The sequence below is a fragment of the Lonchura striata genome, chromosome 5 (assembly GCF_046129695.1).
Source record: "Lonchura striata isolate bLonStr1 chromosome 5, bLonStr1.mat, whole genome shotgun sequence".
Classification (NCBI taxonomy): Eukaryota; Metazoa; Chordata; class Aves; order Passeriformes; family Estrildidae; genus Lonchura; species Lonchura striata.
The window spans coordinates 30,391,886-30,968,601 of NC_134607.1; the positions used below are offsets into that span (position 1 = coordinate 30,391,886).

General features: G+C 36.1%; 2 protein-coding genes and 1 long non-coding RNA gene across 7 annotated transcripts; 2 read left to right on the forward strand and 1 right to left on the reverse strand.

Annotated features, from left to right (window-relative positions):
* Positions 1-75,127: 75,127 nt before the first annotated feature.
* ZNF800 (zinc finger protein 800) lies at positions 75,128-88,521 on the forward strand. Its single transcript, XM_021555224.3, has 5 exons — positions 75,128-75,230; positions 75,551-75,658; positions 77,894-77,989; positions 81,240-81,383; positions 83,688-88,521. Exons 2-5 carry the CDS (start codon positions 75,598-75,600, stop codon positions 85,457-85,459), a joined length of 2,073 nt encoding a protein of 690 aa, XP_021410899.2. The 5' UTR covers positions 75,128-75,230; positions 75,551-75,597; the 3' UTR covers positions 85,460-88,521.
* A 30,650-nt stretch (positions 88,522-119,171) lies between these two features.
* GRM8 (glutamate metabotropic receptor 8) lies at positions 119,172-435,207 on the forward strand. Of its 5 annotated transcripts, none has more exons than XM_021555217.3 (12): positions 119,172-119,454; positions 119,726-119,984; positions 126,696-127,547; positions 183,011-183,227; positions 260,482-260,617; positions 261,086-261,240; positions 262,092-262,229; positions 311,062-311,262; positions 366,062-366,198; positions 388,691-389,626; positions 424,227-424,473; positions 429,391-435,207. In XM_021555217.3, exons 3-12 carry the CDS (start codon positions 127,038-127,040, stop codon positions 429,438-429,440), a joined length of 2,727 nt encoding a protein of 908 aa, XP_021410892.1. In that variant the 5' UTR covers positions 119,172-119,454; positions 119,726-119,984; positions 126,696-127,037; the 3' UTR covers positions 429,441-435,207. The 5 variants fall into 5 exon arrangements, with proteins under 5 accessions (XP_021410892.1, XP_021410893.1, XP_021410897.1 ...); XM_021555218.3 differs by lacking the exon at positions 119,172-119,454 and adding an exon at positions 119,502-119,604; XM_021555222.3 differs by lacking the exon at positions 119,172-119,454 and having other exon boundaries at positions 119,545-119,984; positions 424,227-424,522.
* A 38,059-nt stretch (positions 435,208-473,266) lies between these two features.
* On the reverse strand, positions 473,267-546,694 carry LOC110484510 (uncharacterized). The gene is made up of 3 exons (XR_004149496.2): positions 546,645-546,694; positions 511,859-511,922; positions 473,267-473,659 (listed from the first exon to the last, which is right to left on the reverse strand). It is a non-coding gene; the product is annotated as an uncharacterized LOC110484510 (long non-coding RNA).
* Between the last annotated feature and the right edge of the window lie 30,022 nt (positions 546,695-576,716).

The window sequence follows — 576,716 nt, forward strand, 5'->3', positions numbered from 1 at the left end:
ACATGAGAACAATCCTTAAGTATATGTAAATATGCAGTGTAACTAAGTGCAGTTTAGCCAAGTTTGGCAGTAACACCTCCTTTTCCCACTCACTTCATAATTTCTATATATTTTTCCTCACAACAGAATGACAGGTATGAGACAACAGTTGTGGTTGGTGAATTGTTTTTAACTATTTCCAAGCAAATTATATTCAGGAAATATCCTAACCTTCATATAGAACTTGATACAAGAATGCTGCAGTATATCGCCAGGATTTATTTTCCGTTTTCTTTATATATCTAGTGTATGAATTACTTGTTCCCCATATAGTTTAAATATGTTCATAATTAATTTATTTCAGTAAGACTTTCTGTATCTGTAATATTAAGCATTCTTCTTCTCTGGACTCTGTCTCCCTGGTGTAGGCTGTTTTAAATCAGTAGAGCCATGGCCTGTGATGGTCCAAACGGGGAACTCCCACTGGGAGTTGTATCAGAAAAGTGCCAGTTTCCCCTTCCCTGAATTATTCTGGTGAATGTACAGCCATGTTCAGACAATCTGTGGAAGATATTTATAAGTCTATAAAAAAACACTGACTCACCTTACTTCTACTGCAATGACTCTTAGGCTATAACCTAACTTACCATCAACTTAATGCTAAACCATTTCTCAGAGAGGAGCACAAGAAATGCTACATGTTTTCTCAGAGCCCATTGAATGGCTCAAGAACCTTGGACTGAATTTAAAATTCTGCTTAGAATTTGCAACATCCAAGTAGTGGTGCATATAATTTTAATTAGCCTTTGCTGTTTGCTGTTCCATTTTGAAATCTGTAATGCTGTGGAAGTCTTTGTAACCTGCTGGCATATTCACTGATACCCCATTGCCTATTCATTATTTAGTTTTTGGTTTGCTCAGTGTTTCTGCCTTGTCTTTGTGTTTCTGATAGAGCATTCAGGCATTATTTTTTTCTGCTACTGATAGTGTGCTCTCTCATCAAACCTCTCCCAGAAGTATTTTCCTATATTTTATCATGCAGCAGCTGCCATCCTCTCTTTCCCTTTTTGTGTATTTGTAATATAGACAGCAATACCAAAACAATGCTTACTATTCATGATGCAGTAGTGTGTGGCACTGAGCAAGAGCTGCTTCATGTTTTGTAGGTATATGGTCACAGCTTGATAACTCTGGACAAACATTTAGATTCCTTGTGTAGCTCTGACAGGTGAAGATGGGGATTTTTTACTTCTCCTTTGTAAAAGAAAACTCTCTTTTACAGTATATTCAGATTCTTTCCTTTATTAAGGTTATATATTTTTTTTTCCTTCCTCTTTTCTTTTTATGTTTATATATTTAAAAAAACTGAAGCAGAAAATGAAGGCTAGATTTCTCCATTTAAATTAACATTTTGGTTTGCAGTGGTACAACAGTTCTGAAGTGAAATGTCTGATCACCATTACTCACTGCACTGGTTTAGTTTGCAAAGCCATGTTGGTGTGTGTCAACTAGAGCACTTTCAGAGAAAACTAAGAAAGTCTACTTGAGACCTGTATCTAATGGACTCAGCACTGTAATGGGAACATAAGATCAAAACTCTTGAATAGGTCTTAGGACAGCCTTAACTCACAGGGGTGTTTGGAACATTTGTTTATGAATGTAGTCATCTCTATCCAAAACCTTGTAACATGTAGATGTGATTGTCACTGTACTAACTCCTTTGATTTACTAATATTCTATTGTGATAAATTATTTGGTAATGCAGATAAGTCTTGGTCTGTTTAGAAAGATAATAAAATAAATATGATCAACATGGCCTCAAATTCATTTGTACTATGTTAGTATTGGTACTTAGTAGCAAACAACTTTAAAAAATCCATTAGAAACAATCTCCTCCAGCTGTGGTCTGAGAATATTGATTTTGAAACTAGAAAGTTTTAAATCAGATGGTTGCATGTGGACTTCCCACAACAATGTTCTAACTTTTAGGACTGATGTAATCAATTTCATTCGAAATGCTCTTGGTTATTACAGCTAGCAGCACATATCCTAGCAAAGCTAATCAATAAGCACTAACATGCAGATTGATACCATCCTCTGTCAGGCAGTTAGGAATTTAATGTATTTGCAGAACAGGACTCTGGGAGTGAAAAATAAAAGAAAAAGTACTAGTTTATTGATTGTTCTCCTGTGACCCATTTCCTATAGTTTTTTACTCCATTTGTCACAATGCAGCTGGGATAACCATACATATGCCTGCGCACCATTCCATAGCAAACTAATATCTCTGAACTTAATAAATTTGATTTAATAAAACATTAACACCAGAAGTTAAGATTGTAACCTAATCAGATACATTTCCAATATTTAGAGAGATACTCAAGGATACTTTGTCAACAAGGGCTAGCCACAAACCAGATTGGAATGTTCTGCCTTCAGCGGTTGCAATGGCAAATTGTTCCATTACAGAATTTTTGGAATGGAAAAAGAATTTGTTTTCTTCACTCGTGGTTCAAGGAGATAAAACAATTTTTACTGAAAATGACAACAAATGGACCTTTGACAGGCTACTTTTATTACCACTAAAAGTTCTCTGGAAAAATGAAAGAGTTTCACCTTAGCTTCTGCCTTCATCCACATGAAATGAATTCCGATGGCATGGGAAAAATACAAATAGAAAGTAGTCTTTTTTCCTGACCGTATAAGCCTTTAATGCACCTTATGTCCTTGATGGCTCTTACTTAACTCAAGCAAAGGAGATTGATTCTGACCCTTTACAGAAATACAGACAATACTATCCTCCACATGAAACTGAAACACAAGAAAAGTATTTTCAAAGCAATGGTACAAGAATTAAATGAAATTAGAGAAGAATGTGAATACTGACATCTTAAGTGGATCTCAGAGAAATGAACAGAATTCCTGAGGAATTTAATAATGCCTGTCATCTACAGCAAACACATAAACTAGGTCAATCAAATGAACTCTCTTGACAGCACAGAGAAAAATGACCTCTCAGGAGCAACTGATTTGTTTGTGTTGTCCAAGGAAGAGCTCTGCTCATTCTAAATCACATAAACTTCTTCTCAACTGCTATTTTAATTGTGCAAGTGTAGCTGTGCATTAGAATATATGATAACTGCATAAGGAGTTATGTTTATTAATGTTCTCTCTCCCAGACATAGTAGATTGGACATATTAATGACTGTTAATAGGTATGGCATTTGGATTTCAACCTGTAATCCCTAATCTCTATTATTTTCAGTACAACTGGCTAATGCGGTGCAGATTCATAACCCATGAGCTACAGTTTGCCTACTGCAGGTATTGTGTTTAATATAAAGGTTTAGAATTCTTGCAGCTTTTGAAGATGATGTAAGAAGTGTTTGGGATTCACAGAAGAAAGAGCAGACAACAAAAGGAAGAAATGTATTGTCTCCTGTCACTAAGATCAGCTGTTACAATACCAGGAATATGTTGCATGCATTTCTCTGATAGAAGTCCATGGCTGCAGGCCTCATGTGAGGTTTTTGTGAGGCCATAAAGGACTACCTCTGAAATTAGGTCAATACCTTTTCCACCTTCCATAACGGGAGAAAAGGTGTTTAACATTGCTTGTTAGCACCAGAAAGCTTCTTAACCAGCCACAACTGGAACAAATAAAGCTGATTGTGCCCCAGAATGTAACAGGTCAAATAGACCAGACACAGTCAGGTCAGACATTCATGACTTGCAGGACACCTGGGACAGAGTCAGCTGGCAAAAATTAGGCATATGGTGCTGTGTGTGTATCCTCCCCTACCTCCCATGAAGGTCTCCTTTTAGACCCATCATGCTGTCAGTATGACAGAGTAGAATAGAATAGAACAGAATAGAATATAATCATTTTGGTTGGGAGGGCCTACAATGATCATCTGGTTCACTGACACAACTTGGTTGCTTTAGGAAATCTCAGCTGGCATGATGTGAGTGAGTCTCCTTAAGCAACAGATTCCCAAGCCTAGTAGCCAAACAGCACAAGGCAATCCTAAATTAAGTAATTAGTTTTAGTATGTTATAACAGTAAGGTGCCTACAGTTCCAAACCCAAAATGGTACTTTGGTTTGTTCAGTGTAAATTATGTCTGGGAGGAAAGATGTGGGATTTGGAACTTTCATATGCAACAGCTTGACTTTGAAGAGAGAAGGATGTATTGAAGAACCTGATGTTCTGTTACATGCTTATAACTAATCTCTGAAAAAAACCTATATTTTCTCAGACAGTTTGGCCTACTTGCAATTTTTATCCTAACTAAATCAAAAAGAAAGGGCAGCGTTTCATAAAATAATGGGATGGAGAAGAACCAAAAAAGGATGAGTGAAAATCCTCAGGAAAATTGAAGTGCAAAGAATGATCATGATTGGCCTTTGTTCAGAAGAACTTAATTAGTTGGTAATAGAAAACTGGAAACTCATTTTTAAGGCTTTACTTGGGCTAATATTTTCCTATCTTGAAGCATTAGTAGTTGTGTGCAGACATGGTGATTCCTCAGATCCAAGAAAGTATTAACAGAAAGCACAAATATGGAGGGTCCTGTGAATGAGGAAATATGTGATGAATACTGGAATCATGAAATTAGACTTTAAAGCGATGTCACCATTACTCCATTAAACCCTAGACTATATGAGTTCTTAGAAGAGACTCTTACTTTTCATTTTGACATATTTGTCTGCAAAACTATTCCTGGCATTATAGAATTATAGAATCATTTAGGTTGGAAAGAACTTTTAAGTTCACTGACTTGACCTGTAGAACTAATACTGCCAAGTCCACCATGAGTCTGTCTCCCTAAATGCCACATCTTTTAATTATATCCGAGGATGATGACTCAACCACTTCACTAGGCAGCCCGTTCCTATGTTCAATAATTATTTGGTGCAGAAGTTCCTTGTAATATTCAATCTAAACTTATCCTGATGCAATTTGAGGCCATTTCTTTATTTCTATTGCTTGTTACTTGGGAAAAGAGATTGACCCCAGCCTGGCTTCAACCTCTTTTCAGGTAGATGTGCAGAGTGAAAAAGGTCTTCCCTGAACCTCATTTCACCAGGCTAAATAACCCCAGCTCCCTCAGCTCCTTATAAGATTTCTGCTCCATACTGTTCTTCAGCTTTGCTGCTCTTTTTTGGATGCATTATAATCTAAATAGCAATGTATCTGAGTTATATCAAGGTTACTGTGTGATGTTCTCTAGTGGAAACAAGATATGGATAGATTTCATCTGGTGTCTATACTCCTGCTCCTCTCAAGATGAATTAATTTTACCCAGTTTGGTTTCTTTGCCAGTAGATGTATTTATCTAGCCACTTATCTGATATTAAAAACTGTGATGTCCATCACTGTGTAAACATGACTCATAGTATAGATTTTTAATTTTGACTTGATGTTGTTATTTAAATTTTTTCTTATGCATGCTTCTATCTTTTGAAGTCTGACTTCCACCATAAAGAGCTTCACATGACGGAAGTGCTGAATCAACAGACATTCCTCCCCCATCCCAAACCTGCCAGAAACTGGCAGTTTCTAGTAATAATTTGTTAGAAGTATAGTAATACTTTCCATTTCCCATTTAAATCATCACTTTTCTAGATAAAAGATTTCCCATCACACTACATAGAATTTTTACAGCTTGCTGGTTTTTTATTCAATTTACATGATTTCTTTTCTGTTTGCTATTTTTATACTAGAACAAGCAAATGTGTTCTACTTACTTTAAAAGAAAGTAGGAAGTGCAAAATGAGAGCCACATCAGCAAGTACAAAATAAGATATGCTGGCATGGCTGGCTTGTGTTTTTGACTTGTCTGCAGGTAAATCTGCTGAGGACACAGGGAAAACAACACCCTTAAAATCTATCTGCATAAAACACAGGTGACTAATTTTCCAAGTAAGAAGCAGTTACTGGATCTGTTGAAATCAGTGGGAGGCTGGGTCCTGAAATATCCTCATGCATCTGGTACTTAAGGATATATTTAGACAGCATAAGTTCTACCTATTTCCAAATGTCTTGTCAGCAGAGGAATGTTTGAAATTCTCTCACATAATATTACGAGAGCTAGACAAGGTACCAATAGATATGGGACTTTAGACACAAGAACTTAGAATTTAGGCTCATGAACTGTGGAGAACCCTGCTATTTCCAAGGCAGAGATTAATTCATAGGGGATTCATTCTCAGGGACTCGATTACCTATCTTCTCATAAAGCAGCAGTCTTTGGACACAGATTATCAGCTGAAGGAGATCTATATTGCAATTCTGTTAGAGGGAAGTGTGTTTAAGGGTAGAGCTGAGAGAAATCTGCAATCCCAGAAAAAAGACTCCAGTAATTAAAAACCTGCAGAGAGATTTCAGATGCTAGTGCTGGGAGATCTGGTAAGGGAAGCTATGAGATACTTGAAACTCAAATAACACAAAATGACTCAATGCAAGTTGAGTCAATTAAGGCTTGAGAAAAAAACTGAAATCAGTGGCTCTAAGACTGCTACAGATACCCCCTGAGGGCCCGCATCCTCAAAAGGTAAAACATACTTGTGGAACCTCTACAGCTTGAGCACAGAAACTAATGCTAAGTATTTTCCAGGTTTTAGCCAACTACCCAAACCCTCATAATGTATTTGTCCTTCTTGCTCACAGTGTATTCTGAGGCAAGGTTCATAATGACATGGGCTCAAAAACAGGACTACAGTACATGGGGATTCTCCCTAAATCAGATATTTAAGTAGCTGGTTTATAGGCAGAAAAAAGGTATTTATAGGCAAAATTGTATAGATGTGTAAAAAATGGAGAATCTTCCCATTTTCTCTGTGAGAAATGAACATTCTGTTTTCAGCTTTGTATCCACAGTCTGTGGGAAATAAATGATGTGTCAGTACTCCAATGTGCCAAGAGAATGCTGATATATTATGTACTTCACTCTTAATTATCCATGGACTCTTTATCCATGTTGCCAATTAACCATGTCATGGATGTAAGAAAATGGAGCTGTCTCTCTGCCCAGCTGGTTGGTTTTGGCTTGGATTACTGAGGTGCAGTTGAAGCATTTAATCAGTTTTCATGTGGTATAGACCCGACACCAGTAACTCACATAAACCTACTCTGCTGCATGCAGACTTGGTGTGGGTGTCTCTCTTTTTCCTATTATTTATGAAGTGTCAACACTCATCTGGATGGCTTTGGTCAAATTTGAATTCTTAGCTCCTGTTCAGAGCTGATACTGCTGGACCTAAGGGTGATATTGCAAAATCTTACAGCCTCAGATTTTGAGTGGGCTTGTCAGGGTAAACTAAGAAGCATGACAATGCTAGGGCAAATCTGATGTTGTGCTGTGTCTGTGTTGAGAAGCCTCCCCAAATCAGTAGCATTGGAGAGTGGAGTTCACACATACAAGGTGAATAATCTGAGTAGGTCTGGTCCTAGGTAGAGCCACCAGAACACCTCTGCTTAATTCTTCCCAGGTTGCACGATCTGAGGTGACCCCAGATCCTGCTTCTATGACAGAAAGTTTTTACAAGCTTAATTGGTAACAGCTACCATACAAAGTCCTTATTGAATGGAAAACATTAGAGCCACAGTATAAATTAACATGAGTAATTTCAGCTTGTCTTGAGATAGTCTGCTTGGCTCCTCTCATTTTTCATTGCTCTCTGTTTGTTGTTTGTATAAGACAAATAAGTTCAATTTTGCTATATCAGCAAAACTGTCAATTCTGTCCATGTTTAGTAACCCAGTCAGCTAAAATAAGCTTCTTACTTATCATCCTCCTGTCCTCTCTTCAGTGGGGAATATGGGACAGGTTTATTTCTGCAGTCATAGACTGCCCATTGACACTGTATGTGAGGCATACACTTAGCAGCATAGTTGCTACTATATCATGTGTGATAAGTATATTCTCTCTCTCCCTAGCAGGTGGCTGCTTCAGGCTGTCCATTCTCATGCCTACACAGTAGTGCTTTCTCCCTCATTTGAAATCAAAGACTCAGTGACAGCAGGGCTGAGTCTTGAAGTTTTTGTGCATTAGAATGGACCCTTTCAGTCCTTCCTCTGTGCTGTAACAGGCTGGTGCCACAGTGTGCTATGAGCAGAGTTGATGAGGTGAATGCATGGAATATATTATTTGGAGGGAAGAATGAGGCAACTGCAAGTTTCTGTAGAGCTGGAGCAATTGCATAGATCCTTTTTTTTGGTTTTCATTCAGCTTAATTTGAAGAAAATTCCATTGAAAAAGGTACTAAATGCAAGCTAAGGAATTGATCCCATACCTTTTCTATTTTGTAGAGAGAATGGAAGCTCCAGTCCTCCATTTTATAAAACAAGGTAAAGTTCCCGTGAATATTTCTTTCAGAGACTGACTAGAGTCCTACGAGCTGTTGGATAACTACCAAGAGGGTAGCTTGGAGGCTAGCTCTTCCTCACTGATTCCTTCCTCTGTCCTCTCCCTTAGCAAGGGAAAGCATGCTACAGGAAAATTGATCAGGTCTAGTCTGCCTGGATCTGGACTCTTCAGGGAATTTTTATGGCCGCAATCAACTTCTTCTCTGCGATCAGTCAAATGTCTTCTGTCCAGAGCTGGAAGACATTACTTTTGATTGCAGAGTCATTTAGCCAATTTATGTGACTGAAATTATTGATGGCTGACAAAGGGAAAAAAGGATGAGTATGACCACATAGGAAATTTCACAACCATAATGATTCTACAGAGAATGTGGGCCAAGGCATCACACATTTGTACTTAAACTATTCGGCTCAAATCTCCAAAAACTTCTCTCTTGACACTGATTTCCTGCATAGAAGGAGAACTGACTAATGCATAGAAGTTTAGGACTCAGGCTTCCAACAAAATACTGTAGCTTACTGTGCTGAAGTGAGGTGTGCTAACTGTGGGAATGAAGCTGAAGCTGTATGATTTCATGTAACACTTTGGCAACCTAGGCTGACAGTCTCTATGCCAGCTGAGCAGAAGTTGTCAGACCATAGAAACTTGATCAGGAGTAACCTGGTGCAATTATTACTAAGTTTTCAGTTGACATTATTCAGTTGACATTTTCAGATTCCTTCTATTTTTTTGAAGTGAAAATGTGAAATTGTCCTGGTACACAACATCTGACATAAAGAAGAGAAGGCAGAAAGGACAGATTGTCTTCTCTGAACTGAGCTGGTCTAAAGTTCAAGCCTGAGGAACAATTTGTGTGGCACAGATGCTTTCAGGACTGACTGTTTTTCATCAAAAACTGTTGGAGATTTGGAGAGTTATAAATAGCACCTACTTCATTAGCCAAGACCTCAAAGACTTCAAGCACAGGTGCAGGGATTTCTACAGGAATGAGAGAGGAAAGATGACTCTCAGTGGAACTGCTGTGTCCTTGAGAGTGAAAAATCACAGGTCTTTCCTTTTTTTGCTGCTGAATAGAATATAACACATAAACTGACATAGGCCACAGCAAAAGTATTAAAATAGATCAAATGTTGATTCTAGTATTACATCCTTGGATTACACTTAATTTTGAAATTATTTGAGTAGAAACTACTGTTAAATTGATAACATCTTGTGAAAAATATGTGATCACTGGCTCCCATTAACAGTGAGAAAAATGGATTAATGGAAAGCATGGTAATTGATCAGAATGTTAATAATCTCCATGCCTTGTACATTAGACCACAAGACAGTTAAAAAAATTATCTCTTTCATGAACATCTGTTACCAGTCAAGCAAATGCTAACAGCAGTAAGCAGCCTTTCTTTCATCCTGTGCCCAGGTTCATCATTACACATCTCCAAGTTCAAAATGAAGGTCAGACTGGAAAGGTGAGAAACACAAGAGTTCTATAGCACATACTCCAAAAAAAACCCAAGGTTATAGCTCTGAGCTCTCCTCCTGAGTATCATTCTGATCCACAGCTTGTAGAGATCTCATCTTTGTAGTACAAGCAGGAAGAGACAGCATAGAAACAAAAACACATCAGTGTCAGAGAAATGGTTTTAATGAAGAAGAGGGCAATAAGAAGACTATAGCTATTGGCAACAGAAGAGGAAAATAGTACACTCAAAGAGATTCTTAGCTTTGAGAATTTGAACTTTCTTTTTTTCTGTCTGAACTGAAACTTCTAAACAACTATTGAAGCCTATCACTATGTCATTAGTTACTAAAAATAATTCAGTCATCAATCCTATAATAAAGGAAATGTTTTTATTAAGGATATCGCATGTGGAAATGAAGACTGGGACCTACACAAAAATAGGTCAAGATTCTTATAGTACTAAATAGGCTGAGATTTTTACAACACTAAGATGTAATTAATTATTTTAATTATTTCACATTTGCACAGCTGTACCCAGATGCCTTAAAATTTGTGACACAAGGGCTGTGCTATTTTTATGTTTATACAGTTTTTTCCTCTATTTGTGGTCAGAAAGCTAAGCAAAAGGAATATCTTTCACATAGATCTGAAATTAAGATTGAGTTATTTCTTAGAATTCTTCACATCAAGACTCTCAGCCTTAGATCTATTATCAATAAAACCTAGTTTATGGTGATAGTGCAATAAATTTAGTTTAAAATATTTTGTTTATTTTTGTTTTTTACCTGCATTGCTGTTTTATACTCCTTTGGGATTTCCATCATTAGGGTCAGAATACTTCAACGCTTTGAAAATTCAGTAACTTATAAGAATTGGAAAGCTGCAGGGTCAGCTCTGTAAATTCCATTAGAATCCACTTAAAACCAAGATATATTTTTGTCAGAAAAAAAAGGAGGGAAGGGGAAAGGAATTTGAGAGGTTACATTAAATCAGGCACTTTTGGATAGCTGCATAATGTAATTAAATTCACATGCTATGTAAAACCAAGTATGATTAATTTTGTCCCTTGCTAATCTTCTGAAAGTTAGGTCATCAACACACATTGCACATATATATATACTGCCCAGTGCAAGTCCCTTTTGTAGCTCTATTTATAGCTCTGTTTCTAAGATATGCAGTAACTTGGTAGAATTTCTCTCACACTATGAGCTTGTCATTCTGCAGTTGATCAGTATTGTACACAGTACTCAAAGTTACAAAATTCATTTGGTGACCTTAACATTTTTCTGTTTATTCTTCTGGAAGTACTTCCTGTTATGTCTTAGGTTCTTAGCCCTCTCTCTGCTAACAAATCAGAGGTCTCAGCTGATTAGCTGAGCATCTCGGTTCATTTCCTCCCAGTCACAAAGTTCTTCCCATTTATAGCAAAAAAATTTGCTATTGCTCTGTATATGCAGCTTTTTGAAACATCAACTGCTATTCAATTACTATTTTAAAAAAGTCTTCAAGGTTGTCTGATATTGCATGAAAACAAGATACTTCTCTGTATGGAAGAGGCTTCTGAATTTTACATCACTAATCAAGTTCTTAGAAAAAAGCTCTTACGTTTTTCTTTCCTTGAACTTCTATAAGAAATTATACCTTTAATTATGCATTTTGAATTACTGTCATTAATGAAAACTGATGATACTTCATGTAGTTTTCATTGTTTTATAAGAAACTGAGATGGTCATGGCTAACTGGTTTATTTTTTTCTTGTAGTTTGCCAAGACATATTCTGCCTTATTCTCACTTTACACTAAATGTCCTGTTTGATGATATCATTTTACTCTAATACTCTTCTCTCTGTAACCACAGTTCTGCATTCCTTGTAGACTCTTCTTCCTTCAGATCTTTTCCATAGCACTTGCTGTCTTATGTTACCCTTCTGCTTCCTGATCTTGCCATGCTTTTGCTTTTTTTCATATGGACTTGAAAACTTCTTTAACTACCATGAAATTTTAAATTACTGAATGTATTCTCCAACCAAAAGACCCACCTAATGGGACACTTGTGTCACTTGCTCCAGCATGAAAGATATTAATTCATTCTTCTGGCTTTACCAGAAGTCTCTAAAACCTTACAGTTTAATCTAACTTACAGTCTTACCAAATGCAACCTGACAAGCAGCACATTTTCTGCTGGATCTGCTCAAATGACAAATATACAATTCCTTAGCCAGGACTCCTGACTAATGAAAACCTGCATCTCCACCATGATTTTAAGAGGGTTCAGTTCTTTATTCTCTCTCTTCTGTCTAAGAGTCTTGTTTCCTTCTCCTCCTTATCATCTTGAAAATCATTTATGTTTCCCTTGGCCTCTCAGTTCCGGCCTTATTTTCATTTTAGTGAAAACAGTTTTTCTTTTTTCATTGCCATCTTGCCTTTTCTATTCATTTTCTCATGGAGCAAGCCTGTGTCTAAAACTCTCTTGCTCTTGCCTCATCTCTCCCTGTCCCCATGGTCTTATGTTGCCTCCTTCACTTATTTCTGTACTTCAGATTTTGCCAAATACAGGTTTGAAAATCTGAAGTTGTTTGTGCTTCTGACTCTTCCTACAGTCAGACTCACATATGTGTTGATCACTGCCTACACTGTAGCACCGAGGTCCTCTCTCATGAGTCCTGCCTGTCCACACTTCATGAGTTAACAGATCCTGAGAAGGTTCCACTAATGAACAATGTAGATGCTAAAACCTTCACATCCAGTAATCCTGATGGTGTCAGAAAATGTAAGAGTTTTGTGGCTAAATGCTTAGCCACCATCACTGTCTTTTCCTACAAGTTCACAGCTTTAAAGAAATAAAGAAACTTCTTCTGGCTTAGCCTTCATGCTTCCATCTTCATGCCTCTGTAAGCTTTTGTCTGGGTCAATGCTGCCAGCTCACTGAAGCTCAGCAGTTAGTTATTTTTCAGCTGTGATCAGTCAAAAGCTGGAAGATCTCTTAACACTATTAGCTGTAAAGTCTAATTCTTACTCGTGAAAGAAAGCTTTGATTTGAGAAGCTGGGTATATTTAAAAAAAGAAGAAAACCAATAGAAAAGAGAGCTTTAAGCATATTACCTGAGGGGGACAAAAGCTGGCAAGTCAAAAAAAAGCAAAATAGTCTAAAATATTCCACTAACTCAATCATAACATTCCTAAAACTGTCTAACAGTGAATAATCTTTCATAAATCAATGAGAACATTGGAGTGTGTTTCTTTGGCACAAGGTTTTTTGTATATATTTTTCTTTTTTTTTAAGCTAGTAAATTTAAAGTTCCAGTTCCCATACAATTTTTTTTTGTGGTAGATCAGTGAGTTTTTAGGTGGAAGCTAAAACTTTGGTTCAATTATAATGACTGCTGCTTGCCTTGAGTAAGCAAATATGCAAATACATTTCTGTAAAGGCAAAAGTACTTTACATACCAATATAACTAACCTTCCACTGAATTCCAGAGATTTTATTACTGTATCATTTTTCAGCTATCATATATATCAAAAGAGTCTGGGTGTCCTCCTACAGAGAAACTACATGGATTATTTTCATAGTTGTAGTTCCTTTTATGCCCCAACTTCCTAATCCCCTTTATTGTAGTGTCTCTACAACCTGCATCTCCTTTGGCAAGACAGGAAACAAAGGAATCTCCATATACTTACTTCAGAATTTATTTTTTTTCAGAGCAGAACTTTTCTTTGCTTTCTAAGGACTCTCCTATCTGTCTGTCTCCTATTTTCCTCTTATATGGAAGATCACTAATTATCTTCAGGAACCTTAAATATCGTGTGTGGATGTGCTTTTTAAAATGCAGGAGAATTTTTTGATTTTAACCCAAACTGAAAAGCAAGAGGACAGACAAATTCCCTCTTCTGTAGAGAGCCCTCCTGAAATGTTCTGTCATGTTTTCAACTTTTTGTCTTTACCTAGACACAAAATTACCTTAAACAATATTGCTAGTTTTCTATCAACTTGTTGACCTTTTGCTTATAGGAATAGAAGTATTGCCTCCTCCTTCCTCCCAAGAGTTTTGCTTTTTACAGCTCAAGACAAATACAAGTTTAGGATTATGAAATCCCTCAGAGGAGTAAGAGGACTGCAACAAATGTTACAAAGAAAGATGACTAACAAAACCAAATAAATGGATTCAACCATTTCAAAAGGCACTTTCAGCTTGATCTCAGGAAGGGATGGTAACATATTATTTTGTCAGTAGTCATAGTAGGCCTAGGGATAAATCATTAACTGGGTGCAATTTGGGGGTTCATTACTTAAATGAAATTAAACCAGTGTATGTAACTGGAGGAATCTGTCCATTAGAGTCTCTTTCAAATAGTAGCTTAATAGAGCTGGAAAGAGGACAGGAGAAATCAAAGCCATGACTTCTGATTTATTTCATTAATTGCTCCTTTTGGTTTGTTTTGCTTTGAGGTTTTGATTGTTTGCTTGTTTTAATTTTGTTTTGTTTTGCTTTGTTTTATTTTGTTTGGGTATTTTTGCATGGGGTAGAATCTCAGCAAAACCAGTTAGAGGATTAGAGGATTCATATTATATTGCTGTTTTCAGAGCCCTGTAAATTGTGCAGCCAGCAAGATATAAGAAGAATTGAAGGGCAGAATGACCAATATTTGAAACCAAGACATGCTACAAAAGGTGCTGCAGATTTTTATTTTCTTTACACGTGAAGAGGTGACCTGTTGTCCAATCATGGCAGCTGCAAAGGCACACAATCATTCATTCCTCTCTAAACTCAAATGTTCATGCTGGGCTTACTGCATTCCTGTTAAATGCCCTCAGGCACATGGTGTAATTGTTGGGGTTGTCCTGCGCAGGATGGGGAGTTTGATAATCCTTGTGAATTCCTTCCATCTAAGGATATTCTATGATTCTATGCTGAAACTGGGCATATGCCTGGAAATGGATTTTAGAGGTATAAAAATCCTTTGGACATTCCATTGCTCCAAAGAAACCCAAGGAATAGGTACTGTTGCAAAGCAAAAAATACAGGAGAGTTGAAAAGTGCTTCTTTCTTCAGCAGAACATCCACAAAGCCATGCTCAGCATGTACAACTGCCTTTAACTGAATTTTAAGTCCTTGTAATGGGTAAGTGCTGGAAAAATCAAGTCTTACATCATTGATACCAGAAGGTACAATTCAGCTAGACTGATTATAGCTCAGAAAGCAAAGGCTCAGTCTGCAACAAGTCAGGGGGGTTACTGTCATCAAAATGAATAGATTTTCAAATAAAGCACTGGATAAAAAGCTGGTCATATGCTCTGTATGATGGAGCTTCCATGGCAGAGTATGCATATTTCTTTCAGGTACTTTAACACACACACTGTTGATGCTCAGTTTTTTTCTACATAACTACTTGGAAATGTCCCATGCTGTTTGGTAAAACCCAGATGGTAACCAGATGGCTACATGTGACTCTGTGGAAATGCTGCTACAGACGGGGACTAAGAAACTGAAGTAAGTCTTACAAATACTTCCTTCTTTTTTCCATGACTTCCATTAATAGGGAGAGAAGATTACAATACTATATCTCCTCTGGTAAATAATGTCAGTTGTCGTGGGCATTTGCAGATCATTTTTCCATTTTAGGAAAGGAAGAAAAAAATGCTGACCCAGATTCAAGGCATTTTCCAATGATGACTAGTTTACTTACTTGATCTACCCTACACTGGCAAACTTGGGACAGCTTTAAAGTTCAAATTACTATGAAAATCCATAAATATTACAGTATCATCAAGAATACAGCAAAATCTACTCTAGTACTTCCTTTTTAAGAGTTCTCCCTTAGGTCAATTTAGCAGCCACTCCTGTTTCCTAAAGGGAGATGTACAGTGTCACATCTGTAAGAGATGACACACAGCCTGTACTCTTCTGTAAATCACCATACTGTTTTCTAAACATAACAGAAAACTCTCTTATTATACAGATTTAGCACAACCTGTAACACCATAGATCTTTCTCTGTCTCTCACATATTGTTCTAGTTTGCTGTCAATGAAAATATGCTGATGTGAAGATTTAAAAATAAAAATGGGGCCTGGAGCATTTAAGCATTGTTAGTCTAATATTGCTACAATGTCTTGGAGAGTTAACATAACCCAGTTCCTACCTTCATGGAAGCACTACACTTTTGCATGAGTTTCTTTTGGAAAATTCTTATATAGATTTATTTGGCTCCAGGTGGATTGTGTCTGCTCACTCTATTAATATTTCCTAATGTTGGTCAGTGATTTACTGTCAAGTTTCTGGTTTAGCCTAATTTTACCCCTTCTCTTCTACCCTAGTGAAATCTTCTGTGTGATAAAATACAATTCATAATGATACCTGACAAGAACTTTTCAATGTATCACAGCTCACGGTACCAAAGCTTCTTGGCACCAAACTCTACATAATCTATGAGTAATAAATTAAGTATTTTTCATCTCTAAAGGCAAATGTGCTATGTTGGTTTGTAGCTAAGCACATTAAATATTTATTGGGAAAAAAACAATTAGAAAATGCATGTGCATTGATAGGAAAATATACATGCATAACTCAGAGAAGCAAAAGGATAGAAGGGATACATCTGTGGTGAGGAATACATTTAAATGCAGGAAAATATTAACACAATAACAACAAAGATGTTATTTTAAAATATCATATTTGTCATTTTGATGGGAAAAGCCAATAATCACAATTACATTCATTGCAGCTTAAAGATTTGGTAGGAATTCACCAGGATCTAGTTGATGCTTATTTTTCTGATTTGGTATTTTAACTGTTAATGAACTACCATCAGAAGGTTCATTATTTCACCATTACTCTATTTCTAATAAACAAATTTTAATAATATTTTTCCCTCTTCTTGAATATTTACTCCCTGGGTGTTTTGCATTGCCCACCGTTCTGTGCTTCAAACTGCTCAGTCTTATTGAACAGAATGCAATAAAATGAATAGGGAAGATCCGCTGGCGCTCTGGAAAGTTGCCACTGAAGCATTTGTTTTATGTTTTCGTGCTGCCATCTTGAGCACAAGTATTAAAACTACATTTATTATGCGCCCAAGCAACCAGGCCTTTAACACCATCTTGCATGCTGGAATGTGTGCTTCAAATGCAGCAAAATTAGATCAATTGTGCACTTTATATACAGGGATGTAAGTGAGAAAAGGTAACCAGATCATCTGTGATGATGATGTTCAACATCATGTTGAACAAATAGAAACTGGCACCAGACATTAAGATGGTTATTTGCCATGTTTCTTTTCACCAAAACCCGGGAACATTTAAGCATTATTTTTTCTCTTTTTCAACATGAAGATATTTTTGTAGGTCTCTGAACTCCAGGAATGTGATGAGAGAATACTGGTTGGTAAGTACTGAACATTCATTCCCCCTTATTTTCATATTCTCACATTTTACATAACCCTCTATTCTAGTCTTTTTCTGTCGCTTTCTTCAAGAATTAAGAATAAATACCTATCTTTCATTGTCCAAACTTGTTCATGATTTTAAGACTAACATAACCTGATTCTCAAGAAGTTTTTAGCCACTTGCTCTGCCTTCATGGTACGAACATGCCAGAACAGCCAGGACAGCCAGGCTGCTGGCTGAGGAGACTGAGATAGTGGCTTACTTAATTACTGCTTATCATTTGAATCTTCCTGCTCATAAGGGCCCATTGAAATGGCTGATCCTGTGTTTAAAAGGATTCTTTCAGTGTAGTATGATAATGGCTGTTCACTGATAGATGTATACAAGCATAAAGGCTTACAGTTCTTATTTCTCAAAGCCCTGGCTGATGGTGTATCACCTGACACACATGAATCAAGATGTTCAGAGATTTCCAAATATAAAATGGGAATAAGGCCTATATTCTCCATGGTTATGGTAATTTGATAAAGCTTTTTGCCCTTCAAGAAGCAGTATTCATAAACAGATAGTCCCTTTCAGGAAAAAAACCAAAACCCAAACAACTTAGCTTCATTAAAGGAAAGGCTTGTGTACAAGGAAAAGCCATATTTTAGGAATGAAAAGATCAAAAGATCTCACCTGGCAAGTTCCCCGTTTTTCTCCCAGTCATATATAATGACAGCTTTTAGGGAATGATTGTGATTTTTGCGGTCATTCTGACTTTGTAATAAAGAATAGATGAACAGATATATTTTCTTAATCAGTCCTTCTCTGCTTAAGTGACACAGAGATTACGAGTTATATTCCTGTATGCCTATTTTACTTGTGATTGTGCTTAAGGCAGGCACAAAATTATGATTAGACTTTACACATACAATAGACAATACTTGACTGAGTGAGCAGAAGAGACAGATAGATTATATCATTATATCTTTATCCTTGTATATCTTTATCACCAAAAAGGAAAGAAGAATGAAAAAATAATTTGATTACAGGTACATTTGGGACCATTGAAAAAGCTTCCCCAAAGAATATAACAGGCATTGTCCTAATAACATATAGTGACAGGTTCACAGCAATGGGTCAGATTTAGGCACATTTCACTGTATCTCAGGATCTGTGGCACGCCTTCAAAAGCTTTCATCATTAATCCTTTCTTTTCACCTATCTTTTTTTCATTTGCCTTCTTTTTTTTTTTTTTTCTGTTAAAAGTAAACCAATTTTCTCAATTGCCTTTATTTGAGAGTCCAAAGAAGAATAAGATAAAGATGCTTAGAAATAGAATGTGAAGAAAGTGGTATAGTTAAATCTAAGGAAGAAAAATCAAATGGATCAAAGGAAGATTTTCAAAACAGTCTTCCATTGTGTAAAACAACTTTTGTAGAGAAGATGATTATAAAAATAAGTAAATAATTTTTATTCTACTGACACAACTGTCTAACTAGGATAATAAAGCACAGAAGCCCAAGAATGCTATGAAATCTCCAGCATCTGGATAAAAGAATCCCTCCTAACCCCTTCTCTTATCTACCTTGTGCTGTTGCAGGGGCGGAGATAGACAACTCGGGAATAAAATGAAACCTGGGAAGAAGTGAGGGGTGGAGAGAAAGTGCTTTGGTTTTATTTCTTATTATCCTACTCTGATTTGATTGGTAAGTGATTCATTTTCTCCAAGTCTGTTTTGCTCACGATGGTAATTGATGAGTGATCTCTTCCTGTTCTAACCTCAACCCATAAATCTTTTGCTATATTTTCTCTCCCCATCTAGCTGAGGAGGTAAATTGAGCAGCTTTGATGGGCACCTGGCAACCAGCAAGGGTCAACTCTTAGCAATAAAGAACCTTAGAATGAAGGGAGGAGGTGCGATTCCAGAACAAACTTAGAAATGTACATTTAAATTATGTATAGATCTGTTTTCAGCATGTGCTTCAGATTCAAACCAGAACATTAAGGTCAAGTTAGTGAAACATCAGGAGGAGTGTGGAAACTACACTGGAAGTGGTGGCAATTTCCCCTCTGCTGAGATTTGGTGAGAGACAGAGTCCAGCTAACCCCCAAGAAAAGTGCCAGGCTATATAGGATCAGGCCAAGTCCTGGACGTCTACTCACATATATTGACTCTAAAATGACACAATAAAGCTGCTACATAGATTTTTTTTTTTTTTCCCCATAGTAGCTTTTCCCTCTGGAAAGACAGAGGCTAGGAAGTTTTGGGAAGGGGAGTCACATTAACACATGATGTCTGAAAAGTTCTGATTACTTTGTTCATTACCATTCATTTCCAAGAGTAAAAAAGCAGCATCACAGGTTACCAAGCAAAAAGGAAAATGGAGCTAAGAAAACCCAAGCACCAAGCAGTATCCAATTCCTCTTCAAATAGAGGGAACAAAGGAATAATTCTCCACAGGGTACAAGTGGATAGAATTCTATAGAAAAAAATGTAGACAAATATTCAAGCCATAATTCTCTGCAGGAAATAATGGAAAGGTCAATAGTGAAAATGTAGGCTGTCATGATTTGAGACTGCATTACCTGCTCTTTATTTATATGCTCTTAACTTTCATTTTTAGTGTGAAAAATGAATATAGATAATGGGGAAAGTGAGAAAGAACAATAATTTTTAAAATCACCTGTCTAATTAGGCTATGTGCAACCCAAATATTAAGTTTTATATGAAACTAGTTTAATTACAAATTATTACCTTTCTTTACAAATATGAGAAATAAGGTCGCTGGTGTTTTTGATCAAAGTACAACATTTGTGGATGCTGTCATAGGAGAGGAGCTATTAAACACGAACACTTTCTTGAGGTAAAGTCTCACCTGACGTTTAAGAGACACTTGATTCCTGGAAAGCTATTCCTTTTCGGTGCAGGGCAGCCGTCCCGCGGTGCTGTGGCGCAGGGACACTTGATGGTGCTGTTGTGCTGCAAGAAAAACCAACCCCGGGAAGCTGCTGCCGCTGATGCTTCGCGGCCAGAGCATCAGCGCCGCTGCAGCAAGCCCCGGGACTCCTGCTGCACCTCCTGCCTGGCGCTGCCCACTCATCAAGCCATTGGCCGTACAGACCGCGCCGCAACAAGGAATAGCTTAGGCTTAGTTTGAAGTAATTTAAACAAATCCACTCCCACGAGTGCAATCCTTGGCAGCTGGACATGGCTTTAAATTAGGGCAACCCAGGTATCATAGTGGACTGGTAAGTGATGCTCAAAAATGTGCTGCTCCTGGGAGCTGCGTGTCCTGTAAAATCTCACTGGAAATTGTTTCGTCTCTGTCTACTCTGCCAGATGACAAGATCCATAATTTTTCTAAGTCATTGCCACCCTTTTATGTTTTTTTTCACACTGGATGGTAAAAAAGGTGATCAAAGCTAAAGCAGAACACACAAGTATCCAACCAGCCAGCTCTGATATTTTGGATAATCTCTATTAGATGTTCTTGCATTGCAATTCTAAATTGTACATGCACAAAGGTCAGACACAGGTGTCTGAACGTTTCTGTATACTCTGTCTTCCACTGAATTGATCTCCATTTCCCCACAAGTCATCATTAACATGTAAATGACAGTGAGGAAAAAGGTACCTGGCTTACTTCACCAGTTGTTCAGTTGCTAGCACGTTCCTCATAACCAGAGCTCTAGACCTGAGCTGGTCTGAATACCTCCTTCTGCATTTAATAACTAATTGATGGTAAGTCCTGGACTATAGTTGCCAGACTAAAGCTTAATCAAGATAAAAGTCAAGATGACGTAAGATTGTGACAAGATAATGGAAAATGTGGAAAGAATTTCTATGACTTGCTGATATATCAGTGCATTATTTGAAGTCTATGTAGCTGCTTGGTCATTCTTAGATGGTTTTAGATGACAAAAGTTCCTCTAGTTCTTTTTAACTTTGTGGCTACTCTTGGAACAAATTATGTTATGTAATATGTTATGATTAAAGCAAACACAAGAAATTTTGTGGGCTGTTTAGTCAGAAAGTCTGATTTACTAAACTGGATCCTTTGTTTGAGGGCATATTTAAATTACTTTAAATATCAATTGTGAGGTAGAGCTAGTACCAGATTTGTTTGCAGGTCAGACTTTTAACCTCTTTCTGCCCTAGCCAAACACAGAGTTTATTCGCCCCATCAGTTTTAATCTGTAATTCCTACAGTGGCGTGTGTTGTATAGTAGGTCTGTATTGTAAAACACAATTCTTATGAATGGTATGGTTTGCACTTTTGGTCTTAAACTGCAGCCAGTTAAATTTTCACACATTGTCAAAAGAAGCCACCACAATGGAAAAATTCCCAGCAGTAGCATCCTATATAGACATGATTGCCTTTGCTACTTTAAGCACAAATAGGCTTCCATAGTAGGTAGACACTTTGATTTACTCCAGTCTAATAGCTAATTCTAGCAGCAGGCACTAGGAGATATTTCAATGCATCAAGAATCCCTTAGTCTGTGTGAATTACTGCAGGGAAGGAAAGTAAACTTGCAGTCCAAATTCTTTTAGAGACTCTCCCTCAGAGAATGCTTTATTGTCCAGAGGGCAGTCAGGGAATCGAACAATCAAACTAAAACCACAGAGCACCCAAGGGAAGCAGAAAGGGAACACACCCTTTCTAAGCCTGCTTCCCCTTTCTTTAATAATCCAGCCCCCAACTTTTAGGACAGACCATTGGGTCCTAGTAACCCTCTACTAACTGAATGCTCTTATCCACTATGTTGCCCAGAGACATTTCTTTTCAATTGTAAAGATTTTTTGCAGTCATAAACTCAGCTTTTATATAATTCTATTATCTGATTTTGATAAAAATATTATCTTCATTTAAGTCTAATGAGCATAAAATGCTAATTTTCCCCAGTTTTCATTCTTTCTGTTCACATCACTAAACCTTTTTTCAGGCTTGACTTGATCCCACCTGACCCTCTTCCTACCTTGCCTTTAAATCCTTTCCTGAGCAGGGCTTTGTAATGAAGACAGAAAAAATAAGAAATGGATAATAAAACCCCTCTGATCAGTTACATAAATGCTGAGTTTTACAGCTTATAAGGAAAGGGTTCCATTTACTACAAAGTTTATGTGGAAATATTTGCATCATTGATGATGTTGGTGACTTTGCAGATTGCTGGGGAAAAAACCAGCTACAGCAAATTTTTTCTTTAATTTGACATAGCTGTGTGTAGAGCCTTTACTTATTGTATACTTGTAAAGAAAAGTTTTTTTATTAAAAAATAGAGAAAAAATGCAAAAAATATAAAGCATCCTCAATTTATTGGCTTAGAGTTTCTTGTCATTACTAGCTAAGTAAATACACCTAAATGTAAGTATATATGTACACATGCAAAACTTCTGTCCTTATGTTAAAAAGATTCTCAGTTCTATTGCTATAAAATGGACTGAAATTCTTCTGAAGATAAACTACAAATGTACGAATACTACTTAATAATTACAATAAGTGTAGTTTAATATCATAACGATGAAATGCATAAACCACAGCTATCAAGATTACATAATAAGTGAAACATTCTATTGCCATATTTTCTCATGCCATTAACTTAACTAGCCTTAACTAGCAGATTTCTCTAGCTCTCCTTTGCTTTCTGTTATATGGATTTTTCCCTTGCCTCCATCTGTGGATGAAAAGCAGTCTCAGAAAAATGGCTGCTTGGCCCCAGGTTAGAGCTGCAGCTCTCATCTGCAGAAACAGAAATCCCTCAAAAGACAGTGCCAGGAAATTGGAGCCACTATCAGTGCTGATGTTTCACTTCCCCAGATTTACAACTTGCTGGTGGCTGCTTCCTCCAGCTTCTGACTGGAGGCTGACCCTGCTGGGCACCTACCAGGGCTCAGGAGGAGTATATAACTCAGAATCATAACACAGAATTCTGTGATTTAAAATCCATCTGACTTTGCTGATGAGTTTAAATTCGGTCAAGAAACAGCTAGGTATACTACCTGAAATGTTTTAATGATTAATTAAATTTAATGCTTTAAATGTGCTGCCAGCTGTGGTGAGCTATCAACCAGATGACATTGTGATACCTTTGCAACCAACCATTTCCCCAATAAGTTGGCTGCCTGCTTTTGGGTAGTGGGCTTCTTAGGAGTGTCAACTGCAGTTTCCCTAGTCTCCAGTCTAACTTTTAAACTACCTTGTGTCAAACATTTCCTTGGTTTTCTCACTTTTCTTGTGTTTACTGGGGTGGACACAGTTTCTTACAGCCTCTGAGCAGGGACAGTGAAGCTGCATCTCCCAAGGCCCCTACAGCTCTCTGGTGCCAAACAGAGGCAGCAGCAGCTGACTTTGCTCACCTCACAGTCTCCTGGACCAATGTCAACTCTCCCAGAGGTGCAGGAAGACGGCTGCCCTTTTGTGTAAAGGAGTTTGTGGAATGGAGGGCAGGACCAGGTCATAAGGGCTGTCCACATGCTCTGGTGGTGCCAGCCTCAGTGCAAGCTGTAGGCTCTTGCTACCCCATAAATGCTTTACCAGGCAGTTGAATTAACAAGAAGTAAACAGCAGTAGTGACAAGGAAAGGCAAGTATTCCTTCCCTGTAGACACCTAGTTAGAATATTTTAATTTTTTAAATGACAACCTTCTCGCAGCAGCTTTACCTCTACCTAGCTTTCAATCCCTTGCTTTATTGGGATGTAGGGCTGCACCTCCCTTTCCAAAGTCTGAGTTTATGCTCTAGAGCGGCTTTTGAAAAACAATTAGATTTCAAAAAGTGTTTAGGTCTTCTTTAAGTATCAAAAACACCCCAAACAAAAAAAAAAAAAACCCACCAAAAACAAACCCCAAAACCTCAAGCAAAAGAAACAACCTTCTCACAAGGAAGGTTTATCACAAATTTCAAGAGAAAGCAGAGGCAAGTCAAGTGCAAGTGCTTTTGAAAATCATGTATGAATATTTTGGTACTTGCTTGTGTGTGTCTGTCCTGCACCACTCAGGGATGTTCACACAGAGCTGCTGTCTCTGTAAGAAAAGTGAGAAATAATGGGAGGACCTGAAACTATATTGGTGCAGTGACAAAGCATGGGGTATCGTTTCCAAGTGCCTGAGATCTGTCAGCCAGAACTGCGGCTGGGGAAAGATCTGTTACCCAATCTTATACAATGAAATCCAATTTCACTTTGGGAATTGCTCCATTTTAGGAAGCTTGGAGAAAGGATATTTATTATATACCTGCAACAGCTGTGTGTTTTCCCCCAAATTACCCTGGCATACAGAAAATGGCACTGAATGTGCGTGAAGGGTAAGTCACATGTGTCCAGTATAGCAGTGTAGACACACCAGACCTTTTGAGCCTGCCTTTGATGTGTGCCTATTTAGATTAGATCAGCACCATGAACACAGACTCTGACTGGAATGGCTCATTGCTGACTCACGGGTCAGGAAAGAATTCTGCATATACTTTTCAATACATGTGGTTGAGACTTCTTTAAACTTAGGGAAGCCCAATGGGCTCTCCAAATCTCCTCAGTAGGCACAAACCAGTGTCTACAAAGTGTTACAGATACTATTTGGTGCTATGTGTTTCAGTTTGCCTAAATAAATAGCTTCCTCTGTGAAGCTGTTATAGGCTGGAGGTTGATGGATGACAAATATCTGGAAACCAAAATACTATTTAGATTAGGTTGTTGCTAGTTGAAGGTAGGAGGAATTAATTAATTAATGTGGGAGCACATATAATCTTAAATTATGGTGGATATTTCTGGAGCCCTAGGTAAAGGCTGGGGGAAAAAAAAGCAAGACTGCATTTACAAGGGCCCTGTCTCATAATGCTTAGTCTTGTATAACTGAACATGTGCTTTCCCAGGTTTATTACAGAATCACAGAATAATGAGGTTGGAAGAGACCTCTAGGATCATCAAGTCCAACCTATGCCCTAACACCACAACTAGACTATAGCACCAAGTGCCAAGTCCAGTCTTTTTTTAAACATATCCAGAGATGGTGATTCCACACCTCCCTAGGAAGACAATTCCAGTATTTTATTATTCTTTCAGTGAAAGATTTTTTTCTAAGAGCCAACCTAAACCTTCCCTGAGAAATCCCCTTGAAGTGTTATTACTACTGCTGGCTAAAGCTGAGCTTCACCTGTTGCCTTCAACACAGTGAGAGGGCAGCTGAACACTTCTTTGACTTCACCTTGACTCTTTGGTAGCATCCTGTGGTCCCCACAAGAACTTCCTGATTAGGAAATTATGTAAGAGAAGTAATTCAGGAAATACCTGGACATTTGACTTTCTTTAATTTTAAGTAGAAAACTACGTGCCAAGAAGCTCACTCCAGTGATGATGGTTGCAGTACAACAAATAAGATACTGAAACCAGAAAATATAAAAAAAGGTTTTCTCTTGTTTTAGTTGTAGTAGTCATAAAGGAGCTTGTGCTGCCTCACTGGAGGCTCTGGAAAACTGGCTGAGAGCAGCTTCAAATATCACTATACATTGCTCTAGGGTTGTTGAAATACAGAGTTAATATTGCAGCATATATCACAGTTGAGACAGCCACAGTACACAGAGTATCACCACACAATAGTAGAAGGTTTTAAACAGCCCCATGCAAAGTAATGCCGTACCTCATCAGAAAGCTGCAAGCATCAGCCCTTCTTGTTCTTTAGCCCAACTTTTTACACCCCTCATGTTGATGCATTACACCTGTGTGCCCACTGTTCCCTTTGGTGGTTGGTCAGTGACCCTGGGCACTCCCTGGCTCATTGCTGTCAGTGCTGCTCACCTGCTTCTCACAGCTGTGCCCACTGGGGATGAGGCTGGGCCACAGCCCCGCTCCCAATTACCACAAACTGCGGTATCACAGCACAAACTGTGTCTCTACAAGGTAGTGCAAACCAGCACATATAATGAAATTCATACCAATATTTGAATTCTGCAAACTTTCCTATGTAAAGAGGTCCCAAATTTATTACATATACTATTTAAAGTATAGGGCATAACAATTATAAGCACTGAAAACTGTTTGACTGATTCCCACATCTAGTTAAATCATTAGTAGATAAAACTGCCCTGTCTGTAATCTCAGCTACAGAAAAACAAAACCAAACCAGAAAAAAAGCCCCTCCAAAAAAGAAAATCAAGAATTCTTTCTTTTAAAATACTTTCTTACTATCTGTTCAATCAATGAGAAGGACATCCAAACTTATCACAAATCCTGTAAAATGGAAAGGTGAAATTGGGGTAGACACTGCCCCAAATTGAGGAACCAAAATCAAATGCTGTTGTGTGACCAAAGCGCTGACAAGTCTCCCTTTTGTTTCTTCATCCTAGAAATAGGAAGAAGTTTTTTCTGAGAAGTGACTACTTAAATTCTCTCAGATGCTTAGTTCAGTGCCAGTTGTAGTAATTATCACTACTATTGTTTTCATGGGTGATATGAAGAATAGAAGTGTGTTACTTCTTTCTAATGGAAATTTCTCATTTAAGTTTTCTATCCACATAAAACTGATGCTTAAAATTTTTGTTCTGACTTATAAGAACCTGGGCAAGAACCAGCTGTTAAATGCATGTAGATGTGCCTGAAGTTAGATACTCTGTGGGAACTTTGCAAATATGATCACTTCTTTTGGCCAGAGGAGCCAAAAGCCATCTCTACCTTTGTTAGAAAAAGGTTGAGTCAAGAAATAAGGCTATAACTTGTAACACATTTATGATAAGTTTCCAGAAAAAGACTATTGAAAAAAACAAGTCCAAAGCTGCAGAAATTATCCTCACAATTCTCAGCAATTATACTTGAAATATTCAAGTGATCAGCACTGCAAAGGAAATACAATTATCCCAGCTGAGGGATGGAGGCAGAAAGACTCAAACTGACTTTATTGGTACCACCTGTGAAATAAGAACTGTTCACAGATTAGCTACTGCACTGCCAGGCCTCATTGTGCTGGGCTGTTTGTACTATCAGGGTGTGGACTTTTTGCAATTTTGCTTCCAAGTTTGACATCTTCATGGGAGGATTAAGTAATGGGTGGATAGTGGGGTGGAGAATAATAGGATTTAGATAGGGAAAAGACAATCCTCTTCTCCACTTTGTTATGCAAGAGTGCAGCTTTAATCTCTCACCTTATTTAGCTTTGCTGTATTTCCTTATATTCTTTTTTCTACTTAACTGGTGCAGTAATTTTTTGATTCAGCCAAAGCACTGTCCATTCTCTGCTCATCCTCCTTTTACTTTATCAACATGCCTTGGGTAGGATATATTTCCAGGAGAACCCATATGACATCTTCCAACTCTCAGGCTGACTGAACACATTTGTCTCAGGCCATTTTAACACAGCAGTCAAGAGAGACAAGGAAGTACCAGGGAGTCCATCAGAGATGGACTATGGGGCTATGAAGACGATCAGGTGTCCTGGCTCCTTCCCAGGTCAGTGTAAGGGGGTGTGACCAAGACACTGTGAATGTAATTCACACAATGTTTGTCATTACTGTCTTACATAATTGCCAGAGGTGGGGAAAAGGGACTCCCACTCCCACTTCCAGGAAGAAGGGCATCCCTCTCTGGTGGAGCAAAGTGTGGTGGGGTGGAGAACCCAGCAGCCATAGTTCAATGCCTCAGGGTCATGCTGTGTGAGGTGGGCTTGGTCAGCATTTTGCACGTAAATCACCCTCTATCTGTACACTTTTTGTGCTAATACTGATGGTCTTACTGTTTGTTTTCTTATCTCATTACTGTTTCCAGTAAACTGTTCTTATCTCAATCTGTGATCTCTGGTTTTTGTGTTTCTCATTGGAGGGGGAAGGTTTTCTTTTTAGTTGGAGCACTAAACTGGGGAATACCATTCCTAAATCACACATTAGGGGGCTAGAGCAACTCTCTTATGATGAAAGACTGAGGGACTTTGGCCTGTTTAGCCTGGAGAAGAGACAGCTGAGAGGGAACTTATCAGTGTATACAAATATCTTCAGGGCAGGTATGAAGAGGATGGAGCCAGGCTCTTTTCAGTGGTGCTCAGTGACAGTATGAGGGACAAGAGGCACAAACTGAAACACAGGAAATTCCATTGCAATATGAGGAAAAGATTACTTACTTTGAGAGCAAGTGTGCTGGAAGAGGCTGCTCAGAGAGATGAAGTGTCTTTCTCTGGAGTTACTCAAAACCCACCTGGATGTGATCCTGTACAAACTGCTCTCAGCGAACCTCCTTCAGCAGGGGGCTTGGACTACGTGATCTCCACAGGTCCTTCCCAAGCCCAAGCATTCTGTGGTTCTGTTGTCTTCTTTGGATAGTCCTTCCTACAGCTCTGAGTTGGAAGCTTCTCTCTGAAATCTCCTGAATAACCTGGTAAACATACAAATGGCGAAATCAAAATGAAGTCTGGAAGTGGATGTGGGTGTTCAGTGATAAAAATGTTGTGTCTATTAATAAGATTACCAACAATTACTGATTTCTTACACATGAAAAGGTTTGTTTGTGAAACTGAAGGATGCTGCCAACCCTTATTTTTCTGAAATTTCTTATTTATCTGAAAAAAAAAAAAAGCCTTCTTATGGCTTAATTTGTGCTAGAAGAATGATTAATTTCTGTTTGTTAATACTGAAGGAAAACTGTATAATAATGCAGTTTAAATCTTGCACTGACAGGGATTTCACTAATAAGTGACTTATGAAAACCCGGGCTAAGGAAATAACAGCACTTAGAAACCTTGAAATCTAATGTTCTCACACCAGCAATAGCAAAGGAAAGAAAAAATAAAGTGCATGTATAGGACAGATATTGAGTGTCTCAAGCTCAGACTGAGATGATGATGCTTAGAAGTTTTGATCTTGGAAAAATGTGAAACAACTGTGAAAACTGTTTGGTCTGAACCATTTTTTTACCTGTATGACATTTTAATTCCACAGATTTTGATGAAGTTATTCCAGATTTGCATACCTGTGGTGTTAAAACATGACCTATCACTATCCTTTCTTCAGTATTCTGTTATTCAGTTTGAAAATATAGCAGTTTAAACTGGATTGAACTGATTAGAAGTGTCTGTAACTCATAAGAATGAGAGTGAGTTAGGTCAAAACTTGAAACTGCTGATATCAGTAAAGTCCTGGTTGACTTCAATCTCTTCTAAGCACACACAATAGAAACAATCTCAATCTGCAAGAAAAAGGCACCTCTGTGGAAGATGCATTGGTTTGCTAGTAAAGGCTCGCCAAGACTGGATTTCAGCATGGCCACTCTTGATGCTGCAATGTGGGGTTTTTAGAGGCTGTCTGAGGTAATGATCTCTACAGATGATCTAACTGGGGGCTGTGCTTTACTTCCAGGTAATGAAGCCTCTTCTGGGAATACTTACAGACTGATTCAGTTAACAGGACTTTATTGTTGGGAATTAAGGAGTGATTAGGCATTTTCAGGGCTAGGCAAAAATTCCTAAGTATGTGCTTAAAGATCTTTATGTTTAAAATAGGTATTTTCATAGAAAATTGGACACCTAAAAGTGTGTTTGGATCTAGTAATGAGTTCTACATGAATGATTCTACAAACCTAGTGTAATAATCTTAAAGTAAAGCTATATCTGGGATAAATATTAATTGAAGTTATTTTTTTAGGACAAAGCAGCTTACTTAAAGTACTTTTCTGTATACTACTCTGTAAAATGTCCTAAATCCCTATTTTTGACTGATATTAACTTCTGGCATTTATTTGTATTGAACAGGTGGAATGACATGCAAATGTTTACATCTGACAGATTTGTAAGAGCTGTCTGTAATTGCATATGTACTATTTTGCAGTCCAGCTGCGTTTTATTTTCAAAATGTGCACTCTTGAAATCATAACTAATTTTACATTAACTTTTTCTCTTTTTTCCCCCCAGTATTACAAATAATGGCTCTCATAATTATGGATTAAAACAAGGTTTGTATGCTAGCAAATTAATAATATTTATAAAGCTACATTTATTGTCTAGGCCTTTTGTTTCAGTGGGAGCTATTTCTGTCTCCACAGGAATACTTTCTTGCTACACAGTATTTTTAACTGACACTACACAAACATTCCATAAAATATAAGAAAACAAATACAACAGCTATATTAAAAGGGTACTGTTCAAAAAATCTAAACCCCATTGGAAGTGGCAAACAAAAGCATCCAGTCAGCTCCATCCTACAGCAGATGAGTGTAATATTAGTTGCAGGTGCTCAGCTTTTCAGCGTGTCCCTCTCAGCCTGATGTGTCCTTTAAGAGGCAATGGCACATATTGCTGCACATGTTCAATTGCTCTACCTTTGTGCTGCAGCTCTTTACTCTGTAAAATGTTCTTCTCGGTGCACAAAAGCAGCTGCTGAAGAAACTGCTTCAGACCGAGGGTGAGAGAACTGATGGCAGGATCACTAAGCAAACTCCAGTAGAGACTGAGAGAACGAGACAGTGCAGAGACACCAAAGGATCTTCTGTGAAAAACAAAAATATCACCATTATTGCCTGTCATCGAACCCCAGGTGAGATTGAAAAGCCACTAGAGCCTTTTTGGCTGTAAAGCTATGGACCTGAATTATGCTTGACTCAAAATGGTTCACCTTAGAAAAAGAATATTTTGCAGAAATGATACCAAAAGCTTTTATTATCTTCTTTGCTTAATCAGTGATGATTTTTTACTCTAGGGAAAAATAGTAATGGGGGAACTTATTGTATATTTTGAAAGTTTCACTTCTCAATGTTTAATTAATTAATTGAAAATTCCAATTGACAGAGACTTCAGGAATGTCTATGGCTGGCTACATTATCCAAGCACTACATCAGTGCCTCTTGAAAGTGGAGGCAGAAAGCCAAATGGACAAAAATGGATGCTTGGCTATTTAATTTACTTATGTTAAATATATTTTATTGTAATAATTTGTAGTGAGAGATTTACTCTGGAAGAGCCCCAACAGCTTCATGTGAAACATACACAGCTATTTCTGTTAGTGCTTTTTTTCAGGCAAGGGTTTTTTTGCATTGCTCTAGCCATGCAGTGATCTGTAAAGGGAACCTACTCTGATACAGTTTGAAAAGTGCATTTTGTACTTGGCTCTCCCTTTGATCGAATTAATCTGGTCTTTTTTGTAGTTCTAAATGAGGCCTATGGGCTGACAATGTAGCTGTTTAAAGGGGATTTTAGGGGATAATAGGCAATGCAAATAGTGCCATGAGAATGGCAACTTGCTTTTGCACTTTCAATCACATAATAACAGCAAAGAAAGCTTTTAAAATGAATTGAAATTTTGTGGCTTGCCATCTGGGATTATTTGGGGAAACAGTTCTGAATACTATGGTTGTGTAAAAGAATGGTACTATGGGACACTTTTAAGCTGACATGTTTCAGATGGCACCCTTATGCTAACTGCTGCAAAGTTGGCTAGCATTTTTTTTTTATTATATTCTTTCTTCTGGATTATCTGCAAAAAATTCTCTTTGCTGGTATTTAGGGCTGAAAAACTTTTCTATTGTTAAAGAATTCAATTCAAACCCCTTGCAGCTGCTGATCCCTTTATTGTTCCAAACGTTATGTGTACGCGTCTCAGATGAATGTAGCCAAGCCTTTTAGTGCCTTAATAGGTGTCTGTATAAAGGTCATTTATTCTGCAGTACTTGTTTTAACAAAAGTTTATACACAAACAACAACTATAGCTAAAACATTCACATTAATCAATGCTCTTTGCAGTGTAAAATGCAAAGACAAAAAGCCTAAGTGGAAAAAGTATGTCCAAACATGAGAACTCTTTCTGTGTTTAACTCTGAAGCAGAATATATTTTAGACTCCATCATCAAAAACCAAAAGGAAAATTGTTTCAAAGCTATTCTGAGCAAGCACTGGTAATTCCAGACTTTTCAGGGCAAGTGTAGTTTCGATGAGGTCACTGAAAGTTATAATACACAGGAATCAGTGGATATGTAGTAAATACACACACACACACACATATTTATATGAATTCTCCTTTCCAATTAGGAGAACTGAGCTTTAGGCTAGCCAGCACCTTGACATTTCAGTTGGCATACTTGCCTTCTTTTCTCTTCCTATTCCTTTTGTCTTAGCTCCAACTGGCTGCCCTTATAAATGGTCCTTGAGGAATTAGGGCTCATATCAGATGTTTCAGATGAGAAGAACTGAGTACACTTCTTTGGCACACAGGATTTTTCTTTTTATAGAAATATTAAAATACCATCTGTAAATTTTAGAAATGTAGGTCATGTCCATGGAGAGTTTCAATTTTAGGTTATGACAGATGTTGGATGGTAAATTAAATATTTGTCTCCAAGTCTGTAAATCAACTTGGTTCCATTGACTTCCCTGGAGTTAGTTCTGCTGACACACAGGTAATGAGATCAGATTTTGACTATCTAACTACTCAGTTGAGCTCAGCAGAATATAAATCCATCAGTGATACGAGGGATGAGGCTTGTCAGGATAATAATGTGCAAGCTATGGTGGGGACACATAAAGAGCAGGACCAGAGAAGCCCAACTGCTTGATCTCTGACAGAAGAAAATAGAGAAAAGCAAAAATAGACAAAACTGTATTTCCTTGTTTGCTGTTTAGAATGTTTGCATCATTCTTGGGAATAATAGATTATGCTCTGTTCTCTAGATATGTGATTTTTTTTTTTTTTTTTTTGGTGTGTGCTGCTGCTAGGGGCATTAGTGTATACCACTCCACAAGTCAGTGTCAAGATTTATACATGGATTGCAGTTAGTCTCTACTTAAAACCTAAAAATCAATTGTTAAAACAGAGGTTTATGAAAAATTGATATGAATTCCACTGTGTTGATCATTTGATCTACTGCTGTAAGCTCTGCCAGATAGGTGAGGACTGTTCTGCCAAGGGTTGCAGTGAGACTGCCCTGTGTCTCCAGTCTCAGATTCCAAGCCAGCACAGCTCAGTTGCTCTAAAATGCTGCCTCTGCCACAGACACAGGCTGCCTGCAGCTACCTTGCACTTTGCAGCCATATGAAACTTGGTGCAAAGTTCAGTGTTGGGAAAGTTGTTGTACTGTGTATCTCAGAGCCAACACTATTAATCTCATGGATAACTCCATACTGCTCTGGCTGAAGCTGCCAGTGGTCTTCAAACCGGCCACATGTAGAATGTATCATAATAATCTCATTTGGCAGCAGCACAGGCACAGCTCACTGTGGCAAGGTCCTCGTCCAAGCAAAATGACTGCAATTTTGCCTGAGAAGACAAGGTGCCAATGCATTGACTAGTATGATGACTGGTCAAAATCCCATATCAGGAAATTAAAATACTTCTTGCTTTGGCAGGTAAATCCTATTGCTACAAATATTTGAAATATTTCATGATAACAGCACAGTGATTCTGTGGGAGAGATACAGAGTAGCCATGGTGTGGTACTGCAGAATCCACTACAAGAATAGCAGGAGGGATAGGGAATGCCATTATCAGAAGTGGAGGGGAAAATTTCCTCCTCATAGTAAATATAGCCTTAATTAGACTAGTAAAACACAAGGAGCTAATGAACAAACCCAAGCAGAATGTGCTGTCAGTCACAGAGGCATGCTTCCTATATGAGGAATAGAATTTTCTGCTAAATTCATTCTACCCTGAGAGGTGAGGAGCAGGCAGTGTCCATCGCAGAAGCAGGGGACCACTAATCAGCTGCTTGGCTGATCAGTGCTCTGATCTGGCCAGCAAAGCTGCTGCTGTGTGCAGAAACTCTGGGAAAGCAGTACTTGGCACCAGCTTCTTGAGGACATTCTGAATGAGCTTGTTTTTTCTGAGAACAGGAGGAAATCCAACACTATAGGTTGATGTGATCATGCCTTTTTTAAAGTCAGACAATGGCTCCATCAACACTGTTAACTATATTCATTGTTCTGGATAGCTTAATATAAGAGCATTCACAAAATAATTTGATTTTTCAGAAAAAGGTGAAATGTTTGTAGGATACTATTATGCCCATATCAGGTCCAGTTTAATAAAATGAGCAATCAGTCAAATATCTAAATGGCTTTTGCAATGCATCTGTAGCCAAGCCTTTAGCTGGTTAATATCCTTTTATCTTGCACTTCAAATTGCAGACCTGATCTAATGAATCTCAGATAATCACTATTCAATGTCTTTTTTATTTCCTGCTTTTTAACAAATTCCATTACTTCAATTTCTACCATATTCATGACTGCAAAGCATGTGCAAAATAAGTCTTTGCATCAAATTAGTGTTTAATATTGCATGATGCAGCAGGTGTAAGGGCAAAATGCATCTGTTATCTCTGAGCAACACCTGCAGTCCTTCAGCTTGTTTCATCACTAAAAAAGCTATAGGAGTTTATATAGTTTATAGCAACAACAAACCAATATTGACATTTAATATTATATTCTGAAATAATGATTCTGACTTAAAAGCTGGAGTGACCACTAACAAAAAAAAAAAAAAGTCATGGATCATGAAGAAAGCTAGTAATTTCATCAAAGGTTTAAAATAAGTAAGGTTAATAACATCACCATGTGCTCAGGAATATGAGTTTACTGATTTGTGACAGGCAACTTTTTAATTTGCTGGATGATCTACAACAAGAAAGTTACATTCTTGTGTATCAACTCACACAACATTCTTAATCTTTGAGAGCACTCTATTCTTTCTGATGCAGCAAAGCTAGTAATTATAATATAAAAATAGCTAAATACCCAAGATATATATAATTATTTTGTCACTCACATCTCAATTATTTTAGTTCAATATGAACTGTGCATTTTGCCTGTAATACAGTACTTGCATAATTCCTTTCCTAAAAACCCATAACCTCAAACTAAAACCCTTGTGGCAGTAAATGTGGTGAAAGCCTTTACACAAAAATCTTACACCAGTTTGTTTGTGTATTAGAGGAGTTGGCAGGCTGTGCAAGAATTGCAGAAGTGCTGGGACTTAATATTTTTGCTGGTTTAATCTCCAGATTCTCTGATCAGATTTGTAGATAAATTATGATTGTAGCTGTTTCACAAACACGTAGGAATACATGCCCTCTGCACTGATGAATGCAAAACTCTGCTAATTGTTGTCAGTGTGAGAATGTTTTTCCAGCACATAGCCCACTAATGCTTTTCATGAGAGATGTTGCCAGTTGGGTGGAGTTTTTTCTGTCTTTCCCCAGCTTCATGAAACTCTCCAGTGAATAAAGTTTTTTTTTGTTTTAATGAACAAGGTGAGAGTAACAGGTTTAAATTTACCAACTCCTGTGATTTGGTGCAGGAATGCCATGTTCCCTTTTGATTCAGAGCATCATACTGGATCCATATTAACCAGAATATACTTCCAGAATATACAGTAAATAAATAAAAAATAAAAGTGGTTATGCCATTTCTCTCTCACCCTTCTGCCTAAAAATACTTGGTATTTTCTTTGTCTAGTACCATTCACTGATACTATACTCCAGAGCTCTGAAACATACTGAACCACAACAAACAGAATCTTGCCTGAAGTTTTAATCACCTTGAATTAATGTGAATCTTAGCCATTTTGTATTTCCTGTCTTAGATACAAATGTGTGACACAGACAATAACCTCAGAATAGATGATGACACAGCAGGAGTGGAAGAGTCCTGTGAGATCATCAAGTTTAGATCTTACAGTGGACACAGTTCACTTTGGCTAATCGTGGTCTGCCACTCTAACTTGCTCTATGCAGGTTGGAATATCTAGGCTGATCCCATCCCCTGTTTTCTTTCCTGTAAATACTGGCATCACAGTAGTGCATAAAGCACATTTAGGAGTTAGTAATGTGTTGAGGAGATGTAGTAATGATCAAGACACTATTCCTCTGAGCAAAGAAGGGCACACAGGTCTCAGGGATAGTGCTGAAGCCCATACATGACACAAACTGGGAAATGGGATGCTTATTGAACTCTCATTTACATTGGAAGAGGAATTATTTTTTAATGTGCTGAAGGCTGAATTAATTTATTTAACTGTTGAAGAGGAGCCTACCACTCACCAGACAAGAAAAGACGAGACTATTGTGACCTTGAATGACTACAGGATTTGCTGCCAATTCAATTTAGCGTTCAGTTTGTTGCTGATGTTGCTTCTTTCCAAAAATGCTGGAGCCATACAGTAGAAAACACAGGGCACATACTGAAACATTGCTTCTTAGGTCAGCAAGAGTTTATTTTGATGGTTGTTACTAATGTGTCAATTTGCTTTGCTAAATACACTCTGGAACAGGGTCATGAAAGTTGGCTTTGTTCATTAGGTGCTGAACTTGGAAAGCCTCAGTTCTCAAATCACACATCTTTGTTCTGGAGTGTAATTATAGTAACTGATTGTAGTAGCAAGTCTTTATTATCTGTGAGGGCACCCAGTAGAGAAGCTCGTTGTTATGCTAAAAGCAAGCAGATCCTCTTGCCTCTTTGTTTGTTTTTCTGTAAAGCTTACCTCCTCTTCTAGCAATTCCTCATGTAAAAGCTCTGCCCACTGCTAGGATAGGAGGAATGCAGCAGTACAACTTGACTCTTCACTCATCTCACTTTTTTGCAGGAAGGGAGCAATGGAAAAGATACCACATTGGTAGCTTATTCTTAGCTTTCATTTAAGCTGCTGCTGTCCTGAAGACTGGTATTTCATTTCCAGGTTCTATCTTATCCTCAGAGCCATCCAGATGGAAAAGCTTTTGTGTTTAAGTTACACTACGTCTCTTAGTGCCTTGCAAGATGCATTGCTTGCTCGGGTTGACATGCAGATCTCAGGAAACAGCCTCTAGACATGCAATATGTACTGGTGTGTATTTATTTGTTGGAGCTGTTAGACATCAGCTGTGTATGGATGTCAGCAGATATGGATATCTACTTCCAAAAACACTGGACATCAAATCTTCACTTTTTGTCTCGCATTTGGTTCTTCATATCCAGGTGCTTTACATGTGGAGATGTAGGTGTATTAATTTAGATTGAACTCTTGGACCTCCTGAAAATGTGGGATTGTAAAGCTGCTGTCACAGTTTGGCACACTCGTTACCAACAGGTGTCAGTATTGTAGTGTGTTTTTATTGCCCAGGGTCTGCTCCTGCTCTGCTTTGCCAGAGAAGCTTTGCTTCAGATGCTTCAGTAACACACCACACACACAGATGCACATATGGCTTTGGCACATCCTGTCTCAAGAACTGCTACAAAAAGAAGTATTTTTCCTGGTCATGCATGGTAATGAAGGCTATTTGGAGAATGTTTCATACTGAAGATTGCTAAATTAAACAAAGCTCATCTAGTGATACAGTAATATATAATGACAGTGTTTGGGAAGTGAAAGGAAGGATACAATGCACTGAAAATCTAGCTGATGGCAAAGAAACTTGCAGTACTGGCAGCTTAAATAAGTGTTAAAGTTGTCTATAGTCTCTTGGTTTGATTCATCAAAGGAATATGGTTAAGTATGTTGCTTTAAGATGTTTATGAAAAAAACATTTCTTTATTTTTTGTACAGCAACAAGTAAATATATATATATATATTTCTTTTTTTGATAGTGACAACAATAATATAGTCATAGAGAATTTTAAGTTAAATTAAGGCTACATGTGACAGGACTAAGATTTGCTGGATCATTTTCAAATGTCAAAGCCAAAATATTTTAACAGTGCTGCCTAAACTAAAGATCTGCATTCATAGTTAAGATTATAAATAGCAAATGTATAAAGAGTCTTCCTCTCTTCCTCTGAAATATTTGCCTTAGTGAGTTTTCATACAACTCATAGAGCCTATGATTTGTAGCAGAAATCTGGTGTGGTACCTACATTTCTAATAGACAAGAGCAGGTAAATTCCCATATTAGCTAAGCAGAACAGCTCAGCATCTATTTCTGTCCAGAGGTCTTCAGAACTCACACACTGGGTGTCTGTATGCCACCCTGCCTGGCAGGGATGTGCTGAACATATCTAGCCCACAGTGGCATCACTGAAAGAAAAAGATAAGGAGATCTTTTCACATATTTTGTATATGCAAGAGATTCCTGTTTTATCTTTTTTCATTTTGAGGGACAAAAGAATTTTCTCCTTACTTCAGCATCATATTAAGACACCTTTCCTCATTCTTAATTCCATCTGCTGTGACCTGTCAAGCATTTAACAATCTTCTCTCTGGATGAGTAAGGGTACTATTAATTTTAAAAATTTTATTACTTGCTGAGGATACAGTTCTGAAAAAACCATGGGGACAGGTATTAAAGATTTACTTTGGAAAATCCTAGGTGGTGGTAAAAAATGAGAAGTTTCACTGGGTTTTGTGCTTAAAGGCAATATTTTTTGGTGTTATAATTTTGGGAAGTGTGAAAGCTGTATCTAAGAATGTGTCTGACTCATAAAAAGAAAAAAGGTTTATATGTGATAGATTATAACCTGAGAAATTATTCATTTGTCACTAAGTCTTCCTTATTTATGCAGCTGTGTGATGCAGGACTGTCAGTCTCAGTTGTTCAAATACTAGAAGCTGAGCTCCCAAAGCCTTGTCTTAAAATCGTGATTTAAAAGATAATGGGTTTGTTGTGGTTTTAAGCCCAGCTGGAGATGAAACACCATGCAGCTGCTCACTCACTCCCCCTTTTCCTCCCACCCTGATGGAATGAGGAGGAGAATCAAGGTAAAACTTGTGTGCTGTGATAAGAACAATTTAATAATTGAAAATAAAGTAAAATACAGCAATAAATGTAAATAACAATGATACTGAAAAAAATCCAAGTGATGCACAGTGCACTTGCTCACAACCCACTGATTGATCCCAGACCCTCTTCCTGAACCCAGACTGGCTGCCCTTGAGGGCAACAGGATAACTCCCCCAGTTTATACTCTGGGCATGATGATTTAGGGTGTTGAATATTGCTTTGGTCAGTTAGGGTCACATGCCCTGCAGTCCCAGCTATGCTTCCTCCCAGATTGGTTTTTTTATTTGCATATCTCATCACTGGCAGAGCATGAAAACATAGTGCTTGACTTAGAATAAGCATGACTTAGCAAAACCCCAAAACATCAGGGTGTTATCAGCACCATTCCCACTATAAATCCTAAATACAGCACTGTAACAGCTTGTGAAAAGAAATTGACTCCACCCTAGCTGAAGCCAGGACAGCTGAAGACAGCAATATTTACTAGCATATTAAAGACTTTCTTTGTTCCTTTGAAAAACATGATTAAAACAGCACAGTGCAAAGCAGAAAAGATACAAGAGTAGGATGGTGGATATCTAGTTACAATTTCCTTTTCCAGGAAAACTGTTGAATTTGGGAAATAAATAATCACTACTGCCCAAGAGTTACCTGCTGCAATGTGCTGACTAGGTGCTGTATACAATAGTTATAAGGAAGTAAAAAGCACCTGATACTTAAACATAGCAAAACATGTAAATGCCACATGTGCACAGTGCCCTATTGCATTGGCTCCTTGGAAAGGAAAGGTAGACAGCCTGTTTCATATTTGTGTAAAGTAAATGAATAAATATCTCTGTTTCAGTGCTATAGAATATGTGAAAATACTGAACTTGATAACAGAAGTTGACAGCAAAGGATTTTTATTACATTGTGTAGTGTAGATGTTTGTGAAGAAATAAGTGAAATAAGCAGGTTTATAATGCTACTGCTGATGCAGAGCATATTTGCATTGTATACACTAAAGAAATTTTTCAACAGAAGTTAACTCATGAGAGTCTAACACTGTTGCTAAGTTTAGTAAGAAACCAGTCACAGAAATCTTGGCTTTGTGACACACCTGCAAGTGTCTTACTGAGAGTATATAATGGCAGCTGTTGCTGGTTTATGTTGTTGATGGAAACAAAGCCAGAGTTGAACTGAAGCCCAGTATCAGGGTTGCTTTGACGTAGATGAAAATCATAAAGCTTATGTTAGGGTTGACCCTAGCCAGCAGCTGAGAGCTCACTCTCCTGCTTGCTTACTCCCCTTTCCCCCTAGTATGAGGAGAAATTAGACAGTAAAAATAGTTGTGTATTGAAATCAAAACAATATAATTGTTGAAGCAAAGGCTGAATATGCAGGGAAAGAAAAAAAAAAGGCATTTATACATTACTTTTCAATGCTTGGAAAGCAGCATCTCAGCATGTATAATGCCATAAATACAAACATCACCCCTTAGTCTTTCTTTCCTTGAGATATTCTTCCTGAAAACAATTTCATGTGGTATGGACTATCCCTTTGGCCAGCTCAGGTTGGCTGTCCTGGCTTAGGCCCTTCTTGGTTTCTCACCTACCAGTAGCCTACTCACTGTGCAGGAGATGTACAGCCAAAAGTGGGACACTGCTGTGTCATCAACACTGGTTTAGTCAGAGATCCAAAATGCACCAGCTTATAGGCTGCTAAGAAGACAGATGACTCTATCACAGCCAGACCAAATATAGATCATCAAGACAGAAAATATGGGGCATGACGGACTAATTAGAAATTTGTGCCTTCATTTCTCCCCCTGCCTGCCCCTCCCTCCCCTTACTGTCTGCTGCTTAAAGAAGTAGTGGCCTGGAGAAAAAATGGCATGGTCCTCATCAATACCTGTCACACTTCTCTGACAGAAAGCAACAGAGGGTTGTATACTGGTTTGTTGTGGCAAGACATCCTGTTTGCAGTCATCTAAATTCTTTCTGCAATATCATATGTCATAGCTCTTCTGAAGAAGAACAGTAATTCCATAGGACATGCTGAAGCAAATTAAATGGGAATGTAGGTTCAACTTTAGTAAAAAAGATGGCAACAGTGCTTGCATGTGTCACACTTTATATGGTGTATGAAAGAAAATCAAATACCATCTATAACCTGTCTTACTCATGTCACTAGAAGTTACAGACACAAAACTGCAAATGCTCAGCAAAAGTAAAATGCATCAGTTACTTTATTATATTAGTATAAAAGATGATTGGCATGGTATTATTGTTACAGATGATTCACATTAATATAAAAGATGATAAAGCGTAAGTTTTATGATTTAGCAGTGGGTTTTATTTATTTTAAGGTTCCAAATATTATCTAAATATTTGCACAGTCTATTGGGGCATAATGCACCTCATGTCTGTAGTGACACAGCTGAGTGTAAACACAGGAAAATAATTTATATCACAAGCATTTAACATAGGACTGTTTTTTAGATGACTGCTGGGTAATGGAATATGATGTTATTGCCAATGTAACCTCAGGGACTGAATTTTCTTTCTTAGAGTTGGCTGTGCCACCTAGGGCTTGCCTGATGGCACAGTACTCAACATAGCCTTGCACTGTTCCTAGAGGCTCCTGCTGGGCCTTCCAGGTATACATTCCTCTGAGTTTTCGAAATGTATCCTCCAAACAGAGCTGATCCCCTGAAATTCACATTCTAGAAAACATTTTCCTTTTTTTTAACCACAAATTAGCAATTAGCTAGCTAAAATTCATATGAAGACACAAGATCACAAGGCAAATTGCTAGTTAATGATCCCTTGTCTGTTCCTGGCCCCTGACATCACTGAAGTTTCAAACTTACAGTGAGGTGTGTGAAGTGTTGCTTCTGAAAGCAGGGATCACCTCACTCACAATAACCCTCAAGTGTGTAAACAGTGTCTCCTGAAACCAGAACTCTCTGGACATGAGTAAGCAGAAGCTTTGTGCTTTCACAGACACCTCCTTCAAGGTGCAAACCCAGGAGAATTAGACTGGTTCTGTGGGTATTGCCTTTGGGATCAGTGCAATGCATTCCACATGCTGGCCTTGAATCACGTCAAGCAGATACCCTGCTCTGTCTCATTCATCTAGTTCTGTTTGAAAAGTGACAGCATTGTTTCTGGTCAGCAATCTGTTAATGTGGACTAGTGTGATTATTCCTCCTTGGTTTAGCTATCTTCAAAAAGTTGTAATCAGCTACTTTGACCAGGTAAAAATTAAATGAAACACTGAGATGAAGATTGAAGGCAAAATGAGCTGGCTGAAGAGAAATACAAGGGAGAAGGCAAGAAATTAACTTCAAATTTCAAGAGAAATCCCCTGAAACAAGGATTTGAAAGTCTTTTAGGATAACAATTTAAATAACCAAGAATCATTGCTAATGAGGGACAGAAAGCAATTGCATAGATAATCTCTCTAACTCCAGCACTGGGCATAGAAACCATGGCTTAACCCCAGATCATTTGCAGAGTCTACCTCCCTTCCAGTCCCAAAGCCTTCAGCAACAAACATTCTTTTTTCTTCTCTTACCTGCCGGCATTGAATCTAAATGTTATTAATGGGAAGGCTGCTAAACCTGCAGTCAGTAGTGGTCTTCCAAAGGCAATACTACACATGCAGCTCCCAGAACAAGCACAGCTCACCCACTAACTGGGAAAATGCAAAAGGTCATTGGATGTGTGTTATTTGAACAAGAGTGATGTGAAACTTGAAGTCAAGATGCTAGGAAATGAGCTATATTCTGAACAGTCTATACTGAAATTTGTACAGGCATAAATTCAAGCAAGTAGAGTTAATGCAACTGAAGAATTAACTGTTCATTCTCCAGCAAGTTACTTCTCTTTACAATTCACTGACCATGAGCTCTTAGTCTATTACAGTGGCAAGAAAAATGGTTTATTTGAACTTAAATGCAACCTTTATAGATTAAACTGTCACCTGAATAGGTCACAGCGTTAAGAGACTTTCATCAGAAGAGATATATTTTAAAGATTAATTTTCTTGCTGAAAGAAGGTAACAGTAGTACTGTTTTTAAAACCTAGTTATAACTGAGATGCTTTCTTTCCTATGTATCTTGGTTAATATAATTTTCTTAATAAGTTTTTTCATCTTGACTATTTTTAGACTGTATAATCCTCTATAAGTCATGCAATAACTTATTTTCATGGCTAAAGAATGTGACATGATACTTGATACTGTGCTCTATTGATGTCCATAATCTGATGAAACATATGATTTAAAGCAGAGAGCTGCTAATTAAAAATAGAGAATACAAAAACCAAATTAACCTGAGAACCAAAAAACCCCTTCTTCATTGTTTAAGAAATAAAATAATTTTTTTCTACAATGATAAAATATTTTTTGAAAGGAGGAAAGCCAGGAGGCAGACATAACAATTTCCCAAATAGAAAGTGCTCAAGCTCACCAGATGTCACAATAGCTTTTCTTGAGACTTTCATTTCTTTTCCTGATGGAATTTGAACACAAGATTCTCTCTTTAATTTTGTTGGGCATGTATTTTAGCTTAAGAACAGAATCTGAAGGGAAATCAATCTTGTAGTACATAAAAGATAAATTGTAAAATAGGTGAAGAGGAAAGGAAGAAAGCATTCTCCATATTCACTGGAGACAAAAAATAGCCATAAATGCTAGCAAGGGAAATTTGGATTTGACATGGAGAAATTTTTAACACTCAGAACGAATAAACCGTCAGAAAGGTGGTCAAAGGCACTTGTGGTGTTTGGAATTTTTATGTATAGGCTAGATAAGAAGTTTAAAGAAATTAGACAAGATTCTAAAGATGAGGTTAAACAATTATAAGAAGTTATTTGGATGCAATTGATTCTGCTGAAAGACCTAGGTTGGGTAGGCGTTCAACTTGAGTCTAAAATTATTTGTTGAAAACACTTCCAGACAGGCCTGTTGCTGGACAAGACTTCATCAGAAGCACCTTCTCTCCAGGCTTAGGACTGGCTCTGGAAATCCCTGTCTCCCTAAATTAAAGCAAAATGCAAATATTTTTGCACTATGTCTTTGACCCAAGAGAGCTCAGCAAAATATACACCAGAATACTGGACAGAGTTAAAAATAAATATGTTTAACTTATAATGTATTATAGGTTAAACTTACCAGAGTTAAATATGTATAACCTATACGTTATTTCTTTGACTCTGAGAATTTGAAATGTAGGAAAGAAAATAATCTTTGTCTCTCACCTTTCATTCTGCATAACAAACATTCATGTTTAGTTATTAAGAAATAGAGTCACCCATAATGTGGAAATTTTCAGCATCAAAATTTTGCTTTATTTTTTTGTTGCTGTGATTTTTAGAGAAATTGGCGATCATGGGGCCTGGTAGTTTGAGAGCTGAATATCTCAGTTTTTTTCCTGAACTTTTGTGTACACATGGTGAGGAACAGAAAGTTCAGTGAACTAAAAATCCTGTCTTCTTCCTCTGAGGATATTTTTTGAGCAAATGAAGATAAAATTTACAGCAGTTTGAACATTCCTTGACTGAAATTACTTCCTTCTCTCCAGGCTGAGATTTGCAGCTTGTGCATTTACTCTTCCTTGGCAGGTGGAATGATTGCACGGAGTAGAAGAAATTATACCACAGGTGTGTTAACCCCAGTTTCATCTTTTCTGTGATGCTGCCAACAGTTTCATTTTAGCAATGATCTTGATAGTGGTGGATGACTAAGTTGGAACACATTTCCAGATTTTTCCAGAGAATACAGAAGTGATGTAGATTCTACATTTTTGTACTATTTTTTCTTGGTCTTCTAAGACTAGCTGTTCATTCGTTGGTAGCTTGATGCTGAATTTATCTTTCTTTGACTAATGGCATTCTAGGTATTACCCCTACTCTTACCACACATGGATAATTCTGGAAAAGGAAATGAGAAAAAGGAAAAGGACAAATAAAAAAAAAAAAATGTCCTCACAGATAAGGGATTTTTTCTTATCATGTAATAATAATATTGTCTTGTTCCTTTCTTGGGCTTCATCTACGTTTCTGATTTTCTTTGATTAAGACCTAAGATCTGGCTTGCTTCAAGGAGAAAGGGTTTACATTATAATTTCAAACATTAAACTTTAAAAATAATACAACCTTAGAAAATACACATTTTCCTGCTTTCAGAAATTTTACAAATTTTCCATTCCTAAATGTAGGAACACCATGTACTCTTGAAGAAAATGGCACCTGAAAGCTTAAAAAAAGCTTTGTGTAGGAGGGAAGACGATATAATTTTAATTGTCAAAACACTGCATTTGAGTGCTTCAGGATTTAACTGTCTCTACAGTGTACAGAAAGTGAGTGCAGAGAAAACAGATCATTGCTCAGATATTTTTACATTATTTATATGCCTTTTTCACTTAAAATTTAGCATTTGATGTCAACAAATATCTCACATCTAATCCATAAATATATAGTGAAACTAAAAGGTGGAAATAATTAAGACATTTTTGTTGCTGGTGCCTTGGGATATTCTCTGTTGTCTTTTGTAAAGGCAGGAATGTTTACAGAAATGTTGTTGGAGAATATCTGATCAATCTATGTTTTGAATTTTAAGTAAATCTTCACATCACATTCTGGATTCCAAGAGCAATACTCATACTGGCATGAGTCAGACCCAATCACACAAGACCTACATGAGCAATGAAATCTAATTGAAACTTTTAAAATTGTAGATGTTGGTATGAGCTGCTTGCGTGAACCTTCAGAGCAAATCTTGTTCATCTAATTATCCACTGTGAGCAACAAATATATAATTAAAGAAACTGTAAACTACTCTTCAACAGCTCTTGAACAGAAGCAAGATTGATCCATCCAGTTATTCACGATGTATTTGTTCAGCTGTAATAGAAGTGTTATCTGCAGAGATTCCCTGCAGCAAATTATATCACCACTACTATGATGGCTCCTTGCCTACTAACTCTATTCCTATAAAACTTCTACTAATATTTAAGATATCCAGAGAGGGGCAACAAAGCCAGTGAAGGGTCTAGAAGGTGTCATACAAGGAGTGGCTGAGGGAGATGTGGGAGTTTAGCCTGGAGAAAAGGAGGCTGAAGGGTGACATTATTGCTCTCTACAACTGTCCTAAAAGAGATTGTAGGAACGGGGTGTTGGTCTGTTCTCCCAGGCCAAGTGACAGGACAAGAGGAAATGACCTCAAGCTGTGGCAGAGGAGGTTCATATCAGATATCAGGAGGACTTTCTTCACTGAAAGGATGGTCTGGCATTGGAATATGTTGGCCAGGGATGTGGTGGAGTCACCATCCATGGTAGCAATGAGTGGATGTGTCATTTAATGCTATGGTTTAGTTGACATGGTGGTGTTTGGTCAAAGGCTGAACTAAATGATCTTGAATTTTTTTCCAACCTAAATGATTCTATGATCTCCTAATGTCTACAAAATGTTGAAGCCAAGGCTGGGGCTTCACATGTTGTGGCTGTGATGGAGATGTACAGAAAAGTTTGCAATGTCTATTGCTGCACAGCTTTTTGTGCCCATGAACATGAATACAATTTTTGTTCAGTTACAGATTATCAGGCTTTTCTACAGTGTGCATTTCACTGTTACAAAGATTACGAAGGATCTCCTTGCAATGTGTCCATATTTCCTTTTTTGATTCTTTAATTATGTTATATATTTAGCACAGGCATATTGGAAGTTCTTGTGCTTTTCACAGGTGATGTATGAGTGATGAGTCCAGTCTTTGAGATCCTCAGGCCCAGATGTCATGCTCAGCACACTCGGGCCATGTGGACCCATTTTGTACCTGATCTCTAGGGATCTGTGTGTAGGATGTTTCATTCTTGGCTCCTGACTGTTCTTCTAGGTCTGTCAGCAGGAGTAAATCTGCTCTAACTCCAAATGCTGGAGTTTGGTGTGGGCCCTATAAACTTTCTGTTGTTTCCTATCACATCAGAGATGCACTTCATGCTTTCATATTTCACTCTAAAGGTACTCATTCTGGTTGATAAATGTTTAGATTATGCAACATGTTTCTTATTATTTCAAGATAACACACATCAACTTGTTTTCTCATTAGTCGTCTTGGTTATTTTGCCTGGCATCATGATCTGAAGCCTGGTATTTATGTTCATTATTCCTGCCCTTTAATTCCCAATTGTTTTCATTGTGCCACCATTTGAATGAAAGTTGTATTACCCTGAGAAGACAAGAAGCTACTCGTGTTGGCAGCAGAAGACATTGCTAATTCTGGGAACTCTAAGTTGTCCTAGGTGCAGGTGCCCGGGCCCTGGCCATACAGCTGTGGGGCAGTGTCTGTGGCTGTGGAGAGCCTGTGGCTGTGCTGTGATGGACATGAACAATTCCAGGTGCCTCCAACTGATTCACACATGGCACAGCTGGGCCTCTCAGCCATGCTGGCAGTACCTCTGGGAAAATGTATTTTAAAAAGGGGAAAACACTTTATGGCAATGAGGAGTGAGAGGGAAAGTGTGATGAACAGCCCTGTGACATCATGGTCAAAGAAGGAGGAGGGAAAGAAATGCTTTGGGTGCTGGAACAGAGACTTTGTAGCCTGTGGAGCAGATGGATATTTCCTGAAGGACTGCATTTTCTGGAGAGTCCACATGGGAGCAGATATTTCTGAAAAGAGTACAGCCCATTGGGAGAATCCACATTGAAACAGGGGAGAAGTGTGAGGAATATGACCACAGCCCCCAGTTCTCCTCCTCTCTGTGCAGCTTGAAGTTTAGGCTGGGTAGAAGAATTGGGAATAAAGGAATGAAGCTGGACCTAGGAAAAGGGTATGGGTGGGGGGAGGGTACTGTTTTAATTTTTTTTTCTATTCAAATCTAATTGAATTAGGAATAATCTAAATTTTCCCGAAGTCAAATGTATTGTCAAATGTGTTGGTCCTGTAATGGTAGATACTAAGTGATGTCACTGTCCTTATATAGACTCATCAGATTTCTTTCTTCCACTTTTTTTCTTCTCTTGTCCTGCTGAGAAGCAGGAGGGTGAGAGCACCTGGATGGGTGTGTGATAGGCAGCCAAAGTTTACTCACCATACATGTAACCTCATGAAGCCAAAGTGATTTCAATTATTTATATATAATATATCCATTTTTCTATAAGTAACACTGAAAGTAAAATTATGACTGCTATTTTGAAATATAAAAGGATCTGCATACCACTAGGATCTCCTCTGGATTGGATGGATCTTCCATGTTTTCCCTTTCCACTATATTCTCCCTCTGGAGTTGTCAGACTTCTTCAAACTTATAACGCTACTTATGAAAGAATTGCAAATTGTTACTGTGTGAATCCTTCCTTCCTTGGTCCTGTCAATGATTATTTGAAGACCTGCTTTCAAATAAAAAAACAGTTGGCAGACAAGGGCATGCCTTTCCACTATAAAATCTACACGACATTTCTTTATTGAATATTGCAACTTGGGGTTTGCTGCATTCTACTGACAAGAAAATTTCCATGTTAAAAATCTCTGTATGATGTCAAATGAAAGCAAGAACTGTGAAGAAAGATTTGCTCTTCTGGTGCAGGAAAGAAGAAGAAAGCAGGAACAAGAGACCAGGTTCGTTAATTCTGAATACTGAGTCAAGGTATTTTAAGAACAACAGCTGTAGGCCTAATTCATGAGGTAGGTGGTCCATTCTTTAATCTGTATGGGATTTTCTTTTTAATGTTTGTAATTCTTGATTTCTATTTCTGTTTCTCTCTTTAGATGCCTTTTGTAATAAAGAAGAAAGGAATGTGAAAGCAAGGAGATGCACAACTGCCCTGTGAAAAACACATTTGGGAAGAGAGGAAGAGAAATCCTGAGCCTGCTGGAGACTTGAACATATATAATATGAATATGTAATTTCGCATGATTTATGCTAACTAAGCAACAATTAGTAAGATATTATCTTTATATAGTGAAAGCCTTGATGAACTGGCCAAACCCACCTCTCTGAAGCATCATAGACTTTTAAATATTCTATAGAGCTACCACAGAAATATGTAACTTCTGTAATATATAACATATTTAATATGCAGTCCTCACAAAGATTGATTTTAACAGCAATTTTATAAATCTATTAGTCCACAGGTATAAGTAGAATAATTGCAGGTATAAGTAATGCACGGATTGGCCTTGAAACTTTTATTTCAAAGCCTTATTGTTCTTTTGGACATGGAATCTTTCATTAAAAAATTTAATCCTACCTGACTGACTTCCTTTTCTTTTGCGCCAAGGCCATTTTTGGATAGAATTACAAATGGTGCTGGTTTTCTGTGTGGTTTATTAATTAAAGGTCTGGAGGATATTTGACAATAGACTTGCTTTATAAAAAAACTTATTGTTTGTATTCAGAAATATAAACTATGACATAGTATAAGCTTATTGCTAGAAATGCAGAGTACCACCGAATCTTTCCCTCTGGAGTTTGAAAAATACTATCGTTTGATAAAAATGCTATGGTTTGATAAAAAGCTCATCCATTGAGAAGGTAGGATACAGGATTTTATGAATAATGTAATTCTGCTTTTTCACTCAGCCTGGGAACTCCTTAATGTGTCACCAGTACTGGCTTTATTCATATTAAACTAAAGCCATTTATACATCAAGGAAGAATTCTTACATCTGGTGAACTGCTGCAGACATCTCATCCTACTGGAGCTAGTGAAACTAATCAGAATTGCACACATGGTGTAACTAGCTCCTAGTCTAACTTCCATGACAAAACATTTCATTTGGTTTTACTCCTGTGAGTGGCGTTTAAGCTTCTGAACAGTAAAGCTGATGGATAATATTAAAAAAAAAACAAACCTTTAAAAGCTTATACTTTGGAAGAAAGGTTTTACTCATTGTTCAAGGGGTATCATCAATGAACTCCCACCCCACCTTTCTTTGGTAACATCAAATCATCCTTGTCACTTAGGTTTGGGAAACAGGATGGATGGACTCTTGAGAGGAATCACAGTCCTTAGATTTGTAATGATTATCATCAATAGCACTGAGGTAAAATTGTTGACAACTTGTGTCAAAACAGTTGAGTGATGCTGTAGCTATACCTTTGTGCTGCTGTATAAACAGGAAAGATATTAAGACATGTGCTTATTGCTTTTTGTACTATAGATGGTGTCTATGCACATTTGAAAAGTATTTATAACAAAAATTGGCATTTAATAGTCCCTGATACTTCCCTGTATGGCCCTTTTTCTGTTTAAATTCAGGAATGTAGTATACAGCTCTATATTGCTAAAGTAAACAGGATTCAGAGTATCTTAGCTGTGATATGTCTATTTAAAGAGGTGCTCTCTAAAGCTATTGGCCCCCCCTGTATTTTTTCATTAAAGAAATTCCATAGTGCAAGAGCAAATGGAACTTAATGGTGGAAATTTCTCATATGTTTAAAAAAATTTAAATAATTTTTCTTCATATTCAGGCTAAGGAATAGCAATGTGGACACTGTGCAGAATTAATTTCTGTAAATCTAGTGCAATAGTGGTTTTTCAAAGGATGTTGACATTTTTCAAAAATTAAAGCTAATACAATCCAAGGAGACCTAAGGCTTTATGAAACCTTTCTTTCCTGGGTGTTGAGTGGGACTAAACTAGACTAGGAATTCAACTGTGAAATCTATATTGTCCACAGTGCACAACAAACATCTTTAGGAGCTGCATGTTTTTCAGAAACACAGCACCAAATCAGAAAATAATCTTAAAAATTTTGTGTGATCCTGTCAAAAAAAATTATCATTTTATACATATGACTGGCTCAAATTCAGCTGGGAAGTTAAATATGGAAAGAAAACATAAACTCTGCCAGGATTCAGTATAGGAATGCATTACATAATTTTGAAGAGATACAACATCCTGTGTCTTTCAAAATGTTACTTTTCCAATTGCACAGAATAAAGGCACAGAGCTTTATAAGCTTCATGTATGCTTATTTTATGCAAACAGCTTTTTGAAAATAACATTTCTGTGTTAGACTGGTTTTAAAAATTAGACAGGACTATCTACAGGTAAACCTGAGATGCAGGTTCTAGTAACTCAAAAGACTGTACTGTTGAGGACAGTAATTTTGGGTTTTTCTTAGGTAAAATCAGTAAAGAGCTTTTCAGTAAAGAGCAACTAAGAAAAGCCCTTAAAGCTACTAAAGGTATTTTCCTTAATCAGAGCAGCAGGCATGTGTGCTGTTTTTTTCTGGGATAGAGTTAATTTTCTTGTAGTAGGTAGTATGAGGCTGTGGTTTGGATTTATGCTGGAAAAGAGTGTTGATAACACAGGGATGTTTTTATGTTTTTACTATTGCTGAGCAGAGCTTACAGAGAGTTGAGGCCTCTTCTGCTGCTCACCCAACCCTACCAGCAAGGAGGCTGGGGATGCAGAAGGAGCTGGGAGGGGGCACAGCCAGGCACGGTGACCCCAATTGACCCAAGATATTTTCCAGACCATATGGTGTCATGCTCAGTATGAGCTGGGGGGAGAAGAAAGGAAAGGATGTTTGATTTTGTCTTCCAAAGTAACCACTAGGTGTTATAGAGCTCTGCTTTCCTGGGAATGGCCCAACACCTGCCTGCCCATGGGAAGCAGTGAATGAATTCTTTGTTTTGCTTTGTGTGCAGCTTTTGCTTCACCTATTAAACTGTTTTTATCTCAATACACAAGATTCATCACTTTCATCTTCTGATTCAGTCCCCCATCCCACTGAGGGGGTGAGCAATGGGCTGTGTGGGGCTGGGCTGCCAGCTGGGGTTAAACCACACCACCATAGAACACATCAAGACCTGGTTCCTGGAAATGCCAAGTGTAAGAGTTTATGCCCCATAAATTTAAAATTATGTTTAACTTCTCAGTCCTGATTCATGGGTTGTTATGGGCGGTGTCCTTTAGGTTTCCACCACAGAATGAGTTTGGCTCCTGCAGTGGATATACACAAAAATGTGACCTGATAGCCTGGAGTTGTGTTGTGTCTCATATTGTCTGAGTCCTGCAGTATTGCACATTGTGGTAGGGGAAAAGAGGCTGCTTGTAGACAGAAACAATCAGTGGATTGTCCTTGAGCTTCAGGCCCTTTCTTGCAGAATGGAAAACATTTTTTGATTCTCACTGCAATTAGAAAGCACCGAAGGAACTAAACACCTCACACAGTGTGTTATGAGAAATAGCAAGAGATTTTTTATAAATGAAAAGAGTAAACCAGAAGTTAACATAGAAACATATTGCCAATGAACTTGCAGAATATTTCTTGGGTACCTCCTACAGCTAATCTGGTCTCTTTCTGCCTGTCTCTAGGTTTGCCTGGATTCCAGGTTCTTCCCTCTACTGGACATTGGCAGGAGCCATCCAGGCCAATATATCTTTTCCCCTGCACATCTTGCCAACACTTTATTTTCTCCACTGTCCTTGTATAATTCAGGATACCAGATATGTCTGTGGTAATATCCCTCCTCTGACTAAGGAAATTCTAGAGTCTAAACAAATCCTTCCAACTGTAGCTGTGTATTAATATACCAGGTTGCAGCACAAGATAACAATTTTTATTAGATCAATAAATAAAAATTAGTACAAACTGTTTCGAAGTGCCCAGGCATTTTTTCAAAATCAAAGAAGGATGACACTTCATCCTACACTTTAGATACTCATTTTTATCTTTTGGTTGTGACAACTACTGTTTCTGCTTCTTGCTGTGTATGCTTACTACTATAATGTCTTACATTTGAAATAGTCCTAACATGATCTAGATTAAAAAAAATTACATAGCATTCAGATGACACATATATGTTTTGCTAATTCTTGATATTAGGTAAATTTAATGAGATATTAATTCAATTTGTTTGAAAACCTCAAGAGACTCTAAAAACAGCCACAAAGGGGCAGCAGACATTTGCATTCAAATGTTATTATGTTTGTATACTTTTCTCACCTGTCCTGTTTCCTGTTTAAAAAAAACCTCCAACAATCCAGGAAGATTCTGAGGGTAGGCTTTTCTTTTGGGGAAACACAATCTCCTCCTCACTTTCTTCCTGAAAATATCATGAAAAGATGCACTCTTGCAGGCAAAAACTTTTATATTTATTTTTAGTGCTTTTTTCAGCCATTTTTTTCCAAGGAGGTATGGTGCCTAATATTCAAGTCTAGGTCTATTATATTACTCCCTTATCTTTTGATTTTCAGAGATAAGGCTAAAAGAACACATAAGAAATTACTGATCCTCCTAGAAGAGAAATTGCTAGCTTTTGTTGTTTCTGCACTAAAGGCATCAAACAAGAGCTCTGAAAACTCCTGGAACAAGCAATTTCCTCTATAGCAGATAATTTTTATTATCAATAAGATTGAATGTCAGTACTAATATAAGCCTTCTACAATGCAAGAGAAACAAAATTTTAAAAAAAATCACATTTCTGAACAACACTGCCTATTTGTTGATTTTCAGGACAGAAACTTGCAGATATTTTGGTAAACATCTTGCACACACATACACATAAAATTTAATCTTTATTATGTGTTTTCTGTCATTTTCATTATGATTACTTTGTTTTAGTGTAGAACCTACCATTTTCATTAGTGGACATGTAATTAAGGTTATTTAAATTAATTCCAGAGAATTGCAATTCTATTTAAAAACACTAGCCTATGTACACTTGTATATGGAAGTACCCATAGCCTAATTTGATAGGATCTTATAATAAATTCCAAGTAGTATAGCAGCTTGCATATCTTTTTATGAAACTGAGCCACTTGAAATAGCAGACATGCAAGATTTCTTTTGCATGTGATTTATTGCAAAGTTCGTGTTGCAGTAACAGACCCCTGAATAAAAGCACCCTGAAATTTTAGTCTTCCATTTTCAGCTATTTAATTTTTCCATAATGTGACTATATAAGCTAAAATTCTCACATATATTCCCTCATATATGCATATTTCTCTAAAGTTAAAAGGAAATATATTCAGTTTATTTTTAATAATCTGAATATTGTGAATACCCTGTGGTTTTCATATTTACAGAAAATGGTTCAGGTTTTTTTCCTCCTGGATAACTCAGTAATATGTTAAATGTAATTCTTCAAACTTTTCATGAAGAAAATTACTGAGCTGAAATATGTAGTAAATATTCCTATGAATAGGAATATTTACTAAATTTAAACTGGTGTGGCAAACCCCTTCAAACTCTGTGTTTCCAATATCTGTAGCTAACACATTCCACACACTCAGTATGTAGTTTTCTACTAATATCTTCAGATTTTGATTCTGCAGGCACTGATACCCACATATTGATGCATGACAGAGTCATAACTGTGCACAGAGAGGCAAATAGTAAGCTCATTACTGTGCCTGAGCAGCTTGGCTGGTAGAATTCTTGTAGGAGCTAATGCTCTTCTATTACCAACAAAATTACACCATAGGTGTTTCCCCAGTCCAAGAGCTTGAATTGTCCTCATTTTTGTGCTCCCCACATAGACTCTGTCCAAACTGGAAAAAAGGAAAGACTTGTTAAGAAGGACTTTCACTCTGTTTAAATTCTGAGTATGCTGACAAAGATACTGATAAAAGGAAGCAAGGATTCCTTTTCCAATATAGAAAAGAGTCAGCTATCCTGAAGGTACAACTTGTTTCTGACTTTTTCCTCTCTGTTTTTTAATACAAAAATCACACTACTCTCTAAATATGATATTGTACCACAAATTAAAAGACAGGTGAAAAATCAAGTGATACATTTCCCTTGACCTGCTTCAAAAGGTTTAAGGTTTATCTTTGCTGAAGGAGTCAGTTCAGATAAATTTAAGTTAAATTTCTTCTTCCAGGCAGTTTACCTACTCTGAGTAAGGAGCAGTGACCTACACCAGCTTTGCTAAAGTAAGAGTCACCACATTTTGTGATGATGCAACTAAAAATGTCATTTGATTAGCAGCTCAACATCTTAGCAGATGGGTTTGACTAGCCCTTGTTGGTACAACCCCAGTGCATGCAATCATATGGACTTATTGTGCACCTATTCCTCTGCAGTATATCCATGAAATGATTTCCCATCCTCTGTTGCTTTCTCACTTGTGCTATGACTTGGAATTTTTTGGTTCTCATGGTAAACCAGACTAGTGCTGTGAATAGCTGTTCCTCCTGCCAAATTGTATTTCAGTTACATCAGTGAACCAGTCCAGTTTTCCACACAGCCCTACAAAACATTGGGCCAGCACAACGAAGATGGTAAATAAATGTCTAAGGCTGGTGAAGATGATTCTGCAAGGCTGCATTGCTGCAAGAAAAAGGTGCATGGGGTCACACTCTAAATGAGCATCAAAAAGCTGCCAGTCAAATCTCATCAAGATTAGGGCACTGACAGACACATACATGATGGCTTGATGTATAAAAATGGAGCAAATCACATTTGTGGCAGCTGCTTACAATAAAGCTGTGCATCTGAAAGCATGAGAAATAAACTGGCTGTGTATTTAGTGGCATACAATTAAAATGGGACAAAATTACTTCTGATTTATCCAAAGGCAGATTTGCCACTCCTAGAGCAGGGCCATATTGCTTCTAGAGATTGAACCTTGTTTGTGGCTTTTAAAAATTTGGACAGCTAAAAATACTAGTTAACCCATTCAGATGCTCATGGCTACTGGATCTGTGGATGCTGCATTCACTGTAGGAATACTGAATTATTATTAAGGTGGCCTAGCCCAGCTACTTTTAATTATTGGGGCATTCAACCAGTGATTCTGTGAAAGGTATCCAATTATATGTATATCTAGCAATTGCAACTATTGTTGTTAACTTATGAATAAACATCAAACAAAAGGAAAAATTGCTTACAGCTAAAAGTAAATGGGGGAGAAGAGGCCCTTAGAAATAGAAGATAAAGGAAATATTACAGAAAACTGTGCAGGATGTACACGTGACTCCATATATAATAACTTTTGAAGGAACATTAATACTCAAAAGATTTCCAATTAGGAAATTTACTCCAAAGCCCTCAGTTTTTTATGCATCAATATTCAGAATGACTATAACCAGAGGAGAGATTTGCAGAGACAGTAAAAGTGGTAATAGGGAATCTCACATGCCTTTAAAGATATTTGGTAAGAAAAGGAGAATGTTTTCCACAAATACATATTGGTCATGACTAGGGCATGCAAGTGGATTCACTAGTTTGAGGCTCTCTGCTGAATCAGAAATGGTAAAATCAGTGCTACTGTAGAAGACGTGCATTTGTTCCTGAATCATTTGCCAACTTTTCAAATAATATATAGATGTTGTTTACCAAATGGCTTGAATGAAAATATTTTATTGTATCATGTTAATAACCTATTCAAACATTTGTTGTTAATTGCTTCATGTTTATGAAAAACAAGTTTCTTCATTACTGTGCCACAAGATTATTGTAACTGTTTATTTTTATGCTAGAGTATCAATTACTGAAGAAGCTTATAACAAGTTCTTACCAGGAACAGCAATTTCTCAAACACTGCCATGAGCAAAACTCCCTTTCCATACATGCTAAGAAACAGTTAAAACCAAGGGGCACTAAAAGCATCACAAAATCCAAATGTTTGGAATTTAGATGAAGACTCATGAATATCGCCTCACTAAATGCCATGCCACATTTATGACTTCAGGGCAAAATATACGAGCAACCAGACAATGCGAACATATTAATTAATGCTAATTACATCTCTGCAGTACAGATGGGTTCTATTCTCTTGACATGAGTATATAATATGTTTGGCATAAATGTCAGTTAACATATTTATGCAGAAAAAACCCTGTAGTTTGCAAATACACAATCAGCTGTCTTTTAATTGTGAAGACATGACGTACTACAGCCCATACACATTGACCTGCAATGTGAATGGTGCAGATCTTCACCACCATATGAGCTCAGTTACAATGGCTCCTGTGAATCCTTAGGATTTTTGCTGTTCCTGCTATAGGACTACTGGTACAGCATGGATGCTCATGCAATATAGACAAGGGTTGCATAGCCTCCTCTGTGTCACATAGCAGAGGATGGAGGGGAGGAAAGATTTTCTCCTTCAAAATGCACTCTGAAATCCACCCCTGGTGCACACACTAAGAGTAACTCAGCAATACTTCTATTGATCCCAGTGTATATTCTTATACTATAGGAACAGCTCTTTGCACCAGCTGGTCATACTGACTGGTGTAGGTAGGAGGTAGGGTTTCTCCTTCCATTCCTCTCCATCCCTCTGGAGTTCTGAGTATCACCATTACTATCCTCTAATAAGTATTCTGTTCATTCAGAACAACCACTCAACCACTGTTGGCATTCAGTTTAAGGAATCCAAAGGTTTGGTTATTCTTGCAGTGAATGGTAGAGAATAAGCAATCATCAGTGGGAAACAGTGCAGGAAAGAGAAAGAAGAAAAAACTGGATTGGTCTGATGGGACAATCTTGGGAAGTTACTTTTATTTTCTGTCTCTGTCACATAGTTAAATATTATCCAAGGCTTCTCTTATCTTACGTGATCATCAATTTTGCATTTGTTTTCTGGATATTGGACTTGAAGCACTGCAATTTCATTTGAGAGAGTGCCCATAGCAACCTCTGAAGTTAACAAATACACTTAAAAATTAATGAAGTCAGCATTCTGCTGCTTACATGAAAAAAATCACATCAGGAGAGTCTCAAAACGACTAATGAAAATTAGTAAGTACCTTTGACCTTAATGTCTCTGTGTGTTTACTAGTTGGTAAAAGAGAGTAGTAATCTCCAATCTCATTTGTGAAAATGTTTGGGAAGTATTCAACTCCTATACTCATGTTATTATGGAAGAAAGCAAATTATAAATTCAGAGTAGGAGTTGAATTGTGTATAATAAATAGGGCATAAACTACATGGCACAAGGAAGAGAAAATAGTTTAGTGGAGAATTGGTTGTTAAAAGAGCTCAGTGCATTACAGGCACTGGGTGCACATGAGCTTTGCAACTTCACTGTTCTGCTAATGCACTTTTTATGTTTAATATCTTCAGCAGCAGTCTGCAGTACTTCTAGCAGAATTAAGCACAGGCTTTTAGAAAACGATATTTAGAATAGAATTTTTATAGAGTAGAATAATTTTAGTTTATAGAAATGGTGGAAGATAATTTTATGACATGTTTTACTGTATGGAAAATGCTATTTTATACTGTAAAACCAATTCTGAAATCCTTCTTATTATCTATACATATTTTAGAGTTTTGTGATCTGTGCGTAAAACCAAAGGTATTCCTTTCTTTTAAAAAGAATTTTCTGAACATTTTCTTAGTTTCAACTACAGAGACTTGTTAAGTGGAATTATAATAATAAGTGAGAAGAAGTTAAGCAGTCACAAAGCAAAGGATCATCTTTGTTTCAATTTGTTTCTCTTACTCTTTTAATCTTGTTATTTACTACTTTCCATTTACATAGCTCCAATAACAAATGCAGATCTCAGGGGAATGTTTGATGCCTTTTTACATCCTTTCTATTCTACAGCAGAATCAGGCAACACCAGGACTGATATTTATATTACTAGCCTGTCAAAATTACATAAAATTAAACAATAACAAAGGTGGTTAAAACCATTTCAGGACTAACAGGGTAAAAACACAATAAAAATATTTATTACCTTTGAGAGTCAACATGAAGCAGTGGCTTGGAGTAGATGTATACAGTTACACTTTTCCTGGGCATATATGAAAAGAATCAGAGGCCTGCTTGGGACAGCTTTTTAAGAATATTGAATTTCAGGATTGGCTAGTGCAGCCAAGGAAAGAAAGGGTACCATAAAACTGTATGGGACATCTACAAGAATTCTAAATGAAAGTCATTTAAAAAAAAAAGGGGTGAAAATATTGGGTTAAATAAACCCAACTTCAGAGAATAAGACAAAACAGTCAAAGACTTTGATCATAGCTGCCTGCAACAAGGAAACAAATTACAAAAACTTTTAAACCTCTTCTGGCACAACAATATCACTGCCAATCACCAAGGCAGAAACAGCATATATAATCAAGGAACATTAAGCATGTCAAAGGATTATGTACATTGAGAGGGACAACTATAAAAGAAGTCCTTATGATTCTCTAGTGCAGTGATAGTATTCTTCAAGGTAGAACGATACAAGGTTTCAAGATTGATGGCTCATTTCTGATACTGATGCAGTTAGCCCGGATTACTCTCGGTCTATTCCATCCCTCACAGCAACTTTGCTCTCATTTGCTGCATTTGGGCTTATTCTAAGGGGGAGGATGAAGTGACACAGATCTGTGAACAATCCTGTTGTAGTTTAACGGGTAGTAGAGTACGTGTGTCCCTACCTTTGTTTCTAGGAGTTGAGTTTATCCCAAGCCATTTGAAGGCTCTGTCCAATTATGAAGGAAACAATATGTGCCTTTAGAAACATATATTTATGTTTCTTTTGGAATATAACAGATACAGAGCTGTTACCCACCCCATAGTTCTGCACAAAAATATTACCATGTTGGTTTAAATGACAGTTTGTAAAAATGGCATGGCTCACTCAGGTCTTTACTCTGCAGACAGATCTGAGTGAATGGATACTTGTTCTTTTGAATAACAGTCAATAACTGTAATATATATGGATAATTTTTTTTGTCTCTCAGAGCTAGATTTTTAGAAAGCGGGGATAAATACTTTTGGAAAACTCATTTCCTTTAAAGGCCTTGCATTCAAAGCAAATAGCTGATACTGAAGATTCTAAAAAAGGTTATCTCAGGTTTTCTTCTGTGAAAGAAGGCAGGAGGTGCATTTCCTCCTCAGGTGAAATATAGGGTTTGCTTCTGCTGCTGGACTTTTGTACTCTTATATCTGCTGATATAAGTAATGGGAAGTAGACTCTCCTGGTGCATCCTGTGTGCTCTGCTCTAGTGATCTATAATCCACAAAAAATTCTGCCTGTTCCAGTGTGCAGATGTGGGCATACAGACCATAATGAATATTAGCTTGCTGTGTTCTCAAGACCCATTAGGTGTTTTTTTTGCAAGCAGGCATTTAGTTAAGTGTGGACACAGGTTTTAAAGCTTTCTGGAAGAAGAAATCTGGTGCCTATTCGGGACCTCCTTGACTGCTCAGGCTCTGCCTGGACAGGCTGGCTCAGCCCCAGGCAGAGAAGAATGTGCCCCTGTGGAAGCACCATGCCAAGAGAGTGCAGGGCTTGCTGTGGTACAACCACAGGTGGCAGCTGCTAGTGTCAGGGATGAAGAAACACATATAAATCTTTGTCATCTTGGCTCCTTGTTCCTTGCCTCATCCTTAACTCTAACCTTAGAGTACAAATGTTGCCACATAGTACTAAATTTAAAGCAAAAAGTATTTCTCCCCCAAGCATGATTAAGCAAAATATTTGGGCAACTTGACCTGAGTTTTTATCCAAGGAATAAATATTTTCTGAGAGAATACATTGAATCAGGGGATGGCATTGATCTTAGTACAACGTGCTCAATTGTTACATATCATGCTTTTAAAAATAAATAAGTAAAAATAAATTTGAAATTGTCCTTTTAAAAATGAGAACAAATTACCACTAGCTGTTTGAAAAATGAGCTAGGAGAATGACAAAACACAGGGAATAACACTAAACAGTGAGTGTCAAGCCAGCGGAGAGGAATTTGACTGTGAGAAACAATCGCCGAGCATGTAAATGAAATTATAGATGATTAGAGATGGAGTGAGAAAGAAAATAAATATACACAAAGACAGCATGAATAGCTGCATGCCAGCATGCAGTCAAAATAATATGAATTGATCATACACATTTCAGACAAGCTATTCCTCAAATGTTAGAAAAAAATAGAACTATAATGAATGTAGAACACATATAGCCCACTTACTGCACTCAAACTGTAAAGATATGGGTCTAAGATATGTCTTAAAATCCAAGGATGATAGAGATTCTACACTTTCTTAGGCAATCTACATAAGTATTTGAGGATCTTCCTGTAAAAAAATCCTCTCTGTGGTCTACCTCAAATCTTCTTTGAAATAGCTTTCTGCATTTTAGTCTTTATCCTTATGACTTTAGTACTAAACAGTTTTTTCTTCTTTGATTCTACCTAATACATATTGAAAGTCTTCAGTATACATTAAAGATATACAAATGTTTACCATGTTTCTTATAGGTCATATTCCTTGGACTATTTTTATGCTTAGAGATTTTTTTTTCTGGATAATTTTGCTTGAAACACAATGCCAAAATCTGGCCAGTTTTCCAGCTAGTGATTTACCAGAGCTGAACTGAAGAGAAATATTCCTTCAAGTTCATGTCTTCACCATTTGACACTTTCCATTTTCTCTCTGACATTTCTGACACTTTCTCTGCTTGGCATATACTATATCCCCAAGAACCTTTTCTGCAGATCTTCTGTGTAGAATATCACAAGCATTTCATAAGAATCTGTGGTCTTTTGTGCTTGTCTTAAAGGCAGTGAAACCCAGAACCACATTCAAAGCTGAATTCAGAATGCAAAACTGCCAAGAAAAGTGTAACCCTGGTCCTACCTGTTATGTCTTTTCAGTCAAAGATCTCCCTGGACAGAAGGAAATAATATTTTAAAGCTACAAATGGACTTTGCTGCATCTATTTATCCATCAATCCATCACTTTTGGAACTCATTTGTCCTTTTAGTTTCCAAAGTATTCTGTGACAATGAGACCCACAACTTACTAATGTAATATATTAAGATTTTGTAATATTGACATTGCTCCCTGATAATTTCCTTACGGGTTTGATAGTTTTTATGAGTTTAGAAATAATTAATAAACACTTCTTATTCATCTTATTCAAACCATTTACTATTTCATAGTTCTGTATCATATCCCTCTCTATCTTCCACAAGTATGGAAATTCTTGGCACTTTTTCTTGTCCCTTGTACAGAAACTGCTGCCTTGCTCAGTGACTGTCTCTCTTTTGTAGTATTTTGAAAAAATTCTCCAACACCTCTTTTCAAAACACCTTAAAATGTATGAAATGTTCAAGAGGAGGACCAGGATGAGTTGACAGTGATAAATGGGATTGTCTGTTTTGGTCTCCCTATACCTAGTAATTTCTAACATTCTCTTTATTGTTTTTTCCCCATCTCCAGTGGTCTCAGATCTCTATCTGAAAGATAATAGATGCCACACTTTGAGACAGCTGTTATATACTTATTTTTACCTCATATACATGTCATTATAGTTGTCACAATTTTATTTGGTTGTTTTTACTGAACAGACCTTCAGTATTTTGAGATCTCTGTGAATTTCTTTGCAGTCAGTTTTATGTTTGTCTAGCATGCATAATACATCATCATCTGAAAATTTTGTTCTTTCATAATTGCCTCTTTTCCATATGGTTATGACTATTTTACACACCAAATATTCTAACTCATATTCTTAGGGGGATCTCCTCTCATAGTTTCTTCTCATTGTAAAATCTGATTATTTAACCCTATTGTTATTTTTATGTCTTATGTATAACATTGTAAGTTATTTAGGTGCCTTGGATTAGAATATCTATGAAAAAAATATTAAACAGATGACAGGTATTTCCTTTAGCAATCTCTAACAGATGGTAAAGCATGACTCCTAAACAGAGTTCTTCTGCTGGTTGTCTGTCAGTACATTGCATTTATCTATGTATCTAGTTGTATAATATTTAATTAAATAGAAAACTGATTGAAAAGATAAATCAGATTTATGAGGTATCAGTATCCAGAATTTCTCTTGGTGTTGGTTTTAATTGTCCAGACCACTGGCACTGAGAAATTGATTTAAACCACAGGTTATATATATATATCCATACCACTCCTCCTCGAATGTTTGAATTTCTTTACAACTCTGGGTTGATAATCATCTCATCCTTGTTACTTAGGGTGGTTATAAGTAGTTAGTTCTACAGTTCCTCCAATTAATCACTCATAAAGAGGGGTGCTAAGAATTGATGTGACCTTCTCTTCAGTGAAAACTGATGCAAATAATTAGTTTCTGATATTGTTTATGTTTGTTGAGTACTGCTTGCTGTTGCACTAATGGTCTAGTCAGCTGCTTCTTTTCAATGTGGTTAAGATGGCTGTGAACATTTATCTAGGTTTTCAAAATAGTAGTTTTGGAGTTTTCTGTGATTACACCTCATAGGGATTCTTCATCTTATTTTTTCCTCTCTTTTGGACATTACTCCATTTTTTAAAAAGTTATTTCTGTATTTTAGTATTTTTTTGTAGGTGAATCACAGCAATGTTATTTTGGTTTTAAATGCTTTTAATTCTTTCGGTGTCTTCCAATTAGAAGATATTTATTGATATTTGGCATATAGCATGATGTTTTTATAGTCTCCAATCCAAAGTAATTTTTTTTAAACTTCTTTCAAATTTTTATTTTCTTCTAAAAATTAGAATGTTACTGCTGGAGAAGTCTTGTCCCATTTTTTCCATAGCCTTTACAATCTCAAGATGGGCTATTCACTCCCGATTGCTGGAAATCTTAACAGCATGACAGCAGATAAATGAAGACTGTAATTATTATAATTTTTGATCTCACTAATTTCTTCATGAGTTTGTGGTAATTGTTACCAGTCTGGTAACATGATGGACTGCAGCACTAATATCATACTTCTTTTTGTGAATATAATTCACAGAGGTTCATGTACACGTATACTCTGTAGCATCCTTACTGAATTCTTCAACATTATTTCTAATTAGTAATGCCTGCATGCCACCCACACTGTATTGATTGACCCATTCTGTGATTCTGTGGTTCTTTTTGTGGACCGGTCTTTGAATTAATCAAAATAATTTTCAATTCTCATGCTGGCCTTTCGTAGATCCTTCAACTTGAAATCATCTATGAATTGAACAAACACACCTAGTTATGAATAAACATACTTAATGGTAATCAACCAGAGTCTTAAAACGCTTAAAACACCAAAAGCCTTCCTGAAACCCTGCTAGATTCCACTTCTCTTTTTCTTGAGGCCTATTACTCATTAAGAAGGAAATTAGGTGACCTGTTAATATTAGTAATCAGCAGGTATAGTTGACTTTTACATCTTTTGTACATCTTTATCTTCTAAATACTTAAAAATTGTGTCTTTCAATACTTCCTTCATTATCTGGGGGGACCAAAGGTAAACTGTCAAGCTTGTTAAATTTTTCTCTTGTCCTTTTCTTTTTAAAAATATATATAGTGAGTTTACCCTCTTCCAATGCTTATATCTTATAGTACAGAATGAGTTAACATCAATAATTAATTAACAACTATTCTTTTGCTGTGCAATAGCCCAGGGCTACCACAATCCTCTATGGGCTGTAGCTTATTCCTATCCACATAACACACTGAACTCACTAGTTGTCTATGATGAAATCTATGCTACATAGTCTATGGAACAGTAAAAACTGTTAAGACAAAAATGTTTTCCAGACTAGTTATAAGACCAAATTCATATGGTTTTCAGAACCATTCTCTAATATCTACACTGCTTAATAGTATATGGTTACTAACTCTCCAGTAGTTAGAGGAGATGTGTTACAAGCAAAGTAAATGACAGAATTAATTCATCTGAGAGGCAGCTGGCATGGTGCTTGGACAATATCTTTTGAGTGGCCAATTAAATATCACATACTAAGTTAGCTTGCACGAAAACACAGAAAAGCTTGCCAAGCTGATGAATGAAAAATTATGATCTGCTCACCAAATTTTTCTTTGACACATTAAAAAATACAATTAGTAGAAGCTGTGGGATAAGAAGTTTTAACGAGAGTCATGACTGACAAAATATCCTGTGCCAGCCTCAGTTCAGTTCAGTTTCATTAGCAAAAATTCCATTCACTCAAGTACTGTCAAAATGTGGAAGAGAAACTCAGTAGGTCAGTGTCACAGCAGATCAGTCCTGCTCATTACAGGGATTGATTCTCTGTTAGAGGTTTGATTCCTTGGGACTATTTGTCATTGCCATCCATATTCAACTTGTATGGAGATTGCTGAAATATATTTACACTGCTCTCTTTTATTGCTGAATAGTATTAACTGGAATATACTGAATAATATGCTGAATACTATTTATGGAATCACTTATTATTCTTCTGATTCCTGATTTTTTAGTGCATATTTTTCTTATGCATTCATGAATTTTGAGCACTGAAATAGGTGCAGCCTTGTGTCACAAGCCTGTCTGTCACATTTACTGTGCATTTTCTCTTACCCAGAATTGTGTTGTGCTTTGTATCTCCCAATTTATACCTTTAGTTAATTGTGTTGTGCATTTGACTTCCCATTTGTACCTTTAGGTTGCTGTCATTAACTTTATTTTGATGAATGTGTCCTTTATTTTGAACTTACAGTCCAAATTAGGCATGTCATGTTCTGCCATCCAAGAAGCAAATCTAATTTGCAGTGCAAATGTAAACTGCATTTAGCTTTAATGTACTGGCAATCAACAGGCTACCTATCTCTTTTTGCTATTCTACAGGTTTTGCCTCCCTTCCTAAGGAAGCAAAATTTACTCTATTGCACATTCTATCAGTCTAAATCTTGCAATAAGCTTTGGAACCTTCTTGAAAATTTCAACTGATTTTGACAGTGCTCAAGGTCTCAGTGTTACAACATTCCCACAAACTGAGTAGAGCCAGGCAGAGTGTAGAAACTGAATCAGTCTCCCATTGAGGGCAGAGCAGCACCACAATTCATTTCCACAGATTTTCTCTGCTTTAGACAATGTAGACTAGCTCATTAGCTGCCTATCACCAGTTTTCTTTAGGCCGTGAAACTTTCATTTTTCTTTCAGCTCATTTAATGATTTATCATCTGAAGTCCTTCTTTATATGAAACAGTAATCTTATGCTGCTTGGGTTAATTGTACATTGCATTTCTACAAATACTTGTTCTTGGTACTTTTGATAATATTATTTCTGGAATTCAGCTTGCTTTTTTTTTGGGTTGTTTGTTTGTGTGTTTGTTATTTGTTTTATTTGGTTTTCACGGCTTGTCCTCGGACATCTTGAAATATTTGCATATGTTCCTTGATTTTGAGTAACATCTTGCAAGTTTCCTTTTGGAATCATAATATCTCAAAATTTGAACGGTTCCTATTACCCTGCAATATAGGACTTGATTTAGGTACAGACACATATATAAAAGAACTTCCAAAAATAGTTGCTTCCTTTTGAATAGAAATGTTCTTATTTCTGGATTTTCTAAGCACTTTTGCTCTGATTAGATCCAGGACCTGGATGTTTATTTTTATACTTCCTTGTTTTTAATACAAAACCTAAGAAAATGGTCAGCAAGTGATAGTCTCATTGCAAGTCATAGAACCCCATAAAGCAGAATTCTACTGCTTGTTCTTTCTTTCTTGACTTCCTACTTACTCCTCCTCTTTTCTGCTCTGCTTCTTGCTCTCAGTTTTGCCTGCATTACTTTTAAGCTACTGTGCCTTACTGCATCCTTTGATTCTGAATCTTTCCTGTGCCTTCTTTCTCCCCTCTTCTCATGAATCTCATTTTCCCTTTCCTTGTCTAAGCCTCCTTCCAGATATATTTCTCACCTCTCTCACTCTACTGCTTCCTATCCCTCCCCATGCTATATCCACACAACTGTGTGTGGACATACACCATATGTACATACAGAGAAACAGAAGACTTTGTCCATTTTTCTGTAGGACTTTCCCCAGCACATTTTGAGATAAGTTTAGGAACATGCTCCTTTATATTTTCCTCTGAAAGACTTAGAAATTCTTACACCTTCTCTTTACACCCCTCTTTTCTGTCTTCAACAGTCTAGATCATTTGCCACCTCCTACATAAGAAATAGACAGCTGGAAACACTTTATTTTAAACTTCACTAAATGCATAATTAGGGATTATTTAGTAGAGAACATGATCACCTTGTGAATCAGCATGCTAGACCAGGTCTGCATTTGGCCTAAATTTGCTTATCCAAATGCATTATCCTCATTTCCTAGCACATATTACAAAGCCTTAGAATATATATGCCTCAATTCAATGATTTCTGAAAGCATGAAGCTCATTTTGTTGCATATCTGTATGTGTTTTGTATTAATCAGATTAATCAGGGATAAGAATATGAATTAAATTAACTTTATGTTCACTCTACAGGAAGAGTGTACAGGAAAAAAATCACTGGACTGGAAGAAAACTGAATGCGGTAAGAAGATGCAAATTCATTATATAACACTGTAAACAAGTCATTCATTTTTCCTAATATATTTTACTAGATTAATTAATTTGTTAAGTAAACTACCTGTCCTATGGGAAGCATATCTTCTTTTTTTTTACCTAGCCAGGCAGGTAAACAAAAAGGTGAGAATATTTACACCGAATAATGCCTCTCTTAAGTAAAGGTAAGCAATGATTTTGAAGAGGCAAGTCATTCAGTACTTGTTAGTGATCTGTGAGGAGGAAAGATTAATACTTGAACTTCTTGGCTAGTTGAAGTTGAGTTCCCAACAGCACAAGTGTCCAAATCCTACATAAAACACCCAAACTATAGAATCAATTCAGTTAGACCTTTTCTTCCCTGTCTCTTGTAGGACTTGGTTTCTGACTGCACTGGTCTGATGATGTCAGATGAATGTTTTCCTGGGGCATTACAATGGTCACTCCTTGCCATCTCAGTTGTTTCCAGCTGCACAGATTTTTTTCTCAAACAGAGGATTAGCTCTGCATGCTCTGTAACTCCTGCCAGAACCCACTGTCAGAAGGTGCAGCACTTGTCAGAAGGTGCAGCACTGAAATGGGTGGGCTGGATTCCAGCCCCCAAGCAGCCTTGCTGATGGCTGAACCACCAGCTCATTCTTTCTACAGAGCTGCTGTAATCACAAGCTAAATACTTTTAGGCCAGAAATTTTTTCCTTCCTCTGTGTGAAGCTGTGTCACTGTGCAACCAGGAATCAAAGCTGAAGGGTGTAAAGGGAAAACAACAGAATTGGTTGAATCCATGATCAAATAATGACAAGGACCTCCAGGGGAGAGATGAAATGCAAATTGTTCCCCTTGCTATACTTTATAGCCATGCACCAGAAAGCACAGAAGGGAATTAGACCTCATGAGAAGTCTAATTAATTATGAGTTTTAATAACTCTGTAAATAAATGAATTATGGCTAAGACAATACACATAGCAGGTTGGTGTTTTTTTTTTTTTTTTTTTTTTTTTTTTTTTTTTTTTTTTATCCCAAAAGGGTAATGAAGCTTTATGTTAATTGGGGAACAGAGCATGAAGATGCAGCTCCTTGTTAGATTGGAATACACATTGACTAAGATTCAGAATTATTCTAGCCCAGGGATTTTCTGTAAGATACTGTCAAGGCTAAGCATAAGAATAGTGTAAACATTGCAATTATGCAAATGTGGGCTTGATGCAAAAATAACTGAATTTAGTTTTAAGATTTCACCAAAAATTGAGGCACATAAGAATGCACAGTTTAAATACTGTAAGCAAGTTGCATGATATTATAGAATCATATAATGATAACCAGCTCATATAATTTCATTTGTAGTACAAAGAAAACTTATAATGTACTTTTTTGAGGTGACTGATACAGGAAAAAGCTACACAGAATAGTCTGAGTGCTCTCACCTTTATCTGAAAGTTAACATATTTGTGCTCTAAAGACTAGTTTATTTATTTCCCATTAATACATCTTTGGATAGAAAGAAATGAACAACATTGGGAATTGCAACCAGAATGCAAGATTGTTTTTGCCCTTCCTCAAGTTAAGTTCACTCTCAGTAGAATCAGGCTGACCTTGTTAATTGTCTTTACAGTTCCCCAGATCTTGAATTCCTGATTTAACTGTGCCTTGTGCTTAAAAGGGGGTCTCTAACTTGTAGTCTAGGGTTTTGAAATCAAGGTATTCTACTTCCTTGGCAGATGTTCTACCCATCTGGCCATCATGGTCAGAGACTCTAACAAAGGGTGAAAATGTGTTCATTTTCAAATGTGCTCAAATCATAGAATATATTGAATTGGAAGGGACCCTTCAGGTCGATTAAGTCTAAATCCTGTCCCTGCATAGCACACCCTAAGAATCACACCATCTGCATGACAGTGTTGGCCAAACACTTCCTGAACTCTGTCAGTCTTGGTGTTGTGACTACTTCCTGAGAGAGCCTGTTCCAGTGACTGACCCTCCTCTTGGTGAAAAACTTTCCTGATATCCAACCAAAATCTCCTCCAACTCAGCTTCATACCCTTCTCTCAAGTCCTGTTCACTACTTACGAGAGTAAAGAGATCAGTGTCTGTCCCTCCACTTCCCCTTGTGAGGTTGCTGAAGACCACCATGAGGACTACCCTCAATCTTCTCCAGGGTGAACAGACCAAGAGATCTCAGCAGCTCCTCATCTGGCTTCCTTCTCAGAACCTTCAACATCATTCTGGCCCCTCTTTGGATGATCTTTGATAACTCAGAATATTTTTTTAAATGTGGTGCCCCAATCTGCCCCCAGCACTGGAGGTGAGGCTGTCCCAGCTCAGAGCAGAACAGGATAATCCCCTCCCTTGCCTGGCTGTGATGCTGTGCCTGATGCACCCCAGGACAGGGTTGGTCGTCCTGGCTGCCAGGGCACTGCTGGCTCATCCAACCTGCATTGACCAGGATCCCAAGTCCCTTTCTGTGGTGCTGCTCTCCAGCCTCCTGTTCCCCAGCCCATACACACAGACAGAATAGCCCTGTCTCAGATGCAGATTCTGTCACTTGTGTTTGTTAAACTTCATACAGATGGTGATTATCCATCTTTCTGATTCATTGAGGTTTCTCTGCAGGGTGGCTCTGTCCTTGAAGGAGTCTGAATTTCTCTCAGGCTTCTATGTTTAATTTGTTACAATTTTTAATAATTAATTTGTTTAATATGGAGTTTCTGAATATACAGTTTTCATGAGATGCTTTCAGCAAGGACATTACATAAAGCCACATCAAATGAGTAAATAGATGAAGAGTGATATATTAAGGAGTGCTAGAATATCTGTATTTGCAGTGAAACACTTTATGACTATGATTTGTGATATTTCTTGATTAGCACATACTACATGTGAGATCCTTCAGGGTTAATGCAACTTTGCCTTCACCTCTGCAAAAATGAACTCTGTTCAGACAGCATCACAGCATTAATTCACTCCAATTTACAATTATTTTCTTCTAGGAAAAATTACTGTGAAGCCAGGTGCTTCATCCAAAATGCATCCCAAATACAGAAAAAATGTTAGTGGTCATACCATATGAGGAAAAGTTTAGTAATCAAATCTTACAGTTCTTAGCTGTATAAACAGATGGCAAGGCATCTCAGCAGGTGTTACTGCCAGCCTTTTGGCAAGACAAAACCTCTCAGTGGATACTAAACCTACTATCACAACTGTTTGAGACAACACTAAAATATCCTCTACCAAAAGTATACCTCCCTTGCTAGAATAGGTCATATATTTTGAAAGTACAATCCTGTAACTAAGAGAAATTGTTCTGAATTTTGAATTTTTTCAAAGCCATATTCACAATCCAGAAATAATAAAAAATAACACAAGACTTAGTTCAAAACTTCTCACCAGCTCCCCATCATCTAGAAGATAATGAATAAATAAAGATTCTGCTTCAAAACCTGATGGTTATGTTGAGAACACTGGCCAGAGAATGAAAGCTAAACTCAAACCCCCCTCCCCTAATAATATATTTTATGCCTAGAATTTACATGAAGTGCATCAAAAATATTTTAATCTTTACATTTGTTATATGCAAATGCATTCTGTATCTGGTTTCACTGTGAATTGCCATGTTCCCTGGACACAAGCTAATTATGGATTGTATGAAGAATTATATATTGTTCAAAAAATCTTTTTCATTTTCATTGAATCTTATCAATACAAGACAAAAAGAAAGTTATTATAAATATTAATTACTGTTCATATTTTACAGAGGAATATTTTATTTTTCAAAGTCAGGCAACATCATATGCTTGTTCTTTTTACACACAATGAAACTCAAATTGGATTTAAGTTTCAGTTTAACTTCTTGGATGAACAACTGCAGCACTGTATTGCGAAGTGAGCTGTATTGGAATCTTTGCTACCCTGATCCAAATTTCTCTCATTCAATGGCAGGCTACCGGCTGAAAGGACTCCATTTTGCACTTTTCTTGATTAACACATACTGCATGTGAGATCCTTCAGGGTTAATCCAACTTCACCTCTGCAAAAATGAACTCTGTTCCGGCAGTGTCACAGCATTAATTCTCTCCTTTCTACCAGATCAGGTGGAACTACCCGATCTGTGCTGGCAGCTTTTATCAGTCCCAGAGACACTTTGCACATGACTGACTTACTGGTCAAAATTTGGGTGTGGTTGTTTGTCCATGTTACTAATTAGTTACATCGTAAACTCTATGAGGAGTTAAACAGCAATATACAGATTAGGGTCTTCCACCCACAAAGAGGTTACAAGGTCAGCTAAATTACTAAGATTTACACATTCATGCAATAGTGACCATTTAAGGTCTTCCTTAAGTTATAAACAAAAAGTTCACACAAAGTTATGGAACACAAAAATTATGAAAATGTGTTTAAGATAGAATAAGATTCCAGTTGCTGTTTCTGTTTGGCCCTCTTCCAAAAATATGCACTTCCACCTCCCAAAAAATACAGCAACTTGATGTTAGTTGGAATTTCTAAAATTGGAGAGGGGGAAGGCAGAAAGGCACATTTTGTATAACCCATGTCATGGTCTTTTATAATGAAAAAAGGGGCTGAAACCAGGGACTGTCTGACATACTGGAAGGCAGGATTGCTCTGCCTTCAACAAGCTGGAGAACATCCTGACAGGGCAAAGCCTTGCACCTAGGGCAAAAAAGCCTAGCATTGGTATAGGCTGAGGACTGACTAATGAGACAGCAGCTCCACAAAAAGGACCTGTGTGTCCCAGTTAAAAAGTGAAATGAGGATCAGCAGTGCAACTTTGGGTAATTAAGCCTAACCACTATACTGTGCCACATCAACATCACAGCGGGTGAAGGGAGAGCCTTATTCTCTACTTGCCATTTGTGAAACCACATCTGCAACACTGCATGGAGCTTGGGCTTCTAAGTATGCAAGGAATACTTAGAAGATTAAAAGTATCCAGAAGAAGGTAACCAACGTGGTTCCAGGGGTTGGAGCATGTGACAGAGGGAGAGGCTAAAGGAATTCACCTTCATTTTGAGAGGACATAATCCCAATGTTTCACGGAATGGAGGTTATTAAGAAGGAGGAATGTTGGCATAATCTTCTCACAGAGGAACTTTTCCCTTTTCTGGAGGTGAATAAGAAAAGGACAAGAAAGAATGGTCATGGTATTGTCTGGATGCCAGCTGCCCTCCAAAGCTGTTCTATCCCTTCCCTCAGCTGGACAGGGGAGGGAAAAAATAATGAAACCTCATGACCTGAGAAAATGATGGGGAGAGATCTTCCACTGACCTGGACAAAACAGACTCAGCTTGGAGAAATCAATTGATCATAATCAAAATCAGAATAGGATAATCAGAAGTAAAATGAATTTTAAAAACACATTTTCCCCACTTCACCCTCTTTCCAGGGATTAACTTTATTCCCAAATCTCTACCTCCTCCCCAGCAGTGGTGCACAGGGACAGGTGGTTACTGTTATGGTCAGTTAATTACATTATTTCTGCTGCTGCTTCCTTCTCAGGGAGAGGAGTCCTTCCCACAGGCTGCAACTTTTCAGGAATTGCTTCAGCCTGGGTCCTTTTTTTCAACAGAGGGGAAATCCTTCAGGAACAAACTGTTCCAGCATGGGTCCCCATGGGATCACAAGTCCTGCCAGCAAACCTGCTCTATGGTGGGCTCCTTTCTCCATAGGCCACGGGTTCTGCCAGGAACCTGCTCCACGATGAGCTTCTCACAGGGTCACAGCCGCCTTTGGACATCCACCTGCTCTGGTGTAGGGTGTTCCAGGGATCTCTGCTCCCCCATGGCCCTCCATGGGCTGCAGGGGCACAGCTGCCTCCCATGGCCTGCACCACGGGTGAAGGGGAATCCCAGCCCCAGTGCCTGGAGCACCTCCTCCCTCCCCATCTTTCATCACTGACTTTGCTGTCTGCAGGGCTGTTTCTCTCGCATATTCTCACTCCTCCCTTCTCTGGTCACAGTTACTTCTGTGCAGTAACTTTTTTTCTTGAGCATGTTATCACAGAGGCTTTACTACTATCAATGGCTAACTCAGCCTTGACCAGTGGTGGGTCCATCTTGGAGCTGGCTGGCATTAGCATGAGGGAAGCTTCCAGAAGCTTCTCAGGCAAGCCACTCAATACCAAAATCTTGCCATGCAAGCAAAATGTAGGCCATAGGTTGCAAAAAGAGAAACTTTCATTGGATTAGAAGGAGGAAAAAAGTTCTGTTGAGAGTGGCTAAACACAGAAACCCTAATATAGCCAAAAGATTCTAAATTTCCACTGCTGGTTTATGATTTGCCAGTTGATTTTTCCTTTCTTACTTTTTGACCACTGAGTAAAATTATATTGGTGACAAGGCTACCAGTGTTCCTAGTAAATGTCCCAGATGCAAAGTTTCCTGATCTAACCCTACTATTTCAGTACTCGTAGCGTAGTGTTATCAGTGAGAATGTAAAATCATTTACCGTGATTCCCACATCTCCTGGGAGGTGGGGAATATTAATTCTCCAAGTTCAATACTTTTTGGACAAGTACAACAGTCAGTAGGCTGTTGTGCAGAACTAGGGCACACAGCTGTGTTTATTGCACTTTGTTACCCATGAGTTCTATCCAAGTGCTCTCTACATGGCTGAACACAGCTGCATGGCTGGCAAAGATTATACCTCTTCCACTGTGTGTCTAAAACACATAGAGCCGAGCTCAGGATGTAGCTAAACTCAAGATGAGAATACACAACGACCTGTGTTTGGTTGTCTGACACAAAGGACAATGGACTTTTGCTGTACTTCAGGGTTAAGATACTATTTGGCACTCAGCTGTTGGAACTGTTCTCTGACACTAAAGAGGTTTCCAGTTTATTAACCAAAATACAAATGCAACTGATGGAGCTTGAATTTGGTCTCATTTTGCTTGGGAAAAAGACTTATTAATTAAATTAATGTCTATACTTTAAAAGAAGACATTATTGGGTACTAGTTGATGGCCACAGATGGTAAGGTCTCTCCATGTCTCATTTGAGAAAGTGTGAGACATGTTACTATCACACAGACTGTAAAGTGACTTGGAACTTTGTCTCAAACCATCAGTCCTATCTCCATTAAGAGATGCTATTACAAGCTAAAGCTTCACAGATTGTTTTTGTGTTAGTACCATCACTAAGCCTTTTTTCCTGTGATGATGTGTTTATTCCTCACATTACCTTACAGATTTTTCTTCAGTGGCAGAAGTTGTTCCTTAAGTATATGAAGACTTAATCGTACCGTTTCCTTTGGCAAAAGCCAAGTGTCACCTATTCGAGAACCCGAGGTGTCTACAGAAGGGCACTAAGACAGCACAGGACTAAACAGGACCCTGTGGAAATGTGCCTGGAGACACGGGCTGCCCTGCCACTCACTCCACTGCACCGACGTCCTGTGGCCGGCATTTAGCGTACACATCACACCGTTCCCTTTCAGAACACGAGTTTTTCCTCCAAGTGTTCAGAACATAAATCTCGGTAGGTCTACTAGAACAACTGGTGGTTTGGTTCATACTTTTTTTACACTGTAATGGCGCAGACCAGGCTGAAAGGGCAGAAATGCCAGCTCCAGGGATGCTGGCTGCTCCCATGTGCGTCCGGGCGCCGGTCCGAGGGCAGCGCTGCGCATCACGGGCGTGCGCGGCGGTCAGCGCGGGCCTTTCTCCCCGCGGGACAAAGACGGCGCCGGTTCCCGCCGCGGCTCCGCCCGGCGGCTGGCTCCCGTGGCAGGCGCTGCGCCTCAGCGCGCCCGGGGCCGCCGCCGTGTGCCGCCACAGCCGCGCGGGCCGCGCCGCCCCGGCCCGGCCCGGCCGCCGCCCGGCACCTGTGCGGCCCGGCCGGGGAGCGGCGGTGCGGCGCCTGCGTACTGGGCGGGCGCTCGCCGCCAGGACCGCAGTCACTTCCTGCCCCCGTGCCCATCCGGCTCCGGGGTCAGCGGCCGCCGCTCTGGCGGGACAGGGGCGAATAAAGTTTAATTCGGGGAGGGGGAGCCCGCCCGTCCTCTCCAGGTAGGGCCGGCCCGCGGTGCCCGCCCGCCGCGCCCGCCCCGTCCCGGCGTCGGCGCCCGCTGTCACCTGCGGCCGCGCGCGCCTCCCGCCCGGCCGCGCGTGGCGGGCGCGCCCCGCTCCGGCTGCGGCGGCGCCGCGGAGCGCCCGGCCCGCCGGCAGCGCGGCTTCCCGCGGGACCCAGGGGCGCCGTCCCATCGGCGGGGCTGCGGGGCGAGGCTGAGAGGTACGGCCGGAACGCGGCGGCGCCGCCACGGACGGGGCGCGGGGCGGTGCGGCCGGGCCGCGCTCGGTGGGGAGGGCGGCGGCCCGGGGCTCTCCCGCCGGCCGGGGCGCAGGCGGCGGCGGGGCGGGAGCGGGGCCGTGCTGTGCCCTTGCAGAGGGCGTCTGAGACCTGCGGAAAACAATGGGAACTTTCTCCTGCGCCGGGGCGCCGCTGCCACCGGCCTGCGCGGCCGTGCTGCCGTGGAAGTGGGTGCGCGGGGCTGGCGCGCTCCTGAGCCGCTTGTGCTTGGGCGGTGATTGCCAGTTTGCTTATTTTGGCAGAACCGAGCTGCTGGATGTAGAAGGGAAGTAGGTCGTGTGCACGGAAAATGCCTCTAAGGGACAAGTGTTGTCAGACCGACCACCATCACCATGGATGCTGTGACCCAGGTATAGTGGTGTGTGATGCTTCGGCTCTTTTGCATGTCTCCTTCATTTAAAGCTTGCAGGAACCGTTGATCGGATTGCAAATGTGTATCATTAGTGTCAGCTCTAGGTATAAAAAGTTTCTGAATTTTGTTTGGAAATGGGTTTTTTTTTAGTATCCTTGAACTTTCACCTTAAAATTATTTCAGGAAGAGACTATTTTAGTTCCAGTATGTGGGATAATCCTCAGGCCACCTCATGGGCATTGTGTGCAGTGAGCAGAGGAAGGCAAGAACTTGTATAAAGCAACTGATCATTTTGTTTCCAAAAAGTGCTGTGTTTTTAAGTTTTGTTGTTTTTGTTTTTTTTTTTTTGTAAAATGGTGTTTCTTGCAATCATTTGCATTTGTTGTTTATATTTTTACTGTCTCTCCTCTGGTGAACTGTGATGAAATTTAAAAATCTTAGTCTCAGAGGAGAAAAACCCCACTAAATCCTAGAACTACTCTTTATGTTCCATGCCTGAATGATGTGAAAGATGTGATCAGTAGAAACTATTATGAATATTCTGAAGATTCGGCCAACCTGTTAGATACTTCTGAAATTATTCTGCTTATTAGTATTTTAAAATGCTATATTATTTCTTTTGGCCTTCTTGTGGAGTTTATTTGGATGCTTTCACTTCTGTTTTGAGAAGAAAGGCATCAGTTTGGGGAATTAACAGATGAAAATGTGAGCACAGTGACTTTGAGTGAAATGTAATTTGAGAATAGATATTGTTCAGTTAGCAGAAACATTGCTTTATGTTGACGATGAAATGGTTTTGAGTTGTTCTAATGCTTGAAAAAAACAAAAGTATTTTTCTTGCCTGACAAATTAACAGTGATGTGTTAGGTCTGCTTCACCTGTGTTACTCCTGTTGATGTCAGTTGGTGTTGTACATGCATATTAGAGACTGTATACAAGCCAAAATGTTTTATTTGGAAGTGTAGGGATTAGGCTAGTAGAATACAATATGCCACTGTGTTAGAGATCCCCAGATGATTAGCTGATTTGTCATGGTTGTTATGTGTTTGTATTTATAATGGTATATTATGGAACCTGGATAGTCGGGTGGAATGTTCATTCTGTTGTCCTTTTCTACAATGCTTTGTCTTTTGATGTTTTTTTCAGCTAGAATTTATTTATAACCTTTTAGCTCAACATTCCTGTCAAAATTTGTTTAGCCTTTTTGCACTTATTATCTCTAAATAGTTTTATACTATGTCTCAACTGGCCTTTATTAAAAATAAATTTATTAGAGATCTCAGTGCTACATTTAGAAATGAAAACCTTACAATGGGATTAAAATCAAACCAAATGGTTAAGGTGGGAGCCAGTTTATGAAGTGTGAGGCTGGCTGTTTAGTCAATAAGAAATATAAAAGAAGACCTAACTAAAGATTTTGCAAGTGCATGCTTCAAGAAGTATTCTTATTCCTGTAAATTTGGGTTCCCTCTGGGCAAAGCTTAATTGCCATATCTATATACAGCAGTGGAGTGCTATTAATTTTGATGTGCATAAATACTGCATATTGGAATTGATAAAAACTCTGATTAACATATGCTTTAGTTTTGATAGCTTTTACAAAGAATATGATATGGAAAGAAACATCAGAAATAAAGTATTCCCTCAGCAGTTTATTTGAGCCTGAACAGTTTCCTGAATGTAGCTTTTGTGGTTACACAAAAGGTTTTTTGGTATATGCTATGTAGCTTTGCTTGTGCTTTCTTTCTGATCATTGCTGCTTAAATTTGGCTTCAGTGTTTAGGTGCATACTGGTGACATTGAAGTCAGGTAATGTGCTGTGAAGTATTTGCTAATGCTGGTAATCAGTATTTGGTAATGCTCTTTTGTACATGTCATTTAGTTTTAACAATGGGAATCAAGTAGATTGTTCTGGGGAATAAATTGATGGACATTTCTAGTGAGTTAATTTGGTTTTATATATTTAAATATTTCTGTGTTTTTTACATGTAGCTTTGAATACAGACAAAAAAGTGATCAAAATGACAGCAAACTGCCAGAAGGTATCATAGCTGGAAAGTTCAGTGTTGACTGTTTTTTAATTCAATATAACTGAAAATTTTAGAGTAAGACTACTTTTTAGTAGTCCTGGCTGTTCTTTTTAGCTAGTTTACTGTATGTATGGGCGATTCTTAAATTACAAAAATTAACTGAGTGTTTTCTAATGTCTTAATTATCCTTTCATGTATTTCAGTGCATCTGTTGGAACCTGGTGATCCTCCGTTATTGCAGCAGCCTCTGCAAACATCAAAATCTGGTATTCAGCAAATCATTGAGTGTTTTCGATCAGGTAGGAAACCATGCCTTACCCTTAAGAAGTTCATTACCTTATTAAAAGAGTTATGTTTATTCAGTGTATTAAAATAACCAGCACCTGACTATGCATATCTACAAAATATTTGTACATTTTTGGAATTAGGTATTCCTTTTCATAAGGGTTTTCATAGAAAGTAATGAAGATACAGATCTTGCTGTATAGTTATCCTTCAAAAACCTTAATTTTTAAGTTTGTTGTTCTGCTTTGTGTCATTTCTGCTGCTATGATCAATGAGTTTATCATAAAACTCCTGAGGTGAAGAAAAAAATTAATCTTGAACATCTTAAATTGCTTCATCATATTACTTTTAAGCTGTTCCTTGATTGAGTTTGTGAGTTGCAATACGTAGCAATGAACAGCTAAGCATTTGAGGAGGCATGCCAGGGAAGATTCAAACCTTCAGTGTTTTCAAGCTGTTTCTACACTTCTGATGTGGCAAACCAAACATTTTACTTTCACAACTCTTGGTCTTTAGTGCTACTATCTATGTGTATCTAGATTTTTTCCTGTAGATCTTTTAACTATATGAAATGCATTGTGTATTAAAACACTGCTGCTGTGCAATGAGATGCATATCTGGTCTGAGTCTTGTAAATGGGTACAGTATTTAAGTTGTTCAGTAACTTAATACAAAAACAGGATGTGTGATTATTCATTAGTAACCTTTTTTAGCTTGCTTGAGGCCTCAGAGATGCGTGACAGACTTTTGCTTGAAGCAGATTATTCCATTAATCTGCTACTGGTAATAGCACAAACTAGTTGCAGGCTTGTCTCTGAGCTACTTGCACATTGTCCTCACTGGCAGATGTTAAATGGATAGCTTACTTTGATATCATCAGTCACCTGCATCAGGGAGGTTGGACAGAAGGCAAGAGGACTTAGACAAGGATTTTACTGGCTGCTTTTGAAGAAGCAGCATTTCATTATGGAAAGAGAGTATTTGATTCTTGTGTGAAGGAATAGAAATTTAAGACAGAGTATTGTACATAACTGTTTAAATAGATTTATCAAAAGCTCCTGTCATTCAAAGCATTAAGAATAAAAAGTAAATTGGAGGGTTTTTTTTCTAAAAAATAAATGCTTGCAAAAGTCACAAATTTTGGAATTTCTGATAGAGATATTTATGACTGGTGTTCTCTACCAATTTATTGTGACTGTGATGTTATTCTAGCATCAACATTTACAAATATTAACAGAATTCGACAAGGTATTACCTGCATTGCCATCTCAATATGCAATTAGATGTAACTACAAAATAGAAAAGAGTTCAGTAACTTAAATTTTTTTGCTGTTTTGAGAAGTTCCTGAATATCTGTAGTTTATTTCAAAAGGACCAATTATTTTTCTTTACTCCCACCTGTGAAAGGTTTCACAGATGCATAAGGATGATTTGCAGTCAGAATGACTACCATGTCATATAGAATAATTTCCAATATGTCATAAATCCTTTAATCTCATCCAGTAATTCTTAAGTCCTTGAAAAAAAAAACTTTTCAGTCCTGACCAGGAGACTGAATACCAATATAATAGGGGAGAGAAAGAAGAACGTGTATGTCCTTTGACTGGGTAGTAATGGAGAATTCGATTTTTTTTTTTTGAGAATGAGACTTGTAGCTAGGGCATGCATGAACTGCATAGAATTTTATCTACATGGAGCATTTTCAGTTTTGTTCAGCTAGATTTTGTTTATATGCAGAAATTCAAATGTTGGTGAGATCAGAGTAAACAACTTGCTTTTGTGGGGAATTCTGTACAATTTTTATTTGTTGTTACTACTAAATATAGTAGTATATATACTAGTAGATACAGTTCAGTAGTCTGTTTGTAAAAATGCAGGTCAAATGAGGGTGAAATTAGTGTCACTCAAAGACAGAGCAGTGGATATGGCTTGGGAAAGCGTAGGAAGGGACAGAAACTGTGGTAGCCTCGGATGGTTGAGTTTGGATACCATTTTTAAGGAATGTTGAAGAAGACACTGTGCTTTGCTGAAATTCAGATTTAGAAAGCTTTGTAGTATTCTTATTGCACCAAGAAATAAGTGTTCTTGGTAAGGCCCATTTGTATTGAAGAACTATAGCCGATTGTGAAATTTTTAATATTTGAAAGATTGTAATTTAGACAATAGTTCTGCAGTTTGACTCTGAGAAAGGCATTTGAAAGGAATTCTTAGGAGAAGTGTGATGAGATGACAGAACACTTGACCTTGTAGTTCAGCTTGAAGAATGTCTTTCTGCTGCTGTTCCATAGGTGTTTATATTATTTATTGGTGGCCCAGCTTCATTATGTTTTTCCTTGTTTGATTAGTTTTGAATAATTAAATTCTAAAAAAAAAAAATCAAGATAGGTAAAATAGCTGAATTTTGTTAATTAGTGCTCCTTTCTAATTTGGAGTGGGTAAGCATAATTTAGTAATCTTTTGCTAATTTTAGGTTTTACAGTCATAATTTTCATGAGATGAAAAATGAAGGACTAAGTTTGAAGAGTAGAAAAAATGACAGGAGCTGGAACATTTCAACAATGCTAGATCTAATTATCTTTGTATACAATACATAATAGTCTGGGAAGCTGACATTTTATCACACTCTCTATGTTTTAATAGAGATATTTCAGATTTAAGTTGTATGTATTTTCCTTTCTTCAGGCTGAAAATTTGCCTACATTTCTACTATCTCACCTAAGTGTCATCATCTCAGACTTGGGTTAGATATCTAAGTGTAGTAACCTTTCTTGACGTGTTAGTGATTCTCTTTGGTCTATTTAATGCTTTAGTTTTTTGCCTTACCAGGTGCCATTTCTATGTGAAATAGCTGTATGTGTCTTGTTTTCTTAGCACTGTAGGGTAACCCTAAAGAAAAAATACTACAGGCTTCTTTGAATGCTCTATGTGCTTATTCTTTCCTATTGGGCAATTGTATTGCAACAACCAAATACTGTAGTAAGAACGCTTTCCTAATGTTAGATGTTAGTTTTTATTGTAAATAATTGCACCTTCTCTGTAAACTGTAATGTGTGTAATCCTTGAGGGTTTTTTTTTTCATTCCTGTCTTCATAGTGAAATTTGGAGCATGTGTCATAAACTTCCATTACAAATTAAGTAGCACTAACAAAAGATAAATGCTATTATAATTATTCATGGTCTAAAATGTTTCCACTTTCATGGGATGATGTGAATTAAGAGATGAACAGAAAGCCTTCCATAAGTGTAATATTTATTTTATTACAGGAACGAAACAACTTAAACATATCTTGTTAAGAGATGTGGACACCATTTTTGAGTGTAAATTGTGCCGGAGTCTCTTCAGAGGATTACCAAATTTAATTACTCATAAAAAGTTTTATTGTCCTCCAAGTCTTCAGATGGATGATAGTAAGTCTTATTAATGTCTTGTTTAAATGTTTAATAAAGCTATGTGAAGTTGAAAAATTTATCTTTCATTACTGTTTACACAAACATACCTGAAACAAAATGCAAAAAAACGAGGTGGATCTAAATTTCTGTAGTAAGGTATGTAGATCACTTTTATGTTATTGAAGGAGCTACAGCAATGACTTTATATGAATTAACAACCAAGAGCCATGCCAATATCATAATTAGATAGCTAGTTTATACACCTAGCCTTACCCTTTTTCTTTCCCATCTGTCCATTACTGAGAAAGATATCAAAAGCGTGTCAAAGGACTGGGAAGCTAATCTCACAGAAGACAGTGGCTCTGACAGGGTGATTCCACTCCTGTGAAGTGACCTAGGTCAATATCCTTAATATTCTCTTGTACTGAGAGAATACAGTGTGTGTGTCATGGATGCAGTCTTTTGGTTTTAGTCAGTATGAAATACAGACTAAAAGTTTACCCTTTTATTTAGGGATCTGTGCTTGTATAATGCTGTCTCTTTGCCCCTGTTTCACTTAACTGTATGCTGCTTTAACATATCCGATGTGATCATGCCTAGCCATACATTGTTGTTGTGGAAAATAAGCTTTATTATTAAAGAAGTTACTTAAATTATGAGGAAAAAGGTAAGGACTATATTTTTATGGAAAGAAAAAATTATTACAGTCTCATTCCAGTGATGACTTTTTGTTAATCTGAGTAAAATTGATTAATCTGGAAATGTCAGAATTCAAAAATGTTTGTAAAGCTAATTATCTTGAGCTCTTCTCTAGATCAATATAGGTGCAGTGAGGATTTTTCTTTCCTGAGTAATGCCTTCCTGCCTCAGTACTACAAAAATTAGGAATAAACAGAGATACATTTTGATGTTTCTTTTCGCACATGGTGTCAGCTGAAAGGAGAAGGTGAAAAGGCTCGTACTGTCACCTTCCTTAAATGAGATTGCTTGGCCAGTTAGAGTCACAGAGCTTCTGTGTGAGAAGGGGTGACTCGTAGTTTCAAAGCAAAGTTACAAGTGCATGTGACCTTAGATGTAATAGTTTCAAAGCAAAGTAAGATTGCCTTGAGGAAAGACTTAATGTTGAGCTCCTGGCATTCTAGCCTTCATTTAACTTTCTGATTAACTTCCAGATATTAATATGAAATAATGTGCAAGTAACATACAAATAAGATAACTTCCACTGTTCACTATGAGAGGTGCAAATAAAAGGAATAATACTACACACTCTGAATATAACTGTATATATACTTGTGCATTATATAAAATTGAGTGTAGTTATTGAGCTAAGTGGGAGTTTTTTCAAGAAATAAAAGATGGTGAACAAGAGGCAGGAATAAAAGTTCAGCAAACCATTGTGAAAAATCCATACACTCAATATAATCATGAAGTAGTCTTAAAAGATCTATAAAATAGGAAGGACTTTTTACTTGTGGTAAAAGCTATGTAGCTAGGCTCATTTGAAACTGATGGTAAAAGCTGTTAAAAATTCAGTGTTAAAAGTGGGGTTGGAGCAACAAAACAGCCTATTTTTTATACTAACACTTTCCATATATTGCTGGGTGTGGAAGCAATAACTCTGACTGTGGGTTTTTAATTAGCTATTACCAAGACTCACTTCTTTAAAATTATCCACAATAATTTGAGCTATGTCATCTCAGCACCTTCTGTGCTGTAGGACCCCAGCTTCCTAGTTTTGCCATTGCAGATGCTTTGAGTGTCACACTGGGAACTAGAGCACTGAACTAATTTGGCATTTTTAAAAAGAGAATATTACTGAGACCTATAAATATTATCTACTTATATCTACCTCAGGTTACACAGCTGTTTCATTCTTTGGTAAGGATTGTTCAGAATTTACAGAGAAGAGCTTATTTCCAGAATTAGGTTCCTTTATTGAGAGTGCCTGTATCCCATGGTAGGAAAATCGGTTTTTAATGATACTTCAGGCTTAGTTGCACACCTGCAAAACAAGCTCAGTCGAATGATGTTATTCTTGCAATTGATATAGTTTTTTTTAAAGACCAGCCTAATTCCAGTCATACAAATTTTTAGTTCAGGTGGCTTTCACATTAGCATGCCAGGAGAGTTATTTCCGATGCTGGCTTTTAATAAAAAGGCAACTTGCAATGATTTCTCAAAGCCTTTGAGTGTTCAGAGAGTACAAAAGAGGATTTGTGGAATTTTGTAAACTGAATTCACACAGTGGTTAAAAGCTACTTTGAAATTGAAATAATTGGAAATTACCAAATCATTAAAAAATGCCATTTCCTCTTTTCACAGACCTCCCAGATACAAAAGATAAGCAGAGTCAAGCCATAAATGACCTTCTTGAAGCAATCTATCCAAGGGTAGATAAGCAAGAATATATCATTACATTAGAACCTATAGAAACTAATCAAAATGCTGTGTTTCAATATGTGTCAAGGACTGATTGCCCAGCTGAGAACACAGAAAGTAGCCATACCCCTGATCAAGCTCCGGTACAGATCCAGGAACCCAGCACTGAGCAACCCAAGACTGTTTCAGCTCCAGCCCCAGTCCCAGCTGGGGATACTGTAGAATTACCTCCTGCTGATCCTGTTACCAACAAGGTGATATCTACTCCTGAAGAGCAGCCAGCTGTGGTAAATCCTGACTCCGACTCTCTGGATAATTCTGATTATGGCCACCAGCTGATTTGTTGCCTCTGTAGGAAGGAATTTCATTCAAGACGCAGTGTACGCCGGCACATTCGAAAAGTACACAAAAAAAAGATGGAAGAACTAAAGAAGTATATAGAAACAAAAAAGAAACCAAACCAGTGCTCTGCAAAAGGACGAAATAAGAATGTTCTTGTCACATTAGGTAGAAGTTGTCCTGTGTGTTATAAATCATTTGCCACAAAAGCCAATGTAAGGAGGCATTTTGATGAAGTTCATAGAGGATTAAGAAGGGATTCCATTACTCCTGATATAGCTACAAAGCCTGGGCAACCTTTGTTCTTGGATACAGTTTCTGCTAAAAAAACTTTTAAGACCAGAAAACAAAAGTCGTCTTCAAAGGCTGAATACAATTTAAGTGCATGCAAATGCCTCCTGTGCAAGAGAAAATATAGTTCACAGATAATGCTGAAAAGGCATATGCAAATTGTTCACAAGATAATTCTTTCTGGAAAGAACTCTAAAAGAGAGAAAGGACCCAACAGTACTACCAATGGCACAGAAATCAAAGTTGAACCAGCAGCTTCTGTAGAACCTTCACCCCCTTCTATTGTGCTTTCTCCACAGAATGAATTAAAGGGAACAAATCATTCAAATGAAAAAAAGAACACACCGTCAGCACAGAAAAATAAGGTTAAACAGGACCCTGAAAACCCTAAATCAACCACAAAATCAACCACTAAATCAAGCACTAAATCAACCTGCAAATCAACCACTAAATCAACCCCTAAATCAACCAATGCATCTGCTGCAGGTGGCCAGCAAAAAACCAGGAAGCCAAAACTTTCAGCTGGCTTTGATTTCAAGCAGCTTTACTGTAAACTCTGTAAGCGCCAATTTACGTCTAAACAGAATTTAACAAAACACATTGAATTACACACAGATGGAAATAATATTTATGTTAAATACTACAGGTGTCCACTCTGCTCTTACGAAACGCGTCGCAAGCGTGATGTGATCAGACACATAACTGTGGTTCATAAAAAGTCGCCACGCTACCTCGGGAAAATAACAGCAAGTTTAGAAATAAGAGCAATAAAGAAGCCAATTGATCTTGTTCTAAATAAGGTGACAAAAAGAGGTTCTCAGAAGGATGAAACAAAACATATTGGTTCAAAACAGGACGTCACCTCTAATTCTCCCAATAAAAAGTATGAAGGAGCTGATGTTGGCATTGAAGTAAAAGTAACAAAAAACTTCTCTCTGCACCGATGCAATAAATGTGGGAAAGCATTTGCCAGAAAAGCTTTTCTAGAACATCACAAGAAAACCCACAAAGCAAATGTATCTCATTCACCTGAAGAAAGTAAAACCAAAGGCAGAAGTACAAGATCTAAAGCTGTTGTCTGGTGAGGAAAAAGAAAAAGTGTTTTGTTCTTTTTTTTTAATTAAAAAAACCCAAACAACAATACTACTGCATTTCTTTGCTGTTGTTGATTTATTACTTAAAACATATTTTCCTATAGATTTTATGGTTTAGTGGCTTAAATGCAAAAGTTGATGTCAAATTTGTTTCTTTTTTTTAGCATTTTGGAAAAGAGTTAAAACTAAATTTGTCATTGTAGAAAGATGGAATTTAGATTAAGCTGTACTAAGTCAACTCTTTAAACTGTCGTAAGGCATCTGTTGTAAAAAGGCTAATATAAGTACATTTTAAAAATAGTAATTTTTAAAAAGTAACAATTTTGTTTGGATTGAATAACTTAACTCATTTAATTAACTTTGCTGTGACCACTTGAAGTACTAAAAGTACTAAAGTAAAAGCTGATAATAGAAAAAATCTCTGTGAACTTACTGGAATTAGCATTTGTGAATTTAAATTTTTATTTTAATGTGTATTACCAACATACTGTCAACAAAAGTGCATAGAACAGGTTTTTTAATATAATTGGGTTGCTTAATTGCTTTGATTTAAAATCATTATGGGTTAGGTGTCTGCAAATACCTTTGAAACCATCAAATTTAGAATTCTATTCTTTAGTGGTTATTTATATAAGCCCAGGTTTGGACACTTGTGGTCATTTAGTATTTTAAATTGTTTAAATCTTATCAAAGTCTTTGCTTTAAGCCTTGATATGTATTGAAATCTGCCCTAGGATTTTCTAAACTTCGGCTTATGTGGTGCTCTTGGAATTTTTTACACTTGGAGGGGTTGTATTTGGAGCTACTCAGTTTTCTATAGGCCTTGCCATGGCCTAATTTTAGAGGATCTTTTAAAAAAGAAAATATTTGTGTGCAGTCACTTTGTATTTCAAACTGACCAACTGATGGCTGAAGGTTGGGGATTGTACAAAAATATGATGAAGAGAGATTGTAGTGACAATTTTAGGAGTTTTTAACATCCTTATTCTGAATCATCTTTCTAGCATATTTGGTAAAAAGAAAACAAAGTACATGTGCCTTGTTCTATGTTTCAGCTCTGAAACGCTATTTTCTGGGAGGTGATTTGATTAGAGTTCAGTTTTCACAGTGAATAACCACCTAGTTATATTAAATTGTGATGTGGTGCTTTCATGACTTTCTAATAAATTCTGACCAAATTAGGCAGAACTTCAAAAATGAACTGAGTTGAACCCTGAATATGCTGAATTCTAGAGGGGGAGTGACTTCTGCATTTTGAATAAGAATTAAGAATTTAACCTTATAAATTATTTATGTTGTGTAGTTTAAAACAGAATTATATGGGTAAACTCAAAGTATTAATTTATTCCCATTTCTCTTCAGATAGGTTCAAGTGATGTTCGGAAAGTTTGAAGTTCATTTGAATGAAAAAGACTTTAGTTTGTTGGTGGAACTGCTAATTCTTGATAATGGTACTATAAGGAGAGAATATTTTCATAAGCTGTTTTTTTTCTTACTATACTAATAATCATTCTGACTGCTTGTAGGACAGTACCACTTCCCAAAACACTGAAGTAGTTGAAGTGAAATGCACATGCTTTTAAATTAGCAGTTATCTCTATGTAGTTGTAGTTTGACCCAGTATTGAACAAACCTCTGAAATTGAAAAAGAGTATACAAGAGACAAATTAAAGAGCAGCAGCTTTGGAAGAAGGTGGATTTTCCTCATTTAGGAAATCTTCAGGAAACTCATCATGCATACTGGTCCTCCCTGACAGTGCTAATTGATGGACAGCTCAAACTTTGATGTGATACCCTACTTTGGTAAATGTTGTATTATATATTGTTTTAAATTTATTACAAATGAATGTATAAGAGCAAGAAATGTAGTGTTTATTGGCTGAATTCTACTAATTTTTAGTATTTGCCATAAATTCAGTTTGTTCATGTTGACTAATTTCCCAGTTCAAGGACATTCTGAATTTCACTGTGCTGAAGTTGCTTCAGAGACCTCCATTTTGTTTCCATATGTGGTTGATAGGAAAAGTTTGTAAACATCTAGAAAGTTTACAAGAATATCCACATTCCTCTATTCTTTAATTTTTTAAAAAAATTATACACAAGCACTTTAATGATAGTTGCAGTTTATTTTTGCAGTTTATTTTTGAAAGATCAACACACTAATGTTAATATGAAGGTAGTGAATATTTGCTGATGTATTATAGACAATCTGTGCACAACCACTTATAATGATAGCTTATTTCATTAAATATTAATAAAAAGGGAGGATAGTTTGGGAGAAACTCAAAATATATTTTCTCTCAAAATTGTAAATGACCACTATGGGTAACACTTGACTTTGTGTAATTGGAAAATGTTTAGATACCCTTTTTTTAAACCTTTTAATCAAGATTGTAGTAAAACAGTTGCATGCCTACCATTATGAAGTTCTTGGCAGGTTTCATGCAATCGTGGGTTTTGTTTCAGGGGTTTCTTTTTGTTGTTTGGGGTTTTTTGTTGTTTTTTATTTTTATTTTTTACCTTTTAGAAAATATTTTGTTTAGTGATTTGTGTCAAATTGCTACAATTTGAAAGGTATTGTACATCAGAAAAAATACCATGTTTTTTATATCGGTTCACTCCCTTACTTAGGGAGGTACCTTGTGTTCATATATACTTTTTTTGTATAAAATATATCTAAATGTTGATCACAAGATCAGGAGTAAAAATGCTTTTATGGATAGAGAACTATTTGGCCCTGTTAGTGCATTGCACTAAAAATACTGTGAATGGGAACTAAGATTGTAGTTTTGCTGAAAATGTTCTATGTTGAATGTACATGCTTTTGTTTGGATAAATGTACTGTATTTGATGGAAAATAAAGCAGACTGGAAATGATTTTTAAGTGGGCATAAACAAAAAGATGTTGTGTTTGTAAACTTGGGATATATGTGACTCCACAGTCGGAAATTACATTGTTTGCATTTTGTAAAGTTTTATTTGTTGATCATTGAAGCTAGTTCTTTGTAATATTCTGTTGTAATAAATGGGGTTTTTTTATTAAAAATTTGGCACTTGTGGAGTGAACACTTTATGCTGGTGGTCAACTCTTGCTGTATTTTTGGCAAACACTCCTCATATTGGCCTTTTGCTTCTTTTAAAGGAACCTCTTCCTTAACTGAGGAGCTCTCGTTGTTGTTACTCTTTTAGAGCAAAATACTGAAGAAGGTAGGCTATATTGAGGTTTTTTTTTACAAGAAAATAGGATCACCTAGTTTTCCATTTGAAATAATATTGATGGCTGCATGGTTGGATATAAAAAGGAATGGCCATAACCATTGTTTATTGTTTTATAAAAGAAGACATTAGGCTCTTAATGTAAGTGTATTTTAAGTCATGTTCCTGAGTGCCTGCAGATAAAGATTGGGAAATTAAAATGCAAGCATAGGGATAGAATAACTGTTCATTTCTCAATTTATCCTTGTGGTTTCTGCTGTCTGTTCTGGGTAAGTTTGTTATCTACATCTTGAAATATGTGAAGAGGAAGTTACTCCTATATCAAAGGTATGTTTTCTGCTCACCAGCACACTAGATATGAGTCTTTAATTAAGATGCAGTCTTGCATCATTTGTGGGGCACATTGGTTTGGGCCTCTTTGGTGGACCTTCAGAATTAATGTTGAGTCTTGTTGAAAGAGATTTTTATTTAGAATGAATGTGCGATGAGATAATTTACAGAAGACTTGGGATTATCTAAATATTTTGTATCCAAATTTGTCTTTTTTTATTATTTTTTTAATATTAAGTGATGCATGTCTTCTAATGCTAAGGCTGGAGGGACTAGCTTTCAGAGACATGAACTCTCATTTACCAACAAGGGAATTGCACCGATATGGTGGCATCAGGCTTGCTAAAGTCTAATATGCTGGCATATGTCAGAATCATCTTTTCTTTGTCTCAGCTAGGGTTGATGGTCTTCCTGGGTTTTTTTTTTTTTGTCTTAATTTTTAGTGATTTCTAGTCTTATGTTTTACAACCCTTTTCTATCTGAAATATTAGATTTCTGTCTAAAATGTCTAAAATGTTAGGCTTGAAGCCCTTGTAGTGCTTGGTTTCCTCAGTTTTTTAGGAGAATAAAGAAATCTAGCTTAGATAGTTGATGGCCATTACCACCATTTGTGTTTGATTGGATTCTCTTGGGATGAACTTAAATCTGTGTGAAGGATTTGTGTAACTGCTCAGGTGCTTGAAGTACTTGGAAAATGAGGTCAGTTTTGAGTGGTGGCTGAAAGAACTGTTTGTAGGTATTTTGCATAATTCCCTTTTGCTGAATAGTGAAATACAAGAGCTGGTTAACCACAGGTAGAGCAGTGTGTTGTTTGGAGAAGAACGGGCCCTTGATGATTTTATTAATGGAGAAGCTGTGGTGTTTGTACTAATGAGGAGACTTGCAAGAAGGACTGCTGGCTGGGTATAAAGGGTCTCTGCTCATCTTGAAAAGGACATCAGAGGGGAAGCTTTAGTTCCCTTTTTTAAGTTGCTTGCTTTACAGTATCCATCAGTTACAGTCTTAAAGTAGTGATTTCATAGACACAAGGTGCAATGTAATTTGGAAAGTTGGTTTGGGTTCATTCATCCCTTTGGGTATTATCAAGATACTGGTAATCTTAATAGAAATGTTGTATGCTTGAAATAATGTCTCAAATTAGGAACCAATATCGTTGACTTCAGAAGATTTATTGGGAAATGAAGATCACCTGAGCCATTTATAGCACATGGACCAAATACATTTTTCTGCAAAACAGATGAAACTATATTGTTTCACTGCATTGCTAGGAATAGTACTGCCGTAGTTGTTTCAAAGTCTGGATGGGTGAGGAGAATGTGCTTTTTCATCTTGCTCTAATATTACTCTTCAGAAGTAGATTTTATGGTGATCTTGCCTCAGTTATAGATAGATTGAGGTTCTCTGTGTCAATAATCCACAGCCTCTGATAATACTGATATATTTTTTGTTTTGATGCCATTTCAGTCTAAGGCAACCTGAATGTACCTGGTCTGTGTTCTCAGCACAAGCCTTTCCAGTGCTAGCTGGTTCAGCTCTTGGCTGAGCTGGATTTGCTCTTTCACATTACTTACATGCTTTGAGCCTGAGAGTCAGCTCCATTATTAGGGGCAAAACAGTCTGCTTTGATGATCTTCCACAGCTGTTGATGTCACTGGAAAGAGCTGAGTGGGCTTGGTGGCAGAGCAGACTAAAAAGTGCAGTCTGGTGTTTGAAGCAGATCTTATGTGTACATGCACTTAGTTTTTTTCACTCTGTTGCTCAGATGTTTTCTTCTCCAGGATGTTGTGGTTTTACAGTTCTCAGCTTGTGACTTTCTGCAAGAAACAAAGGGATTTTTTGAAGTTACTGTCTTGTGCAAGGCAGATTGGGTGGATCTTAGACTGAATTGGATGTGTAAATTGTAATCAGCTGCCTTCACAGCATACATCTAAATTTCAACTGCTACTCTCTCTTTGAAGAAATAACTACCTAAGAATGAACAAGTCTAAGATAGATGCATCGTCCTTTAAGTGTGTAAAGCTGCATTTTCTATCAAAAGCACATTCATTATATTGACAGATAAGGAGATCAATAATTTGTCTCAGGTATAAAAGTGGTAATGGCTTTCCTAATTCAGTGAGACATTTCTCTGCATGGTGTCAAACTGTTAGTGCATTAGGTGGTGCCTGGTTTGACAAGGCTTAGGATCGGGTGTCTGTGCTGTTTCAGAGTACTTGTCCCTATTAGTATAAGCAAGGAAAACAAGGTGTGTGACTTTGTTGACCTCCTCAGAACTGAACAGATTGTGACTCTGGTCTCTTTTATTAAATCTCTTTACATAAATATTGCCATTTTCTTCCTCACGGATCACTTGCATATTTGAACAAATTAGGCATTATAAAATGGTGTTTGACACTGAAGAGATTGAAGGAACTGTTTTAAGTGTCAGTAATGTCCTGAAGCTCGGGCTGGAATCAGTTCAGTTTGTACAGGTCATTGCTTTTGCAGTATAACAACATGCAAACACCTCATAAATTGTACTTCATCTGGCATTTGCTATTCTGAGTTACTGCTTAATTATCATTATTTCATGATTTTAACTTCACAATTTGCTTTTCTGCTTTTTAAGGTGATACTGGAGATATTCCACTTGGAAGAGTTATTTTCAGCAAGTTGTCTTTCAGTTTACAATTACCTTATCTGGGTGCAGTGGTAGGATGTTTTGCTTTCCTTGTTTTCTCCCTGTAAACGTTAAGGCAAGTAACTGATCACAGCAATGCAGAGTCAGGTACTCGGTTGTGTTTTGACTTTGACTTTCAGAAAGAAATTTTGTCTTGGAGAAACGTACTGAGAAGTGTGGAGGATGCCGTTGAAACTAAGTGCCTCCACAGCTATGGACTGACCCACAATGATTGGAAATGGCCAGCAAAATATTACCATTCTTGGCTTCAAAACAAGACTGGTAACAGACTAAGATACTCCTGTATCCTGAAAAGCAGAAAAAAATGCTTTTGTATCTTAGAGCTAATTTTCTCACTTTACTAGATTCTTTGCCTACACCAGGATAACACAGGGCAATATAATCCAAAAGTAGTAGAATTCCTAATATATTTTAAAACAGTTTTGGAGGGGTAAGGCTTAATATGTTAATAAGATTCTGTTAAAGAAGGAAAGGATAAAACTATGTCACTTTGATAGCTACATTAGCACAGCTACAAGACAATTATTCTTTCATAAAAAATCTCTTCCCTTGTGGAAGGTCCATTACTCACCTGTGTAGTTCCCAGTTCAATTTTTTTTTTGTATTTTACTGTTTGGCTGTGGTTGAATTATCCTGAATTATCTATATGCTTATCATGTTAGCTTCTTTAAACCCCTAATGTTTGAAGCAGAATTATTTGTTTCTGTCTTGAAAGCTGCTTTAAAAACACTTGGCACTTAGTGTTGGGTCAGTGTTTTTGTGATTTTTTTTTTATTGAGGATGAGGTGATCAAAACACCACTGATTTGGTCATTGAGATTTTGGTTATGGAGTCTTCTAGAGAGTGATTTTAGAAAAGACAAGAAGAGATCCAGGCAGGAACAATGTGGACCCTCATATATTTATGCCTTTAAAAATAGATTAGAGAAACAACTGGCAGAAGTAATATTTCTCTCCCTGCACTAGGCACGTGATAAATAGCTCAAGAACTTCAAGGCCCTGTCCAGCTCTATTTTCTCACTATTTCTGTGTGCCTGAATTAGAAGTGAAGTGTTTATTTTTCCTCTTGTGGTTTTTTTTTTTTTTTTTTTTTCTTCTTCCTTTGCAGTTTGGTGCTCTTGGATTGTCTTCTCCTTAGTTACTAAACTGTTGTTTGGAGAAGTTGAAGGTAACATGTAATTCAAATCATTACCAGATCCTGGTTTCTCTGCTCCGAAGGGGCTTGCTGCCTGTGTAGCTACACTTTCTAACTTTGGAGCAAAAAATAATGAATCAATAAATAAAATTAATAAGAGTGACAAGGTAACTATAGCAAGGCTGATGAAAGCACTTGAGGCTGGTGCTTTTGTTTTGAACTGCCTTATACTAGGTGCATGTGAGAGGGACAGGGTAATTCTACAGCATTCACTGCCTTACAAAACAATTATTGTCTTTGCCTTCGTATAACGAGTGAAAGGCTTTGGGCAAGTGTTTTGTGTGTGGACAGGAGAGGCAGTAGGGCTATAGTTATTAGGCTGTAAGTGTACACTGCCATAATGCCACACCCTCTTCCCTGGACCAGGGAGATTTTGGAAGGGGAGTCAGAAGACCCTGAGCCTGGAAGTAATCTCATTTTTGGAGTGGTGAATGCAAGCAGAGGAGCAGAAAGAAAATCTTCCTGTGGGAGCAGCTCAGGGTTGGCGAGGAATAAGGTTTTACAGGTTTGCGCTGGCTTTTGAGGAAAGGAGCCTGAATATCGATGGGGAATCAGTGCCAAGGAAGCCCAACAACGCCTGGAGCACACCTTGGTCCTTTTCTGGGATGGAAGGGGCGCGGTGGGCAGTCACCCTGAGCTGCGCTGCTCTGGCTTTCGGAACGGAATGCGAAGCCGGGATTTCGGCTGTTTCCAGGCACGGCCTTTGCGATGCGCCCCGGGGTGCGCGGCCGGCCGGCGCCGCCAGGGGGCGGCAGGGAGCGCGGCCCGGCCGCAGGCAGGCGGCGCGGGGGCGCAGCTGCAGCGGGGCGCGGCCGTGGCCCCTCACAGCGGAGTGTCACCGGCAGCTGAGAGCCGGTCGTAGGTCGTGGCGTTTGAGATTCTTGAATGATGTTTGTAAGGATGAAGACTTAACGGTTTGCTTGATTGCACTCGCTCTTTGTCCCCGAGGCTGCGGAAGAGCTGGGGATGATGATAGAGGGGTTAGGTGTCATCTACCAAGGTGCTCTCTCAAAATTAGATGCACAACCTGTGCAGATCAATAGCACTTAAACTCCTTTTTTGTTATTTAGTCCCTTGCTGAGTATCAAGAGAGGATTTGTATTTTTCTAATGTCTTTCACCTCCTCTAAGCTTCATTTAACTTATCTATATATTTAAGAAATGAAATGCTGAACACAAGATTACCTCCATCTTTTAAAATGCAGAAACTTTGTCTTGGGAATGGTGGAAGGCATATGGTAAATAGAAATTTCTGCGCTGTTACGTCATTTAGCATTTATTAACATGTTCGCAGACCTCAAATCCAATTCTGTTCCCAGACTTATTGTTTGGAAAGGAGAAACATGGGTCATGTCTCCAGATAGATACCATCTCTTTTATACTTTTGCTATAGATGACCACCTAATTTCAAGTTAACACAGCCAAAAGAAAGAGAATAGTATTAATTGAAAAGCAGTTAGTATGTTTTCCAAATGAGCATTTGTGTGGTTTTGGTGTGTAATTTTGTCTTGAGGTGGTTGTTGTTACTGTTACATGTTTGTTTGGTTTTTTTTCTTCAAAGTGGAAAATATCTCAGTATCTCATATTCTGAGCAGTGACTGCAGGGAATACAATACTATGTTGGTTGCTATAATGAAGCATCTGCCGGTCAGTAGACAGTATAGTGACTGTTCTGTGTTTTGAATGATGGCTAAAGCCAGTCATGCCACATCAGAGCCCCTCTTTTTCACAGCTTCTAATTCTGCTTGTAAAGAAATGTGTATGTGTACTAAATAAAGCATCTGCAGTGAGCTTGATTATTCTGGTTGTAGACAGTCAAATCAGACCTCTTCAGGACATATGTGATTTAATGTGTAGGTGCCAATCTGTTGCCTGTGGACCCATTTATATGTGCAAGCAAGTAGCCCTTTGTGTCAGATTTATTGGATTCACAACATGCACATTTTAACGTTTAAGTTAAATGATGAACTTGCTACAAATGAGCTCTCTGCAGTGGTTATATCTGCAATTCTGAACATCCAGAAGTCTTGAATGCCTAAATTATACACCAGAACATAACACTGCATGGTTACTGTGAGAGTGCATTGAGTCAGTGAGGAGGCTGCCCAGCTCACTGGTGTCATGATCACTTTGGGTCTCCTGTGCTGCTTCCTGGGGTGTTCCTGCTGTACCCCAGCTCTTCTCTGCCTGCAACTAATGCAATATCTTAGCCAGCTTTCTTCACACAGTGACCTTTTCTGAGAAAAGGAAAAGATGTGTTATTTGCTATTCCCAGGAGTGCCTTTCCTCTTTTGGCCTTTTGTTTATCTCTGCTTGCATACAGCCCCTTTCAACCAGGTTATATCTACTGCTCATTATAAGCTTGGAGGTGTGCAAGTAGCTCAAGCTTCAGCTCCTTAAAGAGTATGCTCCAGGCTCTGAAGAATTCTAGATGGAGGCTCATTGAATCCTCATATCCATCCCTGTTTTGTCCCTGTACAGCTGTTGTGATTGCAGCATACACCTAACAACCAGATGTCTCTAACAGACATCTGACAGCATAGGAGGGTGTTTGAATTGCATCAATGATAGATTAATTTATTTTGTTTTCTTACTGAAGTTAATGTATTCTTAAGGTGAGTGACATGCTACCAGTACCACCATGAGATTTCAGTCCTTTCTGTTCATGTGGGATTTGCATATCTTTCTGTTTTAGCTGAAAACAGAAGTTGAGTATACTATCTTATAGATGTGATTCCTTGAAATTTTTTACAAAGATGACACTATCCCATTAAATTCTGTTTTGTCTGAAGAGAAAAGAGATTTTATATGAGACTAGGCTCTTCTTTTAGGGCTATTGTTGTGATATTCTGGTGATATTGTAGTATCAGTGATGGCCAGATAGAATTAGGGAGAAAGCTGTTCATCCAACATGCAGACTATTTTTGTCTGCAGCGGAGATGAGCTAACAGGATGCTGCACCTGCCAAATTGACTGTCATGTTTTCATTGCCAGCTGATCCACTAGATGAGTCACTATCCTTAAGGAACTCTTAGGTTTTGATGACCCCTGAGAAGCTCTGTGTTGTCAGCGTTCCCTCTGGTCACTGAGAGCATGTGAGCCATGGTGAGGTGCACAGCAGCACCTGGTTTTGGTTGTGGTCTGTCATGGAGCTACAGGCAGTGAATCCATCCAAGGTGTTGTAGGAGCTGTATGACATGCTTGTGGTGTGGTTCACATTTGCATCTTTCTGCCACAATGCACTTTTAAGTAGATCTAATATGTAATGTAATGTCAGTGCTCATGACAGGACCTTTGACAAATCCAGCAGTACATGTCGAAGGAACGCGGGACCCCGAGACTTACTGACCTTCTAATGGGTTCATACCTCCCTTTTTGACCCTTCCTGATCCTGTAGTAACTGCTGCAAGGGAAGACTTCAGATACATGCCAACTTTTGTGTGGACAGAACTAAGCCAGTTAAGATCTATTAGAATTTGCCATAGGGCAAAAGGCCTGGTTGTATGAATAAATTGAGGCTTCCACCTCCATCAGATTGTGTTGGAATATAGCTTGTTAGATACACTCAGTCAGAACTGTGTGATTTTTATGGCTTTTAAATAAAGTTCCAGTGCTAGAAATCTGTATGAGGAGCTCATATGTTACCAACCCAGAGTTACCCTAAGATAGGAGAGTCAAAGAGGGTGATACTTTTGGCAGAGTTGTCATATAGTCTTTTTTCAGAAAGATGCCAAGCAGCTACTTCCTATGAGACAGCACTTCCTGTGAAGACTGATAGAGGGACAAATACTTGGCTAGAGATGTCAAGAATAAACTTAGTGCCTTTTACATAGGCCTTTTGCTATGGTGATAATAATGTAAGGGTTTTAGTTCAACTTAGATTTAAACCTTTCCTTGATTTTTTGCTTAGTATTCACTTTTGTCTTCAAACATGTGTAATTCAGATTTATGAGGGTGGAAAGGACCATTATGATCAGATAATCTAACCTGAACAGAGTCCATAGACTTTTGCCTAAGCAAAAATATATGTGCCTATATTACAGTTATCCCCTCTGGATGACTTCCAACAGGTTACTGAGAAAGATCTCCAGTTGTGATTTTAATATTAACCTTCTGTTGCTCATTCTCTCTTTCTACCCCCACCTCCCTTTTGTTATATCCTCTGTTACCTGTCTCCTGCTCCTTTTGGCAATTTCTATCATGCTTCATGCAGATGGAGCTCCTTTAATCTTTAGTTAATTGCTTTCCTGTTTTTCTAATAAAGCCTGAAGACTCCTTTTTCAGTTAGGAAAAAGGATTTTGTGTTAATTAGCCTCTGTGCATATGGTTAGAGAGAAAAGACTAATGTTTTTTTGTGGTGGGACAGTAGGAGTCTAAAATTTAATCTGTGCTTTATGTCAAGAATTCACGAAGCTGTTATATACCATAATTAATTTCAACTTCTATTTTTCATAGCAGGAGCTATGTTTTCATTATAACCTGAGAAATGAGAACTAGTTTTTTTAAAATAGTGACCCAGCTTTAGAAGAAACTGTTTTGTGATTTCTGATCCAATTATATGTTTGATACCTAGTGGCCCTGCCTGCTGAAATAAGAAAAAAATTATATACTTTAAATTATCACTTTTCTCCATGATAGCTGCTACACATAGAGTCTGAAATGCTGCCTCTTGAACATATTTAAAGTTGACTGAGCTATGATGCTTAGGATGTATCTTGCCCAGCTGTCCCCCCATTTTATGTTTCAATGGCAAGCACATAGAGTATCAAGACTCCTAAAGACGGTCCTAAATTCCCTGTTTAGTCAGCAAAAGTGGGTGGCTTTGACAGCTTTTAGAGAAATTGTCTTTGTCCTAAGTTTGGGCATTTAAGTCATCCATGAAGTACAGTCAGGCACCTTTCCAGACAGGCAACAGAGTGACGTGGAATCGGGACATAATTTTACCAAATGAAAATAGATGTTAAATTGGACAACAAGACTACTTTGTGCAATGCACAGGAGTGGTTATTGGGCTTTATATTATTTATATGTTAGGCAAATAAGAAGCTTATGTTTTCCTTGAAATAATTGTTCAGAGTCTCAGAAAAAAATCCAAGCTTTTGATGTCATCTTTTCCCTTAAGTGGGAGCCCGTAGGTATTTCACAGGCAGGCTGGGTTTTTGAAGTGTGCAATAGTTGCTTATAAATGCTAGATCCTTATTTTGTCACTTAATTTACATAACCACCATATGGCAACAGTCCATCTACCGCATACTGGCTGTAACTAATTTTAACATTATTATTCATCTTTTTTCCAGCAACAGAAGGAAAGAACTTCTGCCGTTTGGAATTGTATACGTTACCTAATGTGTAGTAAAATGGTGTGTTCTTCCTTAGATAAAATGCAATCTCATCATTGCAGAGCTGAAAACTGGAAAACAGAACACACAGAACTGTAAAATACGACTAATTCCTGAATTGTTTCTGAGTATTTAGTGACTGTTTGTTTTGATTAAGGTTTAAGGTTTCTCTGCTTACCCATTGGTAATGTAATGGAGATGATGTGTTGTGTAAAGTGGTGTAACTTGGGAATAGTTGTCTGAAGAGGTGGTTGATAATGGAGAAAAATGACTTGAAAGCAGGAGAGATATTGAGCTGAATATTCAGTCTAGCTCTTGGAAAGAGCAGAAGAGAACTGCCAAGGTCTAGATTAGCTGACTGATCTATAAGATGTAGTTTCTTAGCCAAATCATTAAGCCTTGAAAGGTAGCTATTAATCATCCATAAAGGCCTTTGTGTCCTCTCTAGAGTGTTGCTCAGGGAAAGCAGAGATGGCCCAGGCATGTGCACAGGGTACTGGAGAGGGGAGGACAGCCTGCATGCTGATCTGGGGAAGGTGAGAAACAGGAACACAGCAAGACATAGTTATTTAATCTGTGAAAAAGGCCAGCTGGTCATGATGAAGAGATTGCTTTTAAGGATGCAGGATGTTGACTCTTATTCTGACAGTGTTTAGGCAAGCTGAGAATAATGGGGGAGCAAGGAAGATGTGGAGTATGTCTTTATTATGAGACAAGGTCAGTTGACTTTTTCAAGTCAAGATTTTTTCAAGGAAGGTTTGTCTGCCCTCTTCTTCAGGCAGTTCATTCTTACATTTCATTATTCTTGTCAACAGAAAATTCTCTTGGCTTGAGGTGGAAACCTTGCTGTTAGAATCTAAGCCTGTTACTTTTTTCCTTCTGGATGAATGTAGAAAATTAACTGTTCAATCTTGCAGCAGTGTTGTATGTGCTTGAAGGCTATTAGCATGTCATGTTTAGGTCCTAAGTTTGTTTGGATTCAAAAACTCACTGCTCAATGTTTCCTCCAGGCTCATGTTTCCTGGAACTCTTCTTGCAACTCTCCTATGCATTCCTTTCTGTTGGCCCACTTGAATTTTTACTTATTTATTTTTGTATTGTGAGAACAAGGCAGTATTGATGCGCAGCTGTGCCTTGCAGAGCAGAGGGCTCTTACAGATTTTCTATTCTGTATTCTGGCTCATGCATAATTCTGTTGGTACCTTAAGAAACCTGTTATAGCTTGATGTTGACTTCTGTTCACCTTCTCTTTTATATCATTTGAGGTCCTTTTCTACACGTCTGATTTGTAATTGGCTGTCTTCTGTATTTGAGTGGTTCATTTGCTCTTATGAGAACTTCAGCTTGTCCCTGTTGGGGTGCATTCTGTTTTCTTTTTCCCAGACATTATTTCCTTCTTTTGTCCACAGTATTTTTTCCTTTGCAATAGGTTAATTTCTTTCTGGGTTCTTGCCATCTGTAAATTTAATATGTACTCTCTGAATTGTGGAGTAAATACTGGGGTGTATTGCAGCCAGGACAGACCCCTGGTGAATCCCATGTGACACATCCTTCTGTTCTGATGCTTACTCATATATAACAATGCTCTGGGAGAAAATGCAAATGCAGATTCCCAATTTGAGAATTTTTTTGCCACATGATTGTAATTTTTACTTTCTCCTGGCTTTATGTAATTAAAAAAGGTCATTAATGACCTTCTCTCTACCTAATTCTGAGAAATACATGTACAGTAAGGACATCTAAAAGAATGCAGAAGTTAAAAGCTGTGTCTTGCTATTGCATACTGTTCAGGTCTCTTTGCAGAGAAAATATTGACTGATACACTGGAAGAAGAGGAAAGAAAGACTGTGATGCTGTAGTTCCCCCCAAATATAATGCTTTTTTTTGAGGTATAATTTGTCTCAGCCGGAGCAGGCCCTGCAAAGTTAAATGAAAACAAGCTTTGTGATTAAAAAAAAAAAAAAGGCAGTTGTGACTCTTTTTTTGATATAAAATAATTCTTTAAAGTTAAAATTGGAGTTGTACCAGCAGCTGTGTTTACCTTACAGCATTGACCCATTCTAACTTTTGTTTCTCATGGGGAGATCAGATGCATTAGAACCTACTTTTTAGGAAGAGTGCTTAACCCTCCAGTGCTGAGGGTTAAGGAGGAGTTGAACATTTATGCCATCTTCTTTTTTTTTGTTTTTCTTAATACAATTTTTCAAGGAAGACTACTTTTGATGCTTGATGTATAATTTTTCCCATTTATAATTGCAGTGGAACGTTTTTCTCCAACTTTTGTCACTTGTCTTGGGTGTTCTTACATCATCTCATGAGAGCAATAGCTGCCTCATTGCTCTGGGACTCAGTATCACAAGAACTTGATTGACTCAGTTTAGGATGACAGAGTTGCCTGGATGATGGGAAGGAAAACCTTCTTGTGTAGTTCTGTTAATCTGTTTTTTTTTATTTGCTACCAGCAATGTCATGATTCCCAGCTTTCCTTTATCCTTCATTTCACTTTTGACTGCTCTTTGCTTTTCCTCTTCATTCTCTTTTGCTTGTTCTCTTTTGCACCTGTCTTCCCTGCAGGAAGACATTTGGTGTGTGGGGAGGTGAGGAGGCCTGTTACCAGTCAAATTATCTTGTATTTTTGCACTCCTTTCCTTCTTTCACACTTCCTGCTCCACTTCTGACAGCAGTGAATCTTCCCAGCGTGAAAGTCTCCCTTCTTGCTCTCATAGTGGGGACTGCACTAAGGGCAGTCATCTTTTCATCCCTGATGGGACTCTGCATCAGGCAATCTTTTTTTTATATTATGTTGTATTCTCACTCAAGTTAGACTAAAGTTGATGGTTTATTTTTTTTTTTTAAATTTCAAACAAGGCAAACTTTATTTGAATAAAAACTAGAAAACTAAGTTTTTAAATTGAGAAAACTTAGAACTTTTGAAAAAGGCAAACATGAAGTTAAAAAATCACAACAATTTATATTATTTCAGGTGTGTCCTTGCTTTAGCTGATTCAGTCACATCCTGAGTTATAGCAAACTCTATCCAGGCTCCTCATGTCTGGGAGGTTCTTTTTGTTCTTCTTCCCTGAGCTGGCAGCTCCTTGGTGCTCCATGGCATGTTCTCTTTCCATGCAATGATTTCACTGCTTCATCTGTTGCCTTAAGCATCCTGTAATCACAATAACCAACTCTCCAAAGATATTCTTCCCTCTTAAGTTCTGGCTGATACTGTGTTTGCAAAAGAAAGTAACAAGAACTTAGAAGCAGTAAATAGAAAAGAGTCTGTCCCATAGCATTTGAGCAAGAGGGATTGTCTTGAGCATTGGTGAGCGTGTGGGGAAAGGGTAGATGAGCAGGACATGTACAGTTCCAGTTGTTTTGTTAGAAGGAAACTCCTGATAAGATAAATGTAAAGCAGGATTCTGAATATCATTGCTCATCTGGGATTTTGGAACAGGAGCTTCACAATTAAATCAGAGTATAATTTTATTTAAAATTATATGATGTCATATAATGGTGACTATGATGCAATTATTTATTTATGCCGGAGCCCATGCTTAGCTGGGCACTCTCTCTCTCCATACATTCAGGAAAAGACAGTCCCTGGCCTGAGAAATTGAAGTCTAAGGCTGGAGAGAGGTGAATATATACAGATTAGCTATATTTGTTGAATTCCTAAAAAATCAGGAAGATTTGATTGCTTGATTTAATTTGATAAAGATTGCTTATCTGATACTAATGGAAAAAAATACTTATGATTGATCTATATGATTTAAGAAGAGGGATTTTTATCTAGATTAAGAAAGATTTCCTATACTGTAATACCGTTTCACAATTTGATCTGTATTTACTAATAGGTCTGCTTTCCTAAAAGATGAGTTATACAAAGATTAGCAATGTGCAAAAATGTATCTCTTAATCTGAAGCTCTAAGGTAAAAACCATTATTACTATGGATTTAAAAGGAACAATTTATCAGGGAGGTGTGATATTTGAAAAAGGTAATGCTGCAGTTACACTTACAGAAAGACTCACTGCAGGGAAGAAAAGTAAGGTGCTGGTGATCTGTGTGGGAAGGGGTCTTTCTTGTGATGTCAAGTGTTCAGTGTGTTGGAGCAGGGTGTATGTTGATTCTCTTTCCTTTTTAGTTCTCTGTACTTCAGGTTTTAGCTTGTCCTCTGCTCCCCCAGAGACATTGGAATCCTGGATGCTGAGAATTTTGAACTTTCTATGCTTAAAGGCACAGACCCACAAGAGAACACTGCATTTGACCTGAGGTTGTAGAACAAGCTTTTAAAATTGACTAATAACACTAAGATTATGAGTGTGTAGTTGGTTGAAAGTCTGTAATATCACAAAGTGAAAAACTTAGAGTTTGAAATTTTAGAATATATAAATAAATATGAAGCAAGATAGAAGTTTTAGGGCAGAAGCAAGTTGTTCTTCTTTACCTTCTTCCTTCTTCATGGGTTTGGGTGATGTTTTGTGATTAAACAGAAAAGTTCGCATTGCGGACTTTGGAAGATCAATTATTGAGTTAAAAAAGAAAATAATCTAAGTGTCCTTTCTTAATTAGATATTTTATTTTTAAAAGACCTTGTAACAAAACTTAGTTAGCCATTTTGTGCCTTGCTAATGAAAAACCTACCAAACTCACAGTAGTGAGACTGTAACATAGATAAAAAAAAATAAACACCTAAGTCCGAACATAAAATGCCGTCTCAAATGCCTTCAATCTCAACCTTGAGAAATTAATAATTACTGAATTATGAACTGAAATAATTTCTCACATTAGGTCCTGCTCAGACAAGTTTCCCTATAATCTATTACTATTAAAAAAAAAATCTACTAATCTTCCTTTTTCTTTTTAGCACTTGAATGGAAAGGTTAGGTGCTTTGCCTGTAGTATGGCAGGTGGTATGGCTGTGCTGGTTTCACAGTATCTCCTTGTGTGCACATCATCTCTTGTCTTCAGTGAGTGCCTCACACTGCCGACCATGGCCCTTTTCCTCCCTGTCATACCCTTTGGTAAGTGATGATTGTTCTTGCAAACATATATTGGTTACAGAAGGCAGCTGCCTGACCACAGCAGTGACTTGAGTGCTGCTTTTTTTCTTTTCCCGTGCTCACAGGTTGAAGCCCAGGAGCTGTGAGAAACTCCTGCACAGTATGAGCTGCAGGGCATGCCTGCAGAGATTCAGTATTGAGTCTTATGTTTGTCACTGAGCTGCAAGCATCCCTTCTAGGAATGTATGTCATCTGAGAGGCTGCAAAAAATTACTGACTTACAGTAATCCCAGTTTAGTTGTTCCAATGGGTAATAAATGTTCCTTTAATTAGAATTCCTTTGGCTAGTGATTTTTATGTTAGGTTTTGTTGTGTTTCTGTTGGTCTAATAAGCTAAGAAAGCATCCAAACCCTTGTTTTCAAGCTGTATTTTTAAGAAATGCAACTCTGGAACACTCTTGTGGTTTGTTTATAACATTTCTTGGCTTTCTATATTCTTAAATACTGACATTTGGAATCAGGTTCCAGTATCTGAATTACAATCTCAGCTGACAGAAGGTATAGATTTTCAGAAAGTCTTTCTCCCAAAACAGAATAGAAAGAGAAGATGTTGACAATTTCTATAAGCTCAAAAGTAATCTTACAGCAAACTTGAGACATTTGATTACAATTTAATAACCTTTTCATAGGTTTTATTTTTATTTTTTTAAATATTATATTATGTCACCAAATATGCAAAAATCATATTAAATTTAAACCCAAATTGTATATATTTAAAAGCACAAGAGGAGTATCATGAAAATCAAAACAACTTAATCTTCTTTTCTAAAATTCTTTTCTTATTTAAGCTTCATCTCCCTCTGAGAATGTTGAATTTTCTGATGAAGACTATCAGGGGAAAAAAATCCCAATTAGCTCATATCAGCAGGGCAGTATACAGTTGTCCTACGTGTTAAAGATTTGTTCTTATTTACACATCTGAAGATCATACTGTCCCTCATAATCACAGTCATGTTATAAGCTTTTTTATTTTTGTTGGCTATTTCCCTTAAACCAGAGTTCTTCTCTAAGTCATTGAATTGCAGGATACTGCTTTTCCAGATCTGGATGATTGACCTATATTCTTTCTTTGAATGAAACTAGCAGTTCAAGCACCACAGCCTCTGTGTGGAACTGACCCATTCTTATCACTTCTGGCATGCTGCTGGAATTTGTACACTAGCTGCAGTGATTCTTTTGTATTCTGCTCAATAATAAAGGTATTTCTTATAGTTGAGCCAAGAATAGAAATTCTGTGCAATATCATTTGAAATACTTCTGTTTAGAAATGTATAAACCAAATTTTCAGTTGAAATCCATTTTATATTCAAGAATCTGCCAGTGGGTGATGAACTAGATACTTGCATGAAGTTTTTTCATATTTTTTTTCTTATAGCTTTATACTTGTTTTTAAACAAAAGGTCCTTCACCATGATGTAAAATAATTTGTCAAAACCTGTTATGTCAGTATAATTTAAATTATCACCTAAATTTCTAATCTCTTGTAGTAATGGTATTGTGTGACAAAGCCTGTTTTATATAATTCTTACTGAATGACCTTGATTATGCTACCATACTTATGGCAAATGGCAACCCTATCAGCCTTCCAACATTTTGTGAGCAATCAATACCAGTCTATCCCTTTAGGTCATCCCTTTTAACCTTCTTAATATCTCATTAGCTTTTTGCCATTTTTTCCTTCTTTCCACATTATATCAATATTTCTTAAAAATCAATGTTAATCTTCTCCCAAACTTAATTGTTTTTTGAAGAAACTCAAGGACAAGGCTCTTCTAGCTTCTGTGAGGTGCTGAGGGTGTCTCAACTATTCACAAATCCTATCCTCAGATGCTGGGAGGCTGTTTGAACTAAAGTTGTATTACACCTGTATAATATACAACGGGAAATAGTGTTTCAGGTGAAACTTTATACTTGTTTGACTATAATTTAGAGAAATGGGTTAGACTGTAACCTCTGCAAAGCCTTAGAGTGATCTTGGTAAGACCTTACTTGTTTGCCTCTTGTGTTTGATGGCACGTGGTCAGCCAGACAGAAGGGTAAAGCAGCATGAAAGGCAGCATGTACTAAGTCCCTAAGCATGGCCCCAAGCTGGGAAACAAGAACTGTCCTGTGTCTCAGCTCACTCTGCCATGCCTCTACTGTGGGACTTGGTGCAGCTCACTCTGCCATGCCTGTACTGTGGGACTTGGTGCACCTTGCAGGTAACAAACCTGCTGCTTCCTTTTCTGAAAAACAAAGGATGGTATCTCTGCTTGTTTGTTATATATCAAATAGGTGAAGTTTTTATAAATAATTTTACAATTTTGCAAACAGTTTGACAGTTTAAAAATGGTAAAATTTTATGTCTACCTCTTCAGTCTGGTCAGCTACCTCAGCTGTGGTAGGAAAATAGGGAAAACATGCAGTCACTAAATGTGTGTGTGTGCTTGGAGAACCTGGCTGGCTGAGGATTGTCTTTCACAGCAAAGGTGTGAAGACAGTAAGGAAGAGGAATTTGCTTTACTTTGAGTTTTAATACAATTTTTTGATACTTTGTAGCCTTGAATTTGGTTTGACCCACTGCAACAAGGACCTTTGGTGTGGTAAGCTAAGGTACACTCACTGCCACTTGCAATTTGAGATTGATAAAATGATGACAATAAAGACAACAGACAGCTAATGGCCCTATTAGATTCAAGTATCAGAAAGGATATGTGAATATGTAAAGTCCAAACATGTACAGCACAGAGTCAGAACATGGCAGAAATGTACAATGGTTTTCCAGTTTTTACTGTTTTTATGAGCCATACATATACATGCTTCTTAATCTCCTGTGGCCTAAGGAACTGGATTTGTGACTTGTTAAAACTACAAAAAAGAAAGTTTGTTAAGTAAAACAAATCCACTTTCATCATAAGTACCTGAATTGATCAGTGAGAATTGCACATGACAGAAGGCATGACTGACCAGATAAAGATTGCATGCTATACTTTGGAATGTAGAATGTGCATGAAATGTTGGCTTTACAATGCCCGGGATTAAAATGTCCAGTATTACTGAAGCACATGGGATTAAATTATTATTTTAGTAAACTGATCCCCTTGAGGACAACAGAAAAAAAAATCCTTAGGCTAGTTGGCCAAGTTCCTATTGATTTCCAGCTGGCAGGTTGATATCATCTCTTTCCCACTTACATAATGCAGTCGTTAAAAAATAATGTTTTGCTTTCTGTTTTATGATTGCATTTGATTTTTCTGAGAGTCTGTTGTAGCAAATGTGTGCAATATCAGCCTTTGTGACAAAAAAAATGCAATTTTCTATGTGTAAAATTGGATATAATTTCATCTTTGACATTACTACATCACTAATACATATCTTTGAAAGAAATGTGAGATCCTTTTGATACTTTGAGGGCAATAGTATGCAAAGCTATTATTGTCACACAGTATTTCAACTTATTTTATTATACTCTAGTCTTCCACAGCCCATTTTGTATCAGCTTTGGAACTGTGTGTGTCATCTGGCTTAGGAATATATTTGCTGTGACTACATTTGCCATGGGGTTTGCCAAGCTAAACAGAAACTGGCAAAAGCGTTCTCTAGCCTGTGTCCAAAACAAACAGCCTGCTGTGGTAAACACTTAGTCATGTCATTGTTTAGATGCTTATTTTGCTTACAAATCTCATTGGGTGGGCTTTCACTAAAACTAGTGGATTTTCTTAGAAGGACTTATGAACAGATTTCTCTGTCCATACAGCTCTAAAGTAGTGTAAGGCCTCACTGACCTTAAAAAGAGTGAAATTGGAGGCAGCCACATCTAACTTTATTCTATTCCCACTTCCCAAAGGCTTCACAATGTGCAGCTGCAGAACTAGGTCTGTGCTTTGGCATGGAATGGTTTCCATAGGATTTTATTAATGTAGTAGAATATATAGGTGAACTTGTTATTGTCACCTCTAACTAATTGGTATTTACTGCTGCTGACAGTATGTTATCAGTGAGCCAAAATACAAAAGCAAGGTAAAAGTTTCTTCTTACTAATGTGGGATTTGGTTATTATATAGGCTTATTTCAGTTACTAAAACTTTGCCACCTCTTTCCATGTAGGATGCTACAGTGTACGTGCAGAGAAATGAATGCCTCCCATATGGTCAGTGGTGATCTCCCACTTGCACCTCCCTTGCACAGGACAAGCATTCCTAGACACCCTTTACAGCTGGAGAACTGTACTGAGCTCTTGGTGCCTTTTATCCAAACATCCTACCTGCTGCTGAACCTTGAAGGTTTCTAAATGTCTTCGGAGATTTTCTTCTGCTCAGTCTGCAATGCTGCCTTCCTACCAAAACTTTATTAGATCCCAAAAGTAAGTGGACGAACATGCAAAATCCATTGGAATGAGCCTGCCTTGCTCACTGCTAAAACTGTCCCTCCATAGCAGTAATTATATGTGAAGTATTTCTAATGGACATCTTCTACCTGTTACACTCACCCAGGAGGCAGAGACATGCATGGGATGCTCTCTTCCAACTAAAGGACTTCAGGTTCATATCCCCTCTGCTGTAGCAAAGCATGGTAGCCATGGGGCAGTTTGAAGTCTCCTGGTGAAACCAGGAGGGTGTGGCTCAGCAGCCTCACAAGGATTTAGGTGTGAAGAGGCAGGATGCAGTGGAATGAGGAGAGCAGGGTTCTCACTGCTGCTCAGGAGTCTTCTTCCCACTGAGTGACTTAAATTATGGAAGGAACTCTGGTATCTGACTCTGAATTTCATTCTGGAAGTCAGTCTAGAAGTTAGGTGTTGGCACCTTTAAATCTTTCACTGGATCTAACCCAAAAAGGTAGGAAAAAAAAATATCTGAACAATTCTTCTATGCTCTTATGATTTCATACGTATCTTTGCAGTTGTGCACCCTGTAATGTTGATGGGTAAATGTCACTGCTGACAGCTCTTGTGATTTGGGCCATAACTCTTGTGAAATATGTGACCATTTGTAAAGACCTGGAAGGTGGATGAAAACCAGGATGCACTAAGTTTCCATTAAAAAAATAAAATAAAAATAATTTTTTCTTTAGTTGGTATAAAAACCTTGAGAATTTGTCTTCAGTGAAAAGCTGAGGCCCAGAAGATAAATATGACTCCAAGTGTAATAAATGACCAGCATTCCTAATTTCAGCTAATACAACTCTGAGCCCTGACATGACTTTTTGATTGAATTGTAGCTGCAGAACTGAAGCTGGCAGAGTTATAGAACAGGCTGCTGAACATTAGAAGTGGTAAATGGATGGTGTGGGTACCAGACTGATCAGGCTCGAAAACAAGAAATCTCTCAGGTCATTCCAGAATAGATCAATTATTCATTCACCTGGCATTATAGGTCATTTAATCATATATAAACTACTGTCTAGAAAACTTTTAAATTAAGCTTTATTGCAGGCCTAAAAGGCCTGTTAACTTTTTTAACTCTAAGAGAATATTTCAGGGTGATTTTTGCAAGGAGTCAACATCCACAAAAAAGTTTTCTGCTTTCCCCCACGCTATTTTACATCATTTTCATTTCATTCTTTTTTCTACTGAAGAATTCTTGTGTTACATGGCACATACAGGCACTGGTGGTATCAAATAAAATGCATCAGGATGTAGTAGTCTTGTTACTACCAAGTATGTCCTCAATAGCTGCTGATGACTGCATAACTTTTAAATTAAAAAAAAATATTCAACTCCTCTAGTCTTTATGCAAGCAAGTAGTACCAGCCGATTAAAACATGTTCTTTTAGCGAAAACATTTCTCAAAGTAAGATTGTTAATGAATGCAAATATAATAACCTGGGGCTTATTTTAAGTTTTTAATAAGCTGCATATGTTTTAAATACTCACTGAAGACAGTGCTATTTTGAAGGGGTGATTGTTAAGAAAAAAAATCTTTAAGCAAACATCAAATGTATGAGAGGAAAAAATCTGAATGTCTCTATTAGCTGTTCATTTAATCCCAAAATTAAAATTGGCTCCACTGAGAAAGAGCTTTAAAAATTACCTACATTAACTGAATTAACTTCTCTAGAGATTTTAAATTTAATTGTAAAAGCATATTTTTAACTGGAAAATACCAGATTATTTTTTCTTTTTTTTTTTTTTTTTTTTTTAGCAAATGTGTGTATGTTTTAGTCTTCTTTTCAGTCAATTAAACTCTCTTCATGGCTGATGTGACAACTTTATATGTTACAGTTCAGAGGCAGAAGCATTTCAGAATCCCAACGAGGTGTGCTTGAGTAAAACATTCCTCCACAAGGCTGCAGTTATAAGTGTTGAGCATTAAAATCCTTTTTATCCAATAGCTACTTCACGGGATACAGCTGTATTGCATTGAGAAACCTGGACTCAAATGGACCCCCTTCTGGAAATCTTCTAAAGGATATGGATGTGTTGTACACCAGCACAAGCTTGCTTCAATTTCAGATTCCTCTCTGAAAGGTGTTGTGCAAGATTTTCATGGCCCCTGTGGGCTTGCAGGAAGAAAAACTCATATGCTGAATCAGGGTAAAACCCTGTTTCCAATAAAGTTTTGTGTTGGCATTTCCTTTCCCCAGAGTATGTGAGGCTGCAGAGCTCCTCAATTTCAGCTGTGTGAGTACCAATATATCTGTGCTGACAGTGATCTAAATAAGGCAGAGGCTGGATTTAGATGGAAGTGGTCAGATAAGATGCCCACACTGGTCCAGACACTTCTGGCCGTGTAACCAGAGCACACACAGCCCATCTGTGCACTGGCAGCCCCAATACCTGCTGAGACCCTCTTGCTGGACTGCGCTCCCTGGGACGGATGTGCCCCATGCAGGGTCCTGGGTGCTGGTGTGAGACTGTGCTTCCCTCCTCCTTCCCAAGCTCCTGGAGGAGCGGCAGCCCTTTCACATGAAGAGGCAGAGAAACCAAGGCTCAGAGCAGGAGCATCTGAGCTGTTTGTGCTGAGGTTATGGACGGGGACACTGAGGGCAGTGAGGTCTAATCTAAAGCTAATGCTACCCTTTTTAATCTCCTGAGATTCCCTCTGTAATCAATGGAGAGAGACTGTGACATCTGTATGTTCATTTACCACCTTTTTTAAGTCACCTTTTTCAGGATTGAAGTGGTTGCTCTGGAACGGACTATTTCTCCTCCCGGTTTTAAAAAGATCTTAGAGTTACTGTTTATATGCCTAATTCAATGGGGCATGTGAATCTTGGCTCCTAGACTTTTTCTGGAAGGTCACCATCAAGCTCCAAAGCTTGTCATAGATCATGGTGCACTATTCAGCTTAGTGATAAATACATTTAGCATCTCATCACCTGTTACCTGCAAACCCCAGCCTGAAAACCACTGGTGTAACCAACACATGCTACTTAGATACTGTAAAAGCAGTTATTTTGTAATATAGACAAGCCTCATTCAATGTGTGCTATAGCTACTGAGGTTTATTTTTGTTCATTGCTTCATGTGTTTTAAATTTCAAACAAGAGTCTGTGCGAAGGTTTTGAAAGCTCATAAGTAATAAAGATACATTAGCATGCTTAACATATTTTAATCCAATCTCACTGCATTTTAAAATGGGCATGAAGCATTGCATGTTGCAGTACTAATTTTGCAGCAGTGCAGCTTCAGATTTTAGTGAGTACAGTTTACACATACTGAAATACAGTACAACTTCTATGAGCTCTCATCCAACACTTAGCAATAGTGCTTATGTGGATTTATCTCACAAACAAATTAGTGATATTTTAAAACACCCTTTTTTTTTTTTCTGATTTAGAATTGAGTACAAGATTTTAATTTTTTCTGTGAAGCAAAAGTAATGAAAAGAGATGTTAGGGACACCTCAATGCATAATCATTACAGGATAAAATATCTCTCCTGGCCTGAAACTGATTTAAATTTTTGTTATTTTCTCAATGTTTATGCAGCATTCCTGCAACTGAAGGGAACTGGGGCATTATCACTAGAGCCTCCTGAGTTGCTTGAGCAAAAGACAGAATCTCACCCCCAGTCAGCACATCTGTTTGGGCTCTGAGCTCACTCTCTGCCCCAGTGGGTGTTTTCTGACCTGAAGCAGGAAACTGCACAAGAGAGGGAAAGAATCTATGCAGAGCAAGTCCTGTAGCACAACAGGAACAGATCCATGGTGTGGGCACTGGGGCCCTGTGTCCACACTGGCCTTGCTCCAGGGGTGTCCCCTGGACAGGACTGCTCTGGTGGTGAGGTCTGGCTGCTCCCTGGAGCTGGGGCACAGCTTTGTTCTGGCTTCATCTGAGGGGCTGATCTGCTCTGGTTCAAGGTGGCTCTGTGGCCCAATCCCAGTGGTGAGCAGTGGTGAAAAGAGGCATCAAAATCACAGTCCTAAGCAAAGATGCAAACATAGACACGTACAGTGAAAGCCACCCTGGAGCATGTTTGAAATTAGGGCAGTTTCTCGGTGTCAGGGAGTGCTGGGTTCAATCATTGGGTGTAAGGAGTCAGAGGATGCCTTCATGTGCTTCTGTCATGGCAGATGAATAGCATAGCTACAGGGTTGGAGCTCCCATCAGTTTCTCCTCCTAAATAACTCCAGCCATTTATTTTCAAATTTCCTTTTGGAAAGTGTTGAATGCAAACTAAAAAACTGAACCAAACAAACAACTCAAACCAACAATACTAATAACAAAGTAATGTAGTAGTACTTAAGGTTTAAAAAAAAAAAAAAAAGAAGAAATATTTTTTATCTGATCCTCATTTATTTTATGTTTATGTCATTCATTGCTTATTTCATCTTCCTTCAAATGTTCAAGCATTTCTAATTTAGTCTGCCAAATAAGATTTAGACTATGGACTTTCCAATTAGATCATCCTCAGTCTAAATACAGAGATACTATGTTGACAGAAGAATGTTTTATTTCTTGAAAGCTCTTGGCTGGGTACTTGAATTAATTCCACTACTGAGGGAAAGGGCTTCGGTTTGATTTCAAAAGCTTTTTCCTCAATTTTACCTGTTTTACTGGGCCATGGGCATACATATTTTTGTAGTAACACTTTGTGGGCATTGAGAGTTAATATCAATGGGAAACACAAGGCAATATGGGAGAAGCAGCTAGAGACATTAATAAATACACAATTTTTTGGTCAAGTTTTACAAGTATAGTTGATGTAGTAGTTGTATTTCACACTCAGACATCTCTATGCCATTCCTGAGTTGCCCAACAAGACCAATGAGGTAGCATTTAAGAACTGGAAATGCTTCTGCTGCAGAAACATCATCAGTGTAAAATACTCACCTAATTATATCATTAGTGGTTACCTGTCTTCAGGTCAGAGTTAAGCAATGAAGCACAGGAAAAGAAATCATTAGCCTTATTACCAATGACACGACTAAATGGCTTTTAGATGTCCTAGGTTATTTTTTAAATACAAGAAAATGCCACTATCATGAGAGTACATTACAACTGGTCTTTCTTGATTGAGCTACTACCGCTCATTGTTTTGCACTTTACTTACAGTTTAAACAATGAAGAGTTTTATTAAGATGACCTGATCATTGATAAATGAATGTAATTCCCAAACTAGAGATGCAGAGCAGAACATGGATGAATGTTGTGTCACTGTACACTTAATCTTCCTCCCAACAGCATTGATAGGGAGTTGTTTCAGTTGCACAGAACTTACAGCAAATATGGTTACACACATTTTCTGATCCTCCTGTCTATTTAAAAAGTTCTACCTTCACTTTACAAATACAAGATTGAATTGTGTACATTATTTACAGCTGATAACTATTAAATGAAGTGTGAAACTTCCTTGTGAAATATGCCATGCATCATGCTAGGCTTTAATTAGTTACAAGGTCTAGCTCTCTTAGAGTTTCAGTGCAGTCTTTCAGCTCTGGCCCTCAGGGCAATACTGGGACAGTTTTCAAGACAGTAACCTCAACCTTATCTTAAAAAGTCACATGGCCCAGCAGAGGTCTAGAGTGCAAAATATTTGGTGCTGATGAGTTGATGTCCACATCACGTGTGGATTGCCTCAGATTAGGTCCAGCTTGGTCTACCAGTGATTGTTATGCTTTGGGTGCAGTCCTGGAGTGCAGTTTCAGGTTCTGTTTTTCCTTGAGAAGAATCCAGTCCATGAGCCCTTAGACTACTCTGTTACATTAACCAAAACACATCATAAGAAGGGACAGCTGCACAGTTTACTTCAAAAATGTGGTCATGATGAACCACTCATTAACATGAACTCCCCCTACGAAGTACAATATGGATGTAAAAAGTCATAATGTGTGAATCTAGAGCAGCAGCTTAATTACATCTTGTTCATGTAAAGGTCAGCAAAAAACTGAACCCTGACTTTTTTTCACAGGCAATTAATTAAAATGATCACTTAATTTTGTACAAATTAAGTTTTAGGGAAAAATTTGCAGAATTTCTTCCTTATAAAAATGTAACTTCTTAATAAATATAATCTTTTGTGAAGTATTTTCCACTTTTAAATACTTGGCACAGAGTTGATTGACTTCCTAAGACCATTTTGAGTATTTGTCAGCAACTCACTGTGGGAAGGGTAGAGGAAGGACTCATTAAGGCTGGAGAATTAGCTACCACCAGAACAGGCACAATGAGAAACTAGCCATGAGCTGGTGGTGTGTGCTCCAGACCCTGAGCCTGTCTCCACCTTCCCATGCTCCAGTGGTGGATACCTCACCTTGCTTTGATCATCTACACTGCAGACATTTACATCTGAGCCAGTTGTTTAGACTCTTTTTATAGTTCATGGAGAGAAAAAGACACTTCTGAGGCACGAGTTACATGTTCTATTTAGACATCTATGCTAGTATCAGGTGACTCACTGCCTGGAAAGGAGCTATTTCTTTCCATTTCCCTATTTTTCTTTTACACAGGGAGCCTACAGGAATGTTTTAAATACAAGACTTTACATCTTAGACGTTTGAGAATCTCTCCTGAAGACCTGTGTATTTTGTCCAAGAAAAGTCACCTCTGAGAACGCAAAAATGTATTTACATGATTCCTACAGAACAGTTTCAAGAGGAATTGGCTAATAGGGCATGCTCATGTGCTTATTCTGATGGATCTGGACACACAACGTGGCACCATAATGTACCCAACATCAACCTTGTGAATTTGCATATCCACTCAGAGAATAACTTCAGGCCAAGTGCTGGGCTGGGTATCTGCTGCTGTATGGACATGTATGGAAGCTGTGGTTTTAGGGCAATTCTCAGAGCCTCATCAGAAATGCTCTCCCTGCTCCATGGGGGTGGGTCTTGCAACATTTAAACTTACAATCACATTTCAAAAAAGTATTTTTTTGCTTCAAGTGAGTCTTCATTCATGATTTTGATGATTCCTAGAGCTACAATTCTGCTGCTTCTGCAACAAACCATGAAGAGAAATGGCTGTGCAAAATAATGTCTTGAATTCTAGACAATGGATTAATGGTTTGTTTTTTGGTTGTCTGATAGGCAGTATTAAAAGTAGAATAAAAGTTTACTTTATAACAAGCTTTGAGTATTTTTTTTATCTAGGGAGTAGACAGAGATTTTGTACACTTAGTTTAAAAAACAGTCTTCTGCCCAAGTCTCCTGTCGACAAAAATGATAGGAATACCAGAACTGAAGATTAGCTATTTCCATACGTTGCTAACTGAGAGGATTTTGCCAAAAGTAAACAAGGTGGCTGGAACACAGCAGAGCCTGATCAGCTCCACTTGCCTTTTGGCAAATGACATGGTATGCAAATAACTTATTTGGAAGGGTATATAAATATAAATTTTTTTACAGCTATGTAAAATACCTGTATCCATCTGCTATCGTGTAAGGAAAGGTTATGGATCACATGTTGAAAAGATAATGTGGCTTGGCTCTCTGATTTATAAACATTTTTTGTACCTCACCTCAAAGATGTCAGCATTTCAAAGGCTAGTAATCACTATATATAGCTTTTTATCAGTTTTTGTAAAGTGGCTTAGAGTGAGAGGCACTCTTAAACATGATTCCATTTTTTCTTTACTGAAGGACAAAATGAAAGACTAGGGGTTTAGAAGCACCTGAACGTAGTACCTCTATAGACACTTTATCAGTATAAAACCATATAGTCATTATACTAGAGGACATGCTAGTAGAGACTGTCCCCATTATAATGGTGTAAGAATGGATAACTCCCTTTGGGGGTGTTGTAATTAACTAACTTAGCATTAAGTCTTTTCTCTTTAGCAAATGTTCTGTTTCACAAACCTCTCTGCTGACTTCAGTGTTCTGGCTGGTGTGGGAGAGTATTTTGCAGGCTCATCATCCACTTCTATTTTGGAAATACTGTATTTGATTCATAAATATACTGTATCCTTCACTTAAATGTAGTATGTGTCCACTATTTTTGACTTCCAGATCTGTCTCCTTCACATTTCAATCATATTGAGAGGCAAATTCTTATACTGTGCTTTAAGAAAATCTGTCAAATTTTTGACATGTTTGGGAGAGATGTGTCACTGTTATCCTCTAGTTCTGTGCAAAAAAAAGGAGATGTAAGAGAATATGACACAAGATTTTGACCAGTATATAAATGGGGGCCAAGAGCCCTACTCTGCTCCCATGGCTTTGGCAGCCACTGGTCGAGGCAACTCAGACACAAGGCTATGGTGACCCTGGGTCAGGCTGCTGAGGAGAGCTTTGTGAGAAACCTCTAAGAAATCTCCTTTGGGCTCCCCAGAGCTTTTTAAAGCTCTGATATTCCTTCTTTGCCCTTCCTGGAGCTGTTTCAGCCATGCTTGTGCATTGCCATGTACCACTCTAATGAAGATCCTGATCTCCCAGGTTGACTTCCTGGGTTGACCTCAGACTTGCCTTAGCCTTGTGACTTGTCTAGCAATCTCTGGGATGTGCTGACTTTGGTTGCTGCCACCAGACCTGCTGTACTCTGCTTCATTAGTTTGGCTCTGGTGGGACTTAGTGTCCCTGCCATTTCAAAGGTTTCAAAAACCCATTTACCAAGTTATGTTCATGTGCTGTGTTTCCAGCTGCTAAAATCTTCTAGCATATTGGAGTTTGTTAGACAGATTTGGAAATTAGAAACATTCTGAAAATATCTTGCCTGGAAACCAGGCTGCATTTCCTACATGATGGCTACCTTTCTTTTTAAAGTTTAAGCTTTTACATCTCCTGTTCATTGCTGAAACACTTATTTGAAACAAGCCACAGTTGGGCCTTCTGAAGGTATATTCTATTAACAGATAGTTGCACAATTTCTTTGGCCTTCGTATAATGCTTTCTGTCATAGTTACTGATGTGCAATGCCTTTTCTCCACCTTTTCTTTTTTCTCCACATAATAAAATTAATAAAAAACATTATTCTTAAAGAAGTGCACACAAAACACCCAAGTTTTAAGTTCATTTCTTTAACAATAATGTTTCTTGAAAAATTCAAACACACTTTTTCTGTAGCACCTTGTAACTCAGAACCCAGTAGTATCCACTACCACTTAGTGGAAGTCAGTGACTTTGTGGTTCTGTATTCTTTAATAGCTATTAAGCAGCAGGCTCTTGCTGAACAATGATTATTCAAGAGGTTTTATTGCCTTTGTGGGCTCAATTCCCATCTTTGAATAACTCAGAAAGTTACATTTCTCACCTAAGTAGCAACAAAAACCTCATCCAGAACTCAGAATGTCAGAACTTCACACCATTTCAAATGAAAAAAAAAAAAATCAGGTCCATTTGAATGTCATTGAAAACTGTACTGGTGATTGCAGTTATGGAAGAGAGCCATTGGAGCACGAGTTACTTTGTCGAAATCACTGCTTCGATGCACAGAGGTTCATCACCTTCTGTGTAAAAGAGGCACAGAGATTGACTGATGCATTTGGTTTTGCTTGGCTATAAAGAGATGTTTACAGTAAGCATTTATTGCAGGCAGGGGTTAAACCTGCAGCCTCTCAGGCTGTGCCTCTATGATCCATTTTAGCATGGTCCTGCCAGTCTTGTTAGGTGTCAGATGCTGCCTGTAACGGTCAGGAGTTCACAAATAAAAAAACCCCATAATTTAAGATCTCCTTTATGACACCTTGGTCCCCAGAACTGGATTTTTTGCCTTCCAAGTTACTTGTGTAGGTAGTAGCTGTCACCAGCCCTGACATTAGCCCTCTGTACAAACTGACATTAGCTACTGTTGGGTTTGAATCAGAATCCTGCTAAGAGAATCATAGATGTGTTTTGCCTCTCACCTGTGTCACCTATCCTCACGGAATGGCCATGTGAAGCTTCTTATTATCTTCCCTGCCTCCCCCCCCCCCCCAGTAAATGTTCTCTGTTTGCATTTAGTTAAAACACAGCAAACTTCAGTTGTGCATTTATTTATCATATTCCCACCAAAAAGTCATTGCAAATATATGTAAAAGATACACCCTTCATGTCCTCAAAATGGTGCTGGAGAAAAGATGTGGCTAGAAGAAACAGGGGGAGGCACCATGTTACATTCAGGTTGGTGGCCAAGCTGGAAGTACATTGGAGGTTTCTGTATCCTAATCTTTTGACCTCAGCCTGTTTCTCCAGCTGCAAGATTCACACAAGAGTTCAGGCACCACATGTGCCCTCAGGATATCACTTGGTTTTGCTTTGCTGAACTTTCTGTTAAGCTGCTTGAGAGGCAAAGTATAAATGCAGTTAGAAATTGGTCTATCCAACAGTGATGATGCATGGCTGATTTTCCTGATGGGAGTAAAGGAGGATATCTGGAATAGAATTTTGCTCAAGGCTGAACATCAAGACATTGAGTCACTCATATGACTATATTCCTGATTTCTGAGATAGATCATTGAAACCACATCTCCTCCATCTTCTGTCATGGAAGATTCTGAGAAAAAAACAAATGCAAACATGAGATAATATATCCTGCCTAAGACCTGGCAGTATTCCCAGTGCCATTTTGCAATTGTAAAAGAACTTTTCCATAAGAGAAGTTACAGGCTTGAACAACTCATCGAGCGTCGTCTGAGTCCCGTGGTTTGTTAATGGGGCAGACCTTTAACTTAAACACAAGCAGTAACACACAACAAAGATGATCGGGGAAGCACTGGTTGGACATATTTAAGCATTCTTGGAATTCCTCCTTCCAGCAATGATGTTCTAAGTAAGTGAGACAGCCCTGAGCGAAGCAAAGAAAAATGTTGTTCCTTTTAAGGAAAGTAGTTCAGACTAGCGTGAAATGGGGAGACGGAAAAGATCTGGCTGATGTCAGGGGCCTGGCGAGCCGGCCATCCTTTCCTGGGGTTCGGAGCCCGTCCTGCGCCGAGCGGAGCGCGGCCGGCGCCGCGGGTGCAGTTGCGGGCAGCGCCCTGGAGGTGGAACCTTCTCACCGAGGCTGAGCGGCGCTCCCGGGCGGGCGCCGCGGCCCCGCCGGGGCTGCGCTCCCGCGGCTCCGCGGGGCCGGCCCGGGCGCTCCGGGCCCGGGGCATCCCTGTGCAATGCTCGTGTGGTGGGCAGAGCCTTTAGGAGCGCAGCAAACTTCCAGAGCCTTCCGGCGAGCGCTCCCGGCTGTGTCCCTCAGCCTCCGGGATGGCCCTGGCTCGGCGCTGCCGAAACCTGCCTGGTGTCGGGAGATAAAGGGGAACTCCGCCACCCGGGATCCGAGCTGCGAGCCAAACCCGGGGACGGGACAAAGAGCGTCGGGAATCTTATCCCGTGTCATCGATCCTGTGGCGGGGGACGCGACTCCGCCGCCCGCGGAAGGCGGGATGGGGATGGAAGCTCCGCACGCTGGGGGAGACCGCATCAAACAGAGCCGGCCCGCGCCGGTGACCCCCTCTTTGTCCCCCTCGCTCCCGCTCCTCACAGCCTCAGCCTTTACCGGCTTCCTCGGCTCGGGAATCCCGCGGCGTTCGCCGGCACCGCGCCCCGGGCGGAGCGGCTGTGCCGGGGAGGGCGGTGCCGACGGCGGCGGGCGGGCCCGGAGCCGCAGCCCGCGACCAGCTGGGGATTCACGTGGAGCCGCGCCGTGCCGTGCCGTGCCGGGCCGTGCCCTGCCCTGTCCGGCCGCGGAGCGTCGCCTCCTTCAGCACCAAGAACAGCTACAAGTGTGGCTACGCGCCCGCCCCGCTGTGCCGAGCCGTGCTCTACCGCGCCCCGCCGCGCTGAGCCATTCCGGGCCGTGCCCCGCGGTTCCGTGCCGTGCCCGTCCCGCCAGAGTCGCGGTAAGCGCGGGCAGCGTCGTGCCGCTCCCGCCGACGCCGGGGGCTCCGAGCCTGGGCTCCTGGCGCGGCCCGCTCCGGCGGCGCGGGGGCTGGCCGGGGGCGGGGGCTGGCGTGTTTTCTTGCTTGGCTGTGAACGGCTCGGCCGGGCCGGTGCGTGTGTCTGCTCTGCGACTGAGCGGCAAGGCAGAGGAGGGTTGGTATCGTCACGGGCGCTGAGCCACTGACCCCAAAAAGTTACCTTGTGGATTTTTTTTGTTGTTGTTTTTTTTAGGGGTGGGGAGGAGAAGTGAGGAAGGAGTCAGTGAAGCAGGTTCGGCTTGGCTGTTCGCGAGTATTAAACAGCACGACTGAAACCGCTTTCCTGGATACCTGTCCCAGGCTGAGCTCTCGCATATTAAGCTGACGCTGCTGAGGGAAACTGTCTGAGACGAGGCTTGTACAGAAATTACCTCATGCCATTCCCGATCGACACCGAGTATAATTCCAGGGACCTCAACTGTAACATGGATATGCAACTCTTTTCGATCAAGGTATTTGTGTATCTGTGTGTGTCGTCTTTAGTTCTTATTTTAAGCAGAGATGAGAAGGCAAATGCGCGTTTTGCCTGTTAAGATTTTTGGGCTGGGGAATCCCGGGCAATCCTCTCCGCCTGTTTCGTGGCGCCGGGAGCTTTTTTTTTTTTTTTTTTCGTTAATTATTTATCATTTTTATTGCCGATATCCTCCCCCAATCAGATCTAACGAAAGAGATCCCGGACACGGTGCCGTCACAGCAGCGAACAAAAAGGGAGAATCTCGGAGCTCCCGAGCAGTGAGGTGTCCCCCCGGCTGTGTTAGCCGGGTCCTCTCCCACCCCCAGGGGGAGGGGGGTACAGGGGTTCCCCCGCGCTCCCCGCCACCTTGTTCACGTTTGGCTGGCCAGGAGGAAAGAGGGGGCTTCCGCCGCTCCGGGGGCACGGGCCAGCCCTGCCCGCCGCCGCCAAGTTCTCCGGGGCCAGGGTCGGGGCGAGGTGCCGGCCGCCCGCCCATGCCTTGCTGGGTGGCCTCAGCTTCCTTGACTCCGCCGGGGACACCCCCGCGTCCCTGGGGAGGGAAGGGGCAGGAGGATCCCCGCCGAGCTCCGGGGGCTTCTTCCGCCGAGGGAGAAGGCGAGAGGCTGTACCGGCACGAGGCAAGGGCTTAACTGTCCTCGGCGTGGAGCAGCGTCCCCAGCGCTGGCATGTGCTGATTGCAGGAATGCAAAGTGTTGGCAGGTGAACGTACGACACGGTTAAAAACCCCAAACCAAACAAGCCAACCAACAGCAACAGAAACCAGAGAAATAAGAAAAACAAACACAAAAACGTACAACACAAGTAGTAAAAATCAATCAGTGACCCAAAGTGCATGGAAATCCGACGTTGGCATTTTGGAGTTTGCAAGCTTCAGACCTCTGGGACCAGGGATTCATTAAAAGAGACTTAGGTTTGCATCGAGGTGGGAACAGAAGCTCATTAAAGCTGACTAGTTGATGCAAGGAGAGGAAGGAATCACTGGCGGCTGGAAAGAAAAGGAGACGCTTGTTTTTGCATCACCGCTGACGGAGGTGCAGCACTCTCGGCCGAGGACCAGGGCTCGGAGGGGACCGGCGGAGCCTTGGCTCCAGCCGGGAATTCCGTATGTTCCCTCCGTCCCCCGCCCACGGGCCGCCTCGGCTGCAACGCCGCGGCGGGAGGCAGCTCAAACCCGTCCTACGGCCGCTCGCTGGAAGGAGCGAGGCTGCGAGGAGAGCCGCAACCGGGCTGTGCCGGAATCCCTCCACAGCACAAGCTAGCTGGGGTACGGATGAGCCTGGGAAGAGACAAAAAATAATAAATCGCTCGGCTAAGTAAAGTGGAGAACAATAGGGGGCTCCCTTCAAGGGAGAAGCGCAGCGGTGATGGGCGATGGTCGCGGAGTTGCTCGGGGAGAGCCGGCTCGCCCAGCCCGGGGGCGCTCCCCGGGCCCCTCCGCTGGGCGGGGCCGGCCTGGCTGCGGTAGCTCTTCCTGGGGCCGGGAAAGGTGCCGAGCACGCGGAGAGCCGGGGAAGCACGGAGGAGCCGCGCGGAAAGCCGGTGCGTGGCCGGCTGCTGGCTCCCGCCGCTGTGCGCCGGCGGCAGGCGGAGAGGGGCGGAGGGGCAGAGAGCGGCAGCGCGGAGTGCTGCGCGGGGTGCGGGCTGCGCGGGGTGCGGTGCAGGGTCCGCGTCGTTGGCTGCGCTGCGCTGTGCGGAGCGCGCGGGTGCGGATCGCGGAGCGCTGCTCGGAGCGCCGTGCGGAACGCACGGGCGCGCCCTGCGCCGGATACGGAGAGTGGGATGTGGAGAACGGGATGCGGAGCGATGCTCGCCCGGGGAACTCGCCCGGGGGACTCGCCCGCTCGCTTGGGCCCGTCGCCGGGGTCGGGAGTGGACACAGTGGGGGACTTTACTGCCGGGTGCCCCGGGACGATTTCGGCGTGCGGCTGTATTTCTGGGGGCAAAGCCGTTCTTGCAGAGCACCGGACTGCACCAGCCGTACCTGCTCTGAACACAGCTGTGTGGACTGGGGAGCGGGAGTCTAGTGGGAAGAGGGTCAAATGAAAGCAGAAACAACAGAGAAAGCTCTCCTAGGGTGCTTGGGAAATTCTTGATCATAATTTCCTGGACCAGAGGTGAGCCCTTTTTCTGAAGGTTTTAATTCTGATGGGGTTCATTAAGTCCAAGCAAGGGCAGAGGAAAATACTCAATGTAGTTTCTCTTTTAAAAAATTGTAGGCTCCTCTTAGTCTTACCCCAGCAGAAGGACCTGTGCTGGATTTTCACAGGGTATCTTGTTTGGTAAATGGATATTTGCAGGGTAGGAAGTGAAGGCAGGTGCTCTGGGGTATTTGAAAAGGGGCTGATTAGGCTGAAGGTAGACATCAGACTGCACAGGGAAGAAATAGTTCCTGTAAACGAGATACTGAGAGTGATTCGCCTTGAAGTCCTGATTATTGTGTAAAGGTTACCTCTGTGGCAGGGGCACAGCAAACCATTACAGAAGAGCCGAGGTAGATAAGACTACTTACATCAGTGAAGAATTCTCTTTCAAGTTAGGAGTTGCGATGTCAAGGCCAAAGGTTTTCCAAATTCCCTTTTGTTGTCAGCAAAAACCCATTAATCTTCTATATGTGTTGGGCTACTGTGTGCAGGTGGCAACTCTTTACCTGTTCTATGTGGAAATTCAGCTATTTGCTTGCTGTGGAATGCTGTACAGGGGAAAGAAGCAACTTTTGTGAACACTGAAATGAATGTTTACAAGAGAATTCTTTCATAGTTCAGAGGTGTCAGTAGTAAAACATCATAACAATAAAATTTGGGGTTTTTTTGCTCCTCAGAACTTATTAATGGAATTTGCCAGTGTTTTATTTTCATTCAGTAAAACCAGATCAGTTTTGTATTGACTGGACAATCTGATGTTTTGTGAATGGGTTTTCACTCTAGAACTTCTTGTATCCTAATTCACATAATATTTGCTTTATTTTATCTTGGTGCAGTTCCAACCATGCTTTAAATACAATAACAGATTAGTTTTTTTGGCTCACACAAAATTTAAAACATTTTTTCTGAGGTATTTTTTCCCCTCACTTGGTAGCTTATTTTGTCCCTCAATAAAGGGTTCATGTATGTCTGTCTAACAATGTCAGCTGTAAAATGTCCATCCTGCCTATGCTACAGAGAGTACTCCTTGCTCATGCTGCTATTTGTAATTGTGAGATTTTTTTTAAAAACTGTATTCCTGATGAACATATTGAATCTTTCTACATGTTTTCAGCAAAAAACTTCAGTGCCAGCTGAAGATGCTCTTTCAAGAACCTCATTAACAAAATAGAAATATTTCCTATATTTATTTAAGTATTTATCTGTCACTCAACCCATTATTTAGACCTTTTCATTAACATAGAGAGGTTCCATAATAAGCCTGTCGTTTAGTGCAATGAGTTTGTGGTTGGAGTAATGACTGGTCTGGGTTCATTCTGATGCACTGGTTCTGGCAGTGTGGTACAAAAATACACAACCTTAAGTACCGAATATCTGATAAAGCTGAATGATTTTATGAAGGAAGTAATTTCAGAACCAGACACTACATGCAGAAGTTTCTATCTCCTCTGTCTTGCAGTACTCCGCCTCCTTAGGTTTAAAAATAAATATATATTCTAGCAGAACAAGTGGAGGTTTGTGCTGAAATACTGACTTTAAAAATAGCAATATGTTCTGATAATGCCAGATATTTTTAATTAAATAAACCCAAGAGAAGCATGTATTACAAGGTGACTGGAAGAGACGCTTTGTGGTGCACTTACTCTTGGGCTGTGCAGGGGAAATATATGAATTTCTTCTCTGAACACACCAGCTACTACAGTGGGGAACCTGGTAAATCAAGTATATATTTGCATTAATTCAAACTTTTATGGTCATTTGGAAAAGGACAGCATTTTACTTCAAATGAAATCTCTGTACATGAGAAAAGTTCATTCAGGCTTTATAGCCCAGAGGCCTGTGCTTTTTCACTAAAATTCATTGATAAAAATGGAATTAATTTAGATCATATGCTTTCTGCTTAGCTACACAGACTTGAAATGTTCTGTAAAAGGTAATGTTAATCAATATATAAAAAGCAGTGTGCCATGAATAAATTAGGCAGTATAATAGAAGCTTTTATTTCTTAGGTAACATTAAAAAAAAACTAAAGGGCCTTAAATTTTTAAAAAGAACACTTTAAAATTTTATTTCTGTTTTATAGACAAGCAGTGGACACTTGCAGCTAAGAAACATACTTCTTCAGGAAACCATGCAATCTGAGGCAAAGCAATTAATGCTTATGAAGGCTATAATGTTGAAAAATGCTAATTGCCAATTCATTTGATTTTCAGTCAGTTCCAGATAAAGTATTAGACTGACGATCTTGGACTCACTGTAGCTTCTCTATTGTTAGAATTTAGGTTGCAATAGCTGAATTCATCACTATTTGTTGCATGAAGATTGACACTTGCTTTAATTTCTGGACATTCTTTGGCTGTAAGGAATTAACCTGTGGCTGAGAAAGGGGAAAAAGCAGTGTTTCTTTCCTTCGGGAATATTTTCCCTTTGTCAGTGGTGCTTTCTTGTTCTCCATATAGTGTTAAATAAGAGTAGTCATATCTTTTATTGCCTCGGTGAATTTCTCCCTGCCTGGTTTGTATATACATGCATGGACTACTGAGTTCATTGTGGAACCATAAAGCAAATTGCCTCCATACCTATTTTAGGTCTACTCTTTGATATTTTGAACCCATAACTGTTTTTTTTTTTTTTTTTGGTCTACTATGGCAATAAAAAAACCAGATAATTGTGGCTAGTTAGTAGTTCAAGCTTTTCTCTATAGTGTGGACCATATGAGAAATATCCCATGGGCCTGGATCAAATTGCACTGTAGTGTGAGTCAAGTTGTTCAGTTTATGAATGACTCTGAGTTCGGCCCACAGGGCCGAAGCCCAGGCAGCTTTGTAACCTGCATGCCTAAAAAGAGCCAAGGGAGAATGGTGGGATTATCACAGAAAACAGCACAGATTTTGCATTGAACCCTGAGCCAAATTCAAGCAAAATGAAATGTCGAGAGGCATGCAAAGTCCTGTGTGCTGTTCTCAATTGCAGTGATTGTATTCATACCTACCAAATGTATTATTTTCAACTGGTTCTAATACAAGATCACAGTGAGATGGTTTCACATTCAGTAGAAGACTTTCCATTGTGAATCTTTTTCTCAGGTTTTCAAATAGCCATTATTTGAAGACTTCAACTTCTGTGAGCTTAGTATTATCATGGAAGGAAATCATATAACAAAATTAGTGTAAGACAAGGAGTATCAATTTAAAGCATTATCAAAGTGCATTTTGAGTTTTGTTACCACACGATATATAAAATTTTTGTGGTTTTGTCTGTAGTTGTCTTCCAGTGTGACCATATTTTTAGTAATAACTAGTCAGATCACTAAGAAAAGTAGATATTTACAGATGAGCCTGATGCCTGGATTTTCTGTACAGGCAGCAATATAGGCACTTGTTCAGTGTGATCAATTTCATAGTAAGTAAAACTTTTGTAGAAAAAAGGATAAGATAAATTTACCCTAGGATGTCCACTGCTCTCCATAGCCTGTAACAGATGTATTGAGAGACTGGTTCAGATGCAATTGCCCACAGTGTACCTATCCAGTATGAGGTAAAATTACTTCTCACTTTCCTCAGAGGTTTAAAATTTTATTCAGGCATGTATAATTTTGTTAAGAATTAAAATAAATAAATGCCTTCACTTGAGAATTAAAGTGTGGGCAATTTGGAGATATTTATAATAGTCAGTCAGGTGTTTAGATATGTAGGCTGAAATCCTCATCTTGTTTAAATCAGTGGGATCCCTCTAAATATCACTGCAGGCACAACATTGTTCCTATTTAATGTGGTCCAGATGCAAGCAGAGAATAGAGAAAAGAGACCTTGTTAATGTTAAACCTCAGCTCAAGTCAAATGTTGGAAAAGGAATGTTGGATGTATAGCTGTTTTCCTAATATAATATGTTATGCTCTTTTTACTTGAGAAATCAGCTACCTTTTCATAAAAATAATTTAGTGTTAGACATTATCTTGAAGGAGATTTAGATATATAGTTAGACTCCCCTCAAAGTGTATTCCATTGGAGAAATAATCAGTCTAACATCCAAATGAATTGAACGTGCTTGTACTGCATTGGATGAAGGGTGTACTTAAATTCAGGCGCCCTGATTACTCCATTGTCATAAATGAGACCTCTCCAGGAGTGAGAGTGTAAGTGGTTATTGCACTTCTGTAGGCTGGAGCAGAATAATAAAGTTGAACAGAATAATGCAGTAAAACAGAAAATATAATGTGTTATGGATCAGGTCTGTTTCTGGGTGCCATGCAACACAAAAGTAAATATGAATTACTGTTCACAATCTGAACACCCAGCTAAGTTTAGTTCCCCTGATTCGGCTCCTGCTCTGCTGGCATCATCAATTTTCTGGCTTATAGTGCAGTGCAGCCAGGTGTTCAAATTCACTGAAGGCCAAAATTTGCTCAGTTAAAGAACATTGAAAGTAAAACCTAGGTGATGTAACTGCTATTCAAAAGTAAATACACTGTGTGACAGGTATAAAACTGCTGAAGTAAATGGTATTTCTCATGGTTTTTAAAAATTATTTCTTATTTTTTTTTTCAGAAGTACCTCAGCTGTAGGGCAAAATACAAGGACATAAGCTACTGACCTCCTTTTAGCATCAGGACCAGGCATACTACCCTACTCCTCACCATCAATTAACAGCAACTGAAAAACAGCCTCAGAAAAGCTGGTCAACCTGTTCCATCAGTGGACATCTTTTGTAAAACACATTTTATGTACTTCTGCTGAGGTATTTTTTTTTCTACCTACCTACCGCATGGTTCTATATTACTTACTGGGCACTGATGGTAGCCTCCAGAAAGTGCGGCTTCAAATGGTCAGCCTCATCCTCTAGCAAGAAGAAAACCTGGATACTGGATAGCAACAAAGTCTTCAGAGAAAATGGTATACGAAGGCAAACGATTGGTTTCCTGCCATTGTTTCTTCCTGTTAACAGCCAGATTCTACTGGATACTCACTCTGATGCAAAGGACTCATGGCCAGGAATATGCCCACTCCATTCGACTGGATGGGGACATCATCTTGGGAGGACTGTTCCCCGTTCATGCAAAAGGGGATAGAGGGGTGCCTTGTGGGGAGCTCAAGAAGGAGAAGGGGATCCACAGACTAGAGGCAATGCTGTATGCCGTTGATCAAATTAATAAAGACCCTGATCTTCTTGCCAATATCACCTTAGGTGTCCGTATCCTTGATACGTGTTCCAGGGACACTTATGCATTGGAGCAGTCCCTAACATTTGTGCAAGCATTGATAGAAAAAGATGGATCAGATGTGAAGTGTGCAAACGGTGACCCACCTATTTTCACTAAGCCAGACAAGATATCAGGTGTGATAGGTGCTGCAGCAAGTTCTGTGTCCATTATGGTTGCAAATATTTTAAGACTCTTTAAGGTAAGTAATATTTTCTATATTTTTTATTTTTTTAATTTCAAGAACAATTAAATAAGTGAAGTGGTTGTGTTGTCATACTTTCAAAAAAGAAAGGACATTTTTCACATTCAAAAATCTGAAATGGCTTGTTTTCTCTTTCAGAGCAGAGGGAGGAAAATACCTAAAAACAGTGTTTGCAGACCTTATTTTAAGGAACCAAGAGCTTCTGTTAAAGTTCTGAGCAATGTGTGCACATTTAATCTCTTTAGGAATTCGTATCCTTACTTTTAGACTACTCAAATTTGCTCCATGTTAAGCATTTATGCTCATCAAGACTATGTTAGGTTTAATTCCCCAAATTTCCAGGAGAATGAAAAAGTAGATTTTTAACATAAATATTTTTTTGGAGGATCAGATAATTTCCTTACCTATAAAGATATGCCAGTAATAATCTAGTGCTACTGATGTGCATGTCTAGCAAATGAAATGCACTGTAAAATCTTTGATTTTTTTGAAATTTTACCTCCTCCATATTTTCTGCAAGGTGATATTTTTTCTAGACTCTGTGAGAAATTATTTTTAGGCAATGGTTCTAGTGGCATTTGTTTCCAAATACTTTGTAAAGCTCAGACATTCTAGATAATGGAAAAGTCAACCTGCCACTTGTAAATTTGCTAAATTAGATGTGAAGATGAACACATTCTAATCAATAGACTTGGATGGAAATGATCAGGCAGCAGATATTTAATTTTTTAATCCTTTGTAATGCCAAGCAGATGATGGTAAGTTGGGCACTCTTTTCTATGTGCAGAACAATTATAATTTATGTCTAAATCTATTACTGTCCTACCACCCACTGTTCTTTCATCCATTCTTGCCTTATTTTATACAACTTTACAATCACCAAAACTGACTTAAAGACCATTTCTTTGAGTATGGTACAGAAGATTCTGGTAATGTTTAATACTGCTGTTATGTATTTTGAAAAGTGTTGCACTTGTGTTCTAATTGTTGTAACTGAGATTGTTTAGTAGTAGCGAAAGATTGAACTTTTTTTGATGGTTTCTCAGCAAAGTGTATTTTAGTAATTTGAATGGAGATTTTAGTCTTTCCTTTTGGTTCTCCCTCAAAGGAAATAATGATGATTTACAATTCAGTGGAGAAGCAAAGTGACTTCTGGGTTGTGGTCAGGTGTTTCTTCCAGTCTCAAAACTGACGCTCAGCTGCAGTTACTGCACAGGTTTGAGAGTAGCGGACTAGTTCTAACCATATGTTTTACTTGTTAAAATCAAGTAAACAAAACTGAGCTAAACTTAAATAATGTTCTATATAGAGAGCACCTCTGGAGCCTGATGGGGAGGACTTTCTGTCCTGGGAATCATCAGGCATGTTGCAGGAGGTGTCTATTTTTCAGTTCACATCCTTTTTTGAAGTTGTGTTGTCCTATTAAATAATGTATATTTATGAAATAATGATAGATGGAATGGTCAGTTTAATACCCATTGTAATGCAGGGCCATGTAGACTACGACTTGCATCCAGTTTTGAGTTGAATGGGGTTCTATAGACTGATTTAAGAAACTAAGCCTGGTAAGACATGCATTAACTGTGAATTAAGAGCAGCAAGAAGGAAAGAGGCCTATGAATTGTCTAAGATAGTGGCAATTTGTCTTCTGAAACCTTGACAGCTACCTCCTGATTTACATTATGCAATAAGATTGCAAATAACATTCTACTGCAGTCTTAATCAATAGAGGGTCATGTGATATCCCCTCTGGGGAAAGATCTTATTTACCCATTTAATTGATGTAACACAGCTGCTAGCAAAAGGAGGAGACATCTCTTTTAGTTTTAAATATAGATCCTGTACAAATATTCTTAATAATGTAAAAAAAGAGATAAATTATGCCCTTTAATGTCTGATGATGGACCAACATGTGAAGTCTGTTTTTACACTTTTCTCTCAGAAGTGAATCTCTTCATGAATAAAGGCTTCTGGATAAGGCTCTGGGTTAGGAGCACTGTAGAAACCACTCACAATGGTTATAGTCAGGAGGATTAGGAAATTAAGGGTCATTTTCTAAAATTTAGATGTATAATCCAGTTTGGGTTGTATTCAGACCAAAGACATCTCAACTGATGCATCCCCACAACTTTGTAGCTGAGGACCTGGACCTTGGCCTGTGCTCATAGAGGCTCCAGGAATGAAACTGTGTTTACTGTATCTTGGTATGTCAAGGTGAGACCCTCAGCTGGGGTAAATGTCCGTTCTTGCATTGAAGTCAGCAATCACCATCATACAAATGCCTGTTTCCGTTTTATCCAGGATAAGTGTTATTCATCCATATTTCTGTTTAACAGTACTATTTAGAAAGTTGAACCTGTAATTTGAAGTTCAGTATTGCTTTAATACCTGCTCTGAAGTTCCTAAATGCCGGGACTACATATTTTTGAGAACATTATTATCTGGCAAAATTTTAATTTGTAATGAAATTGTGAGAAGTATATCTCTCAATGTGAACACACAAAGATAGTCTAAGAAGTGCTACTCTCAGCAGCTTGAACTTTTGTGCTGCTGTTTTTCTTTTTCTTGCAATTTTTTTCTTTCTTTTATTGATTTTATGACAGAAAACATACAGGTCAATAGTTCTATCTGATGATCTGGTGGATAGCACAAACTGATAGCAAATGTATTCTTTTATCTAAGTGTTTCCATGAGAAGAGGGGAGGAAGGCCACCACAGAAAATGACCTCTATCTATAGCCTTTCTCCTGATCAAATGGCTTGCCTTGAATTCTTCTCTCTCCTTTTTCGTTCTGTGAATTTTGAGGTGCCTTGGTGTTTAACAGGTGATTTTCCATTGGTCTTACCCTTAGCAGGTCCAAAACATTAAGGCACAAATTTGGACAGACTAAATTTCACCTGTTGATGGTTTTAGACTTTCCAGAGGCATACAGGAAACATAAAATTCTGTGAAAGTGGACTTTTTATTCCTTGATTATCATCAGGTTGTTTTTGCCATAATTTTAAGTTGTTTTTATCAGGAAAGATCAGGAGTGGGCTGCTTCACAAAGACAACAGAGAAAAGGAACTGTAGGCTGGTAGTATCTATTGAGGAGCTGGCTGTCTCAGTTAAGCAGCTCTCACTATCACAAAGGGAACTTTTCTATTGACTCAATCTGTCAAAATATTACTCTTACATCCTTCCTTATATTTGTTTTACAGAAATTCTGTTTTCCTTTAGGGTGCTTAGGCATGACTAGATGGGAACTTTTATCTATTTGTATGATACTTATGAGCATCTGGGTTGTTTCCCAGGCCCCCAAACTTGTCCTGAAGGAAACAAGAGACTATGTAACTTACTTCATATGTTATGTTCCCTGTATTCAAATCTTCTACTTGTTTAACGTCTGAATAACTTATGTCAATGGTTAAAATCAGCTGGGAAAAGAGAGGTGTTTGTTTATGCTTGTGTCCTCACATCTAAACCCCACATACTATTTCTGCACTCCTTGGTACGCTCCATCTGTCACCTTCACACATCTTCTAGCCGGAGTCACACTAGGAGCAGCCTAGGGATGATGGTTTGCATGCAAATTGAGATGGGTGGACAGTATGCTTGTGAATTGTGATCTCAAGCTTTTATGTATATATTTATGTACATGCGTATAAGGCAAAATATTCATTGACAGCTTTATTCCTTCCTTGCCTTACTTTGCCTTGCCTGACCTTTCCTTGTCTTGCCTTCTGTTTCACCAGTTTCCTAAGGTTAAATATTTCCTCTTTTTGATCAAATTTCCTTTTTGCTGCAAAGCCATAATCCACTTTAATAGGTGCTGTCTGAAGGGACTAATATTCACTTCCTGCACATTTGCCTTATGCATTTCATACAAGTTTACCTCTATAGAAGTACAAGTACAAATGCCATTACAGAGTAACACTTTCAACTTTATGGCAACCATCCAAAATTCAAGGGATAGTATCTTTCAGTAAATGTAGAAATGAATATATTAGTTCCTGTAGCATTTTGCTTATCCACTTTGATTGTTGCATTGCCTCATTTTGGGTTTAGTGTATATCTTTGCCTGGTATCTTTGCACAGCTACCAGGGCTATACTTGGATGATGCTATTTTTTGCTTAGTTGCAGGTCTTTTTATGTTTGGCTGCCATTTGGCACTTTTGCTGCCTCGTGTTCTAGACCTGCACAGAGCAGCAGACAACAGAAATGAGGGCATTACCATAGTACAGAGGCTTATCTCACTGAACTTCATAAATGCTGGGCATTGAATTTAAATTGTGGTAATGGAGTGCATCTCATGAAAGGAATATAGTGTAAATAAAATGTGGTAACATTTTATCACCTAATTTCAGAGACCACAAACATATTTTTGTGAGGTAACCTGGAGCATACACAGATCCTGATCTAGACTCTATAGCTACAGAAATATTTGGACCTCATGAGCATTACAGACTTCAAAGGCTCTAGGAAGACACAGATGGAGTCAGTCTGTTCCATGTGTGACTGCAGGCCCTTTCTGTAATGGAAAAGCTGTATTGTATACTTTAAAGAAGTAAAGAAGAGGCTCAAGAATTCTGCCCAAAATATTGGTATTCATTAATAAAAAAATGTGCTGCACTGATTAAAATATATCAATTTTCTGTTCACTGTGTCAATATTTTCTACCACATACCATTGGAAATGTGTAATAGGATGATTCTTTTTTCCTGGTGGTTAAAACATATGTGGAAAATTTTGTGTGAAGTGTGAAGAAAAATTGTTGTATGTAGGGAGAAGATGACTAAAACATTTTGAAATAGGTCTTAAGATGAACATATTTATTTTACTTTTGTTCTAGATAATATTCACATTTCTGAATAATTTTTAACTATAAAAAAACCAATACATCCCATTTGATTTTACAGTGCTTTTTTGTAGCTTAGTACATGCATATATCTGTTTAGTGCCTGACCATCTTGTCTTGTTATTGGCTGGAAAATACCTTTATTGTAATTGTATTCTTTTTCATAATTGAACTTGTTTTGCATAGAATAATTGTTCGTCTCTCTTTATATTTCCATGGCAGTAGACACTTGATTATGCAGAAAACCCCATTTAACTCAACCATGATTCTTCTGTCATTACTAGGTTAAATGTGTGTGGTCAAGAGAGGCAAATACCGGGTCAACACCAAGATAAAATTATAGGTACAAGAGGCAATTTGCTAGCATCAATAATGAAACAGTTGCCAAATTTTTTAGTTGCAGACAGAGGAAATAATAGGTTTTCAGATTCTGTGAAAACTGCTAGAACTGATTAGCATCAAATTTTATTTGTGCTAAGCTGCTTGAGGCAAAAGAGTACAGAACCAACTAGATGCATTCATTCATTATTTTGCAGTTTATTAGTTTCTTAAATACTCTAAAAGTTTAAGAATTTTGATTTCTCACATTCCTAGATGGAACTATAACCTATGGTTAGAGCAAAAGGGTAATCTGCTTTTCTGTGTTATTTTCATTTGCTTGTCATTGGTTTTGCTGCGAGGCTTGAGAAGCATCTTCTGACCTTTTTGTTCTTCTCTTTTGTAATTTTTATTTGCTTGTGTTTAAGCAAATTGTTTTCACTGGAACAATCAGAAGCTTGATTAACATTAGTTAAATGTTTGAGATGTCTCCCCTGCTTTTGTAGGCATGTTGAAACTGTCTAAGATGTTGAGGGTTTTGCGTCATTCCATAAGTACAATACATGAGCACCTTACAAAGAGAGTGTAGCTGTTAAAGCCCAACAATCTGATTTTCTGTCTACTTCCCTGAGGGCAGGGAATATATATCTATATATATATCTACACATGTTTCTCTCACATGATGGAAACTGCATATGCAGAGAAAATGATTTCACCCTTTCATGGCTGACACAGACAATCCATGGCCATATCACATACTCCTTTACTCCCCAAATCATGGGTCTGCATGCAAACTACCAGGAGGGAATGATTCCTGACCCATGGTGACTTCTGAAGTCTGTCAGAAAATTGGGAGACTTGGCTGGCACAGGTCATGGCCGAGTTATGGACTGTCCTGACAGTCTGACAGTGGAGGCAGCTGAGCTGTTTCTGAGAGATGTGCTCTGAAATAATGTGATTTACCAGCGCAGACATTGCTGCTGATCTCTCAGGACAGAGCTCTGCTGATACGTCACACTGAAGAGAAGCCAAGACACTGCAAGGATCATTTATGCTTTTTCAGTGCTTGACTACAGTAATGTTTATTAGCTGCAATGAGAACCAAATTAAGACAACCTTTCCCCCCTGGTGTTTAATTGTTTCAGTACAGTAGCAGTTGGGCAATATGAATAGCTCTGCATTCTGACCGTCACAGAAACCAGGCACTATTGTGTTACAGCCAAATAGTAGATTTTGTGTGTTTGCTTATTTCCATTCTCATTATTTTCCCTAAAGCATATTGTGCTTTTAGGATGAAACTGGTTTAGAGTGCTTCAATGTATATCCTTGTGCTTCCTAGAGAAAAAAATCAGAGAAAAGTAGTCATCAGAACAAAAGTCTTACTGGAAGACACAAATTCCACAGGAATGAATTTAATAGCCAAGAGCAAAACACTCCTCTGGGCTGGAATCTATATGTACTCGCAGCAAGATACCATGTCCCCTATCTCTCTGACAGGACAATTAAGCATTTAAGTGAGGCCTTAAATTAGGAGGCTGTTGGCCCTTGGCTGTCTGTGTCCTCAATAGAACAAACAAAATTCTTTCAGAAAGGGACTGGATCAGGTCTATGAATGTGGATGCATCTTTCTTGTTTACAGAAAGATTATGGGTTGATACATGCTTGTACTTGCACCAGATAGAACCTCTTCTCACTGGAAGGTTCTAGTGGTGCCAGTTTCTTAATAATTCTTCACTTTCCTTTGGAAAGAGCTTTACTCATCTCCTTTTCTCTTTCTTTTCCAACACGTTTATTTCTTTCTCTAGGTTAATTAAGAAGAGCTACATTTTGACTGCTGTTGCTAGTATTTTTCAAGTGGCTATTTAATTCCATAGTCTTCAAAGAAAATTTTTTTCAGACGTACTGAATAAACAAGACTCTGAGTCTTGGTTTCTGCAGGTTGTGAGGATGAGTGTGTCAGCAGGAGGAAGAGCTGTAAATTAGGAAACTTATGAGAGGGATCTGGCTATGGGAATAAGAGGAAAAAAGGGAAATGCTTGTTGAAAGATTGTATTCTAAAGGAACAAGGGTCTCTATCTTTTTCCACCTCCCTGTAGGATTTCTGGTCTTGCACTTCAGATAGATACTGGGCCCTAACTCTTCTCGGAAGTAAACTACTTCTGATTGCAATGCTGAGATATTCCATGGTATTGTGAGATCTCTCTTCCTGTTGTATTTCTTTTACAGCTTGAGACTGTAGGACACAGGCAAAAGTGATTTCTCTTAGCTGGAATAATTAATCTTTTGAGTATTGGCTTAAGATTTTTTCACTAAAGGTGCCTCCAGCGTTTAGTTGTGTAGCAATGGTATTTGTAGAGGCAGAATCTCTACTTGTTCTTCACTAGTGCATTTTGTACATAGCTCTTCTAGAAATTGGAAAGTAGCAAAAGTATGATAGCCCATTTTGGGTATCATTCTATGAAAAGTGCCTAACAATTTCCATAAGATTTTTACTTTGAGAGTTGCTCTGTTACATTTAAAATGCCACTGCAGTTGTCTCCCAGGCAGGGCACAATTTTGTTAAGGAACTCCATGCATTACAGGATCACTGATTCCCTAAAGTAATAGTTATTCAGATAAAATTTCTTTGTCTTTTGCTTGCAAAGTGCCATGAAATATTAAGATCTTAGTGAAAACTTATGACCACAGTTTTACTTAGGCAATTCATTGGAGCAGCTATCGATCCTACAATGGTTTTCTAGGACTGACACTTTGGAAGCAAAGCCCAGGAAATGAACTGAAGAAAGGGCTGGTTTTCTTGCCATTCTGCTTTCTTCTCTGGGTACCCTGTGTATGCTTTGGTTTTATGAGTAGTGCTGAAACACAGAAAGTGTCTTAGAAGAGCTGACTTCCTTGAGAGCTGCCATCTAGACAACCTACCAGTCTAGAGTGTGTGTGGTATGAATGTAGGTGTGGTTGCAGGAGGTCTCCAGACTGACCTGCCTATTAGGATCATATGTAAATGGACTATTAAATAAAGTGGAGTATGTGAAATTCAGCACTATATTAGCACTATTGGCTAATAACAGAAAGGAGAGAATAGATAGCATATACATGTGTGCTTTTGTAAAGAACGTTTGCTATGTTATTATATTACTATAAATTCATTGTCTGTGAACCACATAGTCCAAACAACCTTTCAAGACAGGGCTGTGGAAGAAGAGAATATATCTTGGCAATCTGAGACAGGAACAAATATATCATTAGGAGAAGCATAAAAAAACCTGGGGAATTCAGACTGTGCTCACTGCTATGATGTCTGGGACCAAACCAAAACCACAGAAAGAGACAAATAGGCTGTCAGGGCTGATATCATACACTGAATAGAAAGTGCAAAGGCCTTGGAATCCCAAGACTGTAGAAGTCTTGCTGCAGGGGCATGACTTGTTTTAGGATTAAAATTTCTGGCTTCTTCTGTGTTCATGAGATGCAGACAAGTGGTGTACATAGCTAAGTTTTTCTACAGCTGACTGGTTAGGACCTACTTGTTGAGTTCTGTTTACTCAAAAGGGAAACAGAATCTGATTTTTGTGTGACTTTTAGTGAGGAAGTGAGGATTATTCCTTATGTGAGGAAGAATCCCTGAGAGAACAATGAATTCCAGGGGAGCCAGTGAATTATACCACTCTTAAACTGGATTTATCCAGAGGCAAATAATGTCCTATGCCCATTAAAATATTGTGTCAACACTGTTAGTAGGCTTTGTATTTGAATAGGGTTTGTCCAGCAGGCACATAGAAAAAGTGAACATGGGTCCTCAATTGCTTTATGTAATTTTTAGCTGTGATCATGTTGATGCACTATTGGTAGCAGTCTGAAAATAGATAAGAATATGTTCAATTAAAAGAGATTTTTCTTTTTTTAATGTGGTGCAATAATGATCTTGGGGAAGCTGGCAATTTCATCTCCACAGACATGCCTCTCCAAATAATAATTTTAAAATATGGATAAACTACAAGCCTAAAAGTCCAAATTCCACTCATAAAGAGGAGTTAGTAGAGCACATACATACATATCCTAGCTAGAGCTAGGATATTATTTCGGGAATTAAATTATGGGCTGATTATTGAAAAAAAATATTGCCAAGATGTTGTCTTATATGTTGTCTAAAGTTTAATCCAGTTGTGTGTGATGAGAAAAGTTCCAAATTTCTTACTTCCTAGCTTTCTGAAAATTAGGTTGGATAGAAGTATAAAAATCTACATTTTTATACCAGTAGGAAAATAATCTAGGTAAAGTAGCTGGTGTTTTCCACTCCTAAATTTGATGGTTCTGCTTGCCATCTTTTGCACAACAAAGCACAGGATTTAAAAGTTACCAGCTGCTATATTTGCTTTCCAAAGTGTGAAGAAAACATGTATTGTCCTGAGGATTAAAGGGCTGATTCTCTTTGTGCTCAGTTCAGGCTGAACTGAAGTGTTTGTAATGAAAGTAAAAGCTATTAAAAAGCATGAAACATGAGAGAAAAATAACGCGTTTGTGTCTTCTTTGTTGGATAGGATTTGATGATGCCCTTAGAAAGTTTTAAATGTAAGCATTTGTCTTATTAACCAGCATTTCTTTTGTGCATGTTGCAAACACTTCCACTTGCAAATCCTAAGTGCCCTCAGAGCTGTTGTTTCAACCCACTGGGAACTGTTTTGCCAAATATCATCTGAACAACAAAAACTCATAATCTGTGAGCTAGTTCACATCTCCAGTACTAACTAGCTTTTTGGAAACCGGATGTGTAGGATACTAGAGAGTGCAAAGAAAAAAAAAATATTTCTAATGCTAGTTTTAGTGACTGGAATAAGACAGGAAGATAGCTGTGCTGTATATGGGAGCATGAAAAGCTTGCAGTTGGAACAGATGCTGAGAGTGCCCTGTGACTCAAGGTATGATTTCCTGACATTCCTGCCAAGTTTCAAAGCTTATGGGTTTTTTCCCCTCTTCTTATTTCTATTTTTGGGCTGAATAGCAAAGAACTTGTGCTTTGGGAATGAAGGTTCACCATTCTAGTTATACCTATTTTATTGTGTGTTTGCATGCACACCGAATAATTATTGTGGCCTGCAGGAAAGAATGAGAGTAAAGATGTAAAAAGCTGAAGATAATGCAAGGTATTTTTGGTATGGATCACATAATCACTTGGCTCAATGGCAAGCTGCAAAGCTTTGTGTGAGTGTGACAGACTTCCCTTGCTGTGTGGTAGTGCTCGCTGAAGCCTTACGTCCTTTGTCTTGCTTCAGTACAGTTTTTCTCTGACCTTGGGCAAGTCAGAGAGCAGCGAATCCTCAGCCCGAGGGATGAAGGCTGTGGAGCTGAGTGTCCCGGGGCTCTGGAGGGCTGATGTGGGGCTCACTGCCTGCTTCCCTGGATAGAGCACTTCTCTGGCTGAAGGGCTTTGTGAATATAAAGACTCCTTGATAATCAGATATAAGAGTAAGGGGTGGGGGCATATAAGTACTTCAGATAGCTGGTCCTTAACCAGGGATTCCTTGTATCCTCTTACATAGTCCTCTCCCCTGGGTTTTGCTATGAAAGGAGATTATCCAACTTGCAGTATGATTTAAATATGCAAGTCATCAGTCTCAGGAGCAAGTGGTGAAGCCTGCCTGACCTGTAATCAGAGGCTGTACATCCCCCTTAGGAAACCATGACAGTCAAAGAAACAGAGCTCCAGAGTCAGGAAAAGGTATTTGGATTATTGCCCAATAATACTAAAACTGTTAAAATTCATATCTGCAACCTATATTAGGGTGATAGGGAAAAAAATAATGTCTGTAATTTTTATGACAAAGCATGAAAGGAAGTAGTGTGGGATTAAAGAAAATTAAGATAGGTGTGTGTGCAAATGTACATTCTACTAAGCTGAGACGACTTCTTGTGTTTTTAAATGTTTGAGAAGAGAAACAATAAAACAGTTTTGTAAAAGACTTTCTAGCTGAACATTATGCCGGTATGTATCTTGGTGTCTCAGGAACCCTTCTTTTCCCTCCATTTTCCATGATGATTTCATTACAAGTTTGTTTGTTTCTCTCTAAATTGAGTCAAAATCCCTAAGAATAGGCAAGTTCTGGCAGCTCTGTGGTGAATAACTGCATCATCTATTTACCAGGAGCTAACAGGAGATTCCACATCTTTTAGAAAAGGTGATTCCTAATTTTAAATTGCCTCCTTTTCAGTTGTTTTTACCCAAAGCATGAATACAGTATTGTGAGCAAGACTCTGCAAATAAAGCTGAACTGAAAATAAACATTCATTTTATTCTGCACCAAAATGATCATGTTTTAGTGAAACCTGTGGGCTTCTTTTTTTAAGTTAGGTTTTTTTTTTAAGTCTTTTTTTATTTGTTTGTTTTCTTTCTATTTTGGAGATTTTAGAATGTAAAATAAAAGTGATAGGCTTGAAATGTCAGTCTTGGGTACAATTCATTAAGTGCTGGTGCCCCTCTTACACCACTGTTTACTCATGACTTAAATGAGGTCCTTGGGCAAATTCTTTTGGATTCAGAGAAGGAAATCAAATAAAACTTAAGAGATGGCATAGCTCAACTCCAGTTCCCACAGACACAGACAAGACTGCTTTATGGTAAAATTATGAGTTCTGGACAGAGAGGGTGAGAACTCGGCAGAAACAGGGCTGCCTGGGCATGCTGTATGCAATGAACTCTCACCCTGTGACTTTTCTTTTTGCCAGAACAGGTATTTTCTCACCAGTCTGCTGTGTGCAGGGCTTTCCCTGGAGAGCTCTAATCTTAGAGCTGTTTGTTAAATCAGGTCTCTAATGGTTCATCTTCTTGAAAACCCTTGCTTGCTCTTCTACCTCTAGACAGCTGGATGCATGTGAAGGTTGCTGTTGCCAGATGCTGTCTATTCACTGATGATAAGCTTTCACAATGGGAAAATTTTACTTCATCCATGCTAAAATTCATTAAATGTTCATTAAAGTAATGATTTGAACTTAGCTATTCCCATTCCTCACTGAATACTGGACTATACAGTGAATTACTCTCAGGCGGGTCCAATGGAAGTTTAATTGTTTGTGAAAACATGAACAGCTTCAGCAAGAGAGACTTTCATGTCCAAACCCCCCATAACTCAATGGTTAGTTGTTCCCAGCTGAGTACTTTAACCACCAGGCTGTTAAGTATAATTCAGGCAGCTACTGCAGCCTCATTTTTCCTTTTGGAACATACTTGGTTATTGAGAGGATAAAGTACAAAAAAAAATATGAGAGATACATGATGATAGAGACCAGAACCAAAGGAAAACATTTTAAGAAGTCCTGATAAATGCCACGGGGAGACCTAAGAGTAAAGCACATTTGAATATGAAACATTCCTTTAAATGCTTTAGCCATAGTTTACCAAGATTTTTCTTAAAGACAAAGCTTGAAAGTCTTGGCCAGAGCAGTAACACAAAATTCATCTCACCCCCATCTTCAGCTGCTTAGCTGAACGTAGATCTCAAAGACAGACCTTTGGATTTGTATGAATGACTGAATTGTCCCACGTGAGTCTGAAGTGAAGTGAACTTCTGGAAGTGCCGATGTCTATTTGCTAGTCACAGATGCAGATGCAGTGGTTTTCAAAGACTGGGAGTTTCTAATCACCTCCTGCCATACAGCACTGACCTTCTCAGTTCTGAATTGTCTAAATGCCAGGCAGCTCTTTCAGTGTTTGGGGCTGATATCTCAGCAGTGCAAAAGCCTTGCCATAACCTGTCTTATTTTCTTACTCCCATAAAATGTCGATGGTTTTTGTTCTTGGCATACAGATTGTAATTGTTTTTGATATATTTTACATATAGGACTTTATAGAAGGAATATAGAAATTTTTGTTTTGAATAGAGAACATTGGAGGACACTCCCACAGCAGTTACTGACAGTGATATTTCTCATTCTTTCATTTCTTCAGACTGTTGTGACTATTTTAGTTACTACAGTTATTTAAGCAGACTGATTCATAATAATAAATAATGTATTTAATTTCCCAGTTCCTATTTGCAGAAGCACTCCAGATTCCTCCCTGAAAGACACTACAGACCATTCAAATATTAAAACACATAGAAAATGAATTATAAAAATAATGCAAAATAGTCCAGTTATTTGTTTTATTTTTCTGTGAGGGAAACTTTTTTTTTCTTTCTGAATCTAACATACTAGTCTTTCTAAACACTGATGTGGCATTCCTTAACTGAAGGCTTAGGATATGGAGAGGTCAGGAGAAGGCAAGGGCAGCAGCATACAGCCAATATTTGTGCAAGTCCTAATTAAATAATACAGCAGTAGAATTTATTTGGGACATTTTTCAGATCCACTGACTGAAAAATAATGAAGTTATAGAGTTGGATGTCTATATGAATCTTCCTGATTTTATTAAAAGATTCTGTTCTTAACAATAACAGGGAAAAAAGTGAAAAATATTATTCACATACTTATTCCCACTTTGTAAGAACAGAATTCTGCTCTATCTGCGCCATGTCACATGCCAAGGAGAACAAAAAATGATGTCAGGAGCCTGAGAAGTGAGTGCAGGAAGTGCTCTGCAGTGCAGCTGCCACCCCTGGGCACTGCACCAGAATACCTGAGGAGATGAGAAATGCAATATCACTAGATTGAAGTTGCTATTCATTTGAACAAGCAGAGCTGCCCTATGCCTCAAACCAACTTATACACATGTTAATATTAACATCATATATCACTTGCAATGTATCAAATGGGGCCCTTGCTTTGATTTACCAAAGCAGCCATGTGTGATCTTCGATGTGCTGGAGCAGCCTGCCCTTAGCCTACAGTGGCAGGTTGTCCTGTGTGCCAGGAAAGCCTGGGCAGCTGGGCTCTGCCTTTGCAGGACTCACATCTCAGCACCCTGGGCCAAGGGCTCCCTCGGGCACAGGCTCAGTTTCCATCCCCTGCAGCGGGAACGTCTGAAGCTCGTGTAAGGGCACGAAGTGACCCACTGAAATTTAGTGCAAAACGATATGTGACGTTTCCTCTTCCTTTGGTTACTGCTGGAAAGCATTACAGAATGGTGGCAATTAAGAAGCATTTATGGTTACCTTAGGAAAAAGTGAAAGAATACTTAGGTCTTTTCATCACACGGGCCAGCGTAACACTTTGGCATGAATGGTGATCATAGGAATGACTTAAAATTTTCTCTAACAACCTTTGATAATAATACTGCAAATTGCAAAATACAGCTACAGACCTGTCCTAGAAAATCTTAAGAGCATTTAATATATTCTTAAGCAAAGGATTATCAAGTAAGCACCAGCAGAAAAGCAAAGTTAGTAAAATTCTGCTGCTGATATAATGGAAAGTAACATTACTTCTATGTATCCTTGATCATTTTACAGTGCTACATGTGTTTTTTTTTTTTTTTCTTTTAATGATTTAACTGGCTGCAAATGATGTCTGAACTGGCCATCTATCACTGCACACTTTGTCTGCAGTGCTCAGGAATTTAACACACAAAATGACAAGTGTAATTACATGCTTGTGAAACATATGCCATAATTTATGGATATTAAGCAAGTATAAACAAGAGATCAAATCCTAGTGTAAGCAGTCATCCAAGAAATCATCTTGACATTTATTTCATTAAAATCTTTCTTTCAGTATGACAGTCAGAATACCTGAGTTGCACTCACAGCACATCTGCAGATACTTTCCAATTATTGCATGTTTGCAAAACAAAGGATCAGATACTTGCAGGCAGTTAAAATTTAATTTTCAGTTACATTTCACACATGTAGGTGTTTATCATGCTTATTATTATCCCTTATTATTATCATCATCAATATTATTTCTATTATTATTAATCTCCCACAGGTGATTAATATACAGGACTTAAATAGCAACAGACCTTTTCACCTATTTATTCTGTGTGTTAACATTTACTGTAACTTAAATTAGAAATCTGAGTAAAAAAAGCTCAAATCCTAGAGAGCTGGTGGTTTGTTCACTTGAGATCCTGCTAGGAAGAGAAGCAGAAAAAGAGGAGTGAGACTGGGTGAGATGTCCCCAGCAGATTGGTGCTGTATATATTAGGCATGCTCACAGGTGTGAGCATGGGAGCAGGCTGGGCACTCAGGCTCCCAGCTGGGGCCTTCCACACCCTCTGTTTACTGCAGTGCTTAGAGGCAGTGGGGTTGCTAATATTGTGTAGATTGTAGAATTGATTTTTATTTCCTGTTGTCAGGAAATGTCTTTATCTGCCTTATTCCTCCTGCTAAGTGGTGCTTTATTTCATGAGTATTGCCAGGGAACTTGAAGAAGCCAATATTTTGAAAGGAGGGAAAAAGAAAGCGAATCTGGCAACCAGTCCCTGCCAGGGGCAAAATAACATAACCGATATAAGCCAGTGTTAATGTACAATGAAATATCTTGAATGCCAGCCCACATGGAGGGATGGAAAATAGGTCTTGCCAAATAAACTTGAATGTCTTTTTAGCAAGATTTTGAGACATAAAGATAACAGCATTGACTTCTGTAAATCTCAGAATCACATGTCATTCCTTGAGGCACCTTAAGCATACTTTATTTAATAAGATCATCATAATTATATATTCAATATTTTCAATTTTATTTCTTTACATTGATAGTAAATTAGGTAGCCTGGGGTTTATCTGGATAAGCTTATTGTCAGGGATGGGAAGTCCATAGGGAAAAGTCCTTCTTTGCTAGCTACTGCTGATATTGCTCTTATGACAATGCCTGTTTCTGTTAAGGAAATATTTTCTTGCCAGGTTGCCAGTGCTCCTCTACAGACACTCTGGGCACTCCTTTCTTGATTATGAGCCAAAAAATGAAGAGTTGTTGCAGCCAGTTTTCTTTGAACCTTTTTATCTTATCCAGTTTGTTTATAAGGTTTTCAAGGAATATCTGTGAGATATAAACAGAGCATACTGGTGGGAGCTGCAATCTCTGTATTAGCCATAAGGTCTCTGATGGCCTTCAAGTGAGATGAGCGATTGGAAGGAAGAAGGAGAGCACATGTGACAGGCAAGAAAATGAGAGTGTGTCAGGGAGGAAACCTACAGAGAAAATTACAGCAAATATACCTGGTCTCTGTTGGTTATGCTATCTTAGATTCCTGCCATCAGCTTAGCAAGATGATACCATTTGTATAATTTGAATGTATTTTTTTCCTGATAGTTCAGTCACCTGAGCTATTTCAAGGCATGCACACTGAGACAAAAGAAATATAATTTGTGGGTCAAGATTATTCATGTTATGTATCCTGCAATATAAATTCTGTCTCTGTTACTAAAACCAGAAGTAATTTAGCAAATACTGACTTAGTCCAGAATTTGTTGCTAAAATTGTCCTGTAGTGTCTTATCAAAATCACAATGAGTTATCATGAGAGTGGGAGAACAGCTACTGCTTAGTTTGTGATTTAATCCTAATGATTGGTAATACATGGAAAGTTGTAAAAGGGTAGTCTGGAAGAATGTGTGAAAATTAGTCATAGAATCACAGAGTATATTCTTGAAATTCAATGGATAGGAGGCAAAATTATCAGGGCCTGGTACTGTCAGGGCACTGCTATTGCAGCAGGAGGCTGAGGACAGAAGACACATCTGTTTCAGGCTGCAACCACCATGTAAGCAATACTAACTTACTACTGCAATATTGTGGCCTGCAGGGTCCTGAGCCAGGGGACTTTTAAAAAGATTAATTGGCTGGAAAGCATTTGGCACCTGAAATCTATCTCTGCTGCTTGACTCTCAGCGAGATAAAGTCTCAAGCTTCTTCTCACTTGAAATGTCTTTTTGGGCTGGAAACAATACATTTTCCCAACAGACAGAAAGTATGCTTGTTTATAATTTATAATTGTTTGTTAGGCTTGGACAGATGTACTAGGTGTCAGAAAATTATTTGCCCTGAAATTTTCTACATTTATTCAATGTTTTCAAGAATACAGTTATTCCTGAAAAGGGTATTAACATCTCATTTGATTATTCATTTCAGCTGGGAGGTTTCTGGTACATGCAGGATGATGGGAAAATAGAAGATTGTTTGCAAAAATCATAGTCCCTCTGCAACTTTCTTTTGCAAGGGAATGACTACTATTAATGTGGCTGTCTTAGCCCATTCCCCGTAAGATAATAATATCAGCCCTTTTTCGGTACCATGAACCTTACTGGAACAAACAAAATTTGCTTTGGAAATCCCTAGCTTTAACAGGGCCTACTCATTATTCTTTAGCTGTTCTCCTAAAGCTGTTGGGCTTTTAAGTCCTTTGCATCACTCTAGAATTGGCTGCAGAGCAATCGAGCACGGTGTAATTTGCCACTAGGCTCATTCCTTTTTCTGCTCTTCCAGATCTTTCTCAGCTGCACCTGTGGTATGCTCAGTAGTGCTTTTAAGAAGTCCATGACGTGAGTCCTGGATTCATCTGTATGTGCCACAGTTTGGGTCTCACTGCGACTAAGAGCATGACAGTGATCCAGTGATTGTGCTCAGAACATCATCCTGTGTTTCAGAAGACTCAGAGGCACTGGTGTCTGATAAGCTTTTAAATCTCTTTTGTTCAGCTAAAACAATGTTTAGACTTCATGGCAATAAACATCGAGGCTGTTAGGTAAAGAGGAGATTGGTCACAGACAAGCATTCCTGTGTGCTGGGGGACCTGCTTTTGCTCTTGTGCAAATCTTGGCAGTCAAACATTTCCAGACTTGCTGTTTCAGATATGCAGTTCATTTTTTTTTTTCGTTTTCAGTTCAAAAAAGTAAAGAAGCTAGGAATTAAATTTGAAGAAAAAAAAATCAAATACGTACTGTAGTACCCAATCAAATTCACTCTTGCACTGTTTACTAAGAAAGCACAAAACACTGTTCTGTTTAACTTTTCTCATAAGCCAAGGAAGCACATAAATCTTCATTATCTCTGTACCAACCTTTCCTATCCCTGATCTTCTGTTTGACTTTTAATGTTTGCTTGCTTCATAGGACCCATTTGAATAGCTTGAGTAGCAGAACCTCATATGTGATTTATTTCTTTAAGTTTTAAAAATGAACCAAACAAGTACTGTCTGTTTAGTTTGCCTGTGGAAATTTATACATGAATGGAAAAGAGAAATTTCAATATATGTGACTAATAAATTAGCAGTCTGTGGTCCAGAGAGAAATGGAAAATTGCAGCATTAAATCAATTTTATGTGATAACATAACAAAACAACAGATTGTTTGGGGTACTTGAGGTAACCACCTTTCCCTGATAATATATGATTTCCAGTAGCACTGAGCAACACATTCTTCATCAAGTTTACAGTGAAAATTTCTGACAGTGGCAGGTGAGGAATTAGTTTTGAGGATGATGTCCTTCTGGTGGCTCATGCTGAGAATGATATTATTTATATTAACTGGCAAAATAGCCTGGCAGCGCACAGGCAATTACCTCAATTTTATGTTTAGTGCTCTTCTCATAAATCTGTGTAATGATGGCATCTCTGTTATGAGCTTACATTAACTTACTGGTTACAGTAATTCTATTGAAACAAGTAAATGTCCACTCCGTTACAAAGGTAGTACAATTATGGTATTCCAAATAAATAATGTCTTGAGCTATATATATAAGAAGAACAGATCAGGGCTTTATGAAAGGAAACATTAATTGCACAATTAGGTAGAGCTTTGGTAGTGATTTTCCTTGTGTGAATTTTGTTCTCAGTAAGGATTTTTTTCACAAGAAGGCAAAGTGTTAATTGTTAATTTCTTTTTTTGGCTGCATCCTGTCCTCCAAAGTGGTGTTAAAGTTATTAATGGAGGTGAAGCAAAATGCAGTATATGTCCCCTTGGAATTACCAAAACCCCTTTATTCCCCATAATAGCTTAGTCTGAGATGATCTGTTGAGGTGCAAAGGCAGAAGATGTGCTGATTATCTTGCATTTCGTGAGGTATTTGTTACTGACCACTGCCAGAAAAAGACCTCTGGTTTGTCCCAATATGCTACTGTAAGAGGAACTGCAGATCTTTTGTGGGTGATTTGTGTTTGGTATGAAGCTGGAATGTATGAGAGTTGATATCCAAAGTGTTAGACCAATTTTACTAGAGTCACACTCCATGTAAAATTAACTCTGTACTTTGTCAGCTAATACATGTGTTCTTTTCTTACAATGTATTGAAATAGCTCCTTGGGCATCATGGCAAGATTGGAAATGGGTATCCTTTTATCCTTTCAAATATTCCCATATTAGTTAGAGGAACTTTAGCTTCAGTTGTCTTAGGGGAAAAGTTAAGTTCCAAAAATATTTTCTTCTTCCATGAACATGAGAAATTTATCTTAATGTGCTGACCTTGGCTGTGCACACTTAAAGCAGATCCATTAAAGTAAAATTGGCTTATGAATTAACCAATCTGATAGACTACCTGACCTGCTAAGTACCTGCAAAAAATTAATTCAGGTATTTTTTGTCCAGAGTGCTTTATTATCTGGTGGTGAGTGCTTCATTATCTGAGGATAACTGCTTGGGCTGAGCTGTCAAAAGATTTTAACAGAAAACATTAGAAAAATTCAGAAATCATCAACTGCAGGCATTTGACCTACAATTCAAATTTGGCCAAAACTATTGCAAAATGAAGCAATGAAATCATATTTTCCACAAGCTGTGAGTGAGACAGACTACTTGGAGACCCTCTGCCTAGTCTTAAAAGCAGTGGAGTTCATTTACTTGTGAATACTTCTGAACAGATGGTTTCTGTGCTCTTGAGACAAAATTTTAAGTGTGGCATTTGAGCAACACTGCAGTTCATGGGTTGCTATCAATGGAGAAGGTTTGGAGATGCACACTTTTAATAAGCAAACACATTTATTCCTTGCCAATATCCTCAGGTACCTTTCTGAATTCACTGTTCAGTAACAGCCCTATTAGGATGAGCTTCTGTCTTGATGCAGTAAGGGCATTTGGTGTGGCTGGGAATGCTTTGTCGTCACCAAGGGTTATGCTAAAGGGGTTGGCAGCTGTGGAAGTAGTGTGAGAGCCTCAGATAGTCAAACACATGAAAGGAGTTTGAAAGTTTTTGCTTTTATCTTCTCTCAGCCTTATAGTTCACATGATGGCTTTGGAAAAGGTACAAACCAAAGATGCACCCCTCTTTTAGAGGAATGGGTGCTAATAGGGATTTTGGTTATAACATGGGTCCAGGACTGAAATTCTAGCTGTTATCATTCTCTTTCTGGGTGGCAGCTGGCAGATGAATGTATATCACAGGACCATGCTGAAGGATATGGTCTGTATTTTCTGGGCAAGGTAACTTCAAATGTGGAGAGGGGTGAGAGAAGATGAAAATGGTGACATTGCTGTAGCAGTAGAGAAGAGGGAACAAATTTAAATCCACAGATCTTAGAAAAGAGGATAATTTTTGGTTTCCTCCTGTATAATAAAAATAATAATAATAATAATAATAATGATGATGCTGTGATTTCAATGGGAGAAGTGTCACTGTATCAAGTTACATATCTTAGAAATTAAAGTTACTGCTGTCTTTGACATGAATCAAGTTTTTTCCTTAAAGGGTACCCTTTTGAAAATAGATTTTATCTCTGCAAAAGCAGAAAAGCAGATTTAATATCTTACAGCATTCAGAGGCACTGTGAGGTTATTACGGTAACCTGTTTATCATTTCATCAAGAAATGTTATTCACTGAACTGTCTGGGCCTCTTCTTCTCAAAGGAATTTGTCTCTGAAATAGAAGCACAATCGAGCTCTGCAAGCTCTGCTTTATACAATGTCTGGTTCTTCTCTGGTGTTATTCCTGTTATGCTTTACTCCCTAATCAAATGAAAAAGCCTTCTTACCCAAGGAGATCCTTTCCCCTAAAAGATCACTTGATAACCTAAAGCTTTCCATGTCAATCAAATACCTGGTTTGCACCTGCATTACTGCATGCAGTTTGAAAAGTTACTGCATTTTCTACTGCTGCTGTGCCTAGAGCCTGCCAGTCTCACAAATGAAGTTGTTTTAAAAATTTTTTTGCTTTTTTTGACAATCATGTTTTCTGAGAAACACCAATACAAAGACAAAATACAGGGAAAGGTTGATGGCAGGCAAGTGTTCTTTGACTTAAGATATTGTACAAATAAGACAGGGATAATGGTATGTGCTAATAAATTCCTGTAAATCCCTGACATCTATTTTGGAGCTATATTAAATTGCATTAGCATCATTATTACCTTCACCCTTGCCAACATGTCTGTGATTGCTGCTGCACAAAAGCCCAGACTGGAGACAGACAGTACTAAGAAACAATAAGTAAAAGGTGAAATAAAAAGAGAGTATAATCTGGAGTAGTGGTTGCAAAGCTGGAGAAGGGAATGCTTTTGAGCTGAGAATGGCATTGAGAGGTAAGCAGGTGAACCTTCACACATGAAAAGTAGAGCAAGAAATGTATTCCTTCCAAATAGTGTAATTGCTTCCAAGTTTCAAATCTGTGAGATCCTAAAAAATGATCTGAAGTGGAAAAAGTAGAGAATTGGAAAGGGTAGCTATGCAGTTTGATTCTCAGAAATTACTTGGAGTTATAAAAGGTTTTCCAGAAGAAACTAAGATAACTTGAAAATTAGATTAGAGACAAAGGAAGCTAAAAAATAAATAAGACACATATAAAATTAAATGTGACCTAAAAAGACTCAGGGAATTGAAATCCTTTTTTTATATTGTCTTTAGCAAGAAATGGAAAGAAAAGGAAGGCTTGGCAATTAGAAGACATTTGAGATCATGTAACAACAGCTACGGATAAAAAAGCAGATTTGGGAATACTTGGAAAATACAGAGACAAATCAATCTTTACAGATGATGTTTAATGAGACTTTATAAATGTCTGACCACTTACAAAAATCAGTAGCAACAGAGATGGCACCAGAGACTCAGTAAAAGAAAAGGCATTGCCCAGTACCAGGACAGGAAAAAAAAAAAAAAAAAAGGAAAAAAGGATGAGTGACAATGGCAACTACTATCTAGTAAGGACAGCAAATAGATAAAATGTGCTGTGTGATAAAGCTATAGAAAAGAACAGGGTGATTTCATTGTGCTCTCATGAAAGGATCACAACACAGAGGATAAATACTGCAGTTTATGTCAAAATTTGTATGATCTTTCACCTATATTTTTCTTACTGTGTGAACAAATTAGAGCAACATTTCTAAGGTGAACAACAGAAATTATTGTGGTCTGGAGAAATCATTGTTAGGAAAGATTTAAAGAGCTAAAATAGTACGGCAGTTATGCAGTGAGAGAAGAAAATGAAGCAAAAAATGACTACTTGGGAAATTTGAACTCTGAGATGAAGGAAGAACAGAGGTATGTCACCTTATAGGAGCTTATAAGGTCATAGAACATTACCATGAGTCTTTGTCCTGGCTGAGAAACAGATAAGGAAATTCCATAAATCTCAGCCATCCCTATTTTAAGTAGGTCAGATCTGTCAACATTTAGTTCAGCTTAACTGGTAAATAATATCATAGACCTCTGGAAATCAGGATTAAGCGTAAATCCTGATGGTGAATGAAACTGGTTGATCTTGTTCCTTGTAAAATATGTACAAAATTGGTTTGGACTATTTTGTCTCTGTTTTTCAGCCTTGATATTTTTATCTTTGCCTCTGTGCCAGTAGCTCACACCTATACTGCAAAGTATGGTGCCCTGGATGGCGAATGCCTGGCCCAGGTTGCTCCCAGGTGAGACTGAACATAGCTGGTAGCTGTTGAATGAAGCCAAAATTGTGCCACAGGACTTGCTGTGGTTTCTACCATGTAGATGATTGTATACTAGGACAAATCTATCCTTAGCCTTGTTATGTTTGTTCCAAAAACTGCAAAAAGACTTTTAAGTAAGAGGAACTGGCATAATAGCATCCAGACTTTGTATGGTGCTTGAGCACCCTTTGTGTTATGCAGCTACTTGACTCTTGGGGAACAAAAGGAAGGAATTTGTGGGTGTGTCTTAAGTGAAAGCAAAGAAATGTGTGATGAGGTCAGATCAAACCACATACAGATAGGGTTCATGTTCCTGGCTTTTAGAAAGCTGCTGGGAAATCCATATGCCTTCCCAAAAGGGAGACACTTTCTGTCTCATTCCTACTGAGTCTCTCAGAGAAGACTGTTGTATCTCTACTGTGCAACAGATCTGCAATTACCAGCTTAAATGCCAAAAAACTATTTAATGGTCTGTAAAGTTTAAGAGATCTTGTAATGACAGCTTCACAAAGGCAATTGTTGATCTTGGCAGAACTACAGTCTGATAAAATGAAGTTAGGTATTAGTAAGCTTTTTTACAATGTCTCATGAAATCCTGATTTTCATGCTTATTTGAATAGTCTTTTATAGTCATACTATACTGAGTAATAAATATAGGTAAATAATAATAAACCAAACAAAAATATAATAAGTGATAATAAAGACATAAAATAATTATAAATAAATTGCAAATGTATGTGAAAACTAATAAAATACAGAAATAAATATAACACATATTTTTTATAATTATACATAATAAATTAGGGGTAATTGTCTAGCGAAAGGCCAGAGCTATTATGAAAATGAGCATGAAAATGAGGGAAATTAGGCTTCTTTCCATAGTTTCCAAAATTTAATGGATTCCAGACCAGGGAAATATACTGGCATTGTTTGTGATACAAAACAAAAGAATTACAAGATTAAATATCTTGGAAGACACAAGGATGGAACAGAAAGCAAATCTGATGAGTGATTGCAGTGTTGGGAAAGAGCAAAAGCAGCCTGTACAACATGAGACTGAACAGCATCAAATAACTCAGGGGAGTCTGATGTCTCCTTTTCTGGCCCTGTTTCAGCAGTGTGGCTGGCAGCATTTCCAGGCATGTTGTCTTCACAAGAGACTTGCCCACATGGAAGCCCCAGTTAGGAAATAGGAGAAATCATAGAAACAGAAGGCTGATCAACCTGAAATTAAATTTTACAAGAGTTTATAGGCCTGAATAGTGTGTGTTAAAAAAGTAGTCATTGCAGGCTATAATGAAATTGGTTGGATACAGGAGTAATTCCAAAGCCTGTGACTGAATCCATGTGATGGCATGAGATTTTGGCCCTTCTTCTTTATCGACAGGGGAGATAAGATTCCATGAACTATATATTTGCAGAAAAATGATTCTGAATGATTTAGGATGATCTCAGAGTTTATAACAAGTAGTTAAATGAAATAAAGTAAATAATCATTGACCTTGACTATATTTTTCTGTCTGCAATATTTTCTGAGACCAACTGGCCTTCTGAGGAAGGAATATGTCATATCTCACATGACATCTAACCTGGACTGAACAAAGTGGCAGAATATGCCCTTTTAAAAGATAATCCTGTCCTGACAGATGGATGGACTAGATAGATAGTAATAGTAATACTTTTATTGATATGTGATCTGCTTATAAGAGATAATAGCTCTTTTTGTTTTTAATTTATCCAAGTCTTACAGTTCAATATAATGCAGCTCATGAAGTAGCAGAGGATTGCCCAGGCAATCCAGAGGACAGAATGAGGCCCTCTTATTCTATCTTGCTTCTTTTGTTCAGTTTAGGCACCTGTCTCAGTGTTTGCAGTGCTTAAATTCAATCATATTCAGGCATATACTTCTCAGCCTGGACATAAGAATTGTCTGAAAGCACTAGATCCAGAAGTGATCAATTTTGAATCAATTTTAAGAAATAAAAATGCATTCAAAAATTTGGCCATGGGCTAAAATATCAGTGTTTCAATGAAACCCAAATTTATTTTAAAATGTTTCAGTATCTGAAAACAGCATGACATGGGCTAAATTATTTGCAATTTTTAAGCTTTTAAACTGCACCTGATATTTGCTCATTGTCAGTCTCCTGGAAGAGTTATGTCTGTTTCTCACAGAAGGTATATACCTGTCAGTAGTAGATCAGAGAAAACAATTGTGAGTCATGATGTGGGGGAAAGGAACTGTTGGCTCTGCACTTCTTTTGGTTTAATGAGCCAGCAAACAGAGCTGTGGTTGAAACATGAAGTCTGGAAGACTCTTAGAGTTGATCAGCTTTGCTCTGAGGTTGTTCACCTTGCTAGTAAAGCTTTTACTGGAAATAAATGTGTATTATATACTTGAGATTAAAGAAAGAAATTAGGCAGTAGAGTTCTGAGTATTTGAAGATGCATAATTACATGAATTGCTTTAATTTCTTCTTTTTTCCCTCTTTTTTTAAAATGGAAATGCATTTGCTTGAATTGTTGGACGAATGTCACAGCAGAGGATCTAAATTTATATGGTCTTAAGAAGTTAAATCTTAAGAAGTTAATTCTTAAGCAGCTAATGTCTAAGCTTTTTAAGTTTCCTAATCAGAGTGGCTGTAGACTCTGTATATAATGAAAAAAGAGCTAAAGGAAAATGTGAATAGAAACCTTTCTATTGATCACAACAAATTCCAGTACAAGAAGGAAGAAATCCTAACTCTCAATTGTTTGAGGAGTCTTACCCAGCAGTTTACATGGCTTTTGGCTCATAATCAGTAATACTTTTAAAAGAAATACTCAGATTCTCACATTTGAGCCTTGGATTCTAAAATCTCACTCTATTGCCCCCTTAGAGTGTTTTCTTTATAAACTTTTCAAATTGAATGTTGTGTCTTGTGTTTCTATGGCATTGCCATCATAGACAAACCATCTGCAAGCAGCCGGATTGTCTTCAACTAAGGCTTCTTCTGTCCAGCTAAATAAAGTGGCTCATTTTGAGGTGCCTGTGAGGGAACTTGGAAATGTAGAGAAGTGATGCCATCTCTAAGTAGATAACCTAAACCAGGGACCTCAGCTAACCTCTTCTACGCTAAGTAACGTAACAGGTACTTGTGAGAGGGTGTGGGTGATGTAAGCGGAGTATCCACATCCGCATGATGTGCAATGGACTCGGCACCGCTGCAAGAGGTGTGCTGCCAGTTAAAAGGTGCCAGACTGCTCTGAAAATTGGCTCATCTTTTGAAGTTTTAAGACAATTTTATGAGAACTCCTTTGGAGTCCTTATGAGTTATATTTAGAACAAAACAAAATATCTTTGGTTGTAACAGCATTTACTTGTGATGTACGGTGTTTAAGAAAATCCATTTAAACCGAGGGGCAAACCGTCTGGCCTGATGAACCTGCTAACCCCTGCCTTTGCTGCAATATGTTCAGAAAGAGAAGGTTACCTGAGATAAACTCAGGCAGCCGGTGCTGGAGCAGCTGTGAGGGCGTTGCCACCTGCACACCCTTCAGCCATGGCTCGTCTCAGCCACAGCAGCACACGTCCCCTTATTAAAGCCCCATCTTGCCTTTGCTGTTCCAGATGAAATTCTTGTTTCCCTGGGAGATTTTCCTGATGAAATGCTCAGGGTCCTGCTGATGTGTGCAATTCCGTTCTGCTGAGTCTTCCCTAGCACAAGCATCTCACACAATTTTAAAGCAGAAGGCACTCTTTTTTACCATAAGGCAAAGATTTAACATTATGCAAAGAAAGTTCCAGAGCAAAACTTACATAATATGAATGGGATTGCAGTCATAGTTTTATGGGCATTTTAAGCTCCTGTTAATATTTACTATAAGAAACATGCCCATACAGGATCAGATCACAAAAATGGCAGATTATTGCAATTATAAGCTTGGAGAAAATATTTCAAAAATAGAGTTATTTATATTTAAAATATCTGTATTTGGGATCAAAGATAAAATATAGTGTTTCCAAAAATGACCTCTGTGTATATCTGCTGTGGGTAACACTTAAAAAAGAGGCACTGCTCCCATTTTTGGAAGATAGATGCTTATGTTTTGGTATAACCCCCTTAAATTTAAAACAGTTGTTCGTTCACTTTTTAATTTCATGACAATTAGGGGAAATAATTTCAATTTTAAGAACTGCATTGATGTTTATAAAAATGCTAGTGGTTTCACAACCATTCCATAATATCTACTCCAATGTCAATATTCCAGAAACCCTGGATCACATCCTAAAGTGGTTGATTACTATTTTTATGCACTACAATCAATAGGAATGTTGCTTGCACTTAGGACTTTGTTGGCATAGCCAGACTAAAGCATATTTGATTGCTGAGAATGATAGAAGAAAACCACCTAAGTTGTTTAGCTATAAAATTAAAAAGTGCTTTCCAAAGTGCAATAAGCTTATCATTTTCCAATGAAATGAATATCACTATGAGATTACAAATGCTATATTTTAGGATATACTTGGAAAAAAGATTATTCATTTGTTGTAGGCAATATAATATTTGTAAAATTTATCTGATTCTGTCATTCTATGCTTGTTGTTAGCCTTTGTAATTGTTCTTTCAAAAGGTAATTACATTCACAGAAATTGCAATTCAATTTAAGTATGTCACATTTTAGAAGATACTTAGACAAAAAACAAACCACAGGCCAATACCTCACTTCTCTAATTGGTGCAGTATGTGAAGTTTAATACTCTTGTACTTGGGCTTGGATAAAATGGACAGATTTTGGTACAAGAATGGTTTAGTTAATAAAACCATATTTAAATAGGTAGTAAGAACACCTTAAGCTTACATGTGGTGTGAACACATAAGTCAGTTGTACAACACAAAGAAGTGTCTTTGATATAAATAACTGCTTATGTGAATAAGTATTAAGACTGGAGAATAAAGATCTTACCCTTCCTTTTAGCAAGGAGTTCTCCATCCTGTTTCTATCTCCTTTAAGAATTCAATAAAGCCATCCAATGGATTGGAAGGACCATAACCTTTACTATGTCTTACTGAATTTGACTTCTTTCCAACATAGACAGCTTCCTAGATGATTCATTTTCTGTATTTGCTCTGCTTTGCTTTTGCTAGGATTCTCATTTTTTTTCTTTTATCCCCCCTTCTTGTAAAATGCTTTTGCTCAGCTGCCATTTCTATTCTTCACTTAAAATAGTGATAAAAATGTGTAGTTACAATGATGGAATGAAGTTAAAAGAAAAAGTAAAGAAATGAAAGTATAAATTCCCAAGAAAATTGGTGGGCTAAACCAGCCTCTAAGCAGACTTTAAAATTTCCCATGGATTAAATGAATGTATGTTGCTAAACTCACTCTTGGATACAGATTCCCTGGGAGTTTTCTAGGTGCAGGAGTGGTGCTTAGAACAATTAGAGACATAAAAGGGTGGTTGGCGGCCCCACTTTCTGCACTGACACTTAGAGATGCATTCAGTGGGACCTGTTCAGGTGGGCTGCGAGAGAAGTGAGAGGTTCAGATCATTTATCTCCTTTGCTGTGTCTACAGCTCAGTTGTGACTTTTAATGAGGAGCCAACCTAAAGGGTCTCTCTTGCTAAAGTATCTGTCAAATGATGAGCAACCAACTCTACAAGCAACTACAATGTCAACAGATGCTTGGTGAAGATCACACAGCTCATATTAAAGATTGCTTGAAGCCTTCTGGTATATGAGATGGCAGTCAGCAGTGTGCTGTGCTATGTGTTTGCACCAGTCTTTGCTAACACAAAGGCAGAGCATGCATGTGGGCACTCTGTGCGACAGAAGGCAGTGTCCTTTCTGAACCCACTCATATGGCACATGGACAGAGTGTGCATGTGCCCTCAGCACAGTGAAGGAGTTTTATTTCTCTCTTCCTGTAGCAAAACAATTCCCTCTTCTCACCCCAGCATCCCAGGCACCAGCAAGGTATTTGGCCTTTGTCTGTGTGTGTACTGCAGGAAGCCTGCGTGGTTGCTCCCAGTACCTTTAGAGCCACTGGTAGAATGGCTGTGTTGCTTGAGTTTGTACTTCACATCCATCTGTAAGTCTAGGGAAAAAAGCATTCTCAGACACAGATATAATAATGCATTGCTATGTTTAAATGCTATGTTTAAACTGCTGTTGATAGAGGTGGTTAGGTGTTGGAAATGGGCTTTGCTCCTGACACTGAATTAAGGAAAGTAGAGAACTAGAAAAAACTCTGGTAAGGGGAGGAAAGCTTAATCTAGGTTAAGGGTTTGATAACAGCCTCTATCCTGAAACTATGAAAGGCAGATCCATATTATTCTCCATTTATATCAATGTCAAGAAAATTAGCATCCTTTAAGATTTTTCGTTGTACATTTGGGATAGTGGATTATTGTCCCTATATACCCTGCTTAAATTTTGGTGCTTTAAAAATGCTATTTTGGCCACCAGAGGGCAATGATTTCTTCTATTCCTCAGCATCAGATGTAATTTATTTCAATGGAGAGTCAGATGTTAATATAACTCCCTGACATTTTTCAGCTTTGTAGTGTCTGCACTTTCACCTCCAAGTTCAAAACTGTCTGATGTTTGTAGTGACTCAGAATTCTTCACTTGTGATAGCTAATTAATGTATGTGAAGTAACTATGGTCTTTACAGTTCATGTTTTTAGATGTCTACAACACAGAGTTGATAGTTGGCCCATGTTCTAGCAGGTCATTTAAGATCAAATGAAAACATTTATTGGAAAAGTAGGCAAAATATAACATTAAAAAGAGAGTCTCAACACTCAAGGATTAGAAGTGTGTGTGTGTGTGTGTGTGTGCATTCCTATGACTTACTTTATCTGTCTATCATCTATCTATCTATCTATCTATCTATCTATCTATCTATCTATCTATCTATCTATCTACCTATCTATCTATCTTTCTAGCTATCTACACACAAACATCTAAGATCTTTGTCTTTGGACTGAATAGATACATTTTTTTACTAAAAATTGTAGTAAAATTTTCATTTTTGATGTCTTAATGTGAATTAGTTTGAGTAAGATTTATCCCTGTTATGCTGCCCATTGAGTTATTTTTTCTAACTGGACTTTTGAGATCATAGTTTAAGATTAAAATTTCAGCAGAGTAAGTTGGAGGTTATTCAGAAAAACTACTGAAGGTTATTATCTCTGTTTTGTAAACGAATTTCATGCCAAAATGAAGATTTAGTGGACAAGCTGCCAGAAGACTTCTGAATTTTTTGCCTCCAGAGCTACCACTGAATAGCTGGGGTCAGCAGAATTGCAGCTGTTTCAGGTTTTTAAATTATTTTGAGGCTGAAGACAGTCTTAGAGCATGATTCATCTTGACCAATGTTTATTCTTCTTGGTCTGTTTTGCAGAGTTTCTTAGTGGTCAGCTGTCCCATTGTGGTGACTGGGCTTCCACAAAGCAGATCCCTTGTCTGAAGTGGAACACATATATGGATGTCCTTTGATACAGATCCTTAGTATTTTGATAGGATTATGATCTTGAGATATGTGGAATAGCTATAAATAGGACCAGTATGCCCCTGCTGTTTGTATTTGCAGCATCTACTAGGACCTCTAGACAGAGGAGTGTGTCTAGCTTTAGAAAGCTTTAGCATCTGTTTCAGAGCAGATGCTCAGCATCATGTGCTACCCAAATTAGCTGGCCACCAGCCTCAACCTTGCTGGAGTCAGGTCCTGTCCTAATATATGAAAGAACAATCCTTTGCAGTAGGAACTCTTGCTGAGTGACCTGTGGATTTATTAATTACAAATCAAGCTGAGCTGTCACATGAACCTTCTGTTCCTGAGTTTAAAGACATAAAAGTTTTCACTTAGGAAGCACTGAATGCAGCTAACATACTTTGTGAGATCCTTCATAGGTATTATTCCTATAAACATCAATTATACCAAAAGAGGTTTGGAAGAGTATTTGTTGTATAGAAGCATAACAAAGATTGCTAAAGAAAAAGAAGTGAGCAAGCATTTAGACTATTTCTCATTTTGAGACTTACCAAACAGAGTAGTTATTAGCTGACATGTCAGGTTTGGAGTCTTTAGCCCTCTTTGTTAGCTCTTTTGTTACCTTGAGACTCAAGTCTGTGTAAGACTCATTGGGTCATCCCCAGCCAGATTGTGTGCCCACTTTCAGGGCACATCGATTTAATTTTATGCAGAGGGACTCATAAATTTTCCCCTAGCACTAGCCCTGCTCCTGCAGCAGAAAGCTAACAAAGGAGTAATGAACACTTTGCAAGTACTTTGAAGGGAAATCCCCAAATACTGGGAAATCTCTTCCAGGAATGTAGCTGTTTTCCTGCTTTCGTGTCCATCCTATGATGCTGGGAATACTAAACACCAATGCCCCGGTAAGAGTCTGGTGCAAAGTAGGCAGGCAGAGAACAGAAAGAACTGTAGGCAGCAGAGATTATGAGAAATTAACTTCTGAAATATCCCAGTTTGTTTCAGTCTTTCCTGGAGATGGGATCTGGTGGGATTACCAGCATGAAAGATGGGACACCACAAGTTTGTTCTTAACCTGGTCAGAGCTGTCCATACATTTTCTTCATCTTTAGTGGTTGCCAAACCTCTGGCATGGTTGTCAAGTATTGGAACAGGCTGCTCAGGGAAGTGGCTGAGTCACTATCTCTGGAGTTAACTACACAATGTGTAGATGATGTGCTTAGGGATATGGTTTTAGTGCTGGATGTGGCACTGCTGGGTTAGCAATTGAAATTGGTGATCTTACGGGTGTTTTCCAACATAAATAATTCTCTGATTCTATGGGGCAAAGCTATTTCAGCACATTAGAGAATCGTCCTTTGGGCAATGGGGAGTGCCAGTTTCATGAAGCAAAATGAGCCACTGCAAAAGCAACTTGATTCTAATTGACCCTAATTGGGAGGAGTTGGATGATGACACATTTGTTTTTGTGTATTTTTTCAACAATAGTAATGTCAAGAAAAATGAATATAGGTTTCCAGGAGCAAGAGCTTCCTGAGCTGCACCTTCTAGACCGCCTAGTGACTCCCCTTCTCCTCTTTGCCAGTGCCCTGGTGCAGGGTGGCAAGAGCACTCACCTTTATGTACAAGGTGTGTTTAAACACTGATAGCAGTTGAGCTCAGCAGGTACCAGGAATGCATGTCCACCAGGGCTTAAATTAGTCATTCTGGGGGTGGGCTTACATTCTGTAAGAAAAAAATGAGCATATTAAAATAAATCGGTGTAAAGAAGTAGATTCAGGATATTAACTATGCATTAGTATTCTAGATGCTTAATTTTAAAAGCTTAAAGTTTTCTCTAAAAATAAAAATACAGAAACCCTTATGAATTCCTGGAATTTTTCCTATCATTTTAATGATAGAAAAAATGAACTAAAATTTGAACTAAAATCTGGTTTCAGGAATTGGTGATGCCAAGAAATCATGTCATATGTTATCCCCACTATATTTTTGGTATATAGGCATGAGAATTGTAACTTTTCCAGTCTGATGAGAAAAGAGCTTTGCTATGTCTACAAGTTAGCCTTTGGTAAGGATAAAATGCCAGTTTTTTTTTGTTTTGAATGTAAGAAATGAATGAAAGAGCAATTCTGTAAGTGATTTTTTGAATATTTTTCCGGTATTATATAAAACCTCAAAATTTCCTCATAGGATATTATACATATGGAATAGACTCTTTTAATAAATTACTTTTGATTACATGATTACTATGGTCTAATATTCAAAGTGGGAAAAAGGTTTCTCAAGTGAGGTAAGCCCTATTCCTTTTTGAAAGAATCAAAGAATCTCATTAGTTTATGAATCATAACGTTGACTACATCTAATTAGATATCTGGTTTGAGTGAGCACCACAGTCTGAAACTAACTGTAATTTTTTTTGATTGACAAATGATTGACTTGTTACAAAATAATAATAAAAAGCTCCACAAAGATAAAATGGGATAAAATGAAATAACATTTGGGATAACATTTGGGTACTAGCAACTACTTGCCTGGAATTTTATGATGAACATTTCCTTTTTTCTTTGAAAATTATAACTAGTTGAATCAAATTTTTTAATGCAAGTGTATAGTTTCATGAGAACTCTAGTCTAGAAAGTTTTCCAGATCTATTAAGCAGTTTCGGTGCTTATAAAAACATGTAATTACCAGATAGCCCCCAGTCCCAACTGAATACTTTTTGGTTCCTTGATGGACATTTAAATTTTGATTTTACACCTTTTAGAAACATCTCCTGTGTTAAAATATAGATTTTGGTTTTTTTTTTTTTTTTTGGTGGAGAAGCTGGGAATGTTATGTTTCCATCCTCATACAAAACAGAAAATATTTTTAAATCTTGAAATTACTGTTGGGGTACAGACCTTTTCCCACCCAGCTCTGATAGCACGTAGTTATTTGAATAAGCAGGTGTCTGGAAATGCTGTATTCATTGTTTTTAGTGTTGCAAAGTGCCTTCCTTGGGGTTTTTTTTGGCAATTACCTTCAAGTGTCATCAATGATACTTCTATTTGCAAAGATCTCTGTGTATATAATTTCTTCCTTGTATTTGTGCACTGACAACAGAAAAGATTGGCATAATATAGACAGAAAAGCAAATAGACAATGACCATGTAAGAATAGCACACTTTGGAGTGCCATTAGGAAATATGAGTGTTGTAAAAGCTGATGTTATGAATCAAAGTTCCTTCCATTATGAGAATAAGTGCTGTTTTTCCAAACAAGGTTATTAGAGATAATAGAAAACTATTTCATGATAGTTATGTTCTTATGGAAGACATACTTCAAATGCCAAAGAAAATTTTAGACAAGCAGAAAAATACTTAAAGGATTATGCATGCAGGTTGGAGGGCTGGATTGCTGTTGGAAATATAAGGTGTATTTGTACATTTGCATTCTGGCAGGATTTGGGAAACAGGATCTGGCCTCAGGTCTAAACTATGATGTGACCAGAGATTCCAGGCTGTCAGCATATATTAACATTTTCAATATTATGTGCAGAAAATTCCATATATCAAATATATTCAGATTGATCATTAAACAGATGTACAAGCACTTCAGGTAGAAAAGTTGTGAAAAAGTCTGATTTTTTGTAAAGCTGTACTCCTTTCCACATCCTGCCTTTTACTGCAATGCTAAAAAGCTAGTGTTGTAAAGCTCTTTATATCATAGTGACCATTGTGAAGAGATAAGGAATCTGAAGTAGCAGAAATTGATCCTAGAAAGCTGTCAGTTTTCTCTAAGAAAACTCCCTAAAGAGTTAAAAACAAAAAGCAGGGTTACTAATTTTACTTATGACAGTATGCTTGGGATATGATAATTCTATTAAAAAAAAGAAAGACATTACCTGAGTATCTGTACAGCATGCTTATCTGTCTGTGTGCTCTGCTCTCCTTTTTTGACACTCTAGTAAATACAGTCACTTCCTACTTTTTGCTTTTTCATTCTTAGGTAGCACTCACAGGGACTGAAAATGCTATCCTCAAGGGATGTAGCTGCAGCAAGAGGATAGTGAGAGATTAAATAGATTAGTGAGGAAGAGGGGAACTACAGTAGTCTTGTTTGTTGTGAGTATATGAATTAAGATTTCTGGGGCACAAGAACTTCTTAGTAGGTATATTTTTATCAGTTGACTGTGAAAAACAAGACCAAATTTCAGTACTAGTGTAATGTAAGGATTTTTCAGATGACTATATATTCCTCAGAAGGAGCTGTCTCTCAGGCAGGCAGAGCTCAGAGTTACATGCATATTACTCCACATTTGTAATCACATATGCAAATCCTTACAGTAAGATTGGTTGATGAGGGGTAATTTGCATAACTCCAGTATGATTATTTCTCAGTAACTCTATCACACATAAATCCCTTAGTTCTGACAGTTATTTCTCACTATTACCTAATCAGAGTATAAATATTTGTAATAACTGTGATTATGGAAGTCTCTGGCTTTATAATCATTGGGATACAGGCAATAATTGGTTCCAGTTTTTATTTTCATAGGTTAGAGACAGTGAGCTCATCCCACTGCTAGGCTGTGCCTTGCTGTGATGAAAGCCTGGCTTTGGGCACTCTGAGAGAGAGAGCACAGGTTTTGTCAAGACAGTCATCACCCTTCAGAAGCATTTTACCAAAAGCATTTTGCCAGAGGCATTCTGCTCTGCAGGAGATTTGTCTAGGGAGGCATTCCCTGGAAGCACTTCCCTTCCATGGACTTGTCTGTAGAACTGTTCCCCTGAGGCTTTTTCCCAAGCAGAAAGAATTATTTATGTCATAATTTAAATGTTTTAACAACTTACTACTTTTGTATTTTTAATATATATTTTTCTATATGTCAATATAAAACAGACTAACTATAGTCTTAAACTGGTGGATGTAATATGTGTCACAAACAGGTTTCTCCAACTACCTTTTCAACAGCGATATGCTAGCTACAAAAATGGCCACTTCAGCTTCCCACTTCTTTCATCTGGAGCAAATTTACTGCTACCTTCTCACACTCCAGAAGGCATATACAGAGCCAAACTTGTCCTGCCCTCAATTCACATACACAGCACTCATTTATGCTGATGGGAGTCACACATACAGTCCAAACAGGAAGATAACATACTACATTTAGTTCTTTTGGGCAACAGAAATAAAATAAAATTCATGGTTTCATTTTGGGCTTCTGATTTTTCTTGAAAATCATCTGGATTAAATATTCAGTTGCATTTTGCGCTTTCTAGGAAGTTGTCTGTCACCTTTTAGTGAATATAAAACATCTTTGCTGTGTTTTTACCATTTGATGCTTTGCAAAACTGTGTATACATGTGATGACAATTGTTAGACAAAGCTTGCAAGTGAAATGTGCACCTGCTATATTTCCTTGCTGACTGCCTTTATAGAGCCTTTATCCACTGATTCCTACAGACTTGCTCTTTACTTACACCATTACAAATGAAGAATTACAGAATGCTTTCAGAGTAGGAAATAGGCCATTTCTTTCGTGTCTTCTGGATCACCTGAAATAGCTCAAATGGGCAAATCTTTCCTGTACTGAAATATGTGTCTGGGAGAGGACCCATGTGCTTAGTATCAGGTAACTCATGCAAGTGCCTACTCTTTCCTGGACTGGACTGCTAAGAGTTTTTTACTCCAGTCCTTAAAGAGTTAACTGTAGATAATGCTTTAATTTGGGAGACAAAGTACAGCCAAAAGTAAGGTAATTCTCTTTTCAGTGTGCTGTACGGGAATTCTGTTTTAGACAGCTGCATCTTTTCACTGCTGCACAGTATTTACCACTTTCCCAAGATGCTCTTGCCCTATTTTCCGAAGTTTCCCTTGAAGTACTACTGATTTTCTTTGGCCTTTAATATTATGCATTATAAATATGATTTGCTTAGAAGTTTGTAATGCCTTTTTATCAGTGGTTGGTATGGCTTGTGCAGCTGTTCTGCAATTACATACTATGGAGCTGAGCAGAAACTTTAAGACATGAAGCATTTCTATGGAAGTTTGGTAATTGAAAAAACCTGGCTTAAAAGTGAGACTTCAAATACTGGAAAATGGAAATAGACTTGTCTCTGAAAATGTTATGATGATTTTGAATGTCACTGCATTTGAAGGAATATCCACAAGGAGAGTGCTAGGCTCAGCACCGATTTAAATCATGTTCTCTCCAGTAGAGAAAATTAGTTTTAAATGTCATCTGTTTAATTGTTTGTTATGCCTAATTAAAAATGGTAATTTATTTGATTTATTTGTAGCATAGTTAGTATGTTGCTTTATTAAAGAAATTATAGAAGTTTGATTTCTAATTACAAAGACTGAGGATTTATTAAAGTACATATTTTGAAATATTTTCCTTTGGAAAAAATTGACACCATTTTGTTGGTATGGAGTTCTATAATTCTTGAAAAATGGACAGTGGGCAAAGGGAACATTATATCTTAATGAGATTATTCTTGCTTTATAGATGATAAACATGATAACGAGTAAAGGCTCTTTCTTACCTGCAGAAATATTCAGCAGTCAGACCAATTATTTTTACAATGGCTTAGCCAAAGAGCATTTGTTGTGGTCTAGGACACACAGCACAAGGGAAGGCTCATCATGCTGAGGAGGCTAGAGCTGAAGTGGCACTTGTGCTGGAATGGTAGCTGTATGCAATGACATTGGAAAGCAAAGTAAATCTGACACTATGTATTCTGGAGGAAGAGGTAAATGCACATGAAAATTAATAGATTTTTTCAAGAGCTTTTTAATGTAACAGTATTTAAGAAAAAGAAATAGATTATATAAGATGGACATTTTTTACAAAGAGCATCTTCAAAATGATGAGGAAAGGGCAGAAATACAGATATGGTTTTTCATCCCTTTGCTGCAGTGAAATTGACCTTTTTAGCTAGTTGGTGGAATCTTTTTTAATTTCTTTTTTTTTTTTTTTTTTTTTTTCCAAATACATAAAGAGCATGTTGCTAAAATATCTTGATTTTTTCTGTATGGCAGAGATTGTCATTCTCAGTAGGACACTGCTTCTGCATATGAAAAAGAGAAGGAAGACATGGAAGTCATCTTTCATATTCCTAGTGATCTTTAGGGCTAGTAGTGCCCCTCACTCATGGGAGAACACCGTGTACATCTGGGAACTGGACCTTACCAGAGAGAGATGCATGTGCCTAACCTTAGTTTATTGCCCGTGTTATAGTATCAAAATCAGGATGCATGAGAAGCCAAGAAGTTCCTTGGCATTTTGCTAGTGAGGAGTGCCCTGGGGCTTGCTGCAGAGACAGTTACCATCCTTACCAGCAGGAAGTGGACCTCATTTTTTGCTCTGGTCTATTCCTACACTATGTGCATATAGGCATATTTTAAGTCATTGTGGATGTTCATTTCTTGGTTCAGTGCAAATTTCCCTTTTTGTGCTGTCGCAGCATGCTATTCTTGCCCATACAATTGAAAGCTTCTTTATTTACTAGGAAATCTTCCATGTGTGTTATTTTTAAGGTTCAGCAATATTTTGTAAATCTCTTTTACAATTTCCATGATTTACTGCATGAAATTTTATATAATTTCTTTTCTACACAGGAATTCTTAGAGAAAGTAAACCCAAAATCTGACTGTGCAGCTGAAATTCTTAAGGTAGCAACAAAATCTGCATAGGTTTAGGTCCTTGCATGTTTTCAGTGACTGTGTTATATTTACTTTCCTCTGTCAGGACATATCAAAGGACTAAAATTAGGTCAGATGATGCCTATTTCCTTTTAACTTCTATATTTAAATGAGAATCAAGACAAATATTTGCTGCTTCTTTGGTACACAGAAATATATTTGAATATTATTGAGGCTGTGACTTTAATCTCTGCAGTTACTGGAGACAAATAGGTTTCCAGTAGAGGTTGATTAGTCCATTTAGATATGAATTGCACAACGGAGGTTCCTGTTCCTCTTCCTGAACTACAGAGAACGCTTGACTCAGAGCTCAGTCCAGTCACCAGTAAGGTAAGATAACCCAGGCTCCTGCTCAAGGTCAGCTATGAGATCTGACCACTTGCTCTGGGTTTTATCTGGCTGGGCCTTGAAAGCCCTCAAGAATGGAGTGATGCTGCCTGGGCAGTGTATTGCACTGTCTGACTGTCTTCTTATGGTGTAAAAGTTTCTCCTAATGCTAGTCTGAACCTTTATTGTTTCAGCTTTTTGGCTGGTGTCTTTCACACTGGTGCCTCATGGCTGGGAAGTCTGGCTGTGTCTTCTGATGCTGAAGGACTGGTGTTTACTTCCTCTTGAGCCAGATCTGCTTCAAGCTGAATAACCCAAGCTCCCTCTACCTCTCCTCACAGGACTTCAGCTCCCAAACATTTTGGTGGCCTTTTGCTGAACTTGGTCTGGTTTATCCACTTCTGTCTTGTACCCAGGGAAGCAACACTTGCACAGTACTCCAGTGTGCATCACCATCCACTCTGATGAATGGAGAGTGATAATCCCTTCTGTGTTCTGCTCCTGTTACTACAGCCTAGGATATTTCTCATCCTCTTTCCTGCCAGGGTGCTGCTGTCTCATGCTGCTGTCTTCAGGGGTCTTTTCTGCAGAGCCTCTCCCCATGCATCTGTTTCCAGCCTGTATTGTTGCAAGGACCTTTTCCTTTCTAAAATGCAAGAATTTCTTTTGCCTTATTAAACTTCATAAGGATCCTTTTAGCCTGTTCCTCAAACCTGTATAGGCCCTTTTATATGACATCCCTGTCCTGCAGTGTGTCCCCAGTTTGGTGTGAAAATGCACTCTATTGTCTCAGAAACCTGCAGATCACTGGTGAATGTGTTAAGCAGGATGAGTTCTATGAGAATAGACTCCTGTGGTAGTCAACTTTTTAACCAGCCTCCCAATGGGAGTATGGCCCCTTAGTCATGACCCTTCCCAGATAGTCTGAGTGGATTTTTACCTGTCCATTTGTTCACCAACAGGTTGTAAAGCTGTAACTTGGTCACAAGAATACTGTGTGAGACAGAGTCAAAAGCTAAAGCCAATGTAAATGACATCTCCTGCTCTATCCTTGACTAAAGACCCCATTACTATACTCTAGAGTGATAGCAGGGTGGTCTGGCAAAACTTGTTTTTAAACTCCTATTCCTGGCCCTTCCATCGTCCTCCTGTGTATTACCTTTTAATCTTTCTATGCTGTAAGTTCCCAGTTCAGCCATGCAGACTTTCTGATAAATTTGATGACTTCCTGACTATTCTTGAGGATTGCTCTTGCACTTGTAGGAGACTGACAGACCTGCCAACTTCCCTGATCTCCTTTACTTTTCATACTTGCCATAAGATCACACCTGACAGTTTCCTGAATAAGTTAAAGTCTAATGACCTGAAGCCTGGACTCTGTTGTTTTACACTACATATCAAGTACTGTCCAGCAAAGTTTTGCAGTTATTTGTTACATTCAACATTAAATATCTTTATCTTATTTCTAGTCCTAATGTTTTTTCTTTCTTCATTTTAGCTATTGGATCATGTAATGATTTTTTTTTAATAAGGAAATAAGTTTTCTGTTCAGTGGAAGAAACTGATGTATTAGACTCTTAAATCACCTCTTGATCTTTAGTTGTTGAATTTACTCTTATCTCGGCTGCAAGGCACTATCATTAAGAAGCAGCTGTACTAACAGGTGACTCATACAAGCAGGTGCAAATTATCTCAGCTATAGGAATCTTTCCCTCGAGCAGATATAATGAAGTATTAGAGCAGGGATAGTTTTAGAGAGCTGCTGTTTCTGTAGTCAGCTGGGGGGAAGCTTAGGTTTCTATTTTGTTATTGTTTGAGTTAACAGTAAAAATCAGAACTCAGGGTCTCAGTAAGTTTGGACTCCATAGAACATCTGTTGACTAATCAAAACAGGTATTGCAGGCTCTACCTTCCAACTGTTCTTTAGATTTAATATTTGCAGTTTTGCAGTCAATAAAAAGGAGAATATATTTTTTTCACCTTCTGAGGGAGAGAGTTCAGTATTTAACATGCTGCTTTTTGCATTCTAAATAGATAAATTAATCTATTCTGGCTATACATCAAGAATCTATTATTAACTGGTAAGTTTAAACGTTAATTTTTTTTCTTAGATTTCATTTCTACAGCAGTATGAGCTGAAGTAAGATAAGATGTGGAAATTGTTATAGTGTGAGAAAAATCTCAAGTGCTTCCTTTTTCTCTACAATATGTAGACATGGATAAAGAAGATTTTTTTTTAAAAAAAAGGTGTGTGAGAATATCCAATTTCTGATAATTTGTTTTATTTTGATTTTTTTAACTGCTGCTTTCAAGTGAAGTTCCACACCTGTGAAAAATTTTCTTAGCCTTAATAAACACTTAAATAGTGAAATTAAGTAGTTTGAGACTTGAGCACCTTATTGTCTGTAGAATATAGGAAAATAGCATTATTTTGTTTTATAGCTTCAAAAACTGTAGTAAGAAGAGGTTCATATGAGAGCCTGAGTCTTAATTATCTTTCTGGAAGTTTATACTGTAGAGCTGGGACTTCCACAGTCTATGGTGAAATGGTAACATGAAGACAACCCAGTAATTCCCATGCAGAAAGGCTGCTTCTGCTTTTCTTATTGTGTGACCCAGATTCATCCAACTAAAACAGAGGTCTGAAGAGGACTATTCTGTTTGTTTCTTTTCTTTCAGGAAAAGGTGTGGAAATAACACTAACAATAGCAATGATTTGTGGTTTGAAGTGAGGAATCCTCTTGTGGATCCCTCACTCGAGGGGAAATAAAAATCACCATGTTGGTGTAAGATGGTTGGTCTAGCTCCTGTGCAAAGATTCAAATAATCTCCTGTCTAGCCAGCTACCAGTAGTTGCAGAGCTTTTTTGTGCCTCTATAACTTTTTGTATAAGCCTTAAAGTGATGATACTACTTGTGTACGGAGAGACTCATTCTCCCTGCTCTATCCCTGTGAAACACCTACCCCCCGCAGCCCCCCAAAGCTACCAGGCTAGCCCAGGTCTGTGAGGCCTTGGGGGGAAGTGTTCCAGGAGCAAGGCAAAGATTCCAAAAGAGGCTCCAACCCCTGATGTGGTCCAAGATGTTTATTCCATAGGAGGAAGAGGGAAAGAGAGCAAACCAGGAAGGGACAGAGCCTTATCTGGGCTCACTACAGGAGGGGCTGCTTGGCTCCCAGCCAGCTGAGTCAGGAAAGGAAGGAAGGGTCAAACTAACAGGTCACAGCTACAGGGGTCTCTGGGGAGGGAAAACCCATTCCCCAGAGCAATACAACATCCCTGACTGGAAGGACGTGTCCCAGAAGTGCCGTCTCCTTTCTGTTGCTGCAGCCATGAGGTGCTCCCCGTGTCCCGCAGAGTCTGTCCTGTGTGCAGCTCCTGCCTGCAATCCCACAGGGCTGGATCCAGGGGGAACAGCACCAGCAGCTCCCCGAAGGGCAGCAGCTCAGAGGGAGGTTTCATTCTCAGGGTGCCCATTGGCCTCCAGCACAGGCATTAGAAATATCTCTGCTTTTGCTCTTGTATATTTGGCACAAAACTCTCCTCTGTGCATGAAGAAGTTAGTTTGAAACAATTTACTCTTTGCTGGAGTCTGATTGTTGTGACACTTGTGTGTATAAAGCTAACACTTTTCTCTCTCAAGTGAAATTTTGTTAATTATTTGTTCAGCTGTCTCAAGTGAGTGGAAAGGATATCTGCTATAAAATGTAAAAAATGGGTAAGGAAAAATGCTCAGAGATAAGAAACTGATTGACGTTCAAACATATAGAAAATAACTTAGTCCCCTTGTATGGGGAATTCTGTCAGACAGAAATTCTCTTATTCTAATAGGGACTGAAATTGCCATTCTTTAGAAATCTGACATAGAAGATTTGCAGGTTCATTTTGAAACTACTTAATAGAACTGTATCCCTTTATTGTTTTTATAGATCTGAAGAGTTATATTTGGACTACCAATCCCAGATAGAAAAAGTAAGACCTCTCAGAACCCTCTTACATGCCTAAAGGGGCACTTGGGCATCTCAGTCTGTGATCTGTAAAGATGTTCTTGGATCTTTGAAACTTCTGCAGTCTGATTTTGGCCAGTGAATTTCTCTTATTCTGTGGCTGTATTTCCTCATGGCAGCTGTCACCTTGTCAGTTACCTTATTTCCTACATGCCTGGCAAATACTTTATTCAATATCAAACATACCTCAAGTAGTCAAGGCCAGACTCTGGCACCAGGTCAGATATACCTGGAGCTCTGCAACTCTGCACTTGTATTCCAGCTTTGTGTAACCAATCCATGCAGGGCTTTGCTACTATGGGAAGATGAGAGAGTCCTTCCTATCTCAGTCTGGCCAGTGCCTCAGAGTAACCCTTTGGGAGATCTGGTTCTGGCTGTATGCTTACTAAAGGTGATTAAGAGCCGTGTTTCACACTCTAGCTTTTGCTGAAACACTGTCTGTATCAGTTTCTAACCTAGAGGAAGGGACTTGATGGTCTCCCATTAGCCCTACACAGAAGAAATGCATCTTAAGTGAAGATTCAAGTGTATAAATGTGAGTTTAGTGGCAACTAACATTTCTTAAGAAAAACTAAATAGAGTTGTCAACATAATCCTCATCTCCAGACTTCTTTTTAGAAAAACTATCTGAATCACTCTGGTGTTTTGAAAATGACTTTGGGCTGCAAAAGAAATATGATCTTGGACACATCTCTTACTTGGTATTTCAATTGGCTAGTTCAGTAAATATCATATGACTCCCATTCCAAGGTAATGAACTTCTGCTGTGTAGACAACTCACATGTTGACAGAACCCACAAATTCTGTTTCAATAAACCTCAGTGCTTTGTTGACTCTGTGATTAAAAAGTAAGACTACAAACGGTGAAAGAGAAGACAGACTAAAAACATCAAAAACAAATGCTTCAAAGTTGTGTGGGTTGTTCGGTTGTTTTTTTCTTTCATTTTTTTTCCTCTTTGAAAGAGATGTAGATGACATTGATACTCCATGGGAAAAAAAAAAGTGTTGATATCTTTCAGTTGACAATTTTAAACCAATTCTTCCAGTGCCTGGAACTGGATAGGTGACACTGATATGCAGAAATATATTTGTGAAGCAGTTTCAGTAAGTAGATAGAAATGGAATTTTATCAGGCTCAGCACAGGCTGGCATTCCCACACCACTTGTTGTCAGGAGCATCCACTCAGGCTTTTGATGTCTCCAATGTTTATTCAATTCACTTGACACTTTTAAATCTAGTTTAGTGTAATTTTGTTTTTGATGGGGTCTTTTAACATATGCAGCAACAGACTGAGGGAGGACAATTTCAAAATAAAAGATGTTCACTCATCAAAAGCTGCTGTAGTATTCAGAAGTGGTACAGTGGCACTCTAGTCCCTAATACAAATAATTTGTGCACAGTATAAGAGAGATTTCCAAAAACTACACTGATGCACTGCCTACAGTAGCTGCAGACTGAAGCCCTGTCAGGAAAGTACGGGTATATGTTCAGAAGATCTGTACTAAAGCTGGGTTTAAATAGCAGTGTTTTGCATTGGCCATAGCAAAAAAATCTTCAACAGCTGATGAGTATTAAGGTTCCCAATATTTGGGCAGAACAGAAACAATTGTTTTCTTGTTCTCCTAAAGAAAGACACAGTTCTGTGAAATTTATTGTTGGCTGACATGGATATTTCAACCACATTAGGTGGGAAAAAAAGGGTTTATGCGCAGCCCCAGGGCCAAGGTTTACTTTGCTGCCAACTGAAGCGCCTGGCCGTGCTGAATGGCAAAGGGCAGCTGCTCCCTGCAGGTGGGAGGGCAGGCAGGAGAGCTGATTCTCAGAGCACTGCAAAGTGGTTATCAGCAAGCTCTGCTCTGACTACTGACATGCTGTCAGAAATGTGAGTTGTTAGTGGGATTGCTGAGATGGGAAAAAAAAATTGAGTGGGGGAGCTTTTGAACTTACTGAAAGCTCCTCAGGCCCTCTTCTTTCATCATCCTGCTGAGCTGCTGAAGCAGGATGTTGATGGTGTGGCCAGACTCACAGGATCAAGCTAACTGAGGGGGACTTTTAAGAACCTTCAAAAGGACTTATTCTGTATTTGGACTTAGAGATATTGGAGAGTCATAGCTAGGCAGGAAATCTCCATTGCACTAGCCAGGAAGGCTAAGGCTAACACACTCAAACAAGGCTGTATGGTGGTGATAACAGTAAACTGATTTGTAGTTAAATTGCAATGAATAAAAATAGGGAAAAGGAGAATTTGCAGAAATTGTTAAATGCTCATCCAATAGACTTTTTTCCTACATCAAATGCTGTTTTTGCTGACTTTGCTCTCTGACTGCATTGAGACTATGTCTAGGAAAATATCTATTGTAGGAAAGGAAGCCTTACTCAGTAGATGAGAGTGATGAATGACCCTGTTCTGCTGCATTTTACAGAAGATTTTGCCCTTTCTACTGAACATCTCTGAATATGAGCTGCCAAAGGAGAGAGGCAGAGTGCAAACTGAGTATCCTAAATCACTCTTTAGGAACCAATTACTATCTACTTTTCTTTCTGAGTTCAGACAAGTTGTGGTTGATGAAGAGAGTGAGAAGAGGTAGGGAGAACAGGTGTAAAGGAAAAGAGGTATCTGGGAAGAAGGTGTTGGTGTAGAGAAAAGAGAGAGAACTTCCTGAAGGGAGCAGGAGGGAGCTAGAGGCTCTTGAAATGTCTGAGGAAAAAAATAAGAATGAGATATAAGAAAAAAAAGGAGAAAATGTCAGGCATATGTAACTATATATAGAGATAGGTTCAATAAGAAATAGCACTAATAAAGAAGTATGTCCTCCATATTCAATTATCTCCTTTAAATAGAGAATATATTGCTGTACAGGTAAGAAACCTCTGCAAGGTTTCTGTTTCTTCAAGTAATCTTATTCCCCATAGGCTGTGCTTTTCTAAAAGTTCATCTTGTTCAATTTGGATCAGTAACAATATCAGCTTAGAAACAAAGTTTGGATAGCATCCTCAGTGAGGAAGTATAAACCACTAATTACTCTAAAAGAAAGAAAAGAAAAATGGTCCAACATATGGAATATGTGTATGCGTATATTCTGTATAATATGTGCGTATGTATATTATACATATATAAATTACTTTTATATAAAAATATAATAATTTCTTCTAAGTTCCTGACTTTTATGACAGTCATTACTTTTTGGAAGCTTTACTCATGGCTGCTGACAGGAACAAAACATGTGGTGGTTAAGTTCAAATTTCAAGGTATCTCTTATACCCCTGACCACGGGCACAGCCTCTTTGTGTCGTGATTTCTTTGTGTGTGTGTTATGATTTTTAAGGCTGTACCTAGTCTATCAAGATGGCAAAATTTATGAAATACAATTATTTGTGAAAGTTGATTGTTTCATTAGTCTTAGGAAAGCAAAAAGTTTGTGCTGCTATGCCTCTTTGGCTGTGGAGCAGTCTTCAGATGAACCATGTCCATCATCAAGAAGCCAAAGTCTGTCTGCAGGACACCTCAGTGGAAATGGTGGACACAAAGTCACTGTATGTACTTGGGCAGGCAGATTTCAATAAAACTTTTTGATGAGGGTAGAGGACAAGGCATGTTTTTGTACTTGGTAGAATGTATTTCTGAGCCTGAATTACAAGGCTTTTGTTTTTTCTTGTCTAAGATTGGATAGATATTCTTTTGAACAATCCCCAGATGGTGGATAACACAGTTACATTTGCTTTTCTGTGTTGCAAGCCTGGGATTTTCAAAAGGGTCAAGTAAGATTAGCCCCTTGGCAGCTGGGTTGTACTTTGGAAGAGTTGACACTGACACTGTTAGGAACAAGGAAAGATAACACTATGTTATTCCTTCTATCTGAATAATTTTTATCATGTAATTAAAGTAATGAGTATTTTTGCTTCGAGGTCCTCCCCCTCCACCACATTCTCCTTCATAAATGTTTTGCTCTTTTTTCTCCAACTTTTCTACTGGTAGCAACTGGACTCAGGATTTCACTGTGTTAATACAGGAAATATTGGACTTTCTGGAAATCGTTTGACACTGGATAACGTTTTATAACCTCTAAGGTTAAAAATTCAAGGTAAAATTGTTTATTAGCCAAGTCTTATTGTTCTAAGAATGAAAGAAAATTAGTCTGAATGCAAACAAAACAGGGATATTTTAATTTCCCTTCTAAGTCTGTAGTATATTGGTTTAAGATGATGTTTTATGATCCCATATGAATTGTGTGTGCTGTGAAAGGAATCCATAGCTATGGTGACTCATAGGGATTTTCTTAATACACTCTGATATGTGATATCCAGGTCTTTATCATGGGACAGAGAGGTCACTGGAAAGCTGGGCTTTCTGAGCCACAGCTGAAGTGTAGGCAGTGTTCTGTAGAACACGTGAAAGCACTCACTAAAGCACTGCACATATCTGCCTGGCCACCTGAGCCCTGTTTACGTATGTTCACATTGTCCACAATGTTGGAGAGAGCTGTCAATAATACAAAATTTACTTTTCCTCCTCATGTTATTTTTTGGTTGCTTGTGTCTCATGATAAGGTGGCAGTATGGGGAACAGAAAGGTAGCACTGCGGCTCAGGCAGTGGTGTAACCTGGAGTGGCCTTGCAGCAGTAAAAAGTGAATACAAATATCAGAGTTGTTCCTTTAGCAGAGCATCCCATCTTGCATCCTGCTAAGAGCACTTTCCCCTTCACAGAATCATTAAGGTTGGAAAAGACCTCTGAGGTCATTCAGTCCAACCTTGATCACCACCCTGTCAACCAGAGGACAGCACTAAGTGCCACATTGTTGTCTTGAACACCCCAGGGATGGTGACTCCGCCACCTTCTTGGGCCGTCTGTTCCAATGCTTTTCTCTTTGTTCCTTTGTGTCATGCTTCCTTCCATAGTGATGGGCTCCGTAATCAGAAAAGCTTCCATGGATGAGTGCATGTTCCCATGGGCAAGTCTCTAAAAGTGCTTGCTGTGCTCTCTATGGTACAAATTATCAAATGAATGTAAAGGAAACCTGATTTTGGCTGAGGGATACTCTGATCTACTAGGTAAATTTTTACTGCTGAATAATAATAAGAAGTTGGCTTTCCTAGTTCAGAGTAAAAGGAATGCAGATTTTTGTATGTTTTTCTCAAATCCATCAAAAGAGATTAGAGTTCCAGACACTGATATGACAAGCTCTAATGAGGAAAGTAGAGCTAGAAAAACTGAAATATCAGAGTTCACACTGTGCTAAGCAGAGTCTGATACAACTCTAATGTATTGATACACATAATTAAGTGTGGTTTTCCCTGACAAGTAGAAAGGGAATTTTAATAGTTTAAGAAGTCCCTAAAGCTATTTGACCATCCTTGGCTTTCTGTTTGATCTGATGATTGGAGAACAGAGGGTTCTGTAAAGAAAGAGCTACCAGCAATTCCCAAGCTCAAGATCCCCTCCATCCCCCCTCCTTGTGATTTGATCTCAGTATGAATATTTCTCACTTGATCTGCTGCTTCTTCAGTTTATCATTCAGTGCCTGGACCTTAGCTGGGCTTAAAATATTTAGAAAGGGCCTGCCTAAAGATGGTGGATAATTGAATGTGCAACTGCTTAGCTCAGTTGGTTTTCAGAGGGGAAAACCCCAGGATTTAAAATGATGTGGAAATACTGATATAGAACTCCCATACTGAGAAATGCCATTGTTTAGCATTTATCAATAGACTCCCTTGCACAGAATATTGATGACAATTCAAGCTGTCCCCTTGGATGGATTTTCATCCTTCTGGAGTTGCATAATGTAGCATAGTGTGACAAGATGTACTTGTTGTAAAAATGTTCCTAATGCATAAATAATGCTTTGCCCTAAAGTGCACACCATACTTCCTGTAGTGGTGAATAAGTTTTGTAGATGCTGCATCTGTTGTGGGATTTGAGACTGGGGTATTGTGTCATCATTATTTTCTATAGTATCCCTTGTGTATAATTAAAAGTAATGACTTCTAATGAGTCCCTGACCTACTTCAACCCACTGGAATGAATCTAATCAAATTCAAACGCTTTTTATTAGGTACTTTTTATTATATACATTCATCCCTTGTCACGTTCTGTTCTACCAGGGCAGAATGGGCAGGTCATAAACTGAAATACTCTCGCTAGCATGTCTTGTTAGACTTTGTGAAAGATACTTTCTGACAAGTGGAGATGCAATGGAGGTTTAATAGTTTTTCAGCCCATTATCCGACACTAGACAATTAAATATATTAACCATAAAAAATTACTTTTACTAGGGTAATTCAGTTTATTTAGACTACTGTAGTTGCTAGCCATTTGACCACCAGCAATATCCTCAGAAATAAGTATGACAGATAATTTTAATGTTTGTAGTGGAGGGGAAAAAACCCAGAAAATCAGTAATGAAAGAGGATTTTCATGTTTGCTTTTACCCCCATATTTCCACTGGACTAGCAATTGCATCTGTTTCTGCAATGTTTCACATACCAGACCACCTTATGAGGTTTGCAGAAATAATTTTGTTGGCAACCAATGGAGCTGCATTGATCCTCATTTATGTGCTTTCATGAAAATATCAGTGCTGATCACTGAAGTTATATTCTGTTCAGGGATATGTCTTCAGGAGGTAACTGGCAGCAGAAGTAAACTCGGTGAAAGACAGATAGAAAGAAAAAAGTACAATAATCTACCTGTTCCAGCTCAGAAGCATTTAGGTAGGTATGGTAGATCCCTTTTCTTTCTGGATTTGGGGCAAAGAATGGCTATGTTGCATTTTATCACAAAACCTGTACAAATATATGTGGAACTTCCAAAACATTTCAAGTGACCAATCCATTACCTCCTCATCATTAAGTATATGAATTGCAAGCACACTTGACAGGAACTGCTATGATATTTACTGCAAATAGAATGACATGGGATAATTTAAATGGGTTTAAAAAGATCCTGCCTACCAAGTGAAATCAGCTAATGAGAGCTTTCTGATTATACCTTCCTTCTTTCTGTTTCCAAAGCTTTTCAAATTTTGCTAAACCTTTTTGAACTAATTGTGTTTTAAATCATATTCATATGGGTGAAAAGCATACTTGAGTGTTCTTGCTTTTGCTCAAGTTATAGCAACATAAATTTTTTTGGGGGGAGGTACAAGTCATTGTAATAATTACCAGTGGTAATTCTGGAACAACATGCATTGCTTGATGCATGATAAATATTGTCATTCAGGGTCCTTAACCTCAAGGAAGAACGTATTCATCTAAATAAATAGAGATTAGGATTGCCTTTATATAAATATAAATGAATACATGAATTTATCTACTGGGAAAATATAGATCCCAGTAGATCTATATTTGATTTGTAAATCACTCTTCCTCACAGTAAAATCCATGGAATGAGGCCGATTGAAAAAGCTTCATATGTTGAAACTTTCCCTAACATCAGCTCTAGCACAGTTGATTTGTGGCTGGTGGAGTTGTCAAGCTGCCACCCTGCTCAGCTGCCCTGAGCATTGAATGGGCCATCTCATATCTCCAAAGGCATTACTGAGTCTTAATGTGTTAGGTCTTCACAGGGTAATTAATATGGGTTTATTCTGAAATGAATGAAACGAGGTATCTAGTGATGGCATGGGTGACCTGTCTGGTGTTTGTCATAGAGGGAAGGATGAAGACATCATAGGAGGAAGCTGAGCATGAGGTGTCTTAATAATCATGTCTAGCCAAAGAGAGCAGGATTGCGAGATTCAATGGAAGACAGGTGGCTGTTTACACTCTTGCTCTACATAGGGTGTAGAACAGTTGAATTAATCTCCCAGACTCCCTTTATATTAGAGAAATGTTCCAGGGTGCATTTCACCTTCTCCTATAGTTAGTAATAATAAAAGACATTTCCAGTATTGTTTGGTATATAGTAGGATGTTATTAAGCTTTATAAAGCTCTTTTGAATCTTGAATGTCCTTCCTGAATGACTTTGGCATTACTGTGTTGCAGGCTGATGTTTTTCAGAAGCAAAAGCAAACTAAGATGGTGCTCTGGATGATGGCAATTTAAAAATGTCACTAATAGCCTAAGCATGGTGACCTTGGCTCTCCTCCTGAAACTGTTCAATATCTAGGCCCTGAGGATTCATTTTGCTGCTGTGAATTTTTTTGACTCACAAAGAACTCTTTCTTGCTATACAGAAGAGGGAATAAAAATCTTGAAGAGACAGGGCCATTAATGATTAATGATAGACATTTAAAATTCGAAAAATCATCAAGTTGGAAACATATTTCCACAGCCAAATTTTATTCTGAGTACTTTAACTCCTTTGCTAGCTGTATTAGTTGGTGGTAAAATGCCAGCTGATACTAAGTAGTCATTAACTTAGTTTGTTGACTTAATTTTTTTTTTGTTGCAATTATTACTATTTTTAATGTGCTATTGCTAATATTCATAATAAAAAAGAAGGCTCAGTGTTGAGAGAATGGAAAAGAGAAATAAAATGCTAGCTAATATGTTAAAGTTAGTAATGATAGGACTGAGTGGGTAGTGAAACTGAAGATGTGAGTGATTTAAGCCCATTACTCTTGGTGACTGTACAACATAGTTACTACTGTGAGTGTAACTCATGTCTAATTTTTAAAATTGATAATTATTCCCTTTTCAAGTCTTTTGCCTTATGAGCTTTGCTCATTTCACTGTCTGCTATTTTGTTCCCAAATCATGCTTTCAGCTGGAAGACTGTGTAAAGGGAGATGGCATATGAAATGGCCAGCTGATGCTTTACATTGTCAAATGTAGCATGCAAATGGATTTGAAAGCTCAGTAAAAGGGTTGTAGTGAACTTTTGCCTTAAACTTGGAGAGCATCTAATTCAAGAGAAAGCATGCTAAATCTGCCTGCTTTGGTGAAGACACTCTCCTGGAAGGGCACACCTAGGTCATGTTTTTTCCTCTGTCATCCTCAGTGCAGCTCTTCTGTGTTTTAGGGTTTGGACCCCGGCACGGACAGATCCATAGGAATGTTCCTCTATGAATAGTCCTGGATTCAGGAGTATAGTAGGTGGTTTCTGTGTTCAGTGTGTGAGGAGCTGAAAGTGGTTTGCCACTTGGCTGAAATAAATGGAAAGTTACACTCTCTGCCTTTGACACTCCTGAAGTTGTCCACACTTTCTCCATGAGGGAGTACAAGTCTGTTTTGTAGTAATGCTTGGTGCTGGTCTTATACTGATGTCATTCTTCCTTTAAGAACTGTCACAGTCATGCTTGTGGACAGTCAGTTCTGAAAGTACCTGCTCCATCTTCTCTAAATCCTCTGGGAAGGGGAGGTCTTTAGAGGAATCAGCAAGGAGATATATACAGATAGATCAGTGAAAAACAGACTCTTCTGGACTGCTGATTTTTACTTGAATGGATCTTCAAGGATTAGGTGTTCTGCTTAGTTATCAGTAATTTTTTGTGTGTGTGTTTGGGTTTAGTTTTTGTTTTTCTACAAATTGTTTTATTTTTTAAGGATGCTGAATAGTTTTGTGATGTTAGTGACTGAATAATAGAATGAAATGAAGCCATCACAGACTTAGATTAAAGAACTGAGGGATCATGAGCAGTTTCAGCAGTAGTTCAGTAAGTATCAGGGTTAAGACCAGTATGAAGCTAAAACTGGATGTTGTTTTAAAACACTACACTAGGATTTTTTTTGTTTTCAACATTTAATAGCTTAAAGTTTAAAAATAATAAAAATAGGCCGCCTATTTGTTAATCTATATAATAATTTCAAAGATTTCCATCTGTCACCCACTAGGAGTTGACTTTATCAGCACATTATAGGTTAATGGGAGACAGTGGCCAAACCATAGGGCAAGAAAGAATAGAAAAATCATATCAATGAACAGTCAAACATGAATGTTTTCAGAAACTGTCCATGAATGTGACAGATGTTGTGCAAAAACCAATTCAAATGTGGTTATATAATAAATCTTTTTCTCCAAAAGAGAAGGAAATATACCATTAACACTAATATATGCCACTTAAATACAATGTAAACATTGCAGGTATTGTATTTAATTTGAAAAATTAGATTGAGAAATCTAGAATGAGAAATAAAACTTCTTCTTTACAGGTTTCTTTGAAAATGTAAATTTATGTCTCAAGAGACCAGTGGAACTTAAAGTAGGAATACAGTCTGTATTTAGGGAGCTTTAAAAACACACATTACTGATTTGGTGGAGCATAACAGTTCCCTTGCTTAGGCACCACTGTGCTCCATCTTGTAAAATGTACTTGAGGAAATATAAAATGCTTTATTAAACCTACAGTCCATAACTAGAGTTTTTACATTTTAATGTATATATTTTTCATTCATGGATTATTGAACCACTAAATCCAAAGAATTTGACCTCATGCCAAAAAATTTGAGTCTCATGTTGAGTCTTTTTACTCCTATGTAACTGGAACATAAACCAATTTCTCAAATTTTAAAGCTATTTTTCAGAGCTCCCCTGTATAAAATTGTGCATTTAAAAGCAGGCGAGGAAGGAAGTTACTATTTACTTTTGCATAAACTGCTTTTAAAAAAAGAAGTCCATGAAGCATTTCTGGGTGGGAGCTCTGCAATTCTAAGAAGAAAATTCTTGACAGTGGTGTTGTTTATAACCATGAGGGACATATACAAAAAGAAATTTGGAAAATAATTATTTCTTTCATTGCAAGAACTGTTTGGGTTTTTTTTCTCCAAACTTAAGGTTGGTTTGCTTTTTAGAGAGTCTTCCTACTTTCACATGGCATATTGTTCTTTCCTGCTAGTGAAAAGCTGGCAGATGTTATAAAACAGTGGTGATTTAAGCTTACTAGTGTGCCCAGTGACTTCAGAGTATTGTGATTGTGCTGTATTTGCCCTCTGTTTTCTTCCACTGTTATTAGAAATAACTCTAGGGAAGAAGTTGAACTGCAAAGAGATTAAAAGTAGGAAAGGAATATCTCTCTTCATTTTCCAGGCTCCAAAAACGTGATATTTGTAGTACATAAAATATCTCTATTGATCTGAAACGTCTCATTGCTGCGGTAGAACCAACAACTCTCCTACAAACACACATCTAGGGTTTGTTGTTCATCTCATGCCTGGAGAAAAAATGAGCTGAGAGGGTTAATGGATATAAGTCTGTGGTCTAGGCTTCAAGATTTTCACTGCCAAAGTATCAGTCTAAAATATTTCTTACTGGTGTTGATTGTGTAGATATTATTGATGAAATAACTTTCAGCAAAGGATCAATGACATAGTATTTGAGAAATGGAATACCAAGAAGCAAAGTTAGTAAAATCGCAAGGGTTGTCTTTATTGGTTTTGCATCTATTAAAAAAAAACAACACAGCTGTTTTAGAGAGTAACAGAACAAGTTTAGAAAGGCAATGATATGTGTTTGGAATATGCATAATTGTCTTATTACAGGCCAAAAATATTTTGTCTGTAAAGAGGTAAAGATGTTTCAAACACTTTCTGAAAGAAAGGGAATTTATACAAAGCAAGTTTTGTAAGAACAATTTATCCTTTAGTTTTACTTGGTAGATTTTTTCTTTGTTAGTAATATTGATTTACATGAAACATAAGCTCTAACTTTTTCTCTGATCGTCCCTCTCTTTTTCTTTTCTGTTCTCTTCAGTTGTTATTATAACAACATTTCACATTTTTATTCTGATGCATTTCCATGAGTAGAAAATTTGTTAAAGAAGAATACAGCCAAGACACATAAGAGTTTTATTTTGTTAGTTTCTGGCTGAGAAATGATTGTGCCAAGCCTTAGAAGATTAATTGTTTATTCAGACTGTGCAAATATATCTGCACTGTCTATGCAAGTTTGGTTGAGGACCAGACTCTGAATTCCTTACATTTGCCCCAAATGCATTTTTCAGTTTGTACTGATGAGGAAGCACTGAACAGGACATAATAGTTGCACTGAAACCTTCTACTCTGACATCTAATGTGACAGAGAGTATGTACCAGAACACCTGTTTCCTGGCACCGTTCTATTTGTCTTTCAACGGAATCAATTTAGGAACTCCGTTCAGATTGCTTTCTTGAAGACTGTTTTATGTTTTGTGATGTGAATTAAGTACCTCTTATTAATATAGATCGTGATGCAATATTCAGAGTATCTTTTATTTCAAACTAATGACTGTTTAATCAGTTCTACTGTTTAAAATAAGAAAATAATTCTCCTTTTAAGTTAGCATATATGTTAAACTTTCTTGCACCAAAAATATTCTTTAAAATAAGTGAGTCTTGCTTACAATATCTCTTCTGGACATTAATGAACCATCTGTAATAGACTAAAGTAAACAGAAAACCATCCTTGGTTTTATTCCTAAGATAAAAAAAATGTATTTTAAAGTGTATTCCAGTTATTTAAGTTTGTTTCTACTAAGAATGTTGAGATGTTTTATACAAAATTTGCTATCTTTATAAGATTTCTCTTTCTGTATGTGGATATCATATGCAGGTAATTTTTTTAGGTGTGTGTGTTTTTTTTTTTTTAATCAGATAGCTTTTCCTATTTAATATATAGCCATCATATTCTTAAATCATGCACAATGAACTATTAAAACTGGAAAATGAAAAACCTGTGGCAGAGGAAGCTTGAAAAATAGCTATACAATGGGAACACATGTTTTCATGTACGTAAATAAAACAAAGAAATGGAAATAATCCACATTTTACTTGTCAAATTTCAAGAATCACAGTAATCATAACTGACCTTTTCATTTTCTGCAGTAATAGTACAAATTCTTCCTTTTCCCCCCCCTGTATTGTTTTTTACCTTACTTTTTTCTATTAGGGCCAGAATAAAAAGAGAAGTTGCATTTGCATGTCAAGAGCCATGACATCTGGAGCACAGCTGAATGCATTATTTCTTGGTGAGAGTGTTACACTATAAAGCTTGACTGACATTACACAAAATCCGAGACGCTTTCTGATCAGCTGATTTAATTAAAGCAAGATACTTGGTTCTGCACAATGCCTGTGTATAATCTATTACAAGCCTTTCAAAGGTACAAGTATGTACTGTAAAATGTTATTAGATTGGCTTGCATGACTTGTCATTCTGTTTGCAGATACCTCAAATCAGCTATGCATCTACAGCTCCTGAGCTGAGCGATAACACCAGGTATGACTTCTTCTCTCGAGTGGTCCCACCAGACTCCTACCAAGCACAGGCCATGGTTGACATCGTTACAGCCCTTGGGTGGAACTATGTCTCAACACTGGCTTCTGAAGGCAACTATGGAGAGAGTGGTGTGGAGGCGTTCACGCAGATCTCCAGAGAAATTGGTGAGTGTGTGTTTGTCGGGTTTGGTATTTATAGCTGCCGAGTTGCAGAGCGTCGCTGAGTTCAGATTAAGCATATGCAGTGTGATCAGAGCACCCATGGGTGTGTTACCTGGACTCAAGTGGGTGATTTTGCTTCTTGCACTTCTGCAAGGTGGCAATTCTGGCAGCAATTTAAGAAGAGAGGCAAAAAATAAATATCTCTTGGGTCTTTTTGGAAAAAGGAATCTCCTTGATGACTTGGGGGCAAAAAGTAACAAGACGCTGAACTACAGCCAGATTTGAGGAAATGCGATTTTTGATTCAGCTCAGGAAAATTATGGTCCAATGAGAGCTTTTTCTATGTTCCAGCACAGATAAACCTAGGGGTTTTAATTTTGATGAATTTTAAAAACAACACAATTCCTCCATTCTGAAGTAAAAGACATAACCTTGCCATTTTTCCTTCATAATAAAATGTCCTGAACAAATATAGGCACTATGAGAGGCATGTTTAAGTACCTTTTGATACGTCTAAAATTTTTTTCACACTTTCATAGTTTTTTTTTTGCCTGAAAAAAATTGTCTGTTTCTCAGGAGCAGTAGCTTTTGGACCAAAGAATAAGATGATGAGTAGCAGGTGGTTTGAAAGAGGGTGGAATTGGTCTTTCACCAAGTACAGGGTTAAATAACAAACAATTTTCCTGTCCTTCCTCAGAAAGCCTGAGTTAATCTACTAGATCTGACTTACAGGCCATGTACATATAAACTTCAGTTCTTTTGAATCAGCTTGGGTGAGAAAAATATGATAGTATCTCCCACTTTCACTAACTGCATGTGAATATAGAGAGCATCTCTGTCATACAGGAAGGCACCTATGTGTTTCAGGCACTTATGCTTGAACCATAAAGGTAAGTGATTATTTGCAAGAACCTGGTTGTAGGATGAAACTAAAGTCATTCTTTATGCTAGGGAACCAGTGTATGCAATATGCTTACTCAATTAACTGATAAATGTTCTTTTTCTACCTTCTGATCATTGCTGTCAGCTAGGTGTCTTCATGGGAGAGCCAAAGCTGTCTGCTGTACTTTGTTCTGGGGTTAGCAAAGGCATGGATAATTCTTTCACAGTTCATATCTAAAGAAATGGTTCATCTGTGGCAAATAGATTGGCTTCCCAAGGCACTCACTGAATTGGCTGAAAAATATTTTTTTCTTGAAACCATCTGCAACACAGCTAGTTCTGAGTTCTGAAAGCAAACAAAAAAAAACACAGGACTTTTTACTGTTTCCCATTTCCAGGAGTATGAGAGAACTTCAGATAGGTGCCAGCAAAAACTTAAATTACCTTATAATCACAATTGCTTGAGTGTATGTCAGTTGGATCTCCACTGATCCTGGAATAAAAAAAGACCATTGTAATTTGATAAATATTTAGCATGAATAAGATAAATAAATATTGTTAACAGGATTGTGAATCCAAAACTGTTAAAATCAACAGTAGATGTCCTAGGCATTATACGATCTGTAACAACAGAAAGCATAATAAGTCATGATTAGTGGTTTGATTTTTTTTTTCCCCTTGTGATTCATGTTTTCTATTAGAACATTTGATTTTTGGCAACCTCTGTGCCCCCAGCAACTTACCAACTATTGTGGGTATTAGGGACTCTAATGGTTCGGAAGAAGGAGAACAGAGGGAGGCAGGACAGACAAGTAATTTTTATTTCTTAGAAAAATACTCAGGTAAACAATCAGGTAAATCATATGTAACCACAGGGACATGACTGATAAGCAGTGTAGAATTGTCAAGAGCAAATAGTATCAAATCCATCTAATAATTTTCTTTGACAGGATAACAGCTTATAGCTGGAGAAAAAGCACTTGATGTGTCACAGCTCTCACATTTTGTAATGTTACCATAATTGTCACATATAGTATTCTCCTGAGCCAATTTCACAATTGTGATCAGGTGTAAATAGGCTGGATGCAGACCTATTTAGAAAAGTTTTCTCAGGGAGTGATTAGCAATGATTTCTGTTTAAATGAAAGAATGTGTTATGTGTTTGGCAGTTGTTTAAGCTGGATCAGTACTAGTCAATATTTTCATGCTTAACCCAGATGGACTTGGAATAAAGATTACTGTAAAACCTGGATGTTACTTTAAGGTCAGAAGGACTAAGACTAGGACTAGGAGAGTAACTAGAAGGAATCCTTAGAGTCAAAATCTGAAAACACTATCTGGAAAAGGACAAAGTTAAGACACCAACAAGGCATTTAGTTTCTGCAAGAAGGATCTGTACAATGAGGAATTCAGACAGACAGGTCAGAAAATTCTATTTTAAAAATGATGCAGGGATGATAGTAAATTCTAACCTATATTCCTCATTTTTTAATGGAACATGCAAGTGGGCATACCATCAGTAAAATAATTTGAATAAACCTCCAATTTGTCTGTCAGTTGTGGAAAGTAATTTTGACTCAGTACAGGTTTTGTCCCTCACTTCAGAAAAGATGAAACCCCTCAAGCAAACAAGAACAAGGACAAATCTCACAAATGTGGTCTGTGAGGAACAGGTGAGTAGGGGGGCTTAGTTCAGCTGAAGAAGAGTTGATTAAGAAGAGGTGATAGAAAATGTTTTCAAATAGGCTTTTGCAGAAAGGTAGAGGACCACTTGTTCATCCAAATACTGTATAGTAAGCAGAAATAATTGAATGAATCTCTAGCATGATTCTGTCTAGGATTCTGTCTGGAGAAAACCCCTTGTAATATTTAAGACATTAAATATTATATCAGCTTACTTGGGGACATTTTAGAATGTCCATTGATAAGGATCTGTGAGAATGCATTAGGCAAACACCTGCCCACTGATTATGTAAGTGTACTTAGCTCTTGCTTGGGGCTGGGGTGGAATGGATGATTTCTTAATGTCCCTTCCAGCCTGATCCTATTATCCACTATCTTCAGACTTTTCATCTGAGCCATAGAGCTGGAAATGCTTTTAAAATGGAACCTGAATAGCATCTAACTATGTGATCTGAGACTATAGTCTATGTGGGTTTACAAAAATCATCACATAGTATAAGACCACACACAAGAGCAAAAGTTGCCAGGTCTGTGTTAATAAATGGTGTGTTAAGAGAGCCTAATTGGGACATGGTGTTTCCTGTGCAGCTGGCATAGAAATGTACAGGACAGCTCAGCTCCTTGCTGAGTACTTTATGTCCTGCTTAAGATAAGTAGCCAAAAACTGAAAGCAAAATGAATGTGAAGATAAGCTAATGAAAAGCAAACAATTGAGAAAAAGAGTGTGAAAAATATTGATATATTAATTTCTGAAAAAAATTTAGTGTATAAGAAGATATGTGAGGTAGCAGATTTGAAAATATAAATAGAAAAGTTTGTTCCTTTGGTTTATTATTTGTATTGTTTTTTAAAGTAGAGTTGAAAAAGGGCTAGGGTTCTACCTAATTGTAATAAACAGATTATTTTAATTTACTTATTTAATATAATGTTGACCCTTTGTCTCTAATTTACAGTTTGCTTGACCCTCTGTTCAACTTCTGTTTCTTGATCAGTAATAGAAGAAAGAGGAAGAAACAGGCTCCCAAATGAAATGTGGAATACTGAAAAGGTCAAAGCGGTGCCACCCTGACATGTCACCAAATATATTACATATCAAAATCTGCTCTAATTTTAATGACAAAGATCCTGTCTGGGACAAAGCAGAACTGGAAATTAAATATTTTACATGACAACGATTGGTAGGGGATTATTCCAGCTCATTCTTCCATGCATTGTTTGAAGACAATGATTAAATTTATAGAATTTTCTACTCCCATTAAAAAGTTAATGATACCACTGTAATCATTTTGACATCATGATCAAATCATTTTGGTACATTGACCAAAGGAATGAATTCCTATTAATTTCTTAGGAGTTTAAACATTAAATTGAAGCTTGACTCACTGATACAAACTAAAATGGGGAAATAAAGGGAAGTGCACTTTACCAAATCTTCATTAAACTCTTGTGCTAAATATTAGTCTTCTATTTACTTTCTGTTCATTATCATTGACCAAATAAATGTTGGAAAGTTTTGGATCCAACTTTCCTTTAATGGTTCATTTCACCTGTTATTAGAAACCAAATGAATATACCATTAGAGAGAAAATAATGGGATGCTTTTTCTTTGTTTTTTTAATTTTACCCTCAGAATAAAAAAGCATTTGATTCAGACAAATCTCTTTGAGTTCAAAATACTTGCTGTGTGTGATGTTTGTACTGGAAAATGTGACAAATGTACAAATAATATATGAAATGCTGCATGACAGATTTTATTCACCACTATTGGTCAACTGCTGATAGGTACTGGCAGTGAAACACTTATGAAACTTTTAGAAGAGGAGGAAAAAATGATAAAGGCAGGTAGTGGAGCTGATCATTAAGAACATGTGAGAAAGTTCAGCACTGCTTGCACCTTTTTGCTTGTAAGTTTATTTTGCACATCTTGACAGAGGTGTAAAGAAGACAGCAAAGAGCATTTAATCAAAGAACATTTTTTTATCTTTGACTGGTCAAAATAACAGCTTCGTAGCAGCTTTATTCCAGAAGAGAATGGTGTACTTAATATCAGGGTATGACCTTGAATACTTGTTTTTAGAAACAAGGTTCCATAGTTTTGCCTACTCCTTTTCTACTGGTACATTGCAGGTAGCAGCATTTTTCCGAGAAGGGACTACAATTACTTAATGGTCTTTCATAATATTGTATTATTACAGTGACAAAAAAAGCTATATATTAATGATAATGAATGCTTATGCTGAATAAATGCTACAGTAGCTTTTTTTGTTTCAGACTTCAACACTGGTAGCTATATTTTGTTTACATAGGAAATGGTCTGTGACATTTCTTTGACATGGTTCTTAAATCATGTTTGTCTCTCGTCAGTTCTTTCAGGGTGTTTACAGTTGTGCATTGTACCTCTGCTTTTATCCAAATTATTGGATTGCTTATTCACAGAAGAATCACAGAATAGTTAGGGTTAGAAGCAATTCTGAGGATCATCTAGTCCAACCCCCTTCCAAGGCAGGGTCACCTAGAGCAGGTTACAGAGGAATATGTCCAGGTGGGTTTTGAATGTCTCCAGAGAGGCAGAATTACCTTTCACAATTTTTGGACTTCAGATTTTCAGTGGAGAAAGTGGAAGTGTATTGTGAAGTGGGGAGGAGGTTCTGAGCAGGAAAATAAAACTTAAGGGGTGTGGCATTTCCTTTCCACTTAAACTTTGATAATTTATAAACAAGATGGGTTGCTGTTAAGATTAATTCATATTTCCTGCAGTAATCTCTGCATACATTTGATATAAAGCTAAAGATTTTTGTATTTTGTTAAGTAAGATGAATGGACTTCCCCCAAGATAGTGTTTAATGGAAGATTTAAACAAATCTTGCAACATGAAGATGAAAGAAATACAATGCATGAAATGTAACCTTTTCCCCAGAGATATTTCTGCTTTAAAGTCTGTTTTCAGGCATAACAAATTAATTTTCACAACTAATAATATTCTAACATACCTTTGCTAAGGGTAAACAGTTTAATTCAATTTAAGTTTTATTTTCATATTTATGCAGATAAAACTCTATTGATAGCACTGTATTTCAAGCTGCAAGCTGTAATTAATAATAACACTATATAATTGGCTACAGGAGCTTCAAAGTGATGTTGAAAAATTTCAAAATCAGATGGTAGGTGTATTAATATTTCAAAAGCTTGAAAATTACTCCAGGAGTTTTTAATATTTGTACCAATTAGTACCTGATAAAGAGCAGTATAATTTCTAGGGATTTAAAATCAAGGACTATTTTAATTTCTCTCAGTCGTGCTAATCAATGTGATATTCTCTAGCTATAATTATTTATTTTTCTCTATAGTTTTAGGGAGACATCTCAGAGCAGTAAGCTTTCTGTGGATGTTCTCTGACCCTCCAGTAATTGTAGGCAGAGAGACTTTAATACTCTTGAGGCGTTTCTTTGTCAGTTGATTAGTTAAGGCACTTTTAAAATGTCCTATAGGAAGCTCTGTATCTGTAGTACTGCAAGTCCTAGAGAGGTCTTTGTAGTAGGTCTTTTTTCTTCCTTTTTCTTCAAACAAACTTTCTTGCTTGCATTGGTTGTGAACACAAATTCAGAGAGTAATAAAGATGTCCAGAAAAGTTTATTTCCTCAGTGCTTTTAGTGTTATGACTTGTTTGTAGCCATTTCAAACTTCTTGACTTAGTAATGATATCAAATTAAATTTTTTAAAATGTATAAATACAAAAAAATATAAACATGATGCTTTTAATTTTTAGCAAACAGATTAATTAGATTAAAAATTAAATTAAAAATTAGATTCAACAAAAATATTTCTGATTAAATATAGTGTGTGATGGCCTGTGCAGGGATTGAATCTTCACAACCTTGGTGTTATTAGCATCATGCTCTCACCAGCTGAACCAGTCTCAGGGTCTTCTGTGGTCTAGAATCAGTCTCACTCACATTAAGTAGAAAAGAAAAATTGTTGAGGCCCTTGAGTTTTCTGAGAAAATTTCTTTTGTCTCTCTATATATCTTTTTGTCTTGAAATGGTTTCTATTAGTTTTAAATATTTAGCATTTTTTAGACGGCTTTGCTTTCTACCGGGAGAACTGTAAGTTTTAAAAATTGTGTGGAGCAATGCCTCATGATTGATATTTGCAATATACTTTTGGTATACTCTTTTGTGATCTGTGGCTGCAGTTAAAATAATGAAGCACTGGAACTGTCAGACTGAGCCAGACACTGCAAGTCAATACCTTGTCTTCAGTGGTAGCCTCAATATATGGAACAGAAAGACACCAAAATCTTACTTAGTCACTGGCAGAAATACTTATCCAAGGAGTGTTTGGTAACACCAGGTATTTAGTGGTTGATACTTAGATTTCCTGAAGCATGAAAATTTATATCCATTATAATTTCTGTTACCTTTTTACCATTTTATCCTCACTTGTTAATTATTCTCTTGTCTGGATGCTATAAATGGTGCACAGGAGAATCCAGTTAACCTCCTTCATAGTGTGCCTTCTTAAGACTTAACTCTGGGTTATAAGATACGAAGTAATTTCAGTTTAATGGTTTCTCTTGTCACTTCCTGGATCCTTTATTTCATTCATGTCTCTCGTAAGCTGTGTAGCCATGACTGAACACTCCAAGTAAAGCGTTATTGTTGATTTCTGTAGTGTCATTGTAATCTCATTTTTATTCTCAGCCCCAATCTTTATGCATCCTGTCAAATTGTAATCTTTTTCTGTTGGCTGCTGGGTATCAAGCAAATTATTTCCAAAAGCAATCTGTTCTGACACTCAAAGTTTATTAACAAATGGCAACAGCTGATTTAGAACCCAATGATGTGTGTGAACAATTCCAGGTATTTCTGCCAGCCCGCTCTCCACTGTATTTGTCAATAGTCAATATTTTTCTATGACATCTTTGTTTATCTATCTTTGTGAATACTTTGTCTCTTCTCTCTGCTCTTGTATATTTCAAATAATTTTATACCGTTTTAAAAATTTCCAATCTTTCAATTTAATACATTCCCTCTCCTTTTGAAAGTATTTGTGTTAAACAAATCAAACCCTAGTAGGCACTTCTAGAGCACATTTTTATTAACCTTTCCAGTGCTGAGTTTTGGCTGTTTCTTTCTCTTCTACTCACTGCTTTTGATCCTCAGGAGTCCCTTCCCTCTCCCCACTCTCCAGTTCTTAACTGTTCATCCAAAAGTCTTCTAAAAACTGTACTATGAATGATAATATTCCTTATGCAAAGCTGATATATCAGTTTTGGTAGTAAGTACTGTTGCATGCTATCTAAGTACTAAGAGCACAGTACAGAAACACTTGAATTTACTTTATAAATGTATCTTGTACAACTCTATGCCCCTCCTGAATGCATTTATTCTTCAAGATGCTTTAAACTATGTAGGATCACATCTGCTACTCTGCAGTGGTACTGGTAGTTTGAGGGTGAAGGTTAGCAACTTTGCTAAGTTGAATTTTTGTTATTGTCCAGCTGCACATGACTCATTCACATAGCCAAGGGTCTTTAAAATGTTAGATTAGCCCTAAAAGAAACTTGGAATTTCTCTTTCTTCAGAATTCTTGACAACTGATAGTTTATTAATTGAGACAGAGGGAAATTGTATTATGATTTTTGTACAAACTTCTGTATTACAGCTGAAGCATTTTTTTTTGTTCAGATTAGAGTATACTTTTATTTTTGATAGCTATAAAATGAAACAGAAAATTAATATTTAATCTGATGAGTTTGCAGTTATGCCTTCTGATATTAAAAAGAAAAAATGAACAAATGCAACTGAGACTTTGTTTTCAATATTTTTCAAGAATTTTGTCTGAGTGGTAATATCTATCAGAAAAAAAGTAATCATAAATATTGTTACCCAATAATTATCTTTCCTTCCTTCCATAGGCTAAATGTTGTTAATAAATTGTGCATGATCTATGGTCTACTTTCCTGGGCACTCCTATGGATGTCTAGGAACTGTTAAAGCAGACAGTGCTGTTTTTTTTTTTTTTCCTCTGAAGAGAAAGCAATTGAGAAAACAGCTATTCATCACTCTGTGTTTATGTAATAGATATGTGACTTCATGCCCATTGTTATTTACTGTAGTGTGATAGATCTACCTCAATAATAGGTAGATGATAGTAGGAGATGCCCGCTATCTTGCTTCCTTTATATTTTGGTAAATTTCAATGTATTCTGGGTTTTACCAGTGGGATTTTCACTTCTCATTTTATTTCTTTATGATTTTCCCTACTTGTTCTACTGTTTGTATTGTCACTGGCTGCTATTTTTAATATGCCATACTAATACAAGATTCTTGAGCTTTGCTCTGCAGAATGATGTAGAAGGGTTGACTGAGTTGAATGCTACAATGCTGACAGTATTCTTGCAAGATTAAATGCAAATAATGTCTGATTGTAAATGTCAAAGAGATATTCTTGTCTTCATTTTACTTATTTTCTTTCTGTTGTTGAAGGCCAGGGTCCCATATTGTGCCCTGAGTAACAGCAAGCACATGTTTGCTGTTAAACATGCAGTGGGTTAGCTTAGCAGTAACAGCTCTCTTGGGTGCTCAGACTGGGCTAACCCTTCCCTAATGAACTTTCCATGAGTTCCAGAGAATTCTGTTCAAAAAATAGTATTTCAAGAATTGCTCTTATTTGTTTCAGAAAAAACAGGCATATGTGTATGCCCAGCTAATACTTAGAAAAACTCCTGCATTGATTTTTTTCTGTTATAAATGCATGATTTTTATGCAAATTGCAAGCTGTGATACCACTACTTTATACTGAAATGACAGATATATGCATATTGTGATAACTCACAACTTATGAAAAAAGATATTTTTTTTTCTCTTGCCAAAAAACAAAGTGTTTCTTAGGTCCTCTCAAGGACAGAGTTTTGTATGATGAAAACAGAGTTGTTTATTCCTCTACTTTCTTAAATACATAATGATTAGAGACTTTTCATCACTTTCTAGAAGAAACTGAAAAAGAAATAATTGTTTAAAATGCTGACATTCTAACAAAAATGCCAGTCTTTAATATTCTTCATAAAAATAGGATATTTTGAGTAGACAATTAATCAAGAGAATGAGTTACAAAACAACACCCTTGAGTAGCACAGGTATTATGCAGATAAATCCCTGTGTTGCTGTGTCTTTATGCATCCCAAAATTTTCCTGCCACGTCCTTCTGGAACATACTCTACAGCAGCATACAGGAATGCACTGTGGAATGTAATTAATCCTGAGGATGTTAATGCTCTCAGGTAAGATCAACCACACCTGTTTGCAGGAGTACCAAGTCAAGATCTGTTTTCATTTAAAAATGGGAACAAAAAATCTGCACTAAACTTGTAGGGAAGTTCTTTATGTTTTGTAAGGATTACTATTTTCCTTTTAACCTATTTTCGTTTATTTTCAGGGTGGGTGGATGGGTGGATGGGTGTCTGTTTATCTTCTGCGTGGACCCCTTCCTTTAATACAGTATGCAAATCCTGGAACAACTTGGGCCCCAGAAGGATGAGAGAGAATGGTATTTTGTAGTCCCAGGAAATAAGCAATCTTCATTTTATAAAAGTTGAAGCTGAAATTTGGTATGAGTACCATGAGGCCCTGCTTTCATGGTAGAATGGGAGCCTATATAACTCATCAGAGCCTGCCCAGGTCTTTGGTGACTTTGCAGAGTTCTCCTGGATAAGGGGAATAAAGCACAAACTGAGCCCCATTTTGCTGCTCTGCTCAGATGGGAGCCAGATGAAGGCAGTAGATCTGCATGTACTCTGCCACATGCATTGTTATACATTCTGCTAGCATGTTGGATTTGCTGTGACATGCATTACAACATTTTCTAGGGCCAGTAAATTGAGTTATGTGATTGTAAGTATTTTACCTAATATGGTAATGCACTTAATGAAGTACAGATAATCATGCTGCTCAATTTATAAGAACTGTCAAACCTCATAATTAATTCTATTATATTATGGTATTTTATGGGTTAAATACTTTCAAAGCTTATTCAGGAGGTAGAAATATTAATAATCTTTGATAAAAATATTTTGATTAGTTAATGTTTTTGGAGTTTTTTTTACAGAATCATTAGCTTTGTAAACTATTACACCACTTTCACAGACATGAAAATGTTAGAGCCAATCTGAAGATATTCTTTCTGTTGCTAAAATGTATGCAAAATAGATGTTGTCTTTTCTCTTTTTTTTCCTCTGGTGAAGTGCAAAGGATTTGGTTTAATAATTAAAAAGTAACCTACAGAATGGTATGCATGGCATGGATGTTTACAAGCTTAGTTATAAACTTTTTATTGTAACTAATGTGCATTTTGTTGTTAAATCCCTTAATTACTTTGATATTTTAATCAGAGTAGGCAGTGAAACTGTACAGAGGCTTTTAAAGCCATGGAACTTTGAGGATGCTTTTCTTCCTATGTGGACCTTGGTGCAATCTAAACTCTAGGTTGGCTGGGGAGAGAAGGATTTCATGTGATGGCAAAAGTTCAGCTGAGATGCAGGACTTGTCAAAGAGAGAGCAATGGTAATGGCCAGTTTTTCACAGTAATCTCCATGAAATTGTAAGTTTCATTAACTAAAGTCAGTTTAACTGGGGTTGTCTTATCTTTCTTTGTCTTTCTGTGATAAACAATTACAAAGGAGACAGATTTTTGGAAGAGGACATTTGGACGTGTTCAGGAAATGTGTTAGTGATGGAAGAGCATCAGTTCCCATATGTACACTTGCCACAGGCACTGAAAGCTTGTGACAAGCCCCTCTGGGCTACCTGCACATCAGGTGCCTCTCAGGAGGAATGGTGAAAGGCATCCAAGGACTTCTGTGCTGGCTGCAGAATTACTTTCTCTTCCCTTTTAAATAACTCCTTCTGCTCATTTGTTATTTCTGTTGCCATTCAGGCATAGAATACCTTGTGTGAGAAAAAGATTATGTACAGGCTTAAATGGTAGAATATATAGTGTTCAAATACTTTTTTTCCCCTAGTCCAATTGCATATTTTACACAGAAATTTGCCCTGTTTTACAGGGCAAATGGAAAGTGAAAGAAGGGAAGGAAAAATATAAACAAAGTGAAGAAATGCTTGGTGGATATTTTCTGTTATCAGCTTTGAGTTTACATTGTGTTCAGTCTAATAAAGTGCTTAACAAAATGGAGTTATGTTTTATTAGGAAGTGATATTCTGGTCAGTGTAATATATTTCTGAACAGGGAAGTAAGCCCCTGAATTCTGTCCAGTTTGGTTTAACTTATGCACAGGAAGGGAAGGAAAACAAAGCAAGATTCAAGAGTGGACTGGAGCAGTTTATAAAAAGGACTGTTCAATGCATTTGCTTGAGACAGAGTGGAACTGGGCTCAGAAACCCAGATGATCCTTCTGCACGCTCTCGCTCTTAGGATTTGCTCAGGCTCAGGGACAGAAGAGTAGTGGATGCTCAAAGGTTGAAAGCTGAGTTTGGGTTCCCTCTACCCCCTCAAATTATCCTTTCATGCTCAAGCAATTTATCACTTCTTTAGGAAGGTATTTTGATTGATGACTCTGTAATTTTATTCCATTTTAAATTGATTTATTCAAAGGAAACATGAGTCTTGAGTAAATGCTTTTTTGATGGTGCACAAATTCCCTTTACTCTACCCCCTCTGTCTTAAATAACAGAAATTAAATACATCCAGAAATATTATTTTCACTCAAATTTTGAGATACGATTTTCCAATCTAATTAAAAATATGTACCTTCTAGCTTGGATAATATGTTTTATACTGAATCATGGTTTCAATTAGAAAAGGTTGCTTTTGAAACAGTTGTAGCTTATGGATTATTGGGCATATCAGATGTGACTGCTTTTTTGAATTATGGTTTATTAATTTAAAAAACCATAAAGCAGTAAAAAGGTGAATGCAAAATCAAACATTCACCTGTGCAACTGAGCTCAAATCTTAGTTATTTGTGCAAAAGCTCCTTTGCTATCTCCAAAGGAGAGGAATCCCAGAATTATGAGATCTTCATGATTCACCATTTAGCAGAATGTGCCACGTGCGGTTGACAGCATGGTGAGAGAGTTTACATAGTGCTGTTGCTTTTGCTTACTTGACATTATTAATTCTTTGCTTCTAGAATCAGGGAATTTCTCACCATTCTAATTCATTCTTTCCCATACATGTGAATAAATAGATTTTAGACAATTAAGCAATTGAAATAAGACTGACACCACTAAAACATAGCATGATGAGACACCAAGATTAGTCTCAGCCTTTCTCCAATTAATTTGCTCCATCAACATTTTATTCTTAGTGAAATCATTGTTCACTGGTAACTGGATAAAAAATAACACAATAATTCTAGCACAGAGGGCAAGAACCTCTAATTGTTGTACTGAAGTAATCCTGATACTACTGAATCTGTAGGAATAAGGTAATGGATATAACATTTGTATTTGTCTTATCTTTTGCATTTAATATAAGTTCATTATAAAACTTAACATTAGGTTTAATCTATTGATTATTGAGTGATGTTATGCATCAAGAGGGACAAAATTATTGAAGTAAAACAACTTTTGGAAAGCAGAAACTGGTATTTGTCCATTTTCAGACTTATGAAAAGAAAAGAAGTAAAAGCATCTTGTGGACTTGCACTATTTAATACATTAAACTAGTTGCCAGAAAATAGTTTTGATTTAGTTTTAGATGCAACATCCTGTGCTGTGTTTCCCAGTAACTGAGTGGTTCCTGCTTTTTCAGGCTTTGTTATTGATTGTGTTGAGTTACAGAACTTAGGGCATGTATCTATAAATACTTGTGGTGGCAGTGGGGAGTAGGATGAGTGGGCCTTGTATAAAAGTAGACACAGAGATCAAAATCCCAAAGCTGATGGCAGAGTACTAGGTGAAATGAAAGCATTACAAATGCTATATGCTACCACGGGATCTTTGTGGTGGGAAAAAAAGGTTTAACTTCTTGTAACTTGCTCATGACAGCCTTTCAGATTAATAAAGGGGGGAAAGGGAAAACAAGAGATGCAGTTGCTTGATGATAAAGAAGAATTAAGGATGAATAATATATAATTAATTCCATAGTATGACATGAGGTCAAAGCCCCAGATGGCCTTCCAGCTGTCATTTTTTCCAACTTAATTCTTAGATATCCAATTAATTCCTTTGAAAGTTCCTGCTAGAGGCTTCTGGTTGCATGCATACCGTGTCCTCAACACTTCAAAAATCCCAGAGAAGTCTGAAACAGTGGCTGTGATCAGGAGTTTGATTTACATCATTTGATGCTGTGATCATCTGTGGGGTTACTCTAGCACCAGTGGATGCTAATTTTTAGAGATTTGTGAGTGACCTTCCAAGGCTGACTGCAGCCAGAGCCTACCTGTCCAGGAGGACAGGGCCTGTTGGATTGCACACATGTGCACTCACAAAAAGTGCAAAATATAAAAATTATTTGGGGAAAATTAGTTCAAGTGGTGCCATTTAATTTGGAATCTCTAAGATTGAGAGTAGCAGGTATGCAGGTTTAGACCTACAACCTCAGATATACAAACATAAAACCAATATCTTTAAATTCAGAACCTTATTTGGCAGAAAATAAAATACAAGAGTATGAATCTACAAACTTATTTATTTTCTCATGGCATGCCTTAAAGATAGTTGCTGTTTAAAAAGGACTTCCACTATGAACAAAGTATCACATCTGTACTCAGGTAATTTAGCAGCTCAGTTTCATCAAACAATTTTCCAGGATTACCTGTGGCAAAGGATTTACCCAAAATGTGCAAGATAATCCAATTGCAGTTTAAAGAAACTTACAACAAAGAAAATCAACTAAAGATAGAAGTTTCTGAGAGCATCAGGAAAAGAGAATGAAAAAGTGTGATGGGGGCTATATGACACCAAGAGTTTATCTTCTGTCTGTGATTAAAACAAGGGGAATTGCATCTCTTGTTTATTTTTGCAGTTAAAGTAATCGAGGTCCCTGGTGTTGGGACATCTGCTTGCCTTCCTTTCTTTCACCTCTTTTTTCCCCTTTCTCAATTTTGCTATGAACAGACCTCATACTTATATGAAAACTGATATTTGATTCAAATTGAGTGTTTTTAGATTTATACATGTTTACAAAAAGGGATCAGTGGTCTGCTGCAGAAGGAGAGAGGTACAGTAGGATAATAAAATATTCCTCTGCATTTTTCTGTTGACTTCCTAAATTCTTTAGACAGTAAATTTTAAGTGGACTGAGAAGTCCCCATTTGGGTGCAGAAACTTAAAATTTCAGTCACAGTTCCTAACTTGATCATCTCATTAACAGAATTGTATTTCATCTCATGTGTATTTGTGACAACAGAACTATTACAGGAAAGAAATCAGGGAGTTTTGAGCAATCCCTTATTTAATATTCTAGAATGTGGATATCCTTTCATTTAAGGGATGTGGTAGCAAATACCTGATTTTTTCTTGTAAATGTGGTCAGTGAATTTTAATTATGATTAAATTAATTATCTAGAATACACAAAACATAAGAGCCTTAATGTACCTGAATGGGGTCTAATAAAAGGCCTTCTCCAGAAATAAACTTCTAAAGCTTTATATATGTAGATATATGTAGAAACTGATACACCAACATTTCCTAGACCATGAAGTGTAACTGGGCTATTTTATTTAATGGACATTTTATTTAATAGCCATTTGATCAATCCATGCTCCCTGAATTTATTCCTTATTTTGTAGGAGCCTGAGCATATAAAAGGCCTTGGGATTTTCTAAGCTGCAAACATCTCTGATTCTAAAATTAAAGAACAAAGGGTTTCAATGAGCAGGGGCATAATGTAATCTTGTTAACTATAGCTTAATATGTTATGGTTAAATTGGGTGAGAACTTTAATCAAAGTTTTATCTTTTGTTGGAACATTTGATGTGACTCTGTCCTGTGTGGGTGCTATAGTGTCTCCTAAAAACTGAGATTAGCCTTTCCCCAAGGGAGACCACCTAACTGAATCTCATCTCTGATCAGCCTCGTGCTTTCACAAAAGATGAATGTACTTAATAAGCTTTTGGACCTCTACCTCTCTGTCAAATTTGGCAAAACTAGGAAAAAAGCTGGTAGATCTCTTGCAATATGCCAGAAAAAGGGTACATGGTTCCACACAGGTTACCATGGCCTAATTGTATAGGTTTTGTTTCATTGGGAAACAAAGAGGAAAATATCTGGAATGTGCAAAGCATGCCAATAAAGTGGTCAGAACTCTGGGGTTTTAAATGAATGGCCTCTTATTCACTTCTGATTTTAGGGTTCTTGAAGTAAATACTGTTTTTTTCCCCTCTTAGTAATTATTGAAAATAAAAGGAGCAAAAAAGTTTCTTTCCAAAATTATCTTCCTCCTTGCTCTCCCCCTCCTCCCCAAGAGAAAAATAAAGGCATCAAGTAAAGGCTTTTATTTTTGATGATTTATATATTGTTTATAAGACACCATCAGTGCCTACAATTTTAATGCATGGCAATATTTACCTTCATATAATATTTGTAACATTTAGAAATCAATGTGGCATACTGCAAAGATCATAGTAACTGTAAGTACTGTGTGGTAAATGTCAAGATTTTAATTGCACCTAAGCCATAGGCTTCTTATTGCTTTTTTGGAGGAAGCATGTAATGAGCATCTCCCCAGGATGTTACACGATGGAGGGATTCATCAACATACTTTACCTGCTGCTGGTCTAAGAGTAGAGTGGTTTAGTGTGCAGCTTTAGGCTGTAAAAAACAGATCCTGAGACAACAAAAAAGGAGAAATGTGTTTCTGTGATAGTGTCTCTCCTACATACACAGCAATTTAATATCACCACAGTTAAATAAATTGTCAGTGCCATAATGTGGTTTTTCGCCTAGGTGCTGCCTAACTTTTGCAGAATATAAATAAAGAGGCCATTGTCAAAGACAGCAGATGGAAACAAATAGTGAAGGAATTAAACTCTTGCACTATTTTCAGCTGGTTTAAGAATGCTTTCTTCAACCATGAACAGAAATTAGTTCTTAATGTGCAAATCTGATTCGGTCCCTCACAGTTATGACATTTGTGGGCATTTTTCACGAAGATGTAGACAGCCCAAGACCTGCCTGAGTAACTGGCTGATTTGGACTAGGGCAGGTAAAAGGTCTCAGTGATGTGCTAAGCACAAGGTTTTGCATTAGTTCATCCCCTGTCATTATCGATGCCCAAGATGCATTCATTGTGGGTGTGCTTGAGGTTGCAGCAGGTTCAGTATAATCTCTGTCCTCTGGCACCACAGATTAGAAGAAAAAATACCCTTTTATCTGAGTCATTTTACAGCACCCTTCTCTGACTTTTCCTTAATTCTCCAGCACCAGGGAGTGTAATGGTTTTCCTCTGGATGGATCTTCTCTTCTTATGCAAATATTTATTGAGGGGCTAAAGTGCTTAACCCTTGTCTTCATATTTGCCCAAGATGTGCTGTCCAGTGTTCCTGTGGTAGCAGTTCAAACATGTAGCCTCAGCTCCTCCAAAGCAAGATTGAGTGTCGAGATGTGGACCACTGGAGCATTATGTTGTGTTTGCTCCTTCCTGTGACACAGCAGACGGAGCAAGAACTTCTCCCTCAAGGATGTTTCTCTCCTTGCATGTGAATTTCTCTCCCAGTTATGTGAATAGAGAGCTACAGTTTAGCTCTGGATGTAAAAAAAATTCCAGACCTGAACCTCAGCACAAAGGTGCCCTAGGAAGCAAATTTGCTACTGTCCTGTTGAAAAAAATTTCCCTTTAAGCTCTCAAGACCTAAGAGTGGGTTTTGTGTATTAATCTCAGAAGCAAAATTGCTCTGTAAGCATTTTATATTCTGCTGCATTTTGTGAATTTCTGTAATGCTTGGCTGTTATTTCTTCGGCTTCCTGGTTTTTTGAAAGTATTTGGAGATGGGCCTTAAAATTTTGGTTGTTATTGAATGAAGGCCCAAAGTGATGTTCAGTGAATCTCTTGCCAGACAGTTTGCTGTCACTGGGAATGGGTTTGAGGACCCATCCAATTCCATCTCATATCATGTTCCTGTGCACTCGAGCGTAGTGTCCTCTGAATGACAGAGAGAGAGAGCAAAGCTGTTCTTTTCTAGGCAAGCAGAGATTTTCCAGCTTTGTTAGGATTTCTCAAGAGAATTAGTCTGTTATAGGTGACTAAAGAAATACTTATGTTGATCATATTTTCAAGTTAGCGTTTTATGAGATTTTTCATAACATTTAAGCGATAGTATTACTTCTTTCCAGAGTTCTTAATTGCATTATACATCATATGGCTGCTTAAAAAAAAAAAAGCTGAAATCTGGAAATGGATGAAATGGATACTTGAATTAGTTCCATAGCAAAATCTTTTGTTCTAGAAAGAAAATAACGTCTTTAATTCTTTACACCGTAGAAGAAGAGGAAGAGCTGGTTTGGATTTGCATCCATTATAATTCTGCCCCAGTGACTTCAACACATTGTGGTGTGTTAGGCACTCATGTTCAATTATGGAAATGATCCTTTAGAAGAAGCTCTTTTAAATAAAATGCATAGATGTTTTGAAGGAAACAGGCTGATGATCACTGTAAGGTGACAGATGGAGGGAGAATAAACAATTCAGAAGTAATATTATGGTATTCTGTGGGTTACAATTGGAATCTGGGTCATAGACAGACTGTCTAGTATACATATTTGAATAGGCTTTGCAAGTACTTCTTGCTGTTGACTGCATTAGGATCCCAAGGCATGACAGCACTGAAGAAATTGGCCAGACAACTTGGATATGTTTATCTCAGTTTCTGTAGACCAGCAAGTATATCCTGCTTTCCAGAAGCTAGTACAAAAAGGAGCTGCAGTATAAAAAGTGGGTACTGCTTAGTTTAATTAAAAATAATTTTTGATGCTCAGCTATCTGGGTGATTTTTTCAGAGTAATTATTCTGGTGGTGTAAAGAACAGGAGACACAATGCACTCTTGTGCTACTCCAAACTAGATACAAGCACCTCTAATAGTCACTCTCTAGAAAGCAATGTGTAATCAAAAGGACCTTCCGAGCCTTACTGAAATGCGAGCAGAAATCTGATATCTGAAAGCCTTTCTCAGCTTGTCATGATGGAATACAAGCATGGCACTGAGTTAAAAGGCACATCCTGTAACTGCCTCTTAAAGGCAGCATGGCAAATGTTAATAATGATATTCCCTGACTTGATAACTGCAGAAGAGCAGGCATGTGACATTAATTTTCCTTCCTGCAGAGACACATAATATTATGTGCAAATCACCTATTGCTTTCTTTGGGATTGTGACCTCTTGATGACAGCAAGAATGACTTAACAGTGGAGCTTAGGATCTCTGACATAATGAAATGGGCCATAGTGGAAATATTTTCCCTCAAAGCTTGTTGAAAATAATCTCTTCCATCTGCCTGTTGAAACTCTGATGCTCTGATATTTTAAGTAAAAATGACTCATTTTCAAGAGCTATTGCCTATCAAGAAATATTAATGAAACATAATTGGATACCCCAGTTTTGAAACATGAGTCTAAGGTCTGCATGCTAATAGTGTCAGTATTGAAGCATAAGAAGAGATAAAATACAATGAATAAATGATTCGTCATTTATTACTGCCATTTCATTGGCATGAATATGATAGGGATGTACAAACCTTTGTCCAAAAATGATCTAATAAAAAATAATGTGTTCCTGGTGATTGCATGAATATAAGGTGTAGGCTCATCATCAATGCAGTAGTAACATTTATTTTTGTGAGAAGTTTGTTATTAGCCTTCTTTCAATCTAGACCTCACAGTTATTCTCTGAAGACAATGATCTTTTTTTGCCTCACCCAACCTAATTTGCTTTCTTCTAATGTGGCCACCTGTTCTTTCAAATTCCCTGCTGAGACATTTCTGAAATTCTGTGAGAAGTTCATGCCTTCAGAACCAAGGCAATATAGCTGAATGTACTATCTTTTTTCTGGATGTGCGAAAAGAAATGAGGTTTGCAGAATTATGGGATGCTAGCATTGTGTGTCCAACATCACAAAACAATTCATACAGTTATATTTTTAGAATAATTTATTTACTATTATATAATTAATTGAAAGATTATGTCATTAATTAGGCTTCTGCTCTTGAAGCCTCTGCATCTTTACATACCACCATGTAAAGTGGTCTCAAGACCCTTCCCTGACAGTGGGTACAAGGTTACAGAACAGAAATGTTGCAAAGTCCAGTATTTCACTGTCTTTAATGGTACTGTCATTTGAAAAAAAATGAACTACTACATGCACTTCACATGTGCACCACTCTGTAGCATTAAATTTTGTTGTTAGTTATTACAACAGACAGTGCATGCAGTGATGCCATGTGTAGCAGCTGTCACACAATATCATTGGGAACAAATTTTCCTCTGACTGTGGAACATGAACTACAGCTAAAGAAAATGTAGAGCTGAGTATCTGGAAAAATACAAACTGGAATGTATTTGGACAGTCCTTTCTGGCAGTCAAAGGAATTGCGCACCTGTTGGTATCTTTTAATTCAGTCTGAAATTGCTTTCTGAATATACTACATACAGATGATTTACAGCTTTATAATCTGTTATGGCAGTCCCTGAAACAATTCAGTAAAGAAGTAGAACTGGTTGGGTTATGGACTGTGATGAAAAAAGTTACATTTTCTACATTTTAAATCCTAGTCTTTCAGTTTAATTATGCAATTAAGATATAAAGAACAAATGGAGACAATATATTAAATCTGTGTTGAGACAGCTAAACTGAACCATAAAAAAGACTATGGGAGAAGATGTCATGGTTAAAGAACTACAAGTCTTCATGGGAGTGAATTTTAAGAGACATTAAAGACTGTTGGACTGTATAAAACTGAGGTCATATCTGCTACTGCAGAAATCAGCCAAGATGCCCATCTGTCAGGCCCACTGGGATGGTCATAGAGCACACTAATAACCTAAAGGCTTATCTGAGCTGCAGCTCAGTTTGTTGCACTGAGCCAAACTCCCCACTACTAAATTTGAAGAATATTTTTAACAGAGGAATAGAGCATATTCATGTTTTCTTTTGAATAACTGGGAGGTCCTATTCATACATTGCTTTCATAAATCAGAAATGTTATAAGGGTAAGAAGTAACTTTGTACATTTTTTTTTTCCCGAATTCAGAAAATATTAGATATTTTGATGATAATTGGCCTGTATCAGGGTAATAAATATGAACCTTACCACAAAGCCCCCTTCTTTTTTTTTTTTCCCCTTAACTTCTGGATTGCAGAACTCCTGGCTGGTGTGCTGATATTTAGACTCTGAAGGCAATCCATCTGTACCTTTTGAGTAGGACTGTGAGAAGACACTTGACCATCTTGCCTTTGCATGTCTGTCTCTTCAGTTGGCTTATAACAAAATGAGGCTTCCAGCCCTTTGGTCTACTGAGAATATTCACATTCTCACTGTTTACTCAGAGGAAAAGCAGCAACCCCGTGTGTGTAGGAAATAGTGGTGGTTTTGATATTTGTGATTGTATAAGGCTTTTAGAAACTGCAACTAATCACACATAAGTTGTGTCTGTTGTAGTTACTTCATGTTTTCCCAGGTTGCAAAGCAAATACCAGGGTTTCAAACTGTACTTTAAATATGGTGAAATTTTGATAAAACAGATAATCTTTGAGAAAAGTCTGTAAATGAAAACAAAGCACTCTTACAGTTACTAAAAATAGGAACTTGAAGGTGTACAATTTAAATACTGGTGAAAGCCCTAATATTTGCAAGAAAATGCCTTAAACTCTCTGAAGAGCAGACCATACATATGTTCTTACAGTATGTCACTTGTTGATAGGGTAACTGTTCCTTTGAAGATAGTCTCTCCAAAACTAAATTGCTAGAAGATGCAGATTAAAATGTCTGCAGGTGTAGAGACAAAGTATGTACTGAAGACTTCACTAAATACAAAATCTTCATACAGTGGCCTTTGTGAAAGCTTGAAATTACTTCTGTCATTTGTTAAAGTCATTAGTCCTTTTTTTTAAATTGCTTGATTTATTAAAATATATTTGAGAAAACAAGCCCTGTAATATATGTTAATTTTATAATTTTATTTTATTTTTTGTTACTGCTAAGATTATTTTAAACAAGAGTGCTATTAAAGTGGGCAGATGAGCAATGAACAAATGGTACAAAGATTGTGTCTGACAGAAAAATGTAGCCTGAAATGTAAGGGATTTGTTATTTCAGTTTTACTTTTAGTATGTTACAGGATACTAAGATATGAATTATTGAGAAACATGAAAAGTTAGTTATAACAGGTTTCAACAAGCAAAAATTGAGGCTGTCTACGCATAAGATTACCTGTCTAGTTTAAGTAGAAGTTTCAGCATTTGGAGTGCCTTCTCTTACTTCTGGCTGTAGATCTTTAACATGACCCATGAAAATTAAACACAGAGAGTGCTTTTAAGTGCCCTGAAGCAAAACCAACTGATAATCTGTTTTAAGAATGTCTTCTCTTCAAAAAGGGACCTTTAAATATTTTCTGAAATATTGTGATTTATTATATGTTTCATAATCATATGTAGGGCTGCCTCTCTTCTGGAAAGTTTTAGTCTTTATAAGTGGTAGAAATTTGCCTGAGAGAGCTAATTTTTCTATTTCCAGAATGCAGATACTTCAGGAGTAGAATATGCCATGTTTCAATAACCACAACACCTAAAGCAATGATTAAAGAGGAAAAGATAGCATGTACTCTTAGGATAGGAAAACAATTCCTGAAGCAATGGGAGAGGTGCTATAGTAAAATTTGGCAAAACTACTTGTTAAATAGATAGCCTAATGGCATATATTCAAGTATATATCAGAAGTATAAAATAAACACTACCTGTTGAAAAAGGATAGAAAGTGTTATTTCTGAGGTTGAGGGAGATTTTTAATAAAAGCAAAGGAATAAAATGAAGCTTTTGTTTTTAAAGGTCTAAGGTAAAAGAGCACTCTGACCTTTTAGGTACATGACTACTGCAGTTAATACAATTTGCATGGCAGTGAACTGGCAGCAGAGTGATAGATCTATTAAAAGCTGAGAAAAGAAGGACAAAATTATTCTGTCTTCCTTAATATTTGGGTATTTTGTTACTTTTGTTACTTTGGCTTCACTGTGTTAATAGTACTAAAACATTGCCAAAAATAGAAAAGAACTTGCAGCAGTGAAATGAGAAGTGAGTTGCTGTGGGTATCGAAAATGTCTGTATCACATAAAGGCATTTTTTACATTGCAATGGGAGGAAAAGATGCCTTGGCTAATATGAATATTAAACAGGTCTGTTTCCCAGGGGACATATTTTGTCTTTTCCATTGGCGTATACCATGCCTGTGATCATCCTGATGTTTAGAGAGTACTTGAGAGTAGCAGGAAAAGCCGTAGACAATGCTGACAGTAGATGAAGACCTGTCTGTGTCTATATTGCTTTTCTCTATACTCACATCACACTCTATACTCACATTAACAGAAAGGTCTTCTGCACATCTTTCTGGAGCAGATCTGGTATCTGGAAGTGCCAGAACTTGTCTTGCCTGTAGATAAAAGTTCTTGTATATGAGAAACCCACTATTTCAGCCCACTGACTGTTCATTTCAGTGCTGGTAAGACTGGTTTTCACTGAACAGTGGAAACTACTGTTCTCATTTGGCAGACTGTGTATTTATTCCCATGGGATGTCTTGTCCTGTTAGTCTCACTGCCTGTCCTTCCTCTTGCTCTTTCCCTTCCCTTATTGTCCTCCTTCCCTACTCTTTGGCTTTCTCCTTCTAACCTTTCTTTTTTCTCCTAACTGGCATGCTAAAGGCTGTTGATATGCCACTAGCTCTTTTGTATGATATATAAATTCTCCATGTTTTTTTATGATTTTTTTTTTGCTCAGGAGTTGACAAGGTAGATAGTTTGTCCAAAGTATACAGTAAGATGGTACAATCCTGTAGATTTTACCAAAATGTAAATAATCATTTGAATAATAATTCCTCTATTTCTTTTCTAAAGATCAGAAAGCTGTGATCATTGTGAATGCACAAGATATTTGTCTTGGTACTGATAGTGCTGGTATATAATGTAATCTAAATGCCAAAATGTAATAAGAGCTATAATAGAAAACAATATGAAAACAGGGTGACAGTGACAAAATTATAGTGGTAGCCTTGTTTTTTGTCTCATTGGTGTTCCTATCAGGAGAATGTAGCGTTTTAGTTTAACTGCACCTGCAGTTAAGCCCTACACAGCTCCTTGCTCACTTCCCCACTCTGCAGCAGGATGGGGAGGGAATTGGAAGAATAAAAGTGAAAAGACTTGTGAGTTGAGATAAAGATAGTTCAATACACAAAGCAAAAGCTGTGCACACAAGCAGAGCAAAACAGTGAACAAATTCACCACTTCTTATGAGTGGGCATGTGTTCAGCCATATCCAGGAAAGCAGGGCAGGAAAGTCATGTGTAATAGTGACTTGGGAAGGTAAATGTCATCAATCCAAACATCCTTCATTTTCTTCTTCTTCATCCAGCTCTAAATGCTAGGAATGACTCCATATGGTAGGAAATATCTTTTGGGTAAATTGGGGTCAGCTTCCTGCCTGTGTTTCCTCCCATGCCCTTATGCATCCCTAGGCTACTCACTGGTGGGCTGGGGTGAGAAGCAGAAAAGGTCCTGACTCTGTTTAAGCATTGCTCTGGAGTAACAAAGCATCTCTTGTGTTATCAATGCTGTTCTCAGCACAAATACAAAACATAGTCTCATACTATGGAAAAAACCCTATATCCTAGTCAGAACCAGCACACAGGGTAAGAAATGAAATTCCTTATATATTTGGTGAGGGAAACTTTATCTCAAGCATTTTCAAGTGTAAGTCTATGTGGCATGTGCAGTAGAAGAGGTAGGCAAGCAGGGTGGTGTCCACCTGTCCTAATTTAAGGTGTATTTATGATAGTGTTTGTTATCACGACCTGCCTCACATTCAGTTTAGAAAGATGCAGGCAGCTTCAGAAATGAATTTCTTTGCCTTAGCTTAAGTATTTGAAAGGGGATGAGACTAGCATCACTCTGGTAGGGGCATGTTTCTGTCCAATGATGATAAACAGAGCCTGAATGGCTACTTTGTATTCTGTTATCTAACTTTTAGACACTGAAATTTCAGTGATGCTGCTGTCATTTATGATTACCTGATTTATATATACTTTTTGGAGAGGAGACAAAATATTTAGGCCTAAGGCTAGTGGAGCATTTTGACAGTTTGTTTTCGCTCCCTACACAGTCTCATTCCACTCATACTGCTTCACAGCACAATGAAAATAAGGGCATTGAGGTCTACATGGAACAATCACATGAGTGCCTCTTGGCACTAACAGATGTTCAGTAGTGATTCTGATTTTGATTTGCTTAGGATGCACTCTCCTGCTTTCTACAGATGTCTGCCCAGCCCTACTGTTGTACAGCAGAGTACTCATAATAAGGGTAATAGAAAGGGTTGTGTTTCTGGGTCTTAGGGTACAATGACGTCATATCAATAAATTTCTGATAAATATGCATTGTATTTCTGTTTTATCTCTGTAGTGGTGTAACCATAGCACAATCACGTTATCTGGCAGAGAAGAAGCGTGGTCTAATGCAGTGGTCTCCAAAGTGAGGTTCTCACACTACAGAGTGTGAGCAAACCAGCCTTTGGGAGAGAAGATTTTTTTTTAGTACTAATAAAATTAAAAAAATAAAACCCAAACACCAAACGTAGCAGTAGTGTTATATTTTATTTTTAAATTACCCCTTTAAAATTGTTTCTGGGTATTTTTATAATAATACTACAATATTATTGATAATACATATACACACAGCACAAATGTACATGTACAGTAGTGCATGTATGTGGTCTATAAAAAAATTTATATTGGGTGTACACGTGAAAATTTTTTGTTGATAAAGGTGCATGATCAAAGAATCTTGGAGACTACTGGCATAGTGAATTTGAAAATATTTAAAATTTGACAGCAAGATTTGCTAGAGGATGTCTGCCAGAGTCCTTCATGGTGTTTGTGATGGTTTCATTAAGCTCAAGACTTCTGTTCTGCTGATCTCATCAGATGCAGAAATTGTCTCCTGTTTATTCGAGGTAAATGAAACAATCTATCACCTTGAGCAATGTATTCTCAAGGTGACAGACCTGTCACCACTTAGTGGAAAACACACTATGGCCTCTAATGGACTCTACAAGGAGCAGAAGGTAGGCACATCAAAGCAAGAATTTTAAAATATATTTAAAGTGTGAATCATGAAGAAACAGAAGGAGTTGCTATTATGAGATTTTCAAAGTAACAACACAGTCATCTTATTGGCAGGGTTGCCTGTAAGGCAGACAAAATTGATTGGGAGGATATCTATGCCTCTGTCATTACAGACAGGCAGGCTTGCATCCAAATGATGCCAGTGGTTTTTATCTTCTTTGTGGATTCAAGCTGAGGATAAAACCTGATATTTCACCTTTTTTATCACATTATGGGTTATCATAAATTGCTTGTGTTTCAAATTTGGGAACTAGTATCATGCTGGGATCATGCTGGGAGGCTAGTAAAGTTGATAGGAAGTAGTGTGTGTAATTCTTATCAAGTGTCAGAAGTTGTCAAGAAAGATCAGTGAAGCATCTTGGAGAAAGAATAAGAAGGATATGCACAGTGGTGCTGTAAAGTGTGGTAAGTTGTCACTGAGCTATTTGTGAGTTTGCCTGTGTAGGAGGAGTTGTCCTGTTTAGCCAGCAGCACAGCCTATCAGTCCCAGTTTCCTACCAGGATAACTGTCAGCCATGTTGCATAACTTTCCAATCTTCTAGTGTAGGAAGAGACTGAGCTTCTTGTAACAAGGGAGAAGGTATCTATATATTGGTTTTTTCAGTGTAATCATAACATTTTTAGAAGAGTTTGGGATCTTTGAATGTGGTTTGCAGGACTGATTTTCAGTTCTGAGAACCTGAATTTTCAAATGAAGCCATTAATAGTGATAGAACTTAACATATCTGAAAATTCTAAAGAGATCTAAAATTCACAGAGTTCCTTTATGTATCAGTCATTAGTTTTGTTTATTCCTTTAGAGTTTTTTTTTTGGAAGAAAAGTTATAGAAGGACTGCTTTCCTCATGTGGGACAGTGTCTGCATTTTATCAATAATCTGCTGTTTAAAGCTACAGGATGTTGATGTGACTCAGGAACCATTTTCTTAGAATGATGGACATTACTCTTGGGTTGTACTTGGAAACTGAAAACATCTGACAACCTTTCCTTAGGTTACTTCTACAAATTTCTCAGCTCTCTTCAGATCTGTCCAAATTTCTTAATTGTGCTTTTCAAGATTTGAATGATGAAACTCCTCCTGGGAGAGTTGCGAGCTTTCCAGCAAGAGTCTCCAGTTTTGTAATTTCATCATTTATGAGATGTCACTTTAGGTAAATGAATGTTAACAAATTATGAAGGGGCATAAATTTAATGCATCACTTATAATACTACAGCATCAGCCTGGATATGTGCTTCTTTCCTAATGTGATGTAACTTGTCTCCAGAGCTTTATGTGAGTATCTATTGCAGGGCAGTGGAAAATATTTTTTTACATTAATGTACCAACATATCTGATTGTGATTCTTCTATGTTGCAGTTTCATAGATAACCAAATGACCTGTACTGTCCAAGCTTGAAATTTTTATATGAAACTGATTTTTACACTACTCTAACTCCTTTGGTTTTAGTGTCATGATGGCTTGGTTTGCAGTCTAATTTTTGCCTGGCACAGTTCTCTTCTTGAAGTGAGAATCACTCATTCTCCTTCTGCTTCTGTACTGGGGAGCACTGATAGCATCTGTGTGAAAATCTGTAGATAGATAACATAAAAAAATGGGGATCAAAGACTCTGAAGTTAAAAATAATCTAAAAAAACGCATTAAATGCTTTTTGAAACAAGAGCTTAACAAACTTTATTGCTGTTCTGAGTTCTGTTGGAGGGTATTTAGGACATACACTTGGTTGAAGTGTTTATGGCTTATATTAGCAGGTGTGCTCAGGGATCTCACATTTCATATTAACATATTTAACCCAGGTTTGAAAGGTACTGTGTATAAAGACATGATGGAATATCATCTGGGAAGCAAAGTGCATCATAACTTGCCAGTTGTCTTCCCTCAGTCTGTTCCAAGCCTCTTCTAAGGCATGCAAATTCAAGAAAGATCTTCATGATATGTTTTTATGACCCTTATGCATAATCAAACTGCTGGTTTTCTTAGGTTGCTTCATATGAATGAAGTGTTTTTTTTTTTTTCTATCTTAATTCTATCAACTAGTTTTAGTTCTTTTTTAGTCCCAATAACTCTCAAAGATTTCAATAAAAGTTAGGTTCCTCACACATTGCTCACTGTATTGATGAACAGAGAATGTCCCTGTTGAAAGACTTCATAGTATTTGGAAACAGGATGTGTGAATTACTATAAATTGTGGCTGGAAAAATTATGATAATTAATATTGAGAAATATAATCACTGTCACTGCATTTCAGTTCTTTCATTTCAGTTAAATATAATTAGCTAATCCTTTCTAGTGAAATTTTCATTGATAATCAAGAGATTATTTCACGTGGGTTGTAGCCAAAGTATATGTTGAGAAGGTTGTCCAGAGGGAAGAGGGAGAAGTAAACAATATAATAAAACTTGACTGAAGCATTTCCTTTTAGAGGGAGCTTTTTAAAATGAACAGAAAAATTTGGATGTCTTTGCTGGAGTTGAGAAAATGTAAAATATTCAATGCCCTTTTTCAGAAGTTACAGACTGTCAATGTCTTATTTTGAACCTGCCCAGCAAAAATGCTGCCATTTTCTGTGCTCATTACTGAAGCATCAGGATGACCTGCTTCACAACACCTGTCTTGCAGTGGAAATCTGTAAGGAAACTCTAGTTCAGATTGATTTTTTTTGCTGCATTATAAGATAAAAATTGATATATGGTTTCTACAGAAAATTTTATATCTTGAATACTGAAAAATAATTTATTTTCACCAGGTTCAGAAAGGAAATCACAAGTAAATAAAGGAGAAAGAATTATCTTGTTTGTTCAAGTTGCAGAGAAATTAGAAAAGTAAAGGTTGAAATCAAAATTGTTCTGTCATAGAGTTTTGTCAAGGTAATACATTTGATTATAATATTACCACAAGAAGAAACAACTTTAAAAACCCCAACCTAGTTTCTTAAGAGTAGGTTGATTTTGGATCTTTTTTTTTTTGTTGTTGTTGTATAAGAATGCATGTCTCCAAAAGTACAAGGTTTTCACAATCCAAAAGTAAATAAATAATCAGAATTTGTTTTACAGCTGATTTTACATTGCAACTACAGCTGGTCTGTATAATAATTAGCATGCAAAAGCTAATGTGTTCTGTATTTCATGGTGTTAAATAGGATTCTGTATAGCTTCTCAATTTCTAAGTAGGAGGGTTCCAGAGTTGGAGGGAATGTCTGGCCTCAGCAGTTGGTCCCTTAATTCCCTGCTGTGACTTTAGAAACTTGTGGGTTTCTGGTGTGGTTTCTCAGCTTCTTGCCTAGTGCTGTGCCTGACATGACCTGGTGAGAGGGACAATGTCACAGTGCAAACCGAGTGTGGGCTGAGCTCGTTTGGGTCTATAAACCACTGGAGAAATGTCACAGGTTTTTTGCAATTCAAAAAGTTGACATTGGCAGAAAATGACTTTGTAATCCTTCTTGATGGCTTTGAATCATGATTTTTCTGTTCCTCACTAAAGCAATCATCTTTATTTTACCAGGAGAGAATGAGAAAATGGTAATTATACATATACATACTCTGTGGACTTTTTCATGTAAAACCACTGAATAAGTGTTTCACAGAACTATACTGACAGGATCCTAGAGAAGATTTAAAGAATGGGCAGGAAATCGGATTGATTATATCTGGGAAAAAAATAATCCTAAACAACAGGAAGAAGATTGATGGAAATCAATAATGTTGTAAAGCAGACCTATGGGCCATAATAGACAATTAGATATAAGTTTGTTGTGAAATATGGCAGCAAAAAGGAAAAGATGTTTAGATTTATAAGTATCTCAGAAAGAACAGGAGGCAACAGTGCCCCTTTCTGAGCACTGCTAACACTGCAGTTAGAAAAAAATGTTACAGTTCTGGGCACTTTGGAACTAGAAAGTCTCCAAAAAAAATCAGGAAAGTGATGTGGATAGCCACCGAGGACTTTAGGAGCCCAACTCTATTACCTTGGGAAGGAAAACTAAAGACTGAAATTTGGTTTTGAGTAATGAAACTGAAAAATTTGAACATTATTTGTGGTCGTTATGGTCGCTGTTGGTGTTGTTTCCCCAACCCCACAAAATAGCTTTATAGCTGAAAAAAATAGTCGATATAACAAAATTTTTATTTTTATCAAAATGAAATTTATTTTCCTCCATTTTTTGCTTCTTTATACTTTAATTTTGTTAAAGTCGTATGTATTATTGCTACATTAACAGAAATTGAATTGCTATGTGGTATTTTTATTTGTTACATTACCATTATTTATTCAGTGCAGTGATTTCCTATTATCAGAAAACAGTCAGAATTCAGTGTCTGAAAGAAAGGTACTTAGTAATATTTAGGTATTTTTGGGTAGGTCATTTTTGCCTCCAGCTGTGGCTCCCAAAAGACATGGGTTGCCTTTGCTCCGGTGCCACCCCTGCAAGGACAGACTCAGTACCTCAGGTGCTGCTGTGCCCACAGGAGAGGAGGCATATGCAGCCCCTAAAACAGCTCTGGATGTCCATTTTTGTTGAGTGAATTTTACATAAAGAATTTAATAAAATAATTTAAAGTTCTTCATACTTTTTTCTTAATTCTGTTCTTAGAGAAGATGGTAAAAAGAACCCTCTCCAAAGAGCAGAATTTGTCTCTATTTCTGATAGAAATACAACAAAATAGTATAAAGATACAGAAAGTAAGAAAGGTTAAGAATGCAACATAGAATCAAAGAAGGTTGTTTAGGATGCTTAAGAGTTAAGAAATATTTTGATGATAGCTTAGGATAGCTTTAGAGATTGCCTACCTTCCTAGATTATCAACCTGTATGTTAACTGCTCAGCCACCACATGGGAGAAATACTGGAATTAAATGACTGTTTTTTGTTTCACTTGATACTGCTCTGATAAGCTTAGAGCATGCCAGCCAAAGCAGATGTCAAAGGTGGATTTACTACTTCTTCAAGGTGACCATGGGGGCCACAAGTAGGTCTGAAGTAGGGATGTCCCACTGCTGAGCATACACGTGCCCAAGAAGGATGTCATTTTAGAAGTGGAAGGACTTTTGACCTCTCTTGTACACTTACAGGACCTGTTGTAAGAATTCAAACAAACTGTTTTTCTTGGTTGTTCTTGTGGTATTTGTACTTGAAATATTAAATGCCTAAAATCCCTGTATTTCACATTAGGATGATGTAGGATAGTCTGGATCTTGCTCAAAGTGAAGGATAAGATGAAGCTAGACACCTCACCTACAGTTGCCCTTATTTTTCACCTGTGAAAGATCTGTTATATTGTTCACTGATTCTTTGACAAGCATTTCTGGGTGACTGGAAGTGGCCACCCTGCTGCTATATCTGGAATACTCCAATGTGTTAGAAGGGAAGAGATGGTAACAGTGTTACCAGAAAGGAATGAAAGGATTTTATGTGCACAGAGACAATATGACACCTTTTCCCTTTTCTTCCCAACCCATCTACCATGTAAGATTGTCAATTTAAGAACATAGGTTTTATGGAAAACCCTTTAAAAAAGCAGGATAGCATCAGCAAAAAAACATGTTCTGAGAAATGAATGAATTACTGAGAAAAAAAAATTGGTCTGTTTCCTGCTCTGTGTGTAACTTACATCCACTTGAATTCTCTGTGTCAGTGTACCCTCAAGTATTTGGTCCTCTTTTCTTTAAAGGGAATTAAGGTTGGTCCTGATTTTTTTTTTTTTTTTTTTTTTGGTGTCTGAAGGGAAGGTAGTAACTGAATATCAGCAGCATATAAACTTGTTTTCTTGAAAATTTTGAGGCAAATTATTATAAGTTATTTAGATTAAATAGCACTGAAATCTGTGCTTTGGATAAAGGAGTCATATCTGCTAAATATTTTTAACAGAAAAATATTTCTCCAGCCAATGAGCCTTTCCATGGATGAGGACTGGGGAAGAGGAATAAACTATGATGCAAATAGAAATGTCTTTGCCAATTTTGCTACATGAAATGCTATTAATACAAGGAAGAAACATTGATTTTAAAAACATAAAAAAGACATCAAGATATATGATGAGTTGTGACAAGGTGTCCAACTGAACCAAAAATGCAAAGAGTATTGTAACAAAATGGAATGTTACTCTATTTTAAAACTTTCCATGTGCATGACAGCAACTGGAAAGGCAGTTGTTTTGTTATGTTTATATGTTTTGTAATGTGCAATATGAGCTGTTTATGTAAGCAGACTGTACAATTGTTGTGGTTTAATCCCAGCCAAGAACTATGCACCAATGAGCTGCTTTTCCCTCACAGGGATGTGGAACAGAATCAAGAGGGTAAGAATGAGAAAACACATGGGTTGAGATAAAGACAGTTTAATAAGTAAAGCACACACAAGCTATGCAAAAGAAAGACTTTATTCACCACTTCCCATCACAGGCAGCTGTTCAGCCATCTCTAGGAAAGCAGGGCCCCATCACGTGCAATGGTTACTTGGGAAGATAAAATTCAAAATGCCTCCCCCTCATTTCCTTCTTCTCCCAACTTTATCTGAGCTGAGCATGATGCCATGTGGTCTGAAATATCCCTTAATTCAGCTGGGGTCAGCTGTACTGGCTCTCTCCCCTCCCAACATCTTGTGCATCCCCAGCCTCCCCAGTGGTGGGGTGAGGCCAGAAAAGGCCTTGACTCTGGGTCAGCTCTGCTCAGCCATAACAAAAGCATCTCTGCATTATCAATGTTTTAATCACAAATCCAAAACAAAGCTCCACACTAGCTACTGAGAAACTCATTAACCTTATCCCAGCCAAGCACAGCACAACATCAAAAAATCCATATGATTTTACTTACAATTTTCACAATCTGTTAATATAATTTTATGTAACAACACCAGACTTAAGATCTGCAATGCAGCATACAATTATTTAAGGTGCTGGTAAGATCACTCAGCATCATCAACTCCCACTGACATCTTCTCAGCTTCAGGAAGCTTCTCAGCTTCAGGAAAAACTGTAAAATGCTATATGTAGCCAGTCATAATCACTGTGATGAGCAAGGCTAGGAAGATGTTGAGAAATATAGCTTTGTTTTAAGTTTTAACCTTACTTTTTATCTTTGAATAAAACCAAACAAAAGTGTATTTGCTTAATGAATTCTCCATTTCCATGTATTTCCAATTATTTTGCTCTTGGATGGAAGGCATATTTGTAGAACCTATGAAAATCCATTTCTTTCTGCATGTGCACATGTAGTAGCTCTTAAGCCACCATTTAAGCAACACTTCAGGTTCCTCAAAATTAGTAGACTTGTATTTAGGAGTTAATATAGGAATCCAGAATTGGGAGAACTTGTCAGGCAACCTCTCTTCCTAATTCTAATTCAACTGTTTTCACTTGATGAAATGATCAAAGATGTTTCTTGCAGTGCTGACATTGTTTTGGTCAGGTTAATAACCTGATCTATAAAAGGTGGTTAATAATCTGGTATATAAAAGGTTTATAGTAGATAACCATAAACTCCTCAGGGAGATTGCTTAAGATTAATTGTCAAAGTTCACAGAAATGTTACCATTCTGTGTGTTTGTGCACATAAGCACATACACATAGCACAGGCATTTGCAGATATTTTGAGTGTGTGGATGTTGCAAGAACAATTTTCAAAAATACTAATCAGGGCTTGAACTTAGAATTTTCATTTCAATGTGATGTACCTAAAGACTTTTTCATGTCAGAAAAAGTACCAAGAAGATCTGTCTTATTAATAAATTGTGCAAAATAGAGTAAGAGTCTGGCGAGACAGTTTAGTGTTCTACTTGTTTTTATGCTTGATGTTGCCTTTTGCACCTGACACTGAGTGTCTTGCAGACAAACCCCAACCCCTTTCTCCTCTAGCTCTGCTGAAACAGGAGTGCAGACAGGCACAGAACTGTGATACTATTCTATGGGTGTCTTGTCACATGAAATAGACTGCTTGTGGAGATAGGATGAAGAAAGGAGAATCCTATGGTCTAACTTTCGTCAACTTAATCAAGGCGCAAAATTAATCTGTTCAGGTGGCCTCTGAAGTCTGGAAAGAACTCGTTGGGATGGGAGCTGTTCATGTTTGTAGTTGCTGCAAAGGATAATAAAATGGTAAAATAAAGTAAATTATGGAATGTTCAGAACAAGTCATACCAATATATTGATCAAATAGAAAAGATGTATGCACCTAAGCCATGTAATTTTGAGACATTTAAATGCAGGGTAGTGCAAGAAAAAAAATATACAGTAAGGAGTTTTGGCTAGCTGGGTTAAAGGCATCATTAGGTATGCAAATGAAATATTAGAATAGATGCTTCCTCTGTATTTGCTAGTGAGACTAATACTGATATAGTGTATTCAGTTTTGAGTCCTGCAGTTGAAATAGATGATTTAGAGAAAGAAAATGTTTATGAGCTGGAAAGTATATCTTATGATGGGAAACATAAGGAGCTCACTGAAGAGAAGGTCAAGAGGTGATTTGAAGTAGTCTCTGTGTCTCTTTTCAGGAAGTGAAGATATCCTTTGCAGAACAAAAAAACATTTCAGTATTTAGTAGCTACAACAGCACTGCAGAAATTCCGGAAAGCTTTTTTTCATCAGGCTTATTATCTAAGATATGAAAAGTACAGCAGATATAAGATAATTCCACTGCTGAATACTATCAGCCATATTTGGAAATTTTTCTTACTGATGCTGTAGACACCTAGTAGTGTGGTAACTGTTGTTCAAAAAGATTATTTCTGCATCTGAGAATTCAGAAGCTAAGCAGATAACAAAAGAAAATAGAATTCACCATTTCAACCTGAAGTTATGTGTTGAAATTGAAAAAAAAAATTGAAATTGAAAATTGAAATTGAAAATTGAAATTGAATTGAAATTGAAAATTTTAGATGATGTAGAGTATACTGTGCAGGAGATAACACCAGATGTTAATAATAAGTTCTAGATTTTCTTTAAAATAAGAGAACTCTAAATAAACTGCTAACCACTCTCCAGTTATCAGTAAGATAAGAGGCCAGAATGCTGTTTCCATCCAGAATTCCTTCACGTAGCCTGCCAGATAGGGGCATAACATGGGGAACCTCCATACAAAATATCAATGTGACTTGACAATAAATTTGTAATATAATTTCTTTTTATTGACATAATTTCTCTTCAGGGATATTTGAATCAAGAAGTGGTGCTTTAATATGCTGCCAGGTATTAACTGTCCAGGCATGAAGTACTGTATTTGGTCACATATTGTGGCATCACAATCTATCCTGGACATACTTAAATGCAAGGAAAAAAACCCTCAGGAGGTGGAAAAGGAAACAATTGGGCACTAGAAAAATGGGTTGTATTAGTATGCTTTGAAGATGCTGTAAGCTAAGTTCTCATTGCTCTAATACCTGTGCTCATGGGAGCAATTTCTTGTGTCATTACTTCCTATATGGATGTTAGTGGGGGGAGAATTGGATTCACTGTGTATAGCCTGTCCTAGCTTCTGGAATGGAGATCTGCAGTGACATGCAGACCATATTTACATGTACAGGTTCAGACAGTTGTGCTCCCATTCCATCTGTGCTCTCAGTCAGCTGAATGCAAGCCAGCAGCATGTGTTATCATAGTGCTAATCCTAAAATACTAACCAGGTAACATGGTTCTGTAAGTTTTGGACTGGAGCTGGCCTGTATGCAACCAGCTCAGAACTCAAGTGAACAAGTAACTGCTTCTGTGGATGTGCTTGTACACTCACACAGGATTTTGTGCATTCCCAGGATGTCCATATCTTTTGCTTTCTTTCCATCTATTGTTGAATTCAGGGCAAAGGTAGGGCAGAGAAAAAAAAGAGAAAAGTCATTCACTGATGTTGTGCTGATAGTAAATCAGCTATTTCTGAACTTTTTTTTTGTGCATTATACTTGATGATAAGTATGGTGCATTTTATCTCAACAGCAGCTCTTTATCATTCTTTCTTCCTCTTAGTGGAGGAGAAGGAGAGATCAATAAACTCCTGGTTAGCTTAGATTGTCAATGAGCAGCAAATTTCTAGCTCAAAATATTTCAATAGATGTTCTTGGGGATGGAACTTGAATATGCTCACATAAAGGCTGCAGATTTTGTTTATTTTTCTTCTTAAAATTGCCTGGTGGTAGGGTTTCTTCAACTGAGGCTGATAGAATTGGTGATGAATAAAGAGGCAGTTTAATCAAGGCACATAACACAGCTGCTTGCTTTTTTCTTCTCTAACATGTGGCTTGAGAGTAGTATTTCTCTAGGCAGCTCTAAACTCTGACCTCCTGAGAGAAATTATGACTTCTGGCCTTCAGTTTGTTCTGATCATCAGCTGTCACAACTGGGCCCTGTTGATGACCCTAAAGTAGTTCTCAAGACAGGAAAAGAGGGTTTATAAGAGGTGTAGAAGAGAAAAACAGGCAGCCAAGTAACTGCTCATTATGTAAGCTGGCTGACAATCCTCTCTACATACCCATCCATGAAGGTAAACAGGCTCATCCCAGGAAGCAGCAATGTAGGAGGAAAACCATCTGAGTATTAACTCCTTGACCTCCTGTTCCAAAAAGAAAGAGGGACTGGGCTAGAGTATGGGAAATTGAAAAGTCCTTGACTTAGGGTCAGCACTGCTTACCAGCACCAAAAACATCAGCGTGTCCTCAACATTTATTTTTATATTAAAACTAAAATGCAGCATTGTACCAGCTATTAGGAAGAAGTTGACTCTCATGGCTGAAACAAGGGCAATACATATTTGATATGTTTTCTGTCACAGCATGAGGAAATCTGAAAGCTCTTGTCAGAGAAGACAACTAACTCACTAACTCATGCTAAGATATCCCAGTTAAGGGAAGTTACTATCCCCATTATGGAAGTCATTGCCAATAAATGTTGCTGGACCTAAATGTGTTCACTGGGAGACATCCTGATTAAGCAGATCTCCTGAGTGTATATCCTAATTAAATTGTGCATCTAATAATAGATATTGCAACAGGTCACTGACTGGGTGACAGGATATTCCTCCTGAGCAGGAATCTTGAAATCAGGTTTATTAATTTATGAGAACAGGAAAAAAAAATCATACTATATAATGAATTCTGAATGTCTCAGAAAATGTTCCAATTTCTGTATTGGATTCAATGCATTTGTGAACTTCATAAAGCAGTAGGGAGAAACTACTAAATTAGTTATTAATTATGTAATAGATTAGTAATTTCAGCCAAAAAGATTGACACAAATTGGTGAATCAGCAATAACAGACATGGTTGACAATAGATGGGTGGAAAATACTGGTTTTACTGGCACTATATGTTGGGAAATGTTGAATAGGTGACATATCTCAGGTAGTAAAATATTGATTTAATATATTTCTAGAATTTCAAGGTAAAATTTCATGGAAGAAAGTTCAGAGCAAGATATAAGGAAATCTCTTTATTTTTCAACTTTCACTGGATGTCACAGCTGTCTGCTAGTGCCAGCTCCTGAGTACTGAGGGAGACAATGATCCAGACACTACCAGAGGCTGAGTGCCACCAGGAGCAGCACCAGCCCCAGTGGGCTGGGAAGAGGTTTCTGAGAGGCTGTCAGGGATTTTGCAGAATTCCCTGTCCCTTCCTATGCTCCTGAGCAAACTGAAGTCAAAGCTAACATCAAAGACCTGCTGGTGGGAGAGTTGTTTAAAAACTCTTTTTTCTATACTGTGATACCTAATTATTTTAAGTTTTCTTTCTATAAAGAGTTAGTTATAATAGATGAAATTGTAATGATCCTGGCCTTTTTGAGTCTGAGAGATGTAAATGCTTTTTTATAGCCTTATAATATGGAGAAATTCTTGATAGATCCACCCAAGGTTCTGCTGCATGAGGAAGGAACAGTGGATTTCCAGAGCTCATGCTTAGAACATCTGTCTAGAAAACAAGGAAGTGGAAACAGGAGGAAAGAGGGAAGATAGAAATTGTAAAAGCATTTCAAAGACAGAGTGGTAATGGAAAAAATTGGAAAAAAGAAATCAAATATTGAAATATAGAAGTATTTGAAATAAAACACCTCCAAAAAAAAAAAAAAAAAAAAAACAAACAACCCACCAAAAAGCAAAGCAAACCAACCCCTCCCAATATTAATCATACTATTGTGAGCATTAGAAATTACTAAAAAATGAAGGACTCCTATGTGAAGTGCGTGTTTACAAATGAAATCTCTACCTTCTGCTAGAGATGCTTGTCATAATTTTCTGAACTTGAAAAAGCAGCAGGGTTTCCTTTCCCCATCTGACTACCAGATTCCAGAGGTTTCTATTCTTCTTCAAGCTACTTGTGCTTTTGATATTTTCTGCTTGCCCTGAAAACTCTAAAATTGTTTGATTCTGTCTTTTCCACAGTACTATTTTTAGGTTTTAAGGATCATACGTAGGCATCTTAAATCTCTTTGCTGTAAAAAGTCTTTTTAATGCATTCAGGAACAAAGTTTCAGAGTGTTACTTGTTTAATTCCTATCCATTAGCTGATCTATACACCTTCAGCTTTTTTTATGAACTAATGTTTTCATGCCATTGACATTTCCTCTTTCCTAGGTGTCTGGAATATAACCTATTGTATTGTTGTTTTACTAAAACTGTTGCGTTTTAGTTATTTCTTACAGTTTACCCTTTTACAGGGTAAGATGAAGTAAGCTGTGTATGATGTCCAAGGAGTTTCCCTTTTAGCTGACATAAAAAGGGAACATCCTTGTTGTCCTGATAGGCCTGTGCATCACATACTGCACATGGTAGGAAACAAGGTGAAGTTTGCATTGTTGATTCAGGTTTGATCCTCTGCTGAGAGATATGTTCAACACGACAATGAATAAAACATGAAGCTGAAGAGGTATGGGTTAAAGTCTATTAAAATACCATTTTCTAGGAAAGTGAGTTTGTGGGTGTAGTGTGCAATTAAGCTGAGAAAATTCAAAGGATAGAGTAGAATATAAGTTTTCTTACACTTTTAGCCTGCAGAGATCAGCAGAAAATCTTTGTGTACTTTTCTTTTTTTCCCACAAAAGAACAGAATTTTATGCTTAGTACAGAAGAACATACTGTAGTTCACAATGTGATGAGGTATTCCCTGAAATACTCTTAATGCTGCTAGTTTGAGAATCAACAGAATATCTTTATTAGAGTATTTAAAGTAGCCAAATGAATTTGAATCTTTGATCACCTCATCTTTAATCTGATCATTTCTCTAATAGAAATCTAACATTTAATTATAGAGGCTTACATTAAAGTATTAAATACCAGAGCATTTTACTGATCTTTTCCATGTGGCTTTGAAAATTGAAAACCTTGCTTCTTTTGTAACTGTCATAAGAGAACTTTTCTTAGCTTCCTTGTCCCCATAAAGCAGGCAATTTTTGCACTAATCTTTTTTTAAGCACAGAGGTTAGATGTCTTCTCTTAACTTTTTAATCTTATGGACTACTTTGTAACCTGAAAATAGAGTTAGAATTTGATTATAGCAGCTTTTAAGTGACAGGGGCTAGAAGAGACTAAAAGAAATTATTCTTGGCCAAATAATTCTCAGTAAAATATTCTAAAGTGATGAAAGAATAAAGAAAAAGGAGTGTATGTCATTTGAAAAGGGGAGGTTTCCTTCACCCTTTATATGGGGAGATTTACCTGACACTTAGTGTTTGACTCATCTGTCATGGGATTTCAGCACCCCAGGAAAGCTGAAAAAGACCCTTGTGTCAGACCAGTGCGTGATGGGGACCCTTCACTGTGCAGTCCTGCTGGATTGGAGGGTGCTTTGACCGAGGGAAAAAACACCAACAGAACAAGGGAGACACCTTAGCAGTTATGCCTTTTATTTGGGTATATTCCCTGCTGTAGGCAACTGCCAGCACCTGTGAGAGACTCACACCAATGGTTTATGGAATAGCACTCTTTATTAATATAAAATTGTGACAGGTTAAGGTTCAAGAATTGTTGGTGACAGTACTAGTACTGAGTGCAAAAATGTATTCAAAACAACACATAGCAAGCTGTAATCCCCAAAATGTGTTCAGCACATGTATAGTGGTTCTTACCCAATAGACATCCCTATGGGGGAAGACAGGTTCAGCCCATCAGCTGATCCCAGCAGTTACAGCAGAGTCTTCCCTGACTTTTCCCCCATTCTTGGCTTTCATACCATTTCTTTATGTTTAGGTGGAGCTTAAGTGACTCTAGCCATGCATACTTTTACTGATTGGTGTAAAATTCTCTTCATTTGCTTTTAAAGGTGCAATCAAAAAAAAATAAAAATAAAGAGCACATGGCCAGTGAGGGGTGGTCATACACTGAAGTCAGGTAACATTGGGATGGAGGTGTGAGTGAATATTACCATTAGGCTTTAGTGACCTATGTTCACTAAAGGAGAGTGATTTCACCACATTGTTGGCTCAGCAGCAGGACATCTGCCCCTCTCTCCCCTGCTGGCAGGTGTTACATGGTTTATCTGCTGCAAAGTACCATCGAGTTCCTCTCCCTGCAAGGATTTCAACAGAGCCTGGCCATGATTTCTCCACTCTGGTCCACCCTCCATTCAATCCCCCTTAGCACGTGCTCCCAGTTGCAGATTGTGTGCATGGGGAATCATTGTAGAATAGGTTTCGAGCATGTGAACCACATTCCATCCAGGAAACAGCAACTACATTTTATCCTATAATTTCCATACCATTATAACTTCTGTTAGGATGCAAATATAACTCCTCAGTTTCTCTAATTTTATCCCCATTCATCTTTTCACACTGTGGGAAAGGGTTACAATTTCTTTGTGGATGAACTTTTTTATCTGCCCAGAGAAAAATGTTGCAAGACAAGGAGTGCTGTTAAACACAGAAATGTCATGCCAAGTTGCATTCTGCTAGCAGCACAAAGAAGATAATCGCTTTTCCCTACTCCTTGGAGGCCCAAATGCACATCCTCATTCAGCTGCTGCCAGACCAGCTGGGAGGGTTATAAGCCCTGCAACCAGAGTCACTCTCCGCCCTCATCCATTCGTGTAACAAACTCAATTGCTCATGGTACTATGTCCTGACCATAGTGAACTCAGGTTCACTATGCTTAGCTAGTGCAGGTAGTAGTAAATAGCATTACTGGAGTTATGCCTATAGAAGCTTTTATAGCTTGGATCATGACTTTCGATTGGGTTATTATGGTGCCACTGCAGAAACAGCTGCACTGGCAGGTCAGAAATGCAGTGTAGATGTAAGGGTGCCTGTGGGGATGACTGCACATGGTGATCCTCTTTGCTGGAGTGAGCTGTGTGATTGCTGCCGTGGTGCTGTGGTGCTTAGGCTCACTGGAACATAGATCCAGATTTCTTTGGGTTACTTCTCCTCCTGGATATGTGTGCATTCTTAAGATTCTTCTTGTCTTACTACATTTCAAATATTTCTAACATCAAAATATGCAGTTAATGCAATGAAGATAATCCCTGGAGAAATTGAAGCCGTGGGTACAGGAGATATGTCTAAGTCACTTTGCTATATGTCAGTGGCATTTTCATTAATATTTTAATGAGATCTTGCTATTATGGATTAAAATAATATTAAGAAATGTTACACTATGTAGCTTTTCTTTATAATTCTTTTCACCTAAGCCATGTGACTCATAATTTTTATGAGTTTTTAAATCCCAACTGGGCAAGATGAATAAAAGTGAATGTCACATCAGTTGTACTACTGGTTATATTGGATGCTTTTTCAATGCAGGAAACCCTGTATTGTCTCACTCCTTACGTAAGAAGTATCAGTTCCCAAGGGGTATGCTTTTTCTTAACAGATGTTTAAAGAATGAAGTAGGTTCTAGAGATAAGTTCAAATAGTAATTTAGATGGTAGTATAAGCTCTTTTTAGCCCATTTTTTGAACTTCATATTTTCCATGCTTCTTGCACATTTTAGAATGTCTGGGTAGAAAGGACTACAGCAAGTTGCTTAGTCTGTCTCATACACAACAAGATTGACAAGTCCTGTGACACTTCAAGGGAGGTTTTTGTTTATGCTTTTGGATATTTCCAATGGCAGGTGTGTCACAGCACCCCTAAGCCTCCTGACTGAGTGTTTTAGGTGCCCTGGTCCTTAGGATGATTTTCCTGTTTCTAACCTGAATCTTTCTTGCTGCAATTTAATTTCATTACTTTGTGTCCTTTCTACCATGGATGTAGAAAACATGCTGTCTTTTGTGTAAGATATTTCATATAACATTGCATTTCATCTGTCATTTAGCATTGTGAATTAGCAGATAGGTGTAAGCTTTTTAAGTATGACTAATTTGATTGGAGGATTATTGATTTAAATGTCAGAAGGAAAAAACAGTAGGTGAGATATCTGCTAAAACCAGGAGACTTACATGGACATTTAGTGATAAGAAATGCTAGTGGAAATGTAAGATACTGCTGTTTGACAGAAGTCTGTGTGATAACAAATGCTATTAAGAGTATCTTGTACTTGACCCAAGTAATTTGCTGGAAGCAGGAGAGAGTCAATATAGCTATCTAGTCATGAAGGGAAAGAAAAATTAGGTTTTTTTTTCTTTTTTTTTTTATTGTTACAACCAATGTTAAGAAAACCAATTAATATACATGTCTTTGATTATTGTTGAGATGTTCAGACATAAACTATTCTACTGTAAACTGCACCAAGTTGTCTTTCATGATGTATTTCCAATGGTCAAAGTAATTTTACCAAAATCATTATGAAAATTTGTTATTTCTGATGTGAGCATAGTTGAGCTTTCTGACACTGGTGATATACAAAGTCCTTTGTAATGATTTCAGAAATACCAGTAAGATGATTTGCCTACACTGCTTCTTAGTTGTTCAAGGGCTGTAGAACACATTGTAGGCAGACAGTGAACCCTGCCAATCTCTGGAGCAGATTTTAAAGAAGCATCAATTGATAGCACAGAGCGGATTAAATGTTTGTTCCACGACTTGCCTTCCCTTGCAGTCATGGTATTAAAACATGCCTCATCACAACTTGCCTTGCACAGTGGAGCTTCTGTTACCTGTAAGGAATAAAAGTAGCTAGTTTATTTTAAAGTCTGGTGAAGGGATGGCTTCTGGCACTTTTGGTCTTAATGCGAGACTTTCAGGAGGCATTGTGGACCTCACAGTTATGTTCAAAGATGAAAGATCAATAATTATGGGGTTGTATCATTAGCAAAAATTTTTTTTCTTTTTCTTTTTTTTTTTTTTTTTTTTTTTTTTGATAGAGACTTCTACAGAACTGCTGCTCTGCAGAGCTGTTATGAAGCTGAAAGGTTGTTCATTAAGAAACATTAGTCCATTTCTGCAAACTGTTGTAATTTTTTTAGCTCTACCATGCAGCTTCACAGTTTTCCTGAGAAAGCTGAAAATAGTTTGTGGAGATATTTCTTGAGCTATTTCTGGTTTTTCTGCTGATGTGACATACTGCTTTGATGTCCCCTGCTACATAACAACTTAGTGTCATCTGCAATGTCTTCACAGTGCAGAGAAAATATGGAAGTTTGCAATTGTTTACCTGCTGTGCATATTCAATGGAAAGTTTGCACTGGGTTAACTCATTCTGTTTGTCATGGCTTCCATTTATCTGAGATGCACTCTGCAGCTGTGCTGGCAGCACTTCAAACAAGGGAGATTCAGACCTCTGTAATATGAAATTAAATACTGAATTTCTGCTAATAACATAAAATTTAAAAGTAGCGTAACCTTCATTAGCACATTTTCAGCATACATTTTATGGAGGAAAAAAAATAAATAAAATGTTCTGAAACACTTTGCAAAAATGTCACTGATTATGATACCTGTGTGGGTGCTCTCACCTTGGAAAGGTGATAAAGCCAGTATATATTAACAGTGAGGGAATCTTTCTGCTATGCAGCTCTGTTTTAATACAGTGCTGACAAATGTATTCAACATATTTTCATGCTGTCCTATATTTAGTGATCCTCTGTAGTATTTGCAGCCAGGAGCTGTATGCCTTTAGATATGCCATGCAGAAAAGAAAGGAAAATATGAAAGTAGGGAAGAAGACATTTTCTTAAAATAGAATTTCTTAATGGAACCAAACCATTCTTTGCTGGTAAGTGGAGCAAATAAAAATGATGTGATACAGAAAGATTGTTCTCATCTCTCTTGTGCATTTGCCTTTTTAATTAAAATAAGTTAACAATTATGTACTATTTAAAGCTTTTCTGCACATGCCACAGGGCTTTCAGTGTCCTGTCATGATGAATCATCATGTATTAAAACATTGCTATGTCAGACAGACTTCACTGTTTTGTGATAGTGTTGATTCAGCAAATGTAAGATTTGGGGTCAAGCAAGGGTACCATTAAAATATAAACCAACTCATTTCAGAGGTGCAATGTCACCTTAATGCCATGAGCAGCTGGCAGAGTGGCCTTTCATTCAAAACATGAAGGGTAGTTAGTCAGTCAGCCCTCCTGGCAATCCTGCCTCACACCTTCATAGGCCTCACGGCATTCAGCTGTTGGTGAAGAGTGTGTTCTCAAATGAGGAGCAAAATGAATTATTTCAAGAAACAATATGTTTTGTTCATGTATTAGGAATAGAAATGCATTGACCCTTCAAGACATGATGTTGACATTACATACGTCTTTTTTTCTGTATAACTCTGTGGTGTTAAAAGAACAAATGAGTAAAGTCTTGAGATATGCCTAAGCACTTTTCTAGCAGTTGTACTTAATGCAATGAATTCGCTTGTAGATCAATAGATAAACTGTGGCCTAATAATTAATAAATGTTAGAGTATGTGTGCCTGTTGAAATAATATAAACTCTGTGCTCAATTTCGGGCATGGTAATTGATATCCTAGTTGTATGACACACGTACAGCAGAACCTGGGTTGTGTGTCTTTGGCAGCACTCCCATAGAATGATTTAGTGTTATTACCCTAATCTGTGTAATCTGTGGGGGTTTGATGTAAATAAGAGAGAGATTGAGATGGACACATAGCAGAGTATTAAAAAAAACCCAGTTTTTAAAATTAATTATGTGATTAAGGTTGAATTGCTCTGTTTGCAGGTCTTCTGCATTTGCTTTCAAAAGTGCTACTTTGGACACCATACAGAGACTTCAAGACAACCACCAAAATCAATGCTGTGATCAAAGTAGAGGTGTGTCTTGTATGTTAGCCTATAACAAGGGCAACAAATTACATGGCAGAGTACACTGAAAAAACCCAAAAACAACAGGCCAGAAAACAACTAGAGATGACTTTATATCTTTCTTGCATGAATAGTGTAAGGGCCTCCTATTTTCCCTGACTTTGACTTAGCTGGTTAAGCACAGCAGAAACATTGCTGTTTTTCTTTATGCAGCACAGCTGCTGAAAGGACCACATGATCTTCTGGTAAAGATCACACGTGCTTCCAGAACTCTTAAAAAATTAAATAAACTGATAAATAAACATGGCCACTCACAGCCACTCACTTTCAGAGTCAACACGCACAGAAAGAAGCAGATGTATACAGCTGCTGTGTTTACCAAATGTGATTAAAAAAGCAGAAAAAACCAGTCCTTCCTGGAAATTTCCTCAGAACTGTTATATCATAAAATGTCTGTTTAGCTCACATGCTTCACTCAGAACAATTTTAGCATAAAAATTTTTGAGTGTATGGTATAGATTTGTGCCTAGCTTCTTGTTGGATTTCACCATTGTAAACTTTTGGGGTTTATGATCTCTGATTTTGGGATCAATTCAGTAACTAGACTTCCTCCCCTTAGAAATGGCTGGTTACTGAAAAAATGGGCCCCATGAAAATGCTGTTTCACTATGGCTATTAGCAGTAAAAATGATGGGAACAGAAGTTTCACTGAGCAGATGCACTATCTGCTCACAGTAAGCAAATATCAAGCTTCAACCCCAAATTTAGATAAGAAATTTAAATTTCTTGATAACCAGACATATTGTGTTTATCTGTCTAGTCTCAGCTCCTGTCATTAGTGTAAGTATTTCAGATAAAAGAAGCATGTGCTTTCCATGTAAATAAGAAATTAATGGCAGGTTTTCAGTTTTGAAGATCTTCTTCAGTTTGTAATAGCAGTCAAAGGGCTCCTGCAATTTGACTTCTTAATTTAGCATTTCCTCTCCCTCTTGTTCTTGCATTTCCTCCCTTTACAAATTGAGTACAAGTGTCTATGGTTTGTATCCAGCTAAGAGCTCTTCCCCAGATACACTTGTATTGAATGCAGTTTTTCTAGAAGAGATTGGTCTCAGCATATGGCTGGAATGTACAAGTTCTTTTCCATCATATTTAGCAATCCTGTTTTTTTTTTTTTGTTTGTTTTTGTTTTTTTTTTTTTTTTTTAATCTAAGTGTTGTTTTCCCATAAGGAATGTTTCTTTCTTTCCTTCTTCCATCTCCATCACAAATGATTTTATATTCCTATGCATTTTACTTAATTCTTAATCTACAAGATAACGTGGTTCGTGCAGAGGTTGAATACTAATTATAAAAGTTTTCCATTAATAAATGCTCAAATTTCAGGAAGTTGGATGAATAAAAATTCCAATATTCAAGAGCTATTCCACTAATAGCACTTGCTATTTGTCCTCTTAGTGATGATTTTGTATTTGGAATTATAAAGTCAGTAGTTTTGCTCCCAAATTAAAACATGTTGGCATATTTTCTGGGTGCAAGCTGCAGTTTTACTGATCTGCTTATGATATTTTGAATTCTCCTTTTGCATGAGGTAGAGTCTGCAACACAATCTGTTCTCAGAGAGAGATACATTAAAAACTGCCTCTCTTTTCTCAAAATGGGAAGACATTAACAGGTATAGAAGGCTGCATACTTTATTGCCAGTTCACATGGCAACCAGTTAAAACAAAACAAAAGAAAAATCCCAAACCTGAACATCACATAAACTGAAGGAAAGAAAAATTAATTTAATGTTTTTCTTGAGGGATAGCCCATCCTTCTCTGCCACTTTATTCTGCTACTGCATAGCATGGAAATATTTCTGAATATTAAAATATTTTTTTAAATTGACAGGAATGATATTCAATATAACCTATCCTTGTAGTAACAACGGAAGTACTCAGTTTTGGAAGATTAGGAAAATAATGAAGCTTAAACAAACCTTGTAAGGCTGCTTCATATATCTCAATGGGATTAATAGTGAAAGGAAAGAGTCTATGCTGCAGTTACAGCAGAGACCTTCTCATCATTTATAGTATAGGGGCAGAATAATCAGAAGAAATGTAGAAAATTAACCAGACTGTAATTTAACATATTTGAGATTTGAAATATATGTTGAAAATATTAACAAGAAAATCCCTTGCATTTTATTAATGTGTGAGTATGGTTGGTGGTACAGTAAGTAAGAATAAATTGTTTAGAAAAAACTCAAACTTTGTATTTTAGCTGCAAACACTTTCCCCTGCTGGCAGGAGCTAAAATTAGAGCAGATACATTTATATTGTTATATAAATGCACATTTTGCAACAACTGCGGATGCTGCCTGTCCTTGCAGCAACTCCAAGAGACATCAGTAGGCACATAGGATGGTTAGGGGAGCTTGCATATGTTACATGAATTCCAATAAATATTCCAGAATTATTCTGTAGCTAGGAAAATTGCTGTATTGTGAATATTTCTTGGCAAATATTTATCTACATTTGCTGACAAGTTTTCCAATGTCAGGACAATATTTAAATTTTAGTCACTGTGCCTTGACCAAAAAGGGATCCACTTTATCAATCTGCAGAAAGATGGCGGGATATGACTTAACACAGACTAAAGAGGCTAAGCTTTTTAAATATAGAGAAACTCCCAGGATCACTTGGAAAACCTATCAAAAACACTGCAGGGAGGAAGAGAGGAAATGTATGTACATGGCTTAAATGTTGGTCTTGCTAAGATGAGCTGGACTGAAAAGGCTTCAGGGTTCAGAAGTGACTCAAGATGCAGTGAAATGTCATGAAGATACTTAAGGTCCATCTTAAAAGGATGAGAAGCTCTGTATGTCTGCAAGACTTACCTGTCTCCAGAATAGTGTATTTTTCATACTTACATAGAGAACAGTTTTGCTTTTAACTCAAGGTGTTGAATAACTCCAGTGTGACAACATGGTTAGGTTGAGGAATAGCTCTCCTGTCTTTTTGGTGTGCAAACTGGGGAGAAAACTGGCTGGTGGAGTTGAGGGATAATCTGTAAGGTTAGCACAGGGACACAAGCAGGGAGATTAGTTAGGCAAGTCCTGCTGGATGAGCCCTGGAAATACTCGAGGAGGGAGCAGTCTGATGGAAATTGTATGAAGCAGAGCTTGATCAGACCAGTGATGGAGCTGGCTAGTGAAACAAATGCTGCAAGCTTGAATGGTTCTAAAAAAGCTCCAAAAGCTTAATGGACTCTTCATGATTTATGCTAGTGTTTATTTAGCAGCCAAGAGGGTCAGAAGTATTCAGTAACTTATATTTCTCTGTGAACATTTGTGTTACCTCCACACCTCAACATGCTGTTTTCTATAGAGAGCAGAGGGACACTTACAAGTACTTGTTTACAGTATTTTCCAGCAGCATTCTCCAAAGTATTCACTCATAGCTTTACCCTGCTTGAGTGGTATTTTCTGATAGGACAAACATCCTGTGTCTCATGAATAACTAAGCTCAGTGGAGTGGGAGAGTGAGTCTGTAGCTCTGTGATTCACCTGGGAGAGAAAAAGCTTTGATCTTGGCTTTTTTGCTGCTTACCTAGATTCGCGGAAACATGGATGCACCTGGGCCAAACTGCATAAGCCTTGTTTGAATGTGCACTGGGGGCTAAAGCAGGTTGGGCTTATTATACTGTGTTGTTATGGTGTTTGCACACAAGACTTGGCCAAGAAAAGGCATTGTGAGAACAATAAGCAAACCTCTGTAAACACTGGTTGTCTTTGCAAACTGCGGCAAGTGGGAATGTCAAATTGCTCTCGTTCTGCTTTGAGTTCAGCTCATCTCTGAAAGAGTGAATTCTCATCTGAATTACCTTGATCTGCATGTGAGACAGACTGATGTCTCGTGTCTCACAGTTTCATTGGACTCTCTGTGCTTGAAATCCCAATTGTCCTCTTTTCTGAGACTTGCAGCAGCTCATATTCCAGGAATAGGAAAATACATGCTGAGTAAAAAGTGGTTGGGAAATTTTGTTTGTTTTCATTTGTGGGTGGGTTTTTTTTTTGTTTGTTTGTTTTTTGTTTTTTTTGGTTTTTTTTTTGAGTGGGAGGAGGGAAGATCGGAGGTGTAGTATGGTTTGTTGGTTTGGTTTGGTTTGGTTTGGTTTGATTGTTTTGGTTTTTGTTTGGGCTTGATGGCAAAAATACCCTAAGCCTTAACTTTGAGTTTCAGAGCAGTTTTGAATTTTAACCTGATGAATTATCAGTAGACATAGGTTTCAGCTTCTATTTTGTGTGTTTTCCTGACCAATATTCAGATGATTTTCACTCACAATTACAGACTGCAGCACAATTGGTGTGTGCTACAACCCTAACACAATTCAGGATGTTCTGTGCTTGCCTGCAGCTCCGTTTAAATGGAAATAATGGCCTTTTACAAGGTCACAAACAGTTTTTCACCTTTCTTATGTAAACTTTAATATGCAGAGAAGGTCATTCTTCTCAATACCACCCTCACTCAACAGAACTAAGTCTTAAGTGAATGCTTATTTAGCCTAGTACCTGAAGCTGAGCCAATACAGAAGTATAAGAAAAATGTCCTGTGATTTGTGTCTCTGAAGATGAAGAAGAGAGACTGCAAAGATTTTCTTTTAAAATTACACTGTATATCTGATGTTACATTGACTTATTTAAATAACATTTTTTTTAATAGAACTGTCTAATGGTGGTACAAAGTATAAGAGCAGAAAGTGCTTACAGATTTCGCTATTTCTGTTGAATCATGTTTTTGCATTTCCTTCAAAGATGTATAGAATAATTTTTCTAAAGTAGCTGGGTATTATTTTTTTTTATGCTAGGTGAATATGGGATCTATAAGGTTATTTGATTGCTGACTTTATCACACATTGTAATCCTTAAATAATGGTGTGTTTGTATGGCTGACTTTAGATTGCTTATTAATGACTAAAATTGCTTTTACTCTGTTCTGGTTTACCCCAGCCAGCAACTAAGCTCCACAGAGCTGCTGCTCACCCTGCCCCAGCAGGACAGGTGGAAGTGAATTGGAAAGGTAAAAGTGAGAATAGTTTTGGGTTGAGATAAGAACAGTTGAATTATTTTTCTTTTAATAGTATTGCTAATAGTAATGAAAAGAGAAATAATAGACAGGAATAAGACTCCAAAAAGACAAGTAATACAAATGGAAGCTGATGCCCAGCCAAGTCTCTGAGCAGTGGCCCCTCAGCTAACTTCTCCCTAGTTATAGTGCTGAGCAGGATGCCACATGGTCTGGAATATCCCTTGGGTCAGCTGTCCCAGCTGTGTTGCTTTCCACCTTCTTGTGCACCCGTGGCCTCCTCGCTGGCAGGACAGGATGGAACGGCCCAGACTCTATGTAAGTACTGCTCTGCAATAGCTAAAATAACCCTGTATTATCAATCTTCTTTTCATCAGAAACTAAAAACACAGCCTCTAGTAGCTACTATGAAAGAAATTAACTCCATCCAAGCCAAAACAAATACACTCAGATATGTTTTAATTATGTTTCCCTGTTGGCCACACTACAGTATCAAATTATATGTTTTTCATGACTTTTGTGTTTAATTAGCAAAGTCTTTAGCACAAATGGATTACAATTCCCAGTACTAGATGAGACTGCTTTAGAACCACAGATTGCTTTTCTTTTGTTTGACATCCCCTTCTCCTCAATGTTTTTCTAATCCTATTATTTCCTTTCTTCAGAAGTACAGAATACAGTAGTTGCATCCCTGATAGGAAAGGACAGACTGACAAGATGACTTGCTGCTTATGCTGAGTTGATAGGTTGTTTAAATCCTACATTTGTAATGCAGATGGAAATAAACAGTTTCTGAGCAAAAGCTGATTAAAAAATTTTGTCAGAATTTTGTATTCAAAAGAAATTGCTTACTTGAGCAAAATGAAAACATTGATGAGGCCCAAGTGATTAAACAAAACTTCTCACCAATACCCTCAAAAACCAAAAGCAAACCACAAAAAAGTCATAAAAGCCTTGCCAGATACAAGACCCCCAAATGACCAGTTTCATGATGAAGTCACTAAACTTTATTAAATTTAACATGAGGGTAAAGGATTTTAAAATACTGCCCCCATGGGATCACACAGCATTTAAGAGACTCAAACTTCAGTTCTGTAAAGGCGAGGAGATCCTATGGTGAGAATTACTTAAACAAGCCCTGAAACAGGATGTGTTTCAAGGTAAATGATTCAGTGAGTCAGTGTGCAAAAAAATATTCTTCCTTCCTTTTCTGTTATGCACATGCAGAAACTGTGAATGTAAATGAGATCCTCAACTTCTAGTTAAAGCTGAGCCCTTCTATACTCTTGACCTTTTGGCAACTTTGGGCTTAGAGTCCAAATCCTACATTGATATTTTGATTATTTGCGTTAGATCTGATTTCTGTATGGGGATAAGAGAATTACAGCCAGACATGGGTGTGAACTCTTATTAGCTCAGACAGTGATTTTTCTTCTAAGCTGTTGTTTCTGCAGTGCTGTCTACTCTCCACTAACTCATCAATAAAGCATATTTATTGAATTTATTTTATTTTCTTGAATTTTCCGTGGCCTTCCTTTCCTTTACAGTGAATTTATATGCTTTTGTAATAAAGATCCCTTCTTTAATATATTGCCTTTGGCTTATTTAGAGTCATCCTCTGAAATGTCCCACAGGGAGCTGTAATTCACTTTCTAGAAACACAAATCTGAGTATCCTGTTAAAAGTGAAAGTTTAACACTGGAGGCAATCTGTGAATTTTATGGTAACTAGCTGGATGTATGACTTAAACTGAAAAACATATATGAAAAGGTCTTAATTGAAGAACATACTATAAAATCAGTGTTCATGGGAAAAAACACAGAAGAGTATGGACTCCTTTGGCTAGGAACAGAGATACAATTTTATACATAGCTTTTTGATATTTTGGCTGACTGTTAAACACAGACACGGTGCATACTAATTCCAATACTTTCTTCTGGGGATGCAGTCATCAGACAGCATCCACCAGGCAGTAAGAAAGCAGCAGACGTGCAGCGTGCCAGCACCTGAGCTAAAAAGCAGCTGTGGCGGTGTCAGTGGCAGAGCCATTGTTTGATGTAGCAGCCAACAGCAGCTCAGTGCCTCCCAGGAGAGCAGGTGAAGCTGATTTTATTCCTCCAGAGATGGCAGAACAGCCCTGGCCAAAGTCGTGTTTCTCTTGGCATGGGCAGGAGTGGAGGAGGATGGAAGTGAGTCAGGAGGCAGAGGAGAAGGACCCGGAGAAGTGTTTCTCCTGCCGGGGGCTGTGGGAGGCAGAGGAGACAATCCTGAGTGCTCAGAGGGGTCCAGTTCTGCCCTCCAGGCTGGCCCTGTCCCCGAAGAGCCCCACGCAGCCGCACACAGGCACACGGTCCCGGTCCGTGCCGGGCAGCAGCCGCAGTGCGGCCGGGCTCCGGGCCGGGCTCCGCGGGCAGCAGGACCACAGGCACTGCGGCATCCCTGGCTGCCTCCCGCTCTCTGCTCCGAGCTGCCTCACTGCCTGGTCTCTGCCTTGATCCTTGTACCTACGGCTTATGGTGATACGTATTTATTTCTGTCACAAAGTAAAAGCTTCTGGGACGGTGATGTGCCTGAGGAAACGTGAGAGATGAATAGCAGAGCAGTGAACTGAATCCAGGTGACAGCTCAGCCCCCTAGTCAGGAGCATGGCCTTTGCTTGCAGCATCACAAGTCCTCCCAGGACTGCAGTGAGGGACTGTGGTTCTCTCTTACTGACTGGAGCTCTGGGAACATCTCTAAACTCCGTGAATGTATTTGCAGAAATAGTGGACACGGATCAGAGTGATCAGGATGTATGATCCCATGCAAAAAGTGGCTTAGATCTCTCTTAAAGTCTCTCTGGGCTTTATTGCTCTCCTTAAACCTACTGAAATATTTCTCTCTCTTTCACAGCTAATTAAAAAGCTTCTAATTTCTAGCTTAACCGTGGCCATATCTCTTTTTCTTCATGTCTTAACATTATAATTTATGTAAATAGTTCTTTTGTCTTGCAATATTTTTTCTGTCACTTCTGAGAGAACCAGATTACCATAATAGGACTGAATGTGAGTAGTTTAATTCAGTGTAGAACTTTATCCTGAGTATTTTTTGCAGCTGCCATGCAGAATTTGTGTAGACAGAGATCTGAGGTACTTCAAAAATATTAATTAGGCTATCCTGTCAGCTTCACCTTCTGGTAGGTAAGTATTTTACCATTTCATAGAGTGTGGTCAAATGCAGCATTCATGTGTCTCACCCTTGAGAGGCCTTCCATATTGACTTTAATGTGCTGGGTTTTTAAATATGTAACCTAGAAGCATAACAGAGTACAAGATTTGAATATAGTTTTGTACCTGATTTTATGTTTATTTCTGTAGCATATGACCTTCTAAGGTCTGATTGGGAGTTTGGGTAGTTTTTTTGACTGCCTCCACTTTTAGAATCCAGAAAAATATCTTAAAATTAGAAGAACCTGACATTAGAAAACTCTTGAAAATCTTTGTTCACTCTTGCAGGTGAACTACCATCTGTCTTCTCTTTCCATCTCCTAATTTAGAAACAACTTGATGGATACAAAAAAATTATTTCATGCTATTATTTGATTCTAAGATGGCATACAGTGAGATTGCATTATTATTTCCATCTTCAACCAGTCTAAAAAAGTTGTATTCACAATGTATTATCAAATATATTTGTACTGACAATCAAGGAACTATGTTGATTGACACCACCCAGAGTTTATTCCCATTTTGCCTAAACAATACCAGCGCAGGACTTTGCTAGAAACTTAAAGAACTTGTCCCCTACATAGACTGTGATTGGTATAGTACAGCCCTGCATTAATGTGGCTTTCATGCAGTAATCATGAATTTGAAGAATTATTAGACCACTGTAAACATCTTCAACTGGTGTTGTTTGCCTATTTTGACAATATCAGAACCCTGGAATTGTTTAGACTTCTTTTTAATGACTGTAGACCAGACTAGAACGACTGTAGACCATAGACTGTATTCTGCATTTTAGATAGTTGCTCATCATAAAATGCAACTGTGGTAGTGAGAATGGAGTATAATACATTGAATACATAAATCTCTAAAAGATTTTCTGCTATTGTTGTTGGTGTTGAGGTCTTTACAAGTTTAACCTCCTGATACCAGCAGGACTTGCTTAAAATTTAAGAGCATTTCATTTCAGGGGAAAAATTGTTAAAATATTCCTTATGGCAGCAGATACAGTATTATTGTAATAAGGATTTTCAATATAAACTATATTATGCATTACAAAACTATATATTCAGTATAGTTTGTAAGGTATTTTGAAAGTAAAATATTTGATTGATTCTGAATTATTAGTTTAACCCTCTGGCTGTTGGTATTCAAGAAATAGTAATGTAATGTAAGCACACTTGGATCCTTGCTTGGCTTCTACATATGCCTGTAGGTGCAAAAGAATTTCAAACAATTGAAATGAAGAAGAAGTGTAATGAGGAGGCTCTCCTAAATTATGCAGTGCTAATATTCTCGCTCCCAAGATTTTGTGTTGCAAGAAGTTTGCCAACTGTGCTAAAGCAAAATGGGATGATTGAGGGAGATGTGAGTGGTGGTGATACTCACCCAGAAGAAACCCAAAAAAAAGAGGGTAGGGTGAAGAAAATAAAGTGAAACACAAAAGTTTTGGATGTACAATTAAACTGTCCCAGGAGCTGTTTCTCATGGTGTATGATGATCACTCGTCTAAGTCCTGATGCAAACTCATTGAAATGTGTGAGTTTAGCATGCATAAGAGACAAGATTTAGTCCCATATGGCTTTTCACTTTGATCTTCAAAGGTCAATTTTGCATTACTGAGCCAGTATTGAATAAGTCCCCAATTAATTAGGAAGAGAAAACACTTCTGTTCAAAAAAAGGTGCATCTGCTCAGTGTTACTTTTTTTGCAGCAGAGAAATTAATGATGGCAAACAAAACAATGTTTCCTGTTCCACTCCCTCTGTCCTTACAGAACAGCACTACTGCAGGATGCACCCTCACTAGCTATTCTGACAGTTTCATCATCTACCCTCCCTGAATAACAACAATAATAGATATATGCCCTCCATGAAATTGACTTTGTTTTCTTTGGTAAAAAGAAATTAGATTATCCTTTGCTTTTGGTACAATATCTTTAATGTAAAATACACTCCAAAAGGTATTCTAGAGGAAGAGCAGAAACAATAAAGAAAGCAAAAAGCAAAATAGTGAATACTAGCTATAGACAAGGAGAGAAAATGCAATCTAAAAAGAAATTGTATGTTAATGATATTGGATTTCAATTTCACATGACAGAAAAGACATTCACACCTAGAAAAAAATAACACTAAGTGAACAAGCAGAGAGATCTGAGTTAAATGAAGTGAGGAAAAAGAGGACTAATAATACCTTTTGCTGAATTTGCTGTATGAATAATTAAGCAAAACCCCTTTGAAATCTCAAAACCCAACTCACCAGTATCTTTCTGCTATTTTGCAATGCTCAGGTGGCTTCTCTGGTGGGATGGAATAAGCCTGGAAAAACTGAGGGTTTGTTTTTGTGGTTGCTTTTTTTTTTTTTTTTATTCAGATGAAGAAGTCATGTTACTAATATTTTTATTGTGGATAACCTATTTCACTTCTGTAGCATCAGAAATCAACAAAACTTTAGCCTGCTTGGTCTACAAGTGAAATAGGAAATATCTTTTTTTCTACAGAGAGAGGAAGAAGAAGATATGATTCTTGAGAGTTGCTTTTGAGTTAGCTAGAAACTCATCCTCAGTGTTTTGACTGGAATGACGTGACAAAACAATTTCTTCCACCACAGATCACTCTCCCAATTGGTTTTGCATGTCACATGAATGAAAGAGAGGGTTGTTAGCAGATATATTTTGCATTTAAAAAGCTTAGAATTTGCATTTTGTTTATGTCAGACTGCAGAATTTGGACTTTAATAAAGCCTCTGCAGGAATCCTCTTGCACTGCAAGTCAACTTGAAGCAATGGCCTGAACAATAAAAGCTGTAGATTTAAGACCCATTCAGCAGGAGACTGATGTGCACATTACTTCAGATGTATTCAGACTCCCACAGATGCTTCCAGTGCCTGCATGTTCACATGCTGGGAAAAGATCAAATAAGGAAGTCAGTTTGAGATTTATGATAATGCCAGTACTGCAGACTTCAGAAGGAGTGGTGCAACATGTCCTTAAAATTATGCTTAAACTCTCTGTAAGAAAATACTGTGGGGCATTCTGTGTAATCAAGGCCTTTGGTTTTCCTTGTCCACAAAATGTGTAGGGAGGAGTAGAGGAGATCCAGGTGGATTAAAAGAGAACATTCACAGTTGAACTGAGGTCAGCTGGCTGCCATAGCTAATGTGATTTACTCTAACCATAGGTATTTAAAAGAAAGGAATTCTAAATCCTTTAGGAGGCATTTACCAAAAAGATTTGACTGCAATAGGATTTTAGTAATTTTTATTATACAAATTGTTGCTAAAAGGATAATTAAAAAACAAAAATAATGTGGAGAAATGTAGAGACAAACTGAATTTTGAATCAGTGGAGTCCTTGGGTTTTTTTGTTTTTTCTTTTGTATACTGTATACTTGCCAGGAACACATGGATAAAAAATGAGTTTCTAAGCACAAACCATTTTGTATGATGTGAATGATATAATGATGAATCAAAGATAATTTGATTCATATGGCATTTTTCCACACACCTACTCATCTTGAGGAAGAAGGAGAAGTGAATCTGCCTTTCCACCTACATAACAACACAAGGCGCCTGAACTTAGGTAAAATAGACTCCTAGTGTTGATATAGTTGCTTGGATAGATATATTTATCATGTTCTAAGTAAATGTGAAAGAAATGCCAAAGAAAGAATTTGCTGTCCCAAGGATGGGGTCAGAAATACAAAATGTCAATACCTCTCCTTGTGCTTTCCTTTCATTTACCATTGGCAGTCTGATGTTGGATTTTCAGTAAAAATAGTAACCAAATAACTTTTCTTTGTTATTTCTCATCATACTGGGAACTGTTTTTTTGTTATTATCATTATTTGTTCTAAACCACAATGAACCTAAAGAAGGGTCTTTGATCCTCCTTTCCTTAAACTAGAACTGTGTGACAAATGCTTTCTGTTATTAACAAATTTTTTTGGTTGAAGTTCAGATGGTAGGATTTACCATAACTTCGGAGAGCTATAGTTGCACACTGTGTAACAATGAGGTAGAGTAGCAGCTTATAAAGTAAGTGGGTATCTCAAACACAAGGGTATTTCAGAAATCAAATATGTTATTTCATTCCAAAAGCACGGTTTTCTTATATATCATACAATAATAACAGTTAGGCAAACATACATGCTGTGTCTGTGCAGCATTTATTTAATTTTTCTTTTCCTCTTATTGGGCAGAGCTTAATGTACTGTCACAGAAGATCTTCCTGATTTAAGTTATCAAGTAGTTTATGCTGATGGACTTGTTAAAGCAAACTTTTCTTATTCCTTCTCTCAGAAGAATCCCAGCTTTGGGGAAAGGGGAAGTAGAGGTAAGTAGAAGGCTGCAGACACAGTTTCCAACCTTGACCCACCTGGACAAGGTGGATTTTCTGGCTCTGGACAGGACTGAGGTGCTTGCAAGGCAGGTCCCCTGCCACTGTGGTTTGTGCCTTCTATGGAGGCAGGGAGGAGACCCGTGTGTAGCTGTCACTCCTGGCAGCCCAGGCTGCCCCTCTGCTCTATCTCACTGGATGTTCATGCTTGTCTCTTCATGAGGAGCTGACACCAGCTCATTTTGATACTGATGAAATGGTCCACAAGACCTGCTTCCAGTCCTCTCACCTGTAAAAACCAGCTGCAGTGGTTACTGTGTGGTTATTGGATGAAAGGAGTGATGATAATAAATTGCCTGCCTTATTTGTTGCATTTAAAATTGGACAAACTACAAGAAATGAGAAACAAGAAGAGTGGCTATTTCTACTTCTAAATGGCCAAGCCTTCACAGTTCATTGTGCTGCACTCTGGGTCTGGATTGTGATTTTGCACTATATTGAGTGAAAGGCCCTTAGATTACTGTGTGCATTCAGTTTGGAGTCTCCTGGAAACTTTAAATCACTTTCTCCTTTCCTTTACTTTTATTCCTTTCCCACTGTATGAAGTTGAACCTATTTAACAGAAGTGTGAAACAACCCAAAGGAGAAAGTTATAGATGAGGAATTTTGTGAGAGACATTCTTAAGGAAATGCAAGGCACCTTTGAATTAAAAGGACAATCAGAATAATGATCACTATACGGACAGTTAAATCTGGTAAAATTTCTTTTATCAGTGGTTGCAGTGAGCAAAGGGTTTTACTTATTGCAACATTTTTTCAGCAGTCTATTAATAACAAGGTAGATAATTACATGTGTTTTATATGTTTAACCTTTTTACATTTAAAAAGGATTTTTTTAATCTTCATTTACAGCAAGCCTTGGATAAATATTATTAATATGGTTTTAGATATTGCACATAAGAGTTCATGTGAACATGAGGGAAGAAGATAATTTATACTTTCAAATGTAGGTATATTTCAGGGGGGTGTATAAAATACGAAAGCAATACACAGAGGCTTTGCCTTGCTCACTTGAAACAAAATGGTCATTTCATACCATAAAGAAAAGTGGTTTAGGAAATAGAATAAAGTAAAACAAAGAAGTAAATAGGCTAGGAAACACATTTTAAATCCTAAAAACTATCATCATCAAGTTCAATTGATCTCTGACTATGTGACTGTACTGAGAGCAGTCTGAACTGAGAGGTTGCTGTGGATGTCACTCAAACAAGGGTGGGAGGCAGGGAGCTGCTTTCACAAAGATACAGGCAAAGAAATTGTGATACTGTATTTTGAATGGACAGGTTGATGGAAGGTACTTAACATTTAATTGTATTCTCTTCAAAATAATTTGGAGAGCAAAGCTTCTTCCTAACCCTATAAATTACTAGTAGGGTTATGCCCTGGAGTATGAGAGCTTACTGCCCTATGAAATTGTTTTTGCTCTATCTACTGTAGCATAGTTTGTTCTCATTTTTCATATAAATATCTAATGAACATTACAAACTATGAAAAATGAAACCCTTCTGGTGACTTCAGAGGGAGCTATGCAGTATGAAATAGGACTTCTGGAAGCAAACTTAATGAAATTGGTGAACTCAAATCAGTAACCAGTTTTCTCTTGTTAAATTTATTGTTATAAGCACAAATATTTTAGATGCATGGGGAAAATTTTTTTTCAGCATCCAAGAACTTTAAAACACTGCAGTTACTGGATTGGTACAAACAGAAATAGATGTAGAAAATCACCATATTTGAATATATAGTAAGAAGGGGTTCAGTATCTACCAGATAACTGCTAGGTTACTGTAAAAAGTCACTAAGAAAATATATCTGGGATTATTCTGTAATTAGTGTTTTGAGTCATTCATAAAATAATCTAAAGTTCTCTTGATTCTAGAGTACTGAATTTCTTGTCAGATATATCTGGTCCTTGATTTCAGTTGTCCTAGAAACTAAAGAACTTGTTACTTCAAAAAACTTCAATGCAGCCTTTAGAGACGTGCATATATGCCTGTACATTGAGATTCTTGCATATGCTGCTTTTCTTAGCCAGTTTTCTGGGGTCCGTGAAAAAAATATGCAGACGCACATATGGGGATATAAAAATATATCTACAGTTTTAGATACTGGAATATTCTGGGAAGCTGCATAGAAATATATCTAAATATACTTGGCAGGTCTGCTCCAAAAAGAGGGGGGAAAGTGATGGATGTATATGATGAATAAGACCACCAGCTTAACAAGAAGGCAAAGCTGCAAAGTACATACAACGTTGGGAAGACTTTGCCATGGCATTAGGATCAAACTATATTTTTTGGAGCATAAGACTGTAATAATGAAAAAAAGTAAAAAGAAAATTGATCTTTAGGCTCTGTAAACTTTAGACTTATTGATATTGAGGGAACCCCTGGACCATCTACTATAGCTTTTATCTGTGTTCAGGGGGACTAAGTGTACTAATGAAGAAAAATTCTAGCAAGGACTTTTGATGAGCATAAGGGCACCTTCTCTGAAAAAGCCCTTGAGCTGGAGATTATTGAAGGCTAGAACAATGTGTCAACACATATGTTTATTCTTCCACTCTTACACTATGAGTCATAGCCAGAAAAGGACTATCAGGGAAGATGAACCTTTGGTCAGACCCATAATGGCTGTTCTCCAGTAGAGATTCCCTTGCAACTGTAAATCCAGTGAGCTCAGTTAGCAAAATTTAATTAAATGACAGCTGGCAGGGAACTTTCAGCCACAAATGTGGGAAAAAAAAAAAAGACTATTCCAAATAAAAATACGGAACTAAATCCTTCTGCAGAGATGAAAAACAGTATTCTTTCTTGTCATATATATACAACATTATTAGAAGAAAATAATTTTGTCCATTCTAGACTTCAGTCATAATAATAATATTATTATAATAGGCCTTTTTCCTAGTCTCTTCAGTGATATAATGCAACAAATCATTTATTCTTTAAATTTCTCATTTTTCATTATTAATTATCAACAAAGTGTGTAGAGGTAATTGATACCCATATGTAGTCTGAGAAGTTGATGTTTGTCTGAGAGTTTTCATCTCTCTCTGAAGATTCTGTGAAACCAGCCAAGTGTTCAAACTCCACTGTAACTGCCCAGGGACATGCTGTTTTCCTGTAATGAACAGGGCCTATTTCTGACAGAGCATTGCTATCCATCTCTTAGTGGAGTGGAACTCTGCATAACCAAAGTTACATCACAGTTTTGTTTTTTTTTTTCCCAGTTGCATCCTGTCTGTGAAAACTGATTTTGAATGAGTCATTTAAATCCCCCCATACTGGTTCATGCTTGGAAAGGATGACCCTGACTTTGTAGACAGAAGTATCAGAGAAGAATTGAAGAGAGACTTTGACAAATATTCTGAAAATAATTTGAAGGTGCTCAATGGGAAAATACCAGGAGTCTGGGGTATAATTTAAATATTTTCTTATGCCTTCCATTGCTAGTCACTAGATTTAGCACTTGAGAGAAACTGGGCTTCTTCCTTTCTAGCTCTGAGAATAAAATCAAAGTTAATTATTAAGACATGATCTTGATAATTTCTCAGAATTTACAACTTCAGAAGGCAGTTCTATGTGCATGTCCTTGTGTTAGTATTTGATAGGTCCTTGTCTGTTTAATTTCACTGCTTCTGTCTCAAGGAACCTAGACTGATTGTAAATTCTCCAATGCCATAGGCATAATTTCACTGTGTCTTGATAAAAAAAAAAAAAAATCCTCTGTTGGCTTTGATTTTAAATCAGGTTCTCACTATGCCCTAGTCAAGCTTGGCATGCAATGCCAATCTGAGGCATGCAACTTGGAGGAAAGCATAGCAACACTGTGAGAGCAGGAATTCAATTTAGGAAGTCCCATGTGGGATTGCCTCTGGACTTCTGTCATCTGCAGCATTGCCCTTCAGCTTCTAAAGGACTAATCTGAATCTAACAGCCACACAGATGGTTAAAGGTGATTTATAGGATATTAATATATTATTTTCCAATTAGAAAATCAGCATCAAACAAAGCCAATCAATAGCTAATTCTATTGCACATAGTTTTGTGCTCTTAATGTCCTTTTTCCAGATAGGATTTTACAACAAAGACTTGCTGCTGGAATCTCTTTAGGTTCATGACAGATGCTTTTCCTTCCTTAAGTACTTTTGGTCTTGACCACAGTTATAGTGGTGAGGAGACTAAGCATTCCTGTCCTGTTTCACGTGTGACAGCATAGGACAGTGTCTTTCTGATGGGACAGAGGGGAGGTGTGGCATGAAACAAGCACAGGCTCTGTGAAGCACTGTAATTCTTCTGTAGGTATTCTCATCCAGAGGGAGTTTCCAGACAACAACGCTGTATTGTGAATGTATTTTTTGGAGATAGGAGATTAAAAGAGAAGCTGAAGGCCCTTAGGGTCCCTTTTCCAATCCTTTCCTCCCTACCAACTGTAATCGCATGCTTCATGTTTTTCTACCTATGCAAGGACGAATTGTAACTGAAGCAAGTAGAAGTTTCACAGGAGAGGAAAAGTTGTGGAAGTCTGAGTGGAAAATGGCTAGACTTTGGTTACTAGGAGAGTTATGCACATGGTTGACTTCATATGGAAAACCTGCCAATGATTAGTTTATTTATCAAGAAGTAAAATTGTCTTTGTGAAAAGGCCTAGCTCAGACTAAGCATTTTACAGTTTTACAAAAACTCAGATGAGTTTATATCTGGACACTGAGATCCTTATGCATTAATCCAAGGAGCCTAAATCTGAAATCTGAAGTTGGGCATGTCTTGCAGATTGTGCACAAATGTCTGGAATGGATTCCAGTAGACCTTGTGTGCACATGGCACTGTGTGGAAATGCACAGGCACAGCAAGGTAACTGTCCCTGACCTGTCTTGCACACAGATGTTCTACATGGCGACTTGTGTGCCTTAAACTGGTATCTGTATATAATGCTGCTTTCTTCATTGAAATTAAATTTATTTTCTGACAAGCTATCAGGAGTGGTATTCTGCAGTTAATATCTTCTTTTTTTCCTCCCATATTCCTTTAATTTTCATTTTTTGGCTACTCTGTTCTAAAATAAGTTAGACCCTCTGCAAGAAACAAACACAAGAAAACAGAGGGCAGATTTGTGCTCTTCAGAGCGTTCTTTTGCTTTTTGCTATTTGTTGTGGCTTAACCTCAGCTGGCAGCTAAGCCCTGCACAACCCCTTGCTCATTCAGTCTCGCAGCAGGATGGGAGAGATAATCAGAAGGGTAAAAGTGAGAAAACTCATGGGTTGAGATAGTTTAAAAGGTGCTTTGCTTGTGCACACAAGCAAAGCAAGGAATTAATTCACCACTTCCCATGGGCAGGCAGGTGTTCAGGCATCCCCAGGAGGGCAGGGCCCCGTCACATATAACAGTGTCTTGGGAAGACAAACACCATCACTCCAAATGTCCCCCAGCTCTGTATGCTGAGCATTTTTTCTGCCCCCCCAGAAGACTGAGCTGAGCATGAGCATGACACGATATGATCTGAAATACCCCTTTGGTCACTTGGGGTCAGCTGTCCCTGCTGTGTCCCTTCCCAACTCCTTGTACACCCCCAGTCTCCTTGCCAGTGGGGTTGGGGTGTGAGGCAGAAAAGTCCTTGGCTCTGAGTAAGCAATGCTCAGCAATAATGAAAGCATCCCTGTGTTATCAACGTTATTCTTGTCCTAAATCCAAAACATGCACTGCACAGTCTACTACAAAGAAATTTAACTTTATTCCAGCCAAAACCTGCACACAATTAAAATTTATTTCCTTTTTTCCCATCCTTCCATCACTGAAAACTTTCTAAAGGAAAGGGATACTGTCTCTTCAAATACTGAATCCAGTGGAACTTAGTACATTTTTGGCTGATTGTGATCTTTCTAATCTAGACAAAAATATTCTCAAAGTTGTACTATTTTGGCTGCTAACAGAAATCAGAATATGAAAAAGTAAAAATTTTAATAATTAAATTTCTAGCAACTTCTTTTGAATTCTTCTGGGATTTGAAAATACACATTTGACTTAATTTCAATGCAAACTCTCTTAGTAGGTTTATTATTAAGGGTTTGGAAGACCCTTGTTCCTTTACTTTTTTCATAGCGGGAGTATGTATTTCACTAGGGAAACTTCTTTAAATAAGCAGAGAAGAAAGTTCTTTGAAAGTCTGGAGAATAAAGGATTCATTCCTATTTTTTTTCCCACTCCAAAACCTGACAGTGATTAATCATAAAGCATTGCAAACAAAGGTGTATTATTATTTTAGCAGTAGGCATTTGCCAAAGATTTTGTTTTAGGATCAGCACTATTATTTGTGCATTACACTGAACAATGAGTGATTGTAGCACATCTCTCCAGTCCTTACTTGCTTTGTTATCTTCTCTTTGTCTTCTATGTATGTTATTGTCATTTTTTTATCCTCACTCACTACTTTTGTGAAAAAATAGAATGGATTTTTTGTCACTGCAAGGTGGAGTTTCTTTCTCATGAGTACATGGAGTGAATCATATATCTTTTTTCAAGATATAACCCAGAGTAAATTGAAGTACCTTCATTTTCCCCATTACATCTTTTGACAGATTTGATGGGCATTACATTTAAGAATTAATTAGTCCTGAAAACATGTATTTCTGTATTTTTCTTTTATAATATGTGACATGTAAGTGCTCCATGAATAATAGGTTTTAATCTGGTATAATTTTGATAGCTTTTGGGAGAAAGAAAAAGGTAAGGGAGGATGCTTAAAAATGTTACATATGATGAATTGTCTCAAATTACAGAAACCATGTGATCAGATGAGTAGTGTGGACAGAGACAAATCCTTCAGGCCCTTGATGAGATAGTTTGTTGATCAAAGGTCTGTGTGGAGGAGACTAGATGCACACTGAAATAGGCTTTTATTTCATCTTGTGTTAATGGCATAATCATGTCCATTATTGTGCAATGCTCATAAAAGCAATTTTGTACTTGGTGACTATATTTTTTGTGCCATTGTTGACGTGTTTTTTGTCTCATTCTCTAAAAAATGTGGTGGATCTATCAAACCTTATATTAGAAGTGGGTGAAATGCAGACATCTTTTGTCAGTTACTATATTCCATGAATATGTAATCTGTGACAAGCAACTACTTCCTTCCATTTCTTTTACAGCTAATGACACTTTACTGTAGTACAGGTATTATTTGCATGAAATAAGTTAGATCTGGAGTATTCTAATATTAAAACAGATAGAAATAAACCTCCAGTGCAGTTGCAAGTTTTCATCTCTCATAAAACAAAGAAGAGTTCTGCTCTGTGGCAATTATTAAACTGTTGTCCAACAACCCTCTAAGTGTTTGCTTTGTTTCCCATGTTTTAAGCCATTCTTCCATTTGATAGCTACATTAGTAGAGATATCTAGATTTCCCTTTTACTGTAGTGTTAATTCTGAACAGAGTTAAAACCATTCATTGATGTCACTGAGTAGCTTAGATACTGTTGAGTGAGATCCATATATTCTAGCTGAGACTTTCCAGGTTTGGACTAGGAGAACAAAACCTCTTCTTCCCACTGGCTGGCATTCTTTCCAGATTTTACATTACCTGTGCACTTGCATGGAAAGAGCAGGTTTTTCCTCTTTCTCCCTGCATGGATAGCAGCTTTCTTGCCACATTATTCAGACTGATGTTATGTAGAGCCTTTGTTCCTTTCACAATGTTAGTGAAAATGAAGCCATGTTTCTAGCATCTGAAAAAAGGATAGGTAGGTTTAAATCCTGTCCTAATACAACTATTGACAGACTGCATAACATTTAATTCTGTTTTCTGGTCCTTTCCCAATAAAGCATCTCCACTGTTAAAGAAATAATGATCCATATCAGATAACTCATCAGACCTCTTATCCAGAATCCTTAGTATATGTCTGCTGTATAATTTACAAGGTAGGATTAATTCAGAAGATTAATTTGGTATTTGTGTCCTCAAACAAACAAAAAAAAAAACAGATGTGATTAGATATTCAATAAAAATAAACACTGCTGTATTTCTGCAATTTATTTTATATGATAAGGTAGCTTTCCTGTCTGGCCATCCCAGTCACTGTCAGACCACCTGGATGCCCTGCTTCATGCCCTATGGTCACTCCACAGTCAAACAAGGACTCCTCATCTTTTATATTTTTAGTGCCCAGTCTCCTGGCAGCAACACAGGTCCCCATGCCCTTTGTTGTGCCAAAGGTTGGCACCAGCTCACTGCCTCTTGCCTCAGGCTCCTGTCCCCCCAGAGCTCAACCTGAAGCTGTCCCTGCAGCTGCTCACTGAGCTGCCTGCACTGCTGCGTGTACATAGAATCTTTTGTCCAAGAACAGGCAAGTACCTTTTCAGCATTTATTATTAAAACCTTTTCATTGCTTTTATTCTTGTCCCAATATTTCTACATTGTTGTTACCTGCCTTACATGCTTCTGTTCAGTTTGCAATCTCTCTTTGATTGCATGCATAGGTCTTCTGAGCATTTTCCAGTGGCTTACTTCAGCTATAAATTCTCATACCTGTTGCAGCTGTCTGAGGATGACTCCTGGTTAGTCATTTTTGTCCAAATGCTTTTTGTTTTCTCTAGACCCTTATGAATTTAGTTAATCCTTTATCCCAGCATGCTTCAGGAAATGCCAATTAGCTGATCTGCTCACTCCTGGACTTCTCAAGAGACATTTTACCACTCGTTATTAAATGCATATACACAGAAGGGCCTTGGTATTAAATGCATAGAGATAGTGCAGCAAACTTTCTTAAATCTACAGGATCTGTGTGGTAAACTTGAATTCAGTTGCATTTTTTAAATTAAGGTAGACTTCTCTAAGTTTATATAATGTGGATGGCTGCAGAGTCACTAACTCCTTCATTTTACTGCTGTGTTACAGAAGAATTACTGATTCTTAATATCACTATATTTTCAAATGGTGTAAAGAAATATAAAGACCTGAAGCCATAGAAAAGATTTAGCTTTATTCCCTCAATTTTTTATTACCCACAATGGTGAGAAGTCAGCAGATAAACTTCCTTAATATTTTTAGATCCTAATTGTATTCTTACCCAAGTGTTTACCTCTCAAAGAACTTTGAAGTCAGATAGTTAGGTGCTAATACCAAAATAGATAGATATAGATACATGAATTTTGAAAATGTAACTTGCAGCCTAGATACTCAATTAAATAAAGTCAGCCTTCCTAATTTTTGCTATACCTTGATAACAAAACTTAATAATATGCAAGTTAACGTGTTTGGAAGAATCATGGAGGTTGTTGTCTGTTCATCTCTTTTGCTAAAAAGGTGTAACCAAACTGAATTGTTTACAAACTGATATTAGAAACATTAAAAACAGATTAAGAGGGACTTTTTTTTCCAGATGATTTTTAAAGATGATTATAAATAATTTCAGAAACTTCTACAGCAATGTGGGCTACCCTTCATGCCTTAAAATGTTTATTTTTTTAACTATATGTAGTTCATGGAAACCATTTGTTCCAGACATTACAGGGTAGAATTCTTTGATTCACTACATAGCAACCACTCAGAAATTGTATTTCCATTATATTGAAAACTCTGACACTAAAAAGAAATTAAGTATTGAAATTTGTTTTGTGAAATTTCAGAAATACACAAAAATTAAAACATTTATTTCTCAAATATTTAATTGCTTTATCTCTATAGTGCTGATATATTATTTTGTACTGTTAAAAAAGTAACAAAAAACTACCCAAAAAGACCCCATTTTATCTTAATGTTTAAATATTGTTAAAATAAGAAATACAATCACTAAGTCATTTCATACTTTAAAATATTTTCAAACAAGTGCAAAATATTTAATTTTTAATGAAACTGCCTTTCCAAAAGCTAAGCTAGGTATTTGAAAAATATTCTAATCACTCTTAAGTGGAAGAGGCCAAGGTAGATGGTGAATGTTGTTCCTTAGGGCTGAAAAATCTTTCTCTTTTGGTCTAATTGATGAACAGAGCTCCTCATAGGTGATGTTATCTCTGCAAGATAATCATGACTTAGAAGGAAACTTCACCTTGTTCCTGCATGGCTCCTGATGAGAATTTCCATGGAAGTAGACAAAGCCTCTTGAGCACCAGGTTGCAAGTAGGCACTTGAATAAGGTTAGCAAGGGCTTAACTTCAGTGTAGGCTATGTAGAGAGAATTTGTGCAGTAAACCCCATTTTCTACCTGTGCGTCTCCATTTTGTTGTGGGAGACTGTGACTCTATATCTATTTACTTTCTTGGCATTTGATTTACCTACAAGATTCCCTGTCAGAAGTGATCCTTTCTTGATTTTCCTCACAATTTTGTGTGTATATTTCATGTTGAGAAACAAATGATCTTTTTGCAGTTTCAGAAATAGAATTAGATGATAGTTATTTTTGGAGGCTATTTTTTTTTGTAATTTCTGCTTCCAAGTTGAGGCTTTTTTTGAATGTCACACTCAAGCTCAAATATCCCTAGTCAAACTCAGACTTATCTTCATTAAAGTTAAGTAATTCCTTATATGCAAGCCATTTTCATAGTTCAAATTACAAGAAAATAAGTATTGGATGAATAGAGATAACCTAATCTAAATAACACATGCCTAATTTTAAGAATAAATTCCTCATATTAAACTTTAGGGCTACAGAAATACATAAAGAAAGATAAAAATTGATTTTGCTACGTATCTTCTTGAAGATAGCAAAAAGCAGAAGGGCTTTTTAAATTTTTTTTTTTTTAATACAGGAAAACTGGGATTATTTTATGATCACAAAAAAGAGGAATATCTTTACAAAGCAGATCAAGAAGTTTCAGGAGGAGAACATTAATCACAGCTGCTATTTTTCTTCGAAGGTATGATTAAAAGTTGGGTTCTCCTGCCTGTGTACAGAATTTCAGTTCAAAGGAGGTGACTGAATACAATCCCTGAACACCATTATAGTTCTATTAAGAAGCATGCAAGGAAGAAGTAGGATAGCAGCCTACTATTAAAATCAGACAACCCAGGACAACTTAACTGAAAGCACTCTTTTATAGCACCTTGTTTAAAATAAACAAGGTGGAACATGGAATAAAAACTGGTAAACTAAAGAGGCCTGAAGGGAGCAAAGTATTCTAAAAGAAGAAAAATTTTATTTATTTAGAAATCAATGTTTTAACAAAATTCAGTCCTTCTTGTGGTGGACTATCTTTTCCTGTTTAAACATATTTATAAAGAATGCTATAAGCTTCTGTGTCATCTTCACAATCATCTATGAACTATTGTGGATTGTGACTTGGGACCTATACTTGGAGGTGAACTGATTTTCATGTCTGAACCTTCTCTAGAATGTCTTTGAATTGGCTATTAGCATCTCAACTATAAACATATCAAATCCAAATCTTTGCAAGTAGTCAGGCCCATTAATATTGGGAAGTGTAGAGAAATGGAGGAAAGAATTAGGGCTATATTTAATCAAATTTACTTTTAGAGGAAAATACTTTAGGTAACCACGTGCGAGACTTTGATTTCATGCTATTTACTTTTATATAAATCAGAACTGATGTTACTTTAAAAGCATAATTTGAAAATATTTTAGAATTGATGAAATTTCTTTTTATATCCTCAGTTCCCCAGATCTTTAGAAAAGAAAAGAAAAAAAAAAAACGCAAATTTATCTTTTGTCTTTTGGGGTCTCCTTTCCTTATTAAGGCTGTACCTTCCATGTAGCCAGAAAACAGAAAATTACAGTGTGTTTATTTTTTCATATTATACATCTATGAATTTTAAATATTTAAGTAGCAAGAACAATGCTTCCCCAGAGGGAAATATTTCTATCCACTGTGGTGATAAAAAAATATGGCTCTGAAAGCATTGCAACAGCTGACCAGCAAATGTATGTGGAGGCCTATTTCAATGGCACTGGTTTGGAGTTTGAGTTGGCATCCCATATCCTTTGTGCAGTAATTATCTATGGAGTCACTGTGGAGAGGAAATATCCTCTCTCTAAACCTTCCAGGATTCATTCTTGTCAGAATTTTTTTTGAGCGTCTAAGTGATTTTTACCCATTCATAAACATCTCCACTACAGATTCTTCTTTAAGCCTTTCACTTTCAAGGCTGTCAAAGTCGGCTTTCATTTACACAAATAGCACTAAAAATCAAAGGATAAAAAAATGTATTGTTTGTAGGTTGGGTTTTTTTTTCAAATCTGAAAAAAAATCTGTAGGTCTGGAAATGGTGGGAATATTCTTTGCAGTTATTTTCCATCAGATGCTGGTGTTAACAGAATATGTGGTGCTACATTTGGAACTGTCTCTTCTGGGAGAAGAAAAAAAGAAAAATGGAAAGAGAATGTTTTACTTTTCAGAATGGAAGTGCAAAATAGCAAATCTCTCCTGTTTCATGTCACCTCAGAGACTGACTCTGATGACTGAAGCCAGTAGCCAATGGTCTCATGTAGCAGCAGAGCTGGATTATTCTTTCTTTTTCTATTTTAGAATTAGCATCTGCTTTGACCACAGTGTAAGGATCTGTGAGCACATGTGCTTGTGAAATATGCATGGCTGTATGCCTGTGAGTACACATAGGAATCTGAAAAACAGGTTCAAAAGGAATGTGTGAGTTGTATTTATCAGAATGTTGTGTGTTCATTCATGGTCTTGCTTAATCCTTTCTAACTGTTTTGGTTGGTTTTTTTTTTTTTTGTTTTTGTTTTTGTTTTTTTTTTAAAAAAAATTAATAAATGTAAGACCCAACAATAAGGCTTTTGCTAGAAAGACTTTTCTAAAACATTGTAATAAAAAAGGAGAGACTTTGATTTCTTAACAGCTGTTAGTTCTGAGTAGAAAAGCTCATAATTGTAACTGACATGTTAATGAAAAAGCAACACTAACCTGCTTGTGCAATAAGAAAAACTTTGTCATAAATATTAAGGGATTTTGAGGAGATACAGTTTTACTTAAGTGAAGGAAATAAGATAGCAATATATGGGTTTGAAATGCTGAATGTTTTTGTCTGTTCAAAGGTTATAAAAAACCTCTCTTCCTCCATTGTATTTAAGTACTGGATATTAAGTGCCACTTTTGTCAATTCAGAATAAATTCCTATTTATGTTACTTTAAAAAAAAAATCATTTCTTTCTATTCAGAAAGTATTGCCATTGTTGGCTGAAGAGTTGACTGCCTTTGCAGAAGTCAATAAATTTTTTGCTGAGGTATTTGGTGATCTTCTAGAGAAATGAAAAGCCACAAGAATTTGTTCTATTTCTGTAATACAGGTAGTTTGTGTCTGCAACAAAGAGATGCATTGGAATGGGATTTTATTTAACCAGATTTAGATGTGAATAGCAGACAAGATGCCATGGCACTGGCTTTGGTGCAAGCACAGAGCATGATGAATGCTCAGGTTCTTACTCTTCAAGCTGAACTGCCCTGAAGTCTGCACAGTGGCATCAGTGAGAGTATAATTTCTTGGGGTAGTTAAGTAAAGTTAAGTAAAGGTAGCTCTGGATAAAATGCATTCAGACCTCCTAGCAACAGCACTTTGGCATTAAGGAAATTTAATTTTGAATTCTTGCTTGAGAAATTTTATCTTCAAGTTTTAACTGTCTTCCTAGGTGTCAGTCCTTGTTTACTCATACTATAGAAAATGATTCTTAAGGGAATCTAGGGACACACAAGAGGATGGCAGGTTGGTTTTAGTTTAAATAATAATTGCTAGAAGTGGCTGATTATTAGCACCGGTAAAACTCCCATGCAGAACAATCACTTACCTTTTCTTTAGCATTCTGATTTCTTACCATCCAAGTTCAGGAAATAGTGAACTCTTTGCTTAAAAGGAATATCTTGATAGATTCCCTAAATGACATAAATATTCTGATTTTTGTCAACAGAACCAGAGTTTGGATCATCTTGCAGTTAGTATCTTCAATGATCTTCATATTGAGCTAGGTTCCTGGCAATTGGAACAGTCTTTCAATATCACTGGGTCTAGATTTTCTAGACTTTCAATATAACCAGTGGAAGGACTGGAAGAGGAGGAGAAATGCACTTGTGTGTTTTTCCTTATGTTCTTCTGTGTCATGTCATGTTGTTGGGAGTGTGCAGTATTCTGTCAGAGACTCTGTCTGCCTGCAGCAGCACCCTGTGGGTCTCAAATGAGTTTCCTGCTGGGGCTTCTACTTGGAATAGGAATTTTTCTGCCTTCACATATGTCTGTAATGTCTTTTGGAAACTTTCCACAGACCTACATTAAAATTTTGTTGGCCTAATGATCAGTGGCCTGTAACTCATAGTAAAAAGGGCATGTAGGCACCTGAGAAATTCCTGCCAGGTAGGACTGGATCCCAGATATGGCCTGGCTATTTGTCTTGATCTTTTTGAGGAACAGTGTGATTTGTGATGAAGCTCTCATGGAATAATTGGCTTGCAATGCTGAGTGTACTGAGTCAGGTGGGGTATAGCTTCTTATGCTGACAAATAGATTGTCAAAGTGCATCACTTGATCCCTTTTCTGTAACAATGGTAAGGCTATTTATATTTATATGGGGAAATAGTTTAGAGGGTAAAATGGTTCTGAGTAGTATGATTGAGATCCCAGCAATGATCACTTGAACTGAAAATGGTTTTCAACTTTCTTTATACAAAACTAGGGACCATTCTTATATATCCTACTTAGCTGATCCATAATGTAGTACTGAATCCCAGCTGGGGTGGGAGAAAATTCAACCTTGTTATTTGCATTAGCTTCACCATTCAATCTTTTTTTCAGGAAACTAATTTTTTGTGCAAGTTTTCTACCAAGTCTGCTTGCTGTTTTCCAAATACACTTTCAATATCTTCTCACACATAAGCTCATATAGTCAGCATGGCATCTCATGACTTCAAAACTCACACAGGCAAAAATCAGCATTTATTATTATGAAAATGATTATGTTTGCCTACTAAAATTATGTGGGTACTATCTAGCCATATTTTTTCCATTTGTCACATTGTTGTGAGACCGTAAAAAAAGGGTTATTTATCCACTGTACTGGCAATATGTTCAAATATGTCGCTTTTTTTTTTTTTTTTTTTTTTTTTTGTTATGTTTGTTTGTTTAGTGATAACTTGTCTTCCCACAAGTTGTGTGATGCAAACTACCTGCAAGCAAAGCAAGCCTAGCCTGGAACAATTTTTTAAATATGTGATTTTTATCTCAATATAGATAAAAATGTGTTGTTGTAGACCAAGTCTGGTTATGTCTCTGTTTTTAAAAGCACATGAATTTCCAGCTGTAACCACGGTGTGGAGGGGCTGGACTGAGCCCCTTATCAGGAATAAGGCAGTTCCTGCCTTAAGCCTGATTTCCAGCTCCCACCTCTGCTCTCCTCTTTATCATCCCCTTGCCCCAGGCGCTGGGTATGGCACTTAATAGCTGCTGGACAGAAGACAAATGGATTCTTGTCAGCACTGACACAAGGTAGTTCATATTGACTGTTTTATTCCTCCAATCAAGCTCTGAGCTGACTGAGGACAACCTCGGCTTTACAAATCTGAAAACAGGTGAAAGAGGGTTAGCAGAATTTGGTGGTAAGACTTTATTTTCCTCCACAGTAGCCAAAGAGCTACTTTCCTTCAGTGTCCTCTTAATGTCTCTAAATGTGTGAGAGATGCAAAGTGTTAATTTCATCTCCTGTGTCATATATGAATTAGGAAATGGATACTGTAGCAGTGGCTACAATTACTGATGCCTGTTTGTAGTAGCTACCTGAAATTAGTCTGTCTGGCTCTCTCCCTTCTTTACCTCAATAACTTTAGTGCAGCACTCTCTGAAGCCTCATCATAGGTCCTTTTAATTGATGGGGCTTAAACATATAATTTTCTTTTCTTCAGTAAGAAGAAAGTTAGCTCTCATTTCCTTACACAAATGCTATATTTATCATCATTTTAGTCAAGGGAGATTTAGACCAATGCATTTTTTTTTTTAAAGTACATCCCCAGACAATGAAGGATCTTAGAAACCAGCAACAGAGACAAGCAGTCATCATGCCAAGTCAGTTAGAAATGCTGATGGAGTGAAATACAATTTGTTCTTATAATTCAGAGCCACAAAGTCTCTTGAGACCTTAGATGTCTGAACCATCTGCCCTTTGGCATCTCTGCAGCAAGTGGTAAATCCATTGGCATCATGTATGAGACATCTGTTCTCAAGCCCTATTTATTCTTGATTTGGGGAAATCTCTCTTTTGTTCACACTTCATGAGATTAATCCTAACTACTGGCCTTAAACTTGTCCTTTTAGTACCTTTGCAACCTATTTTGGAGGAATAATTATTCCTTATTTAGTTTGCTGGCTCATGGGGATCCTTTTCCTAGGCTTATCTCTCTCTGTGTCTGGGCACTTAGCCCAGGCTGTAGGTTTCAAAGGCAGCAGGGTGCCAGGAAGTTTGATGCTGTAATGTTGTGAATACCTTTGTGGTTCCAGCAATTCATTATTAACTGAAAATTGATATCCTGTTATTTTTTTGAGCAACAGTTGTATATGCAATATATAGGTAAGGATGTATACAAAGTGTTTTGTGTGTTGGAGATAGCCTACCTAATTAATTATAAATGTAGCAACAAGGCTGAAGTGCATTTTATTATGTTCCTGGTAGTACTTAACACATTCTTCAATGCAGAGATGCCAAGATGCACAGTACAGTCATGACTGAACTTGCTGCTGCAATGATGGAATGATGTTTCTTCTACACTATTTTCACTGAAAATAGCGTTTTTAGATACTGCAGTTCTTCATTGCTTGATATCCATTTCACAAAAATTGTAGATGGATGTACATAGTTTATTATAGATATGCATTTTGTAATATTTGCATTTGATTTTTATGTGGGTAGAATGACTTTTTTTCCTTAAGGGCCATTGCATGAATAGAAGTAGTTGGAAAATGCACTTACAAAATGTATGAGGTAACAAAATATTCCTTTATATCATTTTTAGGATCTGTTTTACTTTTGGTGCTGAATGACTTTGGGGACAGCTATGTGCTTTGCATTTTATTTATTTTTTTTTTTTAAGCATTTCTTTTTTTAACAGTGAATTGCTGATTGTTAAATTTACAGGATATCTGCTAAATATTTCTTTTATATTTCAGCCCTGGTACTTAAGAAAGAAAGGACTTTGAAGTGTCTATTGCTAATAGCCTAATAGCTTAGATAATTAGTTAAAGCTTTTCACAATAAAGTGTCCATATTTTCGTTACTAGATTTTAAAAAATACCTGGTAAATATAAGGATCATTTGCTATAAAGGCTTATTTGTTATTGGCAAATGAGTTTTCCATCATGGGGAGACAGGATATTTGTAAAAAAGTGAGAAAATCTGTTGCCATAAAAAGGTTCTATGTTCCATTTTATAGCACATAAGAGTAAATTATTTATGCTATATTGTTGAGCTATTTATGGATGGTAAGGACCTATATACAAACAATTTTTGTTAGAAATGGCAGGTATTCTGACTTGCAAATATTATTTCTTCCATGTAAAGCAGAGAAGAATTCAGGAAAAGCCTGTACTATAGAATCAATTTCTCAATTGAATAAAATAATAATGTAACACCTCAAGTAATTGATGCATAACTGAAAAAGGTGATATGCTTGCCTGTGACTAAAACTGGGTGATATAATTTGAAAGTTGTTGTTTTTACACTGGCAGTTGATAGCTCCATGCTTCATTTATGCCATGTCTAAACTTGATTCAAACTTAGGATTTGCCTCTTCAGAGAGCTATTGAAGTCAATGAGATTCTGCAAAAGCAGCACAAAATCTGATAATGAATTCCCAGCATTTTTGAAATATTACATAGAATAGAATAGAATAGAATAGAATAGAATAGAATAGAATAGAATAGAATAGAAATTTCAGTTGGAAGGGACCTATGATGATCAGTAGTCCAACTGCCTGACCAAATCAAGGCTGGCCAAAAAGTTAAAGCAGGTCATAAAGTGCATTGTCTTAGTGCCTCCTAATCACTGACAGATTTGGGACAGTTTTGAACCATTCCTACTCATTTTTTTGATAAAATAAGAAAAATACCTTCAGACATACCTTTTTTTTTTTTGTCTATTTTGCTTAAGGATTAAATACATTAAGCTTCAAAAAGCTTACACAAGGGACCTTGGTAACACCTTCATGTTAATCTACATGCCAAGTTTCACCTGACTGGACTCTTGTTTTTGTTCAAATCCTACCACTGAAGGTGTTCATCAACCTAATTTGTGAAGTACTTTGGAAAAACAGAATTCTAACATTTTGATAGGAGGAATAAGATGGATGAGAAAGTTGGAAAGCCTCCCCATACAAAACACAGCCATCTAACGGTGACTAACTGCATTTAATGCAAAGAAATGTACATATCTCAAATGATCTTATACATCGAAAGATAAATACCAGCATTCATTAAAAATAGAGGACCTCTTTTAAAACTCATTAAAATAGAACATCTCTTTTAAAACACATTCTTATTCACACTGAAAACTATTTCAGTGTAGAGGTATTTAGATGTAGGGATACAAAATGTACAGTTTGCTTGTGTTTGTCTAGTAACTTGTCTCCTTTGGTCTGAGCTAAATATTTTCTCATTTTTTAAAATTTTCTGGGTTTATTAGTGATTTGATTCCCCTCAATAGGCTCTTATGGTTGGAATAAAAAAATTCAAGAACAATCATTGGTGGGTGTTAGATGTAGCAATGAGAATCAGGCTGTAGTTCTTAGAGAAAAAATGATTAAAATAAGCAAATCAGTAAACAATCAGAAAGATCACCTATGGCATTGGAAACTGATAGCAATATGGACTTAGTGATTCCCAAAACAGGCTCAAGACATTTTTCTCTTGCATGCTGAAACACAGTGTTATTATTGGAGAGTAGAGATTCCCCTGAAATGGTCTATGAAAGTGATAAGAAATCACTAAGTTTCTGTAGAAATCAGCCCTTTTTACTTGACAGGTAAAATGCAAAGATTTCAATCAGCACCCTCTGTCAGGAAGAAATATAAATATAGTCTCTGTGTGTGTGTTCATTTGCTGATTAGTAATTTAGAATGTTCAATGACAGCTTCTTAAATAATTAAGACAACTCATTTAAGAATGTCATAATAACAATTAAAAGTGATCTGTATATATTCTCTGCTCCATACTCCCTGCTGACAAGGCAGAGGTGTGTGACAGTACCTGATCCCAAAGAGCCACATGCTGAACATAAGGTAACTGTGAAACTGAGGATCCATGGCTCAGTGCAGTGCTGTGGCAAGGCTGGGTTCTCAGTTGCCGTAGATGAGGTAGGTCTGGGGAGCTTGATCCAGCTGAGCCAGAGTGTGGTGCTGGACAACAGACCTCAGAATGTTGTTTAAAAATGTATCTAAAATATAAAGTAATTGTGTTACACTCTTTAATGAACCGAGTGTGTAAGCCTGTACAAAACATGTTGCAAAACACATAGATAATGTCACTTTTGGCTGTGCTGTTGTATCTCAGATTAGCACCTTTTCTTGTCTGTTTGCCTGGTTTGCTAAGAATTATTTGAAGTGTGGATATTTACTGTGTTAAAATTCTTTTTTTTTTTCCTCTCAATTTTTCCTAGGAGGTGTTTGCATTGCTCAGTCACTCAAAATCCCTCGGGAGCCAAGACCAGGAGAATTTGAAAAGATCATTAAGCGCTTGTTGGAAACTCCAAATGCTCGAGCAGTGATCATGTTTGCAAATGAAGATGATATTAGGTGCCTGTTTCCTAATTTTCTGTTTTGAAGATGTTCCTCTTCACAAAGATGCTTGGCTGGCTGGTGAAAAATAGACTAACAAAGAAGTTTCAGATTCAGTCCTATGTAAAAATTCTTGAAAATTTGATGATAAGAATCTGAATTATAATTATAGAGTGGGCTGGTCCTTTATTCTGAATAGTCCCAGACTAGATCCTAGGAATGCAATGCCAATAGATAGTTATTTGTCAACTGAAAAGGAAGAAACCAGTAAGAATGCTAGAAAAATATGGCTAAAGACAAAATGAATTAACTTGTGCATTACTGTATCTTGAGTTCATTACAGCTGTTGTTGAATATGCCTTAAACTGTGAAAACTATAGATTAATTCATTATTGTAAGCTTATGCATAGCCATAATAAATGCTGGGTCTCTCAAGTTCTTTGTAAATGGAATTTGTTTAATTGGTCATTTATTGTTTGTTTACAGGAGAGTACTGGAAGCAGCCAAAAAAGCTAATCAGTCTGGACATTTCCTCTGGATTGGGTCAGACAGCTGGGGGTCAAAAATTTCACCAGTCCAGCAGCAGGAGGAGATTGCAGAAGGAGCAGTAACCATTCTACCTAAAAGAACATCCATAGATGGTAAGGATGCATCTGGCACAAACCTTTCATATTCTGTCAAAGTTCAAGTGCTTTAGGTCTCTTTAAAAATATTTTATATCATGTAGTCCTTGATTACAGGGAATTCAGGAAAAGATTTCCAACCAACTGAGTTTGCCTGATCAAAAAATAATTTAATATATCTGTTGGTATGAGGAGATGATGAATCTGCAATTAGGCAATCTTGTAATTGTCTAATAATGAGGTCTAATAATGACACTTGTAGTTGAGACCTTCTTAACCATAGCTGGGTCATTCTTTGTGACAAATATGTATTGGGTGAATGAAAATGAATCAGATTGTTCTCTGGGGAGGAGATTGATCTGTGCCCCACTTTCCACTCCTAAACTTACTTTAAGAAGCTACTGTATTAAAAAAGATTCTTACTTGGTGGATGAAGTGGGAGTTGGTTTGCAGCACCTTATTCCTGTGAGGGTACTGGATATAGTATCATCTCTTATGTCTGGGTAAGTGTGCTTACCCATGTCATGATTTCATTATGACAGCTGGATTCCAGGGGTAAGGCTGGTCATCATCAGGTTTAAGTAGGAATCTTTATTTTCTCAACAGGTGTAATTAACTATGTAAATAGAAAAAAAAATATGGGTGTCCTGGACATCCTTTTGTTCAATAAAGAGCTACTCCATGATTTTATGTGACCTTGAAATGAAATCTAATCCTTAGGTGCTATTGTGCTCATAAAATAGTTTGTGCCTAGAATTTTTTCTTGTTTTTATATTTATAAAAAAAATGGATATTTTCTTTAAATTTATATTTTTGTACTATTTTTATAGTACATATTTTAGTGCTTCTTTCACTTCTCTTCAATGTAGGATTTGATAGATATTTTCGGAGCAGAACACTTGCTAACAATCGGAGAAATGTCTGGTTTGCAGAATTTTGGGAGGAGAATTTTGGATGCAAGTTAGGATCACATGGAAAAAGAAATAGCAACATCAAGAAATGCACAGGTAACTGTTAAAGTAAAAAATTATCTCTAAATTGTTTATAGGAGTGATGGAAAGGAGCTGCTTTCTTTTAATCACTTTTCTGTCTCCCTTCAGTTCTCCAATGCATATTGCTGAGTTGTAAAAAAAGTGTGACATTTTTTATTAAACCTGAAGAAAAAGTTAATGGACAATATATGAGAAAGTTAGTAGTTAATTTGCACAAATTCAATGACTGTCTAACCCTATCTGTAGTTGTCAGTATGATTTTTTTTTAGCAAGTGTGTGCATCATGATAACTTTCATATTGTTAACCCTGAAGTATATACAGTGAAAATTAAATTTATGTTTAAACTACTGAGGTCTTGATGATAGGTCAAGTCTTGAACTCCTTATTTAGTTTACAAACTGTGTTTGAGGATGAAGGAAAAACCAAATCAATATGTTTTTATTACTTTTCCCCATGTGTAAAAGAAGGATCCTGTAGCATATTATAAAACTGAAAGCCTCTATAAAGTTTGAGCAAAAACTTGAAGTAATTGTCACTAGATTTTGCAAACGTGCTTGCTCAAACATCATACCCAGATGCAATTGTCATGACACCTAATACAGCAGGCACATCAGCAGCTGACTTTGATATTCCCTATGAGATGTTGTTTTCTTGCTGTTACTGGAAAAGTTTATTACAAGAATGTTACTTTCTTTGGCTACAGCAGATTGCTTATGTTACTTCTTGTGTAGACACTTTTACCTAATGTCAGGGCTCCTTGTGTCATTTCCTTAATTACTGCCACCACTCCCAGCATTGCTGGCTGTGACCATCATCTCTGTGATTAGTGCCAGCAGCACTATGCAATTTTTCTGCACTACATACGTAAGTTGTCTGTGATGTGCCTTGATTTTCCTGGAAGTCTCTTTCACCAAATAATATTTTCCCCATGGAACATTAGCTTTTTTTTCACTTGCTGTCCCAAGATTTCTGGCTGCTTGCTGACACCTTCATGTAGCCTTTGTTATAAGGGTGCCCTTCCAAACTTTCTGCGTGCCAGCACCTCACTTGTCCTGAGCTTGTCAGACAGAAGCACTATGAAGTCTCCAAGAACATGGATTCCTGCACTTTCTGGACCATCAGATTTATTGAATGTATATTGCACCATCAATTCAAGCACTTACTGCACTGGACTTCAGAAGTCACAGATACAACTCACACAGAAATATCAGAGCCATGCATTCACTCTGTCATTTCAGCAACGCCTTGTCTTCTGCCTTTCACCACATATTTCACCAAAAAAGGGATACTATTCAGTTCCTCACTGAGCTAAATGATAGCTCATTACTCTAATCCTTTGCTCCTTGGCCTTGGTTCATATAGCAGTAAATCACAGCTGGATGGTTCCCCACATCTGGAAAGGGATTATTTTGTTACTGCTATTTTAAGTGGATAATAGATGGGGGTTTTTTAAGTTCTTCAGGTGGAATGACTGGTGTATGTAGTTTAGTTTAGGAAGTTCTAAATGTTACCACAGATGGTTGTATGACTTATCTCAGCCTCATCACATCTGCCAAATTGAATTACCAAAAAGTAGTGTATGAAATGCATAGTCTGTATCTTGATCCAAAATAATTTCTAATTTGAAACAGATATCTGTATATTTTATGAAATAAAAAAATCTGGTATGTTCTCTGAACCTGAAATAGAAGGAAAACATATTTCCTGTGCCCAGAAAGTTAACATGGTACTCAGTGATGGGACAAAGACATGAGAGGTCTCATATGACAGTTGCATGTGCATTTTAACTGGCAGGGAAAAAAACATGGAATTCTTCTGCAAAGTACCTATGAGTGATAGGACTCTTGATTAAAACCACTTAAAAGTGGCTTGCCACTTGAACAGAAGCAGATCTGAACAAACTGGCAATTCATCATGATCCCTGTGCCTATGTAAATCAAATTTAAAGGGTTGGGTAACAAAAGTACACAAAATATGGTAATTTTAATTAAACTGAATCAAGTGATGCTGGTGGTGATAGTAAGTTCAAAATAAACCTCCTGTGATTTAAGGAAAATGATAAGTAGAGAATGGGGGAATGACACCCAACCCAATTTAGACTCTGAGAATTGCAAATGATATTTTGACACACCCAAGTTCATTTGTCAGGGCCTCTCATGCACAAAAGAGAGGCAGCAGTGAAATCCTGGCTGGTTCTTCATACCACAGCCCTCAAAACAGTTGAGTATGTACTATGATCTTCTATGTCTGCTAAAAATTAAAGTATATCCTACCCATGAATTTATCTTTTCCTTGAGAGGCCAAAGGCATTACCTCATGGCCGAGTCTGCTCTGAAACAATGGTGGTAAGTGAAAAAAAAATGAATGAATCCCCAAATTTTAATAAGAATATAAGAGCTGTTACATTTAGCTGTTTATAACTTAATATTGAAATCCTTGAACTTCAGCCTATCCCCACTGCCATTTTTCCTTGCAATGAGCTTCCTCTGATATTTTGTGTGTAGTGTCTTAGTCCTGATTTTCAGCTCAATTCTTAAAAGGCATGTGCAAGTGGCCAAGCATAGGAACGGGCTGCCCGCAGAGGCTGTGGGGTCTCCCTCACTGAAGATATTCAAGAACAATCTGGATGCAGTGCTGTGCCACGTGCTCTGGGATGACCCTGCCTGAGCAGGGAGGTTGGACCAGATGACCCATTGTGGTCCCTTCCAACTTGACCCATTGTGTGATTCTGTGCTTCTGTATTCCTATCTCTAGTTCAGAACTTGAAGACTGCATGTAAAACACCATTTATTCTGATTTTCCTGTATTTTTATCTGGGCACTGCAGAAAATAAGATTCTCTTTTTATTTTGCCTACGAGTCCAATTTGTAAATCATGTCACTGTCTGTATAAGTCTTGAAGATGTGTCTGGATGTGGCACTTTGGGATATGGTTTAGAGGTGATTATGTTGGTGCCATGTTGACAGTTGGTCTAGATGATCCTGAAGGTCTCTTCCAACTTTGATTCTGTGATTCCATGATGTTGTGATGTCAGTAGCCAGTAGTTCAATGAAAGAAATCCAAAAGCTCAAGATACAGGCACAATCTGTAAAAATCTCTCTCCAATGATATTAAAAGGCAAACTGATAGGTTTAAAGTTTTCTCAGGCTTAAGATGTAATTTATTATGCCTTACTGTTTATCTTACATAGGAGGTACTTGAATCTTTTTCTCATATAACATTTGTAATTCCCAACAACAAAAGTGATATCCCTGTTCTCTATTTAGTCAAGTTATTCATAGCTATAAATTTTTGCTGCCTGCAGTGAGGATGCTACTGGCCTAATCCAATTTCAAGCAATTTTTTCCCTATCAAGATACTAGAAAATGCTTAATAGTGAAAAACCTTTCTCTCTTTTATTTTTAATGTAAAATCAACAGTATTTTAAGCACTGGAAGTATGAAAGGAATTTATCTTCCTTTAAGATTAAGAATTACACAAGGGCATAAGCCTTCTTACCTTTTCTTTTCTTATACATTACTGACTATTGCAGTCTAGCATTGTAATAATTTGAACAGTTTATTTGAATCTTGAAATCCTGTTTATTTGTGATTGCTGTTGCTTCTTATTCCTATAAGAATTTGTGCTCTGGAGATACATAAAGTAATAAGTTTCTTTTGAATTTGCCTGTTTGTTTCTTTTCTGACTTTTGCCATTATACAGAAGGCAATGATTCACCTAAACTTTGAAAAAGTAATTTTTTTACCACTATTGATTTGAAGCTAGCTCTGCATGTTTCTGAATGTGAGTGTACATTGAACAAATCCTCAGTATTAGAATAGTTAATTGAAAAATATTAGAGATTTCTTGTTCTGACTTTTCTGGAATTAAAAAAAAAATCAAATTTGGCTTTAGTAAGTTAAATGTTTCGAACTTAGTAAGCATGAAACAATAATTCAATGACTACTCTTAAACTATTTTACTTGAGGAAGAAGAAAGGCCTTTGCAGAGAAAACTCATTCGTCTTACTACAACAAAATGGAAAAGAAAGGAGCACTACCAAGAATAAACCATATATATATATCTAAATAAACCATATCTACAGGTTACAAGAAGCCTTACTTTACATATTTATTAAAGGTGTAGGTTTTCCATATTCAGTAAAAGCATCTTTAGTGAGACATGATCCTTTTGGGGGTCTTCAGTAATCTTTTTCTAGCACTGGGTTCTCTGTGGAGAGGAGTGAGGAGATGGAAAGGTTTTCACTCCTTCATCTCCTGATTGGTTTCAGGAGATGGCAGACTCTATGCCTCTTGCTCTACTTTAAATGTAACATCCTGTATGGAATTTTGCCATATCCTCAGCTTCCCAGTTGACTCTACCAGGGGACCAGTTTCTGGTAGTTGAAGACTTAGCATTACTTAGAAATAATGTGAACTGACCAGACTTGTTCTTAGCTCTGACTTTGGCTGTTGAGCTATTACTTGTCAGTCCCACCTTAATGTAGATTTCTAGATCTTGTCTTCCTTAAGAAGGATACAAAAGGATGAATACAAATATCTGAAAATCAAACAAAGATATTGCAGAATACTCTTTCAATAATTGCATTGAATAGAGCCAATATACAATATCACTTTTTCAAAAAAGCAAAACAGTAATAGTAAAAGAAAGCAGCATTAATGATGAAGTGTAAAGAGAGAAGGGTAACAATTAAATGAAATCTACTTAGATTTGCTTCCATTGACCTCACAGACTGCTAATATTTGATTTCAAGCTAACAAAAATTTAGGAAGTCCTCTTTTTGTGTTTGTATGTATTTGTGTGTGCTTATACAAGTAGATACCTGTTTGTGTTTGTTTGCTTAAGCAGATGGAAATGTAATGTGAAACAAAGTTGCTTACTATATGATGTTTTAATGGGAAAAAACATAGCTTCAAATCTGACAAAAGAAGTCACAATCCCATTGAGATTTGTTCTGGATTTTGCCCACAGAATCCCTTGAAGGCATCCATTATGGTCTTTGAACAGCAAAATGGGATCCTTTAATAAAACATCAATGTAATGTGGCAGTTTCATAAAACGTCAACAAAAATGTTAATTATAAATTTTCTTCATGCACATCCTCACAGAAGGAGACTTCCCCCTGTTTTGTATGGTTAGAATTCTAACTGTTCTACAAACCTAATCAGCCTTTAACTGCCTATAACGTCTGACTGTGCTGCTAAAAATAAAGATGGAAGAGTTTCCAAAAGTATAGAGACCTGTGTCAATTAGCCTAATTTCAATTTGCTCCATCAAAATGAGCTGCTTGTTTCACTGAAAAAAAAAATATGGTGCAGTATAATAAAAAACATGCATACCTAGGAACTTTTTAGAGATATTATTTATTTTCTTAACTAATCTCTTTGAAATTACAGTTGCCCCTAAAAATATTAATAGAAAGAAGTAAATTTGCTCATATGTGTATGCAGTCACATTCTGAAAAGTTTATAGGACAAATTGAAAACCAGAATGTGAATCTTTTAGAGGCATAATGACTTGCTATTTTGTTTGAGTAATGGTTCCATTACCATCAAATCACTCCTAAAGTAGTTTCTTTTTTTGATGAGACCTACAGAAAATTAAGAAAACCAGCACAGATGCAGTTGAGATACGTGAATTTAGCACAATTCTCAAGAGGCACCAAGGCTCAGGAGGGACTCTTTTAGAGGACACAGAAATAGCTGTTGCTCTCCCTCTTTGTGATTTGTGAGTTGTAACTGGGGTGTTTAGGCATGAGAGTTAGAAAGGGAAATTATTTTTCTTTTGTTGTTGCTTGCTATTTTCTTGATTCCCATTTGAAATGCATCTTCAACCCAAAATAAGTTTTGACATGTTATTTATATTTCTGAAATGTCTATTGATGTTTTGTGTGAGTACAGCAATCTGACATAAAAGTCACGGCAGTCGGATTTGCAGCATTAGCAGGAGCCAAGCTGACTGTGGAATCTTTGCTACCAATCACATCCATTGGACACAAAAGACTCTGAGGGAATATGGAGTGACTTGCAAATAAATTGTTGATGCAAAAGTTCCCACAGAATAGTATTTTCTCTATTAGTTGTTACTTGATTTATAAGCATTTTAAAAAATATGAGAAAAAGGTTAAAGCAAATGGCAAAACAAATTATTTATCTTTCTATTGTGATCTCTATACTGCCTGATATTAAAATATATTTCAACCTCTTTTGATCTTAGTTACCACCAACACCAGAAGTAAACCTATATATTTTCATAATTATATTAATTTTATTATATACTTAATAAGGGTAAATGAAGTTATTTCATCATTTCATCAAGTAGCAATGGAAATACCGAGGATTGCTTTTATATCATGAACATTTTCAATACACTGAGTAATTATTCACCCATGAAATATCCCTGATTTATAAGTGATTGCTCATCTTTTGTGAAAGGGAGTTCAGACTGGTCACCTGTAAACAGATGTAGATGCTTTTAAATCTACCAAGTAGAATTTTATTGCAAAAGTAGCTCATGAAAAAATCAATGGGACATACACAATGAACTTTGGTATAATTCAGTGTAGGAAAGGAGGTCAGAATTTGTCTTTCAGGGTTAAGTATAGCCATTAAAAGTACCAATTATAGTTCAGTATTTCCAGAATATTATTTGCATCCAAAATTTGAGTTAGGTGTTTTTGTATGACAGGCTCTTATGCAAGGTCAGGTAGAAGCGCAGGTGTCCTTAATTTGTGTTAAAATCAGGGTGCAGGAGACAAAAGGTATATTTGTTATATTGAGTTCACATTGGTTTAACTACATGACTGGGTATAATGATTTGGATTATGGACTAACGCATATTTAGGGATTGTGGGCTTGAACTTGGAAGGAGCTCATGAGAAAGATTTACTTAATTCTCCAACTTCTGGCAGGCCACCTCCAGATGTCTCAGTAAACTGCTTAGAGTGGTATGACTTACCCTGTGGGGATGCCCATCTCTCTTTGCAGATTGCAGATAGTCCTAGATGACTAAATTGGATCAGGTGTCCCACTTTTAAATTGCTCAAACCAACTGAAATGGTTCCCATTCCATGGTTGCTCTGATCATCACTTTCTCAACAAAGCAGTCTTCCTTCCCTGTTCCTCTAAGATCCTGGTGATAATGCTATTTTTAAATATTAATTATGACTATTAATTAAATAGATAATTTACCATTCTTACAGGCACTTTCACACATATAAACAGAAAAGCAGTCACTACATGAGAGTCCTCTGCACACAGATCATCAGAAAATAGTCCTCAGATCTGTATATGTGACCATTTGCCTATTGATAATACCCCAGATTTCTAGGATGCAATATCCTGTGGACTTATGTAAAACTTTTTTAAAATGACTTTTTGAAAAAGATTTATATTTCTGTTTTATATTTAGGTTTTGCTTAAAAAAATAAATATTTAATTATTCTGGCTGAAATGCTTTTATGCTGTGAAGTAGTGATACCAGGAGACAGAGAAATTAAGGATTTAAAAACTTGATGAATCTACATGATGTGTGGGATCTGTTACTGAGACAAATACAGCTGGTGTTGTGATCTTGTATACCCTGTGGAAAAGAAATTACTTTCAGTTTATTAAAGCAATACCATGGAATGAGGTGTGCTTCCTTTAGTGGTATCTCTGATTGTAACAGTAGACAATGGATGTTTAATGCTCTGGGGTTTTTCTACTCTGACTTCTGCATTTAGTGAAGTTTTGGCAGCCAGGGGTGGTCTTGGTTGACTTTTTATTTTGTTAAAATGTACAGCAGTGAAAGGGGAAGTCTATGCACTACATCCATTCCACCTGACCCCACAAAATTAAAGGATACAAATGCCACCAAAACTCTGCAGTGATGAAGCAGGTGGTGTGCTGAGGTCATTCTCTTCAGGGTTCCCCTGTTTCCAATCTGTTCTTAACTTTTCTGTGTGCTTAAAAATAATATATTTGGGCCAGAGATAGATTTTTTTCAGTTTTTGTTGTTGAACAGACTTTCCCCTTCTATTCTTTCAAACAAAGAAGAAGAAAAGAGAGGGGGGCATTTGCACATCATAAACCTGTTTGTGCAAGTCCACTGAAATTTGAGTGCCACATAAACATTGTTTGGCTCAGAAAATATGGGTGCTTTTTCACTCTTAGTGGCAGATTCTGACTATTGGTAGACTTTTTCCTGAACTGTATTCTAGAAAGAATAGTTCTTCAAAGACTCTCAGGTAGATCAACAATTATTCTCACATCTTGAAATGAACAAATAATTTCCAGCGCTAGAAGCACTTCAAAGTAACTTTTTAAATTGACTATGGCTTTTGAAACTACAGCAAACAAGAAACAAATTAATTTTATTCCTTTTAAATTTTGAAAAATTGACCAGGTCTCTAAAATTGGCAGTTTTAGGAGCATTCGAAGTGCTAGCTTGAAGAGTGATATCTGCAATTGATATCTGCAATTGCTTGAATCTCTGCAATTCACAGAATCGCTGTGAAGAATATATTAGAATCACAAAATCATTAAGGTTGGAAAATACCACCGACATCATTGAGTCCAACCTTTGACCAAACACCACCATGTCCAGTTGTTTCAATTTCAGAAATGGTCTTTTATATTTCGTATAAAAATCTGATATTTTTTAAAGTCACTTTCCATTTTATCTGAAATTCTTTTACCCATTTCTCTGTGAAATACTCTTATATGTAATTTATGATGATAATAAAGGAAACAGGTATTGAAACACCAGACCAAAGATTTTGCAACTTAGTTTCACAGAGATAAAATACAAAGGATGTATAGCCAGATCTTCAATGCTATATATGAGTGTTGCTTTATTGACATGAAGAGTTATGAGATTTGAGAGGATATGGCCCCCCAATGAGAGTAATAACTTGATTCTTTGTGGAAATCATAGAGTGGTCAGTAATCAAAGGCTGAGTAGATAAGAAAAGCTTTAAAGGAATGATTAGATGAAAGCTACATTGCTTTTCACTTCAGAAGACAGGAGTTAGATCTTATGAGTAGGGTGAAAATAGGCAGAGCTTTGTAGTCAAGTTGAACAGAACCTTGAAATAGAGACAAGAAGTTTGAACATCCTATGAAAAGGGTAACCAATCAAGAATTTGATCTCAGCAATACTATATTCTGAAATGTTCTAGTATCAATGAAAGCAAAATTGTTTTTGAGAGTGCACTACAATGCATATTACTCTTTTGGTCTGCTATTATGTGGTTCTGTTTTACCCAGTGTATGTATATATAAAGATATATAGATTTATTTTTTTCTCATTTAACGTGAATCTTTCTTCTGAAAAAAAGACCTAAAACTTCTTGCAACCTTCTTCACTGTAGTATTGAATCATGTTGCCTTTTGCTTTTGGAACCTTTAACATAAATGCTTTACGTTGCAGTAATATATGTGACCTTATTAAAAAGAAAGTATGTTTTTAGAATATGAATGGTGGTTTTACCACCTTCCTCACCTTTTTACAGTGCTCCTTAAATAATAATTTTTAAAAATCCTATATTAATGTTTTCCTTGGTTTCTATATTTACTTTTATTCAATTGTAGAAAGATGCATCTGAGCATGTAATGGTCATTATTACAAAGGTGCTTATTTGTAGTGGTATTTCAAATTGTGTCTAGAAAATTAATTCACATAAAGACCAGCATCCTTTCTCTTCTTGGGGTTCTCTGTTCTTTTTGGTCATTTACAGTATCTCTAGCTGATGCTTCATCATTATATTTGCTTGCCTGAAATGTGGCTATGTAAAATTTCTAATGATTATATTTTCATTATGTTTAAGTCTTTAGTAACTCTCTTATAAGACTATGTACATTTTACTATAGCTCAGTTTATTGATTCATTTGCCAACAAGTTTATGATTTTTTTTTCCCTCAAAGTGCTCATTTCTTAAAAAAAAGTTTTTAATGGTAGTTTAAATTAATTCTTATTTCAGTGTGAGGAATTAATTACATTATGAGCAAGCATATTTGGGGTAATTATGCATTCAAAAAATTGCTGTGCAATACTTAGAAATACAGCTCTAGTCATGCAAGGTAAGCTGTATATGGGCTACTTATACATTAGTGCAGGACTGCACTGAACTCAGTAGCATTTCACAGCTGAAGGATCTTGACTGATGAAGGATCTTGAATGATTATGACTACCTAAAGAATGTCTGAAATATATTTTCTACCCATGTACAAATGTTCCATAGCCAGTCTCACAAGGAAATAGCCATTTTAAGTGCTTGCACTTTGTGTTCTTGTGATACCTCCCTAGATAGAAGAGAGTTATTGGAAAAGATGTGTTATTAAAACTTTTCATTGATCATACGTTCTTCAACTTTGTATGTGATTGACTTTCTGATCAAATGATTATGATATAACCCTATTCTTTTCGTTTTGACATTCATACAGACATACTCTCTTAAGCATTCAGTTTTTAAATATTAACATGGTTTGCAGCATGCATGTATATATGTCTCAGTATGCATTAATCTCCTGTATGAAATCTCCTTACCCTTAATCCCTATCTGTATGCAGGTCTACAAAAGATGATTTTGGAAAAAAAACTTTTGCCTTTTCTAGTGCCCTCTCCTGTCTCTAGTCTTTGTGTTACTGATCCTCAATTCACAATAGAAAGTCTGTGTGAGAGGTGAAGGACTGACATTACTGAGAGACATAGCAGCAGCCTGGAGAAAGGGAACATGATGCTGTGGGAGCTGGGCCTTAGGGCTGGAGCTCTCTGTGTTGGCATGCACTGGTAGACCTCAGGAGAACTGTTCCCAGTCCCCTTTCCCTCACTCCTAATCTTAGGTGAAGGAAAGCATTTAAAATGACTGCTGTTACACATGAACAGACTATTTTGGAAGTCAGGGAAAAAATGTAATTAGGGTCAAAACCTTTATTCTTAATTTATTATTCAGGAAATCCTCTTGAGAAGCAGGACTGCAAAGAAGATCAATCTTCTATTTTAAAAAGGATTTTGGCATTTGGAATTGAAATTAAACCTGTCCATTTTACAATTCAAAGTAAAGATAATTAAGGCTTATTCCATTCAATGAAAATACTACAGTGTGTTATCTAACATAAAAATCAAATGAATGTAACCAAAAGTTTAAAACTGGTTCAGTTCTAAAATGCAACAGTCACATTTTTAACACAGTCCTGGTTTCCTCTACCATTTTCCCTACAACCCAAATGTTGCTAAGTATTTTAGAAAGCATATTTACTGTAATGGAACTACATTCTATAGTGAAGTGTAACTGTAACAAACCCTCCCCATAAGTCTATAGCTTAAGGTGAGAACAAAAATGTATCATTTGGGACCCAGAAAAAAAGATATATTTTATCAGAGCAGGAATTTATTTTATTGTGTACAGTACATGCATGAACAGTAAATATTTATCTAGCACACAGTTGGTGAAGACTATGATAGCGTGTGTGAATGACACGCTGATTATGATGAATCCCACAGATAGAAACATTGTCATTCATATCTTGTAGTTTTCCATGTCTCTGGACAATGGATTCATCCTCCTGTAGGTTTGTTTTTTAGCAGAAGCTATCTAAATTGGGCATTTGACCTCTTCCGCAAAATCAAACACATGGTTGTAAAAGAAGAATGTCTGGCAGGAACTGGGTAAACTCACCACTTAACAGTTATGTATTTCCTGAAAGCCAGCTATATAAATTCCTAAAAGATAATGAAACACTGTGAAAGATGCAAACTTAATGCTCCTGTATAACTTTTTTGTTTTAAACATTTCCAAAAATCAGAACAAATATGGCTCTTCTTTTATACTGGCCTATTATCTCTTGAAAAAATAGGATGAAAATTTTAATGAGTTACTGCACATATATCACAGGGATAGGTTATTCAGCTTTTTAGAAAGATTCATTTTTGGAAGTATGATGACATCAGAAATGGAGCATATTTGGTTCCTGATGAGTTATTGTTCAAGGAAGAAGTGGTGTCCTTGGTTTGTTTTTAATTCAAAGTACACTGGTAATTGTGGAAGTCTCATCTTTAACATAAGCTTTCCTAGATAAGAAGATTTTTAATGTCCTCCCCTATATGAGGGGACTACTGTGTTCCAAGATTCACAACAGGTTGGAAAGGGCCTCTAAGATCATCTAGTCCTACACTGTCATGCTTACCACCAAACCAGGTACACGTTCTTCTGACATTTATTAAAACCAAGCCCCTCTTTCTGATTGATAGACTTTCCTCGGCCAGGTGTTAAAGCAGCTCTTTTTTAACTTTGCCGTATTCATGCCTTACAACAGGCAAACTCTTGGTTACTGAGATAAGAATGCACACAGCTTTGTGAACACAGATACCATTCATTCCAGCTGTGAAATTATGTGAGTTGGCTTCTCCTCCTTTGGTGGTGGAGAAGCATCTGGTGATTGTGGAGGCTGAATGGTTTTCAGGGCTCAAAACAAAGCAAAGTCTTCAGTGAATCAGAGGATATTTTACTTTTTGTTAGGCCATGTGCAAAGTTTCAGATTTTTTGTTTATGCATTGTATTAATGCTGTGAAGTTTCACTGCCATTTGGAATTGATAATTTAGGTACAGAAGTGTTCCCACAATTAAGAAATGGTAATTCAAATACAGACAGATTAGTAATATAGTCTGTGAGAAATATGTCACATTGTCCATTCCTACCTTTCAAAAAGGAAAGAGAAAAAAAAGAGATAAAATGTCACTTCTATCCTGTCCCAAATCATGTGTTGTCTACCTGTTTGATTGTTTATCTGTTGCATGCAGTGGTTTGTTAATTGTACTACTCCATAAAAATCTTTTAGACCTGCCTGGCCTATCTTCTTCCACTTCTCTTGGTCTAGGTCACTTACATAAATTGACCTTAATGAGATGATTCTGAAACTAATTTCCTCTTCTAAAAGTTAAATATTTTCAATAGAACTCAATTGTGAAGAAGTTTAAAGTGATGCCTTAAATTTTATCTTTCATATTTTTCAGATTCTGTGCTGCCTAGGTGTGTAGTTCTGAGCTTTATATTAAGTGTTGGTAATCTCTCTTCACAGAGTAGGTTGACAAAACAATTCCTTTTTCTAGCTTGTGACAACCATTACAAGTTTCAGGCCCAAGAGGATAAACTGTGGACTGAAGACAGAAAACAGGGAGGATGAGACTTCATAATCTGGGGCCGCAATTAGACAATTACCCAATATGCAAATGGACCAAAAACTTATAAGAGTGTGAGACCTCATGACCAATTATGCATTTTGTGACCATTTTGGGTTTCATCTTGGGTGTAGCCCTAGCCAGGTTCTTGTGCTGCCCAAGGTATATCCATTAAGGCTTTTTAATAAATCCCTACTTTATTCTTTAACTCCATCTAGCCTCTGTTCTAGGTCAGCCTTCTCAAGGCAGCAAGAGGACTTGAATGGAGATAGCAACCTGAGCCTTGTGTGGTTGTGTATCATCCTCATACTTCCTAGAATTGTGCTGGTAGGCTTTTAGCTTTGGGAAGTGGATCTAACCCTGGTTTCACCTTATTTGCAGCATGTTGCTTCATACTGCTGAAAATCATTCTAATTGCAAGGGGAAGGCATTAATTTTCAAACTTGCCCTTTGGAGTTTGTTAGAAAAGCCCATTTGGAGAACAGAGGATGTGCAATTCATAACTCAGGTGCTGAACTTTTCCTTTGAGATGTGAGTATTTGGGTACAACTCTGAAAGAAACTGAAATTCTGGCACCATAGCACTCAAATATGTGTACAAGACAGAAATACAGACAGTTCTGACAATAAAGGAGGAACCCCAATGAATATCAGAGTTTGATGCCTGAAGAAGAAATTTCTTATTTACTGTAACTGTGAAATATAGTTTTTGGGCCTTAGAACAGATGGAGAGAATTATATACACGTCCCTGTGAGAAAGGGAGAAAGATTATTTTTTTATATTGTCTGCTTATTTAATGGTTTCATTTCTTTGTTATTTTTATATCTTTTCTTCACCTTCTGCTTGCACCATAATATATTCTTCCTCCATTTAATTTAATCTGTTGAGTTTATTGAGCTATGTCAAATCACTCTATAGAAGCAACTTTTGGATTAGTAGATTTGCTAGGTCCTGGAATATAATAATTAGGTAGATTCAGGTAGGCTTGGAAAGGAAAAAATAGCATGAGTTTTCACAGCAGCTATTCAGTGTGACACTCATATGTGTAAGAATTGTTTTGACTTTTCTCACTTACAGATGCCAGTAGTCTTTTGTAGCAGCTGATCCCCAGTCGAGACTTACTCTCCTTTACAGCTTGAATGCATGACTTGTTTCCATTAGCACTGTCAGGGTGTTTAAAATCGACTTGCAATTTTGTTTCACCTACATGGTGACTCAGTGGTAGAACGTATTAATAAAAGTTTAGAAGTAATAATGGTGTTTACCCTTGAATTTAGAAGACTTTGAGGATGTACCTTAATAGTGTCATAGAACTGGTGCAGGTTCACACAGAAATAGATTTATTTCTTATGCTCTGCTAAATTTCCTGTGGAATGCTGAGTGCATTAGGATCCATGGTAACCAAGTCTGCTGCGGAGCTGTATTTCTGTGCTGTTGATAATGCAAGTCCATCTAATTAGCACCAAATGTCAGGGTACTAAGAGGAGCAGGTGGCACCATTTGTATCTGAAGTAAATACAAACACAGTATTTATGTGCAAAATAAAGCCTTTCATAAAGTCTGTTATAGATGGTTTGTGTGATTAATAAGGTCTGAGGGAGAAAAGATAATTATAAACTGTGACCCATGAACTGATAGTTTCAAGTCCAGGTTGAACCAAATGCTACTAATAGGAAATATTTTAATCTTGAGCCCTTGAAGAAATAAGATCTATTACTTTAGGAATATAGACTGTAATACTTGTCATTTTTAAAGTCTATGGTTCATTCCCAGTTCACGTTATGTTTTAAAAGTTGTTAGGAATAATGACAATTGTGAATAAAAAAAAGGTGGAGAATTTTAATAACCTTGATTCTCATGAAAGCTTAGAGACTGCAAGAAAGACCTCCTATGCAGTGTCTTTCGGTGACTTGAAGGACCTATACAAACCTCTGTGAGACCCGCAGTATACATAAAGACAGTGTGCATAGTTCTGAAATGGAAAGAAATTGCTATTGATCTGTCTAGGTGCCTTTATAGACATAGATAAAGACAAATGTCTCCAGAAATCTAACAAAAATCATTGTCTGGAGGTGCTTTACACTGTTGTTAAACAAGGAATGTTCAGGAGAGATGTGACTTATGGGCTTCAGTAAAAACTTTAATCTATAAAAACTTAAGTGTAACCCATGTTTATGCCACAAAGTATTGCAAGACCAGTAGCAGGAATGGGACTGAAAATGCATTTCTATCTCAGAAATAGTTTCTCTCCTGTCAGGTGTCAGTTTTTGCCAGGAACAAAAATAGTCCCGGATGCTGCAATCTCTCGTGTCTCATATCTGATTCTGTCATAGACAACTTGATTTCCAGGGTGGGACCTTCCCCTGGTGCAGCCAGAATGCCAGATTCCAGCACAGAGTTAACTGGTGGTTGGGCACCACTTTTATAGCTCCATGAAAATTTAGAAAGTTAATAACTTAAAGGTATGGAGGCCTTTACATGGATGATTCAGACTTTGCAAATTTTGCCTATGATGATTACATTGTTAGCCTGACTGCAAACACTAAATTTCATTTTTATCCTGTATCAGTCTAATTAATCATCTCACAAACAAATACTCACTAAAATAAAATATACTATCTATATTAAAATTTTAAACTTTCTGAAATAGCTCAGTTAATCTAGCAACTGATAGGTAAATAAGATTTGCAATTTCATCCATACTATGAAAATACTTGCTTTTTTCCATATTACAATTTAATTAAAAATATTTGCTATTTCTCAACATGCTATTAAATGTATTTTATTCCCTTCCATTTACAAATTAGACGTTATGTTTTTCTTTTCTTTTTCTTCTTTTCCATTAAAGGGAATTTGATGTTGAGACAGAAAGGAAAGAGAAAAGATGATATTAATATATTTTGTGACAACTCCAGAACCTGAAACATAATAATTGTAAGAGGGTGAACATTTAAGGAGAGATAATTAAGTAAAATTAGTGTCTAGCAGATTTGGAAGTATAGAACATATTGTACAGAGAAAAAAATAAATAAACTTCCAGATGAAAAGAACGCCCAAACATATCCAGAAAAGGTTAAGAGACCAGGGTGAGTAATAAAAAAAGAATATAAAAGGCAACATTTACAAAAATAATAACATATTCCTCCTTGTAGCTATAAAGGAGAGCAAAAGAGCCCAACAGGGGTTAAGCTGAGTTTAAAAAAGCAAGTAAAGCTATTTTTTAATGTTAAAAGTTCTCATAATTAAACAAGTATTTCAGTTCAAAGCAATTGAAGAATCAGATCCTTAAAAATAACATTCAAAAAGATAATCTTCAGTACAAAATATCAATTGGTTAAAAAGGAAAATAAATACCGCTAATTTTTTGCATCAGCATAGCACATTCCAGTCATGTTGTCTTACACATCTCCTTTGCAGGGTAGCTGGCTGTAATGTATGACTTGTTCTGCTCTGCAGCAGTGTTGTAGGTCACAGTCTTTGTTCTCTTTTTGTTACTTTGGAGAAATAAAGCCTGCTGCTGCTTGAAATTTCTCATGGCATCTCCGGTTTATTGATACAATCCAGTACTTCAAGTGACAGCTCCCATCTCCCCAAGTACCATCATATGTTTCTGAGCCCAGAGAAACCCTACTTCTTTAAGAGTGAAGATGCCAGTGACTGACAGCACCTTGCATCTTTGCGAGGGAGTATTTCCTGCTGCCTGAAATAACAGGCACTTCTCCTTGCATAAAGTAAATGAGGGTCTTATGTACTCCCAAAGAAAAGCTTCTGTTCCTACTGGAGTGCAACTCTAGGGCTGTCCAAAGTAATTCTCTTGCTACAGAGAAGTGTTAAAAGACAATAAACAGTGGCCTTTTTGCCTCAGAGAAACAGTGATTTCCATCTTGGTATGCCCTACAGCATCCTTGGATACTACAGAGAATACATGATTGCTCTTTGGACAATGTTGCTGATGTGACTGGGTTCCTGTAGTCAGTCTTAAATGTAAATACCATCCCTCCAGCCCTGGAGAAGTCAATATGTTGATTTTCAAAATAGTAAGTATGATAAGTTGTCATGCAACTGTGTGCTAATTTCACACAGGCCAGATCAGTCACTGGAAATAACTATGATAAATACCCTCTCCCACTCACTTTATTGTATGTGTACGTGAAGGAATGTGGATGAACAGCAGGCAGGAAGGCTGCCTGATATCAGTGCTCACCCTCTCACACTGCTACAGCACCAGTATCATGGTACCAGCAAGAAAGTGGGGAAACTGCTTTTTTTTTCCTGAGGACAAGTGAACATAGTTATAGGGGAGAGTGAGGACAGATGGGGAATGATAAATATCATGAGTGGGGATGCTGCTGCACAAATACAAGCTCAGAAACTCCTGAGGGGGGCATGGAGCTGGCAGAAATCTGCTGGAGGGGTTGCAGAAGCTTCCCCAAAGGAAGGGGGAACTTGATGGGGATCCTAAGAGAATCTGCTGCAGTCTAGGAGGCTGATAAAAATTGTTGACCTAGAAAACAAGAATGAAGTACCTACTCTGTGAGGTACAGTGAATAAGGGAAAGATTTGTTTGCAAACCGTTTTATTTTACTCTGTCTTACCATATTATACTTAACTGGACATTTTAAAGTCACTTGCTTTAGTGTGTGTTTTAATAAATCATTGATGCCAACAGCTATTTTAGTGTGTTTAGTCTGGTCACTTTTAAGGGAAGAGTATAGTGGTTCCAACTTCAGAGTTATGGCTAGCTGAGAGGATGTCACAATAATTTTTCAGTCACTCTCCCGTCCTGCTCACTTGCACAAGGGCAAAAAGCAATGGCTTTGCAGAACCTATTAGCCTCTTCTGCACTGCTTTAGCACACTGCCTAAAGAAATAAAAGGAATTTTTTATGACTCTCAGTATTTATTTGGGTTTTACCATGCAGAAATATAACCATCAGGCTTTTATATGGATAAGGATAAACTTAACTGCATGCAAAGTCACATAAAGACATTTTAGCAGGAATGTATGAATGTTTAGAGATTCTCATTGATATGTGTCTGTTCTTTGAATTAAATGAATGCAGACTCTGAATATTGAAAATGACTACATTGTAAAAGATAATGGCCATTTTAATGTCAGAGGAAATCACTGGTCTGTCATCCCTGTGAAAAATCTACAAGTGTGGTTTAGATCACAGATCCATCAAATTATTCAAAAGCAAATTACTTGACATAAGAAAAAAATCTTAGCAACTCATGAAATCTAAGTTGAGAACTTAGAGTGCTCACAAAATTTGAGGAAAAGAAGAAAATGTTTGGTCCTAAATCTGTCATTTGTGCTGCTAGCACTTCATGTGCAGACTCTTTGAAGATTTCACAGTGAATTCAAATGTATGAATCTAATAACTGGCATGTCACTTGGTCCTACTATGCTGAAAGTGATCCTTCCTGCAAAGAAGTCTGAAACAAGCAGTATGTTACGTAGAAGATAGAAAACCTGAAAGTTGTTTAGAAAGAGGGAGCAGAAGCCTCATTATAGTGCAAGTGAGAGAATTTGTGTCAGGGGGAGTTTAGGTTGGATATTAGGAAATGATTCCTCCCCCAGAGGTGGTTGGGCACTGGAACAGCTGCCTGAGAAAGTGGTCACAGCAGCAGCCTGACAGCGTTCAATGCTCTCAGGCACATGAGTGTGATTCCAGGGGATAGTCCTGTGCTGGACCAGGATCTGGGCTCCATGATCCCTGTGGGTCCCTTTCAACTCAGCATATTCTGTGAAATCAGCATTTTTATAATCCATCTCCAAAGGGAAGCAGGAGAAAAATTGAGGCTGGGACTCTTACTGAAACTCTGGAGGCTAAAACTCACTTACTGTACCCTGTTCAGTACAGTTAACTGTACTGGAACACTAAGTGACCAGCAAATTAGCCTCTAAAAAAGTTCCACTGTTCTTTAATGGCTATGGTGTTTGCATTTGAAGATCCTGTGACTATAATTTAGATGCCTATAATTGACAAGCAGTTCTTCACCTGAGATCCTGGAATCACACAGCCATACCCTGCAAAGAACGTAAGTGGCTAAGATGGTATTTGTAGAAGGGTTGATTCATATAAACTGAAGGTAGCAGGTGGGTACTCAGTGTAGACTGAGATGTCACCAAGCATTGTTTCTTGCAACTGTTTTTTTATATAAATCCTGACTGCTTGTCCTGCTGATAAAAACCCCAAATGGGTTGAAAGACAAAGAAGGGAGAGTATCTCTGATAAAAGATAATTTTTTTAGAGAAGGGTCTGTTCAGAGCAGACCTGGGCTGAAGGCAGCAGGCTGGCAGGTTTAACTTCCTCAATAAGATACTAAAGTTGTACAGTGGTCAAAGAAGGATATAAGCCAAGGGAAGCAGAATTTCAGGAGTAGGTGGTAAAATTGTTCAGAAGTCTCATCACTGATATAGATGCACCAGTTAATAACTATGAGCAAAAGAGTCAGCTGACGCTTAAGTCCTGAGAAGGTTTTCCATATTTTTTATTTACAATATTTAAAATTGTATTTTCTATTCTTAATGAAGTATCTAACATTTTCCTTTGCTAAATGAAAGCTTAGCCATTACTAGCTGTAGAAGTTTTCTAACACTGAGACCTTTCCTGCTCAAGGAGCAGCACAAGTCTAAGAGTGGCACAGTGTGTATGCTTGCTCTGCTTGTGATTTCTGAAGGGTCTCAGGAGCTGGCAATTATATCCTTAGAAAGCAGTGGGAGTCAGTTTGAAGTCTGTAATGCCAATGGAGAGGAATTGCCCTGAGTGGATCAGTATAAACAGTGCACAGAGGAACAAAATTTCAGACCCAGGGATTAAATCACAGGCATAAAACATTTCTTTCAATTCATGGATATCTGTGTCATCCCTATCATGTCACGTACACAAGGTGACAATACAAAAGAAGTGAGGTAAGTAGGATGACTGGAAGCAATAGATGAATGTAACACTTAAGTAGGCACTAGCAAACACTATGTACCTGTCTTCTAGATGAAAACTGGAAAAGTTTTAAAGAGTATGACAATTTTAAAGCATTTTAGAGTAGATTTTGTGTTTTATAAATAGACCAAGAAAGTATGGGTTCTAAAACCCACAGTGAAATCTCAAAATAAATAAAACTAGGAAAGGAAAACAATTAGAAATATTTAGTTAGTTCAACTAAAAGGAAAGGAAGAAAATGGATCACTTTCTTCAGCTTTTACAGAGGGTACCTAAGGTAGGAATCCAGTTGATAAACTCTTGAAGAAGATGATTCAAATATTTGATGGCTTAAAGACTAAAGTGAGTAAAGAAAACAGTAATTAAAGAAGTCATGTAACACAACATATAGAATGTATTATAGAATAGTGATTATATCCTTTGCGTGAGAATTTTGTCCAAAATGGGTTCAGTTAAAAAGCGCTCATTTACTTTCACCTATTTACTCTTGCCTATAAATAGCAGCTGTCACACTGGTACAGGGTACAGTATTTACATAGGATGACTTTTAAAGTGCCACAGCATAAGACTAGTCATTTATGCCAAGATTTTTTTTTCTTATTCTATCTCCAGAATATAATGTTCTTATTTTAAGTTCTGTTATTATGTTCTTATTCTGTTTTATTAATGTTAGTTCTGTAACTGTGTGTATAAAGGGCACATGAAGAATTAATTTTCAAATTCTTTTTATCTGCCTATGTGTTACTGTAATCTTCCACGTCCAATTAGCAGTAACCTTCATAGTCCCTTTTCTTGAAGACAGTATGGCTACTTCTGCAGGTTTTGAAGCACAGGCCTGTGTATCTTTGATCTTCTGCAATAGTGCTTGAAAGATGGAAATGTCAAGCTGGATGACAACTAATGAGCTGAGTGTTCAGTAGTTCATCACACTGGTTTTACCAGAAGTCCTTTAGTAACAAATTTGAAACAATTGTCTTTGGTAACATGAGATCACTTGCCTTCTCTGACAGAATTGACACTAGTCAGAATGGCAGCTGGCACTGGAAGGGGCAAATCTAACCGTGGAGTTGCAAAGTGTTCTGTAAAAAGAAACTTAGCACCATTGTGCATGAATTTGTCATGAATCTGATCTCTGCAGCTTTGGCCCCATTGAAGACTCCAAGACATCTGCCCTTCAGCTGTTGTGAGTTACTCCTGTTGACTGAATTTTTTGTTGGGTAAGGATTTGAACATGTACATGTCATTTTCAATGCTTGTGTGGACCATCAGGATTTGGTTCAATGCTGAGCACCTGTGTCTGAAGAGGTAAACACAACACCTTGAGTACTGTGAAGCGCTTGGTACTTTCCTCAGGAGAGAGGAGACTTTCATTTGTCTAGATAAGAGGTTCACCAAAGCACTGTCTGCAGGTTCCCCAGAACACATGAATGGTCTCTGTGTGTCCATGGGCAAACAGAGATTGCAGCTGGGAGTGTTGTCCTGACTGCAGGCACCAGAGCAGCTGCTGCCAGCTCCCCCTCATGCTTGTGAGCAGTGTCTCAGCTCTTGCTAGATACTGCCTAGAAAGAGAGGAAAGGTCAGGTAGAGGTGCTTTTGTGCCGTGCATTTATGTTCCAATCATGAAAATATCCAGAGTGGCTGCAAGCAGGAGCATGTGAAGAAAGGATGACATTGTACTGAAATATTTTGCTTTGAGGTTTCTGTTACACTTCTCTAGGGGAATGCATTACTAGCTGCCTGTTGCTCACATCCTTTTCTACTGACAGAAAAATGTATCTTACTCAATACCAAGACTGATATGATTCCTAATGGGACAATATCATTATCTTCCTAAATGAATAAGCAAATTCTGCCTATCATGTCAGTTTTATGGCCATAGCACATCATGGGGGAGACTACAGAATCCATCTTAGACATGATTACAAGAAAAATGAGGTAATTGAACTGAAATTTAGTTTGAGGTACCTTAATCAAAATAGAAAAATATGATTGTCTTACTACGTTTACCTGACATTTTTCATAATTTTATTTGGAAAACAGTCACTGATTTCACATAGTGAAAAAATGTTTTTATAGAAATGCTTGGCAAGCCTAGCTAAAAGAAAGTACACTAGGAAAAAATGATACTTTAAAAGAGGCTGTTCCATGAACTTTTCTTGTGCATTGAGGCCTGATGTTGAACATTTTCTCATTTTATAGGTTGGAAGCTTTATGGGTAATTATCAAAAGGTATTTTTCTTTTAGACATAATTCTTCACAAGACCTATGATGTTTTTGCTATGTAGAAATAGAAAAATATACATCAAAGGCAATGACCTTACATTATACTGGTTCCTGTTCTGTGGTATGGCAGCAATCCCCAATTACTCATAATAATAAAAAAAAACCTATGTAAGATAAAAGCTCAGAAGAGATCTCATGGGTCACTGATTTAAATTCCTAGTAAATGCAGGCTCTTAGATCACAGAATCTAATTTATGAATTTGATGGTTTGTTTTCAACTTTAAAGTTTCCTCCATCTCTCTGTTTTTCCTGATCTGGGGAAATGGGATGTTGGAACACTCTAAACGCATCTCCCCTGGACAAAGAAAATCCTTTTTTCTATTTTCTGTCTTTTATTTTATGACTCATGACTCATGCTCTCCCTGCTTCATGGGAGTGTTCTTCTCCAGGTGCAAGATTTTGTACTTCAAATGAGTTAAATCACAAGAATCATAAACTTTAGAAATGGACAATACTAATTTCTATTTTTTATTTATCTAAAGTTCTGGAACAAATTTCCTGTGAGTTTTTGGCATTAAAAATGTTATATTTATTTTGCTGGTGAAAGAGAATATGCTTGGAAAGGGTGTCAGTGACTATTAAATTACTATTTTATTTTCTTTTTTTGGCACTTGATTTAGGTGAAAAAAAAAAAAAAAGACTTTATAGTGCAAATTATGCAACTGCACTGTCAAAGAATGGATGTATCACCCCAATTCACTTTAGGAAAGAATTGCCCTGACATAGGTGTACAGTCACAGGGATGCCAGAAGAAATAGATTTTTTTTCCATGTTTGATGTTCAGAACAAGGAGGGTGCTACTACACAGGCATGGGTTTGAGTGTGACAAATAAAGAATGATGCAGCTCCTGTCTTCAAATTAACACTGGCACATTCAGAGCTTGAATTTGTTCTCAGATGATGTAGATACAATTGTCCAGGTACATGATGCTACTGTCACATTTGCTGCTTTGTATTTTCTCTCAAAATATTGAATATTTTGAAAATTATGATCACTATTGTAATTTCCTCTTACAAGTCATTAGTCTTCTGGTTTTATTTACTTTAGCTACATGGACTTTTTATGCCTACCCCTCCAAGTTTTATATTTCCTTCATCCTACCTGAGTTTTCTGTTTTCCTGATTTTGTTAGAGCTTTAGGACTGTCTGTAGATAGTAAACATGCATCGGCAAAGAAATAGAGTGGGGTGTGTTTGTGTGTGTATGAGGAAAAAGTGTTTAAAAATCAAGATCACTCAGGATAGTATTTCTAACTGCATTTATTATTGAGAAATAGAAAGAAGGAGGATGTGATGCAAGTCAGCAACAGCTGAAGAATTCAGTATGTTAGATGATACAGGACACCAAACCTCATCTTTACTTGCTTCCTTTTTCTTGAGTGTGAGTCTGCTCTTTCCATGATGATTTCAGTGCTATAGCCTAAATTCGTTGGAATTATCGGCATATGTAGACATTAATTTAGGCTTATTTCTGTTTTTAAGATCTTACCAATTAAAGTCTCTTTTTAAATGAAAGTTGAGGTTCTCAACTCATGTTATTCCCAAAGTTGGTGCTCTAATCTCAGATCTGTAGTCCATAAAACCTAATCTGGTCCTGCTTGACATAGTCATGTTTTTTCTTTTGTGTTTGCTTTTTTCTTCAATAAAATAATTCTATTTTGACATGTAGATGATTTGAAAAGCATGAAAAAAGCCATTGCTACAATTCAAATTGTGTTTGTTCATACATTTTAATTATGCACCCCTCAGCTTATAAATATGAGAACTTTTAAATGGGAGTTATCTTAGCAAAACTTTGTTGTTGCATTTTTTGTGTTTTGTTTTGCTTTTTAAAAAATAATGTTAAATAATTAGCAGGATTTTACAGATTTACATATCTGCTGGTTTTTTTTTTTGTTTTATATTTCCTTGTTGCTATGGCTTAATTTTTTTCAGCCTGCAATGTTTATTTTTACATTTGAAGCAAGCTTTTCATCTATTGTGATGAATACCTGGTACTCATAATAAACAATAATTCAAAGGAATACATTTTTTTCCCTTAGAATTTAGTTGACTTATAAAATGCTGGAAATTCTAATCTGTAAATTTATACAGGAATTATACTGTGTTTATCACTGGCAAGAGTCTTTCAGACGTAGCAGCTGCTTGTCTTCTTAATGATAATTCCTGCCTATATGCACACTCACAGCAGGTTGGGGGATATTTACAGCTCTGCATTTTTATGATCTCTGTAGTCACCTAAATGAGCAAGTTTAATTCTCTGAACTAAATAGGCTAAATAGGACTAGTTACATGAATGAAATTCCTCTCTGGAAAGCTGCCTGAGTGATTATAGATATGATACTGACCCAAAAACGGTGTTTGCCTTCTTTTTTCAACTCAAACACTTTTGAACAATTCAGGTGCTTTCCACCTTTCCACTCTCATCCTACTGTCTAATTTTCCTTCTATAAGCTGGCCTTTTTTTTTATTTTTATTTTTTTTTGTGCTCTTTTTTGTTTGTTTATTTAATTTCAAAAGAATCTAGTTTTCCAGGAGATTTTTCAAATATTTAACATATACCTATGGAAGTGCAGGCAGACCTGAGTTAACAGCCCACCAAGAAATGGGGACAACATACCAATATTGCTCCAACATTGTGCTAGATAACAAACTCTAATAAATTCGAGGTCATATGCCAGGTGAAAACCTGGCGATTAATATATGGTATAGCAAGGAGCAACAGCACCACCACCAGGTGTTGAAAGAAAAGAGCAGTTTTAGAATCTTTAACCTTGAAGATGAAGCAAAATGGAAGAAGATGCCAATGGACAGCTCTGGTCCATTGCTGCACTCAGCGTTGTAATTGGCTACTGCTGCTTTTGGTAGCTGGCTGTGCTTATAGCTATTGCAGATTGCTAAGTGAGCTGGTTTTAAACATTAGGATAATTTATGTTCCTCTTGCTGAGCATGCATGTGGTTTCATTAGGAGGCTGAACATTTTTCTGGGCATACGAGGATTTCCAAAGGTATATACCACTTTCTTGTTTAATTTTTTTTTTTTTTTTTTTTTTTTTTTTTTTTTTTTGTGACTGAGTATTTTTTATTGGTTTTAAGTTCTAATGTTGTCTGGAACTTCACAGCAATAATATAATCTGAAAAAAACACCTCTTTAACAGTACAAAAAGGGTTTAAGATATAAACCATCCCTCTTAGTAAAGGACATGGTATTTTTTTACTCACTTGTAACAAGTGAATCAGAATGGTAGCATTCATATAATTTAAACACTGATGCAGATTTACAATCAGTAATTTCAAATGTTTAAGTAGCACAGAAATCTATAACAACATCTAGAACCACAGTACACAAGATTTTCTCCCACCGTCAGCCTTATCCTTGCTGCTATTCTGTTTGCTCTTCAGCTTCACAGCACAGTTCTATTTCTTCTTCCATTACTTCTGCTACAATCCATCTCTCATTAACTTCTCCTTTTCTCTTCTCCTCTTTAGCATCCTGCTAATGTCTCTCTTCATTCCAGCAGTCTCTCTGCTGATGAACTGACTGGCAGATTTTTTCCCTGAATGCTCCAGACTAATCTGATCTGCACAGCCAGCTATCATCAGTATGCTCTAAAGTACTGTGTGCTGCTGCCAATGTGTAATCTGTGCAAAAAATACCAGTTTGTTTTGTGTTTTATATAGACTACAGAGTAGAAAAGGCAAAGGATCCTCAGCGATCTGCCAATTTCACTGAAACAGTCCTAATAACTGAATGCCTTCTGGACTTGATTCCATTGCACTTACGCTTTTTTTCAGATGTTTTTCTAACGGTCACACTTTGAGGGGTACAGAGCTTCCGATAACAGAAAGCTGCTGAAACAGCCCATTTCTCCCCTCCCTCCACCCTCTTATAGTTTGGGTATTTGCATTTTGCTTTCCTAAATATAAAATACTTTGGTAATAGTGCTACTGTTATCCATCACCAACAGTGTCTGTGAAACACTACTTGTTTGACCTTCAGATACTGCAACTTTCAGGATTTTACTGAAACCGTATTTTTATTTTTATTTCTTTTTCTGCAATCTACCATAATATCCCAGATTTTTTTTTCATATTTATTTTTGTTTCTTTTTAGTTTGATGATTGAACTTATTACATACTAATATAGAAATTACATAATTAATGTCTTACCCTCTAACCCTCTATCACTGAAATGACAGATAAAGACTGAGGAGCAGGATGGATTAATGAAGTTATCAAGATTAATTTTCTTTTGTCCTATTTATTAAAAAAAAATCCTGGTAATTCAACTTCTCCATTGTGACTCAGTCTTTTCAACATTTATTTCAATCCATTTGTTGCAGAAACTACAGTTTCCATTCTTCATGAAGTTAGACCAGACATATTTAAAATCATGCTTGATAGCTGTGTATTTTGTGGCTGAGTTTCTTGGAGCTGCCTTTGAGACCTGAATATCCAATTGCCAGAAGAATGACTGCTCATGAGGATGCTTTAAACTACCTGTAGTTTTATAGATGCCAGTCTATATGGGTGAGAAGATTAAACAATCACTCTGAATTTTCAGAGCAAGTTTATGGTTCTTGAATTGAAAAACACCCCTGAGGGGTTGATTTCACATTTTTCCTTTAATCCATACCTTTGGACAGATTACTGAGGTGATTGATGGAAAAGGCCTATATGTCAATTTGGTTTAAGAAGTATCTTCATTGTTGTGTAATTTTTCTGATTAAGAAAAAGAGACAAAATATTACAGAGGATGGGGTTTTTTAACTTAGGACTACTCAAAAGGTGCCTAGAATTTTGTGCCCAAAATAACTTCAGCTTTTGAATCAGCACGGTGTCATGTTACAGCTTTGCATCACAGCTACACTGACAATATAATTGAAATACAATCCTCCCTTAAGGAGAGGTGCTCACTTAAAAACCCAGTCTTGCATTAGATCGAGAGGATAAATAGTAAAAGTGCAAAGGACCTGCACTTCAGATACTAGTCTCAGGTGCAGTTGGGATCTGGCAGAGATGTGAAAAATCTGCCAAGTTCCATCTTTTCCCATTCAATGGCATGTTAGCTGAACCCCATAGAGCCTCAGCAAGTCATGCATATGCTGAAGATAATTTTAAAATAAAAGACTTGGCATCCACATGGGTCTGTAATTTACAAAACTTGATTGCTGCATGTTTATTAAGAATTTGAATCTCCATACAGAACTTTAATAACTTAGTAATTGATGATAATCTATGCCATTTGGGAAAAACAGAATCCTCTAACTGACCTTAGACTGAGACAGGACAAGAGGTACCATATTATTTTTTTGCTGTGTCCTAATCAAAGACAGAATATTAGTGAGAAAAGTACCTTGTTTAACATTTAAGTGTGGTGAAAATTGAATTATTTTAAGTTGAAAAGCACTACTTCTCACCTACTCTGCCACTCACCCCCATGAACAGTGTAAGGCTGACACAGCTGGTACCAACATGTCTGCTCTCAATAATTCCTTTACTATTATCTCTCCTATACACTCATTGGAGATGGTTCTAGAATCATCACAATTTTCAATTGCTACACTTAATGTGTTTCCTTCTTCCTTAATCATAGAAAAATTAGAAATTCTTTTGAAATGAGTAATAAACAATACTAGTCAATATGTGTGGTATGGTTAATAGCTTAGTTAATTGTTTTGATTTGCTCTGGGTCTTTGCAAGGAAAGAGAACATTATCTCTGCATAGCACTTCATTTAACTTTGACAGCATATTCACATATCAGTATTCAATGTAATTTAGTTAAGCATGGCTGAGCTTCTTTCTCCCTCTAACAAAGCTAAATAGATGGCACTAGAATTTTTGCAAGAGCTTTTGTCTGCCTCAGGTAACATCACTGCTCTGCAGTAGGAAGCAGCCATAAACTCATCTCAGCTGGTTGCTTATGGGTTCATCCTACAGAATCCTTAGGATGCTACTGAGATAACAGTATTTTACTTGGAATGAAGACTGGGGAAGGTGAAGTATTCATGGGCTATTTCATTATCTGGGTATCGTTATCTGGGTGCCTAAACATAGGGAAAACAACACCAACTTCTTAGTTGTGCCAGACCAATGCTTCTGGGAGACCAGAGAATCTGTAGGGGTTTGTGGGAGTACTCAGCTACTTGGGATCTGAGCCTTGTTTTTTTAATTGTCTTCTTTTTGCCATAGTTTGTGTCAGTCTGAATAAGCCATGCAGGACAGGAATAGGGAGGAAAGGAATGAAAAACATCAACACCTCAATACACGAAAAAGCTATGTGCTTAGCACTCACCTTGTTTCTCTATGTTGTACAACATCAATGAATTTTACAGGGCTGGAATCTTTACACAGAATCCTGTTATAAAAAGACAGATTAATGAGACAGTGCTTCTGCTAAAAGTTCTTATTCCTCTGGGGGAATACACAGGGAAACAGAATGCATATGTCTGTGTGTGTGTGTGTATATATATATATATATATATATATATATATATATATATATATATATACACCTAGTACACAGTACCATGACTGAATTAGCTAGACTACTGAATCTGAAACTTGTTACTTGTTAGTTTTTTTTCTAGAAATTTGTTAGTTTCTCACTAACTAGTTCGTTAGTGAGAAAGGTGGGCTATTTTGAGGCTATGTCAAATACCATAGAGGGTTTATGATGACTGCTACAACCGTAATTCAGAATAGACTCTTTCTCTGCATTTTACTGATTTTTCATATTACCTGTAAGTCTGTCTAAGTCTGTGGAAGTAATGAAATGGGTACAGTGTAATTGCTTTCCTTATGCATCTCTTCTTGGCTGTGAACTTGAGATGAATCCAAACCAGTAATAAATGTAATAGCCTTGTGGAGTAAAGACAGGGGAATTGAAATCCCTCCCACCCGAAGAACACCCGGTGTACGTCTCCTGATTGGATAGAGGGGATGCACTTAGCCCTGTTATCACTGACATCTATAAAGCATTCCTGGCTCATTCTGGTCTTGCAAAGGCAAACACTAGTTTATTTATGTTGTATCTTTGATTCATTATCAAGTCAGAAGGAAATACGAGGGAATTTACATGGCTGTGTACAATTTGTACACTTTTTTTTATCAGATTTTAACTCTTAATTTTAACTCTTAATATTTTTGCTTCCCTGTACCCATCACAATCCCTGAAATATGTGCCTCATTAAAAACCACAAAAGAAGATAATATTGTTGTATACATGAGAAAGAACCATGAGACTTCCTTTTGACAATCATATATTCCAAATATCAAGTGAAAGTGAAGCATAGCATGCTTCCATCATTAAATAAGGAAGTTCTAATGAAAATAATTGAGCAATGGCTGCCCTTTCTGTGTCACTTTTGTATGGCCCATTAATTCTGCCAAGTCTGTGTAAGAGTCACTATTATCAACTTCACAAAGATAATCAAGCATTAATCTTAAATCAGTAGTTCATTATTTTAAAACTCATTTTATGACTGTTAGGTTAGCTTATATGATCTAATAGGGTGCTCCTTGATTTTAATGAGTGAGAAATGTTACTTCAGAACTGAGTGAAATGAGAGACCAATATATTTTAATAATGCTACTCTTGGCACTTAACAATTAGAAATTACTCTAAGAGGAGAAAATTCATCTTTCCCTGTTTCATTTTGGAATGGAGAAATAGTATCCCTCCAAAACATTATAAAAATATTTGTGGGAATTAAAGCTTAAGACATTTCAGTAATAATTTCAGTAAAAGCTGAACTACCTGCTGATTGAACATGCTATTCACGGTATGTCATGTAAATGGCTGGACTTGCTGTTTATTTTACTGAATTTGTCAGAAGTGTATCATACATAGACTAGCAAAAGTACAGCTAATAAGTAACCTAAACTCAGGAATTCTACTACTGATGCAGTGTACTGAAGTGTACTTGACAGAGTTTATTTTAAGTCACTGTATGTGTCATGCAGTACTTAGATATGACTGAGTCTTGCATCATTTTGCTTTCACTAATTTTCTCCTAGTAAAGACCAAATTTTTTTCATTCTGAATCTAGAGAACTTTGGGATCAAATTTTCTGGCAGACTTATGAACTTTTTGGGGTATTCATAACCAAATGTTTCACTGGGTGACTTGAAAAACTTAAACTTTAAGGAGACATGGTACTAGTTTTACTGTATTTCCCTGAAACTGTATGACAGAATGTGCTGAGAGAGCTTGGAAGCAAAATTTGTTAAATTTGCAAAGCCATGTTTATTAGGGCTTAATGTAAACCACTCTCCATATTTAAAGTAGTTTTTCTGTTTCTTCTTTTGAGTTATAAGGTCAGATGTCTTGCTGAAATTTTTCTGTCAGGTTGATAAAGCTGTAGGCTTCTGATGAAGGACGCTCTTCAGAAGGTTGCATAAGGATCTAGAAGCTTTTGGCTCACATGCACATCAGCTATCAATGATTTCCCCACTCATGCCAAGAAACAGCCTCATAGGTTGAAAAAAATGAGGATTCTGAAATGAAACCAAATGCAAGCTCTCTTTGTCCTGCTCAGAAAATATGCTTATATTAGTAAGACATTATATCTGTCTTTCAAAACTTACAGTTTAATCAACTAGAGTGTTATTATGACTTCACTAACAAGAATATAATCAGAAAATATCTATTAGAAGGCAAGCACAAGAAATCATTTGGAATTGAAAGAATGAAAAGATTTCCTGTTTTCTGTGAAGCTACCAAGCAATACTTCCATAGTTAAATGAATCAACGTCTCTCTCAATAGTGTAGTATTTACACCTAGAACCAAAATATAAATTAAATGAATCCATTTCCATTGTCCAAAGTAGCTGAAAATTGAAAAGTAAAAGCTTAAATGAAAACATATCATCAGAACTGGGAAATTATATATTTATTTTTAAAATCTTTGTATTGCGCTTAAAATATTATGATAAATATTTACTGCATTTGCATTTGATGCAGCTTGGAAAATCACTGTTCTACAAGAAGGATAGTTATATAATGTATTAAAAAGAAATTATAAATACAGGTGACTGACAGTGGAGGAAGATTTACCCCTTGTATTGTATATAAATGTATTGTATCTGTACAGAAACAAAACTTTATAACATTTAATGGTGTTGGAAAACCATAAAGCATGTTTTTGAAAAGTTCCAGTCCTTTTCATTAGAAGAGGTATTTTTGATACACATCTAGAATATATATAAATATATTTTTTAGTAAAGAAAAGACCTGGTTTGCTAATATTGTTCCATTTTTATCAGAACAAACAGTAGATTAGATTAATGTAGTTTTTCCTCTTTCTAGAATATGTTCCATCACTTAATTCAAGTGTTTGTATGCTTAAGCTTATTCTGTCCCTAAGAGGGAAATTAATCTTCCAGGCAAGGAGGAGTGACCTGGCTAACCCCAGAGAGCAGGGAAGTTGACACTAACCAGTTGAGACTAGTAGTAATCTCATGCTGTGCAGAAGGTCTAAGTGAATATTCTGCAAGGTTAATGTGTTAGTACTTCAAGACGGTGTCCTAGGGAAAAAAAAGTAGATAATTAACTCACCCAGAGCCAAAGGCTATTTTGTGTTCCTACTGTCATTATGATGATAGAGATAGACTAAATAGACTTTCTGTTTTGAGAGTCTGTGCTCTGATGAATTATAAAGGCTCAAATCAGAGCAGTGCTTGCCTGTGAACTTAATGCAGTTAAACAGCAGTGGAGCAGAGGAGTGTCCTGAAACTCTTACCTGGTGAACTGTTTTTGTCTCTTGGTAGCAAGTGTGGTAACTGCCTAATGTGCTACTTTCCTAGCATCAGACAATACACAACAAATTTACAATTATTTACAATAATTATTATCAGTATTAAGAATTATATCTACAAACCACATGTTGTGGTTGCATGCTGGGATGAATATGTTAAATTAGATTTAAGATAAAACATTAGATTTTTGGTAAAAGAATAGTTAAGCTCTTTAAAGAAAGACTACAGTTGTCCTTTAAGAAGAGTCTAGAACAATGAGAAATAAAATAGCAAGATGTTTTGATTGTATTAATAAGGATGCTAAAATTAAAAATAAAATCCACAGTCCCATTGCATTCCCTCTCTTAAATACTGAGTGTTTTCAGGAACAGCTATCAGCAGTAGAGGCTTAAAAAAAAGCTGAATCTTGTGAATTATTTTATTCAGTGTGTGTGTGATGTTGCCAAAGGAGATTCTGAGGGGTGTAGAAATTAAAAGCTATCAATATTCTTGTGACATCAGAATAATCGGTTCGATTTATTGAAAGACATAATTATTTTTGAGTTAGCAATTGAGAACAGTGGCTTGAAAAAAAATTAACCTAATCAGTCCCATGAAGCCAGAAGTGATGACATTGAGTCCACTAAAACAGTTACATCCTAATAGCATAGGGCAACTGATGGGACTACTCAGAAGAGTCATCAATCTTTTTGCCACCATTCTCATCTATACATCAAGTCTGTGTTTCAAAGAAGGCCTCCTCAGCCACAGCTCTCCTTTGCTGGCATAGTCACACTTAGCCTTTGTTTTTGGTTAAAGGATTAATACAGTGTGCTTTCTGCAGACTGGTTGTTCAGAAAACAATTTTGAAGATCAAATCCTGAAATTGGATTAGCTGGGTATGTTTATTGATAACATTCAGGGAGAGTTTTACCTAAACCCAAGTCCTTGCATAATACTAATTTTGTGCATTGCTTTATAAGATATTTGTTACTGTTTCACTGAAATCAGACCAATTTGACAAGTCCACTTGAACTTCAGATATAGTGGAAATTTATTTTAAATAAATGGATGTAAACTACAGTGCTCCCTTTGCTCCTATTTAGCTGCCTTATGTAGCCTTCCCAAATGATTTTATGCATTTCTGCCTGCAAACTTTCTAAAGAAAGCAAGGGCAAGGCAGCACCAGATACAAGCTAGGCAAAATCAAGTGCTGTTTGGAGACTTGTCCATGCCAACCCAGCAGCCTGGAGAGCCAGGCTGAGAGTTATAGAAAACAGTGGTTTCAGCTGACAAATGTGTGAAGTCATTTGTGGTTATGGCAAATGCTGCTTCCATCCTTTTCATCTGTTTGGGACAGTGTTAGGAACAAGGTTAGTGTTTCAGAGCCCTACAAGATTTCTATCCTTCTCTTTCCGACTTTCGGTGGTAAAAGTGGCTCAACTGGGGCAACAAAAATTGGTTTTTGCCTACACAGTAGGCAAAAATAAAGAGTATTTTGGTTTTGCTTGGTTGTCTTGAAGTAGCTTTTCACACTGGTATGTCACATGTCACATCTATTCAAATATTTTTCTTCAAAAGCAGCAAGCATTCTGTCATTGATTGCTGGTCTCCTGCACTGATTAAATGCAAGCACCTTGTTCAGTACAATGCCAGGCCTGTTTAGTAATTTTGTAATGGCAATTGCATAGTTTATGCACAGCCTGACACTCACATGCAGTTTCCATGTCATGCTGGCACAAATGTATTTTGAGTATGAGCTGACTCTTCCTTACTCACCGTTCTTGTCATCATTCTTATCACATCAGCTGTACTTTCATTTTTTATGAGCAAATAACATCTCAACAATTATTTCCAGAAACTTCAAGTAGAGTAAAATAAATACAGGTCAGATTCTGCCACTACATATGCAAAGCTGATTTTTTGATTTGTGAGATATTTATTATTGGATAATCTGTTTTATAAAATAATTTACACCAAAAAATGCATAGTAATGATACTGTTCAAGGACTCTAAAGCTGAAAAAAGGCTTAATAAAATCTACTCCACTCAGGCAAGAAAAAAAGTAAACAAATAATCAGCATATATTATTAACTAAATTTATGTGCATATATATAATGTACCTTTAATTTTCATCTTTTTAAGAAGGAATCAGTCTATCATAGATTATAGTGCCATTTTTATCTTTATATCTTTGCATTTCTAAGAAAGATTTTTTTACAGTGGCAGAAAAATGTGTAAGAAAGACATTTATATCCTGTTTTACCAACCACTAAAATAACTAGTTTTAATGCTCTCTATGTAGAGTACATTTTGTTTGAATTTATTTTTACAATAAATACTGATGACAACTAATAAATATATCAATAATAAAAAATAAATAAACAGATTTATTAACCTGAATGAAGCAAATAATCATTCAACTATCACTTTTTTTCTGCAAATATTATTGGCCAAGTTTTCTATTGATGGATGTGGAATGGCATCACTGGGATTACAGTAAAATTTTGTTTGTTTTCCTTCATCATCCTAGCAAAGAATATGTATAAATCAAGGAAGAATTCCAAAAATGTTATTTTATTTGGAAGGACTTATAAAATTCCTGTCTTTGTTTGACAAGGTTTTCTCTAAGTCAAGGCGTTAAAAGGTTGAAATCATAATAGAAGATAACTGGATGCCTTTTTCCTCTTAAGAAGCTGTGATGCATGTTTATAATTGAATTAAAAAGAAATTTACTTTTTGTTTTCAATTCAATAATTTCTCATGGACAGTATGGAATCACTCATGTCTTGCCTTAAAACAAACAAACAAACAAACAAACAAACAAACACAGTTGTTTGTCATTCTCCAAGGTGTTTTTAAACGGCCTTCACCACAGCATTACCTTTGACTTATGTCACTAATTAAAAGAGCTGCAGCTTAAGAAATACAGATTTCCAATTCCATAAGAGCAATATAAACCTGAAGATAAAAAGCTTGAAAAAAGCACAAATTTATAGCATAGAACAAGCGCAGTAGCACTTTCTATCTGTTTGTTTAGGTGTTGCCTTTTTTGTGGGGCCATAATTACATTCTGATTACTGCCACAAAAAAAGATTCTCTCTATCCTGAATGGTAATTACTGTATTACTGCATTTCACTCCCATCCCTCCCTTTTGCTCTTTTTGACCATTATCAGCTCTAATTTAGGTTTTAACATGGCTCTTGGGAAACTTAAATTTCAAAATCTTGTTTACATTCCTTAAAATTATGGTCATCTTGTGAATTATGTATCAGCTAGTATATATTACTAACTAATTAACTTAGTGTAACTGTGCATGTACCCATGAGACTGGAGAATGTTAAAATGAAAGGCTGACTACATCTTCCTTGAGCTACATGATCCAGGTTGTGTTTGAATTTCTATTCCTTCAGGTGACGTCTCTTTCATTAAATTAAGAAAACATCAGAATTGTTCTCCTGTAAGGAAGCAATAAATGCACCCTAACAGAAAATAGTGCAATTTATCTTAAAAAAATTATTTTTTTTACCTCTCTGACATTCTCACATTGCGCCAGATTTTGAGACAAAATTGGAGGGACCCTTACTCAATTGACTTCCATTGGAAGTGAGGTGATTTAGGCCAGCAGAAGAGGTCAGTGCCAAGAGCTGTGAATGCTTTCAGTCATGAAACAAGTCACTTGCAGATCATTAGGATGGCTTAAAAAAGATCTTACCAAAGTACATTCTGGCTTTTTTCTCACTGTTATTTGAAACTTTGGTATCCACTGAGGTGACAGTGAGTGAGCTGTCTGCTTATGAAAATGCTTGAAATGTATTTAAAAAGAGGTCAGAGTTCTCACCAGCACTTTCCATCAGTAAACATTTTTTTTTCCCTGTCACAGAATTCCAGGCTCATGGGAGTGAGTGAATGTAGAAGTCAGTCATACAATTATTGCACTAAGTGATATGGTAGTCACAATAAAAGGCATCCAAAGTAGCAAAACTAAATATAGTGCACCTATATCTATGTAGCACGTTCTTAAATATGCAGATACCTTACCTGGTGAGGTAAAATATAACAATCATTATTAAATGTTAATTCACCTGGTTTTCTCCTTGCTTTGAACTGTTCTTAAGGACTGAGAGAGTAATCATCAAAAGTCCCTAGAACACTGTCTATTGCGGATTTCCACATTCTTATCTGCAAGAGCATGTGCACCTGTAGATATGCATATGCACATAGGCACTTGAGGTTTCAGTAGCATTGGCTGCTGGTGAAATTGACCAGAAAATGGCTACCAGAAATTGACATTTCTGGTGCAGTGGCATCTTAATCATAGGATATTTCAGGTTGGAAAGAACTTCCAGAAGTTCCCAGTCCAACCTCATGCTCAAAACAGGATGCTAATTTCCATCCAGGCTTAAGCCACAACATAGAGTCAGTATGAGGTTGGATCTGGGTTAGGAGGAGTTAGGACTTTATCCAGTCAGATTTTGAAAACCTCTGAGGATCAGGAGAAACTGAATGTCTTCTATGGGAAGCCCATTCTGTGGTCTGAGCTACCTTATCAGAAAAAATCTTCTACCAGTCTAAAGCTCCTGTTTCACATTATACCCATAATGTCCTGTATCATACACCATTGTGGAGGTATTGGTTCATCTCCCTGTTTGGATCTGCTCTTTGAGGCACTTGACCCACCATCCTGTCTCTAGGCTGGCCAAAGCCTTATCCCTCATCCTTTCCTCACAGGGCATGTGATTCACACTGATGGCTGTCTGCTGAACTTACTGCAGTTTATTGATGTATTTCTTATATAGAAGGTCTCAAAACACATTTACACATCTAATGTACCGGTGAAGCATTTAAATGATTTGGGGAATTTTCCCATCAGTCTGCACACTAAAGGTTATGATACAAGTTATAAGAATAAGGAGAACTTAAATAGCCTTCATAAAATGAGTTCAAACTGCACTTAGTAAATTGGAACATGAACTGCACAAGATTTTGGCATTCTGCAGAGGAGTTTGCATTTCTTAAAAAGTAAATCCCTAACTGAAAAATATATTGTAAGAAAATAGATGGAAACATTTCAGTTTTGTTCAAGCTCAGGACTGTTGACCAGCCTTGAGTTCCCAAAATAAGGTTATGACAATGTAATGGTTCTTACGGGTGATATTTTTTTAATGATAGTAGCAGAATACCTAAAAATTCCTGTCCTTCTCATCTGATTTTCAAGTGCATGAAAACAACCAACTAGGTTTTCACTGTCTCAGTATTACAGTGTTAATATTGTCTCAGTATTCCAGTGACACGCACACCTGATTGAAGATCTGCTTTTTTGGGGGTACATATTGCCAGCAGGTTTAGAATACTGTTACAAGATTGTAGACTGAATAGCAAGACTGAAGCCTTACTGTGCTGACAGCTGCTCATACTAGGGGACTTCCTGATTTAGATATGCAAAATACAGCAATGTGTGTGCCTCCTATCAAGACTATGCTTTAACAGTACTTTGCAGATTATTATTATTATTATTATTATTATTATTATTATTATTAACAATATCAATATCAATATCAATATCAATATCAATATCAATATCAATTATATTGTAATTGTTGTTACACTTGTTATTACTACTATTATTAATGTTATTATTACTATTATTATTATTAGTGTACTAGCACCTAAAAAGGAGAGATTTGATTGATGAGAATGTGCTTAATCACTAGTATTTTTAAGCAGTCAAGTGCTAAACCAAGCGTGAATTTGGTGAACTCAGATTTGTTTGTTGGATTCATCCCCTGTGAGGAATTAAACTTCTTCGTACCATGAATTCTTGATGGCCCTTGGCAGAGGGTAAAATCTCTCAGATTCTCAAGATGGCTTTGGTTTTAGTTTTGTGAAATATATACATCAGATATTTTGGTAGAGTATTGAGTTTTGAAGGTGTTTATGTGGCTAAACACTTTTTTGACTACTTTTTAAATTAGATGCCTAAAGTGTACTGTGGGCCTCTTTTCTGGGGGTTGTTTGTTGCTTAGCCACAGGCATCTTGCTCAGCACCATCTAATTTAGCATGTCTCAGCCAAGGCAATGCTCAGATTTGCTGCAAAAGCCCTGACAGCATATCTATTTCCCTCCAACTACAAAACACCATCTCCAGACAAGCCTCTTTCCTCTCTCTTCAGATCTTTGTAGATAACTGTCCTGATTCACACAAGGGGAGCAAGTAGAGCAAATTGATTCTTTCCATCCAAATGGGACAAGACTGCCCATAAGGGAACTTCTCTTTGTGTTGCTTACTGTCACTGTTTTGCCCCAGTTAAGATGGAATATGTGCAGCTGTAGAAGTGCTGCCAATGGAGTGTGTACAGCCAACCTGCTCAAGGAGCAGGCATCTATAATGTCCCTAATTTAGCAATTTTAGCAATGAAGCCAATCAGTTCTAATTAGTTTGTGATTAAAGAAGTAGCTATCTTCTAGGTTGTGCAAAGATTACTGGGTAGACTGTCTTCCAGTTTTAGACTGAAATCCCCTTCCAGAAGGCAATCGTCCATGTCCTGTTCATGCCATCAAGCAGTTCATTAACTAGCTGCTTAGTTCTAATTGATGGTGCTTTTATTTTTAACAGGTCCTGAAAAAAACCTTTAATTAGACTAGTGAGGAAATTACAGATTTTCACCTGTGGAAAATAGTGAATTTCAGCAGTTGGCTACACGTGTTGTAGAATTATGTTTCACCATCTCCAGTAAATCACATAGGCTTCCTTTGACAGTAAGACATGATAAAATTATAACCTACAGCAATCCAAAATTCTTGAACCCGTGTTTTCCATTTTGACTGTCAAAAATTACCTCTTGTCATACAGAAAAATATGAAACCAAAAAAGTATTTAATTTTCTATAACCATGCAGCACACCTTTCCTACTGGCTGCACCAAGTGAAATCTACTATTTCTTTTCCTCATCATACCCTACTTCTTGCAGTGTGATGGGTTCATTGAAATGGGACAGAGAAGGAAAAGACAGTGAATAGGGAAAATGCAAAAGGTAATGCAACATTTTCTTCAGCACTTTGTATTGAAAAATGTTACTATTGGATATTTTACATGCTCAAATTCATAGTTCTTCCTTTGCTGTGAAAAGTATGATTTCATTGCTTTCCTTTTTCAGTTGCAGTTGAAAAAATTCTCCCACTACTCCTTCCTGAAAGAAACCCACTCTTTTCTCAAATAAAAATTCTGTCATGAATACTTCTAGCTTGTCTAGCTCTAGAAATTTCCTCTTGGAAGTTTGATACTGTGAAACCCAGCAGCAATTTAAATTATTTTAAGATTCATTATTACATTTATTTTCTTTTTAAATTGGTTTTCATTATGTTTTGAATATTTTTTATATACTTGTCTCATTAGCAGTAACATGGAGCCCTGTGAATTAATTCAAATGAGACATATAGCTATTGTCAGTCCTTGCAACAATTGTTAGAAAATAGAAAAAGTTAATTTTTTCTTATTCTCACAGCAGCTGACTAAACAGTAGGTAGTATGTAAGATACTGTTTTAAACTAGTATACATATTTATCTTGCACAGCACTAGTTCTCTACTAGTTAACTATGTAGTTTAAGCTAGTTACAGAAGAAAGTCTGTTTAGAGAAGCACTTCAACTTGTTTTCCTAAATGCTTATTTTTAGAGAGGGTTAGTGTTTTCTTTGAAACAAATAACTTTTGTTTAGGTTTGACAATTAACTGTTGCATTGCGAAAGCTACATGAGGTTCATCCTATCTCAGCAACCAACTGCAAATATGCAGAAATGATGAAAGCTCCCTTCCAGGAGTGACCAAAGTAATCAGTACTTCATGTGAATCATGACATCAAAACACTTCCTCTGAGTGGGAATTCACAGCACATTCCAAATCTATATTTAAATTCTCTGCATCAAAAAGCTATCAAATATTCATTGCCTAAATGGCCCTGTTAGAATATTGCTGTCCCTTAGCTTGCAGACTTCAAGCCAAGCCAGAGCAGACATCCAGCCCACATCACCTTCATGATAATTCAGCCCAGCACTCTGATACCAGCAAAGGGACTCTCACATAAAGCTCCTTCCATTGAAGGAACTCCAGCTGAAGAGGCCTTGAATTTCTACAGTATCTATAGCTGATGAAAAGGGCAAAACAAACCATCTCAATATGCTACTTTGATAAATAACTGTCTACAAACAGTTTGCAACCTGCATTGTTCTGTTCTTTTGGAGCTTCTCATCTCAACTAAAGAAATAGATGAATGCTTGAACCTCTGTTTAGTAGTAGTTAATATGTTTAATTTAGATGTTGCAATATTTTTGGAGAAGACTTGGTGCAGCTTTACTCTTTAGTCTCCAAATAGACTCACAAAAATGGTGGCCACAAATGCTTCAGGAAGTGATGTGTTTGGATACTTCTTTTTCTGTATATACTTCCAAAAAGTGCTTTCTAATTGCAAGGAAGTTCTTTCTTAAGCATGATGTCAATCAATTTTATAACTAAAAATAATACTCTGAGGACAAAAGTCCCTTCAGTTGCTTGTCTGAAACTTAAATTTGAAAGCTCTCATGGTCAATAAGCAGAGGAAAAGATTTTTATACACACTGCTGTATGTGCTGAAGGTCCTCTGAGTTTAAATGCTAGCAGAAAATGAATAAATTCAGTTACTCGTACTGAATCTTTACTCTTGCTGATAGCCTTTGCTGTAGGCTTTGGAGTTATACATTGAAGTCTGCATAGAATTGCTTGCAGCCTGTGGGATTTTAAAAGGGTAGCAGTTATTTCAACCTTTGTTTCTGGACAAGTTACACTAGCAATTTCTTCCATAGATAGAAATTCCATAGGTAATTTGTGCTATAAAATATAGAACCTATCTACATACTTACCTCGAGATATAATTTGTTCAAACTTGAGAAATACAGGAAAATATTTGGTTGCCTGTTCATGCTAACACTAATACTGACATTATTCTGTAGGAGAAATAAAGCACCTAAAGTTTGAACAACATTTAAAATGTTTTTGCTAAGGTAATCCTTAGATCTTTGTGTTAGCAAACATTAAGAAAGTCCTTTCCTTTATGTTATTTTGTTCAGAAATAACAGAACTAAATATTTTGACATTGTTTCTTTATGAAAAATGCACCTCTTTTTATATTTAAAACATTTTTCCTGTACTGTTCTGATTTGGTGAAAAATCAGTAAAGCAACATTTCATATTCACAAACCACGCTTACAAATTTTGAGGCTGAAATTTCTTATTTCTTATAATTGCTTAGGATTTAAGGAGTGTTAATGGTAAAACTCATCATTTTAGATTTGAAACATAATTTCATGTGTTACTCTATACTGATATATGTACAATAAAATCTTAAATGTGACAAATTGACCTTGTGCAATCAATTTTTACTTTTGCAAGTAAAGAATAATAGATATGATTAGAGGGTTTTAAAAAGGGTTATACTATACTAAGACAGAAACAACTGCCTAACATTAATATGTACTAAAACTAGAAGTATAGAGGAATGAAAGACACAATGTATCATGAATACTTCTCGATATATGGCATGAAATTTGCAGAAGTATGAGAGTCAAGCAAAACTGATAAATCTCTGATTGCAGTGTCCTTCCTAAAATAAAAACAGAAGAAGCAAGAGAGGAATGAGTGATATTTAAAAGACCATGTAAATATTCAGGGAACTCTCAGAATACCAGTAAATATTATATAGAAATCTTTGCAAAAGTTTGCTGTATTTTTCTCTCTGGCTTAAAAGCTGGACAAAATGGAATGAAACCAATTGTGATGTCAGATTTATTTATTAATATGTATACTTGCTTAGGAATGAAATAGTCTCTCTCCCTTTTATTTAAGGTTCCAAAGTGTTTTTCTCTTTTTCTGGAGGTATTTTATGCTGTCAGGTTGTCAGACACATGGTAGTCAGAAAGTGAACCAGTGAACCGGATCTCTACTTTTGTAGCTTCCAAGCTGCAATCTGTTCATAACAAGGAAATACAACTTCAGAAAATGTTATAGCCAGTATCAAGTTCTGTTCATGCTAAATATCATGTTCCAACATGGGCAATTACATAGACACTGACTAGTCATGTGCCTGAAAGGACTATTGCTTATTCCACTGCATTCTTTTATACACATTTTCTTTTAAATGCATGGTGTGGTTGGCTAAGGAGGCAACACATCCTATGGTGTATCCTTTTTATTTTAATGCAGACGTTAGTGTTTAGCTAAAAATAGCTATCATAGCAAATTTTGGCTCAGCAAGATAATTTATACAACACTGTCACTGCTAGATGTAGCAGACTTGTTTTTCAAATGTATGAGAATTCCGAGTGCCTGTGTTCCCCAACTCTGTACACTATTTCAAGGAGCTATAATTAAGCAATATTAAGGCACTAATTAGGGTGAGGAAATTTTTTCACTCTGATAATAACATTCAAACTGTTCTTAGAGACTGTCCCAAAGTACATCAATGAGAAAATAGAGAATATTATTTTAGCAATGCAACCTTTGTTTGCTTTCCTAAGAGAAAACACTAGTAAATGTCACATATAGTAATAGGAGCAAACACTCCAATATAACTATGATAATGCTTTAATTCCACTTTGGTATGTATTACTGTGCATTTGCTACAATAATTTTTCTGAAACATGTGTCTGATTTACTGTGAAAGTCAGGAAAAAGATTATGATATTTCCAATGAAAAATGTTTGTGGGCAGGCCAAGAATTTTTTAGATACTTCAGTTACAGAATGAAGAAAAACGAAAGGTTAGTTTTTCATTTATGGCAATGTTTTTGGAGCATATTCATTTAATATGAAATATTCTTTTTGCTAATTTGTATTTTAAAAGTTTAAAATATGTAAAGTTTCAGTCCAGTTCTAAATAGAATTTTTTAAAAAATATCTGTTTAATTGTAAGGATTGAAAAGTTTTTTTCTCAGACTTTTTCTAATTGATCTTGCTGTCTTGTAGGTTTTTTATTTTTATTTTGTATTGTTGGGGTTTTTGTGAGTCAGTGTAAAGAGGCATAACCCCAAAAAATTACATCAAGGGCCAATTCACTAAATCGCAAATCCACATCCATCAGTTGTTGGAGAACAGCAGACAGTTAAACTGCTTCATTTCACTGTCTTTGCTTCTACATTCTCAATTTTCCTTTTGGAATGGCTGAGAAAATTGATATAATCCTTGGTTTTATCTCTGAATTGCTTCCTAAACTGACACCACAATATTATAGAGAAGCCTCAGGAAAATGTGATGCTCTCTGCAAACTAACTCATGCATCACTCTTACCATACAGCTATTAGAAAACTCAACTCCCCCACCATAAATGTATATAATGCCCTTAAGTTTCTGTAACAGAAGATGATGATCTGCAGTATTTGCTCAGAGAGATCAAACTCCAAAATGTGTGAGGAAAGCAGCTGAATAATCAGGAAGACTTCAATAGGAGCAACATATGCTCCTGGTGCTTCCTGCTGAGCTGCTGAAATGGCTTAGTCACAGATGCTGGCTTTCTGTGGAAACAACTCTGCTGCAAAGGTGGGGAGTTCTACCTAATTCTGACAACAGAGGATCATCATGCCTGAGCTGAAGAGTGGAGACCACTTACAAAATACTGTGTTTTAGTTGTGATTGGGATTGGCCCACAGAAACAATAAATTGAACGCAATATTTGTCTTTGATTTTTTTTTTTGCTTCCAAGTGCAGCTTAAGTAAAACTGTTTTGAGAGACAAGTAATGGAGATAAATAATTTAGCAGTAAGTAAAAAAAAAATGTGAATTGCAACTATGAAATAAAAATATATTACTAGATATCCAAAATCTAGACTTGTAAAAACAGAAGTTTGGAAAAATACAACTGTTGCAGAGATGGTCTAACTGTCTTTTAGCAGTAGTTCTGCCCAAGCATATATAAAAAAGGCAGATAAAGAGAGGCAAATGGAATAAAAGCTGTTAATGGGAAAACATTATAAGACCATTGCAATTGTTTCTCCCCTCTTCCACATTACCTGTGATATTATCCCAGGAAGATTTCTCCCCTTATTTAAAGCACAGTCCATAAAAAATTTGTTTCCCAGCACTTATGAGAGGGAACAAAGTCACAAAAGGGTTGGTGGGATTGTGGACAGGACAGGGGGAATACAGGCTCTAGATAAAGATCTTTTCTTGTTGTGACAAATCCAGTTAGGAGATTCTTGGCCCTCCTTGTCACTGCTAAGCAAACTGTTTTTACTAGATGAAGAACAAGACATGCCAGTATTGTTTAGTAGGATGCTATTCCTACTCATACTGCATCCTCATACTAGCTGTCTCTACTCTTCTAAACTATGGAGCCCTTCTCCTGTGTCCCAAAGCTCTCCAGTGCCCAAAACCTTTCTCAAACCCTGCACCATCACAACATTGTTCCAATCTGAAGCTCTAACCAGCATTTGTATGGAAGATCCTTGACTTCAGCCCTTTGTATTCAAGTAATAAAAATTAAGATTTTTACTAGATACATGGGATGGAATCTAAAAAAATATCAAAATAATCAGGAGAGATAATGTAGGTTGCATTTACATAAATTGTTTTAAATAATACTAAATGGAAACAGGTTTGTTAGATGGAATGGGATTGCTCTGAAATATTAAGAGAACTAATGATTTTCAGAAATTTGGCAGTTAAATAAAAGGTATTGTTTTCCCTCTCTGTCACAAGTTACAAGACAGGTATATCCATTTGCTTTATTTAGAATGTTTTATGTTCTTTAGAGAAAGATTACTAGGAACTTTACTCAGATGTTTTCCTATTGTCATAGACTTATATGTGTGCAGAAATTATTTCAACATGTGCTTTAAGATTGTCATTAAGAATACGTTTTCTAAAACTTGGATGAATTATGCAACATTTATCATGCACCAGATTATTGCCCTTCTGGTAAGATCAGCAACTTAAGTTTTGATTGTTTAAGATCCTTGTTCCTTTCTCATAAGTGATACCATCATCCATGTATGAATTCACTACCTCATCTATCTTACGTTAATCTTTATTTACTTACTGCTTGATCTTAAATTTTTAATGAAGATACATTTTAATTTATGATTGTAAGGGCCTAATTTATCTTGATTACATTCACTGAAATCTCTTGATTCCAAATTCATGCCAATGGAATTGACAATACTATCTGCTTCACCTTCTTGCCCCTCAGACTTGTAGTCCCAGTCCCATCTCTATCCACTTAATCCATGTTTCACCTTCCTACTGTTATGCTCCTTATCTTTCCCTGCAATAGCTGAGTTACACCATCCTGAGCAGGATACACATTTATTCCTGCAGCATAAGAAATACAGGATGAAAAGGGGAAATGGTGTGCAGGCATGGGGGCAATACCTCCAGCTTTTCATTATTGCTCAGGAGCTGCAAGAGTATCTGTAGCAACCCTTTCACATTTACAGGCTTTATAGGATCATTCCTTGGCTTGCTTTAGTGTTCCTAAAAGAGGTTTCCAGTGGATTGATCCAGGAACAGCTGACATTTCCTGGGCTACTGTCATTGCTCTCCTAGATCTTCTCAAGCCTAAGACAATAGCATTAAGTACTTATGTCTATACACTTTCTTCATTGGTTGGAGAAAGTCTTGACATCCTGCTGATGTCAGGTTTGCACTTTTCAACAGCTGGATTGGGAAACCAGCTGGAAAACATCATGGCACATTTCTCTGGATTTCTGTTGCTTTGGAGATCAGGAAGAGATGGTCATGATCTGCTGAGCCCAGTTCTCATCTCCGTTCTTGACACTGTCAGACCATGGGTCTGCCAACTGCAGGTTTGAGAACTGGGAGTACCTTCTCACTCTTTTTGATAATGACACAGCTTAAGCAGCTTTCCAGAGGAAAAACTGTAGGATAAGAAATTGAAGTAATCATTAAGGAAGCATTAAAACATTTCTTTTATGAGGCACAAATTTTAATGTTCCTTCAAGTCACCAGTGTGTGTAGAAACATGCCTTGTAGAGCTGAGAGTCAAGCTATAAATAAACAATTATTACTTGTAATACAAGTCTGAATAAAAATTATAATCATGTCTTCCAATCAAGTAATATTATATCTGTAGGAGCTGACCATATTTATGGTTTAGACAATATGCATCGTTTTGTTGTGATACATAAACATCTATTTAGAGCACTGCAATGTAATTTAAGTTGATGAGTTCTTGTCATCCTTACAAATCATTAGTTTAGATGTTTGAGAATTCCAGAAAGAGAAAATGAAAAGTAAAGAAGAAAGAGCTTTTTTTTGCTGTGATTTATAGTTATGCAATGTGCAGAGACACCTCTTGTCTATTGCATTCTGGCTTTGACTGATTTAAATACTGTAATTCTGTGATGGCCCTTACCCCTTTGTATGTATAGAAACACATTCAGTCCCAATAAATTAGTTTTTTCCTCTGTAATTTATGTGATAAATTAATTTATAGTAGCATATCTGTAAAGAGTGAAGGTGAAATCTTATGCCATGGAAGAAATGTATGCAAAAATGTTTTATATGTATTTAAACTACAGTATAATATAGGGAAGAATAATTTTTTACCTTTAAAAGTCTGTATCACTTAGTACAGTATACTTTCTTAAGTGTTTGCAACATTTAGTGTTTTATGACTTAGAATTTATTACAAAAAATATTTCCGCTCTGTTTTTCACCAGCTCCCCACCTCTCAGCATACACATATATCAATTTCTGTGATGGGAATTATATTTATCTTGGTAATAAAAGTGGATCTCCTTTTAACTCCTCCTGTCCTGACCATCCTGTTTAGATAATGTGGAAGCTCTGGGAGTGTATCCAGGTTACTGACTGCTCTATGCCTGCAGTAGTTCTGTAAACTGTGTCCTTCTCTTGTCCCTGAGTCCTTAACAAGGCAGGAGCAATTAAAGTGGAGAGCATGAGCTCTACCCATCAGTTTCCAAATGAAATAAGTCAGTAAATTTGTAAACTAATTAAGCTTCATGTTTTCCATCCTTCATGTCCTCTTTTATGTCCAGGCAATGCACTGCAACTAATTGTGTAATTTTCAGCATGTTCAAGGAAAGATTTTTCTTGTTTATTTATTTGCAGTACAGTTGCATTATTCATTAATTATTTGTCATTCATTAGAGAGCATATCTTAAAAAGTGTCTGTAAAGTAAATTGTACAAATGACAAAAAATGATCTCTGCCTTCTTTTTCAATTGTTTTTTAGCTTTTCAAACATAGTGATTTTATGTTTTTTTAACTAATCCCTGAGGAGAAATAAGAGCACACCATGATTTTTCAAGGCTATATCTATCGCTTCCAGTGCTCAGAGGTGTTTAAATCACAAACCACTACTGCTTTTTAGATTACAGATTTGTTCATATGTTATTACTGTAGTGCAAGATGGAGGTACTGAAGTGCAGGAGACAAATAGGAGAAACGTTTCTGAGTATTCTCCCTGGCTTTTTTCCCTTGTCATATGGGCTTGCATAATTTGTCTAAAAAAAGGTCTTGTGTCCAGTATATTTTCAGGCACAAACAGTGTACTTTTATAAATTTGGACTCAGAAAAATTGACACCTTGAACTGATAAAATCATGTGTTTAGACATAAAAAAGAAACAATAAAAAATAAGATTGAGAGGGGTTTTTTTTAATATGCATAAACTTTTGTCTCATTTCTATATAATCTTAAATAATATGATTGGATTATTTGCAAATTGAGTAAGTTTATAACCCGGTAGAAAACCTTGGTGTCTGTTCTATTCAATGAGGCAAGAAAAATTTCAAAGTAGATTTCAGCAGGGCAAATTTCACATAAAGATTTGCCAATCACTTTTTCCCTGGAAAATGAAGATTTGAGCCTTTGAAATCAGCATCTGAATTTCTATATAGCACATGGGATTTCATGTTGATTCTTTACTTAAAATATAATTTTTCTGATCTTTCTATTTAAAAATTCCACTAAGGAATATCACCTATTAACATAAAACTTCCCTTGTACTTGGACATATATGATGAATTTGGGCAATACTGCAGAATAAAAATTATATGATGTATTGATTTGCTTTGTACTCCCTCTAAAGGATAAATGTCTCTGTAGGAAAAAGCAAAGAGTACATGGTTCTCAAAGTGAAGCATAATTCACTAGTAAATACAGGAAAACATTGTAGAATAAGCAGTTTTCACTATGGAGACAGATGGTCACATCACTTGGCAAGCATTCAGCTTTTTTCCCTGAGATGTTTAAATAATGCTTATCAAACAATAGACAGGGACAAAAATCAAGGTAGCCTTTAAATTATCTAAAACAGAATGCCAGACTGCTCTAGAATTGTCCCATGAATAACAATAAACAACTCTTGCATGAAAATCAATAAAGAGGAGAGAGAATTTTTCTATTGGGTTGTAGAATACATATCTACATATCTTTTTCTTGTAATGAAATATTCTGTCCTCTTTCCTAGTCCAGAAATCAACATACTGTTTACATACCTGGCAGAGTGTACAATGATGAGAGGCAAAACCAGATGGCCATATTTTTCCTTGTCTTGTTTATTTAGATGATGGATAGACAAATCCTGACTTTACCTGTCAATCCAGCTGTAATTATTTACATTCCAGTGTGAATTTTTGCATACAAGTACTCGTGCAGGTACACACTTGTGCACACACCAGTAAAAGTAAACTCTTTCTCTTTCTTCCACAGGCTTAGAAAGAATTGCAAGAGATTCAGCCTATGAACAAGAAGGAAAAGTTCAGTTTGTCATTGATGCAGTGTATTCCATGGCCTATGCCCTGCACAACATGCATAAAGATCTCTGTCCTGGATATATCGGCCTGTGCCCAAGGATGAGCACAACGGATGGTAAAGAACTACTTAGCTACATCCGGGCAGTAAATTTTAATGGTAAGTTACATGTACTCTTTTTGTGCCCTTCTCTCTTTTAAATCTTCCATATGTGACAAGTTGGGTTTTATTCTTTATATAGGATACTTTAAGGCACAGTGGAAAACAGGATTAGAAGCAGTTCTCATTTTATCAGAACTGTGAGTTTTTCCACCTGCTCTGAAAGCTCCAGTGTATTTTTCATCTTAACATTTTTCATCCTAACATTAAGCTGCTCCCAAAAGAGGCAGATGTTAAAAATATGACTCTGTCAATCAAAACATTCCAGTGAAAAGCTGCTATTATGGAGACAAATCGAGGACTCATACAATCTTACCGATAGTGAGAAAATAATTTGATAGTGGTTGCTTATGTGTTTCCAAGAGAAAAAAATTAAAAAAAATAACCTTTTGAAAATCTCCTTTTAAAATTAATTAATAATTTCCTACATAAATAGTGAAATTACTTTTGATTTACATATTTAAATTTCAATTAAAATGCTCACTAGCAGTTCCAACTTCTTTTTCATTTCATTGTTTTTGACTCAGTAATTTAATGAGCTTTAATACAACTACAATGTATATTTTTAAACAACACTAATATTCTATGGAGCTGGGATCTGCCTGCTGGGAAAATGTTGTTACAGGTGCTTGTGCTGTTAGCGGTACAAGCCAATAACAAAGAGGATTAATTGATTAATGCAAATTTGAAATTTGTGGCACATACTTGATGGTGAAATAAAGTTGCCAAAACACTAAATTGTTTCATTAGAATTCATAATTTTTATAGACAATATTTTCCATTATTTTATAATGAAATGGAATTATGTACTTTGTTCTGTTTTGGTTGGAATTTTTTTCCTTACTTGGTGGTAATTCATGTACTACACATGCTTTCTAACTATGCAGAGAGAAGCACCCTCTGTCACAATTTATTCCAATGACCTCAACTGCAATCACTTTTGAAAAATACAAGGTCTTTTTGAATTTAACTACTGAGTGGAAATTTTTTTGCTTTAGGTAATAAACCAGACCACTTGGTTGATATGAATGTTGGTTATAGTTCACAGTTTTTTCTTCCTATGCAATTTTCATGAAAAGGGAATCCCTGCCTCCAGGAATATAAAGTTAAATGATTCTTTAGTGATTTTAAAGAATACCTGGAACATAGTACGTTGCTGGAAAAGGAAATATTCTGATGATGACAAAGGTAGGCAGCATATTGTAAGGTTGGCAGTGATAATTACCTATATTTCCAGTAGATGTTTTTCTGGGTCTGTGCTTTTAAAGTATAAAGTGATCTATTTTCATTTGGTGAGCATGAAAGTTTAGCATAATAAGATAAGCTGTACATTTTTATATGGAAGCTTCCACTCCCTAGGTAATTATATTTCATCAATACCTGTCATGGTTTCTGTTGCTGACTCTAAGTATGACAGTGAACGGAAATGAAAGCATTCTGGACACTAAGGAAAATGTATTTGATTTTGAAAGAGAAAGGAAAAAATCAAGGAAGAAAAAGAAACATTTATTTTAGATTAACTTTCTGCTCCATGGGATATATTTAATATTCCCTGTACGAGGCTAGTCCACATTTTGTACCAGTGTACCAATTTTTTGGTGTGTTATATGCCCAAACATTTTATTTTCTTAGTCATGCATTCAGAGGCATAAGAAGAAGAAGAAGGTCTTAAACACTTTGCTTTTTCCTATTAATCCAAAGTTCCTGTTCTTCAGGGCAGCACAGCTGCTGTGTCTGACAGTGGTGAATATTTTACATAGGTTACAAGACTTCCTGTGCTGGGAGTAAATAGTAATGCTGTGTGTCAGTTTTGATATACATCCTAGCCTCAATCAATAATAATGTCTTATATTAAAAATTAACTGATAAATAAAAGGAAAATCCTGGTTTTCTTAGCTATTCAAGATACCATTTTTCTACCCTAGCAATCAGAGGATCACAGCCCATCTGAAGCTGTCAAGGACCTCCACATACTCTAACCCTTTTCCTAGTTCAGGATCAGCATAATCAGGTTATTTAGGACCACGCCCAACCAATGGTTTTAAATAGCTACAGGGGTGGAAACTCCTCCAAATTTTTCTGAGTAGTCAATTACAACAATATATAATCATATTCACAATTAAAAAAAAATATATATATATATACACCAAGAAGTAACTGTCATTTTTGAGACCAGCAGTTTTTTCCTTTTCTTCAATATTAATTTCTCCAGATGATCCTACCCTTACACTTATTAAACCAACTTCTCACCTCAATTCAATATATTCCTCTTCACTCATGTAGTGGTGAGCAGGTTCAAGTCCAGCTGACACATTCAAGTTAGTGGTTCTCACCTCAAAGTGTGATCTGAATTCTGAAGGATCCCTGTTTGTCTTATGGAGGGCATTTGAAGAGGTGAGAAAACAGACATTCTTCTGTTTATGGGAGTAATTTATTTGCTTTAGATTACAAGAAATCTCTTTGAAGGTAATTTATTTTTCTTTACTTAGTTTATTTTAATTTACATGACTGAAGTGTGACCATAACCACCAGTGCACATTGAACTGATGTGATTGATAAGACATTTGTTTCTGCTTAGATATTCTTTCACTTGTATGCTAAATGTAGAAAAACTCCTAGTTCATAATGATTTTAAATGGGACAGAACTTGATTGGTAGTAGAAATGAAGAAATTTATTTGCACACAAGGTGTGAGTTGCTGCTAACTGCAGATTCCTGTTTTACTGTTGCCTGTGTTTTTCACAGGACAACTAGGACAGAATGGTCTCTAGGCTCAATTAATTTTCATTTATAATTGGCATTTTAAAATTTTAATTTAATTTAACAGGAAAAGAAACTTTTAACATGCAATTAGTACAGCTTATAACTGTGTACACCTGAAGTATTTTCAAATGAAAATAGAAAAGCAGTATTCTATGATATGACATACTTAGTACCTTGGATTCTTAATGGTTACTTTTAGTAGATCATGACTCATCTGTTTCTTTGGTCAATTAATATATTCTTTGATCAATTTTTGAAAGTTTCATGGTTCTGTTTATCTTTCTTTTTCCCAGGCAAAAAGTGAATATTATCATTTGAGATGTTCTTATTTTAATAACTTGCCACATTTGAAAGATTTTTCCTACTGCTTTTTGTATCCAAATGAGATATTTATGAAAAACTGGTGTTTTGTATTTAAAGTTTTGTAAAGAGAAGAGCTTTTGTGTTAATTAGATTTAGAAATGGTGGTATGCACAATAGTGTAATTGTGGTATGATTCAATATGTTCTCCCATCACATTATTCTAGTGTTCTCATTCTATTTAACCTCATTATTCTGTCTACAAAAAAAACAGGTGTTTTATAAGCGTTTTTACCCTGGCATGTGCTGAGTGCCTCATGAGAAGTGTTCTGTTGAATTCAACATAAGTGCTCATCAGTTAGCAGGAACAAGACTTGAACATGCATTTGTAGTATATGGAAGTGTTTCAAAGCTGGTTTTGTTTTCATTTTAAGAAAAAGATTTATCTTTGTATTTCCTTCCAGGCAAAGAAATACAGTGCTATTTCTTGGATGGGAATAAAGCTCTCTTCCCTCCACCTCTCTTGTTTGTGTTCGTCTCTCCTCCCTAGCTCTCTCTTTATAGCCAGTATAGGGTAGCTGTTTTTTGCCCACCTTTAGTCCTATATTTGTATTTATATTTACATAATTTAGAACTTTTAGGGATATATGTAACTCTGTAACAAAATGTATTTACAGATGTAACAATATGAGTTTTAAACTTATAAAGGTAAGGGTAGCACTTGACCTCTACTCACATACTTGAAAAGAGACATCTTACTTGCTTTAGTGGACTACTTTTCCTGAGAAGTAATAGGGATACTTTTTAATTTGACTTTTTTTTATGCAAGGAGGGATAATAGAGAATGGAGCAGAGAATAGGTGGAAGCACCGACTCCCCTCTGCCATCAGTGCTTAGGTAAATGTTATCTGCCTCTTCAGGTCACTGCAACATCACTTCCCTTTCATGGTAAAGAAAAGACTTGAAATATATTCTAAGTGTGCAACATTTTCTTTGGTCTTCTCTGGACAAAGTACAGCAACTATGTTCCTTTCTCAGATATTGTCACAAATCTACAATAACACTGGAACAAGCTGCCTAAAAAAAGTTATGGAATCTGCATCCTTGGAGACGGTCAAAACCTGGCGGGACACAGGCAGCCTCCTCTAGCTGAGCCTGCACTAAAAAGAGGGTTTGAACTAGGTGATTTCCATAGTTCCCTGCCCACCTCAGTCTTGCTGGGATTCTATAATATTATCTGGACTTGAAAGAAAGAAAAATATTATCACCTAACCGCACTTTACAATGCTTTACTTTATTCTTCCAGAACTAATTTCATAGTCTGAGTGGATGAGAAAGCCTTGCTGTTATTTGTTTTTTAGATATGTTAATTTAATGCCTTTGAGGAAAGATTAATTTTGGCTGAACACACAGAGACACACTGCAGCATTAACCCCATTTCAAAAGGGAATATAAAAAAAAAATTATCCTGAAAGGGAAGAGTAATACCAGAGAATGAGAATAAAAGAACAGAAGCCAGCAGGCTAATTCAAAATAAGATGTCAACTAAAATAACAATTAATGATCATTCTACATTGGAATATTTTTTTTTCCTGAGAAATAGCATCAATACAGAACGTTTAAGGAAACCCCAGAAGAATGAGATTTTTCATAAAAAATTTTGAACCCTCTAGAGAATCATTATTGTGGAATCAGCCATTTACAAAATTAATCTTCTTCTGCTATCTTGTGAAGTTGCTAAGACATCAATCTGCAGAACTCTCTTGACTTAATATTCAGCTCAGACTGTTTTAAATGTTTTCTTCAAGAAAGCTTTATTCTTTCACTGAGTGCAAAATTTGCATTCTCAAATCATTATTTATCATTAAATCAGAAGCTTTAAAATGGTTAACTTTCAGGATGATAAGTTTTGACGCTTTTTGAGATATTAAGCACAATAGAATTAAATGTCCCCCTTAAAATGTACTGGTGCTATGCTCCTCACTCAGGTTTTTAAAATTCCTCCTCTCAAGTCTACAATTACCCATAGAGATAAAAAAAACCTTTTGAAAATAGTTTAAATTGGGCACGTCTTGAATTTTTTTGCAAGTTATGAGTTCTTATAGGCAGCTCATATTTTAGAACTTTTAACTGTCAGACACTTCGGATCATAGGATGCCACTGGTACCATATTCTGATAGGGTCAAAAAACTATCTAAGCATAATGTGAGATAATAGCAGATGAGTAGATCAGATATGGATAAATAAGATTAACGAGTTGGGAAGGGCAGAACTCTGCTGGCCTTGCTAGGACTCACTGTGGTAGTGAGTTTTACTCATCTGTTTTACTAATCTGTACTGTGCTAAAAAATAGATAAAGCTTTCAGTTGCAGAAGTGGGAGTGGCAGAGGAAATGTATGCTGGAGTTTTATTAATATCTGTGATGTTTTTTCTGTCATACCTACATCACATGTCATAATTCTATGTAGTTTTTTTAGAAATATTGGTGGTACAGAGAAATGTTTGAAAACATGACTAAAGCTGAAACAAACATAGAAATGAGTTAATAAAAATAAATTCAAAATTCTTTTCATGTACTTTTGTCATAGTTTCACATGTGTCTGACTTGGTTTGCAAATGCATTGAGAGCTAGGGAACACCACTTGTAACAAAGAAACCTGATGTCCAATTTCCCAAGCCTTTATGTTGAATAAATTAAAGAGTTGTTACCAGTGTTAACTTATTATTGGGAATTAACAAGGAATGATTTCAAATAAATTCTTCTTTGGCATGCTAATTATTTTAATGGAATTAATCCAGGTGGCTGTACAAGAAACTAAAATTGCAGAGTGATCTAAATCACTCTTAATGGATTTAAGTAATGTACGGCCATAATGTAAGCAGGCTCAGCAATCAGAGCTTGAAGCTGCTGTGATTCTGAGGTACACCACAAAACCATGTGATTAAAATCAGTGATTAAGAAAATTATTGGTGTGAAATAAGAATCTGGAACCTAAAAGCAAGTGCAATTTATAGCTGTACTTTTGCTTATGTACAGATCTTAAGTACTGATTAATTGAGCAATATATATGCTCCACATACAAAATTCATGATGCAGAACTTGACTGAGGTCAATTCTGTTTTGAGAAACAAGCTCTAATTCATAAGGTATTTTAATAATTAATATATTAGGGATGGTGATAAAGGATCTACTCTCATTACTCAATGAAAATTGATTTGCATCTCCTGATAAGTATGGATATCCTTTCTACTATGATCAAGTGAAAAACTCAAGCTGTAGCAAAGAGGCAGAACAAATTAACCCTTGCCATTCCAAGCAAAAAAAGTATCTGACTGCAAAGAAATTTTGGGGATTTTTACCTTTTAGTCTGTGTAGGAAACAACACCGTGTCAGTTCTGTAGCATTTTTAAGCCTTTCAGATATCCTGACAGGAAGGCCTGACATATATTTTGATGAAAACAGTATCTTGGAAAGCTTCCTAACTTGAATGTTTAGATTTAAAATCTCCTCTTAAATTTACCAAATCAAATGAGAATGTTTTTACAAATTTCTGATTTTCCCCACTTACTGATATATGACCTATTTGGGAATCCAGCTATTCTGCATGCCATCAGGACAGATGTGAGAGGAAATGGATTGGCTTTAATACCTCTGTAACTGAATAATATGAGCCTTTTTATTTTCTTACAACATTTACTTAAACATTAAATAAGACACGTTGGAGAGAATATAGAAGAAAAAAGGGAAAAGATTTTGTTAATGGCATTTGATAGTATAAATAAGCTGCAATTTATAAATAATTTATGTAAAAAAGTTATCTATCGATAATCTAGTAATGGCCTGTAAGTGACAATCTCAAAACATAGAGTAATTATTTCGGAGGGTCACTGTCAGTGAAAGTATCTTGATAAATCTTGCATTCTAATATAAAGGGAAAAATAAAAATTTCTTCATATTAAAAGGAATGGCAGTGAAATCATGTAGGCTAAATACTATATCATAGGAATTACAGTGAAGAGAGAATATTTTGATAGTTTATAGACATTATTGGCATCATCACATGACACTGTTTAGTTTTCCTGCTCTAGGGAGATGTACTAAGCAGTAATCGACCAAGTTCGGGTGTATAATCAAAGGAATACTGGATTCAAGAGCAAGTTAGATGTTACCAGATGTGACCTTAAGCAAAACCAGGGAGAATCTGAGGAAACTAAGCAAGGTATTCAAGAGGAAAGAGACAGGATTCAGTTCATCCTTTGCAGGCCAATTAGTTTCCCTATTTCAGAAGCTGGTGAATTCCGATGTAATTCCAATGTAAGTGTCTTGTTCTTCATATAACTGGGGAAGGCTGGTACCACTCAGGGCTGCCAGAGAGAATCTGTTCATTTGCATTTAGGCACCATAGACACTCCCCTGCTTCTGTGTTTTCTGCAGTCAGCTACAAGCCAGAGGTTTTCTCAATGGCTGGTTAAAGCGAATCTCATAGTATAAAATATTAAGTATGTGGAAGACAGTGTATCTTAGAAGCTTTTCTAATCCAGCAAAGGAAATATTTCTTATTATTTATGAGGATTAAAGTATCCAATAATTTTGGCCACATAGCATATTATGTTTTATGTTGAAGAGATTAGACCCAAAATGTTATGTCTGTTCCTGCAGTACTCTTCTGTATTTGCAATTCTACGTATATGCTAACTACATATCTCCTTGTAATATTTTCCCACATGTTTTAACTTAAAGTTAATAAGGATTCAGAGTTGCTCAAGACATTTGTAACTAGAATTTACCAATATAACAAACAATAAAGAAGTAGAAAATTGATCTATTCAGGTTGAATTAATCAAGGAAAAATATTCTTAGAGGATGATTGCAATAATTTTATCTTTAGTCTGTGATCTTGTCCTACAAGCACAATTGTATTCAATATCACAGAAGACAGAAATTGATTCTAGTTACTACTGTTCAGAAGTTTCCAATGCTTGGAAGAATTAAAACCCAATGAGCCAACCTGAATGCTGTGAGATTGTTTGAGTATTTAACTGAATTGAAATGACTCACCCTTTTTATTTTACATTCAGAAAGGGAGCAGCATCATCAGTTTGTACAAATATTTCTTGAAAAGTAGATATTAAAATTTTATCTGTTCATTGTTTAGTTGAAAAAATGAAAAAGTCTATATTCTAACCAGAAGATCTCAGAAATATTATGTTTATCAACATTAGGTCTATAAAGTTTCAACCATACTATATTTGATAGAAAATTTATTGTTTATTTTATTTGGTCTGGAATACCAGTGTTCATCAACCATACTGGACACCAGCTATTGAAAAGCTATCACTTAACAAGCTCTAAAGGATTCTTAAAAAGATAAGAAAAACCAAAAGCCAGGTCAACCGGCAAGCAAACATATAGGAAAAAAATTGCATTTAAAATTACTTATTTTTATTATGGGTATAATCTAGTAATTTAGATGTAGCTTTGAGTTTGGGTGTTCCACTTGCTGTGTATTAGAAGATAGTTCCTAAGAGCTTGGAAAGCATCCTAATAACAGAGTGGTTACCTGAGCTGTCTGAGGAATAAAAAATATCTTGAGATTATAGATGTGCTCTCTGCCACATATGTTTATTTGCAGGAGTAGAAGAGCAGCACCATGTATTTGTTCTGGTTTGAGGAAAATTTAGGGAGGGAACTTTCAAAGGGGTTCCTCTAGAAAGCAGATTCAAGCGGCCCTTCCCCCAGCCAGTTCGAGAGGTAAATCTCCTTTGAGAGAAGTAGAAAAAACTGTTTATTTAACAAGAAAAGTATTCACAAACATCAGAAAATGAATAAACTGAAGCTCTTATCTCTATGTTTTTGAATACAGCTGCAAAAATATTCCACTGCTTTTCCTTCTCCACCCTTTTGCTCTCCAATCTAATCTTAAAAGCATGAAACAATATCTAGCATAAGCAAAACAGACAACTGGGGATAAAAACATCATAAAATCACCCTAAGACATAGTAAGAGATACTCTTTGACATTCACTAAATGAATATTTCCCTGGGAGCTGTATGTTTTTCAGTGGAAAGACAAGGGAGTCTTACTTGTGGCAGACAGAGGATAGAGTTTGTAGAGACTTGGTGGAAAGGAGGTAGCTATATATCACCCATGCACTGTACTCTGCTACCTGCTCAGAATTCCTTTTTTCTCAAGGTTTGCCATACATATACTCACATATATGCATCAAACTCTTTGAGATGAGAAAAAATGCAAAATTCTGTATCTTATGGAGACCTAAGTAATAGATTTCTTTCTTTTGACTGTAAGGGCAAGGAGGCAGATACAATCACAGAAGATACATTATTGCTCACCCTGAACTCTAGCTGGATCAATATTTGGCTTTCCTGTATAATTCTTCAGCTACCCGAGAACTACCCTGGACTTGCTCCAATATAGCTTGATCCTGATTTGAGAGACAAAAATGTATTGACAATGCTCCTGTGTCACACAAAATCACATTTTATAAATATATCCCTAGGTAGCATCAAGTCACAATTCGTAATATGGCCAGTTATGGTAGCTGTGTCCCACTTTTTGGGGATAATTATGCATTTAAGGGAAGGCAAAAAATGATATATGGAACCTCAAGTCATCATCTGCATGCAGGCTATGCAGCTACAGGGCAGTTAGACTTCTCAAAACATGCCAAACTGTGCAAACTTGAAAGGCTAATTTAGTGCAGTCTCTGGTGTGGTTCTTCCAAGTCTTACCCAGAGATCTGAAGAGAAAGCCTCAGGATATTAGAGTCCACTGCTTATCATGTTCGAGAAAAACAACTAAGGGTGCTCGAAAATAATCCTTATATTGACATACAGCCACTGCGGGAAGGTTTCTGCCAAGCCAGCTGGCTTTTAAATGCTCCAGCTTTTGATAGTTACAAATTGTTGTATTGATCCTCCTTTATGCAGGGACTAATTGCAGCTCAAACACTGTTAATTTTTTCTATTTGTCACTTCCACCATTTTTTACCAGCAAGGGAGATTGTTTATGCACACTGTGTTTAGGCAAGGTTTCTTTCTTACCCAAGCATAAAATGCACATGGTTTTAATAAATTTCTTGTTTCAAGACTGAGTTCTTCTAAACCTTGTACAGTGAAACAGAAAATTCTGAGGGATGTGTAAAATAAAGAAAGTAATGTTCAAGCAGATGTTTCTAAACTCAAGTTGTTAATTCAAGTTCCTAATGCATGCCTCAATTTGCACAGCAAACATGAAGGCATAAAGTGTAGTGTAGATATAGTGCTTTAGTGAATTATGGCACGGGACATAGACACAACTGGCAGTTGTGTTAGGGCAGGGCTCCCTTATACCAGGGTACTGCTGTGACAGCAGAGCTGAGCTGCCTCCTACAGCATCCAGGATCCCTGTGAGTTTGTAGCTGCATTTCTCTTGATTTCTGTCCAGAGGGGAAAACTCAGATCAGAGAAATAGGCAAAAAATGTGTGCCTCTCAGTTTTGGATCCAAGCTGCAATATGGGTGAAGAAGAAGCTGTGTGCTTCACTGGTTGGGCTAAGGAGCCTCTGAAAGGGGAATGTAAATGCTGGTGCTTCTGTAACAGAGATGCAAATTGGTGCCACATGGACAGTTCTTAGATAATTAAATTTAGATCTTGGTCACTAAAAACGTCATCTGAAGCCCGGCCTTTCCTATTGTTACTTGTCTTGTAAAAATGTAATCCTGTTTTGTATAGATGATTTTCAGATTGTGAAGTCCTTGGAGTCTGTGGTAACACAGACCTTGTAAATGTCAATGTATAGTGGCTAAATGTGAGGTGATCAAAAAAGGGAATTATTCTCATGGGCCTCTGTGTCTTCCAAGATTATACACAGGTCTTTTATTAAGGATCATATATGAAAAATTAATACAGATCTGTCTACCTTTATTTTCTTGATTTTGTATGTCCATCTGCCACTTCGAAAGTTGTAAAGATGGCTATAAATTCTCTTAGATTTTCTTCTTTGCTACTGATACAATTGCTTCTTTGTCCTCCTTCAGAGATCTCTGTCAGAATCAATAACAACCAGATCAATGAAAAAAAAAAAATCTAAAAATGTAAATCTTTTATCTTCATGGTCCTGACTTGTTAATGGTTTCTAATGGAGTATTAAATAGGTATGAGCACACATCTTGGTATGAATTGTTGGATAGATATGTAACAAAAGGATTTCTGAGTAGGGAAATGTTGAAGGATGATGAAACCTGACAATAGTAGAAGACTGTGGAAAAAGCATTGAGGGTGAGAACAAATGAACATGATTCCTATAGAACAGGGTCAAATGCTTGTTCCTGAACCATATGATTTGTTGCTAGGAAATGGAAAGTAATAAGGTTAGGCACAGAAAAACAGAAGGGCTTATAACTTCAGCAGATTGAAACACTACAAATATTGAACAGAATAGATTAGAGACAAGAACTACTTATATGGTATTTCTTTTTTTGTTTTTCTCCATGAGAAATAACAGAAACAGTACAGACACATGAGGATGTAGGTGATAAAAGGTACAGTTTTTCTTAGCATTGTGAAAGGTCATAGCATAACACTGTGATGTATTGGGCTTGCCTTATTTTGTGTGTGCAACTAGATGCCGTGAAAGAGGGGACAAGTATAGAAATGGAATAATACAGAGCACAGAGACTTTAGCTATTCAAATAGCCAAACAGTAGGAACAGAATTCAATTTGTTTCACATTAGATGTGATGAGTGCAGCTGTCTACACATGAACTAGTTGATTACAGAGCTTTTAGAGTGAATGGTGAGAAATCATTTAGTGGGGCATGGTTTGCCACATCATTTAATTCTCTAAAATATGCCAGATGAATTGCTCTGTATAGATGCCTCCAAGGACAACAGAGAAAATCTATAAAACTCTTTAAGTTTTAGTTATCTATGTCTAAAAACATGTCAGAAGACTGCAATATTACTCTGTGTTTTTAGAGAAAAATTGAGCTGAAGGATAGAAGCTAGGAATAAAGTGATGAGTTTTATTGTAAATCACCTGAAAGATGTCTAAGAAATAAAATAAAAAAAGAAATGGCAGAAAGTCAGAATATGTGCAAAAAGTAATATCATAACACTGTTTTGCAGAGAGATATTAATGTAATTATCAGTAACAAATGCAGTAATAATAACCATAAATTATATATTAATAGAATTAGACTATTATTTGTGTCTGCTTTAAAAGAAATCAAAGGAAAAGCAATCCACATAGAACTCTTTCCTGCATGCACAGAGATTGTATAGACCAATTAAGACATAATGAAGTGTTAAAATCTCCTTACAGATAAAACTGTTAATCTTAAGAAAGATTGTTTAAATGCATCTTATGAAACAAGATTTTAAATTATACCAATGTGAAAACCTTTAAAACTGAAAATAATCTGCCATTTGAAAAAGCTTACAAAGGGAAAGGAAGATGAAAAAACAGTTTAGGAAAAATAAAAATAAAATTGGTTATTGAAGGCCTACCAAAACTAGTAGGAAGTATTGGTGGATAAAAAGATGTAAATGCAGATGTTTTCATGTCTGTAATACACTTAGAAAAATAATTCTGACAGTAAATGACAGGGGTTGACAAAGCTGGGGAACTAAACATTAAACAAACAAAAAAGAAATGTTTGGGAGCATGCAACAGTAGTTACAAAGCTATTTATTATTTGGAACTTAAGCAAACTGGAGAAGTTACCTGGGGAAAAGGACAGAGTGTGGCAGAGGAATCTTCTGTTTAATTCTGGAGGCTCTGGGGAGCCCAAAGAGATAATGTTAGTTTTCAGCTGCCATTTGTCAACAGTCTGCTAAGAAAGGGAGGAACTTTGATAATCATGTCTAGAGAAATGAGATGGGGAAATTAATTATAAAATAGACTGTTCTATAGCATTCACCCTTTCCATCTTTACAGCATCTGTCCACACAGTGCAAAATGACCAAGCATTTCCAAGAAAAAATGCAGCATATTCTAAGAAATATATGTAAAATCAATTGATATACAAGTGAAAAAGTAAGAATGGAGATGTGTACAGAAAGCTGGATGGTAGGTTTAGAAGAGATTAATTAAAAAGTTTAATGACAGGTTGTCTTTCATGGCTTTATATGATGGCCTATTCAGGGATCTGAGGAGATCTATATAAAATCATTTCTAGATTTAGTGCTCTGTCATTCTAAGAAGGAAGATCTACACAATAAGACTGGATAGAAGTTTGTATAACATAGTGTACCCCAATGTAATTATATTAGAGATTAAAATAATTTTATGACATTACAAAGGTAGATTATAAATCCCTAATTTGCCTGAAGAAAGAGACTGAAGAGAAAGGCAGGACTCTAGTGTGAGACTTACCTGAACTGTTACACATTTTCTCTTCTCTCATTTCTAGAAACACCAGCACTCTTAACATAATTCCTGTTATTAACCTGTAAATGCCTCAGGATACACATGTAATTTTATTTTTACTGTCTCAATCCCTGAGATTATCCTAATTCTGCCATATGGTGTTTAATCTTATACCATGTTGCCCATGTATCGCATCCATAATAGTGCTATAGTTGCATTTCTTTAGTGCATGTATATCCCAAAAAGGCATTTTTTTCCCCCTTGAGGGCATAGTCACTGGTGAAAATAGTAAAACTTTCCAAAATAGACTTTGAAGAACTGCACAGGAAACCTACCAATACCAGGACACTTTTAGTACAACCGTTTGATCTTCTTTTTGATCCACTTTACAATCTGGCTTCTCATCCCTACCTTTTCAATTTCAATCAGTCATCTCCTATGGAATACATTTCTGAAATCCAGAGAGATGGTATCTGTCAAGCTTTCCTTGTAAATAAGTAAATAATGTCTGTCAAAGGAAGACACCAGGATTTTTGGCATGATCCATTTCTGAAAAATTTATGTAGCTTTTATCCTCATTTTCACTTCTGTGTGTTTCATCTACAGAGACTTCTGTATGGATAGAATAACTATTGAACATCAATAAAGCATAAAAGGAGGAATTAAGAATCTGTTTGAAGAAATAAGAGATTTACTTGTAGATAAGTGATTTTGGCACAAGCCTCATTCTAGGTTTTGTGTGGTTAGAGTTACCTCTTGAGAATATAATGGAATTATTTTGGAAATCCAGTCAAACAGTATGTCAGGAAACCTGACCTTAGTGATTTTTTTTCAAAGGACATCAGGCAATAAACAAGGTTTTCTGAAGCACTAATTTCAGAGCTGACTCTGCCTGTTGGCAAACTGGATTTAACTAGTGGTATCTGGAGACATGTTAATGAATTTCAGATTAACACAAGTGCTAAACCTACTGCCATAATTAAGAAAGGCCTGCCAATCACTGCCTCATTTGCACTGGCACAATTTATTCTGTAAATTTCTGCTGCAGTATTAGCATCTAGTGAGGACAGCAATTAATTACTAAGTGAATCCAAAAAGAGTAGTTCACAGGAATGAGGAAAATGACTATCAAAAGATTTTTGCAGCCCATTCCACTGTGTATATCCTAAAGTTATATAATTTTTGTAAAATTTTCCACATTTACCTGTCCAATCTCATTCTGGGAAGCATGTCTTTTCAAACACTTCTGAAAAAATTTGTCTCTTTTACTTAAAATGACTTATGTTATTTCTGGTAATATTTTCTGCATTATCATAGAATCATAGAATCCTTAAGGCTAGAAAATATCTCCATCTGTAACATACATGATCTGTGAAATTTTAATAAAGGTTTCCACTCTCTCTGTGTTGCATGAATTTTTTTCTTAATTTCATTGGACCTGCTACATGTATTGTATTTTCTACTTCTTCATCTGTTGGCTCAGCTTAAACTGCAAGAGTCATTGTAAACTGAATTTTATTTCACCTATGTTTTATGTGCTTTCAAAATTAGAAGAAAATGATGCACTAGTTTCTAATTATAATCTAGAGCTGCACTTTTACAAAGATATTTATTTCCATTTATACATGTCTGCAGCTATTTAATTAGTCAATCTTACTTCTAAAGAGAAAATATTATAAACTTCCATGCCAGAATAAACATATGAATCACACACATCTTGAGTGCCTTGACTACAGGCATGATTTTTAAAATGCCTGACTCTTTATTAGTTCTTCCAACATAAAGCTATTGAGGGCTGAGTTCCTGAAGCCTTTTCACCAGACTGACAACAATTAATAATGCAGGTGTTTCATGGGTCATCTTCCATTCTTGTGTCATCAAAAAGTATTGCCTGTGGCCTGGTGGTGCAGCTAAATGGTTGCAAATAACATGTCATTGTGATTGATAATTTGCAGCTTTCTGAAAGTCTGGTATCACTAGATCTCAGAAACAGTTACTGCTCACAAAACCAGGCTTGTCCCCTGAGGTATTTAGTACAACCCTCTCTGCTCAGACTAGACAGCTACAGGAGCAGCTTACTCAGGTCTGTATCCAGTTGAATGTGGAATATCTCCAGGGATTGAGGTTGCTCTCAGAGCAACTTATTCCACTGTTTGGATTCTTGCACACTGAAAAGTTGTTGATTTTTTCTTATACTTGAACATAACTTGCTCTGGTTTGGAATGTGCTCATTGCTCTGGGCATGACTGAGAAGAGTCTGCTTCCATGCAATAAGATGTTTATACCCACTGATAAGTGCTCCCTTCTCTAAGCTGAAAAGTCTAAGCTGAAAAGTCTAAGCTTTCTTGGCTTCTTGCATAAGAGATGCTCCTTTATAATCTTTGTGACCTTTTTAAGTTCTCACTACAGTATGTGTATGTCTCTTACTGTCAAGCCCAGAACTGGACACAGTGCTCCAGCTGTGGTCTCACCAGTGCTCAGGAGACAGAGAGGATCACCTCCTCAGTGTGCTGCTCAGACTCAGCACCTCTTCTGCTACCACCACACTGACCCTTTTGCATCAGAGAAGGAACTTTTTTCCTGCATTTGTTAAGTTTCTGACTTGGATATGCTGCAAGTCTATTTCTGCACCAAATAAGCACAGACCTTTCTTGCCCCTGCTTTGTCACAGCTCCCCTCTACTTGGTGGATGGCCCCTCAGTCAGTGCCCTGCAGAGATGCACCATCATCCCTTGGGGGCTTGGTATCTGATATGCTGGGGTAGCTGCTCTGGTGTGTGCGGGCCACATGCTGTGTCACTCCCCCTGCTGTGGCACACATATTCTCTCTTCAGCTGCAGGCAGGGCTGGCCCTTAGGCTCACCTCTCCCAGCTCCTACTGAAAGGATACTTGTCTCTCCTTGCTCAAAGCTCAAAGCACACTTTGATCATTAATAGCCTCATTCAAGATGCTGGAAGCCACAGGCCCCATGGATGCTTTTTCCTGATCAAGCAGGTGCCCTGACATTCCCCCAGGAGTTCCCAGAAGTCCCTGGCTATCCCAGAAGGGGTTCACAGGCTATACACAAGCAGAACCCTAAAAGCACTAAGCAATTTGCCTCTGTTAGCTCTGTTTTCCTTGTCATTCCTCTTCCCTTGGCTGTTTTTCTTTTTCCTCGATGTGACAACCCTGGGTTTGGTTTGGGGTTTCATGTGGTGGTGAAGTCTCTCTTCTAATTCGTGCTTCTAAAGAAAAGGTCTGTAGTCTCTTGTTTGGTCTCAAGACAATTTATTGCTAGTTATCTAACAGATTATGTTTTCCGGCTGTGGCTGTTTGGTCAACGGCCCAGGCAGAGACACACACACTCCTGACACCCTGACTGTCCAGTGTCTTCTTCTTTCTCCCCACCCAGGGCTGCTGCTATCTTTTATAAGATATATTACATATAATATGTTTACAATTATTCCCTAATACCTACTACCTATATTACCAAGTGCTTTTCTACTCTAAACTAATCTGTGAGTGCCAACATCACCAAGAACATAGAGGTAAGAAAGAAGAAGGAGGAAGAACAGGATCAGCCCACTTTCCTCCATCTTAGAACTTCTGACCCTCATGTACAAAGTAAAAACCCCCCTGTACAGGTGCTAAAACCCCCCTGTACGATATTAAAAAAATTTCCCTTCTACTTTGTGACTACATTTACTATACTATCTAACATTTTGTGACTGCTTGTTCCACCTTCAAAGTTGGTAATTCATTCCATGGCTCAAACTCGAAATCACAGCTGTTTCCAGCTCCTGCCGGGGTCTAGAATGCCTCTGACCAAGGCCTGGAACCTCTAAAAATGTCTGAGAGACATTTTGAGTTCCCACATCTCGTAAAATAGATGAAAAAAGGAAGTGGTATCACTTTTTTTTATCTGGTTTAAGACTCTTCTGTGTTACTGAAGCACTTGAGTTTTTCATGTGTATGAAGAGGATATGGTAATTATTGCCTCTAGAAATTACAGGACATTGCTAAATGGACTTTTCCTTATATGGAAAAAAAACCCCTCATTCTTCTTTACTATCAATAGTACCCTTATTGATAAGGATAGATGTCTTATTCTACAGGAGCAGCCAGGTAATATACATAAAGATATTCAGATTTTTATCTATTATATATTTCTGATGAAATGTTGAGACACAGTAGTGCTGGTATACAGAATTATTATTGTGCAGTCCTTGAGTGTTTCAGTGGTATCATGATAATTTATTTCACCTGATAAATCTCTTAATGGTCTTGGAGAAAAATGAATTTCAAGCTTTTCTTGAGGAACACCAAATAACATATAGTCAAATTTAAAAATCCAGGTTATAAACTTTCATTTAAGCAAGGAGTTAAGAATCTTCTTAAGGCATAAAATTGCAGCACACAATCAAGCCATCTTCTGATTCACTGAATTTAGTGGTGTTATCCCTGTAAAGTTATGCATGTATCTTAACTGTATTGTTAGTGGCCACCTTAATGGAATTGTAAGTAGCACTCAGCTGGCAGAAATGTGATTAAGATGCATTATAAGCATGATAACAACTTCTTTTGACACCAAATAGAAATAAACTTGACGATATAAGAGGTTTTCTGGAGGCAGTGATCTGAACATCTTTTGTTTCAGGAAGTTTTAAGGAACTTAAGAGATATGTATAAACAGTAGAGATGACACATAAGTCGTAGAAATCATAATATGGTTTCAGTTGACAAACACATAACGTTTATTAAAAAAAAGTGTCATATTGATATTTACAACTGAAGAACTTTAGTCAGAGTTAAAATTATTCCCTTTCATTAACTTCCCTTGAAGTTCTGAAATGAGAGGAGCTGACCACTGAACAGAATTGTTCTCATTTCCTGTTAAAGGACACTGAGGTTTCCAGAGTCAGAACTATCTAAAACAAGAAGAAAGTGTAGAGAGCCCAATGAAAGAGGGGAGGAGAGAAAGCAGCAGCTGTAAATCACTGTTGCTGCTTTAAACAGCCTGTCTTATGGCTCCTTACCCACTGCAAATCTGGCACTGGCAGTGCAGTCAAGACTTGACAGTTTCAGATGTTCTTGGATATTTTGTCTGTCACTGTTATCAGCAGGCTTGAAGAGTTAATCTTCTGAAAGAGGACAGGGGCTCTCTTGTTGAAGGAGGGAACATCAAACTGGTATCTTCATAATGCTCAGGTATCTTCATATTTGCTCTGGTTATAGAAATACTTAATAACAATGTTTATGAAAGACATTATGAAAGAGTTGCTTAAACACATTAAAAAAATAGAAAGATGACCAAAAGGTGACATAATTAAATTTAAAATTCCTATTGATTTCAGATTTATGATCTTCACTCTTGAGTTCTGATGCAAAACTAAACCACTTCTTGCTCAGACTTACATATTTCCCCTGGGCTCACTTTAGACATAGAAGTGTTTGAGTTAGCAGTCTGGTTATGACTGAAATCTCATTCAGAATCACTTTTAAAACTTGTCAGACAGGTTTCTGGAGGTTAAAATGTAAGAACTGAAGAATTTCTGTTTCCCTTCCAGCCACATAATATTGAGAGTTTCTGAATATTTAAAACTGAAAGAAAACCAGAGGGTTTGGGCTGTGGTTGGTGTTTTGGCTTTTTTTACATTGGATGGCTGGTTTGAGGGTTTGTTTTTACTTGTTTGATTTTTCTTGTTTGTTTCTCTCATTTTAATGGAATCAGTCTTACAGTACATTAAGCAGTAACGTGAGACTATTAAGTCTAAGGAAGAGTAACATTTTTAATTGCCTTACTAGAAGCCTGCTTTATGTGATTTTGAATTCACATCATTACTCCTCACATCTATATTTAAAATTCAAATGTTCATTTCATGATTTTTATCGTTTCAGACCTTGAATAAATGCTCTGGTCAAGTTTCACTACAAGCCAAGCCTAATTTATCTGTTTATTTGAAACTCAAATCCACAGGGGACGAAAATAAGAACTTTTGCTTTCTTATAATTCATACCTTTGAATATTTTTGATTTATCACATTGCCCTTCAATCTCTTCTTCTCTTGACCTAACCATCCTGCTTTATTTTAACCACTTACTGAAGGTTTTCTTTTCTTAATATTTCCTCTGGAGCTTCTCTTGTTCCCTATATTTCCTAAAATACTGTTCTCAAAATTGGATATAATATTCCACTGAAGGTCTTGCTTGTTTTGGGTAGGATGGAAGAGTTTTTAAAAATAATCTTTATAAATTTTAAGATTTCATTTTTACATAGAAAGTTGTCATGTTCAGCTTGTGACAGAACCACTGGTACTCGTGGGATACTATTTCTCTCTGCCAGTTGTTTCCCTTCTGCAATGAAATGGGTAATTTTTCTATTATGAAATGCAGCTATTGCCCTTATTGGTACCTAATTTTCTTCAGACTTCAACCTGTTGAGATTATTTTGTAAAAATGTATTTGCAACTCTCTCAGCATGGTGTCTGTCAACTTCTAGATATAATAACCTTACTTTTTATTTCTTTATCTAAAGTATTAAAGAATGTAATGAATGCACTCTGACCCTAGTACTGCAAACCCTTGTCCAGCCTGACAGCGAACTGTTAATAACAGCACTCCCTGATTCCACCCAGGGAGTGTTTCCTTAGTTTGCTTATCAAAAGCTCATGAGAGAGAGCATGGGACAGCTTTCTAAAGGGAAGCACAGTGACAATGTCACTGCTTTTCCTGTATCCAAAAGGCCTATCATGCCATCATGAGGAAAAAAAATTATTTTGACATGACTTGCTCTTGATGAATCCCCGTCACTGTTACTCATCTTCACAACTTTCTTATTTTGTGAGGGCTCAAACACTGTTTAATTATTTCTTCTACCACTCGTAAGGAGATGAAATTGAACTAACTGGCCTTGAATTTTGTGGCTTTTCTCTCCTTTCACTTTAAAATAAGAATCATGTTTATCTAATTCAATTTTCCTTTAATTTTATCTTCTCTCTGTCCCTATTAAGAATTGTCTCTTAGTGAGGGAAAGTGGCATTTATTGAAATTTGCTAAGACCATTAAAATCTGTGAGAGCTGTCATTATTACATTAAAATGTGTCATTCCTTTGTAGTTGTTTAAAATATGCCCTTAAGAAATGTGGGTAAAACTTGGAGGCATGAACTAATGTCTCTATTCTGTATAACACATTGCTATATACGGTAAATTATTTGGAAAATCTAAATTTATTTAAACAATATAATATTTTTGAGAAATTTAAGAATTGTGTAAGATGTAGCAAAAGGGTCAAAACCAAAATGCTCAAACCTTGCAATATTAAGAATGACATTTAAGGTGTGATCTTTAAAAAGGCAGAAACATCTTCTGTTCTCTAAAAATTATCATGAATTTGCTTTTTGTGACTAACAGTTTCAAAATTGTTCCATGAGAAAACTTTTTTTTTCCTCAGTCCTTTCTGGCAATGGCCAGCTGGTCCCAATGGACTCATATTTTTTTATGACATCTAATAAAAATAAATAATATTTCTTGAATAAACTGTATTTTTAAATGGAGGAAGTAGTTTAATATTTAATCATTTGATAACATTAAGAGAATAAAATTAAAATAGTGAATTTACTCATCAGTAATTAAAACAGAAAATATGACAAGGTTGGTAACAGACATTCTGAGAGTACAGTGAGTTAGCAAATGAGTGAAATGATTGACACCTGGCCAGTGCTGTCCCACTGCATCTCTACAGTGTTTTCAGGTACTGTTTGGAACTATATTCACTGCAATATTTCAAGTGTAATTTAGTCGGAATAAAAATAAGATTTCAACCACCATTTTCTTTCCTTGTGGTGGAACGTTACTCCTTTTCAACAGTGATGCTCAATGATTTTGAGGCAAATCGGTAATGTTCAATAATCATATGATTCCTTTTTTCAATTACAAATCTGTATAATTTAAAAAATCAGCCAAACAACCAAACAACCAATCAATCATAACATAATGAACATCTGTTTACTCTAAATCTCATATTATTCTAGATTTCCTAATTAGTTGCTCTCCACTATTGCAAGTCCTATGGTAAATTCTTTTTATATTTCTTGTGGTTAAAAAAGATAAAAATAAATAGGAAGAGAAAAAAAATATTATGATTATTACTATTATTATTAACTGTTATAACCAATTTGTGATACTAAAATCATTAAAATTAATAAGACCTTTGTCAGAAACACTTTAAATTACATACTCAGGACCCTTCTGGCTTGGGAATTTTAATATAGATGATCATACCCTAATTGGGCATGTACCTATGTGAGAAGGGGTGGGGGGGCAAGGGTGGCTGGGGAGGGGGAAGTGAAGTAGTATTAATTACTCATTATTCAAGTTAATTGAAAATTTCTATTTATCTAGAACATGCTTGGCTAGAATTTAATGTAAGTGTATAACATCTGAGCTTTCAGAGAGTATTCAGTGTCAATTAGTATGTCTGGGTTTTTATGAAACCTTCCATGTGAAATATTTGCTAGGCTATCACCCTGATGCATAAGGAACTGAAACTGAGGACCACTGCAATGTACAACAGATTTTTATAAAATACCTTTTTATTTCTGTTTCTCATTTTCATCCTGTTAGTTGTCTCTAAAAGTCATAAACCTTTTATCTCTGCAAAGGGGGAATTAAAAAGGAAACATAAAGAAATGAAACCTGGTTTAATTGTAGGGCTGAAAATTGCTTCAGATAGATTTTGGAGCTGCAAATTATTCTTTGGTGGATGTTTTAGGAGAGTTTGTTTGCCCAATGTCTGCTTCTTTGGGCAGAATTCTTAAAATAAAATAACATATTAGATTTCTGTAGGAAGTACTTTATAATAGGTTCACTTTTACTGTTGAGCTGATATCACCATTAATAATTTTCTTAACTGCCTTTTATGCTGTGTATTTTCACAGGATTTACTGCATTTGTGCTCCTAAAAATGCTACTTTGCTGGAAATGTACATAGATGAGGTTTTTAATGCATTTGTCTCAAGCAAAAATTAATATGTAGGTTTTTGCATATACTTGTACTCATCACCAAAATCAGATGTGAGGTACATGCCTGCTAGATTTTTACATGTGTCGAAGTAATAAAACTTGATCCTTTAGTGGTTTAACTTTTACTTGTTCCATTCCTATTTAGCAAATATGAAAATGGTGCAACACCAAAAATGTTTTGGAGGGATTTAGAGTATGTGGTCAGAAAGCATGCCAGGGTTTAATCTCCATGAAGGTTTAAAGAACAATGATAAAAGCAAAATCCACTTTCTGCTAAAGCTAACAAATAAACAAGAACAAATATATCCAGAGGAAGAATAACCCTATTTTTTTCCAATAATAAATGGCTTTGCATACTAAAAAGAAGACCTGCTAGCCTGCTGGAGGTGAGGAGGGATTAGCATCAATTTGTGTTTTAGCACTGCAGGAGGTTCCTAATTCTAGGGCAGCTCCTGTCACACTCGACCAGCAAGCCAAGGACCGAAGCATTTTTTCCTACCTAATGATACCAAATGACAGACTCCTGTAAATATAAGCAGAAGAAAAGAGTACTCTCAACACTGAATCAGCATCAGGCCTGTTTTTAAAAGTCAATTTCATCCTGCTCACATTAGTGCATGTTTTGTTCTTTCATTGCCATGCAAATTATTTCTCAATTAATTTTATATTCTATCTATGCATCTTCACCAAAACAGTATTTTCTCTTGTTCCTCTGTTTCTGGCTAGTCAGAACAGGCTTCTTCTTTGGATCATTTGTGACCTATCTGATACAGCTGTACCTTTTGAGAGGAAAAAAAGAACTGATAAACCCAAATACACCAATTACATACAAAAACAGTGCTGTATTGATACTCCAGCACTTCTGCTGATCTCTTTTCTTTGGCTTCTGGGTTGTGTTTTATCTGAAGAATAAACAACCTCCGACCTTTCAGCCTAAGCTAGCTTTTCTATTATCCTGAGAATAACGAAACAAGGTGGGCTTATAGAAGCCAAACCTGTTAGGATATTAAGGTAGCATCACAGTTTACATATTTTAAAAATAACTAATTAAGTTAATGTGTCAGGTTCAATAAAAAGTCTGAGATAGACAGAGATGAAGAAGAACTCCTTAGGCTACTGTTTAAGAACAGGGTGTTGCCTACTTTCAGTTTTTAGCAATATAAAATTGCTAAATGTAACTATATATAGTATAACTAAAATATAATAAATATAAATATAATATATTTAGCAATATAACCTTGCCTAACCTTACTATGAAAAATGTAAGCTCCATTTCCCCAGGATATTTTATTATAGTCACTTCACGGTAAATGGAGATGGATAAAAATAATAGAAGGGGGTGGGATGAGAAAAAATAATGATGTACAGATAAAAAAAACCCTCTTTGACTGGAATGTGTGAGACCTTGGAACAGAGAGACTTGAATTGGTGATGTATTGTGATCCCATAACACTTAGACTTTCTACCTTGCTTTTTCTAAAGAATTCCCAACCCCTTAAAATTATTCGATTTTGTGATAAATGTGAATGCTGAAATCTAAAATATTTTCATAAAATTAATAGTTTTAGCCAAGATTACTATCAGAGGTTTAACTCCTCAGTGCTATAGCAGAGACTACACTCCAGTCAGTACAGCTCCAGGAGAACCTTGATTTAATTAGATTTACTCAGTATTTGACAAAAGGGTGTTCTCTGCAAGAATAATCCTTTTTATTCTTCAAAATACTGTGGTACTGCATTAATGTTATATATACAAATTTGAATGTGATAAAAGCTCTATGTGCTTAGTTTTAACAGTGCTAGTAGTCATTTTGATGGAGTAAATCTTTATTCCTTACTCCCTCACTGCTCACCCAATCTAAATTAATAAATACAGAATGCAATTGTTTATCTTCCAAGTTTTACAGAAAATCAATTTATAATGAAATCTTAATTGCTAAAGATGTACAACAGTTGTGTTTGTGTAACAATAATGTAGTTCATCTTCATTATATAAAAACTTTGAAATAAGGCACAAAATATATTTTGTTTTGAGGAGTAAAACTGAGTTCATGTCAAGCCCCTGGTAAAAGTTTTCTGGTGTTCAGCTGTATGTTGTTGAGATGCCTCATATCATTTATGTCATACTGCATAAAAGAACAACAATAATATAACTGGATATCATCATTGTCTTAAATTCAGAAATTCAAGATGACAGGAAATGTCTGAAACAATCTTGGAGTGGGGGGAATCAATTATCTTGCTCCAATTTAGAAAACAGCTTTTCTGATCCTATATGAGGGATGTGAATTGCCCAAGCACTCCTTTAACATTTTAATGGTTATGTGTGGCTGATTTTATGCTATCACAATTCTGTACTTCTCATAACATTTATTTTTTATATTGTCTGTTTGAACATTTAAATCCAAATTCTCATCCATCTGCACAGTCGTGCATTGTGCTTGATTTGTGTACTAGAAATCTTCATTGATGCAGTGATATTAATACTTGGAAGACACAATTTGCTTCTCAGGCTGCAAATGGTGTTTGCAGATCAAACAGAACACAGTTTTCAAAGTAATTTATAAAATGGTTACTTGTGTGTCGTCTTGGCTTGATTTTCATGATTTTTCCCCTCACTATTTTTCTGAACTGTCTCTTGCTGCTTAGACATGCCTATCTGTTTGTTGGGTTCTTTGAATTTGCAGCATTCATACTTGAAATCAACATGTGCTGCTCAGAGGGCACACACTCAAGTTTGAGCATGCTTGTAAATACCTTTTGTTTGCATATATGCATCCCACAAAATCTGTCCTTTTAAACATAGAAACTGATTTTTGAGCATCCATTTTCTTTAGAGGCCTTTAGCCACAGGTATGTAACTACATTTCCAATGTAGGAAATCCAGAGATTTCCCCCATAATCATTATAGATTATCAGGGCTAATAGATTTGGTAGTGAAAAAAAAAAAAAAAAAAAGTATTATTCATTTAACTGATCTGTTTTCCAAACTAAATATGTTCATTTCTTTTTCTGAGCCATTTTTTTCTCTGAGCCTATAAACATATAACTGGCCTAATTTTGATCATGAAAATCTAAACTTGAAGTGATATTATTTAAGTCAAGTCTGTGATCTAGATTTTCAAGATGTCATATGTATTACATCTGACCATTTTTCTTTAAGCTACATTAAATTAATTGCATTTACTTTAATCAATCATCTTCTCCTTTATGTTTGAAGAAACCCTTGGGCAGAATTTTGTGTTGTCAAGGCACAGAGCTAATTGCTGTCATTAATTCACCACACAGAAAGTAAAAGCCTGGTGTCACAGATAGGAAAAGGGATGTCAGCAGTGTCATTAATAAGCATTTTAAAAAACAAACTGAAATATATAATAGCCATTGATTGAATAGATAGCAGAAATAATGATGAAACAGATATTAGAAACTGGTGCTAAGGATGCCAATGAAGATAGTATTATGACTGATTCATCATCTGGAACTAAGGTTTAAATTCTGCAAACTAGAAATCTCTGAAGAAAACTCAGCCATCCCACAATTTCCTTGAATTTTTATCAGACATGAGACTGTCTTTTACCTTCTTGCTGAAAAGTTACAGCCACTTTTACTGACATATTGTTAGTATGATAGCATGTTAGTACAAAGTTTTGCTGGTGGCTTAGGGGGGTCACTCTTGCAGTTAGCAATCACAGTGAAGATGTGAAATAGCTGCTGGTGCCAAAACCTCTGCCAATGGGCTTTGTTTAAGCTGAGGCAGACATGAAAATCTGTGTAGACTTGCTTGTGTGCTGACACCAGCATAAAAGAAAAATATAGTTATTGAAATCAATATGGTTATATCAACATTTTGTCAGTGCTGCTTGTTAAAAGATTGTAAGGCCTGACCTTGTCCTATTTCCGCCTCTGATTTCAGTAAGAGCAATGCCAGCACAAATCTAATTTACTTGTTTGTTGTATGATCTATTTATATACTGTGTATACGGCTACAATTTATTACATACTGCCGAGGTGTCCGAGATACAGAGTTCTGTGGAGAAAGGTATGATAAGCTATCATAATTAATTTACTTTCCTCATCTATGTGATGACAGCAAAGCTCAGAAAAGAGATGGGTAAATATTTTTTTCATAGCAATGGACAGCTTGGATACAGAAATACCCCAATTGTTGTGCAGTGTAAATTGGCTATGTCTCTGATATTTTCAAATTAAGGACTATTTTGAAAGATGCATTTTTTCACTCATAGTGACAACAACTTCAGTGACCTAAGATCCTACTTTGATGCTAAATCAAGGAATTAATAGTGGTATATATTCTGGAAGTCCTTTGCACAAAGTAAATACCAGGTGATTAATTTCTGTCATTGTTTAGCCTCCTTGACAATGATTACTTACTAATCATAGTTAGTTCTTCTCAAGTTATGACAGTTTACCTGAAAATGTAAGGTTTGATACACTCCTTTGGGCATCACAGTGAGTTTAAACAATGGCAGTAGGATCCTCCTTATTTCAGTTTTCCTGTTTCTTCCTGAGTCCTACTAAGAATCCTTTTGTTTTCTGAAGGCTTCTTCCTTGCCCAAATAATATCCTAAACAACATTAAAGTCAGGATCTGCGGTGGTGTGTTTTTCTTTCATTTGATATTTGTTTAATATCTGTTTCCCCCCCCCCCATCTCCAAGTGGTCAATCCTCCCTTTCCCTGCCCCTTTCCCTAGAACCTTCCCTGTCATTCATTCTAGCCCCCTCCTCAGCTTCCAGATGTTAGTTCTGCCCTAAACTCCTCCCCTGCTATTCCCTCTTTGGTTACTGTTCCTACACCCCTCCTCCTGAGTTCTGTATAAAACCTCTGCTCCCGCCCCCGAGGGTGTCTTGGGGCTCATGGAATAAAACCATCTCGTTCACCCCCAAGTCCCATGCCGCCCTCGTCTGTCCCCGCGTGCCACGAACTGAACTGCAGAGCTTGCAGGGGAAAGCGGCCGCCCGTTCTCTTCCCTCACCGCCCAGCACAGCACGGCTCGGAGTGCTGCGGCGAGGAGCGCGTACCGCACTACAACAAGGATCAACAGTGATAGTTGTGTTTTCTTTCTGCCTTCTAAAGCAATGATCTCATTATTTGAATTTTATCTCCCACTAATAAAATAATGTATATGCTGGGCTACTCTGTTTAAATGCTTAAAATTATATAAAATATCCTGTGAAATTTTAAAGAATGTAGGATTAATAAAGATAGTATTTACACTGGTAATTGTGATATAGTTACTTTATGGGTAGATATTCTTCTATGGTTCTTTCATGTGCTGATGATATCTAAGGCAGTATTGAACACAGAGGAATGAAATTTGGAGTGTTAAAAAAAGAAATAAGTATGTGGATAGTGTATCTAAGCAGTGAATATTTGCCTCTATGATCTTAATGTGAAATAAAATAGTAATTGTAAATTTATGGATTTATGCTACTATCATGTTTTTCCTTTATCACATTCTAAATAGTGTGAGGTGATTTCTTAAGAGGTTGCTTACTCTATTCTTCTAATACAATCAGGAAAAATGTGTTTAAAAGTCTGGCAATCCCATAATCTTTTCCAAGGAGTTTTTTTTTTTTTTTTTTCTTAATTAACAAATACCACGACATATAAATCATTCTTCTCTTTTTTTTCTCAGCCTGCTTTTACAACCTTTTACTACTCAAATCAGAAGAACTAATACCTGAAACACAGGCATTACGCTGGACAGGAGTACATGTTTTAGTTTTTTTAAATAAGCATCTTTAAGATGCTTCCTCTGAAAAATATGGTAATATTCTATTATTGAATAATTAACTCCCTAAACTTGTTTCACTAGCCCACTGTGCTATTAATGCCATTTGTACATCAAACCTGTACTGTCATTATTATCAGCCAGGAGGAAAAAGTTAAAGGCCTGCTAAAGACAGAGCCTGGAAAATTTGCTTTTGCATGGCAAATTTTGTTTGAGTCAGAATTAGTTTTACTTCCATCCTAAACAGAGAAACTATGAGAGATGTATATATATATAAATATCAATCAGAATGAGCAAAAAGGGGAAGAGAGAACTTTAAAAAATAATCAAGACCTGACAACTGAAATAAAGTTTTAACTTTAGACAATCTAGATCTATTTTCATGTATAACTCAGTTCAACATGTCATTCAAATTAACTGAAATTTTTATTTTGGACTGAAATTTAATCTTTTCTCTAGTTAAGTGAGGTCAGGAGGTAAAACTGCAGCACTTCTTTGTGGGATTCAGGTTACATTGTGCTGTACTTATTAACAATTCAGTTGAATATTCAGGATTAATATGAGAACAATTTTCTTACATGACTCTAGTTTTAAAAAATTAAATGACAAACAGAAATTCTGGAGAAAAAAAAAAAAAAAAAGATCAAGCAGAAGTAAATATATGTTCTGATAGACAGAGGAGGTATCATAAGCACAACATTGCTCTTCCTTAAGGCTGCCCTGGCTCCCTTCTGGGAAGCTCATGTCAAAGCTAATGGAATTCTGTCCTAAGAGCCTCCTGTGCTGAGGCTCTTGGTCTCTCTGCTGCTTTAGCCAGAGCCCTCATGAGCTTTTACAGAATTGGATGATGCAGAAAAACAGTGAGAGAAGCTTCCAGGGAAACAGAGGGAGCAACAGCATAGAGCTAAGTTGACATTATTTCATTGCTTGCTTAAACACTTGGGGTTTTTATAGATAGACATTTGATAGCAGATCTTGTTTTTAAAAAAAATATATTAATATGTTATGCTTGTATTTTTCCAGATCTGGTAAATGACTGATATAAAATATGTGTTCATATGTATTGTAATGATTTAAGACCTAATTATGTAGTTATCCTCCTACAATCAGAGTTCAATGAAGTGCTCAGTTTCATAGCTCCTTTATGAAAAAATGACTTGCAATGTGGAAAAATCTCATAAAATTCTTTGGCAATCACACTTGCCAGTTAAATTGACATCAATAAAGTATGGTTGGTGTAATATTTCTTACAGCAATTAATGGGGAATACTTCTCTTACTCGTTTGTGCTTAGCTAATGATCAGACTGATTTCCTTGTGTCTGTACACACGCACTCACCATACTTTATAAACAAGTATAACAATTCCTTATGCATAAATATACTTATACACACACACACACACACATATATATATAATTATATATATAAAATATGGCAGTTCACCAGTCTCTAATATCAGAGCTTTATCAATGTTTTTTCTGTTTTCTGCACAGATTGGGAATTTGGATCCCATTAATTAGCCTTGAAACTCATACTTTTAGATTATTTTTGAAAGGTTAGAAATTCTTTCTATTCTGAGAATATTACTCAAAACTTTTTTCTTAAACACACAACATGGAAAAGTACCCTGTCATTCTGCTGACCGGCAGCTTTGAGGCTGGGATAGTTGTTAGCTGTTAAAATAGATCAGAAAACATGCACTCCTGAAATACAGTAATCTCAGTTTTCCTTTTAAAAGCAGCCTGGGAGCTAACCTTTGCTTGTATCCTAAAGGAATTAGGATACTGTGCCTTCTTAATAATTTTTTACAAATATTTAAGGTATTGACTTCTTAGGGAAGATATTTTCAGTGCATCTGGAGAAAACAGATAAAGTGAGATCCATTAGAGCAGTACACCAGTCCTGAATTTCATATTCAGTGGATCTGACTTTTATATTTATTACTGCATTTTATCCAGGAAAGCTATAATCCTTAAAACAGTAAGAATCACCATAAGGGGGAAAAAAAAGGAGCAAAGTGCAACTTGGCATTTTAATAAATGATGGGCTAAACCAGATCTTGCTTGCTTTTATATAATCTCAAAGTGAAATCTAATTTTAATTTACAAATGTGTTCAGTAGAAATACACGGGTGCTGAAAAATAGACCTGTGACTACTAGTCAAGTTGAATGCAACAAAACTAGGAGAGTGTAGTGGGTCTACACTGTCTGGATGCCAGGATCAAAGCCCCTCTCTCGCTCCTCTCTGCAGCTGGAATGGGGAGTGAAAAAAGGGGGTTCATGGGTTGAGATAAGGACTGGAAGAAATCACTCATCAAATATCATCATGGGCAAAACCAAGCTTGAATTAGAGATATTAGTTGAATTTTTTACTAGCAAAATCAGAGCAGGATAATAAGAAGTAAAATCAGTAAACACTTTTGTCCCATGTCTCCCTCCTTCCCAACTCTATCACCTCACTGCCAGCAACACAGGGAGATGGGAATAGAGCTTATGGCCAGTTAATCACACTTTGTTTCTCCTGCTGCTCAGGGAGAGGAGTTATCATTCACCTGCTGCACCATGGGGTCCCCCCATGGCAGACAGTTCTCCACGAGCTTGTCTAATGTGGGTCCGTCTCATGAGCAGCAGCTCCCTGTGGATCGCTGCAGTGTGAGTTCATCACACAGGCAACAGCGCTCCTCAGGCTGCTGCAGTGTGGGCCACTCTTCCATGGGCTGCAGTCTGTCAAGGACAGGCTGCTCTAGCATTGGCTTCTCTTTCCATTCACCTGCCACAGGTTCACAGCCTCCTCTCAGCCATCCCCCTGCTCCAGCATGAGTCTCCTCCATGGACTGCAGATGGATGTCTGCATACCCGTGGATCTCCATGGGATGCAGGGACCTAGCTGCTTTTTCATCTGCACCATGGGTGATAAAAGAATCTTGGCTCTGGAGCCTGGATTATCTTCTCCCCTGCCTTCTGCACATATTCTCACATATCTCAATCCGCTCTTGACTGGCCACAATTACAACTGTGTAGTAACATTTCTTCTTCTTCTTCTTCTTCTTCTTCGTCTTCTTCTTCCTCTTCTTCTTCTTCTTCTTCTTCTTCTTCTTCTTCTTCTTCTTCTTCTTCTTCTTCTTCTTCTATTTCTTATCACAGAGGTCTTACCACCATTTTTAATTGGCCCAGCCTTCAGGTCCATCTTTGGAGCCACCAGGGAATGGCTCTGCAGGACATGAAGGAAGCTTCTGGCAACTTCTCACAGAGACCACCCCTGTATCTCCCCCACTACCAAAGCTTGGCCATGTAAATCTGACAAATAGAGTTGAGTGAAGCAGCTGCTGTTGGACATAACTTCTACTGTCAATCATCACCAGCTGGCTGGTGATTTGATGGCAGGGTTGCATTGACCAGACAATAAATTTCCTGTACAAAATGAAATTACAAAGTCTGGAGATGCAGCATTACATTTGATTGCCTGCTCCTCTTAGCATCTGCATATTTTTGCAATGTATAGTGAGAATATATGTATATGTATACTGCAGCACCAATTTTCTTCAATTGCTATTTGCCTTTTTACTAGGAAAGTTTGCCTTTTGACTCAAAAAGATACTTGTGGGCCCCAAGTGTCTCTTCTTACACTGAAGAATAACTTTGGTTTTCAAAAGCAAAGTAAATATCTGGGGGAATCTGCTAAATTGGAAAAGAAAAATGGATAGCAACCATGAAATTGGGATTTGTCATTAATGATTACCAAGACTTGACTTTTTCGCATTGTGATAACTACTGCTATATATAATGAAGGAAAGTCTTTAACTGATAAGGAGGTTGCTCGGTTCAAAATACCATCTTGAAATTAAATCCTATAAAAAGAAATCAGAAAATACAGTATGCTTGAAGTTTATCTTCCTGAATAGAAGACTTCTTTTTTCATTTGTGGAAAAGAAAATTAATTTGAATAATTCAAATTAGCTTTTCATTTCAAAAGTAGATTATTTTTTATCATTTTCAGACAGGGCATTTTTTTTTTTTTCCTAGAGAAAATCAGCCATGACGTAGGTCTAATGAGCTTTTTTAAACTTATTTTACATATCCTAAATATTTAAGACACTAATTTTGTTTCACCTAACTTTAACAGCAAAAGCAGGCATCCAATTTAATCTAGCCATTTAGAATCTTTCAACAACTTATCAAAAATTTAGGAAATTTCAGAGTGGTATTCACCCCCTTGTATTAAAACCAATTTTAGAATAATGTGAATCACACTGGCTATCTTTATATATAACAATTAAAAATAGCTAAGTGAAGTGATGAATCCTCCTATACTGATTGAGTGCATGCTACCTTAACTAATTCACCATATTCCATACAGATGAAAATGCCTCTTCTGCCCAGCAGACACATATGTGAGGCAGATTTCTTCAAAGGCTTCCCTTTGATAATTTCCTGCCTAGGATGTAATGTATATGACATTTTTAATCATTTGATAATTGATCCTGTTTGCTTTTCTGAACAACTTTCAAATGAATTGGTAGATTGTATTTTATGTTTCCTACTAATTAAATTTTCTTTATGCTTTATATTTGCTGGTTAAAGAAAATGTTATTATATTGACACTCCCTTACTGCAAGTACAGATAAAACATGTAAAGCAAAGCTAGTTTATATTTCACAGGAAAATGTGAAAGTGAGGGCAAAACTAATCATGCTTGAAGAAATTTTTGGTTATGCTCTAATAGAATCAAAAGTATCTAAGCAGTCACCTTGGGCACTGAACAGGTGTATCTGCATTTGCCCTTTCAGTATTTGCTCTTCTATTATGCATCAGTGGAGTCATTACACTGCATTTTGGTATGGTTAACAGCACTTTTCAAGCAAGCAAACTAATGAGTTCATCAACATTTTTTCAATATGTTTATGCATCTTTTGATATAAAAAGACCCATTTATCTCACTTTACCAGGGCATTAATCAATTAGTCATTTTGCTTCATTGCTAACACTGCTTAATGATGTATCAACATATGATGTATGCTTAAGAAAAAAAAATTACAAAAAAAGAAAATTCAAATTACCGCAATTTCTTTGATGGCTTTGATTATGAATTTTTTTCATTCTGGAACAAACATAAGATTTTGTCCTAATGAGTGAGGAACCAGAGAACAATTTAGGACACAGGGACGGTAATCACCTAAATCTCAGTTCATTGGAGAGAATTTTGGTGAGGAAACAAATGTGATTCTGAGTGTATAACAGAATGAAAAGTGTAATTAAATTTACTGTCTTTCACATTATAGTATTATCATTGGAAGTCATTATCCATTTCTAGTTTTCATTGCTTAAAAATGGTGCTTGCATACTGCAGACATTAAAATATGCTACAAGATTTTCGCAAGCACTTTGTACAATGAGAAAATTGAGAGCTTTTATCTAATGAAAACTTAAGAGGTCTTTTGTATTCTTTTTTGTCTCATGAAGAGATAAACCCTGATAAAGATGAACTTAATTTTATTGTGATCTTGCAAGCATAGCAGGGTTTGAATGCTGAAGCTAGACAAGCTGAAATTAGAAATGCTGTTGTATTTTTAGAGTGTGAAAATGATTATAAGTCCCTAATTGCAAAAAAGTTAACCTGGGAAGCAATCAGGTAAAAGCTGAAAATGGGGCAGAAAAAGAAAGGAGAATGTCTCCACAGGTGAAGAGTGGGGGAGCTGATCTTGAGGAGACATCAGCAGAGTTTGCCAGACACTCCTAGATAGGACTTGTGGAGACAGGCTGGGCAGGCTGCAAAGGACTTTCCTGCTGGGTAGGAGGGAAGGTGAATCTTGCTCTGCTTGGCTGGATGAGGCTGGAAGAACTGGGGTGTTTTCCCACCTCTTGAATTCCTTAACCAAAATCAGGCTTCTGCTTAAGGAGCATGCTCTAATCCATCATTATTGATTTGAGGCTGGAATGTTCAAGTATTCTGGTACTTGTCAGGCAGGATGTCACCCCTCTTTTAGTACTTGTTACTAAGGGGCACTTTCAAAATATCTTTCTTTTAGTGTACTCTGTTCATCTGCTGAGTGGATGTTTATAGCCCTTCCAGCTCTCTGTGTGTGCATTGCTAAAGGAATTTTTGTTATAGACACTTACAGAATGCTACCCAGTGGCATACACTTTCAGTGGAAAGTTGCTCTAGTAGAAGACAATGATAATGAAAATAGGTACAATTTCACTGATTTTGTATTTAGAAAACATCTTTTCAGCAGGATGTCTTTAGCTAAAAGAGAAGACTAGAGTGCATCCTGTGACATTACATCTCAAGCTTGGTAAATCACTTCAATAGCTGTATTCCAGCTAGGAAATAGGTTTCCATGGCTATAAATTAAAGGTGAATTCACTTAACTACATTAACTCAATTATGAGGAGATTAAGAATGGCTTAGGCATTCATTTGTTAATTTCCATTCATCAGCAGTTGACTTAAGTTCATAGGAAGTTTGCTGTGTATAAGATAAATGCATTTACATTTTACTAATTTATTCTTCAATTCAGTTTTTTTTTTTGTTTTGTTTTGTTTTTTTTTTAAGGCAAGGAAAGGTAAATAAAATTTTCAGCTTGGAAGTTACTTCCATGTAGTAAAAATGTGAACCCAACAATGTGTCTTCCTGCAGCTTGACTTGAGACTACCCAGAGTGTAACTTAAGGGGTCTTTAGTGTTTTAAATAAATTAGGCAAACCATATCCTTCCTTTCACTGGGCTTACATTTTGCCACTTGAATCCCTTCTGAAAATAGTATTTCAGAGTCATAAATATTTAGCCTGAGCTTACAGGTATTTTAGTGTTAAAATGCCCATTATGTCATAGGTTCTGCTCCTTGTAGAATGGCCAGAGAGATGACAGAAATGTGGGAAGTTGGTAATTACCTAACTTCCTTGGGTAAAAGTCTTGGTGAGTTAAAAATGTGCTAGCTTTCATGTAATACTTGAGGGTCACCTGTTTTAATATAAGACATAAAATGAAAGTAAAGTACCTTACTACTATACAGTTGAGATATACAGATGTGTTCAGCAAGAGCAAGGGAAGGTATATGCTGGTATATGCTGCTGCTTTCACTCTGCCTGTTTTATAGGTATTTTCTGCAGAAAAAGATATTTCCAATAATATATTAAAGCCTCACAGTTAAATTTCTTATACTTCTGAAATTTTAATATTTGCCAGGTGAACACAAAATTATCTAAGGAGCAAGCATGAGTAAGAAAACCCCAAAATAATGGTTATTTCTTTTTGAGTACTGACAGGAGGACAGCAAAAATAAATTTATTAGCTAACTTTCTGTATGTTAACATTTTTTTGTATGTTAACAGGTTAATGTCTGATGTGTACTTTGAATTATGGTAGCAACAATTTTGGACAACAGATTATATTTTGTTCTAAATGCAAAATTTATATATATGGCCAAGATGTTTGACTGTATTTAAAGTCATGATAAATAAAAAAGAAAATTAAACTTCAAGATTGTTGAAAGCCATTAGGTTAATAAATTGATTAATATGATGAATATGCATTGTGGATACAGATGAAAAACATGTGACTTAAAAAACTCCTTACTTTAAATGCTGAGGTTCAGGTTATATACCTAAAATAGAATCATGACACTTCTCTTGAACAGCCTGATACTGAGCAAGAGTCTTTCATGAGCTGCATGAGCTGTTTATTATGTATGAGAAATATTTTGATATATTAGCTAAACTTTCAACAGTTTTAGCTAATATTTCATAAAAAAGAATGCTGAAATGACTCTTCAATTTTTAATTTTAAATTTTAGCTTCTTTCTTAAAATGTATTGGTAAATATTATATATTATGCATATTTTTTGTGGTGGTGAAACAGTAAATTTCCTATTTCTGTAAGAAAAAACTGCAATTGAAAACAAAATGAAAAGAAATGAAAACAAAAAGAATTTAAAAGACTGAGAATAATTTTATTTTCAATATTCTTTACTGCAGCCTTCTCTCTTCCCTTTCACTCAAAATCTTTTGTCTTTAGTTACATGATTTGTCTTTTAGAACATAAATATTTGTAAAAAGGCATTAAGGATGGAAGTAGATACTGTATCATTCTGTTTTCATTTCTACAGCTTTCCATTTAAGAATGATAAAAATTTTGGTTTGTATAGGATAAAATCAATGTGAATAGAAAATTACTACAAAAGTATGGAGATATCCAGTATAGTCTGAAATATTTGTCTTTAAGCGATGAATATTATCCTAAGTGCATAGTGAAATTTTCTACCCTTCTGTTTCTCCTTCATTTTATAGTTGCTTCAAACTTTATTATAAAATAGTCAGTGTTTCCTTACTTGTTTTTCAATCTGTAGCAAATATTTTTTATTGGCCTTCCCCTGGAAGCATGCAAAGAATGCTCACCAAAAATCATTTAAATGTTCTTAGAAAAGAAGTGGAGGTTAAAAAAAGGGAGAATCATTTTGACTAGATAACTTCTGCTATCAAATTTGAGACGGAGAGCTAGATACAAAAAATAACTGTATTTGACTTTTCTGTTTCAGTGAACTTGGCATTGTCCACAGAGTTTGTTTTGAAATCACATTTTGCTACTGTGTGATGATAGAGTCTATGCTGCCAAATGAGAAACAGCTCCCTATTGGAAACTGGTTTATCACAAATTCTGTATTCAGACAAACTTCTGATGGAAGATAATAGCTTTATCAGTTTTGTTTATCCATTATAACAATTTTGGGGAAAATACACCTGTTCCAAACTCTAATGCATGTGTTGTATCACAGTACATTTTTTTGATGGTTTGTCTAGTTTTCTGTTTCTGTTCACAATGTGTTTGGTTCAGCTATGGTTTAAAGCCATCTTTCATACATATACACATCAATGAATAGGGATGTCAGCTGGCACAGCAGAGGCTGAACATAAATATCAGTAATTTCCATGTATATGTGGATTCACTTTTCTCTGCACTGAACATGAAGTGCATTCAATCTCAGTATAAAGCTCTTTGTCCTTTAAAGCTCCAGGAAAGCATGTTTATCCTTTTTCCTGCTATTGACATGACCAGAAAAAAAATCAATGATTGGCAATTAAAAATAATTATTTGGCAATCCCTGGAAAGCACAGTCTAAGGAGTGCTGCTTTGTCCCTTATTATACCACAGATAAATTCCACAGGATGTCTTTGAAACTGTGCTCAGTAACCAATAGAATGTCTTTGTAGCACTATGCTGGCAGTGTCCTTTTGCAAAGAGGGAATATGCAGTAAATTTTAAAAACCATCATGTTGAATTTTGAACCCTGTCTAACTAGGATATATTTTATTGGCCTTTCTGTGAGATTTTTATGTGCCTATTTCTGCAATTTGGTATTAAACATGCTGACATTAAAAGATAATATCAGGGGAAGGCTATCTTTACTTGCACTTAAAAAACTTTATTTAGAAATGAAAATATTTTAGTATTTTTTTATTTTGATGAATATAATGTATTTTCTGCATTTGATAATTTATTGCATAAAAACCAAATACTAAACCACCAGGAAAGCTACACCCTTGGATTTCTCAGTTAAGAATAAAATTATGAATTTATAATGGAATGATAGAATGGCCTGTCCTGGAAAGGACCATAAATATCATCCAGTTCCATCTCCCCTGCCAATGGCAGGGACACTTGTTACTAGAACAATTTGCTCAGAGCCCCATTCAACCTGACCATGAACACTTCCAGGGATGAGGCATCCACAGCTTCTGTAGAGAACCTCTTTCAGTGCCTCATCAGCATCACAGGGAATGGATTCATTCTAATCTCTAATCTAAAGCTATCCACTTTTAGTTCAAAGCCATTCCTCTTGTGCTGTCACATGCCCTTGTTCAATATTCTTCTCCAGCTCTCTTGTTGGCCCCTTTAGGTACTGGGAGGCTCCAATTAGGTCTCCCTGGAGCCTTTTCTTCTCCAGGCTGAGCAACTCCCTCAGTCTGTCTTCATTGGGAGAGGAGCTCTGTCCCTCTGAACATCTTCATGGCCTGCTCTGGACTTGCTTCACTCCAACAGGTCCATGTCATTCTTTTGTCTTTTTAAAAGACATAAAAGAAAAAGGGATTTGCTTCAGTAACTTATATTGCACAACACCAGGAGAGTGAAAATTCATTCACTCCTTTTTTGCAGAATATGGTACATGTGACATTAATATGAAGTGTGTTACTGTCACAGGAACTAACAAACAGCTTTCACAGTTCAAAAATGCATTCCTTGGGTACTATAAGAAGGCCAGAAAAATGGCCTCCATGTAGTTTCATGTCCCTGAACACCAATTTCAGTGTACTAATTTCTGATAAAATTTCACACAAGTTCCCTAATGATTCTAAAATTGGTAATAAGTACATAGCTGGAGGGTTAGATGATATGTGTAGTTCAAGAAAGCTTCCAAAGTTTATTCTGCTTACTCCAAGATAGCTCAGCCTTTTGCATTTCAGTTTGGTCTAGAAAACGTGAACATTTAAGGATGAGGCTTGTTTGCTTGTTTTCTGAGGTGCATCCAGTCAACTCAAATAGATTTCTTTTTCTTTAAATACACACAATTTTATACTAATTGATGTTCTATTGAGAAAACACTTTTTAAAAATTTCCTAAACATTTTAGATTTTCACTTAAAAAAAAATTGAAAATTTTCAATGAAAAACCACAAAAAGATTTTCATTGGAAAAGGGTTTTTAAATAAAAATACTTGTCTTTAAATCTATTTTTAAGTTCCAGTATGAAGAGTCACTTGATTGGTATTCCTTTATCTTTAAAAATAATTACTACAGGATTAAAAAGTAATCAAGAAATATTAGAAAGTATGAATTGAACAATAACACCCCAAGTTCAAACCTGTATTTTTTGAATTGTGCTGTTAAACTTATAGAACTTTAAATATATTGCTGAAGAGTTTTTTTCTCATCATATAAAGCAATTCTGAAGAAGAATATTCTGTTTTTGGACTTTAATTTGTACATTATATGACAATTCAAAGAAAAAAAGCTGAAATTTGTTCAGCAAAAGTAAAAAGGAAAAATTCCATATTTGCCAGTAAAATTTCTGATGTGGAAGAAAAAAACAGTTTACATGAACACTGGGGAAATATTTAGATAAGCAGAATGTTATTAATTAAATAGGACTTGGAGTCTAGTACCTGCAGCATATCACAGGTGAGATGTGTTGCTGCAGGTGTTAAAGACTGCTTTCCTATATTACCATGCATCCCTAATTAGATTTAGGTCACTCTATTAGGAAACTATCATTATAGACTTAGATGGATACTGTGATGCTCTCTTCATGGTGTTTTGAATAATTTTCCTGCTCTTCTAAATGTTCTTCATTACTTCACATTCTCAATCCTGGAACAGATGGTGTACAGGTCGATTTTAGCTCTCATGCATAGCTTGACTGAAGCAAATTAGGATCTTCTTTTATAGAGTTTGCATTAACTATGGGGAGTCTGTATAAAAATGTTTGAAGGCTTTTTAATATGGTGGATTACATCTATAAGGAAAATCTCAATGATCAGATTTTTGTAAGTGCCTTTTTGCATTTTGGGTTTTGTTTGGTTTGCTTTGATTTCGATTTTTTTTTAAATTTTATTTTTAACTTTAATGGTTTAACCTTTAGACACAATTTATAAATATGATACTGTGAATAAATAGTTTTCTGGACAGACTTTTCAAAGAGTTATGAGTCATCTATCAGAAATTATTGGTTTTGCTTTTTCCAATAAACAAGAATCTTTTCATTCAGATAAGTCCACCAGTGGAAATCAGTTTGGATGGATGGATTTCTGGAGAATATTTTCCAAGAAACCAACTACCATGATTTTGTTGATTACCTGTATTTATATTTATTCAAGAACCCTTTATGAAGCTGAGCTCTACCCCACTATGGGATTTTGTTCATCCTAAAGAAACAAGCAAGAAGAAATTAAACTAGAGCAAGAAAGCAGTGCAATGACCAGAACAAGATTTTATAATATTAAACCAAAAAATATCATAGTGAGAAAGAGAGTGGAAAAAGAGCGATAGAAGGCAAAATGTGAAATATCATCAGACAGGTAGGAGGTACGATCTTGCATAAATATCAGGTGAGACCACTCCATCTGAAGCTTGGCATAGGAATGCATGTACTCACTGCAAGAAGGAAGGTGAAGAAAGGTGAAAATTCTGTCTGGCACCTTTATACCTGGAGGATTCACACTGGTTGCAAAAGGAAAAAAAAACCATGTAAACTCTGCAGAAGTGCATATAAAGCTTTCAGAGACCAGAGCCCAGGTGAGAGCACAGTACTGTGACATGTGGGTGCCTTGCCCTGACCCCGCGTGGTGCTGAGAAAGCTCTGCTGGCTGTGGAGGTTGTGCTGCCAAGTGCAATGCACTGTACTGAGTGGGTGTGTTGGCACCACTGAAGAAACTCGGGGATACCTTCCTCCAGGATTTCCTGCCTACATGAGTTTGGACAATAAGCTACAAAATGACCTAATACTTCCTTGGACAGTAGAATAGCAAATAATCAGATGAGTTTCAAAGAAGCAGGATTTTATGTGCACTACTTTTTAAAATTTAACTAATTTTGCAACTACATGTTTTATATGTAAACTTATCCACAAAAGAAACAAATCTGAAAGGGCTTCAGATAACTGCAGAAATAGAATTAAGAATCTGAAAAGGTTTTTTAATATTTTCCTAAATAAAAAAACAAACTTTTATTTTTATAATTCGCATTTTGATTGGTAAGAAAGCCATTGTTCCAATGGAGGTATGATATGGGCATAGAAAGCAGCAATATTTGAGTGAGCCGAACTGTTGGAGTTTGTATTGTATGAGAAAGCAGCAGAAATCTGCCAGGCCACAGTAATGGCAAATTGTTCTTTCTCTTGGATCGGTTCCTTCCTTCCTTGAAGCAATGTTTGCAAATTTTAGGCAGTTTCTGTAAGATCACCATCTAGAGTCTTGTCTTTGTAAGTATTTGAGAGGGAATTAGTCTGTAAATCATCTTTTTATGAAATCATTCAATAGGATTAAAAATCTCAAACACAACTGATGGGAAGTGGTAGCTGTATTTTATACAATGGGATCATCAAATCCTAAACCTTCTTCTCATAGGACTTAACACTACGTTATAAATACACAGATGTACCTGTGAAGGAAGCTTGTTCAAGTTGTAGTAATTAACACAGGCTGTGTCTCATTGCAATTGCTCAGGCAATAGTAAGCAGAGATTCCCACTATCACACCTTAATTTAACTGTGTTTTTAATCCTATCAAGATGTGGACAATTTTTTTTTTTTTTTTTTTTTTGTAAGGGGATTTGCTCTGCTCTGAATACATCAGAGGCAATATTGATTTTTACTTTTTTGGGCTACAGAAGTCCAACTTTTTTACAGGGAAACAGCAAAAGGAAATGAGATTATATACAAGGCCCTTTCCAGTATATGTCTGTCTGATACTTAGTGCAATAACAAAGTAGTACAGCATTTCCTCTAACCACCTGTCTAACCACCTGCAAGAATGATTGCTTTATTTTAAGCAGGTAGAGCTACAATTAGCTAATTAGGGGGTTTATGTGGTCTTTGAAATTGTGGTAGCAGTTAGATCTTCATATTGCATCATAGTTATCAGTGAGAACATTAGGTTTACTGACATTTAAAAAATATGACTTGCCCATGATGGTAAGTAAGCACACAATGCTGTTTTCTGTGGCTATTATTAGAGACTTCATAAGCTGGCAAAACTCTGCTCATATTAAATACCTGAGAAACTATGGCTACATGAGTTCCAATAACTGCACTGAATTTATGATTGAATCAAGGTACTAAATTTTAGATTATGAATTATTTTTAAATGCCATGCTCTTAGATTTTGGGTACCCAGGCATAATTAAAGAAATTTGATAACCCAATTAAAAATACCTTTAAGTGAGTTCCAGAAGCTTATTTTTTGATATTCTGAATAGCACTAGAAGCAAGATGTTCTTTTTCTTTCCTTCATTTTTAACTTCTGTTTGTGTATGAGTCTTTTTCTCAACCTAGTATTATTGCTGGGTTCTGCCTGCCTGCTTGCCAGGTGTGTCTTTTGCCAGCTCAAGGTGTGTGATTTCATCTCTTGGCAATTCAACAGGTCCCTGCACTCCATGAGCTTCTGATAGGCTGACATTTAAATCAGATTAAAACAACCCCTTTGTGGCAAGCAGGTAATCAGGACAGTGTCATTACTATGATTGAGTATGCATTCAAAGAAGAATGGTGTCTGGTTTGCCCAACTGTGAAAATAGTATCTTTTTAGGGACTTAAAACTAACCTGATTTAATTATCTAGTTTAACAGAATTTAACTGTCTTCCTTATGATACTGAAGGAAGAAATCAGAATCATTTGATGTATATGACTTTTAGTCATTATATATTTAAGTTATACAGGGAAGATAATGCCAAGATTTAAAGGATGTCTAATTTTTCATCGTATCACTTACTATAACTAAGTGTTCCAATACCATGAGCTCAGATGTCTTGAGCAAGGCCCCCAAAGAAACCTTTAAAATTTAAGATTAAAAATACTTCTGGAGAATTTCTTTTGCACCATCTGGGTTTTTTTTGACTAGGAGTTTGGCTGCAAAAGAAAGCTTTTCTCCATGGTCCTGAGAATTCAGAATTTTTAAAAGCAAGCTAAAAAAGATTCTCTCTCCTTACATGAATTTAGTATCTGAGATCCAAAGTGAAGTTTTTTGAGATGAGCTGTAAAATTTCAGTAATACTAAAAATGTTATTATTTCTACTGACAGTTATTATTCTACTAATAGTTGTTTTTACTGATAGTTTTTGGAATGTGAATTTCTCATACCAGTAGATGAGATTGAGATGTGCAACCTCAAGCCTTACTGCATTAACAATATGGCCTGTGTTCCGTAATATTAATACAGAACAGTACCTGTAAAAAATATCTCACTGATAAACACTCATTACCTGTTTCCTTGAATGGAGAGATCACCTGTTTAGAGAATATATCGTTCTTCTAATACAGACTTGTTTTCCTGTTAAAAAATTTTCCCATTTGTCTTCAATAAAAGTAAATTACTGCCCCAGATATCAACAGCTTCAAATACAATCCATTTAACCTTCTATCCTAGGCAAGAGTTAGTGAAAAAAGTCCAGATATACTCCTTTACAACAACCATAAAGTATAAAAATTAGTATAGACATTGGTATATAAGTTTCTGAAAATTTAATACTGAAAGATTCCATTGACTGACCTCCCAGATAGTCTGTACAATCTCTAAAGTAGGGTCTTTAAAAAGTGGGAAGCATGGGAGTGAGTATATAGGTTATAGGTATTTTAAATTACTTCCAAATTTAAGTCAGTTTTTCAGTAAAACTGTGACCCATAAACCGATTGTCAAACATTGTAAACTAAAACGACTTCTTAAATGTTTTATAGCATTAATATAGTTTTATGTCTTTGGAGATTAGTATCTTTACAATTGCCTTAAAATAACCATGGCAACAGAATAAGTTTTCAGTGGACATCAGTTGCTCACTAATGCTTGTTGTAATTACAAAGAAACAAGACAGCAAAATACTATAAATTACTTATCCTTTGATTGCAGTATATTAATTATTGCTGTGCAGACTTGAAGGACTCAGGAATTTCAAACAATTTTTACTTGCACATCAGGCCTCTCAGGAACTGCTTTGTAGTCTTTCCCTCCTTCTGGCACAAGGTAATACTTTAATGAATAACGTAACATTTGTTGTGAATTGTATTAGGTGATTTTGCATTCTACAAACATCAGAGAATAAGACATGACAAGGTCGTAAGGCTGAAATAACATTACCTTGGATACTTTGGAAAAATCAAAGCTGTGATTCCCAGAGTAATGTTTCTGCTTGATGCCTCTCTCCAAAATTTTGTGGTAATTGAAGCGTGGCCTGCAGCTCTGTGTGTGCATATGTGTGTACAATTGTGTGACTTAGTTCATTTTTGATGTAGACTGCACAAAAGAAATCGAGCTACAAAATGGTTTATGGATATTTAACAGCTCCTCTTCGGAGTGTTGTCCTCACTAAATGTCAGAGTTTAAGCCCCAGCTAAAGCACTGGAAGGAAGGTTGGGTTTCATCCCTGACAAGTGATGGAAATCAATATTAGGAAATACCCTGATATATTTTTAACCTGTTTAATTATTTTAATTAACACACAGCTGATTGCACTCCAGGAAAAAAACAGGTAATAGCTCGATTCAAATATGATCTTGTTCAGCAAGATGAACTATCCTCATGGGTGACTGAGAGTACATTGGTCATAATAAGCTGCTTGGTTAGACAGAGAAGAAAATGGCATTTATGTTTCAGGTGTCTGCTCACTAAATGTTAATGGACTAATGTCTGTTACATAATGACAATCCCAATGAGACAATGTTAAGGATGCAGATGTTTCTTCTTTGAGAAATCTTGAATTATTTATGTGCTTTCAGAACATTCTTATAGCTAATTGCTTTTGGCTGTGAGTTTGTACACTGGGTGTTAGATTTTTTTGGTAAACTATCTACATTGCATATAAGCCTTAAATAGGAAATTGTTTAGTTCCTTCATTCTCTCTGCAATCAATTATTTCAGCTATGGTTATGTGACACTGATTTTGTTTGCTTGTTTTCTGTTCACTTTTATTCTAGCAATAGATCATATCTTGAAAAATAATGAAGGCTTAGAAAAGAACAGAGATACTAAGATGTCAGTAATGATATCTGAGAAATATGGCCATGGTCTAGGACTTCAAGAGCCTGGAGACAGAGGAGAAAAATCACAAATAAATGCTCTCTTGGAGTTGGCAGAGCAATCCTTGTATTGGGATGAAGCCCATTATCTGGACCTTTTCCCATTTTGGTGACATTTTTACAATTACTCTAAGGATGGTTATCTTAACTCACCAGGATGCTGCCTCACTTCCCAGGCAGCTACTACCTGAAGCAAAGAGCTTTTATTTGCTTTTCACTGGCCTCAGGAACCTATTAATACAGAGGCTGCTTGAGAGGCTGGTCAAACTCTAAAAACATTTGTCCAAAAGCACCTGGAAATACAAATGGCTCTTCAGATGTCCACTTTTTCTGCAGACAGCCCTTGCAGCTTAACTAGTTCCTGCACATCACATTCTGCATTGATTGCTGCAGTAGTGTGTGGCTTTCTTTGATAATTTTCCTTGTATGAACCCCACTACCTTTTGGGCACAACTTTCACCGAGCTCCACATTTCCCTTCCCTCACGTGGTTCCATAGCAGGGGGATTCTTCTGGAGTGGATAGGGAAGAAATCTTTCTTTCTGAGACTGTACAGGTACTTGTGAGTTACTAGTATTAACTAAGTTGTTTCCGTATCTGAAACACTTTATTGTAGTGTCCTTTGACTCCTGCTTGGCATGTTTTCATCCTAGCATGAAGTAAAATGCTCAGATTAGATTTTGAAGCAAACAGCCGTAACTCATCTTTGCCTTCTCACATTCAGTACGTGCAAGCTGATGAGAAAAGTCTGGTATCATCTGGAAGATACTCTCTCAATTGTCAGCTTGATAGGCTTTTACCTGAAACCTGACAAAAAATGTGACTGTGATCAGCAGTGCTGAAATAAGTAAATCTTTCTGGGACTAGTAAAACAAAACCAACAAAAACCATCCTAAACAACATAACCAAAACAATAACCTTCCCCCGCCCCCCAAAAAAATAAAAGGAAGAGGGAAAAAAACCCTAACCAAGCAGTGCCACACTGCAGGAAAAATGAACAAGTCGGATAAAGAGGATCCCTGGTACCTCACGATAGTTAATGGTGAAGACAGGTACAGGCAGGGTGCACCCATGCCATGTAGTTCTCAAATATGTCTTTGTGAGTCCTTGTATACACTGAGATAAACTGATGATTTATGGTCAGAAGACAATTATTCTGTGCTTCCTAGATAATTAGAGTTTTAGGTAAAAATCTTGGACACTCCTGAATGTCCTCAATCTCTTCTGATCTCTTTGAATGACTTTATATAGCTACAGGTTCTTGAAAGAAGTTTTTTATTTTTTGCCAGAAGAATCATGACAAAATAAATAAATGGTATAAAAACCCTTTTAATCTGGGAATGTTCTCATAACATGGTTGTGTTTCTGGGATCAGCAGGTGATCCTGATTTAATGGAGATATTCATGTCTACTTAAAGTGTATTCGTTTTGATAATACTAAAAAATTACTTGTGGTTGTATTTGTGGAAAAGACTCCTCACACTTTCACTCCCACTTATGTCCCAGCATATGTGTCAGCTGCTTTTTTTTTTTCTTTTATTTTTTTTGTGTGGAAAATCATAACCATGAACTCGTCTCAGAGGAATTACAAGAAATGTGCTTGCTACTACTTGTGCTGCAAAATATATTTAAAAAGAAAGAATGCCCAACTACAAGATTTAAAAATAAAATATGCACATATACTTAATAACACTAAAATCACCATTTTCCACCAAAGAGTATTTGATACAATCCAGTATATAATACTGTGCAAACAGAACTTTATGCATCTATTCACACATTTTTATATGATGAACCTAACTACCCTCTTCTAACTTTCAGTACAAGCTGTTAGCTTGTACTAATGTCATATCACCCTGCTACTATTTTAGTATGTTACTTGAGTAGTATTTATCTCTCAGCTGAATTTTATACTGGGCGTTGATCTTTAAGGGATTGAGTGATCTGTTCCCATTGCATACAATATCCGTTCCCTGAGCCTGTTGGCTTTTTTGACTTGCTGGATTCTTCAGCTGTAGAACTGAATCAATCTTCTCTGGCTCACAATATATGCTGTAGATTTTAAGATGAAACCTGTCCTTATGGATTTTTTGAGTACAGAATAAAAAGAAGCTGTATTCTTTCAAATATGCTGGTAGCACTGAGCTTTTTGGCTACATGTAGAGAAGACCAAGATTTTTGTCTCACTCTCTCCCTCCTCTCTTCTCCTCAAAACTCCCTCCCATGTGTGGACAGAGCTGTCTCTTATCCAGAGGTGAAAAGAACAAAGCTAAGGTGGCAGGGGAGGTTCAAAGGGGCTCATTTTTGTTCTTCAGTAGCTCTTTCCCCATCGGAACCTCATTCATCACATTCTTTTCCTAGGATTGATGGATGCTTCTGACAAGGCCACAGTGATAATTCCTGCCTTGTTGTACCACATACCTCTGAGGTAGCTGAGCTACCTCTCCTACGCCTCCCTGCTAGCAGTGGAGTAGGGAAGGTCTCTCACACAGCATTGTCCCACCACTGGGAGGAGAGGTTAAGGCATAGCCTTGTTGAGCAGAGAATGGGCTGAGTCCAGACTGGGAGACACAAAACTGCCTTCTCAATTCTGTGTCACCATAGCAGGCGACAGACTGGTGTCTACCATTTTTAATTCTTTATCTGGCAAAATTCAAAGTTTAATCTGTGATACAGTCATATTGCAGCTATACATATTTTCTGCTAGTAAACTCAAGGTGCTGTAAGGAAAGGAGCTAGAGTTTTGTGTTTTTATATTCTGGATTGACTTATTTGTTAGAGGGTAAGGACAAAAATGTCACCACTGTAGTGTATTTGCTGAGACTGGCCAATAGCAGATTCTGGGGGAGAGAAGTAGGGAACAAGGAAAATGTAGATTAATTTTTCTCCTGTATATACTTGAAGTTGTAGCTGAAGGACTGCATGAACCAGAGTTTGCATTTAGATCACTACTTTTAAAACCTACTGTTAGAGCAACTAGTTAATGATGGGGCAAATTGCTTTTTACTACTCCTATACTGTTGATAGCTAGAGTTCAGTCTCATTGCTGAATTTTATTCATTTCAGGGTAAGTTTTACGATGCATGTCTCTGTGCTTGATGTAGGAAGAAGCTCTAATAGATTCTGTAAGGAAAAAAGCTCTACTTGTTGTTTTTTTAAATACTATGGGCTTTAGGTGCTTGTCCTAGCTGATGTTATACAAGAGTGGAAAGAACTGTTCCTTTCACATAAATGCACAATTTTAATTTTTTCACTATGCTGAGGTCAAAGACATCAAATAAATTATATGCTTCTGTGCAAAATCACAGCTTAAGTTCTCATCCATCAGCTTCAAAAATGAAAAGTTGTGCTGCCTGACCGGGAGTTAATTTATATCAGTTTATTTCAATACCAAATTGTTTACTTTATCTATAAGCCTTGTAAAAGGGTACCACCATAATTTGTATTACATATACTCTAAATTTGTATATAATTAATTTATTGTACCACTCCTAGGTTCTCTTTCATTCTATTTTGTGCATTCATACATGAACAGCCAGAATTTGCCCTGTGGTAAGTAAGATAAATTGCCTAAACATGGGCATCAAATGCCATTTAAGATACCCCAGGGTATCCATCTGGCCTCCAGCTGCTGCCTCAGAAAGGCACAGATTCTCTGTCATATGCATATTCTGCATATCTGTGTGGATGTATCCAGTATCTTAGGACATTTAAAATGTCAGTAAAGGTCTGTATTTAATGAAAATGGATGAAAACTTGTTTTATTGTCCTAGTCTTGAACTGAAATATATAGGGTAAGCACAAAAAGACATCTTTTCAGATTTTGAATATGTGGAAGACAATAATTATTTTATATTTTAGTAACAGTGTTGTTCATTGTTTTAAAATGTCTGCTGTGTGGAGATTGAGTGGATAACAGCTTTATTATATTACATTATACCTCAATAGCATGGTACACTGTATATTCTTTCTCTGACAGCCTGACATTCAAAAATTAACTTTTGCTAGTTCTGATTAGTTGTTTATAATTTTCTCTGTGTTTTTTTTTTTTTCTATTAAATGTTATAACAGCCTGTATTTACTCTTTCCATTTATTCAATTTCAACCTTCTATTTAATTTGTCTCATTGACTAACATCTTGCTTAATTTTTCTTTATGCATTTTTCTTCTCTGGGAACTTTTGGTACTGAAAGTTCAAATGGTTATTCTCCCTCTTTTTACTTTCCTGAGAACAATTTAATTAATGTACATCTTTGTAGTACTTTTTTCTTTTAAAACCTACTTAGAATGAAATTATCATAAAAAAAAAAAAATCTGAACCCTTAGCTCTAGTACTTGAAACTATTTGCATGAATTAATGAAATAAGAGTTGATCCTACAAATCTGAGGAGCCTTTCCATAAAGCTGAATGCTAAGAGATGGTGCATTCTGAAGTTTTGATACACAATATTTAATTGTATTACTGTGCACTACATAACTGCTTGACTTCCATTCTCCTAAGCCTACCATTGAATCCAGGCTTAGTTCTTTAGATTCATAGCAGATAAAGTAGTTTATGTGGAACAGCTCAAAGGATGAAGACTTAGGTAATTTTAATTTCAAATAGAAACCAAGAAATTAATATAAATCCATAGTCATATGATTTCAGAAATAAAAGATTTGTATCTGGTATCATGCTTTATAATGAAATCTGCTCCACTAGAGTTTGAATATTTTGTAAATGGCAGTTGTGAGACTTATCAGCACAACCACTTTTCTACACTTGTGTCAATGTACTGAAGTAACAGAGCCTCATAATAAAAAAAAATTAAAAGATTTTCCTATAAGAAGAATCCAAATGTGTTGATTTAATTTAAAATATATTTTTTAAATAAAGTTCAATGCTGTTCTTAATTTAAGAACTTTTATATATTAATCATTTTTATATGCACTTGGCCAGTACTATACATGAACTTGTGGTTTACAAGTAAATATCCACTTCTTTTCCATGAAATGTAAAGAGAATTTCACTGGAAGGCATTGGCCAGGGGCACACTGTAACCTCACAGGGATCTAATATTGCAGTCTGCAGTACAAGAGGAGATATTTTAGAATCATGTGAAATGTAATTTGACAATATAGGCGCATGAAGGATTAGTTAGTTGCTGAGCAGCATCTCAAGAATATCCAAGTACATTTTTAAAGATTTCTTCAGAAGAATGTGAATTTTCAAGTCTAGTGCATAAAGGACCTCTACTACAACAGCTGCCTATCAGAAAGGGTCCTCCTTGATATCTATGTAAGGCATTGAAAATTCAAAAGGGCCCATCACAGCTTTGAATCAAATTTAAAAACCTCATACATTTTACCATTTTTTCTTCTTTAAATAATTTCTCTGGCTATTTTAACCTGCATTTTGAAAGGCTCATAAACATCTGAGGTCACAGAAACATTATGAAATGTCTAGCTGAGGTGCTAGTTTAACATCCAGCTTTGTTTAATGATGATTGCTGCAAAGTGGGAAGGAGGAGGGAGAATTTCTTTAAATACCAGAGTATTACTTTATACCTAAAAATTGTAAAATAAAAAAAATTGTAAATAAGTCCTCAGCAAAAATGAGTTAGTTAACTAAAAGTTAGTTAGTCAGTTAAAAATGAGGTAGCAACTATGTCTTTATATTAAAAAACCCCAACCCAAACCAAACTAAAAAAGATTGGTGTGAAGGAGAGATGAAGAATGTCAAAACTCACACATGATTTTCCATAGTTAGCCAAGCTTACTATGTAGTCTGGAAATTCTACCAGGTACTTTTGTTCTAGACATCCAGAATAAATTAAAAATTTAGTTAAAATGGTGACAGTATGAGTCATTCATGAGTTAAAATTACATGGGGCAACATAACCACATATAGAATATAATATGAAAAAGCTCAAAGACATAGTTCCCTCATTTCTCTTTAGCTATTTTATTAAATGATTTCTTTAAAAAAAATTAAAATTTAAATCAGTGGAATTATTTTTTAAAAAGTAGCCTGCTTTCTCTATTCTCTGTGGTGGTCTACACTAGTATTATAGGAACATTTATCCTGAGCAAAAGTAGCATTTTTCCTATGATGGTTTCCACTGAATGTGGTTCCCAAATGAAGCTAGCCAAGTTCATTCTCTAGTATAAATACCTTAGTCAAGAACTGTTTGTTATAGTTTCCTGAAGTACTTTTTATCTAAGCTGGATTTATGTAGTCCTGGGTCACTACCTCAGGTCTTTGTTGTATTCTGTGTTACTTTCTCTCTACAGTGTGTTAAATTTAAGTTTTGCAGGTAGATCTCAATAAGAGGAGCATTTAAATTGTCTTAAACTTGAACTACGATGCAATTCCCTGCCATGGTAATGATAGAGTATATGTGGCACTACCAAATACCAAGAGTGTTCAGTTCTGCATACCTGGTTATCAGAAAAAGAGACACTTCTATACTTCCATGGCATTTGTTCAAGTGCGTATACTGAATCCAAGTTTGCCTCCTCACATGAAATTTGTTGTTATGGTCAGCTACAGTGTTTCTGCACATGGTTTATTATCTGCTCTCTCTACAGTGTTAATCAGTTTTTTCCACAGAAGTATGCACTTTAATTTAATGGACTATCCAGCAAAATATATTTTCTTAGGAAACCTTTTCAATTTGAGGACTATCCATTCTCAGATGCACTCTTCATTCAGGTCATTCACCAGAGTATATTTTTCTTTGGATGAGATTAACATTTTTAAAGAATATTAATTAACCCTTGGTAGTTTGTTTATAGCCTTGAGGCATCTAGTTTGTCTTACATTTCATTCTGCCCTTACACTTTCAAGACTTCTGCTACCATCTTGCATTCATTGTTTTGGGAACCACTGGTCAAATCCACAGCTTTTCTTCAACTGCCTTTAACTTTGCTTTCCTGGTTATGCAGCTAATGGTTTATTAGCAAAATCCAGTCATGCATATATCATAGTTATAGTTCATTAAATGTTTAATTCCACAGTGGAATATGAATATAAGTTATGGATTAAAGGAATAGTCTCCTTGTTAACAGAATATACAAGTTATGGCAGCATTGCTAAACACAATCAAATATACTCTAGAACAGGCACTGTGACTATTACTGCACTTTCTAAAATCTGCTGTTTAACAAAGGGATAGTGTTTTTTTCTCAGTGTTAGGGAGTGTAAATCTTCTGTGACTTACTCTAGCTTTTAGCAACCCTGATTTTATTAACTTGACAAAGGTTGTTTGACTTTTGCCACATGGGAAAAATCTTTCTGGACTCGGTGAGGCTGCTGAATTTAGCAAGTTTCTATGTCCCTGTTGATTGTGGTGCTCAAGATGAGATGCTGTTGTGCTTTAGCTGAGAACAGCACTACATCCAAAAAAGAAAGGTAGTTCTGCTTTGGAATAGTCAGTCACTTTGTCTGTGTGTTGTGGATTAACCCCTGCAGCTGACATCACACAGATTTGCTCCCTCCCCCACCAGCTGGACTGGGGAGAGAACTGGAAGGGTAAAATTGAGAAAACAGGTGGGTTGAGATAAAGACAGTTTAATAACTGAAGCAAAAGCTGCACACATAAGCAAAGCAAAAGGACTTCATTCACCACATGCTATGGGCAGGCAGGTAATTTGTCCTCTCCAGGAAAGCATCACACATAGAGTAAGTGATTTAATGCCATCTCCCCAGATGTCCCCTTCTCCCTTCTCTCCTCCAGATTTATATACTGAATGTGATGTTTTATGGTAGAGAATAACCCTTGAGTCGGTTGGGGTCAGCTGTCCTGACTGGTCCCCTCCCAACTCCTTGTGCATCCCCAGCTTCCCCAATGGTTGAGTGGGATGAAAAGCAGAAAACACCTTGACTCTATGTAAATGCTGCTCAGAAACAGCTAAAACATCCCTGTGTTGTCAAAAATTTTTAGCATAAATCCAAATCAGAACCCAAATAAACCTACTATGAAAAACTTAACTTTATGTCAACCAAAACCACAGAAGATATTTCTAAAGCCAGACATAAATTATAAGCTCATACTCTCATTGCTGAGCATAACAATGTTTTAAGTTCCCACTGGTCTTAATGTATACCAACAACATTTCCTATCTGTTCATAAAAATGTCTGTTTTTCCATGAGGTCTTTAAAAGCTGCTGAGTGGAAGAAGAATTCTATTGTTCCTATACAGTCATGTTTTGAAGGTTACCTCCATAACTATGTACCAACAACAGCTGAGGATGTGTTTGTTGGGTGGAAGAAATTTATTGCATCAACCTGCTGTGTGACCGGTGAAGAATAATTTTATTGCTTGAAAGATTGTAGACTATGATTTTTCTTGCCCTTCATTCTGTCAAAAGAATTAGGATCAAAGCATGAAGACCTTTCCAAAATTTTCTGTAGATTCTCTTCTATCTTCATGGGGTCTTAAGTCTTTACCACACATAATTTTTGATACTCTTCTTCCATGATTGCTCACATCCAATTTTTGCAGCCAGAATTTTTCTGGCAGAACTGTGAAATTGGCACAGTATTTAATGTGCCACTTGTCACTCTCAAAATACTGTTTATTTCACTGGGTATCAATTTTATATGAAAGCTGTTATACAAAACAAAATGCTTTAGAGAACAAAATACTTTATGGGAGAGAGACAGAAGAATTGATGTTGAAATCTTGGAGTGTGTATAATGCTCCTACTTGTACTAGCTTACTCCTTCTTGATAGGTACCCAGAAAAAAAAAAAAAGTTTTTTTTTTTTTCATTCTCTGGAAACCACTCACAGTGGACTTAGTGCCTCTGGGTGATATATTAACATGTGTTATAGTGTAGGAATTTACTATGAACTGGCTATTCTTTTCTTGGGTGTTTACATGGAGAAACATGAAAATATTGTGGGGGAATTTTGTGTTGGTTTGGGTTTTTCCCCCAGTAAAGATAAATTTCAACAGTCACTAAAATAGAACATTAGCATACTTGAATTTTTGTTCAATGGACCTCAACTATAAATATGATTCACCTATATATAAAAATCTGGGGAAGGGGTGTAGCTTTTGAAAAATCTCTGCAGTAGTGCAGGTCCTTGATGTCACCTTGAAGGAATCCATCAAAATATGTTCTAATTTGGCTGGTCTGGTTGCCAAGGTAGATGTGTAGTTTTCAATCTTTGAACATTTTGTTGATCAAATAAGAACAGTGTCAATTTATAACTTTTGACAGCTTCAGCAATGGCCTTTTCTGTCAGGCAGTGTCATGTATAGAGGAGAGAGCAACAAGCACAGCTGATGTACTTAATTTATTTTGATAAAATACTTTTTCATAGGTGGTCAATGTTAGAAATGGCATACTTACTGTGACACAATTTAAACATTTGCATCTCTAGATCTTTTATGAGTATTGGCTCCTAAGTTGAGGATATTAACAATATTTTTGTACTTAATTGGGAAATTTTTAATGTAGTTCATCACAAGATTGCTATTTTTTGCCTACTGCCAAGTATACACATCCTAAAGTGAAATTATGTCTTTCTCCATGTCAAAATAAATGTCTCAGTTTCTGTTTTATCCTAGAATTGCCTAATGTTCTATAATACACACACAAAACAGCTTTAACCAAACAATCAGAGAAAAAGACTGCAAAGGATTATGTTTTAAAATTATTTTCATAGAATCATAGCATAGATTTTGTGATGATGATAATAAACTACATTTTGTTTTGGGAAGGTTTCTGAATTTATTATATACTATATTTGCATTATGAAGAACCTGGTCAATTTCTAATTAGTATTTTTTCTTTAATGTATATTTTTAAAATTTCAAGGGTATTTATTGCCTTTAATATTTTTTTCAGGGAGTGCTGGAACACCTGTTGTTTTCAATGAAAATGGAGATGCTCCTGGACGCTATGATATTTTTCAGTATCAAATCACCAACAAGAGTACAGAATACAAAGTAATTGGTCAGTGGAGTAATCAACTTCATCTAAATGTAAGTACACTGTGTCTCTTAGTATTGTCCTGCTGAAACTCTCTGCTCATGGCTTGGATGGGCACACTGTTCACTGTGTAAAAAACTTGGCTGGAGGGCCAAGGCATCCTGAGAGGACAGTGAATGGAGTTAGTCCAGGTAGCACCTGGTCACAAGTGGTGCTCTCCTGGAGTCAGTACTGGGGCCAGTTCTGTCTAATGTCTTTATCAATGATGTGGATGAGGTTGTCAGTGCACCCCCAGTAAGTTTGCAGACAAGGCCCCAGTTGAGCAGGAGTGTTGATCTGATGGAGAGTAGGAAGGCTCTGCAGAGCACTCAGGACAGGCTGGATCAATTGCCATGGTTCAATGAGGTGAAGTGATGAGCCCTACACTTGGGTCATAACAACCCCAACAGTCTGAGGGCAAGTTTCTGAATGTGAAACTGCCCAGCAGAAAAGTCCATAGAGTGTTGGTTGACACAGCTGGTTAGCATCTGGAGTGTGCCCAGGCCAATGGCATCTTGGCTGTATCAGAAGTAGTGAGGCCAGCAGGACCAGGGCAGTGACTGTCCCTCTGGACTTGGCACTGGAGAGGCTGCAGCTGATAGATTCATAGAATCATTAAGGTCAGCATAAACCTCTGAGGTCATTGAGCCCAACTATCAATCAAACACTGCTAGGACACCACTAAACTATGTCCCTATGGCCACATCTACAAGTCTTTTAAATATCTTTAGGGATGGTGATTCCATCACTTCCCTGGGCAGCCTATTCCATTGCTTGACCACCCTTACAGTGGAAGAAATTTTTCCTATTATGAAATCTAAACCTGTCCTGGCAACACCTTGAAACCATTTCCTCCTGTTCTGTCACTCAATACCTGTGAAAAAAGACTGACCTCCACCCATCTACAATCTTCTTTCAAGTAGTTGTAGAGGCCATTAAGGTTCCCCTTGAACACTACAACACATTGAGGGTCTGGGGCATGTCCAGAAAAGGGCAATGAAGCTAGTGAAGGGTCTGGAGCACAGATCTTGTGAGGAGTGGCTGAGGGAGCTGGGCTTGGTTATTCTGTTAAATAGAAAAAGAGCTTCAGGGGAGAATTTACTGCTCTCTACAACTACCTGAAAGAAATAACTGATGGGACAGGGGAAACTACTGGAAGTTGCACCAGGGGAGGTTTAGATCAGACATTGGAAAAAATTTCTTCAGTGAAAGGGTGATCAAGCATTGGAACAGTTTGCCCAGGAAAGTGGTCACCATCACTGGGGGTATTTAAAAGATATGTAAATGTGGCCTTTAAGGACATTGTTTAGTGGTGGATGTGGCCATGTTAGGCCAATGGTTAGATTTGATGATCTTATATGTCTTTTCAGCCTAAATGATTCTATGCTACTACCAATCGGATTATGATACTGACATTGGAGAACACTCATTTGAGTATTCAATTATTTTAAACACTTTAAAATTATTATTTATTCTCTGGCAGCTAGCAGAACAAAGCACTTCCTCTCTGTTCTTGAGAAGACAGTAAAATATTGCACAATAGCCTGAATCAAATTCTTTATATTTTCAAGTCAGATGGGTCATGTAGTTATTAACTCCTTCAGATGATATTTTTGAATAATTTTATATCTGTTGTTCCTCAGAGAGATTAATAAGTTAGGCAAGGAAATAATAACTCTTCCTTTAAAAAAAGGTATCATACAAAATGATGGGGACAGTTAAATTGCCCAGGTATTTCAAATAATATAAGAGGATGGAAATGTATCTCATAAAAGACAAGTTTGAATTCTAACCACTTCTGATTTAGTTAAAACATTGGGATGATGAACTACTGCAATAAAAACATTCCTTGAATATAAAGGGAGACTTTAATGCTTTTCTACATGAATAACCAGGATTTGTATTGTTCCTTATTATTTCATAGCAGAAGGAAAAAAATACAAACCCACAATTTACCCATCTTTAGATGGTGTTTTCAATTGTTGTCTTAATGCGTTTTGCAAGTTTTGGGATAGTTAAATTCCACCTGTGCATGGAATTATATTTGGGATGAAAATTGCTGTCCTAACAAAATTCAGAGGATATATTCATAGATTTGTATGACAGATAGGCATCAGGGTTTAATTGAAATTTTTGGGTCCAAGGTATTTCCTCCTGGAACAAGATGTCTCCATGCAAAGAGAGAAGAAGAAAAATTAAGTTAATCTCTTTCCTTATTAGATGTGTAATATACTTGAGTAGCGTTAGCCATTTGGGTACCTCTGCAAATGTGAAATACCAATGTTGTTTTGCTAAAGGCTAATGGGAAGGGCAGCAGTGTGAATTGATGACTAGATCCACCAAAGCAAGTTTATGCAGTGAATTCAATAAAACAACAAAAAGAAGGTTTCAAATATCTCTGGTTTTCCATGTGAGAGGTTCCTGATGAAGAGTAACAAAGACAGTGTAGTAAATATTTACAAATTATTCTCCTGTTCAAACAATTTTGCAATAATTATCTGAGTGCTATCGACAATAACACATATGATGACTCCCCATTTTCATTCACAGCTATTAAACCACTTTAGCATATCTACAATTTCATATCTGTAACTACTTGTCAGGGACTCATTTATTTAGCTATTCTGCACAAATAGAAAAAAAATCCTACCAACAGAAACCGTGTGTTGAAGATTGTGTGGCGGTGTTATTTCCCTTCACTAACCTGATATCTGTCTGTTGAAAGGCATGAAAGGAAAAAAAAATGGTTAAACAAGTTTAATATTAAACATTAATTTCTAGAAAACACTATAGCTGGATCCTTATAATAACTATTATGGAATACATTATAGATTTTGATAATTGTTACATTTTTCTGAAAAGTTAATGTTTCTTAAATTAACTCAAAAAACATAAATTTTGCAGAAATGCTAATACTAACATAACAGTTATATAGTAATATCAAAGAAGATACAGAAAAATTTTCTTCAATTTTAGTTTCATCATGATCTGCCTTTTTCTATCTCCCCCTAGACTTGTGAATTTTTCATTAAGCCTGTAGTTTTTTGGTCCCATTATTTCTGCCTCATATATATGTACACGGGGGAACTCTGAAATATGATTGGATTGATGGGTACTCATACTACTGAAACCACATTGTGCTAACCACACAGACCACAGATCTAACAGGAAAGGATTTATCTAAGGATGCCCTAATTAACTCTCATTACTTGAGGATGTGTTAGAATGTTGTTTGGCTCTCTTTTTTTCACCACCATAATCTCATGTGCTGGGTGCATCTGGTTTTTCCAACTCTCAGGCAAGCTCTGTCGAGTTCATGGGGTTGTGAACATACGAGTGGGCTGGCGCAGTGCCCGGCAGTGCAAGCTCCTGCTCCCAGCTTTGTGTTAGGGTCCTGCTCTGCTCCACCAGCCCTGCTCTGCTGCAGAGCCCTGCTGACACCAGCCAGGATGCAAGCAGGCACACAGGGCTCGCTCCTCCTGCAATTTCACTAAACTCTTAGCAGGTGTTGATGGCAGTTATGACAGATGAGGATCTGCTGTGGCAAAGCTGTTGCCTCCTCTCACTAGACAAAATATATTACAACCAAGTAATCTTTTTGAATGATTGTCAATACTCCAGATCATCATATTGCAAATTAGGAAGTGCTTTTGAGTGCCAATGAATCATAGGGAATACAGTGGATGTTTTCATTAGTTTCTGTGAAAACATCTATATTTATTGAAAGTGAAGCAGTATTAAGATGGCAGAACAATTTTTACCCTGCTGCTCTTTAAAGGAGATGCTTTTAAAATATAATCCTTTCCCCTCTCTATACTTTCTCCTCTAGTTTACTTTTAATGAAGACACATGTAACTATGATTTTAGTGAATATTTGTAAGCTAGATATCCTCTGTAGATACCTCTACCCTGTTTTTTACAGATATTTCTTCTTCAAATTGTGTGATAACATGTTGTAGCTGTCATGTGTTTATGATTATGTTCATCTATGTAGCTGGTATTGTGCTTCAGAAAATTTATAGTTTTTATTCATCTGTTCATTTTTCCTGTCAGAAAAATATATCTTGAAAGGATCAGGTTTTTAGTACAGTTCAAACTTGGAAAAATTAATGTAATACAAACTAGAATATATCTTCCATCTAATCCAAAGGTTTCCATTTTCTATTTCTGATTTCCTCATTCCCCCTACTTTTAAATTTTCCTTTCCCTTAAGATTCTCTTTGCTAATTTATATCATATTTTGGCTGCAGGTTTGTTGTCTGGGCTTTGGCTTCTCACCTGGTAGCGAGCCCCAGTCTGTCTCTGGCCACCACCCTCGGAATTCAGGGTTGCTCTGCTGATGTCTCTGGCACCTCAGAGCCGCACGTGGACTCTGCAGGGTCCTTGTCAAGCTTCAGACCCGTTCCTTTCTCATTGCAGTGCTGGTTTTCCCTTTGGGCAGAAGTGCTGGCTCTGTCTGGATAAAGAGTCTGTATCACATTCCCTAAGGGGCTCTTTCTCAGCAGGCTTCACCACTGCTGAGACCCTTCTAGCTCTGATGCTGGTTTCTTCATGGAGACTTCAGTAACATTAATGCTCTCCTTTAGGCCAACTGACCTTTTAAATTTCCTCTAAAGCAACTGTAGCTTCCAGATACAGGCGATTCATGACTACTGATCAGTCCTACTTGTGTAAATCTTACAAAACAAAGGCATGACAATGCTGATACAATAGATTAATTAAATAAAGAAACAATATGACAATGCTGATACAATAGATTAATTAAATTAAGAAACAATAACGATCTTCCAAATTTAAATTTTTTCTTGATTCTTGAGTTTGAAAAAGGTATCTCAGTCTTTGACAGATACAAGAAAACTCTGAAAGCAAATATTTAGAAATGTCCAAAAATAATCTCAAAGAACCTGATTATCTGATGATTCTGACCGTGTAAATTTACATCTCTTTCAGTAATGTCCTTTTACTCTCCAAGATTTTCTGACTTTAAGTGATCTCAATATACTGGAAACAACCAGACCTTTTAAACTTTTAGTATGATTTTAAAGGAAGAAATAATTGCCTTAGAACTTCTGCTCATTCACAATATTAAACTGTCAGTGTTTTCTGTTGTTTACTTTCATAATTTTATTTTCTTTATCAGTAGAAAAAGATAACTTAATTTTCAGGGAAGTCTGATAGTTAAAATGCTGTCTTAAAAAATATTCTGGTTTTTATGATGACTAAAAATCCAGGCAAAGGTAGCTGTTTCTGCAAAAGTTATGTTTTATTCATATTGCAACAGTATTTTGCATACCAGGTCACACGTAAAAGTTCTCTATAAATGTGTGGGTTTAGCAGATTTGAGCTCTCAACCATGTAATATCTGTACAAGTAAAGTTGTTAGAAACAAGCTTGCTTTTCCTTGCACTTATAATTTGAATCAAGTTCTTCTTATGATTAATAATGAATTCACCCTTAGAAACTCTGTTCTGTATTGCATGTGTTATAAGGGCTAGACAGAGATGTTGACTGGTGGCTTTTGTCAGTGGCAATAGATGGAAATGGTCCCAAACGTAAAGTTTTAATAATGAGTTCCTGAGTACCTTTCTTTACAAACCCATTCAGTTTATAGTTTGTTTCGGTTCATTACTGAATATCTTTTTTTCTCTGAACATTTCTTTTAAAATGCTCTAAATGCATTTTATGACGCTCTATTTTTAAAACTAAATATGAGTTGGAAAAAGAAAAATTGAAATGTTAAAGAATTTTAAAATCTAATATTTGACTTTTTTTTAAAAAACGCATTTTTAAATATAGTTTGAAACAATCTTAGATTGCATTTCAAGCTTATATATTGTTTTGATCTATCAAAATCTGTGTTTAAAGACCCCAATATGAAAAGAATATGTAGATCTAAATCCATATTCTTCCAAGCTAGTGATTTTGATCTTCTGATGAGTCTTCAGGGAGACACAATTATTGGTGATTTTAAAATCACAGATTTAGCTGATGAAGTTAAAATGCTTGAGTGGATAACAACTTACATGATAGTACTCCTCAAGAAAAATCCAAAGCAGATAAAACCCTTGCACATTCCCTTGGAGCTGCTCAAGGCTGCGCTGGATGGGGTTCTAAGCAACCTGGTCTAGTGAAAGGTGACCCTGTCACAGCAGAGGGGTTGCAACTGGATGATTTTTCAGGTTGCTTGAACCCAGGCCTTTCTATGATCCTGTGTTTCAAGTGAAAACACTGAATTTTAAAGATACAGTTCACTTGTATTTGTTTTATTGTTTGCTTTGGGATTTTTGTGTGTTTTGGTTTTTTTTTTTGTTTTTTTTGTTTTTCACTAGAGCACAGGAGTTCTTGTAAAATAAAGAGATTTTATAATAACAGATTTCTAACATTCTCTTAGCAATAATAAGATACATAAGCTTTCACATTTATGGAGTGTATGCATTGAGGATATAAATGACTCAGGGGCATCCATTTTTCCATAAAGATCTTGATTTATGACTAAAACTAGGAATTAAATTGCACTGATGTGATGAACTATCAGAGAGACAGCAATAACCACCATCAGCCTTAAGCACAGTGATTGGTGAACTAGTAAAAATTGGGAACCTCACACTGACAGTGAGCTTCCCTTCAGGCATAAAGAGATCATAAAGAGATTTGAATTAGTATTTGATTTCTCCTTTTTTCTAGGCCTCATGTCTTGTATCTAATACTGAAGGAATCCATCAACACTGAAATTAGTCAATTATTTTTGGAGGTTGCAGATTCAAAATCCATTAGTTCCCTTTCTTTTGACATGGTAAAAGAAAATGACTCAAAAAACTTCTGATGCTTTCCATAACTGCATTAAATAAGTTTCAAGCTTTGCTGTAGGCCATTGTATTTCATTAAAGAAGTCAGAAAACCTCTTCTTTTTCTGTGGTAGCTATTATATAATTGATAGATGTTTTTAAAATGCTGAACCTAAACTAAGCCCTGTGTTTAACAAAGAACATAGTACAGTGAAATACACAACAAAAGCCCTTAGTGCCATATATGATTATATCTATAAACAAAATATGACAATCATATGTGCTGCAGGATGTTCTTCTGCCTGCACGTAATAAGGCAGTAGAGTTCAAACTTTCACTCTAACAAACCCACGTTATCTGACTGAAATTTGTTAATGCTGTATTAAAAATAAAACTCAATGAGACAAGCAAAAATGTTTTAGGTTCTTCTATTCTTTTCAAAATTGTACTGCTATCTTTCTTTATTCTACATAAGGCTGAAAATAGAAGAGACTGTTATGGTTTTTAGACTAGTTAGGTTTCACAAAACTAGCCCCGATCTTAGCACTGGTCAAGTAGTATGACTCAGGATTTGTTCTTCCCTACTGTTAGTGTAGGATACAAGGCAAAAAAAATACAAGAAACGTGGAATAAAATTGGGATTTTATGATACCAAAAAGTTGTGGGTTGTATTGATATAAAATGCTTTGTGATAGAGAGGAAATAGGTTGAATACAGATGTTAAAAGAGCATTAAATTATTTTAAGAACTGCCCATATTAGACAGAAACTATTTCAGGCAAAACTGAAAATCAAAACAGAACCTAGATTCAGGAACCAGTGACATTAGAAGAACCGAAGGAGGATGACAACTTGTCTTCCTTCTGAAGTTTTTTCACTTTGGTCCTAATAGTTGTTTCCCTGGCTCAATGAAATAGATTACTTGACTGATTCTCTAGAGAAAAATAACGAAAAAAAAACCAAAAAGGAAAATTGATAAAAGATATCTGCTGGGAAAATATTGTGAAATTTGATAACCATTTTTTCTTCATTAGAATGATAGTAAATTGCCAGTGAAACAGCCTCTGCTTGAGAGTTAGGATGAATAGTGACTTTTTTCTCACCTTGTCAGGGTGAGTGAAAGTCAGGTTTCTCAAATGAAGCATGAAGTTGCAGTTGTATGTTTGGCTGTGAATTTGTCACAGGATTCTTGAGTGGGTGGTAGATATTTTATAGTTTTTTGTGTTCATCCTTTGTAAAAGTGGTATGATTGGATTGAATTGTTCTTTGAATAGCCATAACCAACAGGACCAAGAGTATTCCTATTTTTTCAACAAACTGGAAAGGAATGAAAAACATAGCACTTATGTTTTTAAAGTATTCTTTTCTCTTTCACAGTAAAAAAATGTGAGCAGTAATAGAACAATAAAAATTCAGGAGCTTTTAAATGAATTCCTGGAGAGTTTTACATTCATATATAGGACTTCAGAGCAGGGTTAAGTATTCCCCTGGTACAAGCTAATGTGAATTTTAGCATTGGCACCACCCTGAAATTTATACATGTCATGTAATTTGAAGATTGAGCTGCCCTTTAAAGCTTGAAGTAAATTGTTTAAAAGTCCTTAAAAGCAAAAAATTGCAGATTAAATAATTAAATTAATTATTGTTCATTTGTGTTACATAATTGAAGTCTACCACTAAATTAAAAATCACTAAATGGAAAATGAAAAAGGCCTTCAATGGTTATTATATGATGAAAGAGAATAACCAGCAGTTAGCAGAACATTACTCTATGGTTATATTTTTTTCTGTGTGCTTTGCTGCAGTTCTCTTCATCTTGCACTTATTTTAATTACTTTAGGATAGTCATCTAATATTTATCCAGGACTTTTCATCCTGGTAAATCCCCAAACACTATTTAAAAAAATAATTAAAAATAGAGAACTATTTTCTGAATATCCACAATGGTATCACTAGATTTAATGGTGATATTAATGCATCTTAAAGCAGAGAATGAAGAATGCATAGGTAATTTAATTCTAACTTCAACTTGCAGTAAACAGATTTAGTGTTGAATATGTCAATAAAATATGCTTGAAACTAGTGGGTCAAAGAAGGAGGAGTGCAGTGCTCTTTCTGGTCACTGCAGGAATTGAAGTGAACTGCCCTTTTATGGAAAACTTGGGCATAAGGTTAAGCAATAGCTTTGGAATGGTTAACTGATTTGCATCACCAGAGGCCATTACAGCAAGGAACTCGACTTGTGATGTAATTCATCTGTTCTCAATGCTGTGAGCTCCTTAGCAGAACTGTGACTTCAGTTGGAAAAGTAAAGTAGCTGGAGAGAGTCCAGCTGCAAGCAATTATAATGATCAGCCATCTCAAAATATGCCTTTAGGGAAAGATTGAGCAAACTAGGGTTGTTTAGTCTGAAGAAAACTGCACTGAGGGGGGTTGTGTTAATCTCTTCCAATACAGAAAGGATTATTCAAGAAAAGAACTATGTTAGGCATAGTTAATTTGGCTATTAGGAGAAGAAGTGGATTTGAATTACGGTGAGAGATGTCTAATGCAGAAATGCTGGAAGATTCTAAGGATGAGGATAATTAGGTACTATGCTGCCCTGGGAGGCTGGACAATCTCCAGCACTGTGGGCTGGTTGGAGCAGGTGAGCTGTAAATATTGATTTTGCATAGTGATTCAGAGATGGGGTCATCACTTCTAAAGTTTTCTGGCTTTCATTTGTTTTGCGGGTTTGATCTTCCAATAATCCCCTCAGAGGCAATGTCCTGTATCCCTTGAGCCAATGCTGGGAGGCATAGAAGCAAGTGGACTCCTATACTTGGTTTTGTGCTGAATACAAGACTGTCTTTAGCAATCTTTAGCAAGAGCTCTAGAAGAAAGCCATGAAAGATTTATGGAGTCATAAACCTGGTTATTTATTTAGACTCGTTTTTTGATTCAGGTTGTGCATCACTTTACTGGTGAAGGACAACTTCTTTACCTTTTTTCCATTCATATATAGGATTCCAATTTGGACTTCTTTTTTACATGCTAGATGCTTAATATATCCCAAACTGATTTAAGTTCCCTTATGTGGGAAACAGTTTATTATTGCAGCAGTGGTGATTTCTTTTACTTAGACCATTTTTCCCTAACACTTAGAGAAGCATTTTCCCTGTAAACAAAAGCAATTTACCATACAATATTTAAAATGCATCATTAATTATGCAAGACATAAGAAAAGTAGGATCATTACCGTTTCTTGTTTACTTTTTTCTTGTAAATATTTTTTTCTTAAATAGGTATTCTGTAAAAGCACAAAAGACAGTAGGATCATTACCGTTTCTTGTTTACTTTTTTCTTGTAAATATTTTTTTCTTAAATAGGTATTCTGTAAAAGCACAAAAGACAGCCTAAAGAATTTAGCTGTCAAGAGAGAACATTGACATTTTTTCTATTTTCCTATTTATTTAGCCTAGTTATGATATTTTTATTTGTTCTCAAAACATTAAGTACCTGAAATCTGCCTTTGCGTTACAGAAGACAGCAAAAGGGATCTCAAGAGACTCTCTAGCCCTTGGATAAAGTTAATCTTCTACACTTATGTTGTTTTAAGGGTGAGGACTTTGTAGCTTCTGAAGGCATTGTCTTTCATTTTTTAGCTACTCCTATCTCCAAAGTGTCTTAAAAATCTCTATATTTACTCCTTATTGCTATAATTTAAACCTATAGCTTATTTTATTCAGTGTACATTGTGCACATCCTCATCGTTTTCATGTATTTGAAGACTGTTGTTTTACCTCCTAGGCTATGTTTTTTCTTCAGGCTATACAAGAGGAATTTGTTCAATTTAGTCACACAGATTGTGTTTTCTAGACATTCTTCTAATCTTTGCAGATTTGCTCTGGATTCCTCATTTGTTTCTCCTTCAAAAGGAAATACAATGACCTAACCTTCAGAAAGTGTCCTGACTGCAATCTTACTAGTGCAGAGTACAGGAGAAACATAATTTCATGTAGTCATGATGGAGAGTAGAGGGGGAAGACTGTTGTATCTATCTGCATTTATCTGGCATTTGCCCCTTTTGCAAGAGTATGACATTGATTCAATATATCACAATCTACTAGAGCCCTGAGATCTCTTTTTCTTCTGAAGAGCTGCCACCTCTGTCCTTCCTGACCCATAATGTACTGCTGGTTGTCCCTGTTAAACTGTATGCTTCATTTTTTCAGACTCTGCAGTATCATTTGAAATAAGTATTCTGACCTTCAGCATGGCTTCAGTCTTTCCCAGTGTTACTGCCCAAATCTGATCACCTTATACTCTATTTTATGATCCAGACAAAATGAGTGGTTATAACAAATATTGAATAATGGCAGACTAACAATAGACTTTTCTAGACCACACCCAGTGCCATCCCTTCTCTTCTGACAGTAAATCAACTACAAATTTTATCTTTCCTCAGCTTTCTGATATAATTTGCACCTAGCCCTTAGGGGCTAAATCTGTTTCACTAGGTTGCTTGTGACTGAGAGTGTAATTTGAGATGTTGTCAAAAATCTTTCTAATGTTAAGATAAATGACACCTGGCTGCTTGTCTCTCATCCACATTGCCTGTTACCCTCTCACTGAAGGAAATGTGACAGCCCATTGATGACAGATCCCTTTTGGCTGCTACTTGTCTTGTTTGTTTTCTCTGTGTTTTTGAAATGTGTTTGTTTATTTCTTTCAGGATTTCTCTTGGAATCCAAGTCAAAATGAATGATTGATAATTCCCTGGCTTCTTCATTCCCTCCCTTTTCAGCATGTAAGCACTAGGTTTCCCATTTTCAAATTCTCTATACTTCCCCATAAAGTCTCAAGAGCTTGCTATCTATTCCGTTCTGTAAATATTATAAAATAAACCCCAATTTTTTAAGTCCATATGGAACCCTCTCACTTTCTCTCATTTTGAAAATCTTCACCGTTATTTCTTTAGTAAGAGGTATTTTTGGTTTTGGTTTGTTCTTTCCCCCTCTCCACCCCCCCCCCCCCCACCTCTGACTTAACATGTTGTGTGGCACTTTCTCTAGTTTTAACTTCTTCCTCGTGCTTGTTTTTGTTCCTGACGGATCACTAGGTCTCTGCAGAATTTTAAATTTCATTATTGACTCCTCATTCTAAGCAACAGCACAATCTTGGCAGTGAAAGTTCTTCTCCTGCTGCTGGAAATCTCAGTATAAAAAAAATCTATTTCCTGCCTGTTCGGAGTTAGTTCAGACTTTCACACATTTTGTGTTTGTGATCTTGCTTCCTCTCTGTTTAAAGGGCTAGTGTGATTTCTTTTGTTTATGTAGTGCTGAAAATTCAAAGTCTTTAGCATGAAAAGATCTGGAAGATCTGGAAGAGTTGGAAAATAAGATAGGTACCATTGAAGTGGGAAACCATCTTAAAGTAGTGTTCTGGGGTTTAGATTTTGATATGTTTCAGGGCATAATGCACTACAGCTTTTCTTTTCTAAAACCAGGTTGGAGAAATGTGTCAGGAACAGTTTAGATATAATGCCTCTTTTTTTCCAGAGAAGTAAATAAATTTGATCCCTGTGTTTCAGCTGAGTTTGTCTGTTCCTCTGTCAGAGTCAATTAAGTCTGCTGAAGTGAGGGCAACTTTTCCCAAAATTTCAAGTGTTTCATTTTGCTAAAACATTTTTAGAAGCTAACATGCACAGGATATTTCAGCTCTGTTTTATGTTACTCTTTGAGAGGTCACTGATGAAGCCAATGCCTTCATGCTGTCTGTCTTCTGCTTGGATGGAAAGCTCAGTAAATAGATACAAAACTACCCTGGTTTCCTCTTTCTGTTACTTTGTTAAAAATCTTTTTTTGGCAAAATTTCCTCAAAAAGCCCTTGTTTGAGATAGCTGCTGACTATCATGCTGATATGTGTTGCCTTAATGGTTTTAGCATGGTCTGTCCTGTATTCTGCCAATACTCTGCTCTCCTTTATCTTATAATTTGATGGTGAATTCTTTTGGATGGCATTTAGGACAATTCCTTTTTCAGTTTCATGCACATAGCGCCTTTTGCTCTGACCAAGAAATATGAGGTAGATTAAACAATTTACAAATAGGGGGGAGGATTAAAACCTAAACAAAGTTATTAGCATATTTTCTTCATATTGAAGTGAGGCTTTTTGTGACTGGCTAATTCCTATTTTTAAAATAATTAAGTATTAAAGATAACAAAAACTGTGACAGGTTAATAAATAATAACTTGTTAGCATAACGGCACTAAACTTACTGGGCTGAACTAAATCAGCTGAAGGTTTTACCCAGTACATTTGTTTCCCAGCCCATCATGAAGGAGTCTGGGGACAGCAGCTCTCGTTTTGATAAACTCAGCTTTAACCAATACAATAATTAAAAGCATGCCATGGTGAATATTTTTCATTAAACAAACGGGATTTATGAAATTATATAGTCTTAAAATTTAAAAAAAAAATCTATATTCAATTCAAATGGCAACTAACTGTGCTGAACCCCTTGTGTTCCTTTTGCCTATGCTAAGCTGTGAAGGGAGGAATAATCATGGGGCCATTGGGTTTGAGAGGCACCTGACACAGACTGGAGGGAAATACAGTAGCTATGGAGCACTGGGCTTGGGACAAGCCAGCTCCAACTTAGGTAACTGTAGCTAAAAGAACTGGATTTGGGAAGGAGCATGTTTGTTCTGGGTATTAAACTTTCATCAAGAAATGCAGCTAAGCTATTAAAGTAGTGATGGGCCTTGGGAATAATGGAGGAGATTCTCCAGGCACAAAGAAAGTGATGTTAAAAAACACTTTGCCAGAATTGTGCTCCTTTTCTTTTCCCAAAGCACTAAATTTTTTAAGGTATGCTTGCAGGCTATTTCTACATGATCAACTGCAGGAAGTAAAAAAGTACTTCAAGCACTATGGTTCACATAGCCTTAGTAGTACTAGAGCTGATCAAAACCAATCAATTAACAAAAATGTGATGGTGGAAGATTTCCTCTCAAAAGCCCATTTATTTCAAAATTTCAATCTGACAAATTTTTGGGGAATTTAGTTAGTTAGTTTGTTTTTGAGTGTTTGTGAACATAGAATCACAGAATCATGTGAGTTGGAAAAGACCTCTGAGATCATGAAGTGCAACCTATGACATAACATAATCATCTTGTCAATTAGACCATGGCACTTAGTGCCACATTTGGTCTTTTCTTAAACACCTGTTTAATTACATATACAAAATTATGGCACGGTCTGCTTTTGTAGCATATAATGACTTCAATCTTCGTGTGTACAGCATGAGTTTTATTTATAAATTCTCATAAAATTCTCTTTAATGCATGTCAAGGACAAATAAGGGCAGCAAGGACCTCTAGGTAAGGATATGTGAGAGGGATTGTCTATGTGAAAATGGTCTGCATAAAAAATAACATTGGAAACATGATTTTCAGTCTGATACATTGTTACTAATGATATATTTTTAAAATATAGAAACTGAAAGAGCTGTCAAAAAATCTGAAGTCTGCCAATGTTTCATCTAGAATGGGATGTTTTTGTGGTGGTGTGTTTTGGTTTGTTTGGATTTGTTGATTTTGTTGAGAGTAATTTTTTGTCTCCTTTGTAAAGAAAGATACTATCTTCAGAAGCAAGTGCTTGAAAATTAATTGTGGTTCATGCTTTCAGTAAAGAAAAAAAAATAAATTGCATATATCAAAGTGCCTACTAGATTTCTGTAAAATTCCATTTGGTGGTTACACAGTGCAGTAACTGTTTATTTGAAGATGTGCTAATCATTGCACTTGGTGTTACCTCCTCCCCAAGGCATTTGAGAATTAAACTATGTTTCCCAAGTATTCCATCCACATTAATGTTTCTTGTTTGGCAATTTGAAGAAGGTATTATACTGCAGCTCCTACGTTTGTACCAGGTATCTACTAGGGCCAGCAATTCTGAAAGAATAGGAAGAAACCAAATCATGGGATGAGAAAATTAAAAGTAAAAAACAAAACAAAACAAACCCAAAAAAACCCCCCAAACCAAAACAAGCCAAGATCAACTAAAAATAGAAAAGTAAGCTAGATCCCAAGCCATAAAAAGGCTAGCAGTTTAAGACTGTAAAAAAAAATAGTAATAATAAATTCTTTCTCTATATTGTGATACCGTGGCATGACTATTACCTGTTTTATGTTAACACAGTGTGTTCCTCTATGCAAGTATTCAGCAGTTATGAATTACATGACTTAATGAGTAGGGTTGGTTTCTTTGAGGTAAAATTACAGTATCAGCCCACTGAATAACATATTTGCATTAATAAAGCAAGGCAAGTATTTAAACTTTTCTATTTATGAACATAAGAATCTTTATATTTTTATGGGTGGGGAGCCAGCGGGGACAGAGACAGGGAAACCGAGGCACGGGAATGGGGAAGGACACTTGTCTGAATCGCCAAATCTTTCATGGCAGAGCAAGCGACAAATCTGAACCTGAAGGGGCTGCTTTTAAGGGATGGGGGAACACGGGGAGGACACAGCCTGTGACCAACAGGAGGAATTAGGAGAGGGGTGCAGGGTAAGGGCTCCCCAAGAGAAGCCAACACGGGGAGGGAGCAAACCTGACAATCCAACTCCGCCTCGAGGAAGGGATGAAAGATAGGGAACACTCCAGAACCAAAGGAGTGTGCTATCTGTGACAGACAGGGGGAGACAAGGAAGAAGTGGGTATACAGGTGGATTGACATACATTTTGTTGGGGAAAACTGTGGTAAACCACTCAGGACTGAACCATTAGGGAAGCCAAATGGAGTACATAGACTGAAACATTACAAACTTATAACAAGGAATATTAAAACTTACTACAGAAGAACCAACTGTAAAATAACCTACTACCAAATATAGGGTGAATTATGGAAATAATTTACAGCAATTATGGCAAATTTGGTAATGATATGGATATTCTACTGGCATGTCAATCTGGAATAATTCTCAGTTTTATTTTATTTTATTTGTTTTATTTTAATATAAATTGTATTTTTTGTTATTGACTTATTTCCCTTCTGTACATGCCTGATTAAATAGTTGTAGGTATACCCAGCTTTCTCTAATGGGATAAGTCTATCTGGCAGACAGAATGCAATGATCATTATATTTAGACTCATAATGAATTAGTTTAGTTGAACCAGTTTCAGTTTACTTTTGGGTTTTAATGGTTCAGATGACTTGATTGGACAAGGTACATTAAAGACTTTAACTTTTATTGTGAGAACAGATATATAAGACAATGTTAAAATCTAAATACTAGATGAAATTCCCTTAATTAACTTACTTGCTATGCTCCTAGGATGGACCGTTTTTGTCAGAAGGTAAATACTTCCAGGAACTTGAGATAAAAATAAGAAAAATTCCTAGTGATAGTTGGAGGTGATATTTCAGTTCTTTCTCATTATTATAGCTAAGAATCTCAATATCTATTAGAAGTCCTATGATTTTACATGTAAAACTCCTGATCCTTTTGAAAGTCTTGGCTAGCTGACTGCAAAACAAGAGCTGCTCCCACAGCTCTTATAATTGCCAGTTGCATTACTCTATCCATCATTCTATTTGTTACAATAAGACAATTAAACATTCATTTTTCATTTTTAAATGAATATCTGGCGCTAAGATTTGAAAGAAAAATGAAAATTCTTGCAAGTGATAATATAGCATAATCAGAAATATTTAAATATTACCCAAGTAAAATACTCTGAAAAACCCTTTGAAGGTTGTCCAGGTGTCTTTATATTGTTCATCAGTTGCTGAATTGAGTAACTGATAAGTTTGCCCATAAAAATTAAGAAGAGGAAACAGAGTTTTTTTGTGCATATATATTGGACACATAAATCAGAAATTATATTTGACCTATTACTAGCATTTTTGATCAGTGTCCTCCAGTTGCTGAGGGCATTGATAAATGAATGACTTGCCTGATTATTGGAAGAATGTGGGTTCCAGGAAAGTGAATGTGCTATTTGTACTGTGTCAAGTCAATCTTGTATTCTTTTAGCCAAGTTCTCACATCATTAATTTGGTAGCTCTATTGTTATATATTAGAGGGAATTGTATTTGCAATGTTCATGAAGGACAGAGGTGTTTATTTGGTTTTGATATGAAATGGCATTTTGTCTGTATTTTAATGGTTTAGTGAACTGTGAATCTTAATGCTGCACATTAAAGCAAATTGCAGCCCCATCAGGCAAATATCTCATGTAGAGACGATTTTTATGCCCATTGAAATAGCAATTAAGCCATTCTCTTTTTGTATCATGATGCATTTCATAGCAAATGATTGCACATCTTGCAGACATGCTGTCAAAGTATTTCTGATGTTTTCACTCTAGTACGTATTGTAATAGTAGGAAATGGAACCACATATAGGGGAAATGTGAGATATTTCATGATAGCACATCAAACTATCTGGCATTTTCCAAATCTGGAGAAGCTACTCAAATAAAATTGAGATAATGTTTAAACTATTACTAATAATAGGTACAGAGTTAAGCTATCCCAGTTCAGCTGAGCTATACGATGTCAGATACATTTAGCAATGAATTTGCCTTGTAATACCCTGTAGTGAACAGGATCTAGAAGATATCACATGAAAATGAGGTGACAAAATAAGTCTTCCAGAAACCATGTTTACCCAAGGCTACTTAAGAATCTGAGACCTGCTTAGCCTTGGTAGGGTCTGAGCAGTGTAAAGAATCCTGCAGATCCAGACATTTTAATCTATAAGAGCTGAAGAGTTGCAGAACTTAATCCTTTTTCAATGTTAAAAGCACCTTCTTTTCTGTGTTTCTTTTGCCTGACTTTGGCCTCTTTGACAATTTCTTTCCCCCATGAGAATCTTTAGAAATGTGTGCCTAAAGTTAAGATCCCCTGAAGTTAGTTTTGTAACATTTGAACTTCTGGATCATTTTAGGGCAAGTTTTCCAAAGTATTTATGTTGTGAAAACTGCAGATGGAAGCATAGTGGGATTTTCAAAAGCAGTTGAACAGACAAGGCACTTAACTCTCATTTAAATTAATTAGCTATATTGAGCAAGTTCCCCTTGGCACTTTTGAAAGTTCCACTGCTAAGTGTTTATGTCTACATAAAAAAATATGGTTTTCAGAAGAGGATGAGCATCCAGAAACTCCCTTTAAAGCTTGACTATTACAGGTTTTCAGTAGTTCTGGAAATTATTATTGTCCCTTGTTCTAAGTTCCCAAATGATCCTCCCTTGTTTTGTAATTTAACACTTCCTGCTGTCATTTATTGTATAAAGTTAATCTCAGAGAAGAAGTGGGATCAACAGTACTAGCTCATAAAGAGAGAAAAAGTAATGGCATGGGTGAATCTTCTGCAAAAGTTCAAGAAACTGGAATCTGATACATAAAATCAGATATTTAGCACTATTGTAATTGTTTTGTACTGCATTTACTTATTACTTTTATATTATGCAAAATAATAGCTCAAAAATACATTACAGGCAAAGACTGCTGCAGGTTGTGGATAGCAGGGAGTGAACCAGATGACCAGAATTAGCATGGCTTTTCAGTTATTAAAGTCTACATGTACAGAAACCCTTAACAGACCTGTTCAAGTGTAATAAAACCACAGTGCTCACTTTGAGGTACAGTTTCCCCTGTTCTATCTTCTGCTCCTACTACAGTATTGTCCAAGTAGCAGTCTGAGGATATAAACACATGAGCATTTTGGTTTCAACCAAGAGTCGGCTTGTGAAAGGAATCTACTAATTATTCCCACTTAGCACAATTGCTCATTGTGGAGTGGGTCTTGGGCTAGGTGAACTGGGTTGCTTTTGGCTGAAATGAAAGCAGAATATGCTTTCCAGATGGACAGTTAATCTTCATTAATGAAGCCCACTGAACTATGTCAAAAGTAGGTCAATACAACCTTCTTCTGCAGACTCTAAGTTCAAATACAGAGCAATGGTGTCATCACTTCCTCAGAATTAACAGCTTTGCTCTGCCGATTGGTTCTTACGTGGCACATTGCTTGTTAACAGAGCTGTAAGCTGAGTTGTCAGTTGGTTGTGTTCATGGGAGAATCCCATTTTCCACAAATTTCCAGAGTTATCCTCTTACAATGCCAGAATTTTCTCAGAGATACAAGCATTTTGAAACTATTTTAAATTTCAAACACTGGCCAATGTTTCTTGTGACTATATCTTCTCTTTCTTCTTAAATAGTAATACAAAAGTTCTACTATTTTTACTAGTTTAAAACTCATAACATTTTTTAAAGCTTTTTGATAAATCTAGTTCACTCTACATGTGGGTTTTTGCCTAGAAAATTGATCCAGAAAATCAAAATTTTAAAACATAGGATTTATACCTTGTAAAATCCACCTGCCCCAGCCATTCATTCTGGTTACTTTCTACATTGATTTAGAACTTTTTATGCTTTAAGATTCATTTGTGTTTGACTTTTTCTATGGCTAATCAGTCAATAGTGTTTATATTAATAATTAATTTATTACAAAAACAATTCTTTATCCATTTTTTTTTAACATTCATAAATTTATATAACTTTATATGCTGGAAATTATATATTTTTTAGTTTGTATCAGATGTATCAGAGTGAAAAACATATATGAATCTTTGATGGCTAGCTTCAGAAGTAAGAATTTATTATCAGTTGTTGCCAATGTGAGGTGTAATCTGAGGCACTTTAATGTTTTGCAAACCATGAAGAGATTTTAGGCATGTTTTTAGTCAATTAAAATACTGTCAAGACAAAAGCATGTGAAATTGAAATAGCTGTAAAATTAAAGGATTTTTTTTTAAATTTTCAAAGTTTCTTTTTAGTAAGTAGAAGCTCTAAAAGACAAATTGAATTCTCTGTACTTATCTAAGCCACTACTGTATTCACGATACAATAAATGTGATCTTAGGATGCTTAATGGCAGAAAAGAACCACTGTAGCCTCATGGTGTTAAATACTGACCTGGTATAAACTCACCTTGCTAATTCAAATATGTTTAAAAATTGGACAGCTAAGCTTAATCCTGTAAGGCTTTCTGCTGGATGAGATATTGCCTTTCCATGCCGTTCTAAATTTATGCTGGATAAGGTGTTGTCTGCTCTCCTGGTGATTCTGTATTGTGTGCTATAATCTAGCCAATATGTACTACTGTTGTTTTCTGCATCATTCCAAACTTATCCACAGATCTGGATTAGTATGTCCATGGGTTATTTTTGCCCCCCATTGTTGTAGTATGTGACTAGATCACAAGATTTGTATTTATTCTCCTAGCAACAATGTGAAGGCAAATTGTCTTTACTATCATGCTGATTTCCTCATAGCATGTTTTTTCTCATGTCTAGTAGATGAAACAATAAGGGGTTATGTGGGCTTTTAAGATTTCAGTGATTAAAACCAGGAGATTGTATTAGAGGTGAATCCTTTCTTAGTATATCAAGTGCTCTGCTGGAGCACCATCAAAGCTGTTTCATACAAAACTGGGTTATTCTTGGTCTTTCTAGGAAGCTAATTGCTTAAATGATTTTCTTTTCCACAGTCAGTAGATGATATATTTTGCATAGTCATCACAATCCTTGATTGGCCTTGATGGCTTATTTCTGGAGATTCAGGATCCCCTCCCACTGAAACCCTCGAGTGATTGAGGGTTCACAGAGCTGATTTTATGAGCGATTCTTGTGTCCTTGTTACTCTGTGCTCCCTTGGAGTGGAGTGCAACATCAAAGGGGCACAGGTGAGAGCAGGAGTCTGCCTGCTTGTTGCTGCTTTATTCACCCTGCACAGTGCTGTAACTGGTGCTCTGGCTCTCTGGGGAAGGCAAATAAGGCCAGCAATGCTACACTGTGATTTCCTCTCAAGTCTGTTGAAATTGCTTAAAAAATAAACTTTAAAGGCCAAAATTACCCCTTTTTATATGCTGTCCTCATTCTGTCCTCCTCCAGAAGGAACTGAAAACACTCCTGATGCCTGAAGTTTTGTTACTGCTGTTTCTCTTATGAGTAAAGCCTCCAAATGAAACAAAAGTGCTCAGTACGTAATAGGCAAGAACAAGGAAAATGCTTTGTCCTGGAGTGCTCACCACCTCCCAAAGGAATGAAAGGTGGGGCCTGGAGCAACAGGGAGTGGTTCTGGTGCCCGCCAGGGGCTCTGCTCCACCACAGCTCTGGTTCACTCTCAGTGAGCTCTGCACAACAGGGTTTAATAAGGGTGGGCTAAGGATAGCTGGCACCAAAATGAGTGATAATTTTAAGTAGGAAATTTTTTAAATTCAAGAATTCCTCATTCAGATTTCATTTGCAGGGCATGCAGGAAGAATACATAAGTGAATGAAAATAAATGTATTTTGCTAATGTGCCGCCGTGGAGAAAGGTGGGATTTCTAAAACAAGATTGCATTGTTCTGTGCTACAAAAGATCCCTGGACTTATTATATCAGGAGAACTAAGGCAGGAGTATGACATCTTTCCATTGTTATTCAGAAAGCCGCATATACTTATTTTAATCTTCTGGAAATGCAAACAAAACAGTTTTGAGCATTTCAAGGCATCAAAGGTGAAAAAGTGTAGGAACCTAGGACATCTCTCTGGCTGCCCTGGCTGTCTTGATACCCTGGCAGGGGGCTCGGAGACCTTGGCATGAAGTCAGAAACACCTGTGGCTTCAAATTTAGCCCATGGGAAAAACTGCCAATTTTGTGTGAAAAGTTACAAGCCACAAAGGTTTGAGTAGTATGGTAGTTGAATTAACATAGGGTGAAAAAGTAGAATTTTAGGTTTTAAAATAAGGGGTTCAAGGGGACAAGGTGGAGGGATTTGAGCGTGCTCTGGCCTTCTTCTCCTTCTTGCCCTCCATGTCTTGCTGTGATGGTGATACTTTTCTATTTGTTTAAGGTAAAGACACACTGTCCAACACAAATGATAGATATTGGCACGTTGTTATAAACATAGTACACATAGTTTTTAGTATAAAATGGTAACACCATCCCAAGGGGGTGGGAGTCTGTCACAGACTGACCTGCTAGACAGAGCACAGCTACTTGAGAAAGCATGTTATAGATAAGAGAAAATAAATAACCTTGAGAAGCCGACCCTACGCATTCTGACTTCTTTGGCCGTGCGGGCTGGGAGAAAAAAGACTTTTTACAATCTCAGGGTCACCTCAACCACCTGATCCCCAAGAGAAAATTATAAAATATCCACATTTGTGGAAGGGATGGCATCACAGACCTTTCTTTTCTGGAACTCTTTGTTTTGCCAGAGCTGATGTTTGGAGATTTTAATAAATTTCTTTACTGTACCAGAAATTGCAAATTGCTCTGAAGCTCACTCTGAAAATAGACTTAGTTTGTAATTAAATGTTTGAGAACTACTGATATTTATATTTGCATGTGATTAACTTTTTACAGCACTACGTATGGGATTTTTTGCTTTTGAACTAGCCTGGAGTCAATAAATATCTTTACAGATGTCAATTTGGTCAGCAGCAAAGAGGTAAATAGAAACTAATGACACTCATCAAGCCTGTGGCATGAATGATTTATTGGACACACTCATTTAACACTTCTTTAAAGTCAGTGCAAGGGAAAGAAACAGGTTTCTTATTATGGTAAACTGTATTTGTGCTGTCAGCAAGTAGTGATTTATGACAAACCTGTGGCCAGGTTTAGGATATTATAAATGAAGGAAAATAGAAGTCTCATTAATTTTTTATACCCACAGGTAGAAGATATGCAGTGGGCTAACAGAGAACACACTCATCCAGCATCTGTCTGCAGCCTGCCCTGTAAAGCTGGGGAAAGAAAGAAAACCGTGAAGGGAGTGCCCTGCTGCTGGCACTGTGAGCGCTGTGAGGGCTACCATTACCAGGTGGATGAATTCAACTGTGAACTCTGCCCCATTAATAAGAGACCAAATGCCAACCGTACGGATTGCCAGCTTATCCCTATAATCAAACTGGAGTGGCATTCTCCTTGGGCCATCGTGCCTGTCTTCATAGCTATTCTCGGGATAATTGCCACCACCTTTGTGATTGTGACATTTGTCCGGTACAATGACACGCCGATCGTCAGGGCCTCTGGGCGGGAGCTCAGTTATGTGCTCCTGACTGGGATTTTTCTCTGTTACTCCATTACATTTTTAATGATTGCAGCTCCTGATACAGTGGTCTGCTCATTTCGAAGGATCTTTTTAGGACTTGGTATGTGTTTCAGCTATGCTGCGTTGCTTACCAAAACAAACAGGATTCACAGAATATTTGAACAAGGTAAAAAATCTGTTACAGCTCCCAAATTTATTAGTCCAGCTTCTCAGCTGGTGATCACTTTCAGCCTCATATCCTTGCAGCTTATTGGAGTCTTCATCTGGTTTGCTATTGATCCACCACACACCATTGTAGACTATGGAGAGCAGAGGACACTTGATCCAGAAAATGCCAGAGGAGTTCTCAAATGTGACATTTCAGATCTTTCTCTCATTTGTTCCCTTGGATATAGTATTCTCTTGATGGTCACATGCACTGTTTATGCTATTAAAACAAGAGGTGTTCCAGAGACCTTCAATGAAGCAAAACCCATTGGATTTACTATGTACACAACCTGCATAATTTGGTTAGCTTTTATTCCAATCTTTTTTGGTACAGCCCAATCAGCAGAGAAGGTAAGTGATGATGTATTTACCTGTCAAAACACTGCTCTTTTTCTATTTTCATCTCTCAATAATTACAGCACTAAAACATTTTCACTCTTACACATGAGCAATTTTGAATGGCAAACAAACCATCAGAATTCACAGACAGTAAAGTATATGTTTCAAAAGGTAGATTTCCTATATATTAAGACAAGAAACTGATTGTGATTGTTCTGTGACTGGCATAAAAATGTTGACAATTTCTCAATATAACCTTTAATGACTATTTCTCCTAACATTTGTTATTGCCCTTCAGTGATGCTGTGGCCTGTTACCTGAAGCACTATCAATCTTTGTTATCATCTGCAGATCTGATAGAACTGGTTGCATTCCACAAGTCTAAGAAGATCAACTTACATTTGTCAAAAATAATGAAGAAAAATGCTGGGGCAGAATGAAAAGAATTACTTTTGTCTCTGCTTGACACACAATTTTAAAAATGTAAAAGAACCAAAATAGAACAGGAGGAAATTATTGGTGAATGAAATGTGTGTAAATTCATATAAGGCATAATTCACTAATTATTATATCAATGCAAAAAGAAAGCACTTTCCTGATAATTGAATAAGAAATGAAATAATTGATACTTAAATGCAAACCACATCCAACATGTGGCTCTCCTGTTTTAATGGGAAGGCAGAGGTAAATGTCAACTGTGTGAGTATTTATTGAGATGACAGTGGTGAAAATGACAAGTTAGGCAGGGAAAAGTCATAATACTAGCATCACTCTTCAAAACTGCAATTATTTGATATATGGAAATTCTTAAAAATAAGAAATTAAAGTTAATAGTCTTTCACATAAATTCTTGTCTTTCCTTATAGCAGGTTTTCTATAATGTTTTCAAATATTAATTTTAATGTAATTGGAAAAGTCAGGATGTGTTCACTTATAATTGTGGAAAGATTTGACATGTCTCTAGTTTAGAGGGCTCCCCTCTCTGTGAAATGAAAGAACAAAGTTCTATATTTTGATGAAACATTTTCTAATTCAAGCAGAATAATTTTATAGGGCAGAGAGTGTGGCAGAAAAAAATATTTTCCTCCCTAAAAATTGAAGCAGGCTTACTGAATTGGATCAGGCTTATTTTCATGGCTTTTTTTGGATTAAGTTGGGGAAACTGATGCCTTAGGTTTTAGCTTTTATATTTTTCAGATTCTGTACTGCTATAGTGTGTAGTTCTGTGCTTCATATTAAGGGATGGTAAAATCTCTTCACAGGGTAGCTAGACTGAACAATCCCTTTTCTAGCTGGGGACCAAGGACAACTGATCCAAATCTCAGGCCCAAGAGCCTGAGATGTAGCCCTGAATTGGGCTCTTGTGCTGCCCAAGGTTTATCCATTGTGTCCTTTTCATAAATCCCCGCTTTATTCTTTAACTCCATCTAGCCTCTGTTCTAGGTCAGCCGTGGCAAGGCATCAAAGTGAGTACCAAGGTAATGGCTTATGACAGATAGAGTAAGTTGAAAAATCCCATTTGATGTAGGAAAACATGTTTAGGTAAATTGATTTTTGTATTTGTAGGCTTAAGTCACAAAAATACTTTGTTTTATATATGTGTGGTACTTTTAACAGCTTGGTCTGATCAAGTTTATGGCAAGTACTTGAATCAAAATAATTGAGTCTTGAAATAGGAAATATTTCTCTGCTGGCAATCATGCATTGACTTTGATTTACACCATCAGTTCACTCTACCTTGTAATAAAGGATGATTTGATTTCAGCCTTTAAAGATGAGATTAATGAACATCTCTTTTGCATTTCTTTTTTGAAACCCAAAACTGAACACACAAATGACGCTAAATCACACAGCTTCTAATGCTAAATTTCACTTGTTAATTGCCATTTTTTCTTTCTAAATTATTTGTTTTTCTATCCTCTTCTTTATGGAGGGAAAAAGTGCTAATACAGTAGCTGTGTAATTCAAATTATTATTTTCAAAGTGCTTCTTCTTTTTGCTGCAAATAAAAATATGCTTCCACATAGAATCTTACAGACATTTCATAACAGTTTACATATTCCATAAAATTCAAATACTTCTCTGAATGAAATAAAAGTGTGTAAATCTAACTGTACACATATGCATGGTTTGAACAAACATGGTTTCTCAGTTGATGCATAACACCATAAGAAGCATTTTAAAAAGAGGCTAGTGTATTCTAGAATATTTTATTTGAAATTTTATGTGATGATCTTTTAGGAGGATGAAGCAAATGAAAAACTTACACAAATTTTTTTTTTGGTTCTTGCTCACATTGCCGTTATTTTAGAATAGTAAAATTATTACTTTCTTTTTATGGCTTGAGCTTACTGAAAGAGAACAGAGCAATGGGGATTTAAAAGTGCTATTTTAAAGCAATGTTTCCTTTATGAAATGTTGACAGTAATAAATTTATCATGACATTTATTACTTGCCAGGGGTATTTCCAGTTTCAAACTTTAGATACACTTCTGTTTGAGTAATGAGTACTTAAAACCTTTCCAAAATGTTTGGAGGAATTTCAGTTTTCCTAGACATTAGCAGTGCTTGCAATAATAGCAGACATTAGCAGTGCTTGCAATAATAGCAGAAGTCACTAAGCATTTTTTGAAAAAGAGGTTGTACATACTTAAGTATTCAATTAACGCTAATTAAATAACAAACCTACTGAGCAGCTTTTATTTCATTGTCAATACCACTGATAACAAAACTAAGTACCATCAATGCTGAAAATAGATGTCTAGATCCAAAACTCAAAGCTCACCCTACCAAACTTACCCTTACATTTAGTGGCCTTGGGGATCAATTCAAAAGTATAGGTTTCCTAAGAGATTCTTTAAATAGTCTAGAGGAGTACAAACATGTAGAGTCAGCACAAGTCCATAAATTGAGTGTTGGCATCAATCAAACTTCAAATATGCATGATGAAGGTAATTTAAATAAGCATAAGTACTTATCTGCAGACAGACTAGGAATCTTGATGATATGTTCTTGCTATGAAGCACAGAATGGGAAACTGCTCTCTTCTCATGAAGAATTTTGCTGGTGAATGCAGCTGAGTTAAATGCATGAATTTGCATGCAGTGACATATCTGTAAGAAAAAATGTAGTAAAAGTTAAAGTAACTTGTCAAGATGCCATGGGAATATGTTGATTTCTAGTCTTGACATTTGTAATATTTTTAACCATCCTTTAAAACAAGTGCTGTTTTTTAAACTTGCATTATCTTAATTTACATGTAAGTTTGAAACTAATATAAAATTGAGAAAACTACTGTATATTATTGAAGAAATTAAATATATATATACAGAGATAATGAAAAAAAAATCAAAATACCAATACAAAATAACCTGGCATAATTCAAGCTTGGTGGCTTGTATTGATCTCCATGTTTACTAATTTGTCCTTATTTTCAAGCAACAGAATATAAATGCACTATGGTACTAAGCACACTATTTTGAGGTTGTGATCCTTACAGATATCCTGCAGGAAAATATGAACATTGACTTTAGATTCTGTGTGATTTTTTTTTTTTTGTTTAGTTCATGATTTTGTCCATTCATGTTCATGACGGTTTTGATAGCTCTTTCTTCATGAAAGGAACCTACCACAAAAATTTTAATTTTTCCAGTGTCATTAAACTGAATGACAAACGGCTCACAAAGACATAAAACCACGAGTTTTCTAACACTTACATTAATGTCAGTAAGGTGCTTTAGAGGCAAAGGAGAGAAATTCTGTGAGAAACCATTCTGTGAATATATATTTCCTCTATGTCATGTACATGTATATAGCCGAACACTGGAAGTACTGGAATCATCTAGGATAGAGATGTCTGAAATGTCATTATAACCAGAATGCCACCAAAAATTACATTGAATAGCTAAGTGATTAAAACAGGTGTTTGAATTTCTTTGTAAAAATAAGTTAAAATGGCAGATTGCACTAAAACCTCCTGAGGATAGATGGCTGTCTGAAGTGCAACCCTATTTAATAAACTGAATTTTGTAAATTCCCTTCCTTTTTGAATTTTTGACAGGTGGATAAATAATGTTTATTCACATTATTATTAGACATCATTATTATCAGACATAATTTATTATATTAATCTGGAAATACTTTGCTTGAATGAGAAGATGAATACTTGTCCCCCATATTGTGGATGAAGAGATGTTTCACTTTCTGCTAAGGAAAGATGATAAAAAACACTGAATAATTTATTCCATTTCTTCCAACTGGAAGCAATTACAAGGTATGATCTAACAAGGCAGATAAATTTCAATGTATTTCCAATTGTTCTGAAAAATCTGATCTCTCTTTTCATACCTGCAATATAGGAAAATTGTAATTTTATAATAGAAATTTTTTCATAAATTATTATGCTTATGATTTTACTATTCCAGCTCTTTTCATTCTGGATTTATTGTTCAGTGGATCTTATGCTTATATCCATCTGTTTGTTAGTAACACTAAAAGAAGTTAGAAACAATATAAAGAATATTCCACTATTAATTTGACTTGTAAATTACTGCTGTAATTGTCAAGAAAAAGAAATTCAATTCTCAGTGGGAGGAAGAGCTAGTTCCATCAGAGTACTAATATGTGTTCAGTAGTTTAAACAAAACAACTGCTAATGATAGTTCAGGTAGAGACTTCTTACTTCTCCCATATTTCTAAAAAAAGTGTACAAATCATCTTTTGTGTGTGTGTCTTTACGTTATGAATTCTCGACTAAATATTTTCCTGTGACTGCAAGAAAACAGCATCTTAATGATTCAGCAGACTGTATTAATGAAGGGCACAACACTGAGCTTGTTCTGCACTTCAAAGCATTCTCTTCTAATCCTGATTGTATGTGGAGTTCTAGCTTCGCAGGTAGTCTGTGCAACACTCATCATGGGAAAGAGTCCAGAAAAGTAACTTATAAATTTAGCATTTTTCTCATTTTATGAATATGTTTTGGCTTGATTAAGCTAGAATCTCTGCTGCCAACGCTGTGCATAGCATTAGGATTAATCTGAGGGATATTTGAAACAGTTTCTCATTTTCCTTATTACAGGAGCAGAAGCTAGAAGAGTGCTGGTGATACATTCCACATTCAGGAGTTTATCATTGTTCAAAACTCCATTTCTGCACTCTTAATGGCTTTTTATTCAGAATCTTTAGAATATGGGAGTACTTGCAAGATTATAAAAAAACTATTGGTACTTGAATTTTTGCATGTTGAAAGTACAAGATTCATAAGAAGCAACTCGGAAAACAAGACTTGTTTATCTCGTTTCTACAACTTTCTGTAGCAAGGAGGGTGTTGTTTTTTCTCCTAGGTAGCTAGTGATAGGACAAGAGAAAAATGTGTCAGGTTGTGGCTGGGCAGGTTTAGGCTGGATGTTAGGAAAAATTTAGTCACTGAAAAGGTGATCGAGCATTGAACAGGGAAGTGGTGGTGTCACACTCCCTGGAGGTGTTTAAAAGACAGAGATGTGGCCCTTAGGGGCATGGTTTAGTGGTGGACTTGGCAGTGTTAGGTCACTGATTGGATTTGAAGATGTTAGAGGTCTTTTCCAACCTAAATGACTCTATTATTCTATGTCTTGGAAGAGGAAATGAGTTAAAATTCACCAGATTATTTTATAGAAATATCCTTCTCTCTCACTGGAAATCATGTTAAGAATGGAAAAACTTTGCATCCTTCTCATTTCATGTTTTTTCAAATGTAAAATTTCATGAGCTAAATTATTTCTATGCTTCATAATTTCCTCAAACTTTTGACCTAATCCTTGGCAGAAATTAGAACATTTTTCTTCCACTGTGGAAATAGAGTGTAAAGTGCGACCAAATTGCAGTTTATTGCCCAGTCTTCCTCTGCTTCCATTCTGTCTGAGAGGAAGTTCCTTGCTCCTTGTTTGTTGTTGAGGCAGCATATTCCCCTCCAGCTGGAAGATATTCAGTGCACTGCAGGCCATGGTCATTGCGGGGTCGTTGCTTGTTCACCCACGGGCTGAGCAAATGGTTACAGCAGCCCCCAAATGTGTTTTCCCTCCCAGCCTCCCATGAGCTGGTGTTAGAGGACAAAGGAGTAGTCATACTTCTGGGTGGCAGCATGAACTGCAAAGGATACCTGCAATGAGAAACTGGTGAGATAGAGAGATCCTCTTTTCTTTCAGAAGTTGCTTTGTGGGAACCCATTCCAAAAGTTATTTCTAAGGAAAATAATGTGGTTATATTTTTCTTTTTATAAAGTTTATTAGCTGATAAGTGAGACAAAACTGATGGATTGGGTAATTTAAAATATTGTAGGCATTTTCAAAGCTTTTTTGAGTTTCAACCATTTCTATCCTTGTAAGTTTAAACTGAATTTGGAAACAGAGCAATTCTGATATTTAAAGAGCATAATATCACAAGTTCTAAACAGTTTCCACTTTCTTAAACTGAAAAATGTCTGAACTGTTAACCAGCCTTGCATTAAAAAAAAAAAAAAAAACACTTATAAAAAGTTTTTTTATGAGTTTTCAGGCCAAGTACATTTTTAGAAAATACTACTTTTTGAAATTTCTAGCCCCTGTTTAGATTTTTTTGTTATTCAGCATAGTGTGTACCTGAGTTTCAGGAAGTGTTCTTGCTGAATGACTGTGCTGAATGACTGTGCAAAGTCAAAGCATATGTAATTTTAAACATTGGACTTTATTGTTTTAAGATATGCCCATTGCCTTTATACTGAGATTTCTTTTCATTTCATTAATTTAATTAATGAAGCTACAAGGATTTTGAGTATGTATGTTGAGCACTAATTTTAATTACAGAATCACAGAATGAACTAGGTTGGAAAAGACTTTTAAGATCATCTAGTCCAACCTGTGATAAGTTTTCTAGGACATATCACAAAGAGACACTCTCTAAGCTCCTCCTCTCCAGCTCCTCCAAGAAAGAAGTGGAGTGTTTAGTAAAATATATATATATATTTTTTTAGCCCAGTGAGGCACTCATGTGTGCACCTGAGGGTTGCAAACCCTTTTCATTTCTGCATAGCTGCATGTCTGGCATACCTAGTTGTATACATTGAAAAGATGTGCACCTGCCACATAATGGAAAACACTGGCATTTTGCTTGTCTGACATGTTTGCTTCTGGCCCCATCATGAATGATGGCTTTTCTCCCAGAGTCAGGAATGAGCTGCCAGAAAAATTAAATTTGCCTGTGATCAGCATCCTACCCCATCCTGGGGAATGTCAGAGAGTTGGTAATGTGTAGATGAAGATGGAATTGCATGCTAAAGAGCTTTAAATAGATATTTTTGGATACTTGCTGGCTTCTGTGATAACTATTAATCTTTACTGAGAAGCAGAAATAATTTTGTGAAGCACAGATAGCTAAATAACTCATCATCTTTTTTGTAAAAAAAAAGATCAATAATCACAGAAAAGAGTTTGTGACAGACCAGAAATGTTTTATAAAGATAATATTGAAAAAAAATATACCTTAGCTACTGTATTTTTAAGATTCAGATTCACCTCACAAAAATATTGATTGATTGGCTCTGATTTCTTCAGTGCCAAAATCTGGTTGTCTTCAACAAGTGCAGTTTAAGATAAATCCTTCCAACATTTAAAAAAATCTTAGGTTTTCGGGGCACTGTGAGGGCTGGTTTAATTTGCATAAAGTAAAACCAGTGATAACACAAACCATATGGAAAATATCTTTAAGCAAATTTATCACTTAGTGAAAAATGTCTGTAAGTAGACAGGAAGAGAGATTTTTTTTCAGCTAAGAATGATTTGATAAACCCACATCCTGGGGGGGGAAAAAAGCTATGGGTAAGAGAAAGCTAATTGGAACTATCTTTAACACTTATAGTCTTGTTAAGACAAATAGAAAATCTTTAAATAGAACACTGTCTAGAAATTGTGTTGGAACTATTTCTGAGATGCTTTTGGGAAACTTCGTGTTCTTGCTAGCTCTTGCCAAGTTGGAAGGAGTGCATCAATAGCCCTTGTTGTAGCTTTACAAGGTTTGTACCTTACTGAAAGTAAACACATGTATGAAAGACAGAAGAAACAAACTAACAAGGCTTTTAGCTTGGCTCTGAGTAGATATTTAGCTTCTTGTCTTTTTATCTCCTCCTACAAGAATTCCAATTTTGCATAGGATTCATACCAGTATCAATATTTTGACCTTACAAATAGGACAAAATACTGTGGACTGTTAAGTTGTCATACATAAAAAATCTTTTCATGTTTTTTTGAAGTGAAAGGCTGGTGTTACAGTTAACAGTCCAGACATTTTTTCAGTTTAAGAAAGGGAAAACAGTTTAAATTGTGATATTATGCTCTTTAAATATTATGCTTGTACAAGCTCATCACCTACCATATCTTGAACTTGACACCAGTTCCCCACCACACTGATGAACATGATCCCCATCAGGTGATCAGCATATCAACATATGAAAGCCATATTACCTTGTATTTCCTTTAGATAAATAACATTTTGAAGCACAGTTATGGTGACTCAACTAAAGTGATAAGCACAGTAGGTTGAAGGGAAGAAAGGCAAAGTACTTGATTTTTTTTTTAACTCCACTGAACTCAGATTAAGAGCAGCTGTTCACAGGTATTGTGAATGCCATTCATTCAGGTACTGTAAAACACTTCCCTATTTCAAAATAACAAGGTCAGAAGGAGATTAGAGGAGAAGAGGGGAACTGCTTACCAGACTGTGTTCAATGGAAAATAAAGGAAAATATTTTTAACTCTGATGCTAAAGAGCACACTATATTTTGCAAATGTCTTTTCCATAAAGTTAGAAGTCATAATTGAATGAGATATAGCAGAAGAGCTCACAGCAGGCAAGGCATCTATCTCCTAATCTAGTAATCAAAAAGACACAGGCAAACCAATGATGCTGAAATTGGTCCCAAAGCCCAAAACTGGTTTACAAATAGTCACTATAAGGGAATTGTTTGCACCATATGTTTTCCTTAGGAACTGATCTACTGAAAGGGTGCTTTAGGTTATGGTACAAACTGAAGCAGCTTCTTCCAGAACACATCAACCTCCTATCCTTTTGAGCCATCACACTGCATAAAATTTTATTGATCCACAAAGATCACATACCTCCATCAAGGCTTCCAGACTCCAAGCTAGAAATTTCTCTGCTATTTCTCCAAATTATTTGCCTTGTCAATGAGACTTGCAATTTCTTTTTTTCCAACTACCACCAAAGATACAACCTTTGTCCTTTTTAACCTTCATTTTTTTGCTGTTTAAATCCTCTCATTTCCCTGCTTGCTTACTTGATAATTTGTCCAAGAGACAACAGTCATTGCAGCCATTGCTGCTTTTTTTTTCTCTATCCCAACATCTTACATCCTTGGCATCTTATATCCTAATTCCTAGTTATTTTCTGTGAGAATTAGGACTTAAACTCTCAGCTTATCTCTGTGTCTCTTCCTTCTCTCCCTCACAAACATCGGTGATGGCATTTAGTTATTGGTGTTTGCTGCTTTCACTCTTAAATTTAGATGGTTTTACAAACATTTCCTCATTCCCATCCCCTCCCCTCCCATCCACTCCCTTCCTGTCCCCTCCTCCCTCCTCCCCCCAGCATTCTCAAATTTGTTCAAGTTTAGTGCTCTACTTCTGAAAGATTCTGGTCAAACCACAATCAAGTGAGAGAGTTTTTCCAGTGATGTCAAGAAACATTGATTCCTGTGCTGTTCCTTTAATACTTTGGCTGTATTCATCCCCTCTATGTTTCAAAGTACTAAAAGCTTTTCTGAAGGGACCAGAATAAGCTGGAGCTCTCTGCATCTGTGTTATATAAGAACATAACTGTGGAATTTGACATTGTGGTTTTCATTTTTTATCTAAAATGTAGGTCATATTTGATTTGGCTTAAAATTGAGCTAGCTATCCTGTACTTTTGTGTAGTCTTAATAAACATCCCATGTGTGTTTGAATTCTCCTGCACACAAGCAGAAGGCATAAAAATTACATTACAGGCAGTTCTGGTTTTCTAAGCACCCAAAACAGGGGAAGTGTTAAGTACATTATGTCCTTAAACATTGCTTCAGCGGAGCAGCTTTTAAACACAAGGGAGGCATAAAAGGAAGAGGGAGAAATATGTGGTGTGCTTCCTCCTATCTTCTCAGCAGGGATGTAACAGTAGATCTGGTTGACTGACTGTTTCTTTGAGGCTTTTTGTGGGTTTCTCTTTCTCTTTGTACCCATGAAGCTCTGTATGGTAGCTTGGCAGGTAGTTAGCCAGATGGGGGGCTAGAGAGAAGCACTGTCAGCTGCATTGCTCCAGCTGCACTTGCTTTGAGAAGGTCCAGAGCCAGACATTTTAGCTTTTGACTGTATTCATTTCCTCTCAAGGTCACCAGAATATACAAGGAAATGTCAAAACTGCAATTGAGCCTCTTCTGTATGACATAATGAAGAATAAAATGAAATGAAGAGATTTTTAAGTGCTTATAGAGTGCACTAATACCTTTCAGAGCATTGTTTGACTATAAACTAATTAGTAATTTCTGTCTCCTCTACATGAATAAAATAAAGGCTTTTGTAAAATGATACTAGACATTTTACCTATTGAATGAAAGGATTAACCCAAATTTTAATTGTCACCTGAATATTAACATAAGTTCTTTGGTCCCTGTGTTCATATACAGGCATTCCTCTTAAAGTTGTTGTGCACACATGTTGACAGAAGACTAGATCCCTACAGTTGTAAAATGAAATCATCAGCACCTCTCCAACACATGTAATGCCTGAGAGCCAGTGCCGAGATCTATTTTTTACTGCAGTTAACACTACCATGCTGCTTAAAATGACAGAGTATACACAAGTAACTTAGATCTAACCTGTCAGGTTAGCCAGCAGTGATGTGATTCTGAGCAACAGAGTGCTTATTTTCTCAATGATTTTTACTTTTCTATTCTAGCTTTTTCAGTGCTGGTAAACAATACTCTCTTCTTCCCACAAAGCCACCCACTTGGGTGAAGTATATTTCACAGAGGCTCCAAACTCTATGCCTTATTGACTTCTTGTTGAAATCACTTTTTCAATATATTCACAGCTTATCTCTTCTTTCTTCCCTTAATCAAGGCGTATTTCACTTATTTTGAAGAATGACACTGTCTTTCCGTAGGAAGTTTAAGTGTGCATGTTTTCTTATTCAGGTGATGACTGTATTTTGCTCACAATCTAATTAAGTGTGTGAGTAATATCTATATTAAGAAAAGAAAGAGAAAAAAAAAAAACAAAAACCCATCTGTTACATCCTAGAAGCTTCAAGTACTTAGATTTGTCAAAGAACATTAAGGAAGCTAGAGTACATGCAATTTCCAAAGATGGGCCCTTGTTGTCCCATTTCTTCTTACACAAGTCTCCCCAGATGCAGTCTATTAAAAGTATACTTGTCTGCAGTTTCTGGTATCATGTCTGTTTATTTCAGATGAATAAACAGCTGTCTAACAGGAAATGCAGCTCTTTCACAGATACAGAACTATCATTGAAGAAATATTTTAACAAAGAGGTTGTGTTTAGGGAACCATTGTGGCTGGAGATAGCCTTAACAAAAGGAGCTAGTTTTCTTGGAAAGCCTAGGAGTCTAATATTTTAATATACCCAAGATATTCTGCTATTAATTGAGCCACCTAGCATTTGATTTCCTAATTCTGACAATTTTGTATCAACTGTATGTAGAGTTCATGTAAAGTCTAGCTCCTTTATATTGTTTATCTGTGCTCCATATGCAAAAATGACATATTTCCTTGTCTTTGTTTTACTATATTCAGTTGTCTTCTAAGATTACTGAACAATTTTGGGAGGAAACAAAGCAGCTGTTTTGTAAAGTTTATGGAGGCAGCAGGTTTCTGTTTTCACTAAACAAACTTCCTGGATTTTTTTCAAATGAGTGATCAGCTAAAGACTGTTATGAGAGGTCTCCTAGGACTGCACAGGGAGAATGTTTTAATAATGTCTTTCTTTTTATTCCTGTGTTCTTATATGGTTATGCAAATGAGGAGAAAGTAGCTGTTAGTAGATGGAAAATTATGTGTGTATATTGTGTGAATATTGAATTGATTCTCACTAAGCTGTGTTTGGATCACTTACAACATTAATTACGGTGGGCAGGACATTTGGTGGAGTCATTGTCCTGAAAGTTTGCCATTTGGACAGGCTTTCACATGATCATTGTACAGAAAATGTTGCTGTTTTGTACATAGATCCTAATTTTTTTTTCACAGCATGAAAATGCCAGGTCAGTGGTCTTCATCTCTGTTGCCAGTATTCCTACAAGTCCAGGCATGAAGATCTACTTTCAAATTTCAGTTTAATTAACAGTTTTCCATATTGTTTTAAGGTATGTTAAGCCACTTTTTTGAGTCTCTAAGGAAAAATATAATTCCATTATGTTCTGTAGCATGTTCATGAAGCTAATATTTTGGGAAATATGAGACCAAGTCCCTCCATTCTCAGGAATGGTTATGAGGCTAACCAACAAAACCTTAATAACATTTATGATGTAAAAGGATGCCACCACCTCTTCTGTCTCTCATATCTCTATTTGATTTAATTTGTTTTTCTTTCAAGGGCCTGAAAAGAAAATATATTATGCAGAGATAAATAAAATACTTATTAATTAAAAAAGGTTAATTTTTAATTGAGTTTTTCTGTGAGCAAAACCAGAATAAGTGCATCTGATTCAATCCCAACCAATTTTTAAATTATAGCTCTTTTGCCAAATTAGAGGTAAAAAAATTGTCATTGACTTAAGTTCACTATCTTGCATCTTTCCTTCATGGAGTGCTGTATACAATATTCTACACCAGCCCTAGGGGAAACAGAGCCTTCAGCTACAGCTGCTTGTAAATGGGGACTGATGACTAACATAGAAAAAATTACACAGCCCCTTTTCCAGGAAATAAAGGATATCTCAGGATATCTCCACTGAAATGATGGCTTCCCTTGAATCTGTTAGTGACATTAGGAAGTGTGACAATAGTCTTCGTTACCGTGATCCCACGCAGAATTCAGTGCAGTCCTCACTAACTCTGCTGGTACCCAGGGCAGTTCTTGTTCACCTGCAGCTCTGCCTGGCATTCCCAAGCAGTTCAATTCCTCAATAATGTGATAGAGCTTCATGATTAAAAACCCAGATGTACCTGAATATGAAAATACAGAATGGGTGCTCAGCTGTAACTCTTGAAGGGCTTCTACTGTGGTAGGAGTTCTGTTTATCCAATGGATAATTATTTTATGAGTGCAGGACCTGAATGCAGAGGAATAAGAGGCCAAATTCCTGAGTGCCAACACACATCATTTGAGTGCCAACACACATCACACATGTTTGTCATACACTCATAAAAGTGGGGAGGTAGATTGAAAAAAACCTATTAATTCTGCAGATACACAGATAAGCCTTCATGGATCTGTCAGAAACCAAGAATCTAAAAATATTAAAAATATATATATAATGATAAAAATAGTGCACAGTATCATTTTATAGTGCTAGAAAAAAAAAAAAAAGGGATAAAATATCATACTTGAAGCCTTAGAGTAGTCTCTAGTGATTAATAATGGGAGAAGGACTTCAGAGAGTAGCTTTTTCTATGACTAGGCCTCTTTTATACATTCCTCTAAAGCACCTTGTTTTGGCCACCCTTTAAATCATGGTATTTGACCACATGGATCACACTTCTAATCCACTCTGGTAACTTCTACATACTTTAATATTTACAAAAATAAGGTATGTTTCATTTTATAGTATATAGTTCTAAATGTAAAATAGCTATTTGTAGTAGAATATCACTGTAGGGGTTTTTCACGTCACCATTTTTTCCTTCTTATTGGTTTCCCATTATATGCCATTGTTGTTAGTGTTTATGAGCTCCTGAAAAAGCTTTTATGAGCTTTTGAATTTTTGTTCTTTTCAGCCCTACTTTATGTGAGACATCTGATATATAAAAAATAATATAGTAAAACTAAACACCATCACCTCTCCCACCACCCACAATCATGATGTAGCTGTGGTTATAAAAATTACACCTTCATATAGAATCATGTCTTCATTTCTTCATGTCTTTTTCCTGAAGTTTTAAATTTGCATTCTCTGCAGCTAAAAAAGTATGCATCTGTAAACATGCTGTGATTTTCCACTTGCATGGCAGCAGTATACTTTTTAAGTGGAGACAAAAAATGCTCAATTATTTGTGATTACTCCCAAGATTCTTTCATCTGATAATGCAAACCACTATGTTTAATACCTTTCAAATGCATAATGTATAACTTTTCATCCTAGTGGAAGCTTTTAGGTTTTATGTAGTTCATGAGATTTCCTAATCTGACATAATTGTTGTGGCACCAACAGTTTAAAAAGTACTTCTTCTTGTAGAGGTGTTTCCTAATCTACAGGGGGCCTGTTCTGACAGAAAAGTGCTGTGTGGCTTGTGACAGACTGCTTAGTTACTGCCTTGGAAGTAAAATGGGGACAGTGAGGCTCCCTCACTTGGCCTTTCTTCTGGCTATGTCTGTCTCACAGAGGCTTTTTTTCTTAAAGGGCTTGTGTGTTGGCTTCAGCGAGGGTAGAGTTCATTTCTTCTCAGTAGCTGTTACAGTGCTGTGGTTTTTAAAAACATTAAAAATGTATAATTACTGTAGGAAAACCAGTTTGCAGAGTATTTCAACAAGAATGGTACATGAGATAACCCCCACCATGCTTAATGGTCACATGGTGTTTGTACAGAGTTGGTGGATAGAGCTCAAGGAATAAAGGAACAGAAGATCACAGTGGCCCCCTTGTAAGGGAGCTGTTTCCTTATGGCAATATTTGTTCTTCAGACAGATAAACTGGGATTTATTTGACAGTATGCAGACACGTAGGGTATGTGAACACAGTCATCCTAGGTTTCTAGGCAATACGCTAAGTTCCAAGTCCAGGTTCTTACTAAAAGTTGCATTTAGAATGATCACAGAAGTGTCAGTGTCCACCTGCCGATGGCTTGTCTGTCATCTTTTGCATTTACAAATGCAGTATTTATCAAAGGTGTCTCTGAACATGCAGTGTATGGAAGCTTTCAAATATAAAAATGAATGCTCCAATAGCACAGAAGCTACCCTTTCATATCTGCTAAAATGTTTAATATACAGTAATTACCTGGGATTTAATATATATATAACAATTGGAGTCCTTACACTCATAGGACTTCAGTGGTCTGAAACAGTGACCTTTAGGCAGTCAAATATTTACTAAACTGTACAATAATTTTACTAAATATCTTAGCTATGTCAATTTTTTAACATTTGCATAAACCATAAGCATCAACTCTGTAACTTCTGTTTTTTATAGAGAATATTACTGTGGTTGTTGAATTCTTTCACAGGAAAAAAAATTAGCCTTAAGGAATATTTCATTTTTTTTTCCTTTTTTGATTATTAGTAGACATATAATTTCATGTCATGTCCAGAAGACATTACTATGTCTTTGCATGTCTCTGATATTCTGTATTACTTTGATACAATAAGTGTTTTGATGGTTTATTCCACACACATTTTTAGTCAGTCATATTTGCATACATATAATCCATCCCTTTAAAATCCTGTTTTTATTGCTAGATCCTTTAACAACCTGTGATTTCTGATAGTTTGTAGCTCTGAGTTATGTCACTTTTTAGTATTGACAAGAAAGAAAAATAAAAATTAAAAAGAAAAATAATGGAAGAACTCTGGTGAGTAAGTTTGGCAGAATGCTGGGAAGATATTTTGTTGTCAGAGGGTGACGGTGGAAGTAACTCCCAGTTTTGTTACCTGTGAATTCAGAAAGGCCTGACTGCTACAGAGTCACAGGGTTCTGAAAGAATGAAAATTAGTGTACTTTTCACCTCCAAAGGCATTGTTAGAAAACCCTAACAGTGTGGTAATCATAGAAAAACAAAAACTTCAAATGATGGCTAACTTGCAAGGTTTTCACTGAGAAGGAAGGAGGCAATTGTGGTTTTAAAGTACACTGAGAGCCACAATTGAGAGTTTAAAGAGTTTATGAAAACATACCACCACTATTCTATTGAAACTTTGAGATTTAGAATGTTGTAAGATAAACTTTTTCTTTATTGCTTTATTTAAATGTATTTCAATGTTTAGTTAATTGGTTCAAATAAAAACCTTTATATTCACACTCCCTTCAGTCATGTAATCAGGGCCATCAAAATCTTTAGTATTTTCCAGAATCACAAATAACAAATTTCAAAATCTTCATATATAACTTTAGAATCCATAATTAAAGGGGTATATGTAGATAACTTAGCAGTTATGTAGGCATATGTAGCTAGTTAAGCCTTACTTTGTACTTCTGTTTGTCTGAATTTTAGTTTCTCTTTCTGAATAGAAGTGAAAATATGAGAGGACATAGATTATTTTTTGGGGGAGGAGGTATTGTTAGTAGGATCATTTATAAAGTATTGGTAGCTTAAAGCACAAATCCACAAATATAATGTGTGAATTCCTTTACTCTGAACAGAACTGTACTTATGTTTCTTTTTCATGGACCTGTTTATAAGTGATAAAAACAATCTGATATAGATTTAAATTTTGGAAGAAAGCCCTAAGTCTATAATGAAGAAATGAAATGTCTGAATCAACTCCGCCCATAGATAAGGAGCAAAGACTTTTTCAAACATTTGATTACTTTATAAATCATGTTGATAAAATATGAAAGAAAGCTTTTTTGTTCCACTTAAAAAATACATGTTGCTTTTTAAGAATGAAGAGGTACACTAATATAAAAATATCTACAAACAACATTTTAGACTATGGATTACCTTAGATTTCTTCTTTTCTCAGAAACTTTCTTTCCACAATCCAAAAAATTATAGCAAGGAATTTACTGTTTTTTCAGAAATCAGAGGTAAGGATACAAAGGTAAAATGCATCACATTGTCTGACTAGTGCTCCATTATTTTTTTTCTGGAAGGCAAGTGCACATTCTGTAGTTTTAAGGGCATTGGTTTAGTTGCATTGACTTCACAACTGGCAGCAAAACTACAGCCATTTCCTCATCTCATCCCTTTTGGTCTCAATACTATATATACCGTTATAATGAGGATCATCAAAAATCAGTATGATGAAGTCAAGAAGGAAGGATGACCATGACTTGATTTGTGCTTCATTCCAAGCTGTCCATCATGCAATGTGGTGTAAACAGTTTAGACATGAACATCCAGCATTTAAAGAAACAACTTTAAATGCTGTATCTGAAATGCTGAAATTAGGGTGGGTAGTATGTTGGCTAAGTGAAATTACAACATGATAGTCTATCACATAAAAAAAAAAAATCAGCTATCACATAAAAGAAAGATCAGGAATGTCTGGTTCATGTGTTGCAAACTTTCACAGACAGAATGCTTGCTAAAGAATCCACTAAGTGGCTGAACTATGTTGCAGAGGGTGATGCTCATGTGGAAATGCAGTCTTTCAAACAATTGTCTATCCTGACTAGGTCCTTGCAATGGCATTATGAGCTGGTTTGGATATAGCTCCCTGAACTATTCTTTTTCTGGATTCACCTCTTCAGCAAGTTAATGAAATTCTCCCATTTTGCAAGGCTGATTTTGGATAATTTGGGAACTGATGACTAAGTATGCTGCATGTCTACCAAAACAAAGCCCTGCTTACTGAGCTACATCACAATTATATGTAAAGTACTAACCTGAATTTCACCCTCATGTAACAAAATGATTTGAATTCCACAGATCTTGCCACACTGTTAAATCTTTTCCAATTTCTGAGCTTAGCCACTCTCTGTGAAATGCGTGTTAATAAGGCACTGAAAGCAAAACTGGAGCAAAGTACTGCAGCTAAAACTTACATAATGTGTTGTGTTAAAAATCCTCAAATTCATTTTCCTGCCCTGTTGGGCCAAGATGAAGAAGCACATATGGTGAGGAAAGCCACTTGCTGTTGGGAGATTTCTGCATTCCCCTCTGCACAGGGAGGACAATTTAGCCTTATCCCTCACTCTCTTCTGTTAATCTGGCACAAATCAAATGCAAGAGACAGAGCGTGAATGTGGATAAGTGAGAAGATTCAATTTCCTGTCTCATGTGGCTAAACATTTCTTGTTAAGTGTCAGGTTTAGAGCTGAGTAAACAGTGGAATAATATATTTATGGTTCTGTTTATACAATTTGACTTGTGATTCAGTAAGAATTCTCCCAATTTTCTTAGATTTCAGTTACAACTACAAAAACTGCTGTTTTGCTTGTATATACATGGAGACTAAATGGGCTCTCAACCCGTCTTTAGCATTCCTTCTTCTTTGTAGATTTTGTATTTTCATATGAATGGATGAAAATTATGAGTAATATGGATAAAAAAGTGGATAGATGCAAGATATCTGCAACACATCATCAAATAAGGTTTCTGTATGTACAAACAATAGAAAAATTGCTTGTGAAGAGAAAAATTGCATACCACCTCTTTCCTCAATAATATGGTGCAAGAGCTCATCACTTCAGGGTAAATGCCCCATGGACACTTTTGATTCTGCTTTCAACATGCCTTGGAAATATCCAAGGAATAAAAGCCAGGGGTGCCAGTGATTAGGGTGAACAACACTTGCAAAGGAAGGGTGAGAATGGTGGCAGAAATAGCAACTTATTGGTAAGAAAATAATGAGAGAAAGGGTTTGTAAAATTTGCTAAACATTATACTGATTTAGATTTCACTCTCTTTTTTGCCTTTTGAAGATAGGAACACAGCTAATGTAAACTCTAGAGTTCCTATTTGCAGCCCAAAAGAAGCAAAAAAAGAGTTGTTGCAGGAGTGGGGGAAGAGGCTGTGGAGAAGGAGACGAAATTATTTTTAATCTTCTAAGTGTTCCATATTTCCTGTCTCTTATTATATCCTCCATTCTAAAGTACTCTTAGCCTTCACCTTCTCTTTTCAGTCTCAGGGCATTAATAATGATTTCATTCAGCACTCCTGTTGGCAAAAATTAGTCCATCCAGTCAGGGAAGGCAGTGAAGGCAGGATACTATGTCAGTGATGCAGGCAACCCATCAGATAATAACAATCTAAAAATGCCTTCCGAGATAAAAGCAGAGGAGATTGCAAGGTAGGACACAGGGAAAAAAAGTGTCCTGAGCTGAGGGTTCATTCTAAAAGGCTCACAAGGGAGACAGTGGTGAGGATCACTTGTAGCTGTTAGATGATTTGAGTAGCTGGTAAATAACAGGGCTTTCCTTTTCATAGATATGTTATCGTGAACTATATATTATTTTACCTCCTAGTGAAGCTCAATAGATAGAATGTGATGGGCTTGTTATCTATGTAACACCAGCAAAAATATATTTTTGTTAAAGTTGTCATGGGTCATCTGTTACTTCTATGCAAAATATTGCCTAGTACTATAATAATCTGTCAAAACCACAATTTACACAAACTACTACTGCATAAAAATAATGGTGTGCTAAATTTGACTGGACTGATCCTACTCCAGGCCAGATTATTTATACAGTTATAAAGCTAAATAATGAATAAAATAACTACTACATACGTCTTACTTCACCATGTTTATTGTTTGTTTGCTATTCATGGTGATTTCCAAAGCATGAAAAAACAACTCCATTCCATTTGGAAAATTAATATTGTTGATGCCTGAAATACAGACTGGATTTACTAAACATTGATAAAATAACAGCAACAACTAGTTGGTTCTCCAGATTTATATTAATGATTGAAGGAAATACAATAAAATCAGTGAGACTAACATACAGATTGGTGAGGTTCTGCCAGATAGAATAAAGTATGTAAAGTATATGCAGTTATATATCAAAAATATTTAGAGTTTACATATGACCAGCCCTACTTATCTTATTTCTACCACAGATTAAAAAAAAAAAAATGGTCAGCCAACTTTTATATAGAAGTGGAGTTCCCAAACTGACAGCTAAAGAAGAGACAAACAAGCTGTGGTGTAAGCTACACCTGACAAGATATTATAGGATATTGCTCCTCCACTGCAGAAAAAAAAAAAAGTTATGAATAGTCCAATATAGGAAAATCTTCAGATAAAGACCATGGCATTTCTCATCAAATAGCTAGAAGAAACATTTCCAGTGAGCTATTTGTTTTTGACCACATCAAACAGAAGTCTGTGGTTTTTAAGCATACTTTTTTAATCTTCCAGAACATTTTAGTAAGTTAAATGCCTTATAGATGGAAGTTGTTGTTAGCTACCATTTTGATAATTAATAATAGTATTCTTAGGCCATATCTGGAAAGAATTGCAGACATATCTGGAGAGCCGAAAATAAAGTTAACCGACCCACACTCACATACTGAACATGACTAATATAGTTACACTGGCAAAATCCCAGTGTGTGGTTAGGCCAAAAGAGGAGAGCGAATGTTAGTTTTGCATCTGTCATTCAGTGAGGTGATGTAACTGTGCTGGCAGGAGAGTATCTCTTTTTGGTACGCATTGAGGAGATTTGACAGTGCAGCCCCAGATGACTGGCTAGTGGTGGAGGCTTTTTAGCTTAAACAAGCATTAAATTTTGCATGGAAAAATGGATGATCTGGCAAGATAAAGTATTTAAGTCAGAATAGTCCAAGAAAGCAGTTAAGGGAACCAGAAGGTTGGCTTTTTTGTCTGGCCACCATTTTGCAGGCAGCAGGCTGTATTTCAGCCCATTGAATCAGGTTCACTGAAAGCAGAGCAAATTGGTTGTCTCATTAGTTTAAAAGAAAAAAGAGTGTTGATCTCTGTATTTAGATGCATTGGAACCATAACTGACAAATCTAGTCATGGTTCTTTTTTTTTCTTTAATGACAGAAAATCACTATCTAGTGACTGGCAATTGCATGGTCATGTTCTATTTGGCATGCGATTGCTCTTTGTAATTTTGTTATACAATGGCAGATATTAATTATTGTTTAAGAGTGGAAAAAACCAAAAAAATTCCTTTTAGAATTTATTTTAAGGAAGGAAAACTTCCTTTTAGTTCTTTCACTTAATTGAGTTGGTTTTCCTCCAGAGATTGAATGTCCTATTTAATCATTATAGCAGCTGGGCAACAACAACCTGAATACATAGGAATATAAACCAAAGGGATTTTCTATTTAAAAGACTGGCAACATCTTAAAACATAAAATCTGCTGAATTCTGAGTTGCCTTTGAGTGATGGGTATGTAGTGTTGAACAAAAGACTTCATATTAATAAGTAACATTTATAAAATTCTTTAAGGACTTGAAACCCTTAATTTATGTAAAGTATTCATTTAAGATATACAATAAAAATAAAGATAATTAATTGAACCAATCTGAATCCCATGTACTTTACACAGGTTTCACCATATTTCATTATCTTACTTTGAATACTAACTTATAATAACAATTATTGAGATAATTATTATTTAGGTTACTTAAATATCCATAATTAGCAAATTGAATACAATTAAAGCAAATTAAAATATGCTCCTTAACTCAGTCTTCTTTATTTGTTCAAGAAGACAGAAGAAAGGTCAAAATGTCAAGCATATACCACAGAGACAAAGAAAGAAAAGTATTAATAAAGTCATTAGATTGTTCCATAACACCACTCCTTTTTTATTTCAGATAATTCAGCAACGTGTCTTAATTACTACTACTACTACTACTACTACTACAGGACTTGTGAAGCAACACCTAATTATAACTACTACTATTATCCAATTTGTGATGAAATTTTTTTCTCCCATTTTCAGATAAGTAACTAGGTAGTACTTAATTTTAAGAACACTTTTCAAAGCTAAAAACATATAGCTATATAAGCAAATCAATTTGTCGCACTTTGGTCCCAGAAAAACCATTGAACAAATTATCTCAGAACAGATTTCTGGTCTCATGAAGGGGAAGAAATTTACTGGAAACAGTCAACATACCTAACCGACCTGATTGCCTTCTTCAATGGGACATAGGTGTTTGTGGATGAGGGGAAAGCTGGGAATGTCATTTACCTTGATTTTAGCAAGACTTTTGACACTGTGTCCTGCAATATTTTGGTACCTAATTTTAGGGTGTTATAGTCTTGGTGAGTGTGCATCAGACAGGTAGGAGTCAGTTTGGATAACAGGGATCAGAGGATCATGGATCTATGTCATGCTCTATTTGAAGGCCACAGGAGGCTTGTTCTGGGACCTGTTTAAGATCTTTACCAATGGCCAAATAGTAGATGGTAACAAACTGGGGTATAATTGCTGATTTGCAAATTAAAATGGTTGTCATACAAAGACATCTAGACTGGATTGAGGAATGAACCAACAGGAAATCATATAAAATTAACAAGGCATGATGCAAAATTTGGCACATGGAAAGGTAGAGACCTTGCAATGGTACAGGGTGAAAGCTGACTGACTGGGTAGAAATTCTGTAGAAAAGGCCAAGAAAGCTGCACAGACATCAAACTAAACATGAGTTAACAGACCCATGGTCACAAACAAGGCCATCAGCCTCCTGGGGTCTGTTAACAGAAGCAGATAGGCAAACTGGGGGCAAGGATTACCTCTCTCTACATGATCCTTATTAGAAGAAATCTAAAATACTGACCTTCCAGCACCTCCTAAGAAACATAGAAATAGACTGGAACAATAGATTCAGCACAAGGACCATCATGATTGTTGGTGGCTGAACCCTTGCTCTGTGAGTAGAGACTGATGAAGCTGGGCTTGTTCAGCCTGGAGCAGAGACAGCTTTGGACAGAATGAGCAGCAGCCCCTTGTGTCTATATTTTGGTCACTGAGACAATGGAGCCAGACCCTTCACAAATGGGGGTGATAGGAGAGCAGGAAACCATGGATATAAATTGAAACAAAAGCAATTTAATCTGGCTAAAAGCAAAAATATTTTTCCCTCTAAAGGCAGTGAAGTTCAAGAGGTTGCCGAGAGAGGCTATGCAGTCTCTCTTCATCCTTGGGGATTTGAGAGACTTGACTGGATAAAGACCTGAGACACCAGGTCTGACTGCACAGCTAACTCTGCTTTGAGGTGAATGTTGGACTAGAGACCCAAGGACCCTTCCAGCCTGAGCTTAACTATACTTATAAATGAAACAGTCTTTTGGGGAAGAACGCAATCAAATTATTTAGTTAAACTGATTTGGATTCTTGTAAGGTTTTATGGATTTTCAACTCAAGGTCTTGATTTGGTACAAAGCTTCTTTAGCAGAAGTCTCACACAAGGGATGAGCCATCTCCCTCCCAGCAGTAGTGCTGACATCATCATATAACACAGTAGATCAGAGTATTGCAGATGTTAAAAAGCTAAGAGATTATTTCACACCAACTTCTCATGGCTCAGGCCAACATATTCCCATGTTTAGAGTTCAAATTTTAACAGCTGAAAACTGATTTCAGGAAACTGAAATCTCTTCGTAGCTATACTTCACATTCTGCTTAAATCTAGGTCTGTTCTACCCTTGTAGACAACATCTTTTTAGGCTGACAACAAACCTCTCCTACTTGTGGCAGGTGATAACAGTGATTGTACAGGAAGTATTTCAGATTTCTGAAGGGAGACTCACTGGCTTCTCTGTACAGTGTTACCATAGCAAGAATAGATGGGTGTCTGAACATCCCGGTGTGCCAGATTCACCTTGAATTATTAACTGCATTTGTGAGAGTAACACAAATGTTTGTGTCACCCATATTTCCCCTGAGTATACTACAGCCATAGGCATACTAGAGTGAGGCATACTAGAGTGAGCTCTGAATCAGTCACAAGCCCATCTTGTTGTTGGTTCTGGAGTGCAATTTATATACATTTATTGCTGCATACCTTATAGACATAAGTTTCTATCTTCTGGCATTGCTCCCAGAAAGGTTGAAAAGTTAGGGTTTTTATTTCAGGGTTAATATTCTTGACAGGTAGGAATGACAGAGGAAAAGCAAATGTTGGATGCTGACATCAAAGATATTCCAATGCTGAATCTAGTATGCAGCATTACATATTTTAATTACCTATTGTACCTATTATGTAGTATTACCCATTGTAATAGGTAACTGAGAGTGTACCTGCTGAGGGTTCAAATATATAAATAATAATAACATATAAGGATTGTAGAAGGACTACCCTGTATTCAGTCTTTTATTATCTGGGATAAACTATTTGAAACCTCACCAGAGAAGGTTGCAGTTTAATAAAACAAAACAAAATAAAACAAAAACCAAAAACAAAGCTGAAAAAAAGCCCAAACAAAAAAATTACCAACCCCCCCCACCAAAAAAAAAAACCAAAACCCAAAAACAAAATACAAAAAAAAAACCCAACAAACTTACCCAAAAAAACCCTATATTCAATTTATCCCGAACATATAAATAGCAAAAAGAAGGTGAAAGGTAGAAGGATAGTTTGCATGGGCAAGGCAGAGGAGTAGGGAGGGGAAGGTATATATGTCATCACTGCTCTACTTTGTTGCTCTTCTGAGATTCTCTTCTGAGATACCACAGATATATATGGTCCTGTAAGATAATATTGCACATTTCTGTGGGAGTCAGCAGAATCCTGCTCTGCCTCAAAAATCCACCAGGTAGACAAAGAAGAAATTTAAACATATCAGAGTAGCACAGAACAAAGCATGTTTAGCATGCAAAACAGTTATTTTGAAAGTCTTTTACAGTGGACTTTGAATGGGCTGTGGGTTAGTTGTAGCACAGAATGTATTGTGTTTAGCATGCAACATTCCTACCCTCTGCACTGAATCTAAGAACCTTCTTCTAAAATCCAGTTCTGGTTAGAGGGTGTTTTTTCCTGCTCCAGAGTGTGTTAGGGAATTCACAAGGGTCTTCTGCAGTGAATAAATCTAACAGAAGATCTGTACTGGAGTAATGTCACAATCAATTACAGAACAAAATAAATCAGAATGACACCAAGGCGAGTAAACACTCAAGTGAGACCTTTAGAGATTAGTAGCAACAGAGGGGAAATAGTTTTATAATATGCAAATTTTTAAGTCCAATTTATACTGCCATTTAGTTAGTTTAATTTTGCTAATATATCAGAGAGAAAATTAATGAAAAAATATTTTTATTAGTTTTTAAGTTTTAATCAATTCATTGCTTGGAGCAATAAGGTGTAAATTCATTGAAGCCAAGGAAACAGCCATCAGTGGATTCATCTGGCTTCCATTAAATTTATTCTGACATAAGGAATGAGTACAGAAAACATTTCTAGATAAGACTAGTAGTACTTGAGTACAACTGTTGTAAGATTTCTATTCACAAATTGCAATTGAAATACTTGCTAAGGGCTGCAGGGACATGTTTGATTGTTTGTTTTTCTTTTTGTCATTCCATTTTAGCTGCTTCCTTGCTCATTACATTGTTCCCATTAGCATAATGTATTGATTGTGCTTGCACAGCTTTTCCTGCCAAAGGCTGCCCTTTAGTTGTACAGCCATTGGGGTAACCAGCTGTTACTTATTTAAGCCTCCATATTTTTGTATGACAGAGTAACTTAATTATGCCCTGCTTGAAGATGCAAAATAAAATTATCTTCTGAGCAAGTGTAGTTCACTTAATATTTGTCTCTATCAGGTACTTAAACTCTGACACTTTAGCTATGTGTGCTAAATAAGCAAGCATATTTTAAAACAAAATCTGGTAGCAAGTTAATTATTACAGAGTTAGAGGCTGTTTTACAGTATTTCTAGACACAGTTATCTCTTTATCTCAGGTATTATGCATATTTAAGAGACCTCAGGAAAAAAAGAAACTAAATGCAGTTAATAGCGTAATAAACCAGCACTTAGGGTTAACCTTTTTCTATGCTTATAGGTAATAGATCTTCAGTAAGCATGGAGAATTTTAAAAAAGTCAGAATTGTAATACTCTATGTATTTCAAACCACGACAAGAAAAAATTTCTACTCAGTGATATATCCTGGTTATAAGAATGTGTCAGTCAACATCAATGGCCTTTGTATTATACAAAACATTTACTTGTTATTTTAATACTGGTGCAGCTTCCATGTTTTCAAAGGGATTATAATTGAAAATGTTTGAATCTATTTTAATTTATTTTAAATAGTCTAGCTGCCACATTTGTTAGTTTTTTAGCTTTAGGATAAGTTCAATCTGCATTCCAAGCAGATACCTGAAGACCTAATTAATAATTAACCTCTTCTATGATATAAATTTTTTGTAGAAGTGATAAAATTTCAAAAATAAAATTATTCTCTAAATTCTGCTGCATCTTATTTACATAGGTTTTTCAAGTTAGAATGTATTTGACAAAAGGAAATTTTAATTTTGATTTATTTAAAAGTAATATGAAAGTAATTTGAAGGTTCTTTGTAAATCTTATAATAAAGGAGTATTTTTTATCAAATAAAGTTGGAAATAAGGTTTTGCAGTGCACCCAGCTCTTGCTCAATAAATATGTATGGGGGGTGTGCTGTTACTAGAAAAAGACTGCAGACTTTATATTGCTGTGTCAATGTGGACTTTTGAAATGTAATTTTTAATATCCAGAGCTTGTGATGGCTGAGGTAACACTTGTCCAGCAGTGAGGAGAGTGCTGCTCGACTTGTTCCAGCTGAGGTCTCTGAATGTTGGACACGGTAACGATCCAACAAACCTGCAAAACCACTCGGTAACAAACTAACTGGGACTTAATTGCAGTCAATAAGCAGGTAGTGGGTGCAGATAGACTTAGTTTAGAGGAGAACTCATTTTAAAAAGGAGAAAGTTAGGACACAGTATTAGAAAATATGTGAATACAACCTCAGCTGGATCCAAGACTAAGAGAGAAGGAATACCAGACATCAACATCATGGGCATGGGATACATAATTTCCCCTTCTTTCTATTTGTCTTACGGAGGGCTAAATCTCTCAGAACCAGAGGATCAGGGACCAGGTGTGTATCGCTGGAGAAAAGGGATTGATAATCAAAAGTTTATGTGTATATATTATTAATGACATTTTCCTGTAATAATTAAATAATATGAAGAGCAAAGCTAGCATAATTGTAACTGGATTAATAATAAGATTTGTTATAGTTTTCAGTGGGCTGTTAAGATTTTAATTAGATAAACAAATTCTTTGTTTAGCATTTTTTCAAAAAGAAGGTCTTAAGTGTAACAAAATATACCATAAAATCCTATTTGTACATTAGGTTGAAGATTCAATTAATGTATAAATAAGAACTCCTTTAATTAATTTTATTTCTCAGTTTTTCTATGAAGCACATCATGTTTTTACTTTTTTACTTTTTTTTTTTTTTTTTTTTTTTTTTTTTTTTTTTTTACTTGTATCTGGAAGCTCTTTTAACTTGGCTTTACAAAACATCAGTACTAAATTTCTGTTTGATCTTTTGGATATTCCTGAATATCAGTAATGACATACACATTACAACAGATATAATAGACATTAGTCTTTGGTCAGTTACTGAAAACTGTGACACTATTTGCAGTAAGGTTGATGAAAGGTATGGCTTACATGGACTTTAAAAACCATAATACTGCAATAAGTTGTGTGGTGTGGTATAAGCAAGCTATATTGCAGTGTAATATATGAGAAGAAAAATGAGTTGTATTATGAGAATTTAGGAGAAGAAATAAAAATCAATTTACATACTGATATTTTAAATTACTTTGAAAGTCTGTAAGGCAGTACTTAGGATTTCCTATGACATATATATCCTGAGGATGGATCACAGTGAAGAATCATATTTTAGTCTATTACTAGTTTAATATGACATTGTAATAAATGTTGCTGATGAAATAAAGCTGAACATTTCTTTCCCTTCAAAAATGTTGCTTATTTCCAATAAGCAGAATGTTTGATAATGCAACACTTGTTTGTATAGTCTTCTCCAACTTTTGCCAAAAACCAGCAAAATTTCTGATGCCAGTGTTCTGTAATATTATCTGTAAAAATGTCTACAGGTGTTACACATCAACAGAAAGCTTTTTGAAATTAGCGGTTTTGGAGGAGCTAAAACATCTGAAACTGGCATATTGAAACAAGCAAAGGAAAAAGAAGAAAAAATAAAAAATTAAATCAGAAAATCTGGTTGTCTAGAATGTTATGCTAAGATATTACATTTGCCAATATAAATTATAATGGACATTATTGTCTGCCATGTTAAAAAAGTACCATGTTGTTATCAATCATAGAATTACAGAAAAGTTTCGATTGGAAGGCACATTTAAAAGATCATTTAGTTCCAACCCCTCTGCCATGGGCAGAGGCACATTTCATTGGGCCATGTTGATCCAGGCCCCATCCAGCCTGGTCTTGAACACTTCCAGGGATGGGACAATTACAACTGCTCTGGGCAAACTTGTGCCAGTGTTTCACCCTCATGGCAAAAAAATTTTTCCTTATGTTCAGTCTAAATCTGCCTACTTTCAGGACAAGACACTTTCCCTAACACTGTCCCTACCAGCCTCGGTAAAATGTCTCTGTCTCTCTTACACCCACCTCACTCCCTCTTTAGAGATTGAAAAGCCACAAAAAAATCTCCTTGGACCCACCCTCCCCTCCCTCTCCCCTCTCCTTCCCCTTACAAATATTGCAAGTAAGGTCAAAATTGGACTTAAGTGGAAAATCTGAAGTGAAATAGTTACCATAATTCAATTTCTGAAATGCAGGTATATACATGTTCCACCAAGACTCCTCCAGGCTTTTATAACTCCTGTCAGGTGCAAGTTTTAATGGAAGTTCATATTTTTTGAATGTGGTGCACATTTAATTTGAAATCAGTTGTTAGTGCTTTCCTTTCTCATAACTTTCTGAAAGCAGCAGAAATTTAAAAATAAAAGTAAAGATTATATGTTTTTTCAGGATTTGTTTTCTTCTGCTGTATGAAGAATCATAGCCTACATCTACTCCTTGAGATAATCATCTTATGAATATTGTACTTTCATTTTGTGAGAAGGCTTTCACTTTTCTTATTTAAGGCTCATTTTAATTGCTAGTTTGGTAAGGAGTGTTTTCAAAAGGCTAAAAGATACATAAGTACTGTCGCTTCCTATGTTTTCTAACTGAACAAATGTTGGAAAAAGACTCATTCAGTGAAGTTTATCTTATATCTGGAAAATCTTGTTATATGAGCCAAAAAATGACTGACTCGTACCTGTTATATTTTCCTTCAAAAATTTTCTTCCCACGGGTCAAGACAGAAATGTATGTTTTGCAGTGGAAGTAATAAAACCTGTAGGTGTAAGCTTATGGGGTTCTGCAGAGAAGCATGAATCCTTTGGTTAGCTTTTGGCACTTTGTCAGCATTGTTACCTCCTGTTTACATTCTCCAGGTTTCAAATGTATTTCATATATGTTTGTCTGTATCCAGGCTTGTTGCTTTTTGGTGTGGAATCCATTGAATGGCATTGCTTTCTAATTTGTGAACAGGACTGTGAAACATAATTTTTGTCAGCCAGTCAACTCTTCAGCAAGCAGCAACACACAAGAAAGTAATTGTAGTGTATGACATGTGCATTACTTTAAAAGAAGAAAAGGACTGTCTTTTTTCTAAGGCTTCTATATTCTGCAGCACAGGGAAGATGGCTATGAATACTTTCAGTGTTTTCCTGGAAATAAAAAGACTCATGCTGTCTCCACCACAAAGAAAGAAGGCCCATTTTGCTGTCTTTCCCAATATGAGGGATGCCTGTAGATAGATGATCTGTATCTTCATTTTATGATGTATCATTTATCTCCTGGATAGAAATGATCTGGTATCTAGCAGCTGAGAATGAAGGGAAGAGTGGAAGGAGGGAATGAGATTAAAAAAACCTATTGGGAAACAAAGCTTGTTGTAGTTCTGTACTTATAATATGAAACTGGCTAAAGCAGCTGAGAAGATTCACCTATAGAATTTGATAACAAGGATAAAGGAAAAATTAAATCATAATTCAATCTTCTGCTCTATTACTAGCAATGTGGGACATGTTCAAGTGTGCCTATGTTTATCTGTCTCAGCAGGATGGTTCAAACTCCAGTGTTTGATACCAAGGCTGTGGATCTATCCTGTGGAGAAAGAGGTTTCTAAAGGGCAAATTGTATAGAATTAGTCAATGAGAGTCATTAGACTAGCTGTGTCCTTTCAAACATCCACTTCTCTTTGGACTGCAAGGAGCTGAATTGAGTCTATGCTAGGCACTGTCATAGTTTGAGATGTACCAAGACTTCCATCAGTGATTTAGCACTTCACTGCTGGACTTTTTTTCATCTGTGTTACAACTTCCAGGAGTTAAGAGATGTTGTGCCAAAGTGGAAAACAGATTAAATTTACTCAAGACATCACACTAGCCATATGCCTTTCCAGGATATACTATTAAAACCAGATTAGGGAACAGTCTGTTCTCTATTTGACTTATTAAACCTGAGTAGAAGAGAAAAATAAATACCATGAGAAAATCAACAATTCTGGAGAGACTCTGAATATTATCTATGTGTAAATATAGGGGAGGACTCAAAACAAAGGAGCAGTCTGGACAAGGTTGTGACCTTACTACTTTTTTTCCTTTAGTGAAAGTAGTTGCTTCGAGTTCAACTTTGCCTAAGCAAGCACCAAACTGATGGGACACTACTGGGGACTTGAGGGATATTTTATTTCCAATCGGTGAAGCCTAGCTGAGAGGCAGTCATTCAGCTACCTGCACTTGGACAATTCAGTGTGCACACTTGCTTTGATGCATAGAGATTTTTTCAGCTTTCCAAGGAGGCATATCAGTTTCAAGTACTTTTAAACTGGAGAACTCATTAGAGTATCTGTGTTTTACTAAAAATAGCATGTTTCATTGGCCCAATGTTTCCTGTGGAACATTTTAGGTTTCAAAGTAGAAAGACACACATAGTCCTAGAATCAATGGCCATTGTCTATTTTAGCTGCTAAGTTAGGATAATCTGAAGGCTATACTACCAAGCTTGTAGGAACCCTCTGATGAGGAAAGGGTCTGGGTCACTTGTGGGATCACGTGTCTGAGCAGGGATCTGAATCTTTTTCACAAGAGACTGTCTGTTCTGATGAATCCTTTGTCACTTGTGGAGGTTAAAATTGTACATAAAAAGTATTGTATCAGTTCTGGGGTGGAGTTGAGGTGGAGGATAGAGACAAGAAGGTATTTAAGCCTCAAGTATTTCCCATAGTTTAAAGGGTGTTTTTCCTTGCACTACTGTGATTTTAGTTTTCTGACATATCCTCTGACTGTCAAGAACAAGGAGGATAGATATAGCAGTTTTTGTTACATTTGTGAAAGGCATTATCATACAAAAAATTTTGTAGTTCAGAAGGGATTTTGGTGTGAGGAGTGCTGAAATTCATTTCTGTGTAACTATGAACCATTGTAAAAAGGGACCTTTATTGTCCTGTAACTTCGAGTGAGCTACCACTGTGAGACACATGAAAAATTATTCAGACCTCATATCTTATTAAACTGAACTACTTTGTTGCTCCTTATTTTTAGAGCTTCTAGCTCTGTAAAAGTTAGAGGTAGTTATGTTCCAAGAATAATAAAAGTACCCAGAATGCACAGCCATAAAACATCATTGTCCTCTTGTCGGGAATAAAAGAAGGTAAGAGTCAGACAAAAGTCAAACCAAGTTTGTATGATATCCTGTTTGCTAGACTTGGGCTTCATTGGGCTGCAAGAATGGTGATTCTCAAGAAAGGAAGGATTAAATGCAAGAAATATTCCCGTCCTATAAACAGATTCTCAGCCTTCAAATTATCACAAAAGTAGTAGGGTTTGTTGAGATAGGACAAGGGGTAGTGGTTTTAAAATAGAAAGGTTGATTCAGACTAGTACTAGGAATTTTTTTCTATGATGAAGGAGGTGAAGCACTGGAACAGTTTAGCCAGAGAGGTGGTAAATGCTCCATGCCTGGAAACATTCAAGGTCAGGTGCTCTGAGCAAGCTGATCTAGTTGAAGATATCCCTGCTCACTGCAGGGGGCTGAACTAGAGGTCCTTTAAAATACACTTCTGACCCAAACTATTCTATGATTACAGTAGAAAAAGGAATTAGACTCAGAATGTCATGGACATCTCAGCCTCCAGCTGAGAATGCAATTGTATTAGTCTAAGTGTCTCAAAACTCTTCTTTCTCACTTGGTGTATTAAAGAATAAGTTTTAAGGAGATCCATGAAAAACGGGATCCCTGAGTATGAAGCTCTTTAAAGACAATAATCACTCTTTGAAAATTGTCCTGTCAGAAAACTCCCAGTTCACAGTGTTCCCAGTGTTGATATTTCAATAACTATAGTGGCTGGTTCAAAAACACAGAAATCATTAGAAATAAACCCCATTGCATATGAAGTGTAATCGGCAATATGAAATTACTGTGATTTGGATTTTCTAAAATAGGCTGTTGTGCTGGTCAGCAGTTAGCCCACAGAAAAAAGATGAGATGTAATGATATATGTAATGAAAAATACCTTCCCTGAAACCCATAGGATCTTAATTTTTCAGTGTATGATGAGATTCAGAGTTGTTTCACTTATGTTGCTTAGTTGAATGTAGACCTTCAAGCTGACATTGACACACTTAGAGAAACCTCTTTAGTAAGATGCTGGCACTGTGGCACCTCTTATTGCTAGAAAGATCATTGAGATCTACTATAATGTATAGATTTGTTAATGCTACTAATAAAGTAATGCATGTATTTTATCCTATAACATTTGGAGCTTTTTTCCTTTTTATCATGTCACTCTTACACTGAACCATGAGAGAAAGATAAGTCTTAGAACATGAGTACTTGATAAGAAATAAAAAACCCAAAATATATTTAAATGCTAGGTATTGGTACAGAATTGCATGGGTGAGGCTTAGGTAGCACTTAACTGCCATGACTTGGATTTTAAAAAAATAGTAAGGCTTCAAAAAGAATTTTTATGTTTAATGGAACTTTCATACACAATACAGTTTTTAAAATGTATTGCTTACAATAATTTCAGTTTTGAAAATCCCAACAGGAAACATATTCATGTTTAGGAACCAAAATACTTCTGCATTTGGATGTCACTTAATTAAATGCTTAACCCTAAAAGCTACTGCTGTACTAGTTTGTTTGGAGATCAGTCAGTTTGGTTTAGGGAGAGACAGACCTGCATTGGTTCTTTCTGCATGTGGACATGCATCTGTACAGAGGTCTACAGAAGTCTGGAAAATTGTTAGTGTTTTCTTGAAGACTAGATTGGGTTATGCTTCTTTTTTTGGTAGTATTTGGCATAGTATTTGCATTTCTGAACAATTATACAGTTAATAAGGTCGTTCAGAATCCATGTTTTTTTCTTACCTAAGATTGCTTTAAGTGAGAGGGCACAGTTTATTGGTGATCTCTAAGGAGAGAGTATCTAATGGAAAAACTTTGTAGGCTGAAAGACATTAAAAATGTTTGGCTATAATAGTGCACGACAGTTTATTATAGCTCTCCTTTTCTGCCAAGGGCCAAGTCACCCAAGGGCACTTCATAAAAAATGATGATCTGAAGCTGACATTGCAGACAGACTTGCCATTTTATCTTCAGGTTAATGTGGTAGTGTTGGCCAGTGGTTAAAATCATGCCTGACAACAATGTCACGGAATCATCTGCAAAGGCACTAATCATTTTTTACTTCAGTATCTTTTTCAATATAACAAGGATTACTGAGAGATTTCCTACTTAACACAGAACTGTAAAATATTTTTTCTCATAATATGGCTAATAAAAAATAGTTTCCTAAGACAAAATAACTGTTGAACAGAACTACAATTAGTATTGATGATATACTAGCTGAATACTTCATCAAACAAATTTCTGTCTGCTGTTCTTATGGAGTGGTCATTGGTATTTTCTTTTATGGTACTATATAATACCAGAATTACCTTCTTTTTGTAGGTGATAACAAAAAATAGACAGATTCACTCTGAAGTGCCATATTTTTGCTTTCTATCTATAGGGAACTGAGGTCTTCTGTGAGATAATTTCATGGTTCCTCAATTTTCTGATTTCTTTGTTAGGACCATGACATATTAATAACTTTATTGTGCGTCAACAGAGCATTGTGATTAGAATTCAAAAGCAGGATGGAAAACAAACAAACAAACAAAAAATCAACCTCCCAACACCCTCAGGAATATTCAAACACCACTATGGAAAACTAATTTTTTTTTTTCTATCTTGAAACTCACAGACTATATAAAAGATTCTGTTAGATTCTGCATTATGCTGCTGTCAGTTGAGCCGTGCTGCACACACTGTTGAATCACCATGTGGCATATTGGTGTAGAGGCTTCTGTCTGTTAAAATAGATTACACAGGGCTAACTCTATTGTCATTCCTGTTTTCTTATCCACACATAGTGTTTTTTTTCTAAAAATGTGTTTGCTGCAGCATATTTGTTACTTTTATGAGAATGAGGTTTCATGAATATTATGTTGTTTCTACCACCTACTCTTAAGATTATGAAGCCAGCAGGAAACAGTCATACTCTGCTATAATTAAAAACAACTGAAGCCAAGGGTCCTTTTGATGTTCCTTTCCACCTTGTACTCTTAAGATAGCTGCTTTGTTTTCCTGCTTATATTAAATCAATATAACATTAATTTTTATGTTGTTTCTTTTCTTCCCCAGATGTACATCCAGACAACAACACTTACTATCTCCATGAGTTTAAGTGCTTCTGTGTCTCTGGGCATGCTCTACATGCCCAAGGTTTATATTATCATTTTTCATCCAGAGCAGAATGTTCAAAAACGGAAGAGGAGCTTCAAGGCTGTGGTGACAGCTGCTACAATGCAAAGCAAACTGACACAGAAAGGAAATGACAGACCAAATGGTGAAGTCAAGACTGAACTGTGTGAAAGTCTTGAAACCAACAGTAAGTCATCTGTAGACTTGGTCAAGAGTGGCAGCACATCTTAATAGATGTACGTTCACAAGAATGCACTTTCTTTTAATAATAAACTTAATTATTTCTGTTGTTTGTTCTGCATGAATCCAGAGATGTGTCAGAATTCATGTACTGCTGAATGCAGGAATGTCTAAAGCTGTTTCAAAGAAATTGATTTTCACAGGAGGCTAGTAGAAAAAGACAAAAAAGCACAAGCAGATTTTGAAACGCCACATCTTTTAAAAATTGTTTGTTTTAGCTAGTGCTATTTTGATGTGTTGTACATTGCTGTGCCAGTGGTATGTCCTGACAGTTCATGAGGTGTATTTATGGTCATCATTGTATATTCAAAAGTCAAAGGCTGTTGAAAAAAAAATGATAATGAAAACAGCTAGCATTGTTTTTATTTTGCAGTCAGGTATGGAAACGCAAATAATGCTTTTTACCTTTCTACCTTAATATTTGTTGGATTGTTCATTTATCACAACTCATGAGTAACGCTTCCCAGCATAATGCTTCCCATCCAGGCTTTTCTTCTGGTCTCACTCATCTTGGTACAAAACCATGATAATTTGTGTGAAGCTTAATCATTACATGTTCTGATATATCATATGTTTTTAATGGGAAAAAAATTCTTTCCCATGTCAGTAAAGTTCTTGAATCTTGCTACATCTCTAAGTTGCTCTGGTATAGGAGAAAACAGGGGTTACAGCTCCCATTCCAGCACATGACATATCATTTTATAAACTGGACTTCATAATAATAATAATGATCAACTATGAGCAAAGACATTAACCTTATGCCCAGTGCTTAGAAATGGAGAATATTTTCTGAGAAGTTAGATGTCACATTAGATGGTCAGCAGCTGTGACAGCTAAGCTTTTCAGTCATTTTACTGCAAACAACATGGTTTAATTTTTATTTTTATTGCTTTTGGATGATATTAGTGTTAAAAAAGTACTGTTTTGGTTAAGGACATTGAGACAAGGAGGACCAAGTTTGCATTAAAATATTGTACTTTTTTCTGAAAATTTAACCCCCCTACTGAAATCTATCAGAGTTTGCCAGATTGAAGACTATATAAAAAATAGGCCAGAACTCTATGATACTGTACTATACCATGCTTGCTGATGCATGGAGGATACTGAGTACAAACTGTTTCACTGGAAAAACTCATGACCCTTCAAAATGTGTAAAACTGCTAAGGTGAGCTATGGGGTTATGCAGCTTCAGATTGAGACGTAACAAAAGACAACAAGAGAAGAAAGGCATAGAATAGGAATATGAAGGACTCAGTAATTTTACAATTCTTAGGAAAACTTAGAAGGAGAAGAAGGAAAACAGACATGGATTTTGCTGAGTGTACAAAATCATAAACTTCCAAGGAGAGGATAAAGCAGGGTTTTCACAGTAGGGTGAGAAAGAGTGTTATTAAGAAAGTCTTGGGTATCTGATGTTTATCTACTGTACCTAATTAAGAAATGCTGTGACTGGTATTCCTTAAACTAAGTTTATGCATAATTCATAGAAACAGATGCTACTGTTAGTCCAAGATAGATAGTCCAAGAGCACAGGGTAATGCTTATTTACGTGTTCTAAACATGACTTCAACAGTAACACTTCTATATAATTCTGAGCTCACTAGGAGTATATCCTGACCAGGTTCTCATCCATCGTAATGTTTCATAGGCAAAAATTCAGTCAAGTCATTTGCATTCCAGAAAGCTCTCCCTATGTAATTGAGTTCTAGGCCTCCCTGAAACAAAGGCTTTATTGTCAAAGACATTAAAAGTTCCTGTGAATTTTAAGTGCACAATGCAGCATAGGTCCTTTTCACTGTGTTACTTGTAAAAACTTCTTGACACCACAAAATTTCTTCTTGCACTGACTCTATGTGAGATGGATCTTTCTTTTCAGTGATAGCATATGAAACTGATTGCAAAATACCAGTCTACTTCTAGCATACCAGAAGTGGGCAGTGGTTGTTTCCCCCCATTACCAAGCACAAACACTAGAAATGATGATGCAGTTCTCATAACTAGGTTAGAAACAGGATGAGATAGTCACATGAGCCCTTTTGCTTCCCATCCAGAGACAACTCTGCTCTATCTAGTTTGTCCTGTTCCATGTAACCCATGTTATTCTATGTTGTCTTCCACATGAATATGTTCATGGGTTTATTTGGGGCAATAGGTCCATATTCAGTGAAAAACAAATTGTTTCTGGGAAACAGGATAAAAAAAAAATCCAGGTGTGGTTACAGAAGGCAATGACAAGTACATTAAATGAATATAGGTCAGATCATAATCTACATTGCTCTTTTATTTTATTGTTTTTATTTTTTGTTTCATTCCAACAGCAAAGTAGTAACTGGTGCTGTAAAGGAGTGTTTATTCTCAGAAATATTTTGAGCCAAGTCTGTTACTTTTTCTGGTTTGTCAAATGTGGTTCATGTTATTATTGTGAAATGCTAACAGTCTGAAAGAGCAGACAGCTGCTGAAGCTTTCAGGTCCCCAAACATTACCTCTACACTTATTCCAACAAACTAAAAAGACAAATGCAATATTTATAAAGTAAAAAACCACAAACACTCTTTGGAGATGAGATTAGTTTTAATTTATTTCAAACTACTGTCTACATTAAATACCTGCATTATAATTTTCTAAAGTAACAGCACTCAGAACTCAACTGAATAATTTTTGTTTCTTGATGAACTCTAGATTAATTCTATCAAAACTACAAAAGTTACAGCAATTTAATTATATCAGCTGAGGTGTGGAAACTGCTATTTTTGAATTTTGTATTGTATTCTTGCAAATGTCCTCACATAATTCAGCTTACTGAATTGTGATAAATCTGATTATATTACATTGCTTTGGGCTAAAAACATGCACATGTAAAGTTATCACAGAACTCAATTCAGCTCATACAGGATAATGTGGTAATCTAACTTAACTTGATCATGTATTTGACCTTACTGTCAGGGAAAGGGTTAAAACAAGCTCTCATCTTTCTATCCTTTTGTTCCCAAGTGTGCAGGGTTTGCAGATGAGCATTTATCTGTTATTTATTAGCTGGGAAAAAAATCCTTCTATGCTTGAAGATCCTGATGCCATTTCATCAGTCCTGCATTATTTTGAGTAGGAGCTCAGCAGGCCAAAAGAAAAAATAGAATCCTCTCAGAAATCCAGCTGTGGGAGCATGGGAGAGTTCAGACGGGATCAGTACATCCCATTTGAAAGATCTGAAAGATGCAAATTAGGCTAGACTTGCTTCAAGTGTCCCAATACATGCAAATAAAGCTATTTCATGTTGGTGCTAGAATATTGTGATCAAGTATAAGAAAGACTTGCTTTGTGTACCATAAGCAGTCCTTTCATGAACTAGCTTTTTCTAGACACAAAGTACTGGAACTACCTGTGCAAGTGAAAGGAAGAAAGATTCCATTTTGCAGCTTTCATTTTATTATTCATGGTTATATATATATTCTTAGGTAAAAGGATTATAGTAATATGTGAATTAAATAGTCTGGCTCTGTTGTGTCTTAAAAAATAGCAAATGCACTAATTCAAATTGCTCAGAAAATCTAAGAAAATGAGACAAAAATCAAGAAATAAACTTAGTCATACTAACCACTATTAATTTGTATCAATTTGGTGATCCTTTATTTAGTTAAATCTAGGATGCATAAGAGAGGAACTGTCATTTCTCAGTTTCTGTATTCTGTTCTTCACAAACCATCAGATTGTTGGGCTGAATTTAGCAGTTAGGCTGAAGAATGCTTTTCCTATCTATCTCAGCTGTTCTCACCAGACCCTATATAGAAAAGAGAAAGAAATTGAAGAAATGTATGGAAATAGAATATTTGAATCTATAGACAAGGAAACTTTTTTGCCATCCTGTTATTTTCATCTTTCCAGCTGCAATATTCACTATCATAAGTAGAACATGTCTGTAGCAGACAGAATATGAAACATTTAGAAAGTCGAATTCCTCTTTATGCAGTGTAACATAGACTTTATTATAGAGAAATAAGAGACTCAGTCCCCCATCAGTCTGATTTTCCATGTACCCAACTGATTTAAAATTATACACCTAAGTATGAGACCTGATGTAACCACTTTTCTCCTCCAACCATTACATTAACCTTGAGTGATACGACTTGAGTCATATTTTTATAGCATATTTTTTATATTTCTTAATAGCAAGGATGTAAGGGCTAGAACCTGAAACAAACTTTCTTAAAAGATTCCTAGTTGTTTGGTTTTTCAGCAATAGTAGAGCTGTTCAATTCTCTCAACATATTGCCTCGTTCTGAACAAGGAGTATCAGCTTTGACCAAAAGAAGACATGATTAGCTGACCATCAACATAAGGAGACCATAATTTTCTCCAGCTAATATGTTCTGTAGGGACTATCTGCTCAGTTTCTCTAATTTGGAAAGGGTTAGGCTATGTTCCTTTCAAGGAGCATAAGTCTCATTTTGGATGGACAAACCACCACTAACTGCCATGTTGTCTTCAAACAGTAGAAGAGAAAGAAAAATCCAGTCTCTAAAGTAAAAAAAAAATTATGTAGAATTCAGACAAAATAATACCAGGTGTTGAAATGCTGTTGTGGGTATGCTGAAACCACTCACCATTTTACCTCTGCTTTCCCAAGTCATAAACAAAATAAGTGGTCATGAACACAGAAATTGGGATCCAGTTTATACACTGCTTATATACATCCTTAAATATTCTTTATTCCATGAACATGGACCATATTGCTTGGAAATATAGTAGGACATTGTCTGAGTTCAAATGCTAAATATGTTTTTTCCCTCCTCTCTTGATTCTTAAAATCCTGAATTTTTTTGTTTTTGTTTTTGTTTTTGGTTTGTTTCTTTTTCTTTTGATTTACAGCCTCCTCTACCAAGACAACTTATGTCAGTTACAGCAATCAGGCAAACTGAGCAGGGATGAAATGCACTGGAAGATCTGCAGGACTGGATCTTGCAAACATAGACTTTACCACCACCAGAATTCAGTCTTGAAAATATCAGTAGTCTACATTCAAATCAATAGTCAGTCTCCTAAAGAAAAAGGATCAAACAAAAGCAAAAGGCAAAAAGAGACAGGGGAAGGAAAAGTCCAGTTTTATAACATAGTGTCAAGCTTCTGAACTGTTCACTCACAAAAGGAAGCAAATCACAAAAGGAAAACAAATGTTAGCTTGTGAAAAAAAAAAATGCTGTTGAAATAAATCATGTCTGATGTTATATTTGTAAGTACTTTTTTGTGATTGTGACAATTTCCTTTCCTGTCCTACATTGTTCAACTCGTAAAAGAAGATGAGTTTGTTTCTTGTGACGGCTGACTGAATTAAGTCCTGGGTTATGCTAAAAAAATGCAATGGTCAATGCATGCTAATTTTTATACAAAATAATTTATTTCTAATAATAAAGGAATGTTTTGCAAATGTTGAGACTTGTTTTGTTGCAGTTTTAAGGGAAAAAGTCCTTACACTGTTGTCTATTGTTTGTTTAGAATGTGCAGTAAAGGTGGGTGTACAAATAAAATAAAAATCATGGCATCAGAAGAATGCAGTGTAAACTCTAAGCATGTGTGTATGTATGCATGTATGTGTGCACCTGTGTGTGTACATACGTGCATGCCTGCCTGCATGCGTGTGTGTGTGTACTCTGCAGTGTGTGAATTTATTTGTTCAAAGCTTTGTGACTATATTTTCTAATGGAAGGATTTTTCCCTCTTCTTACCCTCAAAGTAAATTCATTTTATATGTTTGTAAAGTAAAGGAGTCCTGATAGTAATTATTTTGTATGATTGTATTATATTTTTGAGTCTCCACTAATAATTTTGATTCTTTTCATTTCTGGAACTTAAAGTTTGTAAGACTTTATGACAGCTAGACTGGATTAAGCTGAAAGTCTATTCAGCCTAGTATCCTGTCTCTGACAGGAGAATGTAGCAGATGCATATCTCAATAAAGGTGACTTTGAAATAACAGAAGAGAAATCAATGGAGAATTTGGAAAGCAGTAGCCTAGTGAATATATGTACTATTGCCTTATAAACACAAATCAAAGAAATAAATGCCAATCTACAATCTAATCTCCTTCATATCTAATGCCCATCATTGTGTGAGGTTTGAAACAACTATGCAAAGAGAAAGAGAAAATCACATTTATATTTATCATGTTAATGAACCCCTCCGAATAATTAAAAAAATACAGATAGGGACTGTCCCATTTGTTACTATTCCTGTGATGGATGTTCTGTAAGACTTTTTCACTCCATCCAGTACTTGCCATTCATCAAGTCAATGGGTCCTCACATGCAGCTGATTATTAAATGTTATGTCTCCTGACTTAGCCTGGATGGCTCCTTGTGATTTTATCCTCGCAGCAGATGTATTTTTATAATATATCTTAAGGGAGCTGCAGTGGGTCCTAAATTACATGAATGAAAGTTGAAGTATCTGAAACTGCATCTCTTTCTATTACAGTGACAGCATTTAAACTTCAGTGCAGCTGTCAACTGTATGCTAGTGAGTGTTCATTTTCAAAGATTTGATAAAACATACTTAGTGTTTCCCAGAAATTGCATGTCTGAAGTATTGTCTCGTGATTGCTTTGGTATATATGGTATTGTGTGCTTGGTATGAAAGATATTTTGTGTGAAATTTCCTCTAATGACTATGCTACAAGCACATAAAAGCCAAAACTACAAACTAACATATGCTTTCTTTAAAGCATATAGATGATGCAGGTAATGCAATGAAACCTGCAAAAAAAAAGAGTAAACTGTTTTAGTTCTACTTTGTTAGCCAATAGCTCATAAACTTGAAGTTTTCTTGTGGAAATACATTGATTAGATCAATTTTTAACAAGACAGATTTTCATGCCTAGGATGGATTTCCTAAAAGAGAAAGAAAATCTGTTTTATCTGAAAAGCAATATTTTGACAGAGTTGCTTTTCAAGAAGCCTTTGAAAAGTTTCATTTTCAATACACAACGAAAGAAAGTTTCAGATACTTTGGAATATCGATACCTATTAACTTAAGCATAACCCTATGCATCTGAAAAAGCAGTACATGGGAATTGCATTTAAAGCACATTTCATATACACATAAACATATATTACATGTACATAATGATTAGTATATGATATATAAATATTTTCCAGTTTCTCAGTAGTCTGAAGAAAATGTTATTGTAAACAGATTTGCCAGGATCAATAAACATTTTCTTTTGGTTGAATAGCAGGTTAAAAATGGAATGTAGATTAATATGTGCATTTCTGTGTAATTCTCTCTGAAACATGGAGTATATTAAGGCTGTAAATCCCACTGGCATCAATGTAACTAATCAGATAAATGAGAACAGAGTAGGAATTACAGAACAGCACTGGTCTACAGGCTTTCCTTTCAATAGGGTGGTTATATGCAGTTCATGAAAATGCACAGAATAGTCCACTCAGATTTCACAGTCATGCAGTAGCTGAGATCTTGAAGTTTAATAACTAAACTTTTGCCTAGGTACAGTAATTTTTTCCATCTAAAATTAAAAAATGTCTTTATTCTACAAAATTAGGATTTATTTCTGCTCACATAGAATCAGACTATTCAATTACTATTACTGATAACTTGTGTGTGGTTATGCTGAAGCAACTCCATCAGGGCACACAACTTATTTTTACTGACAGCAGAAACAAGTCCTTAATGTTGTTTTGTGACTGCAAGATAGATACAATGAGATCTGAATGACTCTATGTATCAGGTCAATGAACCAGGAATCAAACAGAGCTAACAGGCAATACTTTAACTTTTCTATAGAAAGAGTAATGAGCCACGGCATCTAAATTCTCCTTTTCCAGAAATGCCCAAATAACAATTTCCACAAAAGGGTTTTTAACTAATAACATTACCTCTCTTCCAATTAATAGATAATTTTTAGTACTAAACAAGGAAACAAATAAAGCAAAGCATTACTAAGAGATACAGTTTGTAAATCTATTTTATCGGAAGATAACTTATTCATTTATACATCTACTTCAAGGCAGAATATGAAGGCAGAAGACATAAAACGGTGTAGGGAGCAGTAGGCTTTGTTTTGAAAATGTGCATAAATGATCCAGTATATTTCCCCTTTGCATCAGCCATTAAATAAAATGATAGCTTATTACACTTTCAATTAACTTAAGTGGCATAATTAGAAAATTACATATTCTGGTTGAATTTTGAAGAGCAAAATTCAATGTCAGAAGAAGGAAACATTACTTTTCCCAGTTTTGATAGTATCTAATCTAATGGCACCTTTAGTACTTGTGATACTGCAATTGCATCCAGAAAACACCATTTTATATGCGTGTTTCATTTGCTGTGGATTGTTACCTCTTGCAGTCTGAGTGTGAAAAGGTCTTTTTCTCAACAAGAAGTAATTTCCTTCAGACTTTCTTCTGAAATTTCAGTAGCTAATAGGAGAGCAAGGAATGTGTATCACTAATCCTTTATCTGCTTCCTGGGAAAGTAAATTATTGTTATTAATGGGTTACAGCAAATAGAAGAAGGAGCAGATCTTTTCTGTGAACTGCATCCTATACTTCTGAATAGTATAGAAATCATATTGTGTCCTGCTTAGCTTAAAATTTAGCTTCTTTCTTGGCTTAAATTATTAGTAAGATCATGAGAATGGAAAAATATTTGGTGGAAATAATCTGTTGCATCTGTGCAATGAAAATAAACTGGCTGACGTGAAAGACAAATTAATCTGTAAACGCTTTGGTTATAATAACTTAAAGGAAATTGGAAAACTTACTAATGAGTATATTAAAAGCTTTATCAGGAAACTTGTTTCAGCAGAATCTTATGAACATTTTCAGGTTGTCTTAGAAGGTTACTGTAGAAGTCTTTGCACATTTCATATATTTTGATAACTGTAAATTCCTCTGTCACATTGAAACACTAAAATAATGGAGAGCAATACTTTTTCTCATTTGACATTAAAATGTGACAGCAGGTCAATAACTGCCAGGAACTTAATATTTTAAGTGGTACAGCAGCAGGGAAGAGAAAACAGCATTGTCCTAGAAGCTGAAACAATGCTGTAAATACAGTAAGATGCCCAGTATCCTTATTGACAAACCAAGCTCCTGTTTGTATTAAACAAATACCTTGTCTCCTGGTAGAAGTGGAGTAATATAACATACAGAGGAATATGGACATGAATGAAAGAAAAAGAGCAGTCACAGCAAAAAACCCTTCCATAAGCAGCACAAAATACTGGAAAATGTTGAAGGATTGTACCAGCTCCAGACACAGAACCCTGTAAAGGGCACACTCCATCCCCAGAGTGGGTGTTCATCTTACATCCTCTGCAGAGGTGCAGTGAGAAAACATGACAAAATAATCAATGGAAGCAAATAACAAAATAGACCCATTTTTCTTTAAAATTCAAGTAAATATTATGATGGTGTCCAAGGAATAGGCACAATTTCTGCAAAGACCTGCAAATGCAAGTATGTTAACATTTTTTTCACAAGGTGTAAGCTGTGATCAAAGGTTGCAACATCACAAATAAGACAACACCTCTCTTTCCACCAATGAATTAGCTCATTCTCTTTTATCAATGACTAATTCAGTGCCAGGATTTCAGAAAAACTCAGACAATTCCCTGGCCCATCATAACCTAGTCTGAGAAGGAACTGGATGACATTTTCCAAAATAAAGGGAAAATTTCTCTGTAAAACTGTTTTTTTTTTTTTTTTTACTTAATTTTAAATTTCCAGGTCACCAATATATTGAACAACACTGCAAGTGCACTAACTTCATCCTCATCTCAGAGGAAGGAAAACATAAATTGCATGGCTGGTATCACATCCTGCTTCATGCACAGGTGTCTTTGATGTTCTTTGAGTGACAAGCCAAAGTTAAACATTATTCTGAAAAATTTTTCTGCAAGATTGATGTCAATAAAAAGTGATATATACGGTACTAGTTTGAAAGCCTTTTTTTGCTTCCTGTTTACCTGATAAAGCATTTGCTCTGTTTCTGGAAGCCTACTGTACTTCCCAAGTTGGCAGCAGTGTCTTTACTGTGTTTGTGATCACTATCACATCAATATCAAACAAGTATGACCTTTAATAAAATAAACTATATTTATTTAACTTACAAGTTTTATTTTTCCTAATATTCCTTGAAAGTTTGATGAACTTTTCAAAAGACATGGTTTGGTTTATGATTGGACATGATCTTTCTTCAATACAACTTCTAGTAGTTTTGTCTTACTCCATTTAGAGCTATTTTTCCAAGTATTCGCTTTGGTATCATGAAAAAAACCCATATCAATAGAGTAGATAAATGTCATGAAAAGGAGCAATATAAGGAACAAGAAGGTGAAAACTGCTTAAAGAAAGTAACAGAACTCCAGACAACCAATTTCTTTCTTTTGAGGAACAGAATAACCATCCATATCTAAAGACAATTTCATAGGCTGCAGCTGTAAGTCTTCCTCAGTGGCTGTTTTCTTAGAAAACCTTATCAATTTGATTAGAATGGTATTTTTTTGCATGGAATTTTAATAAAATATATATTAAAAAAAAAACAGAGCGAACAGTGAAAATGAATGCTGGAGATGCATAAGATATATTGAACTGCCAAATTTTTGAGAACTTGCATGTTACAAGAGGAGTAAAAATTAAATAATTAAAATAGTAAATCAGAGATGAATCTCTCAATACTTCTATTTATCTATCAATATTTTTACATCTCTCACATATTACAGGCTGTAAAGAGTACCTCAATATTACTTGTCTATTCTTTTTATATCAGAAGTTCAGTTCTTATTGTGTGCATAATTCTGGGACAATAGAGTAGTAAATATAACTGTATCCATATATTCTGTCCTAGCTCCGCATAGTTTTTACATCACAAGTGCTAAACACTTCTGAAAAAAAATATGTTATTTATTTCTTTGTTTCTATGGCTCATACACTTACCTGAAAATATAGAAGGAGTTGCAATCATTTTGATATAGAGGTTATCATTTCTAGTGAGAGCTTCTCTCCTTTGTCATTGTTTTCAGTGTGACACTGAACAAGGAATGACAGAAAGATTAGTTTTATACAAAATTCAGGATATTCTTCACTGAATGACAGCTATGGAGCACACAATTTGCAAGATAATAACAGTAATGTGATTATTTCAAATGCCAGACTGAGGGCGCTTTATAAATAACTGTCCAAAACACTGAAAGTTTAGGACAGATGTCTGAAAGTGTGTTCCAGAGATAGTTTCAAATGTCTGCATTTCAGAACCTGTGTTTCACTCAAGAAAAATGAGCTGTTACTTCAAGAGACAGACCACACATAAAACCAGAAAAGGGAGAAACAACAGCACTGGCAACACCATAAACATTACAGGTGAAAGAAATGAACCACCTGTTTTTTTAGAAAGTCTGATTAATTCAATAAATTTTATAGTTATGTATATTGCTTTGCACAAAACCAGAAATTAGATAGTATAGATATATGCTCATGAAAAATTATCACACCATGCTTTCTGCTTGTTCTACACACAGAAGAGAGCTGCACATACTTAAAATACTATGACTTCCTCCATGTTTTTTTTCTTAAAAGAATCATGCTCATGATCCCCTTGTAATAAGTTTTGTTAAAATACATCATGCTTTCCTTTAAAGAACAAGGAGGGACAGCTGCATGCAGACAACCCTGTGTGCCCATTTGAGGGAAGAAGTATTGTTGAGGCAGGTGCCTGCACTCTTTCCATCACTGCATCCTACTGTATCCTATCTCTTAGCACCAAGACACCTGACACAGCTCACGACCTGTGTTTGATGAGGTTTTGCTTGAAAGCCACATTTTCCCTAAGCAGCACTAATGACAGGAGAATGTTTTTTGTGGTAGGAAAACATCATTGAAACTATTTCCCATGTGGGTGATTTTCCCATAGATATGAATTCAGGGATCCTTTCTGGAGAGCAAAAGTGTAATGTCAGCTTTCCTGCCTGGTGCAGTGGATACAGTGGAGTTCAACAGCAGCTGCCAGGGCCAAAGGGCTGGTGTGCTATGGATGCAAATGAGATTCAAGGCTCTCTGGTGTGGGGAAACCACACGAGTCGTCTGAAAAACATTTGCATGACACAGGACTTGCAGCATATCCTGACCCAAGATGTAGATGTTATTCTTTATCAGGTAAAGTGACAGTAACAGGTAGATCAAATCATGAGTTTTCTTTCAGTGGGATAATGAAATTTCCAATAGATAGCCCTCTCTAACCTCACGGCGGGGGGGGCGGGGGGGAGGTTATGAAGTTAATTTTGCAATAAATGAACTCCCAATTACTTGTAGACACTAAACTGAAGAGACTGGTATCAAGTCATTTTAAGAGTTCAGTAATGTCTTCACTCATATCTGTTTTCCACTGAAAGCTGAATTTGGACACAATCAGATTTGTAATACACAGCCAGAATTGCAAATTTTACATTGGGTAGACTGAGTCAGACTTTCATAAAGGAAGTAAAAACTATAAAAATGTAGGTTGACTGACATACCAGGTATCCCTGGTTGCTATTCCAATATAAAATGGAACTAGAAATGTGCTGACGTGCAAAGAGATCAAAGTAAGCTAGGTCTTTGCTTAAAAATTAAATGAATCTACAGAGGTACTAGCCTGGAAAAAAAAAAAAGGCAAAAAATCTCCTGCAGTAAGATAAAACAAATTATCCAACATTCTGTGAAATAATTAGAATATCCTACAAAGAATTGCTGGCTGTTGGAATTTTGTACATGGTAATTTCCATATTTTATTTAAAATACTGCTGAACCTGATGAATACTTTAATCAGAATAAAATAGCAACGTTTTTTTACTACAGTTCTATTCCTTACTTACAAACTTTTAGATTATCTCAGCAAGTAACAATACTGACACTAAAATAGGCCCAGGACATAAGCAGAAGTTGATCCACATGGAGCTGAAAAATTTCAGGCAGGTACTTTCCTGTATGTAAGCATCAAGATAAATCAGTGTGTGCAAGTCAGCCCTCAGAGACCTCCAAGAGAGGATGAGGTTAGATACATCAGAAGCTGGTTCTTGCTTTCTGTGTAAAAGGGTCTCCATCATCACTTCAAAATGTTTTGGTCTTGCAACAAGTCCACATGCTCAGAAGCTGACCAAAATACAGAAATCCATAGAATGTGTTTTAAAAAATACAGCCCAGAAGAAGTTGAAGAGGAGCTTCAAATGAAACATGTACTGTTCGTACCATTGAAGTGTATCTTTAACTTTTTGATGTTGGTGCTTGTGGTTGGAATACTTTGGCAAGATGATATATTCTAATTATCAGAATGTATTATTATTATCAACATTAATTTGTATTTCATCAGCACTTCTTGTACATTATTCTGAATTTTATCAGCAGTATCTGAAGAAGGTATCTGAGGTATCTTAAGGGCTTGCACAACTGGTGAGTTAAAGATAATTGTAGCAGTACTGAGACTCAGATAATTTCCTATTGTTCACCACTGCTGAAGTGTGTTGATTTCCCTTCACTTTCTGAGGCTAATCTGTGATTTTACTTGACTTTGGAAGCATTCTAGCCTGCAACTGAGACACAGCAGACTTGCAAAACTCCCTGTGTGTGATTCATAGCAAACAGGAAGGAAGTGATTGGCAAACTGCAGCTCCATTCTGTAACAGAACTATCTGCTTAGGTTGTCTGGGATCAGAAACTCCAGGACAACCCACAACTAAAGAATTTCTCCAAAGAAATACTGTATGGTTGGGCAAGAGGTGTCTGTCTGCCTTTTAGAATAACTTAAGCTTGTCAGGCCACAGTGATTTATCTGCAGCTGACTTTTATTAACTGACCTTGTCATAGTAGCCTGTATTTTGATAATGTAAACCACTAACTTTTAACTACAATATGAAACATGAAGCTGAGGGACTGAAGCCTTTTCATCCCTCAGGAACTTATTCCTATTCAGAGATCCAGTCTCCCCCAGGGAGCCATTCAATGTAATTGTTTTTTGGTTGGCTTCAGTGATTTTGCTTTAATAGAAATGCCCCCTAGGATGGTCCATGTATTTATAATTTTATCCAGGAAAAATTCTTCATAGTTTCTGTTTGGAGTTTGCTTTTTTCTTAGAATCTGTTTTCTAGAAGCTAAGAAAAATTGAAATTTTTGATTCTCTGATTCACCGAGAATTCTTATATAGATGGGAATATATTTTCCAGAATGCTTTATCAGTAGCAGTAATGCAGAAGTAGCTTTATCATTTATGACAAACTGAATTCTTCTCTCTGTGGAGCTAATCCAAGGCTTTCTGTAAGATACTGGTGTGTCCTGAGAGATGAAGGCATCTAGTTCTCCCTGAAATGTCCAGGATAGAAATTTGATAGAAGGGTGTAATTTCCAGGTCACTAAATTATCAGTGTCTAAAAAAATAAACCTGGCTGTTACAAAAGCTTGTCTGCCACATCCCGATCCTGAAGCAATATTTTTTGAAGAGTTGGGAAATAGAAAGAGAATGAATACCTGGGAGCTATGATGGAGGTTATGACTTGGGCAGAGTTTGTGGTACCTGTAGCATTTCCACAGAGTTGCTGCTGCTTTGAGATAAATGCACAAAGCAATTTAGGTGTTTCAGTGCTGCAATCAAAAGATCATATTGAAAATTAAAAACTGCTAAAGCCCAGTTCAAACCAGCCTAAAATTCGTTTTTATATGGCTCTGAACTGAAGCTCTTCATTGAACAAAAACTGAAGCTAAATCTGCAGTAATTCTCCAATATTATAGTTCAGCTAAAAACATGATGATTCCAAGGGCAGATAGCTTGGATGCTTTCTCTGTGTGTATATGCACTTCTGCTCCACAAAGAAAACCTTTCTCGCAAGCAAGAATTTGCTTAGATGTTCCTTTATTAATCCTGTGACTAGTTCAGTAATTCAAATCTTACCAACAAGCTGTAAAATAGTGTTCAACTCTCAAATATTTATATTTTTTCAGTTACACTGACAAAATTGAAATATGTTTTGTTCAGTAAAAATAGATACTTGTAGACTGAGAGGAATCCAGAGAGAAAATCTTGTGCAGACAGATATTTCCATTGTGAATACTGTTATTTTTAATTTATATAGAACTTGTCTGAGGGAAAAAAATCTCTTTGGAACAGAATAAGACATCTTTTCAGTAAATGGAACAGCATAAGAAAATTATATAATTATGCTGCATGATAAAATAATGGCTAAGTATATAAACCTTGTGAAACATAGATAAGGAAGTCTTAAATTTGACAAGAACTTTGAGTATAGGACAAAAACCCATAAATTGATTCAATTTGCATGCCTACAATGTATGTTAATGTATCACAACTTTGTTTATGATGATAAACTAAAAGTACCTTTGGACATAAAAGTTACATAAAATGTATAAATTACAAAAATGCATAATTAACTAAAAAAACCCTCAAAATTACCCACTGTGTATAGAGGTTTTCTTTATGAAGGTGATTATCTGCAATTAGATATGAAATCTCACAGCTGTTATACAATGAATTACCCACCTTCTCAACAACCTTTTTGTTATAATTTTGTTTAAAATGTTGATAAAAATTCTGTCTAAATGTTTCTTTAACAATAAAGATTAAAGCAAACATTTAAAATAGTAATAAATATAATAACAAACTTGTTAGTAATCTACATTTACTTGGAGATATTTGCTTATTTGCTGCTAAATATTTTCTTAAAAGCTAAGTTTTAGTATTTTTTCTGTTCAGTTATGTTAAAGTTCATGGTAAAATGGAATGCTCTATTTGTTTTCCAACATCATGTAATCCATTTTTCTGGATTATCTCAGAAAACTGGGGACCTAGAAGTCTTATAAAGCAGCAATTTGAACTCAAGGCAAAGAGGACAGAACCAAGATCTTTTCATGGTGACCAGTGAAAGAAGCAGAAGCGATGAGCACAAACTGAAATGCAGCATCTCCCTCTGAACACCAGGAAACACTTTTATACTGGGAGGGTGACCAGGCAGAGGCACAAATTGCCCAGGTAGGTTGTGAAACCTCCCACCTTAGAGATCTTCCCAGCCAAGTAGCCAAGGGTGGCCTTCCTTAAGCAAAGGGGTAAATCAGCTCATCTCCAGAAGTGCCTGCTAACCTCAGCTCTTCTGTGATTCTGTGAACCATTACCCATTAAATTTTTGTAAACCTGTTTCAACACAAAAACAACCTTTTAAAAGCCAAACAACTGACTACATAGACAGCTACTTGTTAAAATCAATGTATTTTCACATGTACAGATGTGATGGGCTTATTCCTGGGAAGAATATGTTGTAAATATATTTAAAGCTTAGTAAATATTGTTGAGGAAATAGCAAATCCATGTGCAGAATAGTAATAAATATATAATGTCCTTTATATAGAGAGTTATGAGATATGGCAGATGAAAACAAAGAGACGTGTAAAGAGATTACAGAAATTGATTTGTTGTAGTCACAACATGTTATGTGATTAAAGTTGGAGGATAACAATGTCTCTGTGTGAGTTCTACACATACCTTTCTAAATAATGAAAACTAAACTTTTCATGCTTTAATTTTTTTCCTACTGCAAACTCAAACATGTTTCTTCTTTAACTTTTCCCTGAGAGATGAGAGAAGTTATGAATAATGACATATATACATATATACAAATAAAAATATTGTTTTCACATGCCATATTAGGTAGTCATCTGATATTGACATCAATTCTTCTGTTTCTATGCAGTAGGATGATTTTCAATTATGCAGGAAAAATCTGAAATTAGCAAGCTGGGAGGAAAATGTGAAAGGAAGAGAAAATACGTATTCTATGCATGATAGACTAGATCTACACAGAAGTGATTAAAAGGGAGCTATTGAATGGAAAACATAACTAGTACAACTGAGTAGGCCATAAACCTGAATTGAAACAGGGTAGTATGTTGAAGGTGATAGTAGAGTCAACTGAGCTAAAATTAACAAGGTAGAAAAGTATTAAAACAGATTTTAAATTGTAATTATATCACAAGTCTCAGTAACTGTATGGAAACACATATAGATTACGTGTAGGACTAGGATGCTGCTATTTTGTGGGTTATACAATAAAAAGAAGTGTTTATTCAGCCAAATAAGAAGCATCTTAGTGATTAAAATTAAATGTGGTTCTATCATCATAAGTCTAAATGTTATAGGGGATGGATACTATCAACAGGACAAGTGGCTAGTTGAATTTTATCATCAGCACTATTTGCTGCCATACTAATAGATTAATAGATTACCCATCAAGACAGGGTCATGTAGTCTGACCTTCTGTGAAGGAAAGAACTTTCCTAAATTAATTCCAGTTTGAACTAGGACAAGTCCTCTGGAAAAATGAAATAAAATCTTATCTTAGTTTAAAAAAATCTGAGTGATGATAAATCTAGCACTCCTTTCAGTAATATGTTCCAAAGGTTAATATCTTCAGTATTAAATTAAAAAAAAAAAGAAGTGTTTTTTTTCTCTTAACCTGAATATATCTCTGTTCTACTTTCTGCTTAGATGTGCTGGCACGCTAACATCTCTGGTCTCTTTGTGACTAGTTATAGGCTGTAATGAGGTTGCCTTTTAACCTCCTTCTTGTTAAGCTAAAGAGATAGAATTTCTAGAGTCTTTCACGATGTGACTTTTAGTTACTCTTTTAATCATTCCTGCAATTCTGCAATGAACAAAGTATCATCTTGACTATTCTTGAATGAAGGCATTAGATACAGACAGAAACTCTGGAAGTCATTGTCTCAGTAAAAAACACAATGACTATACTTAAACTGCTCAATATGTGCTGTCCAGGAGTGATTCCAGGCCTCCAAGCCAGAAGATGCAGATTCTGTGTCTGTGTCTGTATGAGTGATGAACTCTTTTTTCATGGAGCAGTGCTACACTGCATTGTATTGGACAAAAGTATCTGGATTTCCTGTGATACACCCTTGGCCTCAGGATGAAGTTGCAGTGCTTGAAAATTAGTATTGTTTCATTGGCTTTCAGAAGTGATATTTCTGTGCTTCAGGTACAACGTTAATCATATGTAGAATATAAATACCTATTTTCCTTTCATGAAGGAAATCTGAATAATCAGAGTAGGCCCTATAGGCTAAGGCAGGGTGAAGTAGGCAGAATTTTGTGCAGTTTCATTCATTTTTTCCTACACAGAATAGTGCCTGAAGCAAAATAAAGAGAGTTCAACATCTAGATTATATCCAAAAGCAACCAGTTGGTTTGCTTCCAAAGAGAATTCAGGAATGAACGAAGTTACATATAGAGTGGACCAAGGAATCAGACCCCTGGGAACGAAGCCATTTGACAAGGAAAACACATTCCCAATCTCCTATTAATCATGCCAGTTCTTGTGTGTGCAAGAATGGTGTTGGTCTGTTTGCCCAGACAGAAGCTCCAGTAAAATTTAAAATACTGCTGCTTCTCTGACCGGCATCTCACACAGTGCCTAGAGAAAGTTTATCATCTTCCATTGAGAAAACTGATATTCTCCGTTAAAGCCTATAGCTATTTGTCTAATGGAAAAATTAGCCTAGAACATTTTCTAGCTGTTGTTAAATAGATGGGTCCAGAGTGTTAGCCTCTCTTGCTTTGAAATAAGGTAAGATAGAAGAGCCACTGCATTATACTTTTTCTCATTTTATTTCAAATAATGATCACAAGTGTTATTTTTGAGATGAAAGCTATCTACCTCGTTTAGAATTAATATTCTTAAGCCTTCCTTTTTAAAGGTAGAACATGCTAAAAGCAGAATCAAACCCTTGAGTTCTGTATATTTTAAGAATATAAAATAATAGCATTTATTTAGCTTTTATCACAGAATGTTTATACTTATTTTATTGTCATTTAGCATAACGTTTTCAATCTTCTAAACAGTTCAGTCATATTATTAGGTCTTCTGGTAAACAGTCAGATACTTAAGGATATAAGAGTTCACTATCATTCATTGAAATATCAAATTAAGGAACCAGACACAGAAAATACTGGTTTATGGCAGTAAAATACTCTACCAACCTGAAAATTGAAGTGCATAGGGTTCTATGTCAATTCATGTGACAAGAGCTGATGCATATGCCAAGATTGCCAAAGATCGCCAAAATCCAGCAGTGTTGATGAGGGGTCAGAAAGTTGCTTTTCTTTTAGCTTCATCAAAGGCTAAAATAATTTTATGACAAACCTTCTACCTGCTCCCTATCTGATGAGCTCAGAAGAGAAACATTCAGAGGAGGTCTTGTCACTCAAAGAAAGAGAAAAATTGACAGCAAAATGTCCCCACCATAGCTTGAGGATTATGAGTTTTAAGAAACCCATCATTTTGCACATCTAGAATGAAATTACCTCCAGCACGACTTTCTGTCTCCAGAGCAAGAAATTTTTCCTTCTGTGGGAGCTTTTGTGTATTCCCTCACCTGTACAGCAATGAAAGTACATATCTGAGGTTTGAATTTGGATTTAGACCACTTACAGATGTCTTCTTGTTTGCTTTTAAATCTGATGTTCATCACTTCAGTGTAAATTGCCTCATCTACTTGTTTACTACTGCTTTTTAATTTTGCTTATTGAAAAACTTGGGCTCTCAGTTTTAAGGATTTTTGCATTATCAGCAGGTTTGATTTGTTTCCTGTAGTACTGCTCTGTAGGTCATTTGTGTTAATTGAAAGAAACACAGCTACACCTGGTAAGTTAAATTACTACTATACCAAGTTGGGAACAATTTCTATTTTTTGCCCTGTTTGCATTTTCTAACTCGTCCCTTCAAGCCCTCTTTACATTTGTAGTCCTCCATGCTTTGCCAGAAATGAACAGTAGAGCTGGGATACTGTTAAATTCTCAGAAAATTATACATCAGAAGTATTTGTCTACTGAAGGAATGAACCCTTTCACCCATTTATTTCAGATTATTGGGTAATTAATGATGATAAAAGACAGAAATATACTTTTATGTGATCAGTTTAGTAAGTAGTCTTCCCTTAGTTACTAGTGACCATCTCGTCTGATTGAATGGTGTTTTTTTTTCCTCAAGGCTTGAAAAATCAATGTTTTGCAGTATTTTCCCCTTTCTGGTATTAAAGTCTGAATTTTTAGTAATTTAATATGTTTTTAGTATTTGATTTGAATATATTAAAGGAATTTTCTTGTTTTGAACCCTTGGTTAGAAAGTATTGATATTTCAAATCATTAGCTCTTCACTGTCACACTCTTTGGTGAAAATATGTGAAAAGGCATATCCTGTACTCACATAAAGAATAGGTTATTTCCATGCATTTTTTTATACTTTTCATTATTTTTTTCTCTTCTTGCACTACTTATGTTGCATAAATTATGTCCTTCTATATGACTGAGTGAAAGCTCTTTCCCTTAAATGCACTGTAAGATACATAAAGTATACATGCACCCATAAGGGTCACATACAATTTCATAATGCATGCTTTATTCCTCATATGACCTCCTCGGGGGCTGATCAGGAGCTTTACAGCCGAAAAATGCAGATTTTTGTATCCAAATGTCTCACATGGTCATTAGATACACATAAAATCAAATCAAAGGATCTGTTTCTTCCTCTACCTCTGTTAAAACACAACTCTTCAATAAAAGCATCTATTTCTCCATTACTTTTTTCCTTCCTTTATGAAAAAACCCTCAGCCCTGCTTAGTAAGTCCACTTGAATAAAAGATTTTATGACAAATCCACTCACTGTGATTTGGCAAATGTCTTCCCTGCAATCTTCCTAATTTAGAAATTAATTTACCCAGTCATATATAGGTTTGTAGAATAAATTTATTTATTTTAAAGACTGTCCAAAGCCTTGGTGCCTACCAAATGGTTTGGGTTCTGTGAGGGGTTTTTGGTGATTGTTTTTTATTTTCTATATTTTTTTGTTTGTGTTATAGCTATCTATCTATCTATCTATCTATCTATCTATCTATCTATCTATCATCTATATATCTATTTATATTCTAGTCAAGGTTTTTCTTGTTTCTACTTTCCTTCTTGCTCTGCCTGATGACTTTTTCACACTATTTTCCCTTTGCCTTGAAGAATGATACAGTTGTGTCTGCCCTCCACAGATTTCTGCTTGTCAGTTGGTGCAAATGCTCCACGTTACTTAGCTCCAGGTTTCTTTCTCAGGATGCACAAAATACAACAAAATCCATTTCATTAAGGAATCCAGGCTGGTGTATGAAGTGATGTGCCCTGTTCAGACCCTCTTGTACCTCCTGATCCCTGAGCCCAGCCAGTTTCAGGTGCTCGCTGCAACAGCACCATGCCCTGCAGGAAGGAGATTGCTCCCTCCTCCTTCATGGTGCCAAATGCTTGCACAGGACAATTTATGGCTTTTTCATGCATATCAGTGAGTTGCTGAGACCCAATCAGAGAGAAACAACTGGCACAGGATCAGATCTGGGCCAATGCTTCCTCTGCTTCAGCAGCTTAGACAGGACCCATTCCATCCCCATCAGAGTGCACAATCTTTTCTTGGAGCAAGCACAGCTCTTAGTGAATTAGAGGTGGGGTTTATACAGTAGCTTAAATGTTAGTCCACATTCCAGTTTCAGGGTGGTTTAAATACAAAGCAATAAGGTAACACAAGAGGGAGCAAGTCTCCACTCCACCTGTTGAAATGAGGATACTGAAGCTTCAGAGCCGAGGGAAACAGTCTGCAGGAGGAACCCACTGTAAAGTGACCAGCTATAGCCTATATATTGTTGCCCACTGCTTGCCCAAACTCTATAATCCACATTAAGTACACCAATGATATTTACACATGAACTGAAAATTCTGTCTGCTTTTCCACATGCTCTGTATGACAGAGCTCTGTATGACAGTGCTCTGTTCTCTATATGCTTTTTAAGAAGCAACAAAACATATGCATCTGACATAACAAATGCCTTCCTCATTATCTACCAATGTTCTTGCTACAATATCTTAGAGTGTTGTTTGTAATTTTGCTTAATTTTTAAAAGGCATTTTAATTTTTAGCCTGTGTAGTTTACAAGATTTCTTTGATAAATTACTCACTTAAATTGACCTGTCTTACATACAATGCAGTTGAGGCAGGTACTTAGCTCTATAAAGATACTGGTTCAAAGATGGGAGAAAATCATAAACCATATTATGATGTATCTAGCACTGTGGGAGTAGGCTTCCCATTGCACATTTTCTTATTGTAACATTTAATGTCATCTTCTGTCAAAAAGGCATTCTGGCAAAAATATCTTGTCCTAAAACCTATCCTAGCAAGGCAAGAGAGCTCATGTCAGTGAGCCAGTACAGACCTATAGAAGCTGGAAGCATTGTCAGAAGTCTCCCTCTTCCTGAGCACCTCTGAGAGTGCTCATGGCTCAGAGCAGCCAGCTAAGGAAGGGAAGGGATGCTGCCAGCTCACCAGTCAGTTCCTACAGGCAAGGTAGCAAGGAAGCACTATGGTGGCAACTGAAACTTTCCTTGACACTAAACGGTTAGAGAGAATAGAACAGATAGTACTCAGTCACTTATGGTATGACTGATGTGTGACTGTGACATATCAGCAACTACAGGACATATCATATTAACTCTACATCTGCCCAGGTGAATTTACAATTAGGTGTGACCTGATTTTACAGATAAATATATAGGAATACACTTACAAAATGCAAATAATCACATGATTATTTGCACATGCATTTGTATATGGCCTGTATACTAATTGCATCCTGGCCTGTATCAGAAATAGTGTGGCCAGGACCAGGGAAGGGATTCTCTCACTCTACATGGCACTGCTGAGGCCACACCTTGAGTATGCAGCCAGTTCCAGGCCCCTCACTGCAGGAAGGACATTGAGGTGCTGGAGCATGTCCCGAGAAGGGCAATGAAGCTGTTGAAAAGTTTGGACACAAGTCCTCTGAGGAGTAGCTGAGGGAGCTGGAATTCTTTAGCTTAGAAAAGGCTCTTATTGCTCTCTACAACTCCTTGAAAGGAGGTTGTAGCCAGGTGGGGGTTGGCCTCTTCTCCCAGGCAACTAGCAATAATACAAAAGGATGTAGTCTTAAAGCTCCACCAGAGGAGGTTTAGGTTGGACATTATAAAGAGTTTCCTCACAGAAAGGGTAATTGCACATTGGAATGGACTGCCCAGGGTGTTGGTGGAGTCACTGTCCCTGCAGGTGTTTAAGGAAAGACTGGATGTGGCACTTAGTGCTATTATTTAATTGACATGGATTAAATAGATTGGAGCTTTTTCCAACTAATGGATCCTGTGATTTGGTGGTTTGTGGTTCACGTGTCAGAGTCATCTTCTGTCTTCCTCTCTGCTCCCGGACTCCGCTCCATCACTCAAGGTGACATGCAAAACTTATTCTTCTATGGTTTGGAGGCTTTATGATATCCACCTGGGACAGCCAACTTTCACTTCCATTTTTCCTTCTTCTTGCAGCATTCCTACCCCCTGTGTAGTTTATATAATAATGTGGGTTAAATTAAATTGAGGTATTTTTACAAGGTAAGTTTTTCTCTCTTCTGTGCCTTGCTCTCTGTGGCCTGTTGTTTCAGATCCTACAACACAGTCTGAATAATGCTATTTCCTACTGATTAGGTGGGATTGTGATGTGTTGCAAATACTCTTAGGGAGTGCAAGTCTGCAAGCAGAATTTTAGGAAAACTGATAAGCAGCATGGTCTTATTGAAATGAGCAGATGTTAATGTGTTTAGAGGAACCTGTAGTTTCAGAATCACTGTCTCATACAAAACATTCAGCAGGAGTGGCCAACAGGACCTATAAATCCCTTTAGAGCTCATAGTCACCACACTCTGTTAGGCAAGTATAGCCTAATTCCCTCCCCTGTTCCCTGCAAGTGGAAAAATTGAATTTGCTGATTGAATATCCTGTTTCCCTGAAGATTATTATAATAGCCATTATGTCATATGAAAAGAAGAATGCAGAGAGATTGCTATAGGGATTTTTTTTCTGCAGGTGGGAATAGCTTGCCCTGAGGTGGATAACAGAGCTTCTATCCTTACCTGTTTGCCCTCCTGAAGTAGCTTTAGAGCTGCCACAATTAACTGAACTGGAATTTAGTTCATGGATTTAGTGATTAGGAGAAGCAGAGTTTCTGAGGCCAGAATGGTGCAGCACACCTATTTTGGTTGATTTGAAAATGTTTGGCTATAAACTTCCTGGCCCCTGTTTCACAGGCAGCTCTGCCAACAGACAGGACCAAAGAAATCCAATATCCATTTAATGCAAATAAGCAGGTACTTTATTGTGGGCACTGGGGACATGGGGGATAGCTCCTCTAAAACATGTCCCACTCAACAGACAAAACTCACCCCTTTTGTATATTTTTTCTGGAAAATCATTGTTACCTAAGTTCTTCTATATACTATGCATACTATGCCCATTCTTCAACCTTTACATTGATTGGTTCCAATAGTTAATAACTTCATTAATATTCTTATCCTAAAATAATCATTGGCTATTTCTTCTGAGGTCTATGGATTGGAATCCTTGATATAAAAATCAAGATGGGAAGGGTAATGAGTTTTCAAGAAGCATAACTGGTAAACATGATGATCTTCATAGTTTCTTCATTGAAACATAAAGGTCCAGTAACTCCTTGGCAAGGTTTCTAAGGTTACACATTCCAAACACAGCACTCCTGATATTTCTGTGCCTGATATTTCAGAGTTTTCTACTTATAATCATAGCTCATAATCATAAATAATTTGCATTATTTGATCAAAATATTCATAAAAACTCTGTCAGCAGACAGAAGAATGAACACTTTCTGTCCAGCCAGTCTTTAGATTGCAAACTTTCAGCATCATGAGGTGAAGCTGTAGCTTCCTTTATGGGCTCTTCCAGTAGGCAGGAGATCCCACTGTACTCCAGGGCCAGTTCGGCTTCGAAGAATATAACATTTTATTTGTTTTTTGGTTGCTCTGATCTTAATAATGCTGCAATTTCTAATTACAATTGATTTCTTTTCAGATATCCTTTTACTTTTTTAGATGGTGAAAATTGCTTTGACATGAGTGACTGCATGAAACTGTGCTACAGTTTTGATCAGGCTTCCAGCCCACTTTAATGCACATAAAATAATAAAAATAATGACATTTATTAGTTTGGGTCACCTCTAATTACATTTTGACTGTATTTTATGAAAGAAAATGTAATTTTTTTTTATTTTCTTAACGAATTTTGAGAATTGTATCTATTTTTGGAGAAGAATATATAAAGCTTCAGGTTCTTATGCTATTTCATTGTTATGAATACTAGCTTTTACACAATTTCATAAGATATTAAAATATTTGTAGCATGTATGATTGGATCTTACAACACAATTAATCCCATAGTTCTTTATTTTTTCACAGTTCATATTTTGAAGGGTAGCACTAATGATATCTTTACTTAGAAAATAAATAGTTCCTAAACAAACACAATGGCTAAAATCTACAAACAAGCAATAAAGCAATAAATAGGAGAGGATAATGCAGAGTCAGTTTAAAAACAAACACATACAGTTATTTTAATAAAAGTTTTGAATATTTTAAATTATACAGGGATCTGAGATTGTAACATTGTTTGAGATTGTTGAAAGTATTTGGAATTTGTGCTCCTAACTATGCTTTTTATTTCATCACAGTAGCTACCTATTGCATTTTAGCAGTTATTTAGTTTATGCAATATGATATGTCACTATTAATTTCATAGAACTAACTGACCAAAAATTTTTTATAATCATACATATTTTCCAAGTATATTTGTGCCCATTGAATGAGAAATTGTGGTAGCATATAAAAATCTGCATTTTAGTTGAACTTTCATAATTTTTAATTTTGATGAAACCAGATTTTTTAACCTGAGAAGAAGTATCAGAGTTCACAGAAGAGAGTTAAAAAGAAAAATATTGGTCATTGACCTCAATTTTTGTACAAAAAAAATTACTTGTGTGGTTTTTATTGCACATTTTTTACGAGGAAATGGACTATGCAGTCAGCTAAAAAACATGATTGCTTGTGAGCTGTATCTGGAAATGCCAGGGTAATGTTCATTGTCCCAAGTGACCAGGTACAGTCCCTGACCAGGGAAATTATGGGATGGGAGAAAAAGTTGAAGGCTTTACTCCAAGGACTGTGCTCTTCCCTGTGTATCAGCAGCAAATACAGTATCCAGCCTCAAAGGTCATTATTTTCAAAGGAAGAGCCAGACAACTCTAAAAAGGTGAACAGATTATGGAAGTAAACTATTTATGAAATTAGAGTTCTCCTAATGGCACAAAGGGGCTGAAGCTTGCTTTGCCCCCTGTACTTCCCAGGATAATTACTTGTGCCTGGAACTCGGTGAGCCCGTATCTGTTGCGCTGCTCTGTGGAGCCAAGTGTGAAATGTCGAGGGGTGGGAGGCTGGAGGAGTTCATTAAATTACCTCCCAGTTTATCATCTGCTCTACAGCTCTGTGAGGCAGTTCAGTTTCTTTGACAGTCTGACCTTTCTGTTTAAATAGGTTGGTCTGCCATGGAGATGGTCTTCTGGGGCTTTTGAGGCCAGAAATATTTTGTGCTTAGTAAGACACCTTAAGATCCTTGAAGTTAAAACTTCCATTTGTAGTCATTCAAATTACTTTTAGCTGTCATTCACCTCTTGCACTTACCTTGCTTGTCCATCCTTGCTGATTTCTTTCTTGATTTTTATTTAAATGCATTTCTTGTCCAGATAACTTCCTGAAGAACAATCAGGATCAGTCATGGAAAAGTGCAATGCCTTTAGGCAATTTCTCTTTTTTACTTCTTTTCCCAGTTATCTGAGAATCAATCAAAATGTGCACTCCCTCCCTACTCCTTCAATAGAGTACTCAGTAACACCTCCAGTATACCTTCCCTAGGAGGTTAATTCAACATTTTCAAACTCAAGAGTAAGATCTTACATGTGTAATTTCTATTTGGTTTCTGAGATAAATAGATCTATGTACATATACATAAGCAATTTTTTTAAGGCTCCATCTGTTTCTTTTCTTGCTTGTTAAAAAAGCCTTGGCAAATGACTTTGTTCTATGCTGCATCTTTACAACAAACTATTTCAGAAGACAAGGCAGAAAAAAGGAAAACCCACAAAAACTTGCAAAATAAGCAGCACAGAGTACAACACATAAAATATAAAAGCAACAGTAATTGAAATGTGGTCCACGTCATTCCTAACTGCATCAAGTGTCAGAAATAGCAAGCAGTCCAATCACATTTAGAAATAATTAATGGGAACCCTGTAGTAAATTAACACAATAAATAACATTATAATTACAGGAATTATACATGCAATTACTAAGAAACAATCAACATTAGCAAGAGACATTTGTTACTGCATTTGTGTTTACAGAATTCACAGTTGCATCACTCACTGAAAGTTATCCCAAGACAAATGGCAGCTAACCAGTATTAGAAAATATCAAATCAGTATTCCTGGGGCACTAGGCTGCCGTAGTGGTGTTGAATGATTGGTTTTTCTTTAGTGAATGGTTAATTCACCAAAACACACCCTATCAAACAAAGAGTTTGGCTTGTCTCAAAGTTGCTGGGATTGAAGCTGTAATACTTCACGCCTCTTATACAGCATTTCAGAAGACAGCACATTTGCTCAATTTAGGATTAAGAAAATAATTACATTCTTTATCAATACTTCAACCCACCCACCTGCCTCACCCAAATGTATCCCATCTTGTCTTGCTCTTCTTTTTCTGTTCAGGGGTTGAGCTAGTGGCTTTAACATCTCTGTTGGTTCTATGAAGGTATTGCTTTTCTGCTTTCTGTAAATAATTTGAATGTATAAAAATTTTTTTCTACTTGTGTGTTCTAATCTCCAGCATAGCTCACTTCTCACTATCCCACATATGAGATATTTCATACATACCTAATTTGAAATTTTCTGAAAGAAAGACTGTTAAGCCATTCACCTGAAGCAAAGGCCCTAAGTTCAAATTTGTTCTCCCTTTAATGCAGCAGAAGGAGTAAAATATATTTTTTCTTACATTGTCCATATTCTAGTAAAATGAGTTGAGTATTATGAGAAAGAATACCCTTAATAAGCTTTTCATGGAGTTTTAGCTGTTCGGGGAAATACTTAAATAGTCATTCTGATACCTGTAGGAAGCTGGCTGGACCCTTGTATATATTACTGGCATTTAAATAAAATTCTCCTTTCCCATTTCTCAGCAACATATTTTATCTACTCAGGGCTCATGTATCTTCAATTTTAATTCAGTTCTCTAGTTGTGATGAAGTTATTAATCTTTCAAGACACTAAATCTAAAAGAATTTACTGGAATTCAGCAGAGGCAAACACAGGGTCACTTGTAGACTGTTTACTTCTATCTGTAACGAACTTCCAGAGATGTGTAGGACTCTGTGCCAAAAGCTGTAGAAGTAAGATTAGGTTTTCAGTTCATTATGAATTTAAACTCATAATTAAAATGTTTTCCATATTTAAATTTGTAATGAAAGAATTGGGATTAAGAAGAAATAGAGTGGTTATACCCATGGAAAGACAAAAGGCTTATTTGTATTTTATATAAAACACAGAAACCCTATTGTAAATGCTAAATTTTCTCACAAGAGAATTTATATTAAATCTAAAATATATTGAATGTGAACAGAGAATACTAAGTTAATGTTGATGGAATTGAAAATTAATTTTCCCACATTGAGAGAAAGTCAAAATATGCTTTCAATTATATTAATGGGTAATAGAATGCTGCTGCTCCTTAATCATTAAATCATGCATGAAAAATTACCATGCTATGGTGAATTGCTTTGCCTACAATTGGAAATTCTCAAATTATTCTATTATTGCAATATATATATATATATATAAAATAGGGTCTGTTGGCTTAGTGGAACATTCACTACCTGCTTTAGCTAGGTAAGGAAACCAGCCAGGATCCCAGCACTGAAAACAATCCACTCCAGGATCCCTTGAACCACCCTCTGCAGGAACTTACTCCAACCTGCTGATGGTAAGATGGTAAAGGCTACAGAGAATGCCTTAGGAAATGGGCAATTTGGATGGCCAAAACTGAATGGTTTCACTGCTCATCCCCATTTCAACACCCAACATGAACACACTGGCTCTATATACAGCAAAAATAACATTTGGAGGAAGCCTCAAGTTCCTGGTGATTGGTCCTTCCTTGTTTCCCACTTCCTTTTCCTTGCAGTTTGCTAGAGGTGTAGACCAAGAATTTAAAATAAACTAAGTGCCTAAAGTGTCAAACTGATTTTCAAAAGTGTTTAATTGCAGTTGGAGTTAAAAGATGTATCTTCAAAGGGACCTGTGAAGAGAATTTTCCTTTAAATCAGTGAAAATCAGAATATTCTTCGAAATCCCATATATTATCCATGCTTTCTAGGTACCTAAACACTATCTATGTACCTGAACACTGCTACAAATCTGTCCAACAGTCCTTTATAAAGGTTCTCCTTTTACCCTGCCATATTGATGTTTTCCACAGATTTTGCCAGAAAACAACTCCAAAGGTGTATAAACTCCTCAAGATTATTTTTAATTTCAAAGATGCATTTTCTGTGACAGCATGAAGTATTTAATCATATTTTTGAGCAGAGGGATTAGAGAAAGATCAAAAAGAGGACATCAACAGGTTGAAAGGGGTTATTCCTGCTCAGCATGATAATGGGTGTGTACACATAACACATGTAGATCAAAAGCTCATTCTGACTTTTTTGGGATTTTACGTCATATTTTGCATTAAAATAAAAACCAGTCTGTATTTATTCAGAATCAAATCAGTACAACAAATCAAATACCTCCTTTCATGTGCTACAATCGTTAATTTGACATTTCTGCTAGTATTTGTAGAACTAAATAACTCCATGAGAGATTCCTCCTAAGCAATGTGGTAAATTATAAGATGCTAGACAGCAGAAGAACAGCTATACAGCAAAACCTATCAGTTTTCATGGTTTTAACCATAAGCTAATTAGGTTTGACTGTGAAGAACATTAAACAGCACTGTTTCTGAAGAGAAGCCTGTCCAGTCTCTGTAAAGAGCTTGATAAATATAGGTTACTTCATCCATTCACCCTACTTTGTTTCTACATTGCTAATCCTGTTGATGTAGCTAGGTAGTAGATTTTCAATTAGCTTTGTAAAGAGTAATCTGTCATCTCTTCTGTGGACAGGCTTGAGAGTTTGGACTTAGTTTCTTCCTAGAAAAGATAATTACTGTGATAAACCCCCAGATAGCAATTGTCTTTCCTGGGCAATCTTAAGCCTTCATTATCTCTAAGAGTGGGTTATACCAATTGCTGTTTTCTTGCTAACTGCTTACTATTGCTTGTGTGTGTTCCAAAATATTAGTGGCAGAACAGCATATTTTATTTATCTTCTTAAGGGAAGAGCTAGTTTTGATACTCTAGCAGAGATATGCATCTTCTGGTTGTGTATCACTAGGAAGACTTGTCCACAAAAGAAATTAAAAGTGTGTTTTAGTAGTGGCTATAGCAGAAAAGTACTGACTTGCCCAGTTCCCTGACTAGAGCACCTTGTGGCTAACTTTCAGAGTTTAGCTGGTACTCAGACATGAAGGATGGCATTCACTCAGGTCAGAGGGAGATTCTTAAGTGTGGCAGAGCAGGAACTGCAAATAGCAATAAAAAACATTTTAAAAATGGCATGTAATAGATTTGCTTAGTCAAAATTTAATTTCAAAAAAATGCTGCTGTGTATAAATAATAGGAGAAGGACCAGGACTTAAAGGGATTTGAGGTATGATTTAAAATTAGTAAACAATAATTTTATTTTCATTAAATTAAAAGTGATGTTTGTGTTGCTGCTTAAGGATGGCTATTTACACTGTTAATCTATCACCACTAAAACTCCCAACTTTCTGCTTTACTGTGTTATGTTGAACATAAGGGTGTGAAATTGACCCTCCTTCCATGTACCCACTCACTCCAAATTTTTTTCTAGGGAGGCTTAAAATCAATGAAATTCTTATGTGTCTTGAATGCAAAAAAAGTGACCAAATGCTTTAGACAGCAAGAAGAAGCAGCACTAACTAGTTGAGTTACAAGAACTAGTTTCTGTGTAGGTGATTCAGATGAAAAGGGATAGGTATTTTTTTTTTTCTGCTTAGCTCACATGTAAGTTTCAGAAGCTGCAAACTGTTCCTCATTAAGTAATTGAAAATAGAGGGAGAGAAGAGAAGGAAGTACTGACTAAATAAATACTGCAAGAGTTAATAAAATAAAAAAAATTGCAAAAATGTTATCTCATTGCTGGAATTAAAAAAGCAGATGGAATTCCAAATAAATCATAATCTGTAGCTGTTGGAGAATCTACTAGACTGAGAAAAGAGGTTTCAGGAGGCAACCTCAGACAGAGCACAGAGGAGCCAACTGCTGCAAAAATCGTTCCAAAGGACTTGTGCTGACGCCATCACCTTGTAACTCTTTAAACTGCTAGTGGCTCCAATTAAGAGAACAGAAAAAGCATGTTTCTTTTTTTAAGGGTGGACTAGTGAATATGTGTCCTTGCAACTGGGAAGCTTGACATGTAATGAGGTCTAGAAGTCCTCTGCTTTTTTGTGCACAGTTCAGTTCTATATAACAGAGAGATTATTTAGGGAAAATACAAAAGAAAACTGAGTGTCTGAATTCTGTTGTTTACAACTAACATCACTAACATTTCTGGGTTTTTTCCTTTCTTTTTCTTCCTTTCTCTCTTTAGTTATGACTTGTGTTATAGCTTAGTAGCTAAAGTCAACACTTTGCTGCAATTACTTCAGTAAGAAAACTCACATATTTTCTATTTTTTTCATCATTCTGCCTTTTTATCTGTACAGAAGTGATTAGTGTATCACTGAAAATATTTTTATTTCTCCATATAGTCATAATAGATAAACAATTCTATTTTATCTTTTCTGACATACAAAGATTTTGCTTGGGCTGGACAGTAATTGTCCGTGTTGGATTTTTTTAAAGGTAGTTTATTCTGCTAGCACTATTAAAAAAATTGTTAATTAAATTCTTTGAATTCTTGTGTTTCTTCTAACTCAAAACAAGCTGAAGTTATTACTGTTTAGAGCAGGTTTGAAGATTTCTGTAGAACTCTATTATCCTATTAAGCCTTCTACCAATAAATCATTTGGAGAAAATGGGGATGGAGGCAGGGAGTAATGATTAAAAATAATAATGAGGGAGCAAGAAATTTAAGATTTATATGTCTAAGGATTTCTGTCTACTCATTATTTCAGCAAAAGCCAGGGTGGAAGTCCTTGTTTTGGAGTAGGTATTTTGATCGATTTCCAGCAAACAATTGACTTAAATGTGAGAGTGCTCAGTTGCATTTTAGGATCATTAAACATATTCCCCTCATTTTGACCATAATGAGGGGAATATGTGCAATAATGGCCTGCTATATCTGCATAGTTCAAAAATGAGATCAAGCATATGGGGCACAGAAATGCCACAGCGGAGACACATAAATGGCTCAAGATTCAACATAAAAATATTATTATTACACTGAATGTACATTTCTACTACAAGAATCTTGCATACTCCTCTGTAATCATAATATGAACCACCACTTTGTTAAAATAATATTTTTTTCATGCCTTTGGGTCAGCTAGAGCTCACCCAATATGCCTGGTAAGGAAATAAAATCGGATACAAATTTGTGTTTCAATGTGTAGATATTATCCTTCTTTGTATAAAAAAGTTAATGCACTTTTCATTAAATAAAAATAGAGACAGGGGTTACAAAAAGCTTGAATCATTCTTAAAAATGGGGAATAGAACATAGTTCATTCTCCAAAAAAATATTTTTATCACTGGGTCAGGGAATTGATTGTCCTCATGAGTGTTCATTTTTTCTCTGATTCCAGTTAATCCTCTAATATTCCAAGCAAAGATGAAGAAATGCTTTATCTATTTTAAAAAATATATTATAGCTTAATATTTTTAGACTGACCTTATGGAGTCAAAAATGTGAATTTAATTCCAGTCAAGAGCAGAAAAAAATTGGATGCAGGTATACAATTCCCTATTTAAATCTCATAACTGTTGAACTGTTCACTAAAGTCACTTGGCCTTGATTTGAAGGGAACACTTGACCTATTCTTTTGTCAGAGGAGACCTGGGCTGCACCCTTCATGGGAGGCCTTTAATTTAAGGGCGAGTGAAGGGCAGAGTCTTTACAGCTCAGAGACACTCAGAGAGGAGGAGGATTTGTGCATTTCCATTAGCCAAGAAGGTTAACTTGGACCTCCCTTGTGCACCTCAGCTTCTCCTGTCAAATGGATGCAACAGGGGTTGGTAGGATTCTGACCACACAGCAAAACAGGTGGGGAAGAGAGGGCATTTTCTGCCTTTGCCCCTCTGCAGGAAGGCAGAGTGGAGTCATTGTGGCACAAACATTATCAGGCTCCAGCTCAAGCCATGAGCTGGACCACATTAGAGCATGTTCTTCAGCTCTTGCTCACTCTATTGACTCTGCAGGATTCTTTTTTTTTCTGAAATACATGATTCTTCTTCTCTATTGTATAAACTGTGTAGCTCAGGGCTCTTGATTTGTTCCCGCATCTCATTTCCTTTCTAAATTTAAATTTTAGTTTTCTTCAGAAGCTGTGTGAGTTGGACTTTTATGTGCAATTGTTGCATCAGCTGTTCAACAGTGTATTACCCATGAAAAGAGTAAAGCTGCCATGAACATCTCTAAAGAGCAAGTATCTCCCAAGGAATCATAGAATGGTTTCAGTTGGAAAAGACCTTAAACATCATCTAGTTCCAACTTTTTGCCATGGGAAGGGACAACTTCTACGAAAACAGGTTGCTCCAAGCCCCATCCAGCCAGGCCTTGGCCACGTCCAAGGGTGGGGAATACACTTCCAGAGCCTGCCCAGTTTCTCTGGTCAATGTAATTTCAATGTTATTCCTTCTGTGGTATATAAGGAACAAGCAGATAGTAATTCTGCATAATTCATGAGTCTAACTGTTATGATATTACAGCATGACATGCTGTTACAACTCCATAATCTGTTGGTATGATTTATCATTTAGTCTTTACTAGCAGTTTCTATATTTTTATACTCTAGACAGTGCTCTAAAGGTCTAGACAAGTGAGAGAAAAGCTCATATAATTTCTTCCCTTCCCTCAGATTTTTGCATTTTGATTTTTTCAGATGTGTCTTATTTTTTTTTTAATTTCTTACTGTTAATTAAGTCAGTTTTTGTCTCATTTTCTTGGAAATTTCTCTTATAACTTCAAACATAACATTTTCTTTACCCTTGTTTTAGCTCTGAGTGGGTTTGGATGTTCAAGAATTTGTATTTTCCCACTTCATGATGTGCATAAGTGAGCACATAATTGTCCGCACAATTATCTTGTATCCTAATGCATATGCTTAAAAATAGATATTAGTAGCTGACACAAATAGAAATACTCTACATTGTCTTCTACAACACAGAGAAATATTTACACTAAAATTTACTTGTCTGCTACCATTTGGTATTTTTTGGGGGTTTTTTCCCCTATAGAATGTTATTCCACCAAAAAAAAAAAAAAAAAAAAAAAAGAGTAAAAAGATCATTCTTTAAGCCTCTACATTCATGCCATATGTCTCTAGCCATCTCTAAATCAGTGGGAATCTTGAATATGGAAAGTCTACAGCTCCTACTGAATTTTAAAATGTTAAATCAGTGCTATTTCCACATTGGTCTTGCCTGAAACATTTACAGTAACATGTTATTTTCTCTGCCAGAAATCAAATGTTTTCCATACAGCATAATGAAAGACTATGTATGTTGATTTCCAACTTAAAAGAAATTGTTCCATTTGACACTTTGAAATATTGTTTTGTATGTATGAACCAGCAGAATATGGTATGCATAAACACAATGCTATCTTTGCCAAAAGATAATCACAAGCTTTGAGACACCACAGCAATAACTCTTTCCAGGATGCTGTGATTAGAGGCCTCCTAAGTATTTATGGAAAAGAAAAAACATATTACAGTTTAGATGATAAATAATAATAGGTTCAATCTAGAATCGCAAAGAAGAATTAACCTTTTTATTTCTCTACATGTATTTTAAATATTATGAAGTTGATGTTTATTCAGCTCTACCTGAAAATACAAATACTGCTATTGCTCTTTTTCTACAACTAACAATATACTTTCATTAAAAACCGAGTTATTTTGTCTTTGGTTTAGAATTTTGTAGGGACATACAGATCCAAACTCTGTTGCAAAGCTACAGTCCCATAGGCTGTCACCAGGTCACTATTATGTGTGGGAGGATAATTTCTTTCTGTGTATTAGCAAAGTTTTATGGACTGGGGACTTTGACAAGTTACACTCTTTTCTGTCCTTTCCTTTTTTAAATTAACTCTTGGAAATACACATTTTATATATAGGAAGGACATGGAGACAATATGGGGCAGAAGTCTAAAGTGTCCCTTCACAAAATTAACATCAAGATTTTCACTTATGGATATTTTACTTATTTTTAGAGCTTATTTGTTGATGGAAGACATAAAGACAGAAAAACAATTGCCTTTAAAACTGCTGATGTTGAGAGAAAAGAACAGTAACATAGATAAATATTGATTAATTTCTGTTTTCTATCCAACTATAGTTAAGAAAATTCCCTGGCTCCAAAATTACATAATAGTATAAATTAATAGTCATAGCCTCTACAGAACTGTCTACACCGTATACATTTTGTGCAAATACTATGGTTGCTGTAACATGTGCAATATTCAAATAAATGTCTTTATGCTGGATAATGGATGATTCTTTATGATAAGAATTCCAAATTATATGTTAAAAATACTTATTGTAAAACAGTTTCCCATGAGGAATTAGTTTCTTTCCAGTGTTATGAGGCCTTTCCATGCTTCAAGCTTGTTCTGTCATACTTGAAGTCTTGGAAATTGTCAAAGATTAAGTCCATTTTATATATTAAATTATTGAATATTTAGAAAAAACTTACTGTTGTTATAAGTGTATAAAATAACTCCATCCTTTATTAATAAGAAAAAAGTTCCACCATAATCTGCAGGTAGGCTACAATATATCAAAGCAGTTAGGTTTTGTATAATTCAAACTGTAAATAAAAAGGGATTATTGCTGTGATTGCACTTCCACTTCACAATATCAGATGATCACACAACTATTGTAGGAATAGTCCCCACCTGAGAAAACTGAAAATATGTTTATGTAATGATGTGTGGTCTGTGAGACAATCTGCTTCAGTAAGATTGGTTAATAAGTGAAAGGGAAAGTAATAAACAAAATAATAGAGTAACAAACCATAATGGAAGCTTTTCAGCTACCATTTGATGGAGCATAGGCTTGGAGAAGGCCAACCTGAACTTTAAAACTGATAAGAACCAGGGCTTTGTGACTGATAAGAAGATAGAAATAATATGAATATGAGGATTTGGATATAAGAGGGAGCATGTGGCACTAGACAAAATTTATTGAGAAAAGTTTATGGTGCAGTAATTAGTGAGGAACAATGGAGAGAAGCAAATATTAAAGGAGATGATCATGTGACCAATTACCCATCTGCTCAATAGCTGCAGCTATCAAATCTTCCCTCTGAAACCATTCTTAATGGTCTTTCTATGGTCACTCTTCAAGCCATGTGTGACTACTTCAGAAGAAAGACCTGGAGAAAGCCATGCATTCATGATGCCAGCAACTGGAAGGAGTGAGGAGCTCAGAGTCAGCAGCTGGGAGGCACTGGGGTCACACAGTTCCACATGTTTGTGTGGAGCAGCTGGATGTTTGCAGTGACTGGTGCAAGTGCCAGAAATCAAAGCCAAACCTTTGGCCACAGGGCTCTTGTGCCCATGGTGCCAGGCAGCCGGAGCAAGTGAGGATCCCAGCACCAGGTGAGCACAGATAGGACCCACGTGCCTGCAGGCCACAGGGACCACTGCCCACACTGCCCACACTGCCCACACTGCCCACACTGCCGCCTCGGAGCTGGTGTCTGGGGTGTGGGCCAGAGGGCAAGTGGGTGCTGTCAGGACCATGCAGAGGCTCCATGCATACTGGAGCAGGGGAGTGAGGATGGAGACTAAGACAAGTGGGAGAGTTCATGTGTGTTTGCCAGACATCACCAGGCTGGACTAGCCAGTGGGTGGGAGAGAGTCTAGAAAGTGTAGGGGATGCTGGAGGAATTTGTGAATGTGTTTGCATCTGCATATGTAAATCCAGAGCATAAGGGCATTTGTGTGAGCTTCAGGCCTGATTGACTGAAGGACTGAAGCACAGAAATGGGCTGTGTAAGGCTGCTACATCACTTCTGGTAACTGACATAGCCCCAGTATGTGTGGGTGCTGCTAAATGCCACTGTTAACTGGCAGTGAGGTAGGCAGCTCTGTCAGTGTCCTCTGCTATGGCTGGGAGGGACATTCAGCCTTGCTGCTGGCTGGGCTTGTAAATGGGATTGCAGCACCTGCGCCCATCATCCAGCGCTGCATAACACTGACTTTCCAGACACCCAGGCTGGGCACCAGCACCTGGGCAGGAGGAATCCTTTGGTCCTCTGCTGGTCCTTACAGCATCCTCAGCAGCTTTAACATCCATGGAAATGCAAATGATCTGTAAGCATAATAACCACTTTCTCATCAAAGCACCTCATCACCACTTTCTCATCAAAGCACCTCACCTGTCAATTTTGCACGAAATTCCACTGATAAGAGGAGAAGACCCTGATCTAACATCACCATTTGCAGAAGGACTTACCAGATAAAATATTGACACGTGCATGCAATGGACTATTACAAACTTGAATGTAACCGTCCATTGCATGGACTATTACATGCATGCAAACAAAAGATTGGCTACACCAGATTTTGAGAATGCCGACTTTATTTTTTACACATAAATATAGCAATATCCAAGAAAGTTTCTGTATCCATTTGTCCAAATCAACATCAAAGTGACTATATTTTCTTGGCCCTTGTTGCATACATGCAAAATTGAAATTTAGTCTGACATTAATTAAATATATTTTATTTTTGCTTTATGAAGTAAGCTAGTAATAGCAAATTACAGAATTTCAGAATTAAATAATTACACTTTGTTTCTTTTTCACTGAGAAAATTTATAAGGTTGACACTTAAATCTAGCTAAGAGTTAATTTTTAAAGGCAGAAAGTGTAGGCCAAACAAATTCACAGAATTCACAGAATGACTAGGTTGGAAGAGACCTTGAAGATCATCAAGTCCAACACATGCCCTAACACCTCTACTAAACCGTGGCACTAAGTGCCACATCCACTCTTTCCTTAAACACATCCAGGGATGGTGACTCCACCACCTCCCTGGACAGGCCATTCCAGAATTTTATCACCCTTTCTGTAAAAAGCTTCTTCCTAATATCCAACCTATAGCTCCCTTGGCACAGCTTAAGACTCTGTCCTCTCATTCTCTCAGCTGCTGCCTGGAAAAAGAGACCAAACCCTACCTGACCAAACCACCCTTCAGAAAGCTCTAGAGAGTGATAAGGTCACCCCTGAGTCTCCTTTTCTCCAGGGTAAACATCCCCAGCTCCCTCAACTGCTCCTCACAGGGCTTGTGTTCCAAGCCCCTTACAAATTATTTGTGTTTAAAATATAAATCATGGTCGCTTAGTAGATATACTCAGATTGCAAGAGCAGATGTGAAAATTATTGTACATCATGAAGAGGAAGCTATTTCCTTTTTAAAGTAAACAAACATATGGGGTAGTGATGGATATATATCCATCAGAATCATGAAACACAGCACCTTACCACTTTATGAAAAGCAAAATGCTGTGCTGTTTTAAAGTACTGGTTTGTAGTACATTTCAAAATGAATATTGTAGTGTTGGAAGTTTGATTAAACAAAGAAGACAGATGCCAATTCATAGGTCTCTAGTCTACTGTACTAAGATCAATAAAATAGTACAATTAAATATATGCCAATAAATGATTTAAACACCCTGAAAGTAGGGGTTTTTGTGGCTTGAGCCAAGCAATATGAGATTCACACTATCACAGAAATAAGAGTACTGATCTTGATTGAGATATTAAAAGCATAGCTCCCTATATTTCTGTGTCCTGACAACCAGGCGTGGACTTCATTAAAATGCTAACAATAGCCTGCAGTAGCTCCACAATAAAATGTAGTTTTACATTTCTTCTGTGTGTGGAATCAGAAGACAGATAGAGACTTTTAAAATGCATTTGTATAAAAGTGTTGGTTTTTTATACCTAAGAATTAAAGTCTAACACTGTAGACCCCATTAAAAAAAAAAAAAAAAAAAGTGTTTAAACAAAATCTGCCATGTCTTTGTAAAAATTAAAATATATTAAATCTGTAAAGAAGAAATGCTGTAAACAGTTTTAATGTTCTTTGGAAGTGGGCATATTTATAGGAAACAGCCTAGGTAACAAGATGCATGTATATGGTTTATAGAAATGACTGTATGCACTGTAACAAGGTGCAATATCTAAAATTTCTCATAAATGTTTTTCATCTGTAACTGTGCATCAGAAAATGAAAAATGAAACATAGAGTATTACTTTCACTGAGAAACTAGACATTTAAAATAGAATAGGGAGCCTTGTGGCTCTTTGATATTGCTAATGTTTGAAGGTTTTTCACTATTTATGAAATTCATTTTCTTCAAATAAATACATTTTCTCCAATTGCTGAGTCTTCATTTAATTTGTTCATACTGTAATAAACATATCTGATGTGCAATTATATTTTTATGTGTCTTCACAATGTTAGTCAAAACAGCAGTTGCTGTGTCATAGATCTCTCTGATATAGGTGAAAGAGGAGATAAGAAAAACCTTGGATACAACAAAATCAATAAATGATTTGCAGTACTGGCAGCTAGGTGACTCATAAGGGTCAAGAACAAAAAAAAAAGGTTTTACTGCAGGCATTCTAGTTTGTAATCACTTAGTGCCACTTTTTTTTAAGTTATCCTTTTGCCTAAGGTATAACTAGAGCATGGACAGTTATCGTGTCACATAGTCTATTTTTTCTGACAATTAGAACAGTATATAGGAAGTGGAAAAGGAAAATACACTGTACCACACTTTGAGGTCACTTGTAAGAGATTAACAGGTCATCACTATTTGATGATCACTTTGAAGAGAAACCAATCAGATAAAACAAAGGAAACCCCAACCAAAGAGAAAATCCTATTTGCTTTAGTTTATGACATGCAGTAGATAATTATATGTTACAAACTTTAATTAAGTCTTCTTGCTGTTACCAAAAAAAAAAAAAAAAAAAGAAAATTATGCTTTAGTAATTTTTAGTGCTGTCAAGGAGTGAGTATAACTTGAAGTTTGAGGCATGTTCAGAAGAACTCTCAGTTGTAGTAGCCCTGTGTTAATGATACTGTGCTGCCTGATTGTCCGCCCAATCCATTCTGTGGGAGTTGTGTTTCTACTTTGAACACAAAACAGACAGGCCAGGAGTTCATGTTTCTGACTATATTTCAGTTTGATATATAAAACTTTTGTGGTTTTTAAGGTGGAACTAGGCAGAGGAGAAGAAAAAATACACCCAGATTAGGCCATGTTTAATATGGTGAACTGACCTCTGTTCTGTCCTGTGAAAACTGTTACAAAACCAATATTATATAACTATTTAAAATCACAGTATAAAGAATAAAGGATATTTAAAAGCAATGGGCATGTCTGGTTTCTAAAGCAGAGTCTTCCTGCTGAGAACTGTAGTTTTGACTACATTATACAGCATATCCCTGCTGCATGGTAAGAAGAGACTGCCCTGAGCATCACATCGTGACATCCCTGAATTTTCTTCTAAAGGAAGCAGAGAATGGCAGTAGACAGGGAGTGAGGGTTTCCTGTGACATATCTCCCAGGATGGACAAAGGTTGGGGACTATAGTTCAGAGGTGTTGACCAGGACACACAGCACTCATCCAAGGATGCAGCAAGGATTCATCCTGGGAGATGCAATTTCTGGTTTGGTTTGGTTGGTTTGTTCATTTGGTAGCTCATTTGGTGCTTTTGTGGTTTTGGGTTTCAATTATTTTTGTGTATGGTGTTAATTAATTTTGCTGGACTGATTGTTTACAAACATTCAATATGTTGGAGAAATATATATTTTTTAAAAATGTCTATTTTTTAACTTCCTCAGAATATTACAAGCAATCCCCGTCATCTAGCACTAACAAGAAAAAAGCCCCATAAGAGTACTCTATCACCAGAAACTGGTTTGAAAATAATGCAGAAAAAAAGTACAATAGCAAAACAGAAACAAAAATTCTCTGCATTGCTGAAAGCAACAAATGCATGTGCTTTACATTATTTTATAAGTATGCTATGTCTATGCTTTCTTTGCATTTTCAGACTACTGTATCCATGTTAAGTAATGAAAGGACTGCATGGCTTGATATGTACACAGAACTCAGATAGGTAGGAAACCTCACAGAGAGCTTTGATTTCACCTTGAACCCAGGGCTCTTATTCAGACAAGTAGATAGATGATAGATAGATAGACGATAGATATATTAGATAGATAGATAGATAGATAGATAGATAGATAGATAGATATTGTGTCCTTATTATTTAGCTTCTTCTGATGCTCCCAAAATTTAAATATATCTCTACATTGTCTAATGTGGGTTTAGAATTCTCTATCCATTAACATTGACATGCATTTTATGCATCATACTGAATTAAATTTTAAGAGTTACTTCCATGTATGTTCAAAAAATTTTAGCTTGTAATTTCTATTTGGTTCTAATTTGTTGATTTTTTATTGGTCTATAGATGATGAGGACAGGTATCCTTTGCATTCATAAATCTTCTGAAAATAAATACCACTTCCTTCATACTCATTTATAGAGGTAAAATTAACAGCAGTTTCATGATTTTCTAAAGAGGCCAAGGTGATTGAATGGGTGGGGAGTAGAAATCAGATTTCATATGCTATTCAGAGAGATGCTTCTAGTTAGATATGCCAGGCAAAGAGAGTAATTCCCTCCCCAATGATTGTACTGCAAACTTTAATATTCTGCAGAACCAAAACTGGCCATGCATTTTTTAGGAAATATTTAGAATTAACTATTCTCAAACCCATTTTTAAAATATCATTCTTTGGAACAATAAAATTTCTTTAATTAAAGGTAAGACTGGTAATTTACAGGATCTAGGCACTAAGAAGGATTTTAACTATTTTATAGAGCTAAAAGCAGAGGGCACTTGGATATTTTAATGATAATTTTTGGTATGTTGCTAGCCAAAATGTCATACAGCTTTTACCTTGATTAAATCCTTTCTACACTCAAATTTTAGATTGCACTATAGAGAGAGAAAATCAAGGAATTTGAAATCATGGTTTTGAATAAGATACAGCCAAAAAATTCAATAATATGATCCAAATGTTGTCACTGAAATGGGATTTCTTTGCCAATCTAAAGAAAAATTGGTTTCATGCCCAGATTGGGATTTCATTTGAATCATACCTTGCTGAGTCAGTCATGGGAATGAAATTCTTGAGACACTGCTGTCTACTCCCTCTGTAAACTTTAGGGTAGTCTACTTAGTCTAAAATCTGAAATGCTTCATTGGGATAAGAATGAGAAAGAAAGAAAAGCTGATTACTTCAAGTCAGTTCTGCAGGAAAAGAAGGAAAAAGTAATCCTGACTCCTACAAAAACCAAGCTGAAGCCATGAAACAAGATTTGAATATACCCATGTTATATTTATTGACAGCACAGGTGATCCCAGGGTCCCCAGGGTACATGCAGAGAAACACAAAGGGGACACAAATCCATTCACAGTGGTGAATGATAAAAAGGTCTATCAGGAATAAAAAAACCCTATTCCAACTCCAAATATTTTAACTCAAAACTTGAGTCTTCTCTTTCTTGGATGGGAAAAAAAATATAAATACAATTTTAAATAATTCACAATGTTTTTCCATGCACTTCAGAGAGAGGCAGTAAAATTATACACTTAAAACAGAGTTATGACTTTAGGAAGGATATGAGTATGCCAGTGAATCCAATGACCACACAATATGCACTACTAACATTTCCTTCTCAATATTTTATATCCTTTACTGTGTAATATTCAAACTTTTTCAATAAACATTTTCTATATTTCTATATTTATTTAGATCATAAAAGGAAGTATTAAAGAGTTAACCAAAAATCTGTCACTTAAGGATCCCCAGCAAAAATGTCCCTGATTTATTACAATTATATTTGGAGATACATCAGTGAGACAATTTTCAGTCCCTCTGATATGTTACTGATTAATCCCTAATGAAATCTTATTAATAAAAATGTTATATAGAATTAAAATGCCTTGGAGGAAAAGGTGTGTCAAAGAAATAGAATTTTATGAATGTGCAATTTTGCAAAAAAAAAAAAAAAAAAAAACAACCAAAAAAAACCCCAAATGCACTGAGATCTTCCTTTCATGAAACCATGCTGGCTTTGAATCTTTATTACAGTAGTGATACAGTACAGTGTGAAAACAACCCTTTGGCTATTTTACACAGAAGTAACTCCAAACTGCTGTCCTCTGGTTTATCCTCTTTTATCTTTTTATAGGATTAAGCATATGTTACTAAGCTTTTATTCCTTAGCATTGCTCTGCTTTGTTAAGACTTGTTAAAACTGAGTTGTGCAAAGAGCTCCCAAGGTAATTGCCTTATGATTCTTGACTAAAGTATCAGGATTTTTGACTTAATGGGATTATATCTTAATACTGTATCATTTCTTCAGTATTTACATAAGTATATTGTATAAATACAACTTTTTTATTTTGTTTGAAAACAGAAATCAACATTCAACTTGTGGGCTTTTCCCACACTGTTTTTCCAGTGACTAAAACTTTTATTCTGACAGTGAAAAACTTTCAGTGCTGTATTTGCTATTTCATTACTAACAGAAAGAGAAGGGAGATAAAGGCTAAAAGGGCAAATCAGGGGAACTACTGTTTTGAATTTTAATGTAACTAATAATTTTATTGTAACACAGGTGACTCAAGTACCAAAAACTGTGTGGGAAAACATCTAAGAAACACATTAAAATACATCTATACCAAATAGGTATTGTGTAACATATGTTAGAGCAGATCTTTTAAATATCACAAATAAACATAATTGAAGCAAAAAATTGTTTGGTATATTTTTAATTTAACCTCTTAAAAGAAATATGTATTGATATATCAAAAAATATTGCTACATAATACTGAGAGCTTGATGTGATGCTTTAAATCAATGAGGTTTATGTTTTGCAGCATGAAGATGCTCAGTCATTCAGGAACCTTTCCAAGCTTATTTGGTCGTATAATTTTCAGTTCCTGAAGGACCTTAGGGCCTTCAAGGGGTTTTATGCCATCTGTTTCATATGATACGTTTTTTTGCCTAGATCCTTCTTGATATTTATTTATTGTTTGAAATCACTATTTATGGATGTAATGATTTTATTCTCTAAAACCAGAATTATTGTATAAAATGTGTGAAAAACTAAATAAAAATGAAAATATGTGCAACTTTGTGCCAGGAGCAGAAGGTAAAAATAAAAAAAATAAATGTGGACAGTATATATATAAACATTTATATATATATATATATATATATATATAGTTCTATAACCAAAAAACCCCACCAGATTCAGAAGAATTTTATAATTGCAACAGTATCTATTATTTTATACTCCCAAGGGCTATCAAATGTTTTTGTCATCGGTATCACATTCTCTTGTACTTTTGTATGTCTCTAAATATACAGGTAACGATGCTTATTCATTTGCAACCTAACCTACTTCCAAACATTGGGAAAATAAGTGTATTTAGGTAAACAGGTTCAGCTCTTGTTTGATTAACAGAGGAAACAGCAGATGTAGTATCTGTGGAATGATCTTTTTTGTTGCCTTCTTTTTGCTTCCTGTTGAAGGAAAAGGTTTCAAGCATAGAAGGAAAATTTGGGCCTTGGACTACAGAAGCTAAAGGGTGTTAGATTGTGATAGGTAAATCAAGGCCTTTAATTCAAATTCTAGACCCTATGGCTTAACTCAGTTCTGTAATAAGAACTAAAAAAAAAGGTGTAAAGTTCAAATTTAATTGACTTAAATTTGAAGTTAAACTTTCAATAAATGAAGTTGTGTTTTTGTTACCTGTTCTTCAATTAATTTCCTATTTTGTTCAAAGAATGTTATGATATCTTTGTGCATTGAGTTACATGACTCACAGAAATAATGATTTCACCTATATCAAAGTATAACACACTTCTTTCTGCAGAGCATGGTCACTCTTCTATCAATACAAATTATACTCTTCTTTCTGCATTCCAGAGCTAAATCCTGAGTACTTTATAAACTTCACTAAATATGACTCATGCAAAGCTCTATAATAGAGATGCAAACTTGATAAAAATTTCAAGACCGCTAGCCATAATAACATTATCTTGCTGTACCAATAAAAAATTTAAATGGAGAATAAATACAAAAGTCTTTTATGTATGAATTTTCTTACTTAATGGTGATTGGATAGATCACTAGGTCAATCTGGTAGACAGGTACCAGATAATAATTCAAATTGTCTATATGGTTTATGGAGAACATACTATAATTATTAACTACCACATGTATTTATAAAAATCACTAACTGACTTCACCTACACAATTTAGAAAACAAGACAGAGTCAGACTGCTTAGTGCATTTTAGGATGTTGAAATGAGAAAATCAAATCTGTGAAATTATCTTCCCAGCTGTGTCCTCTGTGCAGTGGTGAGAAGACTGTAGCATGCAGTAGTGTTGCACTGACCTCTAGAATCATCTGAAAGCTTGCTAGCCACTTTCTGCATTAGAAAATGTAACACTGGGATACAGATATTTGGTGCTAGAATCAAATTTTTTGTGCATCCCAAGAACATGGGGTAGAAAGACATGAAAAGCCCACTAGCAGATCCTTAACAGTGAATATTCAAGGGAGGAAAGCCTGAATGAAATCATATAAGGATTTTGAGACCAGTGATTGTACATAAAGAGGTACTTCATCAACAAATGGGAAGAAAAAAAAATTTAAAATTAAATATGTTTCATTATTTAAATATAATTATTTTTGCAGTGCAATAGGGCTTAGATCAGTTTGTATAAAAAGCCGGTGTCAATCATTCTTCATGTGATCAAAATCATAATATTTGCCATGAGGATTAATGGATTTTTAGGAGCTAATTCAGAGTAGCTGTGTATAACTTATAAAGAAATTTTACTGGGTATCCTTATAGCTAGTTACTCTTTTAACCTTAGAATAAATTAATATTCCATTTTCTGAATCACATTTAAAAATTAGAAGCTTCATATCATTCTGTGAGGCTGCTAGGTTGAAATGGTAGATGCTTTATCAAAAATAATCACTCTACTTTATTTTAAATTAAATACAGCACATTCAAAATATATTGTTTTATTGTCATCAGATGGAAGAATAAAAGTGACTATAGGACTTATGAGATCAGTTCTGCTTTCCTTACTCAGAAATTTGCACTTTTCAAAAGACTGTGAAAGACAGAAAGTAGGTTTAGGCTAACCAGCAATGCGTTACATAGTCTGGCATATCAGGACAGTTAGATACATTTTTTCAGTCATTCCCAGGAGGATCACATGCCCACATATCTGGAGTGACAAAAAACCCTTATGCAGTTAGTTTTCGGTGATGGTAGAGATGAATATTTGGTCTGAATCTTTCCTTCCTTGAGCCCCTAGATACTGCTCCAATATGTATATAAATCCCAGCTGAAATACCTATTATTATTCTTGTAAATACATACAGCAATTTTTAAAACCCTTTATAAACAAATATATTTAAGAGCTTTTCCTATTGGTTTTTTCATATAATGTCATTAGTCCTTTAATACATACTGAATTTCATGCAAATAGTTCCAGCAGGCAGGGAGACATCCATGAAAGCCAGTCCTAATATGTCTTCTTAAGTTGGATTTCCAGTACCTTACTTAATTAGAAATGTTATCCTAAGTGAATCTAATTCTATTAATGCCTTTAAAATTTCCTGCTTAGAGAACATTATGTAATTCTGATGTTTAAGCAGTCAATGAGAAAGGTGGAGGAAAGTTTTGTGTTGGTTCCTTTATCATAATGCTTCAGAACATGGATCTGCAAGTTCCTGCAGGACTTCACTTGTTGTTTTCCAAGGATATCTTTGTTAATGGTAGGAGTTAATAAAGGGGTCTAATATTTTGTGTGTAGAATCCAGGCTAGTACCTGCTAATATTTGTACTAGAAAAACTGAAGACTTGTACATTATACGGAGCTTTTGCAGAATGATTGCTGAAATCAAAATAATATTTTTTATTTCAATTATATACAAATCAGAGAATTCTATAAAATTTTCAATTATATAGAAAGCAGAGAAAATCCAGTTTCTAAGGTGGAAGTTATTGATATTTAAATACATTAATAGATTATACCTATTGAACTAAAAAATCTCTTACACTGTTGAATTACTGTAAGAACTTAGTTTCTAATTTCAAATCAGAAGATGCAAGTAGGTCACATGTTGTGATTTTTTTCCAATAAGATTTCAAAATATTTTTGGCATGAGACCTGTGGAACTTCCACCAGATCTTTTCCTGCAGCATCAGCAACATATCTGAACTTCAGAAATGGAATTTTATTTAACTGTGGCAACAGAAAATCTTAACTGATATTTAGAAACTGGATTATATAATTCTTATTAATATTGCAAAACCCCCATAGTTCAGTATATTTTTCAGAAGTATATGTATGTGTATCAAAATTGCATCATATAATCAAAAATGCATGACTTTTTCAGAAGTCATGCTGATCTAAAGTTTTTGTATGCTTAGCATCATAAAAATATTTGTCATAACAGGTTTTATAATATATATTCTTCATCCCTCACCTGGTCTATCTCATACAATAATAAGAAATAAGTTTCAAACTTGCACATGAAAAGCTTAGTTGGAACAATAGTAATTAGTACCCTGTATTAATTAAGGAACAACACTTCAGATTGGTATCCAGAGTGGTCTGAGGACATGTAGCTAAGATATACATATTAAAACAGACCATGGAGAATACAGAACATGGGGAATACATTCATTTCAGAGCAGCAATTTATGCTTTGTTATTGAAGGTAAAATAAAAAATTAACCTGTTTATATCATACATATGAAATCAAAACTTATAATGTTGTTCTTATTTCAATTTAAGAGATTCATCCCCCTTGGGATTAGATGATCCAAAGGAAAAAAAAAAAACAAAAAAAAAAACAAAAAAAGAAAACAATTAAACACTTGAGGCAAAATAGTTATTCCACTCTTTCAAAGATTCTCAGACTTCAAAAGGAGAAACAGAAGAATGAAGAAGCCATTATACATGAGAAGGAGGAATTTAATTCAGTCATAAAAGCATTTTGCCCCTGCCAATTAAAACAATAGGCGGATAACATGAAAATTCAGTAGGAAAACAAAAATTATTTTCAGATGGCAAAAAAAGGAAAATATGATGAACAGAAAGGAGAAATATCTAGATTTATAGAAAACACAAATCAAATCTCCTTGGGAATAATGTCTATTTCTTTTTACATTGCCTTTTTTAATAGCTTCAACATTCCAGAGATATAAATTCTCTTTTCCTATTCAAGAGATCTTGAGTCTGTTTAAAATAATTCACTTGCTGTGATGAAATTCATTGTTGCACAGGTAGTATTTTAGGGCTTTATAGTTGTGGAATGTGTGGAATGAAATTCTAGTTCCTCTAAGGAGAGTGGAAGAACTGTCTTCTGATTAGTTTAATTGGTGCAGAATTCAACTTTCTGAGTGTAGATCCTCCATTTAATTCCCTCTCTCCTGATATTTTTTGAAAAGGGGTCAGTACAGTATTGTCCTTATCATAGGAACAGGGAGTGGTTGGTTCTAGAAACAGATGCCAAATACAGGGTGTCACAGCAATTCTCAAGCAGATTGAAGATCTTCCTTCTTTGCCTTCAAGGAGAAAAAGTTCCCTTTGTGGGAGAGACTTGCTGTTCTTGCTTTGCAGACACGTTCTATCCTCCTCAAGGTGAACACTTTCCAAGACTTTTGTAGAAGATGTACCTGAAAGATTTAGAACATTCTCATTAGAACCTAAAAAATTATCAGTGAGTCATAGGGCTTATTTTATTGCATAAAAACAATTATCGGAACTAAGCTCTGATATAGAACAAATTTGCTGAATCAGACCCCACTATTGCTGATCATTTGGACTCATTTATTGTGTTATGTAATGTAACATGTAGCAGCATTTTACAGGTCTGATAGCTTATCATTAGGGTTAATTGAATACAAAATGCTTTTTGTCAGGTCTGGAGTCAAGTACTTGCAATGTGGCAAAACTAAAACCACTTTATTACACTGGTGTGGCCTTAGGAAATGGGTGTTTGTAATGCTGTTGTAAATATATAATATTATAGTAAACATAATTACCAGGAGAATCAATGCAAATTGATTATAAAGCCATCAAAAGAACATACCACAACTGTTAAATTAATTAGTATAACTATTTCTAGAGTAGGAGAAGTAATAAACTTGTGCACCTTTTTCCATTCTCCAGTCTCAAATAACAAGTTGAAAACAGCTACTTGAGATTTCTACACATTACTATTTTAAAAGGTTCTTTTTATATTTTAGTCAGTTTTACATAGAAAATGGAAAAAAATAATTTTTGGCACTTTTCAAAGCATATTGTACTACATACTAATATTATATTATATATATATTAAAATGTATTCTATACATATTCTATATTTTATTTGTATTCTTTATATATGTTTAAATATTTGGAAAACACTTTCATGGCACTGTCTACTCATAAAGGCAATAGGCAGCTTTAAAAAAAGTCATAGAATGGTTGAGTTTGGGAGGGACCTTAAAGGTCTTTTAGTTCCAAGACATGCTGCCTTGGGCAGTAACAACTTTCACTGGACTAGGCTGCTACACAACCTTTTAAAAATTTCCTTTCCAGCTCTCTTTTAGCCCCCTTTAGGTACCGGCAGGCTCCTTTAAGCTCTCACTGGAGCTTTTTCTATGTTTTAAACAGCTTTCACACTAAAGTGAAAAATGTTATTTAACTCTGGTGCTCCTAGGAAATCCATGGTATGAAGTTATGAGGATCATATTTTCCAGTTAGAAACTGATGGTGTCCACATTTACTTTTTTGCACCCTAGCAGATGTTTTAAACATGCCTCTCATTATTTTTGTGACACATACTCCCAAATCCTGTTTTCTTGGACAAGTAGATGAGGAATAAGCTACCCCAAAGGCTGCACATGAGGCAGCCATTCACTTCCTCTACAGTCTGATCCAATAGATTTCAATTAACCTAATCCTTACCCTAAGGTCCTCAGGTATCTGCCCTCAATGCACTCAATCCCTTATTTCTGCTCAAACTCTTTTTTCCTCATTTAACCACTGAAGACCTTTCTTGTCATTGTTGCTGTTATTAATTAAACAACCATCTGTGATTTCTTAAATCTTTTACTAAACTTATTTTATTTGAACCAGTGAAGCACAATTCTCCTTCTATTCCATTAGTTGTTTTTAATTGATCTAACCGAAGCAAGTTCCTAACCAGTTAGCTAATTTCTTCATTTAATGAAACCAGCTGTCTCACAGTCATGTTATTGATCATTTTCAGGCCTAAGCATCTGTTATTCCAGGCATTTTAATGGTCATTTCCAATTGCCTCGGATATCATTATATACAATCATTGCACTGTCTTTTAACTAATTTAATTAATCCCAGGCATTTTCACTTCTCTTATTACTCTAACACTCTAGCCTGTTGGTCTTTAAAAAGAGGTACCCTTCCATGGCAAGGAAAGATAAAAATACTGATTCTCATTTCTCATGTATTTTTTTCAGAACACATTGCTGACCTAATACCCACAAAATCTTTTCCTTAGTATGGAGCTACTGCACTTCAGTGTTAAACCAGTGCTTCCCACTTTCTGTCTTCCAACCTTTACAGCTTTACTTATAAAACTACAATATTTTTAGGATACACACCCTCCCTATAATAAATTTTGAAAATAACAATTGTTCTTTGATTACTACTAGTGTCCAAAGTATTCTGATGAATAATGTTCTACTAGCTGGAACATCCATGAACTTAGGAGACAAGAATACAGACACCTTCTGCTCATGAAGCTCAATTATTCTGATCACTGGTCCATAAAAGAGGATAGAAAAAGCAAGTTTATATTTAATAACTTTCAGCAGTTTGAGACCAAGACTGTCTAACTGTAAATCTCCTTTAGTCTGTGTTTGCTTATCCAAAGAATGAAAAAAGGAAAAAGGAACTACAAGAGCAGATTAAGTTATTATGAATGCTTAACCTCACCTGCAAAGTCAAAAGGATAAAACAGAGGAATGGATCGCTGTGTGAATCTGGTATCTTGCACAAAGGTATTTTTCAAGATAGTTATATCAAGAGCATTGTGGGCCTATATCTTGCCTTTTTTTTTTTTTTTTTTTAATTAGGATTCAGGATTAATCAAGGACTACTTTTTAGAATAATGTAAACCCAAAACCTTCTTTCAGCAACCACTTGAGTATTGAAAGCAAAGATTAAACTCAGACTCTACATGTTACTTAAGAACACACAGCATTTTAATTACCTGAATAATCCTTGTAAATGGCACAGGACTGAAAAGGTAGTAGAGATAAACACATTTACATATTTAATGTCTACCATTTAAATAAGAACTTGGGAGCAGTGTCCCAAGAACATAGTGGAGTACTCAACAACCTCATTTAAACCAGCCACTGGTTATCCAGAATTTGTAAAATAGATTGCTATATTCTTTTGATCTGGTAGCCAAATATATAGATATCTAGTTTTTTTAATGCTTATCAAATATTTCAGGTGACAGAGGATATAACTGAAGCAAAAATAGACTCAGTTTTTTTTCTCACTGAAAAATATGGAACAAATAATTAATTTGCTGCATTTGTCTAGTGCTAGAAGAATTACACTGCTAATGACTTATTTATATCAAAGAAACACAGCAGACAGTTCAAAGAATCAAAAAAAAATCTATATTTTCTTCCAAAAAAAAGAGCAAAATTCTTTATATAATAGCAACTGGGTAGTACTTAGTGCTGTATATGCTGATGCCTTTTTTCATCCTATATAGTCTTCCGACCACTGGGATAATCCAGCAAGGTGCTGAGTACTCTTTAGCACGTGCTGAGTGCTCCAAGCATTATTACAGTACAAATAGGTCCTTTCTTCCACAGCACTTTGCAGATTTGAGCTTTTGCACTTGTGGACATCCCAAGGTACATCACTGACATTGTACTCTTCATTACAGACTTTAAAAGAGTCATTGCAGACACAGCTCTCCTGGAAGACAGTAGAATGAACAATGAGCTTAGTGCCTTAAGGAGGTGGAACAGAAGCTACATGGAGTTAAGAGTAATTAAGTGGGTATTTATTGAGATGATTTCAAAGGCCACACCCAGCAGTACCAGATGGCTCCAAGATTGAAGCAAAAGAGGGCTTGGTCATGAGATCTCACATTTTTATAAGTTTTAGTCCATTTGCATATAAGAATAACTGTCCAATTAATAGCTTCAAATTATGAAATTTCATCATCCTTGCCTGCTTGCCCACCCTGCTCTTTTGGCCTGAAGTTTGAAGAGATTGTCCTTGAGTCTCCAGCCAGAATAGGATTGTTTTGTCTTCACCACCCTGTGAAAAGATCCTAGTAACACTTAATATAAAGCTAAAGCTGCACACCAAAGCAGAACAGAAAAACTTAAAACCTAAGGTATCAAACTCAACTTCAGGAACAACATCAAAGAACAATCTATTTATAGTAACACAAAAATCAAGGACACACTAGAGACATTTGCTAATGCATTCTTTCTCATAATATGAAAGGGAGAAGAGGAAAAAAAAGCAAAAATAATATTTGAGCTTAGTTTTTAAATTTTCACTTTTCCTTCTGTCCTTTCATTCTTCCTTTTATAATCTCCATTTTCATTAATTTGAATATAAATTTTAACTCTGAACAAATGTAAAGTCTTAAATACTTTCAAAAAAAATCCTTCCATTCTCTGAGCATATGCTAAAAAATATGCACCTGTGTATGAAAGCCAGCACCGTGATACTGCATTTCAAATGTTAAACTAACACACCTTCAACTGAAAGAAAAAATGGAAGAGGATAAAAAATGTTTAGTATTCTTATAAACTGCAGTTTCAAGTGAGAAGTGTCAAGGGTCAAACTGATCTAAGGATTTGTCAAAAAGCCTATGCATAGAAGAAATTGTGGGCACTTCTGCAAAATTCTGTTGTTCAATCACTTTTGTGAATGCCCCTTGCTGATGTTCTAATATGTGGCTGATTGCAATGTGATATCCCCTAAGTATATGCTAATATTCTTCTTCCCACTCCATAGTTGCAGTTGACTCTATTAAAAAGCTGTTAATGATTATTAGCATTCTTTCCTGTTAAAGAGGACTAGCACGATCCTTTGAACTGCATATGTAAGTAGCATGCAGGCTTCTTACATTTCATGAGGTAAGACATTAAAGTACAGATGAAGATTAAGCCAGACTGATTTAATGCATTGATTAATATTGAATTATGCAATAACTGTTAACATAAATATGCATAACATTGAGTATCATTAAATTAATTTAAATTTCACAGTTATATTCAATAAAACAAATAGACAACTGAATATTTTCTAGCTGAGTGTCATATCAGTGCAGATAAAAAATACCTAAATGTTATACTGTTTAGTGTCACTGTTTGCAACATGTTATCTAGTTCTGTTTCCCATGATAGCCTCTACATTGTGTCCTTCAGTGAATCCAAAGCCTAGTGAAGCAAAATACTTCTATTTGACACATTTTAAATTTCTGTTGTATATAAATTTCTGTTTATATTTCTGATGTATAGATCACTCATGTTGCGTGATGTTATTTTTTACTCTTTAAGTCACTTGTCTGCCATCCCAAATCAGCTGACAGCATTGCCTTGGGTAGAAAGCTCTTCGGTATTTGATGATGTACAACAGCAAACACAATGGGAGATAGCAAATTTGTTAAAACCTTGTGGTTAACCTTTCCTGTTAACTGCAATATTGTAAAGCCTTTATGGCCACAGGAATTGCACAGCCTTTGCTGACACTGAAACAGGCAATGGTTATTGCTGAAGGCATCTGACTTAACAAAGCTTCTTTGGGAATAACAGAACAACTGGGATCCTGAATAAAAATGTGTTTTCATATTGCTTTATGGAGGATATTTTATCCAATAATCTTAGCAGCCTGTGAGAATATTCTGTATATCCATTTTTTTTTCTTGCACCAGTTTCAATATTGTCAAATACAAATAATTTAAATCCTCAGTGTTTGAAAATATTTTGCATTGGATCCTGTTATATAAATCTTAACTAGAAAACTAAAAACAAATGCTAAATTTGTCCCCAAAACAGGCAAAAAAAAAAAAAAATCAAAACACTGGTATTCTTTTCAATATAGTAATCTCATTACTGTTTAGAAGAATAATACTTCTTGTATTAGTTACTAGTACTTGAAGTTTCTGAGTATTAGAAAAAGGACCATATATGCCAAAATTAAACAAACTGTTTTTTCTTCACAAGAAATTCTCTAACATTTACAATGAAACAACTGAAAAATAGAAAAGTTAATAAATGTTGACTCATAACTGCTGTGCAGTTCTCAAAATGAACTGTGCACACAATATAACAAAGAACTTGTATACTTATAAAAAATCAAATTTTAATTTATATTTTTGAATAAACTCCCTTATATCATTTGCAAACTACTTTGTATTTCTGCTCACAAATTTTCTAATAATTTGTTTGCAGGGTAATGTTCAGAGAATGAACTTAAAACTGTTGCAATTTTTTTAGAATCAAAATTCTGAATAACAAAATAGTAGAATAAGTTGTACATGTTATTATAATGGAAGAGGAACAAGGTATATTGTTTATGTAGTCTGTGATACTAAATGAGAGTGATGTTTATTGTTTCACAAAAAAAAATGCTAAAAAAGAAGAGAACAGAGTCAAGTAATTTGTCCTGATTTCAGAGATCTTTCCCACAAGGATGTGATGCTGATAAATTTTGAAATAATTAATATAAAATATGTAAGTTTGTATTTAATATAAAGAAACCCAAATAACTATCAGTAGTTAGTCTACTGACTATTTATTTCAGATTATTCACCCAAACACACAGGAAAGCTCTTCAATAGCAAGACAGTCCCAAGTTTCTTATATTGACCGAGACCAAGAACATTTTTACAAGCTCTGAGTTTTTGTTCTTTTTTGCTTCTCCCTTTTCTTATTTTTATCATTTATTCTAGAAGTCAATAAATCATGTTGTCCTAGAAAACATATTGTTTTTCCTTATACCTCACCCCTTGTCTGCCTGACTGTAACATAGGCCCATTTATACTCTGTTTTGGCAAAGCTTGTAGAAATATTGCAAGGAGCTCTCATTCATTTTGGGGAAAAAAACACATGGATGCTGGTATGAAAACACCACTGTAAGGCTTCCAAACCTGTTTCTCTCTGCTTTTTTTTATCTTTGACAACTTCACATCCATCACTAAGATTACAAAAGATTATGGCATAGGATTTCAGAACATTTTGAAGAAAAAAGGAAGTTTTGAAGAGTGCTTGTTTCCTTAATTGGAAAATTGACACAAATTTTTTTTTCTTCATTTATGTTAATTCCAATAAATCTGTTTCTGAACAGCCCAATGGAAAGTGTATTAATGGATAAATGTGTAGAGCAGTTGTTCATCTAAGTATCTTAGCTATTCATCTCATGATGGGAGCAATTTCATGTTGTTTTAAGCTTTGAGTTACTAATATGAAGACTAATGTTAAATATGTGATTTTTTCCAAAGAATTTATTCTTCATATAACACATATGAGGTGTTTTGATGAATTTGAGGAAGGAAATTTCCACAAGTTTTTTGTAAAGTTGTCGTTGGATCTAGTGCTGGCATATTTTTAATTCCCGTCACTAAATGTATAGCAGGCTGGAATTTTGGTCTTTTCTCTTCACTTTTTAATGACTGATTGAAGCTTTGTTGAATAAATCTAAGTACAACATAATGGAAAATATATACTGATGATTTTTTTAATTAAGTAGAAAGCCTGTAAATTAAACTACATGCATGTGTTGAAAGTTAAAATTCAAGTTAAATATCTTAACCCGTTTCCTTAAGAAATTTAGTAATTAATTCTTCAAGTACTAGGACTGACAAAAGAAGTAGAGGGACATCAGGGACCCAGTGCTAATCCTGTAATTCTGACAACGTCTACTGCCTTAAAAAAATGCCTAATTGTGGAAGTGTGTACACTGCACAACACACTGTGTGTGTGTACAACTGCACAACATTGGCAATACTTTAAGTACTCAAGGTACTCAAGGTGCTGAAAGGTATTCCTGTATTTGCACAGCACTGATTTCACACTGGCAATCAGGAAACTCCTGTTTGTCTAAAACCAAATTGTGTTCTCTGTGTAGAAAGACTTCCCATTAGGACAAAAGTTCAATTAGCCATCTTCTGAAATTGCTTGATACATGCATTTTAGATAGACACAGAAGGCAAACATGATCACTCCTTTTTTTGAAGTGAGTAGTTAATAGCATCAAAAATGTACAAGATATTCAAATATTAGTCTCTCATATTCCTGTTATTGTCCAAAGCAGAGAAAAATAGAAAAAAATTAACTAAAGCTCAAATAAATCTATAAGTTTTGTTTCAAAGTTCAGTACTTGTTATCCATTACTTCTATTAAAAATGACAATTTTTTGTGCCTGGAATTGTTTTCTTTAAGAACTCCTACACTGACATGCTCTATCAGGTATTGTTCTGACTGCTGAATTACACAGGAAAAAAACACAGTATTATTTGTCTTTGGGACTCTGATTTTCTTTAGTGATATATTTTTCATTTCTTTGGGGTTTGTCCCCAAAAATATTTCTTCTACTCTGAAGTTTCTCTCTCTCTTTTCTATTGAAACAAAAAATACAAAAATACAATTAGCTTTCCAATCTCCACTTTTTTGTTTTATTTGAAGTGAATAATATAATGAAGCTTATTAAAATTAAAGCTTGAAGCTTCTTTCCTCTATTTAATATGTATTAGTATTTTGATTTTATTTATCATTAGAGTAATTCAGGTAGTGATAGCTGTCCATATTCTCAGGCTAGGATTAAATTCTGCCAGTGAATACATAAAATTTTGAATGCATTAAGAACTTAATTTGTTTTGGAATTTCCATTTTCTGGAAATTTTAGTGTGTTCTTCACATTAAATAATAGACAAAATTTGTATTTCTTGACAGCATTGACTTCTGAGAATACTGTGGAGATTCTACAATACATCAGATTATTTTCATACAGATTCTACACCAGTAAGCAGCTTTGCTTTCTTGTTATCTCTTTGGGGGTACATGGGTACATTTGCCCTTGCTATGTTGCTTGTTTTAAGTAAATATATAAGGCAAGAGCTAAAATAGTGATCTGGGATACATCTCTCTATATTTTGTGACAGATCAGAATTCAGTATTTCTTGTAGCTTCTCTGATCATTTGTGTCTCACTGACATCCAGACTGCTCATGATGTTTTGCTAATAATATCTGAGTTAGCAATATAAACTCATATGTCTGCACTACAGAATTGTTTGTGGTATAGTACAAACATATCCTCAATGCTGGCTGGTGTAGGGAATAAAAACACTAAATCGAAAGTAGTAGTCATTGAATTTTAACAATTAATATAGGATTATAATAATTCTGTTAAAAAAAAAGGTTTACTGTATTTTTTTGTTGTTAAAAAGGGTTTCCAAACCTGTCTGAAATCAATTAAAATAATATTTTTTACTACACATATCTTCATGTAATTTGAGAATGCTAATGTACTACATAGAAGAGAAAAGTAAATAAAGGAAGATAGGCTGTCTTCCAGTTAATTAGAAGCTCTGTAGAGGAAAATCAATATTCACTAAACAGAGCATAGGAAAGGCAAAGAAAAATTCTTTCTCAAAGCATCTCACTTAACAATACTGAGTATGTTTCATTAGCAGCTGAAAACAGAGTGTTGTATAAGTCAGCTAGTACAGTAAAGCCTTATGAAATTAAGTAAAAGCTGGTGTTCTGAAAAGTTTAAAAGCCACTAATAATTTTAATGATATAATAAAATTTCAGTGATTATGAGGGTATTACAGAAGAATTATAAGTATGTCCGATATACATATATATTGGAAGGAAGCAGAAAGCAAGTCTTTGAACTGACTTGGTTCCACCATAAACGTTTCATTGTTTGATTCTCAGACCTGGGACATGGTTGTATGCATGTCAAAATCTTCTCTGTAGGTATACTAATCTGAAAGGCATCAGTGGCAAAAGTCCAGTTCATTCCACTGAACTAATGATTTTATCCTTGAAGTTCAGTCTAAAGTTAAATATCTTTGGGGATTTGCTTTGTTTTGTTTTGTTGTAAGTCAAACCACATTAAATCCAAGCTGGATGTCATAAAGCTATGCCCTGAAGCTAAGAAGAAGATAGTGGTTGAATGAGGGAATTTGTGAGTGAGATTTTATTGTCTTGATATAGTAGATCAGAATAGAACTAGAAAACAATATTATTGACTTAGGAACAGTGCAAACTATTTGTGCCGGGTTTTATGAAGTTTTTACAGTACAATATTTTCATGGATTTCTTGAAATGTTTTGATTTATCATCATAAGCAAAAACCTAGAGATCTTCAGAAATGAAGTAAGAAATCAGTTTTAATTCAATTACTGCTAGCAAACTATCACTTGCCATATTAATAGCATTATCTTTTTCAAATAATGCCAGGTAATGTGATTTAAATGATTACTACTATAAAAAATAGCAGCAGTTGCCATACAACATAATGTAAGTCATAAGCAAATGAATGAAACACTAAACTTTGAAGCATAAATCTAGGACAAAATCGCATCATTTACGACTGCATATGAATGATCAGGATATACATTTTTTAACCTGAGAAAGCAGAAATCTATGCATGGAAAAGTCGGTAGCTGCAAGCATTAACATTAAATGTTGAATTAAATTTAAATTAACTAATGATCCATCCAGAGTGGATTTAAAATCAAGACCATTCCATTTCCAAGGGTTGACCCGTGCATGTGTATATTGTCTAAATATATGCAAATTCTGATTCTCATGGGAGTGTCGAACAGCCACTTGAAATAGCACTCATGTCACATCTTCAGCCCTTGCATTGTTGTGTCAGTTGTTTATCTGTCTTCCTTTCAAAGCAGACAGAGCAACACAGGTGTTTCCAGATCTTGATTCATATTTTCCTAACCTATGTCTCTTTGGTAGGATAAATGATCTTTTGAAGGTAGCTTTTTGAGGGACTGGAATAACCAACATTAGGAAGTAAAAATGTGTGAATTTAATAGCAAAGTCATACTTCAAGAGTAGTTATATTTTAATAGATGCTTATTATTACTTTTTAAAAGTTATACTAAACAAGATTTGATAATAAATGATAATAATTCCCAGTATGTCAAAACTAACTTTTTTTGTGATTTTGGCTTTTCACTGGGAATTGACATCTACCCTGTAATTAAGCAGAAGCATTTTGTGGTGATTTTTATGATCTCCAAAATAGTTATTAGACAAAACTGATTAATTTTTGAATTGTCAAGGATGTCATGGTTTAACTCCAGCTGGCAACTAAGAACTATCTAGACATTCACTCATTCTCCCTGGTAGACCACAGTAGCTATTATGAGAAGAATTAACTTTATCTCAGTCAAAAACCAGAACAAGGGACAAGACCTTTAAGGTTTTTAGAGAAAAAATCATGATTAAACCACGTTTTGGACCTATTTTTCACCTAGGATAAACCACTGAGATCTGTCCAGCAGGTCTTTAGATATGGATCATAAATCCTAGGTAGTGGCATTTTCCCATAATTGCAAGAATGATTACATTTTTAGAGTAACTAAAGGAAGATGACCCATTTCTACAGGATTATCAGTTCACAGTGCCTTTTTGTTTGCATATATAGTTGAGGAACAGGTGACATATTTCAAATGTTATGTCTCAATTTTTGTGATAACATTGTCATTTAAAATCAGGAAAGAATAGTAAGAGCATAAGAATAAAAAAAGGTATTTCAGTAATTCTAGAGCAGCTGGTAGATTATAAAAGTATGTGATTAAATTGTTTGTCTTTTCTACTTATCTTGTGCAGCCATAAAATTATAAACCAAGGAAAAAAAAATTGCAAATTTTTCTGTGGATCTTAACACCCAAAGTAACTGAAGAATTGCTAAATGAGATGTTTGGAAGAATATGCTCGGTTTAGAAGACAGAGAAAACATATTTTTTATAATAAACATTAAAAAATTTAGAAAGATATGAGAGGTGAGAAATTTTGAAAATTGAATAGATAAAAGCAAATTTACAAAATTATCTGTGAGCTGAAATACTTTTTTTTTTTTTTTTTTACTACAAAATACAAAACAAATCCAGAAAATCTCCATGTTTGCTTAGTTATTTAGTTTGGAGTTCAGGTTTTTTGGGTTTTTTTTGGAGTTTTTTTGAGGAGGTGTCTGTAGCGCATATGGAAAAAAAATAACTTTTAACATGGAAAAAGAAGAGAGACAGGAGAAGGTTCCACAGCAGGAGGCAATGTTGCATACAGAGCAAGAACCCTTTTAGAAAGGGTGCACATTTCTTTACAGTGTCAGCACTGGGGGTTTATCCTTTAAGATAACTAGCCAAATGAAGATAAACAGTGCTAGTTCATTATTTATCCTTAGTATGAGCAATCTTCTCTTGTCAATTCTTTCTTCTCCTTTTTTCCATCCATTTTCATTAAATATTGTCAATTGTTATTGGTTTCCTTTGTTCCTGACAGCATTTCTTATTGCAAGTTTTCTGTTTCCTGCTGATTTTGATTCACTTCTCACACTGAGAGGTAACACATATACTGGACACATGAGACATGCCAAAAGCCTTCATTTGACACAGAAAACACACTTACGAAAATGTATTTTTATAGTTCACTCTCCTTCACAGTGGTTCCTAAATGACTGGGATAAGAAAATAGGTCACAGAAATTTATCTTATATAGACCTATATAATATCATTAAAGCAAAATGTAACTGATACATGAGATTAATTATCAAATAAAACACAAATGCATAGTTTCAACCTCATTTCATCCTAAAATGCTAAATATTTTTCCTTTCAATATTCAGTTAGTAAATATAAATAGACAAATGGCGAAACTAGTACTACATTTTGGCTACTGCATCAAAGAAGAACTTAAGACTCTATTGTAGAGATCGTGAAACAACTTTATCAGCTGAATGCAAAGTATCCCACCTAATCTAGTTGTGGAAAGTTCCTCTATTGTTGCTGGAGAGCAAAGAAGCTTTACAAACTAGTTTATACCCTAAATTAAATGCAGGAAGTAGATGGGATTACCTAGTCCCTTTGTCTTCACAGATTCTATAAGGAATTTTAAGTTGGTGTTTAATAGTACATGTATTCAGCAACACAAAATGCTGTGTGATACACAGTCTATTCCTAACCTTGCTAGACATTGTTTAGCACTTCACACCGTATCCATCTGCAAGGCAGATGCAATATCATCATGTCTCATTTGCAAAGCTGCCTCAGGAGATCTTTTGGGTGAATTCTGCCAGTCTTATTTATGAGTAACTATCCTCACACTTAAAAAATGCCCAACTTCTACTTTATCAAAATACATGATGCACTTGTGAAACAATTACTGTTAAGCATTTACATAACAGTGGTTGGCATTCACTTATCAATCTGTAATATTTACATGGTTCAGCATTTGGTCTTTTGAAGCATAGTGAAGGAAACCAGCTAAGATTGCCCAGAGAACATAAAGGGTCATAGCAGTTGTGATGACCATACTTCTCATACTTCTCATACTTCTCTCCATCTTTCTCATGGAAGGATATGTTTTATGCTGATCTCTAAATAGAGAGACTACACAATAGGAACAGTTAAATATTCATATGATGAGATAAATCTCAGAATCTTTCTGAAATTACAATTGAAAATATCTTTCAACATATTTTCATGTAGGCTTTCATGGAACAAAGATGTCTCCTTAACTTTCATAACACAATAAATAATTCATTGACGTTAAAAGCCACTAACTTTAGTATTTCTCCTGTCCATTTCAACTTCCTGTATAATTTAATAATAAAAAGAATCATAGAGCTTAAGACTCTTCATTGCAATATTTTTGTGACTTACAGTCTGTGTGTATATATCATAATGTGAATTTTTTATGACAATAATTTAGAAAACATTTAAAACAGGAAACAATTTTACTAAATTCTCTACAAGTTGTCTTCCTTTTTTTAAATATTACCATTTAAACCAGAGCTTGCTTTGTTTAATTCCCATTTTCCTCTCTTATTTTCTTTTTAAATTGATGACTTCACCAATTTACTGATGGAAAAAAATTCCCTCAAGTAAAAAAGTCAGTGTTTCAAACTCAAGTTCAAACCACTCTTTGAACTGTGCATTGGACATCAATTCTTATTGAATAATAGCTTCCCATATACTTTACTTTAAGATGTTCAGTTCAGTTTCTATTGGACAGTTTAAAGAATTAACACAATTGGGATTGTTAAACACTATTAGTAGCCTGTCTCTGCCAAACCACAGAGTTAAGCAAGTTTTTCTTGCTGAAGATTTGCCCTTTCCTTAACCTGGGAAAGTAAAAGACTGGTTTTCTTCCATGCTTTACATCATTAGCCACAAAGAGAAGGATGCTGTTATTTCCAAGTGATGCTAATTTTCCAAACTGTGCTTCATATAAATGTAATTTCATATAAACTACCTGTCCAATTTCAAAATATTCAACACAGAATATTCTGTCATAAGACAAATCAATATTTTTGATTTTTATATTTTTGATTGAAAAATTCTGTTTATGTTTCCAGGTTTGTCATTAGATCTTGCTCTTTACTTGTCTATGCTGTCTGATAGGATTGTAGAGACAACGCTCAGCACAACTAACCCAACTGAACATAATGATTTTATTACCTGCTTTTGCCAAGAAAGACACTTGGCTATGCTTATCTTTCAACATCTGTTTAATAGTACTCCCCAACTAAAGTAAGCCATAGCCATTCCTTTACTGAGGAATTCTGGAGGAAATCTGTCAGGCACAGTGATCTCTCATACCTCAGAGAGTTTCAAGACTTTCATGGCAACAGGTGACCAAGTAGGTAGAAACATATTAAAAATAATTTTGTCATTGAAGAATGATGTGGGATTGGATCAAGGCAGGAAAAGGAACAAAGGAAGATAATGTTTGTAGCAATTTTTAATTTGAAACTACAGTATTTGGTATTTGAAATTTTTGATTTAGTATATTCTCTCTCTCTTTTCCAAGGCAGAAATCACTTATTGAACACCTTCTCCATACAATAATAATTGACATCAGTCTTGTGCTGTACCAAAGACACCATAAAGGCCTTGCTCTAGTAGGTCTATTTGTGAAACTCTGAAGTAAAAAGTGATTTATTTGACTAATACTGAGTACATTCTGGTTTTAGATAGTTAACAATTACTTGGTATAAACCTCCCTTCAAGTTTTGTATAAGATTAAGGGTTCTTGTAAGAGTAGTATGAACTACTGACTATATTCTAACCCTATTCAAGCTCTTTTCAAAAGTTTAAAAGAAATATTGACACATTTTCAGAAGATTTTTTTCACATGTTTAAGAATGCAGGAAGCAATAGATTTGGCTGCCTGAATCTGCTAATAAAATATCATAATATGCCAATATTTACCCTCATCTTCATCAATTAGTTCTAGGCAGTTTCACACTGAATGTGTTCAGTTCAGACAACCATTTGCAGGCTGTTCTGAACATGCATTGGTGAGACAGATAAACAGGTGTTCTAGGTATTTCAATTACTGTTTGCCTGGCAAGTGACAATAAAATAAATAGCTCCTGTCTGGGGAGGAGGTCACAGAGTAAAAGCTTTAAATATGTTCTGACACAGCCTTTGAAAAATGATGTGATAATAGTGAGCATTGGGATCACATCCATCTTTAATTATTTGTGTATTAATGCTTAAGTTTTTACCTTTATGCTGATCAAAGCCTGAAATATACATGCAGTTGGAAAATTGTGTGACAGACAAATTGGAAAGAAAATGAGCTGTACACTTTCTATGACATAACACAATAGGCATGTAAAAGGGAAAAATATGTTAAATTAAAAGTTTTTTCCCTATAAGTGTTATGTAATTTTTTTGGTGGTTATAAAGGGAAAATGCATTTTATGTGTTGAAACATTATTACCATTATTACTACTATTACTATTATTACTACTACAATTATTTCTTTTCGCAGTGTAGATTATACATTTTGCTTCATGGTGATAAATTTCAAATTTTATTGTTGTTGAGTAAATAATTTCATTGCTCAGGGGAGATATTAAATTTGGCAGTTTCTTCTAAGCAGTTTCTCACTCACCTAGAAGTTTCATACACCTACTAGAAATGAAAAAATTGATGCACATTTGATATTTATTGCTCATTTTATTATTTAAAATTATATTGATAGTGATAATTTTGAATAATAGCTTGCTGTGAAATTCCATTTTTTTCTGTAACTGTAATGTAAAGCAAAATACAGGGTCTTCTCTCTGAAATCGTCATCATTTTTTCACACCGATAGTGCTTAAAGTTTCCATTTTTCCTGTTTTTCTCTGAGTGATTATTTAATAGCTTCATTTAGATAATAAAAAAAATTATAGACCTTATTTATATTTAAGTAATACAAGTTTTCAAGGGGAATAAGCATATTTATGGACTATACAATTACCTGACTTTTATTGACTCATGAACACTATTACTTTGACACTCAGAAGTTAATATTCCCTAGAGAAAAGAAATGTATTTCACCATTAGTCAAGGAGAAAGTTTGTTTTTCTTTTTAGTGTTCCAGTGTTTAACAAGGTTATTGGTGCTTTAATTTACCTTATATGCTAATGATACATGTAGATGCATATATAAATATGCAAATAATATATAAATAAATCCACATTATAAAGGCTATAAGGATTAAGTGAGCCATAACAGTTCAGAACAAGCACAGTTTTCTATAAGTTACTTCTATTTTTATACAATTTTAAAAGAAATTTTAGTTGCTAAACATTTCCATATCATTACACAAAGAATAGATTTAAATAAAATGTTCTTTTGGGGGCAAACTGGAATTCGTCTGTGCTGCTATATGTTTTGAAGTACCTTGTTTCTTCTGCGATATAGAATCAATTTGGATAGAAATGAATATTTTCTCTTCTCTGTACACAGAAATGAAGTTTCTTAGTTTTGGATTTTAGCATTTCTAACCTTTAGGCATACTGCAAGCTGCTATAACCTTGGGTCCCAAATTTAGAGGCCAGACTTCTTATGCCCAGTATAGAAAGTAAGGTGTCTACAAGTAAGAGTCACACAAAGCTAACAGCTGCTCACAAAATGACAATGCCAAGAAATGGGAGCACTCTAAGACAGGTATCAAGAACACCTGGCATTATATATTCACAATAAAGTATCCTCTTCAGGAAAAAAATATCCAGTTCCAGTTCAGCTGTCTCAAAAATCCTCTGCTCCAGCAAAACTCCTTATTTTACTCTGCAGTTCAGATTTCAAAGCATTAGGAGAGAAGAATCTGTTTCCAAACATTTGTGCTTGCTGATTTGGAGTTCTGATTTGATGAGAGGGTTGAAATTATGTCTATTTTAATTCCAAATATGTATTCTAATCTTTGGGATACCGGATCATCTTTTGTGAGTTTTTCTTGAAGCAATTTTATTGTATATAAATTATTAAGTATTCACTGGCACAGGAATGGAAAGAGAAGATTCCAGTAACCCATGGGAGTACCCTAATCATCAAGATATTGGATATCGTAGTGTGAACTTTTCTCGGTATACAATTGAACCTATTTCTCTTTGTATAAATAATTAAACCACATTTTGAAGCAGAAACTTGTAACCTGACTTTTCTGCATCCCAAAGGAGAACACCAAACAACAAGCTGTACCATCAGGTTTGCAGTTTCTCCTTCTCTTTCTCAGTCCCATTGAATGTTCAATTATTTAATAAGGAGAGAAAGAGTCTCAGCTGGAAAATTGCTAATCATACTAGTTAAGAGTCTAGATGTAAAGAGCGCTTTGGAACTTTAATTTTTTTTAAATTCTGCTGTCTTTATAAATTGGACAAAATAGGAATTTTATGAAACTAAATGACAGAATCTGTTTATTTCAATTTCCTCTAAATAAAATCTCATATAGGTCAGGACTGAGCTAGTAGGAGGGAGGAAACAGTGGAAAAGACCTTGAACTCTTCTATAGAAATATCTAAACCCATAGTGATTCTGAAATTGCAGAATAGCACCTTCAGGGCCCACAAATCAAATTTAAGTAGCAGAAAAGAAGTAAGGAAATGTAAGCAGAAACTTATTTTAAAATACTATTTTTTAAGATCAAGTATTGTATTCAATACCTCTAAATAAATGTATTGAAAGTATGTTTCAATAATTTCAGATTCTTCATTGATTTGTATCTATAAATTGTAGATGAGTATATATGTATCTCAGTAAGAATGCCTGGAATATGAACAGGATGTTTGTAAAATAAAACATAAATTCTGTACATGAATATGGATGGAAAAAGAAGGCATTAGTAAGCCTGAACAAAGTGAAGGAAAAGTACTCAGAACTCTAGTTTTAAGCAATTGAGACTGATATGTGATTTTCCATAGCAGGCCAATTTGGCTGTCAGCTTTATATGTATCAAACTCATGTTTAATTGTTTAAGGAGCAAAAATTTACCAATCCACTCATTGTAAAATATAAAATATTAAAGATGAAATTTTATACATAGGTAAAAATAGAAATTATAGCTGCAGCAGAATGAATTGCTGTTGCTAATGTTTGTGTTTTGGTCTGAAAAATGCCAGTACTATAAATTACCTAAATAAAAGGGAATCTGATATCAAAGTGATTTAAGGTCTACTGAAGTCAAGATCCTTGTGATAAAGTGACTTTCTTGCTATCTGTCAAAAGAAGAGAAAACATAAACCACATTCCTTTAGTGAAAGTACAGAAGGATCAAGTTTCATATCTGGAGTTCCAATGAGCCCAGCCAGCAAAAGATTTTGACTTGAGCTGAAAGAAGCAGCATTTCCAGAGGAGATTGTAAAAGTGGACTTATGTCAGACAATTCCAACAATTCTGGAAAACAAAGAGAAGATTGGAAATTATCTAGTGATTATAATCAATAGTAATTAAAATATTTAATAATAAGTGTGCCTCGTAACAGCAGTTGGTGCTGGGGAGGCTCACTAGCCCAGGGGGTCACTAATGGTTGAAATTCTGAAGGTAGCCAAGAAATTAATTACTAAATACATAAGGAAAGATGTCAACACAGACCAGTACAAAGAAAAAAGAATAGCCTGGCCTAGTTCTAAACGACTTAGTTTGAGTGTTGACTAATACTGTGGTAGTATTTCCATGGGGATCAATGAGAAGTGGGGTAAAATAACTTTAGAAAACCTTCACAAAACACAGATACTCTTCAACACTCAAACGCCTCATTTAGATGTACCTAGGGTACTTCTGAACAAGCTCAGTCTTGAAAAAAACTAATTTAAAAATTTAAAAAATCTTCTAATTTTCTTATTCTGTTTATTTATGGTAGGTTTTTTTTTCTTTAATAGAATATTTTTGGCTGAGATCACACTAAGTTGTCACTTCTCATTTTTCTATATTTAGTTTGAGACTGGGCATTATGTATATGTCTGGGCATTATGTATATGTCTTCCTCATGAATGGTGCCACAAACTGCTACACAAATTTTGTGGCAGGATATTACACAATGAAAATATCGCATCTTATAAGGCAAAGAGGCAGACTGAAGTATTCAAAAATCAGTCTAAGTGCAGCACTTACACTATGAAAAGAGTCACTATTAGAAGGGGTGCTCTGGTAATGGTACCCCTTAGATTTTGTCTGTACACATGCTTGTGTGTGCACTTTGGATAATGTAAGCCTAAAAACTTTTAGAAGTGCAAGAATCAACAGTTGCCAGAATAAAGATTTTCATCTCTCTTTGTGCTCATCTTTGGATATGGACATTGCCTTCAGTTATCCATGCTTGTCACACTTGCTCTATACATTTCTGATGTTTTCTGCAAATAAATCACAGTGTACATATTTAAAATATGCAAAAGGCCCACCATGAGTGCTGTCTACCTAAGTCATATTTCTAGCTGAGGACAGATTATGGCAGGACTTTTCAATAACTTCCCCATTTTTTCGAAAGCTTAGTTGGCAGGGATATTACTGTAAAAGTTCCAAAGGTTTAGAAGCTTTGTCTACAAATGAGATTGGTAAATTTTTAGTCTGTTCCAACTGTTGTCATTTTCCAAGGAACTTAGGCTAAGTCTGTGTTTTGAATGTGAATATATCAACAATACTAACAGGTAAGTGGGTTTATAGAAAACCTAACACTCCCTTGTTAAAAGGCAGATATGCCTATCATGTCACCTAGCTTTAGACACATTTCAGCTGTCCAAATTGAGCTTCTATTTATAGTCAATGGCAAAAATCCTGACAAACTCTTGCCATCAAAAATGATGTACCTCAAGAATATGCAAACTATATCTATATGTGGCCAACTCTAGAAAGTTTTCAAAGTAGAAGTTACATCACAGGCCTATGTATATATCTGCAGTGGTCCAGTGGACTGGTATGTCTATGGGAGGTAACTAACAAAAAGTTGATATTATCTGCAGAAATGAAACAAAGAAATTGTTACATCCCAGAGTCAGTTTAGTCATGTATGAACTAATCCTAGATCTCTTGTGTATCTTGATTGATGGAACAGATTGTGAATATCTCATGGGCTGAGGAATTAAGCTTTTATGGAAAGCTGAGCCCCTTACATCCTGAAATGTATCTTTCTTTTTGTTAATGTTGAAACTATTTTTTTCCCTATTACATGATAAATTTACGAGTGAAAAGGCTTCCAACATTTTATTGATGGTCTGTTAAATGGTGTATTTAGGTACATAAGATCATTATATCTCTATATCCTTGTGTTTTTTTTCTCTCTCTTTCATAGTATCATAGAATCATAGAACTCTTTGGCTTGAAAGGGATCCTAAAGTTCATTTAGTTCTAACCTGCCTGCCATGAAAAGGGACACCTTCCACTAGACCAGGTTGCTCAGAGTACTGTCAAACCTTATATTAAACAATTTCAAAGATGGACCAACTCATCTGGGCAACCTGTTCCAGGGTATCACCATTGTTATTGTAAAAAGTATCTTCCTTATATTTAGTCTATTCTCCTTCAGAACAAATCCATTGTACTTTGTTCCATCACTATAGGTCCTTGTAAAAAGTCCTTCTCTGCCTTTTTTATAATTCCCTTTATATAATGAATACTCAGAAAATTCTCTCTCTGGAGCCTTCTCTTCTCCAAGAGGAACAATACCAACTCTCTCAACCTTTCTTCACAGGAGAAGGGCTCTAGCCCTCTGATAATATTCTGCTCTACTCTGAACCCATTCCATCAGGTCAATGTGTTTTTTTTAGAATGGGGACCTCAGCTGGAAGCAGTTTTCTGGCTGAGGTTTTATAAGAATGAGGTAGAGGGGTAGAAGAGCACAGAGAGGGAAGGATTAAAGTACTGTTGTCTGATTATACAGGTTTTTATAGGGAAAAAGGATTTTTTTTGGCTGAGGTCTCAGCTTTTTGTGGCTTGTAGGTGCTACTAAAATACAAATAAATAACAACTGAGTTAACAACATTTTAATATTTTGTTAAAGATATTTCATCAACCCAGCTAGTGACACATGAAGCAGTGCAGCAGTTTTAATGCTTATGCAAAAAATTATTGATCTCATTAACATAATCACTGCTGCCACCTTTTTCTGCAGCAGCTGTGCCATCAGAGTCTCTTTAGTTATATAGATTGTAGCAGTAATAACAGGTAACTGCTGACAATGAGAAAAGGACTCATAAAGGATGATGAACCTCTGAGGTCATGTGAAAGTGGTTAAATGCTTGACAGGAAATATGGATGCCAAATAGGAAGTGAAGCTACATTTCTGCCTCTTATATAGTAAAACATCACAGGCAAATGTTTGATTTATAGTTTGATAATCTCTGATTTTTTTTTTAATTTTTCTCTTGACTTTGATTTTTTTTTCCTTTTCCTAGCATTAATGTGGATTTTATAGTCTACATAAACAAATACATATGTCCAAAGCCTATAATAATAAAGAATTAAAAAAATACTTCAAAATGCATCAACAAAAATACATGTTTTATATGGAAACTTTGACCTTAAACTAGTATCATTTCCTGCCAGTCAAATTTATTTTTTTTAAACTGAAAATGTTCCAGCCTTCTCTTCTTGAGCTTTTAGTTCTAGCTGTTGTCAGAAGGCATACTCAGGACAGGTCCAGGGACATGACTTCTGCATTAAGGAAGACTGCTTTTGAAGTAGTGCCACCTTTTCACAAGGTCCAGCTGCTCCTCATTATGTGAGGGCATTGTTTAGGTTAGCTGACTGAGTCCTTCCCTATGAGCATTAGGCAGAAGAAAACTCTCTATTGGCCACTTCCCAAGATAATATTTTACTGTGCCAAAGAGTTGACACAGACCTTATGTGGTGGGATGAAGTGCAATCACAACTATCATCAGAGTTAATAGGAGTTTTACCATTTTCCTGACTAGATAGAACATTTCGTCAAGAGATTTTGGGGCAATTTTTTCCCTGATAATTTGTTATTTAAAGCAACAATCTGTCTTTTTTCTGCACTTCCTCCTGTGAGGCACACATTTTATTACACTTAGTAGAACAACAATCACAAAAAATGTTAATGACTATTTAAAAAATATAATCTTAGGGCTTTGAAGGTGAAATTAACAAATATTGTGTGTGTGTGTATGTGTACTTGCTTTATTTGATTTGACTTTGGCAAAAGAACGAATAAAGATGAAAAAATTAGATAACAATAATAATAGTAATAAAAATAAATTTCTGAATTCTGAAATTACAATGATGCTAATGCACCACAGGGCTCAGTTCCCATCTGGAACTTACTGGAGAATCAGCCACAGCCTTCTTTGCAGTCTGCACTGCAGATGTGGTGCTCTGAGCAGTGGCCCAGGCTGGGGCAGGCTGGTAGAGCCACTATTGGAAAGGACCTGGGTGTGCTTGTGGCCAGCAGGATGAGCAGGAGCCAGCAGCATCTTGGCAACAAAGGTGGCCAACAGCTCCTGAGCTAGCAGGACTTTTAATAGGTCAAATTAAGAAATGTTATTCTGCCTTACTGGGAATTAATCAGGGTTTCTTTTGTCTGAAGAAGTAAAAGATGTAGAAGAACAGTAAATAGCAGCATTCTGATACCTACTAGTAGGTAGGCAAAGAGATAGAGCCAAGCTTTCTACTCAGGGACCCAGCAGAAAGAACCAGAAACAGGGGACATGAATTGAAAGAGAAGAGGTTGTGAAAGCCTAGCTAGGATAAAACCAACCAAACCAACAAAATGCAAAGAAAATAAAATCACTATCAGATTTAATAAGCCTTTTCATACATTGCCCAGAAAATCTGAATTCTTTGAGTAACTCAAGGTTCTTCTAAAAAAAGTTATAGATCTCTTGTTTGAATTTAGAGTTGTCTCTGTTTGAGAAGGAAGGTGGATTGGGTTACTTGTCAAGGTTCCTTCCTATATGAATGATTCAGTGATTCCACAGTTTTTATGACTGTTCACTAAGACCAATTTGACTCAGTAGCATAAAATGTCACGTTGTACTGGTACTCCGAATGATTATCAAAATATAAGCTGAAGGAAATCAATGAAAGTTGTATGCGTTTATCTTCAGAAATAGCTGAGTCTAATAAAGCAGCATTTATCAATAAGCTCCAGGCAACATGGCATTTTTTAATATAAATGTTTTATCTATTCTGTCACCTTTGCCTGGGATGTTTCAATTGAACTAGAACTGAGAATTTGATTTTCATTTCCTCTTCTCAAAAATATTACATATGGCTTCCTTCAAGTTTAAGATGAATTCTTATGGTCTATTTAGATGTAAGGCAACTCATTCTTGACATTATAGAAACTAAATTAAATTTTAACTGTCAGTAGTCTTTGAAGTGTCAGTTTTACTAATACCTCCATGTGTTTGCAGAATAAGTTTTTTGATTAATTTCTGAATTCAGAGTAAACCTATATCAATGCCAAATGCTACTGTAATTTCATACTTCTATATGCTTGTGGCATTCAGATAAATACTTGGCATATGTACATTGTAAGACAGAAATCCAGCCTTTAGTTCTTTTATGGACTTTGTATAAAGCAGAGTGAGACATACAAGTTAGCAAGGAAAAAGGTCCCAGCTAATATCTAGACCCATCACCTGAGGCCATTCTATGAGTTGTCACCTCTCATATCTGAACTGGGAGATAAGTTGACATTGCCCAAAGTTCTTTTCCTAAGGCACATTGAGTCACATTACCTCACTTTTATGTCCAAGACCTCATCTACTTTGCTCTGAACTTGGGTTTTTGGATGTCCTCTGGACCTGGATCATCACTTGCATATATTTGCATCTGTTGATGGACTTGTTACCAACATCTGGCACTGCCTGTTGTGCCCATACCCCATGGGACTGCGCTCCTTGGTGGGGGCACAGGACAAGCTGGGTTTGACCTGTCCTCCTGGAGCTGCTGGTTTTTGCTGCTCCCTGGCAACAAATCCTTACTTAAGTGACAGGTAAATTTATATCCTAAGTGGTATCTAATATAGCCCATGAGGCCAGTTCTCAACGCAACTCCACACAGATGACTCACGGCTAAACAAATAAAAATAGAAAATATTTCTGGTATCAAGAGGTTTCTTCATTTTTTCTGTCAGAGACTGTGTCCATTATTCCTGACACTGAGGCACAAGTGAATGTCTAGGAAAAAGAGCGGGACAAGGAAAGCAGATAGTTACAATTTTTGTGACACAACCTTTAAAAATTTGTATCTGAAGTGCTTGAGACAAAGGTTTCTCTGAATCTCCTCAATGAATCTGTACAATCAGTTTTTGAACCCATGCAAATTTTTCATGCTTACCATGTCTTGTTAAAATGAACTCCAGATCTCACCTTTTGTTTTCAACCTGCCATGGAAACATGGTTTGGTTCTTGCCTGCTTTTTGAGAAACTGGGAATTGTGGATGCTCAGCATCCTGGCACTGGGGCTGCAATGCCTCAACCATCAAGGGGCAGAAACAAGCAAGGAGAAACACACCCCTAAGATTAGGGCTAGAAGAGCTTCATAGGGTTCTGCAGGCACATGTTAGTGGTTTAAGTTCCATTGGTTTTTCCAGGTGATGTCAGTCCTGTTCAGCCCCTTCCTATCACATTTGTATCCCCCTAGAATGTTCTTCCATCTCTTGATCCCTATTGGCCTCAGTTTGTCACAGTGTCCCGCCCCTGTTATCCCATTGGTTCCCCTAGTTTGCTGCCCCTCCCCTGGACCACTTTTCCCTTTTCCTGTTGGACCTTAACATTCAGCGCCACCCCTTTCTCCCCATATTTGACCCTATGCTCTTCACCCCCCCTGGGTCTTTGACCCTGGACCTTTTTAAGAGCTGTAAAAGGCATTTGAATCTCCAAACAAAGACCCATCTCTCATCTTTCCCAGCTCTTTTAACAAGCATGCTCTGGGCCCCGAAAGTGCAGGTCACTCTCTGGGACTTGGGGAAGCATGCAAATTTAGGGATTAAGTAATTTCTGTTGCTCTCTGTGCAAATCAGACTTTCATAATCCCTATTTTGACAAACAAGGCCAAAGAATCCATGTGACTTCTCTTTGCGTGGAACTCACACTGTAGCTGAAGTTATCCCATTTCCTTCCAGTTCAAGCCCTCCATGGTTATACCTTTCCATTAGTATTCTTTACTTTCAGATATTAACTGTCAAGTATTTGTATCTATTACTAATTTATATTCTGGTATAATGATTTTTCATATTTTATTCTGTTTCTTGCTGTACTAACTGCATAGTATTTGCGGTTTTTTGCTTTTTTCCCCCTCTTTATCAATACTGAACAGTCTTCAAAGAATTATTATAACTTTTCACTTTTGGTTTTCCTACAGAGGCAATACCCAGTTCAAAGTACTCTTTCCTTATACACTTGTAATTTATTGGCACTGAATGTCAGCTGCATTAGAGTGATAAATATTAAGAAATCTTTCTACAGTTTCTCATGGACACCATCAAACTTTATAAACTTGTTATTCCTACCATATGCTAGTACATTTATGACTTTTATAAATAAATATACTATTCTGTTCTATGAAATGCTTCTTGAACCAAATTTTATATGAAGATTATTAAAATTTTTCTTAAGATCAGTTTTCATGGGTGAAGGAAAATTAACAATGAGAACTGGCATGAAGCAAAATAAAGAATAAATGCAGTAGGTCTATAACAGGCTGCTTTAATTTGTGTTTTATGTACTGAAGTAAGAAAAGTAAGAGATTAAAATATTTTAAATTATGATAAATGGGCTCATTCACAGAAACACATATTTTAATATCTCCTACCATGTGAAGTACTAACAATTACTGAGATAATTTTCAAATACAGTATCCAAAGTTACTTTGGTAGTAAAAGAATTATCATCACATTCTGAATTTGAACAATTCCCACATATTCTAATAACTTTTTCCTGATGGATGAGAGAATTTATTTTCCTTGCAAGGATTTTAGTAAAGACCTTTTAGTCAGTTGATAGTCAATCTCACTGGTTGGACTGGTCAAAGTATCTAAATCTGTATGTAAGTTTAGCACACTCCTAAAGCTGAAGTGCAGTAGGCTCATTTCTTAAAAATATAAGAATATCAGAATTTTGACATTTCTTATTGTTTAATGTAAAACCTTCTTTGCTTATGTCAGTGACTCCTTACCAGAGGTACCTAATTCTTCATTATCTTGAGGTCCTGGACACCTAATTTAGTGCTTAATATTATAAAACCTAAGCCTTGTATGTAGTACACACAGTCTTAAATTTTTTCATCCTTTGGAATAGAAAAGAACTTCTAGAGCAGAATAATAACAAGTATTTCCACAAGGGGAGATTCAATATCATAGTTAAATAGAAGACACTGTTTAAAAAATACCTTGGGAATATCTTAATCCTCAGGGTCCAATTAGTGTGCTAATTACACAATTAAAGAAAAAAATAGTGAAAATAATAATGATAAATACATATCCCATTTAAGAAGTTTTGTACTGCTTTATTTCCAAAATAAATGTAAGATAACATGAAAGCATGTAAGTGTAGGAAGATGTGTGGAGAAATTAAATGTCATTTGCAAATGTGGGAAGGCAATCCTGTTGTGATACCAGAAAGAAGTGAGATCAAGTTGATTTGTACTTTGAGCAAAAAAATAGCCTCATAGAATCACAGAATCATAGAATTATAGAAAGGCTTGGTTTGGAAGGGACCTTAAAGATAATTTATTTCCAATTCCCCTGGCATGGGCAGGGATGCCACTCACTAAATCCAGTTGCTCAGGGCCCTATCCAGCCTGTCCTTGAACACTTCATGGATGGGCCATCTGCAAGTTCTCTGGGCAGCCTATTTCTGTGCCTCGCTACCCTCTGAGGAATTCATCCATCCTAACATTTAATCCAAGCCTCTTTGAGTTTAAAACCATTTCCCCTTCTGCTGTCACTATCTGCCCATGTAAAGATTACTCCTACTTTTTCTTAAGAGCCCACTTTAAGTATTGGAAGATCACAATGAGATCTCCTCAGAGCCTTCTCTTCTCCAGTCTGAAGAACCCCAACTCTCTCATCACCATAGAACTGTTCTGTGTTTTAAGTGTTTGCAAGATACATTTTCTTTAATTATCTCTTTCTAATAATTTTTAGCCATCTTCCTCTAGACTTTTTTTTCTTGGACAGGCAGAACAGACTAGTTGATAACATATATTTCTTTTTTATCTTTGAAGTTATGTGGGCTAAAAACAGTTTAACAAGAACGTTAACAACAACTTTGTCTGTAAATACCATCCAGGGTTTTTATAAGCTCAGAATAACTTCACATCTTTTTGGAGTTAACATATAATGCAATACTGATGCATCATTACGATCCCTGAACTTCTTTGCAACTGCTAGATCAGCCCACAGAGGGACTGAAGACAGGACACAATTTTCTATGTTTCTGAAGGCAGCTTAGGAAAAGGACTGCTCTGAAAGCTTATTTCTGTTAAAATGTCTCTAATTGAAACTGAATAGCTTGCTGCTACTCCTCCAACAGACTGAATTCCTCTCCATCTAGGTAGTTACCTACAGCAGTGGATGCATTTGTTTACAGTGATATTGCTCTCTGTTCTGAGTCACTACCTGGAATGTCATTGTGGTTCAAAGTTGCTAATACAGACATCTATTGTTCACTTATTTTCACTCTGTCATGAATGTCTCAATTGAAACCTAAAGAACTAACTTTTTGCTTAGAGGTTTTTTACTTTTTGTATTATATTAATTTTTTACTTCTTTCCCACTCACTTGGTTAATTTCTGTTTCCAAATGTTTTCTCAGACTTCTAAGGTGAATATATCTGACAGACATGAAAAACTATTTGAATTTATCTTTTCAAATTTTGAAGAATAGCGGGATTTTTCTTTTTCTCTTTTGTTTCCAATGGATTATGCCAAACCCTTCCAAAATGGATTGTGCAGCAGTTTCATTGTTCTTACTTTTTTTAAACTTATTTTGATTATTAAACACATTGTGACATGCTGGTAGTCTTTGCTGATAATATCAGTCCTTATTCTCAGGAGGCATCCAAAGAGCAACTTTTGGATTTTCAGGTTTCAAGATGATGGAAATCTACTTTCAACTTCCAAAGACAGAACTGTTGCACAAAAACTCTTTTAACTCCTTTAATGAGAGATGTCAAAAATGAAAGGATATATATGGTGTTCACTTCTGAAAGGTTCAAAATCCCTGACACAAGAGTTTTAAAACAACTTCAGAAAACAGATGGTAAGAAATCTGTCAAAAGCACTATATCATAGACCAATTAGAAAATAAGCTAGAAAAAGAAATCACCTAAGTTTGCTTGTGAATAAAAACATACTAGGGACATTTTTGTGCTTTTCTTATTTATGTAATAGTTTTTTTATTAAAGTTCACACTTGATTAAAATTACAATGTTAGGTTTGCACATTTAAGCTATAACATTTGGGCTGATATAAGAATATCAACATTTGCAGACTCATGAACAGTAGCTTCTGGGAATAAAAACCAAGAACACAAACATCTGAGAATAATATAGATAATATTAAATATAGACATATTGAACCAAATCAAAAATTCAGTTTTAGTAACTGAATCTGTTTTTCACTTGGAGACTGATTATTTATTAGAATAACTTATCTACAGTTGATCCCAGAGAGAGTCCAACAATAAAAATTATAAGATATGACACTTAAGAAGGCTTTTAAAACACTAACTTTTGCTGTAGAGTTATAAAACTGAGAAAGGGAAAAAAATACAATAACTAATGTTTAAGAATTTTTTAAACTTTCAATACTTTCAGTTTCTATCATGCATTAATACATTGTTTCTTCTACAGAGTTAGATTCAAGAATTTATGGAAAACAAGAATCATTTTCACCAGCTTTTGTAGACTTTGATTACTAGATGCATTTTGGTACTAAACCTCATAGATTAATGTTGCATGTAAAAGCTGCATTGCATGTATGTGGATTTTGAAAGTAAAACCAGCAAAATAGATTTTTTAGAACTTGTAAATTTATGAGTCCATGAATATCTAATGTTATTACAAATATGTAATCCCATATGTTCCATGTGAGTATACTCACTATTCACATATATTGATTTCATGACTGTTTTAAATCTGTTATCTGTTTGCAAACTGTAAAATTTTACTGTTAATTAGTGCTTGACATATTGGGTTTTTTTCTATTTTTGGAGGCTGAATGAACATTTTAAGAATTTATTTCAGAGGGTAGACAAAATTAAAAAACTTCTTGTGTAAAATTGAGAGTTCTCATGGTCATCAACTCTTTTCAAGCATCATGTTTGAACATTCAGTAACAATGGAATCCCTTTAATAACAATAAATATAATTTAATTTATACCTGGTATATAAGTGTTGTTCCCTCTTCCACAAACCTATTTTAATAAATTTATGCTATGAAATTCCTAAATTGTATTTTTATCATTAATTCTTTGCAAACTTCTTTTGCAGCTCTTGCAAAGAACTTCAAAAGCATAGACTTCAGAATTGTTTTAACAGCAAGGCAGACACGTGCCAACTATTATAATCTGCTGAAAAAGGTCTTATCTAACAATTTTGTTCTTTAGAAGGCAGAGATCTGGTTTTGTTGAAGTTATCTTTATACCCACATTGAGTTGGTCAATGTTTGGTTCAAAAAATGGGGAAAAATCACAAATGCTTTAACTCAGGCATATTTAAAGTGATTATTTTCAATTATTTTGAAATAAATGTTTTACCATTTTTGTTGGGAGGCAATATATTTTTTAATAAACATATGGAACATAAAATCTATTCTTTAATCCAAAATATTGCCAGTTAACCAGCAAAGTTAAAACAGTACAAACTGCTGCAAGAACAGTCATATGTGTATATTGGGTATAATTTGTCCTCATATAAACCCATACATTTTTGATCTGCCCTCTTTTTCAAGGCATAAATCACTGAAGACAAATCTCTACATTTTCTGCTTGGAGCTAATTCTATTGCATTACATTTCCTACTCAGTCAATGTGCCTTTCATCTTCTTTTCACATAGGTCTCTCAAGTGAGTAGAAAATGTTGTTGATATTATAACACCTGTGTTATACACTGAGCAAAGAATAAAATATTTCTGTGGTTCCCAACTGCCACTATAAAAGTGAAACTACTGAGGAAAATATAGTTTGGCAACTTGCCTGTTTCAAAAAATTAAAATATATGAAACATACAAGAGAATAAGGAAAGACCAATTGAATAAATGGCATCCTTCATAATTGAGATCTTAACTCAATAGGTGTAGGTGATCATCCAAAATAAAAAAAAAAAAAAAAATAGATTTTGTACCAGGACGCTTCAAGATAACACAAAACAGCTAAATAACAGCTCTTTTATGGTACTAACGGGAGCTTTAAGCCTTGATTGCAAAGCTCATTTTTCCACCTCTAGGTCTATATGTCATTGCCTTACTTTCACAGTGTGCTCTATTCAGCTGTCTCTTCTGATGAACAGACATGCACAGGAGCTCTCTATTTTCTGATGATTCATCTTTGCCATCTCACACAGAATCTCAGTACCACTTTATTTCCTGCGAATAATTTTATCATGTTTACTCTTAGGTGAACTGTGATTCATGGATGTCAGCATTTCTTTTTCTTCTTTTTCTGTTTAGCATGCCAATACTTGTACCTTTAAAATGTAGCTATGGCACAGTTTGTTCAGACAGAGCAGTTTACTGCTGTAGGGTGCAGGTATACTGGGAAATATGGATCAACAGTTTCACCTCTTTTCAGAAGAAATAAATAAAGTCCAAGAGAGCAGAGAAAACTGGACTGACGTTAATAAAATTTCTTTTCTGAAAATCAAGGTTTGTGAGTATGCCATTAGTAGAAGGGCTGTGCTAAAGCTATTTGCTGGTGGAATTACTTAGAACTGAAACTTCTATTGAATAAAAATGAGGCCTTTTATTAAAAAAATAAAAACATTTTTAAAATCAGGGGAATATTGTAATCAAAATGTGTTATTAAATAATCACATCTTTTAGTCTAAATGTTTGTTATTGCTCTTGTTTGTATGGCAAGAACAGAAAGGTGATATTCTGAAAAAAAAAAAAAAAAAGCCTCCTAGGAATATACAAATGATTGAAATAAGAGCAAATTCATTTTGTTTATATATTTCTTTGCATTTTCCAGGAGGCACTAATGGTCATTATTTATCTCTTTTCAGCATCCAGTCTCAGATCTCTAGAAAACTGAGAGCCTTTTTTTCTCTGCAAAGGAAATTTGAAAGTGGGATAAGAACAAGATTCTGACTCTGAAAGAATTAAAAATCTTAAATTACTTCTTCTGAGTAAATTTTTCCAGATGAAAAGAGAGGTTGTGATGCAAATTGACTTTTCATTGTATAGTCATTATCCAGTGTGATTGTGGTCATACATTAAACAATGAAGGTCTGCCTCTCAACTGAGGTAGTTACTTTTAGACAGGCTATCAGGATAAAACCTAGTTGTTCATCTGCAATTACTGTGTACAGATAAGTGCTTATAACATCCTCTCACTGCCCTTAATTAAACTATTAGTAGATACTGCAGAAGGTTTACTTTTTGTAATACATATGCCTTGATGGCAGAGAGGAATTATCCCATAGGAGCACAGTGAGCAGTGCTGTTCAGCATTACCTTCAATGGCAACATTCCATTAGTAATTGCTTGCTTCCAAAGCGCTACTTAGATCTTACCTCAAAAGTGTCTCCTTGTAATTCACTAAAGATTTTTTTTTTCTGACTGATTATTATGTTTCGCATAATGATTGGCCCCTGCAGGAAGACTTCCCAGTATTTTCTGGGGGGGCGGGGGGGGATATATGTGTTTTTTCATTTGTATATGGCTTAGGACATCCAGACATGAAGATAAAACAGTAAGCATTGCCCTATGTGTGTTCTGTGCAAAGAAGGATAAAAGATTTGTAGCCATAACAAGGAGTGAAACAGGCTGCCTGATCAGTCACTTAAGCCTTCTAACTCTGAAGAAAATGTTTAACTTAAAACATGGAAAGTTTCCTACTTTATTTTGCTGGCTAGATTCACAACTCTTACTGCCCACCCTTTTCTACTATATAGACTATAAAAATGGAATGCATGTGCTTAGCCTTTCATCATTCAAATGGGAATTTGCATGTGAAGACTTGCTTCAATAACTAAAACAATTTTTCCTTTTGTTCCAGACATTAGAATAGTTGAATTGACTTTTTATATAAATGGCCTAAAGCATCTCATGGATTAAATAATATATAATACAAAGTTGAGTAGGGTTGTAAGAATACTCTGACTATTCAATTAAAACACTCAGATATCTTTTTAAAAATCATAATTACAGTAATAGTTATGTCAGTTTTGCAAAAGAGAAGCAGAGCAAAAATACACAGAAACAGAACAAAGAAAACCGCACCACTGATAACAGCCTATGCATATTTTTTCTTTGGCATATTATGTGAAATGAAACATAAAACGATGAAAAATGACACTTAGAGTAGGACTGTATAATGTGCCTATCTTCTCTTTTCTTTAGAAATTTATACAAAAATATAATCACATTTACACTAGATTGCCTAAATGGTAGCACTAAAGTTTAATCTTAAATACTGAAATATTAAAATATCACTGTATATTTTTGAAACTATTCAAGAGATTCTGACAGAGGATTCTGCATTTAGTGCTGCTACTTTCAGTTACCATTGTTAGAACTCTCATATTTTTTATTTTTAGCTTGTAGGGGATCAAGTAATGTAGAGTTCTTGCACTGTCTTTCACTGTGTTTTGCTTTCAATACTGTTGTCATGCATAGTAATAACTCATCCCTCATTAACACCTTCAGAAAATAATATTTTGAAGACTGCTTGGGACAATTTTACACAAGATTTCAAATACCAGAAAAGTATGAGTTAAGTTCCAAAATTAATTTTAAAAGTAGCATCTTAGGAAAAAGTGAAGTCTATAAAACTGAATCTAAGCAAGAGATCATGAATGCTTTCTTATTCTGAGATTTTGGTATTTCTTTTTAACTTTGTTGCACCTTGGAAATTAAGCTTGGTAGCAGGAATGTGTCAGTGTTTCTGCATTTCCAGAATATAAAAAGACACCTTACCTATACAGACAGACACATAGAAGAAATAAAATGTATAAAATATTGAATATTTTGATTTGGGCTGTGTTTAATTCCAAGTTATTAAGTACATCATGATAAGTGGGGAAGACTGAAAGATAGAACAAACTGAAAGGTCCACTGAGTTTTATATACACAATTAAAATTCCTAGGTAACAGTGTCATGATGTTTTCGTAGACTTTTGAAGACAAGTGATATTACATTATTATTGAAGAAAAAGGGGTAACTGACTATAAGATATAGTCACTTAAGTTGGGCTGATATGCAGCTTTATTATGTGAATTATCTCAGTATTGGGGCAATTTATTTTTTTAAGGATTCACAAAATGTAAGTTTTTGGATTCTTAGGTGAGGCTGCTGAAGAGCCATAAAGATTGATATAGTAAAGAACTTTGTAGTGCAGAAACTCTAATTGTCCATTGACATTTGAATTAACTGACAAAGGGACCAGGGAGATGAATTATTTCCTTACTACTGCTTCAAAGAGTTCCAGGTTCATGATGATCATGAGAGCAGAAACATGACTAATTCATACTCCTGTGGCATTTGGCTTCATCTGCTATCTAGGATTCAACAGGCAGAAGTGCTTCAGTAGGCTGAATTTAGTACTATTGAGTTATATTCCAATGTAAATTATGTTAGAACAAGAAACAAAAAGTGACCCAAGTCTGTAAAAGTATATATATCTCCTCTTTTGCCCTGAACTCCTTCCTGTTTTCAAATAACACTAAATTAATAAAATGAAATGTTTGTGCCAAATGCTTAGGCAGATAAGATGTCTCCATCAAAAACAACATCTTGGGCTGAAATAAGTAGGTGAACATCCTGACCTTGTCTCAAATTCAATTCTTCAAGACAGAATTTCTATGCAACCCCTCTGTTTTATGCCAACAGCCTCCAAGAAACTAATAAGAAATGCTGGAATTTTCCCTATAGAAGGATACTGATAAAGTAGAAAGGAAGTTTTATTTCTCATGCCAATTCCATTGTTCCAGTAAGTTCTGTCAAATCCAAGACTAATTGAATCCTTCGTCTTGTCCTTTGCTTCATCTGGTTTCTTTTAAACCATAATAATCCACTCCACAAAGATCAGTTAATTTACTCTCATCCAAACACAGAATCAACTTTTGATCCACAAAAATTTATTTCAGTCTGGTTCCAAGATTAAGTTTGTTTCTCATGAATTTGGGAGTTTGGTGAATTGTAGAAATTAAGGTTAGATGATTAGCAGCATGCTTCTTATTTTTATCTTTTCACGCTGAATAAATTACTCATTAATCGCTTTGGACCCCATCACTGCCTAGCACTTAAACACTTTCTCACATTTAAGAAAGCCAGAATGTTGAAGACAGTGAACTTAAAATCAAATGAATATTTATATTTTACAGAGTGGGATGATTATCCACCAGCTTCATTTATGTGCATGCTGACAATGAATATGCAAAATTATTCTGGGTAATTGATATCCTAGTATCATAGAATGATTTGGGTTGGAAGGGACCTTAAAGTCCATCTGGATCTAACCCTCCCAACACAGCAAGAACACCTTTCAGTAAAGGAGGTTGCTCAGAGCCTCATCCAACCTAGCCTTGAACACTTTCAGAGATGAGGCATCCAAAACTTTTCTGGGCAACCTGTTCCAGTGCCTCACCACCCTCACAGCAAAGAATTTCTTTCTGATATTGAATCTCACCATACTCTCTTTCAGTTTGAAGCCATTCTCCCATGGCCTGTCACTACATGCTCATGTAGAAAGTCCCTCTCCAGCTTTCCTGTAGGCTTCCTTCAGGTACTAGCAGGACACAATGAAGTTGCTCTGTTGCCTTCTCTTCTACAGGCTGAACAATACAATTATCTTAGTCTTTCTGTGTCAGAAAGGTGCTCCATCCCACTAATCAACTTGGTGGCCATCCTCTGGTTTTGCTCCAACTGTTCAATGTCCTTCCCCTCCTGGGGACCCCAGAGATGGATACAGCTCTGGACTATGTGCATGAGTATATTAATATCAATATCAAATAAATCAATTACATTTTTCTAAGATACCATATTTCTAAACAGAATTTAACCAAAGAAAATCTGCTCAATTATTGAGGAAATACATGGCAAGACAAAGGTTGAATTGATTTTGATTAAAAGCACATGTGATGTTTAGCTGCTTGAATATTAGATAAAAATATTTATCAGATAAAATGTATGGGACTTCAGTGAGCACACATAAATTTCCTAGATGAACTATAGGAATGGTTTATTTTAAAAATGGTCTAGTATATTCTTAATATTTTAGTTTTAAATGATATGCTTAAATTGCAATATTTGGTATTTTTTTTAAATGTAATTTAAAAAGCATGGTCCAACTTTTTCTGTATTTTGACATCTATTCTATTCTTAGAGGGAATAGATATCAAAATGTGGGTTTCTACAACTTCAAAGTGATATGGACCTGCTGAACAAACCTATTGAATATCAGTAAAATCATATATTTGAGGTTTACTATCAACTGTCAAAGAGGGGATGTGGCAAGTTATTAGCATTCTGATACAGCACTTCCCTGGCAAACTGTCATGAGAACAATGAGCAGAATATCTATTGTAAGGATAATCTGAATAATGAAAATATGAATTAATACAGATGTAATTGCCATCCATTATAGTTCTTAAAATTAATTTATAATTTGTCTCATCCTCATTGAGCAATTTAGAATATTTAAGGAGATCAAAAAAAGAAAAAGAAATCACAGCTATATTTTGTAGTATTTAGTTGGATTGGCATGAAATTTCTAAACCTGTCACTAGCCCAAGCTGGCACAATGAAACTATATTTATCAAACTTGTTGTTAATGCTGGTATTTACTGGTATACTTAATACTGGTATTTACATATATGATGTGCAAAATGCCAGTGTGCAAGCAATGAAATAATTATATAGAGTAATAATATAATAATTATGGGAAAGTTAGAACATTTGAAGATAAAATATTATTTCAATCTGAAAATACTTGCTGCAAATTTTAAATGAAAGTGTTAATTACCAGGAAATAGCCCTGTGTTTCATTTTTTTCAAAAATTTTGCTTTGAATTCAACTTTCTGAATTAATTATTTTGTTATTTTATTTTCTTCGTAATAATATGTATAATGAAGCTGGATAATAAAATCACCAAAACAGCAGAAATTGAGGCTGTTGAAATTAGAAGAGAGGTTTTACTCCCACCTCCTTTGCAAATGTTGGGCCAGCTGTATCTGTGACGTTTCTGAACAAACACCTTTACAGCCTGTTCTGAGGAAGAGGATTGGAGGGTGTTGCCACAGCCTCCGGACAAACAGCTGGAGTACTGCACAGCTGCACATCCCAACACAGACCTTCCCTTCTGCTGTGTAATGTCTGATCTGAAATGAGTTTTGAGAAAGCATAAACTCCTTAAAAGCTATGTTTTATACATATGAACACTGCTACTGTCTTTTCCTTTTCTTAGTCTAAATATATGTAACACTTTCATCTTCTTTTTGGTGTTTGATTTTTCCCGACCTTTGAAAAGCCGCCTGCTTTCCTGGGAATCTCTTTAGTTGAACCACTGCTTGAACTTGCATCAGCCCGCATTTGAAATGCCAAGAATTTATCAGTTCTGAATGCAGTAAAATAGCTGTTTTATACTCAACAATAGTGAATGAGACTCAAGAATAGTGTTTGCTAACTAATGTTGCAACCTGTTACTCTGGAAAGTCCTGTTCTGCTGATTTTATGTATCCTGTCTTATGTGACTACTACTAATGTTATCAAGGGTAACAGGAAGAACATGTTCTGACTTAGATTTTTGTTTTGCTTGCAGTAATTTTTTTAGTGGAAATATGCATCCAAAACAGTATTAGTTTTTTTCCAGGTATTTATTAGATGGCATTACTATTTATTTAGCCTTTTAAAGCAGTAAATCTTTTTAGGTAAGGTATTTTAAGATAATAAGTTTTTTCTTTTATTTTAAAGCATACATATAATATCATATATAAGTATAATGAAGAATAAAGTATAAATAAAATATATAAGTATAAAGAAGATAAATTTTATCAGTTTCTGTGGAATAATATTGCTTTATTAATATGTTGTCTTTTCAAAGTTGTAGTGAGAAAGGAAAAGAAAATTTATTTCATGTTTTGTGTAAAGTTTTCTCATTCAAACAGCGGATATGTTTGCTGAAACCTTTAATGTTTTCTAGTAATATTTTAGCTATTTTAATCTACACTAGAAACAATTCTCTTCTGTGCTCACCTCTTCCTCTGAATCAAAACTCCAAAGATTTAATACCAACATTTGATTGTGTACCCCTTTTAAATGACATAAGAGGTATAGTACAATGAAGAAATGCCACCTTCATGCAATAAAGAGGTACAAAATTCTAACACTGTTTATTTAAATAAATAGCTAAACTCAAAATAAAGCTCCTTAGGAAAATATTTTTCGTTTCTTTTCACAGTGATCAAGAAGTAAAATCATGGATAGAAAAGTTTAAAAGTGGAGGCACTGAATGGGACAGTAATTTTAAGGAGCCATTTAGCTGTAAAAGTCTCATAGCTCATTAAGCTAAAATAGCAATTATTGTGTCAAAAAAGAAAACCTCTGCCATTACATTTAAGGGACAGGGTTTATAGAATGACTCAGCTACCTCTCCACGCCAGACTCATCTATTTTAGTTCTTTGTTTACGACTGACTCATTCATATTCAAACACGGAATAGAAGATCTCAGTTTTTAAATTAAACTATGCAGAGAGGACAAGTGTCTCCAAGTAGCTACTTTTACACCTGATGTTGTACGTGGTGTCACAACTGACCTTTTTGCAGCAGTGACTGAGCACTGTGCAGAAGAGGTGGTAGCTGTCTCCTTGGGGACTGCATCTGATTGTCACCTGACTAATTGAAATTCCTCTGCAATTCCAGCTGCTGCTGGGCTGCTGTGGAGCTGATGGTTCTCTTCACTCATCCAGCAGCTACTGTAAGTCTCAGGCTGAGTCCAGGTGGAGGAAGCTCCCGACAGCCGTGTCCCCTGGGCGGGCTCTGCGCACGGAGGGCTCGGTGGCATCAGTCCCCCAGCCTGGCGCGGAGCACCGCCTGTGCGCCCTGGCACTCAGCACTTCACTGTCATCCAGCGCCCTTCGCCTCCCCCAGAAACAGCTTATCTTCCACATCCAAAGACGGAATTAAATACATGTAAGGTGCACACAAAACGTTAGGAGTTCTTACCTAATTAAGTCCCATATTTTCATTTATAAATGTCACTCAAGCAGTTGCGGGTGAGGAGTCCAGACTAGAAAATAAAGTGACAATTTGAAAAGGAGGTTGAAAATGAGTCATCAGCACCACAGTTTGAGAGTTTGTCTTTTGTTTGTTTTGATTTCATTTCATTTCCTTTTTTTAATACTGCATTCTCTTGCTAGTTGAGCTATAAAAAAGAAGACATATTTTGCCTGTTTATACTCTGCTCACTCCAAGATGTTAACTGAGTCATCAATAAGTATTTATCTCTGCACTTCCCAAGCATTAACTCTTCACATTTGTCACAGAAAACAGGAAAGATTTTCTCTTTTCAAAGCTGAGCTCAAGGTTATTCTTGAAAATGGCATTCTGTTTAAATACCAGCATTTCATGGAAATTGGTATTGAAATTTTTACCTTTTAAAATAACATTTTAATTTTCAAGCCTCTGTATAGAATAGTTATTGACAATGACATCAAAGCATTTTGGATTAAAAATCTATAACTTCAGCAACTGTCAATAAGCGTTGTAAACTGACTATGTCTATGTAAAATCAGCAAATGCCATTGAAAATAACAGTACTTTCAATAGGTTTTTTAGTGTTAATTTTTCTATGTGTGTGTTTTTGAAACAGCAGTAATACTGAATAAATTAATAGAAAAGTAAAGATAGAAGAATTGGGACTTACATAATTCAATATCTCAAATTGATCTAGAGCATACATCCAAACTTCAGATAACGGGAGACCATATTCAGTATCTTCCTCTGCCAGAAGGTGGAAGATGAAAGCTCTGTCCTCCATATGAATACCATAATAACCAGATTTGGGGCTATAGAGGGAAAATGCACATAACACACTAATTAAGCAAATATTTTTAAGGATTCATTTGACCACAGAGATGAAATAGACATAAAACTATTTTCTGTGATCATGCCTAGGACATTATTTTAGAAATCATGAAAATTTTTGTTTGATGCTAAATACAGAGAGTGATATGTTCTTTAGGAAATGGTCATGGGATATAGTGTTACTGAATACAGGCTCAAAATATACATCTTTGAAGTTGGAACAAAATTCAAGTGTTTATATACAAAAATTAATGTGGTCGAAAAACCTCTTTCAGTCTCTAATTTCCATTTCTTTTTCCTATATTTTTCAGGCTTTTTTTTCTCCTCAGATTTTGTTCCATCAGATTTTCAGTGACAAAGGCTCTTATTTTTCTAGGCAGTCGGTTTAATGGCTACCACTCTTATCATTAGCAAGATTTGCATTGTCTCACTGCAATTTAAGCTTTTTTTTACTTCCCATCTGCCATAAGAGATTACTCTATTGCTTTTTGAAAGTATTTCCTGTTCTTGAAGTTGGAGCATCTTCAGGGTTGGAAGTCATCTCTCTGTGTATTGTATACAGCAAGTCTTTTTTTCTTTCTCTCTTTCTCTCTCTCTTTCTCTCTTTTCTCCCTTTCTTTCTCTTTAGTTATTTTTCTTTCTCTTTCTTTCTCTCTTTTCTCTATTTATCTTTTTATACCATTCAGTTATTCTTTTTTATTTTAATTTGTTTTCCCTGTTCATATACATCTGTGTGCTGCTTTTTTTATTTCTCAACAGCATGATATTGTTGACTCATGAGCCAAAATATTTTCTGAAGAACTGTTAACTAAGCCAGTCATTTCCTGTCCAGTGTGTGTGCAGTCAACACTTCCTGAGGACATCTGCGGGCTCTGAACCCTGCTCTACGGACCACCTGCCAGTAAATTATATGTTGTAATATTCTATACCAATGCCAAAGTTCTTTTTGGAACTCTACATGGATTATAGCATTTTTTTAACCTCTCCATATCAACACTGAATTGATTTTTAGACAGTATCATTCTGGGCCTAATATTTTGCTGTTTAACAAAATTTGCAAAAGTATAAGAAAGTGAGGCAAAGTGAGATGAATGTCTTTCCTACAGATATAAAACACATCCAGAAAAATAATTTTGTTTCAAGTTCTTTTCTAATAGTCTGGTTTGCATCCTATAAAAAACATGGTGATTTTACAGATGCATGTGGACAAAACTAATACAACACCAGTGTCCATTAACTAGAAGGTTCTGGTGCACTCTCCTGAAGTGTGTAACACAACTCAGTGGCAAAATAGCTCCAGAACCTCCATTAGAACAGGGCTTTGTCAAATCCAGGGCTTTAGAGTTTTTTCTGCATTTTATTTACCATGTAATTATATTTATTCTCTGAGAGTGTTCTGGTCAGTCCAGAATTTGGGAAAGTATAACTGCTCAGTCACTCTTTCTACATGCAGTGAGGCAGAGCAGTATTTTCTGGCTTATGATCATGGATGTGGAACTGGATTCACTACAATGTGCCAGCTCCATGACAGTAAACAGTTCTCTGCTAAAAGAAAATCATAAGCAGGAAGGCTCTTCAGAGTATCACAGGAGTAGTGCTGACCTGCATACCTGCTCCATAGTCTGAGCACACCCACAACAAATACTCCAGTCTTTCAATTCTGTCATTGTTTCAACATATGCTGCAGATCAGCTCTTTTTATGCTCCTACTCATTCAAAACGCAGTGAGCATTTCTCTTTTAATGATTTCTTTTGCTCAAGCCTCAGTTTTAGACCCAGTAGTTCTTGTGACAGCAGGGAGTGGTAGAATAGAAGATGAACACTGGCAAATCCCCACAATAATTGCAATTTCACATACAGAGAAATACAGCCTATCTTTTCATCAAGATAGATACAATACAGGTTGCAACAGGGTACCTGAAGTGCATGAGCAGAGGATAACAGCAAATGCTTTGACAATACAGACACAGATGAGCCCAGGGCTCTGGACATGTAGCTGCAAACAGAAACAGTCAATATCTGATCACTAGAGGAAGGCATTCTTGGAAACTGAGCAGAGCTGGTTTATAGAGTAATGAAGAGAACAAAAACATACATGCAGCAAATGTAAATCACCCCATAAGCTGTCAAAACAAAGGTAACAACATGGAAGTTAAATGATGAAGGAACAGGTGATGAAAGAAAAAAGGAGAGGAAATATAAATACTTCTAGCATTGCTCCTGGTCTAAGGATGATATGCCTCATCAATGCCACTATTTATCTGCAGAAATTCTTCCATTCTGTTTGCCAGATAAAGAACTTTTTTTTCACCTACATGTACTATATCTTTCTACCTTATTATATATAGTGTGATCTTTTACACTTCAACTTGGTAAAGAAATCAAAAATTTTTAAAAGTTAGTTGTGTGGTTTTGCTCCAGTTTTTATAAATGACAAGGTGATTGATACCACAGAACTGAACCAGATGGGTCATGCCCTATTGATAGCTAGATCAATAGAGATTTTGATATATTGATATTTTCCCTGTATTTGATATTTGTTTACTGGATTGGAATCCTACTCTCTATAACTGATTAATTTAATTGATTTAATAAAACTAGAGGGATTTATTAAATAATATAGACAAGGAGGAAAATAAAGCTCAGATATTGGTAAGATATAATCAACATATATCAATAAGAAAATATTACTTATTCAATATTAAAAGAACCCTCCTCTATGCACTTGTTTTTCAAGGCTGTAAAGTAACAAAATTTGTTGGAAAATACAAATCACTAAAAAACAAATTTCATAATACTCAAGACAATTTCAAAAATTAATAAGTTCCTAAGAATAAGAAATAGCTTTTGCTGCATGGATATTAATTTGATATATATCATTATCACAGCCACAAAATTCAATTGAGAATAATAATAAAACATGAAACCTGAAATCACTAACTTGATGAAACTCACTCTTCGTGAAATACAGCTCCAGCTGCTTATGAAATACTTGAGCAAGATTTTGCTACTGTAAATTTCAATCATTTATGCTCTTAGTGAGAAATCTGGAATGTATCTTTCAACTGCCTTCTCAGGAACACACTGAAATAGAATCAATCATGTAAATTGAAAAAAATACCCTTAAAATCAAGTTCAACCATTAACATAATTCAAGTCCACCACTAAACTGTGTCTTAAATACATAAGACAATATTTTGATAAATTTGGTATTAATATGTTTTTAAAATGAGAAGGTGCTGTTTGATAATGGAATAGAATTTCTAATATAAATATTTTTTTCTTCTATCATAAATAATCTGTATACACATATATGCACACATATGCCTCTTAGAGAACAGACATATGCAAGATACTGATCAATGATAATGAGACACTTTGATTCCCCACCTCCTTTCTTTTCTACAGTACTGCATTTCTTAGGAGACCAGATTAAGTGGAAAATGCTAGTGTTTCATACTAGCTAGAATTTCATGCTAGTAATGGTCATACAGTCTTACAGGGGAAAAGCATAAGTAAAAAAAAATGTATTGTTGAAATGCATTTCTTTATCATGCAGAAGACAATAATACAAACATGTTGACGTTTCAAGCAGCTGAGTGCTCATAGCAATCTGAGATTCTTTGATGACTTTAATCATTGATACTAGCACAAGGCAGTGACTTCAGTATTCATTGGGATCAACCACGAAGCAACAACAGAACTAAATTGTTCCTACAACAGTTATGAGGGAAATCTTCTATATGAGGAACTGGTAAGACAATTATTTTTTGGACTGTGAAACACCCGTAAGGAGACACCAGCCTTTGAACCTGAGCTGATCAGGATGAGGAATGAGCATAACCCATGCTTTACTAAGTGGATAATCTGATGTTTCTAACTCCTTTTCCTTCTTTGATTATTTTGAGATGATTGGAACTCCAGCAAACACAGCCTGAGTGGTATCAGTTCTTCAGAGTTTCTGAAGAACTTGATAATCAAAACATGTAAACTACTTCAAAGACTATTTTGGTTGCCAAATTAGCTTTAAAGCTCAGGTCTAAGTAGGAAGTTGAGGAATATTGCTCATTAGAAATATACTGCTTATATGCCAGACCTGATTCTGGACTCTGACCCGTGAGGTGTGACCATTTCCAACAGAGGCATGTCCATCACCCTTCTAAGTTTTATAGTCTGCATTATTTACCCTGCAGTTAATGCTTCCCACACATCATATTCTCATATCCATATGTCCAAGCTAACATACAGGTAAAATTATTTCTATTTAGATTGCATTATTTCACTCACTTGTAATTTCTATGTGAAATAAACAAAGTACTGAGATAGTAATGTATCATTTGAGCTGGTTTCACAAAGCCATTCTCTATCTATTTATTTTTATTATTGAATCTGTTAGTGAGAGATCATACAAGAAAATACCTAAAAAAGAGTTGATTGAAAATTATTGTTACTTTGCATATTTTCATTTTTATAAGATTATTTATAAAAATAGACATGTTCAAATTTACTCAAAGCTTTTTTGGATCTTAGCAATATGAGTATGTATAGTACTGTAATATGATATATGAAAAATATGCTATGTCATTCTGAGGATCCTCAGCTGTTTTCTATTCAGAGAAACATACCTTGACCTTTAACAAGGGCCAAACTAAAACTGATAAAACCCCAGGAGTACATATTGTTTTGCAACACAAATATTGTATTATTTGAGCCTATCTATCCCAGTAATTCAATTACACTGTCAGAAAGAAAAGCTTTGCAACCTCCCTATGTTTCAGTCTTTCACTTCAAGTTGTCCTGACTTTAGTAGCATAATAATGGTAAGATAAATGCTAATGAAATATACGTGACTACAGCAAGTCTCATTAAATTCTCACAATAAAATAAAACTTAAAAAACTTGACTACTAATTGGAAAGAATATCACAAAATGGAATAATTGTACACTCTAGATAATAGGACAAGGAGTAATGGGTACAAATTGAAAGAGGAGAAATTAAGGCTGGATATTAGAAAGAAATTTTTTCACTGTGAGAGTGATAACACACTAGAATAGATTGCCCAGGGAGGTTGTGAATGCCCCAACCCTGGAAGTGTTCAAGGCCAGTTTGCAGCCTGGTCAAGTGAGGGGTGTCCATTCTGAATGTGGGAATTAGGGCTAGATGACTTTTAAGGTTCCTTCCAAACTAATTTCCATTTTACCAGTATATGATTTTGAAATACAATTTTTGTCTGAGACACCCAAAGGTGCAGACAAGATTAAACAGTATCTGGAGGGAACTGCCATTTACATGGCTGAAGCTAGTTAAAACTGCATGAGCTGCCATCCATCGATTCCCAGGTTTTCTGCCTTTGCTGTTAAAATCTGTCCAGGTTTGCAGTTATTTCAGTATGTCTGGAAAAAAAAAAATACTATTATTATACCATTTCTATGTGTCCCTGTATCACTGGAGAGTTGGAAATTTGAAGATGACAATTTTCTTTTTCTTCTCACATTTTTCATCTTGCTTCCATTCATCTCTGTGAGGATACATATGTTCAATCAAATTTTGCTACCATGTTCTTTTGCTTTTGAATCAATGGTTTATTTTTCCCTTCAAGATGATAAATTTTTTCAAGCAGTCTTGTCCCTGAAAAAGAATTTGTTCCATGTCAGTTCTGCCTGTTTCCTCAGCTCTTTTCCTACCCTATTGTGATTCTTTGTTTCTGTTCTTCCTCAAAATTTTTTTTCCTTCTACATCACTCATCATTTTGACAGCCCTGGTTAATTAGTGCTATCAGTACACTACTATTATTCACTATTACTCTCCCACAGGGCACCAGCAACACAGTAAAAGTGTTCTCCCACATTTTCTTTTTCATCTTCTTGTAACATCAGAAGGAATGGCTTCATAATATCTCTGTCCAGGTACTGTTAATCATATTTTGCAGGTTTTGTCTGTTTGAGGAGAAATTCTGTCCATTTTTCATGAGATAAAAAGTGTCTGAGTCCTAGGACTCTAAGGACCTAGTTCTGACAGGAATTTTCTTGCTTTTAGATGACAAATTCCCATTGATTCTAATGGGACTTGAGATCAGAGTCCTTGATGCTCATGCATGCATCTCTGTACACCAACAGTTCATATTCACACTGCACAGTCAAACCAGTCACCCAATGACTGAAATCCATCAAGCCCACTCATACAAAGAACAGAAAAGTGCATCAGCAGGCAAGTCTAACATTGATATCTGTGTACATATATGAGTACAATAGGAGACAGCAGTAGCAGTTTAGAAGTAACTAAGCAGTGGTGCTACAACACTGACAAGATCAAAATCCATTTATTCTAATCAGGTTTCTGATTCCTTGTCTACAAACTTTCAAAGGCCTGATTGTACATAAGGACAGTAATAAAATGGACAGTGTATGTGATTCTATGCTGTAAAGGGAAGTAATGTGATTTCACAAATCAGATTTGTCTATTAAAATGTAAAAAGAATATATGTCACATTTCAGAGGATTTCAGCTGCAAGTGACTACAATCCCAATTTTGATACAGATACACATTTACAGTCAGCAGGAGTCAGAGATCTCATAATACTGTCATGTTATAATTTTATTCCTTCAATTTTCATTATTTTTCAGCACAGAAGGCTTGAGTCTGATACAGTATGAGGAAAAGGGAAGAATTGTTGGCTATTTAAAGACTAGCAACTAGAATTGACATACTATTTAGTAACTCTGATGGAATGATAGATGAAAAAAATAAAAGCTGCAGAAGTAAAAAAGTTGTAATGAAGGACCAAATGTCTGATCTTTACGCCCAGATCTAGAAAGGTATTGACGGTAACCACAGGTAAACAGGTTTCTTTTATGGAAAAAGCATGGATTCCTTTTTCAGAATCATAGAATATTTTATGCTACAGAGATGTCTGGCTATCTCCTAGTCTGACCCTCCCCTCATAGAAGGTCCAGTTAGATCAGATTGCTCAGGCACATGTACAAATCAGTTTTTAATTCAGTGATTGAGATACCACAACAACTTTGGACAGCCTGTCCCAGTGTTTGATCATCCTTATGAGAAAAAAATTTCCTTTTGTATTCAATCAGAATTTCTTTGTTCCAACTTTTATTGACTGTCTTTCTGTGTACCTTGGAGCAGAGAGTCTGACTCTCTCTTCACCGCTCATTGGTTGCCTTGTTTTCTTGAGGTTGAATAACCTCGGTTGTCTCATCCTTTCCATCTGAGTAATGAACCTTCAATCATCTTGTTGCCTTTCCACTGGACTTGTTCCAATATGAAATGTGTTTCTTGTGTGGGAGAGGCCACAACTGGACACAATACTCCAGATGGGATCTTACAAGTGTTGAACATCTGGAAAGTTTCACCTCCCTAGGGCTACTGGCAACAGCTTGGCTTCTTTGCTGGAAGGGTACAACTCATTCAACATGTACATCAGCTCATTTCTCTTGGCACTGCTGTCTATCCAATTTCTACTGTTCATGTGGTAATTTCACCATCTATGCAAGGCTCTGCACTTGCCTATGTAGAACTTAATGACTTTTCTGTCAACCAGTTTCTCCAGCCTGGCAAAGCGATTCGGAACCTACAGCTGAGTGAGCACTCCAGCCAGTCAAGTTTGCAGTCTCATGGAGAGAGTTCTCCATCACATTACCGAGGTCATTAATAAAGACACTTCATAACAAAGGTTAAAATATTTTTAATAAGTGTTTTTTTCACAGATAAATAAAAATGGAGAAAGAGAAATGCCTTCATAAGAAACAGCAATTTCCCTGTGTAGCAAATAATTCTTAAGCAGCCTCTTTACTTGTCCATTTAGTTATATTTTTATATTGTTTATTACATATTAATTATTATATTATATTATATTATATTATATTATATTATATTATATTATATTATTTATAAATTGGTAAAAGTGGTCAGTCAGCACTGTTCTGACGTGATATGAAACATAAGAAAGAATCAGTCTTATTATGGTGCATGGCTGCTTTAATTTAGGTTAATTTTTTTGTGTTGGGCCTTAACAAAATGCAGAGACAAAAACTGAAGAAGTTCCAGGTGACTTTCATCCTTACATATATGACCAGTGAAATACCAGTGCTCTTTAGATTGTGACAGTAATGTCATCCATCATCTTAATCTCCTTATATCACCTTCTAAAGAACATCTTACTGAGGAAAGTAAATGATTTTGTGACAGATCATCAACTACTTTTTTTATCCAGTATTCCCAGAATTTTGTCTGCCTGCTTTCCAGCTGGTTGTATATGAAGATCTGAAATATACAGAAATGTCATTTATATTAGACACCAGTTAATTTCACATTTTGTGTCTCAGTATAAAAGTTATTGCTTCTACTTCTACCTAGTTAAATCAAGCAGCTTGGTCTCTATGTGAACTAATGGTTCCAACACAAAAAGAAAGGAAAGAAAAATGTCCATTCTTGCTAAAAATGAGTTTGCATGTTATACATTTAAGGTTAAATGAAATACCTAAGAAAAATAATGAAGAGTTACCAAATGAGCATTTTTTTCCTTTGCACCATTTTCCTGCTAATAAGCAGGTGTCCTGACCATGAATTGGAGTTAGAGATTCAGAGGATTACAGGACACTGAATTTTCCCAAAGCATTTTAGGAAAGCACTAGGTTCCAGTGCTCACTGGAGTGATAGTTTTGTGGGTTTCTCTAGATATAACTAAAAAAATGTATAAATTCTTATTGTCTGACCTTTTTTTTTTTTTTTTTTTTTTTTTACAGTGTACAGCATTTAATCAAGTAATTTATTGTAATACATACTTGAGTTCAAGGTGTTCTAAAATATTATAAAAATGGTAAATTAAAAAAAATTAACTTCTGCTTCATATATATATATATATATATATATATGTGTGTATATATGTGTATATATGTGTGTATATAAGTATATGTATTGGGAGTGAAAGAATAAAAAATCAAGAAAGTAAAAATAATAATTATTATTATTTTTATGGAAGTATATTTGACCTGGGAATATTTTGCTGCATAGGCATAATCCTAAATACACAACTTAAGCAAATACCCCCAGTTAACCAAAAGAACAGAAGTTATTAGAGAGTATTTTTTTAGTCCTTGTGTTACAGAAGCTGTAATTCAGTCCAGTAGTCTTCTATAAATCATGCTTATTGAAGGACTACAACTTCAAGATGTAATATAGCTGATTTAGCAGCAAAAATATATGAATAGGATAATAAAAGCAATGTCACACAGAACTACTTCTGTTATAAGAAATATAACCGATGTGGAGAATTCTACTTTTCACCTGACTTTTTGAGTTCTGTTGATTTGTTAGAGGTAAATTGTAATTGCAACTTTTTTTGTTCTTTTTATGTTTTGTCTTTGAGAGAGATAGAAAACCATTTTTTTACTCAGAAAATACTTTTTTTCCCCCTAAGAAAGTCCACTGAATAATTATTGGATTTTAAAAATACAGATTAAAACCATGTTAGACTTACACTATGAAGAATATCCAGAGGGTGGTGTCATGACCTCTAAGACTAATAACGTCTGGTTCTGAATATAAACACAAATGCCAGTTATCTATATCTTCTGTATCTTAATACCCAGTGCATACTTTTACACAGGGATTTTAATACTGGAAATGATAAATAAATGCACTAACTCATGCAACACGTCATGTTGTCTTTTCTGTAGCAATCAATGACTTTTGTGAATGTTCTTCAGGTGCAATTGTTCAGGGAAATTCAATTTCCATCACTTTCTCTATCAGCTTGCCAGTATTTAAAATCACAGTTTATAAGGTATCACTTTCTTTTTCCACATCTTGTAAGCTGCTTTTTTGTCTAACCTGGTGTGACACTGAGTAACTCAGATTTTAACCAAACAAAAAGAAGCTGAGACATTAACTAAGAACAAATAAATAAATAAGTAAACAAATAAACAAAATGGAAGTTATTAAATATAAACAGAAGGAAAGAAAGAAATTAGACAAAAATGAAACAAAACCCCAAACCAAAACCAAGAGCAAAATTGTTCACTGTAAATACATATACATCAGTTTCATATTCACTTATTGCAGGTATAAGTGGCTTTTTAATGAGTAATAAATCAAAGACAAAACACTTACAAGTCAGAAGCAATTTTTTGAGTAAAAACTCCTAATATTAGTGACATTTAGGAGATAATTAATAAAATGTCAACTGGAAAAATGAGTGGTCTTTGACAAACTTATTATTAAAATATTTCCTTTGGTATAATATTTCTATAAAAAAATTCCAGGAAAGAGATTGTTTGAAAAAGTAAAAAAAAAAAACTATACAGTAATATTTTTCCAGCATATTAATAGGCTGTTTAAAGTTTTTGTACAAATAAATTACCTTTCTACTGCAGTTCCAAGGAAAGGAGCTTCAAGCCAATGATAAATGAATATCTGCAGGTGATAACTCACATGGCACTAAGAAAGAGAGTTCTTAGCCTCTCAGAAAGTGTGATCAAGAGTTTATATAGTGCAATACTTGTCTTTTTTGCTTGTTCATGTACAAATCGTTGATAATCTCGTGATGAACATGAACAAATGATTGTTTCCATGTGTTCAGTGTGCCTGGGATGAGGCAGCTGAAAAATAAGAGTCCTTGGGAACTCAAAGGTGGAGGATTTTGTGATCCTACTCCTTAGAAAAGGGTGTGAACAAGCCTAAAACTAACAAGCAAAAAAAAAAAAAAAAAAAAAAAAAAGAAGGACAAGACAGCTAGTAAAAAGCAGTTGGGAAAGTGAACTTCAAAACTGATTTGTCTTGTTAGCAGGTCTCATGGAAATATCACATTTCTCTGCAAGTTTGATCTCAACAAATTCTGGCAGAATAAGGTTGCAGTAAAAGAGGTTCTAGTGGTTTTTCTAGTAAGCAAGAAAAATAATTTAAGAGTGGAGTTTGGGGAGTTGAACAATGACCTAAACTTACTGTGCCATGAAGCTCCATGCTAGGCAAAATAGTTATCAGAATTTTAGTGGGTCCCTACAGTCTATGAGTGCCTTAAAAACCTGGATATTTCTGGCAGAAATTCTGACAAAAATACTGTCGAGGCATTTAAGTTACATATTATATTTAAAGAAAAGGTGCAAAAACTCATTCATTACGTGTTTAAACATGGACAGAACATTGTATTGTTCATTCTAGCATCTATTTCAGTGTACCTACTGGAGAGATAATGGAAAAGTAGTGTTATAAAACTTCAGCATGCTAGCAAGTGATGATCACCATTAAAATTATGTAAAGAAATTCTTCTTTCTTCAAATCATAGTTTGGATTCTTGGCAATAGAGAAATCCCTAGTCTTAAAAACAGTATGAATAAAATGTAGCTTTCTATGATATTAACTGAATGAGAGGTTAGGTGGGAAAATATGTCAGAAAAAGTGTGACCTTATAAGAGAAGACTATTTCAAAGTGCAAGTACTTAAAAATTATGCTGTTTCTAGGGCCATATAAATTCCATTCCATAACTTTGAAAACATTTCGGGGTTGAACTAGATCTATAAAGGTCCCTTCCAACCTATATGATTTATGACTCTATGATTGTGATAGCATTGCAATGTTGACTATGTTGTTTCAGGTTCATGCTTTCATGTCTTGACAGATATTTGCATTTTTTGGGAGAACCTAGTAACAGGCATGCTCATCATAACTGAAAGAAGAGTTTAGCAATTGGTAATACCTACCCATAGAGATCCACAGGTCCCCTCTAATAATTTTTTATTTGATATTTTCAGTATTTGCATTTTCACAGATTCATCCTATGATTTGTGTTTTGTTAAGAGTTCTTTATGAAGTACAGCAAAACATTTTTCAGAAATCTGTTTTAGGACTAACTTGGATATTAGTGAAAAAACAGACTTCACACACAAGATTGTCAAAGCAGCAGGGATTTGAAAGTGCTTGAAAGGAAATACGGAAAATCAGCCTAGCAGTAACAAATAAGAAATACCAGGCACAGCAATGTCTCAAACTCTACCCTCAAATTATACCTGAGCTTAGATTACTGAATTTTGGGCCACCTACTATGCAGAACCATTGTAGAAGAAAGGTGCAGAAGCACCTTTGGAGAATAAATATATTTTCAAACAAAGCATAATAATGATACTATTCACATTTTTTACATATCACCCAAAAAATGGGAAATTTGTTTTTTTCAAATCAATAATGAGCTGCATTCCAGAGCAGTAATTGCAGTATGTTATTTCTAGATATAAATAAAAGAAAACAGGCTATCAGTACAGTCCTGTATATGACACTGTATGAAAAAGGACTATAAGAGAACAAATGGAAGTCTGGATTCTAGGAACTAACTGTTCAAGCATACACTGGCAACCTGACTTTGATTCCAACATCTTGCATTATTTAATATATTTAACATTTTTTAAAATAGACATATTCAAAGATCACAGAATAATATCTTTGGCCCAAAACTATAGACTCAATACTAAGGGATCAACATTCCTAAGTGAAAGATTAGACAAGAACACTGTCTTAGGAAATCTAGTTCTGAATCCTTTCTGTGCCTAATTATTTATCACTCTTAGGGAGGAACTAAACCAAAGGCTCTTGTCCAACATGTCCAGATCTTTCATCCAGCTTGAAAAAATCATCCACATCACCTGTCCTTTGTGCTGAACTTTTGGCTGTGGCTGTTGCTAGGAAAGGACAGAAAAGGCCTGATAAATTACCCACACAAGGAATTATGGTTTCTTTAGATTAAAGAAGGCTTTGCCAAGGTAGTTGCTCTTCAAATTAGGATTTTCAAAAGACAGAAACAGATAAGATCTAGACAGCTCTCAGTTTGAGGAGGTAGCATCTTAGTCAGTTTTAAGTGCCTCGACAATTAGGCATCAATTCAAATGTGTAAATAAGCATGACATTTTTTTCTAAATATTGTTACAGTTGTAGTCAAAGAAATTTGAGTCAAAAATTTCTATTCCCAGAACTGATTACAATGGTGGTTATGCTGATATATCTATATCTGTCTATATCTCTGTCTAAATCTATATATTTTCTATCTCCAGTCACTGTAGAATCTGTTGCTTTATATTTCTATTGCCATCTCTCTCTGTTGATATTTACATGTAAGTGGGAATTAATTAATTTATCATGGTTTTGGATATACACCCAAAGTTGAATGATTAGATATTCAAGGCTAAACAAGTCACCCCACAAATTCTTTACATTTAGAAAAATGGGAAAAATACCTGCAGTTTGATTTGTTTGATCCTAAAAAAAGCACATCTAAATTGGACTAGACAGCTTTTGCTTGACTTTTCTTAATATTGTTATTCATCTAAAGCCTTTAAAGGTCTTCTAAATCAAGTCACACGCACACACACACACCACACACACACACACATGTAGAAACACACATGTACAAATCACTCTACAGACATGCTAAAGTTGATTAGGGCCCCTGAATTATTGTTTCTTTTAGGGGGAAAAAACACTATTACATTTATGTATATAATTATATATGGTCATAAATACATATAGATTGATATGAACTCTATATATAAACGGAAGATTTTTTTTGCTTTGTTTTGTTTTGTTTTGTTTATAATGTGTATGTAGATGCACACAATGCATAAAATAGTTGTCAAAACAACGAAAATAGTCTGAGGTACCTCAGCAGCAACTAATTCCAAATGTGACGATTAGGGGTAAAGTACATATACATACATACAAGTACAATACATACAAGTACATACAAGTAACAGCATTCATCTGGTCTACAGATTGCCAAAATCTTACAGCTACACTATCTCTTCAAACAATAGCATGCTGTGCTCATTATGTATTGGAGACCATATAAAGTAAGTTCCTACAGTTATATACATATTGTTTCTCCTCAGATACACACTGTGTAGCATCAGACAATAGTTGAAGTGCAGATGTACCTTTCTTGAGTAAGTAAATATCTGTTTGTTTCTAAAAATCAATTTTTAGTGATAAAGGAAGTTTTAGCTATTGGATCAAATGATTTCTAGATTCTTAACATAAAAAAGGCTGGTGACCACAGCTTTCTCAAAGTAGGCTATAAAATTGTTTTTATTTGCTTAGTCTTAACTCTGTATTGTGTGTGTGTGTCAGAATCACAAAGTTCTACATAACTTTGAAAACACCTTGTCCTTGAAGTAAAAAAGAATAATATTGGCTTCAATTTTTTCTATTTTATTTCTGCTTTTCCCATCCAGCAAGTTAGCCAAATACACTCTGCTGCATTAGTAAAACAGATGACAGAGGAACACATCACTTCAAAGTCCTTGTTGACTTTAAATAGTATCTAGCACTTCATGACAAAAAATCATTTCCATTTCAAAACTTTAAAAGCTGAAATAACAGAAGGATAGGTAGGCCTATAGTGGTTCACTAAATACACAGGAATAAATGCTTCAAAATATGTCCTTTTCTGAAGTCTTTCATGCATCAATTAATAAGCTGAGAACCAGAGTTAGAGGTACTATTTTAATAGTAAGAAGGAACTTCTTTAATTTTAATGGCGAAAAAGCCTTCTTGTGTTCCCTCTCCTTCTAAGCTATACAGTAATGTGCAAGCTAGAACTGTTCACAATTTACTGGTCTGAGAGAACAAGTACAAGAATCTGCCACAGCACATTGTTCTAAAACTAAAAATTCATTAGTGAATGTGCATCGGTGCTCTTGTTACATTAAAGACTTATCTATATTTGTCTGTTGAGGAAAAAAGATGGAATTTCCATTCTTTTTTCTTTTTCAATAAAGTTCTTACAATGTGAGTTATTTTATTCTATCAAAATTTAGAAGTATAGCCTTTCCCATGTGGCATATGAAATATATTGTAAATTGTTACAGAATACCATGCTTGTAGCTGGTTTATAACAATTAAACAATTTTCAGCCAGTATAAAATTACTTTTTCTTCTTGTCCATTTTCAAATAGAGATCTTAACTTATCTAAATTTAGAAAGTGTCTGCATCCAAGAAAATCACTTCTGGCACCCTTCAAAGTCACTGAAAAGAAAAGGCTCTTTTAAGGTGTCATCTGATAGAGGAGTAGGTTCAGATGACATTATATGAATTTAATTCAAAAGTGTTTTCCTGTTCCTATCGACTATAAAGGAACCTCAGGTGTCAGTTTTAGACACAGCAGCCTCTATTTTAGGCTCTGCATTGGTCAGATTAATACTGTTAAAAATGTCCACTTTCCATCTACAGGGTCAGTCAAAAGAAGTCCGCACAAATGGAAGAAAGAAAAAAAGACGCTCGCTGAAAACACGGCCCATGGCACCCACCTGCCCTTCTCTGCTCTGCCTGCTGGTGGAAACGTGTGCAAAGCATATGCAGCTTTAGTGTCTGTCCTGTCACCAGCCAAGACATTCACCAATATTCATGTGAATTGATTTCAATATTCTGAATCCTCACAGACAGAGCAGTTTAAAGCTTTGCCCTTTTTGACTAATGAGCAATAAATTCTCAATGTGCTTTTTCTTGATAAAGCTTAACTTATTATAGATAAGAAACAGTGACACATGTGTTTGCATTAATAGGAAATCAAATACCAATCAAAAGTCATTAATTCTCTAAGATATTATTTCCAAAGAAATGTTAAGAAATATTGATCTTTTAGAGAAAAATCAATAACTTTTGAGAAATGTAAGATAATATAATCAAATAAGCAATGACGTACTTTCTGAGCAGCAAAATATCTTTAAAGTCAAGACATTTGAACATATAAATTAAGTATGTTTATGAAGTAAAACATTTAACTTTACACACTTTATTTCAAAGTTACTGCTGTGTATTCTTAAACACAAAATCAACCATATGCTGTCATGCTCTTTTGACTCGGTGTATTTTATCTATTTGATATGTGGGTAATCTGGAAAAAATACACATAAAAAGATCTAATACATGACCAAATTTCTACAGAATCAAAATAAATCTCTATTACAGGTCTTTAATATGGCAATAAACATTAAGAGATATTTGGATATTTGTAGGTGACCATTGGAGAACAGCTTAAGAATTTATTTCTCAGTGAAAATGTCATTTCTCTAACTACTATACCTAGTCTAGTGCAGTGTAAAGTAAAATGGAAAAAATATAAAATTAAATTTTTCTTAATGCACAATAAACCATTTTTATTTCTGCTTTGGATATGTTAAGAATGAGCTGTTACTTCGGTTACTTTTCATGGAATGAATAGAGATTTAAAAGAAAAGGAATCTGTACAAACCTGGTACAAAGCAGATTTAATTTTTAATACTTGCATTTGATAATTTTAAGTGCATCAGAAAACGTGAAAAACAGCACTGCCTCGATTAAGTCACCTCTCCTGCTAAGAATAGCAATCAGGGAAGCATTTAGCCTATTGTAGTTAATACACAACAAAAGTTTATCTCAATTGACAGGACAGTGATAGTTTCTCTGTATATGTCAGAGCATGACATTACTTTTCCTGTGTTTTGAGCCTCTCATGTCTTAATCTGCACATAGTTACAGTGGTGGAACTTTTCAACCTTGGCACATCAGACTCGATCTCTCAGTTCTAAATTGTTCCATTCTAGTGTTTGAGAGATTGGCTGCCAAAAAACCCATTCAAATCTTTATTTTAAATGAAATATAAATATTCAAGTGTATTAGAAGAAAATATAGTAAGAATAAAAAACCAAAAATAGTGAAAGATCACACTGTGGTTTATTTTCTCAACATCCACATTTTTAATTTTCTCAATTCCTGTCACAGTACCTACATAGAAGGTTTGCAAAATGGCTCTCTCTGTCAGTTGTCATTCCAACAATACTTTGATTACTGCAGGTTCTGTTTCTTTATACTGAGGTTCTGTGTGGATCCTCAAGAGACTCCTGTAGTTTTTCTGTCTTGCAGTTTTGTCTGTGAGCATTAGTGTGTCTCCTCTCATTATTTAGCCACTAGTTCTTGCAAAAGTTGCTGCAATCTAATCTATTTCCTTTGTTTCTGTGACATATTCCTCTAAAAAAAAGACTAAAACTAGTTAAAGGTTCAAGAGGATCTGGGTTTTTTAATATGGTTTGTGAAGTTTCTATCTTTGTTTTGGTTTTGGTGGTTTCTGAGATTTTTTTTTTTTTTTTTGCAGGGCAGGCGAAGATTATTTTGTTTAGGTGTTTTGGTTTTTTTTTGCGACAAAAAAGTATAATGGTTTTATTAAAAATATGTTATTTATCAAGGGGGAGAGGGGGAAACACAAACACAGGCATCCAACCCCCTTGAAAACAGAAAAAAATACCTACTATTATTACTAACGTTCTAAAAGCACTACTTCTTTCCTTAAAAGCCTAGTGTGCTGATAGCATAAAAATGCATTTAGAGGTCTTATTTCTAGAATTTACAGAGACTTCTCACTCACCAATAAAATGTTTTAAATTGCATTGATTCACTTATAATTTCTAAAAGGTTTTGACAGTATCTTGAAGTCCATTATAATAAATCTGATCTTATTTCTGGATGACCCTCACTCAAAGGTGCAAAGATATTTACACAATTGCAGGCCTTGGGACCCCTTCCTGTCTTATACATTCATCTTAAGATCATTCCATTCCTGAAGCAGTCCTCAATTGATTTTATTTTATCAACATTACAAAAAATATTTTAAATTTGTAATCAGAGTTCTTTAGAAAATCACTCAGAGCTGGACTCTCCAGAGATATGACCTACATATAAGTTCATAACATATGGTAGAATGAGATGATTTGCTGAAGCTGTGTTTACTGAAGCTGAAAAAATAGGTAAAGAAGTGATGTCTATCTATGTGTCTGAGCCTACTCTTTCCTTCCAAAATAGCCATGAAGGAGACAAGGGAATAATTGTACAACAAATGGGATGTTGTATAATCACCTTCCACCTGGATCCCTAACACTGGGGACATCCTTGAATGCGGGGGGGGGGGGGGAGGGGGCAGAAGAGTCCCATAAGATTAATGTAATGTGCATCAGCCGACTGATTCTTTGGTGCTGTACAGCTGTTCTGCATCAGTTCTCCAGCAAAAGCTGAGTTAATTAAGTGAGTTCAGGTCCTATGTAAATGTAAGCATGAGGTGATGTGATAAACATATATAGAGAAGTGGTTTGGGTGGTCTGTAGACTCCATCTAGACCCTGTTCTAGCAGGAATAACTATGACTCTCTTAAGACAAGACTGTGGTAGTAACTGTGGGGGTGTGCAGAGGTCACACCCCCCTGTAGTCCCACCAAATATCCCCAGAGCTAACTGAGTTGATCTCTGTCCCATTGTTGCATAGTTATAATTAATCTCTCCCTTTTGCTTGTACTCACTGACCAGCACCAATTAAGATGAAACAAATTTATGGTAACAATTTTAATGTGTTTTTTTTCTAAGAGCCTGGCCCACGGGTTTTCAGTCTGGCACCACTTGACAGTTACTGAAGCAATGCTGCTGGCTTATACTGCCCTCACACCGATTGATTTGACCAAAGTTGACAAAATGGCCCAATTGACAAGTTAATATATGCACTGAGGGTCACACAGACCAGTCCTTCAGACTGGAATGACGTTCTGGCTACACATTTGGCCACAATCCACAGTGAACTGGTAGAAGACAAAATTGTTTCAATGAGATTGGAGTTCTATAAGAATTTGGAAGTTGATATGGATAACTCAGTTCATCCTTCCATCTGGTGGGAGGGCTTGGTCAGGTATACCAAGGTACGTGAGGTTCCCATCTAAACTTGCCAATGGGAAGAAACATCAACCGTGGTGAGGGAGAGCGTGGGAGTAGCAAGGAAGAACAGGACACTGTTGCCTACCTCCCCTACCCTGGTGAGCAGCACAGAGGACAACAGTGGGGAAGGTCCTGGACTAAAGTCCATCATGTTCATGCTGTGGAAGTCCAAGTTCTTGGGCTAACTGATCATTTATAAAGATGTTATGGGATGGCATTTTGTTTCAATGTGCAAAATGTGGGAAAACAATTAGAAAACATCACAGTGTCCCTGCTATTTCCCACAATGTAAAAGGGCTGTAGAAATGGCTCCCATTGAATAATGAACTTGTGAGGTGTAAGGGAAAAGCTTTAAAACAAAAATTGGTGTAGGACAAGATAAAAAATTAGTGCAACTTGTTGTAATTAAGTAATTCCTTGTTTTGAAAAGAGTTTTATCTCCCAAAATTCTTTTCCCATACTGAGTGAAGAAAAAACATTGGTCATTCACAAGAGCTAATATCATAAATTGTTGCATTTCAGTAGAACTGATTACATCATTTGGGATATGTGTGACACAGTTCTGTATTATAATGAACACTAAAAGCAAAAGGATGTTTTGCAACTTTTAAAATAGCATGATCTTCTCTAAAGAAAAGTTGTCATAGTTTAGGAAGTGATTTTTCTCACTGAAAAACACAATACAGACTACATGGTCTGGAAAATAATTAATATTACTTTCACAACATCATTAATAAACTAGTTAATAAATTACTTCATAACAAGGAAAACTGAAAAAAATTAAATCATTATTAAAATTTTGCTTCAGGATACAGTCTATATTTTCTCCTTATTCCTATTATCTGCCAGTTCTTTCTTTGAGAAATAGTTTTTTAGAGGAATGGATTCAATAATAAAACCAAAATTTAAATCAAGAAAAGTTTGTCTTGTGTCCGTTTTGGGTTAATGAGTAAATTTTCTTCACAGTAGCTTGCATGGGGTTATGCTTTGGATTTAAACATCCTGAACACTGGGTTGATAATAAAGGCACATTTTTGTTATTGCTGAGAAGGGCTCACACAGAGCCAAGGTAATTTCTGCTTTTCATGCAGCCACAGTGGCACAAAACTTGGGAGTGCATTGGAAGCTGGGAGGAGAAACAACTGTGACAGGTTATCCCAGTTGACCAGTGGGATATTCTAGACCATAAGGCATAATGCTCAGTACATAAAGTGAGGGAAAAGTGAGGAAGGGGAGGGTATTTGGAGTGATGGCATTTTCCTGTCTAGGTCACCATCATGCATGATGGGACTTCTCTCTCCTGGCGATGGCTGAACACCTGCCTGCCCACGGGAAGTAGTGAAAGAATTCCTTGTTTTGCTTTTTTTGTATGCCCCTGTATTTTGCTTTCCCTGTTAAATTATCTATATCTCAATCCAAAATTTTCTATAATTTACTTTTCTGTTTCTCTCCCCACTCCCAGTGGTGTGGGAGTGAATGAACCTCTTTGTGGAGCTTGGCTGTTGGATGGGATTAAAGCATGACGCTTCTTTACTTGATGCTTAGGTTACATCTTGCAGTAATAGAGAGTAGTCTCTGCTGTTATTAAATGTATGTAAGGGTTTTACATTCTTGGGAAATGAAAAATAAATATTGGTATTTTACATCCCTTTATTCATATAATTGATGTGTGGAAACTCTCTTAAAAATATTCATACTGTGTTTTTATTTAATCTTACAGGCACCCCAGAACTGGCTCAAATTTCAGCTCATAATTCTCTGTCATATTAAGCTTAAAGTATATTGTAATAGGACACTGTTAATGAAGATGGTGAATATGCATTGTGCACTTATATGTGTTTGTTTTCTTTTATTATATAGACTGTGAACTAAAATATTTCCTTCCCAAAAAATCTTGCCTAACTATAGATCCTTGGTCTAAAATATAAGTTTTCATATCCTGAAGGTCCTGTGGGACAAATACATAAGAAAACACATATGTCTGACTAAATGTAATTTAAGAGTGTTAAAACCAGTTAAAATTAAGTTTATTCACAACAGTGAAGTTGCTGGGTCTAAAAGGAATATTTTACTCATGAAAAAGTTTAAAAAATGGTGGTTTAGAGAGTATGCTGGTAGATTCCTCTGCACCTGAATACAGGGCCATATATATGCTCAAGTTAACAGATGTCTGATTCATTTGTACAGGGATGATTTACAAGCATCCCAATGACTCTGCCTAAATTTCCATTTACAATCTTTGTGTTGAAGTGGAAATTGAGACATCCAGAGACAAATTTATTCATAGCTATTTTCTTCTAACAATCTAAAATCCAGACAATACATTCTCAGTAATAAGTAGTCCAGTTTCTACTGAAGAATCTGGGCTTGATTAGCTTTCAAAAATATATCTCAATTAGGCAAATTTTATGTTGCAGATGAGTCTCAAAGCTCAGTGGCATAAAGCTATCTTCCACAGGTTCATAAGACACATGACTGAGCAATAAAAAATGGACAGAATAATTGCTAAGTTCCACAAATTACTTGAATTCAGCTAGAAAAATAAAACAAGCTAGCCGTGTGAAAATAGAATTTTTAAAAATGTGACCTCTAATTATTAGAAAGACCAGCAAATCAAATCAAGCTGTAGCTTGTGCAATTAAAACTGGAAGAATCATTAAGTTTCTTCAAATTTAGGATGTAGATGCATAGTAAAAGAATGTATGGTCTTTGCACTCAAAAAAGAGGAAGATACTGAATATAAGAGAAAATATGAGTTGACTAATAGAAACTCAGGTGAAGTAAAAATAATATTACTTAGTTCAGCTTAATAAAGAAATTTGGATTTTGCCATCTGAGAATAATAGATATAGTCAGAAGCTTTCGGACTTCTCTAGTTTGAGTAGTCTCACAACAAATTATTAATATGTGAAGGCTTAACAAATACAAAATTAAATATGTAATCTTGGTTAATCAATCATAATATATTCTAACATAAATTACTATGATTTTCTGGGATTTTTAAAAAGATTAGACCTGCAGTATTTTTCATATTTGGACCATATTCTTTATGGAAAAAAAGTACTGAAGATTGAATTATAATTTAATTAAAAAGCAAAGGAAAAACAACCTGAAAAGGAGATGACAAGGAATTTTAAAGGATTAGTTAGGTGGTATTTCACAAGAACCATTTTTAGCACAGGTTTATTTAGTATTTTTACCTAAAAGAGAAAGGACAGGATTTGCCTCAGAGAATTTGTGATGAAATTGAGTTGGAAAATGTTGTCTACAAAAAATAATTAACATATAAAGGAGGAACTAACCATTGGGATGACAGGAATTTTAAGATGCAATGCAATTGGTAAACATGCAGGATTATATGCTTCAGGTTTATTAAGATAAACTTCTGTGACATCAATCTAGGAACTTATCTATAGAAAAACAGATGAAAGGACATTAGTGCTGCTTGTTGATTACAGAATCATTTCCAGCTGCTAACTTATGTAGCTGTGAAAAAGACAAAAAAAAATCTTAGTAAGGCATAACAGAGATTTCCAGTGGAGGAAGGAAGATATTGATCTCACTGCAAATTTATGCCAGCTTAGTCTTGCAGAATGCATATTCAATTCTTGTTTCTGATGCTCATGAAAAGAGAACTCAGAATGGAGCAAGCATGGGAAGGCCAAGGAAGACACTCAGAAGCTTGACATAAGGCTAAAGAATGTGACTTTTAAAATTCAGCTAAGGATGCTGAGAAGCTACCTGATCGTGTAATATCAAAGTTAATATCAAAAAGTCAACATCAAAGTTGTTAATGTTGAGGAGTTATTTTTAGGTATGAGTGTAGCTCATCAGAAGAACTAAATGTAGTGGCTAACTCTTATCTATTACATGTTATACAGGGCTGAGAAATGCTAGGTAATGTATACCTTGACAGATTGTTCAGGGGAAAAAGTAACCCAAAAGCCAACATGCAATTTAACTGAAGTGGATTAGGAGAAAAGTATTTACTTCTAGTTACATCTATTTGCTGCTTAGCTACTACCAATTTACATCCAGTTCAAAAAACCATATTGAAACAGTGGCTAAGAAGTTAGGCTGAAACTCTTGATCTGGATTTCTGCACTGTGTAAATACATTTTGGAGCTCCACATATACAGACATCTCTATATAAAATAAATTGTAACATATGTTATAAAGAAAAAAAAATTAGCTTGTCACATTCAGATTCTTATCATTGAATAGTTATGTGACATTTTTAATAATTTTTCCATAATTTTGCCATTTTTCCAAAAATTTGCTCTGTTATTCTAGCCATATTATCACAGTGATGAAACAAGAGTGACATTTCTGGTGTCCATTTTAGTTTGGGCTTCTGTAATTCAAGGTCCCTAAATATTAATTATTGAAAATGGCAGACCTTGCAGAAGAGTACAACAGCTCTTATGTGGTGACTATCACATCACAGAGAAGTACAAACTGGTGATGAAAAATTTAATCTGGAGTGAGATGAAAGTTCTTAATGATCAGTCAGATGTTCAGGAACAGCTTGTTGGGACTGAAAGGAGACACAAAACTTGCCACTTATGAGACAGAACTCAGTATGTTCATGAAAGGGATAGTGAGATGAAGTGACTAGAATAGCAAGATACAATATCATCCCTTTTTTTTTTTTTTTTTTTTTTTTTTTTTTTTTTTTTAAGGAATGAAAGGATTAATTGCTTACTGGTAAATGTAGTTTTTCATGTAGGCTTTTCTCCCATCTCCCTTTCACATGCTGTTACATTAATCCTTATCATCCCTCATTAGACTTAGGCTAGTTTTAATGCTTTATTCTTCATCAATTTATATATGACTAATCCCTTCAGTTACCTTTCTGTCCATTCTGAAGTTCTCATGTACACTTCCCATTTGGAAATAAATGAACACTTGAAGCAGAAAAGCAAAGCTTTATGAACCAGATTTGCACAAATCCGCTGAATTCCATTTCAACATTGGAAATACATTCAGAGAACACCTCCAACCCTTTTCTCCTAAATAACAGTAATAGAAATACAGATCTAGTTGTTAGCAACTATTTAAAATAAGTGATTCTATTATAGAAAATATTTATTTCTAGCTGTAACACACTTCCATCTTAGGAAGAAAATCTAGACCCTTGAACATCATTCATATTTCTGTAATATGATTTTATAGTCCTCATTTTTGTTAAAGAGATTTCATTGTGCTAAAGATAATAAAAAAAATCAGTTAAATAATTAAATAACATATTTCCTACAGCTGGATGGACCCTCAGCTTATCCCAAACTGAGCTCTGAATGTTTGGCTGGAGATTTTCGTGTGGTGGACAGGAGGAAGCACAAAAATCTTATTAAAATCTTTTCATCAGAGGACTTTGAAGAATTCTTTAAGGAAAGAAAATATGCTGTTTAGACAGACTTTTTACGATATTTTGATCTGGCTACACATTCTGGTTTTCTTCTAAGAAAGATAATAAAATCAGTTAATCTGTTCTCAGCACTGAATAAGGTAGTTTGGTACTTTCCCACATAGAGAGCAAAACTGAAATTTAAGACTTTGGGCATTCTGTGACATTACTGATAAACCTTAAAATATATGCCTGTCAGCATGTGTGACATGCATAATTTGCTCTTGAAAGGGGAAAACACCACATGTATCTTAACTAAATAACAGTGAGGAATACTTATGCTTGAAATAATTTTTAAGCTACTAGTGAAGCAAAAGAATTTCTCTTCCTATGAAAACTTGTTTGGGCTTTGTATTTATTGTTTGTTTGTTTTCCAGAAAAAAAATAAAAAGAAGGAAGAGTAAATTTTTCAACCAACCTAATTTCCCACCAGGGAAGTCAATAAAGCTAAAGTTAATATTACAGATAGCTATAGGACAGAGAAAGCCATATATATAGATGGAACATAGTTCATAGATAAAACAAATAATCCAGGTTGCAGTGAAAGGTGATCTGACTTTTTTATTAGATTTTTAAAGCTCCTTATATAAGCCTTTATGTGGTCTACTTTTACATTTGTTTGAAGAGCTCTCTATCTTTTTTGGTTTTCTTCCTAGATTTTTCCCTTGGCTTCACTCCTTTTTAAGTCCCTTCAAATCCACCTTAAAACAAATACAAAAACATGTTGAGACTAAAGCAAGTTCAGGATAGTTGGAGGCTGGAAACTCATTCCTGGTTTATGTTCTCTGTTGTATTTACCATTAGTTACTTGAAATGAACAATGAAAGCACCAGGAGCTTTCCTCTAATGACTATGCAATACCTCAGTTTTTTTTCTGGAAAGTAGAAAAAGGCAAAAGCAACAGGTACAACCCTATCTGTTCCTCTGGCCCTTAAACTGGGATTCCCAATATTACTACCTATAGCAATAGGTGTAATCAATCAGTTTTAACTCTATTTTGATGTTTCAAATCATTCCACATATAAAACCTATTAGTCATATGTCAGAAAATATTCTATGGATCAAATTCAAATGAAAAGTAGAAAGAAATCAATATTTTTTTACCTGCACAGAAAATTTCTCACTGTTCAACGATCAAAAATGGAAGAGGAGATTGTCTGATCAGAATATATTTTTCACAGAAATCTTGTTGAAACTTTTGATTTCTTACATGATACAGGAGCTTAGCAGCCCAATTCTCTGTTCTCCATGAAACAAGGCAAATATATTTGTATTATATAGCTTTTCCTCCTTTCCCTGGTTTCTTCCTTCATTTTTCTTTTCCTTATTTCAGGAAACACAAGAAACTAACATTCAAGTACTCATATATCAAACTGATGCTGCAATTTCTGCAGCATGTTTGCACAGCATTTATGATCTTTTCAGAGTTTAATCCAAAGAGTTACATTCTCAGGAAAGGGTGCTTTGAACCATGAAAGAAAGGTCTAGGTACTTGGAATGGCCAGATGGTTTGACTGCCTTCTTGAAATGGACAGTCTACACCAATTGAAAAGTAAATGTGATCCATAGCCACTCTCTGAAAATAAAAAAAGTGCATAGTTTTGACTTCTAGTTTAGGCAACTAGGAGTTGTGTGAGCGTACTGTGATTTTCTGCACTGGAAAAGATCAGCGCAGCCCTCACATTGCTAATAATATTTCTGGTAGTTTCAGGGTATTTGATAGAACCAATGCATTCTCACTGAAACAACATAAATTAATTTGTGCATTTGTTGGTGTCTTTTTTTCAGAGATCCGTTATTATCTCTGTTGTTGGGCACCTGATATAGTTAGGTACTAATGTACAGTAACTATAAAATTTAGGCTCACGTCAGTGTTATGGCAAACAAACCATAGTGAAATCCAAATTAGATCAAATGACATAATTTTAAAAAGTCAAACTAAAACAAAATAAACCCCAAAGCTCCAACAAAAAAAGTTCCCACAGAAATGATAATTTCTGGGGGAAAAAATGGCACAGAGTAAGAGAGAATGGATAAGAAAAACCAAAACTAACTATTCTTATTGGCTTGGAATTCAGCTCCTTTGTCCCTTTGAAATCCCGGCCATAATAAAAGAATAATGCACAGTCCTTTTGAAATCCAGATTATCCAGACATTTCTAGTGCAGTGACATTACATTTGTGTGAAGGATACTCCTGAGAAGAGCTGAACCTCTGCTGAACACCTCTGTGTTACTTGTATTCATTTATGCTCTTGTGAACTATCTGAAATCTGTTTTACAGATATAGAATATATCTTTTAAATAGTGCTTACAGAGACCAGAGATAAAAACCCCACAAAATCTCAATGCCATTCTGTGTCTAAATGTAAAATAACACAATCATTCAAAGTTATTTATCACATATGTTTTTCTCAGTTTATATAGAAAGATTTATTGTATAAAGGGCAAAAGAAAAATGACATTATTTTTGTGGAAAAAATTATCCTAAAAATATGACAATTCAAAAATCAAGACTTTGCTAGTCTAGAAAGACTAGGACTTTCTTTACACTTGGTCTTTAAAGTTATAGAAACACTGGATTAAATAAAAATCAATATAGATTAAATAAATCCCATATTTATGTAGATTATTTAAAATAGAAAATTTAATAATAATGTAGTTCAACTTTCTCCTTGCAGTATAGATGGAGCTTTTAATCTATAGATATATCTACATTTTAATGATAGAGTCATTAGCTGAGTTACTTCACTGATGTTCATTAGTGGCAACACTTTCCAAAATAATGTTGAGAACAGACAAATATCTGAGGAATATGTCCACAAGTAAGCAACAATAGTCTCCATTTCAAAAGTGTAGATGATCAATCCAACAAACTAAAAATGTTAAAAAGAAGCCAGGCAAAGCAGCTTTCATCAGTCATGCATGAAAGAATATCTCAATTAGTTTAGTGTGGATTTTTGTTTGCCAGTTGTACAAAACTGTATGTGTTTCCTGAAAACATTTGTTTTCCTGCTGATGAGCCTTACTTCCCAAATTATAGACTCCAGAATCAGTGTTTTGGAAATTGTTAGATGGAACAGAGACTGCAAGTTCATCAAAACTAAAGTGTTTTCCGGAGACAGTTCAGTTTTTACAAAGTTGTGACAGAAAGGGGGCAGGTTTCCAACAGTAATCCACAATGCTAGCTCACCCAACTGTCTTTTTTGAAGGCTGTTGGTGGACTTCCAGGCTACCAACTCTTCAGGATCCACATGGCATGATGTGAGCTGTGAGTCCTGGCTGCCAGGTTTCTCTGTCTAGCCAAGGCTTCGAGGCTCTTGGCTTCCTTTCAGCTTGCCTAGTGGAGAGTTGAGAACCTCCCCCAAACTTGCATTTCAAACTCCAAGTACCCAGCTGCTCAGCAGACAAAGCTGTGATAGGTAACGATCTGGGTCTACCTTTCCAGGTGTACACTCAGAAACTTTATAACTTCTAACATCCTTAGCATCCCAGGCAGAGATTTCTGTATTGGGTTTGCATGGCCAGGTTTTGATAGTAGGGGCATTACAGGGGTGGCTTCTGTGAAGAGGTGCCAGAAGCTTCCTACATGTTCAGCAGAGCCAATCCCCAGTAGCTCCAAAAATGGCCATGCTTCTGGTCAAGGCTGGGTCAATTTGAGATGACGGTAAAGCCTCTGTGATAACATGTTTAAGAAGAAAATAAAAGTTATTGTGCAGATGCAATAGTGGCCAGAGAAGAGTGGAGTGAGAACATGTGAGAGGAGGAAGTCCACAGACACCAAGGAGGGGGAGGAGAGCTGAGATTCCTCTGCAGGCCGTGGTGAGGACCATGGTGAAGCAGCTGTGCCCCTGCAGCCCATAGAGGACCATGGACATGCAGAGATTCCCCTACAGCCCATGTAGCAGACTCATGCCAGAGTAGGGGGATGCCCAAAAGAGTGCTGTGAAGCCATGGGGAACTCGTGTTTGCTCAAGGGCCTGGAAAGGACTGCAGACCTGTAAAGAGAGGAGCCCATTCTGGAGAAAGTGGATTTTTTAGACATCAGTGTACACCAAAGATATGAAACTGTTTATTGTCACAGTTCAGTACTCACAGAAATATCTTTCTGGATATTTTCCATTGTCTGAAAAATAAATTATGACTTTGACACAACTCTAAGTGACACTGAAATATCAAGATTGTATTTAAGGTTTTAAAGAAACCAGCTTCTCTAATCAACAGCATATTCTTGTGCTGTAAATTGGTTTTGCAGTGCCAGTCTTTGCCTTAATGATAAAAGACAAAGAAAAAAAAAAAAAGAAAAGAAATCAACTTGTGTAGTTTCATTAGAATCTTGACTTTTCTTTTTTCAAACTTAAATTAATACTCTCATTCTTCGGTGACTTCAGAGGAGTATTAATTATATGGTGATGACACAAAAGCTCCTCTAACTCAAATTTGTTTCATGGCTTTTTTCAATTAAAGAACCTACACTTTGTGAAAGCTACATCTGTCTGTTTAAGTAAAAAATAATTTGTTCCTCAAAGCTATACAACTGAAGAAGAAAAAGATCCCCTCTGATCATTTCCAAATGAATCACTGGAAAAAAGTCAAAGGGAAAGAACAGGCTGGTTTCCTCGAGTTACGTATGTATGCAGATCTTTCATCTTGTACCTCATTCTACCACAATATAATCTAGTTTCTCAGAGAATACTTCCAGTCTGCTCTCATTCTGTTCTTCAGCATACTATACTTTTAAGAAAAATCTTTATTAGGGCCTTCTTTTTCCGTATTTGACTCCTTTACTTCCTTTTACAATGTGATCTCAAATCATGAATGAAAATGGAATCCAAAATATACCTTGCAAAATAATATATTAACCCAACAGATTTGTATCTGTTAGAAAGCTTTATTTTATTTTCTTTTCTTGATTTTTCATGGCTTTTTTTTACCTATAATTTCTTTTACATTTTGAAGGTATTATAGTTTCAGGTTTTAGGAATGCCTTCTAGTTGGATTACCATTATTCACGTAACACTAGTGCCTTAAACATACCTAGTCCTCCTGAATAAGAAATGTTAAAACAGAAAACAGAGTGACAATAAAGTCCAGCTGTTTTTTGCTTATCTTGCATGGCAGTAGCACCATTTGGAAAACAATGAGACAGACCTCTTGCCTGAACTACCTCTAATGCTGCTGCCTTCCCTGAGAATTAGGGCAATGCTCATGTTCTCATCCACTTTTTTCCACTTCATCTATTTCTACCTCTCACTTCTATTAGTGGGCTATGGTTAAAAAAAAATGCTTTGATCTGAGGAATTTTCAGCAAAATATTATTTTCTGTACAGTAGGAAGGAACATTGTGAGGAAGAGAGAGCTTTGGCTGCTCTATCAAACACTTAAAACCAAGGGATGCCAAAACTGGGGTCAGCTTAAAACCTCTAGTTGTTTGAGCCAGAACTTTATCAAATCTTAAGGAGACAGTTACCCTTTGAAAAAAATTAATGTTTAATATGACAGAGTTAATTAATTCACTGTATTATCTGACTTTTTGAACTAATCTTTGGGTCTTTCATTGTCTTTTCTTGCTCTTTCTCTTGAGAAAAGCAAACCTTTTTACATTTTTCTCATGTAAAATACAGAATTCTTTTACTTCTGCCCCTCTCATAATGACTATGAAAAAAGTAACAGCATTGGGACTCTGTGTTATTTCATTTCTACTCTCAGTATAATGAGAGGTGAACTGAAGTCTACAAAAGTATTGTAAAACTATGGGTACTATAGTTGCTAGCTTCTTTTTGTCTTCAGCTACAAAAGAAGCATTCTGGAGAAAGGCAAGGATTTGGAAGACAAAACAAACTAGAAGATACACAAAATACATTCCAGATGATTCTCTGCAGCAAAAAGCAAAACAGACACATCCTGTTTGAAAGGAGAGGTAGACTCAGCTAAGCCATGGAAAATGGAAAGACCATAAACTCCTGCCAGGCCAGAGAGCTCTCTTGCTCAGTCTTGCATATGGGGGGATTTCAACTGATGTCAGTTATTAACAGCTAAGGGAAATAGGGACTTCAAGAGACTTTTCAAGGATTGCTGCCTTTCGGGGTAAAGAGAGTAAACTGTGAATTAATCACAAGGTAGAACTTCTACTATACTAACTTCTAATAGGTAATAGAAAAATTTTATTCAACATTCGTTAATATTCTATTCTCCTGTATCAAGAACAATTATTTAGCATCTCTAATTATGTTTCTTAATTTAAATTGTTGCTAAATTAAGAGCCAGATTTCTTTAAAAAAAATCCATCTTCATGATTATACAATCAAACATCTGGACAATTTTGAGTATCAAGACTTTTCAAACACCTTAATATTATTATTTTACTTAGTAAGGAAAGATGTAATAAGAAAGAAAGAGAGTAATAAGAGAGTAAGAAAGAAAACTTCATAAGTATGATCTGAATCATAATCACTTCTAAATCAAAAGTGTTAGGAAGCTAATTTATGAGCATTCTTTTCTGCCCAGCTTCTTCAAAACAGAAGGCTAAAATATTTTGAGTCGCTCACTTTAACACACACATGCAATAGCTTAGGTCTTTGTTGTCTTTTGGCTTAAGATGGCTTCTGAATCTTCATACTGTGGCTAAAATGTGTAACATTTGTCAACTGGACTTTTCAGAACTTAAATTAAACTATGCTAACTAAATTCATTAAACTAACTAATTAAACTATGTTAAACTAACTTAAATTAAAATATGGTGCCTTAGCTTTCAGAAACCATGTGAACAAATAACCCTTGTGATAATATTCAAATTTAAAAGCATTAACCCTTGAAGACAATGTTGTTCAGATCAGTTGACTGATATCAGTAGAATTCATTAGTGGCCATGTTTTGTGCCTAACATTATACTGTAATAGATTGTCTCAATATGTTACCAGAATATAAAGCTATGATATATTCTCCCACCTAGTCGAAAAAATCTCCAGCTCTTTATCATTTTAACTACCTCTCTGTAGGTTTTCTGTGGACTGCTGCTTCCCTTATTCTGTTGCTACAGAAATACTGAGCAAACAAAGGAGTGACAGCATGTCATAGAAGAACAGAGAAGAATGCAGGCAATAGATTTTATCACTTTCTGCTTCACAGTAAATGATTAAAAAAGGCAAATTTTAAGCAGATTTTCTTGCTTTAACTGAAAGCAGCTTTTGATATATTACCATTACCATTATTAATAATACTTTATTAATTTGCTAGTTGGTAACATTCAGAAGTGTTTTGTGGATTCATTGTTGGTACAATATATCTGTATAATATTTGTCCCACTTGTTATTTACATCTATGATTATTTCTTGCATTGTATAAAAAATATTGTATGCATATAAAAGTTGCAATTGTCCAAGTTTCAATTTATAAGTTGCTATAGGTATAAAAAAAATCTGATATTTTTCAAAAATTCATGGAAGAATTGTGTACTGAAAGGATGTATCTAGCTTAACTTTAAACATCTGTGATGTATACATCGAGATAATAGCTAATTAGAGAGGCTGTTTTTGTTGAAAAAGATAAATTAATGCTTTTATTGCATGATTAATCTAATCTATTTTAGCTATTTACTTTATAATGAGATGAATTTGTTATTCTGATTCATCTCTATTTACAATAAAGGGAACTGTAGATGACCAGATAAACTCTAGAAGTCAGCTGTTTTATGTCAGATAAATTTCAGCTTCAGACTCTAGTTTCTTTAGTTTCTGACAGGAATGCATCATTTTTTGATGTGAATTTCCACTGCTTTTCTACAATCCTCCTATACTCACCATTTTTGATCAGATATGTAACCTGTTTTACTACAGCTCAGGTTTCATTTGCAGCATCTAATCTCCTAGAATGCAAACCACAGTCTTCCTAGCTCCAAATTATCTTGGTTTTGTCTTGACCTTTTAACAGCACTCATATTTATGTGGAAGGAACACATACAGGGTACTTAAAGCCCACATATTCCAAAAATTTTCTCATGTTTTTGTGTTTAGACTGTTTCAGGCTACTATGTGAAAAGACAGAGCGGAAGACAGAGAGTAAAGTTTTCCCATACTTTTATTTGCATATGTATCAACCATATATCTCCCAAACCTACCTTTGGCTACTGTTACACCTTCTGTGGGATAAAATCATAATATTTCCCTATTAATTTCATACTGAACTTCATAAAAATCTCACTCTGAATACCCACGTATTTTATGTGCAATACAAATAATTTTTCTTTGCAACAAAGCTGGTGGCTGCCTCTTCAGAGACTAGAAAATGAAACTTAGTTATCATAGTGTCTGTGCTGCCTTTATGACGCTGACTCATCAGCTGGCATTATGTAGTAGAGTGCTGTGGGAGTTAAAATATAAATGGAGGATAATATAATGGAGGAAACCAGAAACATGTAAATTGAAAATTATATTTCATGGGAAGGAATTTCACAGGAGTGAAAATGGCCTATGCTCTAAATCTGTAATAACAACTTTAAAGCCATATGCTTTGTTGAATCTGTACCTCTCACATCTTGCATTAGGGATGAAATTTGAGATACTGAAGGCTTGAAATTTGCCTTTTTAAAAAGTCAACATACCTCCTTAAATTATAATTATATTATCAAGCTTCACAAAAGACTGAGTTAGCTGAATCCTTCTGGAATACAGGGACTTGTGTATTTTTTGATCCCTGACTATAATTCCTAAATAGTCAGTAAGAGTTTATAAAGCTCTTATTTTATGAACAGAAAATACCCAGAGAGTAAGATCTTTGCCATTGCCTTAATAAAGTCATAAAATGATGAACAAACAATACCATGTCACTGATAATCATGCATAAAAGAAAAATCAACCCAAAAAGGAAACAAAACAAACAACAAAAAAAAACATAGTAAAAAAGGAGTTATGAAAAGAGGGAAAGAGATTATATACAATGTGAATTACTTTGGCTCCTCTAAGAAGTCATGTGTAAAAGGAAAGAGAAGGAAGATAAGAAAAATAATGTAAAATAGTTATGGAAAAAAACAAAGTAACCACAACAGGGTGCCTTGATAATGCCTTTCAAGTTTTTCACTGTGATGTTGTATCAATACAAGAGTACCTAAGGTCATGTTGGGATGACATATTGCAAATATGTTGTAGTTCTCTGCGACTATTAATTGACTTAATCATCTCATCAGCACTTCACTGTTGTATACCACTCAATAAGGTATTCAAAGCAATGAATGTCTTCGAACATCCTTTAAAATTTCACACTCTGTGTGCTCAATTATTTTTCAGATCACTCTTTACATGATTAGTTCTGAAATGAATTGCCTTGATGCCTGGAAAAAAATTCAGTTCATTTCTTATTTTGTAAAGCCTTGAACACATGAAAAATTGGGCAAGAATTGGCAGAGCAGGAAAAAAGTACTTGAATAGAGTTTTATTTTATTTTTTTTTTTTTTATCTTAAGAGGTAGGTCTAGGTTAATTAGAGGCATTAGTTAGAAAAAAAATTAGAATTAATGGCATTAAGCATAGCACATTCTTTAAAAATCTCTTATACTTGTTTTAATTTGTATTCATGGCCCTCAGAGAAAAAAAGTATTCTTATGAAGCCCACAAAACAAAACTCTCATGATCAAATTTATCCATAAGAATTATTTGTATCCCATGAGCATTTAGAAATCAAGAAGTATTTAATTTATTTCAACAAAATAAAGTGATATGGATCTAAGTGGTGACAGATAATGGAGCCATATGCTCGAGTAAGAATAACTCAGGCAGAGTATTTCCTGCCAATGACTTACTGGTTTTCTCCTTTGCAATGATCTTGGTGGGAAACAGAAGCTGAGTAACATCCAAACTAACAGATGTCTCTCAAGAAGTGGCCTTTTCTATGCTTAGCAGATCTACAGTTCAGGCACAGTAATCCCTCTGCGTCACAGGCAAATGTGGCGCCCAATCCCCTTTCTTAGCATGGACATAACAACCGGCACAACCAGGAAATATTCTTCTGTCACTAATCAAAAATCATCTTCAAAATTACATATCATTACTATTACAGCTTCAGAATGAGAGGAAGATTTAGCATTTCCTTGTCTGCTAATATCTGTTTAAAACAGTTCTTTGTTTACATTTTCAGTTCCTAGCAGAACACATAACTTAGCCATTGCTGCCATAAAATAGGTCTTGCTGATGCAAATGATATCAAGACCAAGTTTTATATTTTTACACCAGCAGAGCTTTCTAAATTGATACTTAGGCTACTGAAAAAAAAAAAATCCCACTTTCAAAATTATTAAAAAGCAAAATAAAAGTAATTATTTAAGAAGTTATTAAGTCATATGGACAATATGACTTAGATAACAGATGTACATTTAAGTGTTTATGAAAAGTAATTCTTAGACATATTTATAACAGTTAGGTTAATAATTTTTGCTTGTAGATTCCTTGGCTGAGAAGATAGTGTGGTTTCTAATGACCAGATGAATTCTAGAAGGAGACACAGTGTAAGCATCATGAAAGTTTAAGGCTATATGCATAGCAGAAGCAGCTTCTTTTGAGTTAGACAATATATCACATGGCTGGAATGCTGGTTTTTACATATGGAGTGAATAAAAGAAGAGAGAAATTAAGGCTTTGGAAGAGCTTCACATATGTTCTATCACCGAAACTTGATATCTATTTTCTTTTTTTAACCATGAAATATTACAAACTATAATGAACGCAATTTTACAGTAGAAAATCCTTAGCAGGAAAAACTACAATGCAAATTACAGTGAAAAATCCAATCAGCTATGCTTATCCTTCAGTGTAGGTTCCTGAATCCTTTCAACAGTAGTGAAAGTGTTGTACACACATAAGTGGGAGAATTTAAATCAAAGTGTTGATTATTAAGTGTTGATTTTTATGATCTTCAGCATTTCTGTAAATTTTATTTGGAATGTATAACTATAAAAGCAATTTTCTCTTCAATAGTAAATACTTCAGTGAAGCAATGCTCTTACATTATGTTGCATTATTATTAGAATAGAAATGCAGCAAATCCAGGCCTGTAATCTGCCAAAGTTGGCTTTAAATATGACTGAAACTGCCAAGATATATTTAATTAACTAACTTGATGTGGATGTTTTATTTTTTCCACTTTATTGTCCCCTTTATTTTTACTTATCTGAGAAACAGGATTTTGTTTTGGTTTATATACCAAAAGCTGGGGCAATTCGTTATCAAATTTCCTTTGTACTGATTCAGAATTCATTCAACTAGATACATGATTAAGTGTGTACTTTTCAAAATAATCCTCCATTTTTTATGTCACAGCAACTATGACTTTGTTCCACGTGGTAATTTATTGCAATAGGAATTTCTGTTAGACACAAACTATATTTTGAATGCAGAAATAGAAAATCTGTAAATTGCCTTGTCAAGACTCATAAATCATCTGCCATCCCAAAGTGTGTAACTCACATGCACTGTTCTCCCTTTGTGCATTGAAACACACTCTGTGTTTCCTAAAACACAGAAAAAAAAAAAAAAAAGCATTAGGCAGAGCATCCTTTTATAGAGTAGATGAAAATTATTGAGGAAGTCATGGAAAATGAAACATCGGACATAAATAAGGACAAGGGAAACCGCAGCTGACTGAGCTGTCTGACTGTCAGGTTTAGCATCAACACACCAGGAGCTCAAGAGAATTTTCACTGACTGTCCAATGAACTTTGTCACTGTTCAACCTCTGTGTGTAACACACACCTAATTATGTTTCTATGTCACTATTTTAATTACACTCCTAGTTCAATTTCTGACAGGCAGAAATTATCAGAATGTGAGAATGTGGTAAGGGCACGCTTATTTATTCTGGAAGAAGCCCTTTTCCACAAATCTTGAAAGACATAACATAACTTTCCGTGCCAATTATCAGCCCATGCTGGATCTCTTCTGATAAAGGAGAACATTCAAGATAAAGTTATCCTCAACTGGGCTTTGGCAATGGCAAGAGCACAGTTAAGACTGAATGGTAATTATGAAAAGCATTGTGTGCCTGTGTGAAAATTCAGTTTACATTTTGATCATTCCAAATTATTCTAATTTCAATATAAATTGCATAATATAAAAACATTAGCAATCATCATTTACTCTGTGCAGGATACCTGCCTGCAGATGGTGAAAAGCAAAGCCTTAGGAGAATATTGTGTCACAGGAACTCAGCTGGCATCTAATTTTTATCTCAGACCAACGAAAGTGTGAAGTAACAACACGTAAATTGTTGCATCATAATGTAAAACAAAAAACAACTGCTAGTAAAATAACATGATGCTAGAGAGGCACCTCAGCCCAATTTCTTTAGGAAATTAGTCTTATGTCTGCTGTTTGTGTACATGTCAGTTGTTAGGACATTGCACCTCTCTTAAGATTCCCTTGCTAGCATTAAGGAGCACAACCCGGTGCCTGAGCCAAAGAGTGAAATCAGATGCAAATGTCAAAGAAATTACAGATTTTTTAGTTCTGCTGTAAACAGAACTCCACTGAATTTGTGCAGGGCTGCTCCACAAGAACACCTTACAATCACAATCATACAATTTACTATTTTCTCCTCCCAGGTTGACCCTGCTTACCACTTTCCTTCCCTCTGAAATAATGGCCAACCTCTGTTTCACTTTTCCCCATTTGCCACAGTTTTATTGACTTTATATCTTGATTTCATATTTTTCATATAGTTGTTCACATAAAAGCTTTATGCTTTTTTAAAGAAAAGGTAATCTGCACAGATTACCTGAATTGATTCGCTGAATGTTCTTAGGACAAGAACCAGTAAACACCTGGTCGTTAGGCACGCAGCTGCTCTCACAGGTTACATTTTAAAGAACTGAGTGCAGCTGGGCTAACACATGAAAAATGATGTGGTTTGTGGGAGGGGGTAGCAGTCAAGTTAAAAAGACAACTGGTTCAGCAGCTTGGTTTTGGGTATTGAGCACGTGGTACTGAGCTGACTGGAGGAGATAGAGGTCTGCAGCTGGCAGGAAGGAAATTGCAGCATCCACCTGCTCACTGAGAAATTTTTGCTACTACAGGACAGGCTGCTATTCCCACTGGGGGAGTCTGTCTATAGAAAGGACTCACATTTCCCTTTGTCTGCTATCCAGAAGAGGCTTGAAAAAGACAAGATTTTACAGATAAAACTGCAATGATGCTTTTCTTGGTCTGAATAAGGAATAAATCCTCAGAGTAATTTTGTTTATAGAGTAACTGTAGATCATCTGTTATGAATCATACAATTTGATCTCTCCTATACTTAAATATGTACTACTGTGTAGCGTGAGAAGACTTTTACTCTTAAGAGAAAGATTTAGAAAACTCTAAAAAGTGATTCATCCTGTTCTAAAATGAATTTCTGAAATCAGTAACATAAATAACTGTGTGGAAGATCATCTCACTCTTAATGGAGCCTTAGGTCAGATGCCGATTTATTTAGCTAAAGTTTGTTAAGAGGAAACTCACCCAAAGAGTGGTTTTTTATATCACTGCAACTGTGTTTATACTAGAACTTCATATTCTAACCATTCTTAAGATATAGGTAAGCATGAACTTAAACGTGACTTTGAAAGATAGAAGCTGTCAAAAGGAGTGATTAAAAGAAGGCCATTACATAGGAATAGCTAAAATATGAAAAACTGTAAACAATAGAAAATAACATTTTGTGTGAAAAAAGGTTGTGCTTAATAATTGCAACAAAAAATAAATTACCCTTAAATGACTTGCTATAATTTCAGCTTGGTAAGAAAATAACATTTTTTAAAGTGATAAAATGAAGATGTTAAATAGCTTACATTTTGGTTGCAAAATAGAAAAGAAGCTTATATCAATACTCTTTACAAAACAAAAATAAACATTATTTGTGTCAGGTTTAGCTGCTTTCCCCATACTAGGTAGTTATTAATATTTCATGAATGATTGCATTGTGGGCTTCACTTCATGTTGGCTGGTTCTGTCACTGTGGTATTCATGTTAAAATACATCTAGGTGTTTATTGACAACAATGTCAAGTCACCATCACTCCATGGTGTTGTCATAGATCAACAGAACTTGAGGATTTAGCTTATCAATGGAAAAGATTTCATTGAAAAGAAACATTGGGAACATCTAGATTACAGTGAAATTTTAAATCTCATTTTGTGTGTGAATGTTGAAAGCTTGAAGTATTTAGGTTATTTTTTCTGGTTTTGAATTATTTCTTAATTGCTATTGAACATATTTTACTTACTGTACTCTCTCTGTAATGGAAAAAAACTGAAAAATTTTTAATTTTCACCCTTATGTAGACAAAAAGTACATTTAAAGCGTATTTTCTGTAAGATATGTGTTTCCCATATTTCAGTGAGAGCCAATTAAGATATAAATGCTACCTTATATTCATTTATATATATACACCTTATATTAATTTGTGAATTATGATTATTACTTTTTCAGAGAAGCAGAGGATAATGTGAGAGGATGTAACTGTCATTGCTGATTCTAATTTTCAAGTTCTGTGGCTTAAAAGATATAGAGACTAATATATTTATTAAAATAGGAGCAAAGCATTTATAATAATGTTGCTCATATAATAATACATTTTCTTCCATTATAGTTGCCTGTTGTCATTGGCGATATTTTAAGTCATGTTATTGTCAGTACTTATTTCGTATAATAAGATTATAAAAGAATACTTGCCATCTGCAATGGAGTGATTTACCTTTCTAAGCCCTGCTTTATGTTAGGTGTAAATGTGTAGGCATTTATTGCATCAGATTTCTTTTTCCTTGAAAAGATTCTCCTAGAAACTCATATTCATAATGGCTGCAAATAACACCATCAAGGGTGTCTCTCATTTATTGATATCTGCAGGAGCATTTCTCTTGAGACAAACATATGATGAAGCAGCATCTGTTTTTCAAAGTAAGATCTTACCACCTGATTTTGGTTATCCTAATTGGAGCTTTAGGAAGAAAGGGAATTAAAATATTGAATGACCATGATATGAGAAAAAAGATATATAAGTTCTTTCTTTTATGCTGTGTTCTATCATGAAAGTTATTCTATCATGTAAGTTGTGCACAGAGCATTGCGTGTAATTTATATTGTAAATATACTACTGTTATTATTTCTTACTGTCCAAATCTGGAGTTTACTACAACATGACAATAAGATGACAGTGAATGAAGTCTGATATTGTTTTTGCTGCTGTAACTAAAAACTCTGGTCATTAATAAGGATGTATTAACAGAGACTGAATCTGTGTTGAATTAATATTGTCTAGGCTCAGGTGCTCAAATTAGGCTAGAGTAGTGTAGTACTGATATTTAAGAGCCTACATAACAGTGGGCGATAGAAAATCTGTGCAACTAAGCACAGATCTATCCATCTAAGATCTATTTGAATTATGAGACCCATCTGAATAGTCTATACAAACTCTATGAACTATGCAGATAAGCATTTACAGGGTTATTGATCTTACGCTCAAGCATCAATAGGCCATGAATATCCCACTTTACATAAGGCTTGTGCCCCTAAGAAAAATTCTCTTGATAATTTGGTTGTGTTGATGCAACCTTCTCTGTAGAGAAACTTTTATTCTCATTTTATTAAATTTATTGACATTGGAAATTAGTTTTCTAATCAAAATCAATATTAGGAATTCTTTAGCAAAGTGAACAGCTATTATGCCTATGTTGTTGCAATGAATACAATTTTGAAGTACATAGGAGGTCAGGGGTTTTTTAGATAAATATGGAGCATAAATTTACAGATTCAGAAAATATGGCACAAAAAGCCAAGTTTTTCTAAACTGGGTTTGAATTGCCAGGTTTTGGTAGTGTGAAGGCTAAAGGGGTGGCTTCTGTGGGAAAGTGCCCCATGCCTGACATAGTCACTGCCAACCAGCTCCCAGACAGACACCATGCTGCAGCAGGGGGAGAGTTTGAAGAGAACATGGGATGTACTGACCTCAGCTGAGTGCAGCTTAGCCTGGGAAAGAGGGAAAGGTGAAGTGAAGGTGGTTTAGTTTTCACTACTCTGATTTGATTGGCAATAAATTAAACTGATTTCCCCAAGGTGAGTCAATTTTTCCCCATGTTGGTAATTGGTGAGTGATCTTTGCCTGTCCTGTTCTCAACCGGCAAAGCCTTTTATTTTATTTTCTCTCCCCTGTACAGCTGGCTAAGAGCAGCTTTGGTGGGTGCCTGACATCCAGGTAGGGCCAAGCAAATAGCTTCTCTGCAACAATCTGTGGATTTGTTTTTTAACCCAGAATACTTTGTTAAAACAAAGATATAATTGTAAGTTTTCCCCTACAATGAAAAGTGCATAAGTGGTACATTATTACTGGGAGGAAAGATATTTTTTGTTAATAAAGCACAGATAAACCAAAGCAACCAAACTAGTGTTACTCCACCACCATTCCTTATCTAGCTTTCTTTTATATTTCTGTCTAAGATTTCCTTTCTTAATCTTCACTAATCTTTTTCACAGCTTCTATATTAAAAGAAGGAAAGATTGGCCTATTGTCATGGTTTGACACTGGCATAATGTGAGTGCCCCCATGAAAATGCAATCTCTCAATTGAATGCTGTTACATGTAATCGAGAACAGAGTAAAGAAGGCCCAAGCTTAATAACAGAAAAAAAAACTTTATTAAGATACTACTATAAAAGAAAAAAAAGGAAGGGAAAAAAAACACATTCAAAGATGAAAATGAAAACCTTGCAAAGCATTCCTCCTCCCACCACCCAACTCCAACAAACCACAGTGAGACACAATCTGGACCCCAATCAGGTTTCCACCCCCCAAACAATCAATACTCAGTCCATCGAGGGAACAGAGTCTCTCCTGTGCCACAGACACCCCAAGAAAACACAGCTGCCACATCCTGTGCTTCCATGTCACACATGGCACCGCCCAGAGAAAAAGTTTGCCATGGTGACCTCTCCTTTCCATGCACAGTGCTCTCACCACCAATGCATGGGTGGACAGACTGCTTTTAGGATTTTTCCTTTCAAGGATGTCCTGCCAAGATGGGAGAAAACAACAGTTCAGTTTTTCATTTTTTGGGACCACAGTCCCCCCCATTTTCCCCTGGGGCCGGGGATCCAAGAACAGAGATCTTCTTCTCTTCTTCTTCTCTTCTTCTTCTCTGAGACAGCGGGCACCACCACAAACCCCTTAATATTCCTCTCTTCACTCCACTTCTGTCTTTTCCCAGCTGAAGCAGGTCTCTTTGCTCACTGGCATCCTCCCAAAATACAGTCTCTCTTGGAGGAGAAGATTGATTCAGTTGGTGGCTACCAAGAAAAAAGTCCAGCCAGAAGCCACTCCATCATCCCCTCTCATCTAGAATTTCTCCTTCTAACATCCCAGGGTCCAAGCTATCTCTCTTCCTCTCTTTCAAACTGAGGAGGAGAAAAATTTCACAAAGCTTTCACTTGTCAAGGAAGGGTTAAAGGTCCCGACTCCGAGGATGGCTCGATGCCCGTATTCTCTGACTCCCATGGGCAGCTGGGCACCTTGTGGCCCCCCCTTGCTCTTCTTCCCCATGGTGAACTGCTGATAAAAACTGCTGCCGTTGTCTCTCTCTCTCTCTCTCTCTTGAGAGAGAGTGACTCTGGGGCGGGGGAACGAAGACATCCCAGATTTCTCCATCCTTCCATCTGCAGGGGTTTCCAGTCCCTGCACCCTTGGGCCCACCTCAGTCAGGCCATGGGCCTCCCCCTCCCCACCCAGCCACGGCCGGGCAGGGGAGAGGCTGCACTGCAGCTGACCAGAACCAAAGAGAGCGAGTTCTCCTGGGAATTCTGCTTTTAACCCCTCTGTGTTCTCAGAGGCGTGTCCACCTTCAATTGGTCAATATCCAAATTGACCTCTTCCTTCCAGAAAAATTCTTTTTCCGTGTCAAACTACGACACCTACTGATGAAATCTCCAAATTATTTAATGTATTATGTCATTGCAAAGAAAACAGGAATAGATTCCTGATAATTCCTGTAAGTATTATTATATATTGTGTTCTAAGATATTTGCCCTTCCGTGTGTATAGGCTATATTCAGACTTCAAATTATCAATAGAATAGTTGCTTTCATTTTAGTTTCTGGTTTTCTTTAATTAATAGAAAGGATTAAAAATTTTGTAAAAATAAATTCGGGTACATTTAATAGCAAACCTTTTCTAGACAGAGTTGCATAGATTCATCTACATCTGACAAAGCACCATTTCTCCTATCTATTCAAGAAAAGGGACTTGTTTTGAAATAAAGTCTAACTTCTGCACGATTACTTCATTTAAAAAATCCTAACATTTTCTCACTTGTTTCTTCTTCAATTATGTTTCGATGTTCATTGACTGTTTATCTAAAGATGTTTTTAATTCCTGAAGCCTCATTTTATCCCTTAGCTTCTTAATGGATTTTGAATAAGTCCTTATGCTTTTCCACTTAAAATTTGCTGTGATTATGAAAAACTTCACCGTTTATGTTACATTTTGTCTAGTAGCAGACTTTCAGAAGAGATTGGAAAATTGGTCCACTGAGGACCTCACATCTTCCCCTCTATTTTTCTACTGATAAAGGTGTTAGTAAATTATTGTTCTGCACACATACTTGTCTGAAAGGCTTGTTTATTCTTCTGTGTTGGTTCAATTAAGGTATTAAGTCAAGCAGTGAATGTAGAACAAGAATTTAAGTCTTCCTTTTCTGAAAAGGACAACTAGTTACTCCTTGTATGAATAATCGCCAGCATACTTTTTCTTTTCAGCCTCACTATTTTTCATGTCTGAAGTCAATGCAGTGAAATTGCTCATGCTGAGATTAGGATTGTTGTTTTTGTGCTTCCATCTCTACTTAGCAGGAGGAGAAAGCCACACCTGGCAATTTTTTGAAGATATGATATCACCTGTAGGATTTAAAAGCTTCTTTATGCAGAGCAATGGGAATATTTTCTAATGAATAGTTAATGTATATGCATGTTTTGAGGGGGTGGGTGGGTTTGTTGTTTTGTTTGTTTTATTAATTTATTTCCTTTGGCTATGAATGAATAAAGTCTCATGGTGATTGGTGTCAGTTTTATCCTTACAGGTCAATATATTGTATATGGCTGGTAGGTGGCTTAAATGCTTAAAATCGAGAGTTTGGGAGACTGCATGATTAAAATAAATGCCAACTAAATAAGACCAGAAGTTTTTAGACAACAGGGCACTTAGATGTGACAAAGTTGTATTTAAAAGCTTTTTTTATCTCATTACTATTTTTGGAGAATTTTTTTTTTTTTTTGAGTGGTATTTCTCCAAAGAAAAAAAAAATATTTTTCATGCTCTTTATGTTATGACTTTGCTTTTTGAATGTGAATATGTTGAATCAATACAGTATCTCATCTTCTGGCTTTCAACAGCCTGTGGAAATCCAATCTGAAATTCATTTAACCATTTTTTGGTCCTCTGGCAATATTCTTAGCTTTTTCAATTCCTGTATAAATGGTGCTCATCACAAAGGACACATTTTATCCAGCTGTCCGGGTTGCCCAGAGAGGTGGTGGATGCCCCATTCCTGGAAGCATTCAAGATCAGGTTGCATCAGGCCTCAGAAAATTAACTTGGTTGAAGACATTGCTTTTCATTGTGGGGGTGGGGGTTGGAGTAGATTACATTTAAACTTCCAACCTAAAATATTCCATGGCTCAATGTTTTTTTTGTCTGTTCTTCATCAACATTGAACAAATACTAATGATATACCTTATCACATTCTGCTTACCATCCTATTTTATTTATATCTTGCTTCATGTCTTTTTGACAATGAACGGAAATGTCTGTGATGGGTTTAGTTTTATGTAGTTGAGACTTTTTGGCTCACAGATTTAAACCCTTGTTTGTCTTATCAACAATACACTATTTATATGTTTGTAAATAATGATTTGTTATTTCCTCAGGCCATTGCTTCTTGTGCCTTGGTCATGTCCTTCTAATCTCACTTTGCAAGTATTTCAGCCCTTGCCCATGTAGTCAAAATGCAAATATTGAAGAATAAATGGGAAAGAGTTTAATAAAAGATCTCCAGCTGTTATTAAGAATAGCTAAATATCAGTCTTTTGAGATGATTAATAGAAGTCTAAAAATTGCTGGTTTATTCACAACAGTTTACAGTCTCAGGATTTTCAAGATTACCAAACAGATGCTGGAGTGAAAAACATTATGGTAATCTATCCATGCTACCCCAGAGGTTTGTCTCTATGGATTTTACAGTTTTTATAACTAACTTGTCAATCAGAATTTGAATTTTGTTATCTCTTGGTTTATGTTTGTCTCTCCCAAGAAGTGCCTTTGCCTAAATGGTTGCTGTAGTAATACTAAGAAGTGAATAGTGTGAGAATGTTCCTCATCTTGCTTAAACATGAGACAGGTTAGTAGTTCAAAATGTGATATATAGCGCTGCCCTGGAATGGAGCATTCATTGAGTAAGCTCTGATAAATCCACCAGGATCTGTGCTGGACTGGGTAAGGATACCATCTGGTCTCAGCATTTGGTACCTTGTGTTCCTGTTTAAATGTTGATGTTGAAAACTTAATGAAGTGTCATAACCCTTCTATGTTCTGTTTTTTTTCATGGAGTTTGATTGTCTTTACTGAGAGTGACTCTACTTTTACCTCTCTGCCAATAACAGCCTTGATAAGTATTACTTTTTCCCTCTCTTTTAATTTAGCATGTTCTTTTATTTTTTCTGAAAACAGTAAATATTCCTTATTCTTTTTATGTGACTGTTAGAAGATGACAGACTGGTTTGGGCTGGGACAGAGTTAATTTTCTTCATAGTAGCTATGGGACTTGGGTTTGTATTTGTGCTGAGAACTGTGTTGATAACACAGGGGTGTTTTGATTGCTGCTGAGCAGTGCATACAGATCACCAAGGCCTTTTCTGCCCCACACACCATTCCACCAGTGAGGAGGCTGAGGGTGCACAAGAATCTGTGGGGGGGCGCAGCTGGGACAGCTGTCCCCAAGTGACCCAAGGGATATTCTCTACCATATGGCATCATGCTCAGCAATAAAAGCTGGGGGAAAAGGAGGAATGTTGGCAGCTACAGTGTCTGCTTAAGTCACCGTGATGGTGCCCTGCCTTCCTGCGGATGCCTGAAATCCTGCCAGCCCTTGGGAAGTGGTGAATGAATTCCTTGTTTTGCTTTGCTTGTCTGTGAGACCTTTTGCATTACATACTACGTTGTCTTTATCTCAGCCCATGAGTTTTCTTATTTTTGCTCTACTGGTTCTCCTCTTATCTCCATGGGGTGAGGCAGTGGTAAGCAGACAACTGCATGGTGCATAGCTGCCAGCTGTTAACCCACAAGCAGTGGTTAACTCTGATACATTCAGTGCATTTCTTTCAAGTTTTTGCTTCTCTTTTTATAATTATTCTTTTATACTTTTTCTTATAATTTTCTTCTCTGAAACCTGTTTTATATATCAATGTAATTTATTTTTTGTATTATTTTGTTATTTTATGTTATACATTGGGGTTTTTTTTCCCTTTAAATTTGATAGATGATACGGCATCATGATTTGTATCAGATCTAGTAACTATCCAAGGGGTACTACTTGCTATAAAGTTATACCACATAGATTTAGTAGTCAATAATTCCTGACTAGTTATTTCTGTCTTAATATTTCTTATTTTCTATCTGAATTGTTCTAGAATCACTGTCATCTCTTCAAAGATTCTGGGAAAAACACTGCTTTTTCATTTCAAAGTACTTATCCATACACTATATGGGGTTGTTTTGAGAGAAAACTGGAAGTTCACAGTCTGTGAACACAGTCATTGCCTGGGGCAGAATTTTCAGAGTAGATTGATTGCTTGAGTTTTAATTTTTTTGCTTTTCCTTTTCCTAAGTACATTACCATATTTCTGATTTGTTTTTTTTTTTTTTGCCTGTATGGGTATCCATATGTTTGCATGAATCCATCTATTAAGTATGGGAATTGGTTTGTTATCTTTCAATCAAAATAAGATAGCTAGAAAAAAAACCTTAGTTTTCATTTATCACCATCAAGATGATCATGATGATGCTTGCTATCTGTTTGAATACAGAGCATAAATGAAAAGACATTCGACCTTTCAATCCATCTCACTAACTGTATTAATGACTGTGTTGTGTTTCTAAGTGATCTCTGTAGGGTGTCTATTATGCATCATAAGATGATACCTGAAAAGATAAAAATCAAAGAAAAGGAACAAAACACCAAACATTTGAACAAAAATGAAGAAAAATAATGTAAAATGGGAAAAACAAAAGAAATAAATAATTACTGCAAGCTTAGGTAATTTTTATTGTTTTTTAAATAAAAGCAATCAAGATTCATAAGATTGTTCTTGGATTTCTTTTTTCTTCAGAAGTAGGATGACCTTCTCTTTAAGATTTGAAAAGCATGATATATTTGGAATATCATCCACTGTATGTTTTTACAGTGAAAAGCAAACTAAGAAACTGGTGACTCTCAACAATAATGACAAAAATTTTTAAAATCAAAGTGATCCCTATAAGTTCAATAAGGTTATTCTTAAAATTAAAAATTTGAAGATTATGGGGATAAAACTCATAGCTAATTATACTATATAACAAACTTTAGGTAATAGGAAAGGTATTTATAACCAGCATAGAGTATTGGAAGAAGAAATATGAATAAAATTTGGTAAATGTGGCTATTAGACTAAAGAGCAAAGGGTAGGACTACAATGAATCCTAAAGACTAGAAAAGATTTGAACCTCTTTTTACTAAAAAAGAACCTGTCAGGAAAAGGCTGAAAGCAGAGCAGGATATGAGAGTGGGCATGCACAGGAAAGGAATATAGAAAAGCTAGGTGAGCCTAGTTTGTAGATCTGAGTCCATGTTTATATCACCACTACAGATTAATATCTAAACAGAAGAAATGGAAATCTTGAAAGAAAAAACAAACTCAGATTTTACCACATTTGGCTTAAACTGAGGAAAGAACAGTATTGTGTTTTCTGATCAAAACAATGTAAGGACCCCAAAGGCTACAGAGTAGTCATAGGGATACTGAATGTAAAGAAAAGGGTATGGGTTGTTGTTTCATGAGACGGTGATCACCTTTTCATTATGCTAATATATTGTGACTAATACATTTGCCAATGACAGGAGGCATAACGCTGTCACAGAATCAAGATATCTATTTGAAATTAAATGAATTTGAATTTAAAGCTCTATGTTTATATTAGTTTAAATAAAAAGCCTTACATTTATTTCAAATGTATTGGAGATACTAAAAATGTTTCTTATAATCTGTGGTAAAGTCATTAAAGATAATTCTCACAGTTACTGCCCAGTGATTTTATGGAAAATTCAAAATATGCTAATTTCTTCCTTTATATCTTTGCTCTAAAATACAGCAATTTCACTTGTGGTACTGTTTTCACCTTTTTCTACAACCATAAGACATTGAAATACTGTAAAAGAATATCAATATATCAGTACTTATGTACTCATACATGAGTGTAATGTTTTACAAACATTTCTTTGAGTTTTCTACATTGTCTGTAAAGCTTAGATGATGTACAAGGACTTGTTTTCCCACTAAAAAATCTGATCAGGAGTAGAGAAAACCTTCAAGAAAAATAGATGGCAGTTTCCTTGATTTAGTGAAATTTTTTTATTTTCATTCATTCTGCCTAAAAAGAAGTTTACCAGGTTACCATAGTTGTTCCTTGAACAGCTTCTCTGTCTCACAGGGCACAGCTCAGCATTCCAGGAGAAAAGTCTGGCAGGTCAGCACAGTCCTTTCTCGCCTTGTGGTGAAAAGTCCAGGGACAGGTTTTTGGGTTCACTTAGGGTGTCTTTGGTTCTTTCTTTATTCTTCAGTTCCTAGGACTATTCTCTCCCTCAACTCTCCTCTGATGCAACCCCACCCTGAATCCTGTGTCCGAATCTGGGGCCTTGAGTGGAAGGATTTGAACCTTTTGAAACAAGTCGAGAGGAGAACCACCAAGATGTTCTCAGGACTGGAGCTCCTGTCCTTTGAAGACAGGCTAAGAGAATTGGGTTACTCAGACTGAAGTACAGAAGTCTCTGGGGAGATCTTATAGCAACCTTCCAGCACCTAATGATGGCTACAAGGGAGAGCTGGAAAAGGACTTTTTACAAGAACATGCAATTAATTCCTACATGTAAGAATATATTCTACTAGAACTTAACTTCAGCCTTTTGTCATCAAAACCTGGGTTTATTACACACACAGGGCTGCAGTTTTTAAAGTTATTCCTCAATATATTGTTATCCCTCAACCTATATTGTTATCCAATATATTTTTCACTAAGTTTATTAAAACACACATTCTCTCACGTTGTATGGCTGCATTACAGCTCGCATGAAATATACTTCAAAATGTTCCATATAAATGATGGGAAGACAACGGCAGGGAACTCAGCAAAACATTTGAAAGCTCTGAAGTTTAGATTTTTCTGTAGAGATTTCAGATTCTGATAGGCAATTTTTTTTCTTATTCTCCATCTTTGGTAATTTCGCATAAAAGGATCACCATGACATAAATGATACAAATTTTGGGGGTTCAAATCTGCCTATAGAATGTGCTCTCAAAATGATGGTTTTTTATTCAAGGAGGATACATTTCAGTGCAGTTTTGCATAAAAATAGCTGTATTACTTGAAGAAAAAATGAAAAAAACATACCGTACAATAACAGTGAAGGGTGTACAAAGATAAATTCAATGCTGTAGTTATTTGTTTGCAGTAAGTATATTGGGTTTATGCCTTTTGTTTGTTTTGTTTTTTCTTATTTTAGTTCATGTTCAATGTTTACTTTCAATTGTTGCTGCCTACAGAAGACCAGCTTATCCCTGCCAGTAAATTTACTGGAACAAATTGAATAATCAGTTTGAAGGGAAAGAAATTGTTAGACCAAACCTTTTTTCATCTTTAGAGGCTTCAGAGAAATTAGCTAGAGTTTAAAAATCAGAAAAATAAGATTAAAATCTGCTGTGATTAACATTTGGAATCTATCTAGATGATGAGATATGTTTTTCTTCTGTATTAATGAGCTATGTAACTGTCAAACAACAACTGACTTTTGCTAAAAGACCTGAAAAATCAAACATGCAAAGAAAATAAGTGATATGCCCAAATTACAGAGGAAAACAGTCATAGGGCTCCTGAATCCAAACCTTCTGCCCAATGCAATGCCTTACTTGAACAAATTAACTAAAATGACAGTTGTGCCTAGTATCTTCACTTTAGTACTGTTCTTCCTGTCTTCATGCATTAGCTGTCATGAGTAATTCCTTTTTGTTGTAATATATATTACAACAAAATAAATATATATAAATATATAAAAATATTTTTATTGAAATATATATAGGCAAATATATAAACATAATATAGGCAAAAATGTATCTGATCATAACTGAAGAGACTATGCTCTATTAATTTTCTACCCATACATTTCTAGTGTTTACTAACTAAGTGCAAATAAGTAAATTGATATGAATGTTTTCAATACAGAAAGCATGGTTCTGTATTTATTTTATTATATTAATGTGTCTATAAAAAATAATATTTCTTGCATTTAGGTGAATCTTTTTTCACTTTGATTACTTTAGGTCACAGTTTCTTTGAGGCAAATTGAAAATTAACACAAATTATTACTTGTATCTATGATTAATGGAAGGAGTGGTTTTGTACAATGTTTATAAAATCAGATCTGATTATACTGAGGTCATTGCAATACGTAGTGTCATAAAGGGATCATGAAATTAAGTTAAATGTAACTGGTTTGTTTCTGTGTATTAAGGTACTGCAACACTGGAGAAAATACTTTTGGCAATGGAAAGTGAGTTTCTTTGCCAGCATTAGTCAAATTTTGGTTGCAACTTGTCTAAACTAGCATCCTTGTATAGAGTACTAACAGTCTGTCTTTTTTATTGACAGTGTTCTCTCAATAAATTAAAGTTATATAACATCCACAATTATGTGGAATTATTTGCTCTAGCCTGTTGAATTACAGCTCTCCTATTGGCATAGTTTATTAAAGATTAATAGTAAAGGCATCCTCTCTTTTTAGACTTCAGTTCAGTAGTTAAATCATGCCAACAAAAAAGTGGTTTTAAGTAGAGGTAGCATACCACTTCACATATATTTTTAGTTCAGAGGGTGTTCTTGAATGAAAGGTGAATTAATTATTCATATGAGCCTGATGTGAGATTACTTCTATTTTCTATCATGGAGATGAACTAGTTTATGGCTTGTAATGCCAGTTTAATTTAGTCTGAGATTTCCCTGCTTGTCTATTTTCTTTTCACTCACTATTGCAAGATTTATTCTCAAGCAAATTTGTGATTCGTGAACTTCTATGAAGGCCAAGACTATGAGAGTATAAATTCCTCCAAGTAACATTTAACTCAGATTACATAAATATACATATATACAAATACACACACACACACATGTATCTATTTACATTTATATGGCTATATGCAGAAAGTTCTTGAAATGTTAGCTATTGATTCAGAACCTGGATTACTTTTAAAATGCAGCAATGTACAGGCAGCTGACTCATCACAGTTGCTCAAAATTAATGGTTCTTTCTAATTAAGTATCTGCTAACTATCTAATCCAGATATTGTATTTACTGGAATACAATGGCTCTTGGCTCAGCTTTAAAGTTCTAATGAAGAAGAATATAAAAAACTCCCCTGTTTCTCTGAATTGCAACTTCAGCAATTAATACATTTAATTTCCATCCTTTGAGTGACTCTTCTCATTCCAGTCTCCCTGATTAAATGTTTGGAATGTGTAGACTGAGATCACATTGGATTTCCAGTTACTTATCCCCACCATACCGTGTCATCTGATATCATCTAACCTACATGATCAGTAGATCAGTTCTCGAACTGTGGACTTGAGGGAGGAGACTTCTTGGGTTCACCTCATCAAATGTTTTTAAATAATATAATATATGCATAAATTCTTAAAAATGTGTGATAATTTTGCATGGAACTACCTAAGATTTTTCATTCAGAGCTCAAACCTGATGGCTGGTCTGGACTACAGTGTTTTCTTTGAATGGCCAACATTCAACATGGTGCAAGGAAAGGAGAGAGAAGACAGAGAAACATGTAAGTGTTGAAAAAAATCAGATGCAAAAATACTCAAACCCAGAGCCATTATTAGGTCTAAAACCTCTAAAAAGTCACTATTTCCATGATGATTGTAGGGAAATATGGCTATGAGTATCATGTGGAAATTAAAATTGTTCATTGCACCCTTTGAAGATTGAGAAGGGGATTGATTTAGGTTATAACTCTTGAAAAGTAGAAGATATCTTTAGGTTGAATCAACCAGTTTCTTTCAGTGTTTTCTGCTGTATCACATCCTAGTCTTTGTGAGACTTTGAATGACTGTACTCTGTCTTTCCTCATAATACAAACACTAGTCTAAATAATATTCAAACATGGGGTGCAGGCTAGAAACAAAGCAACATCATAGCCAATAGTATAGAAATAGCTGAGTAAGCAGCAATAACTAAATAAAAAGCCTGCAAAATGCAGCCATGTTGAAAAGTATAGAAAATACTACATCGCTGTATGTTCTTTTGTGGTAATGGCTTCCAGATTTATGATTTCCTTTACTAATTCTGACCTGTAACCTCTGTTGTCAACCTACTTTTTGCAATTTACTTTGAACCTTCAAAACTGAATTTTGGCAATTACTCTTTACTACCAAAATCTATTTTCCTATTGTAAGTTGCTGCTGAGCTAGAGGGACACAGGAAGTTACTGTTCCAAGCCCCACCCAAAATGATCTGGAACACTTCAAATGAAGGGGACACTCACAACATCTCTAAGCAACCTATTCCATCATCTCACTAATGCTCATTTCAATAGTTTTTGTATGTCCAAACTACAGCTACTCTCTTCAGTTTAAAAGCATTGTCCCTTGTTCTGCCACTACAGACTTAGAAACTGCTCTAAGTGCTGAGAGGTTGCAACAAGCTTACTTCAAAATTCTCTCCAGGCATCTCCCTCTCTTCTGCCTTTCTAATTGGAAATGTGTTCCAGCTCTCTGAACACTTTTGTGGCTGTCCTCTGACCCATTCTAATAGGCCTATTATAAATCAGAGTAAAAACAGTTCTCCATGTGGGGACCCCAGAGTGAAAACAGTACTCCACGTGGGAACTCACCAAAATGGAACATAGGGGATAAAATCAGCTGCCTTGACCTGCTGGTCACTCTTCTCATGATGCAGCCCATGAAACAATTGGCAGCCCATGATTGGTTTCCTGGGCTGCAAATGTACATTTTTTACTCATCCATCTGTATCCCCAAGTTTTTCTCTGAAGGCTTACTACCAGTCCATTCATTCTCCAATCTGTATTAGTTTTGGACACTGGCCCAGACTAGGTGCAGGATTTTGCACTTGACCTTGCTGAACTCCATGAGTTTTCACACAGACTCATTTCTCAAACATGTCAAGATTCCTCTGATATCCTTTCCCTTAAGTGAACGAACTGCACCACTCAGCTTGGTGTCATCAGCAAACTTGCTGAGTACACTCAATCCCTCTGTCACTGCTGAAGCTATTAAGTACCTTCAGCAGTTCAGCACCCTTGAAAGACACCACTCCTTATATGTTTTGGCTTCATCATTGAGTCATTGACTATAACTCTTTGCATGTGGCCATCCATCCAACTCCTTACTCACATAACAGTTCATCTATCAAACCAACAGCTCTCCAATTTAGTGGCAAGAATGCTGTGGGAGATTATATCTAAGGCCTTACTGTAGAAGGCCACTAGATTAATCAGTCACCATTTTCTCTGGTGTAGCCATGTTGGCTGTCACTAACCACCTCCCTTTCTTCCATGTGTGTTGACATATTTTCCGGAGGATGTGCTCCATGTTCTTACTGGGCGCTGAGATTAGGATGACTGGTCAGCAGTTCACAGGATCCTCCCTTTTAAACTTATTGAAAAGTAGTGCTATATTTCTTCTTCTCCAGTCACTTAAAAAAAGGTCTGTTTTGGTTCCTCATATATGAACCCGATTTTTTTTTTATTAAATGCAGGTTTTATGTACAGGGAAAATGCATGCTGATAGCAAAGGTATAACCCTGAATATTCATCTAGTGCAAAAATAAGTTCAGCTGAGGCTGACAGGATTTAAAGCCTATGTAGCCTAAGAAAGCAGCTAGGAAACCAACAGCAGTGACCACCTGATGGAAAGAGAACATACAAAGTAGATAAGGTACTCTTACGTTTTTATATCCCAAACAAGATATGCAGATACTTCAGTCTGCAGACTGTTATAATTGTCTGAAAATTTCAAATCTGTTGCTGTCACAAGATGTACATGATACTTGCAATACTCTTTACTGAGTATTAGGAGAAAGGTATTAATATGAGACTAGTTAACTGATAAATGTTACGGGATAAGAGTAAGAAATTGAAAATATTTTTTTATACACACTTTTTTTTTCCCAATTATGACTCAGTTAATAGCTAACTGGCATAAAATTAGATATGCTTCTGTGGTCCCAATACTAAAAGTAAGTGAGAAATTGCCTTTAGAGGGAAACTAGGGAGAAAAGTCCACAAACTTTTCTCCACCACCTAACAATTAGCATCATTAAATCAATTACATTCTTGTAGGAGGCTGTAAAAGTGATTACTATTTCTTGTGTTAAAAGGGTAAAAATTATGAAAAAAACCCCCAATTTGTTTTGATTTAAGCTATATGCTGTTCTGTCAGATATAAGCACTTCTGGCATGGTGTGGAGAACAAAAGATAAGAAATTAAAAACCATAAAAGAGAAGAAGTACATTCAGAAACAATGTAGTGAAGAAGAATATAATTTACTGCCTGAGTTTTTCTCCTCCTCCCTAATCTTAAAGAAATCAAGTAGGAAGATGAAAACTGTTTGTAAGCGTGATACATATTTCTGCAGAAAACATAGACTGAATTTCAGCGAGTTTCTCTAGGTGCAACAAATTCAAAACTTCTTCTCTTACATTATTTTGCTCTTATGAATGGAGAGGCTCCTCCCAGCAGTCAAAAAATATCCCTAATCTGAGGGAACATTTTCATTCATCAGCAAGAGACAGATATTAAAAGTGCAAATGTTACTATTAGTAGCCTATATATAGTGGCTTTTCCTTAAAATAGATGTATTTTAATCATTGAAACAAGTGTTTAGTGTTATCATACTTTTATTTTCATACTTTTATTATCATACTTTTATTTTCTCTGTTTTTTCAGTATGAAATGAATGTAAAACAAGTGTGGCCTTTCATCATTCTCTTCCTCTTTCAGAAACCGATAAACTCAGGATATATTCAGTTTCTGTATTTTATTTTAGCCATTCCAACTGAGTTGTAGGGTTTAAAAAACTGTGTTTTTGAGGAAATATACATATTTTCATTATCTAGACTTTCAGTTGTATAATTAAAAATAACCAACCAACCAAAATATTTATGTTATATAATCACTGGTTTGGTATCACATGTGTGAACAGATTTTGAGCCCATGTGAGGCTTTTTAATGGGAAGTGAATGATTGCCATGCTAAACCCTGTTTGTAAAGGGCACAATCTCATGACCAAATAAAATTCTGTGTTTCATTCAGCAAATCAATAAACATAAAGTTCTCTGGCTCAGTTACTTGTATTTCTGCAGCAGTTATAGCAATATCAGGAAACAGAAAAAGAATATGGTCTAATGTTTGCTTTAAAGTATTGAATTTTCCATCTGATGAAGCTTGAAACTATATATAGGCAAGTTTCTGCTATGTTCCAGGGAGCAAAACTATGAAGGAGAAGGATCTTGATATTACTGATAAATAAGTAAATACACAAACACACATACATAGCAGAGCATTGAATGTGTCAGTCGCTGTCTGTTTTGAGGTTACATATCATGTGTTCTGTGCAACAGGAACCTAATGTGTGAGTGAAATGAATACTTGTGTCTGCTCTTAACTCAGGCTATGGAAAGACTTGAAGACTTGTCAGGAGAAATAAATCTAATGAGAAATTAGATCTAGATGCTAATGAAAAAGGGTCAGAGAAGACTAAATGCACAACAGCAAAATTGGCTGTAGAAAAGAACCCCAAACCTGCTGTTCTCTTCCAGACAGACTCTTCAAGCTTTATGCAGGATAAGCAGCGCTTGCTAACCTGAGTGTAATAAAGTCTATTCAGTGCAGGGCCTTGAAAGCAACAATCTTGGAAAACGAAGCTTAGTAGAGTGTTAAAGGTTTGCCATTAAGGGGTTTGGAAAGAGATGTGAATAGCAAAATTCAGCAGGCAAGGAAAAAATCTGCAGTTGGCTGCAGCTTTATAGATAGATTACCAAGATGGTCTGAACAGCTGGCAGCAAGGATTGTTTCTGCTGGGAGAATGACTGTATTACACACCAAAGATGTATTCCCTGCATACGTATGTTTGCTTATATCCAACAGGAATAGGAACCCAATTACTCTTTTCCCAATTGTGACTGAAAGAAAAGATAATTTCTTTGCTTCACAATCTGCAAGGCAGAGAACTGTTTACCAACAAATTGCACCTCCAAACACTGCCATTTGCAGTTGCTTCTTCTGATCTTTCCCAGCGTCTGATATCTAAATTGCATATTTTTGCAATTCAAATGCCTAATGTCTGCAAACAGCTAAGTATGACACTTAATCAGGCTCATAGATATAAAGAGAAGCAATATTTAGAGCATTAAATATTGCACAGATTACACTATGCCAGCTGCATAAAACTGAACAGGCAGTGTATTGAGAAGGATGAGATTTGTGCTGGCCATTTACTAAGAAATGGGCTTTTAAAAACAGGATGCTTAGTTCTCATTTACCCACCTAGTGTGACATAACTTTTTGTGTTTTTCATTAGCTCACTGTGTTAAAAAATTAGGACAACTGGAACTAAAATTAATTAACCAATTAATATGTCCAAAGCCTGTGTTCAAATTAACTCTGATTTGCTGTTTCCCTTCGATGTTTATTTTATTACTTCCAGCTATCTTTGATACATAAGAAGACTTAAATGTTCTTTTCATTCAGCCTGAAACTGTTTGACAAACCCATTAGCTTGAACAAGCTTTGTGACTCACTTGCTAACAGCAATTAGGACTCCCAAAAGGTACCTGGATAAGCCAAAACCCCAAGAGTTTCATAAGGTGAGAAGAAGGTCCTGAGATTTATTTTTTCTCAAATAGGGCTTAGAATCTCCTGGAAAGAAAATCAATCTAAAATAATTAAAACTTCTGTTCTTTCACTCCAATGAAGATACTATTCCGTTGCTAGGCACCTGATTTGAACAGAGGCATTTGGAGTGTATCTCCCTACTCTTTCATCTCCTTCAGGTGAAATTTTCCCATTATCATTGAATTTGAATTAATTTCTTTCAAGTTCTCTTTAGGAGAAACAGTTACTGGTTTATTAGGTTAGATAAAGAGATAGGAAACTGACACTAAAGACCCTTGTCTGGGTACTAGATCTGCATTTATGTATTTGCTCTGAAGGACTACACAACCCATAACTTAACTCTGCTCTTTCTGTATCCATTTGAGCAGAAATACAGAATTTTCCTCTTGAAATCTTTTAGATACAGTATATTCGACTGTAATTTTTTTCCTTTAAAAAAAATGTAACTAGTTTTATATAGACTGCAGAAGGACGATATAACAATTATACAGAAAAAGATAAACTGAGAAGAAATAGCAATAGAAATAGCATCAAAATATCATCAACTTTAATATTTAAAAAGCTCAGGTAGAACCTGTTAGTAAATGGAAATAACATTTTTATCAGGTCTATAATTTGTAGTCAAAAATAATTAACATCAGATATATTGAATTAAACTTAATTTTATCTATCCAAAAATCAATTGTTTAAGTACACCTCCCAAGTCCTTCTTTGCTTTTTGACATATAAGGAAGTTGAGTAAGTATTCATTGGTCTTCTAATGTGTAACCAGGTCCACTACATAACAACCTGCATAACATTTCTAGTTTCATATGAGGTACTCACCTCACTCACTTCATTATTTTCAGCATTACTCTTTTGAGACCAAATTTCATTATTTCAGGGTTATTTTAAACAAAACAATGACTTAAACTATCATGCTTGGATTCTTTTCAACTGCTTCCAAAATGCTGCAATTAAAGCAATGTGTTAGTCAGTAATTGGCTTGAAATATAAACAGACACCAACTTAAAATTGCTTTAAAATAAAACCAAACAAAAGTGGAAAATTAATTGTAATTTATAATTCATTGTTGTTGCTAATGCATCTTTTATAGACTAGATTCCCACTGGAGCCATTGGCAACAGAATACCTCATTAACCACTGAACATGACCCCTGGGAACACTGGTAGTCACAGAGACACCAGCTCCTTTATGTTTTTGTTTCCACCTACAAAATCCTTTGGATATGCAAGTTACTACAGCTGCAAATGTGTGTCACAGCCTTTGTGTCTACACTATTAGGAGCTCCAAAGGCTGATCTCTTGCAACTATGCCAAAACGTGCAGGAAGTGAAGGTATTATTATTTTACAAACATAAGCTTCAAAAATGACAGTTGGCATGTGAGATAGAAGCCACTAACCTTTTAATTCTCATCTAGAAGAGGCTAAACTGATTAATGAATATGGGATGACCTAATCTGCTCTAATTTTCAATGGCTGGGTACTCAGATCATTTACAGTGGTTTTGTTTTCTCATATGAAGTCCATACCAAGACTTACAAGGCTTAAATCGTTCTGTAAGTAAAATCCATTTGCTTGAAAAGGAAACATTCTTAACTAGATACTGAGGCCCAGAGAACGACTGGTGTGAAGCAGGGCTGTTAACTAAAAGAAGCAGTCTGCCTCATCTTTCACTGACAGTCATTCCTTCCCACCCCTGCTTTTTCTGTTCTCTGTACTGCAACTGTCTATCCAGTGAATTATTCAGGGAACAGATCCAGCTGAAAACTATCCCAGCAAAAACACAATGGATATTATTCTTTGGGATCAGTCATCCTGGTGTGGTTTGCTGGTGTTGATCTGAGGCTCAAAACAGTAAGGTCTAAAATGCTTAAAAAGTTATTAAATTGTAACAAAAAATAACCATAGCAAAATTTGGTCATGATGTTACAGAAAATATCCTTTCTAGAAGGGTGTGATTGCAACTATATAGAAAAATAAGTAGCTCATGAAGAAAAAATTGTTAGTTTTAACATTTCCCAAAACCGTAATTCGATGAAAGTCTATTGCTTTCATGGTTGCTTCAATAGCAGCATTAAAAAAAAAATCTTGTTATGGGGTAAAAAATAAATTTCAAGTAAAGCAGATAGCAAATAAAAACTACTTTATAATAATCAGAAGAAGATTTAAAACAATGAGTTGCCATATTGTCTTGTATGCATTCACTTTAACATGACTGTCACCACTCATTTGAAACTGGAATAGCATAAGCAGGCAAAGTATAATTCTGCTTTTGATCCCTTAACATTAGATTTACGCTTTAGTAATAGCCAAAGCAATGCTTTTGCAAAGCATGCCCCAAAGACAGTAGCAGGTAACCCAAAGGTGTAATCAAAATTAACCAACACATGATGAATTTTAAATTTGAAAGGTTTTAAAAAACTGCTCTAGGCTTATCTGTACTTCAATAATTATTCATGGAAGATGTGCATATTATATTAGCTGTGGATTGGTAATCTTCAAACAAAAAAAAAGGCAGCAAAATCTGTCAAACAAATTAACAGTTATGAATTATTTGTTCAGCTCTACTTTTACCCTACTAATTTAACTTTATTAAAAACATGCAAGCATTTTGAATTTATAAAAGTGAATTGAATTTACAATAATAATTCATCTGATCTGAATAAATCAGATCAAGTGCTATAATGTAGGAAAATATATTGTAACAAAAGCCATTAATATATGAGAAGAATATCTGAAAAGAATACCTGTGTTTTAAATTATGCTTTAATCCATTGTATAAATTCACATTCAGTAGACACATTGAGTATACTTTGTAAGGCCCTTAGCAAAGTAGTTAGTCTTTTTTTTAAGTTGTAAAAGCATTCTTAACATAGCAGTTGCCTGCTTTAAGAGTTTTAAAATTAGATATTTATTTCTAAGCTGATTTGCATGTGCTAAAAATTATTATGCATTTCTTATAGATAACCTATCACCTTCTAAAAGAGGTCCCTAAGACCTCTTGGATGTGACATTATTATTTCCATCTGTTCTCATTCAGTAAGGCAGGGTTTTTGTAGAAAAAAAGTAGCATAAATTCCCTGAAAGGAGAGCTGAAGGAATATTATAAAAGTAATTTAACTTAAAAACATTTGAGTATATTTTATTTAATTTTTAACAGCAAGAACTTCATGTTGTAATACACCAGATGCAGAGAGTAGCTAAATTCAAAGAAAAAAAAATAGGTTAACCTGCATTTTGTATAAATTTGATCAAAGTCTGAACTTCTATTGAACAAAGCAAGGCTGTGTGCAAATGTTACAGGAAAGGAAACAAAAAACAGTGTTTGCATGGATGCTGCAAGGCAAAGCCAATAAATGTTTCATGACTCTGCTAAAGAATTTGTTGTCTCATAATTTCTCCAGAAGGTGACTTACTTTGAAAGGTATTCATCCCCCTCCTAAATATTTTGTGTGGATTCAAGTCCAAAAAGCACCTGCCATGCACCATGAAGAATATTATATATCTCCTCCTTTAGAAGCTTGTTTCATGCAGTGCCTCAGGAGAGTTTTTATATGAGATCAATAATATTTTTGAACTTCTGAGTGATTAAGAAATGTGTCTGAATTGCTCTCAGGGGCAGATAAATATAACATTTATGGGAATAAAGAGGTGAATATAATAGAGATGAAATGAAACATAACATCTAGAAGAAAACAGTGTCAAGGCTGGTATGGCTATATTTCATCTTCCAGACATTTTGGTTTATTGGAACAAAATAGTGTGCTGCATTCACCTCAACCCCCAGAACATACAGACTTACACTTTTTTAATCCTTTCTTAAATAAAGTGAAAATGCAGAGGAATATACTTTCAGGCACATCACCAGTAGAGTGGGTGAAAGACCATGAGGAATGCAGGCTGCCCTACCCACAGGCTCACTGCCACCTGTATAAGTCCAGCCTCTTCCTTCCACATCCATCTAAGCAACTTTCTTGAACACAAATTTAGCAGCTCTATGGTTTGAAAGAAGCAGAATGACAATATTTTTGGGCGTGATTTAAGAGAATCCTTTCTCCACTGCCAAGATGCCTTGTTCTTAGATAAATGGAGAGATATGAAATAGAGTTGATTGAAAACAAGAACAAACTAAATGTGGTCAGGAAATATTAACACTGAAAACATCACTAATCAAAGGGCTTTGCCATTCCAGGTGTTGGCCACAATGGTGAGTGATGTTAGTAGCAAATACATTGAAGAAGAATGTGATTCAAGTTGTCCAGGAGAAAAAGGAGACAGGGAGCACCACATTGTATATGAAAGTTAAGGAAATACAGCAAATGGATGAGGAATAGGAACCTTTGTGCCTGTCCACACTGCTCTTAAAGAGATGTGAACGTGGAGTGGCTTCCAGACAATATATTTCCTTTCTGTAATCTCCAGAACATTAAAATATTCTGGTAGAAGTAGAATCTTAAAAACATACTGATAAGCCTGGCCTACTGCCAAAGACTGACTGCTTTTGCACAATAACTACCTGAAACAAATAATTCATTTGACTTTGAAATTACTTAAAGAATGCTACTCCAAACATAGTTCAAACAGTTTCTCTGGGTTAAGACATGGCCTCTAAACAGTTTCTCCTTGAAAATACTGTGGGACAGTAGCGTCTTTATATCTTGGAACACTAAATAAATTCATGTTACTTTGTGATCAAAGTATGCTATGAGTGCTGAATGCCAATTATTTCAGGGAGTCAGTACAGTGTGATCCACCCTCATTACTGTGCCTCACTGCAGAAACCCACAGGGCTTAGAATTCACTTGTCTGGATTATTCCACTCTGCTTCATCATACTACCACAGCCAGGTCCCAGATTAGGAAAACAGCAAATAAATACTCAAAAAGTAAATTTTAAAGCCAAAGACAAATTATATTTTTAAATAAATCACATAGAAGAAAAATGGCTTTAGTGTAAAAGCAGAGATACACTAAATAATTTTCTAAGTTTATTCTAAATTTCAACAACATCCACTTTTTCAATTTGCCATAGATTAGGTTACTATAGACACACAAAAAAAGTAGTCTTCAGTGAAGATTTCAGTTCTGCCTAATGTTTTGCTGACTAAATCCTGTTTAACTCTAAATTAAATGAGAAGCCACAGTAAATCAAGTCCAGTATTCCTGTCTTCTTCCATACAGAATTAATTACATGTCCCTTTAAGAGCTCATTCTATCCATTGCCAAAATGGGAAATATTTAAGAGAGTGGGAAAGTGGAAGACTTTTTATACAATCACAGCATGTGGTAGCAAAATCTTAGTGGCTTAAAAGAATAAAAGGAAAATTTACTGGAGGTGGTTATGCAATTCCACCCGTATAAATTCTAAATTATTCTTGTGCCTGCTAGGCCTTATAAAACAATCTCTTCAACCATATCCTTTACTCTGAATTCACTTAGGGTACTGTTGGATTGGGGAAACATCTTCAACTAGAGTAGCAGCAGATTTCTTGTGAAAGAAATAAAATAATCTCTGATACAGAGAGTCACTTTCTTGGGAAATTAGAAGAAAAAATAATTCTGCAGAACCAAGTGTTGGAATAAATGATTTAGAGGTCTATGTAAATGTAGCCACAAAGTTTCTGACTACAAAATACTCAATTAGGGGAAATTAGTATAGTGGCTAGATTTCTATACAATTTCTCCCCTATTTTCCTCCTTAATTGATTTACTTCTGTTTGTCTGCAACACAAATCTGAATGTCCTTGAACAGGAAACTGGCATTCAGTAGATCATCATACTCTGAGTAATAATGGTAAAACAGAACAAAACCCTGGGTTATAAAAACAGATTTACCTAGACCACTTTCTGAAATTGATGAAAACTGGACTGAATAGAAAATGGAGGCTTTCTTTCCTAATCTTGAATTTATATTTTGTGCTAATGCACTCCACAGACATTCAATAGCATGACTTGCTGGCTAGGCATTGCAGCTGCAAGCTCTTTTTGGAAACAGGAGGCCAGGAAAGATGAGCTGTAAAATTATAATGGAAATAAGTTTTTAAAGGAAGAAAAAATAAAACAATTGCTATTGATCATTACATTAAATGTTAATTTGTAGCTTTAGATCATTTCTGTCAGGGTAATTCTGAAGAAAAAAAGGAAGAAAAAGTACCAAAGATGGATGTATTTAATGATTTTTTCTGGCTAACAGGTATTTTAATCAATTTGTAAACCTGTAGTGTGGATTGTGTGTGCTCTTATGTGTGCACACCAAAGAAAATATTTATAACTAGTATATTTGAAAATGGAAAAGTATAAACTAAGGAAGAGAAAATGTGAAAGGGATAGCAGCAAGAACCTTTGGATCTCATTTTACCCCAACGTAAACAAGGGTTTTATGGGTCTGCTCTCCGGGTAGAGAGTATATGAAGCAGGGTTGTAGCACATAGTAAAAAAACCACAAACCAACAACAAATAACCCACAACAAACAAAACAGCAATATTTTCAAGTGTTACTAACAAAGTTAGGAGCCTGGATCATATCTCCAAATATGACATAAATGGTGGGGAGAGGCTTGCAATATGACTTAGGACTCAGAAATCCCAGTGTATTAACTTTTCTGCTGTTGTAGTGAAAATCTCAGCCTACTGAAGACTCAAAGTGAGTGTGCTAATGAAAGCCACAAAGGAAGAGATTACCCAGGCTCTTATGAAATGTGATTATTTGTCAATTTACCATAGCATAATTACACATCTGAGCCCAGAGTTTTTCAAGTATTTCTAAAAATGTAAATTAGATTTGTAACTCTCTTAGGACATCTGAATATTTTACTCTTTTGGACTTGTAAGAAATTCTTCCTCTTTTACTTTTCTTACCTAATATGACTATGGAATATCACATTAGCTACCAGTTATATTTCAAATTGTAAGGATCCTGCCTAAAAAAATCCTGAAATCACATTAAAGGTATATGTTCTTACATAAACAAAGAATTGCTGACTAATTCCTTATTCAGGTTAATAATCTTGGAATTTGCATAGCTCCTTAAATGTGAGACTGTGTAAATGGAAGAGTGTCTTTCAATATTTATGGTTTTCCCAGAGTGTCAGAGGCTCACTGTAAGTTGTTGTAGTTCACATTAGAACATTTCCGAGAAAGTTTGTTGAAAAAGCTACTTGGTATTTCATGTAGTTCTAGGAAAAAAATCTGTTCTCTAGTCTTTTCAAAGTCCTAAGTTATAATGCTAACACAAATCTTGACATAAAGAACCAAAATGATGGACATTTTCTTGTTTTGTTGGATGTAGCTTAGCCTAATGGGAAACTTGCCTGCAATTCACCTATATTGATTATTTCTTTAATCTTTTATCTTATACACAGATGGATACATATCTGTTGAGAAAAAAACAGCCATCTAGAGTATCATAAAATAGAAGAAAATAAGATATTATTTTAAATGGATGATAACCTATCTTGAACCTACTGCTTATTTTGGTGTGCTACAACAAGATTAAAATATACAGATGCAACTATCAAAATAATTGAAATTTATTTCCTATTGTATTATTTCTCTAATCATGAAGAAAGAAAGAAAGAAAGAAAGAAAGAAAGAAAGAAAGAAAGAAAGAAAGAAAGAGAAAGAAAGAAAGAA

Excerpts from the sequence above, each read along its gene's own strand:
- GRM8 (XM_021555217.3), top strand. The coding sequence starts at position 127,038 with ATGGTATACGAAGGCAAACGATTGGTTTCCTGCCATTGTTTCTTCCTG. Across the intron at positions 127,548-183,010 it reads ATATTTTAAGACTCTTTAAG|ATACCTCAAATCAGCTATGC; the intron begins GTAAGTAATATT and ends TTCTGTTTGCAG. Across the intron at positions 261,241-262,091 it reads TAAAAGAACATCCATAGATG|GATTTGATAGATATTTTCGG; the intron begins GTAAGGATGCAT and ends TCTTCAATGTAG.
- ZNF800 (XM_021555224.3), top strand. The coding sequence starts at position 75,598 with ATGCCTCTAAGGGACAAGTGTTGTCAGACCGACCACCATCACCATGGA. Across the intron at positions 75,659-77,893 it reads CCATGGATGCTGTGACCCAG|TGCATCTGTTGGAACCTGGT; the intron begins GTATAGTGGTGT and ends CATGTATTTCAG. Across the intron at positions 81,384-83,687 it reads AAGTCTTCAGATGGATGATA|ACCTCCCAGATACAAAAGAT; the intron begins GTAAGTCTTATT and ends CTCTTTTCACAG.